The sequence below is a fragment of the Chrysemys picta genome, chromosome 1 (assembly GCF_011386835.1).
Source record: "Chrysemys picta bellii isolate R12L10 chromosome 1, ASM1138683v2, whole genome shotgun sequence".
NCBI classification, from domain to species: Eukaryota; Metazoa; Chordata; order Testudines; family Emydidae; genus Chrysemys; species Chrysemys picta.
The window spans coordinates 218,290,404-218,867,119 of NC_088791.1; the positions used below are offsets into that span (position 1 = coordinate 218,290,404).

General features: G+C 43.4%; 5 protein-coding genes and 3 pseudogenes across 10 annotated transcripts; 2 read left to right on the forward strand and 6 right to left on the reverse strand.

The window, feature by feature from the left end:
• Positions 1-9,324: 9,324 nt before the first annotated feature.
• Positions 9,325-10,848, reverse strand: LOC135983948 (olfactory receptor 51G2-like; annotated as a pseudogene).
• A 22,307-nt stretch (positions 10,849-33,155) lies between these two features.
• Positions 33,156-33,892, reverse strand: LOC135983952 (olfactory receptor 51L1-like; annotated as a pseudogene).
• A 38,296-nt stretch (positions 33,893-72,188) lies between these two features.
• LOC135983953 (olfactory receptor 51L1-like) lies at positions 72,189-72,935 on the reverse strand (annotated as a pseudogene).
• Positions 72,936-89,845: 16,910 nt separating this feature from the next.
• Positions 89,846-103,794, forward strand: RBBP7 (RB binding protein 7, chromatin remodeling factor). 2 transcript variants are annotated; one of them, XM_042840168.2, is made up of 12 exons: positions 89,846-90,200; positions 90,576-90,720; positions 91,308-91,453; positions 92,556-92,729; positions 93,453-93,568; positions 96,247-96,407; positions 98,317-98,443; positions 98,637-98,714; positions 100,035-100,111; positions 100,732-100,789; positions 102,063-102,173; positions 103,268-103,794. In XM_042840168.2, the coding sequence occupies exons 1-12, from the start codon at positions 90,185-90,187 to the stop codon at positions 103,334-103,336; spliced, it is 1,278 nt and encodes a 425-aa protein (XP_042696102.2). In that variant the 5' UTR covers positions 89,846-90,184; the 3' UTR covers positions 103,337-103,794. The 2 variants fall into 2 exon arrangements, 1 of the variants encoding a protein (XP_042696102.2); XR_010597401.1 differs by having other exon boundaries at positions 89,966-90,200; positions 100,732-100,977.
• A 16,968-nt stretch (positions 103,795-120,762) lies between these two features.
• On the reverse strand, positions 120,763-167,830 carry TXLNG (taxilin gamma). 4 transcript variants are annotated; one of them, XM_065580259.1, is made up of 11 exons: positions 166,506-166,657; positions 165,623-165,722; positions 155,697-156,006; positions 154,781-154,872; positions 136,498-136,668; positions 135,257-135,451; positions 133,483-133,602; positions 129,911-129,985; positions 127,260-127,352; positions 126,550-126,645; positions 120,763-124,236 (listed from the first exon to the last, which is right to left on the reverse strand). In XM_065580259.1, the coding sequence occupies exons 3-11, from the start codon at positions 156,001-156,003 to the stop codon at positions 123,919-123,921; spliced, it is 1,467 nt and encodes a 488-aa protein (XP_065436331.1). In that variant the 5' UTR covers positions 156,004-156,006; positions 165,623-165,722; positions 166,506-166,657; the 3' UTR covers positions 120,763-123,918. The 4 variants fall into 4 exon arrangements, with proteins under 4 accessions (XP_065436331.1, XP_005287903.2, XP_023964530.2 ...); XM_005287846.4 differs by lacking the exons at positions 165,623-165,722; positions 166,506-166,657 and adding an exon at positions 167,215-167,830; XM_024108762.3 differs by lacking the exons at positions 165,623-165,722; positions 166,506-166,657 and adding an exon at positions 166,932-167,062.
• A 16,675-nt stretch (positions 167,831-184,505) lies between these two features.
• On the reverse strand, positions 184,506-212,370 carry SYAP1 (synapse associated protein 1). The gene is made up of 9 exons (XM_005287848.4): positions 212,017-212,370; positions 209,174-209,292; positions 202,327-202,393; positions 199,906-199,979; positions 199,436-199,575; positions 193,120-193,265; positions 188,921-188,979; positions 187,820-187,967; positions 184,506-185,620 (listed from the first exon to the last, which is right to left on the reverse strand). Exons 1-9 carry the CDS (start codon positions 212,222-212,224, stop codon positions 185,493-185,495), a joined length of 1,089 nt encoding a protein of 362 aa, XP_005287905.2. The 5' UTR covers positions 212,225-212,370; the 3' UTR covers positions 184,506-185,492.
• A 1,956-nt stretch (positions 212,371-214,326) lies between these two features.
• Positions 214,327-354,096, forward strand: CTPS2 (CTP synthase 2). 2 transcript variants are annotated; one of them, XM_065580275.1, is made up of 19 exons: positions 214,327-214,349; positions 220,103-220,164; positions 222,173-222,378; positions 234,520-234,690; positions 235,386-235,486; positions 243,573-243,689; positions 250,456-250,536; positions 255,191-255,342; positions 258,234-258,366; positions 268,691-268,779; positions 269,909-270,003; positions 271,234-271,296; positions 272,088-272,131; positions 320,361-320,457; positions 329,893-329,948; positions 332,078-332,174; positions 337,714-337,858; positions 349,527-349,637; positions 352,374-354,096. In XM_065580275.1, the coding sequence occupies exons 2-18, from the start codon at positions 220,121-220,123 to the stop codon at positions 349,594-349,596; spliced, it is 1,761 nt and encodes a 586-aa protein (XP_065436347.1). In that variant the 5' UTR covers positions 214,327-214,349; positions 220,103-220,120; the 3' UTR covers positions 349,597-349,637; positions 352,374-354,096. The 2 variants fall into 2 exon arrangements, with proteins under 2 accessions (XP_065436347.1, XP_065436353.1); XM_065580281.1 differs by lacking the exons at positions 214,327-214,349; positions 220,103-220,164 and adding exons at positions 214,471-214,603; positions 244,621-244,704.
• Positions 279,994-282,911, reverse strand: S100G (S100 calcium binding protein G). The gene is made up of 3 exons (XM_065580295.1): positions 282,866-282,911; positions 282,261-282,419; positions 279,994-280,253 (listed from the first exon to the last, which is right to left on the reverse strand). Exons 2-3 carry the CDS (start codon positions 282,390-282,392, stop codon positions 280,140-280,142), a joined length of 246 nt encoding a protein of 81 aa, XP_065436367.1. The 5' UTR covers positions 282,393-282,419; positions 282,866-282,911; the 3' UTR covers positions 279,994-280,139.
• Positions 354,097-576,716: the final 222,620 nt, after the last annotated feature.

Genomic DNA, 576,716 nt, shown 5'->3' on the forward strand with positions numbered 1-576,716 from the left:
CCAACTTGTTGGGGAGACAATGGTGTTGGAACAGGAATGTCTCCTTTCTGATTCTTTAAATGAGCAGTTTGTGCTTCAGGGTTTGAGGACAGATTTGGTTACTGATGTGTCAGAGCAGAGCAGTTTTATGGCTAAATGCTTGGGGATGCGGGGGAGAGCAAGCAAACTCTCACCCGCAGACTCTTTGGATGTGTGTGGTATCTCTTTAAGACAGAGTCCAGCCTTGGAGATGATAGCAGTTATGAATATGAAAACTGGTGGACTGGCTCTGGTCTGGGCTAGTGCAAATTACTTGCCTGGCTGGGAAAGGAAGGACTTGCTAATAGCTGTTAGCACAGAGGGCCCACCCCATCAGCCAGTGAATTCTGTTAAGCAAGAGAAATCGGGGTTTGATCCTGCAGGACAAGGAGGAAAGAGAACACTGAATTTTGCAAAGGGAAGCCACAGGTTAACCCTAAAATGCCCAAACTCCAATGGTATTGAGCCAAAGGTGTGGCATGACAAACATGACTGTAGATGGACACTTGCAATGAACTTGTTGTTATTGCTAAATTTTGTAATTAACAATGTGCCTAATCTTTTGGAGAATCCCTTGGACATGTTAAAAGGAATACATGAAAACACACGTTATGTTAAAAGGCCTTGTTACACTGGGGTTTCACAGGTAATGCCTATAAACAATATGGGAACTTTTCACAGGGGAAAAGACATTCCAGACCTAATGTGCTGTATGAAAAGGAAGACTGAGGCACACTACCATATTGCTTTCATGGCTAAATGCCAAGATTCCTGGACTATGAAGAACATTAATATCTGCATTTATTCGATGTTAATTGGGTTCCAAACATTTGCCCGAGCTTGTATGGATAAAGTAGCAGTTTTCTTTAGCTCTTGGCAAGATCACATGGCACATACAGGAACCATGCTGCCAGAGCAGATCCAATCCACTATTGTTCTAACTAAGTTTTACCTTGAGTTTGTAAAGAGGTTCAATCATGTGGTTGAACATGATTTTGATAAACCATTTCTGTTATACACTGGTACGGCTTCTAACCCAATACTAGCTGTAGTGAGACAGAACCCAGGATGGGGAGCTCTTGGGATGCAGTCAGTGATGTTTGTGTCATCCCTTCCTGCATCAATTTTGCGTTGGGGGTGTGACGTTATTGACATAAACTGGGACCATATAGATCATTGTTGCAACCAAGGTCCTGTAGTGGCACCCAAATCTTGTATAAAGGGGGTCAAATGGGGTGTCTAGGACAAGGTTATGGTTTACTGGTTATGATTATGCTGTCTATATGTATGTATCAGTTTTGTAGTCGAAGTTATGAATATTGGCTCTATACTGTCTGTATGGCAAACTTATGCTATGCTTCTGGGTGACATCCCAGACAAGCTGAGATTAGCTCTGCCTAGCCTGCTTGATGGCCCATTAAGGACCATCAGCTATACAATGGACCCATTGAGAGAAGGCAGATACGCCTTGTACCTCAGCAAAGTATGCAGGGACTGGCCCATGTGACTCCAGACTCCATTTTGCTGTAATTTTCCACAGTAAGAACAAAGAGGTGATCTTACACCTGGAAAAGACTATATAAGGCTGATGCCTGATCTCCATCTGGTCTTCAATCCTGCTTCTTACCTCTGGAGGGACTTTGCTACAAACTGAAGCTCTGAACAAAGGACTGAATGACCCATCCCAGCTGGGGATGTATTCCAGAGACTTGATTTGAACCTGCAGTTTATTCCATCGCTGCTGCAAGCCTGAACCAAGAACTTTGCCATTACTGTATGTAATTGATTCCATTTAATCAATTCTAACTCTCATCTCTATCTTTTTCCTTTTATGAATAAACCTTTAGATTTTAGATTCTAAAGGATTGGCAGTAGCGTGATTTGTGGGTAAGGTCTAACTTGTACATTGACCTGGGTCTGGGGCTTGGTCCTTTGGGATCAGGAGAACCTTTTTCTTTTACTGGGGTATTGGTTTTTATAACCATTTGTCCCCATAACGTGTGGCACTGGTGGTAATACTGGGAAACTGGAGTGTCTAAGGAGATTGCTTGTGAGACTTGCGGTTAGCCAGTGGGGTGAGACCGAAGTCTTAGTCTGGCTGGTTTGGTTTGCCTTAGAGGTGGAAAAACCCCGGCCTTGGGCTGTAACTGCCCTATTTTAGCAATTTGTCCTGAGTTGGCACTCTCAGTTGGGTTCCGCCAGAACCGCATTGTCACACAGGGGTCACTCAATGAAGTTAATAGGCAGCAGGTTTAAAAGAAACATAAGGAAGTGCTTCCTCACAAAATGCACAGTCAACCTGTGGAACTCATTGCCAGAGGCTGTTGTGAAGGCCAAAAGTATAACAGAGTTCAAAAAAGAATTAGATAAGTTCCTGGAGGATAGGTCCATCAGTGGCTATTAGCCAAGAGGATCAGGGATGGAACTCTATGCTTTGCGTGTCCGTCACCTCTATTTGCCAGAAGCTGGGACTGGATGGCAGGGGATGGATCACTTGTTGATTGCCCTGTTCTGTTCATTCCCACTGAAGCATCTGGCTCCAGCCACTGCTGGAAGACAGGATATTGGGCTAGATGGACCATTGATTTGATCCAGTCTGGTCATTTTTATGTTCTTACTAAGGAGGACTGGCTGAGGCTGACCGCACATCAGTGGAGAATCTGAGACGACCCTGGCAAAGCCAGTCACCAGGGCATCAACACCTAGCAACCAACGACCCAGAGGGAGATGGATTTCCTCACCTCTCAGCAGGGAAGCTGAGCGACAACCCGCAGCTCCAGAACAAAGGATTGGAGAGGTCTGAAGTGGGGGGATAAGAGGTGGCTGCTGGATGGAACAACGAGATGGAACTCTTCCCTGGGAACTGACAAACGAGCTCAGATTGAGAGAGAGACAGAACCTGAACATGGAGTTCACTACAGCTTGGTGGGGTTCTGGGGAACCAGAATGGAACTGAACTATACTTTACTCTCTGTGCTAGCCTAAGGACTTCCTAGGCTGTGTTCAGTTGACTAACCCGACTGCTTTAACAATGCTGCTTGCGTGTCACTGCGAATGCGTGGCCATGTGCATTAGTTCCTGAAGAGTGGACAAGTCTCTACCGGGAGCCTAGCTCAGCTGGACTCGCTGAACAGAGCTCACGGTGTGAAGCAGGAGGGCTGGAGCCCCAGAGATTCAGTCGTGGGAGGTTGTGAGGCTGTGTGGAACCTACCCTAGAGGAAGAATGAGACCCCTACGGGGTCTGGTGCACCAAGGGGTTCCTTCAAGAGACCATCCCAAAGCTGGGGACGCAGCACTGATCCTGTGGGGCTGTGACAACCAGTAAGAGGGGTTTGCAGAATATTAATACAATATTGTTTAGTAAATCAACAAATGTAATTAGAGAAAACTTGTGCTGAAATTTGTAGCAGAGAGAGAGAGAGAGAAAGATTATTTTTGGCTCACTCTCCCTTCTGTCGTATTGCTGGGGTTTTATTTCCTGGATCTGTAGTTTCTTGCCTGGGCTTAACGGGCTGCAGCTGTGTGACTGGCAGGTTTCCTCACTACATGCGCTGGGTGAATTACTGTACAAGTCCGTCTCCGCAGGGCCAGGCACAAAAGAGGGGACGGACCACTGGCTGAGGTGCTACATGAGCCCTGATATCTCAGCACAGCTGAGACGGCCCTGAGCTGCATCTGGACCCTGGTCTCCCCCAGATTCGGTGGCGTTCCTGTCTGCAGTTTCTGTTCAGGCCCATCTCTAATGAAAGCGGATTGAGCACCGGTGGCTCTCTGGAGCCGATCCCTGGCTGGCTGCTGTCAATTGGGGGCATTCCATTGTCCTCAACGGGCTTTCTTGTGAATGCCAGAGAGGCCTCAGCTCACTTCCGAGCTCCATTGGACATAGGCCTTGAGACAGACACACACCAGTTCCGTCTTCTCTCTTAGATATTTTTTAAACACTCTGAAGTTCTGAGCATGCCACGTCCCCGGCTCAGCCTTTCACTTGCCACCATCTTTAGCAACAGGGTCCCACTTTGTATGAATGCTCCTTTTGCAAATACATTACACAGGGTTAATGAATGATTAATGGATGTTTAGATAAATGATTAGCCAATTGTTATAGAGTCTGACGGGTCAATTTGTTGCTTATAACTATGGCTTAAAGCCTTTTATGATACCGTCTACCGATGTGCTTCTAATAACCTATAACTCCTACTACTTGTGTGTGTAACATGGCAATTGCTATTAATCATTTACTAACCCTTTATAAATGGGAGCTTAATATACGGCTGGCTAAAGATCTTCCTACTTCCTGGTGAACATTTCAATAACCCACTTGCATTAATGATTAGGTAAAAGGAACAAGCCGCCTGAATTATTAATAGCAACTAACAGAATCAGTTTCGCCTTCTAATCATTTTGAAATACAAGTAGCGCGTGATCACATTGTGAGACTCCTATTGGACAAGTAGCCCCGGGCTTTTAAAACTTTGGAAGACAGGATGACCGGTAGAGAAACAGGCGAAATGAGCAGGGGATCTTTTGCTAGCTGTAGTTAATCTCCAGTTCTTTGGACCTAGGGTGACCGATAGAAAGTGTTAAAAATTGAAACAGGGTGTGTGTGGGTGGGGGGGTTGTTGTTGGTGGTGGTAATAGGGGCCTATATAAAACAAAGCCCCGAATATTGGGACTGCCCCTATAAAATTGGGACATCTGGTCACCCTATTTGGACCACGTATATGCAGGGCAAGATTTTCAACCGTGACAAGTAATTTTGGGGACCCAAATTGAGACAGGTTAAAAGGGCTTAATTTTCTGATAGTGGGTGCTGAGAACGTTTTAAAAATCAGGTCCCACTAAGGAATAGCAGATTCAGAATGGGTCCCTGTCTTTCAAAGCAATCAGTTTTATGTTTCTAACTTGAGTCTTCCAACCAAAAGCCTCAGTAATCAACGACCTCAAGGGGAAAGCACACGCAAGCAGCACAACACCCCGACTTTGGCAAAGCGAGGTTTGATCCATGCAGCCGGATGATCACTGCAAGCAGCACCCTGAATTCTCTTGCAAACAGTGACCCTGACTTCCTAATTATGGAACCAGGCTCACTCTACGCCTCTGACTCACCAGAATGAACCGAGCAAGGAGGATTTCTGCACCGTCCAAGAGAAGTCATGCACAGCTCTCGCCGGCCTGCCTGCAGCACCTAGGACTTGTCAGGGAGGGCGGCGTATCTTATGCCTTCTGGAAAGCCCACTGGGGTCACAGCGTTAGCACTGAGGCGTCTCAGATGACTTCTAAACAGAAACGGGTGCTCGAGGCAACTGCCGGCCAGTCACTTTATATTAACCCTTCTTTGTCCTGACTCCTGGGTCAGCTCTTTGGCTAATATAAACGAGCACAGCTGACCACTGGTCTGGTATCTATAGCTCCTGGTCAATTTGTGACTGGGCTGCAGAAACGTCTGCTCTGTCCAGCAGGGAAAGAGTTAATTCCTTGCTCACCCTCCCTCCCTCCCATCCAGAAGCAGGTGGTGGAAGGCTGGTAGATCCCTTAGGGGCTCTTGATTGAGCACCAGGAGGCCAAGGAATTAGGTGCTATTAGCGTTTATAAAGCGGCCTGTTGGTGAGAGAGAGACTGAGAGCCTTGCTAGCAGGACTGGTAACTGAGGAACCTGAGAGCTGGCACCCATATTTAGTAGGGGCCTGCCTGGGCCTGGTTCTGGCCTGCAAGTATCCTTGCTTACCCCTAGTGCCCTCTGCACAAGGGCCAGGCTGCTCCTACACCAAAGGGACTGCTTCCTCCTAGCATCCCCTTGCCAGGAGGTGGGCATCCCACGATGTGAGCCTGAGAGATGCTGGGCAAACCTATCTCCCAGTAAAGTCTGTCTGGGTGTCCTTGACTTTCTTGTAGTATCTAGTTAGTTCCCAGATAAATCAGATTGGCATTGTGAGACCTAAAATGGACTTCATTCCAGGGCCAGGTTCAGAGACCCTTTTACACACTGACTCCCATCTTACTCTGTGAGTAGCCCGGTTGACGTCAGTGGGACCATTCATGGAGGAAGGTGCTACCAAGTTTTCTCTTTCACCTTTTCAGGTTCATGGAGGATTTCTCCACACCATTCTTTTCCTGCTTTATTCCAGCCAGGGTGTGGAATGGAGCATGCTCTAAGAGCGGCCAGACTCTGAATTGGTCTGATCTCCCCAGTGGGAGCGGCAAGTGCTCGGTATCAGGCAGGAGAAGGCCCATTACAAGCAAAACTGCGTCTGACTCACTTTTGGCTTCATGCTGGTTCCATAGAAGTCCGTGGCAACTTTCCCACTGACTTGCACAGAACAGGATCAAGTGCTTAATTCCATGACATCCTGTTTACTGGCGTGGCGATGGAGAAGATTGTTCTTCACATTGCAAGGAACGCAAACCCCGTTCTAGTCTCTCCGTGGGGATCACTAAAGGCTGGCTTGGCAGCATCAGGGAATATTTATATACTGCACACTGACACTGTCCAGTTGGATGGGCTTGCTCTTAAAACGAAGCATTCTCTAGGAAAGCAGCCCACGATGGACGGGGAACGCTGGCTTTCAGAGACGCTGAGCTGTTAGGGTTAATTTAGAACCCAGACGTTTGCAGTCGTTCACGTGATCCCTTCCAGTGTTACTTTACTTTGCAAGGGCCAACCCTGAGTTTCAACTGCCATTGGGCCGCCTGTTCTTTGCCCTTTCTTGGGTTCTTCTGCAGCTCCTCACTCTTCACCAATTTAATTTTGTGCCATCTGCAAATGTTACCACCTCAGTTCCCGCCCGCCCTTTGCCAGACCATCAATAACTATATTGAACATCAGCCCAGGTACTGAATCTTGGCCCACCCCCTGCTGTCAGCCTGGTGCTATGTTGAAAATTGACCGTTTCTTCCCATTCCTACCTTAGATTCACTGCAACTGAGTCCTTCCTCTTCCCAGCCACTAGGGGCGCTACCGGCACCCAGAATCCAAATCAAGAGCCAAGTGGTGAATGCATGATGTACACTGGATTCATAGCTCCCAAGGCCAGAAGGGAGCCTGGCGATCATCTAGTCTGACTGCCTGTATAGCACAGGCCAGAGACCTGCCCCACAATAACTCCTAATTCCTCATTTCTAGAAAATCATCCTGCCTTGATTTACCAATTGCCTGTGATGGAGAATCCTCTCCGAGCTTTGGTAAATTGTCCCAATGGTTAATTATGCTGACTGTTAAAAATGTTCCCCTTTTCTCCAGTCTGAATATTAATACTAATACACCTCTACCCCGATATAACGCGACCAGATATAACACGAATTCGGATATAACGCGGTAAAGCAGCGGGGAGCCCCGGGGCCTTTAAAGCGCCGCCTGAGCCCCGCTGCTTTACCGCGGTATATCCGAATTCATGTGGAGCCCTGGGCCCTTTAAATCCCTGCCCGGGCAGAGGCTCCGGCCGCTGCGGGGAGTGCCAGGCCCCTTAAAGTGCTGCCCGAGCCCGGCTGCCGGAGCTCCGGTGGTGATTTAAAGGACCCAGGGCTCCCCGCAGCGGCCCGAGCTCTGGGCCCTTTAAATCACCATCGGGGAAGCCGGTCCAGTCCGACACGGCATACCGGCTTTTGCCGGTTCGCCGTACCAGACTGTACCCAATATAATGCGGTCTCACCTATAAGACGGTGAGATTTTTTGGCTCCCGAGGTCCGTGTTCTATCGGGGTAGAGGTGTACTTGCTCTGACCTGGAGGCCAGTACTACCCTAGCATAACCCCAGCTCTTACAAGCATACAGAAAAATGACGTCACCATCTCTCATCACACTTTACATAGGTAAATCTCCTTTAGTGTAGGTACGATGTTGTCAAACACATATCGATTATGTGCAGTGCAGAACAGAACAACATGCGAAACAAGCCAGTGAGGCACATTGAAAGCAACAACAGAGGCAGCAGCACCGCTATGTATAGCACCATAGAGGTGCATGGAGCTTTACAGACACAATTAAAGATCGGGGCCGAACTTTTTGAAAACGCCTAGTGACTTTTGGGTGCCTGACTTGAGACACTTTAAAGGGGCTGATTTTCAGAAAGTGCTTAGCAACCCCTCTCTGAAAATCAGCCCCCTTTGAGTGCCACCAGTTGAGCCCCCAGTAATTGGAGCACCCAGAATCACCAGGCGCTTTTGGAAAGCTTGTTCACAGCCCCTGCCCCGTGCAGGGCCATCTCTAGAGATTGTGGTGCCTTACGCAGCCCGCCAGGTGTCCCAGGCCTCCGCGGGGGTGGGAGGATGCACCCAAGGGCTTTGGGAGGCAGGAGCAGCCAGTGCAGGAAGGCAGCAGGGGTCGCCCCCCCACCCCCCGCACTCACGGGGTGGCGGAAAGTGGAGCAACACAGCCCCAGCCTGTACTGCTCTGCTCCCCCGGTTCCCAGGCTTGGGGGAAGGGGGGGAACCGCCCCCCCCCCCCCGCACTCACCGGCGGCACGGCTAGGAGCCGGCAGGGCGGGCTGGGTCTGGGTCTCTCCACTTCCTGCTGCCTGGTGAGTGCAGGGCTGGCCCGACCCCGACCCCTGCTGCAGTCCCCCGGGATGCCTAGCTCAGGGGATGGGGTTTGGGGGGGGAAGAGGGGGAGTGGGGGCGTGACTGGGGTGGAGCAGGTGTGGGAAGAGGTGGGGTGGAGCAGGGGTGGGGGCCGTGGGGAAGGGGTGGGGCAGGGGCGGAGGCAGCTTTCCTGGGCCCTGCTGTGCACAGCCCACGAGGGGCCGGCTCAGCCATGCGGGGGATCGGGCTGGCCACTAGAGCTGGATGCAGTACGCAGCTGTGTAGGGCACCAGGACATTTGGGGCTTGTCCTGGTGCCCTACACAACTGCGTAGTTTGCGTATGGGTAGGGACCCTGAGTCTATGATAGACAGGACACAGCATGAGGCAGGAAGAGAGAACTTTAGGCAGGCAGGGCTGAAGGAGGTTTACACAGATTGATTAGTATCAGAGGGGTAGCCGTGTTAGTCTGGCTCTGTAAAAAGCAACAGAGAGTCCTGTGGCACCTTATAGACTAACAGAAGTATTGGAGCATGAGCTTTCGTGGGTGAATACCCACTTCGTCAGATGCATGTAATGGAAATTTCCAGAGGAAGGTATAAATATGTAGTTCAATCGGGGAGGGTGAGGTCTTCTGCTAGCAGTTGAGGTGTGAACACCAAGGGAGGAGAAACTGCTTTTGTAATTGGCTAGCCATTCACAGTCTTTGTTTAATCCTGAGCTGATGGTGTCAAATTTGCAAATGAACTGAAGCTCAACAATTTTCTCTTTGGAGTCTGCTCCTGAAGATTTTTGCTGTAAGATGGCTACCTTTACATCTGCTATTGTGTGGCCAGGGAGGTTGAAGTGTTCTCCTACAGGTTTTTGTATATTGCCATTCCTGATATCTGACTTGTGTCCATTTATCCTTTCACGTAGGGACTGTCCAGTTTGCCCAATGTACATAGCAGAGGGGCTGGCCAAACTGGACAGTCACTATGTAAAAGGATAAATGGACAGATTGATTAGGTTACTAGCTTTTTCAGGGTCTGCATTTCAGTGGATCCCCGTTCCACCGCCCCATGTCACTTTAAAAAATAATGAATTTGGGCCCAAATCTTGCAATTGCATCCTCATGAGTGGATCCCACCCTTCTTGCAGACCCCGGCAATCAGGGCCTTAGGTTTGATGAAGCTGGCAGGGGAGTGGGGGCGATTCTAGGAGGAAATGGAAGAACACAACATGAGCTGGGATACAACGTCCAAGGGGAATTGCAGTTTTCTTCTTCTGGCCAAGCACAGGGCCCCCTTTGATTTAACATGATGAAGCAATTCACCTGAATTAGGTGAAACCTGATGGTGAACGTCTGTCACATTGACTCATTTTTCCAACACAGTGTTCTGAGCATGGCTCCGCGGATCAGTTTGGATTTGACACTGTATATGATAGGATTTAAGACACGGGGCACAATAAGGTAGATATAGCCCACCACAATGTTAAGCATAGGGGGAACATTGTCACCACAGCGATGGAGAACGGACAGTCCAATCATTGGGATGAAGAAGATTAGGACGGCACAGATATGGGAGACACGTGTTCAAAGCCTTGAGACATTTTTCCTTGGTCGTGAGGCTGACCACAGTCTTAATGATCAGAACATATGATAGCACAATGAACACAAAATCCACACCCACCGTTGAAAGAATGACAATTAAACCATACAGGATGTTGACTTTTATATCCGCGCAGGCCAGCTTCATGATATCAGGGTGAAAGCAAAATGAGTGGGAAAGCACATTGCTCCCACAGTAGGTTAGCCTCTTGAGCAGAAAGGGTATTGGGAAGAGGGAGATCACAGCTCTTGAAACAATTGCCAGCCCTATTTTTATGATGGTTGGCTTGGTCAAGATGGACGAATATCTCAGAGGGTTGGAGATAGCGATGAAACGATCGAAGGCCATGGCTAGGAGCACCGAGGATTCCATCACTGACAGTATATGGATAAAATACATCTGGGTGAGACAGGCATTGAACTCAATTTTTCTGATCTTAAACCAAAAGATGCCCAGCGTGGTAGGAAGGGTACACAAAGCCAAGCCCAGGTCCATCACGGCCAGCATGGAAAGGAAGTAGTACGTAGGCTTATGAAGACTTTGGGTCTTCTTGATGATGATCAGGATCAGGCAGTTCCCTGAAAGGCCGACAAGATAGAAAATGCAGAAAGGGATGGAGATCCAGTGGTGATTGGCTTCCAGCCCCGGAAAGCCCGTCAGGAGGAAGGTGGAAGGCTGATAGAAGGAGGAAATGACAAGTGGCACGGTGTGCTGAAGCTGCTCCATCCCACCTCAAATGTCGCACAGCCTAGAGTTAAAAACAAAACAGCAACAAACTGCCCATGTCATTTGTCTGTACAGTGCATAAAACCCTATAACCACAACCGCCCATCTGATTACCTGCTCTGTGGTACATATGACCACATAACTACCAAAGCCCCCCATATGAGTAGAGGCTCTACTGAACCTACAGTCATGTAATGATACAAAATTGCATGTAATTACACTGCGCTACAGGGTATACAACCATTTAATAACCACCAAAGCCCCAGGTTTAGACACTGTCATGGATCACTGATGCCTCTTTATAGAATTCCTTAGGCACTAGGGAATCTCTACAGTGATTATCACCTAGACTGAGGTTATGTTGGTAAGCAGGTACAAATTGGTGTAGGTGACACCGAAGGCTCGGCAGAAGGTGAAAGTCAAGGTCTGATTCGCTGCTGTTACACCAATTTTGCAGTCACTCCAGTGTCAAAATGACATTGTAGAATGGAGATTTGAGCCCTCAGCCTCTGTGATAAATGAAGGGGGGGGTGGGCGGGTAGCTCCCTTTTACAGACATCCATCCAGCCAGTTAGCTATAAAGTCCCTCGTGGTGGCTGCTTGCTTTATCTGTAAAGGGTTAAAAAGTCCCCCAGGTAAAGAAAAGGGAGTGGGCACCTGACCAAAAGAGCCAATGGGAAGGCTAGAACTTTTTAAAATGGGAAAAAAGCTTTCCCTCTGTCTCTGGGTTGTTCTCGCTTGGCTGAAGAGACAGGGGCAACAGCAATGTTGTGTAAAGTTTGAACCAGGTACAAAAAATTATCTTCCATACCTAGAAGGATTCACTGGGACAGGGGATGCTTAGACAGACGCGATCAGGTTTATTTCTTTATTGTGGCTTGTGGATTTCCTCTGTGCTAAGCTCAGGTATTTTTGTTTTCTTTTGTAACGGTAAGCTGGACCCCAGAGAGCCGTTCCTGGTGTTTAATCCCTTTTCAGTTGCTCTATAACATCTAGCAATAGCCTGATTTTCCAGATGTTTCCTTTCTTCTTCTTTTAATAACATTTACCTTTTAAAAAAAAACTGATTGGTTTTGTGTCTTAAAAGGTCTGAGCATATGTTTTTCAATTAGCTGGTGGCAACCACAGGGTTTCCCTTTTGTTTGTTTTCTTTCTCGGCTTCCCCGAGGGAAGGGTGGAAAAGCCAAGGGGCCTCAGGGAAAACTTTCATTTTTTTTTTTGTTGAGTTTTTTGAGGATTTGCAAGAGGCAGTTTTTCACTTGGGTGGTGGCAGCGTTTACCAAGCCAAGGTCAGAGAAAAGCTGTAAGCTTGGGGGTTTAATACAAGCCGGGAGTGGCAGGTATTAATTTTAGAATCCTTGCGGACCTCCACCTTCTGCCCTCGGAGTGACAGAGTGGGGAATCAGCCTCGACAGCCTCCTTCACCCTCAGTTCTGAATTTGTCCTCTCGCCAATCCACCAGACCAAGACAGATGAGTTTCAGTTTGTGCAGCTACTGATCTACAGGCAATCCTCCTTCACTTCAGTATCCGATGGCCAGCGGAGAGGGGTAGAACCCGCAGAGTAAGGAAAACACCCGAGAGAAAGTTCTACTCAAAGAGCACCTGTGATTTTTGCGAACCATACTGTGAGCCTCTCTTGCGGCACCTGTCTGAGGCTTGTATGGGGCTTTACAAACATTAGGGTGAAACTCAAAAACTTCACCAGGCACTGAAGTCTTGTTTGGAGGTGTCCAGTGAGGCATAGAGTTAGTGCTGGCCTGCTGGGGTGAACGCCAGCCATTAGTGCATTCAGCCTCAGGGGCAGAGATCGAGGCCAGCATTTTCAAAGGTGCTGAGCACTGCCAATACCTTCTGACGTTAATGGGAGCCACAGGTGCTCCACACCTCTGACAATCAGGCTGCTTAGTTTGACACAAGGCTTTTGTTAGTTAGCAATGAGCAGGCATCAGTCTCCAAAAGTGCTATCAGAATCTACCCAGCGGCATTGTATGACCGGGGATGTCTGATCTGGCGTGCTTCAGCACGTACGCTGACCTCTAACTGATGGGGTTAGGAAGGAAACTGTCCTTGGGAACAGATTACTCAGAGCCGCCCGCTGCAGGGCATCTTGCCCCTTCCTCGGAGGCACCTGGCACTGGATGCTACGTCATTTCATCTCTCTGGGCCTCTGTTTCCTTCCCTGTCCTTTGTCTGTCTGGTCTATTTAGATTGTAAGCTCTTCAGGGCAGACACTGTATAGTAATTAGTGCAGTGGTGCCTTGATCTCACTCGGAGCCTTTAGGACCTATGACAATACACACACAAATTAAAGTGTTTTCTTATTCTTGGTCTAAACTGAAATGAAAGGTTCTGTTAAGGAGCCTGGTTATCTTGGACCTAAATAATACTTAACTCTCGGTATAAAATGTAACAAATGTGACGAGATCATAGTTGAATGACGATAGTGCTGCAGGTGCAGAATGCTTCATTTAATAGAGCTCATTTCAGATTAACACGTGTCAACCTGTGGAACTCCCTGCCAGAGGATGTTATGAAGGCCAAGACTATAACAGGGTTCAGAAAGGAACTAGATAAATTCACGGAGGATGGGGCCAGCAATGGCTATTAGCCAGCATGGGCAGGGATGGTGTCTCTAGCCTCTGGTTGCCAGAAACTGGGAATGGGTGACAGGGATGGATCACTTGATGATGACCTGTTCTGTTCATTCCCTCTGGGGCACCTGGCATTGGCCACTGTCAGTAGACAGGATACTGGGCTGGATAGACCTTTGGTCTGACCCAGTATGGCCGTTCTTATGTGAATATTCAGTGACATGTGATTTCATTCCTAGCAAGATTTCATCCACCAGTCTCTAAACATGCATGTAAATATGATAATGAAATCAAAAGTTTGGCAGGGACATGAATTCTCCAGCTTGGGCCATACACCAATGTCTAACCAATGGGCACTGGGAAGAAACTGTCCTCTGGGCAGGTTAGTATTGTTAGCAGTGCTAGGTTACGCTGGCACCTACTCATCACCAATCAAGGACGAAGGCCCCATTGTACTAGGCGCTGTACAGACAAGTAACAAAGATGGCAGTCCTTGTTGATTGGCTGTAGCAGACTTGGTAGAGGGTTCTGCCCTTTACCTTTGCCATGTTCTTGGAAGCTCTGGTGTGATTTGTGTCTGTGGCTTTGGTGAGAAAGCTTTCCCCATGAGCTGTCTCTGCAAGGAATTCTAGGGCACTCCACAATTCTATGGGGCCCGCAGAAAACCATCTCCATCCGGGGGAGAGCTGGTCACTCGTTGCCTTCACCGCCTGTGTGATGAACTGGGACTGTTCTTACTGTGGTCTTTAAATGCTGACAGGGGAGTATGGCTAGGATAGTCTGCATTGGGGGATGGGAGACTGACCGGCGGAGAATACCTGAGCATGTAATATAAGAACCAAGGAAGGGGTTAGAGGCCAGGTGACACCTTTGCCCGGGAAACTGAACAAAGGTGGTGGGAGGGGTCGCTGAAGAGAGAGTTTTCAGGAGCTGGCTGGTGAAAAGATGGGAGGCAGACAGGGCTCTGACCTCCCAAGGGGGCTGTGGGGCCCCGAGACCCCAAGATGGACCTAACTTGGGGGGGAATCTGTTGTCTGTGCCTGCAGGACCTGTCTTGGACTGTATTCCTGTCATCTAAATAAACCTTCTGCTTTACTGGCTGGCTGAGAGTCATGGTGAATCGCAGGAAGCTGGGGGTGCAGGGCCTTGTGTCCCCCCACACTCCGTGACAGCCTGCCAAGCTGAACATCACGTGAAAACAGCCAGGATATGGCCATCGAATTAAGGAGCAGGGATGGTGAGAAACGTGACTGGAAACAGCCCCTTGAAACCCTGTGTGCCGTGACTGTAGAGGCCAAAATTAATGGTCTGTTACTACCACACTGGCTCACACCAGGACAAATCAGGAATAACTCTACGGACAGGAGTGGGGTTACACAGTGTAAAATCAATGATCAGGGAGAGGAGAATCAGACCCTGTTTTTATACGGGTATGTCTACCCTGCCCATAGCACCATGGTGCCCAGCCCTGGTCTGCAGACTTAGGCCTGTGCTAGCACTAGACAAATAGCCATGTAGACACACACACACACACACACACACACACACACACACACACACACACACACACACACTATGAGCTCATTGCTGTGACATTCGAACAATTTACTCCCACACAATTATTCTTCCTGTGATTTTGCTTAATCCCATTTCCCAGGACTGGGTGTGCTGCAAAGAGGGACACCAGAAACTGGGGAATCCATTGGTCTGCTTTCCCAGTGAGACAAAAGCCACTTTCCCATACCCTGGAGGGAGGCAGCCCTGCTTGGCAAACACGCTGAAGTTAAGTGCATTTCCGGCAATGTTTATTCCATGTTCCTTGTCCCTAATCCTATTCATATTTATAATGCAGTGCAGGGGTTAGCTAGTGAACTTTGATATGGGGGTGAAGAGGGACCATGTGGAACAGGGGGCGCTGGGGGATCCTCCCAGGGGAAAATGTTTTGACGATACCTGTGCGATCGGGCGCATCCACAACATTCAAGAAGGCACCCTTGGGAAGTCGGTAGATGAGCTCCAGGGATAAAACAAGGACCTAGCAACATCTGAGGAATGGTGACACCATCTAAAGCCGGTGTGGAAATTCCCCCTCAAATGGTGCATAGGCCGTGCATGGCTGGGCCACTGTGAATTTCACCCCATTTCTTTACCGTGATGCTCTGAGCAGTGCTCAGGGGGCAGGGCTCCTCTGGGATTGAGCACCTAGACCCAGAGAAGGATCTGCCACATGCGCCTGAATCAAAAGGCAAGAAACGCAGGACCAGACCAAAGCTTACTGGTAGGTCTTGGCAGAGACCAGCAGAAGCTCCTGGGACCATCCCAAGCCCCGCTTTCTGAACCTTTTCCAAGTCTAATGGACCTTTTTTGAGATGATGCGACCACATCTGCACGCAGCATTCAGGGTGTGGGCGTACCATGGATTTATACAGAGGCAATATGATATTTTCTGTTTTACTATCTATCCCCTTCTTAATGATTCCCAGCACTCTGTTTGCTTTTTCGACTGCCGCTGCACATTGAGTGGATGTTTGGTCTGACCCAGTATGGCCATTCTTATGTTCTTATGTTTTCAGAGAACTATCCATAATGGCTCCAAAATCGCTTTCTAATTTAGACCCCAACATTTTATATGTATAGTTGAGATTATGTTTTCCAATGTGCATCACTTTGCTTTTATCAACACTGAATTTCATCTGCCATTTTGTTGCTCAGTCACCCAGTTTTGAAAGATCTCTTTGTAGCTCTTCGCAGTCTGCTTTGGACTTAACTCTCTTGAGTAGTTTTGTATCATCTCCAAATTTTGCCACCTCACTGTTTGCCCCTTTTCCAGCTAATTTATGACTATGTTGAACAACACTGGTCCCAGTACAGACCTCTGGGGAATCCTGCTATTTACCTCTCTCCATTCTGAAAACTGACCATTTATTCCTACCCTTGCTGTGTGTGTGACAAGAACTGGGGACGTGGGAGCGGGAAGGGACAGCCCTCTAAGAGGGGAATAGAACCTGAGCCTCCCCCCAGCCTGGGGGAGGGCTCTGCCGGCTGGGCTAGCAGTCATAGGGGTGTCACTGCTTCCTCCAGCTCTGCCTCTTCCACGACTGACTCAGCCCCCCGAAGCTGCCCCACTTCAGGCTAGGGGGCCTGTTTGTGGCTTGCTAGCTGAGTGAGGGGCCACCATGGGATGGGGGGGGGGGGGTTAGCACCCACCCCTCTGGTCAGCATCTCCCCATGGCTGGTGTACGTGGCTCCCCGCCAGGTGTGTTGGCTTTGTGGGTCCCCTTTCCCAGCGCCCCTCTCCCAGTCACTGTGCATAGACACAGCTCGAGAGACAGACCCTGCCCCAGCTGAGATCAGAGCCCCCTTGTGCCAGGTGCTGCACAGACACAGCGCGAGAGACAGGCCCTGCCCCAGCTGGGATCAGAGCCCTGTTGTGCCAGGCGCTGCACAGATAGGGTTGCCAATGTTCTACTTGCACAAAACACCCCTGCCCTGCCCCTTCTCTGAGGCCCCGCCCCCTCTCACTCCATCCCCCCTCCCTCCGTCGTTCACTCTCCCCACCCTCACTCACACACTCATTTTCACTGGGCTGGCTCTGGAGGTTGGCGTGCAGGAGGGGGTGAGGGCTCTGGTAGGGAGTGCCGGCTCTGGGGTGGGGCCAGAAATGAGGTGTTCAGGGTGAGGCAGTGGGTTGGAGTGCAGGGGGGTGAGGACTTCAGCTGGGGGTGCAGGCTCTGGGGTGAGGCTGGGCCTGATGGGTTTGTGGTGCAGGACAGGGCTCCAGGTTGGGGCTGAGGGGTTTGGGGGGTGGAAGGGGATCAAGGTTGGGGCACAGGAGGGGGTCAGGGTGCAGGATCCTGGCAGTACTTACTTCAGATAGTTCCCGAAAGCAGTGGCATGTTCCCTCTCCGACTCCTACGCAGAGGCACGGCCAGGGGGCTCTGCGCGCTGCCCTGTCTGCAGACACTGCCCCGCAGCTCCTATTGGCCAGGAACCGCGGCCAATGGGAGCTGTGAAGCTGGCGCTGGGGGTTGGGGCAGCATGCGGAGCCTCCTGGCTGCCCCTATGCGTAGGAACTGGAAGGGAGACATACCGCTACTTCTGGGCGCCGTACGAAGCCACGGCAGGCAGGGAACCTGCCTTAGCCCCGCTGCGCCGCCAAGTGGACTTTTAACAGCCTGGTCAGCAGTGCGGACCTGAGCCGCCAGGGTCCCTGTCGAAAACTGGACACCTGGCAACAGTAGTGCCAGCCACTAGACCCTGCCTTCCCCCCTACTGCTGTGTCGGGCCCCAGATCACTCCTGTGGATTGCACACAAAATAGAGGTTTATTAGCGAACCAATCCTAACTCTCGTCTAAGGCCCGGAGGTGGCTCTCCTCTTCGGAGGCGGCGCTGTTGAGTGACGGGGACAGCTTCCTCCGCCGGACCTGCATCCTCTCCCGCAGGGCACACAGGTTCTCTCCACGCAGCCCTGGCGTTCTGCCGTGTACCTGGCAAAGGTGGGCATGAGCATGACGCTGATGGAACCAGCACACGTGGCCTGCGCTCTTGCCAAGACGTGACCCTGGCTGTGGAAGCTCAGTTTCCACCCCGGCCCGGTGCCCACGGCGCTCCAGGTTAGACGCTCCGACTGTCCCGGATGTGTCCTCGGTGGCATTTCCTCTGTTGAGTGACGGGGACAGCTTCACGCTCTTGGGGGACGGGGTGAGTTTCCGAGGGGGTGGCGGGGCTCCACGCGGTGCAGCCACCGACCTGTCGACCTGTCCTCTCTCCCGCATTGATGCCCTGGAAGTGACACGTTCGAGGAAGCCCAGTATGATTCCCCTGAAGGTGGGGCCCTTCCCCTTGCAGGGGACGGACGGTGACTCGGCCCCTCTCCCTGGAGGAGCACGGGGCGGCTGTTCAGCCCTGGGCGGTGCCTCAGTCAGCACCAGGGCCTCTGTCTGCCTCACGTTTGTTCCAGCTGTCAGGAATCCCGGCTCTCCTGTGCCCGCGGGGCGGGCTCTTTCTCCCAGGGCTTCCTGACGGGGCCCTCCCAGCTGGCTTTTCCGGCTCCTCCTGCGCTGCAGCCGGATGTTCATTTTCCGCCGGCGTTCCTGGGCAGCGGCTCTCAGCCGCTCAGCTGCCATGTCGGCATAGACGGCCTGGGAGTGTATGACGCAGGGCGGCAGGATGAAGGAGCCCAGGGCCTTCTGCGCCAGGTGGATGTCCAGCCGGTGTGCCGCGGCCCGCGGAGAAGCAAGATGCTCCTGTGCCAGCGAGGGCCCCTCGGGCGCTGGGCGAGAGGCTGCGCGAGCGCTTTCTCCCGCAGACCAGTCGGAGGCCCTGGACTCGCTGCCCTCCAGAGACGATGGAGAGGAGACAGGTGGTTCATCTTTGGCCACGCTGGGAGCGCCCTGCCCCTGCCATCCGGGCTCAGCATGCAGAGGGTTTGGATCTGCCACGTCTCCTAGGAGAGTTGCTGACCCCCTTACACGGATACGCTGTGTCTGCCACACCGGAGAGCTGGCCCCCGGAGAGCGGGCGCCGTCCCCCCCCTCTAGCTTGCAGCACGGGCAGTCCAAGCATGTGCAATGGTCCATTTCCAGGTGGCCCACGATTTCCAGAGACAGAGGCTGCTTCCCCCCTGGGCCATGGCGGCTGCGGCTCCGGGCCATTCTCCTGAAGCTGGATTCCAGCTCCCGTGAGATCCTCTTCTCACTCCAAACGGCTGTCTCCACGGACGAGCTCCGGGAGCGCCTGCCGGTCCCCACCAGCCGTGGAGCTCCTTCGCCATCATGGGTCCTCCAGTGCCCGGGACTCTCCTCAGAGCTCTGCTCTCTCTGCTGTGGGTGAGGCTCATGGGTCGCTGGGCGAAAGGCCAGTCTCTGGGACTCCTGGGCCCGGTGGGAAATTCCCAGCACCTTCTTCCCGGGAAAGTCCAGGGTGGATTTCAGCTCTGCCTTGTCCTCCGGGAAGTGGCGTGAAGAGCCGGGGGACCCTTCCCCATCACTCGTCTGGGAGGTCTCCTGGCTTCTCCTGCTGCTGCTCCCCAGGATGTGTTGGGACACTGCCTCAGGGCAGCTGGCTTTGCCCTCCTTTACCCCCATTTCATGCCAGTGCTGGGACCGGTGGGTGAGGGGCTCCCCGGGGCCTGGCTGGAGCTCTCCCGATTGCCCCATGGAGAGGGCTGTAGGACCTTGGCGGGGTGTATGGCAGACATTGAGCGGGGGCTGGGTTTGGCCTCTGGGCTCTGCTCCTGGTGGGGCAGGTGGCAGGAACAGCCGCAAGGACTCCTGGATCCTCCGGGGAAGCCCCCACCTCCGCTGCAGCGTCATCTTCCGGAGGTGGCGCTCCAGGCGGCCTCTCGTGTCCCCGTCCATGAGCGAAGGCTGCTGCCCCAGGACGAGGATGTGCAGCTCGGCGCACTGGCGGGCTGCGGTCGGCCCCGGCAGTGGGGGCTCTGGCACAAAGGCTCTGAGCGACCGCTGGATGAGTGCGGGGAAGCCCCATGCGTGCTGCAGCCCTTTTTTCCTGACGTGCAGCTCCAGGGCCTCTCTGGCCTCCGCGCCCAGAAACAGAGCTTCCCGCGCCCGGAACTCGACTTCAGCCTCACGGGGTGGAACCGGCACACGGGGCGCCCTGGGAACCATCCTGCTGAGGGACTGGGTGTAGAGAGTACTCAGGCCCCACAGGGCCGTGAGATGTTTGTGCTGCACATTCAGCTCTAGGTGGCAGACGTCCTCCGGGTGCACAAAGGGCAGCAGGGGGTTCCTGGCTTTCGGGGCGCTGTCCCCAGCAGGGATCAGCTTGGGGAGGGGCAGCCGGGACATGAGATGCAGCCTTTGCCAAGAGCGTCTCACTGCAGCGGGGATGGCCCCCAGCCGGGTCTCCACACATTTCTTTGCCACGTGGAGCTGCAGCCGCTCCTGAGCGTCACGTCCCAGGATGAGCCGCGGGCGGGGAGCAGCAACCACTCTCCTGGCTTTCCCCACGCCCCGCTCCAGGTGCATGGTGCTCTTGTGCCAGGGCAGCAGGAAATGCCCCTCTGCATCCTTTTCTGTACGGCTGCGAGGCTCAAACTCCGCGGGGGCTGAGGCAGGTCGGAGCAGCCACACCGACTCCTGGATCCTCCTGGGCAGCCCCCAGCGCCGCTGCATGAGTCTCTTGCGTAGGCTGAGCTCCAGCTCTCGTCTGCTGCCCTCGCTGAGGAAGGACAGCTCGGCCTGCAGAACGGCCACGTCCCCGTCGGCCGGCGGAGGGGCCTTGGGCTGTCCGGGGCAGGGGGGAGCCGCCATCAGGCCCCGCATAGATTTCTGGACGATGAGAGGCAGCCCCCACTCGTGCTGCAGCCTTTTCTTCCTGACGTGCAGCTCCAGGGCCTCTCTGGCCTCCGGGCCCAGGAACAGAGCCTCCCACGCCCGGAACTCGACTTCAGCCTCACGGGGTGGAACCGGCGCACGGGGCGCCCTGGGAACCATCCTGCTGAGGGACTGGGTGTAGAGAGTACTCAGGCCCCACAGGGCCGTGAGATGTTTGTGCTGCACATTCAGCTCTAGGTGGCAGATGTCCTCCGGGTGCACGAAGGGCAGCAGGGGGTTCCTGGCTTTCGGGGCCCTGTCCCCCGCAGGGATCAGCTTGGGGAGGGGCAGCCGGGACACTAGATGCAGCCTTTGCCAAGAGCGTCTCACTGCAGCGGGGATGGCCCCCAGCCGGGTCTCCACACATTTCTTTGCCACGTGAAGCTGCAGCCGCTCCTGAGCGTCACGTCCCAGGCTGAGCCGCGGGCGGGGAGCAGCGACCACTCTCCTGGCTTTCCCCACGCCCCGCGCCAGGTGCACGGTGCTCTTGTGCCAGGGCAGCAGGAAAGGCCACTCTGCATCCTTTTCTGTACGGCTGCGAGGCCCGAACTCCGCGGGGGCTGAGGTAGGTCGGAGCAGCCGCACCGACTCCTGGATCCTCCTGGGCAGCCCCCAGCGCCGCTGCATGAGTCTCTTGCGGAGGCTGAGCTCCAGCTCTCGTCTGCTGCCCTCGCTGAGGAAGGACAGCTCGGCCTGGAGAACAGCCACGTCCCCGTCGGCCGGTGGAGGGGCCTTGGGCTGGCCGGGGCGGGGGGGAGCCGCCATCAGGCCCCGCATGGATTTCTGGACGACAAGAGGCAGCCCCCACCCAGGCGGATCTCTATGTTTTTCCTGGTCACATGTCTCTCCAGCAGCTGGTGGCACGTGTCCGGGCTGAGCTGCTGGCTCCATGCGGTTCCCAGGGGCCCGGCTAAGGAGACAGCCACCGCTGCGGGGCCCACAGGTGCCCCCCTGGAGGGTGATTCCCTTGGAGCCCTTCTCGCTGACAGCCCCCTGAGAGGCCGGCTGGCCCTTCTGCCTCGCGTGTCTGGATGTGTCCCCGGAGCTGCGGTCGTGGGGGGCATGAAGCCCCGCAGGGACTCCCGCACCCTCCTGGGGAGCCCCCACCTCCTCTCGGCCGCCCTCCGCCGGATGTGGGCTTCCAGCTCCCTCTTGGTGGCCAGAGGGATGGGAGGGGCCCCGCTGCTGACACGGAGCTCCATGGCTGCCGGCCGGACTCTCCCCTTGGCCCTGGGGCGCGTGGGCGGGGGTGGCATGAAACACCTCAGCGATCGCCACACCAGGCCCGGCAGGCCCCATTCGTGCTGCAGCTGCTTCCTCAGGACATGCCTCTCCAGCAGCTCCCGGCCCTCGGGGGCCACGAAGGGAGTCTCCAGGGGGCAGAACTCGATGGCCGTGCCGTGGGGCAGCAGGGGGGCGTGTGGCATGGGCGGGCTGGGCACCATCTTGGCCAGGGACTCCGCGTACAGGGTGGGGAGAGCCCTGAAGTACTGGATGTGTTTGTGCCTCACGTCGAGCTCCACGCTGCCTGCCTTGCAGCTGAGCAGGGGGCAGAGCTGGTGACGGGCCAGGGGAGCCTTGTGGCGTGGGGGGATCAGTTTAGGCAGGAGCAGGTCTCTGCGCCCCAGGGTAGCCATTTTCTGAGAGCTCCTCAGCACGGCGGGCAGTGCGCCCAGTCTGATTTCCAAGCCCTTCCTGGCAATGTGTCCCTGCAGCTCCCGGGTGTCTCTGCAGCAGCGCGAGCCGGGTGCGGATTCGGACGCTCTGGCGGGGCCCTGGGAGGCCCGGGCTAAGGCTCTAGCTCTGAGGCCGGGCGTCTGGGCTGCCCTCGTCACTGGGCCTGGCCCCTTTGGAGCCCATCTCCCGGATGGCCGGGGGCCGAGCTGGGGGTGTGGAGATGTGGCTGGCATCAGCAGCCTCAAGGACTCCTGGATCCTTCTGGGCATCCCCCATCTCTTCAGATGCACCATTCTTTGCAGATGCCGCTCCAGCTCCGTCCTGGAGCCGACGCTCAGGAAGGGCAGGGCCTGTGGTATGGTCACCACGCTGCCTGCCCCTGAGGGTCTGCGTGTGGTGGGTTTCGGTGCTGGGGGCATGAAGATCTTCAAAGTGTTCTGCAGGGTGCAGGGCAGCCCCAGGGCATGCTGCAGCCTCTTTACCTGGACGTGCCGCTCGAGACTCGCCCTGACGTCGCTGTGGAGGAAGGGGGTCTCCACTTCGGCCAATTCTATCCTTCCGGGCACACGCAGGGGTCCAGGACTGACCTGCACCGGGGGTCTCCCAGCCAGAGATGTCAGAGCTTTCCCCGCGGCCCTGGGTGCCGCGCTCTCTTGGTCTCGCTGCCGTTTGGCCTCCCGCCCTGACATCCTGGCCCCACCTGGGGATTTGGCCAGAAACGGCACCCAGTCGGGGCGATGCACCTGCTTCTGGGGAGCAGCCTGGGGACTCCTTGCTCTGCCTCTGCGCAGGAAATTCCTTCCCCAGCCACGTTCCCCTTGGCTTGGAGGGAAGGGCTCGTGCTGGGCAGGAGAGGGGCCGGGGTACTCCTCATGCCTGGGAAGAAATGTCTCGTGCTGGCTCGATCCAGTTCTCAGCTCCCAAGCGAGTAGGGGCGGCTCGTGCTGGAGAGAAGAGGAGCTCCGAGCTAGCCCCCAGCTGTGCAGGAACGGCTCCTGCTGGCTCCGTGCGATGTTCTGCTCCGGCTTCCAGCTGATGCGGGATGGTGTGTAGTGGCCGGACAAGGAGGTGGGAGGGGGAGGTGACCCTGGCCCGGCAGGGACCCACGCGCCGGCCCTGTTGGTGTACGCCAGCCGCTCAGCTTTCCGGGCTGCCTCGTTGCACACGGCGCAGTCTGCGTCGTCACACAGCAGCTGGCGGATGGAGCGGCGCCTGGCGGCTCGGCGAGCATGGCTGGGGGGTTCCCGGCACAGCTGGTCACGCGGCTGCGTCACCCGCTGCTTCTTTGCACCTAAAACAGAACAGCAGAGAGGGCTTCTGAGGAGAGACGGGAACGTGGAGCTGCTGCGTGCCCCGGGCCAGGAGCCACGGAAGCTCCCTGAACGTAGTGGGGGCCAAGGGCTCCCGACCCATGAACCCGCCCACTCGTACTGCCCTAACCCCGAATCCACGCTCCCACCCTGCTCCTAACCCTGAGGCCCTACCCCTGTGCCACTCCTTCTCCAGGCGCCCCTGCCCTCCTGTGACCCATTCCCCACAAGCCCCTGCCCCACACCGCCACTTCACCCCAAGCCCCACTCCTCCGCCACTGCTTCCCTCCAAGACCCTGCCCCGTGCTTGCCCTTTCTTCTCTGCACCCTCTGCCTCCTGTTCCTCGCCCGGCCCCCTCATTCCAGTGCCCTGGCCCCAGGCCGCTCTGCGCTGCTGCTCCAGAACCTGGTATGCTGAGCTTGTGAGCGCACGGGGCCGATGAAACACTCCGCCGGCACCATGCCAGGCCCCTCTCAAACACTGCCAGTGCTGTGAACCCAGCCAGGGCATCGTGCCAGGGCTGTGAACCCGGCCAGGGCATTGTGCCAGGGCTGTGAACCCGGCCAGGGCATCGTGCCAGTGCTGTGAACCCGGCCAGGGCATCGTGCCAGGGCTGTGAACCCGGCCAGGGCATCGTGCCAGGGCTGTGAACCCGGCCAGGGCACTGTCCCAGTACCAGAAACCCAGACAGCGCATCGGCCTAGTGCAAATAACCCAGCCGGTGCCCCATCCTGCAGAAATGGATCTCGCCAGTGTGCGGGGTCCCAGGTAAACTCTCTGGCAAATGCCGGGGCTGGCAGCACCTAGAGCCTTGGTCTTGCCAGCCCTGGTACGATGCACACCCCTATCCAAGACAGAGCAGACGGGGTGAAATAAAGAGACAAGATCTGCTGGGCAGGGGGCAGTGCCTCCTGCTGGCAAAGCTGCCCTGTTCCAGAGGCTCCTGGGAAGGGCAGGGAGCCCTGAAGGACATGGGGACAACCAGCCAGAGGGGACAGACAATCAGGGTTTGCCTCCAGGCGACGGGTCATTAGCACCATGTCAGCTTATCCCAGCACCACTCAGCACCTTGGCTCCCGCTCTCATCCCCTGGGGCAGGCCAAGCCTGGGGGGCCTCGTATGGGACCCCTGAGCCAGCGTGGAGGGCTTGGGAGAGACCCTGGGATTCTGAGCCCGGGAGCCGGCAGGGAGCGCGAGGCAGAGCCTTACCTTCTCCCTCGTCCTCCGTCCCCCTCCGCCAGAGCCTGCTGACCAGGAGAGCCTGCGGGAGCCAAGGAAGTGGAAGAGTTACGTGGTACCCAGACTGAGGCCATGCATAGACTCATAGACTTTAAGGTCAGAAGGGACCATTATGATCATCTGGTCTGACCTCCCGCATGATGCAGGCCACAAAGCCGTCCCTACCCTTTCCCTTGACTCTGCTGTTGAAGTCCCCAAATCCTGTGGTTTAGAGACTTCAATTAGCAGAGAATCCTCCAGCTAGCGACCCCTGCCCCATGCTGCGGAGGAAGGTGAAAAACCTCCAGGGCCTCTGCCAATCTATCCTGGAGGAAAATTCCTTCCCGACCCCAAATATGGCGATCAGTAAAACCCCGAGCACATAGGCAAGATTCTCCAGCCTGACCCTCATCAGCCATTATACTATTTACCAGCGATGGCACGCTGTCCCTCCCGCCCAGCCCAGCCCGGTGCCAAGGGTGCCCGCGCTTCCCTCCACCTCCTGCAGCTGGAGAACTCCAGGCTCCTTCGGCCACGCCCCGGGCTCCCCACCCGAGTGTAATTGGAACAATCCTAGATCCCTTTCCCCCCCCGACATCGGGGCATCGCCACACTGTGGGCCCTGGGTCTACCCTTGCCGGGGGTGATTTCTGCCCCTGCTGTTTTGAGTCGAATGGGGACCAGGCCCTTGGGCTTCCCAATGTGCTCTGGCTTCCTCTTCTCTCCCCGTCTCCCCTGGTTCCCACCTGCGAGCCCAGCTCCCCAACTGATCTGGGATAGAGGCAGGACTCTGCCTGCCCGAGGCAGGATCCCCGACTGACCACACCCAACGGCTGTCCAAAGATCTGTCCCGACTTCCCCCTTTCCCCCAGGGACCCAGGAAAGCTTGTGGCTTTGGGAGGGAGCTGGGAGGGTTTGTTGGTCAGCTTCCCCGAGCGTAGGGAAATAACTGGCCAGAGGCCGCTCAGTGCTGGGGTGCCAGGGAACCACGAGGGAGAGCCCTGGCATTTCTAGCACTAGCTGGTGGTCGAGGCAGTAAGGAAAAACCCATGAATGGAGCCACGAGCTCGGTCTCTGGCCCTGTCTCTCTCTGCGGATGTGCCATGCCAGCCCAACGGGGCCTGGTCAGAACAGGGGGCCTCGGGTGCTCCCACCCACCCTCCCTTCCATGGGGCTGTGTCCGGGCAAGCTCTGCTGAGAGCACAGAACTGCTGCTGGGGGCTGTGGGGGGGCGGTCCTCCTACCATCCTGCTTCTCCAGGAGAAGCTGTGCTGGGTCGCCATGGCCACCCAGATGACCAGGACCAGAAGGACGCAGGTGTACAACACCCAGGAGCTGTCCCAGCAGGCACAGAACCAGCTCTGGGTGATCCCCATCCCCGTGCCAAACATGCTGGGGAGGACGGTCTGGACGCGCACTGGGGTGGAGATGCTGCACTCCCGGCTGTTGCTGCCACTGGATCTCTCCTGAGGGGCTTTGTTCCAATGAGCATCATAAAGGGCCAGGACCAGGTGGGTCCTGACATCACAAAGGGACTGCAGGCATCAGAGGTGGGCAAGATGCTCAGCTCCCTGCAGCCCCTCCCCAGCCCCCCATGTAGATACTTAGAGACTGTGACTGAGTCACCCCGTAACCTTCTCTTGGTTAAGCGAAAGAGATTGAGCTCCGGGAGTCTCTCACTAGTCTGTGTGGTGGGAAGAATATCTCAACAGCCCAACACTGTGGCATTTAATTTCAAAAGGGGAACTATGCAAAAATGAGGGGGTTAGTTAAACAGAAATTAAAAGGGACAGTGACTAAAGTGAAATCCCTGCAAGCTGCAGGGCTCTTTTTAAAGACACCATAATAGAGGCCCAACTTCAATGTATACCCCAAATTAAGAAACACAGTAAAAGAACTAAAAAAGAGCCACCGTGGCTTAACAACCATGTTAAAGAAGCAGTGAGAGATAAAAAGACTTCCTTTAAGAAGTGGAAGTCAAATCCTAGTGAGGTAAATAGAAAGGAGCATAAACGCTGCCAAATTCAGTGTAAAAATGTAATAAGAAAAGCCAAAAAGGAGTTTGAGGAACGGCTAACCAAAAACTCAAAGGGTAATAACAAAATGTTTTTTAAGTACATCAGAAGCAGGAAGCCTGCTAAACAACCAGTGGGATGGAGGCAGGACTCTGCCTGCCCGAGGCAGGATCCCCAACTGACCACACCCAACGACTGTCCAAAGATCTGTCCCGACTTCCCTCTTTCCCCCAGGGATCCAGGAAAGCTTGTGGCTTTGGGAGGGAGCTTGGAGGGTTTGTTGGTCAGCTTCCCCGAGCGTAGGGAAATAATTGGCCAGAGGCGGCTCAGTTCCGGGGTGCCAGGGAACCACGGGTGGGGGGGGGTGCCCTGGCATTTCTAGCACTAGTTGGTGGTCGAGGCAGTAAGGAACAACCCATGAATGGAGCCACAAGCTTGGTCTGTGGCCCTGTCTCTCTCTGCGGATGTGCCATGCCAGCCCAACGGGGCCTGGTCAGAACAGGGGGCCTCGGGCGCTCCCACCCACCCTCCCTTCCATGAGGCTGTGTCCGGGCAAGCTCTGCTGAGAGCGCAGAATGGCTGCAGGGTGGTTGCAGGGGGGGTTGCGGGGGGGGGGGGGGTCCGCCTACCATCCTGCTTCTCCAGGAGAAGCTGTGCTGGGTCGCCATGGCCATCCAGATGACCAGGACCAGAAGGACGCAGGTGTACAACACCCAGGAGCTGTCCCAGCAGGCACAGAACCAGCTCTGGGTGATCCCCATCCCCGTGCCAAACATGCTGGGGAGGACGGTCTGGACGCGCACTGGGGTGGAGATGCTGCACTCCTGGCTGTTGCTGCCACTGGATCTCTCCTGAGGGGCTTTGTTCCAATGAGCATCATAAAGGGCCAGGACCAGGTGGGTCCTGACATCACAAAGGGACTGCAGGCATCAGAGGTGGGCAAGATGCTCAGCTCCCTGCAGCCCCTCCCCAGCCCCCCATGTAGATACTTAGAGACTGTGACTGAGTCACCCCGTAACCTTCTCTTGGTTAAGCGAAAGAGATTGAGCTCCGGGAGTCTCTCACTAGTCTGTGTGGTGGGAAGAACATCTCAACAGCCCAACTCTGTGGCATTTAATTTCAAAAGGGGGAACTATGCAAAAATGAGGGGGTTAGTTAAACAGAAATTAAAAGGTACAGTGACTAAAGTGAAATCCCTGCAAGCTGCAGGGCGCTTTTTAAAGACACCATAATAGAGGCCCAACTTCAATGTATCCCCCAAATTAAGAAACACAGTAAAAGAACTAAAAAAGAGCCCCCGCGGCTTAACAACCATGTTAAAGAAGCAGTGAGAGATAAAAAGACTTCCTTTAAAAAGTGGAAGTCAAATCCTAGTGAGATAAATAGAAAGGAGCATAAACACTGCCAAATTAAGTGTAAAAATGTAATAAGAAAAGCCAAAAGGGAGTTTGAGGAACGGCTAGCCAAAAACTCCAAAGGTAATAACAAAATGTTTTTTAAGTACATCAGAAGCAGGAAGCCTGCTAAACAACCAGTGGGGCCCCTGGACGATCGAGATACAAAAGGAGCGCTTAAAGACGATAAAGTCATTGCGGAGAAACTAAATGGATTCTTTGCTTCAGTCTTCACCGCTGAGGATGTGAGGGAGATTCCCAAACCTGAGCCGGCTTTTGTAGGTGACAAATCTGAGGAACTGTCACAGATTGAAGTGTCACGAGAGGAGGTTTTGGAATTAATTGATAAACTTAACAGTAACACGTCACCGGGACCAGATGGCATTCACCCAAGAGTTCTGAAAGAACTCAAATGTGAAATTGTGGAACTATTAACTAGGGTTTGTAACCTGTCCTTTAGATCGGCTTCTGTACCCAATGACTGGAAGATAGCTAATGTAACACCAATATTAAAAAAGGGCTCTACAGGTGATCCCGGCAATTACAGGCCAGTAAATCTAACGTAGGTGTGACGAAATGGGGGATTTTCTTGTTTATTTTCTTGTTTTCGGTAGGGTTTCAATGGTTTGCATGCGGAGGGGGTGGGACCCCAGCGACCGGACCCGGAGACCCAGCTCAGGAATCGCAGCCGGTTCTGGCCAGTGGGAGGACAATGGCCTGCAGAGCGAGGAGCCAGTGACCTAACCAGCCGGTTCCAGCCGGAGGACAGAAGCGAGGAGAGGAGGCCCCAGTTTATGACCTTGTTTTCCTGGATAGAAGACAATGGACAGAGGCCGGGCTTGAGGCCGGGGATCTGAGATGCCCAGCTGGGAAGCAGGGGGGCTCAGGGCTGGAGAGGAGGAGCAGGCAGAGCCCACCTGGATGCAGAGAGACTGGGATGTGCTGGGCTGAGGGAGGCCAGGCCTGAGGCCCTGAGAGTTTCCTGTGCTGTGTTCAACTCTCAATAAATCCTCCTGTTTTATGCTGGCTGAGAGTCACTCTGGTCTAGAGAACAGGGTTGCATCAACCCCTTCGGGGGTGGATGCCTCGGGGGTCTAGAGCGAGTGGACTCCCTGAGGGGGCCCACGGCAGAGACAGACGTGCTAAGGCTCAGAGAGGTGTGGCTCCAGGAGGCGGGGGAGCCTGACCCCGAGAGAGAGTGGACCCCCAAGAAGGGCTGTTGCACTGAAAGGGGCACCCCCCATGGGCCACACGGGGCCAAGAGCGGGCACGATCTGTGAGTCCATGACAGTAGGTACCGGGCAAATTAGTCGAAACAATAGTAAAGAATAAAATTGTCAGACACATAGAAGAACATAAATTGTTGGGCAAAAGTCAACATGGTTTCTGTATAGGGAAATCATGTCTTACTAATTTATTAGAGTTCTTTGAAGAGGTTAACAAACATGTGGACAAGGGGGATCCAGTGGACATAGTGTACTTAGATTTCCAGAAAGCCTTTGACAAGGTCCCTCACCAAAGGTTCTTACGTAAATTAAGTTGTCATGGGATGAAAGGGAAGGTCCTTCCATGGATTGAGAACTGGTTAAAAGACAGGGAACAAAGGGTAGGAATTAATGGTAAATGACCAATCCTATTCAACTTATTCATAAATGATCTGGAGAAAGGGGTAAAAAGTGAGGTGTCAATGTTTGCAGATGATACTAAACTGCTCAAGATAGTTAAGACCAAAGCAGACTGTGAAGAACTTTAAAAAGATCTCACAAAACTAAGTGATTGGGCAACAAAATGGCAAATGAAATTTAATGTGGATAAATGTAAAGTAATGCACATTGGAAAAAATAACCCCAACTATACATACAATATGATGGGAGCTAATTTAGCTACAACAAATCAGGAAAAAGATCTTGGAGTTATCGTGGATAGTTCTCTGAAGTTGTCCGCGCAGTGTGCAGAGGCGGTCAAAAAAGCAAACAGAATGTTAGGAATCATTAAAAAGGGGATAGAGAATAAGATGGAGAATATATTATTGCCCTTATATAAATCAATGGTATGCCCACATCTGGAATGCTGCGTACAGATGTGGTCTCCTCATCTCAAAAAAGATATACTGGCACTAGAAAAGGTTCAGAGAAGGGCAACTAAAATGATTAGGGGTTTGGAAAGGGTCCCATATGAGGAGAGATTAAAGAGGCTAGGACTCTTCAGCTTGGAAAAGAGGAGACTAAAGGGGGATATGATAGAGACATATAAAATTATGAGTGATGTGGAGGAAGTAGATAAGGAAAAGTTATTCATTTCTTCTCATAATACAAGAACTAGGGGTCACTAAATGAAATTAATAGGCAGCAGGTTTAAAACAAATAAAAGGAAGTTCTTCTTCACACAGCGCACAGTCAACTTGTGGATCCCCTTACCTGAGGAGGTTGTGAAGGCTAGGACTATAACAGCATTTAAAAGAGAACTGTATGAATTCATGGAGGTTAAGTCCATTAATGGCTATTAGCCAGGATGGGTAAGGAATGGTGTCCCTAGCCTCTGTTTGTCAGAGATCACTTGATCATTACCTGTTAGGTTCACTCCCTCTGGGGCACCTGGCATTGGCCACTGTCGGTAGACAGGATACTGGGCTGGATGGAACTTTGGTCTGACCGAGTACGGCCGTTCTTATGTTCTTATGGTCTAGGCATCAGGGTTTCTAACCTTTGAATCATTCTTGCGGCTTTTTTCTGACTTCTCTTTCATTCATAACATCCTTCTGGATGGCGTTCACCAGCATAAGCCCTTGGAGAATGGCATTAAATTGGAGTAACACCACAGTGAATCAGGCAGGTGTGGTGAGGCTCCGGATGGGACTGGTCCCCAGACCAGGTGTCTGTCTGTCAACATCCCCTGGCCACTGTCGGAAGACATGATACTGGGCTAGATGGACCTTTGGTCTGACACAGTATGGCCGTTCTTATGTTCTTATGTGTCACCATCTTCCACCCTGGCACTGTTCAATTCAGAGACAGGGAGAGGAGAATGTTCAGAAGAAAATCTGATTAAGCAGTTCTCTGCTCAGTATGACTAAGGAGACCTCCATTTACTGTACACATTCACACAGCATTGCTCATGCTTGCATTTCATCAGGAGATTCGCTATATTTAATGCAAAGCCTCAACTGCTGGAGTCACGTGATTATATGAGACTCTCAGCTTCCATGACAACAAGAAGTAAGTTTCTGGCATTCATGGTTATTCAGGAGAGAAAAAATGTGACCCAAATGCATCCTAAAGATTGAAAACCCAGAAGGTTAATAAACAGAATCCAAATTTATTATTATTATTATTATTATTAAAAATCGTGGTTTTGGAACCAATCTCTCGATTTTGGGGGGTCCTGAATCAAGATTTTTGCACTTTGGAGGTTCATAATACTGAAATTAAAACTGTTCTGTTTGCAACACATTTGTGACCTCTTGATAACCCTCTTATTTTTCATGTAGAGTTTAAATAAATAAAAATAAACTGAGTTGTGGAGTTTTATTTCTGATAAATCTGGGAATTAAAGCAGCAGCCATTTCTGTATTATTATTAGAGCTGGTCCAAATTTTCAAAAGAAATATTTTTGCTGATTTTCTTTTTTCAAAACAAATACATTTGTACAACAAATTATTGATATTGTCAAAATTCTTCATTTCCCCCCCTAAAAATATGGTCGTATTTGATTTTATTTTCAAAAATTGTATCCAAAAATGTGTTGACATCTTTTCTTTCATGAACAATCATTTTGATTGTGTTTTTATAACAATCTTTTGGGAGAAAACACAAATGGACCCGTTAAAAAATGTTTGTTGGGGTGTGATTTTTTTTCAATCTCCCTCCCAAACAACGCTTCCTTATTTACTTGCTCTATACCGCTCATGATTTTATAGACCTCAATCATATCTCCCCTGAGCCGTCTCTTTTCCAAGCTGAAAAGTCCCAGTCTTATTAATCTCTCTTCATATGGAAGCCATTCCATACCCCTAATCGCTTTGGTTGCCCTTTTCTGAACCTTTTCCAAGTCCAAGATATCTTTTTTGAGATGGGGCGATCACATCTGCACGCAGTATTCAAGGTGTGAGCGTACCATGGATTAATATAGAGGCAACATGATATTTTCTGGCCTATTATCTATCACTTTCTTAATGATGCCCAGCGCTCTGTTTGCTTTTTTGACTGCCGCTGCACATTGAGTGGATGTTTTCAGAGAACTATCCATAATGACTCCAGGATCTCTTTGCACTCTTTGATCACATGCACTGCAGTAGCCCCTCCCTTCCGGGGACAACGTTGTGGTGGACTCTGCTTCCCTGTGACCCTGTGTGTGCTGTGCTGTATAAAGATGGTCTGATGGTTAGGGGGCTAGGCTGGGAATTGAGGGATCTAGGTTCTGTCCCCAACTTGGAAGCTCATTTATGATACAAGCTTGGCAGCTGGGGTGGGGTAGGCTGGGGTGATATCTAAGAAAACAACATTTGGGCCTTAGGTTTATGCTCTGGAGTGGGGAAGGGAAGATGCCAGGAACCAAGCTGTGTCCTAACAAACTCCCCCCAGTAACAGCCAATCTGCTGGGACAGCCCTGCAGAATTCCCTGGATCTCTGTGGGGCACGAGGCAGCTGATCCAGGGAGCCACACCCCACTAGAAGGGGTTTGCTGATTGGACTCTTCTCCGATGAATAATTCCCAGAATCGTCCGACGGATCTACTTGGTTTTCAAGCTGTCGATGATGGGGTTCAGGACGCGGTGGGGAAGAGGGGCACTAGCAGGTAGGCATCGGCCAGGAGCGTGTGCGTGAGGTGGGACAGGTGCCTCCCAAACCTGTGTAGGACGGACAACCCAATGAGTGGACTGTAGATGGTGCAGCAGGTGTGAGAGATGCAGGTGCTGAATGCCTTGACGTGCTCTTCCCAGAAGGCAGTGCTCAGGACGGCCTTCAGGATCATGACATATGATGGGTGGATGGACATGGAATCCAATCCCTTGGTCAGTACCATGGCAGTCAGACCGTACAAGTTGACCTGTTGACCTGTTTTGTCCCCATGGGCCAACCTCCGCACATCCGAGTGCAGGCAGAAGGGAAGCCTTTTAATGAGGAAGACAACTGGCAGCATCACACAGACTGCCCGCAATAGAATCGCCGCCCCTGCCTTTTGCTCCTGGCATTTGTCAAGACGGAGGCATATCTCGGAGGGTTGCATATGGCCACAAAGCAGTCAAACGCCATGGCGACCCAGGACCCCAGACTCCACAGTGGAGAAGGCTGGATGAAGTACATCTGGGTAACGCAGGCATTGAATTGGATGGAGCTGGAATCCAACCAGAAGATGCTCAGCATGGTGGGCAAGACAGATAAGCCCAAGTCTGCTAATGCCAGCGTCGAAAGGAAATAGAACATTGGGATGAGGAGACTGTGGTCCAGCCATATGACAGAGAGCATGATGTAGTTCACTGAGCACAGAGGGAAAGCCATCCAATAATAGACATGCTGCAGCCCTGGAATTCCTGTGAGGATTCAGGCCAAGTGCCTGAAGCCAGTCTGACTCATCGCTGATGTCTCATGCATTCAGTGTCCTCTGTAGGTCCAAACAACAACTGTAATAACAGCAGCATTATCCATTTGTAGGTCATCTACCAAAATACTACACTAAAAGAACATTATTAAGGTTACAAAGTCAAGCACTTAAAAGTTAGGGCATGACAGAATTAAGACTGCCTGCCAGCCCTCTTTGTGTGTATCCCTCATGAGACAGTTTGTTATTACAGGCCACGTAGAATTTAGCCACAGGACCTCTGCCTCATTCAGTGCATAGCATGGACCGTGCTCGCTTCATGAGCAGCTATTCAAACTCTGATTGCTGTTCCTTGATCCGGGTCTGGCCTCTGGCTTTATTCAAACCCTGTACTGAAGACAGAGGAATTAATTTGTTTTCCAATTATTATGTCCATTGTAGAGATTGGGGAAATGAGGCACAGGGAGATCAAGGTAAAAAGTGTCCCCTGCTTCAAGCATGGCCAAGCTGAGACGCCAGGACTGGAATCTTCAGAGTACTTAGCGTTAGGCAGCGCTTCGTATGTTCAAAACACAGTCCCCAGTGGCACCAGTGAGTGTTCAGTGCCTCTGCACCCAGGATATGAGGATCACACAATTAGTGACACGTTTGGTTTAAGTGACTTGCCCAGTATCACACAGTCAGTCTGTGGCAGAGGCAGGGATCCGATCCAATTCTCCAGGGCAGCACTCAATAGCCTTCACCCTGAGACCATCCTCTCTCTTCCAGTGTACGTTGCTCTCACAAACTGTGCCTCACCCTGATTGACGTTTACCCAGATCACCAAAAATAAACATGGATTCTCCCAGTTCTGCCCTCAGATGCGGTTGTGAGACTCCCTTTGGGGATAGCGAAGTTGCCCCAGTCAAAGTCAAAGCAGAATTTGGTCAAACGGGAGTGGCACTAGGTAACTGGCAATGCCCAGATGCTATGGGGATGGGTGCCAGACAGAAAGAAAGGAAGGAAGGAAAAAAGAAAAAAAAAAGAATGGTCAGAAGACAAAATGCAGTTAAACCAGAGAGAACTTACTACTGCAGGATCAGAAATAATGTGATTATTTTTGTATCTGGATGGATTTTTTATTTGGAACAAAGTTATATAAAATGTTTTAGTAGCTCTGTCATCTCCCTTCAAAGCCCGCAAGCCCATTCCCCAAACCTACACTGATGGGAGGAAAAACGGAGTTGTGTTTCTAAATTGCCAATAAAAGATCAAAGGGAAGGAAAAAATTGGGAATCCCGGCCATCAGCAAACACTGCGGCGTTGTCATGACGGTCTGAAATGTCAGCAATAAAAATGACAGCGGCAGAGTCAGTTTAACATGAGAAGAGCCTGCCATATTTTTATGCAGAGCAAGGAGTGGGGATCACTTCTTAGGTACATTTACAGGACAACAGATGCTAAATAGGGTTGATGTCCAGAGGAAAAATCCAAACCGACCTGGGAATGCTATAAATGTGGTTAATGCAGATAGGCTCCAAAGCATCTTCGTCAATCTCCCAGTGTCTGCTCAGTCGGTTCGGCCAGCTGGCAAAGTGGAACACTTCCCCACTCTTTCCAGGGCAGGAGAGCTCAGATTAACATGAGCTAGCACAAATTGTACTTCACTGGGGGTTTCCATACGTCCACAGAGCCACATTCTCAGCTCCCTTTGTTCAGTTTGTGAGTCAAGTGTGCTTTGTCTGGGTGGTTAGAAAGTCAAAACCGAGTAAGAACGTCAAGATGTGGCTGGAGCAGACAGTGGCAAATGCCTTTTGGCTATGAACTTTGAGGAGCCTCACTGCATGGCATGAAAGGTTATGAGGTGTAGGGAAGAGCTTGCTTTGTCCTCACCCACAACTATTTCACATTTGGGAACAATATATACCTTCAAGTCAGTGGCACTGCTATGGGTACCCGCATGGCCCCACAGTATGCCAACATTTTTATGGTTGACTTAGAACAATGCTTCCTTAGCTCTTGTCCCCTAACGCCCCTACTCTACTTGCGCTACATTGATGACAAGCAAATACTCACTAGCAACCACACATCACTGAACAAAAACATTGACCCAGGAACCTATCCTTGTAACAAAGCCCGATGCCAACTCTGTCCACATATCTATTCAAGTGACATCATCATAGGACCTAATCACATCAGCCATACCATCAGGGGCTTGTTCACCTGCACATCTACCAATGTGATATATGCCATCATGTGCCAGCAATGCCCCTCTGCCATGTACATTGGCCAAACCAGACAGTCTCTACGCAAAAGAATTAATGGACACAAATCTGACATCAGGAATCATAATACTCAAAAACCAGTGGGAGAACACTTTAACCTGTCTGGCCATTCAATGACAGAGCTGCGGGTGGCTATCTTACAACAGAAAAACTTCAAAAACAGACTCCAACGAGAGACTGCTGAGCTGGAATTGATATGCAAACTAGATATAATCAACTCAGGATTGAATAAGGACTGGGAATGGCTGAGCCATTACAAACATTGAATCTATCTCCCCTTGTAAGTATTCTCACACTTCTTATCAAACTGTCTGTACTGGGCTATCTTGATTATCACTTCAAAAGTTTTTTTCTCTTACTTAATTGGCCTCTCAGAGTTGGTAAGACAACTCCCACCTGTTCATGCTCTCTGTATGTGTGTATATATATCTCCTCAATATATGTTCCACTCTATATGCATCCGAAGAAGTGGGCTGTAGCCCACGAAAGCTTATGCTCTAATAAATTTGTTAGTCTCTAAGGTGCCACAAGTACTCCTGTTCTTTTTGCAGATACAGACTAACACGGCTGCTACTCTGAAATAGTAAGAGAGAGTCCTGTGGCACCTTTAAGACTAACAGATGTATTGGAGCATAAGCTTTCATGGCTGAATGCCCACTTGGTCGGATGGGCATTCACCCACGAAAGCTTATGCTCCAATACATCTGTTACTCTTAAAGGTGCCACAGGACTCTCTGTTGCTTTTTACAGATCCAGACTAACACGGCTACCCCTCTGATACTTGTTTCAATAGTATGTCTGTCCAAAGCTTGCAAATCGCTCAGTAACAAAGCAGAACAGTTTAAAGTGCTGTCGCCACGATGGGATTAATCAAAGTGACAAACGCTGCCCAGAGCCCTTCTAGCACCATGAGCGACAATTCCCATGGGATCATTTGAACACAGGCTTCCCCGAACAAGCCAACATGGATTTTCAGTGACACTAAGAAAAAGCTCTGACTGCAATTGACGTGACTGGAGTCAGAGAGAGGAGAACTTTGGTAACCGACAAGAGAGACTGTTCGTAACTTTCAAACAGGAGGAAACAGAACCATTGTGAAATCAGTATCATTAGTGATTGTGTATATGTGCCATACATATCATTGGATATAGGAACAATGAGCTTATTGATCAGACCCCGGGGAGTTTTTTCAGCCCAAACCTATATATATATAGGAACAAAATGAATATTTGGTGAAATTGACTTTCTGTCTCAGCACTTTTCTGACAGGTCATCTCACTTCTGCAGCAGACACGTCTCACTTTGAACCAGTCCCTTTAATACATTACCCGTACAGTAGGTGGGACGTGGGACTTCCTATCTATTTCGTTGCACTGTACATGGCAAAGCCAGCACTTACCCCAAATCATAGCAGAGGAGACGAGCCAGATGCCTCATGAAAGAAGAGGCACAAAAGAAGACCCCAGACACAAGCAATCTGCCTGAATCTCATCCTGGCCAGAAGGAATGCATGGAGAGCCTTGATTATAGCACAGCCATATCAAACCCAATGGGTTCATTTCACCAGCAGGGGATCTCAGCTTGAGGTCACAGTTTCTCAGTGGAAACCTGTCCAAGGCTGGGAACACGAGGGCTGGGTAGTGGATTGCACCCTGGTGGGGAACAAATATGTGATAAGGGGCTCTTCACTCGAGCAGACAAAGGCATAACAAGATCCAATGGCTGGAAGGTGAAACTGGACAAATTTGGACTGGCAATAAGGTGTCCATTTTTCATAGTGAGGTAATTAACCCTGGGAACAATTTATCAAGTGGATTCACTGGCAATTTTAAAATCAAGGCTGGATTTTTTTTCTAAAATATCTGCTCTAGTTCGAAATGGAATTAATTCAGGAAAGGTTTATGGATACAGGAGGTCAGACACCAAAAGATCACAATGATACCTTCTGGCCTTAGAGTCTATGAATCTATGAAAATCTCTCTATAGACTGGAGAGATGTAGATGGGTCCCAAATATGGTGATTCGGGGGCAATTCAAACTTGGGTCTCTTAGAAATAGGAAAAATGGGAAAAATTCTGGATTTGGTTCTGGAAAGAGGTAGCGTTAGAGGAGGAATCCAAGGCTGATTCAAAGGTGTGTCTCAGGATGGGGTCCCCACCAGGGCAGGAGCAGTCATCACCCCCAATGCAAGAGGAAGATGCTTCGTTTGGGGGAAGGGGGAGCTGTATAGCGTTGGGGATTCATGGATTAAAGATCCATCCTTAGGGAACACTGAACCACTGCTCTCTAACTCTTGATGTCTGGAGGCTCCTCACTGACATAGGAAGAAGTTTGATGCTGAAATCAACCTCAGTGGCTTCTGGAGAGCTTAAATTGTGATGTCCTGGTCAGCCATTGCCAAGGCAAGATATTGCACAGGCACTAGGGGGCTGTTTCCTGGTAGGGGACAGGGTCCCCCACGTCCAAGGTGTTGCCTGGGAGATAGTGCATTTCCTTTGCCTCCCCCTGGAAATTTAATCCTTTCTTCTAGGGAAGTCCTAGACTATTTTTTTGGTGGGATAAGGGACATTGCACCATCTGCAGGTGAAATTCTGTCCTTGGTCAAATGCATTTGCATTCGTAGTTTTTAAGGCCAGAGGGACCAGTGGACTAGCCTGACCTCCTGCATAATGTGACGAAGTGGGGTTTTCCCCTTTGTTATGTTGCATGTGAGTCTTACTGTCTTGTATGAATACTGCATGTACCTCAGTTTCCCTATGTACTGCACCAATGCCTAGGTGGTGGGAATATGAGTGCCCTCACCCCACCCTTTCTCCCCATGTTAATGGGTAGATAGTAGACAGAGATATTTGGAGAAAGGTGACTGTGGGGAGACACAAACACTTTCTGCAGGCACACTGGGCTATTGCTAAGGGATCAGAGATCAGTAATTCTCATCAGTAACTATCATCATACTGTGCAGCACCTTTCATTGAAGGATCTTCAAAACACCTAGCAAAGGAAAGTGGCTATGAACATATACCCATTATACTGAGAGGTAAACTGAGGCAAAGGGAGATGTAACTTGGTGAAGGTCACACAGAGAATGACAGACAGAACCCAGGAGTCCTGACTTCCCTGCTGTAACCACGGTCTCTCCATTAGTAACAAGAAGGAAATGGATTCATGGTGTAGCAGGGATTGTTCATTAGGTGGGTGTGACGAACTTGCCCAGGATGCAACCTGGAATGGGGGTACCGCTGAGCCCTCTGGCATACCAACCTGGGCTCCCTCTCACACTATGAGGCTGTGACAAGCAGCAATCCTCTCTGGGTTCTGCACTTCCACAGCCAGACACAGCCAGGGACGCACCCAGCTGCAGTTACATGAATGCTTTCACTAGGGAATCATGAACCAACAATAGAGAGGCACCAGCCAATTCCCCCCCATCCCAGCTCCCCAGCCTAGGACCCCAGAGCTGTACCGTCTTACCCTGGTCAGAAGCCCGGCGAGGGTAAGTTTATTCCCCAATCTGCCCCCACCACCTCAGTGTGGAGAGGACAATGCACTAGCCCCTGGTCCTGAGCAGGTTTCCCTTTTGCATTTCAAACAGAACGAGGTTTCCAGTCCAATGCCTGGTGGACAAGTGTCCGCGTCACAAAACCGACATGGATGGAACTCACAGCTCTCTCCTCTGTGAGGTTGTGTCGTCAGGTCAGAGAGCAGGGTCGCACGTGAGAGCCACTGAGAACTCGAGCTGCCTGTCAGCCCGGAAACTTTCTCCACCACTGAATTCACTAAGACCTCTAGTCCTGTAATGATTTTTGTGTTGGTTGGTTTTTAATTTCTGGGGCTGGGCACAGCCCGAGCACGCAGTACTGCAGGCCAGACCCTCAGCTGACCCCGGCTTTGGTGCTGACGCGGTATCAAAACCTCTGCAGAAGAGAAGAGAATTCATAGAGTTCAAGGTCAGAAAGGACCCCTGTGATCATCTGCTCTGACCTCCGGCATGACACACGCCAGAGAACTTCCCCCATTCCATGCCCGCTGCGGGTCTTGTAGCCCTGGATCTCACACTGCAGTGCTCTTGCTAGCTAAGTCATTTCTCATGGGACGACTAGGCAAGAAAGAATAGGACTATTGGTCTGGACACAGCAGTGTCAAATGCCTTATGTCTAATCTTGGCAGGATTAGATTCTCAGTCAACGTTGATTTCACCACACACACAAACCGACAAGAAATATTCCCATTGATGATTCTAGACATTTACAGCTAGGCAAAGTAAGACAAATGCTACTTGAGAACATATCAGAGTTTCAGTTAAGGATATTGACTGGGTATATTTTGACCTGTGATGGTGACAATTTGATTTTTAACAGCTATAAAGCTTTCATTTTTGGAACCTCAATGTCTGCCATTAAATAATTGTCTGATCCCCGCCATTGCCTGGCACCCTCCCCGCCCCCCCATAATTTCCTGCAAGTGTGAACATTTAAATAGATAAAAATGGGGAAAAAATGCTCTAAAATAAACATCAATATTATCCATCAAAATTATATTAAAAAAATCGAATTCTCTCCCGCTTTCTGGGAAAAAATCAGTGTCTTTAGCTGAAAAGTATAAGCAGAAGCAGTTGTGTGGGTGTTTGAATGACTGCTGATCCAGCCGGAGAAGATCTGATGTAGGGTGGGATTTCTTGGGCACACAGAGAAAATCCACATCGCCCTGGGGTGTATAATATTTTCCCTGCTAACGTGTCACTTCCATCGCCTTTCCTTCCCGGCAGAGCTGGGGGAATGGTAGATAATCGTTAGCCAAATATGATATTGGAAAACAATAGTGGATAAGTTATTCAACGGCTACATTTGCAAATTATTCAGCGAGCTCGGTAAGCCGGGTGGATAATGGAGAGAAAAAATGATGGAGGTAATGATCTAAAAAGATCAGAAGACGTGCTGAAGGCATGAACTGAGGAGTGTCGTCTGGCCAGCGCGTCTGTGGGTTTGTCCACATTAGAAATGGAGCTGTATTTAACAGCCATTGTCCAGGTAGCTGCTGGTCTGAACAGAGCCAGCCCCTGCATAGAGACAATCTCCCTCTGGAAGAGGCCAATCATGTTGTCCGCACAGGGAGTAGAATTTGGTTTACTTTGTAGTGTACTGGTTCTTAACAAGAACCCAGGGCCAGGTTTTTTTAAGGTATTTAGGTTCCTAACTCTGATTTCAATGGGAGTTAGGCACCTAAATATCTTTAAAAACCTGACCATGGTCTATGTATAGCACTTGGCATCCACAGGTCTCAAAGTGCTTTACCAAGGGGGACCAGGGCCATCAGCCCCCTTTTAACAACAGAGAGACTAAGAGGTAATCAAGAATAAGCCCCCTCCGGGGCCCTAAATCCCATTGGCACAGAGCTTGGGCACCTAAATCAGCTAGGTGTGTTTGAAAAAGTTACGCTGGGAGTTTAGGTGACTGGGCCAAGACAACACAGAAAGTCAGTAGCAGAGCCTAGACCCAGGTCGCTTGACGTCACATGTCTGCTGATGCACAGCTTGTGTAGCGTGTGTGTATGTGTCTGTGAGAGAGAGAGACAGGCAGACAGTGCATGCAGGTACCCCTTCATGGGCTACAAGTCTGCCTGACACAACCTGCCAGGCATTGCCGTTGTCTTTGGCAGGACGCTGTACTCTGGTCAAAGCAGGCAATTTAAAACTCAGCACAGCATTTCTTGTCAGGTTTAGGTCACAACCGTCCACTTTTTCTGGGTACTAGACCTGCATGTGGGGGCATCATTAAACGGAGGCTATTTTTTAAGGTACATTCAGGCCCCCAGGGGGGGTGGGGTGGGGGCAGAGCTTTGGGGAGAAGGGGCAGTGTGGGGTGGGGGGCTCGGGGAGAAGGGGCAGGATGGAGGCACAGCCTTGGGGAGAAGGGGTGAGGTGAGGGCAGGAGCTCAGGGAGAAGGGGCGGCATGGGGGCAGGGGATTGGGGAGAAGGAGTGGGATGGGGGCAGGGCCTTGGTGATAAGGGGTTATGTGGGGGCAGGGAATCGGGGAGATGGGGTGGTATGGGGGCAGGGGCTCAGGGAGAAGGGGCAGGGTGGGGGCAGGGCCTCGGGGAAAAGGGGCAGGGCCTTGGGGAGAAGGGGTGGGGTGGGGGCAGAGGTACAGGGAAAAGGGGCGGGGTGGGGGCAGGGACTTGGGGCTCAAGGTGGCCTGGGGACAGGGCCATGGGTAGAAGGGGTTATGTGGGGGCAGGGGCTTGGGGAGAAGTGGTGGGATGGGGTCAGGGGATCGGGTAGAAGGGGCATTGTGGGGGTAGGGGATTGGGTAAAAGGGGTAGGGTGGGGGCAGGCTCAGATAGAATGACATGGGCCTATATCTTCAAAGGGTGTTAAGCAACTAACCCCCAGTGATAAGATTTAGACCCTGGTCCTTGTGCCAATGGACTGGCAATGTACTTTCCAGCATGGCACATGGCAGGGGGCGGGGCAAACAGTGGTGTGTAGGAGATGGATAAAGAAGGACCAAGGTTCCAGCCAGCTGTTTATTTACTGAGGTCCCCACTTCAGCAAAGTGCCTCGACTTCAGTGGAACTCGAAGAGCTTCAGTTGCTTAGCTGTAGTGAGCCCAGTGTGTGTGTGTGGGGGGGGGGGAGTTGGGGGGTTGGACTGGAACAATGCACCAGCTTTCTTGGAATATCAAGGCAGGGCAGAGAAGATACAGCCACACGGAGGTCCGTTCTCTAGTACTGTCCAATGAGAACTGGGGCTCCCATGGGCTCCACTTAAGGGGACCTAAGGAGAATGCTTCATGGATTCCAAGTCCAGAAGGGACCATCGTAATCATCTAGTTTGACTCTCTGTGTAGCACAGGCCAGAGACCTGCCCACAATAATCCCTAGAGCAGAGCTTTTAGAAAAAACAGCCAGTCGTGATTCAAAAATCATCAAGTGATGGAGAATCCACCAAGAGCCTGGGTAAATCTCTTAGGGGAGGATTTATTAAAGAGGATACTCTATATCCTAGGCAAGAAAAAAGGATAGAGGTTGATGAAGTGCAGGTAGGGACTGAAGAGAAACAGACAAAAGAAAGAGTTTCATTCAATTACATCCCTTGAAGGTGGACATCTAAATATTGACCAAGTTTCTAAGTGCTTGTGTAGTCTAAGTGCTAGAAGTCTAAATACTAAGATGGGTGAACTTGAGTGGCTGATATTAAATGAGGACATTGCTATAACAGGCCTCACAGAAACGTGATGGAACGATGATAATGAACGGGACAGGGTAATACCAGGGCACAAAAGGTAGAGGAATGACCGTGTAGGTCGTGCTGGTAGGGGCGTGGCACTATGTGTGAAAGAAAGAAAGTCAAATATAGTAAAAATCTTAAATGAATCAAACTGAACCATAGAATATGCATAGAAATTCCATGCTTGGATAAGAGTATAGCAATAGGAATATATTACTGACCAGCTGACCAGGGTGGTGACAGTGACTGTGAAATGTTCAGGGACATTAGAGAGGTTACGATAACAAAAAAATCCCAACAGTAATAGGGGATTTTAACTATCCCTGTATTGACTGGGTACATGTCACCTCAGGACGGGATGCAGAGAAAAAATTTCTAGGCAGCACTGCTTCCTGGAGCAGCTGGTCCTGGAACCCACAAGGGGAGAGGAAGTTCTTGATTTAGTCCTAAGTGGAGCACAGGGTCTGGTCCAAGAGGTAAATATATCTGCAGCACTTGGTAATAGTGACTCTAATGTAATTAAATTTAACATCCTTGTAGGGAGTGAAATACCAACAAAGCTCACCATGGTAACATTTAACTTCCAAAAGGGGAACTACATAAGAATGCGGTAGTTAGTGAATGGACATTAAAAGGAAGAGTAACAAGAGTGAAGTGCCTGCAAGCTGCATGGAAATAATTTAATAACATCATAATCAAAGCTCAAACTAAATGTATCCCCTAAATTACCGCCACAACAAAAAAAATCCCAGTAAGATGTCCAAAAAAACCACCATTGTGGCTAAACACGAGAATAAAGAGGTGATTAGAGGCAAAAAGAAATCTGTTAAAAATTGGAAGTCAAATCGTACTGAGGAAAATAGAAAGGAGCATTAACTCTGGCAAGTCAAGTTTAAGGGTATAATTAGGCAGGCCAAACAAAAATTTGAAGAACAACTAGAAAAAGACACAAGAACTAACAACAATTTTTTTTCAAAGTACATCAGAACAGGAAGCCTGCTAAACAATGAGTGGGGACCCTGGACGATTCAGGTACTAAAGGAGCAGACAAGGAAGATGAAGCTATTGTAGGGAGGATAAATGCATCGGTTTTCACTGCAGATGATATGAGGGAGATTCTCATACCTGATTCTTTTTAGGTGACAGATCTGAGGAACTGTCCCACATTGCGGTATCATTAGAAGAGGTTTTTGGAACAAATTGATCAATTAAATAGTAATAATTCACCAGGACCAGATGGGACTCACCTAAGAGTTCTGAAGGAACTCAAATATCAGACTGGACAAATACTAACCATGGTATGTAATGTATCACTTAAATCAACCTCTGTACCAGATGACTGGCAGAGAGCTAATGTGATGCTGATTTTTAAAAAAGGCTCCAGAGGTGATCTTGGTACATGTAGAAAAGGGGGATCCGGTGGATATAGTGTACTTGGACTTTCAGAAAGCCTCTGTGATGGAGCAGGGAGCGGGGCAGATTTGACCTGGGAATGTTGCAGGGGAGTTACATTGGGGATGGGGGACTTCCCTTGAAGGAAGCTACCTGAGCTGTAACCTGAGCCAGGAGGGGGGTTGGGAGAAGTGACACCTTCTGGTGGGGAGACTGGACCAAGGAGAGGAGGAGCTGGGGGGGAGGGGGGAAAGAGCTGCTGGAGGAATTTTTAATTTCAGTTTGGTGCTGGGTGGTGGAACGCAGGGAACCCCAAGGTTGGGGTCTAAGCTCCCTGTCCCCCAGAAGGACTTGACTGAAGGGTCCTGGCTGTACCTACAAGCCCTGTTTTAGACTGCGTTCCTACTGTCCAATAAACCTTTTGTTTTACTGGCTGGCTGAGAGTCACGGTGAATCCCAGGAAGAGGGGTGCAGGGCCCTGACGTCCCCCCCACTCCGTGACAGCCTCTGACAATGTTCCTAATCAAAGGCTCTTAGGCAAAGTCAATTGTCATGAATTAAGAAGAAAGGTCCTCTCATGGATCAGAAACTGGTTAAAATAGGAAACAAAGGGTAGAAATAAATGGTCATTTTTCAGAATGGAGAGGAGTAACTAGTGGTGTCCCACAGGGGTCTGTACTGGGACCAGTCCTATTCAACATATTCATAAGTGATCTGGAAAAAGGGATAAACCGTGAGGTGGGAAAATTCCCATTTGAGGCAAAATTACTCAAGATAGTTAAGTCCCAAGCAGATTACAAAGAGTTACAAAGGGATCTCACAAAACTGGGTGAGTGGGCAACAAAGTGGCAGATGAAAGTCAGTGTTGACAAAGGAAAAGTAATGCACATTGAAAACGTAATTCCAGCTATTCAAACAAAATGATGGGGTGTAAATTAGCTGTTACCACTCAAGAAAGAAATCCTGGGGTCATTACCCCTAGTTCTTTGAAAACACCCACTCAATGTGCAGCAGCAGTCAAAAACCACAACCAAATCAAAACTAACACAATGTGAAGAACCATTAGGAAAGGGCTAGAAAATAAGACATAAAATATCATATTGTCTCTCTATATACCCAGGATCTGCCCAAACCTTGGATACTGCGTGCAGTTCTGGTTGCCCCATCTCAAAAAAGATATACTGGAATTGGAAAAGGTACAGAAAAGGGTGACAAAAATGATGAGGGGTATGGAACAGATTCCATATGAGGGGAGATTTAAAAGACTGGGACTGTTCAGGTTGGAAAGGAGGGATATGATAGAGGCCTGTAAAATCATGAGTGGTGTGGAAAAAGTGAATCGGGAAGCGTTGTTAACCCCTTCACAAGAACCAGGGGGTCACCCAATGAAGTTAATAGGCAGCAGCTTTTAAAACAAATAAAAGAAAGTATTTCTTCACACAGTGCGCAGCCAGCCTGTGGAACTCACTGCCAAAGGATGTTGTGAAGGCCAAAAGTATAACTGATCCAAAGAATAATCAGATAAGTTCATGGAGGGTAGGTCCATCAATGGCTAGTAGCCAAGATGGTCAGGGACACAGCCCCATGCTCTGGGTGTCTTTAAACTTCTGACTGCGAGAAGCTGGGAGCAGATGATGGGATGGATCACTCGATAATTGCCCTGTTCTGTTCATTCCCCCTGAAGCATCTGCACCAACCACTGTCAGAAGACAGGACACCGGGCTACATGGACCATTGGGCTGACCCAGTCTGGCCTTTGTCATGTTTCTAAAGTGTTCCACTGATGGATGGGCTGCTGCAGACAGGCCTTTTCCAGGAGATCCCCCTGGTACAGAGCTGGCATAGCCCCGGCCTAGCAGACGTCCAGGGGGTGCTGAGTGTGGGAGGCTGATGGGATCTAGTGCTGCCACCTAGGGGTGTGGTCCTGTAGCACGAAGGACAGAGGTGCATGATTTGACCTAGAGCTGGGCTTGAAAACAGAGTTTTTTTCCCCCATGAAAATTTTTGACGCAAACTAAAATGTTTCCTTTTCATCCATGTTTTGGGGTGAGTTTTCATAGAAAACGGATCATTTTTCTCTGTAAGCTCAGCTGCCATGATGCTGCCCAGCTGCAACTGCCTGGATCCCGAAGAGAAATGGAGGCTTTTCATCTGCCTCGTCCTCGTCACATAAATGAAGGTTGCACTGACCGAGTCTATGGCTGTGGTATGGAAAAGTCAGAAGCTCCTGCCCAGTCTATGGCTGGGTTATTATGCCCATCAGCTACTCTAACCAACTTCAGCAGGTGCTGCAGTGACAAACTCTATTAGCACATCTCTGAGGAGCCTGTGCTAGCAGGGAGCTGGAGAGGGTCCTAGAGCAGTTGTGGTGGCCCAGAGATTGGGGGTGGGCTTGGCTACCAGTGGATCACTGAGATCTGCACCTAACTTCGGGGATCTCTGGTTCCTGGGTCCCTCTCTTTATTCCACAGGTAAATTTGTTGGACTGGAAGGGACCTCGAGAGGGCATCTAGTCCTGTCCCTGTACTCGTGTCAGAACTAAGTATTATATCGACCATTCCTGACAGGTATTTGTCTGACCTGTCCTTAAAAATCTCCAACTATAGAGATTTCACAACATCCCTGGGCAATTTATTCCAGTGCTTAACCCCCCTGACAGGTGAGAAGTTTTTCCCCTACTGGAACGATCCAAGGGTTAAAGCTGGTGCGCACTCAGCCAAGCAGCTGAGGTTCCCTGATGGCCAAGTGGCCCCCCAAGGGAATGTGCAAACATGCTTCATAAAGACAGTTCCCTCCCTATCTGAACAGATACTGCCTGCTGCCCGGCAACCTCTCCGATGACAAGTTGCGGTGGGGGAGGTCCAGGTTGGATATCAGGAAAAACTATTTCACTAGGAGGATGGTGAAACCCTGGAATGCGTTACCTAGGGAGGTGGTGGAGTCTCCTTCCTTGGAGGTTTTTAAGGCTCGGCTTGACAAAGCCCTGGCTGGGATGATTTAGCTGGGAATTGGTCCTGCTTTGAGCAGGGGGTTGGACTAGATGACCTCTTGAGGTCCCTTCCAACTCTGATATTCTATGATTCTATGACTCCTTGCCCTCTAGGATGAAGACCTCTGGCAGCTCCCCTTCTAGCAGGAATTGGGTATGTTGGCAGGTTTCACTATCTTTACAATGCGCAGTGAAGGGGAAAGGCTGCAAGCTGTTTCCATTGGCAGATGTTCTGTGCAGCGGCAGAGGACTCAGCTGGGCTGTCAGGGTGACTAAGGCTTTGGCTACACTTGAGAATTCACAACGCTGCCGCGGCAGGGCTGTGAAGCGCGAGTGTAGTCGCGCCGCCAGTGCTGCGAGAGCTCTCATGCAGCGCTGCAAGTACTCCACCTCTCCGAGGGGAATAGCTTGCAGTGCTGTGAGCGAGCGTGCAGCGCTGCAGGCGCTGATTACACTGGCGCTTTACAGCGCTGCACTCGCTGTGCTCGGGGGGGGGGGCGTTTTCACACCCCTGAGCGCAGCAAGTTGCAGCGCTGTACAGCCAGTGTAGCCCAGGCCTCAGTGACGGGGCTGGAGGGCAGGCAGTGCTAGGTAGCTCGGGAGCCCCTCCCTGACATGTACCCAGGTTCCTCGGTGGGTCATTCAAGCTACACAGAAATTGGAGTGTTAAAGCTCTCATGCCCCGAGTCAGGATTTCTCAGTGGGTCCTATTTCTGGAGGTGCCGTGTGCTCTGTACCCGATCCTGCCAGGGGCCGAGTGACAGGAGACCCCACAGAATATCAGTGACTAGTTCCCAAATCACCTCAGGTTTATTTACTCCTGGAAATTTAATCAGCAAATGTATTTTCAAAGCTTTTATTCTCTGGCTCGATTGTAAACGCAGGAATTCAGAGCTGTGTTGTTCTGTGGTAACAGGTCAGATGAGGCATATTTCTGTTTCCTGACTAGCTGAGGGCGCCAGCATTTCTGCCCTCTAGATACCCTTCACAGTTACAGGGCTACCTACATCTCTGCCCCCTCTCCAGTCTCTGAGTGCCACATGTCAGGCCTCGTACCCTGCCCTCTCATGGGGTGGAATCCCGCGATCCTACCACCTTCAGACTGGACTCTGGGATACAACACACTGTGGGTTGACTGTGCTTGCCGAGCAGGTCCGAGTGGGTTTGGCACTTGTGGTTCTTCCCTCTGGGACTCTGGGACTAGTGGTGAGACGAGTGACCAGCCAGCCTTCCTGAACCAAAATACTGTTTAATCTGAACAGTAGGGAGAACAAGAGGGTTTTCAAACAGTCTGTACACGTTTCTGACCCCAAGTCCTCCCACTCTGATGGGGACTCAGACAGGCTTAGGGCCGTCAGACTTCCCCAGCACTGTCTGTGCCTGTCAGTCTGAAGAGCTTCTCAGTAACGGCTGCCCAACAAATGAAAAATGTTGAAAATTAGAGTGAGAGCCCAGGGCATGAATAATTTCCATACTGATCCCAATGTCTGTTACCACTCTGGATACAGGCTACAGCCTGACCGAACAGAACCTGAGGAGAACCAGTCAGCTATTAACCCAGGGACAGATGAACTACTAGACTTTTGTTTGCTGGCAAGTGATTGACTGAGGGCTGAGATGCTGCAAACTTTTCAGGTTCTGAAGAATTCCAGATGACAGACGCTACATTTTAAGTCCCACTTGAACCTGAGAAATCATCTCTGAAGGAAGATCAGAGGGGAAAGAATGGGTTTATGTGTGTGCTACACCATAGATGTGTAAGTGATATAACTTTTGCTTTAGAAAGTATTTCAGAAGTACTCCAAATACCGTGTGCAATGGGTTTGTGCTATTAACTCTTTGTTCAGTGAACAGTTGGACGCTACCGTCTCCTGGTAACTGACCAGAAACTGTTTCTAACACTTAGATTCAGGGTCATGCACACAATATCTCTGCAATCCACGTGCCTGACTTTCCAAAAAGTCATGAGAGACCAGAACCGGTCATGATCCTCAGGGATCTGGTACAGATTGCAGAGGTGTTCAAAGGTAGACAAAAACTCCTCTATATCCTCAGTATCACTGTAAATGGGACACATCCTTTCCCAGTTTTTCTCATGGCGGGGGGGAAGTGGAGTACCAGGTGGGGATGACTTTCTCCGCTCTTCCATTACTTGGAGCTGAAGTCTGGCCGTCTCCTGTTCCATCCTGTGAGTCTCCTGTTCCATCTTGTGAGTCTCCTGCTCAGCAGCGAGCAGCTCTAGACGCCCCTTACGGGCTCTCTCTTCTCTCTCATCAGCCTCTTTCTCTCTCTCTCTTTCTAACTCTGCTATTTTTTGTTTCTCCAGCAATCGAAGATCTGCTAGCTTCTGTTCATGCTCAAATTGCAGTTTACTTGTCATCCTTTGCATCCTAATTTTTTCTGCTTCTTCTGCAGCCTCAGGTAAGGGCTGTGCTCTTGCCCCCTGATCACTGGCTATTAACAGATTTCTCAGTTCTTCCTTTGTAGCTTTCTTTCTAAAGCTTATCCTCTTTTCAGAACACAAATTTTCCAGGGCTTTTTTGCCAAGTCCCTCATATGCTCTTTGCTCAGCCATTGCAGCAGCTCTTTAACCAACAAAACTCTCAATCCCAAAATTCAAATTTGGACAGCGTGGGGTTCTGACCCAAAGCTTAATTGACCTGGTTCTGTGGATCCAAGCACGACTACGCCACTGTGACAAGGCGGTTCTGGCGGAACCCAACTGAGAGCGCCAACTCAGGACAAAATTGCTCAAACAGGGCAGTTACAGCCCAAGGCTGGGGTTTTTCCACCTCTAAGGCAAACCAAACCAGCCAGACTAGGAGGACTTCGGTCTCATCCCACTGGCTAACCGCAAGTCTCACAAGCAATCTCCTTAGACACTCCAGTTTCCCAGTATTACCCCCAGTACCGCACGTTATGGGGACAAATGGTTATGAAAACCAATACCCCAGTAAAAGAAAAAGGTTCTCCTGATCCCAAAGGACCAAGCCCCAGACCCAGGTCAATATACAAGTCAGATCTTACCCACAAATCACGCTGCTGCCAATCCTTTAGAATCTAAAATCTAAAGGTTTATTCATAAAAGGAAAAAGATAGAGATGAGAGTTAGAATTGGTTAAATGGAATCAATTACATACAGTAATGGCAAAGTTCTTGGTTCAGGCTTGCAGCAGCGATGGAATAAACTGCAGGTTCAAATCAAGTCTCTGGAATACATCCCCAGCTGGGATGGGTCATTCAGTCCTTTGTTCAGAGCTTCAGCTTGTAGCAAAGTTCCTCCAGAGGTAAGAAGCAGGATTGAAGACGAGATGGAGATGAGGCATCAGCCTTATATAGTCTTTTCCAGGTGTAAGAACACCTCTTTGTTCTTACTGTGGAAAATTACAGCAAAATGGAGTCTGGAGTCACATGGGCCAGTCCCTGCATACTTTGCTGAGGTACAAGGCGTATCTGCCTTCTCTCAATGGGTCCATTGTATAGCTGATGGTCCTTAATGGGCCATCAAGCAGGCTAGGCAGAGCTAATCTCAGCTTGTCTGGGATGTCACCCAGAAGCATAGCATAAGTTTGCCATACAGACAGTATAGAGCCAATATTCATAACTTCAACTACAAAACTGATACACACATATAGACAGCATAATCATAACCAGTAAACCATAACCTTGTCCTAGACACCCCATTTGACCCCCTTTATACAAGATTTGGGTGCCACTACAGGACCTTGGTTGCAACAATGATCTATACGGTCCCAGTTTATGTCAATAACGTCACAGCAGCATTCAAGGTGTGGGCGTACCATGGATTTATACAGAGGCAATATGATATTTTCTGTTTTACTATCTATCCCCCTCTTAATGATTCCCAGCACTCTGTTTGCTTTTTTGACTGCCGCTGCACATTGAGTGGATGTTTGGTCTGACCCAGTATGGCCATTCTTATGTTCTTATGTTTTCAGAGAACTATCCATAATGGCTCCAAAATCTCTTTCTAATTTAGACCCCATCATTTTATATGTATAGTTGGGATTATGTTTTCCAATGTGCATTACTTTGCTTTTATCAACACTGAATTTCATCTGCCATTTTGTTGCCCAGTCACCCAGTTTTGTAAGATCTCTTTGTATCTCTTCGCAGTCTGCTTTGGACTTAACTCTCTTGAGTAGTTTTGTATCATCTCCAAATTTTGCCACCTCACTGTTTGCCCCTTTTCCAGCTAATTTATGAATATGTTGAACAGCACTGGTCCCAGTACAGACCTCTGGGGAATCCTGCTATTTACCTCTCTCCATTCTGAAAAGTGACCATTTATTCCTACCCTTGCTGTGTGTGTGACAAGAACCAGGGACGTGGGAGGGGGAAGGGACAGCCCTCTAAGAGGGGGATAGAACCTGAGCCTCCCCCGAGCCTGGGGGAGGGCTCTGCCGGCTGGGCTAGCAGTCATAGGGGTGTCACTGCTTCCTCCAGCTCTGCCTCTTCCACGACTGACTCAGCCCCCCGAAGCTGCCCCGCTCCAGGCTAGGGGGCCTGTTTGTGGCTTGCTAGCTGAGTGAGGGGCCACCATGGGATGGGGTGGGGTTAGCACCCACCCCTCTGGTCAGCATCTCCCCATGGCTGGTGTACGTGGCTCCCCGCCAGGTGTGTTGGCTTTGTGGGTCCCCTTTCCCAGCGCTCATCTCTCCCAGTCACTGTGCAGGGAGCCCAGGCGCCGAGCTCCGCTTCGTGGAGCCCAGGGATCGAGGGGACTGACAGCGCCATGTTGCATCGCTCTACCCCAGAGGCTTTGTGGGTCCAGCTGCAGGGACATGCTCAGGATCGCGGAGGATGGACCTGTCTGAAGCAGGAATTGAACCCAGGATTCTTGAGTGTCAGGCCTGTGCCCCGCCACTGGGTCCCCCACGCTTGCTTCCTTCCTAAGGGGGCTCCTATCTTATAAGCCTTGTTCCCATCTGTTAACAATACCCCAGAGGCCATCTCCCAATCACACCCAGCTCCTCTGCACACCCACGGCCGGCCGGGCAGCCGCCCCGCACCCACCCGTCCAGTCTTGTCCCAGGTTAGCCCCACTCCTGTGAGGCGCTGCATGTAGGGACACAGCTGTGCCCATAGGGAGCTCACCACAGATCGGGGCCTAAGCCTGAGAGCTCTGTGGGGCAGGGGATGGCTTGTAGGCCACGTCTGCCCAGCACAGGGACCCCTGCTCCGGGATGGGGCAGACGGGCCTGAATGCAGTTCGAAGGATGCTAATTATAGTGCAGCTTCTGCTCGTTATCATTAGTTATCTCACAGCAGCACCCAGAGGCTGCAGCTGAGATCAGAGCCCTGTTGTGCTGGGTGCTGTACAGACACAGCGCGAGAGACAGGCCCTGCCCCAGCTGGGATCAGAGCCCCCTTGTGCCGGGCACTGTACAGACACAGCGCGAGAGACAGACCCTGCCCCAGCTGGGATTAGAGCCCTGTTGTGCCAGGCGCTGCACAGACACAGTGCGAGAGACAGACCCTGCCCCAGCTGGGATCAGAGCCCCGTTGTGCCGGGTGCTGCACAGACACAGCGCGAGAGACAGGCCCTGCCCCAGCTGGGATCAGAGCCCCGTTGTGCCGGGTGCTGCACAGACACAGCGCGAGAGACAGGCCCTGCCCCAGCTGGGATCAGAGCCCTGTTGTGCCAGGCGCTGCACAGATAGGGTTGCCAACGTTCTACTTGCACAAAACCAAACACCCTTGCCCTGCCCCCTGCCCTGCCCCTTCTCCGAGGCCCCGCCCCCTCTCACTCCATCCCGCCTCCCTCCGTCGTTCACTCTCCCCACCCTCACTCACACACTCATTTTCACTGGGCTGGCTCTGGAGGTTGGCGTGCAGGAGGGGGTGAGGGCTCTGGTAGGGAGTGCCGGCTCTGGGGTGGGGCCAGAAATGAGGAGTTCAGGGTGAGGCAGTGGGTTGGAGTGCAGGGGGGTGAGGACTTCAGCTGGGGGTGCAGGCTCTGGGCCTGATGGGTTTGTGGTGCAGGACGGGGCTCCAGGTTGGGGCTGAGGGGTTTGGGGGGTGGAAGGGGATCAAGGTTGGGGCACAGAAGGGGGTCAGGGTGCAGGATCCTGGCAGTACTTCAGATAGTTCCCGAAAGCAGTGGCATGTTCCCTCTCCGACTCCTACGCAGAGGCACGGCCAGGGGGCTCTGCACGCTGCCCTGTCTGCAGACACTGCGCTGCAGCTCCTATTGGCCAGGAAACGCGGCCAATGGGAGCTGTGAAGCTGGCGCTGGGGGTGGGGGCAGCATGCGGAGCCTCCTGGCTGCCCCTATGCGTAGGAACTGGAAGGGAGACATACCGCTACTTCTGGGCGCCGTGCGAAGCCACGGCAGGCAGGGAACCGCTGCGCCGCCAAGTGGACTTTTAACGGCCCGGTCAACATTGCGGACCGGAGCCACCAGTGTCCCTGTCAAAAACTGGACACCTGGCAACAGTAGCGCCAGCCACTAGACCCTGCCTTCCCCCCTACTGCTGTGTCGGGCCCCAGATCACTCCTGCGGATTGCACACAAAATAGAGGTTTATTAGCAAACCAATCCTAACTCTCGTCCAAGGCCCGGAGGCGGCTCTCCTCTTCGGAGGCGGTGCTGTTGAGTGACGGGGACAGCTTCCTCCGCCGGGCCTGCATCCTCTCCCGCAGGGCACACAGGTTCTCTCCGCGCAGCGCTGGCGTTCTGCCGTGTACCTGGCGAAGGTGGGCGTGAGCATGACGCTGATGGAACCAGCACACGTGGCCTGCGCTCTTGCCAGGACGTGACCCTGGCTGTGGAAGCTCCGTTTCCACCCCGGCCCGGTGTCCACGGCGCTCCAGGTTAGACGCTCCGACTGTCCCGGATGTGTCCTCGGTGGCATTTCCTCTGTTGAGTGACGGGGACAGCTTCACGCTCTTGGGGGACGGGGCGAGTTTCCGAGGGGGTGGCGGGGCGCCGCGCGGTGCAGCCACCGACCTGTCGACCTGTCCTCTCTCTCCCACTGATGCTCTGGAAGTGACACGTTCGAGGAAGCCCAGTATGATTCCCCTGAAGGTGGGGCCCTTCCCTTTGCAGGGGACGGACGGTGACTCGGCCCCTCTCCCTGGAGGAGCACGGGGCGGCTGTTCAGCCCTGGGCGGTGCCTCAGTCAGCACCAGGGCCTCTGTCTGCCTCACGTTTGTTCCAGCTGTCAGGAATCCCGGCTCTCCTGTGCCCGCGGGGCGGGCTCTTTCTCCCAGGGCTTCCTGACGGGGCCCTCCCAGCTGGCTTTTCCGGCTCCTCCTGCGCTGCAGCCGGACGTTCATTTTCCGCCGGCGTTCCTGGGCAGCGGCTCTCAGCCGCTCAGCTGCCATGTCGGCATAGACGGCCTGGGAGTGTATGACGCAGGGCGGCAGGATGAAGGAGCCCAGGGCCTTCTGCGCCAGGTGGATGTCCAGCCGGTGTGCCGCGGCCCGCGGAGAAGCAAGATGCTCCTGTGCCAGCGAGGGCCCCTCGGGCGCTGGGCGAGAGGCTGCGCGAGCGCTTTCTCCCGCAGACCAGTCGGAGGCCCTGGACTCGCTGCCCTCCAGAGACGACGGAGAGGAGACAGGTGGTTCATCTTTCGCCACGCTGGGAGCGCCCTGCCCCTGCCATCCGGGCTCAGCATGCAGAGGGTTTGGATCTGCCGCGTCTCCTAGGAGAGTTGCTGACCCCCTTACACGGATACGCTGTGTCTGCCACACCGGAGAGCTGGCCCCCGGAGAGCGGGCGCCGTCCCCCCCCTCTAGCTTGCAGCACGGGCAGTCCAAGCATGTGCAATGGTCCATTTCCAGGTGGCCCACGATTTCCAGAGACAGAGGCTGCTTCCCCCCTGGGCCATGGCGGCTGCGGCTCCGGACCATTCTCCTGAAGCTGGATTCCAGCTCCCGTGAGATCCTCTTCTCACTCCAAACGGCTGTCTCCATGGACGAGCTCTGGGATCGCCTGCCGGTCCCCACCAGCCGTGGAGCTCCTTCGCCATCATGGGTCCTCCAGTGCCCGGGACTCTCCTCAGGGCCCTGCTCTCTCTGCTGTGGGTGAGGCTCATGGGTCGCTGGGCGAAAGGCCAGTCTCTGGGACTCCTGGGCCCGGTGGGAAATTCCCAGCACCTTCTTCCCGGGAAAGTCCAGGGTGGATTTCAGCTCTGCCTTGTCCTCCGGGAAGTGGCGTGAGGAGCCGGGGGACCCTTCCCCATCACTCGTCTGGGAGGTCTCCTGGCTTCTCCTGCTGCTGCTCCCCAGGACGTGTTGGGACACTGCCTCGGGGCAGCTGGCTTTGCCCTCCTTTACCCCCATTTCATGCCAGTGCTGGGACCGGTGGGTGAGGGGCTCCCCGGGGCCTGGCTGGAGCTCTCCCGATTGCCCCATGGAGAGGGCTGTAGGACCTTGGCGGGGTGTATGGCAGACATTGAGCGGGGGCTGGGTTTGGCCTCTGGGCTCTGCTCCTGGTGGGGCAGGTGGCAGGAACAGCCGCAAGGACTCCTGGATCCTCCGGGGAAGCCCCCACCTCCGCTGCAGCGTCATCTTCCGGAGGTGGCGCTCCAGGCGGCCTCTCGTGTCCCCGTCCATGAGCGAAGGCTGCTGCCCCAGGACGAGGATGTGCAGCTCGGCGCGCTGGCGGGCTGCGGTCGGCCCCGGCAGTGGGGGCTCTGGCACAAAGGCTCTGAGCGACCGCTGGATGAGTGCGGGGAAGCCCCATGCGTGCTGCAGCCCTTTTTTCCTGACGTGCAGCTCCAGGGCCTCTCTGGCCTCCGCGCCCAGAAACAGAGCTTCCCGCGCCCGGAACTCGACTTCAGCCTCCCGGGGTGGAACCGGCGCACGGGGCGCCCTGGGAACCATCCTGCTGAGGGACTGGGTGTAGAGAGTACTCAGGCCCCACAGGGCCGTGAGATGTTTGTGCTGCACATTCAGCTCTAGGTGGCAGACGTCCTCCAGGTGCACAAAGGGCAGCAGGGGGTTCCTGGCTTTCGGGGCCCTGTCCCCCGCAGGGATCAGCTTGGGGAGGGGCAGCCGGGACACGAGATGCAGCCTTTGCCAGGAGCGTCTCACTGCAGCGGGGATGGCCCCCAGCCGGGTCTCCACACATTTCTTTGCCACGTGGAGCTGCAGCCGCTCCTGAGCGTCACGTCCCAGGCTGAGCCGCGGGCGGGGAGCAGCGACCACTCTCCTGGCTTTCCCCACGCCCCGCGCCAGGTGCACGGTGCTCTTGTGCCAGGGCAGCAGGAAAGGCCACTCTGCATCCTTTTCTGTACGGCTGCGAGGCCCGAACTCCGCGGGGGCTGAGGTAGGTCGGAGCAGCCGCACCGACTCCTGGATCCTCCTGGGCAGCCCCCAGCGCCGCTGCATGAGTCTCTTGCGGAGGCTGAGCTCCAGCTCTCGTCTGCTGCCCTCGCTGAGGAAGGACAGCTCGGCCTGGAGAACGGCCACGTCCCCGTCGGCCGGTGGAGGGGCCTTGGGCTGGCCGGGGCGGGGGGGAGCCGCCATCAGGCCCCGCATGGATTTCTGGACGACAAGAGGCAGCCCCCACTCGTGCTGCAGCCTCTTCGTCCTGACGTGCAGCTCCAGCTCCTCCCGGGCTCCCGGTGGGAGGAAGGGCAGCTCCTGCTCCATGAACTCGGTCCCAGCTGCGCGGGAGCTGGAGGGCGGCGGGGCGGGCGAGGGGCCTGCGTGGAACAGCTTGGCCAGGGACTGTCGGTAGAGCATGGGCAGCCCCCACCTGAAGCTCAGGTGCTTGTGGAGAAGGTTGAGCTCCAGGTGATCCGACGTCGCCTGCTCCAGGAAGAACAGCTCCCGGGGCCGCTGCTCCAGGGATCTCTGGCCCGGCCGAATCAGCCGGGGCAAGGGGAGCTTTCCCGCCTGGCGGGCGGCTTGCTGCGAGTGTTGGGCCCTGCGGGGGATCAGGCCCAGGCGGATCTCTATGTTTTTCCTGGTCACATGTCTCTCCAGCAGCTGGTGGCACGTGTCCGGGCTGAGCTGCTGGCTCCATGCGGTTCCCAGGGGCCCGGCTAAGGAGACAGCCACTGCTGCGGGGCCCACAGGTGCCCCCCTGGAGGGTGATTCCCTTGGAGCCCTTCTCGCTGACAGCCCCCTGAGAGGCCGGCTGGCCCTTCTGCCTCGCGTGTCTGGATGTGTCCCCGGAGCTGCGGTCGTGGGGGGCATGAAGCCCTGCAGGGACTCCCGCACCCTCCTGGGGAGCCCCCACCTCCTCTCGGCCGCCCTCCGCCGGATGTGGGCTTCCAGCTCCCTCTTGGTGGCCAGAGGGATGGGAGGGGCCCCGCTGCTGACACGGAGCTCCATGGCTGCCGGCCGGACTCTCCCCTTGGCCCTGGGGCGCGTGGGCGGGGGTGGCATGAAACACCTCAGCGATCGCCGCACCAGGCCCGGCAGGCCCCATTCGTGCTGCAGCCGCTTCCTCAGGACATGCCTCTCCAGCAGCTCCCGGCCCTCGGGGGCCACGAAGGGAGTCTCCAGGGGGCAGAACTCGATGGCCGTGCCGTGGGGCAGCAGGGGGGCGTGTGGCATGGGCGGGCTGGGCACCATCTTGGCCAGGGACTCCGCGTACAGGGTGGGGAGAGCCCTGAAGTACTGGATGTGTTTGTGCTTCACGTCGAGCTCCACGCTGCCTGCCTTGCAGCTGAGCAGGGGGCAGAGCCGGTGACGGGCCAGGGGAGCCTTGTGGCCTGGGGGGATCAGTTTAGGCAGGAGCAGGTCTCTGCGCCCCAGGGTAGCCATTTTCTGAGAGCTCCTCAGCACGGCGGGCAGTGCGCCCAGTCTGATTTCCAAGCCCTTCCTGGCAATGTGTCCCTGCAGCTCCCGGGTGTCTCTGCAGCAGCGCGAGCCGGGTGCGGATTCGGACGCTCTGGCGGGGCCCTGGGAGGCCCGGGCTAAGGCTCTAGCTCTGAGGCCAGGCATCTGGGCTGCCCACGTCACTGGGCCTGGCCCCTTTGGAGCCCATCTCCTGGATGGCCGGGGGCCGAGCTGGGGGTGTGGAGATGTGGCTGGCATCAGCAGCCTCAAGGACTCCTGGATCCTTCTGGGCATCCCCCATCTCTTCAGATGCACCATTCTTTGCAGATGCCGCTCCAGCTCCGTCCTGGAGCCGACGCTCAGGAAGGGCAGGGCCTGTGGTATGGTCACCACGCTGCCTGCCCCTGAGGGTCTGCGTGTGGTGGGTTTCGGTGCTGGGGGCATGAAGATCTTCAAAGTGTTCTGCAGGGTGCAGGGCAGCCCCAGGGCGTGCTGCAGCCTCTTTACCTGGACGTGCCGCTCGAGACTCGCCCTGACGTCGCTGTGGAGGAAGGGGGTCTCCACTTCGGCCAATTCTATCCTTCCGGGCACACGCAGGGGTCCAGGACTGACCTGCACCGGGGGTCTCCCAGCCAGAGATGTCAGAGCTTTCCCCGCGGCCCTGGGTGCCGCGCTCTCTTGGTCTCGCTGCCGTTTGGCCTCCCGCCCTGACATCCTGGCCCCACCTGGGGACTTGGCCAGAAACGGCACCCAATCGGGGCGATGCACCTGCTTCTGGGGAGCAGCCTGGGGGCTCCTTGCTCTGCCTCTGTGCAGGAAACTCCCTCCCCAGCCACGTTCCCCTTGGCTTGGAGGGAAGGGCTCGTGCTGGGCAGGAGAGGGGCCGGGGTACTCCTCATGCCTGGGAAGAAATGTCTCGTGCTGGCTCGATCCAGTTCTCAGCTCCCAAGCGAGTAGGGGCGGCTCGTGCTGGAGAGAAGAGGAGCGCCGAGCTAGCCCCCAGCTGTGCAGGAACGGCTCCTGCTGGCTCCGTGCGATGTTCTGCTCCGGCTTCCAGCTGATGCGGGATGGTGTGTAGTGGCCGGACAAGGAGGTGGGAGGGGGAGGTGACCCTGGCCCGGCAGGGACCCACGCGCCGGCCCTGTTGGTGTACGCCAGCCGCTCAGCTTTCCGGGCTGCCTCGTTGCACACGGCGCAGTCTGCGTCGTCACACAGCAGCTGGCGGATGGAGCGGCGCCTGGCGGCTCGGCGAGCACGACTGGGGGGTTCCCGGCACAGCTGGTCACGCGGCTGCGTCACCCGCTGCTTCTTTGCACCTAAAACAGAACAGCAGAGAGGGCTTCTGAGGAGAGACGGGAACGTGGAGCTGCTGCGTGCCCCGGGCCAGGAGCCACGGAAGCTCCCTGAACGTAGTGGGGGCCAAGGGCTCCCGAACCGTGAACCCGCCCACTCGTACTGCCCCAACCCCGAATCCGCGCTCCCACCCTGCTCCTAACCCTGAGGCCCTACCCCTGTGCCACTCCTTCTCCAGGCGCCCCTGCCCTCCTGTGACCCATTCCCCACAAGCCCCTGCCCCACACCACCACTTCACCCCAAGCCCCACTCCTCCGCCACTGCTTCCCTCCAAGACCCTGCCCTGCGCTTGCCCTTTCTTCTCTGCACCCCCTGTCCCCTGTTCCTCGCCCGGCCCCCTCCTTCCAGTGCCCTGGCCCCAGGCCGCTCTGCGCTGCTGCTCCAGAACCTGGTATGCTGAGCTTGTGAGCGCACGGGGCCGATGAAACACTCCGCCGGCACCATGCCAGGCCCCTCTCAAACACTGCCAGTGCTGTGAACCCAGCCAGGGCATCGTGCCAGGGCTGTGAACCCGGCCAGGGCATTGTGCCAGGGCTGTGAACCCGGCCAGGGCATCGTGCCAGGGCTGTGAACCCAGCCAGGGCATCGTGCCAGTACCAGAAACCCAGACAGCGCATCGGCCTAGTGCAAATAACCCAGCCGGTGCCCCATCCTGCAGAAATGGATCTCGCCAGTGTGCGGGGTCCCAGGTAAACTCTCTGGCAAATGCCGGGGCTGGCAGCACCTAGAGCCTTGGTCTTGCCAGCCCTGGTACGATGCACACCCCTATCCAAGACAGAGCAGACGGGGTGAAATAAAGAGACAAGATCTGCTGGGCAGGGGGCAGTGCCTCCTGCTGGCAAAGCTGCCCTGTTCCGGAGGCTCCTGGGAAGGGCAGGGAGCCCTGAAGGACATGGGGACAACCAGCCAGAGGGGACAGACAATCGGGGTTTGCCTCCAAACGACGGGTCATTAGCACCATGTCAGCTTATCCCAGCACCACTCAGCACCTTGGCTCCCGCTCTCATCCCCTGGGGCAGGCCAAGCCTGGGGGGCCTCGTATGGGACCCCTGAGCCAGCGTGGAGGGCTTGGGAGAGACCCTGGGATTCTGAGCCCGGGAGCCGGCAGGGAGCGCGAGGCAGAGCCTTACCTTCTCCCTCGTCCTGTGTCCCCCTCCGCCAGAGCCTGCTGACCAGGAGAGCCTGCGGGAGCCAAGGAAGTGGAAGAGTTACGTGGTACCCAGACTGAGGCCATGCATAGACTCATAGACTTTAAGGTCAGAAGGGACCATTATGATCATCTGGTCTGACCTCCCCCATGATGCAGGCCACAAAGCCGTCCCTACCCTTTCCCTTGAATCTGCTGTTGAAGTCCCCAAATCCTGTGGTTTAGAGACTTCAATTAGCAGAGAATCCTCCAGCTAGCGATCCCTGCCCCATGCTGCGGAGGAAGGTGAAAAACCTCCAGGGCCTCTGCCAATCTACCCTGGAGGAAAATTCCTTCCCGACCCCAAATATGGCGATCAGTAAAACCCCGAGCACATAGGCAAGATTCTCCAGCCTGACCCTCATCAGCCATTATACTATTTACCAGCGATGGCACGCTGTCCCTCCCGCCCAGCCCAGCCCGGTGCCAAGGGTGCCCGCGCTTCCCTCCACCTCCTGCAGCTGGAGAACTCCAGGCTCCTTCGGCCACGCCCCGGGCTCCCCACCCGAGTGTAATTGGAACAATCCTAGATCCCTTCCCCCCGCCCGACATCGGGGCATCGCCACACTGTGGGCCCTGGGTCTACCCTTGCCGGGGGTGATTTCTGCCCCTGCTGTTTTGAGTCGAATGGGGACCAGGCCCTTGGGCTTCCCAATGTGCTCTGGCTTCCTCTTCTCTCCCCGTCTCCCCTGGTTCCCACCTGCGAGCCCAGCTCCCCAACTGATCTGGGATAGAGGCAGGACTCTGCCTGCCCGAGGCAGGATCCCCGACTGACCACACCCAACGGCTGTCCAAAGATCTGTCCCGACTTCCCCCTTTCCCCCAGGGACCCAGGAAAGCTTGTGGCTTTGGGAGGGAGCTGGGAGGGTTTGTTGGTCAGCTTCCCCGAGCGTAGGGAAATAACTGGCCAGAGGCGGCTCAGTGCCGGAGTGCCAGGGAACCACGAGGGAGAGCCCTGGCATTTCTAGCACTAGCTGGTGGTCGAGGCAGTAAGGAAAAACCCATGAATGGAGCCATGAGCTCGGTCTCTGGCCCTGTCTCTCTCTGCGGATGTGCCATGCCAGCCCAACGGGGCCTGGTCAGAACAGGGGGCCTCGGGTGCTCCCACCCACCCTCCCTTCCATGGGTCTGTGTCCGGGCAAGCTCTGCTGAGAGCACAGAACTGCTGCTGGGGGCTGTGGGGGGGCGGTCCTCCTACCATCCTGCTTCTCCAGGAGAAGCTGTGCTGGGTCGCCATGGCCACCCAGATGACCAGGACCAGAAGGACGCAGGTGTACAACACCCAGGAGCTGTCCCAGCAGGCACAGAACCAGCTCTGGGTGATCCCCATCCCCGTGCCAAACATGCTGGGGAGGACGGTCTGGACGCGCACTGGGGTGGAGATGCTGCACTCCCGGCTGTTGCTGCCACTGGATCTCTCCTGAGGGGCTTTGTTCCAATGAGCATCATAAAGGGCCAGGACCAGGTGGGTCCTGACATCACAAAGGGACTGCAGGCATCAGAGGTGGGCAAGATGCTCAGCTCCCTGCAGCCCCTCCCCAGCCCCCCATGTAGATACTTAGAGACTGTGACTGAGTCACCCCGTAACCTTCTCTTGGTTAAGCGAAAGAGATTGAGCTCCGGGAGTCTCTCACTAGTCTGTGTGGTGGGAAGAACATCTCAACAGCCCAACTCTGTGGCATTTCATTTCAAAAGGGGGAACTATGCAAAAATGAGGGGGTTAGTTAAACAGAAATTAAAAGGTACAGTGACTAAAGTGAAATCCCTGCAAGCTGCAGGGCTCTTTTTAAAGACACCATAATAGAGGCCCAACTTCAATGTATCCCCCAAATTAAGAAACACAGTAAAAGAACTAAAAAAGAGCCCCCGTGGCTTAACAACCATGTTAAAGAAGCAGTGAGAGATAAAAAGACTTCCTTTAAAAAGTGGAAGTCAAATCCTAGTGAGGTAAATAGAAAGGAGCATAAACACTGCCAAATTAAGTGTAAAAATGTAATAAGAAAAGCCAAAAGGGAGTTTGAGGAACGGCTAGCCAAAAACTCCAAAGGTAATAACAAAATGTTTTTTAAGTACATCAGAAGCAGGAAGCCTCCTAAACAACCAGTGGGGTCCCTGGACGATCGAGATACAAAAGGAGCGCTTAAAGACGATAAAGTCATTGCGGAGAAACTAAATGGATTCTTTGCTTCAGTCTTCACGGCTGAGGATGTGAGGGAGATTCCCAAACCTGAGCCGGCTTTTGTAGGTGACAAATCTGAGGAACTGTCACAGATTGAAGTGTCACGAGAGGAGGTTTTGGAATTAATTGATAAACTTAACAGTAACACGTCACCGGGACCAGAAGCGAGGAGAGGAGGCCCCAGTTTATGACCTTGTTTTCCTGGATAGAAGACAATGAACAGAGGCCGGGCTTGAGGCCGGGGATCTGAGATGCCCAGCTGGGAAGCAGGGGGGCTCGGGGCTGGAGAGGGGGAGCAGGCAGAGCCCACCTGGATGCAGAGAGACTGGGATGTGCTGGGCTGAGGGAGGCCAGGCCTGAGGCCCTGAGAGTTTCCTGTGCTGTGTTCAACTCTCAATAAATCCTCCTGTTTTATGCTGGCTGAGAGTCACTCTGGTCTAGAGAACAGGGTTGCATCAACCCCTTCGGGGGTGGATGCCCCGGGGGTCTAGAGCGAGTGGACTCCCTGAGGGGGCCCACGGCAGAGACAGACGTGCTAAGGCTCAGAGAGGTGTGGCTCCAGGAGGCGGGGGGGCCTGACCCCGAGAGAGAGTGAACCCCCAAGAAGGGCTGTTGCACTGAAAGGGGCACCCCCCATGGGCCACACGGGGCCAAGAGCGGGCACGATCTGTGAGTCCATGACAGTAGGTACCGGGCAAATTAGTCGAAACAATAGTAAAGAATAAAATTGTCAGACACATAGAAGAACATAAATTGTTGGGCAAAAGTCAACATGGTTTCTGTATAGGGAAATCATGTCTTACTAATTTATTAGAGTTCTTTGAAGAGGTTAACAAACATGTGGACAAGGGGGATCCAGTGGACATAGTGTACTTAGATTTCCAGAAAGCCTTTGACAAGGTCCCTCACCAAAGGTTCTTACGTAAATTAAGTTGTCATGGGATGAAAGGGAAGGTCCTTCCATGGATTGAGAACTGGTTAAAAGACAGGGAACAAAGGGTAGGAATTAATGGTAAATGACCAATCCTATTCAACTTATTCATAAATGATCTGGAGAAAGGGGTAAAAAGTGAGGTGTCAATGTTTGCAGATGATACTAAACTGCTCAAGATAGTTAAGACCAAAGCAGACTGTGAAGAACTTTAAAAAGATCTCACAAAACTAAGTGATTGGGCAACAAAATGGCAAATGAAATTTAATGTGGATAAATGTAAAGTAATGCACATTGGAAAAAATAACCCCAACTATACATACAATATGATGGGAGCTAATTTAGCTACAACAAATCAGGAAAAAGATCTTGGAGTTATCGTGGATAGTTCTCTGAAGTTGTCCGCGCAGTGTGCAGAGGCGGTCAAAAAAGCAAACAGAATGTTAGGAATCATTAAAAAGGGGATAGAGAATAAGATGGAGAATATATTATTGCCCTTATATAAATCAATGGTATGCCCACATCTGGAATGCTGAAACAATCTTTTGGGAGAAAACACAAATGGACCCGTTAAAAAATGTTTGTTGGGGTGTGATTTTTTTTCAATCTCCCTCCCAAACAACGCTTCCTTATTTACTTGCTCTATACCGCTCATGATTTTATAGACCTCAATCATATCTCCCCTGAGCCATCTCTTTTCCAAGCTGAAAAGTCCCAGTCTTATTAATCTCTCTTCATATGGAAGCCATTCCATACCCCTAATCATTTTGGTTGCCCTTTTCTGAACCTTTTCCAAGTCCAAGATATCTTTTTTGAGATGGGGCGATCACATCTGCACGCAGTTGTGACAATGCGGATCTGGCGGAACCCAACTGAGAGTGCCAACTCAGGACAAATTGCTCAAACAGGGCAGTTACAGCCCAAGGCTGGGGTTTCTTCCACCTCTAAGGCAAACCAAACCAGCCAGACTAGGAGGATTTCGGTCTCACCCCCTGGCTAACCGCAAGTCTCACAAGCAATCTCCTTAGACACCCCAGTTTCCCAGTATTACCACCAGTGCCACTCGTTATGGGGACAAATGGTTATGAAAACCAATACCCCAGTAAAAGAAAAAGGTTCTCCTGATCCCAAAGGACCAAGCCCCAGACCCAGGTCAATATACAAGTTAGATCTTACCCACAAATCACGCTGTTGCCAATCCTTTAGAATCTAACATCTAAAGGTTTATTCATAAAAGGAAAAAGATAGAGATGAGAGTTAGAATTGGTTAAATGGAATCAATTACATACAGTAATGGCAAAGTTCTTGGTTCAGGCTTGCAGCAGCGATGGAATAAACTGCAGGTTCAAATCAAGTCTCTGGAATACATCCCCCGCTGGGATGGGTCATTCAGTCCTTTGTTCAAAGCTCCAGCTTGTAGCGAAGTTCCTCCAGAGGTATGAAGCAGGATTGAAGACAAGATGGAGATGAGACATCAGCCTTATATAGTCTTTTCCAGGTGTAAGAATACCTCTTTGTTCTTACTGTGGAAAATTACAGCAAAATGGAATCTGGAGTCACATGGGCCAGTCCCTGCATACTTTGCTGAGTTACAAGGCGTATCTGCCTTCTCTCAATGGGTCCATTGTATAGCTGGTGGTCCTTAATGGGCCATCAAGCAGGTTAGGCAGAGCTAATCTCAGCTTGTCTGGGATGTCACCCAGAAGCATAGCCTAAATTTGCCATACAGACAGTATAGAGCCAATATTCATAACTTCGACCACAAAACTGATACACACATATAGACAGCATAATCATAACCAGTAAACCATAACCTTGTCCTAGACACCCCATTTGACCCCCTTTATACAAGATTTGGGTGCCACTACAGGACCTTGGTTGCAACAATGATCTATACGGTCCCAGTTTATGTCAATAACGTCACACCCCCAACGCAAAATTGATGCAGGAAGGGATGACACAAACATCACTGACTGCATCCCAAGAGCTCCCCATCCTGGGTTCTGTCTCACTACAGCTAGTATTGGGGTAGAAGCCGTACCAGTGTATAACAGAAACGGTTTATCAAAATCATGTTCAACCACATGATTGAACCTCTTTACAAACCCAAAGTAAAACTTAGTTAGAACAATAGTGGGTTGGATCTGCTCTGGCAGCATCGTCCCTGTATGTCTCATGTGATCTTTCCAAGAGCTAAAGAGAACCGCTACTTTATCCACACAAGCTCGGGCAAATGTTTGGAACCCAATTAACATCAAATAAATGCAGATATTAATGTTCTGCATAGTACAGGAATCTTGGCCTTTAGCCATGAAAGCAATATGGTAGTGTGCCTCAGTCTTCCTTTTCATACAGCACATTAGGTCTGGAATATCTTTTCCCCTGTGAAAAGTTCCCATATTGTTTACAGGCATCAACTGTGAAACATCAATATAGCAAGGCCTTTTAACATAAAGTGTGTTCTTATGTATTCCTTTTAACATGTTCAAGGGATTCTCCAAAAGATCAGGCACATTGTACATTTTTACAGTTTGTGGCAATATCAACACATTCATTACAAAATTTAGCAATAACAACAAGTTCATTGCAAGTGTCCATCTAAAATCGTTTTTGTCATGCCACACCTTTGGCTCAATACCATTGGAGTTTGGTCATTTTAGGGTTAACCTGTGGCTTCCCTTTGCAAAATTCAGTTTTCTCTTTCCTCCTTGTCCTGCAGGATCAAACCCTGATTTCTCTTGCTTAACAGAATTCACTGGCTGATGGGGTGGGCCCTCTGTGCTAACAGCTATTAGCAAGTCCTTCCCCTCCCAGCCAGGCAAGTAATTTGCACTACCCCAGACCAGAGCCAGTCCACCAGTTTTCATATTCGTAACTGCTATCATTCCCAAGGCTGGACTCTGTCTTAAAGCGATACCACACAAATCCAAAGAGTCTGCGGGTGAGAGTTTGCTTCCTCTCCCCCGCATGCTCAAGCATTTAGCCATAAAACTGCTCTGCTCTGACACATCAGTAATCAAATTTGTCCTCAAACCCTGAAGCACAAACTGCTCATTTAAAGAATCAGAAAGGAGACATCCCTGTTTCAACACCATTGTCTCCCCAACAAGTTGGCCCCACCCAGCCACTTGGTTATAGGGCTGCCTCAATTCCTTAACAACTTTTACTTCCTCTGAGACCTTCTCAAAGCTACCCACACTGGATCTTTTAAAAGGAAAGTCAGTGGATCCATTCACAACAGACAATTTTTTGCTGCTAGGAACTGAAACTTCCTTCATTAAATCACTCTCATACCCTTCAGTTGCAGGGAACTGCTTGCCCAGATTACCATGAGGATTCCTTTCTCCAGGAGCTTTTCTAAGCAGCAATTCACCCCTCACAGAAATTCTGCCCTTACCCTCTTCACCTAGGGCTTGCTCTAAAGGAACACTTTCCTGAGCAACAACAGACTCTGTCTGGGTCTTACTTACATTCAGGATCACCTTTGGCCCATCAGGCAGATCTCTACACAATCCCCTTTCAGGCGAACCCATAGACTTCCTAGATAAAAGGTTAGAAATATTTCCCTTCTCTTTGCCACACACAAGCTTAGGAATTCTTTCCTTTTTGCTACAAGTTGTTAAACTGTCCGTAGGTATCACAACCAAATTACTTTTCTGCTCTCCTTGTGCCCTGGCTAGGGTATCACCCTGATCAGACAGAGTTGTTACACCCTTCTCCAACCACACATGAGCAACAGGCAAAATACAAGCACCAGAATTGTTTGATCTCTGGGATTTTGCTAAGACACTAACTGGATGCAACCTAGTTACGGCGCCATTCTCCCCAGCAGATGCAAACTTAGGACCATTCCCTTCCTGGGCTTTAGTTGAATCCAGAACCAACTCTGAGACAACTAAATTACTCTCAACCATCACAGGCCGAAAGGCACCTTCTGTCTGCTCCACAGACAAAAAAGAGTTGGAGACGCATTTTCCTTTACTAGACATGCAGCTTGGGATTTCATTTCCCTTGTCCCAGCACACCGGGCTGTTCACAGAGAACTGCTTGGAGACTGGGGTAGCTTCCTCCATAGGCAAGTCAATACCCCTGACAGACACAGGCACATTTCCTTCACTGTCACTATTCTTCACACAGGAAACAGATAAGGTATAGGGACACTCATCTTCCACTCTCCTTGCCTTCCCAAACTGCTGACTAGATAAAGCCCTTAGCTCACAAGACTGCCTAGGCTCATCCAAAATCTCCTTGTCCTCCTCTCCCTTCGCTTGATCTAATTTCAGATTTACTTCTAAGACATTAGATAGACATTCAGAAACTTCATTCACAGCCAAACAGCTACTTTCCAAAGACAAACTTTTGGAGAAACCCTCCCTAGGCACAACCTTAGGATCAATCCTCTCTTGTGCCTGGTTTGTATTAACTTGACTGACCATAGCTTTAATATCATTTCCAATCATAATATCCTTAGGGATTATGTCTTTTACTCCCACAACCATGGTGCCCTCCAATCCCTTCCATTTCAGGTGGACTTTAGCCAAAGGCACTCTGACAAAATACTTAGATAAAGCTACAACAGTTACATCTTCACCTGGCAAATAATCTTCCTTTCTGACAAGACTTGCTTTAACCAGAGTAATATCTGCTGCGGTGTCCCTCCATGCCATACACCTTACTCCATTCACTTCTGCACTGCTAATAAACTCTGCATTATTTCCCCCATATTTAGCTTTAATGTGAGTTTTAAGGTCAAATTCTTCAGAGACCACAGAAACAGCATTTGCACACAGGGCACCAATGCTGGGCTCCGTGTAGCTTGCATGTGAGTTTACAACAACAGGGTTAGCATTGGCCATGGCATTTGGGGTTGCTGGTTTTGGGCTGCCCTTCAGAGTCAGGCAGTCTGGTCTCATGTGGCCCAGCATACCACAGTGATAGCATGTAACCTGTTCCGTCCTGGGATGAGAGTTCCTACCTTCCGGGCCCCCTTGAACTCCTCTAGAAGAGTCAGGGACAGATTTACTTTTAAATCCTTCCCTCCTCTTGAACTGGGGAGAATGGTGATTAGTTTTCCCCGGGGTTTTACACCCTTCTCGAGCCCTGTTTTGGGTATGGGCATCCGCAATCTCTGCTGCCCGTAGGACTGACTCAGGGTCCCTATCACACACAGCTGCTCTCACATTGTCAGGCACAATGTCTAAGAACTGTTCCAAAGTTATTAAATCCAGCAATTTTTCAAAACTCCCATGCGCCTTGGCTCCCACAACCCACTTTTTAACAAAACCCATCAGCTTATGAGCACATTCTACAAAAGTACAATCCTTAGGCATTTTAAACTCTCTAAACTTAACTCTGTAAGATTCAGGAGTAACCTTGAATCGCCTTAACACAGAATCTTTAAACCGCCCATAATCTAAGGCTTCTTGTTCCCCCAAGTCATTAAATACCTCCCTGGCTTTTCCAGTCAGTCTGGTCAGCAGGACAGGCATTCGCTGACCCTCAGGGATCTGGTACAGATTGCAGAGGCGTTCAAAGGTAGACAAAAACTCCTCTATATCCTCAGTATCGTTGTAAATGGGACACATCCTTTCCCAGTTTTTCTCATGGCGGGGGGGAAGTGGAGTACCAGGTGGGGATGACTTTCTCCGCTCTTCCAGTACTTGGAGCTGAAGTCTGGCTGTCTCCTGTTCCATCTTGTGAGTCTCCTGCTCCATCCTGTGAGTCTCCTGCTCAGCAGCGAGCAGCTCTAGACGTCCCTTACGAGCTCTCTCTTCTCTCTCATCAGCCTCCTTCTTTCTTTGATCGGCTTCTTTCTCTCTCTCAGCAGCCTCTTTCTCTAACTCTGCTATTTTTTGCTTCTCCAGCAATCGAAGATCTGCTAGCTTCTGTTCATGCTCAAATTGCAGTTTACTTGTCACCCTTTGCACTCTAATTTTTTCTGCCTCTTCTGCAGCCTCATGTAAGGGCTGTGCTCTTGCCCCCTGATCACTGGCTATTAACAGATTTCTCAGTTCTTGATTTGTAGCTTTCTTTCTAAAGCTTATCCTCTTTTCTGAACACAAATTTTCCAGGGCTTTTTTGCCAAGTCCCTCATATGCTCTTTGCTCAGCCATTGCAGCAGCTCTTTAACCAACCAAACTCTCAATCCCAAAATTCAAATTTGGATAGCGTGGGGTTCTGACCCAAAGCTTGATTGACCTGGTTCTGTGGATCCAAGCACGACTACGCCACTGTGACAAGGCGGATCTGGCGGAACCCAACTGAGAGTGCCAACTCAGGACAAATTGCTCAAACAGGGCAGTTACAGCCCAAGGCTGGGGTTTCTTCCACCTCTAAGGCAAACCAAACCAGCCAGACTAGGAGGACTTCGGTCTCACCCCCTGGCTAACCGCAAGTCTCACAAGCAATCTCCTTAGACACCCCAGTTTCCCAGTATTACCACCAGTGCCACTCGTTATGGGGACAAATGGTTATGAAAACCAATACCCCAGTAAAAGAAAAAGGTTCTCCTGATCCCAAAGGACCAAGCCCCAGACCCAGGTCAATATACAAGTTAGATCTTACCCACAAATCACGCTGTTGCCAATCCTTTAGAATCTAACATCTAAAGGTTTATTCATAAAAGGAAAAAGATAGAGATGAGAGTTAGAATTGGTTAAATGGAATCAATTACATACAGTAATGGCAAAGTTCTTGGTTCAGGCTTGCAGCAGCGATGGAATAAACTGCAGGTTCAAATCAAGTCTCTGGAATACATCCCCCGCTGGGATGGGTCATTCAGTCCTTTGTTCAAAGCTCCAGCTTGTAGCGAAGTTCCTCCAGAGGTAAGAAGCAGGATTGAAGACGAGATGGAGATGAGGCATCAGCCTTATATAGTCTTTTCCAGGTGTAAGAATACCTCTTTGTTCTTACTGTGGAAAATTACAGCAAAATGGAGTCTGGAGTCACATGGGCCAGTCCCTGCATACTTTGCTGAGTTACAAGGCGTATCTGCCTTCTCTCAATGGGTCCATTGTATAGCTGATGGTCCTTAATGGGCCATCAAGCAGGTTAGGCAGAGCTAATCTCAGTTTGTCTGGGATGTCACCCAGAAGCATAGCCTAAATTTGCCATACAGACAGTATAGAGCCAATATTCATAACTTCGACCACAAAACTGATACACACATATAGACAGCATAATCATAACCAGTAAACCATAACCTTGTCCTAGACACCCCATTTGACCCCCTTTATACAAGATTTGGGTGCCACTACAGGACCTTGGTTGCAACAATGATCTATACGGTCCCAGTTTATGTCAATAACGTCACAGCAGTATTCAAGGTGTGAGCGTACCATGGATTAATATAGAGGCAACATGATATTTTCTGGCCTATTATCTATCACTTTCTTAATGATGCCCAGCGCTCTGTTTGCTTTTTTGACTGCCGCTGCACATTGAGTGGATGTTTTCAGAGAACTATCCATAATGACTCCAGGATCTCTTTGCACTCTTTGATCACATGCACTGCAGTAGCCCCTCCCTTCCGGGGACAACGTTGTGGTGGACTCTGCTTCTCTGTGACCCTGTGTGTGCTGTGCTGTATAAAGATGGTCTGATGGTTAGGAGGCTAGGCTGGGAATTGAGGGATCTAGGTTCTGTCCCCAACTTGGAAGCTCATTTATGATACAAGCTTGGCAGCTGGGGTGGGGTAGGCTGGGGTGATATCTAAGAAAACCACATTTGGGCCTTAGGTTTATGCTCTGGAGTGGGGAAGGGAAGATGCCAGGAACCTAGCTGTGTCCTAACAAACTCCCCCCAGTAACAGCCAATCTGCTGGGACAGCCCTGCAGAATTCCCTGGATCTCTGTGGGGCACGAGGCAGCTGATCCAGGGAGCCACGCCCCACTAGAAGGGGGTTGCTGATTGGACTCTTCTCCGATGAATAATTCCCAGAATCCTCCGACGGATCTGCTTGGTTTTCAAGCTGTCGATGATGGGGTTCAGGACGCGGTGGGGAAGAGGGGCACTAGCAGGTAGGCATCGGCCAGGAGCGTGTGCGTGAGGTGGGACAGGTGCCTCCCAAACCTGTGTAGGACGGACAACCCAATGAGTGGACTGTAGATGGTGCAGCAGGTGTGAGAGATGCAGGTGCTGAATACCCTGACGTGCTCTTCCCAGGAGGCAGTGCTCAGGATGGCCTTCAGGATCATGACATATGATGGGTGGATGGACAAGGAATCCAATCCCTTGGTTAGTACCATGGCAGTCAGACCGTACAAGTTGACCTGTTGACCTGTTTTGTCCCCATGGGCCAACGTCCGCACATCCGAGTGCAGGCAGAAGGGAAGCCTTTTAATGAGGAAGACAACTGGCAGCATCACACAGACTGCCCGCAATAGAATCGCTGCCCCTGCCTTTTGCTCCTGGCATTTGTCAAGACGGAGGCATATCTCGGAGGGTTGCATATGGCCACAAAGCAGTCAAACGCCATGGCGACCCAGGACCCCAGACTCCGCGGTGGAGAAGGCTGGATGAAGTACATCTGGGTAACGCAGGCATTGAATTGGATGGAGCTGGAATCCAACCAGAAGATGCTCAGCATGGTGGGCAAGACAGATAAGCCCACGTCTGCCAATGCCAGCGTCGAAAGGAAATAGAACATTGGGATGAGGAGACTGTGGTCCAGCCATATGACAGAGAGCATGATGTAGTTCACTGAGCACAGAGGGAAAGCCATCCAATAATAGACATGCTGCAGCCCTGGAATTCCTGTGAGGATTCAGGCCAAGTGGCTGAAGCCAGTCTGACTCATCGCTGATGTCTCATGCATTCAGTGTCCTCTGTAGGTCCAAACAACAACTGTAATAACAGCAGCATTATCCATTTGTAGGTCATCTACCAAAATACTACACTAAAAGAACATTATTAAGGTTACAAAGTCAAGCACTTAAAAGTTAGGGCATGACAGAATTAAGACTGCCTGCCAGCCCTCTTTGTGTGTATCCCTCATGAGACAGTTTGTTATTACAGGCCACGTAGAATTTAGCCACAGGACCTCTGCCTCATTCAGTGCATAGCATGGACCGTGCTCGCTTCATGAGCAGCTATTCAAACTCTGATTGCTGTTCCTTGATCCGGGTGTGGCCTCTGGCTTTATTCAAACCCTGTACTGAAGACAGAGGAATTAATTTGTTTTCCAATTATTATGTCCATTGTAGAGATTGGGGAAATGAGGCACAGGGAGATCAAGGTAAAAAGTGTCCCCTACTTCAGCATGGCCAAGCTGAGACGCCAGGACTGGAATCTTCAGAGTACTTAGCGTTAGGCAGCGCTTCGTATGTTCAAAACACAGTCCCCAGTGGCACCAGTGAGTGTTCAGTGCCTCTGCACCCAGGATATGAGGATCACACAATTAGTGACACGTTTGGTTTAAGTGACTTGCCCAGTATCACACAGTCAGTCTGTGGCAGAGGCAGGGATCCGATCCAATTCTCCAGGGCAGCACTCAATAGCCTTCACCCTGAGACCATCCTCTCTCTTCCAGTGTACGTTGCTCTCACAAACTGTGCCTCACCCTGATTGACGTTTACCCAGATCACCAAAAATAAACATGGATTCTCCCAGTTCTGCCCTCAGATGCGGTTGTGAGACTCCTTTTGGGGATAGCGAAGTTGCCCCAGTCAAAGTCAAAGCAGAATTTGGTCAAACGGGAGTGGCACTAGGTAACTGGCAATGCCCAGATGCTATGGGGATGGGTGCCAGACAGAAAGAAAGGAAGGAAGGAAAAAAGAAAAAAAAAAAGAATGGTCAGAAGACAAAATGCAGTTAAACCAGAGAGAACTTACTACTGCAGGATCAGAAATAATGTGATTATTTTTGTATCTGGATGGATTTTTTATTTGGAACAAAGTTATATAAAATGTTTTAGTAGCTCTGTCATCTCCCTTCAAAGCCCGCAAGCCCATTCCCCAAACCTACACTGATGGGAGGAAAAACGGAGTTGTGTTTCTAAATTGCCAATAAAAGATCAAAGGGAAGGAAAAAATTCGGAATCGCGGCCATCAGCAAACACTGCGGCGTTGTCATGACAGTCTGAAATGTCAGCAATAAAAATGACAGCGGCAGAGTCAGTTTAACATGAGAAGAGCCTGTCATATTTTTATGCAGCGCAAGGAGTGGGGATCACTTCTTATGTACATTTACAGGACAACAGATGCTAAATAGGGTTGATGTCCAGAGGCAAAATCCAAACCGACCTGGGAATGCTATAAATGTGGTTAATGCAGATAGGCTCCAAAGCATCTTTGTCAATCTCCCAGTGTCTGCTCAGTCGGTTCGGCCAGCTGGCAAAGTGGAACACTTCCCCACTCTTTCCAGGGCAGGAGAGCTCAGATTAACATGAGCTAGCACAAATTGTACTTCACTGGGGGTTTCCATACGTCCACAGAGCCACATTCTCAGCTCCCTTTGTTCAGTTTGTGAGTCAAGTGTGCTTTGCCTGGGTGGTTAGAAAGTCAAAACCGAGTAAGAATGTCAAGATGTGGCTGGAGCAGACAGTGGCAAATGCCTTTTGGCTGTGAACCTACTGCATGACATGAAAGGTTATGAGGTGTAGGGAAGAGCTTGCTTTGTCCTCACCCACAACTATTTCACATTTGGGGACAATATATACCTTCAAGTCAGTGGCACTGCTATGGGTACCCGCATGGCCCCACAGTATGCCAACATTTTTATGGTTGACTTAGAACAATGCTTCCTTAGCTCTTGTCCCCGAACGCCCCTACTCTACTTGCGCTACATTGATGACATCTTCATCATCTGGACCCATGGAAAAGAAGCCCTTGAGGAATTCCACCATGATTTCAATAATTTCCATCCCACCATCAACCTCAGCCTAGATCAATCCACACAAGCGGTCCATTTCCTGGACACTACTGTGCTAATAAGCGATGGTCACATAAATACCACCCTATACCAGAAACCTACTGACCGCTACACTTACCTACATGCCTCCAGCTTCCATCCAGGACACACCACACGATCCATTGTCTACAGCCAAGCTCTAAGATATAACCGCATTTGCTCCAATCCCTCGGATAGAGACAAGCACCTACAAGATCTCTATCAAGCATTCTTAAAAAACTACAATACCCACCTGCTGAAGTGAAAAAACAGATTGACAGAGCCAGACGAGTACCCAGAAGTCACCTCCTACAAGACAGGCCCAACAAAGAAAATAACAGAACACCACTAGCTGTCACCTTCAGCCCCCAACTAAAACCTCTCCAGCGCATCATCAGAGATGTACAACCTATCCTGAAAGATGATCCTTTACTCTCACAGATCTTAGGAGACAGACCTGTCCTCACTTACAGACAACCCCCCAACCTAAAGCAAATACTCACTAGCAACCACACATCACTGAACAGAAACATTGACCCAGGAACCTATCCTTGTAACAAAGCCCGATGCCAACTCTGTCCACATATCTATTCAAGTGACATCATCATAGGACCTAATCACATCAGCCATACCATCAGGGGCTCGTTCACCTGCACATCTACCAATGTGATATATGCCATCATGTGCCAGCAATGCCCCTCTGCCATGTACATTGGCCAAACCAGACAGTCTCTACGCAAAAGAATTAATGGACACAAATCTGACATCAGGAATCATAATACTCAAAAACCAGTGGGAGAACACTTTAACCTGTCTGGCCATTCAATGACAGAGCTGCGGGTGGCTATCTTACAACAGAAAAACTTCAAAAACAGACTCCAACGAGAGACTGCTGAGCTGGAATTGATATGCAAACTAGATATAATCAACTCAGGATTGAATAAGGACTGGGAATGGCTGAGCCATTACAAACATTGAATCTATCTCCCCTTGTAAGTATTCTCACACTTCTTATCAAACTGTCTGTACTGGGCTATCTTGATTATCACTTCAGAAGTTTTTTTCTCTTACTTAATTGTCCTCTCAGAGTTGGTAAGACAACTCCCACCTGTTCATGCTCTCTGTATGTGTGTATATATATCTCCTCAATATATGTTCCACTCTATATGCATCCGAAGAAGTGGGCTGTAGCCCACGAAAGCTTATGCTCTAATAAATTTGTTAGTCTCTAAGGTGCCACAAGTACTCCTGTTCTTTTTGCAGATACAGACTAACACGGCTGCTACTCTGAAATAGTAACAGAGAGTTCTGTGGCACCTTTAAGACTAACAGATGTATTGGAGCATAAGCTTTCATGGCTGAATGCCCACTTGGTCGGATGGGCATTCACCCACGAAAGCTTATGCTCCAATACATCTGTTACTCTTAAAGGTGCCACAGGACTCTCTGTTGCTTTTTACAGATCCAGACTAACACGGCTACCCCTCTGATACTTGTTTCAATAGTATGTCTGTCCAAAGCTTGCAAATCGCTCAGTAACAAAGCAGAACAGTTTAAAGTGCTGTCGCCACGATGGGATTAATCAAAGTGACAAACGCTGCCCAGAGCCCTTCTAGCACCATGAGCGACAATTCCCATGGGATCATTTGAACACAGGCTTCCCCGAACAAGCCAACATGGATTTTCAGTGACACTAAGAAAAAGCTCTGACTGCAATTGACGTGACTGGAGTCAGAGAGAGGAGAACTTTGGTAACCGACAAGAGAGACTGTTCGTAACTTTCAAACAGGAGGAAACAGAACCATTGTGAAATCAGTATCATTAGTGATTGTGTATATGTGCCATACATATCATTGGATATAGGAACAATGAGCTTATTGATCAGACCCCGGGGAGTTTTTTCAGCCCAAACCTATATATATATAGGAACAAAATGAATATTTGGTGAAATTGACTTTCTGTCTCAGCACTTTTCTGACAGGTCATCTCACTTCTGCAGCAAACACGTCTCACTTTGAACCAGTCCCTTTAATACATTACCCGTACAGTAGGTGGGACGTGGGACTTCCTATCTATTTCGTTGCACTGTACATGGCAAAGCCAGCACTTACCCCAAATCACAGCAGAGGAGACGAGCCAGATGCCTCATGAAAGAAGAGGCACAAAAGAAGACCCCAGACACAAGCAATCTGCCTGAATCTCATCCTGGCCAGAAGGAATGCATGGAGAGCCTTGATTATAGCACAGCCATATCAAACCCAATGGGTTCATTTCACCAGCAGGGGATCTCAGCTTGAGGTCACAGTTTCTCAGTGGAAACCTGTCCAAGACTGGGAACACGAGGGCTGGGTAGTGGATTGCACCCTGGTGGGGAACAAATATTTGATAAGGGGCTCTTCAATCGAGCAGACAAAGTGGAATTAATTCAGGAAAGGTTTATGGATACAGGAGGTCAGACACCAAATGATCACAATGATACCTTCTGGCCTTAGAGTCTATGAATCTATGAAAATCTCTCTATAGACTGGAGAGATGTAGATGGGTCCCAAATATGGTGATTCGGGGGCAATTCAGACTTGGGTCTCTTAGAAATGGGAAAAATGGGAAAAATTCTGGATTTGGTTCTGGAAAGAGGTAGCGTTAGAGGAGGAATCCAAGGCCGATTCAAAGGTGTGTCTCAGGATGGTGTCCCCACCAGGGCAGGAGCAGTCATCACACCCAATGCAAGAGGAAGATGCTTCGTTTGGGGGAAGGGGGAGCTGTATAGCGTTGGGGATTCATGGATTAAAGATCCATCCTTAGGGAACACTGAACCACTGCTCTCTAACTCTTGATGTCTGGAGGCTCCTCACTGACATAGGAAGAAGTTTGATGCTGACATTAACCTCAGTGGCTTCTGGAGAGCTTAAATTGTGATGTCCTGGTCAGCCATTGCCAAGGCAAGATATTGCACAGGCACTAGGGGGCTGTTTCCTGGTAGGGGACAGGGTCCCCCACGTCCAAGGTGTTGCCTGGGAGATAGTGCATTTCCTTTGCCTCCCCCTGGAAATTTAATCCTTTCTTCTAGGGAAGTCCTAGACTATTTTTTTGGTGGGATAAGGGACATTGCACCATCTGCAGGTGAAATTCTGTCCTTGGTCAAATTTCTGGCCGTTTTAAGGCCAGAGGAACCAGTGGACTAGCCTGACCTCCTGCATAATATGATGAAGTGGGGTTTTCCCCCTTGTTATGTTGCATGTGAGTCTTACTGTCTTGTATGAATACTGCGTGTACCTCAGTTTCCCTATGTACTGCACCAATGCCTAGGTGGTGGGAATATGACTGCCCCCACCGCACCCCTTCTCCCCATGTTAATGGGTAGATAGTAGACAGAGATATTTGAAGAAAGGTGACTGAGGGGAGACACAAACACTTTCGGCAGGCACACTGGGCTATTGCTAAGTGATCAGAGATCAGTAATTCTCATCAGTAACTATCATCATACTGTGCAGCACCTTTCATTGAAGGATCTTCAAAACACCTAGCAAAGGAAAGTGGCTATGAACATATACCCATTATACTGAGAGGTAAACTGAGGCAAAGGGAGATGTGACTTGGTGAAGGTCACACAGAGAATGACAGACAGAACCTAGGAGTCCTGACTTCTCTGCTGTAACCACGGTCTCTCCATTAGTAACAAGAAGGAAATGGATTCATGGTGTAGCAGGGATTGTTCATTAGGTGGGTGTAATGGACTTGCCCAGGATGCAACCTGGAACGGGGGTACCGCTGAGCCCTCTGGCATACCAACCTGGGCTCCCTCTCACACTGTGACAAGCAGCAATCCTCTCTGGGTTCTGCACTTCCACAGCCAGACACAGCCAGGGACGCACCCAGCTGCAGTTACATGAATGCTTTCACTAGGGAATCATGAACCAACAATAGAGAGGCTCCAGCCAATTCCCCCCCATCCCAGCTCCCCAGCCTAGGACCCCAGAGCTGTACCGTCTTACCCTGGTCAGAAGCCCAGCGAGGGTAAGTTTATTCCCCAATCTGCCCCCACCCCCTCAGTGTGGAGAGGACAATGCACCAGCCCCTGGTCCTGAGCAGGTTTCCCTTTTGCATTTCAAACAGAACGAGGTTTCCAGTCCAATGCCTGGTGGACAAGTGTCCGCGTCACAAAACCGACATGGATGGAACTAAGAGCTCTCTCCTCTGTGAGGTTGTGTCGTCAGGTCAGAGAGCAGGGTCGCACGTGAGAGCCACTGAGAACTCGAGCTGCCTGTCAGCCCGGAAACTTTCTCCACCACTGAATTCACTAAGACCTCTAGTCCTGTAATGATTTTTGTGTTGGTTGGTTGGTTTTTAATTTCTGGGGCTGGGCACAGCCCGAGCACGCAGTACTGCAGGCCAGACCCTCAGCTGACCCCGGCTTTGGTGCTGACGCGGTATCAAAACCTCTGCAGAAGAGAAGAGAATTCATAGAGTTCAAGGTCAGAAAGGACCCCTGTGATCATCTGCTCTGACCTCCGGCATGACACACGCCAGAGAACTTCCCCCATTCCATGCCCGCTGCGGGTCTTGTAGCCCTGGATCTCACACTGCAGTGCTCTTGCTAGCTAAGTCATTTCTCATGGGACGACTAGGCAAGAAAGAATAGGACTATTGGTCTGGACACAGCAGTGTCAAATGCCTTATGTCTAATCTTGGCAGGATTAGATTCTCAGTCAACGTTGATTTCACCACACACACAAACCGACAAGAAATATTCCCATTGATGATTCTAGACATTTACAGCTAGGCAAAGTAAGACAAATGCTACTTGAGAACATATTAGGGTTTCAGTTAAGGATATTGACTGGGTATATTTTGACCTGTGATGGTGACAATTTGATGTTTAACAGCTATAAAGCTTTCATTTTTGGAACCTCAATGTCTGCCATTAAATAATTGTCTGATCCCCGCCATTGCCTGGCACCCTCCCCGCCCCCCCATAATTTCCTGCAAGTGTGAACATTTAAATAGATAAAAATGGGAAAAAAATGCTCTAAAATAAACATCAATATTATCCATCAAAATTATATTAAAAAAATCGAATTCTCTCCCGCTTTCTGGGAAAAAAATCAGTGTCTTTAGCTGAAAAGTATAAGCAGAAGCAGTTGTGTGGGTGTTTGAATGACTGCTGATCCAGCCGGAGAAGATCTGATGTAGGGTGGGATTTCTTGGACACACGGAGAAAATCCACATCACCCTGGGGTGTGGAATATTTTCCCTGCTAACGTGTCACTTCCATCGCCTTTCCTTCCCGGCAGAGCTGGGGGAGTGGTAGATAATCGTTAGCCAAATATGATGTTGGAAAACAATAGTGGATAAGTTATTCAACGGCTACATTTGCAAATTATTCAGCGAGCTCAGTAAGCCGGGTGGATAATGGAGAGAAAAAATGATGGAGGTAATGATCTAAAAAGATCAGAAGACGTGCTGAAGGCATGAACTGAGGAGTGTCGTCTGGCCAGCGCGTCTGTGGGTTTGTCCGCATTAGAAATGGAGCTGTATTTAACAGCCATTGTCCAGGTAGCTGCTGGTCTGAACAGAGCCAGCCCCTGCATAGAGACAATCTCCCTCTGGAAGAGGCCAATCATGTTGTCCGCACAGGGAGTAGAATTTGGTTTACTTTGTAGGGTACTGGTTCTTAACAAGAACCCAGGGCCAGGTTTTTTTAAGGTATTTAGGTTCCTAACTCTGATTTCAATGGGAGTTAGGCACCTAAATATCTTTAAAAACCTGACCATGGTCTATGTATAGCACTTGGCATCCACAGGTCTCAAAGTGCTTTACCAAGGGGGACCAGGGCCATCAGCCCCCTTTTAACAACAGAGAGACTAAGAGGTAATCAAGAATAAGCCCCCTCCAGGCCCCTAAATCCCATTGGCACAGAGCTTGGGCACCTAAATCAGCTAGGTGCGTTTGAAAATGTTACGCTGGGTGTATAGGTGACTGGGCCAAGACAACACAGAAAGTCAGTAGCAGAGCCTAGACCCAGGTCGCTTGACGTCACATGTCTGCTGATGCACAGCTTGTGTAGCGTGTGTGTATGTGTCTGTGAGAGAGAGAGACAGGCAGACAGTGCATGCAGGTACCCCTTCATGGGCTACAAGTCTGCCTGACACAACCTGCCAGGCATTGCCGTTGTCTTTGGCAGGACGCTGTACTCTGGTCAAAGCAGGCAATTTAAAACTCAGCACAGCATTTCTTGTCAGGTTTAGGTCACAACCGTCCACTTTTTCTGGGTACTAGACCTGCATGTGGGGGCATCATTAAATGGAGGCTATTTTTAAGGTACATTCAGGCCCCCAGGGGGGTGGGGTGGGGGCAGAGCTTTGAGGAGAAGGGGCAGTGTGGGGTGAGGGGCTCGGGGAGAAGGGGCAGGATGGAGGCACAGCCTTGGGGAGAAGGGGTGAGGTGAGGGCAGGGGCTCAGGGAGAAGGGGCGGTGTGGGGGCAGGGGATTGGGGAGAAGGAGCGGGATGGGGGCAGGGCCTTGGGGATAAGGGGTTATGTGGGGGCAGGGAATCGGGGAGATGGGGTGGTATGGGGGCAGGGGCTCAGGGAGAAGGGGCAGGGTGGGGGCAGGGCCTCGGGGAAAAGGGGCAGGGCCTTGGGGAGAAGGGGTGGGGTGGGGGCAGAGGTACAGGGAAAAGGGGCGGGGTGGGGGCAGGGACTTGGGGCTCAAGGTGGCCTGGGGACAGGGCCACAGGGAGAAGGGGTTATGTGGGGGCAGGGGCTTGGGGAGAAGTGGTGGGATGGGGTCAGGGGATCGGGTAGAAGGGGCAGTGTGGGGGTAGGGGATTGGGTAAAAGGGGTAGGGTGTGGGCAGGCTCAGATAGAATGACATGGGCCTATATCTTCAAAGGGTGTTAAGCAACTAACCCCCAGTGATAAGATTTAGACCCTGGTCCTTGTGCCAATGGACTGGCAATGTACTTTCCAGCATGGCACATGGCAGGGGGCGGGGCAAACAGTGGTGTGTAGGAGATGGATAAAGAAGGACCAAGGTTCCAGCCAGCTGTTTATTTACTGAGGTCCCCACTTCAGCAAAGTGCCTCGACTTCAGTGGAACTCGAAGAGCTTCAGTTGCTTAGCTGTAGTGAGCCCAGTGTGTGTGTGGGGGGGGGGAGGGGGAGTTGGGGGGTTGGACTGGAAAAATGCACCAGCTTCCTTGGAATATCAAGGCAGGGCAGAGAAGATACAGCCACACAGGGGTCCGTTCTCTAGTACTGTCCAATGAGAACTGGGGCTCCCATGGGCTCCACTTAAGGGGACCTAAGGAGAATGATTCATGGATTCCAAGTCCAGAAGGGACCATCGTGATCATCTAGTTTGACTCTCTGATTCAAAAATCATCAAGTGATGGAGAATCCACCAAGAGCCTGGGTAAATCTCTTAGGGGAGGATTTATTAAAGAGGATACTCTATATCCTAGGCAAGAAAAGAGGATAGACGTTGATGAAGTGCAGGTAGGGACTGAAGGGAAACAGACAAAAGAAAGAGTTTCATTCAATTACATCCCTTGAAGGTGGACATCTAAATATTGACAAAGTTTCTAAGTGCTTGTGTAGTCTAAGTGCTAGAAGTCTAAATACTAAGATGGGTGAACTTGAGTGGCTGATATTAAATGAGGACATTGCTATAACAGGCCTCACAGAAACGTGATGGAACGATGTTTTACTCTAGAGCCTTCACCCCCCCCGCCTCTCAACCCCGAACCCCTCGTCCCCACTCCAGCCACATGAATTTTGTTATGTGAACCAATATGGAGGTCATGTGTCACACATCACCTCCGTATTGGTGCACATAACAAAATTCACTCCACACATGCATGGGAAAAATTAGAGGAAATACGGATTTACACTGGTGTACTTAAATGTATCTGACAGCAGAATTTAGCTTGCAAGTGAATACAAGTATAACTGGGCAGAAGGGAAGAGAATGGAATTGCATATGTATCACTTGGGGTGTAATTTGATCTAGAATTGTAAGGAATGCAGAATTTGGCCTGCAAAAGTGTTCTTACTAATAACGATGCTTGAGCCATTAAGAACCCAGCTTGACTCTGAAGTAGAGTTTGCAAGACTAGCAGTTAGGGTGAACAATCCAACTTTTAATTTGTAAATTAAGCAAGCTTTATCGGACATCACTGAGAGACAACAAACAGAGAATCTCACAATGCCAACTTTAGCCATTTCAGAAATAAACTGCACTTTAATAATCACATACCAGATAAGCAATCTGGAAAAAAATCCACTCCTACATACAGTAAAATGCTGCATCCAGCTCTCCTCACCCCCACACCCTGCCCCCAGACACAACTGTTCACATATAACTTAATCGCGCAAGGGGCCCTTAACTTAACCTCAATGGGAGTTGAGGGAGCTCACTCTTCTGGCAAGTGCTCAGCCCTTTGTACGATTAGGTCTATATTTGGCATCTACACAACTAATAAATAAATGTCATAGTTGCAAAATAGAGGTGGAAAATTTATCACATACGATCAAGGCCCCACGTGTGTCATAGCAAGCTTTACTTAAATTCTGGGATAAGGCCCCTGCATTTAGTGCACTCCAATGTGGCAGACTAGATATTATACAGCTTCTAAAAAATTAAAAACAGAAGGCTTTATTGAATTAAGTATGAAATGCATAATTTTAGTTTCTAATTTCTGCAGGGCAGGGGAAGATCAAAATACTTATTGGCTTCTTCACCATAACAATTTTATTTGTCAACACCACAGCCAATATTGCAATGTTCACTACAGAGGAGTTTCTTTCTCAGAAGCTGGCTGCCTGCCCCTCCTGGCCTATCTCCTTGGCAGGGCCAAATTAACCTTTTGTGGGTCCAGTGCCAAACACATTTGTGGGCCCTCTGGGTAACAATTGTAAAAGATGGGGAGATTGGTCCCCGGAGTGAGGCGGGGTCAGGGGCAAGCACGGCAGGGGGTGATGGACAGGATTCCCCCCTGGGGCAGCACAGAGCCAGTACCTACTTCTCTCTGCTGGAGATGGGTCCTTGGGAGCCAGTTCTCTCTCTCTCCAGCTGAGCTGCGCCCTGCAGCTTCTCCAGGCAGCAGCAGCATCTGTTGTTCCCACCCTCCAGGTGGGGAGTTACTCCTGTAACCGGACTTTTAGCGTCCAATCAGCACTGGTCCACTTTTCAACCAGACTTTCCGGCACCTGGAGTTTCCAGTAAAAAAACAGACACCTGGCACCAGGGGCACCGGAACGGGGGGGAAGCAGGGGGCCATTGCCATTGCCCCCATCATTTTTTTCCTACCTTAAGTATGAGTGATGGGGCAGGGAGAGAAGAGGGCAGAGAGGAGCAAGCGGCAGGTGGGGCCTCGCAGGAAGAGGCAGAACGGGGATGGGAAGGGGTGGAGCAAGGGCAGGGTCTTGGGGGAAGAGGCTGAGCAGAGACTCCGCAAGGTGTGGGGGGCATGGTCCAGGTACCGGTGGCCCTCCCACTTCTAGGGAGTTTCCAGTGCTCCTGCCTGGCAACCAAATGGGCCTGGTGAGATGACACCATTGGCGCCATTGTAAAATCCAGTACTGCTTCCTGATTCCCATACAACAACTTTTGGTAGCTTCTAGTTGCCTCTGTGCTTTCCCCCTCCCCACTCCTCACCCCCTGCCTCTCCTGGTATGGGCTCCTGTCTGTTGAACCACAGAAGGTCCACTAGATGGAGAATATAGTCCCAGAGCAAAGGTACAAGTTCTGGTTCTCAGACCATTTGGCAGCATGTCCCCCTCTCCCCCTATCCTCTCAACCTTGTCTTAGCCCCTATTCTAGCAAGGATTAAGCAGCATCACTACAGACTTAGGGCAGGTCTACACTTAAAACACTGCAGCAGTGCTACTGTAGCACTTCAGTGAAGACGCTACCTATGCCGACAGGAGGGCTTCTCCCACTGATATAGGTACTACTCCACCTCTGTCAGAGGCAGTAACTATGTCAACAGGAGAAGCCCTCCCATCAACGTAGTACTGTCTACACTGGATTTTTCACACCCCTGAGAAACAGTTTATAGTGCAGACCTGGCCTTAATTTAGCCATCACACAAGCCTCCTGTGAGGCTCCAGTTTGACGAATCTTAGCAAGCTGGTGACTCTTATTGCTCAGACTTAGCAAGTTTCAGTGAGGCACTGAAGCAAGAGCTGTTCTACCCCTCTGATACCTGTTCTGAGAAAACAAGTGTCATGTGATCAGAAAACCAATGAAATTCAGAGACTGTTACTGAGAAATGTCCAATAAGAGGAAGAACCATCCTCTGATCTGTCAGGAGGATTCCATTAGTCCAGTGTTTCCCAAACTTGGGACACCGCTTGTGTAGGGAAAGCCCCTGGCGGGCCGGGCCGGTTTGTTTACCTCCCACGTCCGCAGGTCCGTCCGATCACGGCTCCCACTGGCCGCGGTTTGCTGCTACAAGCCAATGGGAGCTGCTGGAAGTGGCGCGGGCCGAGGGACGTACTGGTCGCCGCTTCCAGCAGCTCCCATTGGCCTGGAGCAGCGAACTGCAGCCAGTGGGAGCTGCGATCAGCCAGACCTGCGGACGCGACAGGTAAACAAACCGGCCCAGCCCACCAGGAGCTTTTCCTACACAAGCAGCGTCCCAAGTTTGGGAACCACTGCATTAGTCTATCATCATCTCCATCCTAAATGTCTTTGTTTGCATTATTATGTTAATGAATGCCATCAATTACTGATCTGTTTAAAGCTGATGAATGTACAAAATCCTGTTTCCCTGAACACTGTTTGTAAATAAACAAGATAGCACCAAAGAAATCCTGACTCTTTCAATCAATTTCTCCTCCTAATGGAAACAACCCAGCAAGGCCCCAAATATCAGCTAACTGCTCAGGCCAAAAGGGGTAATAGTATATTTTATTTACTGGCTACATTAGCTTGTGGTGGTTATAACTTATTTGGTTAGTGTTATGTTTCATTTGCATTGATTTTTTTAAAATAAGATACAACAATAACCACAGGAGTCAATGAATATTACTGACCGTGCTGACAGGGGCATATTATACTTTTGTAAACCTGACCCGTATCATGTAACTGGGGCTAAGGAATAAAGTTCAGACTCTTACTAACATTCCTGTGTGACAGCTTTATTACTCTAACACACAGTTCCAGCAGTTATTTCAGTACAGGAAAACTGATATTTTCAATACCTCTGTTGGAAAACATTAACTTTTTAACAGTGACCACTCTAATCTTTTACCAGTTTCTATACTTGAAAAGTGGGTCTAATATTTATTTTTGTGAAGTAATTTTGAGTGTACTGATTGCTGCATATATGCAAAGCATTATTTATTATCAGACAAAAGGTGGTTTCAACTGAAGAGGAACTGTCCAACTGAATTTTGATCTCCCAGGAGTCTGCTTCAGTCCCAAAGCCAAAATGTTTCATTTTCTACAAACATTATATTGGAGCACAGCCCACATGAGCACTGGATATAGTGGGAAGTGGGATGAAAGAGAGAGAAGTTATTCCCCTTCATACTGTGCATCTTTCACAAGTAATTGAGAGGAGAATTTTCCTTTCTTCTTTGAGCCTCTTATGTGCTGCTTGGGCTGTCTCATCAATGCCAGAGCGTTACCACCTACAGGCCAGAGTCCTAAATTGCATGAGTGCAGTCCTTCCCTTTACATCTCCCATCCCCCTTTACCTCTTCCCCTTCTTTTTGCCAGTCCTGCTACATTTTCTCAATTTAATTAACTCAGTTTATTAGCATGCTATAAATGTTACTATCCATTTCTCATTCAGTGAGAGATTACTAGACAGCATGTTGCTCTATCTGCTATCTTTTTCCTCTCTCCAAGCTTTTCCTCATGACTATTTAACATGGGAAATCTAGTAGTGTTTCTGATAATTGGAGGGAATATCTTTCTTGCATTTCGGACATTGCTGTAGGAAGTATCCTTTTGTTTTAATTTATCCCGTCATATAGGTTTCAGAGTAGCAGCCGTGTTAGTCTGTATCTGCAGAAAGAACAGGAGTACTTGTGGCACCTTAGAGACTAACAAATTTATTTGAGCCTAAGCTTATGCTCAAATAAATTTGTTAGTCTCTAAGATGCCACAAGTACTCCTGTTCTTTTTATTGATTATATAGTTCCTTCTTTCTGTGTTTACACTGAGATCTACACCTGAAAAGTGCTATATAAGAGTTAGATATTATTATATTACTTTTGGTTTTTTTTCCCACTTTAAGTTTAAGGTTGCCGATTCTGTGTTTGGTAAGTCCTCCTTAGATCTGTGCATTTTACGAATGTGATAATTCTGCACAGGGATCTATAACACTGTAATTTGTTGTTTTTCCATCTGTTCTTCTAAGTGACTTGAACAGTTTTTGGGGTGGTAGTTTATTCCACTGGTATGCACATTTGACATATCAGAGGCACAATCCAGACTAGTGGGGGGCTGTGTCACCCCTGCCCTGCAACCGTGGTGGTCTTACAATGCCTTGCTGTATTAGCTCCCACCCTGGGCCACTCAAACAGCCTTCCAGCATACAAGCCACACCTTGAGTGTCTGTAGCCTACCAGCTGTACCTTGGCTCTCACCAGCCCTTGTAATACTGCAGGGTGACCCCAACACACACACCAATCCCAGATCTTCACCCAGAAATGTCTTGTACTACCCAGCCCTCTCCTAGGCAGAACAAATATATTAAATCCATTATTCCTTTAAGGGAATAATATGCCAGTTTATGACCTTAAATAGTTGCCCAAACACTTCAATTTAAACATACTGGATTAGATAAAACAGTAAAACAAATTCATTAACTACAAACAGATAATTTAAAGGGTGTATAAGTAATAAAGCATAAAAGTCAAAAATGATTACAATAAAACACTAATATTTAAAACCCTTAGTTGCAAAGCAAACTTCCTCACCGCATGCTCCAGCAGATTACTGATCAAACTCTCAGGTTATGACCCCTGCCCTAGGAGTCCAATATCTGGTCCTTTTATCTTCTCAGGTGCAAAGACTGAGGTGGGCAGGGAGAGGGGAGGACTTTCTTGCCCACCTCAGTCTTTGCATCCTTGGGGGGAGGGGTGTTTGTCCCTCCTATTTATAGTTTCAGTCCTCCTCTTAAAAAACATTTCCAACTGAAACCCAGGAGACAAAGAGTCTATGTAGAAGGATAGTACCTGCTGTTTTTTTTCTCACCTGTTTGAACTTCCTTCGTTTTCTCTCCTACTTGATGACTCTGTTTACTGCTTAAATGCAAATTAAGGCAAGCACAAATTCCTTCCTTTGTTTGAAACAGATCTGATTTCTGCCTGGGCAGAGCTGTGGGGTTTGGAACATGTGTTAATAATATCATACAGAGGAACCTTGTAATTTCACATGCAATGTTACCACACATATTTTATCAGGAAAATACTAACTAGCAAATTATGAGTTTTTAAATAATACCTTATGAGACAAACTTTGTACAAAGATTATTACAATAGTGTGTATGGTGTGGATGTAGGGATATATTCCATCACAGAAAATTAGTATAATTAATATCTGGGGAAAATGTTGTATGTGAGTCGATTTGTTTTGTAACTGTGCCTGGAACTTGTAGACATTGTAGTGTTTGAGAACTGTAGATGTATACATTCCTGCTGGGGCTTTGTCTAAACGGAGTAGCTGATTATTAAAACAGGGCCCTAGATTTTTCTTAACTATACTACTGAACAGAGTAAGCAGTACTCCATATAGATCTATATAGTGGCTTCTTTGTATCAGAAAAGAGGGTTTTTTTTGCCAAACTTAAAATTCCTGATAAACGTATGAGGAAGCTCACATCTATGCATTTTAGAGCATGTTCAGTTTGTGTCTCCGTAATATAAATCAAACTGGTTTTGCTTGTGGCAGGCCTCGTCTGAACAACCTTGAGTTTTGGTACTGGCAGGCTGACCTGTAATGCTGACATACACCGTTGCCAACTCTCCCTGCTTAAAACTAGTGCGTCTCACTACCTGTGACAGGTTTCAGAGTAGCAGCCGTGTTAGTCTGTATCCGCAAAAAGAACAGGAGTACTTGTGGCACCTTAGAGACTAACAAATTTATTAGAGCATAAGCTTTCGTGGACTACAGCCCACTTCTTTAATATGCATCCGAAGAAGTGGGCTGTAGCCCACGAAAGCTTATGCTCTAATAAATTTGTTAGTCTCTAAGGTGCCACAAGTACTCCTGTTCTTTTCACTACCTGTGTTGCACCGAGAGCCCCGCCGCCGGGCACAGCAGCGCTTCAGGCTCCTAGCGCTCGGTGTTTTTAAAGAGACGTTTCTCTGTCAGGCCGCGGATAAAAACCTTTATAGGCCAGACCCGAAGCTTGGAAAACCCGGGAGTCAATCAAAGTATCCTCCCCCCCCAGCCCCCGACCCTGTTTAAGGAACCTGATGATTTTTACGCCAATCTCCCGCTCTGTTGGGGGCGGGGCGCTGGCCCATGAGCACGTGGGGGGCGGTGCTGGGGGGGGGCAGCAGCCACTTTGGGCGCTTGGCCTCAGAGCTACACTGGGGCCCCATGAGCGCTGACGTCACTGCTAATGCGCGGGGGGGCGAACTCTCTGCGCGGTTTGTTTTGCCGCATCAGACGGGGGGAGGGGCTTGCTGGCCCTGTCGGCCCTCCCATCCTTTGCCCCGCCCTCGCTGTTGGGCGCTCTCCTGCTGCGCATGCGCTTATCTGCCCTGCTGCCTGAGCCAGCCTAGGAAGAGGTGATGGCCGGTGGGCGGGCTTGTTGAGCTGTGGTCCGCCTCGCACGCGCGCTGCTGCTCGTCTCAGCCCCACCGCCCTCGTTCATTGGCCGCTGCCTCGGGGTCGTGGCGGTCTGACCCGGGAGCGCAGCCGGGTCGCTGCGCATGCGCACTGGCGGCGGCGCGGGTTGGAGAATCGCTCGGAGTCCAAGCCAGCGGTTTGGAGGGAGAACGAGGCCGTCTCGAACCCCAAGGCCGGCGCGCGAGCGGCCGCTTCATCCGCGGCGGAGACGGCGGCGCCAGTTCCGCCGGGGGGAGGGGAGCGCAGCGCGGGAGGGAGCCCCACGCACAAAATGGCGAATAAAGAGAGTAAGAGACGGCGGGGCCCGGCCGGTCCCTGTTCGGGCTGGAGGGTCGGGGGTCGGTGGGTTTCGTCTCCCCGGGCGAGGCGGGGCGGGGGCGCCTCCCGGCTCCGCGTCTCTCGGGACGGGCTGTCTCTGGGGGCGGGGCGATCCCGGTGCCGCGGGGCTGAGCTGCCCGCAGCGCGGGGAGGGGAGCGCGTGGCCTCGCGGGCGCCGGGCGGAGCCGCCGCTGGGTCTCGCCGCGAGCGGGCTTCGGCTTAGGAACAAATAAAACGTGAGGCCGCGGGTGTTTCCCCTCCCCCACCCGCCCCGTCTCCTGGGAGCCGCCCGCCTAGCGCGCCTCTGTCTGTCTGTCCCCCCCCCCCCCCCCCCGTGCGTGCAGTGTTCGAGGACACGGTGGAGGAGCGTGTCATCAACGAAGAGTACAAAATCTGGAAGAAGAACACCCCTTTCCTGTATGACCTGGTGATGACCCACGCCCTCGAGTGGCCCAGCCTCACTGTGCAGTGGCTGCCTGATGTAACGAGGTGAGACTCCTACCTGCGCTTCGGTGACCTGCGTAAACCCCCATGCGCCCTGTTTGGGATACACTTTTAGGATAATAGTGAAAGTAACAGCTTGCAAGAGGGAAATAATCTCTTTTTAAGCAGTCAGTCGTGTCTTCAATATCTGAGCTACTCCTCTTGCTTCACTGTGGCTGACTGCTAGGAGTATCAACACTGGAAAATCTGTTTAATGTCAAATGCCTTTAACTGCATTGACATGGATTTACCATAGTAGGTGCTGATGTCAAAATGTCTCCATTTAATGTATGTGCACATAGAAGTCTTATTCATACTATTCAAGCAATAGTGACAAGCACTCTAAAAGACTGGGATTTCAGTATTATTAAAGATGTACTTGTTACATTTACTGATGTCAAGAACACCTGGAGTTCAACTTGTAAACATTTATGCTGATATGCCTAATGTGGCAGGGGAAAATGTTTTTCCCCAATTAATCTGTAGTCTCCCATAGAAATTGGGATGATACAGAAGAACTTTGCCTCAAAATATTTAAAAGTACAATACAACTGTGTTCAGCTTTTTGTAAGACTGTCTGTTTTATTGAACAGGCCTGAAGGAAAGGATTATGCCCTTCATTGGCTAGTGTTGGGAACACATACCTCTGATGAGCAGAACCATTTGGTTGTTGCAAGGGTCCAGATTCCTAACGATGATGCTCAGTTTGATGCTTCTCACTATGATAGTGAGAAGGGAGGTGAGTATTGCGGGAATTTTTAGATTGTGTTCTTCTAGCAGCAGTGTTAAACAGTGCATACCTCGTTTAATTGTCTTCTAACTTGGGTTTTAACTTTAAAAATATTTTTTAAGGGTCTGTTTGTATACTAAACTTGTTTATAGTATATAACAGTGTCTCTCAGCCTTTCCAGACTACTGTACCCCGTTCAGGAGTATTTCACCGCACTTAGTCTACTTGCTTACAAAATCAGACTTAAAAATACAAAAGTGTCACAGCACACTATTACTGAAAAATTGCTTATTTTCGCCATATAATTTGTAAAGTAAATCAATTGGAATATAAATATTGTACTTACATTTCGGTCTGTAGTATATAGAGCAGTATACTCAAGTCAATGTCTGCATGAAATTTTAGTTTGTGCTGACTTTTTATGTCAGTGCTTTTATGTAGCATGTTATAAAACTAGGCAAATATCTAGATGAGTTGATGTACTCCCTGGAAGACCTCTGCGTACCCCTAGGGGTACGTGTGCGACGGTATATAGTGTAGTTCTAGAGCCTTAATATATTTTACTCTGACCCTTTTTTAAAAAAAATCTGAAAGCTGATAACAATTCATGTTAAGTATCACAGGGGTACCCGTGTTAGTCTGAATCTGTAAAAAGCAACAGAGGGTCCTGTGGCACCTTTAAGATTAACAGAAGTATTGGGAGCATAAGCTTTCGTGGGTAAGAACCTCACTTCTTCAGATGCACCTCCTGCAAAAGTCTCCTATTTGACAAATATTGACTTTATTAGGTCTTTCATTTGTGATGCTTAAGCTACCTGGTAGACTAGCTTAAGCAAGAGATTCACCCCTCGGAAGGTGTTACGTCTGGTCACTACTTATTGTGATGACCTGTTCAGATTAAGAATACTTCACTGCTTTCAAGATAAGAAGATAACTTTTAAGATTTTATATTAAAGGGGTATAGTGTAATTAATCTTCCATGTGACTTGTATTACTACATTAAACAACTTGCGATTATGAAAAGCCTGAGAACACTGGCTTAAGACACTTGAAATAGTTGACACGATTTTAACCAAAAACCTTTTTTATATGTATTAAAAAAAATATATAGAATTTGGCGGCTTTGGATCTGTAACTGGTAAAATTGAAACTGAAATTAAAATTAACCATGAAGGTGAAGTAAATCGTGCTCGCTACATGCCCCAGAACCCCTGCATCATCGCTACAAAAACTCCTTCCTCTGATGTGCTGGTTTTTGATTACACCAAACATCCATCTAAACCAGGTGGGTCAACCTGCTTGAATTTGTATACAATAACTTCTCTAGTATTATAAATGTAGTCTAGATGTAGACATGAGTCTGACAGTAGTCCGGTTTATTGTATTTTGATGCTAAAGCACTAAGGCCTGGTCCACACTAACCCCCTACTTTGGACTAAGGTATGCAAATTCAGCTACGTTATTAACGTAGCTAAATTCGAAGTACCTTAGTCCGAACTTACCGCGGGTCCAGACACGGCAGGCAGGCTCCCCCGTCGATGCCGTGTACTCCTCTCGCTGAGCTGGAGTACCGGTGTTGACGGCAAGCACTTCCGGGATCAATCCCGGAAGATCGATCGCTTACATCCGGACCAGGAAGTAAGTATAGACGTACCCTGAGTGTCTGAAGGTGCCTTAACTCCTGTGCTAGTTAAAAACAATTTGGATTAGTTAGAATATGCTTCGGGTAATTAAGCTCAGGAAGTTTGCCTAGGTATTTCAGATTTGAGGTGATAGAGTAGGACCCTCTGTGACTATCTTTAGCTCTCATCAAGTGTCTTATAACCTACTCTGAACAGGAAATTGAAAAGCAAATCCTGCTTCTCCCTGTAGTAAGCATATGCAGACAATTTTGAAATTGTATTTTATTTTGCAATGCAAAAATAAAAATTCCATCAATTACAATCCATCATATTCTTCTTGTTTAAAGGAGCTCTAAGAGCTAAACAATGGTTTGGTTCTTTTTCAGACCCAAGTGGAGAATGTAATCCTGACCTTAGGCTAAGAGGACATCAAAAAGAAGGCTATGGTTTATCATGGAATTCCAATTTGAGTGGACACCTTCTCAGTGCATCTGATGATCATGTAAGAAACTAACTTCCCCCTTTGTTAATACAAAACAAAAGGAAGAGTTGCTGATTCACATGGCCTAATAGTATTTTTCCCCATAAAATCTCTTCCACTGGTCTTCTCCATCCAGTGTACACCAAAATGCCTTCATATTTTTAATTCTAGATGTTCATGTTTCTATCCTTTATACCCTGAAAGCCCACTTACCATAACACATCATCCTTAACAGAAGGAGGTTAATGCCTATCCCATAATAGCTACTCCTGTGGGTATTCGGCGCAAAAAAAAATTTAAAAATTCTGCATATTTTATTTGTCAAAATAATGCCAAATCACACCAGTTTAAATTGTTTCTGTAATTTATTTAAACTACAGAAAGAAGTCACTAACTATTCAGCATTTCCTAAACACATGAAAGTTGCAAACACTGTAACTAATACCCTGCATTCCAGCTAAATTACATTACAGAACACCAAACAGCCCCCCCCTCCCCCCCCCAAAAAAGTAGAATGTCATTTTAAATTGCACATGAAAGTCATGCAGTTTTTGCTAATCATTGTCCTGGACCTGGCTGGGTATTTTGGGAAGCGCTTGGTTCTGATTGTCCTGATTGACTGCTGAGTGAATGTTTTATTTGCCCTCAAAGTCTTTTTTTTTTTTTTTTTTTTTTTTTTAATGGCTAAGTAAAATAAATCCTGAGCTGTAATCTAATCTCATTGTGCCACTTTGACACAGGAAAAAAAGTGAGAAAGCACATAGATCTTCCTAGCTGATTCCCTTTCTGTCATGTATAAGACTTTACATCATTCTGGCAATGTAGGGGCCTTAAAACTTTTACAGGTTTTAAGCTCCTGGGGGAGTTGACTGAGAATGGGAACAGTTAACTAACAATAGGAACATTAACAATGGTTTTGGGGTTTTTTGTTTGTTTGTTTGTTTTTTTTACATTTTTTGGGGGGGGGGATCTGCCTGAGGGGTGTCGTCCGCCGTGTCCCCCACCATTATGAGAGTGGGGGGGGGAGGAGAAGATGACGATCAAACACCGGAGGCAGGAGGGGAAAGGGGAACAGGTCGACCACTTCTCCCTGCTAGACTGCAGGCAGGGGAGGAGGGCGCCAGACGGGGATGGCTAGATGGGGAGCGGGGAGAGCTATCAAGGACTTGTTGCGGGTTCGGTCACCGACTCAGGATGGGAATCCGGCTCCTCTAGCTGCACTAAGGGAATGGGGGATATAACTGCATTGGGGGTGTGTGTGCAGTGAAACGGGCAAACTCAAACGGGAGGGGCACAAGCGCACGGGAGTGGGGGGGCATGGGCGCATGAGGGGTGGGGCTAATCAGGGCAAGGGGGGCCGCAGGGGGAGGGAAACAACCAGGCTGTTACTGGGCAGGCAGACTGCTGCTGCTGCTACATTTCTGCCTCAGAGAATAAGATCAATTTAACCATCAACAGCAACATTAACAATGGTTGCTTCTTTTTTTTTAACTTAAAGGTCTTTATTTTCAAAAATTGTTATGTTTTAAATCCTTAAATTACTACATTTAAGAGCAGTATATGATCACATTTGCTTAGCTGTACGATCTTCTGATGAAGGAACAATAGTGGTTTTAACACCATCACTAGGGGCCAAGTCTGTTTTATTTAACTGGAACACCATGAACTGGAAAATACAGCCCTCTGTACTACTACTGGGTGCTCTAAAACTTTAGGATCATCCCCATACAGAATCTTGGCCTTTTTCTAGGCAGGCAGGGTGCTGCATTTCTGCCTTTGGGACGGAGCCTGCCTTGTGCATAATAAAAAGCCCTACCCCTCCACGCCAGTCTCTCTCGCTTGTTGGCATGCATGCATGCCCAACCCTGCCACCTGACGGTGATCAACGTCTCCCACAAAGGCACGCATGCCCAGCCCCCCTCCCTATGCAGTGATTTATGTCTCGGAGGCTGGTCCAGGCACGCTGGAACAGATGCTCAGCCTGGACTGCCGGGGAAGAGGCACATGTCCCCTCGCAGATTTTTTTGTATTTTTCTGCATGGAGGGCACAGAAATATGCAGACCATATGGAGGTGCTGAATTTTGTCAGGAGTAAATAGCCAAAGGGTTTGTTATTGAATGGCACGATACAATCTCTCTCTTCTCCTCCCCTGTCTCCTAAAGAAATTGCTGAATGAATGTTATATTTGCACTAAAGACACAAACCTGTGAGATGAGGTTAATGTCTTGGGTTGCAGCAGCATCTGTGGAAATCTTTTCTTTTAGTCTCCCTTTCTTTCCCTGTCCTTCCTTCCCCAGTAAACCCTGCTTTGGTATTTGGTGGACTACAAAAACTACATTCTAATAAAGTCTGGGCAGAGACCCCAGTAGGAATATCATAGACTCCCTTTGGCTTTAGTAAGCTTTTTTTTTTTATAGGCAGTTATGATGGTGATGTGTAAGGGCATAACTTTATTAAATGAGGCTTTTTAAAAGACAAGAATGATGGTCTCAAGTTACAGAAAACACTCGAATGCCAGCAGTGTGGCATAACTATGTTAACAATTCTAAAACCTCTGAATATTGAACTTGTATTCTGATGTCAGACAACATAATTGGAATACAACTAGATTACTATCCATATACTGAAAGATTTACACCAAGGAAAGCAAGTCTGAACAATAAATTACATTGTATTAAAATGTGACTTTTGTCTGCAGACTGTTTGTCTGTGGGATGTAAGTGCAGGACCAAAAGAAGGCAAAGTTGTTGATGCTAAAGCAATCTTTACTGGACATTCTGCAGTAGTAGAAGATGTGGCATGGCATCTGCTTCATGAATCTTTATTTGGATCAGTTGCTGATGATCAGAAGCTTATGATGTAAGTTTGGGAGGAGAGTTGGGGGTGGGGAGAAACTGAGCAGTTCTCTGGAACTTACAATTCCCTGCTTGTCAATGCAACTGTCTAGACAAGCACTGCACACTGCCTAATTTAAAAAAAAAAATCTATTCAGGCTATGAGGTGGCCTGCAATCCTAAAATACTCTAGTCTTCTGTTGCATTAACATGAAGCTAAATCACCTAGATTTTACAGCATTACTTGTATTTCTAGGAATCTGGATAGGAATAATCCTAAATGTGCCTTTCCTTCTATTTGTTTTACTGTTCAATGTTGCCTTTCTTACTAAGACTACATTGTAAATATAGACCTATGGTTAAACAAGTGGTGAACGGGAATCATGATTTTACAGTTTCTCTAGTGACCTACATATTTTGGGTACTTTTATGGTCCCATCATTGTAGGTCCAAAGCCATGTTGCTGTGATCCACAGAACCCCTGCTCAGCTGCCACCTAATCTTGTGGGTGTCTAAAATCACTAGATGCCTAAATTTCTGCTGTAAAAAGTTCCTTAGCACCTAAGTTTCTACCTCCAAACATGTGCATTGCTGCCTTAGGTAGGCATCCGCACACCTAAGCCCCACTGCAATTCTCAAACCCTGTGAAGATCGGTGTTGCCCTCCCTATCTCTCCTGTGGGCTGGATCTGGCAGGTGTTTGATCTGAGCACAAAACAGCCACTTGGTTATGGCATATACTGAGAGGTAGAGGAGAGAGTGTTTCTCAGTCTCGCCTGTTGAAGTTGTTCCACTTTAGCCCAATGAATGTTTGTAATATAGAGACAGTGAGGATGATTCTGTAGTCCAGTGGTAGGGCACTTGACTGAGAATTGGGAAACCGTGCTCAAATCCATTCTCGAAAATCATGCAGAAGGAGGAATTTAACCTGGGTCTCCCATATTCCAGTTGAGTACCCTAACCAACGGAGCTAAAAGTTATAGGGAAGGCTGTCACTGCTGCTCCCTCCTCAAGTCCTTTTGTTTAGCTGAGGCTGTGTGCCTCAATCTTATGTATTTATCCTCACAACGCCCAGGAATTACAGTAGAAGGGGCACAGAGTGGCTCAGTGACTTGACTAAGGTCACAAATGAAGTCTGCAGTGGAGCAGATAATTGATCCTAGGCCTCACCAAGTTTTTATGCTGGTGCCCTAACCCCTGGATCATCCTTCCCCTTGATTGACCTGATAATTCTATTTAAAAGCAAGCTGTAAATACCATCAGGTCAGGTGGACTGACTAAATATTAATCTAGTGCTGTGAACTTTTTCAGAGATGTGAGGAATCCAATCACATCTGTTTGCTCTAACAAATTACTTGACAGACTAATCATTCCCCTTGATAAAAGGGAAAACTCTTGAGGGTGTACAGTGAATGCTTTGCTTTTGCCAAAAGGTGAAATACCTAGCTGCTATAAATCTTCTAACTGATTAGTATGTTCTAAGACAGATGAGATTGTACTAGTATGGAACGACAAATGACTCTCAATCCCTTCCTTCTCCCCCCCCCCCTTTTTTTTTTTTAAATGTTGAAACTTGTGTACCATGCTTTTCAGCCTGGAAGGAATGTTTTAGTCCCAAAGTAATGTGTGTTAACCTACAGATATTTAATGTGTACAGTTTTTATGTAGTATGAAATGAGTGCTATCTTTGTGACCAATGTTCATTCCACTTATAGCCTGTTTAGATGAAAAGTTAGTGCGCGGCATACTAGTGTGCTGTAGATCCACACACACTAGCTTGCTGGATGTGAACTGTTCATTTAGACAAGTCTTCAGACTGGGCTGTTTCAAGTGCTGAATAGGGTTTAGTGTGTGAGAATTGGTTCTCCCTTCTACCACCTTTGACTGGCATTTTTTGTGTGTTCTTCCTTCTTCCCACCCCTTCATCCAAAAAAGTTGGGACACGAGGTCCAATACTACATCCAAGCCAAGTCATTCTGTAGATGCCCATACAGCCGAGGTCAACTGCCTGTCCTTCAATCCCTACAGCGAGTTCATTCTAGCAACTGGTTCTGCTGACAAGGTGTTTTACTTACATATATTTTTAACATCCTATACAAATTGAATGTATATGCTCCTAAAAGTGTGCTTAGACATTAGTCACAAATGTCAATAAAGTGCAACGGGTAGCTAAAATGTATTAATTTAAAATTGAATAACTTCAGAGGCTTTTGGAGTAAAGGTACCTTATTTATTTTTTCCCCTTTCCCTCACAGACTGTGGCTTTGTGGGATCTACGAAACCTTAAATTAAAACTTCATTCTTTTGAGTCTCACAAGGATGAAATCTTTCAGGTGGGCAGAAGACAAATGAATAACTTGAAGGTTTTAGAATAAGGTTGTGCATATTGCTGAGAGCTCCGGATCAGGTGGGAATTTGGTTTGGTTTGGAATTCTGATATTGTGATCAATTGAAATATATCTGATCACTGAGATCTGTTGCAAGAACTAATAGCTGAACTAATGCCACCATTAAGCCTTAATTTAAGCAACATAGGTAATGTGAGTAGACTTTTTTTTTTCTCTTTTCCCCCAAAGTATATTCATGAGTCTGCCAGCTTTCTAACTTGCTGCTTTAACAGCAGCACACAAACTGGCATTTTATGGGAAATGCTTAGATGCTCTCTCACTATGGTTAAAATAAAATTAATAGGGCAAGTATAAAAGCTCAACAGCTTTTCTCAGAATAATTTAAAACAAGTCTTGTCTATGTATCTGTGCCTCCCCAAAATCCTTCAATGTGCCCTGAAAGATAACAGATTTGGGCTATTTCCGATGGGTAAAGAATAGATTCTGAAGTTGGGGACCCCTCTCAAAGAACTCCTGGGCACCAGTTTCCTCTCAGAGGGTTCTCCAGCTTTGAGCACTCTGCACCATGGCATGTGGGGAGAGATGGTCCTTAACATTAGCAGATCACAAGCCATTTATGGCTTATAGATGACAACCAACTCTCCAAAACCAACTGGTAACTAATCAGCCAGTTAGATCCAGAAGATTGCTTTCATGTGCAGCTGAAAAGATATACACACAGGGATTTTTGTTTATCAAAAAATCTCCTAAAATATGTATGGTTGAAGTCAGGAGTATAAGACTTGGCTTGACCCAGACTCATGTTCCTAAAATATGTATTTCCAAAAAAAAAAAATTCACAAACAGAAGGCAACTCTAATTCCAAATACTCCCTTAAAGCTGTGTGACTTTATTCAATGACTTTCATTTTATGTATGATTAGGCAAGTTTACAAGTGATTTGCAGACACACTTGACCATTGTAGAAAATGGAACTAAATAATACTGACACTTTATGGTAGTATAGCAGTTTTAATGGTATATTTCTTGTGGTTGGATTTCTTCCATTAGGAAACTTAAGATCCTCTGAATTGGAGGAAAGCCTTGATGTTGGGGTACATGAAGTGAGAAGTAGTCTATATATTTGAGTCTATCTTCTCTAAATTTGTCCTTTTTATTAAAAATGTTGATCAGTTATGGCTGTAGCAGTTCAAGCATTGATAGTTAAAACTGGCAATGTTGGTCACATCTAAAGTTACTAGTTCAGAATACATACAAAGACATGAACTTTATACTCCTATTTTCGAGAGATGTTCTCTTCTTACAGGTTCACTGGTCTCCTCATAATGAAACAATTCTTGCTTCAAGTGGGACTGATCGTCGGCTAAATGTATGGGATCTAAGGTAAAGAGTGATTCTGTTCCTTTATTTAAAACCTATGTGGAGATAGCAGACACACATCCAATATATGCAGTAGGCTTTGCATTTGTACTTAAAAAAAACTAACCCTACAATTTAGGCATAAGCTATTTTCTGTTTAAAAACTAGCAAACTTCAGTGTAGGAATACTATGCTGTATTTTTATTGATCTTTGCCAGTTAAGTTTAAAAAAAAAAAAAAAAAAAAAACCACTTCTGAACAACTCTGCATGTCTCCTTCCCCCTCTTTCCCCCCCCCCCCCCCCCGGTCTTTTTAGTAATAAGTGATCTCTTCCCCAAGGGTCCTTTATTGATCTAATCTGCAGAATCTGATTTTTTCAGTGGTGATGACCCATGTTTGAGGATTAAAACTTCGGGTGAAGAATAAGCAGCAAGAGTAGGAATTGAAAACAAAGATATTTTCTCAGCGCAAGTGCCCCTGATAAGAGAAAGGCATAGTCCTCCATTAGCTATTCCTTTTTTTAAACCTTAATTCCCAAATTGACTTCTTGCCCACTTAAATGAGATAACTATATTGATGTTGGAACTACTTCAAGATTTTAAGGGTTTAAAATCTTCCTTTAAACAGCATTGTTTTCTTTACAGTAAAATTGGAGAAGAGCAATCTGCAGAGGATGCAGAAGATGGGCCTCCTGAACTTTTGGTACGTATTTGCTGCCTTTAGCTTGGAGACCTGCTGATGCCTCATAAGAACTTATATCTTTATTCTTAGACTAAAGAACTGCAATAGCAGACCAGACCAATAATCTGTCTAATCCAGGAATTTACTTCGGGCAAATTCTTCAACGTCCCACTATCTCTCGGTACTTGATTGTGGCTCTCAACTGCTAAGTGAGTTTTAAGGCAGTGGTTCTTAATGCTCCTTTGTATGAGTGCTGCACAGAGTGCCATTGCTGCAGTAGGTCTGCAATGTTACCTATATCCAAGGTCAGGTAAAGTGTAGAAAACACAGCTGTAGGTTATACTTTTAACTATGTATAAACCAAAACTAACCTACTACCTCAAGTTATCATTGAAACAAAGTATAGTGTTTAATGTTTCCTAGATTAGGTAGTCATTTAGGGTTTTTAGCAACTTCATGCTGCTATAAATGGCTGTGTTGCTAATAGCAACTTTACAGGAGGAAAGGAAATAATCTGAAATAGCTTCTTTAGTTCATGTTAGGCTCTCCATCAAATGATTTACAAGCAACCACTATATTTTGTGCACAACTATGTGGGAAAACAGTTGCTATTGGTTGACTTCCACATCCAGTAATAACTCTTCATCTTGCTTCTGGGTAAAATAACCTAATATAGAGCTTTTTGAAAAAGCAGGAGGCTGCTGTGCCAAGTAACTCAGGTAGCAAGAATCCTTTTTTTTAAATGGTGTTTCCTGCCTTCTCCTCAACAGTCCTAATCTGAAATGTTTGTGTGTGGGCGGCATTTACATGTTGTTTGTGGCGTACGTGTTAAGGCAGCTACTTTAAAACTGCACCTCAGATCTCCACTTACAGTAGAATGCCAGAGTTAAGAACTGACTAGTCAGCTCCACACACCTCATTTGGAATTAGGCAGCAGCAGAGATGTGGGGGGAGAGAGGCAAATACAGGACAGTACTGTGTTTAAGCTTAAACTACTAAAAAAGAGAGAGCAGCATTTTTCTACTGCATAGTCAAGTTTCAAAGCTGTATTAAGTCAATGTTCAGTTGTAAACTTTTGAAAGAACAACCATAACACTTTGTTCAGAGTTTCGAACATTTCTGAGTTACAAACGAACAACCTCTGTTCCCTAGGTGTTTGTAACTCTGAGGTTCTACTGTACATAGTTATTCCTTAGTTTTACTTTGTTTGCTAATGAGAATAGTAAATTAAAATATTTCACTACTTTGATTGTCTAGAGATGTCTTGGGTCATTAAATTTGATCTTATTAACAGTTTATTCATGGAGGACACACTGCAAAGATTTCAGATTTTAGTTGGAACCCTAACGAACCCTGGGTAATCTGCTCTGTATCTGAGGACAACATAATGCAAATATGGCAAATGGTGAGTGTCAGAACTTAATTTCTGCATTGCTTTCAGCTTCATTATATAAATGAAAAAGGAGGTTATTCTTCTCTTTAAAAAGTCTTTAAAAAAGATAGACTATGTCTCATGTAGGCAATCTTTTTCCTCAAGTTAAATCCATTTAGTTAATGACCTGAACATTAAGACTAATATTCATACAAAAAAAGTTCTGTTATGACTTTTGTATATCATTTTGAATTTTATTAAGGATAAATTGAACTAGAAATGGCTAATTTCTAATATATACCAAAAATATCCATTTCAACAGATGAGTTAACTGGAGCTAAGTTGATATTTTAGTATCTTCAAAAGAAGGAAAAATAGATCTTCAGAGTGAGTTTGTAGATATTGCAGGTTTATATGCGCTATGCTATCCAGAATCTAAGCTTTTGTTTTACAAATGGCTTCTAGAACTCCTAATTGCAAAGTTAACTGCATTTTTAAGACTTCTGGGAGTCATGTTGGCAGTCATTAATCCTAGCTAGTTATAGGATCTTAGTAGTAAAAGAGGAAGCCCTACATCATCAGAGGCCCTGTAAAGGCAGGACCATTGCCTGACAGCATTCATTTAATATAAATTGACACCACAAGAGTTTTGCCAGAAAACCGCAGCCACTTAAAAACATCAACTAAATGTATATACAGATGTACCTCCCCTTCTATCCACTTGAGTTTTTTTTCCTTGTAAGTTGAAGGATGTGTGTTTTTGGAAGCAATTACTACTGGGATAGTAGTTTTAAAGTAAGACTGAAACTGGACATGAGACCGGGACAAAATCTTTTGGGTAAAGAGCTAAATGGATTAGGATTAGCCTAAAGTGCATCAATTTAAAACATCTTATACATACTTTTAATATTAGTGTTGATTAGTCTAGCCATTTTACATAATCTTAAAACTGACTTCCCTCTTTAAAGTCAGGGAAAGGGATACTTCTGAGAAAACAATCCTGTTCTCAAAGTGCATCAGTTTCCTCACTTCTGCAATCATATGTCTTCTAAGATTAGAAAAAATACTGTTAATCAAATGTGCCTATCACTTTTTGATACTTGTAATGCAATAACTTGTGTCTCTAGGCTGAAAACATTTATAATGATGAAGAACCAGATATAGCAGCATCAGAACTGGAGGGTCAAGGAACATAACTTTCTCCTTAGGAAAAGGAAGACAAGAATGTTGGGTGTTTGTGAAGTGGCTGACATTCATATAAATTATGTTATTGTTTGTTTTTTTGACTACTATATACATTCAAAATATTCTCAGTTGAATGTAATGCTTATACCAATGCTCGATTTTTATCGAGCACAAAGCTTGTATAGTTGAATTTAATGGGATATCCCTGATTTTTTTTGTTTTTTTTGGCACCTTGAAGTGAGCTATAGCAAACTGTACAGCATTTAGGTATTGGGGAAAATAAGTGACTGAATACCAATGTCTATTTTTAAAACAAGTTTGCAGATTCCTGTAAATGATTAGACAACTCAAAATCCTCACTTTTCCTAGACTAAATGCATAAATGTTTTTATCATATGTAAAATGAGCTTTTCACTTTTACAGAACACTTCCTGTTTGGCTTTGCATAAATAAACTTTTTTGAAGAAAATGTTTGGTGTATTAATTGAAGAAGAAAATCTAACTACTGCCTAGTGGCAGTGCTCTCCAAAGAATAGGGTGGGTACCTTTCCATGTTTGTCTGCATAGATGTAGAAAGTTGTGTGGAGGGGCATGTGAGTTACCTGCTGCCTGATGCTAAAGCTTAATACTTTAAACAGCTGTCCCCATTGTTCCCTCTCTTAGTATTTCTAATGATATTTAGCTGTAGGGCTAAAGTATAAATGAGGTCTGGATGGAGAGACAGATTATGATCTCAGAGGCACTTTAATGAAAGTCAAAACAAGTTACCTGTAGATATCTTCTTGGAAAAAGACACTTTTCTTGTACTTGAACTTTATAAAGGACATCTTGCTCTGTGGCTAGATGGTCAACTTTCAAATCCTTGTGTAAGTCTTCAGCAATGCTGTCCATGAGGTTACTTTAAACCCAAAATCTTCATATTAAAATCAGTTGTTGTTTAGGTATCATGGGAGAGGCTCCATACAAATATTATAAACTGCTGTGTAGGAAGACCTCATTATTATAATAATAGTCATATACTTGTGGCCATAGTGCATGCTATATTATCTGGCTAGTCAAATATATTTTTGTAGCATCCTCACTGTGTGGAGTGAAATACAAAAATAGACCTACGAAAGGAGAGCGGATGTTTCACTCTGTATGTATCTGAAATGGCATCCAACTGTTGGAGTAAACAATGTATTTTAGCTAACTAAATTGGATACATCTAGACAACACTTCTATTGAATTTGGATGCATCAGCCTTTGAGGCAAGTGTCTCCGTAGCTGTAGAGGAGTAACATATTCTAGTCCTGTCTCTTAAATTAGTTATCTGCAAGCTCTTTAATTTCACTGTTTTAATAGGGAAAATATACCTATCCTCAATACATGTATGAGTCCCTGTGAAGAGAAAGGATCTCTGTTTTGGGGTGGGCCCATATCACACACAAGAATGACCATACTGGGTCAGACTAATGGTCCATCTAGACCAGCGTCCTGTCTTCTGATAGTGGCCGATACCAGATGCTTCAGAGGGAATGAACAGAATAGGGCAATTGAGTGATTCATCCTCTGTCATCCAGTCCCAATATCTAGCAGTCAGTTGCATCCCTGACCACCTTGGCCAATAGCCTTGATGGCCCTATCCTCCATGAACTTACCTAATTATTTTTTGAACCCAGTTATGCTTTTGGCCTTCACAACATCCCTGGGCAATGAATTCCATAGGATGACTGCACTATGTGAAGAAGTACTTCCTTTTGTTTGTTTTAAACCTGCTGCCTGTTAATTTCATTAGGTAACCCGCTGCTTTTTGTGTTTGTGAAGGGGTAAATAACACTTCCTCCACACTATTCATGATTTTATAGATCTCTATCATATAGCCTCTCAGTCATCTCTTTTCCAAGCTGAACAGTCCCATTCTTTTTAATCTCTCCTCCAGTGGAACTTATTCAATTCCCCTAATCCTTTTTGTTGCCCTTCTCTGTACCTTTTCCAATTCTAAGTATTTTCTGAGAGAAGGTGACCAGAACCACATGCAGTTTTCAAGATGTGGGTGTGCTGTGGATTTATATAGTGGCATTTTAATACTTAGTATTAACTACTATTACTAGCTTTTTTGACTGCTGCTGTACACTGAGTGGATAGTTTCAGAGAACTGTCCATGACTCCAAGATCTTTCTTCAGTGGTAACAGCTAATTTAGACCCTGTCATTTTGTGTATATATATTTCAGATTGTTTTCAAGTGTGCATTACTTTGCATTTATCAATATTGAATTTCATTTGCCATTTTCTTGTCCAGTCACCCGCGGTGGCATTTTTTGGATCCCTTTACTGGCTTTTTTAAGATGGGGTATACATTTTATTTGAACCTCTATTATGGTGTTTTTAAAAAGTTACCTTGCAGGCATTTCACTCTTAACTGTTCCTTTTAATTTCTATTTAACTAGTTTCCTCATTTTTTTGTGTAGTTCCCCTTTTTGAAGTTAAATGCTCCTGTAGTGGGCTTCTTTGCTATTAACTACATCATGGTCACTGTTAACAAGTGGTTCAGCCACATTCACTTCTTGGACTAGAGCGTGTGTGCAACTTAAGCCTAAATCAAGAATTACCTCTTGTGGGTTCTAGATCTAACTGCTCCAAGAAGCAGTCATTAATGGTGTCTAGAAATTTTATCTCTTCATCATGTCCCGAGGTGACATGTACTCAGTCACTATGGGGATAGTTGAAATCTCCTACTATGAGTTTTCTGTTTTTATAGCCTCTCTAATCACCAAGTATTTAACATCTCACAAATGTTAAACCCAGTTGATGCACCATAACTCTCACATCTTCCTCTTGTAGCCCAATGCTAATCCTAAATACTATGAAATATTCTTCTTTACTGTTTATTAATAAACAGTTGCTACACATTGCCTCTTGGGGGTAAGGAGAGGCAGCAGTAGCTGTGGAATTGACCCTCTGAGAAGTTGTAGTATGTGAGCTTAGTGTTCATGCACCATAATGTTTTCTTACATTAAAGCTTTTTTTCCCCACTAATGGTGGAAAGCTGCAAGTCTTACATTCATCAAGTAAAAATCTAAAACCATGTGATATAAAAACTAATTTTTCCACTTGAAGACATTTTAGTAATCCTTTGACATTTGTATATCACTAAATGGATGGAAAGAACCCAGCTATTCCAGTCTGCCCGATCAAGACTTTAATGATAGATGCATCCCTGTGAAAGATGGTTACACAAAGATTTTTAGAGCTCAGAGCAGTTCACAGAGCCTGCATTGCATTTCTGCGAGGGATCTGCGGTCTGACAATTAAGTTCTGACTGACAACACAATGGCCATTTTATATATAAACAGCCAACAGAGAATGATCATCTCCATTATGTAAGGAAGCAGTTTGACTATGGAACTGGTATATTCAGCATTAAGTACCTCTCAGGGCAATACATCATGCATGTCTACAGAATACTACTACTACAGAATACAGATAATTTTGATCAGCCCATGTTCAGGTCATCAAGGATTCTGTCATCCATTTCATTTTCCAGGAGTGGGGTCATCCATCAATAGACCTGTTTGCAATACACAAGAACAAAAAATGTCTCAGTTTCTGCTCTAAAGTCAGAACCCCAGCATACACATTCCTTATGCAGTGATCCCCACAAGTGACCTGTGCTTACCCTCTGATTCCCAGGGTGCTCAGGAAGATCAGAGAAGATGCTGCAAGGTCCTGTTTGGCTGAGGAAGTTTTGATACCGAAAGGTGATGCTTCTAACAGGACATCTACCAAAACCATTACCTCCTTTACTGGACTTACTATTGCAGGACAACAGGAACTTCTTCTTTGAGTGATTCCACATGTCCATTCCATGGCAGGTATTTGTGCACTTCAGTGCACAGTTGTCTGAGACTTTTTACCCTTTCCAGTACCTGTCGAGGTGGCTTGAATGCCCTCTGCTTTCTCACACGTCATGAAGGCATAAAGGGCCGAGTCACCTCAGATCCCCTCCCCTCAGTTTTTTCCTACTGCCTGTGACAATTAGTGGAGCTCCCTGTCCTTGCTTCTGCAAGTCTCTCAATATCAGTATACAGTATCCATATACAGTTTAAAAAAAAAGGGGGGGTGTTCGTATAGGTTCTGCCACCCAGTTTGGGGTACTGGCTCTGGTAATGGAGGTATGCCACACCATCCAGGTTTCAAACCCTGTTGCTGTCATGGCAAGGCGATGCCAAATAGCAACTCTCACCTCACCTGCCTTATGTGTTTGGGGAAAGCTTGAGAGTGAGAAGTGAGGCATTTGTAAGGGCTTTAAGACTCGTTCAAAAAAAGACAGGGCAGACGGATTAAAATATCTGGTCTTGGAATCTGTCCTACATTCTCCAGCTGAGCCCCTCAGCATTGGTCAGTACTCAGCCCCAGTCCAAGAAAAGGCATCGGAAAGTGGATCCAGTACTGGTGCTGTCGAGGAATTCAAAGAGGATGAGCTCTGCTAAGGACACAGAAGAGTATTCTAAGAGGAAGCACTCCCCAGGGCACACGTCTAAATGGGAGTTCGGTGACTCTGGAGGCCAGTGTTGGCCTGTCGAGACCAGCTCCCGAAGCGTGTACCTCGACGACATCTCGCACCACAGTAATACAGAGTATCTTCCTGGTACCTTACACTCCCAAGTTGTTTAAGCGTGCAAGAGAGTTGTTGAACCTCTTGGTTCAACAGTGGTTCAAGAGTCTCACCTATCATCAGTATCTAGGGTACTACCTCTGGCACCTTCACCTCTTCACCAAGCATGCATCTCCAGAGGTGCGCATCAGGGTATCAGTGAGGCCAGTACCATCTAGGGGAAAGTATGAGCCTTCTCTGGTACCAACAGGTATGGCGCCACCTTGGTCTTAAGGAGCAGCAGCATCCTCATCAGACTTTCCTACATATCCGAGCATAGCCAGTCCCATCAGGAGGATTATGCCACCTGCCCACCCAAATACCAGGAGGGACCCTTGGGCTATGCCTAGCTAGGCTCCAGAGCTGCACGAATGGCCCTTTTGGAACCCTTGGCTTTCCTGTCCCTGCAGCCATCTCATTGGGCTCCACCGGCCGGGCATCAGGAGCATTGCCGCCACAGGCATTGTACCAAGCAGAGTCAGGGTTTCTCTCACGAGCAACTGCAGGAGGGCCAGAAGTTGCATCAGCACTTGGTACTGCTAGCATTTTCTTCCTCAGCTCCTGATGAGGCAATTATGGGGGAGCTTCTCTTTTAAGACCCATCAGGAGCTGCTGAGGAGGCTGCCTATGACTTTTGATATCTTCCTGGAGGTGGTCTAGGAGAAATCCCACAAGCTGGTGAACATTCTAACGTCTGCGGCCCCAGCTAGAATAGCACTGCCAGTAAATGAGGCTGTTTTAGAACCTATCAAGATCTTCTGGCAGACCCCAGCTTCCCTTCCACCAACAACTAAGAGAGTGGAGAGAAGTTACTATGTCCCATCCTGGTGGTTTGAACATCTGGGTAACCATCCTTCTCCAAGCTCCCTTGTAGTTGTAGCAGCTAGTGAAAAGGAACAACAGGGGCACCAGGCCTCAATCTCAAGAATAAAGAGGACTGGAAAGCGGAACTGGTTGGGAGGAAGTTCTACAGGTGGATCATAGCTTTGCATTGCAAACCAGCAAACTTTGCTGGGATGTTACAATTTCACTCTTTGAAATACAGTTTCAAAATTTAAAGACAAACTCGCAGAGGAGGTGAGACTAGGTCCTCACTTTGATAGAGGGCAAATTGGTTGCCAGAGCAGCTCTATATGCAGGTCTCGATAAAGCAGATTTTGCAGCGTTCAGCATAGCCTCAGCCATCATAATGAGGTGCTCATCCTGGTTACACTCATGTGGCCTACTTCCAGAGGTGCAACAGACAGTTCAGAACTTAGCCTTTGAGCAGTTGTCACTCTTTTCAGCAAAAGTGGACGAGACGCTGCATAGAATCTCAAAGATTCTAGAGTGACCCTGAAATCCCTGGGCATTTACACCCCAGCAGTGAAGCAGAAGGCGTTCTGCCCTCATCAGTTTCAGCATTTTCATGCATTTATTCCTCATGCCCAAGACCTGCCAATGAGAAGGACCAGACGTTACAAACAGCGACTTTTGCCACTGCCTCTTTCTGTATCTACAGCTGCTGGTTCATTGAGATGGGCAGCATCCTCCACAAGTTCATTTTGATGGGCAAGATGAGAGCAGTCTATCAATTCAGAGATTGCCCTTCCCTTTTGTTCCAATTTTTGCAAACCACCTGTCCCACTTCTGTGGTGCTTGGGCCCATATCACCACAGATTAGTGGGTTCTAAACCCAGTGGAAGTAGGATATTCACTCTATTGTGTTTTTGCCACACCTTCCCATTCTCCATCCCTCTTCAGGGACCCCTCTCATAACAAAGTACTTGTATAACAGCTGTAAGCAGAGCGGCTTGAATGCCCTCTGCTGTCTCACACATCATGCAGGCATAAAGGGCTGAGCCACCACAGATCCCCCCCCGAAGTTCCTTCCTACTGCCCGTGATAGTTGGTGGAGGTCCCTGTCCTTGTGTCTGCAAGTCTCTCATCTCTATACAGTACCCATATATAGTTAGTGTAATCAGTCAGTTTGAAAAAAAGGGGGGGAGGTTTGTTTGTGTAGGTACTGGCACCAGATTTGGTGTACGGCTCTGGTAACGGTGGTCAATGTCTTGTAGGAGCTGTGGAGGAGGTTCCTCCTTTGTTCAGGGGAAAGTGGTTTTACCCCAATACTGAAGGCAAAAGGGGAGGGGAGAAGGGGGGGTCCTCGGGCCTATTTTAGATCTAAGGCAGTAAAACAAGTTCCTAAGAAAATCAAAATTCCAGATTGTCACTTTAGCTTCCATTATTCCTTCTGTGGAGCTGGGAGACTGGTATGCTGTTCTCGTCTAAAGGGATGCCTACTTTCATGTGGCAGTTCACTAGGGCCTAAGAAAGTTTCTAAGTCAGATTCACTGTGGCTGGCTACCCTTATCAGTTCACAGTGTTCCCCTTTGGTCGCTTAGTTGCCCCTTGTGTTTTTACAAAGTGTGAATGTAATTTGTATGTGAAATACTATAAAAGAGGCCAAGGTTTTCTGATGTCTAAATCCATATTCAGATGCCTAAGTGGTTTGATCTTTAAAAGGACTGAGGTCCCAGTAATTCCCACTGCATGTATACTGCATTTAGTTTTAAATGAAGTTGATGTTATAACTGAAGGCAACACACAAACTATTAGACCTGCTGGTGCTCATCACTTTTAAAGATCCAACCACTTATTATTTAGGCTCCTAAATATGAATTCCAGACACTAACGTTAAAAATCCCCCCACCCTATTAAAAAAAAAAGTCAAAAATTAATGGATTCAAATTAGACTTAAATCCTGAATGACTAACAAATAGCATTGGGTCCAAAACACCACATGCAACAAGGTATATTTAAATTAAGAGGGTTGTATATGCATTGCAGCAGTGTTTTAGTGCAGTATAATTTAAAATGCATTTACACATTGGTTAGTAAGTGTACCTAGTTAAATCAATTCTGCTACTCCTGCAGGTTGCTACCGAAGGTGAAAACAGGGAAAAAGTGAAACAGCTACCATTCATTCCCTCTTATTTTCAAGGGAGCTGGGTGTAGAGTTTTTGGACCTACCTCTCTGCTACATTCAACTATTTCCAGACAAAGTGGAAGGGATAGCTCAGTGGTTTGAACGTTAGCCTACTAAACTCAGGGGTGAGAGTTCAATCCTTGAGGGGGCCATTTAGGGATCTAGGGCAAAATCAGTACTTGATCCTGCTAGTGAAGGCAGGGGACTGGACTCAATGACCTTTCAAGGTCCCTTCTAGTTCTATGAGATAGGTAATGTATTTATTTTAACCTCAGACACCCCTGGGGAAAGACCCTACTAGTAATAAGCAGGCTTTTGAAAGGGCAAATTTCAGAGTTGGGGTGATTTCCTCATTGGCCTGACAGCTGTATTGATACCACATAATGTTGCATGTTCAAATTTATAATTAGCTTAAAGGCTAAATTATGTTCGCTGAAGTTTTATAGGAAGCCTGTACAATCCCTGGAGCTGCACTGTAGAAATGCACACCTATAAACTGACAATGTAACACCACTTTAGTTGTTTCTTTAAACTGAAAGAGACACCAGATAATTATGGATAAATTGAAAAGAAAAAAAAACATGCAGCTATCTGAAAACTATATTTAAAACCTGCAGACCAGCCTTTCAAGAAAATTGAGAGAGCTCTATGTAAGCTCAAAAGCTTGTCTCAGTATTTGGTCCAATATATTACCTTCCCCACCTTGTGTATCTAATATCCTGGGATCAACATGGCTACACCACCACTGCATACAGGTCAAGACCAGCCACACTGCCTAATCATATTAATTGGATGCTTCAGGAACACTGGTCAGTAATTTACAAGGAGAGAAGGCAGTGACTGTACACACCTGTCCACTTGTGTCTCAACCTTGCCTTGGGAGTTTAGTCTCCTTTTTGTGAATTGTTAGGATCAAAGCTTAAAAATTTACCTGATGCTTAAACCCAAGGATTAAGTCACTAACCAAAAATCTAGGCTATCAAGCTCCCTGAAATGTAAAGGAATAAGAAGTTGTGCACTGTATTCGCTAACTGATGAAAATCTAGTGATGCAAGTTAATTTTATCATAGCTTTTCCTGTCTTGACTTCATTCTCCTCTTTCCTATGTTGATCATAACATATGTTGCCTTTAGGCATCTTTTCCTTCACTTTGTTGTCTCCCTTATCTTCTTTCCCTATATTGTGTCTGTCTTCTCTTCTCCACCACTCCAAAAAAATAAATCAGTACTATCCTTCCTAATGTATCGCAGCTGTTGGGATTCCCTCCAAGACCTTTTCCAGTCAGGTTATCCAGAACACTGTCCAGTTCTGGGAGAACACTTCTTCCAATTCTCTGGGATCCAAAACACCCAGTTCGACTCTGGATTTCATCACTCAGGTTCTTTTATTTGGCATAAAAGCAAAGCTACACTGTTGATCAGACTCAAGCATAGGGGGTGGGTATAAGGCATACCACACATTCAGAGTTACACAGACCACCTCTTCCTTTATATACATTTACACATTACATTGCATGTTATACATTACACCACACATTTTTGGCTTGGCTACTTTGTAGGAATCAATACCTGTGCGAGCTGAGGAGTGAAAACATTATCTACTATCTGCTCTATGTGCTGATCAGTGGAACCTGATCTTTACATTCCAGGTTTATCTTGTCCATAGTCCCTACCATCAAGGTGTTGCTGCTTATCTTATCTAGCACAGACATCCTGACTCCAGAATACTGGTTGTCAAGTCCCTATTTACAACATAACCTTCCATTCACTTCCCAATTACACCCACTAAGAAATGAGGCAAGTTACTTATGTCAAATCAGGCCTACACCATCTGTCCCTCACAATAAGAATTTAGAAATACCTAAAGCTAGAGGACTATTTAGCCAAAGACTGAAAAAGCATGTCCAAGGGCAAAGCCCAGATAAGAAGCCAACCTTCCACCCCAGCAGTGGGAAGAAGGGACAGTGCTGGATTTCCTGCCTCTCTGCTGTCCCGGAATCCTACTCAGGGACTGCATGTTTCATACAGATCTCCAACTAGTGGAGGTCTAATGTTTGAATCCTCTCTCACCTTGCTCTGGCTGTGGAAAGGGCAGTTTCTTGACATTCCAGGCCTACAAGGAAGAGGGGTTTCCAGAAGCACAAACTTATAGCTGCTGAGAAATCCCATGAGCCTTTATTAATTTCCTACTAACTTTTTCAAAAGAGGAAAGTATCTGAAGAATCTCCTGAATGCTAGGAGAGATCAAGTACTCAGAAGTCAAGACATTCCAAATCTTAAGGTGATTTTGGCAATATTAACCAACATGCACACATTTATATTCAGAAAAAAAAATCTTAAAAAGTCTGAAGGTTTGCAAACTCACAAGGTTTGCAATGTGCCAGTTCACATAATAAATGGTTATTCATCCTGTGCAGTAACTATGGTTCTTCGAGATGTGTATCCCTATGTGGGCTCAACTCTAGGTGTGTCAACACCCTGTGTCTTTGATCGGAGATTTCTCATAGCAGCATCCATTCGGCCCCCCATATGTGCTAGTCAGCCTCGAGCCCCATGCTGTTATGTAGAACTGCACGGGCAAAGCATGCTCAGTTCCTTGTCTATTGTGAAGCCCCATAGCAGAGAACACCAAAGCAGAGAGGAAGGAAGGTGGGTAGCGGAGCACCCATAGGGACATACATCTCAAAGAACCGGTTACTGCACAGGGTGAGTAACCATTTCTTCTTTAAGTAGCGTCCCTATGGGTGCTCCACTCTAGGCAACTATCAAGCAGTACCCTCTAAAGGCAGAGGGGGCTTTGGAGTAGAGTCCAGTACGAAAGAAAGTACAGCCAAGTGGAACACAGTATCGGAAGAACAGTCGTGAGTTATTCCATGATGTTCAGAGAATACATGTAAAGAAGCTCAAGTAGCAGCCTTACATATTTCAATAATGGGCATGTTTTTGAGAAATGGACCTTGTAGAGTGAGTTTGTATGTCTGAAGATGCTTGACTATTACAAGATTTGTAGCAAGAATTAATGCACTCAGATATCCACTTGGGAAGTCTTTGATCTGAGATTGCAGATCCTTTTTATCTATCTGCGAGCAAGACAAACACTTTGGGGGTCTTTCTGAAGGGTTTCGTCCTATACAGATAAAAGGCCAGGACTCTCCTGACATCAGGAGTGTGCAACAGTACCTCTTGATTATCTAGTGAAGTTTAGTGTGGAAGACTGGCAAGTGAATGGGTTGGCTAATACAGAACCCGGAAGAAGCTTCAGGTACAAATTTGTGGTGGAGTCACAACATGACCTTGTCCTTTAAAAAGGACTGTGAAAGGGGGGCATGCCATAAGGGCCCCTATTTCCCCAATCCATCTTGCCAATATGACGGCTATCAGGAATTTTGTTTTTATTGATAAACGGAGCAGTTAACAGGTAGCCACCAGTTCCAATGGTGGTCTTGTCAGGCATTTAGGAACCAGATTGAGGTCCTAAACAGGAGAACGACGCTTGACTGGTGGATAGAGATTGTCAAATGTCCTGAGAAACTTCACTGTCTTTAGGTGGGCAAAAACAGAATAATCCTCTAGTGGAGAATGGAAAGCCATGATGGCTGCCAGGTGGACTGTAATAGAGCTCAGCGATAGCCCTGAATTTTAGTGTTGGGATATAGTCCAATATATCTGGCAGCAATGAGGTCATCAGTAGAATATGTCTGAGGTCATACCAACAGACAAATCTTGTCCATTTGAGAATGTGTGTATTGAGTAGACTGTTTCCTGCTGTATAATAGTATGCTTTTTACCTCCTCTGAACTGGTTGTCTCTAGTTCTGTGAACCCTCCACCAACCATGCATTGAAACAAAGCACTCCGAGATTGGAGTGAAGGATCCTCCTGCCTTGCTAAGTGAGGAGGTGCAATGTAGAGCGAGATTGGTGAGCAAATGACCAACTGTATTAGGTAAGGAAACCATGTCGGTCTGAGCCAGGTCGGAACTATTAGGATGACTCTGGCTTTGTTCTTTTTTATTCTGAGCAGAACTTTGGCTAGTCGAGGAGTCGGTGGGAATGCATCCAGTAGATGCAACAGCCAATGAAGGTGAAAGGCATCCCCCAGGGATGAGTGACCCAAGTCCACCTCTGGAGCAAAACTGGGCACACATTTTTTTATCACTGTGGCAAACAAAGTCTATCTAGAAGGCGCCCGACTGCTAGAATATGTGATGTAATATGCTGGAATCTGTTTCCCACTTGTGGTCTTTGAAATAGTGCCTTCTGAGCGTATCCACGGTCACATTCTGAACCCCTGGAAGATAGGGGGGTATGCACCAATTCCAAAGCTTGACTGCCTCGGCACACCGTGAGGGGGAATCTTGCTTCTCTTTGCTGGTGGATATAAAACGTGCATGATATGTTGTCCATCATGACCTTTATATGCTTGCCCCTGATTAATGATAGAACTGGAGACATGAGTATCTGACTGCTCTGAGTTCCAGCAAGTTAATGCGTAGTGTGGTCTCTTGCAATGTCCACTTGCCCTGGGCCATGTGAGCTTCCAGATGTGCTGCCCACCCTAACAGGGAGGCATCTGTCATTAGGACGACTGTTGGGGAAGGACATACAAATGGGACTCCTGCACACACGTTGTGATGGTCTTTCCACGTATTGAGGGATTGTTTTATGGAGGTGGGTATGGAAAGAAGCATATTTAAGCTGTGTCTGTTTGGTGAATAAACAGTCCTGAGCCACCCTTGAAGGCAGCGCACTCAGTCTTGTCTAATTTCTGATGAAGGTATTGGCTGTGTTAGAAGGCCACAAACTTGTGCAGAGGAAGGTAAGCTCTTGCTGTTACTGAATTGAAATGGGCTATGAATTTTAAGTTTTGCACAGGGGTCAAAGTGGGTTTTTGAATGTTTAATTGTAGACCCAAGCTGAGGAAGAGATCTATGGCTTTGGAAGTTGTCCATGATGTCAGTTCCAAGGAGTGACCTTTCAGCAGCCAATCGTCCAGTAAGGGGACACTAGAACACCCTTCTTGTGGAGTTAGGCTGTTACCACTGGCATGACTTGAAATATGCATCCTGAAGGTTGAGGGCTGAGAACCAATCCCCTTGATCTCATGACAGAATTATCACTACAAGTGTCACCATTTTGAATTTTTGTGCCTTCACATAAATGTTGAGTAGCCTCAAATCTAGGATGGGTCTCCCACTGCCATTCTTTTTTGGTACCAGGAAATATCTGGACTAAACCCCCTTTCCTCTGTATTGCATGGGAACTGGTTCTATAGCACCAAGTGTAGGAGAGAGACTATTTCTTGATGAAGCAAGCTCTCTGAAGAGGGAAGTAGGAGGAGGCTGGACAGTGGATGAGTAGTAAAGTGGATGGCGTTCCCTTTGGTGATAATCTCCAAAAACCTATTTGTCTGTGGAGATAGACTCCCAAGCCCACCTGAAGTGGTAAAGGCAGTCACCGAAGGGAAAAAGGCAGGTGAACCGGTGCAGCTGATAAGAAGGAGGATGGTAATTCAGGCTGTTGACCAGCCCATAAAAATTGCTCCTTGGAGGTGGAACGGTGCAAGGTTGACGGTTTCCTTCTCTGGAATTTCTGTCTCTTTTGATATGGTTCATATAGCATCTGGAATGTCAGGAATTTGGCAGAACAGGATCTCTGAGCCATCTGGGACTTGCTAAACATTCTCTTATGTATAAATCCCAAGAGAATGAAAAGTAGCCCTAGAGTCATTTAATGTGCACAGAGTTTCATCCATGCTGTCAGCAAACAGTTTAGACTCATCAAAAGAAAGGTCTTCCATCGTATTCTGGACCTCTGTTGGAAATCTGGAGAGTTGGAGCCAGAAAGCCCTTCTCATAACTACTGCTGTAGAGATTGAAGAAGCAGCAGTATCAGCAGCGTTGATGGAGGCTTGAAGATGTTCTGGCAAGTAGCTGGCCCTCCACAATAATTGCCTGGAATTGATCTCTGTGCTCCATTGGTAGGTGGTCAACAAAAAAAGTTCAGTTTTGTGCAATTTACATGATTATATTTTGCCATAAGTGCCTGGTAGTTGGCAATTCTAAATTGTAAGGAGGCTAACAAACAAGATTTTCACTTACGATCTTTTTAATGGGGCATGGATTTAGAATGGTATTGCCTTCCTCATTCATTAATTGTTTTAACCAAAGAATTAGGAGAGGGATGAGAAAATAAAAACAGTCTTTTGCCAGAACATATTTCTTATCCACTCTTGCATGTAGGCAGAATAGTAGCTGGGGTAGCAGATCTTCGCATGGTCCAGAAGGGCCTCATTGACCAGCACAGCTATTCAGGCAGCTGAGGGTGAATGAAGGATATCAAGCAGCTTATGATGAGGTTCTTCAATCTCCTCAAGAGAGATCTGCAAGGACTCAGCAATTCTCTTGACCGGATCCTGGAACGGCTTAAAATCATCCGCCAAGGATGGAGGCGGCGGCATGACAGCTTCATCTGGAGATAAAGAGAAGATGTTGGCTGGAGGAAAGACCACTTCTTTGGCTCTAGCTTCCAACTCCTCAAATGTTTCTTCTTGAGAATCAGTCTCCAAGAGAGAGCAAGCAGAGATAGGCAACCATCATCGCAAAGGGTGGTGCTCGAAGCCCTGGAAAATAGCTGGTGATAGGCTGCCCAAGGGTCCCAGTATGGCCAAGGAGGTGATGCATGAGGCATAGGAGGGGCACATATGGGTGCACATACCAGCAAGTTGATGATTGCAACCTTGTGTCATGAGTGGTCATAGACTCATCAGAGACTTCTGGAAAGGGGCCTCTCTAGGGGTGAGGAGAGCCCTGGATTGATATTTGGGAAACTGAAGCAAGGTCTTCATCAGAATCCCTTTTCTCAAACTTACTATGAAATGGTAGGGGGCCTGGAGAAATTTGAGGTGAAACTCTTGCTACCAGGTGAATTTCTGACAATCTCGACGTCCTTGGTACTGAAAATATGTCAGAGCCGAGGAGCAGAGACTCAGCCATCACAGATACAGCCAGGTCCCAGGGAAAACGAAACTCCTGTGGTACCGAGCATATTGTCGGTACCGAGCCCGTGGTCTGCACCAAGGTAATAGTGGCCGATACCATAGTCTTGTCTGCTCTGAGGGAAGTGCAGTTGCAGCCCGAGCGGGCTTCTTTGGTACAGAGGAAGGAGAGGACGAGCTCTTCTTGCCATCTCAGTCTGCTATTGATACCAGTGATTTCTCCGAGTCCGAGACTTTGCCATCTTTCAGTCTAGCAGTAGCATCAGTGGGTACCTGCTTGGAGAGTGGATGATGTTGAGGTGGCTGAAAAGACTGATGACCTTGGCCTTTGAGGTAGATTTGCTACCTTGTGAACTTGGGGCACGGTCTCTTGGAGGACTGATGAGAGGAGTCTAGTCTTCCTCTTAGATGGAGAAGTGCAGATCAGATATAGTGGAGGCAGCAGATTTGCTCAGAGACTGGTGTACAGAGAGGGTCCCTTTGCTTGGGTCAGAAGCCAGGTGTAGGAAGATCTCCATTCATGAGGAGACAAAGTTTGATCACCCTGTTTTTTCCAGCTCTAGATTTCAATGCTAGACAGAACTTACACTTCTGGGCAATACGCGATTCCCAAAAGTAATGGATGCACCAGGGACTGCCTGTCGCTTACTGGGATTTCCTCCTGGCATGACAGACAATGTTTGAAACCAGAACTGGGCATAATCTCCCAGATATTAGTACAAAGCGTTCACTAAGTATATAATTTATATATATTTATTTTAAAACTAGGAAGCTAAAGTTACTACTACATACTATTTACACTAACAACAACTAACTACAAGAAGAAGAAACCAGGACACAGTAGAAGTAATCTCAACAGGGACAACTGCCAGAGCTCTGCCTCAGTCCGAGGCAGTTGAGATGGAACTGAGGACGGTTTGCCCATCCAATGCTGTATAGCAATAGAACAGGACACGAGGCTAACTAGCACATGTGTGGGCCAAACAGACACTGCTGTGAGAAATCTCTGATCAAAGGCACAGGGGGTGCTAGCACACCTAGAGTAGAGCACCCATAGGGATGCTACTCGAAAAAGCAGCTTTCATTTACAGAATTTCCACCCTTAAATTTAACTTTGCAAAAACCAAATACATACATGTAATACTTTACAAACTCGAAGAATTCAGTGCTCTAAACTGATCCCTGATAAAGTCTTCAGTTGAAACATGGCATAGGTACCAGTTGGCAACAGTAGCATAAGCCTCCCTTCTAAATTGCCTTGTCAACATGCTGCAGCCCCCACCTGGTAATGACGACTACGCTGGGTTCTTTCCATATCCAATCAATGTTTGGCTTTTAACTCCTTTACAAGAAAGGAGTAGCAACTTTGATCACCAACCGGGACTAGATTTGAACAAGCATCTTAAACATGAATGAGATTCTATCCTATTAATATACCTGAGCCATACAGGTCTGGATTTACACAAATATTTCTGAAGATGCAGGGACCAATAAAACAGAATTTTAAGGTAGAAGTTAATTTATAAAATAGCGGAGTTGAATTTTAAAACTATATTTATTCCTTAATACATTTTGCATGCTAGGGAAACAGGTATTGACTTGATTCACACTATTTTGTTGTTGTGTGAGTGCGCCTAAGAATACTGCTTGTCTGATCAAAAGAGCATTTTTGATATGTGACAGGGATGGAATCTAATTGTTTCAGGTCTTCACTAACACTTCTGAACTGTTATTAGTGTACATTTTACAAGAGTTTCACCCAAATGTAGACATATCTGAAAAGTTTGCCTGGTCCCTTTGCAAGCCTTTCCACAGAGACCCCGGTAGCCTAGCATGAGACTTCCTGAGTATAGAGAGGTTGGGAATTTTGAAGGTACACTTCCTTGGATCCTCAAGAGCCAGCAGTCTTATTCGCACTAGAACAGTGTCCAAACAGCTTCCTGCTCCAGGAAAATCACTGAGCGAGACTTACACATTTTACACCATTCAGCAGGAGACTGCATACTACTGTGTCTGGAAAGCATCATGGACATTTTGGGTGCTATTACAATGTAATAGTCTTATTGTGCAGAAACATTCCTCTGTGTAGCTGTTGATTAAGTTTGCATAGCTTGTTATGAAAACAAACTTAAAAACTCCACCCAATCTGGGGGGCCTAAAATTCTGTTTTCTTCTTTTGTACTAGCTGGCACAAGGTGACGAGAGATGCAATCAGGCCAACCCACTCCCACAAATAGAGTAACACATAACTATTACTGTTAAAAATATTGGAATTTAGCAAAGTAATGAAAAAAGGTAACTGATGTTTGTAGTGAAGATTCAAAACCCCAAAAATTGTCCACTTCACATTCCAAGCCCCTAATTTATTCGAAACTCAGCCCATTTGTGTTCAGTGTTGAACATAACTAAGATTTCCATCAAAGAAACAGCAATTCTGTGCTCTCAAACTTCAAGACTGCTGTTTTAAATTAGCAGCTGCCATTTAACCTGAATACATTTAGGAGTGGTCTACACCTAAAACATAGGTCGACCTAGGTACAGAGATGTGAAAAATTTAGCTCCCTGTTTGACAGAGTTAGGTCAACCTAACCTCCCACTGTAGATGCAGCTACTGCCGCTCAGAGAAGTGGATTACCTGTATCAGTGGAAACACCTGTTCTGTCAACATAGGAAGCATTTATGTTACAGCAGCACAGCTAGAGTGCTGTACTCATGCTACTAGTAATTTAAAATGTCACACCTCTAAATTCTCTCCTGAAGCTCCTAACAAGTATGCCAGACAGCCCAAGTTAGGAATGAATATGTTCCAAGAATAAAAGAAAAACACAGAGTCTGATATATTAAGCATACATATTTACTTAATCTATACAGAATCGAGTAGATAAAATTTCAGATTCACATTAGTGAAAAATCCCTACAAAATGTTTTTGAAAAGCAAAACAAGACTGCCTGTTCATTTATCATTTTTTTTTTCTCATGAAAGCAGACATGGTTGTAAAAATAAAGCAGTGTGTTTAGCACAAACTAGATTTCTGCATCACTTTTTTCACAGTTATTTCCATCTACAGTCTGAAGAGGTAGTTTTTCTGCAACACCTGAGAATTAAACTGTAATATAACCAGGTGTAAGTGTAATAAAGGAAGGACAAAACAGATTGGAGAGATACAGCCCTAATGTAGTTGTGTACACTACTACACGTATTTGGGTCTTGCATCACATACAATTTAGTTTTTTTTGTTTTTTGGCAGCCTAATCATGGTAAAAATCATGGGCCCAACTAACAATTAGGTGTACACATCAGAGGCTACATAAATTTACAGCCCAGATTAAAACAGTTGTGGTTATGGAAGATACACAATGTACGTTTCCATAAAAACCCTACTGGAACCAATTTGGCTGTACAGTGGCAGTGCAACAGCCTGCTGTATGGCAGATCAGTGTGAGTGCTGGGCTTATCACTTGCATTCTTTATAGCAACACCCCTTTGGCCAGTGCCTGGAATGACATTAACTGCTTCCAGGAAGCCAAGTCCAGCCCACCTTTGCTAGAGGGAAGGTTGGTGTGATGTGGGACCTTTTCAGGGTCACACAGAGATAAGAAGAAAATCCCAGATTCCTTAAAACCCTTTACTAGTGGCATTCTGCTTCATTTACACATGCAAGCCAGTAACTACATATCGTCTGTACTGCTCTTCCATTCGTCTCACATATCTTTACAGCCCTTGTGGCAGTGTCCAAAGTTCACTCTTGACTACACATGGAACACGCATTATAAAAAGAAAGGTGGTTATAGATACAGGAGACCAAATACATTTTAAAAAGAGAAAACTGCACTTTCCACTTCACTTGTGAAATTTGTACCTTTTGCCAAGGGTATGTTGTGCTGTAACTGATACATTAAGATCTTCACTTGCCCTCAGGAAGATTATTTCACGCTCACTTAATTTATTAACTGAAGACCAGTTTTGGCAGAAATTTAAACACTTACTTCTGTTACAGTGTTTGGATTCCATGACAACAGACAACGTCAGACAAATCATTTGATGAAGCAACTTTGGAAGGATGTTTCTTCTTTCCAGTATTTTTGTTGCCATGTGGTTAACGTGATTAGTGTTTCAAAGCTGAGTCCAACCTCTCTGACTGCTCACCTCGACCTTCTCATCACTTCACCATGTGTGGACCACGAATACAAAACAGACGGTGCAAATTGTAGAGAAACTGGCCAGTTCCCAATTTATGTCACTCATTTGCTACACAATTTAAGAAATGTCAGTTTGATACAGTTTTGTTCAGTGGTATGAGCTAAAACACATTTATCAGGCTTTATACAACCTTATTCTCTTTATAAGACATCTACATTATTTTAATGTACATCATTACATCAGGGAAGGGATCAAGAGCTCAGTGCAGCCTGAACATTCAAGTAATTTAGCCACTAAACTGCCAAAAAGAACAAAGGGGGCGGGGAGGGAAGCTCATTGAAAGTTATGTGCTTGGTTCAGAAATCCCCCACTGAAGTTAAGTGCAAAGAACATTAAGTACCAGAAAAAGCTACACGTTTGTATCTCTTAAAATAAAAGTGACAGCAACTGAAACTAGAAAGCGAACATATATGGGCTAAAGTTAACAGTAGCTTGTTACTTAACACATGACCTGCCTACATTACCTGCCTTGCTAAAAATAAATGTTGGTCCCAACCTGTCCCAGTGAACAGTTCCCTTAAAAATTGGATACCCAAGTTTTCAAAATGAAACACTGTAAGGCTCACAACTGCAGTCCATTACATTTTTTTTAAATGTAATTTTTTTTTTTTTAAACTTATGGCATATTAGTTTAACATGAAACCTCTGAATTACCAATTTTACCAGGCAAGCAGTAGGTACCAGGAAGGCACTCTGTCTGCTGATCAGTGTCTTTTCAGGTTAGGTGCGTAACAAGTTAAATGTTTTACTTTGGGAATATATTTGAATCCACATGATCAAATATTAACGGTGTTCTTTACAGATCCTTAAATATATTGCATACAGTGCTAAGTAAAGAACATCCAAACCAAAGATTGATGTCTTAAGCACTGAATGCAGTAAGTATCTACAGTATAAATCTACAAGAACTCCTTGTTTTAAAATATCCAGATTTAATACAACTTCTCTAATCAGAAATAATAATTTTATGAATTCTCTGCAATGCTGAGGTTTCATGTTGAGGAACATAACACGACTAACACTTCTGCAGTTGTGTATATTCCACTACAGATAACTTCACTCCATAAACATTCATTCCTGTATGCTTTCTTTGCAAGTTAAATTGAACACATTCACAGGGAGGGCAAATATAGTCTGTCTGTGAATTAACCTTAGAGCACAACCCTGAGAAGTTTGCAAGAAAGTTGTACACCCTGTTTTACCAGCTGCAAATTAAAGTATGTATATTTGAAAGCTGTTTTTGTCATACCACAACTACACTAAAACCCTGTAAAATATTCTTGATCATATTCTGGACCCTTATTTTCATATATAATCAGGTGAGATAGTTGAAGTTCCTACTGGCCATTAGATGAATGTAGATAATTTACTGAAGAGTTTGGTAATTACAGTAGTATACCAAACCTTAGTTCAGTTAACAGAAGCAAAATGTTATTTTCAAACCAATGAAGTGACACTCCTGTCACTTTTCCCCATGAAATGTTAAATCTGTACACAAGTCTTAACTGACATGGTGAGATTTGTGTTTAGGGGAGAGGAAATGCACATGCATTCTTTATGGAAAAATATTTTTTAAAAATGAGGCAGATGTGCAACACAGTTGTGGAAAATGTATAGATTACGCTATTCAAAGCTGCTATGCAGCTTCCTGTACCACATAAGTCCAGTAGTTCTAAGAAAATACATATATGGTAGAAAAAGTAAGAAAATTTTCACCACAAAACCAATAGTTACCACCAACAGAGAAAGTTATACACAAAATATATCTCTCAATACAGTGTTTACGCTTCATTTTAGTCAACAGGAACAGAACTCGTGGAGACAGTCTTTTCAGAGCCATTTCCTTCATTTGCTGCACTTGATTCAGCATCTGATTGGATTCCTGGTTCTGTATCAGTGGAAGTTCCCAGCTCCTCATGGGAATTGAGTGTGCATGACTGCAACACCTCAACTGCTAGATCCACATCTGCTTCTTTTACAGAAACCTGTTCCTTCAGAACTTCCACCTTCTCATTCAGCTCATTCCTCTCCGTCTGAAGAGCCCTGCACAGCTTCTCCAAACGCTCCAGTTTTATTTGAAAGCCTTTGTATTCTTTGTCTCTAACTGTTTTCTGTAAGGAATAAAAAACAGATTAACCTATTGAAGTGATTTTTTGGGGGGAATTTATTTCTCTTAAAAAGGCACTACTTTGACAGGCTTAGAGATTAAAGTCTTCTCTTTAATCTCTCTAAAAGGCAGAGCATAAACAGCGTTGGTACAAATTCTCAGGCTGCCGCCAATGTTCTAAACCAGGGGTTGGCAACCTTTCAGAAGTGGTGTGCCGAGTCTTCATTTATTCACGCGGATTTTCACGTGCCAGTCATACATTTTAACGTTTTTAGAAGGTCTCTTTCCATAAGTCTTTAATATATAACTAAACTGTTGTTGTATGTAAAGTAAATAAGGTTTTTAGAATGTTTAAGAAGCTTCATTTAAAATTAAATTAAAATGCAGAGCCCCCCGGACCAGGGGCCAGGACCCGGGCAGTGTGAGTGCCGCTGAAAATCAGCTCGCGTGCTGCCTTCGGCACACGTGCCATAGGTTGCCTACCCCTGTTCTAAACCAAAGGGGGACCACATGTAGGAGGGTGACAGGTCAGTCTGATGAGATGCAACAAAGGGTACTACATACTGCCAGCTGTGACCAAGTGTTTTCTAATGTGAAAAAGAGTCCACTAGAAGCTCACAGACTAAAATCACCCAACTCGTTACCATTCAAGACTACAGTTACAGGGATATTACTTATGGAACTCAGCCAACTTTAGTGAATGGGTACCAAATATTTCTGATTTCAAAGCAGTTTGTACACAAGCATATATACATTTCTGCCATGAAATCTGGTAATAAGAGAAAGAATACTAACAGACATGGCAGAACTACACTGACCCCTAGTTGCAGCTAAGGGAGTTTTACAATTCCAAGGATTCTTCAGGATTGTCAATCTAGTACCTGTCCCAGTATTTAATAGACTCAAATAGTTTGTACAATTTTGCCACAAAATCCTACCTAATAAGCAATAGGTTAAGGATGCCAATTCCTACGTTATGCTTTTTACTGACTAGACCGGGGTAGGCAACTTTTCAGAAGTGGTGGGCCGAGTCTTCATTTATTCTCTTTAATTTAAGGTTTCGCGTGCTGGTAATACATTTTAATGTTTTTAGAAGGTCTCTTTCTATAAGTCTATATTATATAACTAAACTATTGTATGCAAAGTAAACAAGGTTTTCAAAATGTTTAAGAAGCGTCATTTAAAATTAAATTAAAATGCTGATCTTACGCCACCAGCCTGCTCAGCCCGCTTCCAGCCTGGGGTTCTGTTCACCTAGGCCTGCAGTGGGCTGAGCAGGGCGACTTGAGGTCAGGGCAGAGGGCTGGGGGGAGTGTGGAGGTGCAGGGCAGAAGGCTAGGTGTTGGGGGGAGGTCAGGACAGAGGGCCGGGGTGGGGGTGCAGGGCAGAAGGCTGGGTGTTGGGGGAGGTCAGGGCAGAGGGCAGGGTTGGGTGTGGAGGTGCAGGGCAGAGGGCTGGGTGTTGGTGGGAGGTCGGGGCAGAGGGCTGGGGGTGTGTGGGGGTGCAGGGCAGAAGGCTGGGGTGCTCAGCTCGTGGGGGTGCTCCCAGCCCCCTGCCCTGAGCAGCTCATGACAGGGGGCTGGGAGGGAAATGCCCTGTTCCACCCCCTTCCCCAAGGCCCGTCCCTACCTCTCTCTGCCTCCTCTACAGAGCAGCGAGCAGGCTGCCGCTCGGCTCTGCTCCGCTCCCCCTCGCAAGGGCCGTCACCGGCAGGGAGAGGGGGGAGGAGGAGGAGGGGCCGGAACGCACCAAGCTGTAGGAAGAAATGGGAGAGGGGGGGAGCTTGGCTGCTGCAGGACCAAGCTTCTGCCTCCTGCCCCCGCAGGGGAGAGCGGTGGGGCTGAGTGGGGCGGGGGGCCAGGACCCCCTCCCACTGCTCTCCCCGCCAGCGCAGGAGGCAGAAGCTTGGTCCTGCCGCAGCCAAGTTTCTCTCCTCCCCCTTCTTCCCCCAGCGTGGCGCTTTCCAGCCCCTCCTCCTCCGTGGGCAGCAGCGTGCCATTCAGAATCGGCACACGTGCCGTAGGTTGCCGACCCCTGGACTAGACATATGAAGATCAAATGTCATGGATAGCAATTACAAAAAACAGAATTCATTTTGTCCTTGAGAAGAAGGATGGTCAATTTACCTGGGAAAAAAGTTATTTAAAGGAGACGCACAAATTGTTAGCAATTAAAAAAAAAATTAGTGGTACAGTTTGAGTAGCTACATAGCATTTCTTGACAATCTCCAGCTATCTAGAAATGAAGGGCCATGTAGAGTCAAGCCCTGCTTGAATGTGACTACACAGTTCCTTAAACTATGAAGATTGTTACCCACCTCTTCAGCCATTTGCAGAAGAGCTTTGTTGTTGTTTTCCCATTTTGTACGCCACACTATTGTCTCTTTTTCCAGTTTTTTTATCTTCTTGGTCATCTAAAAATATAGTAAAGCTAGTTTTATAACTAGGATCAAAATAGGGGTAACCACGTATTAAAATGTTTTAGTAAGTTGCTTAAACCGTATTCTCAAAGTAACCTTATAAAATGAATTTACAGGAAAGGGTTTCATGTCAGACCTATGAAAAATTATTTAAAAATATTACTTTTAAGATTATGGTGGTTACAAAAATGATTTCCATCCTCCCTCAAAAGCTTCTATAATCATCTTTTTCATTTATAAACAAAAGTAGTTTCTAACTAAAAGTATTGCACATGACCATTTAAAAAAAAAAAAAAGCTGTTTTCTACTTCGAATATTAGCTTTTGGAATCAGAACTTGGCATGCAGTTACGCCAAGTGTTTCAGAAGACTGGATTGCATCATGTTCTTCCACAACTATGCTGATTTTTTCCTCTCTCAGTAATCAGACTGAAATCAGAGGTAGATAACTAGTTTTAATGTGCCATTTTACAGTTTTTCCAGCTACAAATACTTTTAAAATTGTACTCACCTATATACCTCTTCAGGGATTTTAAGGCCCAATAAGGAGCTGGATTTTTTTTTCTAATATTTTTCATGAAATTTTAACATCATAATTCTATAAAGTACCTTTTCCATTTCTTGTCTGAAGGTTGTAAAAAGTTCATTGCTCTTTGCCATGGTGGTCTGGAATTCTTCAAACTTATCCATATACAGAGAAAGCTTTGGGGAAAAAAATGTGGACATATTTAAACTGTATAGCAATGTTACCACACAAGCAATGTTTATTAAGGTACATCAGAAATTTCAGCTAATAGTAATGCAACAAAGATAAGAGAATAATGTTTACGTTCCCCCTCTAATCTATCAGGTAAATTTTCACCTACAGCATGTGTAGATGACTGTATAAAAATAGATGGTTACTCAAATTGTGCATGGATGCTGAGCTAGGGCTATCTTTATAAAGCAACAGATTATATTCTAACAAAAGTTCAGCATTAAGACATGGGTTGTTATCTCAGTTAAATAAAAGTTTGAAAGAGGTGTATTTCTAACTATGCACAAATAAAGGTAACAGCTACAATTTGAAAAATTAAGCACAAATTTAGGTGTAAATATGTAATTTAAAAACTATTAAGATACAAAATATTAAACAAGGCAAGGATTAAAATACCAAAGCAAATTAGGATCAGATGAATAATAAAAGCTGAAGTAGTCATAGGTGTGGGATTTAGTAACAAAATGCAAATTCTACATGTGTAATAGTGAGATTGGATTTGAAGTGACATCCACCTCTGAGGCTCTCAACCACATGGTCTTGCTACTATTTCAAAGACATGGCTAAGAAACAACTACAGCCCTGATCCTACAAACATAAATCGAAGTGGGGACTTGTTTGGGGCCTAAATTATCCTAACAAATTTTCACCGTGAGTAGGAACTCCAAGGAAGTGGAGATCTGATAGGGAATAAACAAGCCTTTTAATATCCTTGTTGACACATCTTATAAGAGACCAACTGGGCAAGGGAACTAACGATTATTTGGTAAGGACAGTGAAGTAGCCTCATCCGTGGAATTTCTAGTAAACACAACATTTTATCCAGAGGACAGATATTTGAATCTGCTGTTATACGAATAGGCAAATTAGGAGTACCACAGCCATTATTAGCAGCTTCCCACTTAACCTGAAAAAACTTTAAAGCAGCAAATAGAACTCCCTCTCAATTCTCTTCCAGTCAAATCTTATCACAGCTGGGGCATAATTTGCAAATTTTAGGCTGGTAGAGGCATGATCATATAATTTCAAGCACAGGGACTGAATACACAAAACACATTCCCTCTCCAATTTTGCAGAAGGGTCCCATCAGGAATTTGTCCAGATCAGCATTTCTTAACTGGTTGGTGGTCACGGGGGGAGGAGGGGGGGTTGTTGGGGGGGGGAAGGAGGAGGGAGAGAGAATCACAAAAGGTAACCTCCCCAAGGGTGGCCATAAGGTGATCCTCCCCCAGTCTCCACAAACCCTTATCCTTCAAGGTCAAGTGTTCTCTATTAACCCTTTGAAATATACACAGAAATAAATTATATGGGTTTATCAAGGATACATTTTTTGCTTTCACTTTTATAGTGAGCATAAGGATGTTGCAAATTTTTTTTTGACTTTGCGTAAGGGGTGGCCAACCTGAGAAATGTTGAGAAACACTGGCCTGGCCTAGAGCTAAACAAATCCAGTTTGAAAGAATCAGATTCTGTAGGGAAAACCTGAGTTAGAACTCTGTGAATTAAAGGTAGGGATAAGTGCAGGGGTGTGTATGAAAATCTGAGAAAGGAGAATCAGGATAAGGTAGATGTGGAAAGGGGCATAAACAAAAGACCACAGGAAGACTGTCTTAGGAGCTTATTTTGTATTAACAGGAGAAGCAGGGAGCAATGTGGGTTCTGGAGAGACCAGAGGAGCTAGAAGTGGTGGCTGTAGTAATCATGCTGAAAGAATGCTTGGACAGGAGGATTAGCATTATGGATAGAGAGAAGATTCAATTTTAGATATATTATGAAGGAAGCAGCACCAGGATTTGCACCCAGCCTAAGTGCATATGAGGCAAAAGAAGGCAAAGTCAACCTGAACCCCAGGGTTACAGGGCCTTAGTGACTGCAAGGATCAATAAGTTCTATAGTAAACTTTGTTGATTCATTACTGACTACCCTCCATCTCTTTCAGAATGACATGATGTTAACAAGGATTGGGCCACAAGTCATTATGGAAAGAGAAGGGACCTAGCTCCTTTTCCAGTCAGAGGGCACTGTGTGGGTCCAGAATGACCAGGAAAAAAGGATGTGACATCCTGGGGAAGAGAATCACCCACAGGGAAAAAGAGAGGTGTTGTGAAATAGCCAGCAGGGTGGAGGCCACAGATAGGACAGTCCTTAGACATTCAGATATTCAAGTCTTAGCACAATGGATGCAGCATTCTTTTAAATTAATGAAACAATCTTAGCCGTTCAGCATCTATCACTTTCCAGGATTGTGGAGGGAATTGGGAGCCTCAAATAGCAATTTCAAGAAAATATTTTTAACTAATATCTCCAACGTACATATAGCGAGAAGTGTTTATTGAACAGACAACTGTTACCAATTAAAGTTTCCATAAAAATTCAATGTTTCCATTAATGAAAGTTTAATTTGCAATTTTTTGTATTTCCTCAAATGTCAAGTTTGAGTCAAAACCATAAGCATCTATTGATATTGTCATTGTGGATCATCTGTATCGAACAGTACAGTTACCTGCTGTTTTAGTTGGGCTTCCTGCTGCTTCATCTGCTCACATTTGTGTCTGGATTCAGTGGCTTCTTTTAATAGCTAAAAAGTGGAGAAAATGGTACTGTATTATCGCACATTATATAGACGGGCAAAATTTTAAGGATAATGTAAATGGGAACAAACAGTTACTCACCTTCTTGTAGCTGTTTTTCGAGATGTGGTGCATATGTCTATTAAATTAGGGGTGTGTGCCTCGTGCACCAGTGCTGGAAAGTTTTCCCTAGTGGCACCCACAGGGCTGGCCAAGTCTGCAGCCAGGCATCCCTTGAGCTGCAAGCACGAAGTATATAAAGGGAAGAACTGCACCACCCACCCTTCGGTTTCTTTGTACCAGAATCTTAGATGAGAGACTCTAATGCGTTGGGGAAGGAGGGTGGGTTGCATAAAGGACATATGCAGCACATCTCGAAGAACAGTTACGAGAAGGAGAGTAACCATTTCTTCTTTGAGTAATTGCATATGTCCATCACACTAGATGACTCCCAAGCTGTTTTCAATGGAGCTGTGGGCTAGGAGTCTGATCGGAAGATGGACTACAGGACTCTTCCTCCCATTCACATATTTCCTTGATGCAACAGTAACTCTAATGTTTAGCAAATGTGTGGACTCAAGACAACTTTGTCCCTATTGTAGACATCTGCAAAGCGGCAATTTCCCAGAAATACAGTGGAGGCTTAGTGGACTCTGATTGAATGCACAGACAGCTTCTCTGGGGGCATCCTGGGCAACACAGCTGGTGATCCACTTAGAAAGCCATTGCACTGTTACAGGATGCCCCCTCGTTTGTTCTTGATAGAAAACAAACAGTTGGGAAATGGACCTGAAAGGGCTTCCTAGCGATTGGTACCATGATCTGACGTGGAGCCATTACCAGTGGTCTTGGAACAGACACTGAGAAAAGCAATACAGGACTTAAGGTCACAGGCATCATAACATATCCCAAAGCGTGCACCATGTGTACTGGTTCTGGAAGGACACTCAATCTGGATGATCAGTGACGGTGGTACTGAGCGGTTCAGCAGATCTTTAGCAAGCTTCGTATGCCTCTGAAGTGGTCTGTACCGAAAGGGGTCTTTGCCCCGCTGCAAGCAGGGGCAATGGTTCCACCATATGTACCAATAAAGTAGCCAGTATTGACGGTCCTGGACGTGGATCCACAGCTCTACTTTAGAAGAGCCACTAAACTGTGGTACTGGGGAGTGGTGGGCTGAAGGGCATGCTCTACCTACGGTACCAGAGTGGCTTAAGCTCTGCAACTAAGGAATTCTATATGGAGGACTTTGATGAAGACAAAACAGTCCCCTTACAATGCTCAGAGCATTTATGTTTCTTTGAGGACTGCTGTGGTGAGGGAGATTTTCTTTTGTCTCGGTCCACAGGTATGGCTGGGGGAGCACATGTGAAAAGCGTGGTCAAGGAACTCCCTTGGTCAGATTCTGATGCTGGGCAAAGAGCAGCCCCTATGAGGACGTATGAGAATCTTCTCTTTGTTCTATTGTTCTGGTCTTGAAGCCTTGGAAGACTGCTCACCTGTCACCTAAACACTTCAAACAGTGAGAGCGAGGATCACTCACAGGAACTGGTTTGTGACACCCAGAGCAAGGCTTGAAGCCAGGGCACTTTGGCATAGTCTCCCCTGGTACCAAGTCGAGCCTGGAGCTGAATCCTGACAATAAGGAAGAGAAAAAAAGAAGAGGGGTTCCAAAGGACCATAACGAGTATCACTGTTAAGTACAGCTAGGCAACTATTAGCTATAAATACCAGGAGGAATGAGCTGCCAGCATGCTTCAACCATGGATAGTAGGAACCAAAGAATAGGCAAGGCAGCTCTGCCTTTTATACCCTCGGCTCAGAGCATGAGGGACACCATGGCACTGGCATGGCTGCCCCTCTGGGTGGGTACTGGTAGGGAAAACTCTCCAGCATATCTGCACAAGGTGTGCATGCACCTAGTGTAATAGACATATGCAATCATTTGAAGAACAATGGCTTGATACAAAGTAATATAAAAGAGAAAGTTTGATTTACCATGAAACTTCATACAGTTGAACATGTTCTTGCCTACTCTTGTATTAAATGGTTAAAAAATTAATTTGTTAAAGAACAAAATAGGTAAAAATTGTGCCAGATTACTTATCATTGTGTTCTCCCGTCTGTCACAAATTAATAGTTCTTAGCTGATATTTTAAAACCATTTACTGATATACTGAAATTGATTTTATTACACGGGAAAATCTCTCAAACAGTTGGGAAAATTCAGTTTGTGTTTGCATTCTGGTAGAACACTTACGTGTTAAATGATATGCAGAAGTACAATAAAAAGCTATTTTACTACAAAAATATATGAATGCCCAAGCGTGGAAAAAATGTTATGTAGTACAATTAGCTTCACACTTGTGATGTTCTCCTGTCATGTATGTTAAAGAAGTTATTGTCGAAGCAGTCCAGTCTTTGCAGATTGTCTTATATGAAACAAAACTATGCCAGTAACATTAACGACTGCTGTACGTAAAGCAGTAATACTGAAGAGAGAAAGTGTAGTGATATCAAAGTGGGAGAGTTTTTGTCAAACTTGGCTAAAATTTAAACTTTCTAAAAATCTACTTTGTCTAATTTAAAATCAGGAGATTATCAGTATGTCTTAGCTTTTAGAAAAGAGAAGATTCACACACCTGTACTTCTAAGCAAGAATTCTTCACCAAAACAGTGTGGTATCCTCTATCTTTAAATCTCAGTCTTCAAAGATTGGTGAACATGGCCAGAAGTTACTTGATTTTTTTGACCCCTCCATCCCAAATCACACAAATACTCATTCTCAATGAAGACTATATTCATGCCAATTTTGAAACTTCAAGTTTTTTTTCTATACCCTATCTATAAACACATAATAAAAACAAATAGAAGACATAGCCCTCTCCCCAACACCTTGTAAGATTTTGTTCAAATTCTGGAAACAAAGTCACTACTTTGGGTGGAGGGGAGTGAATATTTAGGGCCTGAGCCAAAGACTCTAACTGACTTTAAAAAGGCTTTGGATCAGGCCTATAATGCCTAAAGCCATTTCATCACCAGGAGGGCACGTTTTCAATTGAAGACTTCAGTGTTACGTAGTTTCCACCCAAGCTGCTACTGCTTGGAAGAATGCAAGTAAAAATTCTTAGTTTTACAGTCTCATGTGCTCAGAAAACACTGGGCACACACTTCCTGGTAACAGCAATTGCTCTTAAAGGTGCTTACATTATTTCTGCTTTCACCCTCTTTCTGCCTCACATTTCTTATAGCATAGCTGACCAAATTCAGGCATCAGAAGAACAAGGAAGTGTGCTGCAAAAAAGCTGCAGCTGCATGCACATTATTTGTTTGCACCTGTATAGATGTATATTGCAGATACAATTCAGATTCCTTTTAATTTATTTAAGCCATTTGGATCTTAGTATCTTATAGAAAAGCCCTTAGCCCTATCTTAGCCCTAAATATGCTGCCCCTTCAGTTGCTGTGTTTTTTGTTTTTTAAAGTAAGCTCAGAAGCAACTTACAAACTCCCTCTCTCTCTGATGTTTTTCCTCGGCTTCTTTTATAAGTTGTGTTGTTTGCTGAAGTTTGGCATCCACCAGTTGTTGCTGTAATTCTTTATGCTTGAACACTTTGTCAATATGCTAAGGAAAAAGTAAAACCTGACAGTGTAATATGAGCAGTACATAGTTAAACCAACATAAAAGATATTTTAATGGAAAAAAAAAAAAGTTTTAAAAACAGTATTAGTATTCAAGCCTGGTGATCCAATGGTCAGGGTTGCCTGACCATTGGATCACAATATATGTGGTGTTTTTCTTTAAGCCCAACCTCCAGAGTCAAGTGAATACAGGAGAATTTGAACTTTCATTTAAAAAAGTTTCTGCCCCTCACAGTCGATGAGAGAAGCATGAAAACATGATCCAACCATGTTTTTCTTAAAAAACAGAAAGTAAATGCAAAGAATTGCAAACTGTGGCCTACAAACAGCTGATTGGTCACATCTCATTACCAGCTGTTAAATAGCACTAAATTACATTAACTTCCTAGTTTTCCTTTTCCACAAACAATTGCTCTGGTTGCCACAGGAGGTGATCATGAATGAGAGGGGAGAGAAGTTGTTCATGACAACCTAAGTATTAGAAAACAATCCACACTATGAAAAAAATCAGAACACACGTATTCTACAACTGCTGGTTGGGAACCAAAGAAAGCCGTAGTACTCACTATGAAAGTGAACTGATTTTAATCATTATCACTTCTAACTTTTATTTACAACATAAATGCAAATGTAGTTTAATAAATAACCTTAATTTTACTTTCCTACACTTCGAACAGACAACTGTGTACTTCATCAGTGAATATGATTTCCTCAGTATCAATCTAATATAGAGCTCAATTAAAATATTTATCTTGAATACATATCTACACCCAGTTACATTTGAGGAATCAATGTATAACAACTGAAATTTGAGGAAAGCTGAACTTTAAATTGTAGCACCACTAAGCAAAGTGAGGAAATGTTTATAATAAATATAATTTCTAAATTAAATATTACTGATTATATATAAAAATTGAAAAAACATACTACATTTTTTAAAGTCTCAATTGTAAAGATCTTAGAAATAGGGTGCAATTTCAGCAGACGTTATGTAAGAAACAGGAGTTAAGTGGACAAAACAAAGGTAATGCAAAGTTGGGCAGCACACACTTGGGAAACAAAGCAGGCTCCTTAAAAGTTCATGAGAACAGCAGCACATTGTTTCAAACAATTAAATACTCTTTTTTTCATAAACTAATTTAGAAGAATTCATTTAAACATATGTTTGCATAAGATGACTAAGTCAACAACCCAAAATAATCTACAAAACACCTTCCTAAACATGTTCCACCACTTTTACTCTTGTTTTATCCACTCAAATTGAACCATTACCTTATAATATAATGAAAAATGCGCAATTGCTAATGACTTAATGCACCACACATTTTAGTGCAATTATAATAAGGCCATTAATGTCAGTGGAAATGTCTGGAAAAATGGATCCTTTGAGCTCTGTTAGGGATCCAGAGAACCCCATGGAAATGGGATGGGGATTGAAAGAAGAGATTTTGGGCCAAATAGCCACCTAATTTTTGTTAAGAAGGCCTGAAATTAAAAAAGGCATTTATCTTTATTTATGTAGAGTATACCATGCAATTTTACCCCTTAAATTACTGAAGAATGTTTTTAGAAAGCCACCACTTAAATGTAGTAAGGAAACTAATTTGAGTGCCTATGGAAGCATAAATTTAAATTACCTCTTCCCGCAAAGCATACTGTTCAATTAGTTTCTTCAGCTTCTCCCCCAGTTCAATATTTTCTTGGCGAAGCTTGGCATTGTGTATATCATGCTGTTCCAGCTGGGCCTGAATTTCATTCAGTGTAATCTGGAAATGTGCAGTTGCTTCTTTACGTCTCTCCTCTTCTTCACGTGCTTGCTGCATGTTTTCTTCCTTTTATCCAAAAGGATTTGTTAATGGTGTGCAAGTCAAAAGTGATGCAATATGCCCGTATAATCAATATTTAAGATAGAGATGGGTCAAAATAAATACTTCAGGTCTGAATACTTCCACAACATTGGTATGTTCAAAAACCAAAACCAAAGTTTTGCCCAAACTGACAAAATTAAATCCTTACCAATTCAGTGCGCTTTGTGTGGATAAGAGATCAAATGTGCTATCAGGATGCTTCTTTAGGGAAGCTGGTTCCTGGTCTTGCAACCACTCTGGATTTAGCTGGGTGTTTTAATGTAGATATTTTAATATACATTCAGCAGTCTATTACCATGCTCTATATATTTTGGTATTGGCAAGTGAAGCTCTAGCATTTTTTTTTTGTTTTTACTTTTCAATTGATCTAAAACTGATATGGTTTATTGTATGCTTGAAGAGCATTCGTCTTTATGGCTTGAGAAAGAGTTTAACTGATGTAAGTATGGTTTGGTAAGGCCAGCAATGATTATCCAGGAGGCAAAAAAATCCTGCATTGATACATTTGAAACAGAAAGCTGAATGGTTTGTGTTCACCTCCTCACCAATGTTTTTGTACTTCAATTAAAAGCTACCCTAAAGTTAATAAAACAGTTATTTGGTGAAGCAATTCCCTACAATAACCACCCAGGGAAATGAATGGAATCTCAATCTCCTTTCCATCTTACTCCTGCCAATTCAAGCTTTGTTTATATCTTGTCATTTTACACTGTTTTGATTTCATTCATGTTATTTTACTAGCAGCCAACACCACAGCTCTCAGTAACTATTACGGCAAGACTAGACACTACAGCAGTCTAAACTAGTATGATCCATGGACCAGTTTAAGTAAGGAAACTAACTAAAGTAAACACACCAATTCCCACAATCCCCATACTCAAAAGGGTTGTTATTCTCTATTGATCTGGGTATTGGACATGAAACAGCGCAAATACCAGCTAGCTAGCAGAAAGTATGAATATAAATAGCAATCAGAAATAGGTTTTACCTTAAAACACAAATAAACTAACCTTTAAAGTCTTGTTATGACGCTGAAGCTCCCGGCACAGAGATTCCAGTTTGCTGCGTGCTAGAATGGCCTTGCTATGCTCACTCTGCAAGTGGACTTTCTCTTTCACAACCTGTGCTTGTTTCTTCTGCAGTATCTTCATCTGCTTTTGAACATTCCGGCTCTCCTCCAACTAAAGTTAGAGAGTATATTTAAGAAAATGTAGATGAGTGCGCCATCTTTTTCAGCCTAGTCAAAACAACTTAAACTAAGATTGAATGAACTTTAAATAGCTTCAGAAGAGAACGGTGAAATCTACAGACCTTCACCAAGACCAGAGTAGACTACTACAATTGTTTGGGGTATTTTTTTTTTTTGTCCTGTGGACAAGTTAATTCCAAATGTGTGTATGGACAGTCTTGGAATATGAGACTATGAAAACCTATTCTGATTTACCAAAAATTTCCTCTGAGTTACAAGGTCTATAGAACTGTTAACCAACGGGCTCTCAGCCTGCATGCAGTTATGCAAGCAGAACCAGACCTATCAATCACTGATATGTGAGAGTATGGACAGGCATGCTGAAAAATTTAAACAGCTTTCACAGCTAAGGATAACACCCCGTAGACTGAAACTTGTTAGTAAGTTTATATATGCTATAATAATAAGCTGTGAATTTCTTCTGCAGAGCATATTTCTTAAGAACCAAGTTGAATGGACCAACAGACCTTTTTAATCCTATACACCAAAGAAATTCTCCAAAGATGGGAGGATTGGATCAGAAAAAGGAAATTTTTGGTAATTCAGAATAAGTTTTCCTATTCTTTCATCTACAAGGTCCTCACATGCATTAACCAATGGGATTGTAATAGCAATATTAGGTTTAACAAGCTGATCTACTGACCAATCAATTAACAGCCTACTATTTAACCATGGTCAAATATTGGATATTCCAGCAACCATGCACAGATGTAGGTGATGGCCTAGCTTTTTATTGCAACATGGTGACATCTGTTAGCAAACTTACTGAAATGTCTTACTGAAATGTTTCAGAGTAGCAGCCGTGTTAGTCTGTATCCGCAAAAAGAACAGGAGTACGTGTGGCACCTTCGAGACTAACACATTTATTTGAGCATAAGCTTTCGTGGGTTAAAACCCACTTCATCGGATGCATGCAGTGGAAAATACAGTAGGAAGATTATATACACACACACACACACACACACACACACACACACACACACACACACACAGAACATGAAACAATGGGTGTTACCATACACACTATAATGAGAGTGATCAGTTAAGGTGAGCTATTACCAGCAGGAGAGAGAAAAACCTTTTTGTAGGGGTAATCAAAATGACCCATTTCCAGCAGTTGACAAGAAGGTGTGAGGAACCGTAGGGGGAAAAATAAACATGGGGAAATAGTTTTACTTTCTGTAATGATCCATCCACTCCCAGTCTTTATTCAAGCCTAATTTAATGGTGTCCAAATGTCTTGATTACTTACTTTACTACAAGCTAACGACAACTGATGGGGAAGAGGTGAACTAACTGAAGGTTGATCATCTTAATTGGCTGGAATCTTCTAGAACAAACATTATACATATATCTATTTGTATACCAGGCCATCATTGTTCATGGTGGTCTACAAAGCACATTAAACGAGTTAAAAGACATGGTCCCTGGCCCTCGTCAATCTAAACTGCCAAGACAAACCTACAGAAATAAATTCAGAAGAGGTTGGAGAAGGGAAAGGAGTGTTCAGTCATTAAACCTCCTCCTCGAACACAAAAAAAAAGATGCCTAGCCATCAAACGTCCTCCCTAAACAAAAATATCACAGCTATTAACCCCACTGCCCTCAACACGAACAACCCATGTTATAGGCCTATGTAAATAAACCCCCACTTCTTCTCTCCCAAATACCCCCTCCATCAACTCCCCCCGCACTTATCCCCAACCAAACCTTGCTGATAAATATGGAAAGTTCTGTTAATGGAGGTTTGTGACATCACATCTCTGTAGAGCCCCTCCCCTTCCAGCTCTGTTCCTTTTTCTACTGCTGCTTATGAGCCTGTGTTTGCGCTGTAGGAAGAAGGAGCCGACTGCCCACCTCTACCTTCATGTGATCTGTGAGTCTTTAAAGGTCCTGGGAGGGGACAACATGCCCAAAAACATTTTGACTGGATGGAATCTTCCAATCAGCAGCGCTTAGAAAGACTGAATAGCTACTGGTTGATAAAAGTTCAAGAGATACTTCATAACTGAGACAGCAATCCAGAAGTAGTGAGACATTAACAATAGTACTATCATAAATTATGCAGAGTTGAGGAAAGCCAAAATAATTTTTTATATATATAATTACTGGACACGAACATGGAAACACTGTTAAAACTAAGTGCAAGTTATGCTCTCTTGATATCAGACAAATGTAGATAGAATGGAGAACCCTCACTTGAGGAATTCTTGTGATGTGTCCAGCTACTGTCAAAAGATTATAGGCAAACAGCAAGGAAGAGTAAACCAGTCTACCTCAAAGTTTGTTTTCTTCTGTGTACTCTTCTTCTACTTTGTCGTTGACAGCAGCATCGTGAAGTCTGGTGTCTTTTGAATAAATACGGTGATGTAAGTGGCAATGAAAATGATGCTAATTCCATTTCTTCATCTTCAATTAAGAATTTTGTTACTTTATTTGCTTCGGCATCAAAACTCCTACTCCTGGAAAGTCTTCAGATGTTCATCAAATCAGGATCAAAAGTTTTTTATATAAAATGTCCTACTACAAGAAAAACGAACTTACCCCTACATTTGCTAGAAGTAATTATGCCAGCAATACTCCATTTCATATAATCGAAAATCCTTATACACTAAATTTATTTTTGTAAGTTGCATCCAAAGGACCAAGAAAGAAATGGCTTGCAGAAGTCTTCTGAATGCCAAAGCAGAGGATGTGAAAAAGAGTTTGGTGTTCTTACCGCATAAGTGCCTCATGTACTTCTAGTGTCTGGAGGGATGGAACAATGTTTGCAGTGAAGATGTCATCAACTTCATGGTGATAACCCCACAGCCAGTGTTTTATTTATTCCAATGTGTAACTGAGTATCACCACACAGCCCAGTATATTGCTGACCAGTTAAAAAATATAATTAGTGAATTGGGTCCACAGAAGGTTATTTTTGTTGTGAACAACAACATGGCTAACATGAACACTACTTGAGTTTTGCTGATGTGTATCCACAACTTCTGTGTTATGGATATGCTGCCCATATTATACAGTTTTTCACTTGCAAAGTTGTAAGATCTTCAACATCACACCACATGCTACAAGTGAAAAGCGCAGTCAAGATTTTCAAAAGCAAACAAGTACCAGCAAACATTTTTCAGCATCAGTTAGTATAGCACTCAGTTTCATTCACACTGAGTAAGCCTACTCTTACTCGATGGGCATCTTCTATTAAATGTCTTGAACTTCAAATATGCAAAAAGACTCTTCATTCAGCTGCTGCTGAAGGGGTGGCCGGGTGTTCTCCCTGAGTAGTCTGCACTAACATTCTTGATGATGATGTCTTTTGGATGTGAAAAGACAATTTCATTTAACTGAATGATACTGTAGATAAGTCATTTAGAATATGAAAAATAATAGTTCTGCACTGTCTAATGCCAAGAACGAGTTTCTCAATGTTAAGAAACATGCAAGAATACTGAACACAGTTCATTTACAAAAGCGGAAGAGAATGAGAGACAAGATAATATCACAAAAATCAAGTGATCACTCTCGCTCATAATACGGCCTACCTTCTGGATCCATGCTTCTAGGGCCAAAATCTGACCATGAATCTGATTCAGCTTGTGATCTCAGAGTGACTGTTGCAAATGTTGAAGGACATACAAACAAACAAACAAGCAATGATGATGGAGACAGCAAAATATAAAGCAAAAAGAAGCCCAGTCAGTTCTAAAACAATGCGAAGTGCAGTCCCAGCAGCTGAATATAAAAACAACATGCTCCATCATGGTGGAAAGGGTTGTGTCCTCCTCATGTTCTTGCTACAGTGGCAGATATTCTTTTAACACTTGCATGGGCTACTGCATCTGCGGAACAAAACTGGTTGGTTTGGGGAATCATCATTCAAGAAACAGAAACAGATTGAAGACCTTCACTGCTGGGAAGCTGGTGATCACGTATCACAAAATATGATTAAAGAAAGATGAAAAGTTCATCTGAAGAATATTAAGTTAAGAGGAAAAATGAGTTACTGATTAATTTGATAACAAAGATATAGATGAAACAGTTGATGCTTAATGATGAAAAGATAATGAACAGCATGATGCTTGAAGAGCTGACCTGTTGCCAACCTAGCATAATTCCATTTAAAATTGACTTTTTTTCTTTTTTAGTTGCTATATTTGTTTTATTTCATTTTTCTTTTGCAATTGTTCAATCTTGAATAAGGTTCATATTTAAACATTAACCTAACATGGCTAAAAAAGGTAAACTTTTTTTTTTGGTGTGAAATTCACCATTTCACATTTATCTGAATTAAAATAATTAATTTTTTTTGGACATAGGCATAACTATTTAAGATTAAACCTACTGCAGACTATGAAGTCTTACTTTTGTTTGGTACTGCTGTAGATAGAGACAAGCACCTACAAGATCTCTATCAAGCATTCTTAAAACTACAATACCCACCTGCTGAAGTGAAAAAACAGATTGACAGAGTCAGACGAGTACCCAGAAGTCACCTCCTACAAGACAGGCCCAACAAAGAAAATAACAGAACACCACTAGCTGTCACCTTCAGCCCCCAACTAAAACCTCTCCAGCGCATCATCAGAGATCTACAACCTATCCTGAAAGATGATCCTTTACTCTCACAGATCTTGGGAGACAGACCTGTCCTCGCTTACAGACAACCCCCCAACCTAAAGCAAATACTCACCAGCAACCACACATCACTGAACAAAAACACTGACCCAGGAACCTATCCTTGTAACAAAGCCCAATGCCAACTCTGTCCACATACCTATTCAAGTGACATCATCATAGGACCTAATCACATCAGCCATACCATCAGGGGCTCGTTCACCTGCACATCTACCAATGTGATATATGCCATCATGTGCCAGCAATGCCCCTCTGCCATGTACATTGGCCAAACCGGACAGTCTCTACGCAAAAGAATTAATGGACACAAATCTGACATCAGGAATCAGAATACTCAAAAACCAGTGGGAGAACACTTTAACCTCTCTGGCCATTCAATGACAGACCTGCGGGTGGCTATCTTACAACAGAAAAACTTCAAAAACAGACTCCAAGGAGAGACTGCTGAGCTGGAATTGATATGCAAACTAGATACAATCAACTCAGGATTGAATAAGGACTGGGAATGGCTGAGCCATTACAAACATTGAATCTATCTCCCCTTGTAAGTATTCTCACACTTCTTATCAAACTGTCTGTACTGGGCTATCTTGATTATCACTTCAAAAGTTTTTTTTCTCTTACTTAATTGGCCTTTCAGAGTTGGTAAGACAACTCCCATCTGTTTATGCTCTCTGTATGTGTGTATATATATATATATATATCTCAATATTTATTCCACTCTATATGCATCCGAAGAAGTGGGCTGTAGTCCACGAAAGCTTATGCTCCAATAAATTTGTTAGTCTCTAAGGTGCCACAAGTACTCCTGTCTTTGTTTTGTAACATTTAAATCAAAGATTGCTGTAAAGTAGTTTTAAAACTGAACAAGTTACTGTTAACTAACACGACAGAGCACTGCATATGGCTATCACAGTTAATATTTCATACTGCCTTTCAAGTTCTAGTTGTATACAGACATAAAATTAGACCAAATGTGCAAGCTTTTCGAACTGCACCGACTTGGTTATAAATGTAGGAGTTTATGTTAGATAGTTAGCAGTGATCCTAGAGCTAATTTCATTAATTGGAAAAACAGGTAACATGGACTGAATACTGTAGATTCGTGTTTCTCAAACAGGGGGTCCACTGGCCCCACTGATCAACTCCTCCCCCTCCCTCCCAGTGCCTCATGCACACTGGGGAACAGCTGTTCAGCAGCCTGTTGGAGGTGCTGGGAGGGTGGGGACATGGCACGCTCGGGGGAGCGGGTGGAATTATGTCTGGGTCCCTCGGTCCTGCTGATCAACTCCTCTCCCTCCCTCTCAGTGCCTCCTGTGTGTTTCCGAAATGCCTTTTCACTGACTGCCCCCACCTCAGCAAGCAAACCTGTCAGACAACCTTCGTTGCGTGCAACTGCCCAACCAACCACACACTAGATGCACTCCTACCCGGAGCAGACAGGAATTATTGGATCTCCTGGGCTTACAGGGAGAGGAGTTTGTGCAAGCACAGCTATGGTTTAGATGTAGAAATATCTAATATCTAATAGAACACCTATGAGAAGATTACACAGGAGATGCATGCAGAGGGGTATGACAGGGATCAGCAGCGGTGCCATGTGAAAAAGAAAGAATTCTGCCAGGGATGGCACAAGGCCAGTGAGTGTAATAATAGATCTGGTGCTGCCCCACAGACCTGCCGCTTTTACAACGAACTGCATGCCATACTTGGCAGCAAGCACCCTGAAGACCACTATGGGTACCTCAGAGGAGCCTGTGACCGACACTCCTGATGTGAACAACTAATAGGAAGAGTAGGAGCAGGTGGTGGGGCTTGTTACGTGGCAAGGGACTCCAACCATACCACAAGCCAGGAGGTGTTTGAGATTCTGCTACAGTCTAGCCAGTCCTGTCTGGTGAACATAGATGAGCCTAATGTAGGGGAAGGAAGCTCAGCTAAGTGTGTGCACACATTTTTCCTTAGAATGTTTACATTTAAAAATGGCCCATGGACCACCCTCAAGTTAAGACAAAGGTATAGACCTTTCAGAGTTTATTTGTGCAAGACGAGGTAAAAAGGTACAAACAGAGGCAGGGTTGGCATCTACTTTTCATTCTGCTGTTGGATTGTGCATCTGGGGGCCAGGCAGTGCTCTTTGCTTATGTTAGTAGGGATGTCCCTTTTATCTTCCTGAGAGATCTCAATGAAACTTTCATGGAGATACTCCGCAATCCTCTCCCAAAGGTTTCTGGGGATTGCGGCATTATTTCTTCTTCTGCTGTAGGACACTTTCCCACACCACTCGGCAATGAGTTTGGCTGGCACCACTGCAGCATATGGGCTACAGGCACAGGCAGCTTCAGGACAGCAGTAGCAGCTGTGTTCTCTGAGCCTTTGCAAACCTCAGGAGTGAGATATCAACTAAAATCACCGCTGGCTGTGGAAAACAGTGCCAGTAATGAGTGTCACTGCCCTATACTCATGAAATAGGGTCTGAAGTTTTATAGCTTCATGCAACAGAAAATCCTTCCTACTCCTCACCCTTGCTCTGCCATACTTGCTAGGTCTGGAGAGCATTGCAGTGCTGAGGCAGTCCAAAGCTGAAGTGTCTCAATAAGCATTTCTTATTAAAAGTGTTTATGGGAATAAAGGAGGGGATTTTTTAAACTTATTTATCCCTTTCCATGGTGATTGTTAATCCAATGGTACATATGTCTGTTTTTAATCAGCAGCTTCTGGCATGGCAAATTTGAGGGGTGCCCCCTCCATGCTCACAGAACGCCTCACACTCATGAGGCGAAAGAAGAGGACTAGGGAGGACATGTTCAGCAAAATTACGTGAGCTACTGCTGCACTGGACTGTGAACAAAAGGGCTTGGAAGGCCAACATGACTGACAGCAGGAGAAAGAGGACAGGACAAAGGCCCAGGAGTCCCAGCAAGATAAGGAGACGGAAACCCAACTGCACAGAATGGGTCTTCTCCAGCAGCAAACCAAATGCTTCAGACCCCGGTTGACCTACAAGTCCAAAAATCCAAGAATCTCCACCCTTTGCTGTTCTTGGAAAACTCCACGGTCGCCACTCCCTAGACCTCCCCGCCCCACAACATACCACATGCCGTCATAGGCAGAATCCTTACCCCCTACACCACTCTATGCCAGGGGACATCAAGGAAAACCACAGCTTCACATACACCAACCGTGTGGTGCTCACAGGTCAGGTTATGTCTAGCCACAACCAACTACATTTGTGCACTCAAATAGACAAAATGTTTACTCCCTTTCTAATTTTAAATTTTCACCCTTTTAATTTAGGTTAACAGTTTGTATAACATCCCCCCCACCACCAAAATATTGATTTTCTGCATTGTTTTCCCCCCCCAATGAACTCAATGAAGTTCTATTTTTGGAGAATTAAATTTTCTATTGGTTTACAACAAATATTTCAGAGTGCATAGAAGCAGACAAAGCAAACAGTACATGAAAGATACACACCAAGCACCACATAAAATTCATAGATTCAGGAAAAACCTGCACACTTATAAATGCACATCAAACACGACAATTCTTAGCAGCACCCAAAGCTCCAGGCCCAGTGAACCCTCCAGCACAGAACACTACTGTGACTGACTGTTGAAATGCTCTTTCAAAGCCTCCCTCAAATGCATAGTTCCACGTTAAGCTCTTATAATAGCTCTGGCATCTAGCTGTTCAATGTCAGGAGACACATGTTCCACTTCCACCCAGGCGGCAGCTTTTCCCCCTTTGCCTCACATATATTATGCAGGATGCAACAGAGAGCTATAACCACTGCAATATTTTTCTTACTGAGATCCAATCTAGTGAGTAAACTCCACCAGCATTCCTTCAATCTAGCAAAAGTACATTCAATGGTCATTGTGCACCTGCTGAGCTGATAACTGAATCTTCACTAGGTGCTGTCAAGGTGGCCAGTGTACAGCTTCATGAGCTAGGGGAACAAGGGGTAAGCTGGGTCCCCCAGAATCACTTCTGGCACTCCAATATTCTCAATGGTAATCCACCAGTTGGGAAAGAATGTTCTTGCTTGTAGCTTTCTGAAGAGTCTTTCTTAAAGATGCGAGGGTCATCCAGCTTCCCTGACCAAACCACATCGATAGGTGAACCAATACTGGTTATTCATCAAGGCTTGCATAACCATAGAAAAGTAGCCCTTTCTGTTGATGTACTCTGTAGCAAGGCAAAATAGGGATATGCATGCCATTTATTGTACCACTGCAGTTTGGGAAACCCATTGCTGCAAATCCATCCATTATGTCCTTCTGCACGCTGCTGAGAGGCACAGTCCTGCATAGCAGATGATTAAAGGCCCTAAGCACTTGCATGACAATGGTCCCCACTGTGGATTTTCTAACTCCAAAATTATTTTACACTGTTTAATGGCAATCTGGCATTGCAAGTCTAGAGTGCAATCTTATTCATTTCTCCACTGTCAATGCAGCTCTCATTCTGGTGCCCCTGAGCTCAGCTCAGATCCAGGAATGCAGCCTCTCTCATCCCAAAGTTCTGCAGCTACTGATGTTTGTTCAAATCCTACATTACAATGCCATCTTGCCAGTCAGTGCTCATTTCTCGTGCCCAGAACCGGAGCTTCATCTGAAGCTGCTCTGTGAATGCCACCCAACAACCTTGAACGTCCCTCAGCAATCTGTTGTTGGAGAGATCATCATGTCCCCCTTTGCTGAAATACTCCTCTGGGTTTGCAAATACAGGAAAATTGTGCGTCCTGTATTTGCAACGTTCATTCATGAGATAATGCAGAGCTCTGTGGACTCCATGCTTCTGTCAAAGATAGCAGGTACCAAAAAGTGCCAAGCAGGTTGGTAAGATATTTTCTAAAAGGCACAAAAAAATATTGGTTATGGATGGAGAAAGTTGCATGCTGGGACCTTGACCACTAGCTCCCAGAGATACCTGGGCTAGTCTTTCTAGCCAACAAAACATGAAAGTTTCCCGCAAGACAATGCACAACATGGTGGTGTGTGAGACACACTGGTATACTTACCCTGAGTGCACTGCACTTTACAACAACAAAGGCACTCACGGTGGGTATGTGTTACATCAACGCAAGCAGCCAAGTGTGCATGTGCCTGAGTGATTTATGTAGCGGTATGCCAACATAGCTTGCGTTGACCATAACTTGTACTGTAGACATGGCCTTATTAAAAAATCTAAAAAGAGTCAGCTTCTCAAGATAGTAATAGAGTATAAATGTTATTTTCTATTGAGATTATGTAATTTAATTCTGAAAACCTGAATGGCTAAAATTAGAAAATTTGTAATAACCAATCATAGTCCAATACTATTTTTGTCTTCTCATACCCTCTACTATTATTTGCAGTTAAGGATAGTTAATAAAACTTTATAAAACTAAAATTTAGCTTTCACACCCCTTTTATATAGTTAAGCAACTGAAATGAAAAGAACTGTAAGGGGTGGTACAGGTAATCAGTTGCTTAATTAAGGTTTGTTCTACATCTTATCTTTCTTACACTGTTATAAAAAATTAGTGCTTTAAAATATATGACTTTTTTGATATTTGACAGTATTTGACCAATTTCAGAGTAGCAGCCGTGTTAGTCTGTATCCGCAAAAAGAAGAACAGGAGTACTTGTGGCACCTTAGAGACTAACAAATTTATTAGAGCATAAGCTTTCGTGGACTACAGCCCACTTCTTCGGATGCATATATCCGAAGAAGTGGGCTGTAGTCCACGAAAGCTTATGCTCTAATAAATTTGTTAGTCTCTAAGGTGCCACAAGTACTCCTGTTCTTCTTTTATTTGAAAAATGTTTGACTGTCATTTGACTATTTATTACTGTAGTCAAATGTTCAACCTGAAAATGGTTTCCTGCCTTCAAGTCATGTTCAAAGGCCAGTTCTACCTGGGGGGAAAGGAGGGAAACTATCTAAGTTACGCAATTTCATCTACGTGAATAACGTAGCTGAAGTCGACGTACTTAGATAGATTTACTGTGGTGTCTTCACCGCGGTGAGTCAACTCCGCCTGCACCTCTTGCGGTGGTGGAGTGCAGGAGTTGATGGGAGAGCGCTCGGGGATTGATTTATCTAGACTAGACGTGATAAATCAACCCCTGCTGGACTGATCGCTGCCCGCTGATCTGGTGGGTAGTGTAGACATACCCAAAGAAAACTATATTCTCAGGGTTTAAAACTCTCTCTCTACTACTGAAGACTAGTCTACACTAGAATCACTACAGAAGCTGCGCCGCTGTAGCGGATCTGGTGAAGAAGCTATAAGCTGACAAGAGAGCTCTCCTGTCGACTTAATTACTCCACCTCCATAAGAGGCAGCAGCTATGTTGGCAGGAGAAGCTCTCTGACTGACACACTGCTGCCTACACCGGCGCTTAGGTCAGTGTAACTTACGTTGCTCAGGGGTAGAGATTATTCACTGAGCTACGTAAATTATACCGAAGTAAGTGGTAGTGTAGACAAGCCCAAAGAGACCAGCGTGTGGCGCATGCTCCTACTGAAGGCAACATCAGCTGATGCCTGAATATCCAGTTTGTAAAATTTTAAGGTATGAATAGATGTGACCAGGTAGCTATTCTAGAGATCATTTAATATGGTGTATAAAATCGCCCAGGAGGTTGCTACTGCCCTTTATGCTGGTTATGGGAAAGGGAATGACCTACAGGGCTGGGTGGATTGATTTAAAATAAATTTTGAACTTTATTTGTATTTGTACTTTTTAGTTTCTTGAAGAAAGGCAGACTCTCATTGGTTGGTAAACATTAAACCATGTTGATCTGTAGCTAAATATATCCTTAAAACCAAATCTTGTACTACTATTTGCTAACCACGAGGATACATTATATCTATATACTAGGGCTGTCAAGTGATTAAAAAATTAATCGCAATTAATCGTGAAATTAAAAACATTAATAGTTATTAATAGCAATGTTAAACATTAAATAGAATACCATTTATTAAAATATTTTTGGATGTTTTCTACATTTTCAAATATACTGATTTCAATTATAATACAGAATAAAAACTGTACACCTCTCACTTTATATTTATTTCTGATTACAAATATTTACACTGAAAAAACCCCAAAAGAAATAGTATTTTTCAATTCACCTAATACAAATACTGTAGTGCAATCTTTCTGGTGACATTGTAAATAAGAAGTGGGCAGCATTATCTCCCGTAAATGTAAAACTTTTTTGTCTTAGTGATTGGCTGAATGATAAATAGGACTGAGTGGATTTGTAGGCTCTAAAGTTTTGCAGTGTTTTGTTTTTGAGTGCAGTTATGTAACACACAAAAAAAATCTACATTTGTAAGTTGCACTTTCACGATAAATAGACTGCACTACAGTACTTGTATGAGGTGAATTGAAAATACTGTTTTTGTTTTTCATTTTTACAGTGCATATATTTGTAATAAAAAATAATAAAGTGAGCAGTGTAGACTTTAAAAAAAATGTAGAAAAAACATCCAAAATATTTAATAAATTTCTATTGGTATTCTATTGTTTAACAATGCGATTAAAACTGCAATCATTCAAAATTATTTTTTTAAAATCACATCATGTGAGTTAACTGCAATTAATAGACAGCCCTACTATACACATTGCTTAAATAAATTATATATCTTAGCAGATTTATTCAGATTCTTAATTTTTACAGTTAGAAATAATGAATGATGCATTTCTTATTTACTAGATAAGGATTAATTTTTTACTCTTGATTTGTGTAAAGCTGCATTTGGATGAAAACTGGAATTCATTTAAAATGCACGGCATTTTAATTTTTATTAGTAAAATAAAACTACCTTAGAGGTGTTGGATACCTAAGAAAAAAGTAGGTTATCAAAACATGTTTTGCATTTTAAATGGATACATTAAACAAAGGAAGAATTATCTGTAGTTAGTGATTTGAACTGATTGTTTCTGGTCACCTTGTCCGTCAAGATTTTAAAACTAAGATCTTATTGTCTCACACTTTGTTTCTAATTGTAGATTGGAAAAAAAGGAAACAAACTCTTCTTTTTGCTCAATTGCCAACTGGATTCTCAAATCTGAATAAACTAGTCATTGAATTGAACTAGATGAAGAAACTGAAAATGAAGAAAATATGCTCTTTGCACCTGCAGAAGAAGCTAGCGTTGTCAAAGTTGGTCTACCACTACAACAAACTCTGATTTCAGGTGTTTAAACCAATGCCCAACACCATTTCAATGGCGTAACTGTCTTTAAAACTCGACAGCAAATATATACCACTTGAATGTTTCTATTTAATTTAAATGATTTTAATAGATTATAGTAAAAAGAAAATTAAATATGATGATTTTTATCCAAGCTGCTTACAGGATTAATGGACGCACCATCTCAACAATCTTGAAATAGGAGATTTGACCTCTTTCCTTTAGGTGCCCGATGACAGAAAATAAATACAGCATTAGAACTGATGTGTGATTGAGACAGATCCTCAGGGCACTAAGATGATCTAACATATACCAGAGGTCCTCTCTTGGGTGAGATGGTTTTAGACAAGAGGGGCTCCTTAAAAATTGTGTTAATTTTTGGGATAAAGATCAATTTGTTTGGGGGGGGGAAACCTTATTGTGGAATATGCAGTACTGTTCTCAATTTCAGAGCCCAAGCTCTGATACCTCTTGGGGGGAGGTGATGGTAGCCAGGAAGGCCACCTTGATAGACAGGAAATACAAGAATATCTTTCAGATGGATTCAAAGAGGTGCTGAGTCAGATAAACCAAACTGAGGTCCCATAGCAGTGCTCGATGAATCTTTACATCATCCTTTTAAGATTTTCTCTGAGGAAATGCTTCATATTCCACTGTAAAGAGATCCTCTTTCTGCCTGTAGACAAAAATATGCTAGAAAATGCAGCCACTTGATATTTTAACGTTGAAGCTGTGAAGCTCTTTATTAGACCCTACTGAAAGAATTTGAAGGTCTGTAATATAGTACGTCTCCGTCACCATCTATGTTTCTTGCATCACTGCTTGAATGTCTGCCAGGTTCCAGAATTGGGGGGAAAAAAAAAAATAGTGGAAGCTTTTCTAGATACTAGCCGAGTTGAGACCATGCCTTCCATGTAGCCTCTTGCTTTCATGCGTGACTGCTCAAAAGCCAGGCAGTTATTAGATACTTTGGCTCTGGGTTACAAAATCAGTTCCTGAGAAAACAGATCCTGTCTTAAAGGGTGGATAATGGGAATGGAGTCCTCACTGGGATCAGAAACATTGGGCCTAACTCACCCAATACAGAGCCACTAATACGATCTGTGTTTATTCCCTCCTGATCTTTGCCTATTGCTCTTGGATATCACTTTTCAGAGAAAAAAAGGAGACACCTCACGGCTTGTTCATGATGCAAATAGACCTCTCTCTGGTAATCCAAATTTCCTCATTAGAAACTGAAAGATTTCTGGATGGAGAAACCATTTTGCATGATCTAGCTGTTCCCTGCTTCGCCAGTTGGCTGTGATGTATTTCTTTCCTTGAATATGTAGAAATCTGCTGGACTGGAGGTTTTGCTTCACTCAGGAAGCATTAGAATGTGGACTGACCTTTGCAAGGATGACCACCCCTTTCCAGCCTCCTTATTGATGGAGGCCATTGAACTGGTGATTTCTGTCATGATTAGAGGGAGTTGCTCACTCATAGGGAGAAGGCCAAGTCCAGAACAAATTGCACAAAGTTCTAATAAATTTTTACCATTTCCTCTCCTGCATATTCAAGTGCCCAGGATTTAATTAATCTCTGTGTGAGCTCCCTATCCCTAGAGACTGGCATCTATGCTGGTTTAGAAACAGTAAGAAAATCCCTTCTTGAAACAATGTGTGCTAAACCACCATCTTAGACTATTAGTCTAAGAAACTGGACTCTCCAGATGGGATGAATTAAGATGTGAAGAAGGTAGACTGGACCACTAATGGATCACATGTACAGACTAAAGGTTTTAAGATCCAGATTTGACCTAAAATATGGGGTGTAGGGGAAGGTTGTCTTTCTAGATTGCTTTAGCTTTAAGTAATTCTTTTTGGAGTTTTTATAAAAGCATTTTTACTTTATCTGCTCACTTTCCAGCCTCAGCTAACAAGCCATTTCCAGAGCTGTGCTGTCAATAATCCTTGTGCAGGAACAAAGTTGTTGTTACAGAATGTTATGACTAGGATTGGACAAAGATTTTTGAATAAGGCTTGTTACAAATGGATTAGCAAATTAATAATAAAAATAAGTATGACTTGTTGATTTAAGGATATTTCCTTTGTATATTTTGACAATTTGTGTTTAAATGGTTTAAAGCTAACTTTTTGAATCTCAATGCCTCATTAAATAATTGTCTTACCTCCCCCGCATAATTTCCCACAACTGCGAAAATTGTAATTGATAAAAATAAGAGTTTAGAATACATAATCTCTCAACTGTGAAAAGTAGATTTTTATCAATCTAAAATACTAAAAAAATAAACATCCACATAATCAAATATTTAAAATATATAAAAATTAAATTCTGCAAAGCCTAGGTATGACAACATATACAATCAGAATGCTGTTTTCACCTCCATTCATAGCACAAGTAACATAATGGAGAGAAGACAGACTTTATATGGGTTTTTATGCCATCCACGTTTCTTTTCATTACAGCTTTGTATCGTTTGTTTCTTCAAGTATTTGTAGATTAAAAAAATATATATACAATTATTTTCAAATCTACTTTCAGTTAATGTCTACTTCTGTCCTGTTGCAGCTAATTCATGATTAACTCAAAAAAATTAATTACAATTAAAAACATTTATCGCCATTTTAATCGCGCTGTTAAACAGTAGAATACCAATTGAAGTTTATTAAATCTTTTGGATATTTTTCTACATTTTCAAATACACTGATTTCAATTAGAACACAGAATATATAGTGTACACTGCTCACTTTATATTATTTTTGATTACAAATATTAGCACTGTAAAAATGATAAACAAGAGAAACAGTATTTTTCAATTCACCTCATACAAGTACAGTAGTGCAACTTCCAAACGTAGATTTTTTTTGTTACATAATTGCACTCAAAAACAAAACGCTGCAAAACTTTAGAGCCTACAAGTCCACTCAGTCTTACTTCTTGTATGGCCAATCACTAAGACAAACAAGTTTGTTTACATTTATGGGAGATAATACTGTCCACATCTAATTTACGTCACCAGAAAATGAGAATAGACATTTGCATAGGACTTTTGTAGCCGGCATTGCAAGGTATTTACGTGCCAGATATGCTAAACATTCGTATGCCCCTTCATGCTTCGGCCACCATTCCAGAGGACATGCTTCCATGCTGATGACGCTCGTTAAAAAAATAAGGCGTTAAGTTTGTGACTGAACTCCGTGGGGAAGATTTGTAGGTCTCCAGCTGTGTTTTACCCGCATTCTGTCATATATTTCATGTTATAGTAGTCTTGGATGATGACTCAGCACATATTGTTCGTTTTAAGAACACTTTCGCTACATATTTGACAAAACACAAAGAAGGTACCAATGTGATATTTCTAAAGATAGCTACAGCACCAAGGTTTAAGAATCTGAAGTGCCTTCCAAAATCTGAGAGAGATGAGGTGTGGAGCATTCTTTCAGAAGACTTAAAAGAGCAACACTACAATGCGGAAACTACAGAACACGAACCACCAAAAAAGAAAATCAACCTTCTGCTGGTGGCATCTGACTCAGATGATGAAAATGAACATGGGCCGGTCTGCACTGCTATGGACTGTTATCGAGCAGAAGCCGTCATCAACATGGACGCATGTCCTCTGGAATGGTGGTTGAAGTGTGAAGGGACATATGAAGCTTTAGCGCATCTGGCTTGTAAACATCTTGCAACGCCAGCTACAACAATGCCATGCGAACGCCTGTTCTCATTTTCTGGCGACATTGTAAACAAGAAGCGGGCAGCATTATCTCCTGAAAATGTAAACAAACTTGTTTGTCTGAGCGATTGGCTGAACAAGAAATAGGACTGAGTGGACTTGTAGGCTCTAAAATTTTACATTTTATTTTTGAATCCAGTTTTATTTTGTACATAATTCTATATTTGTAAGTCCAACTTTCATGATAAAGAGACTGCACTACAGTCCTTGTATCAGGTGAATTGAAAAATACTATTTCTTTTTTGTTTTTTACAGTGCAAATATTTGTAATCAGAAAAATATAAAGTGAGCAGTGTACACTTTGTCTCCTGTGTTGTAACTGAAATCAATATATTTGAAAATGTAGAAAACCTCCAAAATTATTTAAATAAATGGCACTCTAAAAAAATTAATCGTGATTATTAGTGCGATTAATCGCACTGATAAACGATAATAATCACTTGACAGCCTGAGTAGAAACTCATCCAGATAGAAACCTTGCTAGCCAGTTTTATTCCTTCTCTAAGTACCAAATTATGTCAGAATACATTGTTCTATAATAAACACCTGTTCCCATTCACCTAAATAAAAAACTATGACAGTGAACTGGCAAAGTTATCCTTTTTTGGGGCTGGTTCTGAAGAAAAAAAAAAAAGATCATATGCTTCCATTGCTATTTACAGTCATTAGAGAAACAAACATTCACTTGAGGCAATGTTCTAAAACCAAGGAAGAAACTAAATCTTCAGAAGATATACCTACATTTTTCCCAATTTCCAAAAATATTACTAGATCATCATTTTCTATCACTAATGGCTGAACTACATTGTACTGTCTTGGAAACTTATAGTATGTTGAGCACATTAGAGCACGCTGTGCTGCCTCACATCCAATCCAGAAACTAGTTTTGTGAAAAAGAAATTAATCATACTCCTAACAACTAGCTGATATGTTCAGCAATGGAAAGTTATAAACTTCCAGCATGAGTCAAGTAGACACTGACAAGCTTATCAAAAACTAGAAATATTGCAGAATAGGGGCACAGCCTTATCTTACGCCACTAGAAAAAACTTCAATTACCGCTGGACTACAGATGTTGATTTTGTTGCTAGTAGCATTGAAATCTGTTTTATTATTGTATGTTGCAGTACTTCATTATCAGAATACTATTATAATGAAATTCCTCTTTAGATTTATAGAACAGTTATGGAGACCTAGATAAAAGTGAAAACGACTACAAGTGTTGAATTTTTATGTTGACTGCAACAATTTCCATCAGAAACCTGAATGTTGCAACCAATATATTCTGCTAATGCAATGAAATAGCTGAATCGGTTAAAACATCTTTGAATTGAAGAAAAAAATCTGCTATTCTTCCATATTCAATATGTATTTTCACACTGTTAAGTAGATGAATAACTATTTCTCCAAAACCATTTTACAAGAAATAGAAATTTAGATGTACTCTTGGTATTTGTTAGCTACACAGATTACTTACAAGATCAGCGTATTTCTTGCAGAGAGCTGCCAACTTTTCTTCTGGAGTAGAAAGTGTGTTCAAGGCTTGCATCAATAACAGTACTTCTTTTCCTATGGATGAAAAAAAATTAAATACTGAAAAAATCCTATAAAAAGCTTTTTCCTCTGAAAAGAGTTCTGTATTAATCATGATCTAGAATGTTTTTAATGGCACGTTAGTTTAATAGCTGTATATTGTTTTACTAGAGAATGGCAACACAAGTCCCTAAAAAACAAGGAATTCATATAATTAGCTTGCTATTTGTAGACTTGTATAACATGTAGGGTAGTAATATATTTAATTCAACTGCAGTATGCACAGAGCCTTAGACCACAAGAATTCTTTGACTTTCATAATTTCTCTTTCAGAAGATACAAACCAAGAAATATCTGATACACTTTTGAAACCAGAGATCTAAAATTCAGATTTTGTTATGACATACAGAAATAGTCATCAGCTAAAAGTGGTCTGATATACAGACAGTCATCTTCAGTGTATGTAACCAAAACAATGCAGCATCATAGTCTTTAACAACCAGAAGTTAAACCATTTAGTCTATTTCCAATGATTAAACTGAGTGAAATGCAAGAAGTAAAACAAATTGTGACTAGTGGATTAGATTTTTAAAACATTAACATATTAACAGGTGAGGGACTTTTTTAATATTAATTTTAACCAGTGACCTTTTAAAACATGTTCTCCCATTTCCCCCCAACACACATCATGATAAGGAGGACAAAATGCCATTTGGCAACAAAACTAAAGCTCCTGGGAATAACTCAGATTGCCAGAGTACAATGTAAAGCCAATTTTTAAGGAAACATTAAAACCACTATCTTTTTCAAAACATAGAACTTGCTGTAATTTAGAAGCCAAATCCTAAAACAGCACATACCTAAGGTTTTCTCTTTGTTTTTTTCAGTCTCCGGATCTTGTTGGCCATCAGGTGGCTCAGTACGGGCTTCTTCTCTCCCAGGAGTCTCCTCACGTGATTCTTGAGTACAGTACATTGAACCCACTGGCTTTCTATTTTTTGTGATATAATCTTCGTCTTCCAATGCACCTGTACTTTCTATGCCATCACAATTGGACTGCAGATGTTGCAAAGTTGTGTCAGATTCAATGCATTTGCTGTTCACCAACTGATCCTGGGTATTCATTCCGATCTCACAAATTCCAGCTTCACCTGTTGTTCCAATCATAAACTAGAAAAGGGGAAGAAGTAATCAGATAAGTTACCAAGTAAATTTTTCTTGAAGTAAAAAACCTCTACTCTATTTTCAGTATACATAAACAAGAATCCAAAAAGCTACTGTATCACTAAGTTGAACTGCAAACTGTAGTCAATACTTTTAGAAAAACTAATATTGTATGTATATAAAAAGCAATTTTGCTTTTCACTGATTGCAATATATAAAAACGACCAACGTACCCCCAAATATTTAAGGAGTAATGCAGGCACTACGCTTGACAATAATTCTCTCATAAGAAAGTAACCTGAAAAATTTAGGTGCACAGGACTCCAGCCTGTTTTTTGTTTTTTAAACTCCTGGAGCAGGTGAAGTAGTTACTACCCGGAGACACTCCCCAAACACACACAGAGAATGTCACTGAAACATCACCCTGTTAAGAATGAATCAAGCTAAGAATTATCTTCAATGGCTTGTCATTCCAAGAAGTGTAGTATTAGAAGAGTTAGATGCTAAAATTATATTTCCATGCTAACTTTTTATTTGTGAGAAAGCTATAGTGTTCTAGCAGCTTTGACTAGAGTATTAAAATAAGCACACAGCTGCTCCATTGGTCAAAGTATATGGAATCAAATGAAAAATACTGTCAGACACAGGAAGTTAATTTTCAAGTAACAACACTCAAATAGGACCCTCAAAAAATTTAATAAATCATGAACCAGCCTACACCCTATATTCAAAATGTGATACAATCTAAAAATTACTGAAAAATCAGAAAGCCAAATATATTTAACAATTTCAAAAATACATAAACATGCATTAAAAACACAAACTTTCTGACCTTTGCATCCCCAGAGTCAGTTTGAGAAGCTGTTTTTCCCAATTTAGTAAAACAAATCACAGTATATATACTCAAATGCAAGAATGCTGAACCCACACTTAGACGGTCCTGGATTACAGGCGAGACTAAAGTACAAAGCAGATGGACGCCATCCTGTATACTCTGCAGCACCAGTATATGCCAGCAGCATAACTTTAATGAAGTCTGACAGCTACTTTATGATTCAATTTCAAAGATTAAAGATATTAACATTTCAAATAATAGTTCAAAAATGGAACGAGGAAACATACAGGAGGGAGAGAGGAAAGAGGAGGAAGAAACAGGACATTTTTATAATTTGAAGTGTTTAAAAATGCTCCTGGAAAATACATGGTGGAACATGAATGTTATGCTTTTTGTAAAATAAAAGTAACCAAGTTAGCAAGACACACTACTAAGCTGATTAAATTAAAAATAAACTGATATTAAAACTCATGCTACACAAAACAATTAAAAATATGGAGAAGGAGCAAGAGTATGTGCAATTTCATCTTCAAATTTCGTCTTTCATATTTCACCTTTCTGAAAATATTACAGTAGCAAAAAAATCACTTATACTAATTGGCTCTGGGTTTAGCGTATTAAGACACGTTGTCTGTAATTCTGTGGGTAGACAATGCCATCTCTGTAATATTCATAAAAATCTGCCTCAAACTGATATGAAGTTCAGAAGAATGTCAGCACCTAACTGGAAGGTAAGCTGTAGTTCTCTCTGGCGACTGGTCTACGCTTAAATCTACACTTGTGAGACATAGTTCTCTTGGTGCCATACTGAAACCCACTGTGGACCTCTGGAATTGAACAGATGGTGGCCACACCCTTAACAATTGTAAGTCTAAACGCAACTACTACTACCAGTGAATTCTCTCATCCATGAAAAAACCAGACATAATCAGTCACTATAATCATTTAAGGATAGACAATATCAGAGCCTGAATATTCTAACCTGTATGCTCTAATCAAGAGCCAGGTCACCATCTTGGCAAATGAATAGTTGGGACAAAAAATTCCTGCTTTTTATGATCATGCCATTACAACATGTATACATACTGGCTATTCAAGGGAATCATGATTGTAAAAGTAAATGTTCTTCCAAAACCCTTTAAAATATTTAAGTGAATTTTAGTGATGGAAAGCAAGAGTTTGACAGTAATGAAGTCTATTCTTCACAGCACAGGTACATCAAAGCTACTAGGAGGGAAGCTGTTCTAGACTTGATTTTAACAAATAGGGAGGAACTCGTTGAGAATTTGAAAGTAGAAGGCAGCTTGGGTGAAAGTGATCATGAAATCATAGAGTGTGAAATTCTAAGGAAGGGTAGAAGGGAGAACAGCAAAATAGAGACAATGGATTTCAGGAAGGCGGATTTTGGTAAGCTCAGAGAGCAGATAGGTAAGGTCCCATGGGAATCAAGACTGAGGGGAAAAACAACTGAGGAGAGTTGGCAGTTTTTCAAAGGGACACTATTAAGGGCCCAAAAGCAAGCTATTCCGCTGGTTAGGAAAGATAGAAAATGTGGCAAAAGACCACCTTGGCTTAACCACAAGATCTTGCATGATCTAAAAAATAAAAAGGAGTCATATAAAAAATGGAAACTAGGACAGATTACAAAGGATGAATATAGGCAAACAACACAGGAATGCAGGGGCAAGATTAGAAAGGCAAAGGCACAAAATGAGCTCAAACTAGCTACGGGAATAAAGGGAAACAAGAAGACTTTTTATCAATACATTAGAAGCAAGAGGAAGACCAAAGACCGGGTAGGCCCACTGCTTAGTGAAGAGGGAGAAACAGTAACAGGAAACTTGGACATGGCAGAGATGCTTAATGACTTCTTTGTTTCGGTCTTCACCGAGAAGTCTGAAGGAATGCCAAACCTAGTGAATGCTAATGGGAAGGGGGTAGGTTTAGCAGATAAAATAAAAAAAGAACAAGTTAAAAATCACTTAGAAAAGTTAAATGCCTTCAAGTCACCAGGGCCTGATGAAATGAATTCTAGAATACTCAAGGAGCTAATAGAGGAGGTATGTGAGCCTCTAGCTATTGTCTTTGGAAAATCATGGGAGACGGGAGAGATTCCAGAAGACTGGAAAAGGGCAAATATTGTGCCCATTTATAAAAAGGGAAATAAAAACAACCCAGGAAACTACAGACCAGTTAGTTTAACTTCTGTGCCAGGGAAGATAATGGAGCAAGTAATTAAGGAAATCATCTGCAAACACTTGGAAGGCGGTAAGGTGATAGGGAACAGCCAGCATGGATTTGTAAAGAACAAATCATGTCAAACCAATCTGATAGCTTTCTTCGATAGGATTAGGAGTCTTGTGGGTAAGGGGGAAGCTGTGGATGTGGTATACTTAGACTTTAGTAAGGCATTTGATACGGTCTCGCATGATATTCTTATCGATAAACTAGGCAAACACAATTTAGATGGGGCTACTATAAGGTGGGTGCATAACTGGCTGGATAACCGTACTCAGAGAGTTGTTATTAATGGTTCCCAATCCTGCTGGAAAGGCATAATGAGTGGGGTTCCGCAGGGGTCTGTTTTGGGACCAGCTCTGTTCAATATCTTCATTAACGACTTAAATATTGGCATAGAAAGTACGCTTATTAAGTTTGTGGATGATACCAAACTGGGAGGGATTGCAACTGCTTTGGAGGACAGGGTCATAATTCAAAATGATCTGGACAAATTGGAGAAATGGTCTGAGGTAAACAGGATGAAGTTTAACAAAGACAAATGCAAAGTGCTCCACTTAGGAAGAAAAAATATCAGTTTCACACATACAGAATGGGAAGAGACTGTCTAGGAAGGAGTACGGCAGAAAGGGATCTAGGGGTTATAGTGGACCACAAGCTAAATATGAGTCAACAGTGTGATGCTGTTGCAAAAAAAAGCAAACATGATTCTGGGATGTATTAACAGGTGTGTTGTGAGCAAGACAGGAGAAGTCATTCTTCCGCTCTACTCTGCTCTGGTTAGGCCTCAGCTGGAGTATTGTGTCCAGTTCTGGGCACCGCTTTTCAAGAAAGATGTGGAGAAATTGGAAAGGGTCCAGAGAAGAGCAACAAGAATGATTAAAGGTATTGAGAACATGACTTATGAAGGAAGGCTGAAGGAATTGGGTTTGTTTAGTTTGGAAAAGAGAAGACTCAGAGGGGACATAATAGTTTTCAGGTATCTAAAAGGGTGTCATAAGGACGAGGGAGAAAACTTGTTCACCTTAGCCTCTAAGGATAGAACAAGAAGCAATGGGCTTAAACTGCAGCAAGGGAGGTCTAGGCTGGACATTAGGAAAAAGTTCCTAACTGTCAGGGTGGTTAAACACTGGAATAAATTGCCTAGGGAGGTTTTGGAATCTCCATCTCTGGAGATATTTAAGAGTAGGTTAGATAAATGTCTATCAGGGATGGTCTAGACAGTATTTGGTCCTGCCATGCGGGCAGGGGACTGGACTCGATGACCTCTCAAGGTCCCTTCCAGTCCTATAATCTATGAATCATGGGTAGTAGCAATGCAAGTTTCCACAGACTGTCTCTCAAACCTAACTTGACTACCAATTTTAGGGGTGAGAAATGTCTCTCCAAGTTATTAGACATGTCCTTTTATATGTGCAGTGTTGCACTGGTATAAACTTAAGGTGTGACTTTAAACTGATTTTAAAAGGTTTAGAAATTGCAAAATGGGTTGTGTGCTACTCATTTTTGGTTTTAAATCAGACTTATTCCAGACTAATTTGATGAGGAACAAGTTTTAAATTAAAGAGTCTACACATGGGTTTGCACTCGTTTAAATAATCTGGTGCAAATTTCTCTGTAGAAAAGGCCATTTTCTTTTTTCACAAAAATGAGTAGAGTTGTTCAAAGAAATATAAGCTATCATTAACAGCATGCATCCACGTATAATTCAACCTCTGCTTCCTCCTATGTCTTAAGAAAAAATATAATCTTTGGTTTTAATGATATAATATCTGTCACTGTAATATTATGGTAAAGAGCCCTGAAAATGCCTATAATCAAAAAGCATTGGAGCATAAGCTTTCGTGGGTGAATACCCACTTCATCTGACGTCTGTTAGTCTATAAGGTGCCACAGAACTCTTTTGTTGCTTTTTTACAGATCCAGACTAACACGGCTACCCCTCTGATACTATAATAAAAAAAAATTCACAGGTCCAGCCATCAGCTACAAAACTAGTTAAACCTCAACCACACTTCTCATAGGCCGCATATAGGCATGTTTATTAATGGGATGCACCATACTGTAATAAACCCTTTAACAATTAAGAACATAGTTATCTCATCTGTGCACAGAAACCAAATCAATTTAATCCATTTCTCATCTCAGGGCTAACAGACTTTGACAATTTCAGATCTACAAATACCTTGTCAGTGGAACCTTTGACTTTGTAATGTCTAATACATTTCTGGACCACTATACTGCTCCTGTGTTCTCCAGGGCTGGGCCCGTGGCAGCTCTTGCGTTGTGCTCCGGGGCTGGGCTTTGTGACCTAGGATTCAGGGTCGCAGTGCAACTCCAGTTTGGCCCTCCACACCACTGACCATGTCAGAGGGGTGGCTGGACCAAATCGGAGTACTGCTACAATCCAGCATACCTCATCACATCTGTCTTGTCATCTTAGAGCCAGGCTGTAAACCCAAGTTTTATTTTGAATAGCTTTTAAAATATTTCTTGCCCAAAGAGTTGGTGGGTGACAGACACTAGTTGAAATCAAGCCTGAACAGGTGATGTATTTTGGGGAAGATACAAGCCATAGTTTGAGCCTCAGGTTCATGCAAAAAATGTTAAAATAACATTTTGATGACCTTTCATTTTTGGACCACTAACCCTATCTCAGGCCCCCAGGAGGCATAACAAATCAAGACAATCGGAGTAAGCCTGTGGATTTCAGAGCACTTAGAAAAATTAACTCGTAAATGGTAATGTAGTCTCAGCCTTAATTATAGTGATGCTTCTGCCCCTCCATAATTGTAGACATTCACTGAGTGTGTTCTTCAACATGATCAAAGTAGTATAGATCACAGTGTGCACATATCACACTACAGGGCAGACACACAACTTGGGCAATTGTAAGTAAGGCTACAAATTTGTCGTGGCGGGGGAAAAGTCATGGATAATGTGATTTTCCTTTTGTCCGTGGTTTACCCCACAGTGGCGGCTCTTATCCTGCAGGATGGGCCTGGATCCCCACTAAGTCACGTGCAGCAGGACAGGGATTCCGTTGCAAGCCAGAGTATTTGCATGCAGCCTGATGTCTGAGAAAAAGGGTCATTCAAGGTGAAATGCTGTGACCGTTGACCTGAGCAGCACCTATACACTATAAATCTAAGTCCTGGCCTCAGCAGCTCTTTCCGAATATATGTTATACACATTAATTGCTCTCTGCCTGCATTCTCTACAGGGGATCCTTCTTGAAGCTTTGCCTTGACAGCAAAGTTTCTGCTTTAAGAGCCAATATTTCAAATTTCTCTAAAATCTAATGCATACTCAGATTTTACTTTAAAAAGGAAATTTTATTTTATTTACAGGAAAAAAAGTGTTTATTAAAGAGGGAAAATGAAAAACTCGTGGCTGCTTACTAGAGAGTAATGAAATGATATGCTTCTCACCCATTTCCTAAACAGTGGGACTGAGTGTGATCAAAGAAAATAAATAGTTACAACTCTCATAAATACCAGCATAATCAAAGGGCATCAGGAAATGCATCCATAGAGACCCCTATTCTAAGAACTGGCATTTATTCATATAGATTTATCATTAAAGACACAGTAAACAATTTCAACTTTCTAGGTTTGTTCAATCTACATAAACCAAGCATTTACACTTTTATTCACCCCTCAAAGTGCTGCAGTTTTTGTGAAAAAGGAAATCTCTTTTTGCAGAAGTCTGTACGTGACTAGAAGGTGATGACCTTTTCTTTCAGTAATCCATGCCTGTCTCAACCGGATTACTGAACAGTCTTCTACATGGGTATTCCCCAAAGGTGATTTGGAAATTTCACTAAGTGCAGAATACGGCACATCAATTGTTTAGCAATGCTTCTTACAGAAAACATATTATCCAGTTATTTGCACTGGCTTTCTGAGGATGGCCCCACAGATCTGGAAGTCTTCCCCACTGTTGGTCCAACAGAGCCAGAACCCAAATACATTTAGGACATACTTCTTTCAAGTTTTATTATCCCAGTCTTCTGGGAGGGTGACAGATTAAGAAAGAGATGCAGAAGATATTTGTTAGCAAAATCTCAGGTGAAGATTAACCTGCAAGATCTGCAAAAGTTTTTGTTGTATGTTTGTCTAGAGCAATGAATAGCCACCTACACCACTACCCTGATATAACGCTGCCCTCGGGAGCCAAAAAAATCTTACCGTGTTATAGGTGAAACCGCGTTATATCGAACTTGCTTTGATCCACCGAAGTGCACAGTTCCCCCTCCCCCTCCCCGAGCGCTGCTTTACCGCGTTGTATCCGAATTCGTGTTATATTGGGTCACGTTATATCGGGGTAGAGGTGTATTTAAAAATAAAAATAAGTAAAAATGAAAACAAGACTGAAATTGGCTAGTTTGCTTTGAGCGCCAAGCTGATGAGCAACAAACAAATGGTAAAAGATCCCTTCATCTTAAAGTGCTTTGCAAGCTCTCTAGACACAATTATTTCAGATACAGATTGCCCCAAAATACTGAGACACTAGCTACCATCACATACCTCAAAAAATCTCTCTTCACAGTCAACAGCTTGCAATTACCAACCCCCTCTCAAACCAAGTCTTTTAGGGGAAGGAAACTGAGAGGTTGCACAGCACACAGACAACCTGGTGCTTTGATAACCAAAAGAGATTGATAGTTCCTCTGCAACTGCTCTCAAAGCCCAGGCGACTAACTTATCAAAACCTGACAAATGCAGTCTCAACCCCAGAGGAAAGGCCAGAACCCATACTGGAACTTACTCAATATGTCCATGTCCAAAAATGAGGCAGAGTCATATTTAGAAAATAGGAGTCAGTGAGCTGTGATGGTTACTATTCATCATCACAGAAGAGTTTGAAGCATGTGCCAAAGATTGAACCTCTTGTACTGTTCAATGTATACAGAATATTTCTGGGTAACTTTATGCTGGTACACCAGTCAAAAGACAAGTGTACCATATTAGTTCAGCCACTCCTTTGAAGGAATATTTGATTATACTGCTCACTTGACAATCCTGTCTTTAATCCTGCCACACTTGCATTACTTTATGACTATACAAGAGCCTTGTCCTTACTAGGAAAAAAAAGGTGTTTTTAAAATGTGTCAGCTAATGCATTAAAATCCTAGTGTGGACAAGACAGTTCATAGTTTTCACACGTTAGTTGATTGAGGTAAACCCTTGGCATCCCTTCCTCCCCCATGCTTACCTCATCCTGATAACATGTGAAAACTATGCCTTGCCCACACTAAGATTTTAAATATATGGTAAAACACAACTTTTTTCCTATTGTGGACACACCCAAAAAGACTAGTTGCATGGTACATATTCCTGCAGGAGTCACCTAGATCCACAATCTTTTTGGCAATTTTGACTAACTTTTCCATAAAAATTCATGGGTCAGATATCATAAAAATTAAGTTGGGTGTTTCTGACAGGTGTCTCTTCATCACGTGATATTACAACAGCAACTAATGTCCTTGGGACCACGTTAGTTTACTGCAGCTCTTTTCAGAATGCTCTCATTAGGGCTGCTCTATTGCTTGCAGCTGTTCAAGGCTCAGTAGTACGAGCGTTCATCAGATTAGGCTATCATGATCACACTACTATGCACATTTTTATTTTTTTTAAACACAGACTGTCTATGAAGTGACCAACTGACTGTGATAGCATGCAACACTGAACTTTAAAAAAAAAAAAAAAAAAGACATACAACATACATACATTGGCCCTTCTACTACTTTCTTAAATTATTAAATGTGAAATTTTAGAATTCCATTCTATGCTCTCTATACTATTTACTTTGTGCATGTCTCAGGTTGGACAATGAAGATCAATGACAGTTTCCCTTTCAGGTTCTTTGCAAGGTTTGGGTTTCCAACACTGCAGAAGAAAGTTAAAAACAGTTTTCAACTGATTTTTTTTTTTAACTAGACATTTCTTTTGATCTTTGCAGAAGTTTGTTTTGAGCCAAATTTAAGTTTACAGTATTCCTTTAAAAACCAATGCTGATGGTCTTGGCCACATTCAAGGCCTGCTTCTTGAGCCTTGTTCAGACAAGTATGTGCACTCACACACCTCTTGTGTTTAAGGATCCTACTATCCTCGAAAGCCTACTAAATAGTATGTTTTTTTCCCCCTATGTTGTCCACTGTGGTACGAAACTCAGCTGAAACTGAAATCCATCTAATTTTTATTCATTCATTCCTTAAAAACACACCTTCAACCGTGATTTACAAAAAGGGGATGTGCTAAATTGCTTCTTTATATTGCAGAAAGACCTGAAAGGTGGTTCCTCCTACTCACCTCCCCACACTCCATTATTCTCATGGTTTTAACATTACAAATATTACCAATATCAAGTGTTTGCAGAAGATTTCTTTGGAGGACTGGGAGAGCTTCAACTGGAACTCTCTCAGACCTTAACTGAATTAAAGATGAAGTGTTGAATGTTTAACAAACCAATCTTCTAACTGTTTAACTCAAATGCCTGCGACAGGTGTTAACAAAAAAGCTGAAACAGTTTTAAACTGTGACTTACTTTCCCTCAATCAGGTTTCACTTCCTTAATACCATAATCCTACTTGTTCTCCAGTCATCCACAGAATCTCTCAAAGCCAGGGTAGACAAGATCTGAGTTTCTAATGTAAAAAAGTGACAGCCTATAAAAAAAACCCTTTAAGGCCTTATTTACACAAAAAAGTTCTTATCAAGTTTTCCCCCATGTTTTGCTTTCCAACCGTTGTTTAAAACTACTGTTTGCCCAATATCTCTTGCTCTACCTTTCAGTTCTTTAATCAAATTTGATTCCTTCGTTTGGCTGTATGCTCTTATTTTAAGAGAAAGGAAATATTATTATGCAAGTCGCTTTTTAAAATTGTTATTAACATTCTGAATGCTTTGGTAAGGGGCACTATATAAAAATAAAGGTAACCATAAGAGACAGTGTTCACAAGGGTAGTAAAAACCAGCATGTTGCAGAAAAGATGGCTTGTGATTCTTGGAAGGAATAGTTTCACTGCCTCTTGAGAACTTTCCATTGGGCAAAACAGAAAATTTTGCACCTTGGAAAGTTACATTATCCTACTACAGGTAACATGCCATAACAGCCACCAGAAAACCTATATGAGTATGACATGAGATACTGGAGCAGAAAAGAAGTGAGAATATACCTAGATCAACACTCAATAGTGTATATACAAATGGCATCTGGGCACATTTTACTATCCTTAGAGTACTCTGTCCTCAAACAAGTGTGTTTTTATAAGTCCATACAAGAGAAGCATTTATGGCTTTCTTGCAAGAAATAGAAACAAGGATAACTGTAAATCTATTGAGCTACACTATCATTCTTAGTAAGATTTTATTAAGAACATTGCCTTTTTTGGTTTAGAAGATGTTGAAAATTAAACTAGTAGCATTACCTTTGATTCATATTATATAAAAGTCTACTTTCCCTGAACAAACAGAAATAGGATCAGGCAACATCACCTTTACTCATGCACTTCAGTGGGACTACTCACACAAGCAGGACTGGCAGGGTGAGGCGCATTATATACTGGATCAATTCTACTACTATATTGAGAAACAAAACAAATGGTACAAACATGAGAAATGGGCAAAGGCCATCCTACCCTGTAACAAGTATTCTACAACTACAATACAGATACACGGAGCCGTACGAACGGGGGACGCCAGCTGGGCAGGTGGCTCGGGAGGCCTGTGTCGCGTGCGGAGCGCGCCCTGGGTCGTGCCGCAGACCCCCGGGAACCACTGCAGAGCCCGACGCAGCCAACCCCCTCCCCTGTCACACACGCAGCTCCCGCGCTCGATCCTTCCCACCCACCCACCATGGGAGCGGGGCTCCCTGGAGAATGTGCCCGGGGGCTGGCCGCCGTCTCTTATACTTTGCTACGCCACCAGCCCCCGTCGGAACGGCCGGGCTCGAGCCACAGGCTGGGGGCAGTTGCCTCCCGCCTCGGGAGCGGAGCCCATCGCGAGGCTGGGCTGAGGCGCTGCCTCGCACGCCGGAGCCGCCCGCACCAGCCGCTTTCCGGACGCGCGGCGCCGCGTGGGGCGGTGGACGCGCTAGCCGGTGGGGAGAGCCCGACGGCGCGCGCAGCGGGCCGTTACCTCAGGGCTGCCCCGCGCTGCCACCGCCGCCTCCTCCCGCTGCCCCAGGCTATGGCGCCGGCTCCGTCCGGACCCTACAGTGCTGTTGCTACTGCCTCCTCCGCGCGCTGCTTCGGCTCCGCGCGTCGCCATGATGTGACGGCAGCATCCAAACAAGCAGCCTGCCGTCGCCGTCCGAACCAGAGACACCGGAAGCGCTTGTGCCGGCCCCGCCCGCAGCCAATCACCGCGCAGCTCTCCCAGCCACGTGATACACACTCATTTCCACCAGGGACCTGGGCGGCTGGGGACCCTCGGCGCGGCTCCCGCCAGCCCAGAGATGGGGACTGCCGTTCCCAGCATGCTGTGCGGATGACGCAGCTCACGGGTCCCATCAGGTTGGACCACGCAGGAGCAGAGCATGCTGGGAGCTGTCGTGCAATTCCCCCCACCCCCAGCGCGGTGTAGTCTCCCTGCGACTCTGGCGGGAGAACTTCCTGGGGCGCGAGATGCGGCCCCGCGCGGCGGGGTCGGCAACGCCGCGACGAAGGGGTGGGAGAGCGGCGGGCGCTCAGGCGGAGGCTCCGTGGGGCTCTGCCGTGTACGGGCCCGCGAACCCGCAGCGCTCGAGGGGACTGCGCAGGGGCCGCTAGGGAACCTTATAGGCACAGGTCGGCCGGGGAGGGGGAATCTTTGCCCAACAGCGTGTGAGGGCGGCGCCCAAGGCCAGAGAAGCGGCTGCGCCCAGGGTACGTGGCCGCCTGGCCGAGCCGCAGACGCAGTAACACTTCTTTTCTTGGTGCGCACTGAGTGCTAGACAGGGAGGGGAAGCTGCAGGTGTCCTGACGGGCAGAGTGGCAAAACTTTAATTAAAACTACAATGCAGAGATTTAGGCCAGTGGTGGATGATGCGGGTATAGCTATAGTGCCATAATCCAGCCTATAGCCACAGCCGACAGCAACAGAAGCACATTTGTCGGTGGAGGACCACCACTGGTATACCCCGCATCGCATGATGGCGCCTAGGTTAACAGAAGCATATGTGAACTGCTGCAACTTTGACTCTGGCCTTGGCTACACTTGCAGATGTACAGTGCTGTGACTTAAACCTGACTTTGGGCAGCTGAGTAGGGAAAGTGCTGCAGTCTGTCCACACTGACAGTTGGCCAGTGCACTGTCGTGGCCACATTTGCGGCAATTGCAGCGCTATTGGGAGTGGAGCATGATGGGCACCTATCCCACAGAGCACCTTTTCCCATTCTGGCGCCATGGGTTGTGGGAAGGAGGCGTGGGTGTGGGGGATTCTGGGTCCTGTCCTGATGCATCACTTCGCATCCCAGAAATCCCTTTGTTTCTGTCCACATTTGGCACCATCTTTCAACGGTTTCTGTGCAGCGTGATCTGTCTGCGGAAAATGGAGTCTGAACTGCTGAGGCATATGCTGACGAGTCTCGCCAGCACGTCACGTTTGGCTGTCGAACTATTCCTTAAGATCCAAAGTGAGGGTGAGGAGTCAGACTATGCTATCGAGCCACGTAACGCGTATGACATGAAATTGCTTGTGGCATTCACAGACATGCTCAGCACCGTGGAACACCGCTTTTGGGCTCGGGAAACAAGCACTGAGTGGTGGGATCACATCATCATGGAAGTCTGGGATGACGAGCAGTGGCTGCAGAACTTTCAGATGAGAAAAGCCATTTTCATGGGACTGTGTGAGGAGCTCGCCCCCACCCTGCGGCGCAAGGACACAAGATAGAAGGCTGCCCTGCCAGTGGAGAAGCGGGTGGCTATTGCAATCTGGAAGCTGGCAATTCCAGACAGCTACCGGTCGGTCGCAAACCAGTTTGGAGTGGGAAGGTCGACCGTTGGAATTGTGTTGATGCAAGTTTGCACGGCCATTAATCGCATCCTACTCAGAAGAACCGTGACTCTGGGTAACATGCAGGAAATAGTGGATAGCTTTGCACAAATGGGGTTCCCTAACTGTGGAGGAGCAATAGATGGGATGCACATTCCTATTCTGGCACCACCCCACCTAGGATCCAAGTACGTTAATCGGAAGGGGTATTTCTCTATGGTTCTCCAAGCGCTTGTGGATAACCGTGGGTGTTTCATTGACATTAACACAGGCTGGCCCAGAAAGGTGCATGATGCACGCAGCTTTCGGAACACTTTGCTGTTCAGGAAGATGCAGGCCGGGACTTTTTTCCCAGAGCGGAAGATCACAGTAGGGGAAGTTGAAATGCCCATTGTGATCCTTGGAGATCCCGCTTACCTGTTAATGCTGTGGCTCATGAAACCCTGCACAGGGAGCCTTGACAGCAGCAAGGAACGGTTCAATTACAGGCTGAGCCAGTGCTGAATGACTGTGGAGTGTGCCTTTGGCCATTTAAAGGCCTGCTGGCGATCTCTGTATGGGAAGCTGGACTTGGCCGAAAACAGCATCCCCGCCATTATATCCACATGCTGTGCCCTCCATAATATTTGTGAAGGGAAGGGTAAAAGCGTCACTCAAGCATGGACCTCTGAGGTTCAACACCTGGAGGCTGAATTTGCACAGCCAGAGAGCAGGGCTATTACAGGGGCCCACCGCGGGGCTGCAAGGATTAGGGATGCCTTGAGGGAGCAGTTTGAGGCTGAAAACCAGCAGTGATATCTGGTGCCTTGCACGGGAGTGAAGTGCAGTAGTTCAAATCTTTAGGAATCAGTGTTTGCTTAGCAGACAAGTAGACTTGCAGTGCCTCTTTATTTCCTGGACTAAAGAGTCTTTTACTTTATGCAATAATAAAGAATGTTTTCAAAGCCAAAGAATCCATTTATTGAAAAGAAAAAAAATGTTTCTTTTCAATAAATAAGGGGGTGGAGTGGGGAACAGTACAATCACAGATTCGCGTATGTCCTGTCTGGTGTGCTGTGCAGTGAGTGCTGCACTTCAGCACAGCTATACGGCATGGTGATGGGGGTTGAGTGCAGAGGGTAAGGGTCATGGTTTTCAGGGCTGGGTGGTGAAGATACTGGTGTTGGAGGCAGCGGGTGGCGTGAAGAACACGGAAGTTGGGGAAAGTGGGTTGGAGGTGAGACTGGGGCATAACGGAAAGAGTTTTGGGACAAGGGCTGTGGGGGGGGAGGTGGCGTTTGCGGTACTGCTCCTCTTTCTGCATGGCTACTAGCTCCTGGATAGCATCTGCTTGGCGCTCTAGGATGCTTATGAGCCTATCAGTGCTTTGCTGCCGGTGCGCGGTGCTTTGCCGCCAGTGCGCTGCATTTTCCTGGCGGATCCTGCTTTCTCTCTCTCCCTCCAGTTCTGTGCTTTCTTATTTCTCATGCCGCATCACTTCTTGCAGCATGTCTTCTTTGCTTTTTCGCGGTCTCTTCCTGAGTCTTTGCAGTCTCTTAGCAGGCGAGGAGAGGGGTGGCTGAGGTCTCAAGCTTGATGCAGCTGTATAGGCAAAATGCAACATTTAACAGAGGCAGCATTATTTATACCAGACAGAGTAATGATTCCCCCCGCACTTAAGGAGTAGAAAAACACACAGGGTGTACACAATAGCATAATTTTTCCCGTCCGAAACAGAGCGCACACATCCCACGGGAGCCTCAAAATGGTGAGTAAGGGGGACTGATTGTTTCAGGGCTGCACTGTCCTCTGGGTTTCTGTGCCTTGGGGAGAGCCAACAGCTTCGGGGGGGCACCTACACTGAACACTGTCCCAACATTTTCCACAGGAGTTCGCCCTGGACGATATCTCGCTGCTGAGGGTAACCTGGGAAGCAAGGGAGGGTCTTCTACTGCAATGCGGCTTCCGCCCTGGCCCATATGCAGCTTGCCTGTGTGCAGCAATGGTCCCCCCGCCCCTCGCGGCACAGTGGCGCGGACACGTTAGCCTGGCTGGGACAAGGACCACGGTGGCTCTCCCGATAAACCTGCGCAAGCACATTGCACATGTTCTGGATGAGACATTCAAGGAGATTACCGAGGCCGATTACCACGATGTGATAACCACATCAATGCACTATTCCGCATCTAGGCATGCATGCCTAACCCTCCTTTCTCAAAGAGCCCGCACTGAAAAAATTCCTTCCCGGAAAAAAACAAACAAACCCACTTACCAGGAACCTGCTTTTCTGTTTGTCCTCCACCAAGTACCGGCCGCTGCGATTGGCTACCTTCCTCCTGGCTTGATAGAGCTCCTGGCTGCATGGCTCCAGGGATTCTGGGGTGTCTCCATCCAGCCCACCACCATCACTCCCATTTTCCTCCTCCTCCTCCCCCCCCCCCCAACACCGGCTCTGAAGTGTCCATGATGGTGCTCGGAGTGGAGGTGGGGTTAACCCCAAGTATCGCATCCAGCTCTTTGTAGAATCGGCAGGTCGCGGGGGGAGCACCCAAGTGGCCGTTTGCGTTGCGGGCTTTGCGGTAGGCACTCCGCAGCTCCTTCACTTTAATCCTGCACTGCAGGGCGTCCCGGTCATGGCCCCTTTCCATCATGTCCTTTGATACCTTCCCTAAGGTATCGTAATTCCTATGGCTGGAGCACAGCTGGGACTGTACAGCTTCCTCCCCCCAAACACTGATGAGGTCCAGCAACTCGCCATTGCTCCATGCTGGGGCTCGCTTGGTGCATGGAGGCATGGTCACATGGAAAGCTTTGCTGATGGGCTGAGCAAACAGAAAATTCCCGGGGAATGTAATGGGTATGTAAAATTCCCGGGGAATGTAAAGGGTCAGTCACATGGTTGGTTACCTGAGGCCAGGGCAGTAGAGTTTGAACTGATGACCAGAGTGGCTAGACAGGCATTGTTGGATACTGCTGAATAATTCTGGAGGCCATTCACAGCGCATTGGGCGGCCACACTGGCGCCGCAGCGGCAGCGCAATACTTGCTATTCCTCTCAGAGAGGTGGAGTACATGCAGTACTGCAACCACGGAGATACAGTGCTGCAAATGCCTTTACAGCGCTGTAACTCGCAAGTATAGCCAAGGTCTTTGACTATGCTACAGTGCTTACAGCACAGCAGCTATGCCAGGGCAGTGCTGCTAGTGTGGATGCTCTTAGGCAGGGGCTCTCAACCTTTCCAGACTATGTAGCCTTTTCAGGAGTCTGATTTGTGTTGGGTACCTCCAAGTTTCACCTAACTTAAAGACTGTTTGCTTACAAAATAAGACATAAAAATACAAAAGTGTCATAGCACCCTTACTGAAAAACTGCTTCCTTTCTCATTTTTCCATATTATAAGTAAATCAATTGGCATATAAATATTGTACTTGCATTTCAGTGGTACTATACAGAGCAGTATGAACAAGTCATAGTATGAAATTTTAGCTTATACTGACTTTGCTAGTGCTTAGCCTGTTGTAAAACTAGGCAAATATCTAGATGAATTGACGTACCCAGTGGAAGACCTCTGCCTACCCTAAAGGATACATGTACCCCTGGTCGAGCACCACCGCTCTAAGCTGATGGGAGAGAACTCTCCCATCAACTTAGCTACAGCTTGCAGGGGCTGGTGGTAATGTCAGCAGCAGAAGCTCTCCTGCTGACATAGCGCTGTCCACACTGGTGCTTAGGTTAGTGTAATTTATGTCACTCCGGGCATGGCTTATTTACATCCCTGAGCAACGTAATTTATACCTACCTAATCTGCAGTGTGGACATAGCTTAAGTCTATGGAAACTTACATCAGTTTAAAATCGGTGTACAGCAGTTTAGTTTGTCCTTGTATCTGCTCTGCAGCACTTTAAGTCACACCTTTAGTTAAGGTAATACAACTTTACAAGTAGAACGAGGGAAGGTAACAGGGGCCCCAGCTAAGAATGAGTGACTTACCTTCTGCCTACAAGCAGACATTATTGCTTGTTTAGGTGAGCTGTGGCGAATTGAGGATGCTACAATTCCTGCTCTGCAGAATGGCAATTCTAGTACCAATATAGTGCGCTGGTCTAAGAGATGCAGGAGTTTCAAGTAAGGTAGAAAAGACTTAAGCAAGAAGCTCTCAAGTGCAAGATCTATATAAAGATTTGATTATTGGTGGGAAATTATGCCCCATTCCTATTCCCCTCTTTTTTTGCCCAGTTTGTATTTGTGTGTATTAACCCTCATTTAAGTATTTTATTTGCTCTTGCTCTAGAGTATCACTTTGAAAACTAAGACTAAGCCAACTCTGCTGTTTGGTTTGCGACACGTATGAAAAATATGTGGCAACACTTCTAAGAGTCACCACATCCCACTGCAGTATTTGTGGTAGGGTGACCTGATTTTCATAGAGAAAAAACTATGACATCTATCACAAGGATGAGGCTATGCAGGGCAATTTTTCTAGAATGACACTTCAGTGTATATAGCAAGATTAAAAGGCTGCTCTCATCTCGCTCAAACAATCCCCTTCTCTGTTGCTTTGTGCCCCTATGATTCAACTCTACTTTCAAGAAAGCTAGATGAATGATTAATGGGAAGGAAGCCTGGACAGATGATATTATGTTGTGCGAAGGAGGCAAACATGCATTCTTTGAAACAGTCATCAATTTCCCACCTCAGGTGGCCAGTGTGGAGGGGGTTACAACATTTTTTGTTTTTAAACTGACAAATGCCTGCACAGGCCTTGAAAATACAAACATTGCTGTTTCACAGGGAGATATGCTTATCCTATTCATACTACACAAAATCATATTATGTTACTAAAGGACGTAACATCTAATACAGGGTGGTTGCTTATCTTTGTAGAAGTTATTCGTATAGGGTAGCATCTACTTAGAAGCATGGGATAAAATCCTACGGTATCTGAACTTGTGATAGGGACTCTGCTGTGGAGGGAAGAGGAAAAAGCATGATCAGATCTGAGAGACAATAAAGGAACAGGTTTCTGTGGTGTGATAGCAGCAGAGGTAAAGATACAAAACAAGTTCTCTCTTGTGGCTAGGTGAGAAGGCCTATGGGAGGCAGAAAGGATCCAAAGGTCCTGACCCTACATTGAAGAGGAGAGGACAGGCAACAGTTTCCCTGCCACAGGAATGGAACAATTTCTTAATTTTTACCAATGTTTATATTACTACTATGCTCTTCTATAAAGCATCTCAGTGCTTACAGCAATATATTAAACATCACTCCTTACCCATGGAATAGGGAAGTATTATCCCTATTTAACAGATGAGGAGACTCAAGTACCGAGAGGGTAAATAACTTCTAACAGAGCTAGGAAGAGAAATCCCACAACCAGTCAGGTGCTCTGGCCACCAGATTTTCCCTCCCCAGCTACTTTACACTTGTAAAGATGATCTACACGGAGAGTAGATCAGTAGGCTTTGAACTGCTCTCAGTAATGTTAAGACTTGGGTCCATAAGAAAGCTATTTGCTAGCGTTAATGCCTAACTGAAAGTCTTTAAAAAGTGTTCTGGATCTTCATAAAAAATCATAATCGTGACTCGACTTAAAATCAACTTTCTTTCAAACAAAGGGGTCTAGTTCTTTCACCAGTGTATGCAGAACTTAACAGTTGGACATTGATGGAAAAATAGGCCTCTTCCCCAGCTGGTTCTGAATTTTGATGCTCCAGGTGGGCTCATGCTGCTGGCCCTTCTCTGGAACAGGAAGTCCTCCCTCCATTTTCTGCTGCCACTTCAAGTGTGGGACAGAGCCATGGGGAACCCTAATTTTGTGGTGTGCCAGGGCCCTAGATTCCATTAATCTGGCCCTGCCACTATGTTAACAAGTACACAACAATTAAGAATTGATCTTGCACTCTCTCCCCATACCATAATAAAAATGAACAGGTTCTTTCTGAAGGGAAGGGAATAACCAATTCAAATCTGAACTACGATGGGTGGGAGGAGAAGGAAGCCCTCTCCCCCACAGTTGGTGCTGCTAGCCTGCCTTTATTTTTATTAAAGTAAAAGCTTAACCATAAGACCAACTGCGTTGTGTTAGGGTGCCAGAAACAGATTAGTACTTACCAGTGCAGTAGGAGTCTGATGAGGCTATTCCAGCAACAGAATTTTCCTCAGACAATAACAGATTTAAAAATATATTTTCAACCACAATGATTTTTACACTTCTGGCACTCTACTTTTTGCTAATGCCAGTGGTAAGGACCAGCATAAGTACTATATGAAAAAACATCATTGGAAACAACTCATGCAAAAGTAGGGTGACCAGATCACCAAAGACAAATATCGGGACGCGGGGGGGGGGGGGGGGGGGTGTGTGTGTGACGTGTGGGGGGCGGGGCCAAAAAAAAAAAAAAAAACCCCTTCCTCCGCAAGCGCTGGAGGGAGGCCCGGGAGACTCAGAGGGAGCGCGGGGCCGGGGTGAGTGAGAGTCCGGCCTGGTCCCTTGCAGGCAGGACTCAGTTGGGTGGTAGGGCGAGGAGGGGGGCGGCCCGCGGGGCCAGGCGGCGGCTGTTCTCACCCCCGGGCAGCGGGACTCGGGAGCAGCCGCTGCTGCAGCTCCCACTGCCGCGGGGGAAGAAGCGGCCATGGCACTTGGCGGCTGCGGCTCTGGCGCCCCCGAACCCCCCGAGCCGGGGCCTGCTGCGGGGACCCAGCAGCGCGTACGCTGCGCCCAGCCCCTGGCCAGTCGCGTCTGGGCTGCTGCCCAGCTGGTGCTATCCCGCGGCGGCCCCGGAGTGGGGGCAGCAGGCCCCAGCCCCCCCGTCCCGCTTGGGTCCCGCAGGGGAACGAACGGGGCTGGGCTGCCGATGCCTCCGCCCCGGGGCCGCCGCGGGATAGCACCAGCTGGGCAGCCCAGACGTGCCTAGCCAGGGGCTGGGCCCAGCGTACGCGCTGCTGCAGGCCCCGGCTCGGGGGGTTCGGGGGCGCCAGAGCCGCCGAGCGCCATGGCCGCTTCCTCCCCCGTCGCCTGGCCCCGCGGGCCGCCCCCCTCCTCTCCCAACCACCCAACTGAGTCCTGCCTGCACTGGGCCAGGCCGGACTGTTACTCACCCCGGCCCCGCGCTTCCCCTGCGTCTCCCGGGCCTCCCTCCAGCGCTTGTGGAGGGAGGGGGAATGGTGAGCCCGGGGAAGAGGCGGGGATTCGGGGAGGGAGCCAATCGGGGGAGGAGGGGGCGGAGTCGGGGCGGGGGGGGGGGGGGGCGCGAGCACTTCCGGGCTCGAGGCTCGGGGCATTTCCTTGTTTGTCCGGTTGTCCCGACCGCATGTCGGTCGGGACGCGGGACAAACAAGGAAATATCGGGACGGTCCCGATAAAATCGGGACGTCTGGTCACCCTATGCAAAAGATTAATGCCTGTGAGGAAGGCTGAGGCAGGCATAATGAGAACAGGTACCATCAATTTCCAGTCATAGAATATCAGGGTTGGTAGGGACCTCAGGAGGTCATCTAGTCCAAGCCATTTGCTTAAAGAAAGTGGATGCTCCAGGTGAGGCTTGAACTCTCAACCTCAGCATGACTCCATGCAGCACTCTTCTATAAGTACTGTGTGCTAACCCATTGCACCACTGGATCCCGTAGGCCTCATGTGCAAAGGCCACCTACCTGCCATGCCACATTTCATAGTTCTCTGAAGTGTACGAATTTGAACTAGGATGAAAAAACTACCATAAATATTTCACTTGAAATATCTCCAGCAGAAAAAGCTATTCTTTTACCTCCCATTCCACTCTCTTTTTGTAAGCTATTTTCCTTTAAACATGAGCATGCCTGCAAACAGCCTTATTGACAATAATGGAAACTGAAATGCCATTTATGTGAGTAGATCTGAGCATATGCAGTATAAATGCAAATTTGCATTTGCAAATTATACCTGAATGATAATGTGCAATCACAAACTTCCAGTAAGGTGGCCATTGGATGATGGGTTATGTAACAATAGACTAGGACTAGTCAATTTGGCACTAGACAAACCACCATTTCACTTAACTTGGGTCCAAAAGGGTTGTTGGGAAGGGAAGAATGATGCAAGAATTTTCAGTCGCTATCTATTCAATTCATATAACTGATTTAAAGGTGAAAGTCTCCATAACCTCTTATGCATTTCTTAAGTTTTGAGGCATGCCTTATTTTTTCCAACCTACACCAGTTTCTCAGACACTTGTTTTCCACTGGTAAGAAGTGTCATTGAAAAAGAGAAAGTTTGTCACAGATTAACAGAAATGCTGAACTGTCCAAGTTAGTTAAAGCTTAATGATTTTCAAAGGTTACTGTTTCAGTGAAGAATAAAAAATGAACTAAATCTAAAACTATATATTCTTGACTGCAGCATTAGGTAGAGGTGTTCTCTGAAAACTTATCTCAGGAGTTGTGTAGCTCTCAGATCTAAGTCAAGTTCTGCAATGCAAAATTACAATAGGAATAGATAAAGATTGAATACTCGAGGAAATCAACAGGAGTCTTGCTTCAAAATAAAATAATGTTCTCTCACGATAGTTTGTTTTAAATAGCATCGTATAATGTGCACTTTCTCGTTCCTTGTGTGCATTTTAATTCTGCTAAAATGTCTAGTGTGAGGTTTTAATTAGTAGAAACAATAGCCAATTAAAAATAAGTATTTAAAGCATGATTTCCTAATTCCATATTTAGGCACCTACATTAATGATCTGATTTTCAAAGCACAGGATACCCATCAAATCCCATGGAAATCATTACTTGTTACAAGAAAAACAACCCTGCACATCTTCTAAGAGCCACAAAGCAGAGAGATTACTGGGGCTGGGATTCCTGCACAACTTGATGTAAATAGAGTTGCTTCAGTAAGTTTTCACACATCATTCAGAGTGCTATGATTGTATTTAAAACAAGGAATGAAAAAATTCAAGAAAACAACCATTTGAAAGCTAGATAATATTTCTTTTACATATAACCTTCTAATTGCAAGGCAGTCTGGAAATACTTAGTTAAGGCTTAACACCAATCTTAGTTTTGTCCTTTTGTGATCACCATCTCGGACCTCACTTTCATCTAAAAGCCACAGACATCCTTCATTCCAAAGAAAATGACCTGTGACTCCTTCTGTAGCTGAAGATCAGACCCTCTATTGTCCACATGGCTCAGCCAGAGATCATAACTTCTCATATATTATCTTCCACATATTTACCACTCAAGTACATGCAAAGTAAATGCACATTGAAGGGAAAATTTATACTACTCAAGACACTTTACAGGGTTCTAAATTAACTGTATCAATTCAAGAAAGTGACCTGATGTCTTTGTGGACAGTTCAATGAACACACTGGGAAGCTGCAATCAGAAAAGCAAACAAGATGTTAGAATACATAAGGATTGGGATGGGATGCAGAACACACTATATGATTATCTAAAGCAATTGTGTGGCCTCCCCCAGAGTACTGGCAGCAATATTGGTCATCCCATTTCAAGAAAGATATTGCAGAATTAGATGGAGTTTAGAGAAGGGTTATGAAAATGATTAGGGGCATGGGAAACTCTCCTATGAAGAGTAGAAGACTTGGATCGGTTATCTTAGAAAGCCGATAAATTAGAGGGATATGATACAAGTGTATAAAATGATACAGAGAAGGCAGATTGGGAGCTTCTGGTTCCTTGTGTTTGATAAGAACAAGGGGGTATTCACTTAAATTAAAAGATGGTAAATACAAAACCAATAAAAGGAAATTTTTTTTGCAAAATGCATAATTAAACTATGAAACTTGTCACAGGATATTGTTGAGGTCACAAACAGGATTCAAAATGGGATTGAACATTTTTATGGACAAGAATATCCAGAGTGATAATATGTTAATGCTAACAAATTTTGGAAGAACTGTTAAACCTCACGCTTCAGGGTTTAAATCAATCTCTAACTATTAGTGATTAAGGAGACACCTAATCTGGGGAGCAGATTATCCCACATCTGCCTAATGTAAGATTTTTATTGTATCTTCTTCCAAAGAGCTGGCCACTGTTGGGGACAGGATGCTGGATTAGATGGACCAGGAATCTGATCCAGTTCCAGTATTATTAAGGCTTTGCACTAGCGCTTCACCACACTATATAACTGATACCCAGCTCTCTCTCAGTCACTTTTCTAATATTACTTAGACTCCACATTCCAGCTAGAGGCAAATCAATTTTTTCCACATCCACTCCAAATGTATATATAACAGGGTCTTCTCCCCCACACCTAATAATAAATAATGCTTAACATCCGCAACTATATTTGATGGACCTGAAAGTCTTGTTATACCTCATATAGGCTGGATGCCAGTTATGATTTTACAACAAAACTGCTGTTTGAAATTTAAATGGTAGGTGTGTCAGTTATGAATTGGCATGTGGCCAGCATAAGAAAACTCATCAGATGCAAGTTTCCAAACATTTCCTATAGGTAAGAAGATAAAGAAGTGTGGGTGGATAAGAATCAGTTCAGGTGAGGACAATCATTTGCATTAAAAGAAAGGAAAATCTCAGGTTTGTCTAATGGATGGACTTAAATAAATTAGGCTCAGTTGCTCTTTTCAGGGAGCAAATAAAAATCAAGATAGGAAACTTATCTAGCTGTAAAAACTGAGTTTTGGAGTAAGAGAACCCTGATTTAAGAGTTCAGCTGGGGACAATGTATGACTACTGAGCTTTGGTTTGGGACATGCACCCACACGCTCACACACAAGGTTGATTCTTAAAGTAACTTATTTTAAGCTTACGTCAAGATATTTCCTCTAATTTTGTATATAACCCATTGATTAAACTGTATCTTTTTTTCTGCTTCCCCCTACTTTGTGAGGAATACTTTATCTAAAACAGAAATAAGATACTACTGAGGGGAAAGAGTTAAACATGCTAAAGAACATGCAAACCTCCTGTTATCTTAAGCATCTTGTTTCCTCCTTTTTTCCCCCTTTCCTTTGTTGTTATTAGTCAAGAGACATGCCTGCCCTTTTATTCTGTAATTTTAGGGTGTGAAAGCATGGTGTATATGAAAACCTATAGTGTCTACACAGGGAAAGGGCTAGAAAGTAAGTTCCCCGGATGTCAACAGCCCTAAACATAGTCTCTTAAGTATACTCATTAACGTGTACCATAAGTATTTAAAAGCCCTAAGGAACTTTAAGTTGTCAGCTGTAAACTGATAAACAAAAGATGTAGAACTGCTGCTTATCAGGGTGTTCTTTTAAAGCCCATTTTATAATATCTGTTGGAGGAAGGTGAGGAAAGGGTTAGCCACCACACAAGATTGGAAAGTGGCTCTGAGGTTGTGTTTCAGACTTTAGATAATAATTGTTTCAGTAGCAAAATCTTTAACCAGCTCCAAGTTATAGATTCAATTTGGATAAAATTCTTTAAATTAGAGTTTATAAGTAAGGCATGGGTATTTTTGGCATGGGTATTTTTATTAAAAGTCACGGACAGGACGCAGGCAATGAACAATAAATCATGAATTTATTGAGAAGCCCGAGCCTTCCGCCGCCTGGGGCTGAAGCCCAAGCTCCGCTGCCACCCAGGGATGAATTATTGGAATTTTCAAGAAGTCACAGAGGTCTTGTAAAATCACAGAATCCGTGACAGACTCATAGCCTTATTTATAAGCTATCGCCAGAGATCCCTTCTTAGAATGCATAAGGATAATTTGTTGTATTAATCTGATGATTTAATTTGAAGATTTAATTCCAATCCAGTACTGAGACTAATTTGTTGATTTATTGATCTGATAGATGTATTGCTTTCCTCTTAGTGTAGTTTAATATTAACAATACTTTGGCTTTGGTTGTATGCTTTCTTGATTTTGTTTAATAATTTTAAAAAAAACATTTATAAAACTGATATTGAGGCATATTTTTTTCAATAAGCAACATAGATCCAGAACCGTTGAGGACCTAAAAGCCTGACCAGCTCCCCTGAATTAGCTGTTGGTTCTCTTACAATCAACTTAATCCCATTTCTGACTGAATTTTTATTTATTTATTACTGTTATTAAACTGGGTGGTTATTTGTCTTTCCATCTCAGAGCAAAAATATTTCTCTATTTTTTTCCTGTTTACTTTGTGCATTTGACATTACTTTTTGCGTAGTCAGCACTTTGTGTATTCACTGGTTTCAGAGTAGCAGCCGTGTTAGTCTGTATCCGCAAAAAGAACAGGAGTACTTGAAGGTGAAGCACCTAGAAGATCTCTATCAAGCATTCTTAAAACTACAATACCCACCTGCTGAAGTGAAAAAACAGATTGACAGAGCCAGATGAGTACCCAGAAGTCACCTCCTACAAGACAGGCCCAACAAAGAAAATAACAGAACACCACTAGCTGTCACCTTCAGCCCCCAACTAAAACCTCTCCAGCGCATCATCAGAGATCTACAACCTATCCTCAAAGATGATCCTTTACTCTCACAGATCTTGGGAGACAGACCTGTCCTCGCTTACAGACAACCCCCCAACCTAAAGCAAATACTCACCAGCAACCACACATCACTGAACAAAACCACTGACCGAGGAACCTATCCTTGTAACAAAGCCAGATGCCAACTCTGTCCACATACCTATTCAAGTGACATCATCATAGGGCCTAATCACATCAGCCATACCATCAGGGGCTCGTTCACCTGCACATCTACCAATGTGATATATGCCATCATGTGCCAGCAATGTCCATCTGCCATGTACATTGGCCAAACTGGACAGTCATTACGCAAAAGAATTAATGGACACAAATCTGACATCAGGAATCATAATACTCAGAAACCAGTGGGAGAACAAAAACAACAAGGAGTCTGGTGGCACCTTACTGTCTGGCCATTCAATGACAGACCTGCGGGTGGCTATCTTACAACAGAAAAACTTCAAAAACAGACACCAAGGAGAGACTGCTGAGCTGGAATTGATATGCAAACTAGATACAATCAACTCAGGATTGAATAAGGACTGGAAATGGCTGAGCCATTACAAACATTGAATCTATCTCCCCTTGTAAGTATTCTCACACTTCTTATCAAACTGTCTGTACTGAGCTATCTTGATTATCACTTCAAAAGTTTTTTTTTCTCTTACTTAATTGGCCTCTCAGAGTTGGTAAGACAACTCCCACCTGTTCATGCTCTCTGTATGTGTGTATATATATATCTCCTCAATATATGTTTCACTCTATATGCAGCCGAAGAAGTGGGCTGTAGCCCACGAAAGCTTATGCTCTAATAAATTTGTTAGTCTCTAAGGTGCCACAAGTACTCCTGTTCTTTTTGTGTATTCACTATCTTCCTAGTAATCTTGCAGGCCCCAATCCCGCAAGGAGCAATCTACACAGGAAATGGGAGGCATTTACTTTTTTTCACTATTAGCTGGTTGTTTCTGCTAAAATAATCAGCATATAACTAATGCTGATATTGAAATTATTTCTAGGCCTCAAGAATTAACTTCTCATTGAAATGAATGGGCAGTTCACACCTCTGAGCTAATATTAGGACAAAAACATTATACCAATTTATGCTTTGCAAAAAACCCCTCGAAAATGTTTTTTTCACACAAGGGCTAGAAACACTTTAAAAATGAATGATTAGATTTTGGAACAGTTTTGCCGAGGAAGGAGTGGATTCCAGGATTTTGGAATATACTGGGCCCTGTTCATGTTACAGCCTGGTTAGTGAGTGCATTCAGTACATACTGTATTTCTGGGCTCAACTCAGTTTTCATGTTAGATTTGTAATTTACCCTTCAAGAAAAGTGTTTTCCTCTAGTGAGTTTGTTATGTTAATGTGGTTCTTTGTATTTAAAAGGTCACGGTTTTCCTTATTTTTTGAAATAACTTTAATCTATGTTGTTAGTAATTTAGGCCCCAGACTGAAAACACTTACGGATGTGTATAACCTTACTGAAATCAGTCAGACTACTTACTCAGATGTAGAGCTGAGCAAATCATTAATATTTTGGTCATATTTCCAAAACTTTTTTTCATTTTTTTCCCCGGCCAAAATGATTTGCTGAATTCAACCAAAATTCATGAATAGTTATTCAGCCCTGAAAAATTTTTGCTGAAAAAATTTCACCCAGTTCAACTCACACACATGTATGAAGGAACAGAGTCTTTAAGTTTACATTTTGCAATCACATTTCTCCTTTTATGCAACTTTTTTGGTTGGAATCTATGAAAATGCAAGCTTTTTGATGGCATTTTAATTGTTGCATTCCCATTTATCAGCATGGTTTACCTATTTTTGTACCGCTCTGAAAGGCTATATGTGAGCCTTCTGAGATAAGAATATTAAATGTGATGAAATTATGTTAACTGTATTATGTAAATATAAATAAAGCATTCGAACTCTGACAGAAGAATTAAAACAATTTTTAAAAAAGGTACTGTTCATGCCCCATGAAATTTTGGCCATCTTCCATCCAAGTCCCTCTACTTCTCCTTCTAAGTCTAGTCTGCCACTTGCATTTTCTGATTTCCCTCAACTTGGATTTCATTCTGCATTTACTATTTACCATCTTGCAAACCCAAGCTCAGACCTACTGCTCCCCCTATCCAGATCACAAAAAGCTCCCCATTACTCTTTCTGCAAATTTAGATTTCCAGTCAACTTACCTCCCATTAACAGAAATATCTTCAGGGGGAGCTGTTGAGTGCTCCATACGAGTCAGATCTTCATAATGGCAGGACTGGAAAATATGGGTCATCAGGTCTCCTCTACAATCTGCAGGATCACCTGGAAAAGATAGTGCTAAGAAGATCCCATCAACCGAAAAATAACATCAGTCTGAGCCCAGCATTCTGATAGCAGCAGCAGAATCTTAACAGGATAAGCCCAGGCCAGGTCCCCATTACTAGTGGTATGATATTCTAGTCTCAGTCTTCAATGTGGGAAGGGCTCCATGAATCAAATCCCACAGCCTACTCGAGGAAACAGTTGCTATTATTCATGAGCATGCACATTTTGTAATGTATCTACATCCATGAAAAAAATAAAAAAAACTGCTGGGTTAAATAAGAGACCTCTGTATTATGATTTCATTAAAAGGAGACTTAAAAATTTACAACTTAATGACAAAATGTAAGCTATCAGAAAATTTTGGAGCTATTCGTGGCATGAATGTTTAAGAAAAGGCAGCATAATACCCCAAAGACAAGACACCTTGTACAACAGTTACTTTCAAAGTAGGCAACAAACAATATTATTTTCTTATTTATGTAAACAGGATACTGGGTTTAAGATAAAAACCATAATTGACACACAAGTGCCTAGCAATAGGAAAGAATCTGCAACCGCCGTTCTTAAAAAGAAACTACTTTCTTGCTGATTACATTTAATGATTAGGACCCCCTGAAAGAAAAGTACATTTTGGAAATCTGCAGAAGGTTGGAAGTATCCAACCATGATCAGTCATATTCCAATACTCACGCTAAAAAAATTAAATTTTATAAATATCTACAGTATTTAATAAAGAAGTCCAAACCAAGACAACACTCATCTACATATTTAAGTTCATCACTTAAAATAAAGAAAAAGTGAATAAGTACTGTACAAGTATTTAATTTGCTCTCATCCAGAAAACAGAATTAAGTTCTTCTCTTTTAAAGTGTTTGCAATTCTGTCAGTGACATGAAATTTAGTTATCCTTTGAAGACAAAAGACTATCAAACCCTTTCTGTCTGTTGGGAAAGGAGATACTGTAACACGATGGTTTAAAGAAACAACATGTTAGATCAAGGCAAGTAAGAGTTAACATTTAAATGGTTAAATAAGAAGATAAGTGACTTGTACCCCATCAGTATAAATCGGTGCTTCTTTTAGAGTCTGGATTAGTACATGTTTTTAAAAAACAAACTGGTATCAGGAAGTTATTCTCATAAGATTTCCTGTAAATTCTTTGGCGCCATATGCTCTTAGGAAGTAAAGTATAAAGGAAAGTGAATGGTTACAAGTAACTTAATAAATGGTACACAGATAAATATCATACAGAGATTATAAAGCAAACATACTGAAGTGCAGTTACTTGCATGAATAAAGTTAGTCACAACATCCCATTTTTACCTCACCATAGAAGACTGTAGACTAAAACTTCAGATTTTCTTAGATTTACAAATATTCTAGTACATCCTAGTGGCACTTCTTGGCCCACTAAAGAAAAGTACAAACTAAACATATTAATATACCAGTAATTTCATATGACAATGTTATCACTTTTGATTATTACATATCACCTGCATATTTTAAGAAGAGTGATCACGTTTATAAACTGTTCATACAAAGAACAGCAGGGCTGGCTGTATCCCTATATGGAATTTTAATGATTTTAAGTTCGTGTCTCTCTTGAAGATATTTTGGAAGCAAGTATGAAAGCAGATATTCATGTCAGTTTTCAGAAATTGTTTATGGGTTGCAGTGATTTCAGGAAAATGGTTAATTTTCTTCCTGCAGCATTTCCTCTATTTCTTTGTCCCAGTTATCATCACGTTTTTCTGATTCTGTCACCACTTCATACTCTTGAAGCTCTTGCTGTAATTCCTTCTCCCAATCAGCAGTCTCTTCTACAAGGAAGATAAATGATATATAATACCTAGTTTGGCAGTACAGAATGTTGTGCATGTATAACTAGATTAATTTTCATTGAGGCTACCTGTCTTGCATTTCAGAGTTCTGGAAGCTCATGAATTTCATCTTTGGAACAACTGTGGATGAAAAACTAATATACAGAGGGATACCCCAGAATATGTTATTATAAAGTATTGATGTAATAATGGACAAATATTTACTATATTTGATGTTTCTCCACCTCAGTGTAACCCAAAATGTCTACCTGTAACCAAAGACAAACTGATTTTTCAAATATCAGAGGGGTAGCCGGGTTAGTCTGAATTTGTAAAAAGCAACAGAGGGTCCTGTGGCACCTTTGAGACTAACAGAAGTATTGGGAGCATAAGCTTTCGTGGGTAAGAACCTCACTTCTTGACCTGAAGAAGTGAGGTTCTTACCCACGAAAGCTTATGCTCCCAATACTTCTGTTAGTCTCAAAGGTGCCACAGGACCCTCTGTTGATTTTTCAAACTGTCTATAAACAGTGTGAATTCAAGTCTTCCTCTCTGCTGTCAACCCCTCCCCACCTTTTCTTACAGAAAAAGAAAGAAAAAGAGCTATGCTATATGAAAAATGCAACACACCTTATAGTTAATGATTATCCATTATCAAATGTTACCAGCTTGTGGAATTCATTGGTTTCAAAGATCAAAATCCAATACTATGGGTAACTGAAGGAGGGATGGACAATGTTATTTCCATTAAGATATATAGCTAGGCAAGCTAAGGCAAGGGATAAAAATAATGAACTTTCATACTTCAGGGCAAAAGAGGAGTCAGAAGCCATTCCTGTGTTGCCACCCTTCCCTCAAATTGACAAGGTCAGTTATGAGAAGGCGGCTGGGGTAGAGGCTTGCATTTGAAGTATTAGGTACTGGCCAATGCTGGAGTCTGGATATCATAGGAGGTAATTCCATAGTCTCATCCAGTATTGTGAGTTAGCATTTCTACTAAATACACTGTATATTGACAGCTTTATTAAAGCCACTCAGCAAGAATTTCAATCAATTCAGGAAGATGCATATGAGTGTAATTTTAAGGTTAAACCTACAAACTATTAAATTTGGAAAAACAACAAGGAGTCTGGTGGCACCTTAAAGACTAACAGATTTATTTGGGCATAAGCTTTCGTGAGTTAAAACCTCACTTCTTCGGAAGTGAGGTTTTAACTCACGAAAGCTTATGCCCAAATATGCCACCAGACTCCTTGTTGTTTTTGTAGATACAGACTAACACGGCTACCCCCTGATATTAAATTTGGGGTTGCAACATCTTGCAAATAACTGATTTCAGACTAATATTCACAGCATCTGAACACTTGGACTACAATTCTACTCTAAAAAGTGATTATGTAAAAAATGACAGATTACTTTATTGTAGTATATTCAACGTCACATCTACTAAGACTAAACTTATTTTTCTGCTTTTTACTCCTAACTCGACAGATCCATGCTAAGACAACTGAATTCTTTTTCTTCTTGTTCATCATATTCAAAATTATTTAGTAAGTTCTGATTAGTTAAATTTATGTAACTCCATTTAAGGCACCGGTATCACTGAAACCATAATCTGGATTGTAAAATCTTTACTATTGATGATGATGCACAATAAGGAAAATGCAGCTTGACTTTCAGATCCCACCGAGTTTTCAAGGATTGCAGTTACACAAAAAACCTTTTACTTACAATCAAGTATGTGAGATGGGAATTAAGAAAAAATGAGAATCCCGTCATTTTCAGTCATTTTTTCATAGCAGAATTTCTTGTAAAGTTGTTTGTTTCTTCAGAACATTTTTGTTTTGTAACTAGTATTCCATGCAAGAGACTGCTTGAATGTCTTAATAGTGATTAGTCCTTTCTGCAGTGAGGCATTCCAGAAATAAATAGTCAAGCAAAACATGGGCTTTTCTACCATTTACTATGGTGCCATGATGATTTTTTTTTTGACTTGCCTGTCAAAAAGTTACTTGCTTAGTAAGAGTAGAATTTTACAAGGCTCAGTCAAATTATTCTGTTATTCCAAATCTAGCAAATCCTTACTGCCATCGTCTGTAATTCAGTCAACATCTACAGTTTTTTTTTAAATTGCCTAGAATTAATGTAGTCAAATGTATAAAAAGCTATTTACTTTATTAGCTTTAATTTTTGTTTTACCTTCTACTATGGAAGTCTCCTTTTCCTTTTTGTCAAGCACCAATTGTTCCATTTCCTTCCTTAGGTCTTCCTGATTCAGGTTACATGCATCAAAAGCATCACTAACAAATTCTGATACACCTGGACTAGTGGAAATCTCTTCCTCGTCCTTAAATAAAATAAATTTTGATCATTCAAAGAGGAAAACACACTTGAAAATCATTACTCCATGTGAACTTCTCTTCTATAGCTTAATATAGTCAAATACAAATAAAAAAAAATTCTATTTTGTCAATTACCATATCTTTTTGAACAGAAAAAAAACATTTGATATACATTTTGAAGAAGCGACTAATTTCCATGTTATATTTTTAAATTTTTCTAAGAATTGTAATTCAGTTTAGTAATCTCCAAAATCAGAGAAAAGATTAAAGTAATTTAGTAGTAATAAAAATGTTTATATTAATTGTGGAGGCAGTTAAAAAAATCAAAGACTGTCCATAAGAGGATGAGAGTTACAGGATTATCTCTGGAAACCTCTCCCCTGGGTTTTAGTTAACAGAATAGAATTCATTGGTCTCATTTCTCTAATGTTCTGTACTGCAATAAAGAAAAAGCTGTTGCTGGACTGCAGAATTAGATGTTAAACACTGAACTTTTTGGATATTTGTAAAGTAAGTTCTACAGTATTAAGATACAGGACAATATTGGCAAAACTACCAATCTATATTTAAAATAAGTGCTACTAATGGCGAATTAAATGTTATTACTGCTTAGTAAATTTATGGCTCCAGCTCTGTCTGAAAGAATTCCCTGGCAACAATATTGCAATCCAAGATTAAAAATAATGTCTTTAGCTCTCCAAGTTATGACTTCTGCAGTGGCAAGCAAAATTGTTTACAGTGTCATAATAAAATGGTGTCATAATGACAATGCCTATACAGTTAAGTCTTAGCATAAGTCTCCAGAAGTATCAATATTGTACAGATAAATATTTTATTATGAAGCAAACCTGCTATCTCTAAATATAACAAAAAACCTCAAACTCACAGTTTGTGTGATCATGCATTATATGTAAATTTCATATACTGAACTTCAGATGTAGTATACAACCATTGTTACCTCTTGAGATTTTAGCTGAGATTTGATTGCAACAGGTGGTGTTTTGGGCCTTACTGTTTCTAGGAAGAGAAAAAAACGGAAATTTTATATATTTTATTATTCTTAAATATCCCCAGAACTAATTTAAACTATATAAGTATTAACTATGCAAGAAAATTTTCTATTTCAGGGTATACATTATATCTAAAGGTTAAATTCAGTTATGGGTGAAATATTTACAAAATAAGAATGAATTAACTAGAGAATGTTTTTTTCTACATTGATTCTATTTTTACAATGAAATTTAAGATAAAATTCTGTAAGCAGTTATACCCTTATTATTTCAGACTAAGGAAACTTTGGCTAAATCAAACTGAACCCACCCCCCGCACCAATAAATAAGTCAACTAAATAGATCAGTATCTGGGTGAGGCTTCCAGGCTTGTGATCTTCCTCAAAGTCAATTTGAAGGTAAGATCCAAATACTCCCTTTCTGAGAGGATCTTAGCAGTCTGGAATCTAGGCTACACCAGAACTCCAGGTCAACCTTGGGATTGGGAGGGGAAGAATGTTTTGGATCATAGCCCTTAGTATTTTGCATTCCAGATTGCATCCAGTGATGATAGTTTGGTAATGTCAAGTAAAGATGTAGACTGGCTGCTGCAACCCAGTTATTGTCTAACACACCAACACCGCAGAGGGAGACACTTGCAGCCCATGAAATGACCTAGTTTCTAAGGGTATGTCCAGACTACCCGCCGGATGGGCGGGTAGCAATCGATCTATCGGGGATCGATATATCGCGTCTCGTCTAGACGTGATATATCGATCCCCGAACGCACTCCCGTCAACTCCGGAACTCCACTAGGGCGAGCGGCGGTAGCGGAGTCGACGGGGGAGCCGCAGCAGTTGATCCCGCGCCATGAGGATGGGAGGTAAGTCAAAATAAGATACGTCGACTTCAGCTATGCTATTCCCGTAGCTGAAGTTGTGTATCTTACATCGACCCCCTACCCCAGTGTAGACCAGGCCTAAGGTAGGGGGCCCTCATGCCCAGAGGGCAAAGATACCCAACCGTTGTGCTACACAGGGCTCTATTAATTCATGTAAACAGCTTCTTTGTTATGGGCAAAATTTAATCTGAGAAAATCCGGGGTTCTGTACAAATAAAATATTAAGTAGTTTTGAGCCATAGCGGGTCCTAAGGAGAGAGAGGATAGATGGGGACAAAGTGATGGAGTGATCTCTATAAAAATGAGAGTTGACTTTGTGGAGAAACTTTTACCTGTGAAATATCAGGAAGGGCTATTTACAAAAAAGTGCTACTAGTTCTTCCAGCCTCCTAGTGTGGAAATAGCCTCAGAAAAGGTCAACTTAATTGAAAATCAAAATGGGAAAGTGGACTCCGTGAAAACTCAGATTTATATTCCAACAAGGTGTGGTCTAGCAGCAATATTCTTAGCCACACTGAGAAATCTGGTGACTAGGATTGGGATCCAACCAGAAAACCCCCTATGGAATACCTAATGTTCTCCAGAGTGATGCCTGACCACTGAAAGGCCATTGAGCAGCTCCTTTATTTAACCTTAGCTAGAAGAACTCCAGCACATGGGAGACAGTGCAGAAGATGGCTCTCTCCACTTTGCTGATAGGTAATGGGGTATTCCCCACTCCCCCTCCCACTTGTGGTGGTGTTTTGTTTGCAGAAGTCTTTTTAGATTTCAGCAAGTTGCAAAGTGCCCTGTCTCTTATAGCCTTGCGAATTAAGGATTCTCTTTCAAATGCAAGTGTAAAAGCCTAGCTCTAGAAAGTGGGCAGAACTCCTGCAACAAACTAATGAGAAGTTGCAGGGCAAATTTAGGAATGAGGGTTCCTTACAGAATATAATTTTACACTGATACAGAAGATCAAGATTTTAAATCAGCAATTACTATTTCTATTGCACACTTTGAGCCTCCAGTCAAGCGTGTTAAGCACGGTACGAACAAAGATGATGACACAGACACTCCACCAAAGAGCTTATGATCTAAGACACTGTGTAAATTTGTTAAATGTCAGAATTATTTCTTTCATTTCAATTTCCAATTAATTAGCCATAATATTAGCAGTGATCCTCATTTGCTGAAGCTAGCTTTATGAAGCAGCAGGATATAGAAACAAAAATTAAATTAGACTTTTAGTAGTAACAAGAAAAGTGGAATCCAATAACCAGAGCATTCTGTGTATGAGCAATACTATGAAAGAGACTATCTGCAAAGTTTACATTTTGCTGAACCAGGGAAACTTTTTAAAAATCCAAACTTTATGCTATGTACAAGTTTAAAAAGTCAGTAGCAGGATTATAGCAGCATCTACAGTGGTAGGCAATATAAAAACACACAAAACAGAAGACTGTCTCTGCTTCCATAGAGTTCATAATATAATTTAAAACAAAATGTAATAGGTGAATGTAAAGAACAATCAGAAGGAAAAGGAAACAGAGGACAAGGGAAACAGCACTAAGAATGCACATTTATAGAGGCCAGCAAGGTACATAGCTAAATGTTTGAGACTTCTTAAAAATAAAATAACCTGAAAAAAAAATCAACAAAATATATATGGAAGTGTCTACCAAACTATCTTCCCAGCAGTTGGCAGTTTCTCACAGGCATGATGGTAGGAGGAAGACTTGAAGAGGGATATAACGGAATACTGTAGCTTCACAGAGTAGTTCAAGGGCATATGCCATACATAAAAGGTGGTGTGGAAGAACTCTCAAAGGTTTTTGTGAGAGAAACAGATACACACATAATTGAGGTTAGTCTTCTTGGTGAAATGGAGAAGTGATGTGATAAAACGTAAGAGCAGGTAAGCAGGGGGACGCTTACACATAAAGGGTATTAAAAGATAAAGACAAGAATCACTTGATGTGGCGGTGATGGAGTTAGTGGAGGGACATGTTCAAAGAGATCAACCAGGAAGATGATCTTAGTAACTGCATTTGAATGGACCCTAAAGGGAGTCAAGATGGGAGATGAAGAGGCCCTAAGGTCTGGTCATGGCCTGGATATATACGGCTAAGGGGAGAGTCAGTAATACTACCCATTTTACAAGCATTATTAACTGAGTAGATCATGATGATGTCAGTAATGGAGAAACAAGGAAGTAGGGAGGAATGTGGTACACAGTTTTGGCCATGCTAAATTTAAGTTGATGACAAGACATCCAGCGTCATGCAGAGATACAGAACTGGATGGAGTGAGACAGGTCTGTATTGGAGAGGTAGATTTATGAGTCATTGGCAAAGAGAAGATAGTTGAAACCATTTAAGAAGATGAGATCACACTGAGAGTGAGTGTAGATGGAAAAGAGGAGGAAGTCAAGGACAGATCTCTGAGGACCACCATGAAAAGTGCACACTGAAGAAGTGGTCACACATCTGAGAGAACAGAGCTGTGAAAGCTAAAAGAGGATGAAGTTTCAAGGAGGAAATCATCATAAATTATTTTAAAAAGCAGGTTAAGGAGGATGAGTATGGTGTACGGATCCTGAGAACTGGCCAAGAGGGGGATCAGGGACTTTGGTGAGAGCAGATTCAGCAAAGTGAAAAGAGTGGAAAACAGATTAGAGGGGATTCAAGGTTGGAGATGGAGGAGTTGAACTTCAGGCAATGGTTGTAGCTAGTGTACTCAGTGAATTTAGAGGTGAATGGGAGATGATAAGACTAGCTGGAGAGGAAGGTGGGGTCAACGGTATCTTTTTTAAAGGATGCTTATCATATATAGAAAAATCAGCACCTATATTAAAAGTTTAGCTATGCAACATTTAAAACAGATTTTTTTCCTCAAAAACAAATTTAACAGAAGAACTAGGTGGAATGTGTAGTAATACCTTAAACTAACTTTTTTTTTTTTTTAAACTGAGTACATCTTAATGCTGTATCTATACCTGAATCAACTTCTGCACTCTTTTGATGAAAACAGCCTCTCTTTAATTATACATAGAAAAGAGGGCAATATTTACAGTGAATCAGTAGATCAGATAAACTTAGAGGGTTTGGGGTTTTTTAAGAAGGACCTGTTTTTGAAACAACACTTTTTCAAGAAGCCTCCTATATAATGGTACAAGTGAGTTGCAAACTAAAAAACATATAGGTCATCTGATGCATATAGATACTAAGAAGTGTGACAGACTGGATTGTTCATAGTGAGCTGCTTATTCAAAACAAATACTTTCTGTACCTGTCAGCTGTATATCCTCTTTCCTGCCATTGTTCTCCTCCTTTCCTACCACTTGCTGTTGAGCCGCCAGTGCAGTGAGCTGTGCAGACTGTTTAATTAGGGAAACCCGGTAGAAATAATTTCTCCAAAACACCTCCTCCTTTACACTAAAGAAAAACATAAATATAGGTTTTTATGACTACATAGCTTTAACGACTACATTTGATTTGTGGAAAGTTTACAGTTACCGCAAGCAAGGTAGAAAAAACAGAGGCACAAAGTTGAAGCTACAGTCATAGCTTACAGGAGTGAGAGCAGAGTTTTGTTTCCACCTTCTCAAGTGTCTGGAGTAGTCTGAAGTGTAACTTCAGCTTTGAATTCCCTGACATATGGACACACCGTTTAAAAAACCAACCACTACAATAGTCTCCCACTTCTTAAGTTATTGTTACATATTTACCACTTAACTCCAGTTTAACAGTGTATTTTCTTAGGGAAAAAAAGATTAGCATAATAATGTACATCAGCTTGTTTATTATCTTCAAACCATACTACCAACTCCTACTTCTCAGCCAGGCAAAACAAAACCACATGAATCCCACCTCTAGTCTTGGCTTAGCTCCCCTCTCCAAAGTCTCATCCCCTTTGATAAGCTACAACCACTTTGCCTGGGCTTGGCTACTAGTGGGACCAGAGCTCTACTAGCTTTGTGGAGAGCAGCAGATCTAGGATAAAAGGAGGAGTATTTGCTCCCTCTGTACAGCACTGCTGCCTCATGGGGCTGCACCAACAGACGTGGTATCTTACATTTTTTTCTTGCTTGTTGAATTTATATTACAAAGTTTAAAACTGTTTTCAAGGTATGCTTTAGTTGCAACTAAAGTAGCTGCAACATGCAATATTTTCTGTGCCCTGTGTGCATCAGCTGTGTAAAGCAGTCCTTAACTAAAGGTCCAATCCTACACACATCACTAAAGTCAATGGAATGCCTCATAAAAAAGCACTTACAAGATTGTGCTCCTATGATATTAAATGCCATAGAGTGAGTTGGATGTAACCAATGTTCCCTTTAATTTTTTCTATCCATGAGCGGAATGAATTTTGTTATGTGAACCTATATCAAGGTAATATGCGTATGTGCGCCACCAATAGAAACAAAAACCTAGATATAAATCACCCTCACATATTATATAGTATATAGTATAGTTTAATCCAACTGTTTTTTTCATTAATGGTAAGGCAGCAATTTAAACAAGGGCCAAAGTCTGGGCTCCTCACTTGAGCAGAAAGCCCATGGGAGTTTTGCTTAATTAACGATGGCAGAATTTGGCCCTAGAAAAGGTGAATACTTTCAAAAAATCTATAATCAGCAGCATATTTAAACCCTGGATTGTCACCTTCAAGTTCAACAAATATAAAAATTCAGTCTACCCGCGGTCTGGCAACATCAAATGTTCAATCTGTCAGTTTGAAAACAAAATATCTGAAGTATAATTGTACAGTGAAGTATTTGTACACAGTATTCTATTAACGTGAAATCTGCAAACAAAATCCAAATCTTTATGTACAAGCTTCATAGCGGAGACATGCTAGAAAAGCATGCAATCTGAAAATTAGAATCCCTATTAGTCTTCTTTAAAGTGAGTTACACACAGAGAGCATATACACCTCTACCCCGATATAACATGACCCGATATAACATGAATTCGGATATAACACGGTAAAGCAGTGCTCCGGGGGGGCGGGGCTGCGCACTCCGGCAGATCAAAGCAAGTTCAATATAACGCGGTTTCACCTATAACGCAGTAAGATTTTTTGGCTCCCAAGGACAGCGTTATATCGGGGTAGAGGTGTATTTGAAAGGAAATTACTCCAGTACTAACAGCAGTTCATACACTGTTAAAGTGTTCTCATATTAAAAAATACATAGTACATTTATGTTCAAAGGGAGAAAATTACCTGATTCTAACACAGTGGACTGCGAAACTAGATGGAGCTTACAGAAATGCAGTATTGATTGTTACATTATCTCAGTGGATTGCTATTTCTACATATTGAACTGATTGTCAACATTTGCCAATTTATTCAGCACATCAAAGTTCATGGGAGTTTTTGCAACAGGAACAGGAATTAGCATACAATGAAGGACCCAAATAGATTAATACCAAACTCCTTTATTTAGGAAGTGTTACAACTTACAACTGTTTCACTGAAAAGCTCTAGAGTCCCCCATGCTTTGCAGCAGGAACTTGAAATATGGAGGGGATGGCCTTTGTATCAGGATGTGCCTTTTGCTATTGTGAAAATCCATCCAAATTTGGCCGAGCTACAAGCCTTTGAAAACTGTCAGTTTGCACATGGTAAGTAGAGACTTGTTAGCGCTTCAGAGCTAAAACCTTCAACAAATTCATCTGCATTGACCATGCTCCAGCTGTGTGTGACCAGACTGCAAATGTGCTCTCCCACACAGAGCAACTCAGTATACTCTAGCCCAGGGATGCAAGGGTTCAGCAAGACTTCCCTTTAAATTGCCGTGCACCAGAATGGAGCGCAGGGATACTCTCTCTTGTGTCTCAAGGACACCCCCCCTACAGCCCCTCTGACAGCTTTGAAGAGGAAAGTGCCTGACTTGAACGCAGAGAGGACAAGAGCCAGACAATGTGGGGTGGGGTGGGATGGAGTGGAGATAACATTGGGACTTTTTAGACATGGAGACTGGGAATTGGAGCCAGGGAGGTAAATGGGGTACTGAGATTGGAAGAGGGAGCTGGAGAGACTGGAACTGGCCGGACAAGGAGATTAGGACTGGGAACCATCACAGTGTAGGAGAACAGGGAGATGGAGGACAGATCTGATGAGGAGCTAGGGTGCCCTGGACAAGCAGCTAAGGATGTGTGTGTTGGGGGAGTAAGGGGGAGGGAGGGGGCTGAAACTGGATCAGGAGCCTGGGAGCTGGGTGAGAGCTGGGCTGGGCAATAAGACTGGAAACATGGGTGGAGAGACTGGGACTCAGATGCAGAGTATCCAGTGGGAGACTTGCTGGGCAAGACAACCAGGACTGGGATGAAAAGCCTGAGGAGGAGCCTGGAACAAGGAGCTGGGGGTGGAGAAGAGACAGGACTGGAACAAGTTGGAGGGGATGGGACAGAAGGGGTTGAGCTTAGGTGAAACAGACCAAAGGGTCTGTAACCCCTAGAGAACATTCCCTCCTTCATTCCTCCGGGAATGAAATTGAAGATTCTAGAGTCTTGCTATTCTTCTGCACTCAGCAAATATCTGTGAAACCCACTGGCAAAGTGTCTCATCCCCAGGTAGTGCTGGTCTACATAGAGGCGGACAACCTACTACTGCTTTTGCTAACTCAAGTAGAAGAGGTCTGTGTGGTAGATCTAAAGGTTCCAACCTGCAGATGAACCATTGGGATGTCAATATAGTGCCATTTCCATTTTTTCAGTTTGCTTTTATAAAAACTAGGAAATTACACACAATCTCTTCACCCCATGTTAAAAGAACATAAAGGTTACTAAATCAAGCTGTCAAAAATTAGGAAATGCCAGAATTAAAGTGCCTGTGAAACCTTAATTTGCCCCCCCTTGTGCATATAAAGTATGATACATTTTTCAATTACATGATCATATACTACTTTCCCTCACAGGAATCCTGCCTCAGTCAGTGGACAGAATGGATGGTGCTGTGTGGATAATCAGATTTGTGTAGTAAAGATGACTGTTGTCTGTAATACCCCTGCCTCATTTATACCAGAAGTTGGAAAGTGTGCAGTGAATGAGGCAGGGAACTGCAGGAAGCTAAAGGATGGTCTCATACTTAAGGAAGTTGAATGCTGCCTTGAAGAACTGGATTCTATCCCTGCCTCCATCAAAGAGCTGAGCACTCACAGCTGCAACTGAAGTAAATGGGAGCTGTGCTTTGAACATATTCAGTGCTAAGTAAAAGGCGAAAGATTTATATGATTTACTAAGTATTCTGAAAAATCAGATCCTAAATGTCTCAAATTGGGAACCTTGAATTAGTGGATACTTTTGATGTTTATCTCTGTGCCTCTGCCCTATTTTACAAATGGGGACAAGAGCCACTAACCTGATAGGGGTATTGTGAAAACAAATGAATGAATGTTTGTGAAGCACTCTGATACCATAGTGAAGAGCACCATAGAAAAGTCCATCAGGAAATTAATAATTCTGTCATCAGAGCAGGGTTTGAATAGTGTGCAATAAATAAGGCACAAGACCACACCACTGAGGAGGACAATGAGGAGAAAGCAAAATAATGAATAGCTAGCTGCTCATTAATTGAGCATTGCTCAACCTGTGCACTGAATGATGCAGAGATCCCTGGTGGGGGAAAAGAGAGAGTCTTTAATTACATGATCACAAACTATTATAATGTATTTGTACAAGGGGGCTCTTCTCTGCGCTGATTAGGCCTCAGTGGGAGTAGTGTGTCCAGTTCTGGGTGCCACATTTCAGGAAAGATGTGGACAAATTGGAGGAAGTCCAGAGAAGAGCAACAAAAATGATTAAAGATCTAGAAAACATGACCTATGAGGGAAGATTGAAAAAATTGGGTTTGTTTAGTCAGGAAAAGAGAAGACTGACATGGGACATAACAGTTTTCAAGTACCTAAAAAGTTGTTACAAGGAGGAGGGAGAAAAATTGTTCTTCTTGACCATGGAGGATAGGACAAGAAGCAATGGGCTTAAATTTCAGCAAGGGAGGTTTAAGTTGGACATTAGGAAAAACTTCCTGTCAGGATGGTTAACCACTGGAATAAATTGCCTAGGGAGGTAGTAGAATTTCCATCATTAGATATTTTTAAGAGCAGGTTAGACAAACACCTGTCAGGGATGGTCTAGATAATACTTAGTCCTGACAGGAGTGCAGGGGACTGGACTAGAGGACTTCTCGAGGTCCCTTCTAGTCCTATGATTCTATAAATGTAGGTTACACAGGCAACCTTAATTCTGGCATTTCCTAACTTTGGAGTGCTTGACTTTACAACCTTAATAATGTTATTTTAAATATACTTTGTGCATGTGTGTAATTATAAACAATTCAAGCTAAACAAGCACAAGAACAATAACAAAAAAGTGTCCACAATCTGGAATAACAAATCCTTCTATAAAATGAACTTTCGTTTTTGCTATTTTTATTAAGTCTATAGAACAGTGAAAAGTCACATTCAAAGTAGTAAATTGATTAAAAGTCGTTAAGAGCCTTAATCTGGTGTAACCAGGAAAAATTGGTGCTTAAGTTGAGAGAAATAAGTATTTCACATTCTGCATGGTTCCAAGCAAACAAAGATTGTAAAACAAAACTGGTTGTTAAAAAACAAAAACAAACAATAAGACAAAACTAAAGACAACACATGGAATGAGAGAGATAATACCAAGAGCTATTCTGAAACAGCAAGGGAATCTTGACCACCTGTATTTTAAAGGGCCTATGCCAAGCTATCTCACCTCTGTGGAAATAACTCAAAACTTTAAGGAGAGTCAAGAGGCTATAGCACCTAATAAAACAGGAAAAGAAGAACGACACAAAAGTGAACTTCTAACTATTTGTTTATGACAATCTATAACTCCATGAGTGTTTTTTATTCTCAAACAATTCAAATTTTATATTCAAGTAATAAATAACAGTCTAAGACAGGGGTCGGCAACCTTTCAGAAGTGGTGTGCCAAGTCTTCATTTATTCACTCTGATTTAAGGTTTCGCATGCCAGTAATACATTTTAATGTTTTTAGAAGGTCTCTTTTTATAAGTCTATAATATATAACTAAACTGTTGTTGTATGTAAAGTAAATAAGGTTTTTAAAATGTTTAAGAAGCTTAATTTAAAATTAAATTAAAATGCAGAGCCCCCCAGATCGGTGGCCAGGACCCGGGCAGTGTGAGTGCCACTGAAAATCAGCTCATGTGCCACCTTTGGCGCGCGTGCCATAGGTTGCCTACCCCTGGTCTAAGATGATAAAATCCAGAGATGGAAATTTAAAGTGGAGGAGTCTCTCTCTTCAATTTAAGCACCTACTACATTAAAGAAATGGCTATAATTAAAAATACATTGGGAAAAATAGGAATATTGTATTGTATTGACTAGATATTTTCTTTAAAAAGTTTTAATACCAGTATTCCTTATTTATGGACCAACTGTGTATAGCTTGTATTTATTAAAAACAACATGTGCAGCAGAGGGAATCAAAAGGAAAAGCTGAGGGAGGTGGAGAGGGAAGATGAATAATTTAGGGAAGTTAAGATTATAAATTAGAAGACAAACTAAGAGTGTGACAGTACACAAATATAATCAGAAATTACATACTGTTTAGGGACGAGATCAAATCTCATCCTATTCAGAAGCTCATCTTCCTGTAGCATTACCATAGCGACAGGGTACATCTGGTCGAAGTCAAAGTTAAACTGAACACCTGCTGGCGGGTCACGCAGAAAGTTTCGCCTGTCCTTTGAAGAAAATACTATAGTTATTAACTGACATCAGAGGAATTATATCACGTTTGACCAGACCATCTCACTCCCTACATATTTCTTTAGCGTCACAGCCATGTAACTTTCTGTTAAAGACAAAAGTGTAAATAGGAGGATACATTTTTCCATCTCTATTTTGGCCCAGAAGTTGCTTCAGGCATGTGACTGGTAACCAGACAAACACCATGCTGTATCTAAATTTTGTATACACAATGTAGTCTAACTTTTTGATAAGTGATGAAATTACTGAAGGTATATGTTTTAATCAAAACAAAAGACAGCTTTAATAACAAACAAGAAACTTACTGCTGATAAGGCCAAGATTTGTTGTTGAATTGTTTCTTCTTCATTGCTGTCTACCCAAGGAGGCACTGCTGCTTCTGTCATTAAAGAGGGAAAAATAATTCAAGTTTTGTTATATTTAAATACAAAAATATTTATATTAAGACAGAGCAACACACAATGCCAGAAAGACAGCTGAGCAACGGGGGTCCCTGTGTCACTGTCACCCACCTGAAAAATTAAATGGAAACAGGACATCTTTGAAACAAATTGTTTCAGAACTGTGCTCACTTCAGTACATTAGTTTCATTTCTGTTTTTTTTTTTTACAACTGATCTCAAGGTATAGCAGATGAGTTATGGAAATGAGTCTGTTTATTAGAACTGGTCAAAAAAATTAAAAAAAAAATTCAGCAAGTATTATGTGGTCATTTTTCAATCAACATTTTATTACTTCTTCCAAAATGTTCTAGACCAGGACTACTGCAAATAGGTCAAACAATATAGCACTGTGGTGCATAATTGGCGGAACTGTACAACAGTCCTTTTGATAAAGAATGCTTTCTGTCAGTTTCCCATTAGAGATTTATCCTGAAAAAATATATTGTACAACCTATTCTCTGTTGAAAATAATTGATGCACAATTATATGACAATATACATTGTAAAATACATGTTATAAGATTAATTTGACAAAAAGATTTTAGAACAGATTAAAAAATTGTAGTTTAAATAGAAATGGTTATGGTTAGCATTCATAAATACAAAGTGTGCTGATAAACTTTAACAATAGCCCACATTTCTGGTTTTGGAATAATACATAAATGATTCAGTTTCCAAATACCCAACCTTCACTTTTTTTTTTTTGCACTAGGGGGATACAAAAAAATTAGATTCACCAAAATAAGAGGGTGTATTTTATAATGCTTAATGCTAATTTACAGATTTACTTTAAAATGTTCAGAGAAGTTCAAAGGGTAGTCCAAAAGTACACCTCTACCCAGATATAACACTGTCCTCGGGAGTCAAAAAATCTTACCACATTACAGGTGAAACCATGTTATATCGAACTTGCTTTAATCTGCCAGAGTGTGCAGCCCTGCCCCACCGGAGCGCTGCTTTACCGTGTTATATCCGAATTCATGTTATATCGGGCTGTGTTATATCGGGGTAGAGGTGTAAGTGTAAGTTTGGGGAGGATACACTGTACTACTCATACATACAGTAAAGATTACATTTCTAGGTGTGAATATAAATGCATACTTAACTATGGAGTCACTCTGTGCATTCATAGTATCTAATAATATATATTAACAACAGCAAACAGTATGACAAACTTCAGCATGATCCATTTGAAACCATCAACATATTCAAGGTTAAAAAGAGATCTATGTCAAACTGCTATATACTTTTCTATCCAGCAATATTTAATGACCTAAACAATGTAGGAACAAATTCTGCCTGTCTTACTCACAAAGAGTGAGATCACTGGGTCTGCTTATAATAGGCAGCAGGTTTAAAACAAACATAAGGAAGTAATTCACACAATGCACAATCAACCTGTGGAACTTGTTGCCATGCGACATGGTAAAGGCCAAAAGTATAACTATGTTAAAAAAAGAATTACATAAGTTCATGAAGGACTTAGCCAAGATGGTCAGGGATGCAACCCCATGCTCTGGGTGTCCCTAAATCTCTGACTGCCAAAAACTGTGACTGGAGAACAAGGGAGGGCTCACTCGATAATAACACTGTTCTCTTTATTCCCTCTGAAGCATCTGGTACTGGCCATTATTAGAAAACAGGATACTGGGCTAGATGGACCATTAGTCTAACCTGATATGGCCATTCATATCTAATGGTACATAGATGCATGACCCAAGAAGGATTTGGATCACAGATAATTTACAAACCTTAGAGAAAGCAATTTTCCCTGGAATTATAAGTAAAGCACCTCCCACAGAGAAACTAATGACATGCTAGAATGGCACCCACACTTTATGTTATTCATTCCATCTAGTAACATTTTACACTGCTAGTAGAGAGCCCAAGTGACAGGCAATCAGAATGCCTGCCTCCTCACAAAATATAACAACCTGAGGTTCAAAATAAGTCACAAGAGATCAGTCCCACTGATTTTCAATTATTATAGTTAAATATGTTTGCTGAATTTAGTAGAAAATACTGGATTAGCTGTATAGTTAACTTGTTTTAGCTAAGTTTCAACTAGTGATCCCTTATCTCATCCCAAAAATGCACTTACTGAAATCCTGATATACAACTATTGTGCATTATACAGAATTTCCATGAGTCACCTTTTTTGCCACAAAGATTAGGTTTAATATCTACTGAGACTGAGCTGAACTACGTAGCTTTCATCAAAATTTAGTAAAACGTGTTAGCTATCTTTAGTAAAAGACCTACATTTAATAATAAATATTCAATACCTGACTTTTTTGTGTGCTTTTCTTGAACAAATTTCTCTTGTTCCTTCTGAAAGTCTCCGATAATTGTCTATAAGAAAAGGTAATTTCAAGTAAAGAATGAAAGGAAATGGAACATATTACAGAGTTGTCTAATAACATTCAGAGAGTAAGTAATTTGAAACACATTTCAACTTAACATGACACTTTAGTTATACTTGAGACCTTACTCTTTTGCAAGTTAGCTAAGCAAGAAGAGGTCATACTAATTGTTCAGCCCCTTACCCTTTAACTGCACCCAAAACTCAGTTTTCTCTTTAAGAGCTGAAACTCATGTGTATGGTCCTCCAAAGTGATACATACTTTACCAACTTTGAAAAATAAATTTCATGAAGGTGTCAACAGTGTACTGTGCACATGCAATATTTTATTTTCTTATCCGCTTAAGTACACCTAATGCATTCCCTGAATATCTGCATATTTAAATAAAGGTACCTGCTTTAAAAAGTATTACCCATTCAAACACACCCGTATCATATTTTAAAAGAAGAGAGGGAAAATTAAATGCAGGGAATAAAATATCAAACACAGTGTTGCAGTTAAGATTTTAAAAGTCACCAAATTCAAAACGTACGGTTCCCAAATCAACCCCTAGAATTTGGCAGAGAAACTGTGCTTACCTAATACAGAGTCATACTTCTACTCTCTGTGACATTGAATAATTCCTTGATTACTGAAAATTATTAAATGTCCTGCATTAAATCTGGATAATCAAGAATTTACTGTATTATAAATTAATGTTAAAACTGAAAAAAAAAAAAATGAGAAGATCATAGTAGAGCTAGGAGCATGAGTCATGCTCTGTGAAAAGAACCTTACTATGAAAGAATTAAGGATTTCAATCTATTTAGTTTAGTCAAGAGACGGTTAAGAGGCAACTTGATCAGAGTCTAAGTACCAACACAGAGAGAAGATATCCAACCCTAGCGGGCTGTTTAAGTCTACCAGACAAAGGCATTGTCAAGGCTGCTTCCCCACTCTGAACTTTAGGGTACAAATGTGGGGGCCTGCATGAAAACTTCTAAGCTTAACTACCAGCTTAGATCTGGTCCGCTGCCACCACTCCCAAATGTGCTAATTCCCTTCCCTGGGTAGCCTTGAGAGACTCTTCACCAATTCCCTGGTGAATACAGATCCAAACCCCTTGGATCTTAAAACAAGGAGAAATTAACCATCCCCCCTCCTACCTCCCACCAACTCCTGGTGGATCAAGATCCAACCCCTTGGATCTAAAAACAAGGAAAAATCAATCAGGTTCTTAAAAAGAAGGCTTTTAATTAAAAAAAAAAAGGTAAAAATCATCTCTGTAAAATCAGGATAGAAACTAACTTTACAGGGTAATCAAACTTAAAGAGCCCAGAGGAATCCCCTCTAGCCTTAGGTTCAAAGTTACAGCAAACAGAGATAAACACTCTAGCAAAAAGGTACATTTACAAGTTGAGAAAACAAAGATAAAAACTAACACGCCTTGCCTGGCTGTTTACTTACAAGTTGGAAATATGAGAGACTTGTTCAGAAAGATTTGGAGAGCCTGGATTGATGTCTGGTCCCTCTCAGTCCCAAGAGCGAACAACCCCGAAAACAAAGAGCACAAACAAAAGCCTTCCCCCCACCAAGATTTGAAAGTATCTTGTCCCCTTATTGGTCCTTTGGGTCAGATGTCAGCCAGGTTACCTGAGCTTCTTAACCCTTTACAGGTAAAAGGATTTTGGAGTCTCTGGCCAGGAGGGATTTTATAGTACTGTACACAGGACAGCTGTTACCCTTCCCTTTATAGTTATGACAGGCATAAAAAGCTCCAATGGCAGGAAGCTGAAGTCAGAAAATTCTGAACCATTAATAAGATGCAAATTTTAACACTAAGGTTCTTAACTGATGGAACATATTACCAAAGGATGAGGTAAATTTTCCATCACTTGGAGTCTTTAAATCATGCCTTTCTAAAAGATATGTTCTTGGTCATTCACCAATATTTGGGCTTGATGCAGATATCAATGGGAGAAATTCTATGGGCTGTTATACAGATGGATCACAGTGGACCCTTCTGGCCTTAAAATCGATGGGTTTATGAATCTATTAACACCAGTAAATAATTAGTACTTCATATGCTCAGTGGACACAGTTCTGGATGCTGTGGGAACTAGAACAAGAAGCAATGGGATTAAACTGCAGCAAGGGAGGTTTAGGTTGGACATTAGGAAAAAGTTCCTAACTGTCAGGGTGGTTAAACATTGGAATAAACTACCAAGGGAGGTTGTGGAATCTCCATCTCTGCAGATATTTAAGAGTAGGTTAGATAAATGTCTATCAGGGATGGTCTAGACAGTATTTGGTCCTGCCATGAGAGCAGGGGACTGGACTTGATGACCTCTCGAGGTCCCTTCCAGTCCTAGAGTCTATGAATCTATAACTCATTTCCTGGTTTTTCTGTGTAAAATGTCAGACATAATTGGGAATTAGTGTAATTGATTTAATGTATCCTCACAAGAGAATGGCATATTAGGCCTAAGAAACCAGCTTCTGAAGTCATCTGTGGATAATTTTCTAGAAAATTTACTACCTTTTACTAGAAAAGTTACTACCAATATACCTTGGGGATATTAATAAAGAGACATCAAGTAATCTTTCTGATATGTTTTTCCTTTTTTTGCAGCATTTGCAATTGCAGATGTGTGCCAGAACTACATTAGTTCAGACTCCAACAGTGCACAGGGGCCACATTCCTACTCTCATGTGTATTCAACTCCTGAGATCAATGGTATCTGAAGACAGAATTTTCCATGTGAGGTTTTCATGGCAAGTTTCACCTTACTAGTAGATTTTGGAAGAAGGCATGACCATTTCTAACTCCAAATAAGATGAAAATTATAGCGCTTTGAATTAAAAAAACAAGTCATACAATGATCCATACAACCTACAAAGTTCTGATTCCCAACTCCCAGCAGCATTTAAAAGGCAGGTTGGATAGCTGCCTTTCCTCTTCCCATTCAAATAAGTTCAAGGTTACAGTCAGGTCCCCAGCCAGTGACTCAGCTAAATTTCCCAAAAGGCCTCCATCCCTCAAAACACTCCAGCCTTGGGGTCAGAGTGAATCTCACTGACTGTTTGAGGAGTGAATCAACCTTTAAATTAAGGAAGCAAATAACTTTAGTTGTTTTAATCTTTAAATGTGAATGCAAAGAAGCATAAGGAGCAGGAAGGATCATCATACATAGATGTATGATTTCATTTTTACTGGCAGAGAAGAGGACAGGGAATTTCATCCTTTAGTCATAACATCTTCAAGCAGGGTAAGAAAGAAATCTAAGCTTTTAAAGGGGAGATATTGTTTTTTCAATGCAACTGTTATCAATAAACCCACCATTAATTACACTGCTTCTTGACTCCATCTCCCCCCCAAAATGAAGTAATTCACTATTGTATTTCTCTTCATTTGTATTTTTAGAGTTTTTCCTCTTCCTCCATCATTCCTTTATTTCTGTTAGAATCTGTATTTTTACTGAGAGGGTTACACAAGTTTTTTCTGCATTTCTTACTCTCAGTTATCCAGGCCCTATACCATATCACCCCTCCTTGTGGGCCAGAGTTGGATGCTGCTCTATTAGTGAATCCAGTGGAGAAGCAAGGCACCAGGCAACAATGCAAGACATTTCCTGCCAACCTAAAACACTACACAGACCAAAGTATGCACTGCTTCAAATCATTCAGAGCAGTACCTTCTTCCTTTTGCTAGTCTCTCCATTTTCCAATTTGCCTATATCTTTCCCCTTTCTAACACCTTTCTTCTTTTACTGCCCCACTCCCCCACCCCATACATGCTTGAGCCATTCTTATATATCATGCTTTCCAGATATTACTTCCAAATACAGTACACATTTTTTTCCTTTTTATTTGAAAAAATGTTATGACTTTAAGTTCATGAATAGTAAAATATGTCCCAGACAGTTCTCATGACATACCCAAGGCCAAGCTTAATTGTTGCCTTAGCGTGGAGTTCTACAGTCACAGTTAATGTAACTTCCTTCCACATAAGGAACTCAAACTATGGTATCTTCACAAAAGAATGAATCAATATGTCCAGCATCATAGTGACAACATATTTTTCAAAGGACAGAAACTGTCAGACTACAATTAAAATAAAAACATTATTTCACAAAATACTTATGGAAGTAGTGTTGGAAGTTGTGTAAGAACACAATCAAGCTTACATATACAGTACTGTAAGAAATGCTAGAAAATGATAGTATTCTCATTTACACTATAATACGTTACACAAATGGAAACGACGGACGCACTGAAATAAACAAGAGATATGAATAGAAACCTGTACTTCTCATGCCCAAAAGACAAGATATAGCAATAGAAAACATTATAAAATTATCATAGAGGGTAATACATAAAGAAAAACTCTAGTTAAAAATTTCAGAGCCCTCGCACACACAGACCAGAGATAATTTAAAAGAAAATCCTAAATCATACAAATGTCAAAAAACAGACACAGATATTCTTGCCACCTGGGGTTTATGATCACAGTCAAGGCTTGAAAAAAAGATAACAGATTATGGCGTTTATTTTCCTATGCTGTAATCAGTGTCTATTTTCTTTGTTTCCTTGCATTATTTTCTCCACCCTCTTCTATAGTTCCTGTCCCTTTGTTACTCTGTTGCTATGGAGAGTTCACCACATATACCCACCTATATGCAACCATTCACAAAACTCAATCTCACTGTTTTTCCCAGGATTTGAAAAGTTTACCAGATGAATAATATTATAGGTTGGGCTGGTACCATAGCCTATTATTAAGGATGCCCGACACTGTTTTCAGTTGCTTATAATGTTGCCAAAATGTAGTTGTTCAGACTGTAGTTTCCATGATGGGTATCTATCCCAGATTCAATTTTTTTTTGAAAATTTCAACCAATATGGTCCAGCCATTTTCAGCAATGAAGCTATGGAAAAATACATTGTTGTGCCCTTGTTAAAAAATTCTGACAACCTTTTCTTTTCATCGGGTGACTGTTGTGTCAGGGATGAACCTTTTGCCATCCACGCGAAGAGCTGCTCAAATTTGGCCAATTTATAAACCTCTAAAAAAATCTTAGTTTGCCCATGCTCAAAAGAGATTCAGATTATAGCATCTTAATTCCCCAAAGATTCCATCTGCACTGAGCTGGACTTTTCCTGAAATTGCAGCTCTGAGTTGCTAAGGACCATGCCAGGTCCAAGCAGCTGAACTGAGAGCAAGTCTGTTTTTTGTGTGCTCTCAATGATACCCCTGCCCACACACACTGGGCCCAGATAGCATGGAGGAGGAAGCAGCCAAATTCAAATGCAGAGAGGACAGGAGCCAGACATGCAGGGAAGGCAAAGGGAATAGATTGGGACAAGTAGTCTGAGGAAGCAGAGGGAAGACAGAAACTGAGACTGGGGGCAGCTGAAAGGAAGGATGAGGGGAGACAGCTCTGATGCAAAGCTGGGATGCAAGTGGAGAACTAGAACTGGCTGGACGAAGACAAGGAGCTGGGACACAGATTGGATGAGAAGCCTGGGGAGGGAGATTGGAACTGGGAGACAACTACAGGGCGGGTTAGGGGAGAAAGATTGGATGATGAGCTGGTAGGGGGTGGGAACTGGTTGGGCTAGGATCCTGGAGACAAGGAGCCAGGAGGATGTGGGGGTGATTTGTTGGGCAAGAAGACTGGAATGAGAAGCCTGAGGAGTGGAGACTGGGATTGGCTATGTGAGGAGAGTGGGATAGGGATGAAAAGCCAAGGGTGGAGAAAAGACAGGACTGGGACACAGACAGAAGGGAGGTGATGGGACAGTAGGGGTCAGGGTTGGGGGAATGGGCAGAAGAGTCTGTGCCTCCTGAACCTGGAACAGAACCCAAGATTTGAGTCTCACCATTCCCTCTGGAGTCAGCAAATATCTACAAAACCCACTAGAAGTGTCCCATCCCATCTCCCTGTAATGCACAGAGGGCAACACCTACTACTGCTATCAGTTACTCTGTTAGCTCAAATGGAAGAGGTCTATGCGGTGGATCTAGAGGTTCCAACCCTGCTGGTGAACCACGTAGATGGCAATACGATGCCACAGGATGTGTTTTTCAGTTTGCTTTTTTAAAATAAAAATAAACTAGTTATATTAAAAGAATATTAAGGTTACAAAGTCCAGCACTCAAGAGTTAAGAAATGTCAGAATTAAGGTTGCTTGTGTGCAGTAAATAAGGCCTAGGGCCACACACTGAACAATGAGGAGAAAACAAAAGATTGAGTAGCTGCTTATTAAGTGAGCATCGCCCAATAATGTAACAGTTTTTTGTAATATTTATATAAATTAACCAGTCATGTTTATATTGTAATGCTTCGATTGTTTTAATGTTTTTATTATGTATTAACTATCTTACAGTTAAGATTGCTATAGTGATTACATTTTTGTGTGATCTGAAGAAGTGAGGTTCTTACCCATGAAAGCTTATGCTCCCAATACTTCTGTTAGTCTTAAAGGTGCCACAGGACCCTCTGTTGATTTTTGTGTGAGAGATTTTCATTAATAGTTTTCCTTGAAATGCCCATTCTGTATAAACACTTCAGTCAGATAAAACAAACTTTGTTTAACTATTTATTCAAGAAATATGTGAAATCAGCCCTAAAAATCTGCAATTTTAAAAACCAGTTTGGGGGGTTTGTTTAAGGCAGACTATTTTGCAGGCCCAGACACTCTATGCAGATGCTGACGAATAGCATTTGAAGCAGAGCAGATACTGGAGTACATTACAGATCAGTTTCACATAATGAAGAAAAAATACCTTATCAATGATGGTATCAATTTTCCCTTCTTCTACAGACTTCTTTATATTTTGTGCTGTTTCAGCAACCGATTCAGATAGCTTTTTTGTAGCAGCAGTCGCAAAACTGAAGAGATAATCTTTCACAAATGAAAAGAGATTAGAGTTGTAAATATTTTGTTATATCAAATTCTTTAGTTATATTTTCTTTTCTCATTGTACATTTTTAGACACCTAATCTGAAAGTCATGTTTATAACAAAAGTTCTAAAACAGAATTGCTTAAACTGGCTTCTTAGTACTCTAGAAGGCCTCTTTGCAGGTGAACTACTGGGTATATATTTCTATCCTTTTTTAAATTCTTGTTCCTTAGGGATGGAACTGTATGTTTGGCCAAAACTTTTTTTTTTTTTTTAAATAAACTGATAAGCTATTACACATCTGAAGCTCCTTTTCATTTAATGAGACAGTCATCACGTTCTTTGGGTCTCTAGACACTACCACAATTTAAATAATATTCAGACAAACTATGAAGAAGCCACTAGCCTTTAAATGTGTGACAAACAACAACTTAATATTGAGGTACCTTGAAATGACGTGGGATTAGTTTCTTTTTCAGATACTATGCTTATAGTACCATGTAAATATCTAGAGACACAGATTTAGTAGGTGTAAAGTTTTCTATAATCTTACTTGTGATTCAGTATATCTGATGCCAATAAATTGGTACAATTTAACACTATGATAATAGTAGGATTTTATGCAGAAGTAATTATAAATCTAAATTAAGTGGTGAATATCAAAAGAGGAATAATTGAGAATGTGATTTAGAATCTAAGGGACATCAGAAGAGAGGAATGAAACATTTTAATCATTCCAGGAAGGTCAAGCTGAAACTTTAAAAACTGTTGACTTTCAGAAACAACTGGCACTTCAGGTATTGCCACTCTTTCTGCCAAAAAGAATACCTAAGCTTTCTTTCCTTTCTAGAACTTCAGGTCTACAAGACAATCTGAATGTCATGACTATTAACATAATACTTCTTAAAAAAGCTACAACTTTTATCCTCACTATCATATACAAAACAGTGGGCTGTTTTGTTTACCCTGACACAAAAGGTTAAGAAGAACAGGAAGTGTGAGCTGGAATCTGAACCAGATGATATTGACTAACCCAGATGTTTGGCTCCACCACACATAAATTGCTAAAAAGTTTTTAGGAATACTGTGAAACAGATCCTTGCCCTTTTTTGTTGGTGAAAACCACCAAAGACTGATGTCTGCTACTAATGGACATCATCAACTCCTTCTGAGAAATGACATTGCTAACTTTCCTGAAATATTCAATAGTCCATCCAATCGTCAAAAAACCATACTCAATGAAGATGATCTTTCCATTTTCCTATTTCTAACCTCCATTCCTAAGAAAAGCCACCGAGAAAGCAGTGACAACAAAGCTCTAGCACATGTTATCTGTTACCGGGTGCTTTACAATTAGGATTCAAGCTGTGCGTGTATAGGAACTAAATGGGACTTTCCTCATGATGATGGATGTAAAAATAAACTCATGTGACAGTTGTTAGTCATGTCATTCATACATCCCAGGAAGGATGCTTATATACCAGGCTATCAATGCAATATAAGAACCTAATTAGATAGGACACACACAATTGCTATTTAGCATTACTGAACCCTTCCACAAGTTATGACAATCTATCAAAATGTACTACTGATCCACTTACATAAGTGCACATGCTTGGAGCAGACAGCATAGCATTACAATGACTCCATTTATTCCTCCAACAGAACCCAGAGAGGGCTAATGTGCAAATATATTTTTCCCCCAAAACCTTCACCTGTTGAATGGATCTCTGTTGTTCTGTTTAATATCTACATTAGACAGCTCAGAGAGGTAATGAGACACTAGAGTTCACTAGTAACAATATACTGACAACACGCAGCAGTACATCTCATAAGGACATAAGAATGGCCATACGGGATCAGACCAGTGGTCCATCTAGCCTAGTATCCTGGCTTCCAACAGTGGCCGGTGCCAGATGCTTTACAAGGAGTGAACAGAACGGGGCAATTTATCGAGTGATCCACACCCTGCTTTCCAGTCCCAGCATCTAGCAGTCTCCTTTGCCACAGACACAACCAACATTAAACAGGTGTCAATGCCTAGTAATAATCAACTAAAATTCATTTTGGCCAAGACAGAAGTAATGCTAGTCAGAATTTATACACCAGAATTAGCTGGCTCACTGTCCTCCCCTTTCCATCAAAGACACCTACCCCTCCAACTGTCAAAGTAGTACAAAGCCTCAGGTTTTTGATAATAGCCGAGAAGGCCACACAGAATCAGTGATGAAAAATGTCTTTTATTGCACTTTCAGATTACTGCACAACCTTGCTCCCAATGATCTGGTCACTCAATTATTATATTAACTAAATCTGGGTCTGAAGGTGGCAGCAGTAGAGAGGCTACAGCTCTTTTAGAAAATGTAATAATCAATTTCTGCAATAGGACAGGACATCACAAGAACATCAGCCCATATTTGTCCTTCCACTGGCTACCAATTTTCTTCCATTGAAAATTCAAAGACTTAGTCTTAGACTAGCTCTCAGGGCTGGTCAGTATGTGTGTGTGTGTGGGGGGGGGGGGGTGGGGAGGAGAACAGGGATAAGGGGGCTTGTCAGTGTGCGGGGGATGCAGTCCGGGGTGTCAGTGTGGGGGGGGGGATCTGTGGGGGGGACGGGAATGGTGCGTGTGTGGGAGTGCCGGGCCGGGGGGCGGGTAAATGGGGACGAGAGGTCTGTTGGCTGGGGGCTGCCGGGCCGGGCCGTGCGCGGGCAGGACACTCACTGCCGAGTCCTTTGGCCTGGCTGAGGAGTGGATCCGGATCCACCTGCTCCTGGCGCCGCACAGCCGGGTCCCCGCCCGCCGCCGCCTCCTCCCCCTCGGCGCCCCCGGCTTCGCTCCGCTCCCCGGGGCTGCTGCTCCGCTCAGGCGGCGGCTTCTGCTCCTCGCCCGCCTGCTCCAGCCCGAACCAGCTGCCCAGACCCCGCAGCATCCCGCAGGAGGCGGCCTCGGCCGCTCGCGGTGCCGGACTCCAGCGGTTACCAGCCCCCGCAGCCGCTCCCAACGGCTCTAACGGAAGCGCCCTCGGAACGAAAGCGACACAACACTGTATCCGGAAACGGGAGTCTACCCCATCCGTTCCGGGTTACGTCACTTCCGTAGGTCACAGGGCAGAGACGCTCTGTATTTCCTTCTCTCTATTCCTCCCATTGGGAGGGGGAAGGAAGAGGCAGGTGAGGGGCGGAGCGGTTGGCTGGGGGGGCAAGCGATACGGAAGCAAAGGAAAGGGGGCAGTCAGTGGGGTACAAGAGGGGAGGGGGATTTGGGTGCAGGAGCTTCCTGCTCTCCCGCAAGTTCTCCCACGTGGGGGTTGTTCATTGAAGTCAATGGCAAGTGCATGTGCAAAAAGATTGCAGGCTCGCTGTTCCTGGAAGGCAAGGGGGGAGAGGGGTGATCCACTATGTTCTCCCACCACTGCCGAAAAATCACGGGTTGGGGTTTTGTTTAGTTTGTACATACACATGCTATTTTGTAAATAAATACATTTCCCCTGCAGCACTTTTGTCACCTAAACCCACTGATCTTATACATGCAAACTTAGGCCCTGATCATGCATGCATGTACTTAATTTTTAGTACGGATGAATAGTCACATGAAGTCATATAGGACTTCCCATGTGTGTAAAATTCAGCATGTGGATAATCGGGACCATACATTGCAAGCTGCTTTGGGCAGGGTGCTGTCATTTGTGTTTGTCCATAAAGTACTATGGCTCTGTAAAAATAACAACGTTAAACCTGACAATGCTTTTTTAAGATTATGTCTTCACGTTTTGGTGGCTTTCTCCGTATGGACATATTATAATGGAAGACCAACAAATTCCAAAGCGTATGTATCAAGGAGTGCAGCTACACAACTGGCGATCACGTGCGTGCCAAAAGCTTCAGTGGTGCAATAAGATTGCTGGTGATGGCCATAAACTGAATATACAGCCTAAGCACATAGCCAGACATGATCCAGGTGGCCCTGAATCTGCAAGAAGGCCGGATCCCTTTAGGATTTTCCATGATGATGGTGTCTCCACATAGTGGTCAAGTGGAGTTAGGAAAGGTGAAATAGCATGAGACCCTTTTGAGAATTAAGAGGTAAGCATAAAGGGAAGAGACACTGACAGAATCAGATCAGTGTATGATGCAGGAGAATGTTTAAAATGAATCAAAAGGATCTATGTTATATATAAAATTACATTAACAAAAATAAAACTAACTTCTGAACAATCAACAAAGCTGGAGATAGATTTATCATGCTCTGTCTTTTAAAGCTCAATTCTGTATTGTGTTTGGAGCAGCCATTTACATCAATATGAGTTCTGTGTTCACAGTGGCTACAAAATCAGCCTTGAAAGAAGATGACCTTTAGAAAAAGTTTTGCTTTTCCTTTCAATAGTGAAATAAAGTATCTTCTTATCTGATTTCCATGTTGCTGTTGTAAGTCTCCATAATTTTGAAATTACTTATAAATCTTGGGTCAATAGCTTGCACCAGAATATGTGAAGGCAGCATTTGACCAAACGTTTTATTTCCTATTTCCCAGTCCCTCAAATCAGGAACAGTTGCACCAGGTCTCTGATAACTCTTCTTCTTAATCACTTTGCACCCTTATATTTAAATTTCATTCCTTTTCAGACTGCGATTCCAATCAGTTAAATCAATAGGACTCTGCACAGCTGCAAGGGTTCAACTATATGAATTTAACTGCATGATGAGGACCTAAATCCCAATGCAGGGAGATGGACTGTGTGTGCTAACATCATTTGCATCCATTGTCTGCATCACTCACATTCTTCAGTAGAAATTCCCAGGGGATTGGAAAATCAAGAAAAAATCAGATATATTAGTAATTTAAATATCGTGGAGACTTGAAAGCAATAGTAGTAGTAGTATGGTGAGAACAGTGGGCTATTCCGAGCTACACACGGGAGATTTTCAAGGTCGATATTAAAAAATATATATAGCTAGCAGTCTGGCCGCAAAATGCTCGTGCCAAAAAGTGTCCCAGGCTGGGGCAGGCAGCTCAAGTAAAAATACATGAGCAAAAGCGCCGTCGGGGCAGAGCAGGTAAGTTTGTGTGGAGGACACGGTTTGCAAGGGGCATTATTCACCCACGGACCTCAGGTCTCTCTGGCTGCCTGGCCCGGGTCCCCTCCAGAGCCCCCCTCCCACCTACAGGCCGCGGCTCGGCGCTGGCTGCAGCGCGGGTTCCCTCTGGCGGCCGGCCGGAGACTCCCTCTCTGCCTCCCGCCTGCGGCACCTGGGCCCGGGGAGGAGGAACTTGCAACCGCCTCCGCCGCTGAGACGCAGCCCGCGCCCAGGTAACTGCCGCCTGCCTGGCCTCTGCGGCCTCCCGCGCTGCGCCCTCCTGCCCGGGGCGAGGGGGAGCGGCCGCGGCAAAGGTTCCCCTCTGTCCCCGGGTCGGGCAGGTTCCCCCGGGGGCGGCGCTGCTTTCAGGCGCCTCGGTGACAGCAGCAGCAGCGGGTTTGAGCTCCTCTCTCCCCGCTGCCAGGGCCGTGGGGGCCCATCACCCCGCTCGGGGCTCCCCTGAAGCCCCGGACTGCGCTGGGGTTACAGGAAGGGGGGTTTAGCTCCTGCCCCCTTCACCCAGGCAGCACGACCGTGTTGCTTGCACGTGTGGGTAGTCACTGCCCACCTCTCCTGTAAAAACATGGGAGCCACACCAGCTTTGCCTGAGACAGGGTGACAGCACACAGGGGCAAACACTTCACCGTTTCCTCCCCCCCCCCGTGCACGTTAGGACACTAGGAAAATGACCCATTGCTGAAGCAGTTTAACTGGCAGCGTGGCTGGAGGAGGAAGCTGATTCACCCTCATGATTAAAAGCATGATAGAGATAATGTTCTGCTGTGATAGGGTTGAAAACGATTTGAGTCCATATACATGAGCAGGTGAACTCTTTTCAGCATTAATTGAAGCCAGGCAAGGTGTTGCTGTCAGCTATTGTCAGCAACATGTATTTCCCCAGAGTAGATGAGGCCTATGGGTCCTCTATTCCTCCTTGCACTCTTCCTCATATTTTTTTCATATTTAGACATCTTTAAGTTGTACACTAGAGCCTCTTTCTGTCCAATGATTGGGTATATTCCAATAATTATAGAAATTATTTCTGTTAATGGACTTCATCCTCATAGATTAGTTTTAGCAAATTTATCAACAAAAATTGGAGGCTTGTAGCTTTCCTGTGCAGGGATCATTAATACCACCTGATGCTCAGGTCCCAGGTCAAATCTAGGGCCAAATAACTTTTTAGTCATGGACATGACTTATATAGTATATGAGCCATTTTGCTGAGGGCTATTTGCAGTTCTCAGCTCTAACAATACCAACAGAAATGTGAAAAGTAAATAAAAAATTCACCAGTTATACTAATTCATTTTCAGTACAATGCTGCAGGTTTGAGGTACAATCCTGCAAACACTTAACTGAAAATAACTTGTGTTAGTAGAAGCAATTAATCATGTGAGTAAAGTTATTCACATGTGTATTTGCATGAGTCTGCTCATTAAGAGCATATGGCAACCTAATACCCTCAGTGGTTTTTGTTTTGTTTCCCTTTCCTAGCTAGGTTTGTCAATTTTTTTCTCTGCTCATCTACAAGTCATGGGATCTTTGGAAATAATACTTTCATTTCTACAACGGAAACCATGACCTACTAAATGCTTCTAATTTGGCTTTTAAAAGTGAAAGTAAAAGACACTACTGTCCACAGAGTACTGCTTAGCCATGTCAACCATGTGAGTCAAAAGAGAAAATGAGACTTCTTGAACAGTTCCCTATAGAAGCTTGGCTGCCACTTTCAACATCATTTGTGGCCTGTCATGCCCCTTTGAATTCTTGCATTCTATTGCAAAATAATGGGTTGTTTCTGTGAGCTCTTGGGCAGCCTGAAGTCCCACTAAAGTTAATTTGATTTTTTTTAAATGACTTCAGTAGGAGAAGGGTTAGACCTAAGACCCTGACTCTATAAATACTCAGGGAAGTGAGTAGTTCTGTTGAATTAAACAGGGCTAGTCATTTGTGTACTGTTATTGATATGCATAAGTGTCTGTTTAACATTTCCAATTTGGTATTTTTTTTTCCCAGAAAGAGCGATGAAAATTGTTTGTCTGGACACAAAATGCTGTTGACAGCAGCAGTTGTAGGAGGAGTCCAAAACACAAGTGGATGGGTCCAAAAATCTTAAAAATAAATAAAATAAACCACCTCAAAGTAGCATGAAAAAGTTAGTTATTAATAACATGGATTATTTTCCCTTTCCTGTATGGAACAAAACTTAAAAGTTCTGGAAGTCTTTGAATTGTAGAACCTATGAAGTTCTAAATTATGTTTCTGGATACTACTAGGGTTTGAAAAATCCACATGCCTACCAGTAGCAAGGAGGACATATTCACTAGCTGAACTCTAACCATTCATTTAAAAAAGTTCCTAGTCTGTATGGTTGCAAAGAAAATCTTCCACATGAGAACCAGTGTAGTAGTGCTGTTTTCTTGAGTCTGCATAAAGAGAACTCTAGTGCCTTTGCTCGTAGATTTCCCAAGGATCAGCAGATTGAAAATGATAAGACTCGGGTCCATTTGGTTGCTGCTGTCAGAAGGTGGGAAGAAGTGGAGATGGAAAAAGAATTTGTTTAGTTTCACTGTGGAGATGATTTGGAAAGCTATGATGAGCAGAAACAGACAGTAGAGATATTCATGGAGGGAACAACCAGGAGACTGTGGAAGGAGTAGAGCAGGGGTTGGCAACCTTCGGCACACAGCCCATCAGGGTAATCCACTGGCAGGCTGCGAGACATTTTGTTTACATTAACCGTCCGCAGACACGGTCGCCCCGCAGCAGCCCGCCGCTTCCTGCAGCTCCCGTTTGCCGAGAACAGCGAACCACGGCCACTGGGAGCTGTGGGGCGCCCGTGCCTGCAGATGGTCAAGGTAAACAAAATGTCTCACAGCCTGCCAGCGGATTACCCTGATGGGCTGCCTGCTGAAGGTTGCCAACCCCTGGAGTAGAGTATTAGAGACTCTCCCCTTTTCTCCTAGCAGCCAGAGGAGGGATGGCTGTGTGGAAGAGGCACTTCACATTTCAGTACTACTCATCAGAGGATATAGTAGAACCTCAGAGTTACAAACCGACCAGTCAACCACATGCTTCATTTGGAGCCAGAAGTATGCAGTCAGGCAGCAGCAGAGACAATAAATAAATAAAAAATGTAAACTACTAAAAAAATGAGAGAGAAAGGTTAAATAAAAGATTTGACAAGGTAAAGAAACTGTTTCTGTTCTTGTTTCATTTACATTAAGATGGTTAAAAGCAGAATATTTCTTCTGCACAGTAAAGTTTCAAAGCTGTATTAAGTCAACGTTCATTTGTAAACTTTTGAAAGAACAACCATAATGTTTTGTTCAGTGTTACAAACATTTCAGAGTTAGGAACAACCTCCATTCCTGAGATGTTCATAACTCTGAAGTTCTACTACATTATGAATAATGGAGTCCCCAGATTTGCTGGCAGGAATCCTAGCACCCTTCCTCTTCTCAGCTATAAGAGTGATAGCTATACTGGCCAGGATGTTTTCCCTGCAGCTCATTGGTTGAGGGAGAATTTTGTGTCAGCCCCTGCCAGTAGGTGTCAGTTAATTTTTTCAAGCCCTTGTTATAATATTGCTACAATAATGACATTTTATCTGATGGAGTGGCTTTTTTGGGCTTGTGCATAAGCTTTGTGATCAGGTATACATCCCACTGTGTGTACTATATTTAAAGTATTCAAAACTTTATAAAATATTATCTATATGTATACATTCACATAGATTAAAATATATAAAATTCTTTTAAAATATTTTGAGCAATTTAAAATTGCCACATATGAGGCAGTTTTTGTGGTCTACATAACAGCCAGGTATTATTATTATTGATATTTATTTATTTACATTGTTGCACTTTGTTGATTGGCCATCTCTGAAACATTAGAAGGGACATTGCTTAGCAATAAACCTGCTCCCCTTGTGGTGATCAGCATCAGTGGAATGACGTATGTTTTGGCTAAGGGGAGAACCCAGGCAGAAGTAGAAGGACAAATAGAAGGTGACCTGAAAAGAGAATATCTATCTATCTATCTATCTATCTATCTCAGTGGTTCTCAAACTTTTGTTTCACACAGCAAGCTTCTGAGTGCGACCCCCCCTTATAAATTAAAAAAACACTTTTAAATTTATTTAACACCATTATAAATGCTGGAGGCAAAGCGGGGTTTGGGATGGAGGTTGACAGCTCATGACCCCCCATGTAATAACCTCGTGACCCCCTGAGGGGTCCCGACCCCCAGTTTGAGAACCCCGATCTATCTATCTATCTATCGATCTACCTATCTATCATTAATGTGTAAAGTAAAATTGATTTCACTTATTTTTCAAATGAGTGAAAATTTTGAAATTTAAGCCCCAATCTTGCAAGTTACTCTATTTAGATAGACCCTGAAGCTGTGCAGAACACCATTGATATCAACAGGGCTCTGCATGGAAGTAGAGGTCAGCTTTTGTGCACTGCATTGCAGACTTAGAGGCTTTGTTATTAGCACTATTTTCAAGTTTTACACTGTTCCTTGTATATGCAGTACTGCAGTTGTGTACATAGCAAGTGAGATTGCCTCTAAGTCACTAAAAAGGGGATTTTAAAAAATGCAAATTGTTAAGAACCGGAGAATGACGATCACAGCATGACGTCCCTTCTATGGTTCATACCAGTTTTATACACCTTTTGCAAGTATTTTCACCAGAGTGCCAATAAATAGTTCTGCCTATCAGCAGAACTGCTACTGGTACAAGCATTAGATTTGGTTTCTTGTTTGTCTTTCAGGCCAGTTCTTTTGTGGAATTATCTCAGAAAAACAGAATTGATACAAGAACCATGTAGAGCAATAAGAGTACAAGTTTGCTTTTAATACTTTCTGAGTTCGCTTGTGTTGTGAATTTTGTATTTTCATGTACTCCACTCTTCTAAATTTTTCATTTCTATATTTGTCTTTTGTCATTCTGGGCTTCTATAGTTAACATTTTTTCTTATAACAAATGTGAATGTAAAGGAACTATTTTTTTTCTTTTCCACTAGTGTTTGCTTTGTACCAATCATTACCAGGCCTGCGTTGATCCTGTGGGAACTTCTTTTTTTGCCCCACATGTGAGTCTGGGTTGAAAGCAGTAAAGTGACAACCTGCTCTTCTTCCCATTCCTCAGCCGGAGGAGGATGCTGGGAGAGAGCTTTGAATTGATCAGACGTCCACAACAGATCTATGGAACATCCAGCAGGATGAGCTCCCACCACCCTGGTTCTTTCCAGCAGTGAAGCTGCGGCTTAGGGTGGGAGTTACGTACAGCATCTTGTCAGGGTAGTTTTACTACAGGATGGTAAACTTTGCTGTTGGACTCCTCACCTCATTTTTTGTATCTGCCCCTGGCTAGTAGGTATCTGGTAATATGTTAAGCCATGGTCTAATTACTAGATTTCTTTTAAAGCACAATTTTTTGTTAGGCTTTCTGATAGAGTGTTTATTTACTGGGCAGGACTGTAAAGCTTTATCTTGTGTACACACACACACACAAACACACACACAGACACACACACTCTCCCTTCTTGTAGAGACTTTATTTAAGTTTTAAGAAGATGCGAAACTTTGAATTGTGTTAACAAGCGCTGTACACCTCTGTCTTTCCTGGGAACCATCTGAAAATACATCTCACTGTTTTTTAAACAGCTTGTGCCTTGGACTTGTATAAATACTAGTGCCTATTGTTGTCTGTTTTGCAGGCTTATTGTGACATTGTAATGTTGGGAAGGTCTGCACTGCTTACAGCTGTACATGGAAGAAGGTAGCGTTCTGAAGCTATTTAGCTTCTTGTATATTTTTGATCACTATCGCATATTCCAATGTCTTTGGATTTATTTGATATTTAATTTGGAAATATTACAGATACAATAGTCTTCATCTTTTCACTGTAATATGTCCTCAAACTCTGTATTATTTTATAGCTTAGAAGATAGGAGGTTTCTGAAAATGACACATCTACCTGCTGTGTAGCATGTGTTCTGAATGACAGTCTGGTACTTGTTGACTCATCTCTGACATCTTAATAAAAGGATGAATCCATTTCATTTGCCTCTTGTCCAGTACGTTAGCCCTGTTGCACTTCCTATGTCAGTTCTCCGGTGAGATACTGGGTGGAGTAATCAAACCAGATCTTTGATTCTTAGACAGGAGAAGTAAAGAAAATATGCTGAAAATAATGTTTATTTTTTAATCTTAAAACAAAAGATACTTCAAAATTGTAAAATATTAATTATAAAATCATATAAATTAAAGATGAAGTTGGAGAACTCTTGGGAGAAAGTAGGGAGGTCTGGAAACGGTGCCTTTATGGGTCGATCCCTCTGGCAGATGCAGACATACACAGGTTTTTGAGTTTGAACCGTCAGCACTGTCTGTAGGGGCATGTGCCCCTGCTAGATGGAAGAAGGTTGAGGAGATTCTGAGTTCAGACTCACAAAGTTTCTTTGTCCTGATAGGGGAATAACCAACATAGCAGAGAGTGTGGCCCATAATTTTTAAGCTGACTGTCCTTTAGAACCCGATTTTGAATTGACTGGGATTTTTCCTTAGCAACACAAAGTTTGTATACTGAATCTATAGTCACACTGTCATTCAAAGCAAAGGGCTCTGTTGGTCAATGTTTTTTGTGCTTGTGCTTTTCTTCAGTTTAATGCAATTTCTCTGTGGTCCAAAGTGTGTGTTGTTTGCACAGTATTAACAAATAAGAAGATTACTGTATGCATACTGATTTCTAGGCAGAGGTTTGACCAAGCTGTGTACTTGAGATAAAATTTAAAATATAAATTATTTTATTAGGCACCTATCACTCGTGGAATTCTAGGATTCTTATATAAAAAAATAGCATTGCATTAAAAACAAAAATAACACTTAGTAAATGTCATTTGATACAATAGATTTACAGTGTAATATGTGAATTTAAGTATCAGTCATGTGCCTAAAGATTTTTGATGGTCACATCTCAATTCAAATAAAGAAAAAAAAAATGAAAATAATTTCATTTCAGTTTCACATAAATGTCAGTACTGGTTATTGTTATGAAAACAAAACCAAAAAAATCTTAGCACTTATATAGCACTTTAATTTCATGAAGGTACTAAAGTTAAACACAACCTTGATATTATGGATATAAGTAACTGTAATGGTCTAAGTTAAGTCAAAGAAATAAAAGCTAGGCTGTGCAAGATGGCTTAATTGTGCTATATAAGCATTTCTTTACTTTTGCTTCATAGAATCGTAGGACTGGAAGGGACCTTGAGAGGTCATCTAATCCAGTTCTGGGCTGGTGATCAGTAGTGCCATGCATTGTTCTCTGGAAGATCTGGTTCCATTTTCCTTTTCCAGTTTGTTGCTTCCTGGGCTTAGTGGGGACACAAGCCCTCTCGAAGAATAGTGGCTACATGATAGGCTCTGGGGGCAGATGGGAGAATGAAAAACAGCTGGAAAACAGGGCGAGGGGATCCTTTGGTTTGGACAGTCCTGCAAAGGTTCAGTCTCTTCCTCTAAAGATAGAACTATCAGACAAAGATAAAATTTATTGTGGTTAATGTCGTCAGAATGAAAAATCCTTGAACTAAAGTTAGCAGAATATGTATGAAGTGATTTAAAAAACTTTAAATTTAAAATGATTTAAAGTCCAAAATTGTGACTATATTTAATTTTGATATTTTGGTTTCTGAAGCTCGTTTTGGCTTTCCTTTTCTGCATGCTGATTTAGTGTGATTTCTAAGGATAAATGTGTGTTTACCAAATGTGCTTTTTGTCACTGTTAGATTTCCAACTCGAGACCTATGTGCTGCTACTCATTTTCCAATGAAGTACATCCTGGTAACCGGTGGTGTCATCTCAGGCATTGGCAAAGGAATCATTGCAAGCAGCATTGGCACCATACTGAAATCATGTGGTCTACGAGTCACTGCAATCAAAATTGATCCTTATATTAATATAGATGCTGGAACTTTCTCACCGTATGAGCATGGTATGAAGAGTGATGCTGTTTCTTTTGCATGCATAAGTTCAATGACATTTTATTTTCATAAACAGAATTTAAATGTATAATGTTTTTGAAAAATTATAGCTAGATCTTTACTAACAGGTCATCTTGTCCATCTATGTGACAGTGCAGGATTGTTCCCTACTGCATACTTTCAAGTGCATTGTCTAGTTTAATTTATGATAATTCAAGTGAAAGGGCTTCTACCACTTTGGCTGGCAAGTTATTCCACAGTTTAATAGACTGCACTGTTAGGAATTTTCCCCTGATGTTCACTTTGCCTAATCTTTGTCTAACTTGATAGGTAAAGCATTTGATATAGTGCCCTCCAAAAATGTTACTTGAAAAATTAATTCATAGTCACTTGCTTATGAATACTAACTACCATCCAGAGTGAAAACTAGATAACAAAAGGAAATGACGCATAATATGGGGATATAGAGGTATGGACTGCTGTAGATATTGGTGTTAAATGTGGTTTTATTTAATGCCATCAGTAGTGAACAATACATGGTAAGGTTAAGCAACAATTAGTTCAGTTCAGGTTATACCTAATTTGAAAGTTGTGTGAACAGTTGTGAAGACAGAGAAATAACACAAAGGGGTCTAGAGAGCCTGGAAATAACAATATGAGAATCAGCTTGGAAATATAAACTATGATACAATGAGAGCAACAAATCTGAAAATAGATATTTAGGGGGTGGGAACCACTTGGAAAGCAGTGATGCCGTAAGCTCAGTTAGATATGATCTTATAATGCAGTATAGTGATGAAAAGTGGCCAATAGAATGTTGGGCTGCTCTGCCAGAGGCATCACGTCATAGAAGTAATAAGGACTCTCTAATACAGGATAGATGAGATAGTACCTAGAATGTGAAATCAAAATCAGTGGGATTGCACAGATGTAACAGATCAGAATTTGACCCACTGTGCCCAGGCACCTCCTCTTTCTCACTGGGCTTAGCACTTCCCCCTCTGGCAGTGGCAGGGCTTGAAGTAAATCAGCCCCACTCCGGATATAGTTTGTCTTCCCACTCTCTGTTTATTTATCAGTATTTTCAAGGTAGGCCTTGGGGCAGGCCCAAGGAGTGCTCTTCCACCAAACAAAAGAGTCAAATTCACAAACACAAAATAAAGGGAGAATACCTTTTCCTGCTGCCTCCCTCTCTGGGGGCATGGGGGTGTTTTCCTTTTATTGGCCCTGGGATGTCAGTCCTTCCCCTAAATAGGCACTCAGATTTGGTTGTTTCCCCTGTAGGGAGGAGAACAGCCTCTCAACCTGGAGAAGCCTCTCTCCCTGTTGCCCCTAGCCTTGCAGCAGCTTGTCTCTCCTCTCCCTCTCTCACCAGAGGAGGAGTTTTTAAAGGTCTGAGGCAACCCCTTCTCAGATTATAAGAAAAAGGGCCTTTATCGTTCTAGGGCTAACATACCTGCCTTCCACCACTCTCTTGCAACAGTCCAGCCTGACTTTGTCACGCCACTCATTTTGTTCTTAGCACCTCAGTACTAAATCTCTGTCAACAAATTGGAGGGTATTCAAAGAGCAACATAAATAACTAAGGGGTCATAAGGCTTACAAGAAGAGATTTAAATAATTAAATATGTATAATTTGACTTTAACAACAAAGTTGGGTCGGTTGACATTTTAAATGCCAGTCCTGTGTAGAGAAGGACTGTCAGAAAGAGATTTGGGTTTGAATGAGGTCAGTTGGATTGAAAACAAGGCAAAAAAGTTTGAACAAGGGCAAATGTGTATATTATTGGCTAGTGGCTTAGTAAAGATCTACCAACATGTCTTGGTCAAGCTCTTAGACAAAACTCCTATATCCTTCTGATATCCTAAAACACCTAGGAGAGGGAGGTTGAACCTGACACCTCAGACATGAATTAAATAATACAAATTAGAATAGATTGGCTGGGACAAATTCATCTAGATATCAAAAGCATGTGGCTATGGTGCTAATCAGCCAGCTTTGGAAAGCATTCCACTAGCATTAGTTGAAAGTGTACATTTTAGTCTCTCACAGAAAACTGGAGTTTTGTAAATGTTTAGGAGTTGAAGTTTTAAAGATTGTTTGATTACATACAATTCTCCATTTTTCTTGTATGGAGTCGATCATGATGAGTGAAAAAAAATTGCAGATGAGTTATCCAAATCTTACGTGGTCAAGATCCAGATTTATAAAGGAAAACACTACTTGCATCCTCTGCCACATCATTGATTTGCTCATCATAAAATAAGTTGTGCACAGCATTCAAAAATATACGTCCTGCCAATAGTAGTATTTTAAATTATGTTGCTTAGGCAAATTCTGACTGTGGGTCTTTAGTCTACCCTGCAGCTTTTGAAGGCAGAGACAAACTTGTTGGCTTTGGATGCAGGCTTAGCTTCTCCCACTGAAGCTAAACTACTCCAGTTCTTTTTGTCTCCAGAGCTTCAAGGGCTGAAAATGAACCAAAACAATTTCAATTGTATATCTAAAACATGATATGTTAATATGATCTACAAAACTTCATTGCAAAGGTTTTCCCCTTTTGCAGGCCAGTCCCCCTTGCTATGGCAGAATAAATGCCAAAAGAGCCCAGAGGTAAAAAGTGCCTCAATTGTTTCTCTTTGCTCCTAAAGTGAAGTGTATTGAGGGGCTGTAAAGAGGTGTATTTTTGCATCAGAAAAGATGGGCTCTATACTTGGGAGACAGATCTGAGGCCAGAAAAGACACTTGAACTCTCTTCCTGACCGGCAGCTGATAAAAGGGAAACCTATAATGAAAAGGATAAGGGTGACCTTGCTCCCAAAGTGAAGCAGGAGCAGTGCACCAAACAAACCAAATGTAGCCCATCCAAGGGACTTCAGGCCTCCAAAATGGCCACAATGGTATGTCAGAGGAGAATGATAGAACCCTCCATCAGAATCACGGTCAGCTGCACAACCAATGCTGGGTATGTCTACACTGCAGCTGGGAGTGTGCCTCCCAATTTGGCTAGACAAACACTAGCTCTGCTTGAGTTAGCACACTAAAACTAGCAGCATGGATGTTGTGACACGGGCAGCGACATGGGCTAGGCATCTGAGTATGATCCTGCACAACCCCCCCGGGGTCCATACTTCATAGAATCATAGAATATCAGGGTTGGAAGGGACCTCAGGAGGTCATCTAGTCCAACCCCCTGCTCAAAACAGGACCAATCCCCAACTAAATCATCCCAGCCAGTGCTTCGTCAAGCCTGACCTTAAAAACCTCTAAGGAAGAAGATTCCACCACCTCCCTAGGTAATCCATTCCAGTGTTTCACCACCCTCCTAGTGAAAAACTTTCTCCTAATATCCAACCTAAACCTCCTCCACTGCAACTTGAGACCCTTACTCCTTGTTTTGTCATCTGGTACCACTGAGAACAGTCTAGCTCCATCCTCTTTGAAACCCCCTTTAGGTAGTTGAAAGCAGCTATCAAATCCCCCCTCATTCTTCTCTTCTGCAGACTAAACAATCCCAGTTCCCTCAGCCTCTCCTCACAAGTCATGTGCTCCAGCCCCCTAATCATTTTTGTTGCCCTTCGCTGGACTCTTTCCAATTTTTCCACATCCTTCTTGTAGTGTGGGGCCCAAAACTGGACACAGTACTCCAGATGAGGCCTCACCAATGTCGAATAGATGGGAATGATCATGTCCCTCGATCTGCTGGCAATGCCCCTACTTATACAGCCCAAAATGCCGTTAGCCTTCTTGGCAACAAGGGCACACTGTTAATTCATATCCAGCTTCTCGTCCACTGTAACCCCTAGGTCCTTTTCTGCAGAACTGCTGCCTACGCACTCGGTCCCTAGTCTGTAGCAATGCATGGGATTCTTCCATCCTAAGTGCAGGACTCTGCACTTGTCCTTGTTGAACCTCATCAGATTTCTTTTGGCCCAATCCTCTCATTTGTCTAGGTCCCTCTGTATCCTATCCCTACCCTCCAGCATATCTATCACTCCTCCCAGTTTAATGTCCACTGCAAACTTGCTGAGGGTGCAATCCACACCATCCTCCAGATCATTAATAAAAATATTGAACAAAACCGGCCCCTGGACCGATCCTTGGGGCACTCTGCTTGATACCGGCTGCCAACTAGACATGGAGTCATTGATCACTACCCGTTGAGCCCGACGATCTAGCTAGCTTTCTATCCACCTTATAGTCCATTCATCCAGCCCATACTTCTTTACCTTGCTGGCAAGAATACTGTGGGAGACCATATCAAAAGCTTTGCTAAAGTCAAGGAATAACATGTCCACTGCTTTCCCCTCATCCACAGAGCCAGTTATCTCATCATAGAAGACAGTTAGGTTAGTCAGGCATGACTTGCCCTTGGTGAATCCTTGCTGACTGTTCCTGATCACTTTCCTCTCCTCTAAGTGCTTCAGAATTGATTCCTTGAGGACCTGCTCCATGATTTTTCCAGGGACTGAGATGAGGCTGACTGGCCTATAGTTCCCCGGATACTCCTCCTTCCCTTTTTTAAAGATGGGGACTACATTCACCTTTTTCCAATCATCCAGGACCTCCCCCGATCGCCATGAGTTTTCAAAGATAATGGCCAATGGCTCTGCAATCACATCCGTTAACTCCTTTAGCACCCTCGGATGCAGTGCATCAGGCCCCATGGACTTGTGCTCGTCCAGCTTTTCTAAATAGTTCTGAACCACTTCTTTCTCCACAGAGGGCTGGTCACCTCCTCCACGTGCTGTGCTGCCCAGTGCAGTAGTCTGGGAGCTGACCTTGTTCATGAAGATGGAGGCAAAAAAAGCATTGAGTACATTAGCTTTTTCTACATCCTCTGTCACTAGGTTGCCTCCCTAATTCAGTAAGGGGCCCACACTTTCCTTGACCTTTTTCTTGTTGCTAACATACCTGAAGAAACCCTTCTTGTTACTCTTAACATCCCTTGCTAGCTGCAGCTCCAAGTGTAATTTGGCCTTTGTGATTTCACTCCTGCATGCCTGAGCAATATTTTTATACTCCTCCCATGTCATTTGTCCAATCTTCCGCTTTATATAAGCTTCTTTTTTGTGTTTAAGATCAACAAGGATTTCACTGTTAAGCCAAGCTTGTCACCTGCCATATTTACTATTCTTTCTACACATCGGGATGGTTTGTTCCTGCAACCTCAATAAGGATTCTTTAAAATACAGCCAGCTCTCCTGGACTCCTTTCCCACTCATGTTATTTTCCCAGGGGATCCTGCCCATCAGTTCCCTGAGGGAGTCAAAGTCTGCTTTTCTGAAGTCCAGGATCCGTATTTTGCTGCTCTCCTTTCTTCCTTGTGTCAGGATCCTGAACTCGATCATCTCATGGTCACTGCCACCCAGGTTCCCATCCACTTTTGCTTCCCCTACTAATTATTCTCTGTTTGTGAGCTGCAGGCCCCTAGTTGGTTCCTCGAGCACTTGTACCAGGAAATTGTCCCGTACACTTTCCGAAAACTTCTTGGATTGTCTTTGCATCGCTGTATTGCTCTTCCAGCAGATATCGGGGTGATTGAAGTCCCCCAAGATCTGTGATCTAGTAACTTCTGTTAGTTGCCAGAAGAAAGCCTTGTCCACCTCATCCCCCTGGTCTGGTGGTCTATAGCAGACTTCCACCACGACATCACCCTTGTTGCTCACACTTCTAAACTTAATCCAGAGACTCCACAGTTTCATACTGGAGATCTGAGCAGTCTTACTGGTCTCTTACATACAATGCAACTCCTCCACCTTCTCTGCCCTGCCTGTCCTTCCTGAACAGTTTATATCCATCCATGACAGTACTCCAGTCATGTGATTTATCCCACCAGGTCTCTGTTATTTCAATCACATCATAATTCCTTGACTGTGCCAGGACTTCCAGTTCTCCCTGCTTGTTTCCCAGGCTTCTTGCATTTGTGTATAGGCAATAAGATAACTCGCTGATCGTCCTGCTTTCTCAGTATGAGGCAGGAGTCCTCCCCTCTTGTGCTCTCCTGCTCGTGCTTCCTCCCGGCATCTTGGGGCAGCAATGTTCACACTGCTATTTTTAGCCTGCTAGCTTAAGTAGAGCAGGCATGTATCTGTCTACCCAGGCTAGGAGGCATGCTTCCAGCTGCAGTGTAGACATACCTAGCATTGCTTGTGCAGCTGACGGTGGTCCTGATGGAGGGTGGTTCTCTGTGGCAGCAGAGGGAACAGAGCTTCTATGAGGAGTCAAATTCATCAGAGACTGCATCCATCCCCTGAATCAGCCAATGTACAAAGAGGAGACATTTTCAAAGGGACAAGGGGAAGTTAGGTGCCCTACTCCTATTAACAATCAGTAGGAATTGGGCACCTAATTCTCATTTGTGCCTTTGAAAAATCTTCCTCAAGGATAGCACTGCTCCTACAAAACCTCTAACCCCCTCATACTCAAACTATGCAAGCCTTTTGCAAAAATTGTAAAGTCTGCCATGAGCTAATGGAGTTCTCAGACACATCAGCCTTTGAGGACTCCATTAGCTGCTGGAAATCTTTAAAAAATATTTGCTAAATGTCTGCATAGTCTCACACAGAGAGGGGTGGAGGTCTTGCATCCTATCTAGTTTTGAGTATCTTGGTTGATCCATACAAACTCTAGAATGAAATAACCACACTTCCAGAAAATACTGAAAGTCACACTATCTCATTGTCTGGAAGATGGACTGGATGATCTAATAGGCTTTTTTCATCTCTAACTTCTATGTACTATGAATAAATTTAATGTTAGTAGGCCAACCTATATTTGAGATGCAACATTTAAAAAAGGTGCTAGACCTTTCCAAGAGCTCATTTTTCAAAGAGTTTCCTATAAAGTTTTTTGGCAGGAGGCCACGTGTAATAAATTTCAGACAGAAAGGAGTCTTTCTGTGGAAGGTAGAAGTGAAGGTCAAAATTGGGTTTATAATAGAAAACTCGTTATAGTCTTAACTATAAAGTCACTTTCTCAGTTCCATGATAAGGCAAATCTTTGGCAGTTTCATTCTTGTCAGTTTGACAGCTTCAGAAGTTACAGCCTGTGGTGTGAATGTTCTGTGGGTGGTTAGTGTAGTGGAGAATTGGAGAAAACCCCCTTGATTACTAAAATATTTCCAGCTGTGCTTGGAGTGGAAGTGTACTTTGGTATCTATTTAGAATGAAAAGGGGCTTATTCACCACAGGAATCAAATTCAGAACTGGGTCCTGTCAATTTCAAAGTCCAGAAGGCAGGTGCTTTGAAGAACTGAACTATTGCTTTTTAAGTCAGAGGGAAATATGACTTACGAAATAGCAGAGCAGCACTTGAAAGGGGGTAGCTGAGATATCAATGCAGAAGCAGCCTAGTCCAATAGATAGGCACAGGGCTGGGACTTAAGGAGAACTGGATTCTATTCCTGGCTCTGCCATTGCCTCATTGGGTGGCCTTAGGTATGTTGCCTGATCTATTGAGTGTGTATTAATTATATTGATTAATTAGAAATCCCAATAACATTCTGTGGGTTGAGAGGGTCCTGGCTCCTGATCAGACCCAGAAGTATTAGAGTTATCACAATGATGAGAACCCTGGTGTGCACAGTGGAGACACTCACACTTAGGAAAGACCTTCTGTCTTTGTAATAGCAGCAAAGAGTCCTGTGGCACCTTATAGACTAACAGACGTATAGGAGCATGAGCTTTCGTGGGTGAATACCCACTTCTTCGGATGCATGTGTCTTTGTAATATTTTTATTAGCACTGTTAGCAATATCACAAACACTTCAACTCCGTGAAGAGGGTAGAAATAATATAAAATGAGTGTCTGAGCATCCATATACTCACACCGTCTCTTGCAGAACAACCCAAAATGTTAGTCATCATCCTCATTGTCATCCTTACCAGCAGTCATCGTCCTGGCCTCTTCCAAGGCACGCTGGCTGAAATGCAGTTTTTATGTGTTCAGTTGATTCCCACTGTGCCTAACGCATATTCAGTAGGGGTCTCAGCCCCTTTTCCTTGTCTGTATTTTCTCACCCTACTAAAGTTGGGGTACTCTTCTCCCGTAAGTTACTAGGCCTTTTACCTCAAGTTTATTAGCATATTCATCAATTAGTGACTATGGCATTCTTGTGGTTGGATATCTGCTGATGTTCCTAATTTAAAATATCTAAAGCTGGTATAAACTGACATCTTGTGGTTACCTGTCAGCAGTTTAATCATACTCATTTATTAAAGCAGTCTGTCTTGTGATATCTTATTATGTAGGGTTACTCCTGGTTAGCTTTTTGGGCCTTAGGCCTTGATTAGTTTAGCTAAGCCAGGGGTTCTCAAAATAAATTTTTTGGTGGTCTCAGCGTGTGTCCACCAATTCTTGCGGTGGCTGCTCTGACGATTTTTCCTAAAATACTTAATTAACTTTAGGAAAAAAACAAAGAAATGTGCACACATATACGTCCAAATCATTGTAATTTATTTATGTAATAGAAAGGTAATAGGAAGTAGAGCTCCCAATTCAATGCACCCAGACTTTGTTCCTATTCTAGTGCTCGGAGGGTGTCACGGAGCGGGAGCCCCTTACCCTTTCGGGAAGCTGCCAAGCCCTGAAGCAGCCCTGAGCCATTGAGCTACTGCGGTAACTACAGCATCTGTAAACAGGCAGAGGAAACACTGACCAGTCTCTCTGTCCCTGCCTCCCATGGCCCTTCAGTAAGATCCCACCCCAGGGAAGGTGGGTCAAGAACTCACTGTTCACCTGTGGCATCCTAGGCTCCGTGCCCAGATCGGGTGTGAGCAGGGGAGCTGCTTGGGAGTGCCCCAGCGATCGAATGCTGCAGCCACCTCCACTGACAAGAGCCACCTCCAGTGCCGTGTACATTAGCCCTATGTGTTTCCAGAGATGCTGCCTGGCACCCATGAGGAGGAAGCTGCGTGGTGCAAGGCCCAAATCCTGGCGGTGCATCTCGCTGCCCTTGGTAACAGCTATTCAGGAGCAACAGCTGGGTGCGGCAGGGAGGGGTCACTGCTTTGTCGCCTCCAATCTCCACCCACGTTTTGGAGGCTGTTGTGGTGGCAAAAAAATTCACTGGTGGCTGCATGTGGCCATGGTGTCCACATTTGGAAAATGCTGAGCTAAGCTATTGTCTTACAGGCCTAGAGGCTTTTAGGCGCATTGCATTATGCCTTAACTTATACCTATGTCTTATCTACCAATACCTATAGGCTACAGGTAAATTGTTTAGGCTGTACTTTTTAAATATGGGTACCTCAAGTTAATCTGGACCTAAGTCCCGATTTCTCATAAATGTCAAGTTGTGCTATTTTTTTTACATGTGTAACTGGAAATTATCACTAGAGATATTCATTTAAATGAAAAAGTAAGTAAATAAGAGTGCATTTATTATAAAGGAAAAGAAAATCCTGTTTCAGATATAAAAAGCTATATCTAGAACAAGCAGTTTTGTGAAATTTTTACCAAAGGTGATAAAGCAAAGTTCCTTTGACTGCTGTATGCGAACTAGTATATTTTTAATAAAGATTTCATTGTGTGCCTAAATACATACCAATCCTTTAACAATAGGTTATAATAGCTCGTACTATCAACTAAAAGTTAAAAAGTCTATTTATGTACTTGTTGCTGATAATAATAATATAATAGCACTCATAATCTTCAAAATGCTTTTACAAATATTAATTAAACCTGTTTACATTACTGAAACATATTTCTGGGAGCTAGTGTAAATTTTCAGTAGGTGACTTCTTAAATGAGGGGGACAAATTTTGCACTAGATTATGTTCATGTAATTCTGTGTTCTGCACTGAGGTTGTGCAGTTTAACTGAGGGCAGAATTTTGCCCTCATTTTTATGAAGATATGAATATTATTAGATTTTTATTAATTAATAATTTAAAAAGAATACCAGCAATTATTATTTTTATGGACCAACCTCTTGCCATATGTATTTTAAACCATATTAATATTTGAATTAAACAGATGACAGAAAGCATCCACATAACTCCTGTGGTTTTTTTTTTTTTAAACCTGTGAAATATAAAAGGATCAAATTAAAAAAGGAGAAAAGAAAAAGAAATAAAAAGGAAAAAATCCTGTTCCAGGGCTAAGCCTTTGTAGGCTATATTTTAGCCTGGCCTATGTCATAGAGCTGCCCATCTCCACTCACTGTGTCATTCTCCTGTGGCCAACCTGAGCCTGAGAAGGAGCCAGAATTTACCAATGTATATTGCCAAAGAGCCACAGTAATATGTCAGCAGCTCTCCCGCTCCCAGCGCCTCCCATCCACTGGCAACCCCGCTGATTAGCGCCTCCCCTTCCCTCCCCATACCTCCCGATCACCTGTTTCATGGCGTGCAGGAGGCTCTGTGGGGGAGAGGGGAGGAGCGAGAGCACGGCAGGCTTAGGGGAGGGGGTGGAGTGGGGGCAGGGCCTGTGGCAGAGCCAGGGGTTGAGCAGTGAGCATCTCCCGGCACATTGGAAAGTTGATACCTGTAGCTCTAGCCCCGGAGTCGGTGCCTACAAGAAGCTGCATATTAACTTCTGAAGAGCCACATGTGGCTCCGGAGCCACAGGTTGGCCACCCCTGTCCTAAACCTTGGGACAGTGTCCGTCAGGTTTGACTTCCTGCAGCTCACATTAGTGCCGAAAATGGGGCATTAAGTCAAAACTGGATGTAAAAAACAAGGTCTAAATATATCTATTTGTAAATAGAGAGAACAGTTACATGGCTTCTTGTTTCCCATCTTGTCTGCATCCAGGTTAATGTAAGTGTGGCATTTTGGTTACAATAAATGTTTAGACTTTTTCAGGTGATTGAAATATATAAATCTGTCCTCTTTCCTTGCCCCAATGTCATCTAATGGGAGACAGAAAGGCATATTTCAGTCCTTTAGATCATATAATCAGTTATTTTTTACAATCCCAAAACATTTGCTCTTCTTTAAGGGCCTCATCCAATGCCCGTTTAAATCAATGGAAAAACTCTCACTGATTGAATAGGTATTGGGTCATGCTCTAAAAGAGTAGGCTGTGTAGTCTGGAAATATGCCAGCTTTCCCCCATTATTACAGTATACCAGATTCTAAGTCTTCCTTGAAGTTTGCAAAGTAGCCTTCTGTATCAATAGTTTTACATCTAATCAATACAGCTCTGTAGGCAACACTCACTTTTGCTTGTCAGTAACCTCCTAGCAGACACCAGGATGGCTGATTCCTTTGATCAAAATGCTGCCAGCAATGTAACTTTAGCTAGCTGAACCCACAGTTCAGAGTTCCCAAGTTAATCTTTTCATGATTTCCAATTAGCCAAAGTTTCCTCATTCTTTATTCTCAAAGAGCATGCTCTTGAGAGGTGGTGGGTGTACTCAGCCCCCGTGATTTAAATGGGAAATTAATAGCACACTGGAGGAATTTAGCATCTCACATAATCAGATTGTAAATCATCTACCCTCTTGTGCAGTGCATTTTCTTTCATTATTTGTTCAGAGAGAATTTGATATCCTGATGAACACGGTTTTACATTGCAACTGTGTATTTACACATTCTAGAGCTTACCTTCAAAAGATTTTATCTTTGTTGCTACAATATGAATCCAGCAAATTATCCAGTCATTGATGTGTAAGAGCAGTGCTCTTGCTGAGGTACTTTTCAATTCTGCCAACGCACTTTCCCATCTGATTTCATATGGAACCATGTTGGAGGCAACAGGTGTGGTTCCCTCACAGGCTGATGTTTAACAGAGGCATCTTTAGAGATCGAAAAAAGGCTCTGGGCTTGATCCAAAGCTCTTTGAAGTCAATGGAAAGATTCCACTGACTTCAGCGGTCTTTGGATAAGAGCCTAGCTGTGGGTATGATGATCCAGATGTTTATGCTGAAACAACTGAATCAAAACTAGGAGTAAAATTTTCAAAAGTTGCTAAGTCACTCATGCAAATTTTACCCCAAATCTGAGCCTAAAATAATTAACATAATTGAAATAAAGTACTGCATTTCATTGCGCTTATTTATATAGCACCTTTACTAAAATGTATTTATTATGTTTGCAGGATTCCTGCCATTTATTTAGTAATTTGTAATCATTGCTTTTCTATGTGTTAATGTAGGAGGAAATCCCAGTACAATTTATTTTTTACCTTTTCATTTTCTTTTTCAGGTGAAGTTTTTGTACTAAACGATGGGGGAGAAGTTGACTTAGACTTGGGAAATTATGAAAGATTCTTGGACATCAACTTATATAAAGATAATAACATCACCACTGGAAAGATCTATCAACATGTAATCAATAAAGAAAGACATGGAGATTACTTGGGAAAGACAGTTCAAGGTACTTTCCATGTAGTTTAAATTCATGCAGATTAGTTGAGTTTCTAATAAAGACTGTTTAGAACAATTACACGGGTAACTTTTATTCACTCAGAGGGATACTGACATATTTGCATTACTGGATTAATGTGAATGAAGTGGTCACTTCAAATACGTTCCTGGATTTATGACAATTTTGTTGATAAATGGGACAACTGAAATTGTAAATTAATTTAGGTCAAAGACAGTTTGAGTATAGTAGGTAAGTATGCTGAAGCTGCCTATTCTTCTAGTTGAGCAAATCATTCTGTCCTCCAGATGATCCAGGAGGAGTTTGCTTCTCATTTGCATTCCAGTAATCAAGTTTTACTTGCATATATGTTTACAAAGAACAAATTTCAGTTGCAGCAGCTATAAATATTCAGGAACATCCTTTTAAATTTGCATGCAGTCATTCACATTGGACGTGCTGGCATGCTCATCCACTCAAGTTTCAGAGGGGGCATACTGCATAGAGCAAGTGCTCTTTGCTGCCTTGACTCAACCCTTCTTCCTTGCCAACAAGATTTGGCCATACTTTAGTCTTCTGGAGGGACTTCTACCCCCTTTCATTCCACCAGCTCAATTACCCCACTGGGTTTTTCTCTCCTCTCTAAGTAGGAAGCAGTATGTGGTCCTACATTAGGAAGTGCTTCCTTTTTTCATTTTGCCTTGCAGTTGTTCCACACGTTACTGATGTTGTACAAGAATGGGTGATGAATCAGGCAAAGGTTCCTGTGGACAGTGACAAGAAAGAGCCACAAATATGTGTCATTGAGGCAAGTATGAAACTTCCCATCTCTACAGATATAATCCATGGGGTTGGTTATGTGTGATGAATAAATAGAGCTTACTTTTCCTCCCTTGTTTTGTGTTGTGTATATATGTCAGACTGAGTTGATATGGATAGCAACAACAAAGACACACAAATGCTGTATGGCCCTTGGCGTTAATTCTGAGTATGTTATGCATGGATTCCTCCCTGTGACTTCCACTAATGTGATTAAATCCCCATGCAGAGCATTGAAACTTGCTGAAGAGCGGCTCCTTAGGAGCCGATTCTCTCTTAAAGCAGCCAGTCAGTGTAAATAAGTTCTTCTTTGAGTGCTTGCTCATATCAATTCCAGTTAGGTGTGTGCGCGTGCTGCGTGCACAGATGTTGGAAACTGTTCCCTAGCAGCTACCCGTCAGGCCGGCTGTGGAGCCCCCTGGATGGTGCTGATATGGTGCTCTATATATGACCCTGCCAGCTCGATTTCCCCCCCCCCCCTTCCATTCCTTCTTACCGCCAGTGACAGTTGTTGGAACAGTGGTCTCTTGTTCGCAAGTGCTCCATTACTCCCTAGCTACTTTACTTATCTCTGTGTATAGTTACCCTATTGTTAGTTAAGTGTTAGATTTTTGTTATATTTAGTGTTAAGTATAGTTGTTTAACACTTGAAGGGGTTTCCCCTTTCAAGGAGTGCCCTACGGGGCATGCCATCCCAGGACTTCAAACCTTGCAGTTCCTGTGGCAAGCCCATGTCCACGGGCGACCCCCACGACTCCTGTCTTCGGTGTCTGGGAAAGGCCCATCAGGCGGATAAGTGCAGGATTTGCAAAGCATTTAAACCTCGCACTAGAAAGGAGAGACAACTCCTCATGGAGTCTGCCCTTCGTCTGCCTCAAGACTCGGCCCTGAGCGCCTCGGTGTGGAGCGCCCCTCCAGTGGTGCCGTTTGCAGAGCCAGAAAAGGACTCGGCATGCCCCTCTAAGGCCCGACGGTCTCCCGGGGCCCAAAAGAGCTCTCCCTGGCACCGCTCCCACTCCCCGGCCAGCCGTAAGAAGCAGGCCACATAGAAGCCTCCACAAAGGCCTGAGGCGGTAGTTGCACCCCCGGCAGGGCATGGTGCGGACCAGGAACATAAGGCTGACATGCTTCCCAGTAGTCCTCACCCCACACGGGCCCCCGCCCCCCAGGGAAGCCCAGCATCGCCGGATTCCCCGCAACTGCAGGTCGAGGAGGTCACGCTGCCCGCCACGCCCGACACCTTTGAGGCCGCCATAGGGCTCATTGAGATGACGGCGCCCAAGTCCCCGGTCTCGAGGCCTACACCATCTCGAGCCCCGGCACTGCCAAGAGGCGAACTGGCGTTCTTTGGGCCATTGGTCCCCAGACCAGTATCACCGCGCCACTCTTAAGTTCCCGGCACCGCACCCATGCTACACGCCGGTTTGACTCGCGGCCACGGGCTGAGTCGCAGCACTGGTCCCACAGCCCTGATCCTTGGAGCCGCTCCCGCTCCTTGGCCGTCCCGCTTCCAGTCACCCTCCCTCAGGTTGAGTAGGGCATCAGGGGCATCGGAGGTACCTTGATCAGGCCCGGGCATTATCGGATGGGACACTTCAGCGCCCCACTGGCAGCCCCAGTGGCAGTTCTGGACCCCCTGGGCGTACCATCAAGCCCAGGGTGCTCCTCCAGGCATCCCTCCACCTTCACGCTCTGGGTCCTGTATTCCCAAGGCAACCATCAGTCGTCCTCGTCCGGATCCCACTCAATCGCTGGACCCAGCCCCACCCCTGGTGGAGACTAAGGGGCTGTTTTGGACCCGATCCTGCCGGTTGCCGCCACCTCGTCTTCTCCCGATGTGGCAGGTACATCTACATCCGTCCCTCCATCCATGGACTATCAGGCTTTAAAGGAACTCCTATGGCGAGTGGCCTTAAATATGAATCTCTAGGTGGAGGAGGTAGTAGAAGAAGAGGACCCTGGGGTGAACATTCTGACAACAGAAGGGCCCTCTAGGGTGGCACTGCCTGTTATAAAGACCATCCAGTCAAATGCCAAACAATCTGGCAAACTCCGGCCTCTGTTCCTCCCACAGCCAAAGGGGCCGAAAGAAAGTACTTTGTCCCCACTAAGGGGTTCAAATACCTTTTTACCCATCCCTCCCTCCCCCCCGTGCTCCCTGGTGGTGGATGCGGTAAACGAAAAAGAAAGGCAGGGCCAGCAAGGGCCCGCCCCTAAATCAAGAGACCCGAAACGTCTGGATCTCTTTGGGAGGAAGGTTTATTCTATCGGTGTCCTCTCCCTACGGATTGCTAATCAGCTCGCGATTCTTAGCAGATACAGTTATAACTCCTGGTCTGCAATCCAAAAGTTCAAGGAGCTCTTCCCATCGGACTCTCGGCAGGAGCTGGGCGCCATTGCTGAGGAGGGCAGAATAGTGTCCCGGGTTGCTCTTCAAGGCTCCCTGGACACCGCGGATGTGGCGGCACGTACGCTGGCATCTGGTGTTGCCATGCGGCATAATGCCTGGCTTCAGTCTTCAGGTCTTCCGCCAGAAGTTCAGCAGACTATTCAAGACCTCCCGCTTGACGGTCAGGGGCTTTTCTCTGAACAGACCAACTCTAGTTTGCATAGCCTGAAAGATTCAAGGAACACAATTAAGTCTCTCGGCATGCACACCCCGGCGACTCAAAGAAAGCCGTTTAAACCCCAGCCCTCCCAGCAGCCGTCTTTCCCCACTAGACCCAGGCAGGACTTGGTAGGAGGTAGTAGATACATCAGGCGCAGACCATCGCGTCCTCCCCCAGGGCAGGGCCAGGGACAAAACTGCACCCACCCTACATGAGCGGCAGCTGCATTCGCTGGACGTTAGAAGAGCACTCGCCTTCTACATAGACAGAACGAAGCCATTCCGCAAAATAACCCAGTTGTTTGTTGCTCTAGCAGAGCGAATGAAAGGTTCGCCAGTCTCCTCCCAGTGGATATCCTCCTGGATCACGGTGTGTATTCACGCTTGCTATGGCTTAGCGAAGGTCCCTCCGCCTGTTGTCACGGCTCACTCCATGTATCAGCAGCCTTCCTGGCACACGTACCCCTCCAGGACATCTGCAGGGCTGCCGCATGGAGTTCGGTGCACATCTTCACGTCACACTACGCCATCGTTCACCAATCACATGATGATGCAGCCTTCGGCAGGGCGATTCTCCAGTCTGCAATACCTTGACTCAGACCCCACTTCCGACGTAAGGCTCGGGAGTCACCTAATTGGAGCAACACATCTTGAAGAACAACAGTTACAAAAGGTGAATAACTGTTTTTTCTGGTGTATGTATTTTCACCTTTCCTGGGTTTTCACAAGCCATATACAATGGATTCCAGCTACGTATACTGGGTTAACAATATTAAGGAGCAGGACTTAATTTCCTTGATGATTTCAGAAATCACGACATCATAGTCAGTAGAAGAACTCTTCAAATCATAGCTTGCAATCTTCAAACCAAGGATCCTGTCATGTTGTTCATGATCATGCTTTCAAGAATGTATCTAAGTACTTATGGATTGAGGTCACATTTTAGCTATTTTATTTTTAAGGTCTTGCAAAGCAGTATAGTCCCTCCTGTGTAAATGAGATGTATGGATGAAAAGCACTACATAAGTACTAGATGGTTCTATTTATTATCATTCAAGTTTCAATGAAATTTCTGAAAAAGACATGTCTGGGAATTTGAAGAAAGAGTATTTTCATAGATTCATAGATTCATAGATTATAGGACTGGAAGGGACCTCGAGAGGTCATCGAGTCCAGTCCCCTGCCCGCATGGCAGGACCAAATACTGTCTAGACCATCCCTGATAGACATTTATCTAACCTACTCTTAAATATCTCCAGAGACGGAGATTCCACAACCTCCCTAGGCAATTTGTTCCAGTATTTAACCACCCTGACAGTTAGGAACTTTTTCCTAATGTCCAACCTAGACCTCCCTTGCTGCAGTTTAAACCCATTGTTTCTGGTTCTATCCTTAGAGGCTAAGGTGAACAAGTTCTCTCCCTCCTCCTTATGACACCCTTTTAGATACCTGAAAACTGCTATCATGTCCCCTCTCAGTCTTCTCTTTTCCAAACTAAACAAACCCAATTCTTTCAGCCTTCCTTCATAGGTCATGTTCTCAAGACCTTTAATCATTCTTGTTGCTCTTCTTTGGACCCTTTCCAATTTCTCCACATCTTTTTTAAAGTGCGGCGCCCAGAACTGAACACAATACTCCAGCTGAGGCCTAACCAGAGCAGAGTAGAGCGGAAGAATGACTTCTCGTGTCTTGCTCACAACACACCTGTTAATACATCCCAGAATCATGTTTGCTTTTTTTGCAACAGCATCACACTGTTGACTCATATTTAGCTTGTGGTCCACTATAACCCCTAGATCCTTTTCTGCCGTACTCCTACCTAGACAGTCTTTTCCCATTCTGTATGTGTGAAATTGATTTTTTCTTCCTAAGTGGAGCACTTTGCATTTGTCTTTGTTAAACTTCATCCTGTTTAACTCAGACCATTTCTCCAATTTGTCCAGGTCATTTTGAATTATGACCCTGTCCTCCAAAGTAGTTGCAATCCCTCCCAGTTTGGTATCATCCGCAAACTTAATTAGCGTACTTTCTATGCCAATATCTAAGTCGTTGATGAAGATATTGAACAGAGCCGGTCCCAAAACAGACCCCTGCGGTACCCCACTCGTTACGCCTTTCCAGCAGGATTGGGAACCATTAATAACAACTCTCTGAGTACGGTTATCCAGCCAGTTATGCACCCACCTTATAGTAGCCCCATCTAAATTGTATTTGCCTAGTTTATCGATAAGAATATCATGCGAGACCGTATCAAATGCCTTACTAAAGTCTAGGTATACCACATCCACCGCTTCACCCTTATCCACAAGGCTCGTTATCCTATCAAAGAAAGCTATTAGATTGGTTTGACATGATTTGTTCTTCACAAATCCATGCTGGCTGTTCCCTATCACCTTACCACCTTCCAAGTGTTTGCAGATGATTTCCTTAATTACTTGCTCCATTATCTTCCCTGGCACAGAAGTTAAACTAACTGGTCTGTAGTTTCCTGGGTTGTTTTTATTTCCCTTTTTATAGATGGGCACTATATTTGCCCTTTTCCAGTCTTCTGGAATCTCTCCCGTCTCCCATGACTTTCCAAAGATAATAGCTAGAGGCTCAGATACCTCCTCTATTAGCTCCTTGAGTATTCTAGGATGCATTTCATCAGGCCCGGGTGACTTGCAGGCATCTAACTTTTCTAAGTGATTTTTAACGTGTTCTTTTTTTATTTTATCCGCTAAACCTACCCCCTTCCCATTAGTATTCACTATGTTAGGCATTCCTTCAGACTTCTCGGTGAAGACCGAAACAAAGAAGTCATTAAGCATCTCTGCCATGTCCAAGTTTCCTGTTACTGTTTCTCCCTCTTCACTAAGCAGTGGGCCTACCCTGTCTTTGGTCTTCCTCTTGCTTCTAATGTATTGATAAAAAGTCTTCTTGTTTCCTTTTATTCCCGTAGCTAGTTTGAGCTCCTTTTGTGCCTTTGCCTTTCTAATCTTGCCCCTGCATTCCTGTGTTGTTTGCCTATATTCATCCTTTGTAATCTGTCCTAGTTTCCATTTTTTATATGACTCCTTTTTATTTTTTAGATCGTGCAAGATCTCGTGGTTAAGCCAAGGTGGTCTTTTGCCACATTTTCTATCTTTCCTAACCAGCGGAATAGCTTGCTTTTGGGCCCTTAATAGTGTCCCTTTGAAAAACTGCCAACTCTCCTCAGTTGTTTTTCCCCTCAGTCTTGATTCCCATGGGACCTTACCTATCAGCTCTCTGAGCTTCCCAAAATCTGCCTTCCTGAAATCCATTGTCTCTATTTTGCTGTTCTCCCTTCTACCCTTCCTTAGAATTGCAAACTCTATGATTTCATGATCACTTTCACCCAGGCTGCCTTCTACTTTCACATTCTCAACGAGTTCCTCCCTATTTGTTAAAATCAAGTCTAGAACAGCTTCCCCCCTAGTAGCTTTTTCAACCTTCTGAAATAAAAAGTTGTCTCCAATGCAGTCCAAGAATTTGTTGGATAGTCTGTGCCCCGCTGTGTTATTTTCCCAACATATATCCGGATAGTTGAAGTCCCCCATCACCACCAAATCTTGGGCTTTGGATGATTTTGTTAGTTGCTTGAAAAAAGCCTCATCCACCTCTTCCACCTGGTTAGGTGGCCTGTAGTAGACTCCTAGCATGACATCACCCTTGTTTTTTACCCCTTTTAGCCTAACCCAGAGACTCTCAACACTTCCGTCTCCTATGTCCATCTCTACCTCAGTCCAAGTGTGTACATTTTTAATATATAAGGCAACACCTCCTCCCTTTTTCCCCTGTCTATCCTTCCTGAGCAAGCTGTACCCATCCACACCAACATTCCAATCATGTGTATTATCCCACTAAGTTTCAGTGATGCCAACAATGTCATAGTTGTATTTATTTATTAGCACTTCCAGTTCTTCCTGCTTGTTCCCCATACTTCTCGCATTTGTATATAGGCATCTAAGATACTGGTTTGATCTTTTCTCCCAGTTTTGTCCTGACTCTCCTTTCTCTCTGCCAATATAGCCCACACTCCCTCTCGTTTCCGACCCATCTCCCCGGTCTCCATGTTCCCCACTTACCTGTGGGCTTTGCTCACCTGTCCCCGTCGAACCTAGTTTAAAGCCCTCCTCACTAGGTTAGCCAGTCTGTGTCCGAATAGGGTCTTTCCTCTCCTCGAAAGGTGAACGCCATCTCTGCCTAGCAGTCCTTCCTCGAATAGCATCCCGTGGTCTAGGAAGCCAAAGCCCTCCTGGCGACACCATCTTCGCAGCCAGGCATTCACCTCCATGATGCATCTGTCATGGGCATTTAATGGGCTTTAAGGCCAGAAAGGACTATTATTATCATCTAGTCTGAACTCCAGCATAACGCAGGCCATAGACACTTATTTACTTCTGTACCAAGCTCATAGTTTCTTTTTGAACTATAGCATATCTTTTAGAAAGACAATCCAGCCTTGATTTTAGCCTAAGGTTTCGGCTTGATCAGAAAGTTTCCACTATATTTATGAAGTGTAAAATATGGATCCAACATTTCCTTTAAGCTTAGAAAGAGCAATAAACAGAAAAAGTGCACAGGAACTTCCTTACATTAGATAGGGGTGAGGCTGTCAGTGATTATTTTCTCAAAGTCAGGAGATTTTCTGTAGAGACCAAGACATACTCAAATACGGTTTCAAGGCTTTCAGGTTACAAATATAATTTATCAATTGCAAATTGTTGCAGTAAGTAGGTTTATTATATATATGTCAAATACAGTAAAGTCTGTGTGTGTGTGTGTGGTTTTTTTAAATTTTATTTGAACAAAAATATGCAATGATTCCAGAGACCACAAGAGGGCACATCAGACCACATTCTGAGATAATTTTGCTTTTAAGGATCTTGTTGGAAGACTGTTTAAGCAGCTCCAATCTTTCTATCATAGCTATTGCTGAATACATTTTTTTATAAATTTAATTTATTCCTTACATCTATCTTGTTCTGGCATAACATGTTTCTAATTATTTCTGCTTTTACCAGGATGCCAAACTGGTGATGTGCAGTTTATCCTAAAAACTAAAAACATTTTCATTCTCATTTACCAAATTGCAGTTTACTGTATTGATAACTTGTTCCCTACTATTTGATTCAAGAATGCAGGTGTCTCCAAGATACTGAAAATTGTATATAAAGCATATAGTTTTCAGTGATAACAGACTTATTCTTGTGGGAAACTGTGCCCTCAGCATTGAACGTGAATAAAATCAGCATTGAAAATGAGTAAAGTTTTCCACATGAAGTGGCATATGTAATGATACAAGATGTGCCACCAGAACCATACTTCATTCATTCTCCCTCTTACAACATGCACAACTGAGATGAGCAGTTGAAATTTTCAAGGCTGACACAGAGTAGAAATTTATTTATTTATTTATTTTTAATTGTCAGAGCAGTAGTAAATTCTGGGCCTTCTTTTTCAGCTAGGTGGAACTATTGGAGACATTGAAGGAATGCCATTTGTTGAGGCATTCAGACAGTTCCAGTTTAAGGCAAAAAGAGAAAACTTCTGCAATATCCACGTTAGCCTTGTACCACAGGTAAATTAGTAAGATAATATATTTTAATTTTCAGTTAAGTTTTGCCATGTACTGCATTCTATATAATTTTTTCAGGAGTTGTAGTGGAGGGAGTCAGTGTTTTAAAGCTTAAAGAGACAATGGGTAAAATCCTTGCTCCTCTGAAGCCAGTGGGAGTTTTGCCATTGATTTTACTGGAGCCAGGTTTTTACCCAGTATTCTTTAATAGTCTCCCTTTTAGTATTCCAGGTAATGTGAGTGAAGACTAATAATACTAACTCATCTGTAAGGCTACATCTGCTTTATAATGCTGAAAATTTTGTGTTCTATCTAACCATAACTTTTACACCAAAAAATAGATTAAAAGGATTTTTTTTAAGTTGTAAATATTCATAGGCAAGTTTTTGGAAGGTAGACGTGGAGTACTGACGATACCACCATATTTTCCAGAATTTCTTTTGGATTATCTATATAGATAAAAAAGAGCATATTCTGCCCTGATTTATATTAACCCATTTACAATTAATTTCAATGGCAGTTGAATGTGTATATTTGAGGACAGAGTTGTGTACTAAATTCCAATCAGTTCCACTTGTGGAAAGTCATTGAAGGCGTGGCACTGTTTTGTAGCATTTCCGAGCTACTACAGAAAGTCCAATTTTGGACATTTCTCCTCCTCAGTTCTGAGCCCTATACTCTCTATATACTGATCTAAAAGAGACAGTTGGCCTGAATTAGTGCTGTTTGGCTAGAAATTCCACTGGGTTTCTAATGCATGCAATAATACAGTGTTACTATTCTCCATTCTAACATATTGTGCTTTGCTATGATGTATACTTTTTTCTCCTTGTCAATATCCTTACTTTTACTGACATTTCTTTGTTTTTTAACTATAATTGTCCTGATACTAGAACTGAGTTACTGTTTCAGCCTTTAAAATATATGTTTCCAGCCTAATGCTACTGGAGAACAGAAAACAAAACCTACACAGAACAGTGTTCGAGCGCTGAGAGGCCTAGGTTTGTCTCCAGATCTGGTGAGTTCTTAGGGTTATGATAAAATCTGTGTTTATAGGTCATCTAGATATATTGGTACATGTAAATAATTCAAAGCATAAGGCTCCAGTTCTTTCTACTCTGAAAGGGAATCTGTCTTAGGCCAAGTCTCCACTAGAAAATTAAGTTGGTTTAACTTCGCGCAGGGGTATGAAAAGCCCACATCTCTGAGTGGTGTATTTAAGCTGACCTAACGCATGGTATAGACAGTGCTATGTCAATGGAAGAATTCTTCTGTTGACCTAGCTACCACCTATCGGGGAGGTGGATTACCTATGCCAATGACAGAATACTTCCGTTGTCAGAAGTAGGGTCTACTTTGAAGTGGTACAGCAGTGCAGCTGCAGTGGTGCAGCTGTGCTGCTGTAATATTTCAAGTGTAGACAAGCCCTTATGAGGGAGGGGAAGGAAGCAACTTGGACCATACCAGTGTACTAAAAACCAAAGAAATTAAACTACAAAAGTGTACTGAATGTCAATATACTTTTATCCCTTAAATATCATGGGATTCTAGCTATGCTCTTCCCATTAAAGAGTCTTATAGCAAAATCTCTATACATGGCTTTAAAAATCTAGAGTTAAGGTTGGATCTATTCTGAGAGGAATGTGAGGCTGTATCATCAGTTTTACTAATGAATTCAGAAAAATAATCCATCATTTGAAAATATGTATCCAATTAAAATATGGATGTTCAGACAAACAATTTAACTATAAAATGTGTGAATGAATGTGCAAAGGTGTCGGATTATTTCCTCAGCCTGGCCACCTGTATCACAGATGAAGCATGGGATGGAAAACAGGCTACAAAGAGCCACTGTATCCCTCCCCATGCAGGAGATGCCAGCACACTAACTAGCAAAGATATGCTTGTTTTCCAAATAAAATATGCTGCACTGCGTAGAAGCCTGTCATGGAGTACTTTGTCTTTGGAGCAGAGGGGAGACAGATTGCAATGATCTGAGCCAGAATCTGCTTCCTGGTCTGCTCTAGTAGCAGCCCTTTGCTTGGGGCTTTGGGCAAACCATAATATAGTTCTAAGGGCTCAGCTCTGCAAGGTGCTGGGCATTCCCTTAATGTCCTGAGCTCCCTCCCTCCACTGACTCTGTTGGGAGTTGAAGCTGTTTAGCACTTCACAGGAGTGTGTAGTATCTTGCAGTATCAAGCCCCTAGTAAGATATACAACTCTGCTGTTTGGTATAATTATGTTGTTATACAATGACAATGTACACAAGTAAATATTATGTTCTGCCTTTCTTTTGTAAATGTTCTTTTTCCTGAACCTTTCCAAGAGATATAACTTCTTAGTCCATATGTTCTTTTGGTTAAATGCTACTGCTTCAGCCATAAAATACATCCTCGTATTCCGAATACCAATTAAGTGTAATTTGGTAGAACAAAGTTATTGAATTTTGTTCCTATCACAGGTAAATCAATAATCTCACTAATGAACACTGCAAAATTAATTAATCTGCCAGCACTTTGAAAGCCTGGCTCTTCGTGCCTTTTCCAGACAGAACTCCCATGGAGTGTTCCGGCTATCAACATTGTACTTGTGGCAGACTTGCTAAACTTTGCCAATTTTCTTTTCTAAAATCCAATAAATAAAAATGCACTTTCCGATTACCTTAATTTCTACAAATTAGAAGCCTCCTATCCAGCAGTGAGTGCCTCATAAAAGAAATTAATATCTTTTTTATAACTCATTAAACTAAATATGTTTTGGTGGTTCATTATAAAAATGTTAATATTTGTATGTGTGGGGGAATCAGTTGTCCATACTAACTATAACAAATTTTAAAATTATATCTCATATATCACCTGAATGGTTTAAATGTGGTAAGACTGAATACTGTTTGTTAAAAAAAAATTAAAATACTGTCTATTTTCTGAAACAAAGGAAGAAATGTAAGATGCAAAAAAACAAAAACAAACCAACCCCAAAGAAAACACACACTGGCAAATTCCAAAACTTAAGAGTAATCTTTAAAAACAACAGTTGAGTCTAAGTCACAGTGAATTCACCTCTACGTATAATAAACAAACACATTAGTGTTATCAAGAATAAAAAAATAACTGTATAATTATCACCCAGCAACCCTAATGCTTACTCAAAATAAATACTGTTCTGTCATTAGGAAACTCGAAAAATAAACAGTATGATACAGTTTTGAAAAGGAAACAATTCTCTGTGTACACTTTAATGGTCCATATCAATAAGCCTGTAATGCAAGGCTACCTACTTAATTTTATCATACATTAATAACATCACATAATTTTCATATTAAACTACATACACATTACTATCAAGAAAAAAGCAATTATAGGCACTGTACCAGTTTTTTTTTACTGTTAATGGATAAATATATTAACCAATATTTCCCATTTTAAAATATCTATTAAAAAAAAATATTTAGCTACTGAAATCAAGATAATAAAAATACACGAGTCAAATGTATAAATAAAAAAAGTCAAACAATCCATAGGTAAGATTTATTACCTTAGCTACTCATTTCTTTGCTTTATTTCAGTTTTCACTATTAAAAAAAAACCAACAGTGCCTATATTTTCACTGTAGGCTGTCTTAACATCCATTAGAATTCAGTTATCAAAATCCCTTCATCATAACTGCAACATTATCAGTTTTGTAAAGGACATGAGAGGTAACCACACTGTTGTGACTTAGTAACCTTAACTGGTTTTTGACGCAAAGTTTTCACTCGTACCCAATAATTTAAGATTTAGGGCCTAAATTTCAAACTCTGTGGCATGCAATTAACTTCAGACACAAAATGGGCACCTGATTTCTGGAGACAGTTAAAGTAATTGCCTGTGCCTTATTTTGAAAATTAGACTTTTAAAAACTATTGATTTTTGAGTGTGGAATGAAAGGAAAACAGATTAATGTAGTCACTTTCCCATATCCTGAGTTTAGGCTTAAGAACAATAATTTTCCTACTATCTGTAGCTGTTGACCACTCAAACAGAGGGAGTAGTCGTCTTCTTCTAAGCTAAAGAGCTTTGAAAAATGTCTGTCTGCATGCACAATGTCTATACATCCAAGGGACTCTCTCATGACATCTTGAAAAATTATATCTTGTCTGGTTGCCAATGCTGCCCCCTTGAATTATATAATTCCTACTGTGCACCTGTATTTTATTGTTTTGGAAATATAAACCAGACGTTGTTACTATAGTTTTTTTTATTTCCTGCTATTGCTGATGCATTTAACTTTTATGACTCCATTAGCAATAATTTTACCGCAGCATGCAGAGAACCCTTAACTCCTGGTGTCACCCACTTGGAAGCTGAGTGTTAAGAATTATAGACTTCTCTGTAATGTCTTGAACACACATTGTCATGGCTGATAAAGCCTTTCTCCAAGACAGTAGTCCATTTTTAAGTGTAACTGGATATTCACCCACATTTAGATAAAGGGAATTTAAAAATTACTTGCATAATTCTTCTTTAATGATTAGAACTTGCACTAGTTCTTTTTTTATGTCTGGCATTACATTTTTCCATACTGGAGTACCTATTTTGAGGGTAGGGGAAATAAAATTCAGTTGGTATGTATTCTTTTACTTAGCAAAGTGATCAAGGAATAAGAGCAAGTTTACTGAACAAAAAAGCTTTTAAAAATATAATCAGCACTTGCACACAAACAAATCAGAAACAGGCGGGAAAGGCATTCTGTGTTTTTATAGTGGCTGACATCATGGGGACTAGGGCTCCTATGTGCTATGGTAACATAAATAATAATTGAGAAATGAATCGCTTAGCATCTGTCCTGGAAAAAAAAAATCCTCGTTGGTAAAAATTGCAAATATTTCCACAAATTCCCAAATGTCCTGCTTTCAGCACAAAGGATTCACAGATATAAATACATCAGAAAAAGGGAATTGGAAAGTTAGAAAAGAAAAGAAACTCCTCTCTTTGGTCTATCGATCTTCTCTTCCAGGGACTCAGATCAGCTTCCAGGTCCACTGGGCAGCAGTCAGGTGAATTACAAACAAACCAAAATGTACTGTTAAGGTACTTGAAAGATAAAGAAAGTATGTAAATAAACAAAGGATAACTGAAAAAAACACAATAAACTTGGTGATAATGTATCACACTTTTGACTCTCCTTATTCTTTGCTCTTTGGTGTGTTACTTAAACGGTATCTGAAGATTAAATGAGTAAAGCATGAAAGAATAAAGAGTAGGGTCAGGAAAAAGTGGGGAATTGAGGAGGAGGGGAGAGAGGTAGCGTTGCAAGCAGAGGAAGCAATGGAAATATAAAAAGTAGAAAACAGGAAAGTAGGTGAATAAAGGTATAGATATGTTGGTGGAGATCTGATGTAGCTATCTCTTGTTAAATGGTATTATGATGGGTTGGATCACAGAAACCCCCTTGGGAACTGCCAATTGATGTGCCAAGACTACTTCTGCCCGTGCTTTCCTGCCCTGGCAGCTTAGGACTTCAGAGCCCTGCCTGGTTTGAGCCAGACCCGCTAGCCTGCTGCAAACCCAGACCCAGGGTCTGAACCATGTCCCCTAACAGCTGTAGGCTTAACTGAAAGCAACTTACAGAAGTGTCCCTGTCTTTAACACCCAGATGTCCAACTCCCAATGGGGTCCAAACCCCAAATAAATCCATTTTACTCTGTATAAAGCTTGTACAGGGTAAACTCATAAATTGTTTGCCCTCTATAACACTGATAGAGAGATATGCACAGCTGTTTGCCCCCCTCCCCCAGGTATTAATACATATTCTGGGTTAATTAAGAAGTAAAAAATGATTTTATTAAATACAGAAAGTAGGATTTAAGTGGTCCCAAGTAGTAATAGACAGAACAAAGTGAATTACCAAGTGAAATAAAATAAAACATGCAAATCTAAGCCTAATACAGTCATACAACTGAGTACAGATAAAATCTCACCCTGAGAGATGTTTCAGTAAGTCTCTTTCACAGACTGGACACCTTTCTAGTCTGGGCACAGTCCTTTCCCCTGGTACAGCCCTTGTTCCAGCTCAGGTGGTAGCTAGGGGATTCCTCATGATGGCTGCCCCTTTTGTTCTGTTCCACCCATTTATATATCTTTTGCATAAGGTGGGAATCCTTTGTCCCTCTCTGGGTTCCCATCCCCTCCTTCTCCATGGAAAAGCACCAGGTTAAAGATGGATTTCAGTTCAGGTGACATGATCACATGTCACTATAAGCCTTCATTACTCACTTGCCAGCACACAGGTATACAGGAAGACTTGCAAGTAAAACAGAGCCATCTACAGACAATTGTCATCAAGATGGGAGTCATCAAGATTCCAAACCACCATTAATGGCCCACACTTTGCATAATTACAATAGGCCCTCAGAGTTATATTTCATATTTCTAGTTTCAGATACAAGAGTGATACATTTATACAAATAGGATGATCACACTCAGTAGATTATAAGCTTTGTAATGATACCTTACAAGAGACCTTTTGCATGAAGCATATTACAGTTACGTTATATTTAAACTCATTAGCATATTTTCATAAAATATAAAGAGTGCAACGTCACAGGTATTTATGTGACTTATGATATATTGTAGAACTCCCAGGAAAAAATTATTTGTCCAGGCTGTTGTTTCTTGAGAGGTCAATCTTTTCCATGATTAATGTTGAGGAGCTTTCATTTACTTAGTTTTTTTCTATCGTGTTTTTCCACACTTCTTATTTATGTTTTATATATGATGTATTTTGACAGATAGTCTGCAGAAGTACAAAGCCTATAGAAATGGCTGTGAAGGAAAAGATTTCCATGTTTTGCCATGTGGAACCTGAACAGGTTTGTAGTTTGACTTCATCTCTCTTTTTCTCAAAGTATACAATTCTGATTTTTCTAGTTTTATACAGCTTAAATATCTGAATGTATTTCTGTTTTTAATCTCCAAGAAATACTTGTTTCAATAATACACCGATTTTTAAATTGCAAGTAATTATATGATGAAATATAAAATAGACAATATATAAAATATAAACTACTCAAAGTTACTGGATATTGTTTACATGTTAATTTTGATATGTCAAATAGCCTTTAATAATTTGGTCACACTTACTACAAAGGATCCAATTATAGATTGTTTATAAAGGGTTAAGAATTAATAGATTTTTGAATACATGTTTAATCAGTTGTTATAAATTGTTAGAACAATACTTCAGAAGGTTGCTTGAAACCATGGTTTATAATAATCTATAACAGGTTTTACCGATGCATCTATAACCATGTGTAGCATCCTCTTTATGTCTCTAATGTACATATAAAATTTACATCAGTTATTAATCCTCTGTAAACTTTTTATAACAGCACCATTAACAGTGACTAAATTGTCAATGGCTCTTCAATACACCAAAATGAACATGCAAATACTATCCAATATTAAAGCTTTTACATGTTAACAAGCATAATAGATTCATATATGGCTCATGTAGACACCACAATTCTTTTGAGTGTGTCAGTGTGGCTCACATTGTAGGTGCGCATGCACTTGATGCATATGAGACTGGAGTTTGTTTGAATAGCCGTGTTGGTCGGAGCCATGCATGCGCCCAGTGCTGCCTCATGAGAGCATAAGGGCCAGTGTGGCCACAACCCTCCCTCAGTTCCTGGTTACCACTCATGGCCCACACTTCTGCTCCAGAAGGGAGGGAGTCAGACGAGGCCCATTACTAGACGCCTTGATTCTTCGATGGCCTTGAGGACCTCTATATGCCTTTCTGCCGATTCCTCTGATTCCCAGGGGAATATTCAAGATTAGATGTGACAAGGCTGCGATCATCCCGATAGCCTCTTACTGGATGAGACAGTTCTGGTGTCAGATCTATTGTAGATGTCCAAAGTGGCCTCTGTTCCAGCTCCTAACCTGCCTAAACATATCATCTTAGAACCAAGGTCAGATACTGCACCCAGACTCTCAGTCATAGCACCTGATAGCTTGGTGGTCGGCTGGTTGAGCACTGCTTGCAGAGACTGCTCCCTATGATTCAAGAAATTCTCAGACAGAGCTGGAAACTTTCCACCATGAAGACTTACGTCCCGAAATGGAAAAGATTTTCTGTGTGGGAAGCCCAAAACAATATGGACCCAATTGAGGACCTGGCACTGAAGTTCCTCAACTATATGTTGCTCCTGAAGCATGCAGCACAAGCATTTTACACTCTCAGGTTTCACCTTGCAGCAATATTGGTGTGCCATAATCTGGTACAGTCATACTCTAACTTCTCATATCTGACGGTATTGAAATTCCTCCAGGGCCTCCTTGATACTTAAGCTCTGATTAGACAGCAACGACTATGTGGGACCTCAGCATTATCCGCCTAAAAACTCATGGAGCCTCCTTTTAAAACACTGTTGGATTGCTCATTACACCACCTACCATCAAGATGGTGTCTCTGGTGGCCATCCCTTAGTGCAGAGGGTCAGTGAGTTCTAAGCCCTCATAGCTGGACTGCCTTTCACATCCTGCCATAGTGATAAAGTGGTGTTGAGATCACACCCCAATTTCATCCCTAAAGGAGTCTTAGAATTTCACCTGAACCAGTCAGTCACCTTACCAGTCTTCTTCTCAAAGCCGCATTCGACTCTGGGAGAAAAGAAGCTGTATACTAGGATGTATCCAGAGCTTTGCTCAGTGACCTTAACAGGATCAAGCCTTTCAGGCTGAATCCAAACCTCTGGACATTTCTGGCCCATCAAAAGGACAAGCCATCTTGTCACAGAGACTCTCTAAGTCAGTGGTTCCCAAACTGGGGTTCGTGAAATGTTGTAGGGGGTTCTTGGGAAAAAATTCCCTAATGGCGGACAGAGCTGTCTCTAGGGAGAATGGGACCAGAAGCCCGGAGCCCCTGGACTTCCAAGAGCTAAGCAGATCAAAGCAAGCATCTCTATCACACTGAGGAGATTTAAACTTCAAGACTCCTGATAAGAAATGGAAAGGGAGGTGGATATTTTTTGCTGTTTTTAAAATTAAATAGGCAGCTAGTATTGTTTTTAAAATTATTATGAAGAAGAAGTTTAAGCTTTGTTTTAACATACATTGTTTGCCTGGACTGCTCAAGACCTGAATGCTTGTGTAGAAGGAACACTTTGAGTTGGCTTCTTAAATACCTTCATTCTGTTTCACATCTGACACTCCTTGATGAAACACAGGAGCCTTGTCTTATAACAGGCTTATTCAGAGCGATACAAGCTACGAAAGTTTGATCTTGGAAGAGTGTTGCCGTTTTCATAATGTAATAAAAATACTGTAATGATAAATAATAATTAATAATAAATAGTATGTAATAAGCATGTCATAAAAAATTTATATTTCCAAGATCACTACTTTTATAATTTATACTCAGGTAAAGGAGAAAATTCCTGGAAATATTCATTTTTAGGAGGGGTTTCGCGAGACTTGACATTTTAGTGAAAGGGGTCACAGGTTGTTAAAGTTTGGGAGCCACTGCTCTAAGTGGATAACAAAGTTCATTTCCGCCTGCTATCAGATGGTTGATGAGTCTCTCTCTCCCAACTTCAAGAAGCACTCCACTTGGGCAAAGGCAGCAAGTGTCCAGCGCCTGTTTCAGTCTCTCAGATCTGTCAGGCTGCAGCCTGAAGCAACCCACTGACTTTTGTTTAAATATTATATCCTTGACAGGGCTGCCAGATCCCAACTTTGGGAGAGGAATGCTTCAATTACTGTTTGACTGATACAACAAGGAGTCTGGTGGCACCTTAAAGACTAACAGATTTATTTGGGCATAAGCTTTCGTGGGTAAAAACCTCACTTCTTCACTACATGAGTCACTCTATGCATCTGAAGAAGTGAGGTTTTTACCCACGAAAGCTTATGCCCAAATAAATCTGTTAGTCTTTAAGGTGCCACCAGACTCCTTGTTGTTTTTGTAGATACAGACTAACACGGCTCCCCCCTGATGTTTGACTGATGCAGCTGAAACTTCTCACTCCTACTGTCCAGAGAGGTCACTGCTTGCCAGTCATCTACAGCGGGCTCCACGCTGACACATAGTCACAGGAGAAAGAATGGTTATTTACCCAACAGTAACAGTGGTTCTTTGAGATGCCTTCAATGTGGATGCCACGACCTGCCCTCCATCCCTTCTTTTTGGAGTCCCTGGCTAATACAAACTTTGAATTGTGAGGGAACTGAGGGAGGGTTGCAGTTGCCCCAACCTTTGGGTCGTTGTATGGGTGCACAAGAAAGCACAGAGTGCAGGCACAGCCCTGATGGACACAGCTAGTCAAAAAACTCCACTATCCCATGCATGAGACACATGCCCACCTAAAGTGAGATCTACACTGACTTGAAGAACCACAGTTACTGTGGGGTAAGTAGCCATTCCTTATCAAGTAGATCTCCATACATGACATCAAGAAAGGACATATAAATTCATACTCAGGACTTCAGATTCCACAATTTCCTGCAGGCTAAATGTAGTGAGCTTAATTAGTGACAGTGGGTTCACACTTTATATTGAGGGTACATTTATAAATATATTTTTGAATTGGAAAGTCTTCCATTTGATTGCATAATATAGTGTGGTTAAGAAAACCCTCCATTATTGGAAACACCATTAACTCTTTAGGCCCCCAGTAGAAAGCTTTTCTTTGCAAATAGGAAGCAGGCTCCATTCATGTTCTTTCTTCCGGTAATAAAATATACTGCAATGTTTGTTTGTTAAAAAGGAAAACCAACTTATCTCTGTGACTTTTTGTGGGGCCTCACATATAAACAGATCTTAGTATTAATATTTTAAAACACACTAGATATGTTTACATCCGGAACGCACAAATGCATCCAGATTCTGCAAATACACGTGAGTAGCAACATTGACCTCAATGGCGCTACTCACATGTATGTTCATAGGACTGAGGCCAGTGTCACAGTGAAGCATTTTCTTCAGTGCCTAGCACAGTCCTGGTTCATGCCTAGGCCTCCTAGGTGTTATGGTAATACAAATAATTAATAATAATGATATATAGCTTGTCCACTACTCTGGTGGGTTAAAGAAGGGAAACGTTGAGGGAATCCTCATCTTTATACTTTAAATAGCTTTTCTTTACAGATAAGTGATTGAGAGGGACATTAAACATTGATTATGTTGTTTTATCTAATTTTAGTATATGGGCAAAGTATATGTATTGAATTACATTTGTTCTGTAGGTATGAATCTCCTTAGCTTTTATATTTCGTATGCAAGTACACCTCTACCCCGATATAATGCGACCCGATATAACACGAATTCTGATATAACGCGGTAAAGCAGCGCTCCGGGGTGGAGGGGCGGGGCTGCGCACTCTGGCGGTTCAAAGCAAGTTCGATATAACGCGGTTTCACCTATAACGTAAGTTTTTTTTGGCTTCCAAGGACAGCGTTATATCGGGGTACAGGTGTATTTAGAAGACCAATTTTTGTACATAATCACAATTTATTTACTAGGTGATATTTATCCATGATGTTTCTTCCACTTACCGAGTGCCAGTCCTGTTGGAAGAACAAGGCATTATTACATATTTTAAACAGAGATTAAACCTACCTATTGATGACCAACCAAGTGATCTTCTTTTCAAATGGAAGAAAATGGCAGACAGGTATTGTAACTCCTATTATGTTTTCTCAAAGTTTTTAAATCATTATGAATATAAGACTCTGGGTCAGGTCCTCAGTTGGCATAAAGTGTTATAGTTCCACTGTAGTCAGTGTAACGACACTGACTTATGCCTGCGGAGGCTCTGTCCTTCTGTGTTTAAAAATGTGTATGTTTTTTTAAAATGGGGTATTTTATGATCTTATTTTTAGAAAAGAAACATTTGTTAGAATTAGAGCTGTCAAGCAATTAAAAAATTAATCATGATTAATTGCACTGTTAATAATAGAATACCATTTATTTAAATATTTTGGATGCTTTCTACATTTTCAAATATATTGATTTCAATTACAACACAGAATACAAAGTATACAGTGCTCACTTTATATTTATATTTGATTACAAGTATTTGCATTGTAAAAAAACAAAAGAAATAGTATTTTTCAGTTCACCTAATACAAGTACTGTAGTGCAATCTCTTTATCATGAAAGTTGAACTTACAAATGTAGAATCATGTAAAAAAACCTGCATTCAAAAATAAAACAATGTAAAACTTTGCATGTTCTGCAAGTACAATCAGTCCTACTTCTTGTTCAGCCAATCGCTCAGATAAACAAGTTTGTTTACATTTGCAGGAGATAATGCTGCCTGCTTCTTATTTACAATGTCACCTGAAAGTGAGAACGGGCTTTCTCATGGCACTGCTGTAGCTGGCTTTGCAAGATATTTATATGCCAGATGCGCTAAAGATTCATATATCCCTTCATGCTTCAACCACCATTCAGGGGACATGCATCCATGCTGATGATGGGTTCTGCTCGATAACAATACAAAGCAATGAGGACTGACGCATGTTCCTTTTCATCATCTGAGTCAGATGCCACCAGCAGAAGGTTGATTTTCTTTTTTGGTGGTTCAGGTTCTGTAGTTTCCGCATCAGAGTGTTGCTCTTCTAAGACTTCTGACAGCATGCTCCACACCTCATCCCTCTCAGATTTTGGAAGGCACTTCAGATTCTTAAACCTTGAGTCGAGTGCTGTACCTTCTTTGCGTGTCCTCTGGAATGGTGGCGGAAGCATGAAGGGGCATACGAATGTTTAGCATATCTGGCACGTAAATACCTTGCAATGCTGGCTACAAAAGTGCCGTGCAAATGCCCGTTCTCACTTTCAGGTGACATTGTAAATAAGAAGAGGGCAGCATTATCTCCTGTAAATGTAAACAAACTTGTTTGTCTTAATGATTGGCTGAACAAGAAGTAGGACTGAGTGGATTTGTAGGTTCTAAAGTTTTGCATTGTTTTGTTTTTGAGTGCAGTTATGTAACAAAAAAAAAAATCTACATTTGTAAGTTGCACTTTTACGACAAAGAGATTGCACTACTTTATTAGGTGAATTGAAAAATACTATTTCTTTGATCATTTTTACAGTTCTGATATTTGTAATAAAAAATAATATACACTTTGATTTCAATTACAATACAGAATACAATATATATTACTCCTGATGACATTCTGCACCAAAAAATTTAAAATTCTGCGCCCAATATTTTAAAATTCTGCAAAATTCTGCAAATTTTATTTATCAAATAAATGTGGAGGCGCCAGCATGGCACTGGGGAGCACAGGTCACTGGCTGCACAGAGGTGGGAGATCACTGTGCAGCTCCCCCGTCCCGGAACTCAGACTCAGTGGTGAGTCTGCACCCAACCCTGATACAGTGCAAGGACCGGGCCTGCCCCAGAGACGCCTCAGAGCCCTGCCCCTCCGTGCCAGGTGCACCAGGTGTGGGAAGGCAGGCTCAGCAAAACAGGATCCAAGCGTGGAGAGGCTTAGTGTGGGGGGGGATCCAGGTGTGGGTTGGGAGGCTCTGCGTGGGGCAATCTGAGTGCAGGTGGCTCAGTGGGGGATCCGGGTGCGAGGGTGGGATCTGGATGCACAGGGACTTGTTGGTGGGTTCTGGGTGCAATGGTAATGGGACTCTGCAGCGGGATCCCGGTGAAGGTGGTTGGGGCTCAGCTGGGGGGGGGGGGGGGGGGGTCTGAGTGTGGGTGGGGATAGAGCTCAGCAGGGGGGTCTGGGCGGGGCTTGGTAGGTGGGGATCTGGATGCAGGTTGCTCATTGGGGTGGTCCAGGTGCAAGGGAAGTGGGGTTCGTCGGGGGGCTTCTGGGTGCAGAGGGGATGAGGCTCGGCAGGAGCTTCGAGTATGAGGGGGTCTGGATGCATGGGGGTTGTACGGATGGGGGAGCAGCTCCCTGCACAACGATCCCTCCCCCTGCAGCTGAGGAACGATGGGTGCAGGAAGTGCTGGGAGTGGGGGGTGGGGTGGGACTTTGCAGAGCTTCCTATAGCCGGGGGAGAAATCTGGGAGTGGGTCTGACCCAGCCCCGGTTGCCATGCAGGGGAAGAGGAAGTCCCGTCCTCCCCAGGACTAGTAGCTGAGCCCAGTGCAGGGTAGGAGCCACCTGCCACGTCTTCCCCAGTCCCGCTCCTACCCCACAGTGATTTACCTCTCTGCCGGCTACCCTGGGCACTCAAAACATACTGCTGGGAAGGGTCGCATGACCGCTTTTGTGGCTTCCCTGTCAGACAGTTATTTTTCTGCAAGAAAACAAAGAAATCTGCAGGGGACATAAATTCTGCACATGCGCAGTGGCGCATAATTCCCCCAGGAGTAAGATATGAAAATGTAGAAAAACATTCAAAATATTTAATAAATTTCAATTGTTATTCTATTGTTTCACTGTGTGATAAAAACTGTGATTAATCTTGATTAATTTTTTTAATCACAATTATTTTTTTTAAGTTAATCACATGAGTTAATTGCGATTAATCAACAGCCTTCGTTAGAATGCATAATATGAGCATAATAATTAGAAACCTTGCTTTTGTCAGATATGAAAGGTTGCAGAAGATGTGCTCCATAGCTCTGGTTGGCAAGTATACGAAACTAAGTGACTGCTACGCATCTGTTTTCAAGGCCTTGGAACATTCAGCTTTGGCAATTAATCACAAACTGAATTTAATGGTGAGGATCAATCTCTCTCAGTTTCAGGAATTTTTTAACATGTAATGGTTAGCTTCCATCGCTTAGGCAAATGTAATATTAAAGTGTACCTTAATTGGGACTTATATATACAGGTGTACACAAAATGACTGGATATGTTTTTTTAAGGAGTATGAGAGATTTCATTTTTATTTTATTTTAGACTAAATATATCTGAAAGGGACACTGCAATAAAGGCCCCTAATTGGATTTGTTTTACAAACAAGGACATTCATCTGCAAGTGCTTACTACCAAAGGAGGTGCTTGTTGATTTTAATAAGACTACATGCAGCATCAAGCATTACCCTTTGTAGTAACCGTTTGCAGTATGGAGCTCAAAATTGGAAAAATATTATACTCTTTGAAAAAAATTCAAAATGACGTTGGCAGATTGGAGAATTAGCCTGAAACCAACAAGATGAAATTCAATAAAGACAAATGCAAAGTACTACATTTTAGAAAGGAAAAATGAAATGCACAAGTAAAAAATGGGGATAACTACAGCTGAAAAGGATCTGGGGGTTACAGTGGATCACAAATTGAATATGAGCCAACAATGTGATGTAGCTGCAAAAAAGGCTAATACTGACAGGAATTTCATATGTAAGACACGGGAGGTAATTGTCCTGCTCTACTGGTGAGGCCTCAGCTGGAGTAATACTTCCATTTCTGGGCATCATACTTTAAGAAAGATGTAGACATATTGGAAAGAGTCCAGAGGAGAGCAACAAAAATGATCAAAGGTTTTGAAAAACCTGACCTATGAGGAAAGGTTAAAAAAACTCAGAACATTTAGTTTTGAGAAAAGATGACTGAGGTGGGACCTGATAACAGGCTTCAAATATGTTCAGAGTTGTTATAAAGAGGAAGAGGATCGGTTGTTCTTTGAGTGTTTGCTCATGTCCATTCCATGTTAGGTGTGTGCTCACCATATGCACTGTTGCTGGAGTTATTTCTCTCAGTGGTATCCATTGGGCTGGCTCTAGTGCCCCCTGGAGCCATGCATTTATAAGAGGTGCCGGCAGCCCCAGAGCCTCTCAGTTCCTTCTTACCATGCATGATGGTTGCTGGAACATCTCTTGCTTCGGAAAGGCGTTCTTCTCTATGGTTCTTACTCTGTTTTATAGTTTGTTAGTCTTAAGTATAGTTATAGTGTATATATTGTAAATAGTGAAAGGTAGATAGAACCCCATCTCCATATCTTCACCCACGGGGCTGGGCGTGCCTTGGTCCCGGTGCTTCAACCTTGTGCCTCCTGTGGCAAGCCTATGCCCATGAGCGACCCGCACTTCAGTTGTCTGAAGTGTTTGGGAGAATCTCATGTGAGAGACCAGTGTCAAATTTGTCAGGACTTTAAATCCCAGTGTGGGTGGTTGGACTAGATGACCTCTCGAAGTCCCTCCCAGCTCTACATTTCTATAATGCTATGATAAATAGAACTTGAATTTCTGTTTAACATTTAGGGCAAGATTCTGATACCCTTACTCACATTGAGTAATACCTTTCTCCATGAGTAATCCCATTTATATCAATAGGATTATACATGGAGCAAGGTGCTACTCAGTGTGAATTTATCAGAATTTGGCCCTTTTTTTTTACATACTTTAAAGGAAGTGGTCAATTTAAGGAACATTTCAGAAACTAACTTGTTCTTACTTTTTAAACTGGGAGGTTGCAGTAATCTTCAAAGTGTGATACCAACTGTTTTTATAGTGAAACTTTCTGCTTCTGTTGCCAAGTTTCACCTCTAGAGATAGCAACGTCTGGCTTGGGAAGGTGGTGTGGAGGAGTATGTTAATATTAGTTTATGAATACAGATGAAATTTTAACAGCTTGTGATTTAGCAAAACACTATGAATCTGAGTTTGCAGAGAAAAATATAGTATCAGAAATGACACAGTGCTGTAGTACATGGTCTCTAAGTGACTTTAGATAAATTGGTGAGAACAGGCAATCCTGAGCTAGATTGCACCTGATTTTTGTGTGTCTGGGAGGGTGCAAAGAGTATTTTTCTCCCTCTTGAATCACAGTCCCTGTGCCCTCTCTAGTGCTGTCAGGAGCGTAAGCTCTTCCAGAGGAGGTGGAGAGAGGATGAGGCACAGGCATGTTTCCATCACTCCTCACTGGCCCCTGGAGCAGGCCAAATGTTCTTCTTAAAGTTAAGCACATGCTTCTTAAAGTTAAGTACTGTCCTGAATAGAGCCATAGTCTAGCTTCAGATGTATAATGGTGAAAGCAAGAGTTTTGAGTTTGCTCAGCAACTACTATAAATTAACTGCTTCACATTGAAATTATAACACTGAAATAATGTTTTAGCTGAAATGTATTGAATACTTATTCATTTATTAATGACCGTCTTTTATAGCTTGGTAAATATAAAGTGAAAAATCAGAGGCCTTTTACACACCCCTGAGCGACAGAAGTTATACCGCAGTAAGTGCTAGTGTAGACATAGTCTTAGTCTGCGTATAACAAAAGAGACTTTTATTAAAAGGGAAAGGGAACCAAGCATTAGTTTGGGAAAATTTCACAACCACATTCAAAAGCATGTGACCATAATGGACCCTGACCCCACAGCACATTCTGCTTCAGTTTCCCACCTTGCAGTGGGAAAATCTGACGAACGAATGTCCCTTTAACAGATCACTCCCCTCTTCCTCCGCTGCATCCCACTCACAGTTGGCTGTCCTTGTCAGCGAAGACCCAGAGTTCAGAGGGGTTCACCTCTGACTCCAGAAAGGGGGTGGGCCATCAAGCAATGACTCTGCGGTCACTGTGCGCCTCTGCAGCTGGCTGTTTGCCGCTGCCTCTGCTGCTTTTCTCTTGCTGCCATTGGTCATGTGTTGCCACTATTGGACAGTCATTCCTACTTCTGCCATCCCATGTTATGAGGTTCTACCTCTTAACCCAGCTCTTTAGCCTCTGCACTTTCCCTATACCAGGTCTAAGACCTAGCCCCTAGACCTGCTTAACAGTGAGTCTGCTGTGGTAATCACTGAACCAAAACAGGTTTCAGAGTGGTAGCCATGTTAGTATGTATCAGCAGAAACAACAAGGAATCCTTGTGGCACCTTAGAGACTAACAAATGTATTTGGGCATAAGCTTTCGTGGGCTAAAACCCACTTCATCAGATGCATGGAGTGAAAAATACAGTAAGCAGTGTATATATATATATATATATATATATATTACAGCACATGAAAAGATAGGAGTTGCTTTACCAAGTGGAGGGTCAGTGCTAACGAGGCCAATTCAATTAAGGAGGAAGTGGCCTATTCTCAACAGTTGACAAGAAGGGGTGAATATCAACAGAGGGAAAATTACTTTTGTAGTGCTAATGAGGCCAATGCAATCAAGGTGGACGTCGCTCATTCCCAACAGTTGACAAGAAGGTATGAGTATCAACAGAGGGAAAATTACTTTTGGTAGTGACCCATCCACTCCCAGTCTTTATTCAGGCCTAATTTGGTGGTGTCCAGTTTGCAAATTAATTCCAGTTCTGCAGTTTCTCGTTGAAGTCTGTTTTTGAAGTTTTTTTGTTGAAGAATTGCCACTTTTAATTCTGTTATTGAGTGTCCAGGGAGATTTTGCATAGAGACTGTCCGGTTTGGCCAATGTACATGGCAGAGGGGCATTGCTGGCACATGATGGCATATATCACATTGGTAGATGTGCAGGTGAACGAGCCCCTGATGGTGTGGCTGATGTGGTTGTACCTTGAATAGGTATGTGGACAGATTTGTCAACGGGGTTTGTTGAAGGGATTGGTTCTTGGGTTAGTGTTTTTGTTGTGTGGTGTGTAGTTGCTGGTGAGTATTTGCTTCAGGTTGGGGGGCTGTCTAAGTGAGGACTGGCCTGTCTCCCAAGGTCTGTGAGAGTGAGGGAATGACTCTCAACTGAGTCTAATTAGTTCTGTCCTTAAACACTGGAGTAGGGAAGGTCAAATGGTTTCTAGAACTCTTTAGATAGAGTCCAAATCCTTTCTCTTCTTCACTGGGATTTGGCACCCCTACCCCCTACTTAGTGAGTGAGGTTCAGTTTAGGGTGACCCCTCAATCAGGGCAGGCTAAGCACAGTTCTGCTGTCCTTTACTCATACAGTAAGGACAGCAACATTTCATTACCATTATTGTGGCTGAGAGAGGTGCTCATCTACTATAGTTATGGGTTAAATAGAAATACATAGCTGGATAGATAGAACTTGCCTATATTGTTATTGTCCCTAGACAATTTGTTCTTAGAATTTAATATCTGTATATTGACTATTGCAGATGTAAAATCCTTTTTTTAAAAACTTTGGTGAATTTTTTCTTCAACAAACCAAATTTTGGAAGAAAAACGGCTTGTGCATCAGCAGTACCCAGTTTACAGATATTAAATTCACCCCTCTAATTAAAAAAAAAAAGTATATCTATAGGGGCCTAATCTTTGTAATGAACCACATGCCAATGCTCATTTGAGAACACAGCTGTTTTTGAGCTGCAGAATTACGAAATAGCATCCCAAACAGGTAAACATTTTTTGCACTTCCTATTTAAATGACCACAAATTGATTTTCTTGGAAATTTGCACTTTGTTGGAAGCCTGATAAGTGACATGTCTGTCAGGTGCAAATTGAACAGCAGAGCTAAACATTTGGAGTAAAGCAGGATCATAATAGTGGTGCTTAAAGCAGGATGATAATAGTGGTGCTAGAAGATTTTATCTAATCTCATCCATCTATCTTCTGATGTGACATCATCACCATGATATTAAAGCATCTTTCCAATAGTAAATAACACTAGTAGATTTCACTATATAACAACCTCCACCTCTTAAAATAAGTCTGCATTCCGCATTGAGTTCTCCATTTCAGGTAGATCCTTCCACTCTTTTCAGGAAGAATTCCCCCTCTCACCAGGTTCCATAGATTCTAAGGGACCACTGTGATCATCTAGTCTGACCTCCTGTATAAAACAGGCCCTAGGACTTCCCTGAATTAGTTCCTGTTTAAACGAGAGCATCTCTTAGAAAAACATCCAATCTTGATTTTAAAATTGCCTGTGATGGAGAATCCATCACAACCCTTGGCAAATTATTTCAATGGCTAATTACCCTCCTATTAAAAATGTGCACCTTATTTCCTGTCTGAATTTGTCTAGCTTCAGATTCCAGCCATTGGATCTTATTCTAATCTTGTCTGCTAGTTGACGAGCCCTCTGTCAAATTTCTGTTCTTCATGTAGGTACTTAAACTGTTATCAAGTCACCCAGAGGCGATCCCGGCAATTACAGGCCGGTAAACCTAACTTTAGTACCAGGTAAACTGGTTGAAACTATAGTAAAGAACAGAGTTATCAGACACATAGATGAATATGATTTGTTGGGGAAGAGTCAACATGGTTTTTGTAAAGGGAAATCATTTCTTACCAACCTACTAGAATTCTTTGAGGGGGTCAACAAGCATGTGGACAAAGGGGATCCAGTGGATATAGTATACTTAGATTTTCAGAAAGCCTTTGACAAGGTCCCTCACCAAAGGCTCTTAAGCAAAGTAAGCTGTCATGGGCTAAGAGGGAAGGTCCTCCCATGGATCTGTAACTGGTTAAAAGATAGGAAACATAGGGTAGGAATAAATGGTCAGTTTTCAGAATGGAGAGAGGTAAATAGTGGTGTCCCCCAGGGGGTCTGTACTGGGACCAGTCCTATTCAACATATTCATAAATGATCTGGAAAAAGGGGTAAGTAGTGAGGTGGCAAAATTTGCAGATGATACAAAACTACTCAAGATAGTTAAGTCCCAGGCAGACTTCAAAGAGTTATAAAGGGATCTCACAAAACTGGGTGATTGGACAACAAAATGGCAGATGAAATTCAATGTTGATAAATGCAAAGTAATGCACATTGGAAAACATAATCTCAACTATACATATAAAATGATGGGGTCTAAATTAGGTTACCACTCAAGAAAGCGATCTTGGAGTCATTGTGGATAATTCTCTGAAAACATCCACTCAATATGCAGTGGCAGTCAAAAAAGTGAACAGAATGTTGGGAATCATTAGGAAAGGGATAGATAAGACAGAAAATGTCATATTGCCTGTGTATAAATCCATGGTACACCCACATCTTGAATACTGTGTGCAGATGTGGTCATTCCATCTCAAAAAAAGATATATTGGAATTGGAAAACATACAGAAAAGGGCAACAAAAATGATTAGGGGTATGGAACAGCTTTTATATGAGGAGAGTTTAATAAGACTGGGACTTTTCAGCTTGGAAAAGAGGCCACTAAGGGTGGATATGATAGAGGTCTATAAAATCATGACTGGTGTGGAGAAAGTAAATAAGGAAATGTTATTTACTCCTTCTCATAACACAAGCACTAGGGGTCACCACAAGAAATTAATCAGCAGCAGGTTTAAAAAGGAAGTATTTCTTCACACAACACATAGTCAACCTGTGGAACTCTTTGTCAGAGGATGTTGTGAAGGCTAAAAGTATAACAGGGTTCAAAAAAGAACTGGATAAATTCATGGAGGATAGGTCCATCGATGGCTATTAACCAGGATGGGCAGGGATGGTGTCCCTACCCTCTGTAATTGCCAGAGCTGGGAATGGGCGACAGGGGACGGATCACTTGATAATTATCTGGTCCATTCCCTCTGGGGCACCTGGCATTGGCCATTGTCAGAAGACAGGATACTGAACTAAGTGGACCTTTGGTCTGACTCAGTATGGCAGTTCTAATGTTCTTAATCTTCTCCTTGTTAAGGTAAATAAATTGAGCTCCTTAAGTCTATCACTATAAGGCACATCCCCGCCTTCCCAGAACATTGTCCACCTTTCTCCTCACAACAGGCAGGACACCACTCTTAAATACTGATAATAACAATGCCCAGTTCTTTTCATCAGTAGATCTCAGAGTGCTTGACAAAGAAGGTCAACATCATCACCCCCATTTTACAGACAGGGAAACCAAGGCACAGAGAGGTGAAATCACCCTAGGTCACCCAGCAGACTAATAGTAGAGCCAGGAATAGAACCTATGTTTTCTGAGCCCCAGTCCAGTGCTCTGTCCAATAGGCTATGCTGACACATTCCACTTTCTGGCACCTATTTCGGTACAATAAAAGTAGGGATTATGATGTAGTCTCTTCAAAGAGAAGGTGATTAGCAGATCTATCAGGAATAAGAAAACCCTTTTTTTAAAATTGTGCCCAGCCAGGCAAAATACAGGCCATCTACCACCTATTAGAACCAAGAACAGAACCCTGAACTCCAGACTTTAATTGCTCTAGCTCCCACACAGTGTTTTCCAAGGATACCTAGCATAATCAAACCAGCTGTTTTAGTACAAGAAGCCAGTAACTACTCTTGGTCAAAATTATAAGTAGGGCACTGTAATTTGCCTGAGATCTACATCTGTTTGTTATTTGCCCATCAGTGCCGTTCCTTGGGTACGTCTACACTACCCGCCGGATCGGCGGGTAGCGATCGATCTATCGGGGATCAATTTATCGCGTGTAGTGTAGACACGATAAATCGATCCCCAATCACTCTCCCGTCGACTGCTGATCTCCAGCTTGACGAGAGGCAGAAGCAAAGTCGACGGGGGAGCCGCGGGGCACGCCCCGAGGACGCAAAGTAAGTAATTTTAATTTGATCTAAGATACGTCGACTTTAGCTCCGCTATTCAAGTAGCTGAAGTTGCGTATCTTAGATCGATCCCCCCCTAGTGTAGACCAGGCCTTAGTCTTGCTGCGGCTTTGGAACCCCTGTGAATTATACAGTCGGGGGCATCAGAGCAATTGCACCATAAAGACCCTTCATCTGGGAAGAGCGGTAAATTGACAAGGAATGGTAGATGGCATTAGGATTGAGGTACATTAATTGATATGCTCTGCCTTTATTTTCTCATTTTATTGAGTGGAGCACTACCCCAATAGAGGAGGCTCCAATGACTTGGTCATATCTGACAGCAGTTGCCTTAAGACACCTCCCTGCTACTCCGCTCTTCAAATTAATTCAGGAGAGGCTGAGCAAGCAGCCTTAGTGAGAGATAACATTCTGATAGACACCATAGAGGTAAGAAATTCCATCTCTGAAGCCGACTGCACAGCTTGCTCTACTTTGGTTCCAGAGTTTTGCTGCAACAATGCAAGAATCATTTATCATTATTTAAGTATTATCATCATCATGCCAGATACAGCTTTGCTCCCCAAGTTGTTTTTCTTCCTGGAAAGTTCTTCAGACTCTTTGTGTGCACTTGCTGTTCAGTTGCTGCAGGCACTATCCCTTCTGCCAAAAGACCCTAAAAACGATGGGGCAAATAATGTTGGAGCCCCTTACTAACTATGAAAGCACTGTCTGCTCAGTGATAGGTAAAATCTGAGACACGAGTGAGTCTGTATAAATAATTTATCTCCCAGTTGAGACACTGAGATTTGAATCCTATTTCATTTGCATCGAGAGAAATCGTCCTCCCCCATGTAAAGAGCCAGTGCAAGGCCTACACACCATTTAAGTCCCACTTAATTCCTATTTTGATGGTTTAATTGGTGCTCAAAATCTTGTACTGGCTTCCTGCATAGGGGTGAATTGTATTTATCTATTATTTAAACAAGCCCTATTCACCTTCAGCAACGATGACCAAGGCCCCAATCCTTCCAAACACGTTTAACTTTACATGCACAAGGAGGCTTATGGCGGTTCAATGGAGCTACTTGCATGTATAAAGTTAAGCATGCACGTAGGTAGGTCAAAGCATGCACGTAGGTTGCACAAGGTAGGCCAAAATCAGTGACAAAGCTTCCCCAGAGCCAATTCCACTTTCAGAGCTCTTGCGAAACACCTGTGTTCCAGCCTTTTTGCCAGCAGCTCCTCAGTCTAATCCTGTGTTCTGAAGCAGTCCTTTAATGTAACATAGTGATACCTAATTTATAATACATCATTTGCATATTTGAATGATGAAACCTATAATGTTCAAATACCACCTCTACCCCGATATAACGCGACCCGATATAACACGAATTCGGATATAATGCGGTAAAGCAGTGCTCCGGGTGGGCGGGGATGCGCACTCCGGCGGATCAAAGCAAGTTCGATATAACGCGGTTTCACCTATAACGCGGTAAGATTTTTTGGCTCCCGAGGACAGCGTTATATCGAGGTAGAGGTGTAGTTATAAATGTGCTGACTTGGTGTATTTGACAGTGAAAGCAGAACTAATTTTAAATGTACCATTAGCTAGCTTCTCTTTTCAACCATGTAAAACAATAAAACGTACTATTTGTGCATAATAAAAATATGCAGTTATATTCGCTATTGTATCTTTTGGAAAAGAAGAAAATGTTGGATAGAAGGTAATTCTCACACCTCAAAACTACCAGTCAAACAAACCTCAAACAATCTTGTCATTCACCAGTGGTATGTTTTTTCATAGATAAAGAGAAAATGTGTTATTTCAGAGTGGGTGATTTTTATTTTAGATTAAAGAAAATAGCAAAGAACAAACAAACATTATGGGCCAGATCCTCAGATGGTGTAAATTGGTGTATTATTTATTATTTGTATAAATAATTGAAATTGGGACCCCCACAGTGCTAGGCACTATATATACATACAGAATAGACAATCTTTGCCCTGAAGAATTTAAATATAATTTTTTATGGAGGGGGAATAGAGACACAGATTAGGTGATTTGCCCAAGGTCACAGAAGAAGTCTGTGGCAGAGCCAGGAACTGAACCAAGCTCTTTTGAGTCCCAGTCCAATGCCATAACTGCCCCACTATCTTCTTTTCTCTTTCGACTGCATTGGAGCCACATTCATTTACATCAGCTGAGGATCTGGTCCAGAATGTGTGTATGACTCAATCTGGAATAGTTGCTATCTTGAACTAATTCAGAGGGAGGAAAGTACATAGAAGAGAGACTTACAGTTATAAAGCTACACACTCCATAACGATAGATGCAGCCCTACAAAGAATTCCTTATGGGCTGACCTCTGCACCTAAACAGAGGTCCAGGGGTGCTGGAATAATTTTTATAGTGGGGGTGCAGATGATGGAAACCATGTATTTGGTGTTTGTTGCTACTACTTCAAGCCTGGGGGTGCGACAGCACCCCTAGTTCCAGCATCACTGCAGGGGTCCTTGCAGGATTGGATCTTTAGCTACTATTATTTATGTGCAGATTTATTGTGAGAATCATTGAAAAGTCCTGCAGGCTGTTTTTATGCTATAAATGTTTGTTGTACAGTATAGCATTATATTGCTTTTTCTGTGGAACGAAATACTGTTTTGTCATATATTTTTCTTTCTTAGTATATAGATTCAATAGAGCTTGAGCATTCTACAGAAGTTGAGAACCCAGTGAAATACCACCAGGCGTGGCAAAAATTGTGCAAAGCAGAGTAGGTACCATCAAGTATTCTGTATACAAAGTAGAAGAGTTTAATGATTTGTTGTTTTGTTTAATATAAATTTTTTCCTAACTGATTTTTCCAGTGTCTCGTATAATTTCAATATCCAATGCCATCTTATCTTTCTTCTCATTAACTCAGTACTTTGCAATGTAAAAGCCATTGTGGAAAAGATTTTAGATTTTAAGTAAAAATATTACACTAATTCTAAAGTGCATCTCAAATGGCAAATCATATATTACTAAAAAGATTTTGAACCATTCACTATATCAGGTAGACTTGTTTAGGAATTTGGTTTTGTTGCTGACAGGAAGAAATAGCTTCATGATGGTTTGTGACAAGAATGATTTATACTGAAGGAAATAGCAAGTTAAAAAATATTGGGCCAGAACTTCAACCTCTGTTCTGGCCTCTTTGGGTGGGATTTTTAACTGTGCCTGCATGCTTAGGTACATTTGAAGAGTTAGGCATTTTCAAAAATTCTACCCTTTCTGATGTGACTAAAGGATCATTGTCATCAAACATCATAGTAAAAAGTGAGTAAGTAAATGTTGTGCCTGGGCTCCTAAATATTCATGACATTTTTGTAAGGCTGTTTTTATAAGCATCGATCCACTTTGCAAAATTATTAAACTGTGAGTGGCCCCATTGAAATCAATAGAAGTTTTGCGATTGATGTCACTGGGACCAGCAATTCACCCTGTATAATTAAAGGGAACATTTTACTTCATCCACTACCAAAAGCAGCTATTGTAAAGGCACCAGAAATACCACCCAACAAGTTTAGGGTTAAGGAGTGAAGAAGAATTCTGTAGCTTATTAAAGAAATAGGAATTTCACTGGAGAGGATGTAATTACTTTATTTGAATTTGGCTAGAACACTGATGCAGATGTTCCAAAACTTGAAATAAGTCCAATGGATTTTTCATGTTGATGAGGTACATTTCTCATTAAAGATCACCCAGAATTGGCACCTTGGATTATACAAAATGTGGTGCCCCTTACCACCATATTTATTTAATTTTAACCTGACAAGATTATCCTTTAAGTGACACACGGAAACTTTCTTTTTTTGTCTTATTTTACATCCCAATCATTTTATGTATGGATTTTATTACAGTGGCATTTTGGTCCCAGGCGGGTTTGGATTTAGGGGAACAGAAGGCAAACTCCAAGCAATATCTTGGGCAAGAAAAAAGAAAAAACCTTTTCTTGGTAAGATCTTTCAACTAAGGAAATATTACTGGGTGTTGAAGATATGTAGAGAAAGGTGGTTAATTTTTATAAAACTAAAGTAAGCGTTAAAATAGGATCTAAAATCTACCTGGCAAAGTTGCGTGGGCCTAACTAAAATGTAAGTGGTTTCTGACTCGAGTCAGCATTCAAGTTCTATGTTACAGGTGCTGACTCTATTATTTGTTGTTTGTTTTGCGATATCACCTAAGAGCCCCAGTCACGGACCAGGCCCCCTTTGTGCTAGGCGCTGTATAAACACAAAACAAAAAGACAGACCCTGCATCAAAGACCTTAGAATCACTTTAGTTAGTTCATAGATTTTACATTTGATTTGGAGTATCTTTTTTAAGAGTAATAAATCAGCAACATTATAATTTTAGCTTAATATATCCCAAGAAAATATCTCTTTCAACGTGTTTATGTCTGATCATTTTTGTATTGCTATTACTTTTAATTACACATTTCTGTGATAGTAGTGTCCAGTTAGGATCTCGGCCAGGTGCTATGCAGACACATAAAAAGATGTGGTCCTTGCTTTGAGTTGCTTAGAATATAAGGCTACGTCTTCACTGGGGAGGGGAGGGGGATCGATTTAAGATACGCAAATTCAACTATGCGAATAGCGTAGCTGAATTCGACGTATCCGAGCCGATTTACCCCGCTGTGAGGACAGCGGCAAATCGACGGCCGCGGCTCCCCTGTCGACGGCGCTTACTCCTACCTGTGCTGGTGGAGTACAAGCGTCGATTCAGGGATTGATTATCGCGTCCCAACGAGACGCGATAATTCGATCCCCGAGAGATCGATTTCTACCCGCCGATTCAGGCGGGTAGTGAAGACGTAGCCTTAGATGCATGGTGAATTCTTTGACTAGATACTAGGGATGGGCCTGGTCAAAATCTTGGATCTGAACATACCCAAACTTTCAGCTGTAGCCTATCCCTATTAGGCACATAACATTTAAAATGAAAAAAGATTATTTAGTAAGACTCCAAGGACATCGTTATTCTGAATAGTCTAGAGTGACCTTTACATTTCGTGCCCACAATTAGTCAACCAGTCTTCAGGATTCCCAGTATGTATGGGTTTGTACGTACAAACTGGGTAGCCAGAAATCAAAACTGTGGGTATTCTGAAGGCCGAATTGAGGCTACTTTGCAAATTCTACTTTTTATTGTGTGAAACTCTGTTCTCTTCTCTTCTTTGCAGGAGTTTGCTTGGGGATGCAGCTGGCAGTGGTGGAGTTTGCAAGAAACTGTTTAAACTGGAAAGGTGAGTTCAGTATCCTAGTATGGATTTGGTTCACTTAGAAGAAAGCTTATTCTTTATATGAACTTTATATTATTCAGATCATAGTATTATGTGTTTAGATCAATGTGAGCAAATTCTAAGAGCTTGATTGCAAATTGGATTACATGCCTATGTAAGGGAGTAAGAACTCCCTTTCTACCCCTGTGCAGGCTACTCAGATCTTGGTTTCAGAAGCATAGGAATACACTGGGCAGCTCACCTCTATATTCTGTCCCTCAAGCAGGTGGATAGGTAGTGGTGAGGAAAGGGAGGAGCATTGGCTCCACCCCACTACTCATTGAGGAGAGTAGCCAAATAAGTGCAGGGTGGGTAGTAATTTAGTGCTGGCTTAGGCCAGCAGCAAATTGTTACCCTCAGGAACAAGTAGGTATCGGGGAGGAAGTGTGACTCTGATGAGTCTCTATGAGTATGTCAGCACTTCAAGCTAGGGGTGTAATTCCCAGCTCGTGAAGACTCAGCTCTGATCTAGCTGGCACACTAAAAATAGAGTGTATTTGCAGCTAGTTGCAGCTTGCTCAATCAGAGCTAGCACAGATATGTTTCCTTGAGTTGGGAATCGCACTCCCTTCTTGATATGTAGACTTACCCTGAGGCATTGTGCTTCCTGAGGCTGCTCCTGGGGTGTTGTACGTTACACACACACCTTTACAAGGCTGTGCCTAAGGGCACAGTATAGCCCTACACGCCAACAAAGCTGATGATCTAGGACAATGAAAACGTATGGTGGTTATTCTGAATTTTTTGTGTTCCAGATGCAAATTCTACAGAATTTGACCCAAACACAAAATACCCTGTTGTAAGTACTGATTTGTCTCTTTGGTGAGTTTTCTTAATACCCCTTTTTTGCCTTGGTTAGATGACAGGCTATGTATCTTTTTCATGTGTTGTGACATGAAGAGATGTCTGCTGTCCATATTTAGCATATTTATTGTTTAAATAGGAACTCAGCACTGTAATGAAGATGTAAGAGTAATGAAGATATAATGCTGATTTTTATGTCAGAGTAATTTGCATGGCCACAGATTGATATAAGCAGAGGATAAGGATTGTAACGTTATTGTAGAGTGAAACATAACAAGAAGCTATAAGGTAGGAAAGATCTTAGCCTGAGTCAGCTGGCACAGGCCGACTGCTGGTGTCTTATTGGAGTGTACACATATCCTTAGTGCTATCGGGGAGAGATCTGGAGAATTGAAAAGAAGAGCCCAGTGTGCATGGGTGACAGTGAAAAAGATAGAAGGAGTACTGTAGGACCTCACTTAAGTAACAAACTGAAAGGAAAAGTATATGCTGCATGTGTTTTTCCCTGCCTGCTCTGTGGTTTAGAAATGGTCGGGTCTTTTGCATATGGAAGAAAAAAGATTTTTTATGATTCTAAGATACAGGTAGTAGCACGTAATATATTGAGAATGGCAGGCAAATGGAAGGCAGACAGTGTGTGCATGGAAGAAATTAGGGGGAAGATGAACATGGGACTCCCAGTAATAAATAGGCTGGAGAGTGCACATTTGAAGTGGGTGGACAAGTGATACGAATGGGAGAAGAACGATTTACAAAGAAAGCATGGGAGGAAGAGTTCAGCAAGAAAGGATGTGGAAGACAGAAGATACGATGGAGAGACTGTTAAGAGAAGATTGGACTGGAACTCCAAGACCTATGAACCCCTGTCATGGACCTGAAGGAGCGAAGACTTGTGGGCACCTCTGACTCCATACAAAAGGGAAAAGGTGTTGAGAAGTGAATTGAAGCGCATATCTATGATAACATATTGCTGTTGTACAGAAATATCATGAATCATTGGGTGATCTGCAGCATTTTGATTGCATTAAAGGAGAAGCAAGACATTCATTCAAGTACAATTTATATGGAGAAAATAATGGAATACGTGTAAAATCTGAAAGTCACAAAAGATTAATGTAATGAATGGAGTTTAAACAGTTTGTGTGTGATGTGCATAACAGCTACTCTGCAAAGCATGTTTCTGAATCTTAATCTGTATAGCGGGAATGCTGATATTTCACAGCTGAACTCTGAGTGAGGCAAAGCGAACCTTCAGTTGTTTCAACTGGACATCTTACCATATTAATACCTGTAACCGTAAAGGCTTCAGTTTAGCAAAGCCTGCGTTGTATTAAAATATTTGGATATTGTTTATAGTAATGTACAGAAATAATTTAAGGGGGATCAGGTTAGTGAGGTTTGTGAATTATTGAGGCCATAGAGATGATTTCATGCACCGTGAGAGCTGATGAGGGAACACTGTGTCACTCCCATGGTAGCACCCTCAGCAACTCAGTAAGGCTTACGTACTGTACTCCTCTTCTTGTGTTGGCTACTCCTCCTCTGGAAGTTGCTCCTGGAGAATGGGAGTGGAGAAACACTGGTCCAGTAACAGTTGTGTTTTGCTTGTTTGTTTGTTTTTTATAAAAAATTAGGACCATGTGATTGCTGAACCATGCCAATAGGCAAGGATTCTCAGGGGCAGGTATAGAACTTGGAATTTCTTGTAACTCTTTTTAAATTTACTACCTGTAGTATTGCCAACCTCAAGTGTTCAAAAATCATGAGCTGAACCCCAGAAATCAGGGGGAGGGATAGCTCAGTGGTTTGAGCATTCGTCTGCTAAACCCAGGGTTGTGAGTTCAATCCTTGAGGGGGCCACTTAGGGATATGGGGCAAAAATCAGTACTTGGTCCTACTAGTGAAGGCAGGGGGCTGGACTCGATGACCTTTCAAGGTCCCTTCCAGTTCTAAGAGATAGGATATCTCCATTTATAAATCACGAGATTGGCTTAACACTCATGAGATTCTTAAAAATAATTATTACATTTTGAGTTCTTTTTATTTGGCTTCTGGGATTTGAGCTTGTAACACCAACACCTGAGACCAACACCTACAAGATCTTCACCAAGCATTCTCAAAACTACGATATCCACACAAGGAAATAAGGAAACAAATCAACAGAGCCAGACATGTACCCAGAAGCCTCCTGCTACAAGACAAGCCCAAGAAAGAAACCAACAGAACTCCACTGGCCATCACCTACAGTCCTCAGCTTAAACCTCTCCAACGCATCATCAGTGATCTACAACCCATCCTGGACAATGATCCCTCACTTTCACAGACCTTGGGAGGCAGGCCAGTCCTCGCCCACAGACAACCCACCAACCTTAAGCATATTCTCACCAGCAACCACACACCGCACCATAACTACTTTAACTCAGGAACCAATCCATGCAACAAACTTCGATATCAACTCTGCCCACATATCTACACCAGCAACACCATCACAGGACCTAACCAGATCAGCTACAACATCATCGGTTCATTCACCTGCACGTCCACCAATGTTATATATGCCATCATGTGCCAGCAATGCCCCTCTGCTATGTACATTGGCCAAACTGGACAGTCACTACGTAAAAGGATGAATGGACACAAGTCAGATATCAGGAATGGCAATATACAAAAACCTGTAGGAGAACACTTCAACCTCCCTGGCCACACAATAGCAGATGTAAAGGTAGCTATCTTACAGCAAAAAAAAAACTTCAGGACCAGACTCCAAAGAGAAACTGCTGAGCTTCAGTTCATTTGCAAATTTGACACCATCAGATCAGGATTAAACAAAGACTGTGAATGGCTATCCAACTACAGAAGCAGTTTCTCCTCCCCTGGTGTTCATACCTCAACTGCTAGCAGAGGATCTCACCCTCACTGATTGAACTAACCTCATTATCTCCAGACTGATTTTTGCCTGCATATTTATACTTGCCTCTGGAAATTTCCATTACATGCGTCTGACGAAGTGGGTATTCACCCACGCAAGCTTATGCTCCAATACATCTGTTAGTCTTAAAGGTGCCACAGGCCTCTCTGTTGCTTATTAATTGAGTGTGTCCTTGCAACTATAATGGCCCAAGTGATATTACTGAAATAGAATGCACAGAAACTGTTTTGATCAAAAGTTTTTAGCACTGTGAAGATTTTCTTTTTGAGATTTTTGCTTTTAATTCTAAAGTTGAAGAGGTAAATGTTGTGACTGGATTTGTTTGAAGAGTAATTAATGTATACTTAAGCTATAAGGGAGTTTCCTACTGTGTTGTTGATCTATATCAGTCCAACTATTATTAATCTATTTCATCTTGTTCCATGGTTCAGTGTGATTACAAAAGCATTACTTGGCATTGATCCTGCCGACACACCCAGGAGTAACTTTATGCACATGAGTACTCTTGCTGAGCTCCATGGGTAGTCAGAGGGGCTACACGCAGGAGTTAAGCTAATCCGTAGGTGTTGCAGGACTGGACCCATAGTGTGCAGTTGATATTTCAGTGCTGAGAAACCATTTGATAGTTTCTGCATTCAAAACACTGGTTTATGAGTTTTTTTAGTGACTTGCACATTGTAAAGTTTAGCTACAAAGTTTGTTTTAAACAAAATAGTACCATTTTTCCTTCCCACATGGTGAAAAGCATTATAAAATGTGTCTAGGGGGGTTAAATTAAAGTGGACATGTCTGAGTTTCATGTTACAGTTATTAGCATTTATGTATTTATCCATCCTTTCTTTAGCACTAGAAATAGTCTTCATCTAAAAACTTTTATATGAATGTCACAAAATAATAATTAATAGTTCTTTTAATCTGTAAAACTCCAAGCACTTTGCACAGATGGGTAAGTTTCATCTATAGATGGGGGAAGAAGTAGCACAGTGAGGTGAAGTAACTTGCTCAACTTCATCAGTGGCCGAACCGGGCATAGAACCCAGCTCTCCTGACTCCCAGCCCAGTGCTGTATCCATCATATCATGCATGTTAGAATTCCAGATTTTGCAGCTTGGGCCCAGCTCTGCTTAATATAGATTTGATTTCACAAAGGGAATGTGGGCTAGATGAATGAGGGCTGTTCAGGCCCAGAAATTCATGCTATCTAATTCCAGCTGTGTTGATAACTTGCTGCATGTGTTCCATGGTAAGGCCTTTAATCTTTTTGCCTCTGTTTTCTGACCTGTAAAATTGGAATGATAATTCCTACTGACCTTGCCTGGCTGTTGTGAGGATTAATGTAGTTAGTGTTTGTGCAACATTTTGAAAAAGTAATGCGGCAAGTTGTATTACTATTCTGTGGAAAAATTTTATACTCCAAATAATACATTTAGGGACAAAATCTACACTGGTTTCTTTGTACATTCCTTGCAGACCTTTGCAGTAAATGTGTTTACACAGGGTGTTAGGGCAGAATTTGATCCAAATGGTCAAAGGCGTTTTGTTTTTATTCCCCCTCTTTCCTCACAATATTAAATCAGATTGTAATCTTTTCTGATGAGCTCTTGCATTGTGGTCTCAGCTTTTATCTGCTGATGCCTCTAATATAATTTTGTAAAAATGCCTCCTTCAGTACTAGCCTTGAAGATGCTGATTTTATTTTTAAAACTTTATTTTCCATGATATTTCTGATATTACATATGGTATGAAGTGCTCCTGACCTTTTGGAATAAGTAAAATGTAAGCATTTTTATCACCCTGAGCATTGGGTCAGAAGTGGGCTTTGCGAGTAAGTGACACTTTTATAACACTATTTAATGCTTAATTCCCGTTGCCTGCTTTTTCTATAACTTACAAGAGGTGTTAGTAACACAGTCAAAGTCAGAATTTTCTATTGTATAACAAAGATAAAAAGAAAAGAAATATAGATCCTGGTCCTGCAAACTCTTACACACATAAGTAATTCCGTTTAGTGTAGTGTGATTACTTGCATGCTTAAAGTTGCTCATGTACAGAAGTATTTGCAGGGTTGGGCCAATAGCCAGAATTGAAATAAAAACAAGGTGTATGAAAATACTTTATATTTGGCCAAAAATAGACTACTAGAAAAATAATTTTTCTCCAAGAAACACTAGCTACTTAAGGACTGAAGTGTACACAGTAGTCTATTTTAGGTACCTTATTTTATCTCACAATCTTTAATTTAATCCTCTCAACACTCCTGTGAGGTAGGAAAGTGTTCTTATCCCTATTTTATAGATGCGGAACTGAGGTACGGAGAGACTAAGTGACTTGCCCAAGGTTACAAAGGACATCTGTGGTAGAGTAGGGACTTGAACCCAGGTCTTCCAGGTCCTAAGCTAGTGGCCTATCCTTCTTCTTACAGGGATGCCTTATTTTTAATTTTGTTTCCTTGTCTTTCATTATTTTCTTTCAATAAGGTAAGCAATAATAATAATAGCAATTACTATGACACTGGAATTTTCTGATGTAGGCTATGTGCTGAAAGGATTAAAAAGAGAATCTAAAAAAAATTGCAAATGTTTAAATGTGCAAAAGTAACTTAATCTGATGTGGACCTGATCATACTCCCAAAGATGACTGTAAATCTGTATGTGACAATAGAGAGGACCGATGCTGCAAGGCTAATTGGGCTTGTGTTGAAAAGAGGAATGAATATGACTAAATATTTATTAAGAGATTGAATCCTACACTCCCGTGATATCAGTGTCTAAGCTCCTATTGATTAATTGAAAGAGGTTAAGTGTTATTTCTATGCAGAAATTGTAATTTGTATCTATAACAAATACAAAAAAGCAAACTTCAGAAGTTGTACATGTATAGCCAAACCAGAAAAATGTCTTACCACTTTTGTGAAAGAGTGAAACCTCCCTTCCTTTAGAGTATTCCCACTTTGAATATTTTTCAGGGCCGCCTCAAATCCATATAAAAAAAATGTCGATAAGATGTTCTTTCTGTGAGGCTGACAGGAATTTAGGATCTGAACCAATAGAAATATTGGTAATCTCATCTGTCCTTTGCAGCTAGGTAGCCATGTACTGTAAGTTGTTCCCAATTTAGGGCCTGATTCAGAAACATGTTTGGTGTTTCCTATGAAGTGTTGAGCACTTTCAACATCCCCTTTCTTCAATGGGAGTTGAAGACACTTAGCACCTTTCAGGATTGGACCCTGAAAGGGTAAAGGGTCAGATCTCCCTTAAAGAAAAGGTGTTTGGAAGTTTCATTTTAGCAAAGAGATCTCCTCTCGAATTGGAACTAGTGTTATAGCTAGCAGTATGGGTGAAAGCATTTTCACAATAATACAAACATCATCCCACCCAACTGCAATCCAAGCCTGTCTCTCATAGTTGCGGTGAATGTTGCTTTCTGAAAGGTTCCCGGAAGGAGCAAAATGTTACTTTAAAAAATGTAAACAGTGAAGTAAATTTTTGGAACACTTTCTTTGAACTGCCTGTCATAAAGCAGAACATGATACCAGCAGAGAGAATGGTGGATGCTCTGCTTGTAGTCATGTACTGTAACATACTGAGCATACATCTAATTCATCATCAAATGTTTTATTCTGGGTCCTGTGGAAAATAAATAGAATGTAATCATGGAATTAAATGCTGTACCATAATGCATATGCACAAGCAGGACAAACGAAGGATGCCTAAACAACCTTAATTCTGACATTTCCTAACTTTGAGTGCTTCACTTTCTAACCCTAATAATGTTTTTTTTAAAATTAGTTATTAAGTGTAACTTAAAGTTGTTATAGTAAACGGATATCAAAGATATTTTATTATTATATTGTCAATAGCAAGAATATGCAAAAGCTGATTTATAATGAAGGAATCAAAACCTTTAGTGTCAGAATGGTTTAATTAATATATCCTGTTAGAACATAGGACATCAGTGCAGAGGTCACAGAGACATTTGTGATACAGTAGAACCTCAGAGTTATGAACACGAGAGCTATGAACTGACCGGTCAACCACACACCTCATTTGGAACTGGGAGTATGCAATCAGGCAGCAGCAGAGACCAAAAAATAAAAAAATGCAAATACTGTATAGTACTGTGTTAAACATAAACTACTAAAAAAATAAAGGTAAAGTTAAATAAAAGATTTGACAAGGTAAGGAAACTGTTTCTGTGCTTGTTTCATTTAAATTAAGATGATTAAAAGCAGCATTTTTCTTCTGCACGGTAAAGTTTCAAAGCTGTATTAAGTCAATGTTCAGTTGTGAACTTTTGAAAGAACAACCATAATGCTTTGTTCAGAGTTATGAACATTTCAGAGTTACAAACAGCCTCCATTCCTGAGGTGTTTGTAACTCTGAGGTTCTACTGTAATATGCGGGCCATATGTGAGCTTAGATTTGATATAATTCATTTTGTATGTGTACAGTTATGATATTCCTTATAGATTTTTATTTGATTCACCTAAGTACAGCTGTTTTTGTTAGGTATATTTTGTGCATGTTATTGAGGAAAATATTTTTTAAAAATAGTAAATAGAATATTGGTAAGTTTGTATTTAACATACGAATTTTAAATATATCTAATTCAGATATTTTACTATATTGAGATGTGTGTCCTGACTTAAATTGGATTGACTAGTATACTGTAGCGAACAATCCTTGCTGGGAGTGATAGACCGACCTTAATGTATATGGCCATATATTCCTTCCAAGAACATGAATTTAAATTGTCCTGTGTGTCAAAGTACTATCCCCACATAAAGCAGGAGCTATATAAAGGCCATTTCCTTACATCATGTTTATGTAGCATGAAATAAAAATGTTAATTCTAAAATAACTGGGAAGTGGACCTGTTTAGAGTGTGTTGATAACCAGTATATAGGAAATACAGTACAAGGAGACCAATCCTTTTACACTAAAGAAAATCTTTATTATCTGCTGATAATGTTATCACAATAAGTAAATCTGTAAATACATATATATATATACTTTTTATGAATGCCAAGTTTTTTCTTTCTTCCTTTGGCAGTGGTGGTCCTCCTCCTTTTGTTTTACTGGCCTGTGCCAGTTACACGTTTTATAATGGACACAAATTCTTCAAAGCTGACTTTCCCATCATTATTTTTGTCCAACGATTTAATTATGTTATCGAGAGAAAATGCATCCTGTTTTTATAGGAAAATAATTAAAAAAGTTAAGTAAAAAAATTAATGGTCACAGATACTTCCTGATAAGAAACATAGCCCATAAAGTAGGCTAACTATTAATGTTACTATGGAGGTGTTGCTATTACTATGGGATCTACCAGTAAGTACATGGGTGTGTGTGTGTGTGTGGGAGATTGTTATATTGACTAACCAAGAAATGCAGTGTTCACAGTCTGCTAACGTTGTTATCAAAGACGTACTAGTCCTCTGAACAGTATGGAGCAATCATCTGCCTTTCACCTTTCACTATAGAAGAGCATTCCTAAGAAATAGTTAAAATTCTCACAGTCAGACTATCAAGAAATGAAAATGTCCCCATGTGCAAGAGCCAGTGGACCCAGAACAACCAAAAATGCCAGAGGTTCTTGAACAAATCACTACAGCAAGGCTTCGTTATGACTAGGCTTTCATTCTGATGTAGGTAAATTGAGTTTGGACTATATCACAAAGATGGGGAAAGAAAGACAGGTGAAAAAGCAGTAGCATAGACTCACTGAGCTACAGTGGTCACCATTAAAAGTCTCTGCTATCTCAGGGTCTAACCCAGAGCCCACTTACAGTTGAAAGAATCCCACTGACTTCACTGGACTTTGGATCAGGCCCTGAGACAGGACTGTTCCCCCCTGTATTTTGAATACTCTGTATTGTGTTAGCAAATTTGTTTAAATGTGGTAAATCTAGCTAAGAGCATTAACTCCTTTTAGTCCAGTCCGTATTTTGAAAGTGCACATGGCATTCTGGTGCAGTGAATTTTCTGAAAACACTCTTGATAATTAGTCAAATGTATAAAGTAGGATAAACCTAGTTTTGATTGTGTTTTAAGCCACTTTTTTATGTTGTCATACTTTATATCATCTATTTCAGTGTCAAACAAGTTGCACATTTCTGCAAACAGGGAAAATGCTAGAAAAATCTACTATCCAAATTACAAATAGAAATCATTGATAACACAGGTGAAATGTGAATGTTCAGTCAAATCTGGATTTATTTTCCTCCAAAGCTGAACCGGCTATGACTGATATCAGAAAGTTTTAGTAAGAAGGCACCTTAGCAGATTTACAAGTTTGTTTCCAATTAACTTTTCCAATTAAATAAACTATGACTATAAATTATGATAATTGTTTGATAAGGAAACACTTTTTTATATTTTATGATTTTTCCATAAGCTTAATTGCACATACCGGATCATGTAAAAGATTTTTCTCCAGCCAACAAATTGTAGCAAAATGAATAAAGTGGATTTTTGTTATTCACAAAATTCTGGAATTTCCACTGAGTTTCAGGCCTTTGACAAAATGCACCAACATTGATTCAACACACCCACATTTAACATCTAAATGTCCAGTCCAGAAAAGAAAACTATTTGGAGTCCTACTGAAGTCAAAACCCAACTCCAGTTAATCTTCCAAAATCTGTTCATTCTTGAAACCCCCAAATGGTGTCATATGGACATTTCTGCAGATCAAATGTTGGTGGTGATTTTTTGCCTTTGCACTTGTCTTGAAATCACAGAGAATTATCATCTCCATTTCCATTACAGCAGGGACTTCAGCTATTTACCAGCTTCTTCAGACTTCTCACCTAAGTTCTGATACTTCTGTTTTCAGAATTGAATAATTACCAGTCACCACATTTACCTAATACTCAAAGTCTAAAGATCCTCTGAGATGAATCAAGATACAGTATATAGACGGGGGGAATCTTTTATATGATCCAGTTGGGGCAACTTTGCCTTCAGAACACCTTATAAAATACATTAAAAGTATTTATTTCATAGTGCCAAGTTGTGAACTCCTTACAACTATGTGAATAAGGCAAGTGGTGGATTCACATACTGATGCTTTGACAGTGATCATTAAAGTCAATGGGGGCATAAGGCTCAGCCTTGTGGGATCAGGGCCTATATTTACATTTTCCCACCCATTCCACAGAGAGTACAATTGATGCTGCTTGGGTTACACTTACCTTCAGATATTGTGCAAATTGATTCTGAAGCAGGTTTTTCAGTCCACCAATGGACAGCGCGCTGGTACTACCCTCCATCAATGCATATTGGGTGAAATATTTTAAAAGGTTATCATCAAGTAAATTTTCCATATTTCTGATTATACTCTTGAAGAATAACTGTGAAAACAAAAACAAAACCCTACATTTAAATTTTGAAAGAGAAGGAAAAAATCAGTGATGGATTTCATTCCAGGTAGCATGTGTCTGTTTTGGATGAAGAGGGCAAGCAGTTGGTGTAAACAACAATTGCTTATTATAAGTGCAGTCTTTGAATTAGAAATTATTATGTTAACCAAGCAATTATCAACAGGTGAAAATGAAAAATCTCCTCTAATATATTGAAACTATCGACCAGGTATGTAGGTTTGTTTGATTTTTTCCTAGTGGGGAGATAATTCTGTTCACACTAACATCTCAGCAGGGAATAAGTTATACTTAACTGTTAACCCACAGTTACAGTGGGCTTTTTCCTCAATATAATGGGTTCAACCCATTTCCAAAAGAAAATGCCAAATTAATATAAGAGATTTTAAACATGTGTAATAAATTCAGATCGTACTTACCTGACTCACGAAACCCAGAACAACTAACAGAATCCAGCTGGAGTGAGAATTGCGGGGTTGGGACAACCTTTATAGTCTGCATGCTTCCACCCCACCCTGATTATGAAATTTTTCTTTTGTCATTAAAAACAGTACACTAATTTTAATCTTATAGCTCCAATGATCAAGATTTTGCATACTTTAGAAAAAAGACTTAATGAAAACAATTTTACAAATGAAGGGGCACCATAAACCCCTACCTATGCATTTAGATGAGGTTTCAAAAAGTCCTTTCTGTGGGTATTTTCCCCCTACAAACTATGTGTTTTAGTTTTTAACCTCTGCCACACCTGCTTCAGAGTTAGCCTGGGGAAAGCTTCTACAGAGAGAGGCTTTTTTGTATATGCATAAAACTTTCCTGTTTCCAAAACATATGTTGCCTGATCCTTTTTAATGGTTAATAATAATTGTATTGGAGCATAAACTTTCGTGGGTGAATACTCACTTCGTCAGACGCATATTGTATTGATTGCCAGTTGATCCTGATTAATGAGCTGGGGGTAAGAGGGTTCTTGTCCCAGAATCAGGCTACACAGAACTAAAACCAACACATTCAGTATATCATCGGGAACCTCGGGGTCTATGGCAAGGACACTCACACTGAGGGCAAAGCCAAGCCTTGGTCATTTTTATTAAAACCAGTACTAGAGACAGAAAAGCTCCAAGCCACATACAAGAGTAATACAATATTGGGGACATCTGTGGTATCATTCCCTTGCATACGCTCTTAGGGTACATCTACACTACAGGGGGGAGTCGATTTAAGATACGCAAATTCAGCTACGTGAATAGCGTAGCTGAATTCGACGTATCGCAGCCGACTTACCCCGCTGTGAGGACGGCGGCAAAATCGACTTCTGCGGCTTTCTGTCGACGGCGCTTACTCCCACCTCCGCTGGTGGAGTAAGAGCGTCGATTCGGGGATCGATTGTTGCGTCCCGACGGGACGCGATAAATCGATCCCCGAGAGGTCGATTTCTACCCGCCGATTCAGGCGGGTAGTGTAGACCTAGCCTTAGACTTCTATACTTACACCCTTCCTTGAGGACCTGATGGTAAGAGACATGCTGAGTGAGTCCAATAGTCCAGGTTCCCCAATGCCCAAGATTGGTGGCAGATAACAGTAGAGCTGAAGGGTCAAATGATGGAAAGCTAACCTCCTCCACATGTTGGTTTGGCCTATTACAAGGCCTGAACGCTATCATGAATATTCATTCTAATGCCCAGCTTTCCATGTCCAAATCTAACTTCCTCAGCCTCATAATCTTGGAGTGCATTTATCCTATAAGTTATCTTATTAATGCAATTTAATTCATTATCATGTATGCCAGCTATGGCTCAAGCAAGTTTGTGGTTAGACATCTGCCAACAATTCTATCCTAAAATATCCAAGCCCGGTATCACTTCAGTATTCCTGAGGTTGCCTGGTATCGTTATATTCCAACTCCTGCTATTGAGCAAGCTATTCCTAGTTCCCCAAAACCTAAGGGTAACTGTCAGGTCATTTATCTATGCCAAGGGTCACAGGCCTACTGTGCTTGGCTTTACTTATGCTAACCTGCTAATGTCTTACAGGATACAGACCTGTAGGTTCCTTGTGCTACTGTTGAATATAATAAAAAGCTAAGCTAGTTCTATGGGCTACACTTAGCATACAGCATTTTATCATAAAACATATTCATTGACCTTCTGAGCAAGAAGAATGTAAAAGAAATGTAATGTAGGTTTAGGAGTGGATGGCTAACAGTTACAGTACAGTCCAAGAAGCTGTCTGTATTTAAAATACAGACCTAATTTTAAGTGTTTTTTATTTTGAGTTTTCATTTATAATTCTCCAAAGTACACAGTCAAAAAATGTTACACACGCAAAACTCTAAAAGCATTTCAGCTAAAAGCCGGTTAGGTAAAAATGAACTCTAAGGTGCTGAAGGTCTAGTATACTCCTTATTGGTGCTGATGACTTTTGTCTTTCTTTGTTATTATTATGGTCTAGCTCTCATGGTCATACTTTAAACTGCTCTCTTCCTGGAGATCCAGGTGTGGTGCTTTAACCCATGCTCAGAGTGTGAGGGGGTAATGAATGTGTCTTGTGTCTGTAATTTATGATGCAGTTCACCATGGGTCAGCCATCTCTACCCTGTGGCAGAGAAACATTTTATCAAAAGTCATGGAGTCTAAATATTCCTCTGACAATTACATTTTTTTGGTAGCATAGACAGGCCATTAAACACAGTAGAGTGGGCAAATAATGTGCTTTATAGTCTGGAAATTCATTCCAAGCTCACAGATGTTCCTGTAAGTGCTACAAGGACCGTGTCACTTTCTATGATCATGTTTACAAAGTCAAAATTCCCTTAAAATTGGCTGCTTATGTGACCATTCACCCCTGTAAACTTGTTTGGTAAAATATTTGCAAACACAAAAGGTGGGGAGAACAATCAAAATGAACTGGATTATAAATCTGAATAAATGTTTGTGAACTTTTTTTTTTCTTTCAGCATTCACTTATTTTTATTTGAATGCAACTTGTGTATAATCAGTAGCTTCCAGAGCATTAGTGATCTAGTCAGTTTCTAAAATCTCTCTTTAACGCTGCATGATCTGACATAGAGGGAAAATTATAGAGCAGTCCAGGTTTCTCAGAATAGGTGGCATAAACTATGACCATGTGTTTCTGTGATATACAGGACACACACATTGCAAATATCTGAAATGATCTGTTTTAGTGAATAAGCATAATGAAGGGAAGTGTAAATTCTTAGTCTGAACTGGAAAAATCTACAGCCTGTGAAATCCTTGCTATGCTGTGTGCAGAACATGCCTAATGCAGCATCTGGGATAAAATAAAGGGACATGTATAGTTACAGGTCAGCAAGAGTGCAGTACGGCTTTGAATCAGGTTGTGCCACAGGATACAGTAACCAGAAAATGAGATAAATGCCTACTGTGGGGACACAGGTGGCAAAAGGTAGAATGAAAGCCGGTCTGGAGTGCTTTTCCACTGACTGCGCGGGCATCGGTCACAGCTCATGAAGTACAGCAATACCTGTATCCTGTGGGTTGCAATCAGCATTAGTCATTCCCTCACGATTGTGCATGAGTGTGCCGCCAGCAACAACTGTACGCTATCACCATGCTGTGGGTCAGCACTAAGTCTTCCTGACTAAAGAAAATACCATATTGGTCCTCTGGTCACAGGGAGAGATGTTTCTGATAGGCAAATCTGTTTTGTTGCAGGCAAACAACCTGAAATACCACTCTGTGTGTGTGTGTGTGTGTGTGCGCGCGTGTGCGTGCAGTTTCTAACTACCTGCACTAGGCAAAATCCCAAGTACACTGCCATTTTCTGGAGTGGAACAACTCTGCCTGATGTGTGTTGCACAGAAACTGCAGTGTGATGTGCAGATCAAAGGGATGCACAGATGGCGCTTGGTGCCTCCAAATCCAGCAGCTGTTAGGATGTTGTGCTCTGCAAAATGGAAAAAGAATTAAAGGCGAGAGCGTATTGATAGTCAGCCTGTAGTACACGGCCTTTTTCAAGGTATGTGTTGCGGGATGTGGAAAATTAAATCTCAACCACAAATGGAAGATATATGCAAAATAACTACCCGTGTCAATGTCCTTGAATTATTTATGATATCAGGAGGACACAAAGTATAAATGGGTCAATAGGGAGCATCCAGAGAGGAGCAGATTGCCCCAAAATCATCAGATATAACCCTTGCTACGTGTGGGGACCTCACTCAGAGAATTGTACTTAAAGCCAGTAAAGAGAAGGTAGTGTCACTCCTGGATGTGGATCTGTTGTAGTGGCAGTAGGGGGAGATGAGAGCAGCTTGTTGTATTTAGTCCATAAATAAAGTAGGCGATGTACTTTGATTGTTACAACTTCTGTTGTCTGCAAAATCTCTACTGATGTGCAAAGGTTCTTTATGTCTCATCTTGCAGAATACAATTTGCTGAATAATGTCCTGGTTGGCTATCCTAATCTACAGATTCAGTTTCTTCTTGGCACTCCCTCGTTATGCTGTGATGCTTATGTACAAGGTGTCTCCCTCACAAAATCGGGTGTGGTTGCTACAGTGATGAACAATTCAGTAGAAGCATTATTAGTGGCAGACTTTATGCTGTGATGTGCTGCTTAGTGTGCTGCATCTGAGTCAGTTGCCCATGAAGTGTACACACTTGACAACCAGATTGTTACTACAATAAAGCTCTCTAAACTGAGTATGCACCCATACTACATGAGGCACAGGCCTGGGGAGGAGAATGTACCGAAAAGTGGTTATCTCAAAGCGCTTCCTGAACCATGATCCCGCGGCAATACAATAAAGCTACTACCCCACAGCTGCTATTTACAATTGGCTAAACATTTAATCGCTTTGTTCTCAAACCTGTTTTATAGAACCCTTACAAAGAATTACCTGTCTAAAGAACTGCAGACCCTCATTAATCTGCATTTCAGTAAGACACAGACTCACAAATCTACAATAGAAGGTACAGAACAGTGAGGTTTTGCTGCTCAGCTGGGGTGATGCCAGTCTAGGTAATGTTAAGCTTCATATGAGATGTTAGGGTGTTGTTGCCACATTACACCGTGGCTATGCCCCTGATGCTGGGTAAACCCTAACACAGAGCCTGCCATATTTCCTCCTCCCAGATGCTGATGCTTGTGAGAGTGGGATTGGTGGGGAGAGACTGAGTCAGACTCTCAAGCCCATTGACTTTCAATGAAAATTAGGCTCCTAAGTGCCTAAATCACTTTTGAACATGGGCCTTAGCCATTTGAGTTACTTAGGCCTTGCGACACTGAGCAGAGCAACGATTAAATACCATTCAAAATCTGAGTCCCAGTACTCCCAGAGCAGCTGTGCTGTAATTGGTGCAGGGGTAAGGAGGAATCCAGGAGATGATGTCGCAGTGTACATTAACGGGCTTGTGCGGAGGAAATTATAAAGCACCATCTCCTCAGCAGCAGCTGGGCTCTGAGCTGTAGAAAGCACAGAGGCGACAGCAGCCTTGAGAGCTGCTATTAAGGAGAAATGATTATATTCTTTTTAAGGGTCTGCAGGACTCCATCAGTATCCTCTAAAGCCACCTGCTCGGCTCCTTTTCCATATCCCTGGCAGCTTCATTGCATCTGCTATTGTACCAACCAGAGCCTAGCCTGGCCTCCCTGATGTTGTCAGACTCAGCAGCAGGAAGAGCCCTGTCACGGAGAAAGAAAAGCAGAAGGAGAAATAAATTACCCTGCCTTGGCGATTAGATAGTTCCAAGAGCTAGGCTCGGGTTACCTGGGCTCCCTTTTGGCTCATAGGAAGCATGGCATCATTCTCAGTTGTCACACTAGTGCACTTGCTAATCCTTAGTCCCCATTAGTCCATGCCTGGGCTGCCCCACATTAATGCAGATTGTTAAGGCTCTCATGTAATACTTTTGGGTATTTCTGTTACCCATGTGAAACAAAGAATAATAGAAATTATAAGCACAGAAGTCATGGCCTCACCTTTCACACCCAAATCCATGTCTGTTAGCAGATATATTTTGAATTTTAAATACGATCTATATCTATAGCAGTGGTCCCCAAACTATGGGGCGTACCCGCCCAGGGGGCACAGAGGAATGTTCGGGGGGCCTGGTCCAGTCCCCATGGCAGGTGGGAAGGGAGCATCACCCAGCCCCGCTATGACCACAGTTCCGCTCTGGCCACAGCCAAGGCCCTGGCTTCGGCTCCTGGCCACGGCTCCCAATCCCGGCTTTCGGCCCCACTCCTGGCTGTGACTTCTGCTCCTTGGTTCCCACCCTCAGGTCCAGCCTTGGGCCCCAGCTCCCAGGAGGTTGCGGACGGATTGCATTACAGTTAAGGGGGGGTGACAAAAAGTTTGGGGACCACTGATCTATAATATCCATTGATCTGTCTCCGGAGGGGCGTTTTAACATGTTCAGTAAATAATTTGATATTAGTCATTTTAACCATTACGGTCTGCTGGAAGCAAAACAAATAGAAGTTGCACGAGGTGGTTGTTGCTGTGTTCTCAGCCAAGCTAATTAGGCTCCTAAATGGACCAGCTGGTACCATCGGCGCTGACTTACTCAGATCCCGGGGGGATGCTTGACTCCTGCTCCACCCCAGGCCCCACCCCCACTCCACCCCTTCCTGGAAGCCCCCACCTCTTCCCGTCTCTGCCCTGCCTCTTTCCCCCCCTGGTCCCGCTCCTCCCCCTCGCCCCCAGCACCTCCTGCACACAGTGGAACAGCTGATCGCAGCAGGCAGGAGACGCTGGAGGGAGGAGCCAATTGGTGGGGCCGCCGGCGGACGGGAGGCGCGAAGTGAGAGAGAGAGGTACTGACCTGTGGGGCTGCCAGTGGGTACAAAGCACCCACTGTTTTTTTTCCATGGGTGCTCCAGCCCCAGAGCACCCACGGAGTCAGCACCTATGGCTAGTACCCACCTAGATTCTAAATGGTTCTGGCCCATGTTACTTATTGAAAGAAATATGACTCGGTATGCTTTTATTAATTGTATTAATGTTAATAAGGAAACAAATAAAATCAAGCCGGCAGATTGCTAAAATGAAACTACTTTTAACGTGACTGAATTAAGAATTAAGCAATATAGTTATCGAATCAAAATCAAATTAGGTCAAATCAACAAGGTCCCAGCTTGAAATTTCAGGGAAGACCAGACAGAAGATCTTAAACAAAGGACTTGAAAACTGTTAAAAAGAGCAGCCTGTTGTAGGGAGGCAGAGAGAGAGGGTCTGCAGAGAAACAGACTGTAACATGGTCCCCAGATTCTGGGGCTTCGGGGAGAAGTGGGAACTTGTGATTCTCCCCATGGGTACCCCAGGTTGTGAGGCACCTCATCACCACCTGCCGTTCATGTGAGGCAGCCTTGTGTTTTTGTCTTTCAGTTAGATTTTTTTCTCTGAAGTCTTGACAATCTTTTCATCTATAGTTCAGACTGGTAATAGGTGAGACCATACTCAATTTACATGTAAACGGATAGCTGGATAAACATCTCTTGTCTGACAGAAGACCTGTTTTTCACCTTTGCTGATGACTAATATTGATACAGATTTTAAGAAGATATTTTCAGTATACATACATATCATCTTGCATAGTATCTATACATAATTTTCACAGTGATATTAATGACCAGTGTGACACCGGCTTTCATTTAAGACCTCACATGACACTCTTTGGGGAACCAAAATGTACATATCAGAACCAGGAGATTCCTATAACCCCCTTTCCAGTTGGCATGAAGAGGTTTTCATAGATTCATAGATTCTAGGACTGGAAGGGACCTCGAGAGGTCATCAAGTCCAGTCCCGTGCCTGCATGGCAGGACCAAATACTGTCTAGACCATCCCTGATAGATATTTCTTGGGTCATAGGACCTACCTAAGCTTGCAAGGAACGGCCAGGTTAACCGTTTTTCATCTCTGTTTTTGATGATAGTAAGGATAAATAAATAATTGTTTTGGACAGTTTCTGTCACTGCATTTTCATACTGATCACAGGCTGCTGGAGGGAAGGCCACAGAGGGGCCAAAACCTAGTTGGAGCTGCAGGGGGCCTAGGTGATGAACAGGGATACTGTGACCTGGTGGCACAGTCTAAAAGTGGGAATGAATCTAGGGTTGCCAGGCATCTGATTTTCAACCGGAATGCCACGAAAAGGGACCCTGGCAGCTCTGGTCAGCACCGCTGACTGGGCTGTTCAAAGTCTGGTCGGCGGCACAGGGGGGCTAAGGCAGGGTCCCTGCCTGCCCTGGCTCTGCGCAGCTCCCGTAAGCAGCCAGCGTGTCCCTGTGGCCCCTAGGCGCAGGTGCAATCAGGGAAGCTCCATGCTCTGCCCCTGCCCTGAGCGCCTGTTCTGTATCTCCCATTGTCCAGGAACCCTAAGTGGATCATGGGAGTCTACCTTGAGAGAATTACAGGCATGGACCTGTGATTTGGGAAGAGTGTCCATGGTGAGACTGAGTAAGGGGTACAGTTAACCCTGCATCCATAACATTAACCTCAACTTAGGGAAAAAGAGCCTCAGCAATTTTAAAAGATCCAACCACTCAACATGCATCCATCATGTTATTATTAAAAATAAATGTGGACATCACATAGCAGATGTCTTTTCTTGCAAACAAGGCAATTTAGCAACTGTTATATTCCACAACTGACTGAACAGTTACTCAGCTTGTCTCTTTGGAGCATTCCATCTTAAGTTTTAAAGTAACCACCTGCTCCATCAGGAAACCATTTGAAATAGAGATAATTAAAGTTTATACAAGGTAATAAACTTATATATGCTGTTTCTCTGACATTCAACATGGAAATTCAAAGTCTGTTCAAACAGCATACAGGGGCAGAGGGAACTTAAAACACGAAACAGGTGACCATTTTTTAAAGAACACAACATACCTAGGAGTAGCTAGTGCTTTTCTACTCAGAGAAGTGAAGATGCAAAAATAGCACCTTCTTACTCAACAGATCTTCTTTCCCTGTATATTCAGAGAAATAACTCAATTACTTCACTGACAAAATATATTTAAATTGCTTTTTACTCCTGGTAGTACTGGAGAGCCAGCACATTTAAGAGGGAGTGAGATGGTTCCTATTCCTTGTTAGGGTGACCAGGTGTCCGGTTTTCGACCAGAACACCTGTTCGAAAAGGGACCCTGGTGGCTCCAGTCAGCACCGCCGACCAGGCTGTTAAAAGTCCGGTGCCCCGGAAGTGGCCAGCTGGTCTGGCTCCTAGGTGGGAGGCCCTGGGGCTCTGCGTGCTGCCCCCGGCCAATGGGAGCTGGGGGGGCAGTGCCTGCAGGTGAGAGCAGCACGCATCGTGGAGCCTCCTGCCCCCACTCCCACCTAGGAGCTGGACCTGCTGGCTGCTTCTGGGATGCAGCGCGGTGCCCCAGGATAGGCAGGCAGCCTGCCTTAGTCCCCCCACTGTGCCACTGACTGGAAGCTGCCCGAGTAAGCCCGTGCCCCAACACTGAGCCCCAACCCTCTGCCCCAGCCCTGAGCCCCCCCAAACCCAGAGCCCCTCCTGTACCCCAGCCCTGAGCCCCCCCAAACCCAGAGCCTCCTCCTGCACCCCAGAGCCCCCAGCCCAGAGCCCTCACCCCTCCCAAACCTGAACTCCCTGCCTCAACCTGCAGCTCCCTTCCACATTATGAATCCCTCGGCCCCACCCCCCCAGCCTGGAGCCCCATCCTGAACCCCAAAGCCCTCATCCCCAGCCCCACCGCAGAGCCTGCACCCCCAGCCGGAGTCCTCATCCCCTCCCACACCCCAACTCCCTGCCCCAGCCCGGAGTCCTGTCCCGCACCCTGAACCCCTAATTTCTGGCTCCACCCCAGAGCCCGCACCCCCCTTTAGAGCCCTCACCCTCTCCCGCACCCCAACCCCCTGCCCCAGACCAGTGAAAGTGAGTGAGGGTGGGGGAGAGTGAGCCACTAAGCGAGGGGGAATGTAGTCAGTGGGGGGCAGGGCCTCTTGGAAGGGGCAGGACCTCAGAGAAGGGGCAGGGCAAGTGTGTTCGGATTTGTGCCAATAGAAAGTTGGCAACCCCATTCCTTGTGCATCATCAACAGAATTATTTAATAAATTCTAATCATTTCGCAAACCCATTGAAGCCCCTGGAGCTGTGTAGGGTTGAACAGGTGTCACTCAAGATTTAATTTAGCTGGTAGTAGCTTTATTACAGATGATGTTGAGTTAGAAGAAAAGAACCCAGCTTGACTCTGAGCCCAAGATGAGCTTGCAGGATTTTAAGGTAGTTTAAGAAACACAGTTTCTTGTAAACTGAGCACATTTACTATGGCATGGCATAATCTTGGAGCTGAACTGTGCATTTTACAAAGTCACTTCTGAGAGTAGAACTGCACTCTAAACCTTCAGCAAGCCTTTGATCTTCCCTTGTAGGGTAAATTACTAAATTAGGATCGCACAATTTGTGTGGACAATTGTAAACCAAGTGGTGATTAACTCTTATTCAGTGCTTGTAACAGTTTACTGAACAGGTTGGGCCCAGCCAAGCATGTGTCAGCTACTGATCTAATAAATAGGTACTGGTAGGTGTATTTGGTAACATATAGTACTACTAAATCTGCTTTGGTAACATCATCTGCTTTTACTGAATTCTTAATGTTTCTTTTGAGGATGAGGAACACACCTACATTCCAAAGGGTGGTAAATATAGTGCTGACAAAGCATAGATGCAGATGGGCCGCTTGCAACACAGAGGCAGTGTTTGCAAGGCTTTTGCAAGCAGGCTTGCTTGCTAGGGCAGAACAGTTCACACTTGTCATGGCCGTGGTGTTGAATTTAGGACACAGAGTGGGGTGTGGCCAAATTTAAATGGAAGCCAGCCAAAGTGGATGCTCTGAGATTGGCCCACACCTATTACAGAGGGCTTTCTTGGGGACTGTAGGTTTTGTCATAAACAATTATGGCTGTGTCTGCCTGATCTAAGAGGAAACTATGACAAACTGAGAAGGCCAGACCTAAAGAAGAGCTCTGTGTAAGCTCGAAAGCACATCTCTCTCACCAACGGAAACTGGTCTAATTAAAGATACCACTTCACCCACCTTGTGAAGCTTATGTAGAGAAACGAGTGAACAGCTTTCAAAACTTCTAAGAAAGAGCTCTGCGGGTTATCACTATTCGGTAAGCCAAATTGAACTCAGAAGTGTGTGGTGCATAAGACACCGAATTTTGGTTTGGAGCAGGTATTCAGGCAGGTGTATGACATGGGGGAAGAATGTCACATGGCATACATTTACAGGAAATTACTTCCTCAAAAGATAGCCTAAGTCCTGGTAGAGAAGTCATGGCTTGTTTCATGTGTGGTTCTATAAAAGATCTAATCATTCCTGTATGACTGAGTTTGAGATGGTGACTGATCACTGTCCCCTACCTGGTTACACAGAGACCAATCAAATCTCCTATGGTGGATTACAGTTCATCACAGCAACCCTACTTCCAGATATCAAGTCAAAAATGAAAATGCCAATGAATGATACAAAAGAAACATTGAAGGCATTTGGCATAACATTATGGTTGTGGCATACGAAAACTAGAACATTAAAAACAAGTAAGGAGGAGTGATGGAGTTTGGAGTGTTAGCTGCGTGCTGGGGAATGTATGGGGAAAACTTAATGAATTCACACTGGAAATCAGGAAGTCCAGTTCCATTTTTTCCCTACATTTGGGAATTTGACATCAATCCTAGGGGCTGATCCAACTCAGTTAGGAGTATGTCTTCAAGCCAGCTAAATGAGGATATTTAAAGGGCTATTGTAGATGCAACATGGCCTAGTAAATACAGGGCACAGGACTGGGGTTTAAGCATATTGGCTTCTATTCCCAACTGTATCACTGACTGTCATAGAACCTTGACAAATCACTTAACCTGTCTGTGACTTAATTTTCTCATCTCTAGACAGGAGATAATTACAACAGTGGTTATGTTCCAAGGGCTTTGATGTCTGCAGAGGAGAAGCTCTGTGTGTTCATTGAGTCTGATCATCATTTTATTACTACAGCCTTGTAAGCCTCAAGTAAAAGAGAATTGGAATTATGAGCCGCACAGGTTCCTATAGCACAGAGGTTCTCAAACTGGGGGTCAGGACCCCGCAGGGGGTCATGAGGTTCTTACATGGGGGGTTGCGAACTGTCAGCCTCCACCCCAAACCCCGCTTTGCCTCCAGCATTTATAATGGTGTTCAATATATTAAAAGTGTTTTTAATTTATAAGGAGGGGTCACACTCAGAGGCTTGCTATGTGAAAGGGGTCACCAGTACAAAAGTCTGAGAACCACTGCTATAGCACATAGGAGAGAAAGGATGATCATTAGGAAGTCCAGATCATCTATGTAATCCCCCTGGATTGAGGGACAATTTACTGTGATCTAAGTGATCTGAGATTTGTCCCCCTTTATACAATGGAGTTTTAAATGACAACCAGTAAGCGCTTCTTTACAATGCTAGTTTTCATACATTTTTTTTTATATTACAAGTATTTTCCTTCCATGAGAGCCTATGGTTCTCCGTACTGCACTATGCATTATAGGCATAGTTTTCTGTTAGTCATGACCTTTGTAAACTACTTTGAGATCCTTGTATGAAATTTTTCATGTAGGTGCAAGTGGTTGTTATTGTCTGTCTGTCTATTTCCCTTCCTTGACTTGTGTGTGATAGCGTATCCCATGCTGTCCAGGAATTCACCTACCAATGGATCTGCACGTACAACCTGCCCCACAGTGAATTATAGGCCTATGATTGTTAGATTAAAACTATTACTTATGACTGTTGTTCTTACATTTGGGCAGCAGCAACAATTCTTAACCTGGTGTTTCAATATCTGTCATTGTGAGAGAAATAACACTAATGATGCATATTTGAGAACTGCTGTCTGCTGGAGACTGTTGAATGGTATATAGCACACTAGGAACATTAGGTTTATATGGTGGGAATGTTGTATCCTATTGTATGTGTCGGAAAATTGATATTGATTGCATGAACTAAGTCAAACTCTTCACTTCCCTCACATCCCGTCACCATTTTCAACTCCTCCACTAAAGGTGGCTCAGTTATTGTGATCTGGATACATTTACAGCATTTATTTCATATGGATTTTTTTGTTCTACAAAGCATGCCAATCTGCTGGTTATGTTAAATCATCATTGCTCCACTTTACATGATGACCATGCTGTAAGCACCTTCACATACACACACCACACCATGTGCATGGCAGTATGCATGTGTGTGTCTATGCACAGCAGACATATGTAATATGGTAGTCCGGGTAAGTATGTACTCTTACAAAGGATTTAAACTTGGAAAAAATTATTATTTGGACCTTGTCATACTTCTGTCTTTGTGTGGCCTAAAGCAACTTGGGCTTGTTACATTGATGTTGATACAAATATGACCTAGTGCATTGATTCCCAGTCTTCTCAGGTTTGTGACACTTATCACAAATATAACCAGTATGTGACCCATTGATACGTCAACAATGTACTGCAACACTTCCTGTATAATGAATATATACAAAATAGTATAACCTCTTGTAGCCACATTACTACAGAATAATTAAATAATACTTAGCACTCAGTCAGGCTCCCATTTAAGCAATGTGAGTATTGTCAATGATGTAAACAGTCCCTTAATGTGAAATCTTAAACTGATAATATGACTAAACTGCTTACATAAGAAGGGCCATACTGGCCGTTACCAAGTTATATATAGGACACATAATTCCATCTATATGGAGTAGAATCCCCAAGCATTTCCCAACAAATGTCAGTAGCAGGAAAAGCTCAGAGCAGAAGAGGATCAACACTAGAGGTCTTGGGGCTTTCCTTGCATGTCTCTCCTCCTTCACCATCACTCTTGTGTTCTCCATTCTTTCCCCATATCTCACTACCACTTCTGGATCCCTCGTTGTGGTGGCTCAAGCAGGGCAACCTTCCACAAACCGGATCTTATGTTGTTGTCAGTTCTCATGGCAATGTAACACCCCAGCTCATATTGTGGGTGTGACGAGGATCTATTTCAGAAGAGAATTAAAGAGACAAGTAATGGCCAAATGGATTTTGCATGGACAACATTAAGAATAGGTTATTTTGCCTTTGCCAACCCATAACAGCTCTGTTTTACTGAACTCAAGGATCAACTGTTGTGTTAGCTACAGGTTATTGATGAGATTGTTAAATGCTGACACATAACCGGTGTTTATTTGTATTGTGGAGATAGCCTCAGTCTTTGTTGTTGGTTGCCTAGCATTTATTTCTTCATATGCTGATGAGTGTATCATCACATTATCCGTTTAGCTTATCTTCTGCATCCAATCGCCCACTCATTTCACAGAGAGAGAGAGTAAATTATACTGGGTGTGTGCATTTGAGGTGAGTAACAATTAATTAGTACTGGGCAGATGATTTGAAGGTGGTTTGATTGTGAAGCTATTACTGGCTTTGAAGGAATATAGAGGTTTGAGGTAGATTTTTTTCTTCATTTCCTGCAGATTTCCTCCGGTTTAATGATAAGTTTGATATGATATGAAGATATTTCTTCTCTGCTCTATCCTGTTTAACACTGCCCATGCATGCGCACACTCTCTCACTTCTCTGCCTCTTGAATCTACACTTTTTCCCCAATAGGCTATCATATATGATAGGACATGATACATTTTATATTATAGTCTCACAATAGTGAGATCATAGTTAAGGTTGGCCAGAATTTTCTGTACCTCAGTATCTAATCTTTCGTTGGGAATTTTTTTTTGTCAACATATCATAGGGAATTTGAACCAGATTTTAGCTTCTAATTAATGTGTGTGCAACATTCTCCAGTATATATTTTGTGTTTGTACATTGTTGACTTTTTTAGGAAATTTAGGAAAACCAGAAAAGCCTGATTTTGTCCACACAGTGCAAATTTTTTGCCCACTGCTGCTGCCTGAGTGGTAATATTAAGAACATAAGAACGTCCATACTGGGTCAGACCAAAGATCCATCTAGCCCAGTATCCTGTCTTCCAACAGTGGCCAATGCCAAGTGCCCCAGAGGGAAGGAACAGAACAGTTAATCATCAAGTGATTCCATCCCCTGTCAGCCATTCCCAGCTTCTGGCAAACAGAGGCTAGGGATACCATCCCTACCATCTTGGCTAATAGCCATTGATGGACCGATCCTCCATGAACTTATCTAGTTCTTTTTTGAACCCTGTTATAGTCTTGGCCTTCACAATATTCTCTGGCAAGGAGTTCCACAGGTTGACTGTGCGTTCTATGAAAAAATACTTCCTTTTCTTTGTTTTAAACCTGCTGCCTATTAATTTCATTTGGTGACCCCTAGTTCATGTGTTATAAGAAGGAGTAAATAACACTTTCTTATTTACTTTCTCCACATCAGTCATGATTTTATAGACCTCTATCATATCCCCCCTTAATCGTCTCTTTTCCAAGCTGAAAAGTCCGAGTCTTATTAATCTCTTCTCATATGGAAGCCCTTTCATACCCCTAATTGTGTTTGTTGCCCTTTTCTGAACATTTACCAATTTCAATATATCTTTTTTGAAATGGGGCAACCACATCTGCATGCAGTATTCAAGATGTGGGCATACCATGGATTTATATAGAGGCAATATTATATTTTCTGTCTTATTATCTATTCCTTTCATAATGATTCCCAACATTCTGTTTGCTTTTTTGACTGCCACTGCACATTGAGTGGATGTTTTCAGAGAACTATCCACAATGACTCCAAGCTCTCTTTCTTGAATGGTAACAGCTAATTTAGACCCCATCATTTTATATGTATAGTTAGGATATGTTTTCCAATATGCATTACTTTGCATTTATCAACATTTAATTTCATCTGACATTTTGTTGCCCAGTCACCCAGTTTTGTGAGATTCTTTTGTAGCTCTTCACAGTCTGCTTGGGACTTAACTATCTTGAGTAGTTTTGTATCATCTGCAAATTTTGCCACTTCACTGTTTACCCCTTTTTCTAGATCATTTATGAATATGTTGAATAGGACTGGTCCCAGTACCGACCCCTGGGGGACACGACTATTTACTTCTCTCCATTCTGAATACTGACCATTTATTCCTACCCTATGTTTCTTATCTTTTAACCAGTTACCAATCCATGAGAGGACCTTTCCTCTTATCCCATGACAGCTTACTTTGCGTAAGAGCCTTTTGTGAGGGTCCTTGTATTGTGACATCTGAGATATTGGATATTGTGGCATCCAAGAATATCAGCCATTTATCACTTACTCCTTCCAGTTCATTTGCATACTTTGGGAGAATCACTAGTGCCCTGGTTGTCATGGCAACAGCTGTCTTTGATAACTGATTTCTGGCAGCTGATCATAACATTATTATATGATAAGATCCCAGGCAGAGCTGTAATGAAAGGAGATAGGGTTTGAATCAGCTCCTGCTCTGCTTCTTTGGGTTTGTACTAGGGTAAGTTGTACTGTTTCTATTCAAAGGGTAATTGTTACTTTCCTCAGCAAGGGTTGCATGAAAATAAGATTCAAAACTGCAAGTTCTTTTTCACAAATATTGTTTAGATACTGCTTGCAGATTGGGGGGGGGCTATAGCTTTCTGAATATTTACCTTTCAGAAAAAGTGAGAACTTATAGCATGAGTGCCTCCTGTTTTCTGTTTTGTAAAAAAAGTTATGTAGATGGTGCAGTAAAATGTATCTATTGTCCCCCCCCCCCATGCTGTGAAAACTGAACATCTTAAACAAATCTGTAAATGCTTTATTATTTAAATAGCACACGTTATAAAAGTAAGGAAATTCATAAACAAAAAACTTTGTTAAACGTTAGGTAAGCTTGCTCTCATCAATAAACTAAACTATAAAAAATTAGGAAATACGAAGTTAAAGATTAAAAAGGATAAAAAGATTGCAAAGTCAAACACTCTCAATGACTTAGATATTGGCATAGAAAGTACGCTTATTAAGTTTGCGGATGATACCAAACTGGGAGGGATTGCAACTGCTTTGGAGGACAGGGTCAAAATTCAAAATGATCTGGACAAATTGGAGAAATGGTCTGAGTTAAACAGGATGAAGTTTAACAAAGACAAATGCAAAGTGCTCCACTTAGGAAGGAAAAATCAGTTTCACACATACAGAATGGGAAGAGACTGTCTAGGAAGGAGTACGGCAGAAAGGGATCTAGGGGTTATAGTGGACCACAAGCTAATTATGAGTTAACAGTATGATGCTGTTGCAAAAAAAGCAAACATGATTCTGGGATGTATTAACAGGTGTGTTGTGAGCAAGACACGAGAAGTCATTCTTCCGCTCTATTCTGCTCTGGTTAGGCCTCAGCTGGAGTATTGTGTCCAGTTCTGGGCACCGCATTTTAAAAAAGATGTGGAGAAATTGGAAAGGGTCCAGAGAAGAGCAACAAGAATGATTAAAGGTCTTGAGAACATGACCTATGAAGAAAGGCTGAAAGAATTGGGTTTGTTTAGTTTGGAAAAGAGAAGACTGAGAGTGGACATGATAGCAGTTTTCAGGTATTTAAAAGGGTGTCATAAGGAGGAGGGAGAAAACCTATTCATCTTAGCCTCTAAGGATAGAACAAGAAGCAATGGGTTTAAACTGCAGCAAGGGAGGTCTAGATTGGACATTAGGAAAAAGTTCCTAACTGTCAGGGTGGTTAAACACTGGAATAAATTGCCTAGGGAGGTTGTGGAATCTCCATCTCTGGAGATATTTAAGAGTAGGTTAGATAAATGTCTATCAGGGATGGTCTAGACAGTATTTGGTCCTGCCATGCGGGCAGGGGACTGGACTCGATGACCTCTCGAGGTCCCTTCCAGTCCTAGAATCTATGAATCTATGAAAAAGTTAGGAAATGCCAGAATAAAATGTTGCCCATGCTACCTAAATTAACTCCGCTTGTGTATATGCGTTATTTATAATACAGCCTTTAATTCCATGATCCCATATTACTTTTTACACAGGGACCTCTGGTTCATTCAGTGCAAAGGATGGATCTCATCTGGGGATAAATAAGGATTTTGTAACGAAGGAGGCTGTTGTCTGTAGGAAGCTGGAAGGTGGGTAGTGAATGAGGCAGGGGACTGCAGGAAGAGACAGGATGGTTTAATGGTTAGACCAGATGAAGGCCACTCTAGAGACTTGGATTCTATCCCAGCCTCTGCCACCAAGTTTCTGTGTGATATTGGACAAGTCATGTACAGTAACTCCTTTATTAACGTTGTAGTTATGTTCCTGAAAAATTGTACTTTAAGCAAAACGATGTTAAGCGAATCCAATTTCCGCATAAGAATTAATGTAAATAGGGTGGGTTAGGTTCCAGGGAAATTTTTTTTGCCAGACAAAAGACATATATATATGCCACACATATAAATATGTGTGTGTGTGTGTGTCTCTCTCTTTATAGTTAGACTCTATATATAGTCTATATATATACACAGTATAAGTTTTAAACAATTTAATACTGTACACAGCAATGATGATTGTGAAGCTTGGTTTAGGTGGTGGAGTCAGAGGGTGGAAGAGGGTGGGATATTTCCCAGGGAATGCCTTACTGCTAAATGATGAACTAGCACTCGGCTGAATCCTCAAGTGTTAACACATTGTTATTAATGTAGCCTCACACTCTACAAGGCAGCATGAATGGAGGGAGGGGAGACAGCATGAGCATGGCAGAGAGCGACAGAGACACACACCGTGTGTATGAGAGAGAGAGAGAGAGAGATGCACATTGCCCCTTTAAGTATGCTCACTCCATTCTGAGTACATTGCCTTTTTAAGTAGATCAGCAAGTTGAGAAGCAGCTGCTGCCAGCAAGCTCCCTCCGTCTTGAGTCCTGTCATGTCCCCCCTCCAGTTCCATGGATGGAGTAAAGGAGCGGGGGGACGAGGGGGACACCCTGACATTAGCACCCCTTCCACCATCACCCCTACTTGCACAGCAAGCAGGAGGCTCTCTGGAGCAGCTCCAAGGCAGAGGGCAGGAGCAGCACATGGCAGTGGGGGGAGGGACAGTTGAACTGCCGGCAATTGATAGCCTGCTGGGCGGCTGTCGCACAGCGAACTTAGGGGAGCGGGGAGCTGATAGGGGGCTGCCGGTCCACCCTGGTTCCAAGCCCCCACCAGTTAGCTCCAACAGGCTGCTCTTTCTGCAAGCAGTGGACAAAGCAGGCAGCTGCCAAACAACATTATAAGGGAGCATTGCACAACTTTAAACAAGCATGTTCCCTAATTGATCAGCAATGAAACAACATTAACCAGGACAACTTTAAGTGAGGAGTTACTGTATGCCAAATTTTTCACAGTCACTTCTGCTTGTAACTAAAGCCTATATTATAGTATATATGCATGGGGGGTTGAGGGGTAGGAATTAAGGTTGCAAGGGCAATATTCATTTTGGCATTTCCTGACTTGAAAGTACTTGATTTTGCAACCTTTTAATCCTTTTTAATCATTAATTTTGTATTCCTAATTTATTATGGATTAGTTTATTAATGAGAGCATCCTTAACTACTATTAAATTAAGGGTGTTTGTGTGTGTGTGTATATATATAAAATATCGTGTGTATATATAAAATATCCTGTGGCAAGGCACCCCTTCTGCTTTGCTGGGCTTAGCGCTCCCTTGTCTGGCAGGGTCAGGGCCTGGAGTAAATCAGCCCCCACTCTGGAGCATGTCTGTCTTCCCTCTTCAGGGTTTGTTTCTCAGAGCTGTCCTGGTAGGCCTCGAGGCAGGCCTGAGGAGTGCTCCTCTGCCAAACAAAGGGGAACACGTCTATAAAGCACCAAAACAAAAAGGGAATACCTTTCCGTGGCCCCCTCACTGGGGCAGGTGTTGTCCTGTCACTGGCCCCGGGGTGTCAGTCCTTCTCCTAAACAGGCACTGAGTTTTGGGTGTCTCCTATATGGGGAGGAGCACAGTCTCTCACACTGGAGAAGCCAATCTTCCTGCTGCCTCCAGCCTTGCAGCCATCTCTCCAACCCTCTCTCACCAGGAGAGAGATGGGAGTGCAACTTGAAAGCTTGTCTCTCTTGCCAGCAGAAGTTGGTCCAATAAAAGATATTACCTCATCCGCCTTGTCTCTCTCAAACTCCCTTCCCTCATTTCCATCAACATTTTTAATAAGATGTTTCTTGACACTTCAGCTGTGGCATGCCTCTGCACAGCACCACTTTCCAGCCCCAGCCCCAGAGAATATCACCCACGAGAGGCCAGGAAGAGGAGGGCGGAGAGAGGAGGATGAGGGCAATAATACTTCTGGCTGCATGAAATGGGTACAATGGGTACAAATGTAGGGCAATGGCACTAAAAATTGGCATTATTTCCCACAGGCGGCAGTGATACTAGCTGATATCTCACACCTGAGGGTCACAGACGCACAGCTGCTGCTGCCATCCTAAAGCTGCCTGGGCCCGTAGGCTGCTAGGCTGTTCACTGCAGTGGGGCCAGCGGAACTCATTGTGGAGTGGTGTGGGAAAGTGTCCTACCGCAGAGGAAGAAATAAGGCGGACATCCCTAGAAACTTTTGGGAGAGGATTGCGGAGTATCTCTGTGAAAGGTTCATTGAGATCTCTCAGAAGGATACAAGAGTCTTTCCTATATAAATCAACAGGGTGCTCCATACGCCCTCCTTCCTCCTCATAATCCTACAGGGGAATGAAAAGCAGATAACTCTAGCTCTGTTTGTTGTACTGCTACCTCCTCCTGTCTGAGTAAGACCGTTAAGCGTTGAGACGTGTGCCTTTGGTAACTTGGGACGGGCCAGGTGCCACCATTGTTTTTAAACACTGTAAGGGGAAAAGCACTTACCCGAGGAGCATTCCCTGGATCGGGCTTGTCCGTGTTTGGCTGGCGGGACTAGCCAGACCGCAGCGGAGTCTCAAACTGGTCCAGGTTTGTGGCATAGCCAGATCCCCTTCCCCCCCGATATGTGTCCCTCTCCTCCTCCTCTTCACTTCTTATAGCAGGGGTCTGTGTCTTGGGCTCCACCGAGGGAGAATGGGGCAGAGCAAGGGCAGATGCTTGGGCAGAAAGAGGCGGGGGGTGGGCGAGCACCCACCTGGCAGAGGGAAGTGGGCGTTGTAGGGGTGAGTGGCAGGCGGGGTGTGTGAAGAGGCAAGTGGTGGGCGGGGAGGGTGAAGAGGCGAGCGAGCGGTGGGCACGGGGCGGTGAGGAGGCGAGCGGTGAGTGGGGGACTGAGAGGGACGCACAAGCCAGCAGGGGGCCGGGGGATGAGGAAGGGCGTCGTGGGGGTGGGCGAGCAGGGAGGGGACGGGACATGGGGTAGAGTGGGGGTGGAGCTTGGGAGGAGAGGGAGTGGACTGTGGGCGGGGCTGAAGGCACCCCAATGTGTCCCGATATTTTAGTGTTGTGATCTGGTCACCCTATCCCTGCACGAGAGTAAAAGTAACTACAAGCTCTACTGACTGCACTACAGACAAACTGTATAGTCTATAGATTCTCATAATTCTTTACAACAGCCCTTAAGGAGATCCTTGTTAGATCTGTTTATGCTGGTAATTTGCTAAGTAATATTGCCATCCAGTGGTTGAACTGGCCAGTTGCAATTATAGTTTTATTTCAACTGTGTATGCTTTTAAATGGAGGGTGAGGTACCAATACTGGCGAATTGAGGTAGAGTATGTAGTAGGCAAGAAACTAAACTAAACCATACTAACATGGGGAGGAGGGAGGAAAGAAAGAAAATAAATACAATAAATAAGCAATACCTTAAAAATATCTGCATGGTGGGTATTTAAACAGTGCTCTGTTAAGAAACCAGTGAGGTGGTCCTGCTGCCCTACCAAAACATTCTTGATGAAAGTTGTTACTGTGGTCTTTTGGAAGGCAAAAAACTAACGAAAGGAAGGAATATGGTCCTGAATGAATAGAGATAAGAATTACCCTAGCTTTGCTGAGCCTTTGGGTCATCCAGGAGTGGGCGAGTGAGGTTCTGTGGCCTGCAATGTGCAGGAGGTCAGACTAGATGATCATACTAGTCCCTTTGGACCTTAAAGTCTATGAGTCTATCTTTGGAAAGTCAGACTGTGTTGAATTTTGGCAACAAGTATTAAATATTAAAGAGGAATGGCAGGGAAGTAGGCTCATTCATTAGAATAAATTGCAGTGATCAATATTTTAACTGTTACAATTAGTTTGAATTGGTTACTCTGTGTAGTTCTCACAGCATGGACTCACAGCTGAGCAGCTTGTGAAACAAATAGGATTGAGTGCAGCCTGGCTTGGCAACAGGACTGAGTGTGCTGTTTACCTTTGCAATTGCCTGTGTGGTCCTCTGTATCTTGGGTCTCTGAGGTCTTTGTGAGATATGATAATACATGGCCTTAAAGTGTCAGGTCAACACAAATTGCACCACAATTTTAAATTGTGTTCACTTTGTAGTATCTTTGCACTGCTTTGTGTTATGTTTACCTGCTTTTCCTTTAACACCCCCGGTCTTGGTGAACATTTGTGTCACACATCTCATGGTACATCCATACAGTACAAACTCGATCACCACCATGAGATCGAGTTTGTACCGGATGGATGTTTTGTATATGTTGTGGGTTACTCAAGCCACACTAGGATTTAAAGGGTTTTTGTCTTCCTATCCTGGCTGATCTGCATAAGAGACTAAGATTTTACCACAGCTTCTAGCTAACAAAGACAGTCTCTTAGCTCAAATACTAGTGGTTCTATCTCAAGGTCTAGGGTTCAAGCCCAGCTTCACAACTACAAGAAAGGAGAGAAACAACATGGACCTCATCAGAAATAAGTCTCATAGACTCATAGACTTTAAGGTCAGAAGGGACCATTATGATCATCTAGTCTGACCTCCCGCATGATGCAGGCCACAAAAGCTGACCCACCCACTTCTGGAATAATTCTCTCCCTTGACTCCGCTGTCCTAAAAGCCACAGATTTATTTGTTGTTTTTTTTTATTGTGAGAAAAGTTACTATGAGCTAATAAGTGGGGTTGTTATTTGTATGCACTGCCCACTCATTGTTTGCCCTTTGTAAACTTGTGCATCTTGGGCACGTCATTGAGGTTGCTCTTGTTAGTGGAGCGGGTGAGTTGGGGTGGGGATATGCCTCAAAGAAAGTTTCCTGGACACTTGGCTCAGCTTGTGCAGTAGAACTTCCTCTTCCATCTATGTTGGTTTATTTGCTCCAAGTTGTAAATCAGACATTCTCATGGGATCATCTTAAACAGTAAAGTGATATGTTTTTCTCTTCAATTTGGAATCTCAAGTTAGCTGGATATAAAACAGAAGCAACAATATTTAGCAATAATCAGAAAATTCACTTTACAATTAATAAATCTGCCCATCTCAGCTGAACAGTTTTTGTTATATTAAGATAAAATGAGTTATTTGACCTTGAATCACAGACAGAATAAGGTTTTTTTTTTCTCATGCAGAATTCAAACCAAGATAAGTAAATATTTTTGGCATGTGCCCTTTTAATGGAAAGTGACTGCAAGCCCAGACACTCTGTATTGCCTCTTCATACCAGAGATTTCGCTTGAAATCCAATAAACTTTACCTGTCTCAGTTTCAGTATCTGAATACAGTTCCATTTCCCGGTCCTTCGTTCTATTCAAATAAATTGGGGAGGGAGAAAGAAAAAGAAAGATATTTAGAAACTAACTATTTGAAAGGGGAAAAAAGTTCATAATTCTAACTTCTTCCCATGAGATGAGTACTTCCAGGTGCTTCAAGGCATACTCAAGTAAGGTAATGACAAACCTCTATCCGGTATCCCTTTCTACTACCCTGCCGTTACCTGCCATGGAGGAAGAAGTTAAATAACAAGTTCAGCATTAATTACAAATTTGTTATATTGGTTTGTTGTTCTATTTTAGAATTAAAAAGAGAGAATCTTTTTTAAAAAATTGTGTTTCCGGCAGTTTCAAAGGCACTTCCAGGAATTCACACTCAGCTCACAAAAATTAGCCACCAATAGCACTCCCTCAGCCAAAAGCTCTACCACAACAAGGGTGCATTCTGACTGGAATAAAATGTAGATTAGGATAATCTGCTAATTTTTTGCCTGCTGCCCACTTAATTTCTTTCCTAAAAGGAATTACCCAATTCTGCGGTCTAAATTCATCCCAGGGCAGGGCAGGGGGATGACAGAATGTTGAGACAAGTGATACCTGACAATGGGAAACTTCAGTCATCGGAATCCAAGACTGTCTCTTTTGCTAATGGGTCTGAAGGTGGTTTGGTGGGAGTAGAAGAGAAGAGGTAGCGTGGCTAGGTCTCTCCACAGGACCTGCTGGGGATGTTAATGTTCACAGGGGTCCAAAGGCCTTTGCGAGCAACCCTTGGAAACCTCCAGAACCCAGTGATGGGGTTTGCTCAGTGATGGTCTGGTGGGGGAAGAGGACTTGGAGTGATTGATTCTTTTTCCTGGCTCCTAATGGAACTACTTTACTGAGGCTAGGTCTACACTACCCGCCTGTATTGGCGGGTAGAAATCGACCTCTCGGGGATCGATTTATCGCGTCCCGTTGGGACGCGACAATCGATCCCCGAATCAACGCTCTTACTCCACCAGCGGAGGTGGGAGTAAGCGCCGTCGACGGGAAGCCGCAGAGGTCGATTTTGCCGCCGTCCCTACAGCGGGGTAAGTCGGCTGCGATACGTCGAATTCAGCTACGCTATTTGTGTAGCTGAATTTGCGTATCTTAAATCGACCCCCCTCCCCGTAGTGAAGACCTGCCCTAAGACTGTTTAGTGACTATGAAATAACTGGAATTGGAATCTGCTGGTATATGATAACAGTCAAGGTAGAGGAACTGTAATAAAAGGTGAGCAGCTTTGAGAATAAAGTGTGCATCTTATTTTGTCTTTGTTAAGGAAGATCCTTATTTTCTCATGGTCACTTTTCGCACAATAAAAACAAATAAATTTGTGGCTTTAAAGACTTACTTGTTTTATGAAGTCAATGTTTTTTCTCTCCTTTGTTGTAGTTGTGATGCTCCTCCCCTTTGTGGAATATTTTACTGGCCAGACCTTTTCAGCTTGGCTAGTGCAGCCTCAAATTCCTCCAGACTGACTTCTCCATCATTCTTTTTGTCCATCACTTTAAATATGTTATATATAGCCTGTGGAGATTAATAAACAAAAAGTTAAACATATGTAATGTAATTTCTGCAGTTAAATTCCCCTGATAAGAGGACTGGCAATGACATATCCAATTTCCAACCTGCAGGTGGCATGAAGTTGTCCTGCTACTAACATTGTGTGTGTATTAGTTTTTCTCAAGACACTGGGGGAATGGCTAACCTCTCTCAACTCTGGCCCCTTGAATTTATTGGGGGGTTTTCTATTGATTTCAATAGGTTCTGGATCAGGCCCTGTAGCTGCAGTTTGCCTAAATTGCTAAATCTTATATGCAATAGGGTGATCTGGATTACAATTATGAAGCTAGATACTGTTGATTCTGAGCACTCAAACCTACACTTTTCTTCTGTTGATTTATTGTTCTGTGTGTATGACAAATATGTTTATTATATATGCTGTCCTGCTTCGTATCCATCTGTTTCAATGGCAAGCAAGGTGCGTGTTTTGTAAACATGGCAAGTGATAGAAAATATTATGAAATATGTAAAGCACTGATTATATCAGAACAATGCATCAAAACATTAGTAGGATTTGGTGGGGCAGTGCAAAGACAAATTTGTGTTTCTCTTCCTTGAGGCTAAATCTGTTGTGACTAAGTACCTGGCATTTTATTAAGAAAATACCAGGTGGACTGTCCAAGATCAAATTTTCCATTGATTTTTCCATTAAGCAAGTTAAGCTATAATTAAAATCTTTAATTGTTGCTTGTAAAATGAATACCCTTCTTACCTATTTTACAAGATTTACACCTACTAGATCTTTATAAAGATTTCCCCCCCCATCTTAATTCTAGACTTTGGGAAGAGAAATAACTAAATACTGAATAAAGGAATAGACAGAGCTCAGATTGGAGATAGGAGCACCTGGGGGTTTGAAGATCAAATCTTTGACCCCTCTGCAATGTGCAGTTATATGTCAGGGATCACAGGAGTAATGGCTGCATCCCTGAGACTGGCCATGCAGCAGCACAGATGGTAATCTGTGGCTAGAGGAGAAGATTTCTGTTGTCCACCAGTCCCCCCTCAGAGAACTCCAGCCTGGGCAAAGCTCCCCTCTAGTCGGGGTTTTGGCCAGAGGAGCCACATAATCATGGTTATCCTCCCCAAGCTTGGCTAGTCCCATGAAACTCCTCTTCTTTTTGGTCCCCCGAATGGCCTCTTAATTCTAATATAGTTCAACTGCATTTAGGTCACTTCAGAGGGAGCAGGAGTTTATCCTAACAAAAATATAAAGGGCAAGGAACACCCTAACAGCTTGAGTTGGAGTAGTCTCCCTGCGGGACTATGATGAAGTTAACAGCGTGAGTAGATGTGATGTGAGGGAGGATGTGAAGTGATTATGGTTGGATTCTTGTTAAGTCACAAATAGTCCAATGCTGTACTACTGAAGTTTGGTAATTTATTCTAATGGGAATTGGATCAGGCCCAAAGTGCTGGAAGTTTGTTCCACTCACTTCTAGTTAAATTCAAGCCCTTAGCAAAGATTACCCATATGGACACAACACCCCAGCTCACCTGTACTTTTCCATATCCATTCCATGCACAGCACTGTCTGAGTTCAGCCACTTTGTCTGCATTTAGCTTCAGTAAGTCTGGAGTTTCAGTTCACTCTGGGACAGCTGGCCAGGATTGCCCCCTTTTTGCAGCATAACGGTTCAAAATCCTTCTAAGTTCTTTGTGGGATTTGTTTGACATCTTTCTGTGCTTCTGGTAAAGCCTGAAAGGAAATGTTCTTATGATATCTGCCTTAAAAATTAAAGTAATCAGTTTGACACATTCTCTTTTAAAATATTTATTTATGGATTGCATTTTATGTGCAATGATTATGTATTTGGAAAAAAATGTATAGTTGGCATTAGAAGAGATTGTGCATACAGATACAGTTATAAAGGATTTTATCCATAAAGCAGTAATACCCCTCATAGGGCAAAATTGATGGAAGCAGTTTGTCAAGAAAACATGTTTAGAATTTTTCATGAGTTTGTTTACATGGGATTTTGGACTCCGAAAATGTTGAATTTTCAGGAGACTGAAGAACATCTGCAGTGAGGCAGGTGAAAACCTGCAAAGCATTTTTCACTTGACATTTTGCCAAGGCGTGATGCAAAAATGTATGGTAGAAGTCTTCCCCAACAGCCATGGGGTCAACTGGAATAAAGACCAGGTTTGGAGCCTGAAGGGATTGAGTTCTATTCTGGCCACTGGCCTTGATAATATATTGCATTTTATTTCATAACTAAAAAAAATGCCTGTAGATATACTTCTGCCAAATAGAAGTGCTGTGAAGTTAAGTGACTTGCCCAAAGTCTCAGTAAGTTTTTGTCAAAACCAAGATTAGAAAAGCCTCCTGACTTTTAGGCAGTGCCCCTCAACCAAACCACTCAACCTCTTTTACACTAAGTTTCCCCACCACTAAAATGGGGACAATACGTTCAGTTTGCAAAGCTCTATGAGTGGAAAGTATTGTTAAGGACAGTGAGGGAACTCAACATGTCCTGGTTCCTAGGCCTGCACTTCTTTCACTGGATACAAGTTGAGAGGGGCAGGTCAGAACTCATCAGAGAAGGGGTGAATAAAATAGTATAACTCCACCTATCCCAGCACTGCAAACATGCGCCTGTGGCTGTGGAGAAAATAGCAAGTGGGTCCCTGAAAGTTGACTGCCTTACTGTGCTGCTCCAGAAGTGGCTCCTAATGTAGCCAGCTATGGGGAAACTTCTGGCACAGTCTTCTCTTCTCTTTTTGTTCCTGTAACATAGAGCTGAGCTGCAAGAACATATAAAGGCTACTGGAACCACCAGTTGGCTCCCAGACCCCTACCTTGAGCAGCATGGAGCCTTCTGGTGAGTAAAGAAATGGGAGATGCAAGACACAAAATAAAAAAAGAGCAAAGAAAAAGGAGAAGCAAAAACAAGAGACACAAAGAGTATTTTGTACGACTGAGTTCTGAGCTGGTCTTTATCGGTTCATGGAACTTCCATGCTCTGTAAGATCAGTAATTCCAAACAGGGAGGGTGAGCAGCAAGTTTACTTCGGCATGGTATGGGAGGATACAAAGAAGGGGATGGTGGGTATCCAGCCTCCAGTCTGTCACGCTATAAGGCAAGATGACTCCTTCTCCTCCTCCTCCAGCAGCTTGTTCAGAGTTCACAAGTGTGGGTCTGAATCAGTTCCAAAAGGAAACACAAAGTATGAGAGACTGAAATTTTAGATAGTGTATAAAAATCATTCCTACCTGAGTTAACAAAACCAGAACTGCTAAAAGATTCATATGAGCTCGAGGAATGTGGATTGGGACAACTCTTTGAAGTTTTTCCGGGCTGCCACACCAACTTGATTATGAAAGATTTCCATTGTCAGTCCATATTAATAACAATAATTTTAATTTGTTGATGATCTTGCTCCAGATTCTTTTGGGCCACACTTCCAAATGATTTATGACAGACATTTCTACCAAAATGGACTGACTGTGACCTTTTTTAATTTCTCAAGGTTCAGTTCCTTGCTGTACTTTCTATGATCTCTTGCTATGTGCAGTCAGTTATACTACAGTTATGTCTACAGAGAGGATTTTTTCTAAAGGTACACCTGCAAGGATTTGTTTTCCAAATCTAGGAAGGCACCACCCTCACCCAAATGGAATCATCTTGAGAAAAACTCCCCTAAGGGACTCGCCTCTAACCCTACAAGAGTTTTCTGTAGATTAGGATGATCTGGCCCCATGTGAATCAGAAGTGGTATCATGTTAACTTCATCGTTAATTCTGTCTACTCTCAGCTTTTTGTGAAATTCTCCCCCTGTTGCTCTATCTAGGACCATTGCAGCTTCTCCAGGGCCAGCAATAAGTGGAAGTGCTAAAGCAGACTGGTTGCTGGCTGCCATTTTAGCCACCAGGTCATCTAGCTCTATTCAGAGGAAGTCAAAATGATGGTGAAACTCTGATATTGCTCTCACCAATGATACACTCTAAAGAAAAAAAATTCAGTATAAACAAGGCCTACGGGTAATTGAGTCAGAGTCTCAAGAGTCACGCTAACCTCCTCCACTAGCTAACTAGGTTCATGTTGGCCCCGATTCAGGAAAATACTCCTGCTCAGAACAGCACGTTTCTATGGATAAATTTAAGCACACAATTAAGTGTTTTCCAATATGAATATTGAGGAAAATTTGGCTATATTTAAACTAGCTCTAAAATGTAGTAAATAATGCCTTTATGGGCTTTCCACATCAGCATCCCCATAATCTTTACAATTTCAGTGAGTTATGAATGAGAAGTCATTGTTTAAAAAAGGAACACCCTTTTTATGCACTTCATAAGATTATTTTCAGGTAAAATTATATGTACTAAAATTTCTGCTTTTTCAAGTGAAGTTCTTATCAGAGAGCTTAGACCTTGATTAAATAAATGCACAAGGTCAATGACTTAATTCAAAAAAAGGAAGTGACAAAACTCAGATAGGAGGAGTGTTGGGAAATGGTTGAAGTTATCTTACCACAGGAGTGTAGATAAGAATTTACAAGGATTTAAAAAATGTCAAAAACCTCAGAAAGAACCCAATAATTTTAGGCCTGAAGTCATGTGGGTCAGTTAGCTAGATTAGGCCATGGAAGGATTTTTGGTTAATATAGTACAATCCGGTGGAGACAAATAATGGGCCCCATCTTTCAAAGTGATTACTCATGTGAGTAAGGGATGCATGTTTGGGCCATTGATAATATTAATTTCCAAGCTTACAGATGGCAGTCATCGTTTTGCAGAAAATGGATGTAATTTAGACAAAGTAGAGGAACCCAGTGGTTGAGTGGCAAATCCTGTGGTGATGAGTGTTTTAGATTTGTGTAATAATAATTTTGTTTGCTTGGAATTCAGTGTTCTTTGAGGCAAAAATATATTTTGTTGTGTTTAATGTTTTCATATGCTTAGTACTGGCCATAGAATTTTTGTAGTCTGTGCATCTTCTGCCAATAACTAAGATTCGAAAAGTCCTCTTTTTAAAAAAGTACGGGAAGAAGTTTTCTGTATTCCTGTTTACACTTGGAAGTTTTCAGTGCCAGTTTTTCAACTATAGCTGATTAACTCTCACTTAAATTCGGCTTTCTTTGTTGTAATTTTTTTTTTATTTCCAGTGGATCAGTTTAACATTACTTCTTTCTGATTGGTTGGGCCTGCTGAACAATATACTTATCTTAATTGTAACAGATCAATCTGAATCTAGTAAATATTGATTACCCCTGCACAGCAATAAATGAAAGGGTGCCTGGGGCATTTTAAAGGGAGTTTTTGTTGGTTTTCATTGCAGGGATTTTCCTAACCATGCCAGGAGTTATTAGTATTCAACAGCACCTGCTGCTTCATTTCATACTATCATCTGCTTTCCCCTCTGCACACCTATGTAACTGTTAGCATTATCCTTTGAGCTCTTAGTGTTTAGCTAGTCTGTATAGTCATTCCTTCTCCTGGCAATTTGATCAGCACTTATATTAATATCGAGTGCTTTCCGCAGTTACAAATCGTTTGTTCCCTAAACAGGAGAGGATTAAAATGGCAGACAAAATTGAAGTTCTTACTGATTTTCCAGAGTCTTTAAATCAAGTTATATCAATTCAAGGATATAACGTAGCATATTGCAGATATGGAGCTAAGTTACAAATGCTAAAGTAGCATAGCTAGTTTATTTGGTTTGCTTTGTGAGGACTTCCACTTTCTATGTATTTTAGAGTATAATACAGAATTCTGGATGTAAATGGAACATTGTGATTTGTTGTTAAATGAGATTCTCCTCACATTAGCCGTTTGCAGTTACAGAGCTCTTAAGCGGCCACATTTATAGATGGCAGCCTGAAACAAAAATGAAAGGTTTGGGGGCTTAAAAATTTGTTTCATCTCCTTCCAAATACTAAGATTTATTGCATTCTCCCAGTTGGTATTGCAGGACTTGAGACAATCTTTTTCAAATCCTGATGGTCCTGGGAAAATTAGGCTAGTTGATAATTTGCCCCACCAGCAAAGACTTGTGCCAGGAGGCAAATACTTAACATGATAAATGGTGCAGCTTCCACAGGTTGAGGCTTATGCACTAAATATCTGAGTCTGACAGTTTTCTCATTTGCATTTATAAATTTCCTAATACCAATGAAATACTCCAAACAGAAAATTACTAGAAATATTGAGGTCTATGGGTGTTTAAAGTCATTCATCATTGTGATTTAATACCAATGAGACCATACTGTTATTACCTAATCATACTCCTGGGGGAATTCTGCGCCAAAACATTAAAAATTCTGCAGCAAAAAAACCTAAAAGTTCTGCACACAATATTTCAAAATTCTGCATATTTTATTCACCAAAATAACAATATAATCACACCAGTTTCAATTATTTTTGGTCATTTATTTCAAAATACCTTTCAGCAAGTATGTCAGTAACAATACAGACAACAAAAAAGATTTAGGAAATGTTTTTTGACAAATAGATTCCTTACTAGGCATATTAATACAGAACTCTGAGTAATAATTCATTTAAACTACAATACAGAACCATATTTCCCCCATCCCTCAGAAGCAGTGCAAAGGCTTGGGGGAGCCAGGGGTAATGGAGGAGCTGAAAGAGAGGGAAGTAAATTGCAGGGAAGGAGCCTGGGTGTGAACTTGAAGGGATGTTGGGTATGGGTGGGAAAAGTATGCAACAGGTTTTTTTGGGTGGCGGGGAGGGATTGTTAGGGAACTTCCGCCTTACAGACCTTGGCTGACCCCTAGCCTCTCCCATTCAGTCAGGCACATCTGTCCCTGTCGCCATGTCTTCCTGCATCCCATGTGTCCTTGCACCCCCTGTCCACATGTGTCCCTCCATCCCCACTCAGACACCCACTCTCCCATCCCCATGTGTCTCTGTGCCGCCACTCAGCCACTCTCCTGTCCCTGTGTGGCTCTGTACCCCCTTCCCCTGTCTCCATGTGTCTCTGTGCCCCCCTCAGCCACCTCCTGTCCCTATGTGTCCCTGTATCCCCCATCCCCGTGTGTCTCTGTGCCCCCTCTCAGCCACCCTCTATCCTTATGTAGCTCTGTACCCCCTCCCCATAACCATGTGGCCCTGCACCTCCCTCCCCCCGTGAACCTGTGTCTCCACTCCCATTCAGCCCCTGCCCCAGTCTGTCCTCCCCCACTAGCCCTTATGAGCCCCTGTCTGATCTCCCCATCACCCCATTCTGTCTGTCTCCCCATAGCCCCTATCTCCTGGCCTGAGAGGTGCTGCAAAGAAGGCAGCCTCTTTCTCTTCCCTAGCTGGTCGGGAGCTACTGCTTGTGTCTTATCACCACAGTGCCCTCTGGTGGGCAAAAGGCGGAACTGCAGAAGTTATTTTCTGCTGGGAACTGCTGCTGTTCTTGCACCACAGCATCCTCTGATGGGCAAAAGGCAGAACTGCAGTAACATTTCGGCAGAAGTTCTTTTCTGCGCAAAAAATTAAAAATATGCATGGTTCATTAATTATGTGCACGCAGTAGTGCAGAATTCCCCCAGGAGTAGGATTTACTACAGTGATGGAAAAAACCCTTCCAATGCCGTAGTGTCTACAGCACCGCAGTGGCGTAGTTGTAGCACTGTAGTATAGACATTCCCAAAGTAATGGAACAAATAAGCATTGATGGTTGTCTCAAATAGTCTCCAAAGGAGTAGACAGCAGTAGAGGTTATCTAAGTGGAAAGGAGGGTCCAGGTTGAGGTCCAACGTGAGTAATTAATTTATAAATACCTCTTTTCCTCACCCAACCACACAGAGCATTAGTAGTCAGAGCCCTTTTCAGTTCACCTGGTACCCTAGAGTTCAAGCAGTAGAGGATTAGTTTATAATGTGCCTATCAAAGAATAACTAAGTAAGTACAAAAATAAAAATAACGTGACCACACATAATAGACTGTTTCCCGTTTTAGACCACCACTCCTCTGACAGAAAATCTCCTGCTAATTAGAAACAAGATTAAATAGCTGCATCATATATTTTTTCTTAAAGGTCACTAACTCAGACTTAGGTAGATTTTAAGTAGATGAGCGTTCCAGGGACTGGACCATCTATGAACAATGTGCTGCTGCCCACCATGAAAATTTAACTACGGAACCAGTGAGAAAGAACATTCGAGATAGAATAACAGAAGCGTGGGGCTGGAAGGAACCTCAAGAAGTCATCAAGTCCTGCCCACTGTGCTGAGGCAGGACCAAGTAAACTTAGACCATCCCTGACAGGTGTTTGTCCAACCTGTTCTTAAAAAACCCCAATCATGGGGATTCCAAGCCTCCCTTGGAAACCTATTCCAGTGCTTAACTGCCCTTATAGTTAGAATTTATTTTCCTAATAGCTAATCTAAATCTCCCTTGCTGTAAATTAAGCCATTACTTCTTGTCCTGCCATAAGTGAAACAATTGATCATCGTCCTCTTTGTAACAGCCCCCAACATATTTGAAGACTGCTATCAGGTCCCCTCTCAGTCTTCTTTTCTCAAAACTAACCGTTCCCAGTTTTTTTTTAACCTTTCATCATCGGTCAGGTTTTCTAAACCTTTCATCATTCTTGTTGTTCTCTTCTGGACTCTCTCCAGTTTGTTCACATCTTTCCTAAAGTTTGGCACTCAGAATTGGACACAGTACTCCATGTGAGGCCTCATCAGTGCTGAGTAGAATGGGACAATTACCTCCCATGTTTTACTATGCCACTCCTGTTAATACACCCCAGAATGTTATTAACCTTTTTTGCATCTATATCACATTGTTGACTCCTGCATTTGTGATCCACTATGACCCATAGCTCCTTTTCAGCAATACTACTTCAAAGCCAGTTATTCCGCATTTTGTAGTTGTGCATTTGATTTTTCCTTCCTAAGTGAAGTATTTTGTACTTGTCTCTATTGAATTTCATCTTGTTGACTTCAGACCAATTCTCCAATTTGTCTAGGTCTTGCTGAATTCTAATCCTACCCTCCAAAGTGCTCGCAACCCCTCCCAGCTTGGTGTTCTTTGCAAATTGTATAGGTATACTCACCATTCTATTGTCCAAGTCATTAAAATATTGAATAGTAGCAGTCCCAGGACTGACCCCTCTTGGCACCCCACTAGATATACCCTGCCAGTTTGACAGCAAACCATTGATAACTACTATTTGAGTATGGACTTTCAACCAGTTATACACCCACCTTATAGTAATTGCATCTAGACCATGGTTCCCAGTTTATGAGAATGTCATGTGGGACTGCATCAAAAGCCTTACTAAAATAAAGATATATCATGTCTACTGCTTCCTTCCTACCCAGTAGGCCAGTAACCCGGTCAAAGAAGGAAATTAGGGTGAGGTTTGGCATGACTTGTTCATGAGAAATACATGCTGGCTATTTCTTATAATCCTATTATCCTCTAGATGCTTAAAAATAGATTGTTTAATAATTGTGTTCCCATATTTTTCCAGTTCAAAGTTAGGCTGATTGGTCTGTAATTCCTGTGTCCTCTTTGGTCCCCCTTTTAAAGATAGATACTATGTTTGCCCTTCTCCAGTCCTCTGGGACCTCACCCATCCTCCATGAGTTGTCAAAGACAATTGCTAAGGGTTCTGAGATTGTTTCAGCTAGTTCCTTAAGTACCCTAGGATGAATTACATCAGGCCATGATGACGTATCTAAATATATTTTAATCTGTTCTTTCACTATTTTGGCTTGTGTTCCTTCCCCCCCGTTTTGTTAATATTAATGGTGTTGTGTATCTGATCACCATTAACCTTTTTAGTGAATAATGTAGCAAAGTAAGCATTAAACACGTTAACCTTCTTGATTATAAGCTCCTTCCCTGCTAAGTAGAGGACCTACACTTTCCTTCATCTTTCTCTTGCTCCTAATGTATTTATAGAACAACTTTTTATTGCCTTTTATGCCCTTTGCTAGATATAACTCATTTTGTGCCTTAGCCTTTCTGATTTCGTCTCTGCATAACCATAACTGCTGTAGTGGGGCATGGGAAAAGATGTGGTTTCATAGAGTGGCTATTTTTAGTGCTTTAGAGGTACTCATCAGCACTTTGCTTTCCACCTGGAGGCAAAAATAGAAGTTCACATCCCAGACCAAAATTGTAACATGTTCCAACTGAAGTTCCCCATTTCGTAAATAGGAAGTCACATTATGGGCTAGTTGATACTTTTGATTCTTCTTCAGGACCAGCCCCAAGTTCTGTAATCTCATGTGGAAGTGACTAAGGGGTGGATAAGTATAGGGAGAGGCCCAGATTAGAGTGGCAAAGTCACAGAATTCAAGAATTAGGCATAGTCTCAACAAAGGAGGAAGTTGCCATCTCTCTCATTTTCTCCAGAGGCTTCCATCTACCTGCCGGCATTACTTTCAGGATATTTTGAATGAACGTTCATGGAAGATCCTATCTTGGCCAGGTACTGGGAAGGCAAAGAAATTATAAAGTTTAGATTTGAAGTGGGGAATAAAAAGTACAGATGAGTATAATCATCAGCATACAGGTAACAATAGATGAAAACCTCTCAGACCTAATTTTTAAAATAGGAGCCTAAAGTTGACTTTGTAGAAATGCTATTTGAGTGCTCAGCACTTTTGAAATTCAAGCAGGTGACTAAATATGGATTTAGGAGCTTACAATTTTAACAACCTTGACCCTCATGATCTTCTTCAGTAACCTGAAATACACATTAAACAGCAAAAACATGGAACCCACACAATCCTATTGGGAGTAATCATTAGTGAGAATGAATGACTGTTCATCACCACCACCCCATGTCATCTACAAGAACCAATATGCCACCCTTCCTATGTTCTATAGGCAAGCAAGCAACTCCCCATTGGAGTTTTGCCTTTGACTTCAGTCAGTATTTCACCCTGTGTGTTTTGTACATTCTGTTTCTGATGTTATATGTTTTGATTATGTAACTGTGCCCAGTGTTTCAAGTGTGTATTGCAAATAAAATTGTAAGTTTTAATGGTAAAATGGTAATTATACTTCAGAAAAGTATAATTGATTTAAAAATATGTGGACTGGAGTAGTGATACTTTGGCTGAAGAAGCTGCATAATCCCCACATTCATGTTATTTGGGAAGTAATTACCGTGTTTGTAATCTTAAACCAATTTGATCACAGCTTTTATTCATGGTACTTTACAACAAGAATATAGATCATAAATAACATTTGAAAGATATGAGGTTATGCAGAGATAATTGCACATCTGAATTACATTGGCACTGTGCCCCAAGCACCTTCCACCATCCCTACTGAATTGTATAGCTTCACGTTATGAAATGCATTATTGCTCTCATAGAATGTTTTTATTGCTCCAGAAGGGCAAACTAAAGTTCATAAAATGCAGCTCCTGATTACCACTCTGTGTGACTATTTTTTATTTTCTGAACCCTTCTTGGCCAGTCTCATTCCTTGGTGTGTTTTTATGTATATGGATACATAAATTTGCATCTCTACCAATTTGAGAGGTTTTATCACTGTGATAGGGATTTCCCATAGATATAATGGCTAGTACCAGCAAAACCAGGCAAACGGCAAAATTTTAACTGTAATCCCTGTATCATTCCTTGCAACTAATCTCACTCATCGCAAAAAAGATATTCAATTGAATAGCGTGTTCAAGTTACAAAGGCTACCAGAAATAATGGTATGTTTTGTGCAGCAGCATCAGAATACCGTTCCTGCTGTAGGCAAAATGCAGTGTCAGCTGCTTCTGGTTCTTCAGGTGACAGTCAGCATTAGAGAGTAGAATTCATTATGTTAATGGGAAGCTAAGAGTTATCTTAAAGTACTTCTTTCAGGGGTCGTGCTGCAACAGGGAAAGTGATGATATCGTCCCAAGTTCTGCCCACAAACCAAGCTCCACCCATTCATGATAGCTATACGAGATGCCGGTCACAGTAGATTGTGCAGAACTTCATATTCCTTCTTCGTAATGTTTTTCTGTTATCTGTAGTAAAACTGTTAACAAAGTTGATATTATTTTGGATTCAGAATCACCACCCCATTAATATGACTAGGGCAGTTCACACCTCGCAGCTAATGTGTCAGGATGTCTACAGACTCAGGAAGTCAGGGCTACCTCAGGGTTTGTCTAGTTCACATTCCAAAGGTAATTTTTGAAATCAAGGGCATGTCTACATTTCAAAATCTTATTGTAATCAAACATGTTTGGGAAGAGTTGAGTTAACTTAAATGACAATGCATACGACTGACCGGTCAGCGTAGACCAGGGCACATCATGTTCAGCACCATGTGAGCTAGCTGTGATCAAACTATGGTTCCAAAGCATTACACGTTTAAAGTGTGGTACATAAGATCGAAGAATTGAAGTGATATTATGGCACCTTTCTTGCCCCCAAAATCTCTTGCTCTCATTGATGATATCCTAATGTGGGTTGCATATATCATCATCATCATCATCATGGGAAATCCGAGAAGGACGTAGACTCCTTGCAGATTGAGTGCCACCTGAATCAGTCTTTATCTAGGTCCTTGAGGTGGTCTGGCTGGATATTCGTTTATGTCCATCATTGCAATCTGATTACACTACCAAAGCTTTTGGCAACCATGTGATTGCCAACTATGAAGCATCGTTCTTTGGTAAACATGAAATTCATTGGTCTTCCATCCTAATAATATGTATGAGTCTATGAAATATTGTAAATATAATAAAGTTAATATTTTAATATCACATGGACTTCTATATAATCTTTTTCTCAAATAAATAAAAAAATCATGAAACACTACTTCAATATTTTCTCTCGCAAGGTCATTGACATGCCTGAACACAATCCTGGAGATATGGGAGGAACAATGAGACTGGGAAAAAGGAAGACTGTTTTCAAAACAGAAGACTCTGTCCTAAGTAAGTTACTTCTTGCCTGTTTCATTTTCTCTCATGATAAAAATGCCATCTGTCTCATATTTAAAGGCCTAAATGAATTGTGCCAAACATGTTCTTGTGGTTGCATTCATTGCCTCTCCTTACACACCATGCAGTCCACATTTAAAATGTTTCCTACCCTGAAAAGCAACTACACAAATAGCATTTTTTATTCATCTGATTAGTTCCTGGGGTGAATCTTTTTATTATCTATAAACAACGTCTACTAAAGATAAATTAACAGCCCTCTCTTCCCTCTCTCCCTGTTTGAAGTGCATGCCGATGAATCACCCAGAGAGGCACTGGAGGGGGAAATACACAGCTTCATTCTCTCTCTGTCCCACTTTCGCTTCTCTCCTCCAAGCACCAGATAAAATGGTCACTGTGAGGGGAACTGGCACAGACTGGTGACTCTGCGGGCAACAGTGGGAGGACAGGAAGCTCAGTACACCAGGCTGGCTTCAACATGTTAGGTCCCCAACAGTGCTCCTCTCTCCAGATGGATGGGTTACCTTAGATGCCCCCACGTTGCCAGATTCTTTACAAGGGCACAAGCATTTCTCGTTGTACAGAACAGGCTGCTGCTGCTGCCTCTCTCTTTTTTGATGACACACCAGTACACCCAGCAGGAGCCAGGACTTCCAGCAAGAAAAGTGGGTGGGTCAGTCAAGAAGGACATAAAGCTGCCTTGTATAAAATATTGCAGTTTTATTTTTTAAATTAAGTGCGGTTATTTATGCAGTGTGATCCTCAGTTTTTCAGAATGTGACATTGGTGGTTCAAGCCACTTTTTAAACTATGGACTGTGGTGATCGTCTTGCCTCTTGTGGTAATAACCCTCTCTATTTTTGTGTTCAGCTTACAAGAAGCACAAAGAGAGGAAAACAAATATTGAGCCCAAATCTACCCTCGGATGCTCACATGCAGCTCCCACTGGAGTGGTGAATGAAATTCTATGGGTAGAGCTTGAGCCATATTGAACAGAGATATTTGTCAGATATACTCCTGCCCAGAGGATGTGCCAGAAAAAAGGTCACATGGGAACGTCTGTGTCATTATTCCCATAAAATAAACATTAGTAATTCATAAATTCAATGTAATCCATTGTTGCCCATCATGGAATAATAGTCCATTTTTATTCTAATCAATTTTCTATTTTTTTCACCATCAAGATCCCTGGCATTAGGGTTCTTTGAGCTCCAGTAATGCTTAGCAAATATTATTTGTCCAGCCTGGCATGTCACAGCAAACGCCAAACCCACTATTTTTACTGCCTTGGAAGCTGAAGCACACTTGGATGATATGATATACGAATGGTAGCCAGTGTGCTTCACATTCATTCCCAATGCTTGAGTGTGGATTTAATCCAGTCATGTTCATTCTAGCCAGAATTCTAGGGCAAACAGACACTGCTTACCTTCTCTCATCTGATATGTTCCTTCTGATTAACTTAAAGGATGCCTGTCTGCGTGAACTTCCACAGTCCACTGCTAGAGGACTCAGCCAAAGCCTCCTCCTTTCTTACTTTTACATATGAGGTGAAAAAATAGAGGAAGTGAATAAATGCCCAAACTACATTGGGAATTCGGATTCTTGTCTAAGTGCTTCATTCCATTTAGTAGACAGGAACTTCAGCTATCTCTTAATGTGTCCGTCACAAAAAAGAAATTACCCATTAAGTAACTAATGGAGACCATTTGTTTCAGAATGATAAATATTCTATGCTATGAGTGACATTCCATTCAGACAATATAGAAAAATACTTCATTCTTTCCCCTAAATAATTTTGTACCCAAATACATTACAAAGTCCCCAATAATACACATGAGATTACTTGTTGATAGAGTGGGATTAGTCAGGAACAAAAGAATGCTACAAAATAGAAATCTTTATTTATGATAAGTAGTTCAGATACCCTTTATTTCTGGAGATGCATTTGTGGCCCAAGCAGATGTTACAAAGAGTCATTTTATATTGCCCCTTGAAGCCATCCCTTTAATGAAACCTTCCTGAGCTGAATGTGCTTACTGAAGTGTAACATTTTCTCCTCTATTTTAGAAAATATTTAAAAATATACATCAGTGCAAGACACTGGCTTGTAATTAAGCTATAACTGAGTGTCTGGGTTTTTTTCTGGGAACCTGTGACGGGGTGGACTAGGCCCAGAGGCTCCCGGTTGGAGGCTTTGGGGTCCTACCACACTCCGTCGCAGAGAGGAGCAAATGAGAAGTCCTCCAAGCATCCTAGAGTGGGTGTAGAGGAAGCAGCCAATCCAAAGGGCTGCCGGAGAGCCATATAAAAAGGAGCTGCAGAGCCAGAGGCAATCAGTTGCTGCCTGGATCTGGAAGAGAGAAGCCTGTGTTCCTGGATGGCTAAAAGAACATCAGGACTATGGACAGCTCAGTGTGGGCAGGGACCAAGAAAGCTAAGAAGTAGCTCCTGGCTGACTGCTGGGACAGAGTAAGGACTGAGCCTGGGGAGGGCTGCAGGACGACACTGTCTCTAGGGCGGAAGCCCTGGGGTATGGAGGCCCAGGAGAAGGTAAAGACTATGCCCCAGAAGGGTTTTGTTCTGTTGCACCTACAGACAGTGTGTGTGACTTGACCGGAGAGCTGAGTGAGTCACTGAAGACCCACCGAAGAAACCATGCTCCTGAAAAGCGGGTGCTGACCCCATTACAGAACCAGATATAGTTGAATTAAGATTTTGAGAGAATTCACCTTTCTGCCCTGCCCTGCCCTGTCCTATAAACTTCCAGTACAGCTGAAGAAGTCAGAATATCATTTGTAAACTCCTGGAAATCCATCTTCTCCAGGTGATCACTCACTATTCAGTGGATTAGTGAGTTTCCATGTGCTACCAGCTATATAAGAGTGATGGCAATACCTTAATCTTAAATTAAAAGACAGTACTTTACGTCACAAAGACTGTTTCACTGATTTTAATATGAATTTAAGCAATCCGGCATTGCTTTCCTTCACTTGCCTGTTTTTAAATACTGCTGATGAAATTTCTAGAAAACAACTTAACATAAGAACTCATATGACAATCAAATGAAAACAGTATTTTCTATAAAGTCTTTAACCATAAAGACAAAAACTCAAAAAAGAAATTGAGCCTCTTGGCCTGACTCTAACCTTAGCATGGGGGCTTCTCCTGGGCTATGGTTAGGGCTGGGGCCAGCGGGAGGTCCCTGGGCTAAGGTTGGGGCTGGCAGAAAGTTAGGATTTGGGCTGGCTGGATTGGTGTCCCTGGGTTGGGGTTGGCGCCAGTGCTAGCAGAAGCCTTTAGTATAGGATGAGGGTTGGAGCCAGCAGGCGACCCTGGGGAAGGAGTAGGGTTGGGATTGGCGGAGGTTCCAGGACTAGGGTTAGGGTCGGGGGCCAGCAGAAGCCAACAGGCTAAGGATAAAGTTGGGATTTGCAGAGGCTGTGGCCAACAGAGGTTAGAGCTATGGTTGGGGCCACCGTGCAGCCCCCAGGTTAGAGTTCTGGTAGATAGCCCTAGGCTAGTGTCAGGATTTGGGGCGGCAGGCAGCCTTATGCTAGGGTTTGGGTTGAGACTAAGAGAGGCCTTCAGGTAGAAGTTAGAGTTCAGATCAGTGGAGGACTTCAGGCGGGCAGACAGCCCTGGGCTAGGGTTGGGGCTGGCAGATGCCCTGAGTCCAGGGTTAGGATTTTGCCCAGCAGAGGCATTTGGGCTACGGATAGATCTGGGATTGGCAGGCAGCCCTGAGATACTGGTATGGTTGGAAAGGGCAGTGGGTTTTCAGCTAGGATTGGTATTGGGGCCAGCAAGGGTGTCTATACTGCAGCTAGGAGTGAGACTACCAGCTCGGGTAGACAGACTTACGCTACTGGAACTTGAGCTAGCATGCTAAAGTAGCAGTATGGATGTTGAAGTTCTGGTGGAGACTCGGACTAGCCACCTGAGCTGAGACCTAGGGGGTAGGTGATCTTAAGAGCCCAAGCTGACACCCGAGCTGCAATGTCTGCACTGCTATTTTTAGTGCACTAACTTGAGCCTCACTAGTGTGAATCTGTCGACCTGGGCTGGGAGGCCCTCTCCCCACTGCAGTGTAGACATACGCCAGTAGGCCCTGGGTTTGGGTTAGGTGCTAACTATGACCCTAGCCCTGGTCAATCACCTGACTCCAAACTTAACCCCAGCCCAGAACCTCTGCCAGTTCTATTTGCAACACTATCATAAGAGCTTCTCCTGACCTGATTGCTAACCCTAGCCTGGAGCCATATGCTGGCCCCAACCTTAAAACCAGCACTGTGCAACCTGCCACACTGAAACCAAATCTTAGCCCAGAAACCCTTGCTAGCCCCAACCTGGGGCCCCCTCCTGGTATGAACCATAATCTGAGTTGCAGGACACCTGTTGGCCCCAACCATAGCCACATAAATTTAGCCTAGAATTTCTTGCCAACCCAAACCCTATCTGTAGCACAGGGCTGCTTCCTGGTCCAAAGTTTAACACTAGCCTGGGATTGCCTGTTGGCCACAGCCCTAATCTTAGTACTGAAGCCTCTGCTAACCCTAACCTTAGTCAGGAGGCCTTTGCCTGGCCCCAACCCTAATCAAAGTCCAAAAGCTAACCCCAACCTGGAGCCCTCTGCTAGCCCTCTTAGCCCTAATCCAGAACCCTCGGGCAGCTCTAACTGTAACCCAAGCCTAGCATGCTCTTCCAGCCCAACCTTTACCACAAGGGCACCTGCTAGCCCCATCCTTAACCCTACCCAAGGGCCATCTGCCAGCCTCAAGCATAACCCTTAGCCCAGAGCCACCTGCCAGCCCCAGTGTCAACCTAGCCTGGGGCTCACTGATAACCCCAAACCTGTTTGGCTGGGGAAGCTCAAGCGGCTTATATTGCCCTGAATAATGAGCAGGCCAGAGACTATGAGGGGGTTAAGGCAGCCATCCTAGATCTAGTCAGCCTCCACAGAGAAATGGCCACAAAATTCTAAGGTGCAAGGATTATGAGGCGGTGCAGCCCCAGTCATTTGCCCAAAAGTTGATGGATTGGGCCACCTGTTGGCTGAGGCCAGACATCCAAACAGTGGGGAAGATAATGGATGCTCTGGTGTTGGAACAGTTCCCTCAGGGCCTCCCCAAGAACATACAGGTGTGGGTTAGATGGCATCAATCTGGCACTTTGGATGCATTGGTAAAATTGACAGAGGGGTTCACAGAGGCGGAACTCCCCAGGACAGAGGGCCAACTCCATAAAGGATCAAAACGCAGAAGGAATTTTGGGGAATCCACAGCAGCCAGGAGTGTGGAGAGGAAGAAGGAAGATCGCAGAGGACCTCTGGCCAGGGCTCGATCCATGACATGTTTCCTGTGCAGGTGTCAGGGTCACTTGGAAAAGGACTACCCGAACATGGAATATGAGTTTTCTGAGTTTTGCATCTGAGACAGGACTGGAAGGAAGGAAAAAAGGAAAAATTGTCCACCATTCCAGTAATGGTGAGAAGGAAATGTCAACTGGTAGACACAATTCCTTTGATAGATAGGGCCTCTGCTTGCTCCCCAGTCTGGCAGGAGTTGGTGCAACCCCACTGGCTGGTAAGTGGAAGCAAGCTGGGGTAGTGGACAGATTGCCCCACCCCGTTGTGTTGGGTTCCAACTGGAGCCCCTTCCTATTAGGAAAACAAGGTGGTGTTGGGGGCCGCAGCTGGGGAAATAGAAAATCTGAGTGGGAGGAAATGGATCCCTACAGCAAGGGAAAAAACAAACCAGCAGGAGCAAATTTATAAATCCCTAGGGAACAGAGCCTAACGCAGGTGAAAGGGGAGGAAAACAGAGTCCTGCAAGAGACTGAGCAGGAGGGGATAGTAATTAAGGAAGTAGGAATGGTGGAGAAAGACAAGCAGAGCTCCTTAGTAGAGGTTGAGGGGCCCAGGGAGTACCCCATGGTGCACCCCAAGGAGAAGCAGGTCAGGCACAGTTTGGAGGGTTGGGAGAGCCCAAGGCCCTGACTAATCAGGGGAATGAGGGGAGTGCCCTCGATCCCCTGCCAGGTATAAAGCAATAGAATAGGGAGAGCAACCCCTCAGGATGCACATTGTGTGATGACTTGTGGGCTGAAATGGAGCTGTGGGGCATCCTCCCCCCACCAAGCATGGGTTCTGTGGATGGAAAATGGGTGAACACCACAAGAACAACCTTGATGATCACCCTAGGGACCAAGAGCAACCCCCAGAGCGTGACGCCTCTGCTAAGCAAGGGAAAGCACAGGGAAAGAAAAATCTGATTGTCAGGTAATGGGGGGAGATGGGTGTCAGAGTGCAGGGGCAACAGCGGCTGAGCCAGTACTCTGATCACTGCAACTCCAGTTAGTTGCCCCACAGCACCCTGGCTATGGGCACTGTGCCCAGTTGATAAGTTGGGATGGGATGGAGAGAGTTAAAAGACTAATTAACTCGTTAGCCCAAAAGGTGCAGGAAGGAAGTATGGAAGGGGAAAGAGAATGGGGAAGGGGCAGCCCCAGTCCCAGGCCAGCTGCCTTGTAGCATGAGTCACAAGAGATCTCTCTCCTCCTTGGCACAGGAGCTGAGGGCTCCATGGGACTGTTGATACGTTGCAGCATAGTCTGTAAAGGTTCTAGAAAAGAACCCTGTAAATGAACCACATGAGGTGTTTTACCAGAAGAAGGTCTCTGAGCCGTTTGTGGGCTAGAAAGTAGGCTGGAGCAAGTCTGCCCTGCCACAGGCTGGTAGCGGTCCCCTAGCTACAGTTACAGTTAGTTACTGGTGGTCCCAGTTTAAAGTTGGGGCTAGCAGTGCTTGCCAGGCTAGAGTTAGGGTTGGGGCCAGCATTCACCCTTGGGCTTGTGTTACAGTTGTGCTGGCAAGGAGTCCTGGGCTATTGCTAAGGTTTGTGTCAGCAGGCAGCTCACTGCTAGGGTTAGGGTTCGGTCCAAAAGGGCTCTGGGCTGTGAATAGGGCCCTAATCTTAGTCCTGGGCCTCCCACAGCCCCCCCAAACCATAGTCTAGGGCCAGGTGCCAGAGACAAGCCAACCCCCCAGCCCAGCTTAGGTCTACCTCCCAGCCCCACAAACTAATATATTAGTGTTCTGGTTTTTGTTTCTTTGTTTTTGTGGGGTCAAAATGGAGAAGTGGTTTAAGTTAAGTTACTTATCATAGCTGGTAGGCAAAAAGAAATACCATATCAGGGTTCAATTTCAGCCACATGTTTCAAAAGCTGCTATAATGTTTAATGTAGGTCACCTATTAGCAGGTCTCACAAAAGAAATAAGGTGATGATAAAACTTTGATACAATACAATTCTTTGTCCATCAACAGATTCAGATGTACTTGCTACATTATCATCCTGTTCATCTTTTCTGCCTGCAGCATTCATCTGGGATATGAAAAAATGTTTAGCCTTCTCAGATTTGTAGACAATAGCTTTTCGAGTTTTTAAGATCATATGTAATTTGGCAGGAAATGAAAGTGCAGTATATATACCCATTTAAAAGAAAAAGTGCTTTTAGAGATAATGGCTTTTTGACAATCAGCTATGTGGCTTGGGTAACACAAGAGAGGATATGGATACACACTTCATCATGTATAATCTTTTCCTGTTGCTATACTGCAGTTATTATGTGGTCCTTATCATCTGCTTATAGAAAGGTTAATGTTAAGGTGCAGCGATATGTTGTAAATCTGTGCCTGCATTTTGAGTAGCTTGGATGGCCATATGTGTCAGAGGAATGCGTAAAGCTTTGATAATCTGTATTGGAGAAGGAAATCCTGCTCCCACTCCTCATAAATCACAACTAGAATGGGAATATGAGGGGTTCTAAAGGTTTCCCTAGGATTAACTTTTGTAACCACCTCAGTCAGATCTCTGTATTTTCACACTGCAATTTTTTGGAGATGTCTTCCAGCAGTTCAGTCTTGCAATAACACATTGGGCCAGATTCTAATCTTAGTTACAGCAGTGTAACAGAGAGCAGAATTTGGTCCATTATCTTTAATTAGAACTACGGTTAGAAGTTCATCACTTTCTAGCTGGGAAAAGGGGTAAACAGTGAGGTGGCAACATTTGCAGATGATACAAAACTGTTCAAGATAGTTAAGTCCAAAGCAGACTGCAAAGAGTTATAAAGGGACCTCACAAAACTGGGTAATTAGGCAACAATTGGCAGATGAAATTCAATGTTGATAAATGCAAAGCAATGCACATTGGAAAACATAATCCAAATTATACATATAAAATGATGAGGTCTAAATTAGCTGTTACCACTCAAGAAAGAGATCTTGGTGTCATTGTGGATAGTTTTCTAAAAACATCCACTCAGTGTGCAGCGGCAGTGAAAAAAGTGAACAGAATGTTGGGAATCATTAAGAAAGGGATAGATAATAAGACAGAAAATATCATTTTGCCTCTATATAAATCCATGGTACATCCATGTCTTGAATACTGTGTGCAGATGTGGTTGCCCCATCTCAAAAAAGTTACAATAAAAACTGTATGCATGTTGGGGGAATTGGGGAGGGGAGGTGCTGGTAAGTGAAGAATACAGGTTAACTAAGAGGGAGGGAGTTTGGGTGCGGGAAGGAGTGCAGGGCTGGGGCATGGGAGAGGGTCCAGGGCATGGGCTCTGGGAGGGAGTTTGGGTGCGGGAGGGGGCTCGGGGCAGGGGGTTGGGGTATGGGTGATCCGGGGAGTGTTCACCTTGGGCAGCTCCCTGCAAGCAGCAACCTGTCCCTGCTGCTCCTAGGCGGAGGCGTGGCTAGGTGACAGCGTGGCTAGGCGGCTCTGCATGCTACCCCCACTGCTCCCATTGGCCGGGAACTGCGGCCAATGGGAGTTGCTGGGGCGGCGCCTGCAGGTGGAGGTGTCTAAGCTCTACAGTCTACAAAAGTTATTCATAATCTTACTTGCAGAAGTTGATACTCACTGGTAAGATAGAGAGACAAGATGGGTAAGGTAGTATCTTTTATTGGACCAAATTCTGTTCTTTTTCTTCTGAAGAGCTCTGTGTAAGCTTGAAAGCTTGTCTCTCTCACCAACAGAAGTTGGTCCAATAAAAGATATTACCTCACCCACCTTGTCTTTCTAATATCCTGGGACCAATATGGCTACAACAACACTGCAAACAACTGGATAAGTTAACATTATATGGTCAAATAGTAATAAAGAAAGATGAACAAGTAGTGAGATAGGAAAGCACAAGCGAAGATTGTGTTAGGGGCACAGTGAACACAATTGGGTTGTTTGTCTGAGTGTAAGAAATTTCTTGGAATTTAGATTTCATGGAGCATGTGCAGGACATTGTGATCTAAAAGAATAACACTAGAAACACTATGGCACATTGTAAGAGCTGTATCTTCTGCTTTCTAGAAATGTTTGATAGAAGAAATACTTTGCTATTAATCATTTCCTTTGTGTTATTTTCAGGGAAACTTTATGGTGATGAAGATTTTGTGGAGGAACGACACAGGCATCGGTATGAGGTAAGGCATTGCTAATATAATTTATATTGTAGAGAATTTATAGCATTGGCAAACTATGAAGAATTTATTTAATCTGAAGTCAATGGGAGTTTTCCTGAATAAGGGTGAAGCAAGGCTTTAGGGGGTTGGTATAATAGTAGGTACTATTTAGATGTACTTCAAAGGGTTCTGTGGTTTGCAGACAATGTTGCATCTTAGGAGACCTAGCTTGAAGAGTGATACTGGATTTAATCCTTCTCCCAGTGAAGTTAATGGTAAAACTCCCACTGATTTCATTGGGAGCAGGATTAGGTGTATTGCTTCTCAGGCTGGTTGAGCTCAGATAATTCACATAGGTAACAGACTTGCTCTCTAAGATGAGGTAACTGCAGCTTATTGTATGAGCCCCTCCTGTCAACAGACTTTCAGAGTGATCTTAGGGGAAGCCGCCCTTATGATGTGCAGACTAGAAGAGAAGCATCACAAGGGGAGATGGCTTATGAGGAATGATTTGATTGGTTACTTGAATAAAGTTGTAGGGGACTGTTAGGCCTCCATCTATATCAGTGAACACCGGCACAATAGGGGAGGTAATCACATTTGTGTGACTCTGAGTAGCAAGTACTAATGACAAAATAAAAAGAAGAATGTTGGCCCCTGGCTGCACTGCTCTGATAGCACTCCTAGTCTGCAAACCATGTTCAGTTCATGCTGCATGCCCTGCAAAAACTACACATTTATTGTACCTCTCTGTGATGGGATATACAAACCCCACCCAGGGCCTGAAGGGGTTTAAAAGCAATACTGGGCCCTGGCTGCCCTGTGCCTCCAGACCTGCCGAGCATGCTCCGTCTGGAGGATTGGGTTAAAAGGAGCTCAGCCAAAGGGTGGTGAACAGACTGTAAGAGAGAGGAATCCTTCTCTGGGAAGCCAGACAGAAGAGTGAGCCTGAGAGAGGGCCACAGAATGGGCAAGGCCCACAGGCAGAGCCTTTGCCAGCCACCACCCTCTTTAAGAACCAGCAAGTCTGGCAGAGCCCTGCTCCTTTGGATTCTTCTGGTGTAAGGGGATTGACTGTTCATTTGGACTATAGGGGCATGCTACAAACTGAAGGGATCTATAGGTAGGAAGTGCCTCAGGGGAGCAACTTAGACTTACTGCAGGGAGGACTCTGCTGGTGTCACTTTCTCACAGGTTCCCCTACTATATCCTCTTAAGGGCCTATAGCTTGACGTGGGTGGGAAGCCAAAGATCCCTGGCTTAAGATCAGGAAAAGATACCTCTGCTGCCTTGACAGAGAGGCAAAGGGTTGGAATTTGGGTACACTAACTACTAGGCTGCCCAGCCCACTGAGCCCCTTGTACACTCTCTCTTGCCTAATGATCAATAACTATTATGCTACCAACCATGCAATGTAGGAACACTCCTTATTAATAGCAAAATGATAAACATGATGTAGTTCAAATACAAAAAAAAACCCCACCCCCAAACAACAACCCCCCACACGTCCAAACCTTACTTAAAATTGCACAGCTCCTGAGGGCAAATAATGCTGAAATCAAGTATAGGAAATAATGAGTTACAGGAACACTGACAAGCCACATAGGGCAGAGTTAAGGTTGGTTGGGTATCAGTTTGGTGGCTGAGGTTGTTAAATGTTAATTTGCTTGGGAAAGGAATATCCTATATTTGTGAGTATCTGTGGGTATGTATGTGTGAGAAGGTGCTGTATGAAGTTGTTTATTCTAGGTTTTATGAGTCATGTGGGTTTTACTTGGGCATTGTTTTCCTTTAGGACTTCAAGTGTTCACCAACTTACTTTTTTAAGGTTGACTATATTAAAGAAACATACTTGCTTATTAGCTACATAATACATGTTTTAGAATATTAACCATGCTTGATACAAATATAGTGTACTAGTAGGAGCCATTTTAGTATTTTGGATGTATTTCACATTTTAAAACAATTGTTTAATTTCATATTACGTACGAATCACCAATTTTACAAATTTCCACTGCACAATTTTTAAACAAGGGATAATTCCCAGCCCCCCACTTTCCTACATATATATTTAAAAATTAAAACTTATCTACCTTTGTTAACTATGTAAATACTACAATAATTACTACCCGTATTTTTCAATTTTCCAGGTAAATCCAGAATTGACTGGCTGCTTTGAAGAGAAAGGTTTGAAATTTGTTGGCCGTGACACAGAAGGGACTAGAATGGAGATCATTGAACTGGAAAGTAAGTAGCTCAGTTTTTTTGTAACAACTTCTGCATATATTAAATAAGTGAGAACATTATTAGAGTGAACTGTATATAAAAACATTACTAACTAAGCCAAAAATGATTCTTGTATCCTATGAGGTCCCCATTAGCTGACTGCTCTAGTACAAAGGGACGAGGCTCCCACCAGAATATGTTAGGAACCGCTCCCCTCCATTTTTCTTCTAGGACAATACGTACAATGCAGTGTCAAGGAGTCATGCGGCTCTCTTCCAAAAGGCTGACATCCTAGCTCAACAACTCCTGACCACATCAGAATACGCAGGTGGCAAGGTGTTTGCCAAACCAATAGATAAGGTAGTGGCTGAGGCATCAGAAAAGCCAAATAACTTCTTCCCCTCAAACAGGTAGTTTGGAAGGGATTATTGCCTTTACAGAAGAGCAGATAGCCTTTTTGCAGCTATTAATTGTCCAAATAACTCTGAATAAACTCAATAAAGGGAGTGCCAGATGGGATTCTTGCTACCATTCTACCTTTAACCCACAACAAAACAACCAACTCCTTTATGTGTCTCTTCCCTGAAACCAAGGAGAACCACTGTCTAGAAAGCAAGCTCTGTTCCTTCACAAATAAGTTAACTATTTTTACTTCAAACAGGTGGGTTTTAGCAATATGGATACTCGGTAGATTTGGATTACTACACCAAATAAGATTTATTTTCTCCCCTATGGCAAGGACCTCCAGAAGACACAAAACATAAAGGAGAAATTATTCTGCAGATTGACTTGACTTGACTTTGTTGAATTTTAACATTGTACTGCCAGAAGGGATAATAGCTCTCTTCTTCTTTTGAGCCCCTTGCTAATTCATCCCTATTTTAAGTCACTGTGTCTAATAAATGTTACCTGTTAGCTACAATTTCAGCCATTATATACAGAATCAAAGTTAAAGGCAAATTGTTATTGGACAGAACACTGTTTCTGAAAGGATTCTCTGGAGACAATTAATTTTACACACCATAATGTGTTATTCAGGCTTCCAAAATACCTTTCAAGTGGGATATTATAAACTGCTAAAACACAAGGTTATATTTCTGTTTCTGTCAAAGAAGAAAGCTTTAATTCTGAACCAGAATTTGAATGAAGATATATTTCTATCATGTCAAACATCTGCAATGTAGATTGCCACTAAGGTGTACATCCGCTTTCATAATCAAATAACTCTCATGGTAATTTTTTGTATAGTTTGTTCCTGCTACACCTGCTGATAATTGGTATTAGAAGGCTATTTCATTTGCTTTGGATGAAATGATTTATGTAGGGAGCATAATGAAATAGGGCAGGGTTTTTAAATTATATGTTACTACGAGAGGAATAAGAACAGCAGTAAAACCTGGAATTATTTCACAATGATTTGCAAGGGGGCTCTGATCATTGAAGGGGAAAAACAATCCCCTCAGGGGAGTTAGAGATTGGGGACAGAAATATATTCTACGAAATAGGGTAGGCAAAGCATTTCAGAAGAATATCCCTACAGATACTATTTTGATGTCTTTCAGTAATCTTGTTTTGCTGCTTTTACCATATAGCATGGTTCCCTAAAAGAAACAAGCAATGGAACCAGATTCCTTTAAAACATATAAAACTACCAGATTTTCATTGTTATAGGAAAACATGCTTTTCCTGTAACCACCTTGTTGACTGGTGCGAGTCTCAGCTGAGAATACCAACTTCAGGACAGACTGATAAAAATAGGGCAGGCACATCCAAACCTGGTGGCTATTCTAACATTAGATGTACCAAGCCAGTAACTGAATGAGGTTCTGTAGCACCACACTGGTCAACAAGAAGCTAACAACACAGCCCCCTTTGGCAACCAGCCCTTATCACCACCCAGACATCTGATCTTTATGATGAGACGTTACTGAAAACCATGTTCATCATATATAAAGTTCTTCCAATCCCAAAAGATCAGCCACCTCCCCAGGTCACTATATAACTCAGATCTTACCCAAACATCAAGCTGATGCCAGTCCATTAGTAGCTAAAAACTAAAGGTTTAACAGTATAAAAAGAAAAAAAGTTCTTAAATGGTTAAGAGAATCAGATACATTACAAGTGATTTTCAGAATCTGTAGATCAGGATCATAGCAGTGATGTTGAATCTACTAGGTTGTAAACAAAAAATCTCTCTGGTTCACCCAAGCAGGTCAGGGGTCATTCAGTCGCATGTTCAAAGCTTCCTTAGAAAATCACAGTGCAGAGATGAGAAGCAGGAATGAAGACAAAGCAGTGATGTCACAGATTGCAATTTTTAGCTCAACTCTTGCATGGAAAGTTACTGGCCAATATGGAGTCCCGGATCACATGAGCATGGAAAGTTACTTGCAAAAGATGGAGTCTTAGTTCACATGTCCTCATCACATGTCCTTACATGCTTTGCTGATTCATATGGGTAGCCATTGGCTCCACACTGTCTGTGGCGTCTTCAGGAAGGGCTCACTGAAGAGCTGATTCCTGTCAATGGCCCATCACCATATGGATGGCCCATCAACCAGTGATGGCTAGCCTGAATGTAAATTTTCTCTGGGGTATAAGCCAGGAACACAACCCATGTTTGAGATACAAATACATAGCAAATATTAATAACTTCAGATACAAAGATGATATATGCATATAAACAGGATTATCCTATTTAGCAGATTACAGTTTTTCCATTGATACCTTACATGGCATGCTTTGCAGTGATATATTAGTGATTGTAAAAGTAGTATACACCTGGTTTTCATTGTCATAGGAAAACATACTTTTCCTGTAACCACCAACTCTATGATAATGCAGTGGAACTCACTGGAACTAGAAACTGTTTTGGAAATTGTCGTACCAGAAGAGAGCAATGATCAATATAGTCCACTGTCCTGTCTCTGATAACGGTCAATGTTAACTGCTTTAGGGCTTTAATAGCAGCATCCTTGTGGGAGAAATAGGTGTATGGAACAGGAATGTCCTAAAACATTTCCCCTTACTTTCTTTCAAAGAGTAACCTTACCTAAATGCTCAGATTTAAACTAGAGAGACAAGGTGAGTGAGGTAATATATTTTTTTGGACTAGCTTCTGTTGATGAGGACAAGCTTTCGAGTTTCCCAGACCTGAAGAAGAGCTCTGTGTAAGCTTGTCTCTCTCACCTATAGAAGTTGGTCCAATAAAAGATATTACCTCACCTACCTTATCTCTCTAATATCCGGGGATCAGTACGGCTACACCAACATGCATACAACAATGGGAGATATAAACTAGACGCATCTTGCTTCAACATAAGCACACTATTCTATTTTTAAGAGAAACATATACCTACTCTATTTTTATGTTGGCTTTAGAAAGTCAGTGCTGCTACTCTATTACTTTCAGTGTTTATATTGAATGTGATAAACTACTATTTATAATATATGTTCATTGTCTTCTCTTTCACACACAAGCTATAGTAAGGGTCATTATAATGTATAGCTGCACAGCCTTAGAGTAGATGTGGCTATTAGTGCTAGCAGCAGCAGTGCCTTTGACCATTTTCTTTGCTACAGTCCAACAAATAGACCTGGTGTCTTCAGGTGATCTTAAGCTCTCCGATGTTTTTCTAACATGACCACTTAATGTTCTTTAATTACATGATCACATACTAGTTTTTCCACAGGACCCCTCCTTATTCAGTGAACAGAATGGACAGTGCTTACTGAATCGGCATATTTTGTTTGCTTTTCATTGTTCATGGACCAGGCCTTATTTTCTGCACACTATCCAAACCCTGCTTTGAAGACAGAAATATTAATTTCCTAATTTTCTGTGGTGCTCATTGCTGTAATATCAGAGTGATCCACAAATATTAATGTATCTTCATGACACTCCTGTGAGGTGAGGGATGGCATTTCCATTTTGCAAATGGGGAGATGAGGCACAAAGGTTAATCAAGCATATCCACTAACCAAGCTGAGACACTTAGAACTTGATTTTTCAGAGTAACTTAGCATTAAATAGTACTTGCTCAAAGCACAGCCCCATTGCCTTCAGTTGCAGCTGTGGGTGCTCATCACTTCTGCAAATCAGACTGTACAGTTTCAAGTAAGGAACCCAGGAAATAAGTGACCACCTGTGAAAATTTTGGTTTAAGTGACTTGCCCAGCAAGCCATGGAAACTCTGTGGCAGAGGCAGGGATAGAATCCAGTTCTTCAGGGCAGCATTCAGCTGTCCTCCCCATGAGACCAATGAAGCAGGGATCCTACAGAGCCTCCTTCACTACACAACCATGATTCATTCCCAGAGCAGGTCCATCCCTTCATTGAATGAGGCAGGGGTCCTGTGGAAAAAACAGTATGTGATCATGTAATTAAAAACTGTATCAATGCATACACATGGGATGAATGAATTAAGGTCACACAATTCCCATTTACCAGTCAGAATTCCCCATCAGGAAAAAACAGAGAGTTCTCCTTAGAGGGGAAAAAAAAAGTCTTCTCCGTTAGTAGTGACCATACTTATTGCAATTAATCCTTATATTTCTATTCTACAGTATTTTATACCAAAGGTTGCAGGTCAGTAGTACACACAACTGGGACATCTGATCAGCTCCTTTGTCCTACTTGAAAAGATTGAGTAAATATATTCTCTGGAGCTGGTCAGGAAAATACCAACAAAACATTTTGTCAGAATTTGCCCTTTTGTTAAAATCAAACCATTTCAGAGATAATTTCCTGCCAGCTTGTCCACCTGACTCCACAGCAGACTGATGGGGAGTCAAGAGCCAGGGAACCCTGACTCTGAGGTTTGCAGCTTCTCAGTAGCCCAGGCTTCCAGGGTCTCCATGGCTTTGGGACAGCCCGTCACGCAGTCTGCGTTGGAGTCAGGGACCTCAGGGCTTCTAGGTTCTGCAGCAGCCTACCACACAGACTACACCTGAGCCAGAGCTCCATTCCCTTGTGTTGATAATTACAGTATTTTGGGATTGTGTTCCAAGTCAGAATGAAACCAAATATCAAAATCCTCCGCAAAATGGGGTCATCATTCTCTTCCTATTTCCAGCCAGTGGGCCTTCTTAACACTTACTTATTTCAGTGGGAGTTGAAGGCACTCAGCAGCTTGCAGGATCTGACAGTTTATTATGCATACTGTGCTTACATTTATGTGTATCTGTACATGCACACAAAATATGTAGAGACTAAACTACAGTGTAAATATGAGAGATAAGCCTAAGCACACTCGGTGCATTCTAGTGATTTCATTGTAAATATGGGAATGAAATCACGAGTGGCTTGTGCTATTATTGGCATTCAGATCTGCATATTACAGCCTGTATAGCTGTATTCAGTTTTCCTGTGTTGTATTTAATCAAAGAATATTAAGATCTTTTTCCCCATTAAATTCATATGAAATTATAAGGTTTGGAGAGGTATTTATGAAACCTTGAGTGTCCTGTGTTAAATCTTTTCCCTTATAAAGTAGCTTCATTAAGAACTCTTTTCTATTTTCTAGCCTTTACCATTTTCTTTATGCCCTTTGGATTTTAGATCACCCATATTTTGTTGGTGTCCAGTTTCATCCAGAGTTTTCCTCAAGACCTATGAAGCCCTCACCTCCATACCTTGGTCTCTTGCTTGCAGCAACTGGGACACTCAGTGCATACTTGCAACGTGGATGTAAATTGTCTCCAAGGTAACGTTATTATTTGCTTGTTTGCCTACAGTTTCAGCAGGACTATCCTTTATTGATACAATAAATCAGGAAGGGAAGGGGGCTTTTTTATATTGATTTTTATTACATTTATGAGAAATCCTGACTAATGATTGGCTGAAAACAGTCATCTGAAGAGCCATATCTCTGTATTTTTCCTCCTCGGAGACTAACAATTGTAGGATCAGAAACAATAAAGTACTACAGTAATGAAATGCAAATAAGTACATCCTGACTGGCTGCAATCAGTTCCAGGAAAATTATTTCGCACCTCACAGGAGGTGTCTGGCCCTCTAACTTCACCTGTGTTAATGGTTATTTTACCTGGAAAAAGGTCTGCTGGCAGCTCATGCAGTTAAGTGAAGTTCTTACCTATCTGTATGTGAATGATCATAACAATGAAACAGTGAATGTCAAGGTTATTTTGTTGCAGCAAGGTAATAATATTGAGCAAGCAGAAAAAGGCCCAAAGCAAAACCCAAGTTTGGGGAGGATTTGAACCTAGGTCATAATTTTGTGGCTGAGCCAAACCAAGAACTCTGATCCCAACAGCCCCAGACCTGTCTCTGTAACCAAGATAAAGTACCTGGGACATTTCATTTTTATAGCAATACTTTTCAGCCTGTGTTAATTAATTCATATTTGTAAAATGCTTTAATGATCAAAGATGCCATGTTAATAGTAATAATTATAAAGAGCATGTGAGGCCAGGGGAAACCTAGGGTAAAATGGCAAAGCTTCTCAAAATATAGACCACTGTAAGATAACCTACTCAGATCCAACTTTGAAGTGCTCCGCTATCCTGAAAGCAAAGTGCACAACTTACCAGTTTTGCTTTTTTTCCGAAGACTCAATAGGAACATAATAATTACCAAGCCAAATCAAACTGCTAGTATTCTGATTCTAATAGTTTACAGCAGATCTTTCAGATGCAAGTGAACTTTAACTCTAATGGTCCTGGCCATTGTATAATAATGTAAATATAGGGAAAAACTCCTGACTTCTGCAGGCCATCTCTTATAAATCATAATATTCAAATACACCTTTACCCCGATATAACGCAGCCCGATATAACACGAATCCGGATATAACGCGGTAAAGCAGTGCTCCGGGGGGGGCGGGGCTGCGCACTCCAGTGGATCAACACAAGTTCGATATAACGCGGTTTCACCTATAACACAGTAAGATTTTTTGGCTCCTGAGGACAGCGTTATATCGGGGTAGAGGTGTATTACCTTAATAGGGCTGTCAATTAATCGCAGTTAACTCATGTGATTAATTTTTTTTATTCACGGTTAAGTTTTTTGAATTAATCGTGATTAATCGCACTTTAAACAATAGAATACCAATTGAAATTTATTAAATATTTTTGGATGTTTTTCTACATTTTCAAATATATTGATTTCAGTTACATCACAGAATACAAAGTATACAGTGCTCACTTTATATTATTTTTATTACAAACATTTGCACTGTAAAAATGATAAAAGAAATAGTATTTTTCAATTCACCTCATACAAATACTGTCGTGCAATCTCTTCATGAAAGTGCCATTTACAAATGTAGATTTTTTTGTCACATAACTGCACCCAAAAACAAAACAATGTAAAACTTTAGAGCCAAAAGTCCACTCAGTCCTGCTTCTTGTTCAGCCAATGGCTAAGAGAAACAAGTTTGTTTACATTTATGGGAGGTAATGCTGCTCGCTTCTTATTTACAATGTCACCTGAAAGTGAGAACAGGCATTCGCATGACACTGTTGTAGCCGGCGTCACAAGATATTTACGTGCCATATGTGCTAAAGATCAGATACCTCTTCATGCTTCAGCCATCATTCCAGAGGACATGCTTCCATGCTGGTGATGCTTGTTAAAAAAATAATGCATTAATTAAATTTGTGACTGAACTCCTTGGGGGGAGAATTGTATGTCCCCTGCTCTGTTTTACCCTCATTCTGCCATATATTTCATGTTATAGTAGTCTTGGATGATGACCTAGTACTTGTTCATTTTATAAACACTTTCACTACAAATTTGACAAAATGCAAAGAAGATACCAATGTGAGATTTCTAAAGATTTAAGAATCTGAAGTGCCTTTCTAAATCTGAGGGGGATGAAGTGTGGAGCATGCATTTAGAAGAGCAACACTCTGATGCGGAAACTACAGAACACGAACCACCAAAAAAGAAAATCGACGTTCTGCAGGTGGCATCCGATTCAGATGATGAAAATGAACATGTGTCAGTCCACACTACTTTGGATTGTTATCAAGCAGAACCCGTCATCAGCATGGACGCATGTCCTCTGGAATGGTGGTTGAAGCGTCAAGGGACATAATCTTTAGCGCATCTGGCATGTAAATATCTTGTGGCGCCGGCTACAACAGTGCCATGCAAATGCCTGGTCTCACTTTCAGGTGTCATTGTAAACGAGAGCAGGCAGCATTATCTTCTGCAAATGTAAACAAACCTGTTTGTGTGAGCGATTCCCTGAAGAAGAAATAGGACTGATTGGACTTGTAGGCTCTAACATTTGACATTGTAGAAAATGTAGAAAATATCCAAAATATTTAAATAAATGGTATTCTATTATTGTTTAACAGCACGATTAATCGCAATTAATTTTTTAATCGCTCGACAGCCCTATTTGTTAACCACTGCTACAAATGTTATAAGAGGCATGGTCATAACATTATCTATCCCATTTTCAAATCCAGAGTTTCATTTGATGGCCTCCTGTAGTAGTGCATTACACAGGTTATCTATAAATTGGAAAGGGAAGTACAGTTTTATTGATTCTAAATGAAATGTCTTTTCATTTCTTTAAAGTGCCCCTTTGTTCTCAATGCGTAAAGGAGCGTGGTGTACTAATCAGCCATTCCAGCTATTGATCATCCTAGGGGATATTAAGTATACTAGTAAATGAAAGGGTATTTCTGAAAAAGTACAGACTATTAGGGAGATACCAGAGAAAAACCAAACAGACAATTCTGAAAATAGAAAACAAATGTGATTCTTGACAATTGCCATCCTATACATATATTTTCTCTCCTTGGTAAAGTAATGAAACAAAGATTAAGTAAAAGAAATCACTAAACATTTAGGGCTAGATCCTCAGCTGGTGTAAATTGGAGTATATCCATTGGCTTCAGTGCAGCTATGTCAGTTTACAGCAGCTCTGATCCCTAAATCCAAAAGGGACCATGAGCAATAAGCATCATGGGTTTATAAAGAATAAATATTTACAGACAAAATATTTGATTATAAAGCTTGTAGATGAAGAGAGAACTTCAGAAGTAATATATTTGGATTTTAGTAAAGAATTTGGTATTGGGTCTTGTGAAATCTTGCTTGAAAAAGTAGTAGAAATTAGTTAATATCATGTTGGTTATAAAGCCACTGAAGTACAATAAACTAATTAGGGAAAAAAAGCAGCATGATGTAAAGTTGAAAGAAGGTGTCTAATGGGAAACCACAGGAATCATCAGGCCTGGTCTTTTCTAATAACTTCATTAATGGGTCTGGAGCAGGGGGGTAACAATAAATTAATGACATTTGCAAACAATACTAATTTAGGAGGAATTGGAAACACCAGTCAGGGCACAGGAATGATACAAAAGGACTTGGACAGTTTAGAAACATGAGTTGAAAAGAATGAAATGAGATTCCACTTGGAAAAATGCAGAGCAGGGGAGTAACCATCCTTCTCTACCTAGTTCTGAAGTATTCCATTAAATTCTGATAACCACATTAATAGAAGAATATTGACAAGTTAGAGGGATTGAGAGAAGAAAAAAGTAAAAGAACTAACCATATGTAGTTTAGCTAAATGACACTTAAGGAAGGGATACAATATCCAAATATCTGAAGGGTGCAAATATGAATGGGCCAGAGACCCCTCTACCCTTCCAAAAAAAATGACCACTGACTGAGGGGAGGTCTGGTGGGGGGTTGTTGGAGAGTGAGCCTGCTCCACGGAAGGAGCTCCTGTTCCATGGGGCTGGGCCCAGCTCCACACTCTAGGCGTTTTGATTTGGCATGTGGGGTCACAGCACCATTTGGTTTGGGGGCCTTCTCAAACAGGGGGCCCAGGGCAAACTGCCCCTTTTACCTCCCTCCCGGTCTGGGCAGCCTTGTGAATGGGGAGGAATTACTTAACGGTTACCACTAGGAATAATGGAATGAAATTAAGAAAGGGAGAATTGAGACTGAATATCAGCACGATCTCTGATGACAAGATATATCTGGCTCTGCAATAGTCTCCCTAGAAAAGTGGTGGAAGCTCCTTACTTTGTACACCGTAGTAGGCAATACACTGATAGTGTAAAGTAGGAAACAATCCAGCATTGGCAGGGAAAATAGTAGAATAGGAAGTTAGGAACTGCATCACAGGAAGACTGGCCTATATAAGGGGAAAGTGGCTGGTCTCAGCTGTGCTGTAATTAACTATATCCCAGCCTCAGGCGGGTGGGGCTAATGGGAGCAGGTGTTAGTATGATGAATATGTGGGCCTCATAACAAGGCTTGAGAGAGAATATTTGGGAGGAGGAAGCCATGTGAAAGACCCTGAGGTCAGGTCTACAAGTAGCAGGGAGGTCCCTGGGAGAAACTGCCGGAGTCCCTGTAGAGGGAAACAGTGGGAAACCTGCTAGGAGGAAAAAAGCCACTAGGGAGAAAGCTGTGGAGAGGAGTGCTCAGTTTAAGGTGCAAAGAAGAACTTTGCAGAGCCTGGGAGTAGGGATGAAGAGCAGGGAATGTCAGAATAACCCAAGAGAGGCAGAAGAACCATTTGTTTGGATGTTTATTTGAATGTTCAGTTGGAATGTTGTAATACCAGAAGGGACTGAACTGGCTGGAGGGCTGGGCCAAGGAAGCCACAGACCACTGCAGAACCAGAATGGCAGACACTAGGGGGTGTCAGAGGGGAACTACCCTTGCAATGCCAAGTCCTGGTTTCAGGGGATGCTCTCGTGGTGTTCCCCTCCCCCTGCCAGTTATAAACTACTATATCAGTTCAGACCAATGGTCTGTCTAGTCTAGTACCCTGCCTCTACCAGTGGCCAGCACCAGATGCTTCAAAGGAATGTGCAAGAGACCCTAAAGTAGACAATTACAGGAAAACCTATAGGGGAAGTTCCTTCCTAATCCTATTGAGTTAGGAGTAGACTCTCAAAGAGGACATAAGCATTGCAACACTAACTCCCAGGTGTTCTGCAGTCTGCTAGAATTCTCAACCCTGACTTAGGCACCCAGACTCCCTGTGCACTGAATGGGGAGCGTTAAGCTAGCCAGGAGTGAGATGTAGGGGTGGGGATTAGGGCCCATATGCATAAAGGGATTTTGGTACCTAACTCCTATTGAGCTGTGCCTTAGGCACTTGTCTCTGCTTTAGATTCTTAGCCATGAACTTTTTCCTGGAGCGAGGTGTCTAAGCCAAGTCAGCCATTTCTTACAAAAACAGAGACTCCACCCCCTTATAGTCAGTAGTCAGCACACTCACCCAGGATGTGGGAGAGGTTCCAGTCCTTGCTCCAATGAATATTTAAGTACTTATGCAAAGTGGAACAGCTTCAACAGAAGCAATTGAATGAGCCATCCTCCAGAATAGCCCATAGCCCAATGGTTAGGACACTCACCTGGGATGTCAGGGAGCTGGATTCAAGTCCTTGCTCCAAATCAGGCAGAGTGGGAATTCAAATTGGGGTCTCCTACATCCCAGATAAGCACCTTTGCTATTGGGTATTCTAGACATACAGCTGCACACCCCAGCCAGTTTGAAAAATTCCTGACCTGCTTTCTGCCCCCTTTTGTAGAGGTTAGGTGTGCTCTGAGCATGCCTAGTGGATCAGGCCTGGCAGGTGATATAGTTAGGGGAACACCTAGTTTGAGAATCTTTCTGGGGCTTAGATGTCAGCAAGAGCTCCGATCAGCTCGTTAGCTGTGAGATGGCATCAGGAGCTAGGCAGCTTTGTAGGTGCTGACTGGTGGAAATGGAGCCTTATAGCGTTAGGTAGCAGTTTTGTGAACGTTAGTGTACTTAAATGTTGATAGTCAGGCATCTAAGTCCATTTGTGAATTGAACCTTTAGGTATTGACTTAGCAGTGTGCTTAGTTCTGAGGGTTCTGTCCTTTCTAAATGCGTTTTAACCATCTAATGTAACTGGACGTTTTCATTACCCATATAACAGTCTAATGCTTTTTTGAGTCCTAGCTTCTGTAGTAGTATTACTAGGCAATTTGCCTCAAAGGCATCTGAAAACCCGGAAGCAAATCACAACCTTCCCTGCTTCCTCCTTGCTCTGGGAAGGAATTTTGCCTGAAAGGTGTGTCTCTGAGTCACACTGCCTCTCACGGCTACTCCTGGGGTGGTCTCCTTTGCTCAGGGCTGTGCCCAAAGGGAATGTCTAGCTCCGTGGAAACAGTGAGATCATTGGTATAATTCCTAGTGCCTGAGGAGTTCTGGACAAAATAAGACACAAAAGGTTTGATTTTTTTCTGCTGTGTAGTGGAGAGAGGGGAACAGCCCATTGCTCCCTGATTTTCAGCTGCCCAGCCCTGGTGTAAGTTAAAAGGGGCAGCTTTAATTTCTGTCATTGACATAAAATTCTTCGGAGACCTCTCACCATTGGAGAACGGGGCACAGTAGAACCTTGTTTTTCCACACCTTCTCCCCACCCCTACCTTCCATTATGCCAAGAGTGGAGATTTCAGCGGTGCCTCACCCACCAGCTCTTCTGCTGGTGGAGATTCCTGCTACACACGAGGAATTCTCCAAGGGAATCTCCAGCTGTCTTAAATTTGATCTGCATCACAGCAGATTATGTCTTGTTTAGACATGATCTTAACTCCCTGCCCCTGTAGCAGCTGAGATACATCAGTGGGGTGACACGCTGCAGCTTACATTCATGCCCCATCACCACATGAACACATCCAGATGATTTAAATAGTAACACGAACAGGAAATCCTCTCCTCTTAGCTGCACCTAGGCACTACATTGGCTGATACATGATGGTATGTGAGGGGAAAACAGATGTACAGTAACTAGAATAAACAAATGGGGACACCCCAGGGCTCTAAATGTAGGTGAATTTGGTGCTAATGGAACTCTTGCTTGAGTGCTGGGGGAGGAGAATGAGGCTGGATCCATCCTGAAAAAGTCTGTATAAAAAACCTGCTCCTACATAAGAGTGTTTCTGCTTGCTACCGTTTGGGAATATCTGTCCCCCAGCTCTTGCCCCAAGTGATATTTCATTTTATTGTAATTCACTGATATTTTTTTAAGTCAAATTTTGCCCTAAATTACCTCCTGTTCCATCAATCCCAAAAGATAATTTGAACCTTAATGTTCACATCCAGCAGGCAGGATAAGATGGAGTAGCTAAACATAACAAGCAGGCGTTAGTGTCAGAAGGGCTCTGAGGAAATGTTCTTTGGCAAAGCTAATGGCATCATTTTGTTCCAAGAAGTCTTTACTTTTTTAACAATTACTTAAAGCCATAAAAGGCCTGATCCAACTCTCACTGAGTCCATTACAATATTTCCTTTGACTACTGTGGGAGTTAAATTGAGGCCGAAGTGACTGACAGAGTCTTCACCATTATTATTTCCAAGGCCCAAAGGTTCTGTTCTGACAGCTGAAGTTTGACAAGATATAGAGACCCCATCTGCTCTCCCGTTTTCTCTTGGCCATGCCCTCACACTCTGGATGTGCGGGGGGTGGCATAGAAGCTGCTACAGTAGCCCTACACAACCCTATCATTCCCTCTTGTGGTGAGAATATGGTGTTGCCAAAGCAGCACAAACCAAGTGAAGCAAGTGGGATCTTGCTCAGCTCAGGACACACAAACTGAAAGAAACCCCATGGAAAGAAATAAAGACATAGTTTTTTTCAGTGAGAGATCACTCTCCGTGGACAAAAGTTTCCTAAAGGAAAAACCATGCTTATTTGATTTTCCCACCACTTTCTTAACCAGAAAACTTCAATGAGATTTATATAATGTATTTAATATTAGCCACCCCCCAAGCACAAATAGCTATTTAATCTTTATGTGTAATATCTCTGCAGCATTTCAGTGCAATTTGAAAGGAAATACACGCTTGTTCCTAAGAGAGGAGACTCTTTACTGGATAATACAACCCTGAGACTCTGTACAGATTTTTTCCAGTATAATACATTTCATATTATAGTAAATCTTATAAATTTGATGCAGATATTGGTTTGTAACATAAGCAGCTGCTGCCTGGAAAGTTTTAAATCTTTTTTGAAGCAAGACAAGAATCCTTAGCTTTTTAAAATTAACGGTATATATGCGGGGTGGAGAAACAAAAGATAGGGCACGTTTCCTCAAACTAATAAAAGTTCCAATATTTGCAAGTGCTAATAGAAAACTTAAAGGCTAATTGTTTAAGTGGTGTTATCATAACATGGCAAAACACTGCAATTAATTACTGTACTTGAAAATGTTCTGTATTATACTGTATTAAACGTATAACTGTTTTAATGATACAAAGTTTTTATTCCATGCTTCCTTGGGCACATTCAGAAAGAAGTAAGTACAATGGCAATGATGCTCTGATGAAACTGTGTGTGTCTGTGTGCATTTGGCATGCTTGATCATATTGTTAGCAACACTTTTCTTCACTATATCTGGTGCATGTTGGTAATGTAATTGTTTCCCACATATTAAAATCCTCAGGTTGATCATGTAGTTAGTCCTATATGACCCACTCTTTTAACAAGGTTAATCAACCACATACATATAACACAAAGTATGGAAAGTTATAGGTTAAGACTTAAGGCATGTCTACACTTGCCATTTAAAGTAGAAAAAGTTCCTTTTTTGTGCAAAAACCGTGGGAGCATCTACACTTGCCAGTGACTTTTTGTGGTGAAACTCAGAAGTTTTACTGCAAAAAGAAAACCACCTCCATGAGAGGCATACAGCTCTTACCAGTGATGCTTTTCCGGTGATGTGCAAGTGAAGGCACATTCTTCCTGTTTACAGAGCTTTTAGCCTCCAGAGGATATCCCACAGTGCCTAGGTGACCATTCTGGCCAGCAGCTCTGCTGCTCTGATGCCAGGTAAACAGACATCCACCCCTTACCCCTGTAAAGCCCTGGGAACTTTGAAACTCCCCTTCATGTTTTCTTGGCAAGTGCTCACTTATCATCTGGCCAGGTGACAATGCCTGCTCCATGGAGCAAACAGTCTCCTGCTTGAAGCAATGCTGAGTTACTGGAGCTGATCAGCGTTTGCGGAGAGGAGGTTGTATAGGGACCCAGGATGCCCTGCGATCACGCCCCCCCCCCCTTCCCACAAGACCCATCGTCGAAATGGAGAGAGCTGCACTGTGGGATAGCTGCCCTAGAATGCTGCTCTCATTGGCGATGGAAGTGCTGCTAATGTAAACACTCTCTGACGCCTGAGGAATTAAGCGTGTACACAAACCAGCGCTTTACTTTTACCGATTCCCTATCACTGGTGAAACATACAGCACAAAAAATCTGCAAGTGTCGACATACCCTTAGTAAATGTGAAAGCAACTGAGGCTTGGTCTACACTTAAAAATATACTGGCGTAGCGATATCCCTCAAGAATATGAAAAAAACACAACCCCAAGCGACAGAGCTATGCTGATAAAAAACCCCATGTAGATGCGGCTATGCTGAAAGAAGAATGCTTCTGTCGGCATAACTAATGTCATTCAGGGAGGCGGTGTCCCTACATCAGCAGAAAAACTCATTCTGACAGCATATTCTGTGTCTGCACTAGGGGTTCCTCTCTCCTGCAGGGACATAATGAGTTACATTGTTGCAGATTTCCTCTAGCAATGAAAGTCTGAAATTAAATAAGACAACTTTGCTGTCATATACCCTATCCTACTCTTCTACAATTTTAGTGTTTTAATTAGGTAATATATATAACATGAACAAGACAAGATTAAGGTCAAATCCAGCACCCTAGGCAAACTCCATTGAGCCCCAGCATAATTTAGAGCAGTTTAATGACTTTTCTAAATTACCTGAACTGCAGTATACAATCTCCCTTCCAACTAAGCTGCCAGTCAGCTCACCAGCTCAGTAGCTGTCAGAGCGGGCTACCGACTCCCTGGTTTTCACAGCCCCCCTGTGATCTCAGGGAGCTAAAACAGCTGGGGGGTACACTGGAGGAGAATGCCAGGGATCCACCTGGAGTGTTATCTTCTGAACAGGTTTAATTTGGGCATGCAGAAGAGCTCGTCAACCCAGATACATATCCTCTGCCATAGGCTGTGCAAGGAGCTGTCCAGCTGAACTCTTCTGAAGAAAGTGCAGTCTGTCTGATCAAGACTGCAGTGGCCTGTTTGAAGTTCCTTCAGCTGATCACTGTGCTGCTTTACATTCTTCACCATTTCTTTGTTCTGTTCACTGATAAAATGATCACTAGCACACTAGTTTCTATCCTGTAGAAAACAATGTATCTTTATAGGAAACAGGAGGTGAAGGGGGAAGTTGTTAGGATATTAGTAGTGCATTGGTAATGATCTTGTTCTGAGGATGTGATTTTGAAATAGCAGAATTTTAATTTAAATATAAATTAAGTTTTTTGGTCAAGTCAAATAAATAAAAGTGGGCCTTTAATTAGAGCTGGCCAGAAAATGGAAATTCCTTCACATGAAAAATATGTCCACACTGCGATAAAAGACCCACGACATGGCCATGGCTGGCCTGGGGCAGCTGACTCAAGCTCGCTGGACTTGGGCTGCAAGTGCCCTGAGACCCCACAAGGGTGTGTGTGTGTGGGGGGGGGGGTCTGAGAGCCCGGGCTCCATCCCAAGCAATGTACTCTGCTATTTTTAGTCCCATAGCATGAGCCCTGCAAGCCTGAGTCAGTTGACCTGGGCTGTGAGGCTCACTGACCTGGACCTTTTTTGCTGTGTGGACGTACCCTTAGCCTCCCCCTATTTCTGGGGCCAGAGAGGCAGAGAGCCCTGAGTGCTCAGTCTCTTCATCCCCAGAACGAGGAGGGGGCAGGAAGGCTGAGCGCCTGGGCTCTTTGCCTCTCCGGTGCTTGGGGTGAAGGCAGGGAGGCCTGAGATCAGAAAGGCAGATTCAGGGTGCCCAGCCATGGCAGTCCTTTTGGAAGGCTTTTGTCAGTTTGACTTTCTGCCTACAGGCAGAAGAGCCTTCTAGGAGGCAGCCTCGATGGGAAATTCCCAACCCGCTCTACTTTAAATTCTTCTCAGTGTAAAAACAAATGCCTTCTCTATTGTAAATTAGACCATTCCTTTTCTAATCTTGTGCTGAGAACTTGCTACTTTCAGTGACATCAGTGATGTTTGCAGTCACTCAGCACTCTTCAGCATCAAGCTGTTAAGTGTTAAGGCATAGTAACCAAACAAAAAAAAAATATTGTCAGTATGGAGTACTGGTTCTCATCAGTTACTTAGGACTCAATTTAGAAAAGCACTTAAGCAGATGCTTAAGTCCATTCCTATTGAGGAAAACATGTTTACAATGGCATTACAGTCAAGCCTGTGCTTACATGCTTTCCTGAGTAGGGAGGCTTTCCTCAAGCAGGACCTTAGTGTGGGTCATTGGGGTTGGAGGGCTTGAGACAAAGCAATTATTTTTTCTACACCACTCACACAATCTATTCTTTCTTGCTAGTGATAGCTACAGTGACCTCAGTGATGACAGTTCTCCAGAAAAAGAACCTCCTGATTCAGAAACAAGCTGAACCCCCTGCATGAGAGCAGAGAATTGGAGAATGCTACTGAGGTGAACAGGGTCCTTTTGTTTCTTCTTGACTTACTGCAAGAGACAAAGTTATCTTGGGTCTCCCTCTCACTCCAAATCCCCTCTGAAAGCTTATCTTTTCTCCCTTGCCTGCAGCATTTAATTTCTCTCCCCTTCTGTTGTTTAACTTTGTAATTGTATTATTAAAATCTGCAGTGTGTTTTGGGTGCAGTTCTTATACTGTTTGAAAAGCTATTATTTATAATTATACTTTTGTAATCTTTCCAAAAATTGTTTTCTTTACTTGTTTGTTACTTTAGCATGCAACTCAAAATGAGTTTGATTCCATTGTGTTGACTTGATTTTGTTTTTGCCCCTCTTTGAACCATTTCTTTGTGTTTTATTTTCTGTTGTCATATTTCTACCAGAGATGGACACTTGGCCTTAGGACAGTGAAGACACTTCATGATAAATCTCGGGGTTCAGTGTAGGGATGTGAATTTAGCAAGCTAATATTTTTAAATTGGAGTTTTGTTTGCTAATATACTCTTGCTAAAGTCCTGTTACTTCTAGTTGTTTGCTTCTTTAACAATAACAGTAATGGTCTCCACAGCTATCTGAATGTGTATTTCCCTTGAAGCATCTGACCTTGGCTAAGTCGTGGACTGATCTACAGTCTTACTTTAACCATTGAGACTTAACCTACACAAGGCCTTCAAGATCATGGCCAGTGTGTTAATCTCATTCATCCCTTCATTCTGAACCACGATGCGGTGTTCTTGAATACCGTTGTATGCAATTCATTTTAGGTTTCCATTTCCCCAATTTGATCCTCTGCATTTGCGTAATTGATGTCTGCTGTGCCACATTGGTGACTAAGGCTGCATATAAATAAGGTAGACTGAGGCTCAGGAGATGTGAGTTCTGCTCTTAGCTCAACCACATATTTCTTCTATGACCTTGAGCAAGTCACTTTGGGTGGGATTCACAAGGTAGAATTAGTTGCCGAAGTCCAATATTTAGACACCACTGCAATCCACAAAGCCTTTGCTTAGCTGCTGCCTAACCTTGTAGGCACCTAAAGTCCCTCATGCCTAAGTTTCCAACCATGAAAATCCCCCAGATGCCTAAATTTCAGCAGCTGAATATGTCCAGAGTAATGTAAGTCCTGATACTGCTTGGCACCTAACTCACACTTAAGCCCCAGAAAAATTAATGAACTAATTAATGAATTAATGGGTAGTGTGCTTGGAGCACAAATAAACACACCCAAAATGGGAGGAGGTGGTAGAGTGCCCCCCCTCCCTTACAACTTTTAGTCCAGTAGTTAAAGCACTTACACAGATTCAATTCCCGCTTCTGCCTGAGGTGAAGAAAGGATTTGAACTTGCGTCGCCTACCTCCCAGAGGGCTGCCTTAGCCAATAGACTATGGCATGTGCCTGGGTAGCTGTTTCTCCATCTCTCCTGTTTAAATAATTAAATAGTCATTGGCGTAGGCAAACTGAAACCTGGGTCTTCCACCTCCCAAGTGGGGTGGCCTATATAATCACTGGGCTATGGTCATTCTTACTCTGTCTTTGGCCCAGTGCATATTTAAGTATTTATACACAGTGGAACAGCATCACTGGGAGAGATTGAGAGAGTCCTGATCTAAAATGTCCTAGCGCTCAGTAGCTAGGGCTCTCTCCTGGGAGGTAGAAGATCCATGTTCAAATCCTTTTGCCACATTAGGTAGGGGAGGAGGGATTGAACCTTGGTTTCGCGTATGCTGGGCATGTGCTCTAACCAGTGAGATAAAACCTGTTCCTTGTTGGCTAGCTTAGACAACTCCCTGCTCAGTGTGATGGCTTTTGTTTTCCATTCTTAGGTGCCAGTGCCCACCATGCATTGTATAGGGAGCTTGGGCACCTAACTCAGGGCTGTGAATTCCACGAGGCGGCAGGTGCCTAAGCCCCCTTGTGAATCCCACCCTTCATCTTGCTATACCTCAGTCCCCCATCTGTAAAATTGGGATAACGATACTTCCCTACCTCACGTGGTTGGGGAGGATTAATCTATATGAGAATCTCAAATACGATGGTGATGAGCAGCTTAAAAATGTCAGTAAAGAAATAAAACACTTCTCACCTTGCTTTCTGCCTGAGCTGCAAGAGCAACACTGTGACACTGTGTGTGTCTATAACTGACACCAAATTTATGAGATCCAGTTTAGCTTTGACTATGGGTTTCCCAACAGAGTGCATGATGGCAAATCCTAACATGCCATTAATCTAGGTACAGAATTGTGACTCTTCAGATGCAGATTGCTTTCATAAATGTATTTCTGTGGTGCTTTAAGTTACTTTGCCAGCAGAGTTTCAGATTGAAGAATCTACATTTTTATTTTGATTTTTCACCAGCAGGCACTAATTACATTCTGTAGAATTACATTAGATGAGCAGATAGCACACAGCTTTACTTATAGGCATAATCAAATTACAAAAGTGATCATTGCCTCAGTTACCTTCATTACAATATTAAGATTTTAAGAGGGGCATGATTTCCCCTAATCAAGGGTGGATGCACATGTAGACTATATTTGCTTTGGTTCATTAGCACTCTGTTGAATCTAGGTAAACTTGCAGTATCTACTGTAAAATTATTTTTATGTCCATCATCTATTCCACTGGGTACACGGACATTAAGGGATATGCCAACTATAAAAATACTAAATGGATATGCAGAGAAGGCTTGTGCACACACTAATTCTTGCCTCTTTTATTTTGTTTTTGTTTAGAAAGACAAAACAAAATCGAATGGAAGGAAATTCACACTAATTGGTTGCACCATTTTTGTACAGTTTTATTTTCCATATATGATATAAATAGCATATGATATAGACTGTAAAGCTATTACAGAGACTTAACTTCCTCACAAAAGCATTTGCGTCCCTGTTATGGATGTGAGTTGTTTCCAGTTGTCATTTTCCAGATGATATTTTCATTCCCCTGTACGAGAGTAGTTCTCCAGATAATTGCTGTTTGTTTAAAAATGAGACAAAGGACCATCAAATCTTAGCTATCAGTCACAATAATTGGTCTTCTCCTATGATTTCTGAATGATCTCAGGTGAATCTGCCGTAGTTCTTTATCTGTAGCAATCTTGATTTGCACGAAGATTTGGGGTTGTTTTTTAAATAAAATGAAACAGGAAAAAATGCTTTTGCCTTAGAACAGTAAAATGTATTTTGTGTGTGTGCTGTCTGTGTGCTCAAAGGTGGGAATGAACTAAAAAACAAAATTGATCTTATATGTGAGCAGTGGAGAATCGTTTCAGTGTTAAGATTATTGAATAAATGTTTACTCCTTTGCTGTTAACATAAACAAGGCATTAGGTTGGTCTGTTGTAGTCTTCACGGAGTTTAATAACTGATGCTGAATATGCATTCCTTTTCATTTTGCCTCTCCAAATGCAGTGTCATCATACAGCTACTAAAATTTATCTGCTTCTTGCTTTCACCCGAACAGTAATATTTTTGAAAAGCTGATAATACTGAACATAATGCTAGTCTACTAAATTCTAAATGGGATAGTAGAAGGTTTGAATTTACTAGATGCCTAAGAGCATTTAAACACATGGATAAACAATAAAAAATAATCTAGTCAGCTGTAAACAAAACATTAATGCACAGAATTTAAGAGGGAGAGATCCTGGGGTCCAGCTGGATTGCACATAGCATATGTCAGGAAATGGGTACAAAGATGGATTAAAACTCATCTTCACACTCCTCTGATTCAGGGGCCACTCTATACAGAGCTGGTTCCCTTGTGCCCCATTAGAGCAGCCTATGGGCTATTCTAATTTATGACAGATGCAAACACCCAGAGCTACTGAAACTACAGCCAGTAACCAGTGTCTTCTAGGGGTGTCTTGGCCACAACCTACCTTACCTACTATCTGAGCAGCACAAGGGCAACAGATGATCCCCTAGTGAGTCCGCCAAGGGCCAGTTAGGATGTCTCTAGGACCAGATTCCACCAGGTGTGTGACCATCCAAGGTCTGGCCCATAGTGTGGATCGGCACCCTAAAGCTACCATAGCCCAAATGTCTGAAATGAGGTCCTCAAGTTTCACATTTTAATTTTATAAATTCAAAGGTTATTTTTTACCCAGGCACACTGGACAGTCATCTAAAAAAATGATTTGCCTCTTAAATAACTTTGTAATATTTAATTTGTAAGTATGAGATTTTTAAAAATTGTTTTAGAAAACCCCAGTTTCTGCAGTCAATCCATCTGTTCATTAAGAGAAACCCTTAATGATAAAATAAGTTCCTAATATGTCATTGTTTTGGGGTGGGGTTTTGGGGTGGTTTGCAGATGTGTGCCTTGGAAATAACAGATATTGTCGGAGTTGATATTACTATATGTCTATGATCTAGAACATGTTGGACTTTTAAGAATGTCTATAGCTTTAAAATGTATTTTCAAATACATTAAATTATGTTATATGAAAATGTTTATACAGTGTGTTGTATTATGTCCAGAATATAGCATATGTTGTTTGTGTCCCATGAAAGCATTGAGATAGGCAATATATACAGTCTGCCTGAATGCAGTATTGTCTATCAATGCAGCCATCTCCTGTTAATCTATAAATGTATTCCTGATTCACAGAAAAAGTAATGATTTACGACAATATCCCGGGAGCTAGTTTCCCCACTCAAAAAATTGGGAGAATACTTAAGGCACAGAGAAGTTGTGATTTGTTTTTGTTTTTTTTAAAGTTGAGGAAGCTAGTGACAGAGCTGAGAGTAGCAGCTTGATCATTCAGCTCCCTTACCCTGTCCTCTCCCCCTCCAGACTGTGTTGGGGAGCTGCCCCCAGGACATTGGATCCTGGAGGCCTGCCCCACCATATCCATGAGGAACCCCTCCTTTGTCACCAGCAGCAGCAGGAGGACACGTCCAAGGGTGACTTTTAAAGGACCCTACTCCCTGGGAAAGGGCCAGAGAGCAGGGAGGTGTGCTTTATGGTGTCCGGCAGCAGCCTCTTCCAATTTAACTGGCCTGCTGATGTCTTTCTTTCACACAGAACCAACCTGAAACCGGAGTCCCATGTGCTGGATCCACTCCTCAGGAGCTTCTCCAGGGACTAAGCCTCCTCACCCCACACACTGCCTCACTTCACTTGCTTTCCACACATCAACGCTGCAAGGTTTGAGGCAGGTCTGCACACCCCGTCCTCATCACAGAGGCCCTGTCCTTCTTGGCTAGATAACCATACTCAGAGAGTAGTTATTAATGGTTCCCAATCCTGCTGGAAAGGTATAACAAGTGGGGTTCCGCAGGGGTCTGTTTTGGGACCGACTCTGTTCAATATCTTCATCAACAACTTAGATATTGGCATAGAAAGTACGCTGAATAAGTTTGCAGATGATAACAAACAGGGAGGGATTGCAACTGCTTTGGAAGATAGGGTCATAATTCAAAATGATCTGGACAAATTGGAGAAATGGTCTGAGGTAAACAGGATGAAGTTTAATAAAGACAAATGCAAAGTGCTCCACTTAGGAAGGAACAATCAGTTTCACACATACAGAATGGGAAGAGACTGTCTAGGAAGGAGTACGGCACAAAGGTATCTAGGGGTTATAGTGGACCACAAGCTAAATATGAGTCAACAGTGTGATGCTGTTGCAAAAAAAGCAAACATGATTCTGGATGCATTAACAGGTGTGTTGTGAGCAAGACACAAGAAGTCATTCTTCCGCTTTACTCTGCGCTGGTTAGGCCTCAACTGGAGTATTGTGTTCAGTTCTGAGCACCGCATTTCAAGAAAGATGTGGAGAAATTGGAGAGGGTCCAGAGAAGAGCAACAAGAATGATTAAAGGTCTAGAGAACATGACCTATGAAGGAAAGCTGAAAGAAATGGATTTGTTTAGTTTGGAAAAGAGAAGACTGAGAGGGGACATGATAGCAGTTTTCAGGTATCTAAAAGGGTGTTATAAGGAGGAGGGAGGAAACTTGTTCATCTTAGCCTCTAAGGATAGAACAAGAAGCAATGGGCTTAAACTGCAGCAAGGGAGGTTTAGGTTGGACATTAGGAAAAAGTTCCTAACTGTCAGGGTGGTTAAACACTGGAATAAATTGCCTAGGGAGGTTGTGGAATCTCCATCTCTGAAAATAATTAAGAGTAGGTTAGATAAATGTCTATCAGGGATGGTCTTGACAGTATTTGGTCCTGCCATGAGGGCAGGGGACTGGACTTGATGACCTCTCGAGGTCCCTTCCAGTCCTAGAATCTATGAATCTATGAATCTTCCTCGTTCACTTCAGGATTCCAGGTTCCAACATCATTAACTAAAATAACTGCCATCTGCTTCATGTAACATATGTCTGTTACCTCCATTTCCTTTTCCTTGCCTCACCATGCCACCTCTGCTCACATTCCCGACCCTTATCTCTTCCCTTCCGTCCTCTTCCTGGTCCCAAGGTTCCTTACCATCTTCCTGTCCTTCCCTTGATGCTCTCCTACACCCACATTCTCTGCCTTCTTCCATCTCATCTCTTCCACTCAATCCACAGTCGCTTGTAAATTTAGTGGAACCCTTTAAACCATGAAGACGCGCTAATAACCTACTTACTGTAACCCTTGTCCTCCCTTCCTCCCTAACCTCATAGATTCTAAGGCCAGAAGGGACCATTGTGATCATCTAGTCTGACCCCCTGTCTAACACAGTCCAGGGAACTTCCCCAGAATAATTGCTAGAGCCTATCTTCAGAAAAACATCCAATCTTGATTTTAAAATTGACAGTGATGGAGAACCCACCATGCCTCATGCTTTGTAAGCACTTGTACATCATGTCTGAAAGTGGATAGTATGTTCTTCAGGCAAGGACCGTTTCTTTTATGTATTCAGTGAGACACCTACCACATGTTTGGGCATTTTATAAATAATCATCTCATTGCGCTGCAAATGCATATTGCATACAAAAGAATTAAGTGCTCCCTACTAAATTGTATTTAACCTTATTCTAGCTATTCTCTTCTACCCAGTGGGATATTTGAAGAGATTAATATATTGCAAATGCAATATGGTTAAATCCCGTGGGTCAAATTCATATCAAGATATATCCACAAGACATTTTCTTTAACACTTATTCCCTGCTATTGTCAGAAAGAGTATATGTCATTTTAAAAAAACATCCAATTTCTGAATATGTCCAGTATTTGAAATTGCTGTATGTTACCTCTACCTCATCCATCTTCTTTGGGTCATGAGCTCAGACCCATCAGTACTTTCAAACTAAATGTAATTGCTGTTGCCAGATGACAGGCATATGTCTCTGCTTCCCCAAGGAAAGAGAAAGGAAACGTACATGTGAGAATCCAAATTGTACACCAGACTGATCCATGAACTGCCACAAACACAGAGGCTTTGAGTCAGAAGAAATTGACTCTTCTGCTCCTCTTCAGCCTTTATACATGGCTGGGCCTAATGGCCTAATGAGAGGAAAGGTGAGGCATTATTTATGAAATGCTCTACTGCTGTATTTTCAGACCGACCATCCCATTCCAAGAGGGAGAAGAGGAATTTATTTTATTTATTTCCATTTTTATGTTCATATTCAATTCAACACTTTCTTTCAGGGAAACATTTAATTATCACTGTGGCAAGATGGAGAAGACAGAGTCTACAAAGAAAGAAACACACAACCAACCTTATAGATGGTTACTTATCTGATTTGAGTTTTGGTGTGTGTCAGAATAAAAGATTATTTGGGCTCTTGGATGGGGTTACTGTGAAGCAAAGCAATTTGTTTAATGTATTTGTCATCATTCTAAAATTCAAAAACTTAATGAAAAAGATACAGAAAGGGGATTTTGTTATTTACTAAACTCTAAAGCCTTGCTCCTTTCATTTTGTTCTCTTTGGATTCATATATATGGCAGCTCTGAAGTGGGGAGCAGGCAAGCTAATGAGCTAAGCTGTGTCTTGTTTAACTTGGCCATGTAAGCGTTTACTAGCCATTTGCTACTTGGTTGCATAGCTATTGTATCTTTACAGAACAGGTCTGAACTATTTCCTGTCCAACTTTATGATCTAAAACATGTAAAAGACACACCGTAATAACTTGAAAGGTGACAAATGCCTTCAGGGCCTGTTCTGCATGTTGCCAAGTGCCTCTGGAGAGTTGCTAAGCTCCTTAGCTCCCACTGAAGTCAGTTGAAGTTTGAGGATCGTCAGCACCTTGTGCCATCATCCCCTAGGCATGTATTTCTCTTGGAAATATCTGATTTCATAGCTGGTCTCATAAAGTTAAAGCAAGCCGGCGAAATTGATATAGCATTCAGTACACCTGCCATAAGAAACAATACACAGTGAAGGGCAATAAAACAAGCTTTTAGCTAAGGGAGACAACTCTGACAAAATCTGAACAATAATGAGAGGCCCATTTTTTCTGTAATTGTTTTGAATGCTATTACAGTGGAACTGGATTAAGTTGCTAGTTTACCAATCTGCCCAGTAAAGCAAATACAAATGGAATGCATGCAATGGCCAACCCAGAATGGCTGTGAAATGATAAAGAAGAATTAGAATGTTTTTGTTAGATATAAGAAAGCCTTGAGTGAAATCCTACTTCCACTGAAGTAGATGAGAGTTGTGCCATTAACTTCAATGAAGCCACGATTTTACCCCTTGTTTACATACAGCACTTAGGGGGTGTGATTGCTGCACACACAGACATACCCAACAAGCTAGCTCAGGTACTAATAACAGTGAAACAGCAGACTGTACAAGCTACCTGGGACCTCAGGCAGCTAGCCCGAGTGGAAGCCCATGCTTCTATGCCTTCACTGCTATTGGTGTTCGCACTAGCTAGATCAAAGCACCACGTCTACACGTGCTGCAGTCACACCTCTGTTTGCAGTGCAGACATAGCCTTGCATCTGAAGAAGTGAGGTTCTTACCCACGAAAGCTTATGCTCCCAGTACTTCTGTTAGTCTCAAAGGTGCCACAGGACCCTCTGTTGCTTTTTACAGATTCAGACTAACACGGCTACCCCTCTGATACTTGACATAGCCTTAGTTCATTTACCAGTCTGGAGATGTAACCTCTTTGGGCTAGTGGAAGTCCTGAGAACAGGCTGAGCATGGTAACTGATGGAGTGGCAAAAAGGTGAGGTTGCCTGGAGACTGAGGGGTTAATCCAAGCCTGCTGCAGTTCCTGGAAAGACTCCCATTGAAATCAGTGGGATTTGGATCAGGCCCTAAGAGCTGCTTTGCTAGTTTTACTGTTCATTGCTAGAGAGCACTTCTCTGTGTAGACAATAGTGGGTCAAATCCTGCACTGACTTACATCTTGTGCAACCTGACTGAAGCCAATGGGGGTTGTACTGGATATACAGTAAGTCAAAGCAGAATTTGCTCCATGAAGAGTGTGGCACTGAATAGGAATGATTTATGGATTTATCGCTTCCCGGCTCTTTGAGCTGTGGTCAAGTGAAAAATTCTCTAAGTTAGTACTGTGGTTCCCGAACTGTGGTCCATGGTTCCATGCTGCTGAATCTCCTCCTAGGTTCTCCTACAAGTGTCCAGGATTTTAACTGCAAAGAAGAAACCTGAGGTTTGAAAAACAACTTGAAATGAGGAGGAGGAGCTAGGCTAGCTGTCTCCACTGGTGGTCATTACCATATGAAAGGAGAAGAGGAAGCAAAAGGTCAGGAGAGAAGGGAGTGAGGCAACTGGGCAGTACATCCAGAGGAACAGGAAAGTATGGGGCCAACAGGATGGAGGTGTGGAGTCGGGGTGCGGAGAGTCAAGCAGCAGGGAATTATGTGCCAGGGCAGAAAGAGGAAGAACATATACCTTCCTAACATAACTTTTATGTGGAAGCAATTGCTGTAGTTGCCACAGGGATATTATCAGATCACAAATGGGAGAGGAGGCAAAACACTCTCTCCATTACAATGCGGTCAGTGCTGTGACAAAAATTATGAGAACCCTGGTGTAACTGGATCTACCCAATCTGGGTATGGGCCCATCTGGTGCCTCAGTTTCCCCTCCTTTCCTTTCTCTTGCCATCAGCGCAGTTCAGTTACTGAAGTGACTAAGTAACATAAAAGCTCCCTGCTTCCAGAATAGCAGCCCAGTTCAAACAAACGTAGCCAATCTTCCATCCCAGTCTCACTGTACACAGCCCTTTCTCCCCAAGTGTTTGTCTTCTCTTCCAACACTAACCCTTTCCCTGGGTTCAGCTCTAGCCTCCCCGAGGCTCCAATCAGCTTCTCAACCCCGCTCCTTGTTTACAGGGGTCACTGCATCACCTTGCTAGGTGGCAGCACAAACAGCCTCTCAGACCTTCCCTTAATAGCAGGGAGTGGCTGCACCTCCCCTCACAGGCTGCCAGCATAGGAAGAACCCTTGCCCACTATCTTCTATGACATGCCTGGGCACTCTGAATGAAGGAGTCATCTAAAATGAGAACATAAAATTATACGCAAGGGCCTGGGGTAATTCCTTTGTAATTATTCAGAGGCTGTCTCCACAAACATCTATCACTTATCTGAAGCAAACTCGACTATTCCCTCCTTTTGAAGTTAATTGTCAGTAGTAATTCAAAGGGTACCGAATTTTCAGTTTCTTTACTGAGTCTATATCATTAGTTTTTAATGTAATTTTTTTTTAGTGCCAATTAATTTTTATGTAGCTCATTCAACCCAGCATAAAACTCTGCCATTGATGGAAGAATTAGTCCACCATTGCTGTTCCTTATAATCTTGCACAAGTGGATCATCTCTGATATAAGCACTGTCTGGTTTCTTAAGATTAAAGCATTGCATACTTACATAAGTAGTGAACCGCAAACTGCACTAATGATTGTTTAAGTGGCTCTGTTAAAATAGTTCAAATGCTGCAGGATCTAATGGCAAAGCTCTGCCTAGCCTGGGGGAACTTTCTCATGGAATAAAGTTTGTTCAGCAAAACTCATTGTTGAGTAAGTTGACTTGCCACATACCTTTGTAGTTGTGCTTTTCAGTTTTGTGTGTACACACAGTGCTTTATCTCAAAATACATTCTCAGTCCTGTGCGGGAGATTGATTGCCTTACTAGGCTGCTGCTTAGATCCTGTCACACCTTTGGAATCACATCCTAGAAAAATAGTTCTGCCTGCATTGTAAACAACATTCTATGCTGCAGGAGTTCAATTGTCAGGTTAGATTTCTGCCATTTGTACCTGAATGGGCTTGTAGTGGGGCAGTTGCCCCACTTTGGCAGAGGAGGGGTTAATAGCAGCCTTTGGAGCAGCTGCACAGAACCCAGCCAATCAGAGAAGGGCAGAAAGGCAGCCAATCAGGGCCAGGCTGGGCCCTATATAAAGGCTGCAAAGCAGACAAGAGAGGAGTCTCTCCCTGACAAGCAAGGGAGGAGGGCTGGCTGGGATAGCACCTTAGTTAGCCAGTGCTGGGCAGGTTCAGGGGAGCAGAGGGAAAGCTCCAGCCTGATACCTGCCAGGCTGAGACCTCTGAAAGAAAGGGCTGAAAAGGTGCAAGGGCCAAAGGGAAGTGGCCCAGGGAGTGCAAGCAGTAGAGGGGAGAGAAGGAAGGCAGGACATGGCTGCGGCCAGAGGGTCCCTGGGCCAGGACCCAGAGTAGTGGGTGGGCCTGGGTCCTCCCCGCGCCCCCCCCCTTACACTGCACCTGGCCATGGAGGAGCGTGGCCCAATACAGATTGTGGCTTGCCCCTGACGCAAGGGGCTAGACTTTGGGGCTGCAGTTGGTGATGAGGGCAGGTGCAGACTGAGGACTGTGGATACCCCTGGAAGGGAAGAGAACTGAGTGGGGCACAGCTGAAGCGTTGTGTCCAGAAGAGGACGCCACAAGCCAGGGAGCAATGCGGGTCCCAGACAGCACAGCAGAGCAGACAATGGGCGGGACACCACCCGCAGAGGGCGCTTCACGGCTAGAACAGAGCTAATTCCCAGAGTCACCAGTAGGAGGTGCCACAGTGGTGAGCACAACCTGTTACAGGGCTGCACTGGAAGGGCAATTACAGCAAAATTGTTTGGATAACATGAGAACTGACTCAAATCTTGGCCTAAAACTTGATCCATACCCAGACAGACTGAACTTTTTCATACATTTGAAGGTGATTGTCTAGTGTGACCACCTGTATACCACAAATCATAGAACCTCACATGATAATTTCTGCATTCACCCCATGACTTCTAGAAGTAACTTAGAAGTTAAAACTGTTCAGTCGCTTCTTTATTTTGAGTTATAGTGAGGTAGTTCTGCTGTTCATTTGAACAGTGTGGGTTCTACACTGAGAACTAAACTACATATTTTGGGGTTTGAGTTCCAATGTTTTCAAAGGATGGATAACTGGCCTCATTTCCCCTTCTTGGTCTTAACTAGCTAGATTGCTCTTTTAATTATACATGGGCTGCTGGCAGGTCTGTCTTCAAACCCATCAGGTACCTTCAAATAAGCCAATGTCCTACCCTTATTTTTCAGCAGTAGGACCAAGAAACATTCCTTTCAGTGTACTGGGCTATGAGGTGAGGTTTTTGGAGGGATGTTTTTTCTTTAATAGATGGAGCTTGCTGCACCACTTCTTCTGTCCTGTCATTGTCCCTGCTGGTTCATTAGAGGCTGTGCCAAATTCTGTATTTATAGAGTAGGGCATTCATTGGTGCATGCCATAAAAAAGATGGAGAAAAGTTTTTCTCTCTTGCACAGAGAACAGGACAAGAGGCAATGGGTTCAAACTACAACATAACAGATTTAGATTAAATCTCAGGAAAAACTTCCTAACTGTAAGAACAATAGGACAATGGAACAGACTGCCAAGGTCTTTGTAGAAACTCCTTCACTGGAGGTTTTCAAAAGGTGGCTGGATAGCCATCTGTCTTGGATAGTTTAAAACAACAAATCCTGTATCTTGACGGGGGTTAGATATCCTTGTGGTCCCTTCTAACCCTATGGTTCTATGACTTCTGAGGATGAATGAATGCTTCCTGGATTACATAAGTATATGCTGGTTAATTTTATCTGTGGTTATCATCAAGCATGAGATGGCCAGGACTCAGGACAGCCATGGAAAGTGATTCTTGTGCTAAGGTGCAAATCCAGCTCCCATCTCTGTGACTGAGGAAGTTTCCCTGGCAATGAAATTGGTGTGGGTTTTTGGGTGTTTACAGGCTGGATTTTGGAGAGCTGTGAAGGGATGTCTCTCCTTTCTCCCCCATGGAATGTAAAGCCCAACTTTGAGTTTCCTGTGCAGCAGAGGCAGAGTAGGGCCAGAGGAACTGCCTCCACATGGATTGGCCAGTTCCCCTCGGCTCCCCACAGCACGGATGCACTGGTGTGGTACAGAGCTACTTCTGTTGTTGGGCTGAAATAGACTCCCCAGCCAGTGGAGAGGATTTCTGTGTTAGTTCTGTTGTGTCCTCTGACCAGTTGTCTGTGTGTTTTAGACTGGTTGAAATGCAGAGAGTAGGGATGTTGACATCTGTCCCAGTTTCAATGGCATTCAGCTGAGTTTGGTTCTTCATCTCATAGCTCACAATCCTGGACAGGATAGAGGAGATGGTGCCTGCAGACGCTGGTGACAGGCATGCAGATTCAATTACTTCCCACTGTAAAGGATCTAAGTATCATTATTCTCTTCTTCAAGAAGGATTTTGGTTTCATATGTTATGAACTGAGCTAATCTACATTTCAGATAACATTCAGATATGGATGAAATATGGCATTTTTGGCTTTGGATAAGAATTTGTGACTTCAAATATCAAAGTTCACTCTTCTAGCTCTGTAACTTGCATTAATGTGCCCGGAGGGCAACATTTGGCCCTTTGTTTTTAGTTAAGCAGAAAAGGGTAAAGAAAATTTGTCACGGTGGCATTAAAGACATTAATTGCCTTTCAGTCTGTTATCAGAAATGATGTGCCACTGACTGAACTGTAATTATAGATTAGTATGCCATGGTGAAACTGAAAGCAAAAGTCTAATATAAAAGAGAATGCTCTAAGAGTTCTTTGAAATACTGCATGACACTGAACGGAAACGCATACAATTTTTATGTCATACTTAAAAATTTATTTTAGAATGACACTGCATCAGTTCACTTAAAAACCCACATTCCATACCCTAAATATATTTTTAATTGAATGATTAAATAAATATGCATTTCACTATCTTCTGAGCAGTCTTAATTATTTATTCTATTGAGTATACTAATAGGTCTCTCCTCTGGAACCAAGCTCTTTTAATATTATATATGATAGTCCTATTACTTGTGGAAAAATTCCAAAATAGGCTAGACTTCAAACCTAGCACATTCTTGCCTCCATCCAGTTGACCAAGTTTACAAGCAGCTGTTTACTCTCTTTGCTATCACAGTGATGTGATTTGAAAGCAGGGCCGGCTCCAGGCACCAGCCGAGCAAGCTGGTGCTTGGGGCGGCAGCTTGTAGGAGGTGGCATTCCGCCCAATCCTAGGGCGGCACGGCCGTTTGTTTTTTCTTTTTTGTTGTTGTTGTTCTGCTCCGGACACCCTGTAAGGGGCAGCGGCGTGGAGGACAGGAGCGCCCTGCAGCAAGCCCGGTAGGGCAGCCCGCGTCCTTCCCTCCCAGCCGAAAGGAGTGGTGTGGAGCCCTCCCGGCAGGGGGCACGGCGGGAGGGGCCACGTGGCAGCGCCCCGCTGAAGCCCTGGCCGCCCCTCTTCTCTCTCTCTCTCCCCCCGCTCCCTCCCCCTCCCCCCGCTAGCTGGGGCATATCTGCAGAGCAGGGTGTCCTCCTGCACCCTGGCTCCGGCCGCGCCGCAGGTGGGTTTTTTTTTGCTTTGCTGTTCTGGCCGCCGTGGTTTTTATTTTATTTTTTTTACTTGGGGCGGCCAAAAAGCCAGAGCCAACCCTTTTTGAAAGGGACTTCAATGTAAGGGCCAGACATCCACAGCACCTCTTCTGGTTTCATCCCACTTTCTAGAGTACTCTAGAGATGGGTGAACAAGATCCTCACATCCAAAGCCTTCTGTATTTCTAGGGTAGGGGCCCACTCAGATTTCAGATCCAAACCAGTCCCTACAATTTTGGTTCCCGGTTACTATGCAAGACAAAGGGAATGAGTTTCCAGTTTTGATTCAGGTGAAGTAGAAATCTCCTGGAAACCTCCAATCTTGCAAAAATTCTGCCGCTGAACTCAAAGTAGAGCTCTGATTTGACCTTGAATTTCAACCCCAGTTTAAACCTATTCCAGAGCAGATAATAGTCAACTCAACCCTGCTCTGCTGTAGTCATTGTTAAGTAAAACATCTGTATTGGGCACCCTTAAAAATTCCATCAGTCTGAATTCTACCGTTTTGAATGGGCTTCCCCATTTTAAAGATAGGGACTAGCAAGCCATCCTTCTCAGATTAGAAAGATCATTTCTCAGGTTAGGATGTGCTGGTTTAGAGAAATTTCTAATTACTTCTCACATACATACACACTTATTCTTGATAAAAAGAATGACAACAAAAGATCTTGATGGCAGGAGGGCCCTCTGTGGCTTATTAGCACAACCAGATACATCATTCTGATACTTCTGGCAAAGAATAAGTTTATTTAAAACCACGTCTTGTGAAAACATAGTGGGAATAGAGAAAATAAAGATCGGGGGACAGTATATTAACACATTCTCTTCTGTTTAAGTGGGAAATATGTCTAATGAACATGTACTGTATGTCCCATTGTTTTATTATTTTTGTTAGTCCCAAGTGATATGTCCTGGATGAATATCAAATGTCCATGCTTTCAAGGGAGCAGCATAGTGAAGATACAAGAATCTATAAGACAGCATTTTCATTATCTCCCTTTAGACAGTGTGGGTATGGAAGCCCAGAGTTAGTCCCATGCATCTGACTTTATTGTAACATTAAGTTTAATCTTCCCGTCTTGTAAATTTCAATGCTAAACAAGGAATAAATAATAATATTGAGAACTCTCAACTCCCAGCAACATGAGATCAGCTTGTGATCGATTTATTTTGCTCACAAGCATAGCTGGATGAAGAAGCAACACGAGGGAACATAAATAATTATCTCTTCCAGGAGTATCTTTAAATTAATAGGGACTTGTTGTTCAGAACTACAAAAATGAATAATGGGTACTTCAGACGATGATTGCTTTTATCCTCTCTTGCAATGTACTTAAAAAAATGTATGTGAGTAATACAACCTCACTACCTGTGTGTAATGATATCAACAGTCCATTAGCTGATCAGCATGTTCTGTATTGAATCTTGAACAAAGAACTTTTCCCAGAAAGCTGATAATTTTCAGCTAAATTTAGTGGATTTTAGATGTGTGGCGTTAAAACAAAACATCTGCTGGTTTTGGATAAGAGTTGAATGGAAGCATGATGATATATGGAAATCTCTTGCTAAAGAAACTCGAAGTCTGAAGCTAAACTGGATCAGACATAACAATGCTGGTTGGTTTTTGATTATTAATATTTTATAGTCCTCAAGATCCCCACTCAGAATCAGGGCCCCATCATCAGACCCTCTAGGTCTCAAACCTAGGTCTATGGGGGAATCCTAGGCAGCAGCATCCGCCCATCTGCCACCCACAGATAGTAGCTAGGACTGTAGTCCAGGAAGTCCAACTAGAGCACAAGCCCTGCCCCTACACTCCGACTGGGAGAGATCCAAGGCTCCTGACTGGGCCGCAGGATGGTGTCTGTACAAGTGGGCTTCACTCTGCTGTGGACTGCTGGTCTAGTGTTTAGCTGTTCCTGCTCTCTGATCCCGATTCTTGATCCTGGCCCTCCAGTTTGTCTTTCAATTCTGCTCTCCTGGTGTTCCAAACTGGCCTGATTCCCGGTAATTGGGAATCTTGGCCTCTACCTGATACTAACCCCTAGGCTAGACTGCCCATACCCCAGCCCTGACATCTTCTGCATTAGGTACTGTACAGACATGACTCAGTCCCTGCCTCAAAGAGTTTATAATCTAATTAGTCAAGATAGACAAACGGTTTCTGTCCATGGACTGTAATGCTGCAAAAAATTTCTAATACAGTGCTTCAAAATAACATAAAAAACCTTATTTTCAATTTCCATTTGGCATGTTAGCACAGAGAAAGTTCCCTTTTAATTGCCTAATTGCAGATCCGGGCATTTTATTTGAGGAAGTGGGTCACATTTGACAATTGGACCATTAGTGCTATATCTACTATTTATAAAACACTCCCATGCAGGCCAAATTACACTATTACCTTAGTTAAGAATGAGCCTTAAAATAGTCTTATGTTGCTAAGACTAGTAATTTGCCTGTAAGATTATTCTTACTGCAAAAATGTTGTGTTTTATTGCTGAAAGCAAATAAGTTCATAACATATGTGGCTTTCTTCAGTATCCTGCTTATCACAAGCAATTCTGACTTATGTGGGGAGGGACAGTAGAATAATCATTCTAAATGATACCTATTAATTGCCTTCCTTAATGGAAACAATAGTGAATGGATGTTCTAGTGTCTTTATTGTCTGGAAGGTACTGAAGTCTCTCAGTATGGGATTTCATCAAGCTAGATCTGTAACTCTCATTAGAATATGTCTGTTAAGAGGCCAACTGTATGCTGCTTGCATATGGGTCCAGATTTTCAAAAGAGCTTACTATCCCGTGAAACTCTGGTTAGAAGTGTCACCGGGGAGATGCTGGGTGCGGAGCTCTTCGGAAAATCCAGTTCTTAATGCAGGCTGGGGTTGGCAGTGAAAGAAAAGGAAGCATAAGTGTGGTTGGTAAAATAGTCTTAAGCTGGAGTAATTTGAGACCATAGGCATAAGGAAGTCAGTACTTTAGGGTTGAAACTCCTCTAGTATTTCTAGAGTTCAAGGTTAAAGAGCTAGTGGCTACTTAAATATCTCACTACTAGCACCAGTACCACTTGCCATCTTTCATTTGACCTTGTAGAAGAGCATATTATTCCCATTTCACTGTCAAGCTCTGCCCTCTGGAGGAAATTGGTATCAACAGGCATTGCAGGAAGAAAGCTCTCTGACACCGTCACTTGTGAAATTGTCTAAAATGACAAAAAGGAGACTGGAAGGAACAGAGAAATGAGGCCCATGTGGTTGGTTGGTATGATCATCTGTTTTGATGGTTTTAAGAGATGCTAGTGTGTTCGGTGCTATATGACATGCCGAAAAAGTTGGAGCAAAACCAGGGAAGTCGTAACAGGATGCTGCAGGGCCCTTTGGCTCCTGCCCTGTTGGGCTGAGAAAGTCACTCAGAGACCCTGGGTTCAGTAACCACTGGTGCAGTTTATTTACAGGTAGCCCTTTACCATCTGCAGAAGAGGCAAGCTACCGTCCTACTTCCATTCCCTGTCTTTTCCCTTTCTTCTTGCTCCCCCTCTGGCTTCCTTCCCCTGAGGCTTTTATACAGCCCCAGCCTAATTAGGCAACAGCTGTCTCTGTTTCCCCAATTAGGGCCAGGTGGTCTAACCAGCTCCAATTCACCTCCCTTAATTGGAGCTGGAGCAACAGAGGGATGGCTCAGCAGTTCCTGCTCAGTGCCCTGTCACAGGAGTGTTTTGAAAAGAGAGTGGGGTTTTGAACTGGATCCTGGCATGAATGGGCATTGTTTGAGGATGGAAGCATGGGAAGGCTGGTAGTGGCAAGATGCAGTAGGGCTGGTTGGAAAATGCTGAATCTTTTTGCCATTTTTAGGTAATTTTTTTGGTCAACATTTTTGAAACTTTTGGCTGAGGGCTGACATACACCTCCTGGGTTCAGGTGAGCTGGAGCCAGAGGAAGCCATAAAGAAGCATGCTGAAGTAGTCAAGGTAAGAGACAAGGAAAACAAGGAAGAGGATTTCAGTACCAGAGATAGTCTGGGCAGTGGGATGCATAGTGGAATGTACTAATTGCTGCCTTATTAGACAGTTTGAACAGTTTCTTGTGGTTGGTGTAACAAGTAATTGTCGAATACTCTCAGTGATAGTGTTCTGCTTGATCATTATTTAACACTAATTGCTGTAGTATGTCAGATCCATGATTGGCAACAACTCCGTAGCACAGTAATCTGGAGCAAGGATAGTCAAAGTAATTTAAAACTATTGTTATAATGTTTTTCCACTGAAGTCCATACACCTCCTGAGGCAAGACCTACACATGGGTGAGTGGAAGTTTGTCAATGGGATGCACGTGCAGAATTTGATCTGCCTGCACCTTTCCCTGGATGGAACTGCTGCCCATGTGGGGAGTTAAGAGCCAAACCTGTTGTCTATTGTTGTTGCCTAAGGGGGATGTAGGGAAGGAATGGGTCCCTCTTCTGTCCCTGTCATGCTACCTGCCTGAAACAGAATTAGCTCCTTCACCATACCTGACACCACAGTGGCAGCTTTGGAAGGGTAGAGGGAGTTGGTGGCAGCTCTTGCACTACCACCAGCACGCTGTTTGTCTTCTGCAACAAACAGATCCATTAGGAGGATGCCCACAAATATTGGAACATCCAGTGCCCACAGTGCCCAGAGTAGATTGATGTAGCTTTCCCATTTTTTTGACCGCCTCTGTGAGGAAGAAATTAAAGTTCTACAAGTGCAGGAGGTGTCTAAATGTTTCAGAACTCCTTTTACACCAACATGGAAAGACAAGCTCAAAAGGGATGATGTGTAAACGTTGCGAATGCATCTCTCAACAAGTGTACTGATAGAGAACTAACCAACACGCTTGTTAGCTTCTATGGAGAGATGTCTGGCAGGATTGCTCTCTGCTTTCCAACTTTTAACTGGTCACAGCCTCTGCACATCTGGTGATAGAATACTGCATAATGGAATTCATTTATTAGTAAATTTGTGGCCAAATTCTTTGTGGGTGTAATTGAAAGATAGTTATCCCTTAATAATTTCAGTTGGCCTAAGGAACTCGGAGCACTTATTCTGATCATTCTGTTCTCTTGTCCTGCCATTTTTAGTCACAACCTTGCAATTTAATGCAAATACATATTTCTGAAAGAAAACGTATATTAGATTTATTATACATTTTGAGTTTGCTTTGTTTAATTTTGTGCATGTTTGGCTGTTTTTCAGCTTTCAGGCTCACAGTTGGAGGAACATAGGAACTAGAACAGCCTCTCTACTCACCTGAGCAGCCCCAGCTCAGATATGTGGCCCTATTAGTAGCAATGCAAATATATTCCTGAGGGAATCCTCCTGTGAGTAAAGGTTGTAGAATCAGACCCTGAATTACTCTACTCATCTACAGATACAGGTATATGGCTCTGGCAATGATTACAGCCTTCACAACCCAATGCTTTGTAAGATTATTCCAGAATTCAGCATCTGGGCGATCCTGCTCTTTCCTTCTACAGTTACCTGGCCTGAATTATGGCAATTGGTAAGTATCAGGGGGTAGCCGTGTTAGTCTGTATCCACAAAAACAACGAGGAGTCGGGTGGCACCTTAAAGACTAACGGATTTATTTGAGCATAAGCTTTCATGGGTAAAAAGCCCATCTAAAGAAGTAGGTTTTTTACCCATGAAAGCTTACGCCCAAATAAATCTGTTAGTCTTTAAGGTGCCAATTGGTAGGTAGCAGTTTAGGGGCATGAAACTTGGACTATATCAATGCTTGGCATAAACTCAGATGGCACTAATCTGAGGTATACAAGTAGTGGGCAACAAGTGGGCTAAATTAGGCCAGATTCAATATTTTGTTTTCTCAGCGTTCAAGGTATAGCCCCAAAGCCTATTGAAGACAATGGACATTCAAGGTACTAAAATTCTTAGATGAAAAATGACAAAATTCATAGTAAACCAAATGCAGTAAGTTCTACTTTTGCCCAACTGGACCAAAGGGATGATAGCACACACAGTCAAGTGCACTCCTATATGTCTTCTCAAACTCATTGGGGAGTTATGCTGATTAGTAAAGAATTCTCTTAAGTGTTCACAGAGGGAGTGAGTAATGAATCCATTCAGCAATAGATTAATGGCCACATACTATTAGATCATGCCTGGGAGACCAGTGATAACCGGCAAATCTATTGCAAGGGCAATAAGATTAATAAAGATTAGCCACACTTCGTTTCTCATGATGACTTAATATGTTTTTCTAGGCACTTCTGCACATTTGTTTTGTTCTTAGGAATATTCCATCATTATCGTATAAGAGAACTGATTTTGTCTTAGTTGATTTACAACAATGTTTGGAATTAGATTTGAGAAGACCCACAAGAGCCGAAGTAATAGTGATGTATTATTAGAAGTGGGTTGGAAAATTTCTAGTGATTAATTCCAACAGATGCTTTTGTTTGTTCTATTTTTCACTTATATTGAACTCTCTCAAGAGTGTGAAAGTCATGACTCGTGCTTTTATTACAGAATGGGTAACTTACAGTCATCAGGGTCTAGCTTTAGTTCCAGGAAAGTAAGTGTGTGGGTGGGCGTAAAAAAAAAGGTACATTCAAATAACATTTTTAAGGATGCAAAGTCAAGCTATCAGAAGTTATTAAAGTTGCTTGTGCAACCTTCATTTCTCACCCTTGCGCAGATGCATTATGATATAGGCCTTAACTACATGTTACATAGTATTTCTTCCGCAGGACTCCTATCTCCATCAGTGCTCACTTAATGAGCTGCAGGATGGATAGTGCTCACTTAATTCAATATTTTGTTTTCTCAGAGTTCAAGGTACAGCCCCATGACTTATGTACCACATATGATTCAAACCCTGCTCTGAAGATAGGATTATTAATTAATTTTCTCATGGGCTTTTCTACAGTGCTCATTGTTATAGTACCTGAGTAACTGATAGCAGTAGTAGGGTATAATCCTCTATGTGGACCAGCACTAAAGAGGGAAGAGAGACACACACTTTGCCAGTGGGTTTCATAGATACTTGCTGACAGCTGTGGAATGATGAGACTCAAGAATCTTGGGTTCCTCTCCAGGTTCTGGAGGGGAATGTGCTCTAGTTGGCACAGACTCTTCCCATTCCCCCTGCCCCCAACGAGAACCTTTCTGCCCCACCCCCTCTAACCTGTCTGGGTTCTGCTTCTTCCATAACCCTGGCTCCTTGTCCCAGTCCCATTCTCCTTGCCTCTACTCCTCAGGTGTCTTATCTCACTCCCAGTCTCCTTGCACAGCCAGTCCTAGTCTCCCCTACCAGGCTCCTCATCCAATCTGTCTTTGCCCGATCTCCCCCAGCACTGTTTCCTCATCCTAGTCTCCCTCCTTTGGCTCCTTATCCAATCTCTGTTATCTTCCTACTCACTCCAAAGCTCCTTACCCCAGTGTCACCTCTCCCTGGCTCCTTGTATCCATCTCTTTAGCTAGCCAGTCCCAGTCCTCCCCCTCGTCGGTGTGTGACTTTCACACTCTCTACTCCCTTCTCTCCCTGTTTTCCCCTTCCTACTGGTTACAAGTCCAAGTTTTCTCCCATTCTCACAGCTCCTTGTCTGAAATCCAATGTGTATCTCCCCTGCACCTCTCTCCTCCACAGCCAACAGGCTTCCAGTTCTCCTCACCAGCTCCCAGTCTCCTTGCTCAACCAGTTTCAGCTTCCTCACCCCACCAGCTCCCAGCCCCAATCTCCTTATCCCGCAAATCTGTTTCTCATCTCCCCCACTCCTGAGTCCCAGTCTACCAGCACCATCTATAATAACTTATACATTGTTTGTAGTTGTGAATTAATTTTTTGACACTGATTAACTTATCTTGGATGGGTATAGAAAGGTAACTTGGCTGCCTACTGGAAATGAATGTTAATCAACTAGCCAAGGTGAATATTCCATCTGTCAGGACTTCTGCATAGATGTCTACAATAGTACTTCCATGCACAGCCTTCTCCAAATGCCATTTAACCATGGAATTAAAGTTCCCACAAACTGAGCCTGTCTTTTTATAGTTTGATGGTATTTTTGTTCTCTGCCTAATCCAATGTTTTAGTGTACTGTACTATTTCCAAGATTGCTGGTGGGAATTACTTGCAAAGATATATTTATTCTTTTGCAGGCACACGCCAACATGATCCTATTATGATATTTTGCACATTGTATTAAGAGTGCCTGGAGGTCATACAATACTAGGCACTCTTTTTAACAAGCCAAGAGACCACAAAGGATGTTTAAATCAATTTAATGAGGCAAAGGATACAAAGATGAATGCTAGAGCAAACCAGATGGATGGGGTTTAAGTTTTATAACATATTCACATTGCGTAGGAATTTAATATTTGAACAAGCTTCAGCTCTAATACAATAGTTCAGACTGACAGTGCATAAAACATCATTTTGCTGTAACTATCGAACAGGTTTTTTGTCACTCGTGACTGCTGTATTTTTGAGTTTTGGAGGCACTGAACTAGATTTATTCCTTTGTATAGTGTATAATGCTGCACCCACACAGAGGTAGGCAGAAAAATGGTTCACTGAAGGGCTCTTTAGGGTAGAGAGAGAATGAGACATAAGAGGAATTTGTGTGTGTGCATGTGCGTCCGTCCATCTCTCTTCTCCCCCCATGAGGAAGCACAATGAGGAATATTTTGCCCAGGCCTGGAATCAAGGAGAAACTGGAAACTTCCTGTGTTGCTCACAAAGGACAATAATTAGGAGAGACTTTGTCAATTAAACACTGTTCTCTGGGAGGAGCCAGAGGGGATGTGAAGGGGGAGCATACAGAGGAACAGGAGCAATAGGGCCTGGGGGTCGGTGTTGCTGTAAGACTGATAAAAAGCATTTAAGTGCCAAGTACATTGTGACAGAAGTACTCAAAAGTACAATACAAGTATGCTGTGGAAATAGTGCGTATGTATTTAAAAGTACAAGAATAAAAACGCAAGTACTTTCAACTCCCATATTCCCTTCAATTGTCTGCTCAATACATGGACAATTACCTAAATAATAACTGCATATTTTTTCTATGCTTATATTGGGCTTGTTCGCTCAATGCAGGACACAGAGGTATGTGTCTGCCTGTTCTGTACCCCTGCACCCCTTGGCTAGGGTGAGAAGCAAGTTTACCCACTGCTGCTGTCTAGTGACCAATCAGGAGTGAAGGGGCAGAGCCACTACCCTACCTGGCTGGTGCAACAGCAGGGCCAACAGAAAAAAGCCCTCTCAGCCAGCCATCAGGGCCTGAAGCTCCCAAGCTGGGACAGTGGAATCTGGGGCCAACTAGAATTTGGGACAGTTGGGAGGGGCAAGATTTTTTTTTAAAAGTACTTGCAGATAAAAATTACTTTTGCTTTAAGTACCTTTAAAATGTATTTAAATATTCTGTGCCCAATATTTGCATTTAAAGCACTTTAGTACAAGTACACGTAGAGTATGTCAAAATACTAATTATGTATTTAAGTACAAATAAGAACAGCCATACTGGTTCATATCAACGGTCTGTCTAGCCCTGTCTCCTGTCTTACAGCAGTGGCCAGTATGAGATGCATCAGAGGGAATGAACAGAACAGGGCAATTTTCAAGTGATCCATCCCCTGTCCTTCAGTCCCAGCTTCTGGCAGAGGTTTAGGGACACCCAGAGGATGGGGTTGTGTCCCTGACTATCTTGGCTAATAGTCATTGATGGACTTATCCTCCATGAACTTCTCTAATTCTTTTTGAACCCTGTTATACTTTTGGCTTTCTCGATATCCTGTGGAAATGAGTTCCACAGGTTGACTGTGCATTGTGTGAAGAAGTACTTCCTTATGTATGTTTTAAACCTGCTTTCTATTAATTTCAATGGGTGACTCCTGCTCCTTGTGTTCTGTGAAGGGATGAATGACACTTCCCTATTCACTTACTTAAGTACTTGGGCACACCATGTGGGGTTGAAATGGAGTCATGTTCCTTGACTTGGAATGAAGGACCCTGGGGGAGACTGCAATAGAGGATTCATTGGGTAGGTGCAGGAGATTGGTGTGGTTACAGGGGACTCAGCGCATGATGGGAGATGAAGGACACTGTGGGGCATGCAGAAACTCAAGGCATCATGGAAGGAAAGTCTATTTCGGTGGGCCTGACAAGATATGTCAAAGCAAAGCTGCTGTCCTGTGGACCATAAATGAAACATGAAATATTATGTAATAATCTTCTACTGATTTGTTATTTTGACCTTTTCATATATTTGGGGCAAAGTTAAGTTTGGGGTGTGATATAAATCAGGTGGATTATATGGCAGTGGGGAAATGGGTGGATCCTATAACTGTTCATTTTTAAAGTTTTGGTTTATTAAAGCTATAATTTTTGTAAAGAGTGTTTTTTGGATGGGAGGGATATTAACTGGACTTTGTTCAAATACATTCATCCTTACTTTTTTTTTTTAAATGAAACTTCTGTTTATGAATATAACACTTTATAAAGGAAGGGATTGTTTTCAGCCTAGGAAACTGAGAGGCTTGGCTGAGGTAACACACTGAATCTTTGGAAAAGCCTGCAGTGGAACCCATTTTTCTGCCTCCCATTACCATGCTTTATCTACTGGGCCACAAAGCTGACTTTGTACCTCTGTGGCTGCAGGGTAGGAACTGTGGGTTTTAGACTCTTAGTTGGGTTTAGCAAGGAAGGATAGAAGTCAATCCAGAGTTCATGATATATAAAAGAAGGGGATCTTCACATTTAAAGCCCTGTAAAAAGTGAATTAACTCTTTTTCCAAAAGTTCAGGTAACATCAGTTTGGGCAATGACTACTCCCTATCAGTAGGGTTACCATCCGTCCGGCTTTCCCCGGACATGTCCGGATATTTCAGCTTTAAATGGCCGTCCGGGGGGGGATTTCTAATAAAGTAGAAATGTCCGGGATTTACCCCTTTCCCTCATGCAGAGTGCGGTGCGGCTGATTGGATGGCTGGGCCTGATTGAAAGCCGCTCGCAGCCACTGGGGCCTCTAGCAGCCAGAGTCCCTCCCCCTCACTCCCTCCTCCCCCACAGAGCAGTGGGGCAGGCAGTGTTTGGCTCCACGTGGAGCCCGCAGCTCTCCCTCAGCCTGGTGGGGGGGGGGCAGGCAAGGGACAGGGAACGGGGGGTAGATTGGTCGGGGGTTCTGGGGGGGCTGTCAGGAGAAGGGGGTGTAGGGAGCGGTTGGGGCACGCAAGGGACAGGGAACGAGGGGTAGATTGGTCAGGGGTTCTGGGGGGGCTGTCAGGAGAAGGGGTGTAGAGAGCTGTTGGGGCAGGCAAGGGACAGGGAACAGGGGGGTTAGATTGGTCAGGGGTTCGGGGGGGCTGCAGAGAGCGGTTGGGGCAGGCAAGGGACAGGGAACAGGGGGGTTAGATTGGTCGGGGGTTCGGGGGGGCTGCAGAAAGTGGTTGGGGCAGGCAAGGGACAGGAATGGGGGGGTAGATTGGTTGGGGGTTCTGGGGGGGTCTGTCAGGAAAAGGGGGTGTAGAGAGTGGTTGGGGCAGTCAGGGGACAGGGAGCAGGGAGGCTTAGATAGGGGGTGGGGTCCTGGGGGCAGTTAGGGTGGGGGGTCTCAGGAGGGGGCAGTCAGGGGACAGGTAGGGAGTAAGGGGGTTCTGAGGGGGGTGGGGCTGGGGCAGGGCTAGGGCAGCACCCCGTGTCCTCTTTTTTGATTGTTGAAATATGGTAACCCTACCTATCAGGGCCCATTTATTTATTGAAGCAAAGTCAGGCTCTGTCCTGAACTTCATTGCCTAGGCCTCAGAGACCACCTTTACACACCATTGGCTCCACCTGCTTTGGCTTCATTAAAACAGCATCACCTCCCATCCATGCTGTCCTTTAAATCTTTTGGTTTAATGGCTAGAAGTAACCTGTCATCTTAGATACACAACCTTCAGGTAAGTGTCTAGCAAACCAGCCACCCAGGACAAGACAAAATGACAGAACAAGAAAGTTTGTTTGATCAGGCAAACTAGTCGTTGGCTATTTTCTCACTGCACTCTATGCTACATTTCTGACACCATGTGGACTATGTGGGAAGCTGTAAGTTGTCAGCACTCAAAGGACCACTCAAACAATTCTAAGGTGGCATCTGCCAGCAAATATTGCTGGCTTTTCCTGGGTCCTGAGGAAACCCAGAATACTCAAGAAATGTGTACTCCACAGCTGTGGGACAGATCCCCATGTACAAGAGTGGCTGGAATTTGGCTGTAGCTGTAGAGAATTCCCTTTGCAGAGAGGAACTCTCTGCTAGCATATAAAGCTTACTCCTGCAGCAGCCATTGCCTGGCATAGGGGGCAGGCTGAAGGAGAGGACATACCAAGGGTGGTGGAGGGTTCGGGCCAAGCTGTGCTGTATTAGTGATCCTCAATTTAGGCTGTTCTAACTCATGCCAGAGATGATACAGACTGACCCGCATAATGGAGGAACTGTTACTGGCTTCCTGATGCCTTCTTCTTTCTCCTGCATCAGCAGAGGTTGGCTGTAGGAGAGAATCCAGGCAGACATCACTTCTTTCCCATGGGGCTTCGGATTAGTTTTCAATTAAGGTTTTAATATAATTAGGATATCCTTGTGAGTCAACTATTTAGCTGCTGTCCCCTGAGAGTCTCATCTTCTGTAGCAAATTGGTCCATCATGCTCTTAATTCCCCCCCCCCCTTCTTTTCCTGTCTCCCTCTTTCTTTGCTAGTGAAAGAGATGCTACCCCCTCAGAGTATGGTTCAGAATATTTGGCGCTGGGACAAAAAGGGTTTTTCAAATCCTGTTTTTCACAGTTCTAAGCATGATCCTGAATGCTATTTTCTCCTGAGCCATTTTACTGTGTACATTGCACTAAATATCTCTGTACTGATTTGACTGAAACAGGATAATAAATCTGATCATTATAAAGTTAAAAGAAGATCTCACTGAAAAGTAATCACACTCTATTCTGCACCTTATGAAATATTAGTGATCAGACAGCACTCTTTCAGTCTGACTTGAAAGATGGCAGTTGAGCAGTACTGTACCATCTTACCATTTTAACTTATTAAAGCCAAGTTCACTTCCTTCCATTTATTAAAATAGTGTATTTGGTTTGAGACCTAAGGCTCTCTTTATAAGACACAAAATGAGTTGAAAGCCAGATAAGAGATGAAGTGTCATTAGAATTCCATATCCTATGTTTATGAATGAAGTGAGTTTCAGTTGTTATGCAAGGGAGACAGCACTGGAATGATCCAGGCATGGTGCTAGCAGGTATACTATAAACTTCTCACACAACTGTGAAAAAGACCTGCCCTCAGCAACCTCCACCATCCCCTGCTTTGTCAGTACATGGTCTCTCTTAAATGTACCCATTTATTTGTCTGGTTGCCTTGTGTAACTATGCTGGTTGTGGCGGGACCCAACTGAGAGTGCCAATTCAGGACAAATTGCTTAAAACAGGGCAGTTACAGCCCAAGGCTGGGGTTTTTCCACCTCTAAGGCAAACCAAACCAGCCAGACAAAGAGGATTTTGGTCTCACCCCACTGGCTAACCACAAGTCACACAAGCAATTTCCTTGGACACTCCAGTTTCCCAGTATCACCACCAGTGCCACTCATTATGGGGACAAATAGTTATGAAAACCAATACCCCAGTAAACGAAAAAAGGTTCTTCCCATCCCAAAGGACAAAGCCCCAGATCCAGATCAATATACAAGTTAGATCTTACCCACAAATCACGCTGTTGCCAATCCTTTAGAATCTAAAGGTTTATTCATAAAAGGAAAAAGATATAGATGAGAGATAGAATTGGTTAAATGGAATCAATTACATACAGTAATGGCAAAGTTCTTGATTCAGGCTTGTAGCAGTGATAGAAAAAACTGCAGGTTCAAATCAAGTCTCTGAAGTGCATCCAGAGCTGGGATGGGTCACCAGTCCTTTGTGTAGAGCTTCCATTTGTAGCAAAGTTGCTCCAGAGGTAAAAAGCAGGATTGAAGACAAAATGGAGGAGAGGCATCAGCCTCTTATAGTCTGTTCCAGGTGTAAGAACACCTCTTTGTTCTTACTGTGGAAAATTACAGCAAAATGGAGTTTGGAGTCACATGGGCAAGTCCCTGCATACTTTGCTGAGTCACAAGGCGTATCTGCCTTCTCTCAATGCGTCAACTGTATAGCTGATGGTCCTTAATGGGACATCAAGCAGGCTAGGCACAGCTGACACCAACTTGTCTGGGGTGTCCCCCAGAAGCATAGCATGAGTTTAAAATACAGACAGTATAGAGCCAATATTCATAACTTCAACTTCAAAAATGATACACAGCATAATCATAACCAGCAAACAATAACCTTGTCTTAGACACCTTATTTGACCCCCCTTTATAAAAGATTTGGTACCACTACAGGACCTTGGTTGCAACAATGAGCGATACGGTCCCAATTCATGTCAATAATGTCACACCTTGCAACACAAGAAGACACCTTTAAATCCCAAAGGGTTGAAAAGGTCATGAAAATATTCATAGAATATCAGGGTTGGAAGGGACCTCAGGAGGTCATTTAGTCCAACTCCCTGCTCAAAGCAGGACCAATCCCCAATTAAATCATCCCAGCCAGGGCTTTGTCAAGCCTGACCTTAAAAACCTCTAAGGAAGGAGATTCCACCACCTCCCTAGGTAACCCATTCCAGTGCTACACCACCCTTCTACCGAAAAGGTTTTTCCTAATATCCAACCTATACCACCCCCACTGCAACTTGAGACCATTACTCCTTGTTCTGTCATCTGGTACCACTGAGAACACTCTAGATCCATCCTCTTTGGAACCCCCTTTCAGGTAGTTGAAAGCAGCTATCAAATCCCCCCTCATTCTTCTCTTCTGCAAACTAAACAATCCCAGTTCCCTCAGCCTCTCCTCATAAGTCATGTGCTCCAACCCCCTAATCATTTTTGTTGCCCTCTGTTGGACACTTTCCAATTTTTCCACATCCTTCTTGTAGCGTGGGGCCCAAAACTGAACACAGTACTCCAGATGAGGCCTCACCAATGTTGAATACAGGGAAATGATCACGCCCCTTGATCTGCTGGCAATGCCCCTACTTATACAGCCCAAAATGCCGTTAGCCTTCTTGGCAACAAGGGCACACTGTCGACTCATATCCAGCTTCTTGTCCACTGTAACCCTTAGGTCCTTTTCTGCAGAACTGCTGCCTAGCCATTTGGTCCCTAGTCTGTAGCAGTGCATGGGATTTTTCCGTCCTAAGTGCAGGACTCTGCACTTGTCCTTGTTGAACCTCATCAGATTTCTTTTGGCCCAATCCTCTAATTTGTCTAGGTCCCTCTGTATCCTATCCCTACCCTTCAGCATACCTAAATCTCCTCCCAGTTTAGTGTCATCTGCAAACTTGCTGAGAGTGCAGTCCACGCCATCCTCCAGATCATTAATGAAGATATTGAACAAAACCGGCCCCAGGACCGACCCTTGGGGCACTCCGCTTGATACTGGCTGCCAACTAGACATGGAGCCATTGATCGCTACCTGTTGAGCCCGATGATCTAGCCAGCTTTCTATCCACCTTATAGTCCATTCATCCAGCCCATACTTCTTTAACTTCCCGGAAAGAATACTGTGGGAGACCGTATCAAAAGCTTTGCTAAAGTCAAGGAATAACACGTCCACTGCTTTCCCCTCATCCACAGAGCCAGTTATCTCATCATAGAAGGCAATTCGGTTAATCAGGCATGACTTGCCCTTGGTGAATCCATGCTGACTGTTCCTGATCACTTTCCTCTCCTCTAAGTGCTTCAGAATTGATTCCTTGAGGACCTGCTCCATGATTTTTCCAGGGACTGAGGTGAGGCTGACTGGTCTGTAGGTCCCCGGATTGTTAAGAAAGGGTACGAATTCTGTAGCAAAAGATGTCACTCTTCCTTAATAGATATGCAGAAGCAAATATGCATTAATGCAGTGCAGATTTACTCCAAAATCATTTGCTGGCTGTCTTTTGGATAAGTGGATCCCATTGCTTGCATAGTTTGAGTACATTTGAAATGAGCTACCACTCAAAAATCTGGGAAAAAATCCTGTATGAAAAATAATAGATAAAGTGCTGAATTAGATAGGACCATTCAGATAAACTAATCTGACCTCCTGCATAACACAGGCCATGGAACCTCACCAGTAATGTCTCTTCAAGCCCATAACTTCTGTTCAAGCAGTAGCAATCTTAGAAAGACATGCAGTCTTGCTGTATAGGCTTCAAGAGATGGAGAATCTGGAGATTAGTGGAGAATCAGTCATCTCTCATGTTATCTTGCCTAAGAAAAGGGGGAATATTGCAAATGTTAGAGGTATAAAAATCCTACATACAAGCATTGTAATTCATTCTTAAATATTTTCAAACTGGAATGTAATCAGAATATGTGAAATGTAATTTTCAAGCAACAAAATAATAGTTATGGGTAATGTTTGTTCTTTATTACTGTACTCACATAACATAGCAAGGAGTTTAATGGACTTCTAATTTAGCAAAACTAAACATATTCTGTAACATGACAGGAGCTGTCTAAATACCCAGCATGCATTCTAGGAAATCTTGAGCTGTGTATGTTGGCTAATGGGATGAAGAGTCAACACCTGTTTGTTTTTGTGATGCCATTTTTTGTTGGCATGCATATTTACAACAGTAATGATTGCAAATGGATGAAGCTCTGTAATAGGAAGTACATCTTAACAATTCAGTTGGAGAACATGAATGGACCAATGGGGCCCACTTCATAAACAAAATGGTGATGATCATACAAAAGGGTTGCTTAATTGCTGAAAAGAATTATGGTGGTTTTTTCAAAACAGCAGCAGGATGCAAAAGCAATGTCGCTATTACTGCTCAGTGCTTGACAAAAGCGCCGTGAAAAACAGCTTGTTTACGAAACTGCCACTTGTTCTTGAAAGGTCACTTGTGAACAGTTGTATAGTTTACAAAATGAAATATTGGCACAGTGAAAGGCAAAGAAAGGACTTTTTATTTATTAAACGTTATTGATGGCATTGGCTCCCATTAGGTACCTGGTGTTGCTGCAGTCCTTGAGCACTCAACAAGATGTTTTGTGTCATTTCTGCCATGGGTTTGGAATCACAAACAAAAGCTGCATTAAGGAAACCTTACTTAGTAGTTACAGTGACAGGAAATAAACACAAAAAGGCAAACAACCATCACTTAAAGTAGACAATTATTGCTAAATTGCATTCCTCTAGATTTTTCTATTATAGCCACGTGAATATCAAGAAGACATTATGATTAGATATTAGTCTACATTGAACAACAAAGGAATTAATTATACTTCATGGAACTATATTTAATAGAGCTGTCTCAGAATTGTTCCATGTGAATGATCATATGTACCAGTAATTACTCTTCTTGTAGTATTTGGAACAAAAATTCCTAAATCAGATTTTTGTTTGATAATGAATGTGTTACTTTTCTTAATCTCTGAGTAAAGTGTTCCCAAGGAAACTAGAGCAGGCTGTAGAATTATAGTGAATAATACATGGAATAAGAAAGTCCAACCATTTAAAACCAAGCATTAAAGTGTGAAAGCATTTCTAACTCTCCTTTTAGCCATGTATGCATGTGTGAATGAGAAAAACTTGAACCAGACTGTACCTGATAATTCAAAATTTTACTCATGGCATGAGTTCCAAAGACTCAGTATGTGGACTCAAAAGAATCTGTGCCTCTAGCATGTCTTTGTGCAAAAAGAAATGATCACAACAGATAATGTTCTCATCAAGTATCATATTATTTTTAATTCAAGAAAAATAAAATATACTCAATTTTTGTAGCACCTTATACAAGAAATAAGGTTAGTGCTCTGATTTCAGTTCATAATATGACAGGTTACAGTTCCTTCCTATCTGAATATGCACTTTTTACATTCACAGTGAGACCTGACAATCTAAATAGTCTTTCTTCTGCATGGTAGAGTTCATAGATTCCAAGTGTGGAAGGGATTATTGTGATCATCTAGTCTGAGCTCCTGTATAACACAGGCCATAGAACATCACTGAGTTAATTCCTGTTTGAACTAGAGGACAGTAGAACCTCAGAGTTACGAACACCAGAGTTACGAACTGACTGGTCAACCACACACCTCATTTGGAACTGGAAGTAAGAAATCAGGCAGCAGCAGAGACCAAAAAAAAAAAAAAGCAAATACCGTACAGTGCTACTACTACAAAAATAAAGTTAAAAAAAAATTTGACCAGGTAAGCAAACTTTTTGTGCTTGTTTCATTTAAATTAAGATGGTTAAAAGCAGAATTTTCTTCTGCATAGTAAAGTTACAAAGCTATATTAAGTCAATGTTCAGTTGTAAACTTTTGAAAGAACAACCGTAAAATTGTTTGAGAGTTATGAACATTTCAGAGTGATAAACAACCTCCATTCCAGAGGTGTTCATAACTCTGAGGTTCTAATGTATATGTTTTTTAAAAGCATCCAATTTTGTTTTAAAAATTGCCAATGATGGAGAATCCATCAGAACCATTGGTAATATTACTCTCACTATTAAAAATGTATGAACCAACCAAAAAAAATTCACAAATCAGTCAAACAAAACTGTGTGCATTTTGCTTCAACCATTCATCAGCACAAAGACTTGTTCCGTCAGTTGATCCAAACTCACACATGGAAAGAAAGTAAATCTTGGCTTAACTGGAATCTGAAATGATGTTTAAGATAAATATGTGAATATGAAATAGATGTAAAGATGTGAAGTGGCTGCACCTTCTAGAGCAAAGTTTTCACAGAAACAAATGAAAGGACAATTCAATACAAAGAAGATCCCAAAATACTTTAGTGGTCTGAGGCAGCTGGAACAGAAATAAATTGAGTGGAAAAGCAGGAGAAGACAAAACTTCAGACAAAGTCTGGGCAATGCAGTCTTCATTCAACAGAGCCTATGATCAGTTCTCCTCTAGGGAAGCCCTTTGGAGGTAGCACATCAGATCACAGCTTGAAGCTTCTCTGATACTTATCTCTTAGGTTTCAGAGTAGCAGCCGTGTTAGTCTGTATCCGCAAAAAGAAGAACAGGAGGACTTGTGGCACCTTAGAGACTAACAAATTTATTAGAGCATAAGCTTTCGTGGACTACAGCCCACTTCTTCGGATGCATATAGAATGGAACATATATTGAGGAGATATATATACACACATACAGAGAGCATAAACAGGTGGGAGTTGTCTTACCACCTCTGAGAGGCCAATTAATTAAGAGAAAAAAAACTTTTGAAGTGATAATCAAGCTAGCCGAGTACAGACAGACAGTTAGATAACAAGTGTGAGAATACTTACAAGGGGAGATAGATTTAATGTTTGTAATGGCTCAACCATTCCCAGTCCTTATTTAAACCGGAGTTGATTGTGTCTAGTTTGCATATCAATTCTAGCTCAGCAGTTTCTCGTTGGAGTCTGTTTTTGAAGTTTTTCTGTTGTAATATAGCCACCCGCAGGTCTGTCACTGAATGACCAGACAGGTTAAAGTTTAACCTGTCTGGTCATTCAGTGACAGACCTGCGGGTGGCTATATTACAACAGAAAAACTTCAAAAACAGACTCCAACGAGAAACTGCTGAGCTAGAATTGATATGCAAACTAGACACAATCAACTCCGGTTTAAATAAGGACTGGGAATGGTTGAGCCATTACAAACATTAAATCTATCTCCCCTTGTAAGTATTCTCACACTTGTTATCTAACTGTCTGTCTGTACTCGGCTAGCTTGATTATCACTTCAAAAGTTTTTTTTCTCTTAATTAATTGGCCTCTCAGAGGTGGTAAGACAACTCCCACCTGTTTATGCTCTCTGTATGTGTGTATATATATCTCCTCAATATATGTTCCATTCTATATGCATCCGAAGAAGTGGGCTGTAGTCCACGAAAGCTTATGCTCTAATAAATTTGTTAGTCTCTAAGGTGCCACAAGTCCTCCTGTTCTTCTTTTTATCTCTTAGGGTTAATTTAAACTCAGTGAGGCTTGAGAGAGTGCAACTTCCATGACACAACATGGAATCTTATTGGAAAGATAAACCCTTGCATTAGCAAGGTCAAGCTCGGTGCCTGGGACGATAGCGAAGCCACAAACTCTGGGATCCTCTTGACCTTAATAATCTTCTTGTTGGAGGGTAGACCTTCCAGGTCAGCTGTCTCCCCTCCTGCTGGGGACGCACATTGTGCATGCTCGTTTGTGTCAACTTCTCCCTCTTGAATAATCTTCAGGGAGTGCTGGTTGTTCTCTCTCTTCTTTCAAGGTTTTGGGTTTTGTCAGGGGGTTGTGAAGCAATGAGTATGGGCCACTGCTCCTTCAATCTCTGAAGGGTAGGATGTGGTCTGATGTCCCCATAAGTCAACAAGAGCGAGGAAGAGTTCCCACTGATCCAGGAGAGCAAATATTGAGGTGACTGTTTGCCTTTTTCTCCCCCTCACTGAAGACAGCAAATATAATGTAGTGTCCCAGGCACGAACCAAAACCTGCAGGAATTGGGCCACGGCCAGCCTCTGAGATTCAGACTTAGGGTTCTCACAGCCCTAATAGAAATGCTTTATACAGAAGAAATCAGTGTAAAATGAAAAAGATGCACAGATACAGAGCACATAAAGAGAGTTGAAAATTAAACATTTTCATAGTCAGAAAATTACCTGATAGTAACTACCCAAGAACAAGTCTGAACAGCATTAAGTGCAATAATAAAACTGGTCTAGCAAACTAGAGGGAGATGCTGCTTATCTCTTGGTGTGTAGGATGTGAACTGAACAAAAGAGAGCTTAAATTTAGTTGTCATGGTCTGAAATAGACCAAATTTAGTGACCTCTCAGGAAATGTCGGAAAGCCATCTCTTTGAGTAGGTTTCTGGAGAGAGCTCCACAAAAGAAGGTGTGAAAGAAGCTTTTTTTGTAGATGGCTGGCTAGTCTGCTTATTATTTTTATTACTGTCGTGCCTCACAGATCAGGATCCAATTGTGATAGGCACCATATAAACATAGAACAAAAGACCTTGCAGTCTATGTATAAGCCAAGAGACAACAGGTGGATGTGACAGACAGAGGAGAGAGCACAATGAAACAATATGACAAGATTGGCCAGGATGATGGACACTGTTCATAGCAAACCAGCTGCCCAACCATGGTCAGGTTTTTTGTAGGCAGCAAGACAAGAGTTTGAAGGAGGGATTGAAAGGAGGACAATGAGGGAGCTGATGGGGTTTTATTGTAGTATTAATTATGTGTCAGGTGCCTACTGTAGAGCTGGGAAGAAATTCCAAAAAAACAGATTTTTGTTGGAATTTACCATTTTGTTTAAATTGGAAAGTTCTGCGGAGATGGTTCTGCGGAGATGGTAGGCAGGATTCCGATGAAACTGCCTGCCACACAGGCTGTCCTGGGTCCAGGGCCGTAGGGCTTCTAGGGTCTAGGGCTCAAGGCCAGCCAGCCAGGTTGAGAGGCTGTCCTGGAGTCACGGACCCCAAGCTCTCTCTTTCTCAGAGGACTGAGAAATGGTTGGGTTTTGTTCATAATTGGGGAAAAAAAGAGCAACACATTTAAAAATACTGTAATCCTCCATGAAATGGGATTTTCTCTGCACAGCTTCAACCTGAACTTTGTATTGGCATGTATTTACTTATTTAACTAAAAAAAAATAGACACTCAGGAGTCCATTGACCAGAAGTTCCTTTCAGGAATGGTCTGACAGAAAACATATTCATCTTGCAAGCCATTCCCCTGAATTGCCACATGAGTGAGATAAGCTGCTAACAATGTTTTTTAATTTTTGTATATGAAAAAAACGATACCTTTTGTTCCCTGTTAATTAAATTGCACTCTACATCGATTTTTCAGAAAGAGAACTAAATACAAATTACAAACTAAAAAATAGCACCTGTCTGGTTGATATTTTGGGGGAGTGGGGGGGAAGTGGAAGGATGGGGGTGGTAGTAGGCAAAAAGTAATCAGAACAAAAAAGAAACTCTGCTGGAGAGAATGAAGGAAGAAAAATGGAAATGAAAAGATAATTGCTGGTAAGATTGCAATAGTAAATAAATTGAAAATGTTCCATAGGGAGCTAGCTCCCATCTCATCTTTTGTGGTGTCAGTCTTCTCATTATTCTGTATCTTTTATTTTGTTCCCTTTTTACATACATCAGCATGATGTGACTTTTCAATGTAATGCATGAGGAGACAGATGAGCAATTTTTTTTAGAGTAGCTGTGTCTAATTCCAAGCTGAAAGGCATGAGTCTCCTCTTGCTTACACCAATTTTACACTACTCTAACTGTTCAGAGCTAAATCTAGCTACTCCTGAGTGTCTCGGGTGTGAGAGAGGAATCAGACCTATTGCATCTCTATTTGAATCTTATTGCAAAGGTTTGGGTTGGTTGGAGGACTCAATAACTAATTGTGTCTCTGTGGTGCACGTATCTTACCAAAAGATAGTCAAATAAACCATTTTAGATCTAGTTGTGTAAATTTTGAAAGGCTTTGTCCACTCTAGAAAGTGTCCCTGAAAGCTGATATTTAAAATTAAATAAGTTATTTACAGCAGGGATTAGAAATATTTTCATTGCATGGACTGTATGTAATAGACCATTTTTTTGGACCTACCTCCTCTTCCATTCACTGTCAAGCAAACCACCTCCTCTGCCCATACTCCTCTCATGGCAGGCTGTAGCAGCCTTTTGGAGCTTGCTTCTCTCCCACCCTGTATCCAGAATGGGGAGCTGTAAAAGGATTTGGTGTCCGCTTCACATCCCCTTACTCCCTTGTGTGGTTATGCTATAGTAAGTGATAGCCTTGTCCTCAAGGAAGATGTTAAATATCTCCAAAATACAGGTCAGTCGTCTGACCTGACTACACTGTAATGTCATTCATTAGGAAGAAGGTGTCCCTAGAAGGGACACTTGTGCCCCACTACTTTAATACTTGCTGGGTAGGACTTTAAAGTCAGAGCAAAGGTTTTCCATCAAGAATGGAATGGTCAGTGTAGATTCTACAATATTCAGGAGTAGATGGAAACCAGGAGCCAGATCATCAGCTGATGTTAATCAGTGTAGCTTCATTGCCCTCAATAACTGATTTACACCAGCTGATAATCTAACACAAGATATCTAACTTTATTAAAGCTAGATATTCAATAGGGAACCCTTAAAAATCCTACCAATCATAGGGATACAGTTTTTCTATCAGATCATTTGCTTCTTGCCATTGTTCATTATCAGATCTCTGTAGTTAGGGACACAGCATTTGTCTACCAGCTAATCGTTATCTTAGATTCTGTTAGTGATCACTCCTTCCCTCTCCCCCTCCTCCTGCTCTGTTTAGTCTTACAGCTAAAACTCTTTCCAACATCTTTTCCGGGATTTCCATTGCCAGTTCTCAAGCTCAGCATGGCAAAGCCTGTACTCCTCATCTAAATTTAAGATTTGAATTCCTAGGAGAGTACATCTCATCTCTCATCACTCCCCTGCTTGCTCTCTGCCCTCTGCTCTTTTCTTGTCTTTATCCCCGCAGAGGCCTCTGCACTATTTCCCACACTATGTACTGTGCCAACAATGAACTCTCGGATCCTGTGTCTGATGCAGCCTCCTGTTCTTCAAAACCCATGGTGTGGTTATTTTAATAAACAGGACCACAGAGGGGTATTTTATACTTTCAAATAATTCTTGCCCTTTATACTGTGTAAATGTTCTCATTCCCGCACATCACATTCTCTTTGCTGCATATTACATCAGTTGTATGCTCTTAAAGGGCGAGAATATTGCTGTATTTGTTTAAAGCACCATGCATACCTATGGCACTATATAAATAACATTTGCTGCAATAATAAAATCATAATACTAAATTTTACATCTCAGTTATTTCCATAGAAACAAACTATAATATAACAAGCCAAGGAGAATCACCTCACTGCAGGAGAAAGCAGAGGCTGGTCTATGAGGGAGGCCACTTAATCAAACATAAATAACTTAAAAAAAAATAGAAATGGGAATTCAACAAACTAGTGGCACAGAAAATTGCTTTTTAATAAAGATTCTTTTTTTCATATTTGCTGTAGTGTAAAAGTTCCTCTTCAAGACACATTTAAGACTCAAAGTTTGTCATTCTTTGCTCTTTTACAGTAGCTAGATGTTCAATACTAAAAATAACATAAAAGTTACCAACGAAAAGCGGGATAATGTATATTTTCATGAAGAACTTACAATTTGCCAGAGATATAATTTTTGTTAGTAACTTTTGTGCAGTGTTCACCTGTCCATTATGAAATCGACTGAGAATAAGCAAAAAATAAAATTACTGGATGACACAATTTACAAAGAAAGATTAACAGAGTTTAATAAGTACCTCTTAAAAATGGGATGAATGGGTAACTTTAAAGGAAACCCAAGAGAGGGGAGAACTAATTGAACTGCAGCAGATAAGGACAAAATAGATGAACACAGAAAAGTAAAAATTCAAATCTGATATTAGGGAAAGATTGAGTTAGATAATAGAAAAACTTGGCACAGCAAGTCATTTAGAGGCATTGGCCAACATTTTACCACTTGCGTATCTAATTTAATATTTAGGCACCTAGATTAAGTGGATTTTCAGAAATGCTGAGCACTTGCTTCTCCCATTGACTTTAGTGGGATCTGTGGGTGCTTAGCACCTCTGAAAATCAGACCTCCCACCTTTGAAAATGGCTCTGGAGATGGTATTATTTAGCATAATTAACTTTTACTCTTATGGGATTAATGTAGGATGGGGAATAGACCAAGGAGTTTCTCCAATCTCCTCTCCATCAGGCTCTTCTTATTTGTGATATACCAACCAATTCATTTGCCCTCTGACAGAATAAGGACACTTAACGTTATATTAACTTTATTTTAATTGTTTACTGTATCAGGGTCCTTTATTGTGGCCATATTTACTGAGGGTCCTACAGCTGCTATGATCCTTCTGAGATTCAACTGGAAGACGTGCATTGGTCCATTGACCTTCAGCCTTATTCTCTGCCATCAGGCACACATTTGGTTTTCCTTACTGAGAGCATCATTTGGGAGAGTGCTTCAGTGTAAATGTGATTCTTACCCTGACCCCACACAATTTATGAATGAAACCTCAGTTTTATTTTGTAGTTGCTGCTTGTAAAACAGCATTCAGTTGGGAACTTGCCGCCTACTTGAAATGTTGAAGTGGATACTCTTCTGGCAATGAGAGTCTCAGAAGGAGAGAGCTGGGAGAAGGTACTTGAAGAATCAGAATGAGAACAAAAACCTGTGTTGGGAAGTCCAAATAGCTTGGGATTTTTTGTTTTTAAAACTTCATGTGTTCTAAAGCTCATTGGGTTAAAGTTAATGGAATATTGTAAAGTGGAAAAAGCTGGGGAAAAAATATCATACCAAGTATGTAGCTGAAGCCAGACTGGGAAGTGACAACTGAATCTGTTTGCTGGTGTGGCACTCCCAAGGATGGAGAATGTCAAGTAGAATTACAGTACAGTAAGGCAACCTTAGTCAACCAACATCATTAAACTTTTCTTGTTCAGGTACCTGCAGTACACTACAATGAGGAATGAAATGAAATATATTGAATGCCATTTACTGAGATAGTAGTTTGCTGTCTATGTAGTGGCCTTTAAAATGATAACTCCTACCCTTTCTAAGTCAAACCAATACAAATTCCTCATAGTCTTTTGTAACTGCACCTGTAGTAAAGTTTCATGCTCCGTGAAATGTCTCAGGCAGGCATGTTCATTGCTTCAGGGTAGCTTATTAGCAATTTATTAGGTATTATTTTGCAAGTGAAATCATATTAACTTCATCTGTCTCTCTCTGAACTTTGGTTATGATCTTCCAAGAATGTGAATTAAGAATCATGTCAGATAGAAATACGTAATGAAAGGTGTCAGGAGTTTGTGTTTGCGCACATTAATGATGCCTGCATAGCAACAGCCGTTTACCTCAGCTAGACTAAAGGGGAAGTGAAGAAGTTGAGCTCCTGTGAGCTCCTGCTTACTATGAGCACAATGACTAGTCATATATATTGACTGACATTTACATTAACTTTTCCAGTAAGTAGGTTAGGAAACTTGATTATCTTCCTACAATTGTTCAAAACAGCTGCTGTCAAGGCTGTATCCCCACTTTGAACTTTAGGGTACAAATGTAGGGGCCTGCATGAAAACTTCTAAGCTTAACTACCAGCTTAGGTCTGGTTCGCTGCCACCATCCCAAAGGATTCCCTCCCCTGGGAAGCCTTGAGAAACCTTTCACCAATTCCCTGGTGAATACAGATCCAAACCCCTTGGATCTTAAAACAAGGAGAAATTAACCATTCCCTTCCTTCCTCCCATCAACTCCTGGTGAATACAGTTCCAACCCCCCTGGGATCTTAAAACAAGGAGAAATTAACCATTCCCCCTCCTTCCTCCCACCAACTCCTGGTGAATCAAGATCCAAACCCCTTGGATCTTAAAACAAGGAGAAATCAATCAGGTTCTTAAAAAGAAGGCTTTTAATTAAAGAAAAAGGTAAAAATCATCTCTGTAAAATCAGTATGGAAAATAACTTTACAGGGTAATCAAACTTAAAGAGCTCAGAGGACTCCCCTCTAGTCTTAGGTTCAAAGTACAGCAAACAAAGATAAACACTCTAGTAAAAAGAACAGGAGTACTTGTGGCACCTTAGAGACTAACAAATTTATTAGAGCATAAGCTTTCGTGGGCTACAGCCCAGTGGTAGTACTCTGAGGAGTACAAAGTACTCCTGTTCTTTTTGCGGATACAGACTAACATTGCTGCTACTCTGAACTCTAGTAAAAGGTACATTTACAAGTTGAGAAAACAAAGTAAAACTAAGACGCCTTGCCTGGCTATTTACTTACAGGTTTGAAATAGGAGAGACTTGTTTAGAAAGATGTGGAGAACCTGGATTGATGTCTGGTCCCTCTCAGTCCCAAGAGTGAACGAACTCCCAAACAAAGAGCACAAACAAAAGCCTTCCCGCCCCCCCAAGATTTGAAAGTATCTTGTCCCCTTATTGGTCCTTTGGGTCAGGTGCCAGCCAGGTTACCTGAGCTTCTTAACCCTTTACAGGGAAAAGGATTTTTGGAGTCTCTGGCTAGGAGGGATTTTATAGTACTGTACACAGGACAGCTGTTACCCTTCCCTTTATAGTTATGACAGCTGCCATAGCCAACTCCCAAGTTGCTGCCCCTCCAATGTCCCTGTGATCTTGTTCTGCTCATGTACACACTGAAGGAGTGAATCAAAGAATGTTCTCCAGACTTTCATGTGCCAACAGCAAAAGGATCAATTTTAGTTTTATTCTTCTTGATGGTTGTATATATGTCTTCCAAAAGTTGCTTGTACAGTAGAGCCATAAGGCAGATGCTGTTTCAAAAAGGTGGAACATTATTCTGTACCTGATTAATCCTGTGGGGTACAACAAGTTGGATATGTCAGAACTTGGGCAAAACTGGAGTCATGGAATTTCCTTCCCTGATGTTTGTTTAAAAGAAGAGTATTCACGTACTAAGGGCTAAGGACAGCAAAGACAGCCATGCTGAAAAACATGGGGTAAGAGTGTAAAGAAAACATATAAATAGAGACCTTTGATTTGATGACATCATTACTAGATGCTGATGAGAGGGAGAAAGCTTATGATATTGTGAATTTGGAATATTGAATTGTTTTTGAGTGGCAATCCTTCCCATAACAGCTGTAGCAAATCCAAATGCTGTGTAATCTGTCAATCAAGGTACTTCTGCTGAACCCATCTGCTTTTCATATGAACACTTTAGAGATTCCAAAAAGGCAGCAGAGCTCCTGTCTTATTATTCTTTATTAATATTTGTTCATAAAAGAAAAAAATGACAGCAGAATTCTTTACTATAATTTAGGGAGAGGATTTGGCAAAATTAATGAGGTGCCATCACCAAAGGAACATGGGCTGTTTTATGCGTAATTATTACTTTTTATGTAACCCACGCATTCAATTTATTATTCTCACATGCTAGAAGCAACAAAAGGGGCGCATTGTGTTGGTATGCATGCATAATATATTTCAGGGGTCAGACACCCTGCTGGATGTGAATGGAGATTAGTTTAAAGTCACAGAACAGCTATCTACTGGTGTTCCCAGGAGTGCAGTACAGAAGTAAACAGGATGCAATCTAGAAAGCTCAGTTTTATCATTTTGTCTTAATCAACCGCAGCTGTTGTGTGGAGATATGAGACACTCATTTCTAGAATGACACTGCTTACAGTGGATTGCACATCTAGCACCATTGAAGGTGGGAGTGGGGGAAATGTGCCATCCAGGAGAAAATCTCACGGTACTCACTTGTGGAGAATAGTTGGGTTTTTTAGGTTTTATATTACATCTGAATTACTCCTCTTACATTTAAATCTCTATAGTACATTGTGTACTGATGCAATCAGAGCAGAATTACTTATAGCCCTGAAGGGCAAGGGATTCTCAGTGTGGTTTAGCATCAGTTCTGGAGGTAAGTAGGTAGGCAGTGGGGCAGGGGAGGATAGGAAATTGCAGGTGTAAAAAGTCTCTTATCTAAAGTATACTTAACTTTCCACAATAAATCTCAGTACCAACAGCTGTCAGATTTCTCGTTGCTCTGATTTAGGCAGTCATTTTTAAAAAAATAAACTCTTTTTAGAGAGCCTGGAGTTACTGTGCTGGCCCAGATGATCCATGTTCTCCGCCCTTTGAAGTTAACACTGTAGCTTCCAGTTATGTTAATTCTGCCAGTGGCAGAGAGAAATAATGGCATCAGTCAAAGGACAAGTAACAACAACGGGCTATATTGCCACCTCCTCCTGTGTGGGTTCACAATGGGGTGAGTGCCAGAGTCTTGCATCCCTTTGAAGGGGGCCAGACCCAACTGACATCAATAGATCTGAGCTGAGCTTAAGGAATATGGGCCTGAATCCCAGCAGAATAAAAATTCCCATAGACTTCAATGGGTTTTAGACAGGGAGTAGGTGAAGCAAGTGCTGCAAGTGACACTAGCCACCACAAACCAGGTAAGTCTGGGAGAAGGGGGAGCCATAGTCCAGTCTTCTGTCTGCACCTGCCCTGACAGAATTGAGTGGCTGTGGAGAGAGCCACTTGCAGCACATTCCTAAAAGATGTAGCAGTGTCTTTGACCCTGCAGACCTAGGAGCTCCAGGAAGCACTGTGCACAGCTCTGCACTACCCCCAACACAGGCCTTTGCCTACAAGGACCTATCCTACCCTAATGTAGCAAAGTATCCACCTCCGATGGCCTCACTTTTGTTCAGGTCTGCCAAAGTCCCTGAATGTGGAAAGTCTGAGTAACTCCATTGACTTGACTTTGGCCCCTGGCTGATTTTTAAATGGTGCAGGCACATGGCTTATCTTCCATCCTCTTCCTGGCAGCTGCCTGTTCCATCCCACTAATAGAATGAGAGCTGTAGGGCTGTTCCTAAATCTGGGGTAGCCAGAGCACTGTGGCCAGGTCATTAGGAAAACTTACTGTAAAAGGACAATGCACATTTACTCGGTCTGGCCAATAGGCAGATATGGCGGAAATGAAATAATGAGCATTTGATTAAATAATAGCTAATGTATAAAATGGATAATGTACCTCTAACAACTCATGGGAGTGTATGGGAGTGTATCCAGAATTCAACAAGAGGGGTTGGAAATAGCTCCATGCTAGCTAAACTCTGTAGCTCTACAACCCAGAGGAACCTACGGGAGGCGAACACATATTGGGTGTCTAGATTAAGGCAATGTATAAAAATGGGTTAGTTAACATGCTTTTAAACATGATGTATAGGCAGTGACCTTGTTTTACCTCTTAGGTCATTAAAGAGTGAATGCTACTCATATTATTCTAAAACATGTTCTATAACAGCAGATGCAAAGTGTACTTGCAAATTTGATTTTGTGGGCTGTCAGGGGAGTTATACAGGGTTTGACTGCATGTCCTCCCCACTCACACTCGGAGATAAGGGTAGGGAGGGTTTGGCCAGAGATTACTTATGACCATGGCTGCAGTGGTATGACTGAACCTCTAACGACCACCCCAAAACTCCTTCCATACTCTAGTGGAAAGTCTTTGTGGAGCACAGCATATAAGACATGGAGATCCTCTATGAACAGAGTGCGTATCTGACCCCTTCCAACCACACACACACATACACACAAATAGGGAGAGGACAAGATTTGGACCTTAGGAATTAGAAGTCATTCTACAGTTTGTACAAGTGCAGGAGATTCTTGATGTGATTGTGCACCTGCTAGAACTATTTTTGACATTGTTTTTAGGGAATTTTTTTACTCCCCAAATGTTTCTCTTTCTATGAAATGTCAGAAGCCTACTTCATTTGGGGTTTTTATTTTTGCATGGAAAATTAGATTTTACTTCACACTTTGTGCCCAGTTTTGAGGAAAAATGGTCCAATTTTTTTTTTGCTGGTTTAAATAGGAATTGCTAAAAAATCAAATTTGCGATACGCAGAAAGCAGGTACACATTGTGTAGCAATGTCCAGCTACCAAATATTGGGCTTATGCAGAAATCACTTGCTGTAATTATACAGCATGGGCTAAATGGGAGTCAGATTAGATGATCCCAATGGTCACTATTGGCCTTAAATCTATGAAGTCTGTGAGATCCTGTTGTTTGAGGCCATCATGTGAGGAAGGGTGTGATTGCTCAACTGCTCATCACTCCCTGAACAGATGTCTGTTATATATGAGGTGGGTTTTAGAAAAACCTGCATGTGCAGATGTAACTTCTGGCTGGATGCTGATGCTACAATCCTGATCTCCATTTCTCCCTCCTTCAGCATTGACCTCGTTTGGCACGCTCACCACACACGGTATTGGTGCTTGACAATTGATCCACACATCTGTTGTGATTTTGAAATGAACTGTCTTTCCCCCCCATAGCGCCCCATGATGGCTTGCAAAGACAGCCACTAGACTGATTGTGTCATCATTTTTGTCATCTTGGAGTTAAACAGGAGAGGGAGGGGGAGTATTCTGGAATGTTAGGCCTGGCTGGCAGGCAGATCACAGAGACAGACTGCAGCCAGCCAGCTGTATTCTGCAGTGAACACCCTCTGGAGCGGGAGCAATAGAGCAGGTAGAGTTTAAATGAGAATGTATAAACATATGTTAGCTTCACATACAAAATAACTACAGCAGCTGCAACTGGGGGCTAGAGGTAGCTTAGTCCCCAAGAGGATAACACTGCCTTTAATACAAGCATTATTGAGTCTTACCTGTGTGCTGAACACACACAGACTGAAGGCTGAAGATGAGCGTGCCTCTACTCCCCCTTTTAAATGGAGTAAGTGAAGCTAAATGAGAGAGAAATCAAAATGAGAGCAACAGCTGTGACATTCATAGCAGCTGTCTCATGTGCATGATATTGTTGCTCTGCATTCTGAGCAACCTTCAGCAGCAACAGAGGTGCTTGTTCTGGCAGAGTCCACAGAGAAGAGCTGGATTCCTGTGGCAGGTTGTCCAGAGCCTTCGGGGTAAAGGGGCCTCTTGGGGAGCTGACAGACAGGAACAAAGTGTCAGGGCTTTCTGGCTACTTAGGGGCTGTAGGGACACTAGACACCACTCTCAGCCACTACTCTACCCTCTGACTGCAGACTGACCAGATTTTCAAATGGAGAGTGTTATGGGGAGGATCATGTGGCAGGTGTATGGGAAGCGGGAAGAAAAGAGGCTCTCTTTCCTCTCCCACCATCCTCCCCTTTATAGAATGAAAAGCTTGGAGACTTTACAGCAAAGATTGCTGGGGGGAGGGGTGGGGAGAATGGAGTATTTATCAGTTTGTGTCTATTCATTTATATGGCCCCCCTCACCATAGTATCGGCGTATGTTCCAAGTATTTAAAAATAGAAATAATAATAATTGTTCACATTCTTTCTCTTCCCAGCCTTTTAGGAGTAGTAACGTGGTTAGCTTCTACTTTTTGGTTTTGTTTGGTGTTCGTGTGCAAATGGGTCAGTCCCTGGGGAAAACAGTCCATTACACAGAATTTGCTGCCATGATAGGTGCTAACATTGTAACCCCAACCCATCTAGTCTATAAGTGATAGCTGACAAAAACCAACCTATCCCCAGATGTGGATGGCTGACAGGTTGACCAAACAAATAAGGAGGAAAGAAAGGTGAAGTTAAAGAAAATGTTGAAAAAAGCCTCCAAAATGTGGCTCTGTTCAATAACCCAAGAGAATCGTTTTTTGGCCTCTTTCTTGGTATATAAGTTTCACAGCTGGAACAACATAAACAATATCTTAAACTGTTGAAAATCAGTGTCTCCAAAAATTACTAACCATAAAACATCTTAAAGAGTAATTCAGGACGATCAGTAGTTCATTACTCAGCAGAGAAAATATAAATCATAGATAACAGTTATTTGTTCACAAAGTGAGCTGCTTCACAAAGTCGATATGCAATAATTCATCCCAAACTTTTGTGACACTTCATTAAAAAAGCATCAGTCCAGTGTAGAGGCGTGTGGCCCAGGGGTTTGAGCCCGTGCTGTGCTTGCCAATTACAAAGCAACATTTGTAGCTAAATCCATTTCCCTTGGCTCTTTGTAAATTAATGTGTTTGTGTTAACAAGCTTTGGTGATTAAATATGCATGGAATAAATGACACCTTTAAAATGCAGAAAATAATTCAAATTCTGTCTTTACCTGGAATTACTTATATGTATTGACAGTTCATGTATTCCATTTACCTGAAGGGGTGACAAAAATTTAGTTGAGAAAATCTCTGCTTGGTTCTCTTGCCCAAATTGTTTTGGGAATCCAGCATAGCATTAGTTTTTGAATAGTAATACCTGGGTATAAAACACAGATATCTTTACTATTTACATATTTGAAATTTTGATGTATATACATTCCTTTTAGAAAATCCTAGGCAATTGAATAGAAAATTATAACTTTTAGAAAGCAACATCATAGAAAATGATCTCTCTGCTATAGAATTCTGTAGATTGATTTAAAAAAGTTAGAGGAAGGATACAATTCTCTGTTAAGTTCTCTATGTTTTTAAAGCAATTTCTAAACAACACTGCTGCATGTCTATAGAATTATTTTTGTTTCACTCTTTTTAAAACCCCATCAGACTTTTCTCTAAAGGTGGCTGTTTTACCAGGACCATAAAACAGGTGGTTCTCAAACTTTTTTGTAGTTCGGACAATATATTACTAAAGAGATTATCTCCCATCCCATTTGTGATCACTTGGACCTCCTCTTTTGACACTTGTGGATCACGTAACATTGAAGTGAACAGCTACAGCAATTGTTTTACATAGAAAAGTATTAACTAAATATGTCTAAAATACTTTCCTATCTCTTAACACAATTTGGCAGCTAGAGACAAGGAGAGCCAGAAGGCTGTGACCAGCCAGATTTCTATAGACAATCAGCAAGTGCTCCTTGTTAGAGTTCCCCTGTAATACTGCTTAAATATACAGTACTATAGTAAATTAAATAATGAATTCACACCACTGTGTCTCTTTTGGGTAATGTTGATTGCTAATTTTTGCTCCTGAACGTCTGAGGTCTGATTATTACTGTGCTAAACTAAGTTGTATAAGGCAGTGGAATCAGAGTCAAGGCCTGAGCCCTTGTCTCCAAAGTGGAAGATTTTAGACAGATATATCTGCTCCAGCACAACCCTCTAGTGACACTGCACCAGTGCAGTTTACCCAGGTTTGAATCTGCTACACATTACATTTTACACAGCTGCAGAACTTCTCCAGAGGGTGCTTACACCAATGCAGCTACACTGGTGAAGATACAGTGATGCAAATCAGTGCTTAAAGTGCTCTGGAAAAAAGTGTGTGTGGGATGTCTCACTTTGTACAGAAATGGACGTGACATCACTTCTGCCCCATATCTGTTCTTCCCTGCACTCGCCATCAGTTCTGCCCCCACAGCTGTTCTGATCCTTCTGCAGCTGTAGGCATTCTTCATCCCACCTCTCCTGGGCCTGGAAGGGCTGCAGTGGGGGTTCCCTCTCCCATTCTCTAGCTGGGTATAGCAGGGAGGGAAAGGACAGTGGGGGATGAGCAGAGGAGCCATCCCCATTGCTCACAGGAAGGGTGGAAGAAGTGGAGCCACCCTGTGCTGCTGGGATCTTTCCCCTCCCTTCTCCTCCTCCCTTCCTGGAGAATGGTGTAATCCCCTGAAGGGAGGGGTAGAGCCCTGATTGGCTGCTCTTCCCAGGAGGTGGGTAAGTGGGGAAAGCAGGCAATCAGCAGGGAGTTCCCCAGGCAGGGCTGAAACGTGCACCATACAGCAGCCCAGAACCAGCTAGAGACATATCATTTGTTGGATCTGTGACCTCTTTTGACCAGGCACACTTCAAGGACTGGTGCAGATAACCCCGTGTAGATGAGGCTTTATTTGTGGTGTGATCTGAAGTGAACTATTACAAGGAAACTTTACACGCAATAGAGGGGGAAAACAGCCCTCTGTGTTTTCCTCTGCCTGGACCTGAAGAGCTGCTCACTTGAAAGTTCCAACCTTTTCTATGGGTCAGGGATGTATTCTCTCTCTCTCTCTCTCTCTCTCTCTCTCTCTCTCTCTCTCTCTTTTTATATATATATATATATATATATGGAGCTAGTTTTACTAGCTATAAAACTTTTATGGTCTATACTATCATTGTACCCAGGGCTTCTATTTTAGGATTAAAAAATGCACATACTGTCTTGGGTGGTAAATGATGCTGCCCAACTTCTGGGTATACATGTGAGGACACCTACAAACCACTGTCATCGCTGAGAGGGAGACCATTCTAAATACTGTCTTCTGAAGCAGGAGGTAAAGCAGCGTTAACATTGATGGGAAAGATGTGGGGACAGCACTGCTGCTCTTTGTTCAGATCTCTGTAAGAAGAATGTCCGCTGACCTGAAGAGTAGGAATATAGAGAGGTATGAAATGTAAAGGAAGAAGCCCTCCTGCAAGGGTATGTGGGGTGGGGAGAGTTATGCATGAAAAGAGTATTAAAGCTCAGCTCAGAAATCTTGGCTCTTGGGTGCTTAGAGCTAAATGGAGAAGGCAGTAAATGGGGTTCCAGAGGGAAGTTGTGAGGTGAAACACATTTGTGCCAAATGAGCTGATGTATTCCTGGTGTCAGCTGTTAGGTTGTTTGTTCCCCAAAATGAGGGAGTGTCAAGGCTGTATCCCCACTTTGAACTTTAGGGTACAAATGTAGGGGCCTGCATGAAAACTTCTGAGCTTAACTACCAGCTTAGCTCTGGTCCGCTGCCACCATCCCAAGAATTCCCATGCCTGGGAAGCCTTGAGAAACCTTCACCAATTCCCTGGTGAACACAGATCCAACCCCCTTGGATCTAAAACAAGGAGAAATTAACCATTCCCCTCCTTCCTCCCACCAACTCCTGGTGAATACAGATCCAACCCCCTTGGATCTAAAACAAGGAGAAATTAACCATTCCCCTCCTTCCTCCCACCAACTCCTGGTGAATACAGATCCAACCCCCTTGGATCTAAAACAAGGAGAAATTAACCATTCCCCTCCTTCCTCCCACCAACTCCTGGTGAATACAGATCCAACCCCCTTGGATCTAAAACAAGGAGAAATTAACCATTCCCCTCCTTCCTCCCACCAACTCCTGGTGAATCAAGATCCAAACCCCTTGGATCTAAAACAAGGAAAAATCAATCAGGTTCTTAAAAAGAAGGCTTTTAATTAAAGAAAAAGGTAAAAATCATCTCTGTAAAATCAGTATGGAAATTAACCTTACAGGGTAATCAAACTTAAAGAGCTCAGAGGACTCCCCTCTAGTCTTAGGTTCAAAGTACAGCAAACAAAGATAAACACTCTAGTAAAAGGTACATTTACAAGTTGAGAAAACAAAGTAAAACTAACTCGCCTTGCCTGGCTTTTTACTTACAAGTTTGAAATAGGAGAGACTTGTTTAGAAAGATGTGGAGAACCTGGATTGATGTCTGGTCCCTCTCAGTCCCGAGAGCGAACACACTCCCCAACAAAGAACACAAACAAAAGCCTTCCCCCCCCAAGATTTGAAAGTATCTTGTCCCCTTATTGGTCCTTTGGTCAGATGCCAGCCAGGTTACCTGAGCTTCTTAACCCTTTACAGGGAAAAGGATTTTGGAGTCTCTGGCCAGGAGGGATTTTATAGTACTGTACACAGGACAGCTGTTACCTTTCCCTTTATAGTTATGACAGGGAGTGTGACTATTTTCCCAGACCTGTGTAGAAAGGATAGTAGAAAGGAAGTCTAGTCTGGTTCAAGTGGGGCATGGTGTCTCTGGGTGGAGGAGTAAGGGTATATACTGTTAGCAGGGCCGGCGCTACTCATTAGGCGACCTAGGCGGTTGCCTAGGGCGCTAACATTTGGGGGGCGGTGGCCGGATCTTCAGCTGCCCCGGTTGTCGTCGTCATTTCGGGGGCGGGACCTTCCGCCGCCTCTGTTGGGGGTGGCATTTCGGGGGCGGGACCTTCCGCTGCCTAGGGCGGCAAAAAAGCTGGCAGCGCTCCTGACTGTTAGATGTCTTAACTTCTCACTTCTTTGCTTTTAGGTTTTTGTGTTTGCTATGTTATGTATAGTGCAACCTTGATGGGTTTGTCTATTACTATATTCAAAATTAATTACCGAAAGGTTTTTTTGGTTTACATTGTAGGTTTTCTTACTTTTTAACTGGACAGTCATCTGATACTGTATAAGGAGAGGTGACATAATAAATGCAGAGGTACTGAACAGAAACCTAGGCCAAGATTTTTCAAAAAGGGATGCCTAAAGGTAGGCACCTAAATCCATATTTAGGAGCCTAAATAAATGGTGTTGAGCACCCTGCAGCCTCTTAACTCCGGCTACTCTCATCTGGCATTCTTTCAATCTAAATGACACCTTGTGTAACCTTTTTGGAGCCAAAATGGCTCAGGCATAATTTAAAACACCAAGGCCCACTGGGCCAGCTAGGGATAGACAGTGCCCTGGTGCTCTGCCCTTCCCCTTGATACACCAATTCTCTTTCCTGGCCCTGGCTCTACACCACCCAAGCATTCCCCTTTGTCAGGGGACTCACAGGATGGCCCCTTTAGGCAGGTAGACTCAAAGCCAAAGATCTAGCCCACACTTGTTTCCATCACTTTTCCTATCGATAACAAATAATCTTCATGCATGTTCCAAATGACAGTAGGTGATGAGGAATTCACTTTAAACAACAAATATTGTAGCTACATGAGAAACCTGAATCTAAAAATGACATTCAGCCTTGTCGCTCTTGATGTCTTAAGAAGTACCAGAGTAACATTAATTATTTGCAAGGATAACAGTGACCGCTGTCTATCCACTACTGTGCCTTACACTAGCATATACCATAGGATGCAAGTACTGAAATATCTTGTCTAGTTTACTATAATATACTGACCAGAATATGTGCCCCACTGAATGACATGTCAGACCTGCCCAAATGTGTGCACATGTTTCCTACAGAGGTTGGCCTATAAGATATGAGCCCAGCATAACTATGGCTGGCAGATTTTCTTAAGCCAGTGACTGATACACCTTATTACTATTCTCCTCATTGTAGCCTGCTCTGCCTAACTGCAGAGGGGAAAAGAACCCCTGCCAGCTATCTTCTTTATCATGCTGTTTGTACTCAGACCACAATACGCAAAAGGCCTTCAAAATAAAGTAAAGTAAAAAGTACTAGAAATATTGACTAAGGGGATGTCTAACTAGAACATTTCTGCGAGTTTGTTTCTAGCACTTATTTGTATTTGGACATTCAAAGAGAGTATGAGAAATAGCCTCCTTCAGTTGATTACCATTGCAATGCTGTGAACTAGAAATAAGGTCTACTTGTATTCAAAGGGATTTAGATAGCTGCTGTATTTTATTATGCACAGAGCTGAGTGGTAACTTGGCATTGACATACTCTGAAAAGACTAGATATGCTTTAAGATGGAGGTGCTGTATGAATTTTTAAAACTACACATTAAACAGCAAAAATTCTCCATTTCTGAACTTGACTCTGATATTCTGCTCTAACATTGTAAGAACTTTTGTGTGTGCAGGGAGAACTGAATTTTCGAGTTGAAATCAGTGATGCAGATTGGAGAGGGCAATTTTTATCTTGCCCTATATATTTACATAGTGTAGAATTTATGTACGGTTAGATTGTGTCCCAAGGACATAGGGGTAGCGAGTTGCTGTGCTGCTCCAAGAGCATTTCAGATAAGACACTGACTCAAAGTGCCCCCATTCCCTCCCTGCTCCCCACTTGCTCCAGGGGGACAGTAATTTGTTGGCCTATCACAGGAGCAAATAATGAACTATTTTTTATTATCTTTTTTGACTTGTAATTTACACCCACACAATAGTAAGTGATGTTGTTTTGTCCCGCCCATGGAAGGGGGTTTTCAGCTCACTTCACCTGTGTTTGTTCCAGTAATATTGTGGTATTTATAGTCTGCAAAAATATTTCAAAAATTTACAGGAATTGGCGAACACATCTTAGGAAACCATGACAACTAGAATAAAGCACTGTAATATAAAAATTTCAACAGCTCTGATTTCTACCCTATTAGGTGCCCTGTTTATAGGTTACTTAATCCTGATGCAAATAATTTTATGAAGTCTTTTTCTCCATGAGAAATGTAGAGGTTTTAAATGCTATCTAATGGCTTGACTTTTCAAATGCCTTCAAACAATCAATATTTCCTTACATATGGTGTGACAATACAATTTTTACATTGTGTGTTTTTTATATGGTATATCAGTTTACATTGTGCTGTGTGATGTCTGTCTATCTATTTATAGAGTCCTCATCACTTCAAATGACAAACAATGATAATAATCTCTCTCTGTGTTTGAATTCTTTCTCAGCCTGTAGGAAAAACAGCTTGATTTGTCTGCAATTGTGGTGTGTGTGTGTGTGTGTGTGTGCAAGAGGTTGTATTGTGTGTCTGTTTCAAAGGATTTAATGAGGGAAAGTAAGACAAAGTGATGGTTTTTCATTCAGTTCCAAATGGGGTGAGGTTAATCATCATTTTTATTGTCTCGGTTCATAAGTCAACATTCTGAGTTATTGTCGTGTGTTGTGGCAGCAGATATGCACCCATCTGTAGTTAGGGATGAAAGAAAACTGAATTGTGATTTAGAAATGGTACTTGCGGACAGAAATAATACCACTGTGACCTTGGGAGCCCTTCAATGCCCACTGCCAGAGGGCCCACCATATTGTAACTCAGATCAGACCTGACACACTAAAAAGTGTCATATAAAACTGGTGTCACATATGTAAACTGGTGTCACAATGGCCCCGAAAATCATTGCGTGAGGTATCTCCAGGTTGTGTACATAAAGTATAGATGTGTGCTGGAAGTATAGATGTTTGTTTGGTAGGCAGTGCGTATATTGAGCCTGCCCTAAAGAAAGGAATGCGGACTCCCTGTTGGACTGGCTGGATTACTGGCAGAGGACAATGGAACTACATTTACACATATGGTAAACAAAGCTATCAAGCTAACAAGTAACTGAGGAAGCAGCTTAGTGAGCTCACTGGTGTGGGGGAGAGGGGAGAGAACAGAGTCTGCACCATAGGAAGCCTTCCTGACTCTTGAGGCAGAACGAATGGACTTTAAGTAATACAAGGGAGCAAAAAGACATTCTCATTATCCATCACATAGGGGACATAGGGAACAGCATCTTTTTGATCCTGTGAATGGTGGGTCCTCCTGGCCTGATGTAAGTGAGAAACTGTTTTAGGCAAAGATATAACTTGCTAGAATTAAGTTTTAGAAAGCGTGTTTTAGTTTGTTTAGTTTGTAACCATACCTGCTCTTTGTCTCTTGTTTAGTATCACTTAAATCCCTGTTCTTTATTAATAAATGTATTCTTGTTTTATTACAAAACCATCTCCGGGCTGTTGTGATGGGGTGACTGCCCCACACTGGCCTGTAAGGGAGGGTGTCTGAGTGGCTGCGGAGGTGGACGGGACTACTGCGGTGCCTCTCCCTGCGGGGGAGGGCACTGGTGCTCAACCAGCTAGTCCTGTCCATGCTCTGTCACCGACTCAACACCCCGGTCCCAGTCCCGTGTTTCTTGGCTTATATCCAGAAGCTGGTTCTGGAGTTCTTCTGGCCAGGACTGCACTGGGTCTCTGCGGGGGTTCTCCATCTTCCCCTGGAGGAGGGAGAACAGGGTCCTACGTGCTTGGGCGCTCAGGTCTATGTCTTCCACCTCCAGGCCCTGCAGAGACTCCTCCATGGTGCAGGTAGTCCGGCTTGGAGTACGTAGGCGCACACCTTCCTGCGCTGTCTCCGAGGGCTCCGATATGACCGGCAGCTCCTTTATCTCTGTCCAAGAGGTCTTACGTGAGACCTCTCTGGGCTGCCGGTCTCCTACCAGGACCTCCTCCGGATCTGGAAGCTGGTTTCGGCAACCAGGTCCGTGGCGGCTACAGAGGGGGTAGATCTCCTCACAGAGCCCCTGCTACACAATCCCCAACTTTGTGTGCAGGTGGCAGCTGCATAAGGAATGTGGGGATCTAAGGGATACTCTTTGGGTAAAGCAGTGTTATCTCCCCCCTCTTCCTTTCCCAGCTACATAAATGAGCTTGGGGTCATGGCCCATCCTCCCTTCCCTACGAACTGCTGAGAAGGGGAACATGTAGCTACAATTACTTCAAAGAAATGTATCTTCAAGGTAAAAATGTATGATATGCTTAATGCTGTAAACAGTAAACAGGGGCGGGGATAATTATATTCATTGTATGGGCGTTCATATTACTCAATAAGGGTTTAGGCGGTATTGTAGTAAATGTGGGTATTTACATATTAACCTAAATAAAAGAGTGTGATGTAATTGTGTAGCTGGGAAAGGAAGAGGGGGGAGATAACACTGCTTTACCCAAAGAGTATCCCTTAGATCCCCACATTCCTTATGCAGCTGCCACCTGCACACAAAGTTGGGGATTGTGTAGCAGGGGCTCTGTGAGGAGATCTACCCCCTCTAGCCGCCACGGACCTGGTTGCCGAAACCAGCTTCCAGATCCGGAGGAGGTCCTGGTAGGAGACCGGCTGCCCAGAGAGGTCTCACGTAAGACCTCTTGGACAGAGATAAAGGAGCTGCCGGTCATATCGGAGCCCTCGGAGACAGCGCAGGAAGGTGTGCGCCTACGTACTCCAAGCCGGACTACCTGCACCATGGAGGAGTCTCTGCAGGGCCTGGAGGTGGAAGACATAGACCTGAGCGCCCATCACACAATACCCAACACACGGTATTGTAGTAAATGTGGGTATTTACATATTAACCTAAATAAAAGAGTGTGATGGGGCAGTCCCCATCGGTAAGCCAGAGGTTGGTCCTGGCAGAATTCACCAGAGTCGGAGACCTCCTGGACTAAGACTGGGGAGACTGGGTGGATCCTCAGATGCTCGCTCAGTGCATGGGGCTCTCCACCCTTCGTACTCCCCGGCGTGTACTTCAGGAGGTGAGGGCAGCCTTACTGCCCACTGCTCGGGTTTATCTCGACCAGGTCCTTTGGGAGGGTACTCCTCGCCCACCCTGCACCCCGGGCCCTCCCACCCATTGGGCCCTTGGCCTGTGAGTCCCCCTGGCCATCTCACCCATACACCGCGAGCCGGCTATGCAATTTGCAGCCGATTCACTTCCGGACCGCGCCGAGGAAACATCTGTACGCACTCATGCTCCACATTCTCCATTTCCTCATCCTTGTGTCCTGCCCCGATACGAAGTGGCAGGACCTATTGCTACCTTCTGAGGGTGAGGAATTCTGGTGGGCCAGCCTATATTCCACCCTAGTCCCAAGGCCCGCTGGTGATATTAGTTGGCAGCTCCTCCACGGAGCCATGAGCATGGGCATGTATTTGGCATGGTTTACCTCTGTTCCTTATGCCTGCCCCTTTTGTGGCATGTGAGACCCTGGCGCATGTATACCTGGAGAGCGCTAGGTTGCAACCCCTGTTCCGGCTCCTCCTGACCATCCTTTTATGTTTCTGGCTGCACTTTTCCCCTCACCTTTTCATGTATTCACATCCTATCCATGGCCCCACAAAGTCGTGGGACCTCCTTGTCCGCCTCCTCCTAGCACTGGCCAAAGTGGCCATCTATAAGACCAGGGAGAGGAGGTAGGCTGCTGCAACTGTGGGGCCTATTTCCGATCCTGCCCTCGCTCATGCATTCGGGCAGAGTTCCACTGGGAGGCATCCGCTGGCTACCTTGACAGCTTTAAGGAGCACTGGGCACTGTCAGGGTTCTCTGCTCGGTGTCCCCTTCAGGTTCCCTTTGTTTGGCCCTGTGACCTTCACACCTGCCCCGGTTACATTTTTGGTTGTCCTCCATAATTATTTGAGTTCCTGGAACTTGTGGATCCTCCCCTAAAGCTGGCGGAGGGTGCTTTAGCAGTGGGCAGGCTTGCGCCCACCCACTTCCCGGAACCCAATAGGACTGGCCTGTAAGGGGTAATGGAGCCCTAGGGAGGCTGTGCAAAAAGCAGCCAATAGGACGGGGGCAGCAAAGAGCAGCCAATCAAGGCATGGCAGGCCCATATAAGAAGAGCTGCTGGACAACGCATGGTCAGTTGCTCCCTGGAACTCAAAGAGGGAGGACTTGCTGCCATGCAGGTGGAAGAAAGCTAGAACCTTGGACAGAGCAGTGCTGGGCAGGATCAGGGGAGTGTGAGAGAGCTCCTGGCTGACTGCTAAGACTGGTATGCTGAGGCCCTGAGGTAAGGGCAAAGAAGGTGCTGAGGCTGCAGGAAAGTGGCCCAGGGAAATGTACTGAGAGGTTGGAGGGGATGCAGCATCTAGCTGCCATCTACAGGGTTCCTGGGCCAGGACCTGGAGTAGTGGGTGGGCCTGGGTCCCCCTCTCCTTCCACTTGTCACTGTGGAAGTGGCTGGACAATTGGACTGCAGTACTGGCCCCCCAGAAGGGTGGAGTGCAGATCATGGAATGGCTGGAGGGCTGGGTCATGAAGAGGGTGCTGTGGTCCTTGGAGTGATGTGGGTCTGGGAGTGCTAGAATGGTGAGTGGAGCCCATCACAGCTGTGTATTCAAGTGAAGTTTTAAGTCTTCAGCTAATCTAACAGGCAGGTGTGTACGCTTCTCTTTGGAGGCAACAAACAATTTCTGTGAGTGTCCAGTGCGAGGGATGGGACATTGCAGACAGATGTCTCTGGGGAACTAGGGTTCGCTGATTGTTACCTGCAAGATAAAGCTTAGACTGGCAGAGTCTTGAAGAGTTTGCTGACAAGGCAGACAGGCTGGTGTGTCAGGGAGCTGAGACACAACTGAGCAGCAACAAAGCTCTCACTTGGTGAGGCTGAGGGGTAACACAGGGGTTCATGGTCTGGGTGTCCCGAACAGGACATCACAAGCACAAATCAGCATATTGATGTATTTTGTTTAAAGTTTACAGTGCAGATGCCTTACATTCCATGGACTTTTTTTTAATCTATGGTGAAATTCAGCCTAAAAGATATATTAATAGCCACTTCTTTTTCTCCAGCATCAAAATATCTTTAATAGAAAGCCTTTTAGAGTACCCAACTTTGCCTTCTAGTCCCTGGAACACCTGAAGTATTAATGGATGAACACAGCAGAATATTGAGGCTGTATCCTCTTTAGAAAAACATTGCAGCTGTAAGAGAGAAAAGCCACATTAACTGGCTGTACTTTCTTGTATTTTTAAAGTTTAACATTTATGAATAATTGGTTGGGTTTGTTTTGGATTACACATGCTGACTGTGTCCACCCACACATCTCCACTTCAGGATGTCAAAGTAATTATCAATTATAGGAATCTCTGCAGGATGCAGCAATATGAGCCTCTGGGTCTCTTACCATGGTTTCTAGGTACAGGAAATAGGTTTATGAACACCCACCACACATTTTACCAGTTCTGTTCTCCTTGGCCTCTACGTCACTTTTACACAGTCTAATGAGTTTTTATTTTGTTAACGTCCCCTGCCATTCAGTTCATTTTATTAATATTTATTCTGCCAAAACTGCTAAAACTATAGATCTCAGTGAGGTGCTTTAATTAGAAAAATATAAAAACACATACAAACATGCAACAGAAGTGTTAGAAGAGCAGGGGGACTCAGAGGCAGATTGAGTAAACGGGCTTCTTTATTGTAGTACTTGTTCCCCTTGACCCAATTGTCGAGTAAGCACTGAGTTAATTACATCACACTCTTTTATTTAGGTTAATATGTAAATACCCACATTTACTACAATACCGCCTAAACCCTTATTGAGTAATATGAACGCCCATACAATGAATATAATTATCCCCGCCCCTGTTTACTGTTTACAGCATTAAGCATATCATACATTTTTACCTTGAAGATACATTTCTTTGAAGTAATTGTAGCTACATGTTCCCCTTCTCAGCAGTTCCTAGGGAAGGGAGGATGGGCCATGACCCCAAGCTCATTTATGTAGCTGGGAAAGGAAGAGGGGGGAGATAACACTGCTTTACCCAAAGAGTATCCCTTAGATCCCCACATTCCTTATGCAGCTGCAACGCTTATCAATCCTCAACGAGTAGAAGGGAACTTTATGGCAGGATGACACTTTATCTATCAAGCAAAGGAATAGTGCATGCCTGTGCCTTTACTCCCTAATACCATACCAGCAGACCAGCGGTTTCCCAGGTCTTTACTTAACCCTTACATTTCCCAACAAGAAGTAGACCAAATGCTACAAACAAGTGAATGCAGTGATGCACGGTCTGATTCTCCATTACACTATACGTTTGCAGTGGTGTAAATGACTGCACAAGCGTGTGCAAAATTCTACCAAATCAGAATGGTGGTTTTACACTCATTTTGCACAGGTGTACATTACTACACAAAGGGTTGAAATCCTAGCCCCAGTGAAGCCAGTGGCAAACCTCCCATCAACTTTAGTGGGGCCAGAATTTTATTCAAGGTTCAGGGCAATGGAGAATCAAATCTCTGCAGACCTGGACTCTGAGACTTACTGCCACTGGCTGTGTAAATGAACCCTAAATATTATGAGGTCCTAGTTTTATGTGCATATGCCTCCTACCTGAGACTCCCTGGGCTCATGCTGAAGAAAGCATTTGAGTGGAACAGGCTTCGCCAACACAGATTCGGCAGTTACCAAGTCAGGTCTCAGTGCAAACCTAGTCAGACACCTCAGCCACATAATGTACAGTGATGGTCTTAATAGTGATGAACTGTATTTAAACACTGTTAGTCAGAAGTTCAGTTCTCTGCTCAACACTGGCTGTGTCTTAAAGCTGTAGGAGAGATCAATGGGACAAGAGTGTGGCTTGCAAAGAAAAATTCACCTATATTTACCTTGTCTTTCCAAAACAGTCACAATGCAGATCAGTTTTCCACCTCAGATCCGTTTACCCTCTAAGTCCTCCATATCTCCAGCATTTGGCAATGCTACATCATCCTCTCTGCCACTTGAACTACTAAACCATAACCAGAAAAATGTTTGCAGCAGTGCCAGTTTTAATTAAAAGCTGTAATTTTACACACTACAGTTTCCACATATTGACAAGTACTTCTCAGCACAGGGACTGCCAAAAACACTTAGGATGACTTGCTGAATAAAGTGGTTCAGTTTTTCTTTAAAGGCAAAACATGGTATGTTAGCTAGGGTTACCATTCGTCCGGATTTACCCGGACATGTCCTCCTTTTTGTACTAAAAATAGCGTCCGGGGGGAATTTGTAAAGCACTCACAATGTCCGGGATTTCCCCCCCAGGCAGAGCAGACCGAGCGGCTGGGAGGGCTGCAGGGAAGTCCCGGGCTGGACTTCGGAGCAGCTGTAGAGGAGCCGGATCCGCCCTGCATTCTGAGCAAGTGTATCAGCACAAAGTGCAGCCCTCCCCTTTTGCAACTGGGAGCGGTTTCTGCCATGCAGCGTAGCAAAACGGGAGCAAGAGCACTTTGTGCTGATACAAGGGCAGCTCTCCCCTGCAGTCCGGTCCGGGCCAGGGACCGGGTTTTGTTGTGCAGGGCCAGGGACCCGGTTTTGTTGTGCTGGGGAGCTCAGCCACGTGTCCGGCTCGCACAGAGCCCAACACCCTGTTCTGAGCAGCAGGGTAAGGGGGCCAGGGGGCAGGAAGGTTCTGGAGGGGGCAGTCAAGAAACGGGGGGGGGGGGACTTTTTGGGGGGAGTGGAGAAAGTTTTGGGCAGTCAGGGTACAGGTAGGGGGTAGGGTCCTGGGGAGCAGTTGGGGGGGTCTTAGGAGGGGGCAGTTAGGGGACAAGGAACAGGGAATCTTAGGTAGGGGGTGGGGTTCTGGAGGGCAGTTAGGAGCAGGGGTCCCAGGAGGGGGCAGTCAGGGGACAAGGAGCGGGGGGGTGGGGGGCTGGGAGTTCTGGGGGGGAGCTGTCAGGGGGCAGGAGTGGGGAGAGGGATCGGAGCAGTCAGGGGACAGGGAGCAGAGGGGTTTAGATGGGTTGGGAGTTCTGGGGGGGGCTGTCAGGGGGCAGGAGTGCGGAGAGGGATCGGAGCAGTCAGGGGACAGGGAGCAGAGGGGTTTAGATGGGTTGGGAGTTCTGGGGGGGGCTGTCAGGGGGCAGGAGTGGGGAGAGGGATCGGAGCAGTCAGGGGACAGGGAGCAGAGGGGTTTAGATGGGTTGGGAGTTCGGGGGGGGGGCTGTCAGGGGGTGGGGAGTGGTTGGATGGGGCGTGGGAGTCCCAGGGGTCTGTCTGGGGGTGGGGGTGTGGATAAGGGTTGGGGCAGTCAGGGGACAAGAGGCAGGGAGGCTTAGATAGGGAGTGGAGTCCTGGGGGGCAGTTAGGGGCAAGGGTCCCAGGAGGGGGCAGTCAGGGGACAAGGAACGGGGGGAGGGTTGGGGGTTCTGGGGGGGGGCGGGAAGTGGGAGGGGCAGGGGCGGGGCTAGGGCGGGGCTCCTCCCGTCCTCTTTTTTGCTTGCTGAAATATGGTAACCCTAATGTTAGCTGGTTCAAGAAGGTTTGCTCCCACCAGCACCCACTCAAGCACTCTGAAAAGTCCTTCAGTTAGGCCCCAGCTTCTCTGGTTGAGAATCACTGTGTACATTTTTCTCTCCTACACCTGCCCCTAAGCCTTGTATTCTCTGGGAGGGTGTGTTTGTGTGGAGAGAGAGAATAGCTAGTGCACCTGATTCTTGAGTCTGACTCAGCTGCATTTAGCACAGACTCCAAGCAGAAGGCCCCATCACTTTTGTGGCTCCACAACTCTGGGGCAGTCTAAGGGTCAACTTGGTTCATAGTGCAAATTAGTTCAGCTTCAGCACTCCAGTAGCTCGTGCCCAGTTGATACGACCCCAAGTGGCCATTCTAGCACCAGAGGTATTTAGAGTGTAGATACGCTCTGACCGTGCTCCTTTCCTGCCCTCTGCCTCAGGGGCAGTGATTGGCAGATGGCACTGTTAAAGTTTGATTGAAATCTGTCTGGATTGTACCTGAAGGCACAGATGATAGTTCTGCTTAGCTCCAAGGGCTAAATCCTGAAGTTCTTACTCCGTTTTTACACAGTCCTCACTCAGGTAAAATTGAGGATATTGCATTTAGTTTTCAGTGTGATAAACTGCATTTCAAATTTCATAGGCTGAATTAGCAATAAAAAGATATCTGGGTCAGAAAGACACTCACAAATGTGAATATACAGGACAGCAGCTACTACAGCTATTGCTCAAACAGTGATGTCATCTTTTTCTCTATTGAGTTAATACCAGCACACCTACAGCTGAGCTTGATATTACAAACCCCAACACTTGCATATATGACTCCTCAGCTGGTGTAACTCCTCCAGATAACATAGCTCTGAGGATCTGGCCTGCAGTGGCTTAGGATATTCTGTGCATTATTCAGTTCTACTCCATTATGCTTCCCCCCTTTCAGATGAGTCACTGCCAAGTTACATTGAAGCAATATTTCAGTTTCCTAAGTGTGGCCCTATATGTTGCCCTTGCTAATATGTGGAAAGCCAAATGAAAACAAAGGGGTGTGTGTGTGTGATGTATAAAGTCCATGACAGGGTGGCCCTCAGTATATGGTTGATTTGATTCTAAAGCTCAGGGGTTTAATGGAAGGTGGTTGAAAGCACTATCTTCTATAAAGGGGATATTTTTTTGTAAGAGGGAAGTTATTAAGCAATTTTAATCTTTGGAATGTTGGCCTTTTCCAAATGACAGCTAAGGAGCTCGTATAGAAATAATTCTGTAAGAGGTGCAGTTTCCAAAGGATTAGAGGAAATTCCATTGTTTATTCCCTCTCATGCAGCAGCATGTCATGTAAGCAATCTGAGCAGTTTAGCTTGGCAATGCATCTTCTCCAAGTTCTAACTTTTTACATAGATTTTGAATGGCTTTTATTGAAATACTGTATACATTTCTATGCAGGGTTGGCTTGATGAACAATTTCTTACCAATTAGGAAAGTGGTAAAAGAGCTTTATTTATTTAGTCCTTCAATCCTTAAGAGCTGACTTCTTTAACTTTAAAAGAAAGTTTTTGTGGCTATGGTAGAGCAGGTACATAGGTTTATGGGATATGATATTTAATATCAGATTAATAAAAGAATATTAATAAAATACTGTACCTGTACATAAATGGCTTCAAAAATGTTTTGGGCGATGTGTACGGAGTACAGATCTCACACGCAAAATAAATTCCCTTTTTAATCACTTTATATAGAACCCTGACTATTTGAATGCACAATGTGTGCTTCACAGAACATTCTACTACAGAGTTTCAGTCTGGTGCTGTGACTAATGCATAGAACCACTGGGGAAAAGGAAATGCCACATTTACTCCATAGGTGTTAAAATTCCTGTTGTGGCCACTTTGGATGCCTGAATTTATGTTTGGCCTGTGTACTCTTGGGAGATCCGACACAGTCTGGAACTATACATGCCAGGATGAAAGTACAGTAATCAAATTTCCCCACCTCCTGCAAAAATTAACTACCCATGTAGAAGAGTTTCAAACATTGCCAACTGCTTGGAGACAGTGAAGACTTAAAGGGAGATTGTGAAACAAATCCCTGGACTTCACCATAAGCCTGTAAATAAAGAAAAGGGGGATTGAAGCTTAAAGGGACCAATGTCCCCTGAAGTCAACGGGATTTTTTTCTGTTTTGATTTGGCTCCAAAAGTTCTTTGTAATGTCTGCAAGAGATATTTGCCAAAGAATCAATGGAATGAAAGCAAAGATGTGGAGATCTGATGGTTGAAACATGTCTGTGCTTAACTTGTTGGAAAAAAATCTCTCAAGAACAATTTGTCTGTGTGAAAATTGCAACTATGTAATACTGCTAAGGTCAGTGACAACTTTATAAAAACCTGAGGTACAATGGGAATAACCAGGGACACAAAGTGCCTTTAATATCCTTTGTAATCTTAGCTGTGCTCTCAAGTTATGAGGCAACACAAGGTTAAATGAATAAAAGGTGCCAGAGTTATGAAGGCACCTTTTGTTCCTTCCATTCTCGGTTATATATCTTACTTTATTTACTGAGACATTCTCTTCTTGTAAGAAAAATCTACCATGATACAATTCCATTATTTCTCTAAGCTGTTACTGCGTTAGTCTTCTACTGCTGGAGGGTTGGTTAGCTGATGCTTCTTACCGGGCAAAGTTCAGATAGCAGTGTGACTTCACTAAATCTAATAGTACTGAAACTGAAGTTTCTCTTCTTTCCCACCAATGTCTACTCCTATCATAGTGTAAATCATGAAGCATCTAATTTTCCTTCTGAAAATTCCGGTTTGAATTAACACAACCTGTACCATACGTAAGGAAGGCATACTCTCTCATTCTTTCACAGTTGACTTATGCTAGGATAAAATACATACCCTGTTTCCCCGAAAATAAGACATCCTCCGAAAATAAGGCCTACTTACAGTTTTGCCTCTCGTTGTAATATAAGGCATCCCCCCGATAATAAGACCTCCCCGATAATAAGGCATCCACCGATAATAAGGCATTTTTCATTTCTGAAAAATAAGACATCCCCTGAAAATAAGACCTAGCGCATCTTTGGGAGCAAAAATTAATATAAGACACTGTCTTATTTTCGGGGAAACAGGGTACTTATATAGGTAGCTTTAGATTTTGGTTCATGTTAAATGCCTGATGCATTTTAATTGGAGTACTTTGCCTCCCTTGAACTTCAGCTAGAGTGCATGAGCAATTCATTTTCAGTGCAGCCAATGTCCAGTTTAGAAATATTTTTATTTAAAAAGAAAATTGACTTACTGAGTGTGTTCACACAAATAATTTTTTAAATTTCAGAATGTTAAAACTAAATCTCTTGCAACTTGGCTTGATTTTTGGTTCCTTAAGGAAGACACTCGTCATAACTTTGAATTTGCATGACTGCAGCTTTGTCTACAGCTACTGTTCTTTTTTAATTCTTACAAAAGCCGTTGTATATCTGGATAGGCTGTTTGGACAGGGCTCAGTTGAAATCTGTGATGTGCTGCCAATATTGTAATAAGGGGTTCTGACAAACATCCCTCTCACCTTTAGCCTCTATACCAGAGGAGATACTGTGGAGGGTATTCAAATGGGGCCTGATCCACAGCCTACAGAAGTCAAAAGACTACCATTTTCTTCTCTCAGCCCTGAATCAGGCCCTTGTTTTCTCATTTCACTAGAAACATTTTCTCATATCTATAACCAGGAAGTTATTTGGCAAACAAACCTGAATTAAATGCATTTACTGGACATGTTCATACTTTTCAGAAACAAAGTATGAACTGCATATATTGATATTGCAATATTTGGCACAGCATTCAGCTTGAGTGTATTGATTGGATATGTGTGTGTGTGTGTGTGTGTGTGTGTGTGTGTGAGAGAGAGAGAGAGATTCTTTCAGGAATCCTCTTCTAGAATTTTTTTTTAAAGACCTGCTATTTCATGCAATCTGATGCATTCCAGCAGCCAAAAAATTGCACTTCATTTCAGTGAGTCCCCAAGAATGTGTCATCTCTACAGTTTTGCCTAAGTACTGATAAAAAGGACTTACTTCTGTGATGGTGTTTGGCACTTACATGTATTTATAGGCACAAGTATGCTGTGGAAATAACACTATGTATTTATAAGTAAAAGTACAACTACAAGTATAAATGTAAGTACTTTCAATGCCTGTATTATGAGAATTAAATTATCTATTTTTTTTCTTTGGACACTGGTATACCACAGAGTTGTTACTGCAGTAAAGTTTCCAAACAGAGAGCCTTGTACTTTGTGATTTCCCCAGATGCTATGAACAAGTCTCCCCACAGCTGCTAGGCTGGGACAGGGAGCAACTCATGAGTAGGGCCCTACCAAATTCACGGTCCATTTTGGTCAATTACACAGACATAGGATTTTAAAAATCACCAACTTCATGGTTTCAGATAATTACATCTGAAATTTCATGATGTTATAACCATTGGGGTCCCAACCCAAAAGAGGGTTGTGGGGGGGAGGGTCGCAATGCTATTGTAGGGTGGTCGTGGCATTGCCACCCTTACTTCTGCGCTGCTGCTGACGGAGGTGCTGACTTCAGACCTGGACAGTCGGAGAGCAACGGGGAGCTCAGACATGAGGGTCACATGGTATGCGATGAGACTTTCCGGGACATAATAGAATGGTCCCACCGCCAGTTTGACAGCCTCTGTGCTATTGAAGAGGATGAAAGTCTCAGAGAAGGAGGACATCCAACTGGAGCAGAGGGAAATGATCCATAGTTGGGACCGTCCTTCCAGATGATGATGTGGTATCCTCTTGCACTGAGGATACCTCTCTGGGGGAGGGAACTCCAGTTATTAGGAAGAGACAGGTAATAGTTATGGGGGATTCGATCATTAGTTAGTTAGCTGGGTTTGCGATGACAGGGAGAACAGCATGGTGACTTGTCTGGCTGGTGCGAAGGTTGTGGATCTCTTGAGACATCTACATAAACTTATTTGTAGTGCTGGGGAGGAGCCGTGCTTGTGGTAATATAGGTACCAATGATGTAGGGAAGGATATGAGAGCGGTCCTGGAGGCCAAATTTAGGCTGCTAGGTCAAAGATTGAAGTCCAGGACCTCTATAGTAGCCTTCTCTGAAATGCTTCCAGTTCCACATGCAGGTCCAGTTAGACAGGCAGAACTGCAGGGTCTCAATGTGTGGATGAGACAATGGTGTAGGGAGGAGGGGTTTCGATTAGTAGAAACTGGGGAAACTTTTGGGAAAGGGGCAGCCTATACAGGAAGGATGGGCTCCATCTAAACCAAAATGGAACAAGATTGCTGGCACTTAAAATTAAAAAGGTCATAGAGCAGTTTTTAAACTAAGGGCTGGGGGAAAGCTGACAGAGCATGGAGGAGCATGTGGTTCAGATAGAGACATCCCTTAGGGGAGGATCTATTAATGGAGATTCTCTATGTCCTAGTAAGGAGGAGAGGATGGAAGATGATAAAATACAGGTAGGATCTGATGAGAAACGGTCAAATGAAAAAAAGTCTCATTCAATTACATTATGTAATGGCAGGCAGCTAAAAAGTGACACATTTTTAAAGTGCATATATACAAATGCTAAAGTCTAAATAATAAGATGGGCAAACCAGAGTGCCTCATATTAGATGAAGATATTGATATGATAGGCATCACAGAAACTTGGTGGAATGAGGATAATCAATGGGTCACAGTAATACCAGGGTACAAAATATATTGGAAGGACAGAACAGATCGTGCTGGTGGGGGAGTGGCACTATATGTGAAAGAAAGCATAGAATCAAATGAAGTAAAAATCTTAAATGAACTAAACTGTACCATAGAATCATAGAATAGTAATTCCATGCTTGAATAATGAGAATATACCAATAGGGATATATTACCGATAACCTGACCAGGATGGTGATAGTCATTGCAAAATGCTCAGAGATTAGATAGACTGTTAAAATAAAAAACTCAATAATAATGGGGGTTTTCAACTATCCCCATATTGACTGGGTACATGTCACCTCAGCACAGGATGCAGAGATAAAGTTTCTTGACACCTTAAATGACTGCTTCTTGGAGCAGCTAGTCCTGGAACCCACAAGAGGAGAGACAGTTCTTGATTTAATCCTAAATGGAGCACAGGATCTGGTCCAAGAGGGGAATATAGTTGGTCCGCTTGGTAATAGTGACCATAATATAATTAAATTTAACATCCCTGTGGCGGGGAAAACACCACAGAAGCCCAACACTGTAGCATTTAATTTCAGAAAGGGGGATTACACAAAAATGAGGAGGTTAGTTAAACAGAAATTAAAAGGTACAAGTGAAATCTCTGCAAGCTGCATGGAAACTTTTTAAAGCCACCATAATAGAGGCTCAACTTAAATGTATACCCCAAATTAAAAAACATAGAGTGTGACGGGTTGGACCCCCCCGTCCAGGATGCCACCTGATGTGCTGGGGTCCCACTGCGTCCACCCGTTCCCCCAGCCTGGGCTTCCTCACCCTGTCTTTGCTGTGCCAGGCCCTCAAGCCTTCTCTAGTGCATACACACAGGTGAGGCCACATTCAGCTGCAAATGGACACAGAGACACTGAGATCAGCTCTGTGTGGGAAGATTCAGTTCAGGGATTTATCCGGCACTCATGTGCACACCTACTTTGGGATGTAAACCCAAAATAATGTCTTGTGCTGTATAGAGATATCTGCACAATGCATGCTCAAAAAATAGTCCCCTCCCTCAAGGTGGAGAGAGATATGCACAGCTTTTTGCTCCCCATCCTCCGCAGATATGAATTGCACAAACTGGGTTTTGAAATGAACAAGAAATACCTTTATTAACTACAAAAGGTAAATTTTAAGTGATTATAAGGGATAACAAACAGAACAAAGCAGATTACTGAGCAAATAAAACAAAACATGCAAACTAAACTTAATACACTCAAGAAACAGGTTACAAAATGTAATTTCTCACCCTCCATGTTTTAGGCAAGTTGCAGAGTTTCTGTAGCTTAGAGTTCCAGTTATTTTTCTTTACAGACTGGACCCCTGTCTCAGCCTGGACTCAACCCTGCCTTCCCCTTCAGGTGTTTTTAGCAGTCTTCCTTCTTGGGCAGGCAAATAGAGGAGAGCCCTGAATCCCTTCCTTCCCAGCCTTAAATAGAATTTACATAAGGTGGGAAGTCTTTGTTTCCAGTGGAAAAGTACCAGCAGTGTCCAAGGAGGTATTTTGTACAAGGTGACCTTATCACCTGACCTTGTAGTGTCAAAGCAACCATGAAACAAGGTTTATTTGCAATGTCCACAGGAAGGAGCTCCAGGGAAGATGAGATCCATATCTTTGAAGACTCATTGTCTTTTCCTAATGTCCCATTAAGGCTGATTGCTTACTGTCTGGTGGGCGTTTTCCAAGTACACACACAGTTGTAATTGTTACATAGACAATATTCCTAACTTCAGATACAGAAATTATATATGCATACAAATTGGATAAACACATTCAGTAAATCATAAGCTTACCAATGATACCTCACACGATTCATCTTGCATAAAGCATATCTTAGTTATGCCATATTCATATCGTAACAATATTTCTATGAAGAATATGGGGTGTAACATCCCAAAGAGAACCAAAAAAGTCACACCGTGGCTAAATAACAAAGTAAAAGAAGCAGTGAGAGGCAAAAAGGCACAACAGCAGGGCCAACAGAAAAAAGCCCTGTCAGCCGGAAGTCAGAGCCTGGAGCTCCCAAGCTGGGACAGTGGGTTCTGGGACCAACCAGAATCCAGGACAGTTGGGAGGGATGTGATTGTTTCAGAAAAGCTATTTTGAAAAAGCACTTCCAAATAAAAAAGTTACTTACAGTACAGAATATTTAAAATACTTAGATACAGGTAAGTGGGGTACTTCGAAATCCATATATACAAATGTACTTAAGTACACGGGGACACTGCATCTCTTCAAGGAATAGTTTAACAGAATTTAGACTCCTTCAGAGACCAGAGACTAGCTCCAAAGCCCCCTTCCATCTGATGATGGGATTTTAACAAGAGGCTCCTGTGAGCCTCCAAGAGCCCCCTCCACCGCGGCACTGATTGAAATATGTGTGTTAAGTTTCAGTGTTACAAAGGCTGTAAAAGTGTTTTGCAATCTTAGGCTTCAAGTTGTCCTTTTTTTTACAGCAATGAAGCCAGGCATGTTTTCTTGCACAACTTGCACTGCTGTCATAATAATGACAACCCAGTAAATCAAATACCTAATTAAAATGTACAGCCGTTCTGTACAGGAGTTGCTGCGTGGCAGTATTAATTCACACAGCATGAAAAAAATCTCAACCTCTAGAATCTTAGAGAGAAAAACCCCAAAAGCTTAGTAAAAAAGTAGGTGAAGAAGTTTTCTCTTAAAGTAGAGATGGGTCTGAACTATACATCTGAAGCCTGAATTTCCCCAAGTTCAGCAGTATTAAGCATCAGCGTTTGTCTGGTAGCTGTTCTAAAGAACTGCTAATACTGAACTCTGAAGTCTTTTATTTATGTGCTGTCAAGAGCAATGTGCATGGGACATACATCACACTGGACCAAATTACAGACCAAAGCTTGAGTGTTGCCCCAGAATTATCTTTGAGTGCCAAGTAAATGACCTAGTTTCTTACCTTGAGCTATGGCTCTTGCTTCTCTATCTGGCAGAGACAAGGTGCATCATGGATCTGGCATATGTTCAGGAAGATAATTTGTTTTGTATTGCTCTGTAATGGCTGATAAAACGCAGAACTTCCTGAACAGAAGAGCTACATAGGAAGAATGAAGTAGCTACAATCATGAAAAACAATCAGATCCCCCAGCTAGTTGGTTCCTAGAAGCACAGGTAGAAGGAAAATAATGATTATACAAGGTGGACAAGAAGACCTTCATGAAGATCATATACAGTCATAGAGTTTAAGGCCAGAAGTGATCACCAGATCATCTAATCTGACCTCCAGTATATCACAGGCCACCACCACCTGCAGGCTTAAACCCAACAACTGAAATTAGACCACAGGAGACTATTATGTGCCACAGTCAGAGAATAGGAAAAGCCAAGATGCACCAGTGTCTGAGGCACCTTAATAGCAGGGAAATGATTACGTGTGATATACCCAGATAATACTGGCAAGTGACCCACATGCTGCAGAGGAAGGCAAAAAACCATCCAGTGTCACTGCCAATGTGACCTGAGGGAAAATTCCTTCCTTCCTGACACCACATATGGTGAAGCTGAGCATGTGAGCAAGAACCAGCCAGCCAAGCTCCTGAGAGGGGAACCCTGCTCAGTACCAACTCAGAGCTCTGGCCCTCAGCCTCCACTGTCCCATCTCCAGGGATGGCCATCTCTGATGCTTCAGAAGAGGGAGCTGAGAAACAACCCCAGAATACATTTTGTGTGTGTGTGTGTGTGAATCCCATCCTGACCTCTGCAGGTGGCCAGCTGAACCCCTGAAGCATGTAGTTTTAGGAACATAAGACATAAACTGGAAGTGAGCCCCAGGGCTGTTGAGCCCTGTCCCCTACCATCACAAGCAACCCAGTCATAAAATTGCACTCGTAAATTTGTCCAGCTCTCTCTGAAAACTAATTAAGGTGTTCCCCCCCACAACACCGATACAGAGGTTGTTCCACCCCATCTGATGGTTAGAAACTTTCTTCTTATTTCCAGCCTGAATTTGTTCATGGCCAGTTTATATCCATTTGTTCTTGTGCCAGCATTGTCCTTTAGCTGAAATAGCTCTTCATCCTCCCTGGTATTTACCCCCTAATGTATTTATAGAGAGCAATCATTGCCCCTCTCAGCCTTCTTTTTTTGTGAGACTAAACAAGCCAAGCTCTTCCGGTCTCCTCTCATAAGCGAAGTCCTCTATTCCTCTGATCATCCAGTAGCTCTTCTTTCAATCTGTTGCAGTTTAAATTAATCTTTCTTGGACATGGGTGACTAGAATTGTACGTAGTATTCCAAATGAGGGCATATCGGTGCCTTGTCCAATGTCATTAATACTTCTCTATCTCTACAGCAAATGGCTCGCCTGATACAGCCTAGGATGGTATTTACCTTTTTCATGTCCCCCTCACATTGGTGGCTCCATAGTCATCCTGTGATCGACCCACACACCCAGGCTGCCAACTGCTGAGCCTCAAACTTGTTGCAGAAATTGTTATTAGGTCTCAGGTGCATGAACTTGCACTTGGTACTATTGAATTTCATCCCATTTCTGTCACTCCAGTCTTCAAGGTCATCCAGATCTTCCTGTGTAACATTCTCACCCTCCTCTGTATTGATGCCTTCCAACTTTGTATCCTCAGCAAATTTCATTAGCACACTCCTGCTTTTTGTGTCAAGGTCATTAATAAGAATATTGAATAAAATTGGTTCCAAGACCAGTCCTTGAGGAACTCCACTAGTAATGTCTATCCAGTCCAATGATTCATCTTACAGGATAGTTCATTGCCTTCTCCCCTTTAGCCAGTTCCTGCTCCCTAAACATTACTATTCAGTCATGGGGGTCCTGTCAGGGGGGTCCTGGTATGTGAGGAGTTGTACCAAAGGGTTTTCAGCCTCTAAAGATGACTTGTGCTGGCATCTTTTCTCTTCATGTAACACATTTGGTTTGCCTCCCATAACAGAGTTTGTCACTGTGACACTTCTCCTCTGGCAAGGAGGATTAGCTGGGTACCATCTTTCTGGGCAGCTGTCACTACTGTTTACATAGGCCCCTTGAGTTCAATGTAGAATTATACCGTACCTGCACATGGTACAGTTTTATAAACAGAACACTGAGTCATACTTATAATCATCAACTACTTTGGTATTCAAATGCAGTCAGATAAAATGTGTACTATAAAATGTGTACAGTCATACATCAGAAATCTAGACACGCCAGACCTAGTTATAACTGTACTTAAATGCAGTCTCCTCAAAGCTTCTCAGTCACAGCCAGCCTGGTGAATCCAGGGTAGATTTTCAAAGGCCTGTTGAAAGGCAATAGGAGTTGGTTGTCTAACTGCCTTTTAATGCCTTTGAAAATCTCTCCCTAAACTCACCGAGGCCCCAGTCCTGCCAAAGCATCTGCACTGCTGGTAATTTCCAGCATACACAGTCTGCAGCTCACCCACACATCTTCAGTGGGCCAGCCTGCTGCTTTACAGTTCTACCTGTGCAAAGTGCTTTGCAGAATAGAAGCCTGACACCCCACTGTCTTGCAGAATGATCCTTTCCTGCTCTGTTAGCTACTCGTCTAATTTTCTACTTCCAGAGACAGAAAATTCCTGAGGAAAATTTAAATGCAAAGCTTAAGGGAAGGGTATATTTTATTTAATTCTGAGACTCAGGGGATCTCAGTCAAAACAGAGGAACATCAAAGCAGAAGCTTCTCTTTTTAAAAGTGCTGATTTCTCCCTTAGTGCAAATTTTATTAACTACATCATTTTTGCTCAATTTTATTTCCCATACCTCAGAATAAATTGTCCATTGTCACTGAAATATGATGATGCTTTGATCTTGAATTTGCTAGTATAATGGAACACCAGGCTGAAATTTTAAGGAATCTTATTTTCTATATTTCTCTGTAGGACAAAAAATAATGCTCTGTAATACTCTTCTTTCACTAAGCTGAGAAAGGGAGTCTTTCGGCTCCAAACAAACACACCCCAGAGGTTAAAAAACATCAAAGGCAAATAGGCTATGTTATAAAATATTGAGAGGGCCACTCTGAAGCAAGCTTGTCTTAAGATCGTGGTACTTGAGAGAGAGCTATCAGACAAGAGGTGATTCTCTTTAAAACAGATTTTTGTTTTGCTTTGTATTTTGCAGTTTAATGAATTCCCCTTTGAATCTGCTTAAGTGATGGTCCCCACTTCCTGTAATATAAATTAGCTTTAGATAAAGTGTCTCTGAAACACAGTAGAAGGTGCAGAATAGACAAAAGTTCAGTTTGTTGCTTTGCCAAGTGGCCTCCCAAGAAAGAAGTCTATGTAGTGGAGAAGTCTGTGGTTTAATATAATATTCTGTATCTTTTTTATTCATTACTAGGTAGCTTCCAAAAATGATGGAAGCGTGGGCTGCAGCTGACTGACTGCAGCATAAAGAATACTGGAAAATGTATGCCAAGCCTGTGCAGAAAGTTAAATAAGGTTTCTTCAGCGCCACTGAAACATCACCAAAGTCAGAAAAATTGCTCTGTGGGATGAATGACTTTGTTAATCCATGTTTGCATCTGGTACGAGTCAAGCTTTTCTCCCTGTGAGGAACATTCATATCATTTGGTAAATAGTTGTTTGGATCTAAACCAAGCAGGACCTGCAAATCCGCCCCCATTTCTTTAGACTTAATCTCTGCTGCAAAAGCCAGACCCGGAGACTGAGAATGGAGGAATTATGTTCACACTACTTTGTCCTACCAGGAATAATTTGGCTTAACCCTCCTATCTCACCCCCAACATGCCTAACAATGTAACTACAATTTTTCATGCCAAACCTGTGCCTCCTCATACATTAAGTGTTCTCAGACTAGGATGAGGTCAATCTTTCTACATGTGGTTTTTGTGTAGCAAAAAAGTCACTAACAGGGTAATGGACTCAGTAGACTCTTCAATGTTAGTCAGTGTGGAAAAAGAAAGTCTTACATTTCCAAGATGTTTGGGGGTCTCTTGGACCCCAAACTTACATAAAAATGTAAATAAAACATTATAGGCAAACCATTGCTGCTTCTTTCTTTAAGTCTTCTCAAACTATGAAGAGGACAACTTGTTAGCATTGGTTTTGTCTGCATACCTGTTATGGTTTTGGTATAATGAAAAAAATCACTCAAAAGGTATTGGGGTCAGTTAGACCCCAAATTAATGATGCATGCATTCCAGCATCAGATTGTTTTTATTTTGAGGCAGTAGTTGTGATATGATTATATGAATCTTTCAGCATTGTTTTTATCAGAGTTTCAGTGGTTTTGTTTTTCAAAAAAATGCACCAACAATGTCTTGGAGATTACAGTTGCCCCGCGTATCATCACAATTGTCCAGCAGATTGACTTTCTTTGAAGCTAACACTGTCAAATTGATTTTTTTCTGGTAAGCCTACACTTGCTAGGAAGAGTTTCTGGGAAAGCCACAGTTGTCAGCCTCGTTTTCTGGCAAGCCCACACTTGACAGATTCTGTTGCTGGGGGAAAGACTCACTGGTGCGTTGCCCATGCACATTGCGTGTCTGGGGGCATGGATTGTTTGGATTTTGTTGACTCACACCTGGCGTAATAAATCTTTGAGTAAGAGACGGATGTTTCTCAGGGACCTGGGTATAGAAATGGTGAAATCCCTGGTGCAGGAAAGGAACACTACAGCCTTTCCTCAGGCTTCTAGGTAAGCAGTATCTAGTGTGCTGGGCACTGATCTATAGCCTAAAGAACACGGAAGATGTTACTTCTGTTCCAAAGAACAAGACAGAAAAACACATCAAAAATGTGCAAAGTGTAAAAACTTTGTATGTTCAGAACTTATGTCACTTATCTGCTCCATTTTTATCAAAGCAGTAGGCCATTTGCTGCCACTTTGTTGTGTTTGTGCCTTTTATGTTGTTGCTGTTGCTATCTATTTTCATTTTCTAAACTTTGGGTCACTTAAACGCTGACACCTGCATAGTGTGTAGCTTTTTTAAAAATATGTTTGATCATGGGGGCAGTTAGACCCCCCAACTCAAGTACTGTGTAGCATACTTCTGAATCTAGGAATGTTTTAACTTGTTCATAGTTTTATAATTCACTGGTTACAATAACATCAGTTGAATAAGGACTGGGAATGGCTGAGCCATTACAAACATTGACTCTATCTCCCCTTGTAAGTACTCTCACACTTATTATCAAACTGTCTGTACTGGGCTAGCTTGATTATCACTTCAAAAGTTTTTTTTCTCTTAATTAATTGGCCTCTCAGAGTTGGTAAGACAACTCCCACCTGTTTATGCTCTCTGTATGTGTGTATATATATCTCCTCAATATATGTTCCATTCTATATGCATCCGAAGAAGTGGGCTGTAGTCCACGAAAGCTTATGCTCTAATAAATTTGTTAGTCTCTAAGGTGCCACAAGTACTCCTGTTCTTCTTTTTATCAGTTTTAAATGCATCCCATTTGTTTTTTCACAATTTTGACATGCTAGGAGTCTCCAAGAGCCCCATACAGAAATAGTTGGGTGATTTTTTTGATCCAATATGAGGTTAATTCACATTTACTGCATCGAGCAACCTTTGCAAATAAAGTTTAACAAATTTTTACAAAAATATTTTCTTTTCACCTGCTGCTAGTGATCTAAGCAAGATTTTGACTTCCACTAGAGTATATTGGCATTCAATAGCAGAAAGTCACTGTAATGGCATTCTTGCACAGACACAAGTTTAGAGTTACATCAATATTTTTCTCACCTGTATAGAAAAGCATTGCCAAGGCTTTTGGCTAACATTCTGGCTCTATGCATTAATGGATGTAAAAATGTAGTAGATGTAAAATTTAAGGGCAAATCTCTCAGAGTATTAATTAGAAACTCCCATTTCACCAAGTTATATAATTTAGCCTTAACAAATTTTTAGCTGAAATTTAGCGTACAAGGTCAACATTTTAAAAGATCAGTAAACTATGTGTTAAGTTAGGCAAGTGAAAAAGAGAGAAAGGATTATCAGTTTTAGATCCTTTTTTTGTACTTCAAGAATTCAAGTGTGTGTGTGAATCCTACGGCTGAGGTTTTCAAACCACCTGTCTGATATGGATATCCAATTCCCAGCAATTTAAATGGGAATGGGGTCTTCAATTCCCTTAGGCTGATATTTTTAAAGCCATGTATCTCCTACATGGAGGTGATATCTACGTGATAAATTGCAGAGCAAGGTGGTAAATGATGTTATCATGCACCTTTGATCACTTCACTTCCTCTTTGCCCACTAATCCATCTCACCCAGTATTTAACAGACAAACGTCTTTGGTAGTGTAAACAGCTAGTCTTGGGGGGTGGGGAAAAAATCAACCTTCTGCAGAAATTATACTTGTTCAAGACTGAAGCCTTTATATTATAGATGGGTTGATATTACCAATGGTATCTTAAAACACAGTAATCTGGGGTCAAAAGTTCGTGCTCACTAAAGGCTACAGTATTAGTTTTATCAAAGTGAGAACTCCTACTAGAAATGTGATTTGGTCTGGATATTCTAGGAGCATATGAGGAATGACAGCAGAGACCACAACAGCATTCACAAGTTATCAAGCTCCCCTTTATTAAAAACCTTATACACAGATGATCAATGCCAGAGTTACAGAGCTATAAATGAAGAAGGAGCAATACCATAAGATGTCCAGCATCAGTGTTCTCATACCCACACCCCCATCAAGATGGGCAGCTCACTCAACAGGTGGTTATCTGTGGAGGGTCTCCTGATGGATTCTTCTTCCCTATTCGTGCTGGGGGACACCTTTATGCTGTATTACTCACACCTATAATCTGTGTTCATTTGCCTGAAGGTTCCAACCTGTTTCCCCTTATTGGGTCTTCTATACCCCATAACATTTGGGGTGCCCCATGTGACCAGGTACCTGGGATGGGCCACACTGAGAATGCCACACTCAGGGCAGACTGCAAGAAACAGGGCAGGCAATCCCTCAAAACAGGTGGGGTTTATTCTATAATTAGATTCACCAAGCCAGTAACAAAAGAGCTTCCGCAGTACCACTCTAGTTAACAAGAGCCAAACGCAGTCCCACTTAGGCATTCCAGCCCTTGGCTCCCATCCAGACAAACAGGCCTAATATAATCATAGGTTCCTGAAAACCCAATTCACCATTTGTGAAATTCTACTAATCCCAAGGGATCAGACCAGCAGTTCTCAACCCACGGCCTGTGGGCCGCATGCGGCCCAATTAGCACACAACTGCAGCCCAGATCAGCTGTGTGCTACAGGCCGGCCAGCGTGCCCAGAATCCGCCGGGTTCCCAGCTGCCTGGCGCGGAGAGATCTGAACTGCCTCACTGCCAGGTGCTGAGGGGTCTGGCCGGGCTGCCCAGCACGGTGGGATCAGGGCTGCTGGCCCGCTCTGCATAGTGGGAGTCCAGGGTCCAGGCTGTCAGTGGGCCCCACAAGGTTGGGAGTCCAGGCTGCCAGCAAGCCTTGCGGGATCGGGGATTTGGGGCAGTTGCCAGGCCCTGCGAGCTCCAGTGTCCGGGTCCAGGGCACCCAGCTCACCCCATGTGGCGGGGGTCGGGGCAGCCACCCCGCCCCGCAAACTCTGGGGTCTGTGTCCGGGGCAGCTGGTCCACAATGTGTAATCAGTTGAGAACCACTGGATCAGATCTTACCCAACTATCACGCTGTCAGCCAATCCTTAGTAAACTAACTAAAGAGTTATTAATAAAAGAAAAGAAGAGTAATAAATGGTTAATAGATCATATACATACAAATGATTGTGAAGTCCTTATATCGGGGTTGTAGCAGTGATGGAATAGGCTGCTGGCTTGCAAAAGTCTCTCTGGTAACTTCCGAAAGATTGGAAGGTCCTCAGTCCATTGTTCAAAATACTCCTTTTAGTTGTAAATCCACAGTCCAGTGAATTGGAGCAGGAAAGAGGCAAAGCAGAGATGTCACAACTTGAAATTTATATCCCCTGTCATGTGCATGGAAAGTTACTGGCCCAAGATGGAGTCCAGTGTCACATGAGCATGGAAAGTTACTGGTAAAAGAGGGAGTCTTAGGTCACATGTCATAATCACATGTCCTTACATGATTTGCTGAATCACTGAGCGGCCACTGGAGCCTTGCCATCTGAAGCATCCGCAGGAAGGGCCTGCTGGCTGGGATGAGTTTCTTCAATGGCCTATTGTGAGAATGGAGTGTCCTCAATGGGCCATGAACCCATTGTCTAATCCTGATGTAAATCTATCTGGGGGGTGTCACCCAGGCATACAACACATGTTTGAGATACAGGTTTATAGCCAATATTCATAACTTGAGATACAAATATGATACATGCATATAAAAAGGATAATTATACTTAGCAATTCATAACTTTTCTATTGATGCTTTACATGACATACTTTGTACTAGATTTATGGTCATTGTGTAACAGTGGTAACAATAGTAATGTAAATGATCATCTTTCTTATACACAGCATCACACCCCGCTTTTCATAGGTTAGCCTCTTAGTTCCCCTTATTTTCATTAGCATTTAAATCAGCAAGTCCCCATGGTAACGTATGGTTGCTGCAGAATTTGCCATGACATTACAATCGGGTGTCTCGCGGTCTAGACAGTTACATCATGGCATGTTATCCCAAACATCACTCATTGGCACATTCTTTACAGTAATCTTCTAACTTTACTGGTACAGGGTTATTCCTGGCTCACCTACCTACCTCAACCCTTTTTTAGGCCTAAGGCCCAATGTGGCTAAGCTAAAATCTTATAGGCCTCGTCTGGTAGGTGTTTCATTACAGCCTTACTTTGCTTACATACTTAATACACACTCATCACTCATAAATGTTTGTCAACTTTATACCCATAATACTATCCTACTTACTCCTATACCTACAACTTAAATCTGTTCATCACACATAGATTACATATGAATTAACCACAACAATAGAGAATACAATTAAATGATTATATAAAATGATGAGCTACAAGACCCACAATGGGTAAAGTTGAGCCCTGCACCAGTAATAGCTTTTCTATATATCATTTTTAGTGATGTGTATGGCTTTTGCTAAGTTCAGTACAGTTGGATTCATAGTAATTAAAGTACCAAGCTTTACTAGCAGAGCGATCAGTTATGATGTGTCACAAAGCTGCCCTAAAGGAGCAGATGGGGATTCCTCTGATGGCATGAGGCCAGCATAACTGACTTTATGCCTCCTACTCCTTCCCCTTCTTCATAGGGGATGATCTGGGCTGAGACAAGGGGACAGATTATTACAGGGTCTTGAGGGAGTGTGACTGAAGTGCATTGCATTCTGGTGATCCTGGGCTAGTGAAATGATTGCTAGGAGATCATTCTGGTCTGCACAAATTAGAGTACCCTGCAGTTGCTCTCACTTATACTGGGGGCTGTCCTGGGCCAACTACAGAATCAGGAGAGGTAGCAAAGTGGCTTAGCAACTCCTTTTGCCTCCCCCTCCTCAGCTGTATTGAGTGTGAGCTGGACTCAGGGCCGGCTCCAGGGTTTTTGTCGCCCAAGCGGCGGGGGGGGGAAAAAAAAGCCGTGATTGGCGGTAGCTCCACTGCGCCGCTTTCTTCTTCGGCGGCACTTCGGCAGCAGGTCCTTCCCTCCGAGAGGGACCAAGGGACCCACCGCCGAATTGCTGCTGAAGAGCCTGACGTGCTGCCCCTTCCCCTTGGCCGCCTCAAGAACCTGCTTGCTGAGCTGGTGCCTGGAGCCGGCCCTGTCTGGACTCAAGTGAGGATTAAATGTGCTGTATCCAAATTCTTCACTGCATTTGTGAAGCCCCACACTGAAAGCAGAGATTTAACTGAGAAGAGACATGGAAGACAGAGGAGTCACATAAATGAGGACAAAGTTTGGTCTTGGCATCTTTATTTACTGGAATGATGCATGAATCAGAAATAAGACATATTGACTTTCAGACCTCAGATTGAGTTTGCAGAGTGGACATTGAGAAAAACATCTCTTTAATTGTCAACTGAGCAAATGTGATTCAGACGTTAACAAGCTGTAACAAACAGGTAACCTAGTGATGCTCTTTCCACTTTTCAGGGTAGCGTGGCACTTCACTGAGTTGATTTAAGCACTCAGATACTAAGAAACAAAACGATGAGGTTGAAACTTCACTCTGCACTCACCTTGTGCACTGCTGTTACAGGGATTGGCAGACAGTGAATGCTCTTACTACCCACCACATGCCAATTTTGGCTGCTGATGAGACTAGGCATACTGCCAGTAGAATGATGTTTCTGTAGGAACCCTGTAATGTGCATCAGAAGGGAAGATAAAGGATACATAGTATTGGGAGAACAGGCGATGTAGTTTATGTTCATACACATATGCTCCCTATATTGGTATTGGCCCATATTTACACCCCTCCCTCTAGGTCAAGCATTCCTGGCTTTGTTAAGAATAAAGGGACAATCCTCAGCTGTTGTAAATTGGCATAACCTCATTGACTTTAGCAAAGTTATGCCAATTTACACCAGCAGAGGATTTGACTCAGAATGTGCAAGAGAGCTGCATTGGGCAGATCTCAGCCAAAATGCACATACAAGTTAGCACTGCTTTGCTTCACGTATGTGCATTCATGTGTTAGAATTTGGCTCCACATATGTTGCAGTTAAACCTGTTCAAATCAGCTGTTCAGTGTTATTCAAGTACCTTTTCTCTGTCGTTTCTAATAGGCACAATTTTTTTTAAATCAGTTAAAGTTTGCTGCTATGATACATCTTTCATCTGCGCTTTTGACACTAACATGTTATTTTGATGTTAAGAACAAGGGACTACTTTTCTTTGCCAGAGAGAGAATTTCACAACAGGACATTGCTATTACTTTACTCCCTTGTGGCTTGTTGGCCAATTTACAAATGAAAACATCTGTTGTTCAAGAAGAGAGGTTCAAAAGAACAACATTTATGAAATTATTGTATTATTTCTGCTTTCTATATAATTGCGAGCAATAACTCTGCATTCAAAAGCTAGAGCCAATGGGAGGCAAATACTTCAGGGGATAGTATGTAGCCTTGTACAGTGTAGTATGAAGCACAAGTTTTGTCCTCTCAAACTTTTCACCAGATATATAAAGTTCTGAGATAAGCAAAGAATTCAGTCAGATAAGCAAAAATTTCAGCATGTGTGTCTTGTAAGACTAGAAGGCAAACACATATAGGGAAAAATCCTGCACTCTGTTACCAGGGAAGGAGGAAGGAGCCCATGGAGACAGTAGCGCAGGATGTTATCAACAGAGAACTAGGGGACCTGGATAAAAACAGAAGACTGGCCATACTCGGTCAGGCCAGTGGTCCATCCAGTCCAGCATCCTGCCTTTCCTGAGTGGCATCAGTTAATATAGGCCCCATGATTTTATATGTATAGTTGGGATTATGTTTTCCAATGTGAATTATTTTGCATTTATCAACAGTGAATTTCTGCCATTTTGTTGCCAACTCACTCAGTTCTGTGAGATCTCTTTGTAACTCTTTGGAGTCTGCTTTGAGCTCAACTATTTTGAGTAATTTTGTATCTTCTGCAAATTTTGCCACCTCACTCTTCACTCTGTTTTCCAGGTAATTTATAAATACATTGGACAGCACTGGTCCCAGTACAAATCCCTGGGGGACCTGCTATTTACCTCGCTCCATTGTGAAAACTGACCATTTATTCCTACCCTTTGTTTCCTATCTTTTAACCAGTTACTGATCCATAATGACAATGCAACAGCAAGTCCGCCATGTTCTCCAGTGGTTATGGTGAGCAGATTAGAGGACATGCCAGCTTTCAACTCCCCAGGAAGCTTAGCACATATGCTGGAGTCAGCAATAAGTGCTAGCAGGGATGCATACTGTTAGTGGTCAAAGGAGAAGCAAGGTACATGGTTGTGTGCCAAGACAATGGATTGTTCCTAAAAGTTGGGGTGGGGTGGGTGAGGCCCTGCCCCCTCTGGGGCCCTGCCCCTCCTCTTCTCTCTGAGGTTCCCCCTCTCCCCCCCAGCCAAGCTGGAAACCGGAGATGGGCCAGGGAGCTCGGGCCCCTCCACTTGAGAGCAGCCCCTAGGCAATGTCCCTGCCCCTTCCCCCACAGGTGGAGGGTCTGCAGCTCCCCACAGCTGCCCAGACACCCTGGGCTGCTCTTACCGGGCCTGGCCTCCAACTTCCAGCCTGGCCGGGGAGTGGGTCTCGGGGGCAAGAGGAGGGGCAGGGGGCCAGGCCCATGGCAAAAAGTGGGAGGGCCAGGCCTGTGCACTTTCAAAAGTGGGAATGCCATGGCCTCTTGACCCCCGCTCCCCCCGTTCCAGTGCCCCTGTCATGTGCAGCAGCCCTTCTCATTCTGGGGAATCTTGCCTTGGCTGGCAGGATACCTAATGCAGAGGATGAACTAGCATCTCTGCTTGTCCTTCACTGTGCAGGCCAGGGCAGGATTTAGCCCTCAGTTTGGAACAATGGTAAACTTTGAGGAATGATGTTTTAAACCAAACTGTAAAGACTAATAATAATTTGCACATATATAGTATCTTTCATTCAAGTATCTCAAAGTGGTTTACCAATGTTAATGAGGCCTCGCAACCTATGAAATAAATATTATAACCATTTTATGGATGGGTAAACTGAATTATTGGGCAGCTCTACTTACAATAGAAGGCAACTGTTATATTAATTCCTTGATATATTATTCCTTAACAGTCTGAATTTAAGTTTTTCTAGCTTCCTGATGCATAATATAATCAAGTTCTTAGAATGTATGCTCCATAAATTTTACATTCATACCATTATGTTTTGTATTCTTTCCAATCACATTGTTATAAAAGTGACTCGAATCTGTATCTGAATAAAAACTTTGTAAGATACCAAATTAATAGAAGTTTATTGTTGGTTAGAAAAGTAACAATATATGTCAATCAAAACCTCGGTTACTTCTTTCCAATACTCAAGTTGAGGATTCGGTGTTTTAGCTGAAATCTTTGATAGACTAATAATGAAACTCAGTCAAGGTATGCAGGAAAATACTCTTATGTATTTATAAATAAAACAAGTATCTCTAGGGAGACAATGAAAAGGGATCTCCTTTTTTATCTAAATGTGGTTCTGCTTCCATGTCTACTCCAAGTTGACAATATAAGGGCATTTGAAAACTAACAGGGAAACAGTGTCTTACTAATATTAACCTCAGCATTTTCACTGAATGGCTGTGACAGGATGCAGTCTTTAGTTAAAACGTTGCTAACAAGTACATGCTGTCATTTGATCCTTGAGAATTAAGGCTGTCACCCTCTGAGGAAAGGAAATGTATTCAATTTGTTGGTGGTTGGAGCAACACTCTAGCCTTATGAGACTTGCATGCAAGAGGCAAAGTGGATTATGGAGAACAGTTTGATACATAAAGAGACTATCAGCACCAACTAAAATGTATTCTGAAGGTGGGCATAGCACCTAAATTGAATCAAATGTCTCTATTTACACCAAAAGCATGGTGAGGTATTTTATCCTCTGAGGAACGAAACAAAAGGTAAGCTCATATACACAATTTTATTTATATTGTTCATCAGACCCTTGCACTAGCCGTACTTCCTAAATATAATCTAAAAACAATGTTTGTTATAAAGACCATATCCAACCTTTTCCAAGACACAGTGCCTGTCACTGTTCGGGGTGCAATTCAGACCAGCAAGGGGTTGTGTCACCACTTGCCCTGGAATCTTGGGTGCCTTACAATGCTTTGCTGCTGTAGCTCCCAGTCTGGGATGCTCACAGCCAGCCTACCATCTGACTCTTCCTCTCTCCACGGGATAATAAAAGAGCTAATTTACTTAATTGAGAGTCTTGTTACACGCTGCAGAGCTGAAATCACTGATACCTAGGTCTAAGTATTAGACCTACTTTGGGATAGTGCCTCTGATGCAAGAGACTGCCCAATGTGCACCAGCAGTGAGGCTCCCCCACTAACAGCTGAAATCATTGATAGCTGTGTTAAGTGGTGGGCCCTGAAGACATCTCGGCAAGCGTCTGGCTGGCAGAGGGGCATGGCCAGCAAGGTGACTGGTGGCCAGCAGGGTGGCTGGCGGAGAGGCGTGCTGAGCGGCCAGCAGGACAGCTGGCAGAGAGGGTCAGAGCAGAGCCCCACAGAGAGGCACGGCAAACAGCCAGTGGGGTGGCGAGTGAGTGCTCTAGCAGAAAGCATGTAAGGTGCATCAGGACAATGAGAAGTGAAACCTACCCATCCACTTAAAGCTTTTCTTAAAATATACTTAATACAGAGTATATTTCTGGGGTAAGCAGTAAATAGACCTTGGTAACTGATAACTTCATAAAATACTCTGAGCAAGTAAAATTATGGAGTCTATTTGATTTAAATGCGGTCAGAACTTTAGATGGTCAGTACTTGTAATGTCTTACATTTTTTGTCTCTGTAGTAGTACTATATCTTATGGTGAAAAACTACCATTTCTCAATTCCCTGACACAAGAAGAAATCCATTTTCAAAGCATCCCTGTTTAGTGCCTGTAATCTAGCATTTCTATGAATTTCTAGCACACTGAAAATCATGGCATATATGTATTAACAATGTTACTTGATGTGAAAATTTGTCTAGTTTCTTCTTTCTTAAATTATCTTCCTTCTTTGAAATATCTGGAATTTAAGCTTGGAAGAATTGGAATATCTTGTCAACCCCCATTTTTCTATTTACTTTAAAATTTTAGGCTTTTCTTTTCCATTGTAATCTAAGTTGCCAAGAAACAGAAAAATACATCAGCAAGAAATGCAGTGTACGTATATGCGATGTCTCAATAATACAACGTGATGCTGTTATAACAAAATGAAAATAAAAGGGGTCAGTAGCCAGGAACATGAATGAAATGATATTTACAAAAACATCCTCTCATGGCCACTCTCTCTCCACCAACAAATTGAAAAAATGTAACCAAGGAGGAGCTCACTCAAGAAAGGAAAACACTCACTGAAGAGCCCTGGAGCAGGTTAAAAAGATATTGAAACTTCTGGAAACATTTTATTAACTTTATCTTCTTCTGATATAAACAGAGAACAAGAGATATGTCTAAAATATGTCAAAATAGTATTTTACTGTTACCACAAGCTGGCACTGTAGCAGGCAGTTTTGCCTGCTAGTTAAAGGACAACAGCTCAGAAAATAAAACATTGCAGTCTTTCTTTCTACACTGATATTATTGCTGAAACATTCTTTTTAAAGGAAAAGTATTTATTTTCAGTGTGACAGCCACACAGCTGGTATTGTGGTGTTATGTAGAGAATAAAACAGTTTTCCTCCTCAGGTTAGGTTTAGTTGCTGAAACTTATCAGGTATTTACTTTGCTGGGATTTTCAGAGACGGGTGGGTTCCTAAATCTCTCGGGCCTCTTCGAAAATTCCAGCCTTTATTTATATCCAACAACAAACTGATGGCTCCCTTTGAAGTCAATTGAAAGACGCCCATTGACTTCAGTGGGAGCTGGATCAGACCCTGTAGACTACAGTGTATGAGTATTAACTGTGATAAACAGGGAGAGAGGTCCAGTGTGAGAGTACTTTGGGTCATGATATGTCTTATCTCTTACTCTAATCATTGTTTCATTACCCATAGAAAACAGGCACTCATTAGTTACAACTCCCTCTGTTAATTTCTCACTCCTTAATTTCTAAGTATCATGACAAGTATTCATTCAATTAAAATCACCATTTAACATTTAGAAATCCGCTGAGGTCTGTCTAAACAGTTGTGTTGTCAATACCATTTTCATATTACCATTCTCAGAATGATTTGTTTTTGTGTCTGTGTTCTTAATCTGCATTGGATATTTTCTGCCTCTGTGCAGAAAGCAGATCTAATGAGTTACCTCTTCGCTGTTAGACAAAAACAAAAGTTCTGGCATGTGTGAATGGTCTTGTACTGAAGGCTGAAATTCAACTAATTAGAACAACTTTTAGAGAGGGTGGGTTGCACTTTAGGGGTTTGAACATAGTACCAAATTAATCTCTGGGGTAACTGCTCTGAAACTAGTGGAGTTACTGCAAGGATTAAATTCATCCCATCTATCTGCTCATCAGCAATGCTACTCGGGATAGATTTAAGAAATTTGCATTCTGTGGCCAGCTGGTAGTTTCATAACTGATTAAAATACTCTCGAGTCCTGGAACACAACTGTAAATCAGATGCAAGTTTATAAGAGATGGGTGACCCAGTTACATATAAGGAGTCCCATGGTCAGCCTATGAATTCTTTGTAATGAGAAGAAAAACTCTGAAGCTGATGTTTTGACCACCTTTGGAATTTGTAAAATGCTTCCACAGCCCAAGCAGGATGACACATTGGAAAGAGGAAGTAGAGTTTTAACATCAACCTGATGAAATGGCTGTATAAATGCAGAGCTATTTATTACTAATCTTTACTATTATTTAATAAATACACAGTCTATATTAGATGTTTGGCATCAGTTGAGTGGTCAGTGATGCTCTAAATATTTTATTAGCTCATATATAACCCCTCCCCCCAACACTCTACTTCCCTTTCTGTGATTAAAAATAGGGATGCAAAAGTTACAGCTTTTTGGGGGAGTTTCTTACTTGCAAGTGGAGTTCAGCCGCACACCTATCTTCTGCTTTGGTTTCCTGCAGACTGTTTTTAGTGCTTTGCTACTATTTCAGAAAAAAAATCATTCATTATCTCTGTACATCATATAGCTTTCATGTCTATCCAAAATGCCGTTCACAATTAAGCAGCAAGGTTTTAAAGTTAAAAGCTCTTTCTTTCACAGTTCATTTTCCCTGTGTATCCAGAGTACTATTTCTAGCTGACCTTTTCAGATTTCTTCATGGATAAAAGCCAATTCCCTGAAACTTAACAGAAGTTTCCCTCTCCTCACTTCTTTCATTCCCATTTTTTACCAGCAAGGGCATTTCCCTTATGCTGCTTTTCAGGAACCTTGGCATGTTCTTCAGCCAGCAGCTTTATTCATATATTTCTCATGTTGCTAAACCATGCACGTATCTTCTAAACTAATTTATTTTCAAATTGCTCATTCACAACACAGAAAAATAGAACCAGGGCTGTGACCTTTTGATCTTATGCCTTGATTACTTGAACACTGCCAGTTTCTTGATTTTTGCAATAATGTCTATTCCTGTCTTCTAAAACCTTCTCTTTGATTAGTTTGCTTGGTTGAAAACCAAGCCAAATTGGTTCAAAACCTTTGCCTCATTGTTCACATCTCCCTGTTCTCTTCATTGGCTTCTTATCCATCTATGCTGTCATCCTAAAATTCTCTTTCTAACATTTAAACCATTACCTGACCTGGCCCTTCTTACCTTGCTCCTCTTATTTCCTACCATCCCATTAACCTTAGCTTTTTCATTTAACTTCTCATTATCTTACTGCAATTCATTCTTCTGTTGCCAATTTAAAATATGCTTTTCCTCTGCTAGCCTCAGCTCTTTGGAACTATCTTCATCTTGCTGTTTTTGTTCTCCTCCACAGTATGCCATTTTAAAGACCAACTCAGAACCTTCACTTGACTCTGAATTTTTATCTTTTCTCTTTATTGTCTTCTAAGTATCTTGTTTTCACTTGTGATCACCAATTGTTGGCTATTGCTATTTTTAATGCAATTGTGTCCTTCTGTTACCTCTACCTAGCACTTTGAATAAGACGTGTTATGCCGAAGCCTGCTCCCACTCCCATTGAAGTCAATGGCAAAGCTGCCATTGATTTCAATATGGCCAGGATTTCACCCATAAAATATAAGGTAAATGTTTTTTGAAAACCTCACCCTTGTAGCACTGAGCACAGGAATAACTAACACTCTTTGGAGCGGGGACTATCTTTTTTGTTCTGTGTTGGTACAGCACCAAGCTCAGTGGGATCCTGATATATGACTGGTTCATAGCTGCCACTGCCATACAAAGAAATAACAACAACAACATATAACTCAGTTTAGCATGAACATTTCTTACTTTATACTTTGAAATGTCTCTTAATTAAAAGCCAACTAATAGGCAACTTTCTTTTGCATTCAAATATAAATCAATTGCCTCATCACTTTTCCTGTTGTGTGTTATCCAAAATATACAACCTTAACAAGATAAAGTTACAGGAAAAACAACAAACCCACACTATGTGTCCCTTCAGAGTAATAATAGTTTATTGGTGCACTTTCCCCATGTTAGTGGCCCAAAGTTATTACAACCGTTGTATACTGATCAAATCCTTTTCTGGTACCGCTCGGGTGACCAGATGTCCCTATTTAATATGGACAGTCCCGATATTTCTTATATAGGTGCCCATTACCCTTCACCCCCATCCCGATTTTTCACACTTGCTGTCTGGTCACCCTAGGTACCGCTCTAACCGGAACACTCCTGTCAATAGTTACCAGGGTAGCTCTCTGCGAAAAAGAGTATCTGTCTTGCTGGTGATGTACTATAACCTTAGATTCTGTGTCAAGAATGATAAGAAGGAATGCAATCTGCAACAGGATTTATGATATTCCACATATTTTAAGGTAATTTACTTCAATTATGTCCAACTGAGCTTTTTAAAAAATAAAAAATAAAAAAAAAGCTAAGTGACATTTAAGGCTTGTAAAAGGTGCTGGACTGATGTTTCCAGTAAATGAAGTCCTTTAATTATCCACAGAACAAGTATAGCGTGGACAGTGGCAGTTTGGCCTGTCTGGTGGGAGGGGGAACAAGACAGGAACTAGGAGCAAAGGGGAAAATACAAAGTTACAACAGAGGTAAGCACTTTATTAATAACAACTTGGAATTGATACCAATAGTCAGCCCTGCTTCTGGATGTGGTAAGACCTGCTGTATTAGCTCTTTAAGTGCCTCCCAGCACTCAAGTTTCCATACACTGATCCTCACCAATATTCCCCTACCGTGCCACAGGGTGGTCCGCACTGGCTGGGTTCCAACAAACATGTGGACAAGGGTGATCCCGTGGATATAGACAGGAAACAAAGGGTAGGAATAAATGTTCCATTTTCACAAAGGAGAGAGGCAAATATTGTCTGTTAGCAGACAGTGTTAGGAAGATGCTGATTCTGTGTTGGGGCTACAGTGCTTCTGCGTTTAGCTTGGGATGGGATGGAATGGATAGGATAGGGGGCTGGGGAAGTGCAATCTGTCTTGCTCTCTCCCACATAATGACTCTCTTTGTGCATAGCAGCCATAAAATATTTAAATATAAAAATAATTACATTATTATTGTTGCTGCCCCAGCTATAATGTGCACAGACATGCATGTAAATCATGGAGGGTGCACCAACAACTACACTAGTGAAAGTTGCGTAACTGTTTCCATGTTACAAGGTGCTCGTGACTTTCTAAAATGTTCACTGTCTATTGCACTGAATATTTTCAGGCCAAGTCTGCCTGAAAGTAAATTTATTTTTAAAATGTTTGAGTTAAAATTGTTTAGCCTTTTTGGAGTAGCAGGAAATGGCAAAAAATATACTTTTGCCATTATTATTGTTTTTCAAAGAGCTCTCGTCCCTAACAGGAAGCTGAAATTGGGCAAAAAAATAGTCCTCTGTGACAAAAAGTGTCTTTGCCTGTTCTGTGGAAAACGGGTGGTGATTTAGCCAAGCTGCGAGCCTTTGAAAATTGTACTGTGTCTATTCAGTATAACTGGTACAATCTGAGCACTTTTAAACAACGTCAAAGGCCAGAGTAGGCTGTGTTGCCCACTCAGATGCACTTTATAAAGTGCCTGGAGAAGAATTAGCTCAGGTGGCTAATTTTGGGTGATAATTTCCTTTGTGTTCAGTAAACAGTCCTGAAATATTTTGTAAGAGAAAGGGGAAAAGCTACAGGCCTGGTTTTAGGTGGGAGAGTGAACAGAGGGGAACATGCCATTTGCAACTGAAGCAGATAAGAGAAGGGAAGAACTGGCCCATTTTGCTCTGTGCTGAAAGCTCTGAGAAAGTATGAAACAGTTTGAGCAAGTGAATGGAACAAATGAGAGCAGCAGGTGAGATGGGCTGAGAGCAAGGCCAGCTCCAGGCACCAGCTTAACAAGCAGGTGCTTGGGGCGGCCAAGGGAGAGGGGCGGCACGTGGGGCAATTTGGGGGCGAATCCCTCACTTCCTCTAGGAGCGAAGGACCTGCCGCTGAACTGCCGCTGCTGATCGCGGCTTTTTTTTCCCCCCAATTGCTGCCGCCGATCGCGATTGCGATCGTGGATTTTTTTTTTTTTTTTGCTTGGGGCGACAGAAATGCTGGAGCCGGCCCTGGCTGAGAGAGAGAATAAACCAGACTGTTGCTTTTAGTTCATCCTGGTTTGGGTTTGGAACTGATTAGAACTATTATCATCCCATTCATATTCTTTTTCACCTCAACACTTTGGTTCCAGAGAAGACTAAAAGGGTACATTTTGATACACTGCAGGAAAAACTGTTTTCGTGGTATTTTCAAACCACATGGAAATGGGAAGTATTGGAAATCTTTCAAGGAAAGTTAATTCCCACAAGATTTCCAGGTGAATTATAATGAGCCAAATGACTTGGTTTCTTCAGAGTATGTTAGGAAAATATCTTAAGTGTGGTTGGAGGGATAATTTATGAGTGTGTCTGAGGAGAACTTAAAGAGGCTCCCTAGTATATGATACTGGACTCATTCTGAAATAGATCTGTTCTTTACCAAGCTAAAGCTCCTTTTGACATGCTTGAGAGAGCACACATAATCATATTTTTAAGTTTGCAAAGTGTATGCGCTTTACAGGATAAAAATGAAATGTAAACCATTAACAATGGAATCCGAGCAAATTAGATTTTATACTTAACTATAGATGCGTCTAACTTTATTTGAGTATTAAATTGGGATTTATTGAGTCTGTTGGAGAAGGCTAATATCATAAGCTATGTACTTAATTTTCCCATGGAAATATTTCATTAGAGGGGCAAAAAGGAGCTTAAACTAAAACACTATCAAATCCACTGTAGGGCAAGATGTATTAAAGAAAAATGTCAGTGTAATTTAGGAGTAAGGCAGCTTAATAGATTTTGCTCATTATTAGTCCACCTGGGTTACATTTGTTTAATAGTACACTGCTCTTTTCCTTCGCTAATAAATATTCATTCTATTTGCTGCATAATGAAATAACTTGAATTTTCCCCACCGCCTGCTCTCTCATTTATTTTGTGTTAAATGATGAATTCATGTTTTTACTCCATACAGTTCACTTCCACGCCTATCTTTAATTGAATGTTCTTATCATGCTCTAGATTTGGCTTTTTAAAATACTGACAGTCTTGAATATGTCAAAAATGATTTTTTTCCATTAGTCGGGTAACTTGTGATACATTATTTGATCAATTATATAGGGCTAAATTGTGCTTGGAGCTGCCTCATCCTAAGGGGAGTACAGAGAGGCATGGGGTGCTGAGAGCAGGCCTCTCTGATTTTCCCCCAGGGGAGTATGCCTGTTCCTGTCCCCTTTAACTGGGTGCAGTATGCTCTTCTCTGCCTGAGGGTCTTGCTTAATTTGCTAGTACAATTGAACAGGACCGTCACACAGAGAGGAGTATAATTGGGAGTATAATGGAGGGGGCAGGCTATGACCCTGCCACTATGCTGACCTCAGTTAGAAATGAGACCATTAGAAACTTGGATTGTTCTGAAATAAAGTCACTGGGATATTTTCTTGAAAACATTTCGACCCCTTGTAAGAGGTAGTTGGGGAGGAAATTACAGCTACTCTTGGACAAGAGAGAGGCCATCCCCTCAGAAGTGCCACCCAGCCACTGACTATGGCCCTAGGGCAGAGAGAAATCGCACTGGCTATGAAGTCTGACAGGAATAGGGAACTAACGGCTATGGTATGGTTGGCTTTGGGGAACCAACCTCCCCAAAGACCTACCAGATTTGTCTAATGAGGTTTGTTTTTTATATAGCCGCCTTGATTAGTGTTCTTCTCTACTTGCATTTATTTCGGATCTCTTACTCTTTAAAACCCCAGCTATCGCCAGAAACCCCTCCCAGAAATAATGAACACAATGCAGCCTTCAGAGGAGTTACACAGGGATTCACATCAATATAACTGAGCACAGTTTTACCCTCTGACTACAGATTTGTTCTGTCTTGAAGCATTTGTTATTTAGCAATAGAAATTCGTTAGCAAACCTGAAACCCCAGCACTGTTTGCAAAGAGCTCCAAAGGTGTGCAGGGACTGGAAAGGTCATTGTGACAGAGTTTTCATTTTCAATCTTATTTTAGACATTAGCAGTGACAAACACTGTGGTTCTCTTAGTACCTCCTGAATGTGTGTTACAGGTGCGGGGAAAAGTTACTGACGTGGAAAAGCTTGAAAAACAAATCAGTCCAATTCCCAGCATGCCCAGGTGTTCATGTCACTAAAGCTGCCACCGCAATTGGTGCTAATTCACATCCTCATTGCAAGTCTGAGCAGGGAGGTCTAAGGTGGAATGGACTTGAAGATGAGAGCTGGTGAGAACATTGTGACTTTTTTTTTTTGCAAAAAACCCATGTTGACAAACTCTAATGGCATTTGACCTGTGATCTCAAAGGGACTTCTAATCCAGGTCAGGGCTCTGACATGCTGGTAGGGCTGCCAGGCTGTGCCTAGTTATCTAGGCCTGTACTGCCGTAGTCGGAGCATCTCACAAACAGTATTGAATGTATCATCGCATCACCCCTGGCAGGTAGGTTGGGATTGTTATCTCCATTTTAGAGATGGGGATCTGAAGCATGAACAGATTAGATGTTTTTTGTTTCCATGGTCATACAAATAGAGCATGGAACTGAACCCAGATCTCCTAAGACCCACTCTATTGCTTTACCCACATGCTGCAGTCTCCAGACCAGAGAACTGGCAAACTTCCCGAGAAGTAAATTCACATACAAAATTGAAAAGAAAAGAATGAAAAACAACAACAAGAACATCATGTTAACAAATTAGTCTCTGTAACCAGCTTGCACCTCTCACGGTACATTTGCATGTGGATTTCCCCACTGACAACAGCAGATGTTCCATGCACAAAAAGAGTGCAGACTAGGCAATAGAGATTTGCAGAAAAATGTGTCATTGTACATTTTAGTCATATGTCGTTACCATATTAATTAACACTCATTAGCAAATTGGATGGCCTGTTAATGCTACCCTAGAAATGATTCATTTAATTTTTAATGCTATTACCATCATTTATTATCCATTTATTGTAAACTGATGCTACCTGCTCCATAACTGTGGTTAAAGTTCTTATTTAATTAAGATTCTAAAGGCAGGGATTAGCTTTAAGAGTGCTGCCCCCATCCTGCCCTGTGAAAAGTGAGAGAGTGCTAGCATGCACAGCAGTGGAGACACCAGACACTGGGAATGCCCTGACATAACCCTAATGGAAGCAAAAGGACCTCACCTCTCTTCCTCGATGACAGGGATGGGAACAAGAGAGAGAGCAGCAGGAGCTGCACTATATGCTCAGGGGAGGTATCAGCCTTCCGTCCTGTAGACATGCTGCTTCTCTGTAACATCAGGCACTATTTGACTGGCTGGTAAGTTTTTTCCTTCCCTGTACAGTACCTGATTTGACTCTGTTGAATAGGCAGGATGGAGGAGATACTTGAGGGCAGCTGTGGCAGAAAAAAACTGACTGTGGCATCAGGGAAGACTGAAATGATGGCGGTGGTGGGGATGGTTTGGGGAAATTAAAAACAAAACAAAACCAACCCAACACCTAAATTGATGAGATGCACCTTTGGCATTTTATTGTATATTACCTTTCTCTTGCTGTTTGTCTTTCCCAGCAAGCAGATCCAAGTAAACAGATCCCTGTGCCCACATACAGCCCTGTTGTCAGCTAGTAGGACCCGGGCCTTAGATTTTAAGTATTCCTAAATTGTAAGCACTCCTGGGGGCACAGTGCTGTGTACAAAGGGGCTTTGTTCCTGACTGGAGCCTTTGGGTGCTATTTCAGTGTCAAAGTTAAATAATTACAAGTCATATGCACAGTAACATTTTAATATTCTACTAACTCTGTAACATTTTTAAATTTATTGTTCTATAGTGAAGCTTCATCAAAATATTGACAGTAAGTTCATATTCCATGTAACTTCAATATGTGAAACAATTAAACATTCAAGGAACCAAACAGATATGTACATTTTAGTGCCTGCTTTTTACTGTCCTCCTAAAAAGTATTGTTTTCCAAATAGTCCATTCTTGTGGCAAAGATGGCAGAAATCAGAAATGGGTAAATTTAATTTCAAAAGTCTAATGTTAACTTTCTGGTGTCTGTTTTTATTAGCTTATAATGCCCATACGTATTAAGAGTTAGGTACTTTTTACTCTCATATTCCTGGTATTCATCTAATCTTTGTTACCTACTATAACAATCATATCATGCGGATCTCTCTGATGAGGTCAATGGGGATGCTTTAAAAAAAAAAGGATGGCGTGATAAGGCTGCTTAACTTTAAGTTAATAGCATTTTTTTCTTGGAGTTAATATCAAGTGAAATATTGATTAGCCTCTTATAAAACTGTCTTAGTCTGAAACTGAAGCACCGTGGGACATTCCGGGAATTATTAAGGACCAGAAAAATCCTGAAACATCGGAGTTCTCAATCATTATACCCACCTCAGGGGACTGTCAAGGGGATGAAAGGTTATATAACAACATAGACATGATGTATAGACTTTGAAAAGCATTCAGAAGTTCAGATGCTTGTTCAGACTTATTTGAGCACTTTGGCTGAAAGTAGGTATTAAGGCAACCCCTCCCCCTCCACAAAGTTGTTGTTTAATGTAAAGAAAGGTACAGCAGTGTATTAATTTCTCCTTGCCTCAGATAGGTTTTGGTCTTATTTTGTCCTTTTTTTTTCTCTCCAGAGGTAGACGAGTGAGATATGTTGATTTAATGATGCTTTCCCACACTGCTGTCGTTCCTATTAGAGCAGCAAAGAGTCCTGTGGCACTTTATAGACTAACAGACGTATATATTTCTACTACATGCATCCAAAGAAGTGGGTATTCACCCACGAAAGCTCATGCTCCTATACATCTGTTAGTCTATAAGGTGCCACAGGACTCTTTGCTGCTCTTACAGATCCAGACTAATACGTCTACCCCTTTGATACTTGTCCCTCTATTGCCACTATTACTGTAGTATCTGAGCATCTCACTACGGTGTGTTGTCCCAGTGATTTCAATGGGAAGCCGTATGGGCTTAGAGTTAGACAAATATTTAACTGCTTTGCTGTATCAGAGTCTAAAGGAAGTGGCACACATTCATTGGGCAGAATGAAAACCAACCCCTTCCCCATACTTTTATGTATAGCATTACTTAAACTTGTATTTACATAGTTGAATATAACAAATAATGGAGAAACACCTTGACAGTAGTAGAAAATGCTAATCAACACTCCTCCCATGCCCAGAGCTAACACCAGCAGCAAAAATAATACATGGAAAGGGAAAATATAGAAATTTCCTCCCTCAGTCGAGCCTTAAAGGAAACACCTCTCATGTGTTGCTTACTCTCAAGCAAATGTGTGAGTGAAGAGATAGGCTGGTGATTCAATAAATTCACCCTCTTGCAAATTAATAACCTCCTGGCCCACAACCGAATTGAGCTCACATGCTGGCTAATTACAGGCCAACATGGAGACCAGTTGCACACAATGCCTGGAGGGTGCTCTACTGCTGGGTAATCTCTCTGCACAGTCTCTGTTCTGGGGTTAAGTGTTGTAGAGGGCCCTGCACAAGCCTACCCCACCAGGAGTCAATTTGCTCCTGAAAGCGCATGTCATCTAGCCTTTGATGCCATTGTACAGGGTAATGTCGAAGGATGCATTCTTTGCAATAAAACCCTTAAGTGCACTTTCATAGCTGCCTCCTCCTCCAAAATGAATAAATCATGACTACTGAGTGCTTTTCAAGTGCAGGGTATCAGCACTGATCAGGGGCAATTCTAATTTGAAAGGGACTCAGTGCTGAAATAGTGAAGGGAATTCAGTTATTCCTAAACATAATGAAATTGATTTAAATGAGAATTAAATACTGGAGTTGACATAAACTGCTTGCATTTGACTTACAGTTCATTAAATGGAATTTGTTTGTTTCTCTAGTTCTTTAGACAAGGTGAAAAAATATAATATAGAGGATTATTTTTAAAGGGTCATGGCAGACATGGAGACTACTTGGCAAAAGATTTTTTGGAAGAGAGTTACCCAAATTGCCTGACATTCAGAGAATGTTTTCTGTGTGTGGGAGAAAGGGTCTAAAATGCTGGCAGGAAGAAACATTCAAGTTGTCCTGGACTCTTCTGTTTTATGTTTCAATCCTTTTATCTTATTCTATAGCCTTATACTTTCCTCTCTCCTTGTGAACAATACCTAGTCTGACAACAGTACCAGGCCCCAGTGTGCCTTATACTCCTGTAGGGTATATTACTTACTCCCACTTTAAGACTGCTTTGCACTACCAGAGTGATAGAAAAATGGGGCCATGGTGTACATGAGAATCAGGCCCTAGAACACTAAAAATGACTTATGGCATTAAAGGAAGAACATTATAGAGTTTATCTGGCAACCTACTCAGAATAAGGAATGAATTCCGAGCAGTTTGAAATTGAGCTGGATTTGACAAGATTTCTACATTAATTTGACTCGTTTGAATTACTTTTTATTATTTAAAGAGGGTTGAATACATTATTTGGTTTGTTAGTAAGGCCAGGAAACAGCATAATACAATCAGTAAAAGAAGTTTATTTGCCCAAAGGGAGGGAGTAGACTTTTGCAGGTGTAATATAAATCCTTCTTTCGTGATGTTAGTGTTCATTAATGAAGTCCTGCAATCTTTCTTCTGTTCTGTATCAGCAATAAAATACATGTCTAACCTTGTACTTATGCCATCCTGGCAAGCCCTCTTTAACTTGTCATATTTATAATTAAATAATCCCACAAAATACTTATTCAATCCCTCAGCATCAATTAAGAAACATTTTTGCAGATGAATTTGGGCTCAATGGGGAGTAAACAAATCAAGTGACTTTTTCTGTTCTGATAAGTTTCAGTCTCTTGGTGAATTCAAGGGTGAAATTCCCACTGAATTTGATGGGTCCCACATTTCACCCCAAGTGCTTAAACCTTTGGGCCTGATTCTTTTAGCTAGATTCCTATAGAGTCATTTTTTTCTGCAAGTAGCTCTAGATGGAGAAACTGAAAATTTAGATGATAATTTTATATGATAGGCCTGTCAACATCTAGGTTTTAATATAACCTTCAAGAGCTGGTGTTCTAGGTTTATGGGTGTTGAAAAAAATATTCTAGGAAGCAGTCCTGAAAACAGACTTGTCACAAAAGCACTAGGATTATAGTCCAGGAATATTTCCTCCCCACAGAGCTATTAGGATCAGAGTATGAATATCAAAAGAACCGTGTACATGAGAGAACAAATTTTGGATGTACAGAAACAATGGGATTAGAATCACGCAGTGACCTCACCATCAATGTGCCCATTCTTGCTCCCACTGAATTCAATGACAGAAATCCCATTTCCTGCTCTGATCGAAGACAACTGCAAAGCTTTCATTGATTTCACTGTCTTCAAGGAAAGCAGAACCGGGCCCCCAAGCTAAGACCAAGATTTTCAAAAATTAGCACTGATAGTTAAGCTCCTAAACAAAGGACTAGGGATTTCTGTGGCAGCTGCTAGGTGCTGATTTCCGAAAATCAAGTCATTTAGCGAAGAGGCTAGATAAGGATTTAGCAGTTTAACATTAGGCTCCTCTTCTTGAAAACCTTGGCCTAAATTTCAAGTCATCTAGCCAGTAAGATAATTAGTTTTAAAATTTGTTTATTATTTATCTTGGATGTTATGGTTGTACCTAGGGTCTCCAATAATGTGTGAACATATAACAAGATGTATCTAGTTCCTATCCCAAAGAGTTTATCTTTATCCCATCAATATGGATAAAGAGTTGAAAAGATTTTCAGCTAGTCCTATTTCAGTCCCCTATAATTGACATTGTATTATTGGAAAGATCTCAGTAGACAAGAAGTTAATATTTGCCACAGCGCTGTTTGTCTAGAAGTTGGATATAAAGAGGTTTTGGTGGCTTGACAAACATATCAAAAATAGTATTCATGCTCTGGCTATTTTAAACAGCTTGACAATTTTATTTGGTTTCAGATAATTTTGAGTGTCTATTAACTTATTTTATATACAGTATTTATTCCCTCAAACTATTTACTTTTAGAATTTTGGGCCCAGATTCTACAAAGATTTACAAATCTTTGCTGGATTAGGGCCTTGACTGTTGTCTTTACAGTAATTTGTTTCACATCATTGTCATCTATTAAAGGGGGGAGAATGTGCAAAATATATAATACTTTAAAAATCATTGTACAATAGTCCTTAAATTATTATTTTTGGAACTACAGAGGAGTTATCACAAACATTGCTGATCCAAATAATAACTGTATCTTTTCACTCAGTCAAATGCAGTAGAAGAAATCTGAATCATTAGATCTCTGAATATAACATTAATCCAAAAGACTGATAACGGATCAATTACCCTATGGTAGCACCCATGCACTGGATTTTATGTGCCATTGGACTTGCATTTACATCTTGAATTACTGGTTTCTAATACACACTATGAAATCAGTGGGACTACTCACAGCAATGAAGTTAAGCATGTGCAGAATTGGGCCTAATTTTGGTCTTATTGCAGAAGCTAAATATAACATACCTAGCAATCAAATAATTCTTAAAATCGGTACTTTAATAAAATCCAAAGGGACTACATTAAAGAGTGAGCTAAAAATACTGAGCAACTCAGGGAATAGATAATAAGATGGGTTCTTTCCTTTGATAGTGATCCCTTTTAAAAACAGGTATCTGTTTGATGCAGCTGTGTAAATTTAATTACCAACTATAATACAGTATTCAAAATGACACATTTGAACAGATAGAAAATACTGTACATTTTGAATGTAGTTGCTGAGCAGCACTCATTTAAAGCCACGTTTATTCATGCTAGTAGTTTTCCAGTAGCCTTTTTTATTAATTATAATTTACGAGACCTATCCTATCTAGAGGGGAAATATGTTTTACGGACTACAGTGAGAGTTGGATTATTTGGGATTGGTAAGTGGATATGGAGCCCTTTCACCACTGAGAGTTCAAAATTAGAGCTGATCAATTTTTTTTGAATGCAGAATTGTTGGGGGTTTTGTGGGATTTTTGTTTTTTTGTCAAGAAATGTCCTTTTAAACAATGACACTTTTTGCAACACATTGACACTATACAATTTGGATTTTTGAGAAATATTCCCCGCTTTTTTTTATATTTCATCAATGTAAAAAAATTGTAACAAGGACATTATTGAAAATATCACAATTGTTATAAATGTTTTCCATTGGCCAAAACTCTACCTTGAATGTTCCCTTACAATATGTGCTAATTATTTATGCTAAACAATCTTCCACCTTACATTTTGCTGTGCCGCGGGGAGTACCTTTCCCAGACCTGAAGAAGAGCTGTGTGTGCCTTGAAAGCTTGTCTCGTTCACCAACAGAAGTTGGTCCAATAAAAGATATTAGCTCAAGCTGAGGCATGCTGGCAGGGCATACTGGGTGAGCCAGCACTGCTGCTACTGTCCAGTACCAGCTCTGAACTCCAGCCTTCAAGGTGTTTCCGATGCCAACTCTGTCCACATATCTATTCAAGTGACATCATCATAGGACCTAATCACATCAGCCATACCATCAGGGGCTCGTTCACCTGCACATCTACCAATGTGATATATGCCATCATGTGCCAGCAATGCCCCTCTGCCATGTACATTGGCCAAACCGGACAGTCTCTACGCAAAAGAATTAATGGACACAAATCTGACATCGGGAATCAAAATACTCAAAAACCAGTGGGAGAACACTTTAACCTGTCTGGTCATTCAGTGACAGACCTGCGGGTGGCTATATTACAACAGAAAAACTTCAAAAACAGACTCCAACGACAGACTGCTGAGCTAGAATTGATATGCAAACTAGACACAATCAACTCCGGTTTGAATAAGGACTGGGAATGGCTGAGCCATTACAAACATTGATTCTATCTCCCCTTGTAAGTATGCTCACACTTCTTATCAAACTGTCTGTACTGGGCTATCTTGATTATCACTTCAAAAGTTTTTTTTTTTTTCCTCTTAATTAATTGGCCTCTCAGAGTTGGTAAGACAACTCCCACCTGTTTATGCTCTCTGTATGTGTGTATATATATCTCCTCAATATATGTTCCATTCTATATGCATCCGAAGAAGTGGGCTGTAGTCCACGAAAGCTTATGCTCTAATAAATTTGTTAGTCTCTAAGGTGCCACAAGTACTCCTGTTCTTCTTTATACTAGATAGGGTGACCATATTTCCCAAAGGCTGGGGCTGGCATCGCTGCTTGCATGAGCCCTGCCTATCCCCCATCCCCTCTATGTGGGGCTGGCATGCTGCTCACCCCCTTGCACATTCCTCCGCACATCACTTTTTTGACAGAAGTGGGCATTTGTCCTGTTTGCTTTTGCCAAAAAAGTCGGGACAGCCAAGAGAGGGCTTAAAAAATGGACTGTCCCAGTCAAAATGGGATGTGTGGTCACCCTATCCATCTTATACCATTCATTATGCACTAAATTCACATCAAGCATCTAAGAAAACACAAATAGTACATTAAAGTATATATGAAATTCCCCATTGTCTGTCAAAAGCAAAAATCCAGCAAACAAATTATCATGTATTAGAACTACAGATTAAAGGAGACAGTGACTAGAGTATCTACTTTTCTATGCAGGTTTCAGATCTATAATTGTATAACTTTATTCTGTAACTCTTAAGGCACTTCTGTTTGAAACATTTTCCAGCTGTCATGTAAAACTCCTTGAAATCATGGACAACTCACAATTTCCCAGTGTTTCCAGTAGAACTGGCAGTGCTTTCAAGCTGAGATTTTCAAAGCTGCCTAGGGATTTGGATGCCAAAAAAAAGTTAATTTTTATGGGACTTGGACTCCCAGAGCCTTTAGGTGGCTTTGAAAATATCAACCTTAATACCTTGAAATCCCCACCCCCCACCCCCATCTCTGAATGTACAAAGTGATGGTTGCCCATTTTGGTCAATGGTGCTTCAGCAAGGGGAGGATTTAGAAAAAATTATGTTTAAGTCTACATATCAGTAAGAGCCAGTCAGCTGAATGTATAGGACATATCCTGGAGAATTCAGGGTGGGTAATTGGAAAGGCATCATATGCTGAATCATATTCATGTATATATCACTGTAGTCCTACGTTTATCCTTCAGGTTATTTTATTTTTTTGTTGCATAAAGCGCAAGAGATTTATTGTTGCCAGTCAGTCATGCGGCATAAAGCGATGCAATGGGATGACTGCCTCTGTAAAACTGTACTAGTAGTGGGTCCCCAGCTTCCCTTATCATTTGATTTGAGCTGTTCCCTGCCCACACTGAAAAAGCAATTAAGCTCACGGTTGCAAATATGGACAGGGCACCTGCTAAAATCTTTCCCAGGGATGATGGAAATAAAATATAACACGTCGCATATCACAGCTGAGGCTATATTGGGCAAATGCTTACTGCAGACAGAAATAGATTTTCCAGTACAATCCTATTATCCTTTTCCCTCTAGTTAAAAAATGAGACAAACTTTGAAGTCTTTCGTGGGCATTAAAAGTTCCATGGTCCGGCCTATTGTGGACATCTCTTCCGCCTTTTCCAGTAGTGCCATGATCAGCCATTGACAGTTCTGTTATTTCCACTGTGGAACCTTTCTCTTCTTGCGATTGTTTTTCAGCTTTCTCAGCTACTGGCATCATCTGGGATTGATTGCCATTTTGGTAACCATCACTACTGTGGCCTTTGCACCCAGGGAAAGGATCTCTTCTTTCCGGTCTTAGTATCTTCTGCTCATTGTACTTTCCTAATTCAGGAATTCCGCCATGACCTATTTGAGTACAACTTTGGTACTTGTACTCTACTGGCCTCTTATATAGTTTGCACGCATGGTACTAGCTTTGCTCCATGTTCTTCTTTTCTCTGGGCTTGTGCAGCTTCTGTTTTATTATTCTCTCAGGTTTCCCAATGAAATACACAATGAATTTTTTCTTTATTTCATATCCAATCTTCTGATCTGATGGCAACCCTAACTTATGTCATCAGAATGTCATGTGGCTTGTCTCCCTTGATGAATGTCAGGAAATGAACTTAACATTTCACACTGTAGCGGGGTGAGCACCCACTCTGGCCCTGGAGGGGTTGGAAAAGCCCTGCAGAGGGCTGGGGCTAGGCAAGGTAAAACCCTGGCTGATTGGGGGAAGTGGCTGCAGCTGGGGCCACGCCCCAAACTAAGGAACTGGGCCTTATAAGAAGGCCTGGGAAGCCAAAAGCAGCTGTCTCTCTCTGACTGGACAGGGAGACGGGCCTGGCTGCTGGGGAACTCACCCAGGGGACCTAAGGAGCTGGGAAGCCCTAGGCCAGCAACTCCCCAGGCTGCAGGGCCTAGTTCTAGGCCTCCTAGGTATTGGGCTTGCAGAGGGGCAGCTGGAGGGTGGGTAAAGGCAGCCAGTCCAAACCCCTTGTTGCCTGTGATGAGTGGCTGATAGACTGCAGTCTGCCCCAGGGTGTGGGCGCTAAACTGAGACTGGCAGTAGCCATGACTGAGCTGATGTGGGGATAGGGGGTGAGGGTTCCCCTGGGGGAAACCCAGTAAGATTGTGGGGGGTTCTCCAGGAGGCAGAACCCTGAGATAAGGGCACTGGGGTCCTGGGAGGGACGGGGGGGGGCAATGGTAAGTGGATCACTGGCCTGCAGAGGGTGCTCCTTGGTAGAAGAGCTAATTCCCAAGGAGGACCAGCAGGAGGTGCTGCAGGGGTGAGTCTGTGCTTTGTTACACACACTCTTATTTACAAGTCCTGATGCCATATGAAACTGCTCAAAATGGCATTTCCATTTTGGCCATGTTGATTTTTCAGCTATGCTAAGGCACCTGGGGGGCATTATGGGAACCACCAGTTCCATTGTCCTTGAGCCTTTTGAGACTCTTTATTAATTCATTATTTCTGCTGCTTTTGTCCCTTTAAGGCAATTTGTTTGCTCTCTCACTGCCCCTGTGGAGATGGTCCCTCCCTTTCTGTTTCAATAAGTCCTTATTGCAGCTCTTAATAGAGCTTATTTTTCCATGTCATTTCTCCTCTTCTTTTCCCCCCCCCCCTTGTCTTCTCCTCTCTGGGATCTTTCCCTTCCCTCTCAGCCCTTCTTGGAACCTTATTTGGTCTTTCAGTTTAGTTCCAGCCTCTTCTGGGTCTGCTCCAGTCTTTGAGAATGAGAAATTCAACCTGTCCCCTCTCACAACCGAACATTATTTTCTTTCTGAAGGAGATCCTGCCACTTTCTAACACCATGTAGCATGTGCAGTGTAGTGTGAGCAAACAGACACTTGATACTATATGCTTAAGCAGAGAGCTTAAGAGTGACATCTTACCTCGTTTTATGCAGTTGCCCCTATAACATGCCCTGGTACTCTTAACGGGAGGATAACTGCATGTACTTGGCCTTTGTGGCTCCCTATGGGAGGTCTATGGTCCACCCTGCCCCAGAAAACAGCAAAGTGACAGGAAAGGACAGGGCCGGCTCCAGGCACCAGCCCACCAAGCTTGTGCTGGGGGCGGTGTGGTGCTGCCGCTCCGGCCGCCGGGGAGAGCGGAGCCCCGGCCGGGCTCGCCGCCGGGGAGAGCGGAGCCCCGGCCGGGCTCGCCGCCGGGGAGAGCGGAGCCCCGGCCGGGCTCGCCTGCTGTGCTGATGGGGGGGGGGAAGAGGTGCTTTTGCCTTGGGCGGCAAAAAAGCCAGAGCTGGCCCTGGGAAAGGAGCAGTGAAGGTGGGCTCTCCAGGGTTGCCTAGAAAGGCCTCACAGAAGCAGCCAATCAGAGCCCAGCAGGCTCAGATAAAAGGAGCTGAAGGTGCTTAGTAGGTCAGTCCCTGGCTGGGAACTGACCTACTAAGGGTTAGGTCGGTGCTCTGCTATGCTCTGTTCTCCTGTGGCCGCAGGAGTTTGAAAGATAGTCAGTGTTTGTTTCTGGCTGCATTTACTTAAGTTGGGTTTGCAGGGAGAGAGAGAGAGGAGCTAAGAACCTTAACCCTGAGATAAGGGTGAAACTAAAAGAGAGCAGGTAGATAGAAGCCCAGGGAAGAAGCATCAACAAGCTGAAATTGAGCAGGCTGTAGCTGCTGTGTATAGGGTCCTGGGTTGGAACCTGAGGAAGTGGGGGGGCCCTGGGTTCCCCCACTGACCACAGGTAAAGTGGTGTAAACCCCAAGAAGGGGCCAGCCCTTCTCTGGGAGCCTGAACAAAGGGCTGAATTTAAAGGGCCCAGAATTGGGGCTGAAGAACCTAGCAAGTGCTAGACTAGGGGTAGGCAACCTATGGCACGCAAGCTGATTTTCAGTGGCACTCACACTGCCCAGGTCCTGGCCACCAGTCCGGGGGGCTCTGCATTTTAATTTAATTTTAAATGAAGCTGCTTAAACATTTTAAATACCTTATTTACTTTACATACAACAATAGTTTAGTTATATATTATAGACCTATGGAAAGAGACCTTCTAAAAACGTTAAAATGTATTACTGGCACGCGAAACCTTAAATTAGAGTGAATAAATGAAGACTCGGCACACCACTTCTGAAAGGTTGCTGACCCCTGGGCTAGACTGTTATTTATTGGACTCTTTAATACTCTGGAAGGGGTTCATTTGGACTGTCCCTCAGCTGGAGGGCCAAACCTCTGAATAGCCACCAAGGTTGGCTGGCAGCCTGCAGGGGGCATCAGGGGTAAGAAAAAGACTGTGCACACCCAGCCACTAGGAGGCACTCAAGAAGTGAGTGACCCCCATTACTGATCAATGGTCCATCTAGCTGTCTCTGACAGCGGCCAGTGTCAGATGCTTCAGAGGGAAAGAACAGAACAGGGCAATTTTGGGTGATCCTTCACTTGTGGTCCAGTCCCAGATTCTGGCAGCCAGAGGTTAGGGACATACAGGGGATGGGGTTGTGTTCCTGACTATCTTTGCTAATAGCCATTGATGGGCCTAGCATGCATGAAGTTCTTTCTTTTTTTGAACTCACAGGATGTGCTTGACTTCAAGCATGTGAGTAATCCCATTCCTATTCTGCAAAGCATTTAAGCACATGCTTAAGTGTAGTTTAAAAACAACCCCAACAAAAAGCTAAATTTAAGATGTTTTAAACTGAAGAGGACCTAATCTTTGCGTTCTCTCTATCCTGATGAACTGACAAATGCTTATCCGGTTCAGGTTTTCCTAAAGCCAGAAGCAGCAAACTTCTTTCAAAAGAAATGTTTCCAATTGATATATGAATAAAAAATACATTTTGTGATGACTGATGTGGTTAATTGCATATTTGCCTTTTGATGAACCCAGACCAATCTTGGTGGATTAATGATCCTGATCTTTATAACCCTGTTTGTGGAAATTTGTCTTAATTTTGGAAGCACAATTAAATGAAATGAGTTGATAGCTTGAGGTCTGCACAGGGTACTCTTTTTGATGAAAGATCAAGCCTAACCAGGGCAATTGTATTTGACTCTGGTAGTTTTCCTGTGGTGAGAACTAACCATAAAGTCTTCATAAAGTAGTTTAAATTTAAACTTTTCCTGAAAAGATTTTTAGCCTTTGGAGGCTTATTTAAAGGAAGTGAACAAGTGACTCATTCTCCATCAGACAAGTCCAGTGTTGGATTACTCGGCCTCAATGCTACCGATGGATCTGCCTCGGCCTCACTTATTGTGTGTGTGTCCTTCAGCCAAGTTCATGACTGATGTAATAGTATCCTCACACTGTGGCCAACCATTAGAATTAACTTAGTGAAGATTCGTTTAAAATTGCAAGTTCTTTAGTCTTAATCATTTTATCTTTTCTATTTGGCACATGTTTTAATGTGGAGAAATAAACAATTATACCACTGAGGCTGGCTTTCCTTAGTTTTTAGCTATAGCTGGGGAAATAGCTGGAAATTTATTAAAGGAAGCAAAATTCTTTATTTCCTTGCTGACATTGAAACAAACAACAGTAACAAAAAATTGTCCTGGATAACTGTATTATTAAATCATAATCTACTAACTTTATGTAGTCATGAATTTAAAGTAAAAGCTAAAGCTATGGAAGAGTAGCCAGACATGTGAACATTATGCAGGAGCCCGAACGCTGAGAAATAAAAGACCAGGACAAAATTATAAAGTCTCAGATGACTTACAAACTCAGGAGGAAAGATTTGCTCACTATGAAGGCTCAGTGTGTCTCACAGAGTTAGCTCTTCTATAAAATTAGTAAAGAGGATTGAGTTACACTAGTGAGAACTCCTTATACCTTTATTTGTTGCAAATAAAGCATCCATCTATATAGTTTCTGGAAGAACTCTACATGGCATGTAAAACACTTCTTAAAAGTAGCGTCCAACTTTGTGAGGTATTGAGTGCCTCTGAAGATGGGAGTTGAGGGCACTCAGCATTAGGAATTGAGCCCATATGGAACAAGGCCTTCCCCCAAAGAGCAAAACCAACTTTAAAGAGTAAAGATGGTGGGATAAACAATGTTAGTGGGCTGAATGCTAGTGGTAGGAGAAGTGGTAATGAACAGCCTGGACAGAAGGATTTTGTGCTGCACCGTGTGGTTTAGACACTTTTCTGATGGGAATGAATTTCTGAGGTGAGGGCCCTTCCGCTTCCTGGAGCTTCTTGTGTAGAACAGTTAGCTTAAGCATTCCAGATAAATGCTGTTGTCATACAGGAGCAGAAAGGAATCTGCAGTCTCTGAGGTAGTTGGGCCTCTAGAGATTTGCAGGGGGTAATCAGCAACTTAAACTTGACCCAGAAATTGCCTGTCACCCAGGGCTCTCACTGATCCATTCTGCTCAGGAGATGGGCAGATGCATCTGCCCAACTGTAAAGATGACTGGAAAGCTTCAGTTAGATGAAAGCAGCATGCTTTCCCTAGAACTATTTTACAGGAAATGAGCTCCCAGAACTATCCAAAGCAAGATTTACATCATAGTAATAAAAAACTCTGGTAATAATTAAAGAGTGGTAATAGTCTTGCCATAATTTACTATTAATTATATGAAATAATGGAAAGGCCATAGATTATTAGTTGGATCGTATATATTAAACGTGAGTTAAATGATTCAACTTTAATATTTAGAGCCACGTTGCAATATTTCTGGACCCAGTCATTGTGAGTGATGCCTTGCTTGCTTGTTGATTTCAGTTTTTTGAGGCAAGATCAATAAAGCAAGCACAGCACACTGCTGGAAAAAACTGAAACCAACATGAAAGTGAGGCTCTGCACTGGGGAGGGGAGAGTGTTCAAACAATTACAGGAAAAAGGCATCACTCATATAATGATTTCTCAGTAAACATCTGGGCAATATGCTCAAATGACCCTCCATCACAACAATGACCTCTTCTCTGTTATATGAATATAGGCCCTGGTTCATCAAAGTACTTTAATTCCTGCTTGACTTCAAGGTAAATTCAACGGGTGTTAAGCGCGTGCATAAAGTTAGGCATGTGCATAACTATGAGGATACAAAATAGGTTCATTCACATCCTGTTGAGTCAATAACATCCTTGCCGATGAAATGGGATTTGTGAATCAATGCACTATCATGATGCTCTGATAGGCAGAGGAGAAATTTACTTATTTGACTAAGATTCAAAAGTATCTCCAAGACATTAATTTGAAGGAAGCAGTATTATCAATGGGAAACCTCATAAATAAATTACCATATTGAATAGGCAGCAATTGTTGTTCACAATGTAACTTTAAGTACATTAGGAAAAGAAAACTATATCACCAAAAGCAAATATCACACCCATATGAGCTGAGAAAAGAATTGAAAAACATTTGTTAGAAGGATGGCGTGAGCTAGAAACTTACAGAAGAGAGCTGCTCCATCCATTGCATAACTCAGCTCTCAGTCTGTACAGTGTGAAGAGAATTCCATTTGAAATAATATTGAAAAGGAATAAGAACTATCAAGGGCCAAATTCACTCCCTTCCTCCCTGGTATACATCAGAGGAAAAAGAAGCAGCTAGGAAAATTGGGGTGCATACGTCTATCCTACTACTGTGGCCAGTAAGTCCTTCGGCCCGCACCGCTTCCAGCAGCTCCCATTGGCCAAGAGCAGCGATCCGCGGCCAGTGGGAGCCGGAATCGGCTGGACCTGAAGACAGGGCAGGTAAACAAACTGGCCCGGCCCGCCAGGGGCTTTCCCTACACAAGCGGCAGCCCCTGTTTGAGAAACCCTGCCAGTTCCAATCTGGTACAGAATGCAAGCTGCTCATAGCAGCTCTGCAATCTACCTTGTTCAAGGAGTACATAACAACGATGCTTTAACAACACTGATTGTGGGTGTGTTTGGGTGGAAATTGGTGGCAGGTCTGGAGAAGACCATAAAACTCTAAAAACCCAGGAGTCCTGAAGCTCAACACTTGAATAACATTGTAACTAAAAATAATTAAAAAAAAAAAGTAATGGAATCAGGGTGTAAATATTGTCAAAACTGAAAAGAACTTGATGCGCCGTTTAATACTTACACCATTTAGTATTTATACATAATTAATGTGATTGCAAAATCCTTTACACAAGAGGATCACGAAAAGAAACTTTGGGGCCCGAGCTAGTGCTCACTGAAATCAGTGCCAGTCTTTCTATTGACTTCACTGGGCTTTTGATCAGAACCTTAGTGAACAAAAGAAATCAACCAAATCATAGAATAGGGTTGGAAGAGACCTCAGGAGGTCATCTAGTCCAATCCCCAGCTCAAGGCAGGACCAACCCCAACTAAATCATCCCAGCCAGGACTTTGTCAAGCTGGGCCTTAAAAACCTCTAAGGATGGAGATTCCACCACCTCCCTAGGTAACCCATTCCAGTGCTTCACCACCCTCCTAGTGAAATAGTGTTTCCTAATATCCAACCTAGACCTCCCCCCACTGCAACTTGAGACCATTGCTTCTTGTTCTGTCATCTACCACCACTGAGAACAGCCTAACTCCATCCTCTTTGGAACCTCGTTTCAGGTAGTTGAAGGCTGCTATCAAATCCCCCCTCACTCAGACTAAATAACCGCAGTTCCCTCAGCCTCTCCTCGTAAGTCATGTGACCCAGCTCCCTAATCAATTTTGTTGCACTCTGCTGGACTCTCTCCAATTTGTTCACATCCCTTCTATAGTGGTGGGACCAAAACTGGACACAATATTCCAGGTGTGGCCTCACCAGTGCTGAATAGAGAGGAATAATCACTTCCCTCAATCTGCTGGCAATGCTCCTACTAATACAGCCCAATCTGCCATTGGCCTTCTTGGCAACAAAGGCACACTGCTAACTCATATCCAGCTTCTCATTCACTGTAATCCCCAGGTCCTTTTCTGCAGAACTGCTGCTTAGCCAGTCAGTCCCCTGTAGCAGTGCATGAGATCCTTCCTAAGTGCAGGACTCTGCACTTGTCCTTGTTGAACCTCATCAGATTTCTTTTGGCCCGATCCTCCAATTTGTCTAGGTCACTGTGGACCCTATCCCTACCCTCCAGGGTATCTACCTCTCCCCCCAGCAAGTGTCATCTGCGAACTTGCTGAGAGTGCAATTCATCCCATCATCCAGATCATTAGTAAAGATGTTGAACAAAACCGACTCTAGTTCTTCTCCTCCTCAAATATCTCCTATATAAAAATTCTATATGGTCAAAATAAGAAAAACCTTTCCTAAAAGATTTGATTTGACTAGAATAGGAATAAAAGAAACCTAAGGCTCCAGTCCTGTGAGTTACTTCTTGAGAGCTGCCCTCGCGCCAGCACAAAGCTAGTTACAGGAGTCAGGCTGTTACTGTTAAAGGCATAGTACCCTCAAATTGTCCTCTCTTTTAAAAAAGCAAATTAATTAAATTAGTAAGATCCTCAGGGCAGGAACCTTGTTTCCTATCTAAAAAGCCTACTCAAGTTATACAAATAAGTATCTAAATTTTCAGCGCCAAATCCTCAGCTGGTGAAAGTTGCCCATAGTGCCATTGACAGAGACAGAAGGAGATGCCAAAAAGTGCATGAAAGGAAATTAAAACAAACAGAGTAAGGGTGCAAAGTTTTTTTTTTTTTTTAAATATATAATAACATTTAACCTTCCTATATCTCTGAAGATACAGACAGTTGTGGGGTAAATACTAGTAGCAAGAGTTGATAAGTACATAAGAAGCAGAACTGTTAACTATGGTTTGTCTCCTGTCCTTTAAATCAGCTTCTGTACCCAATGACTGGAAGATGGCTAATGTAACACCAATATTTAAAAAGGGCTCTAGAGGTGATCCTGGCAATTACAGCCCGGTAAGTCTAACGTCAGTACCGGGCAAATTAGTTGAAACAATAGTAAATAATATTGTCAGACACATAGAAGAACATAACTTGTTGGGCAAAAGTCAACATGGTTTCTGTAAAGGGAAATCATGTCTTACTCATCTATTGGAGTTCTTTGAAGGGGGTCAACAATCATGTGGACAAGGGGGATCCAATGGACATAGTGTACTTAGATTTCCAGAAAGCCTTTGACAAGGTCCCTCACCAAAGGCTCTTACGTAAATTAACTTCATGGGATAAGAGGGAAGATCCTTTCGTGGATTGAGAACTGGTTAAAAGACAGGGAACAAAGGGTAGGAATAAATGGTAAATTTTCGGAATGGAGAGGGGTACCTAGTGGTGTTCCCCAAGGGTCAGTCCTAGGACCCATCCTATTCAACTTATTCATAAATGATCTGGAGAAAAGGGTAAACGGTGATGTGGCAAAGTTTGCAGACAATACTAAACTGCTCAAGATAGTTAAGACCAAAGCAGACTGTGAAGAACTTCAAAAACTAAGTGATTAGGCAACAAAATGGCAAATGAAATTTAATGTGGATAAATGTAAAGTAATGCACATTGGAAAAAATAACCCCAACTATACATATAATATGATGGGGGAGCTAATTTAGCTACAACTAATCAGGAAAGAGATCTTGGAGTCATCGTGGATAGTTGTCTGAAGACGTCCACGCACTCTGCAGCGGCAGTCAAAAAAGCAGACAGGATGTTAGGAATCATTAAAAACAGGATTGAGAATAAGACAGAGAATATCTTATTGCCCTTATATAAATCCATGGTACGCCCACATCTGGAATACTGCATACAGATGTGGTCTTCTCATCTCAAAAAAGATATACTGGCATTAGAAAAGGTTCACAGATGGGCAACTAAAATGATTAGGGATTTGGAATGGGTCCCATATGAGGAAAGATTAAAGAGGCTAGGACTTTTCAGCTTGGAAAAGAGGAGACTAAGGGGTGATATGATACAGGTATATAAAATCATGAGTGGTATGGAGAAAGTGAATAAGGAAAAGTTATTTACTTGTTCCCATAATACAAGGACTAGGGGCCACCAAATGAAATTAATGGGCAGCAGGTTTAAAACAAATAAAAGGAAGTTCTTCTTCACACAGCGCACAGTCAATCCGTGGAACTCCTTGCCTGAGGAGGTTGTGAAGGCTAGGACAATAACAAGGTTTAAAAGAGCACCAGATAAATTCATGGAGGTTAAGTCCATTAATGGCTATTAGCCAGGATGGGTAAGGAATGGTGCCCCTAGCTCTGTTTGTCAGAGGGTGGAGATGGATGGCAGGAGAGAGATCACTTGATCATTGCCTCTTAGGTTCACTCCCTCTGGGCCCTGCATTGGCCACTGTCGGTAGACAGGATGCTGGGCTGGATGGACCCTTGGTCTGACCCAGTATGGCCATTATTATGTTCTGAAGGCAACAACACAAGAGGAAATAAGGAGACAGAGCCATTAAATAAAAGGAAGGATTCTCCAGAGGGCCTGGAATGAGAACTAGTGGACTGAGAGTGAACATTACTTAGCAGTTAAATAGCATTAATCCCATGCTCAGAGATAGGGAACTGATACACAAGGTAAGGCCAAAATGTTCTAAGTTTTGTGCGCCTAAAATTAGTGACCTAACACCATGGTTAGGGACTTATGTCAGAGACCTGATTTTCAGTGGTGCTGAGCTTCAGTTATACCCACATAGTCTATATCCCCAAACGAGCATTCTTAGAACTATAACCTGTCTATTGCAACACTCACATTTTATATCTATTTGAAATATTTATTTTAAAGATAAAGTTCACATTTAAAAAACCCCCACTAAGGCATGTGTTCAACTTGGAGATTTGCAGACACATATACCTTTCCAGGTGCAAACCCTGGCTTTTGAATGTTTCTGGGGTTTTAACTGAACTGCTATTGATCTGAAGAAAAGCTCTGTGTAGTTCAAAACCTTGTCTCTTTCACCAATAGAAGTTTGTCCAATAAAAGATATTACCTCACCCATCCTGTCACTGCTACTCGTGTTTCTTATGTGGCTCCAAAGGAAGCTGTAGGTTTTCAGCACCTTGAAAAATTTGGCCACTCATTTACATGCTCTAAATATAGATTTAAATGTCTTATTTATGGCCTAGAGAATGTAGGCCTCAGTGACTTGTGCCAAGCCAGACAGCAGAGCAGAGAGTAGAACTCAGGGGTCCCTGACCCTAAATCCTGTATTCACTCTGCTAAACAACACTGCTTCTGTTCTGTTAAGAGTTTGAACAGTTTTCAGTGTCAATAAACTTGAGCATTTATTTCAGGGCAGGGTTGCCACTCCCCATGATTTTATCATGAGTTTCATGATATTTGATGTTCTTATTAAAGTCCCAGCTCCTGGATTCATGTGACTGTGAGAGAATCTAAGCTTTTATTATAAAACAAACAAAATCCGACCCCTCAGGTATGGAGAAAAGCTTGAAAAGGTGACCTGAGCATAACATCAAGGCTCAAAAGCCAGAAGGCAAATAAAAGGCACCCTATATTTATTATTTTTAAAAAATCTCTTAGTTTTTAAGCCATCTCATGCTATATTAATGCTTGAGGTTGGCAATACTGTTATTGCAGTAATGGAGACCAGATTTGACAAAGTCACACATTAGATTAAATAAAACATGTATTACAACCCTTTCTGCTCTTAAAAAGAATGTAGATACAGTAAATGGACTGTGCAGAAAATAAACTACAGCCTAGAAGAAGATAGATTTGAATCTGTCTGTACTTTCCTCTGAAACCTGGTGTTTACTGCTATGTCTGACATGGGCAGTATGTAAAGCATTATTTCAGCACTCTAAAGAATATAACAAATGAAACACATGGAAAAAAACCTAATATATTTTTTTTAAATGACCACAGTGGTTAGGGAACGATACCTTTACTCTTTGATGGAAATACATGTTGAGTCTGGGGCTAGTTATGCCCCTTGCAATTTGAATAAATTATACAGCAGTTATGGCAAGGGTTTACTATTTTTCAATATTATTGAATATGTGATGGAATTTTGCTCTAATTGATTTCCTCTCAGATTGTGACAAACTACCTTTGAATAAGAGCTGTCAATTACAATCCTTGTATGTATGCAGTTTGTCATTCACAAAACACCTTAATGATTTTGTCCTAATTTCTCAATTTCAACTTTGAGATAAAAATGTGGAGCCTCTGAAGATGCTTATCAAGGTGGGAAGATGATGCATTTTGAAATCTGGTAAGAATATTTAACAAACAGACTACAGTTTGCCAACTACTTTTTTAGAATTTCTTAAAATGAAAAAGGATTTGCAAAACCCTTTCCCTTCAATTCCCAGGATAAAATAAGGGAGTAGAGGGGCAAGGGCATAGGAACACTCCCCTGCTCTCTGTCCCCCTCTCCCCGCTAAATGGTCAGACCATTCTACCAGCAGATGCCCAGGGCAAGAGATCAGGGCCGGCTCCAGGGTTTTTGCCGCCCCAAGCCGCAAAAAGAAAAAAAAAATCCGAATTGCCAGTCTTCGTTGGCAACTTGGTGGCTGGTCCTTCGCTCTGAGAGGGAGTGAGGGACCTGCTGCCGAAGAGCCGGAGGTGCTGCCCCTCTCCATTGGCTGCCCCAAGCACCTGCTTGCTGAGCTGGTGCCTGGAGCCGGACCTGCGAGAGATAGTACTTGTTAGTGCACTTCCAGATAGTGCTTCTATGGTTGACATAAGATGAATGTGGAATGTTTTCGGCCTCATGCTTTTCTTTCCAGAATCCTCAAAGGTGAAAGCTCATGGTACTCCTCTTGTATGCACAGGGTACTCACTATGTACTGTACAGTCCATCTGTTGCTCTGAAAAAAAAACGGTGGAAGAAAATGTAGCCACACATAAGGACAAGCAGAAAACTTACTGAATTTTCCTTCCTCTGCTCTGGCATGGGGCTTTGTGCTGTCTGACTAGTGTTCCTCTGCAGCAGTTCAGGTTTCAGAGCTGCCTATTCTCCTTTTACATAGATTCATAGATTCCAAGGCCAGATGGGACCATTGTGACCATCTAGTCTGACCTGCTGTATAACCCAGACCATAAAACTTCCTCAAAAGAATTCATAGAGCATATCTTTTAGAAAAACATCCAATCTTGGATTAAAAATGGCCAGTGATGGAGAATCCACTACGACCCTTGGTAAATTGTTCCCATGGTTAATTACCCTGTTGAAAAAATGTATGCCTTATTTCCAGTCTGAATTTGTCTAGCTTCAATTTCCAGCTATTGGATCATGTCCTACCTTCTGCTAGATTGAAGAGCCAATCTAGGGGAGAGGGCCTACTACTTTAAAAAAAAAAAGTTTCAGTTGGGCACATGAAAGTTGCTTCATATATCGGCTTTTAGCTCAGATCACAAAACTGATCTGCAGAAGCCATTTCTGACCTTGTCTATCCATACCACACACATTTTAGTAGCCATAAGGAGCTCTTCTTAATTGCAGCCCATAAATCAATGTTTGATCGATCTTTAAACCTGATGTCAAAACACATGCTAATACACTTCAAGGCAACCGGTATTTGGTATTGGTGAATTTGCAGTTCCAATGTTAGCCTGATCTTTCACCGTATGCTGTGGGATTTAAAGCAATTGTGGTTAAAAAAGGCTTTATGTAGTTAAAAGAGAGTATTATGGCAAGTGCATTGAGCACAACACAGACCGGTGAGTGAGACTAACAGAGAAGTGTAACAATAATTTGGCAGCATCTACATTTTATTTTATGTAAGGCAGATATCGAATAGAAAATATACTCTTTACAAAATCTTTATTAAAAGTAAAAACAGTGGAAGGCATTACATGCTCTGTGTTATGGTAGTGATATTCAAAAACAAATACACAGAGCCATCTACTAGATCAGTGGTTCCCAAACTTTAACAACCTGTGAACCCCTTTCATTAAAATGTCAAGTCTCGCGAACCCCCTCCTAAAAATGAATATTTCCAGGGATTTTCTCCTTTACCTGAGTATAAATTATAAAAGCCGTGTTCTTGGAAATATAAAATTTGTTTTTATTACTTATTACACACTATTAATTATTTATCATGACAGTATTTTTATTACATTATGAAAACGGCAACACTCTTCCAAGATCTCACTTTCATAGCTTGTATCGCTTTGAATAAGCCTGTAATAAGACAAGGCTCCTATGTTTCATCAAGGAGTATCAGATGTAAAACAGCATGAAGGTATTTAAGAAGCCAACTCAAAGAATTCCTCCTACACAAGCATTCAGGTCTTGAGCAGTCCAGGCAAACAACGCACGTTACAACAAAGCTTAAACTTGTTCTTCATAATAATTTTAAAAACAAGACTACCTGCCTATTTAATTTTAAAAACAGCAAAAAATATCCACCTCCCTTTCCATTACTTATAAGGAGTCTTGAAGTTTGATAAATATGATTGCTTTCATTTGCTTAGCTCTTGGAAGTCCAGGGGCTCCGTGCTGCTGGCCCCATGCTGCCCGGGGTCCCTAGGGACAGCTCTGTCCACCATTAGGGAATTTTTTCCTGAGAACCCCCTGTAACATTTTGCGAACCCCAAGGGGTTCACAAACCCCAGTTTGGGAACCACTGTACTAGATTAAAGGTTCTTAGAGCACTTTCCCTCTAGCATTGATATAGTTGCAAGAGTTTTCTGGGTGTTTTGACAGACAAAGTTCCAGCCCATGGAGTTTACAATCTAAATTTCAAAAGATACTGCTTAAGTTTATCCCTATTCAAGAAAGCCCTTAAGCATGTGCTTAACTCTCATGGACTTAATGGGACTAAAGAATGTGCTTAAAATTAAGTACATATTTATGTGCTTTTCCAAATAGGGATGCTTTCCTGAATAATAAAGACCAGCTTAGAGCCATCCCTGCATTAGTGCACAAGGATGGGGGAAGAGTGTGCAGGGAGACATGGCCCAGTCCAACATCAGACCCGAAGAACTGAGCCAGCGCAGGGGAATGAGTGTTATGCTCCATAAAAGGGTAGATGTCCCACTCCGGTGTGTCCACTCACAGAACACCCATGGACTCTGGCTTAAAATCCACTAAATGTGAAAATGGTTGTAGGGTAATACATAGCTTGGTAGTCTTAAGATATATGTGACTAACTGAAGTTAAGTACCTTATAACTATACTAATTAGTTTCATATTGTCTCATATTTAGCTTGTAAACCCTTCAAGAGGAATGTACCTCATTTATTTGGGAAGAAGCTAGTATATTTAGGGCATGAAAATATAATTTGGAAGGACAGAAAATAAAAAAAATAAAAGAGAAAATTGAGTTGAGGACTCAAACCATCATCCACCCTTAAAACAACCTTCCACTAACATCTCTTCTCACAAAGTGACAGTATCTCTCCAGTGAAGTTTCCTTAGCTGAAGTTAAATTCTGGAAGATAATCTTGCAGTATGCCTACCCTTGTATGAAGCTATTTATGCAAATTTTATATACTGCCCTCTGACTGCTGATAGTTCAACTTTGTAATAGAAGTATTTTAGCACAGGACAGAGTTACTGACACTCGCTTACAATGTACACAATATGCATTTCAGGATTAATTGAAGTCTGTGTGGTAATTAATACCTCCAGAACAAAGTAACCCTATCAGTTTTTCTGTCTAAGACGTACAATTTTTAAGATCATAGGATGCATGTGACTGCTGCCACCTTCTGGCCTATCACATCTCCAACACTTAGGGCTAAACCCCTACTCTACACAGGGAGAACAATTTAATTCCTTGCAGATTCAATCTGCTACTAAGGGGAGAAAACAAATCCATAGGCTCCTATCACATGCATGGCAAAAGTATATAGCTGTGAACAGGCTGGAGAGTAGGGTTGCATGTGGTTGGGAACAGGCAGTGTTCTGGGTCACAAGAGATCACAGACCCAGGGGGAAAATGCTAAGAATCAAGCGGGGTTGCTGAGAGGTCACACACTGCAGCCCATCCTGGGGGAAGACTCCCTCTGACTGGCTGCTTTCTCCACTTCCCTGCCTTCTAGGGAAGAGCAGCTAATCGGAGCGGTTGCAGGAAGCAGGCAGAACTCTACCCACCTCCCCTCAAGAGCCAACAGAACTGATGTGGGGGCAGAATTGATCTTAGGGTGGGGGGCAGAATGAAGTGGTGGGCAGGGGGTTTGGGCAGTTGTGGGGGTGATGACAGACCCCAACCACTTTAAGCACTGGGGACAGGTGCCACAACCCCACCTACGTGTGATACTAAATACACTAATCAGTCAATAGGTCACTGTGACTATAAACTTCTTTGGCAAGCTCCATGACAGACCAGGCAGCCAGGGCTTCCTGCTGTGGTTTAGTGCATTTGCAAACATCTTCAGCCAGAGAATGACATTTGAGTGTCCCAGCGTATTAAGCAACTCTTACCAGCAGTACTGTTTTACAGATGTGTGACAGCACAAAATGCTTGTGGTAGCTCCAATGGTTCATGCATCACAGCTTCTGGAAGGGGTAGCCCCCTTTTTCCCCTGGAGTACATCTGGTTTATAATATGGTGGGTGGACAAGCAATAACATGGACAAATGGAGCATGGGATGGAGTATATACGGTGAGCAATAATGAGATAAGTCTAAGTGAGCTGCAATATTTGGAGGCACAGAGGGCCTGGAAATAGAAAGACAGGTCTTGGGGGGACACACACAGAAGCTTGGTGGGGGAAGAGAAGAGCCTGCGAGGCTGGGAGCGGAAATAGGAAGAATGAGTAGTGGGTGAATCCCAAAAGGATTGGAGGTTCATTATGAATAAGCACCAAAAAGTTTGGGCATTTATCAGAACTACTCAAGTTTCTGGGGCCTGCAAAATGGGGCTGAAAAATCTCAGGAGAACAGGCTTCTGTGTGAGACTATTTCCTGCTTCTCACTGGGATGAAAATATTGCAAAAGTCTTTCCTGCCCTTGGTTTGTCACTTTCATTATCCGTCTGAGCTGGAGGTGCAGAGGCATATAAAAATATTTTATTTAGTCCTTCTCAATGTGGAAAAAACCTTTCTGAGATATCAAATACCCATTTGATATTGGATTGATTTCCATGAAGGTTTGGAGCAGTGGCTCTTTTATCTGAGGCAGTTTGCCCACCCACATCCTTGCTTAGATAAAACATCTTAGAAGCAGAGACTCAGAGCGGGCACCTAACAAGGAAAGTGCATTAGAGGTGAGTGAGAGAGGGGAAGAAGCCATAGGAAAAGAACACCAGTTAGCTGCCTCCATGGGAGCACTGTAGCGGGATCCAGCCATCCCAAGGAGAGGTATGAATGTCAAAGACCGGTCTGGCTTATTTTCATAGAGCTGCTACAGGTCAAGGAAAGTGTGTGGCAACATGCAGCCTATGTTTGGGCAATGCAGTTGAGTAGTACAATGTGGATCTCTTGAAAGCTATGAAGCAAACAGGTTTTTTCCTCTATATCATATAAGGGGGGATGAAGCCATGGGCCATGGTACATCACAGCATATATTAATGATTTCTCTTTGTTCTTGGCCAACAAACTTTTTGATCTGGCCTTACACACCTCAAAATAAATACTTGTAGATGGAAGTGACTGGAGTACTAAGAGAACAAAGGAAGACAGGTAGCCAAAAAGAAACAAAGTGATTATTCAAAAAATGGATTTGAATTAGAGTGAACTAAATGAGCATAAACAGTGCGATAATTAGAAAAAAAGGATATCCCTACCACTTCCCTGTCTGTTTGACTATATTCCACAGCAACAATCAAATATTCCACACTAACATTGGCTGACACTGTTCAGCTTGGCGATGCCACATTCTGTCTGTAATTTAAAAAGTGAAGGTACACACTGCAGTGCATCAAAGCATTCAGTATGAGCAATACACTGACATCTTTCTTTGATCAATTTGGGAAGAACACAACAGTCATCAGCACTTATTTTCTGGTAGTCTGTGCTTCAGTCAGGCCTTACTGAATTGTATTAAGCTGCCTGGATGTTGCTCTGTGCTATGTAGGATCGTGCCAGAGCAGCTCCTGAGATACGTTTTGAGTAGTTTTACACCCCAGCATAACACTTCTACAGCCCTGTTAGCTTCTTTCATATGAATGTGAAAAGAGAATACAGAATAATCCTCATGCCCCACATTACATTTCTGATGCCAATTCACATCCCATAAATAAATATAGCACTAGCTTTTTATAGGAACAGTTTTGGAATTAATGGCTAGTTTGAGGGAGCAGATTCCCCCAAAGTCAGAGGAGACTCAACAAGAGGAAATCAGCAGTCTGGATCTCCCACCCCAAAAGCAAGTGGTGGTAGGAGGAAGGAAGAGATAGTGGGTTCAAGGGGACAGGGCAGGCACAGGAGGGGAATAAGGAGAGCTGGGGGCTAGTTCCAGCTCTGACACTGACCTGCTGTGTGTGACCTTGAGCAAGTCATTTCACATCTCTGTGCTTTGGTTTCCCCTCCCACCCAGCTGTCTTGTAACATGCTGCTGAGGACACTGTGTTACCTCTCTGCCTCAGCAAGAGTGAGCTTTGCTGGAGGTTAGAGCGTGTGTGTGTATGTTTACAGTGCAATTAAACACCTGTGGCTGATCTGTGTCAGCTGACATGGGCTATCTGGGCTGTGTAATTGTGGGGTAGATGTTTGGGCCTTGGGTGGGGGGTAGGTCTCAGAGCCTGGGTTCCAAACTGAACCCAAACAGCTACACCACAATTAAACAGCCTCATAGCTTGAACCCTATGAGACCGAGTCAGCTGAACGGATGGGACAGTTGCAGTGTAGACATACCCTATATCAGGTTCCTGCAATACCAGTTTCTCTTCCTCCCCAGCAAACTCCTCAAGGCTCTCCCAGCCCAGAACTTGCCTAGCAGGTAACAATCTGTGAACTCCAGCCCCCAAATACCTCAGAGATGTTTTTCCACAATGCACAGCCTCTCTCACTGTACATTCACAGAAGATATTTAGTTCACTGCTCTTTTAAAGAGGTGGTACATTACAGCTTATTAACTTAACTGGGGTAAACACATCCTTCCCTTCAAACACAGCACTGAGTCAGTTTATAGTACAAATAAAACAAATTTATTAACAAAAGGACATAGAATAAGTGATACCAAGGAAAAGGGATAAAGGTAGGAATGGTTACAAGCAAAGAAAAATGAAAATATGCAACTAAAAGGCTAAAACTTAATCTAGCAAGATACCATCTTTGTTCAAGATGATTTCTGTCACCCACAGTCTCCTTTCCAGTTTTCACTGGCCAGGATCCACCACAGAAATCAAATTGCTTGGTTCCTTTGTCTCCCAAGGTGAAGGAGAACCCAGGAGAACTTTGCCCCTGTCTTTTATAGTTCAGTGAACCTTTGCAATGTATTCTTCTGAAGCGAACCCCCAGATAAAGTACATTAGTTCACGATGAGTAATAGAGCCATGAGGTCTGGAGAATAAGACTCCATGATATTTCCTCCCCCGCTGATGATTGCTACAATGCAAATTGATCTGTTCCTGTAATTTCTGATATGCAAATGAATAACCAGTTGACTGATTGCACCTGGATGGAGGTACTGGCCTTTCCTTTGTCTGGGAAAATCTTGTTTACCAACTTCCTAGACTTGTCTGGTTTGAACACATTTTAGTCCTATATTTCCAGCAGTCCTTTGTGGGTTGACCATACATACGCCACACAAGAATACTAATGATCAGAGTGTTATTGGTTTTCCAACAATACCCTATATGATACCTATTAAACATAGATTATATGACGTTAGTGAGCTGGGGTGCACTGGACTGATTTGGTCAGATGAAACTCACTGTTACATACCAGGGGAGCTGCCAGGCCTCTGGCATTGGGATGCTGTTAAGGTCACACTCTATTAAGACTTTAAGTGCTTTGGAAAGGGGACTGTCTCTTGTTATGTGTGTGTTTAGTGCCTAGCATACACACTGGCTAACAACAGGTCTAATTTCTGTTCCTATGATAAAACAATGAAACATACAGCATTATATTGGTAGAATTTATTAAGTTAGGAGGCAATGAATTTCTATGTATTTTTTTTGGGGGGGGGGGGAAATATCTGGTGATCACTCATTGAAATAAATGGACTGTGTAGAATGTGGGTCAAAAAAATACACCAAGTTTTCACATGAACTTGAATTCTAGAGTATGCAAGATCCTTTTTGTCCTGCCAGAATCTCATGGGAAAAGAGGGATTTCAGACTTAGAGGTACAATGGACTCAAGGGCACAAATTCCAGGGAAATCTTGCTGGGATTTCAGGTTTTTAACCAAAATAATCCACATTTGGCAAAGACTGGCTGCATTGCCTCCATACAGCTTTACAGGGAGTAAAATCCAAAGCAAGCCCATGCATTGGGAAGCTCTTATGCTCATGTTTCTCTAGAACCCACAAGCTGGTTTTCAGTCAGCCAACACCTACCTCCTCCTGCCCATCTTTATTCCTCAGGAATGTATCCTGACATCCGTGTAGGTGCTCAATCAACTCCATCTGATTAGCTGCCATCTAGAAGTGTCTCCCTTAGCTGACTCTAAACATTTGCTGTCTGACTCAGCACATCCTCCTCAACGGGTCCACTGTAGGAGACACTGGAAGGTATAATGGAGGTAGAGAGAAGTACTGAGATCTCTTAAGAGATGGAGGAGTATTGCTGTAAGAACTTACAAACTGATGTTTCAGCAGAGAACACAAAGGTGCTCGCAGAAGTATAGTGAAACCAGTTAGCTTCTCAATCTGTTTACCAAAGCAACTGTGGTCCCTATTTCACAGAAGGTGACAGAATGATAAATAACAACCAGCAAAAGCAAATCTGCTTCCAGAGCATTTTAAAAGAAATTAACATTTAATAAAATAAGCATTCCATAGACTCTTTACCCTTGCCAATTCTTGCTTTAATAGGTGGTCCACCAGGGAGCTGGTGAACAAATTATTGTTTGCATTTGTGCAGTACACTAATTGGAACATATTTCATTTGCGTTGTTTCTCACTCAAGTTGTCAAGAGAATAACATTTTCAGAGTACATTCCTGAGACATTAATTGTACTTTCCGAGCTAGCCACAAAGGCAGTAAGTTTACTTTAATACTGGAACTCTGCTACAAGGTCAGTTTATGAGAATACTTTATCCAAAGACAGTCATCATACTTGGAAGGAAGGATACTTTTGTGCTTAGTCACAGGATTGGGTGCCATTGGATTTGGGCTATCCACTTATCTAGTCTAATCCATTGATGAACATTATTTCCAAGGCACCTAGCACAGTGGAATTTTAGGCTATGTTTACACTATGAGCTAGGGATGTGATTCCCAACTCCTGTAGACTTACTCATGCTAATTCTCATCTGATAATAATAGCATCGCCTCTGTAGCATGGGCAGCAGCAGCAGCACAGGCTAGCCAGTGCTGCTATGTACCCCGGGGTTCGGGCAGGTTTGTATGTGGGGTGGCTAGCCTATGCCACCGCTGCCCATGTAACCATGTTACTGTTTTTAGCCTGCTAGCTCAGATGAGAGATAGCACAAGTCTGTCTGCAGGAGCTGGGAATCACATCCTCATCTCATAGTGTAGGCATAGCCCAAGTGCTGATTCTAAGTGTCTCTTCCCAGCTTGACTCACTATTTGATCTTTTGACAAAACACTTGATTTCTCCGTGCCTCTATTTCCTCATCTACACAAATCCCACCCTTGCTGAAATCCCAGATCTGCTGCAATATCCTAAAGAAAGGAGTTGAGGCATTAATTTATTTATGCAAATCTAATCTTTGCTGTATTGTGCTGTGTACTTTTGCTATGTAACCACATAGCCTCATTAATGTAACCATGGTTCTGCCTCCCTTAGCCCATTGTATTGTTATCTTCCTTCCTGCATTGTGTCTTCAATTAGGCCTTCACCCTGCAAGTTATTCTGCACAGGTAGACCACTGTGCCTGTGGAGCCCCAATGACATCATGGGTTGGCCTGCATGGAACAACTTGCAGGATCAACATCTTGGAGTGTGACGATCCCAGACACTGTTCCCATTTTAATTACCGTACTTCTTTAAATCCACCCCAATCCAAAGGGACTCACTAGACACAATTTGCTCTCCATTTCTAATCAGAAGATTACCAGTATTGCTTTAGCTTTGAGAAAAATTGAAGGTGCAGAACCTTACAGAATGTTGAGATCGGTGGAAAAACCTCTTCTGTATCCTACTATTTGCAGGTATTTGAGCTGTATATCTCAGGCAAGAAGACTTTGCCAAAGGACCAAAAGAACTTGGTAGCCTCTATGTTTAAACCTCAGTTTTAAAAGGGTTATTATCTAGAATGGTCTGAACTAGAAAACACCAAACTATAGTACCTAATTATGGGAGATTTCCATTTAACTGATGCAGGCACTGATATGATTTGGAAATTCATGTTCAGACTTTTGCAACCACTGCTGTCACAAGAAACTTAGTTTAAATTTTTCTTCTGATCTTTCATTATGCCCAATCTATTAAAAAACATCAAAAAGGCATTCCCTTTAGACTGTCTCCAAGGCAGTGCTGATTGGCGTACCTATGGTTACACATCCTGTTGTTCAGTATGATCTAATATAAACAGATTCTATAATCACTGGCTCAAATCTGCCTTTCATTCCCTTAGTTTCTTCACCTGGTCACTACCCAACTTGAACCTTATGGACCACTATAATGATCTATGTGTTCATGTGTTCCTGGCTGACAGCAACGTTATTGTTTTAGTCTTGGAAATTGAGCACTGTTGTGACAAGGAGTTTCTGATCATCAGGGACAAACTTTCTCTTATGCTGCAGGGCAAACTGCAGGAATTTATTGCCATGTGACCTCTCTATCAGTGAAGTTCTGAGGAGCTACTTGAATTCTGACAAACCAAAAATCCTTAATAATTTGGCCTTGGTATAAAAACTATGCACTTGATCAGAGGTAGGCAACCTATGGCACGTGTGCCAAAGGCGGCACGCAAGCTGATTTTCAGTGGCACTCACAGTGCCCGGGTCCTGGCCACCAGTCCGGAAGGCTCTGCATTTTAATATAATTTTAAATGAAGCTTCTTAAACATTTTAAAAACCTTATTTACTTTACAGACAACAATAGTTTAGTTATATATTATAGACTTATAGAAAGAGACCTTCTAAAAACGTTAAAATCTATTACTGGCACATGAAACCTTAAATTAGAGTGAATAAATTAAGACTCGGCACATCACTTCTGAAAGGTTGCTGACCCCCTGCACTTGATGTTCTGCTCTCACAGATATAACTCTCTTTTTAAAAAATGAATCAAGCACAAAGAGTTGTTGAGTGAGCACAGAAGGGAGTGTAATAACAATTAAGAGAGGCCTGAGTTTGAATTTGTTTTGATGGGATTTAGGCTTATGTTCACTTGTTTACATGGATCTCTGCCAATTATAAACCAGGCAGATACTCTGTAGTTCATGTTTTCATCTTGTCTCCCACTTGGTTAAGCTGAATTAATTTTTATATGGCTTTTGGATAATTGGCAAGTAAAATAATTGGGTATTAAAACAATGAAGCTGTAGGTCCTTTTTTCCTTTTGTCGTGGGTGTGACGGTGTTTTGAATATATTAATTGTTAATTTGTGGAAATGCTTCCGCTATTTAATGTACTATGTCCATCTGCTTCTCAGTAATATCCTATGGATTAAAAAAATAATCCAAAAAGCCTAAGCTTCAGATCCACAAAGGGACATAGGCATTGTGTTGCAGAGTGTCACAGTGCCTAACTTTCAGGCACTTAGAAAATCACAAGAACGACAAAGCCTGAGTTAGGCTTGGTCTACACTAAACCCCCAAATCAAACTAAGGTACGCAACTTCAGCTACGTGAATAACGTAGCTGAAGTCGACATACCTTAGTTCGAACTTACCGCGGTCCAGACCCGGCAGGCAGGCTCCCCCGTCGACTCCGCGTACTCCTCGCAGCGAGCAGGATTACCAGAGTCGACGGGGAGCACTTCTGAGTTCGATTTATCGCGTCCAGACAAGACGCGATAAATCGAACCCAGAAGTTCGATTGCCTGCCGCCGAACCAGCGTGTAAGTATAGACAAGCCCTTAGACACGTAGGCTCTCTATACAATGAATGGGGAGAGAGATACACCTTAGAGTGTGATCCACAAAAGTCAGCATGCTAAGCAGGGAGTCACCTACACTAGCCAATTGGAGGGTGTGTCTTAAGCCCTGCCCCACTCATGGAGATACCCTTAGCAGCCTATGTTTACACTGCCCATGTTACAGCGTGGCCAGGGCCGGCTCTGGCTTTCTGGCCGCCCCAAGCAAAAAAAAAACCAAAAAACAAAAAACCTGCGGCGCGGCCGGAGCCAGGGTGCAGGGGGACTCCATGCCCTGCAGATGTGCCCCGGCTAGCGGGGAGAGGGGGAGGGAGCGGGGGGAGAGAGAGAGAAGAGGGGCGGCCAGGGCTTCAGTGGGGCGCTGCCACACGGCCCCTCCCGCTGTGCCCCCTGCTGGGAGGGCTCCGCGCCACTCTGGTTGGCTGGGAGGGAAGGACGCGGGCTGCCCTGCCGGGCTTGCTGCAGGGCGCTCCCGTCCTCCACGCCGCTGCCCCCTACAGGGCGGCCGGAGTGGAACAACAACAACAACAAAAAGCGGCCGTGCCGCCCTAGGATTGGGCGGAATGCCGTCTCCTATAAGCTGCCGCCCCAAGCACCAGCTTGCTCAGCTGGTGCCTGGAGCCGGCCCTGAGCACGGCCGTGGCAGTGCTGTGACGTGGGCAGTGCAGACATGCTTTATCGCCATGGGAGAGCTCTCCCGGCAATAACCCCCCCCACCCTAAATGAGTGGTGGTAGCTTTATCACTGGGAGCACGATAATAAAATAAAGTGCTGTCTATACTGGCGCTTTTCAGCGCTAAAACTTTTGTCGCTCAGGGGTGTGTTTTTTCATACAACTAAACTTTTAGCGCTGAAAGTGGCAATGTAGACGCAGCCTAAGTCTGGGCTGCAGGGAGGTGTCTATCTCTGCTAGTGATCCACAACTTGGTACCCCTCTCCTAGAGTCAGGTGCCTAAGTCATTTCTTATGCGAATGAATGAGGATCGGTCCCATGCTGTATTGATGTCACAATGAGCAAGGATAATTGTCATTCATGGTTTATTTTGGGAGGTAGTTATCTCTAAAGTAAGTAAACCTACTGATCAGAGCAGGTGACTGAGGTTCTTGACTCACGGGGTGAAATCTTGGCCCTAGTGAAGTCAATAGGAATTTTGCCATTGACTTAAATGGGGCCATGATTTCACCTCACAATACAGTCCCAGCTGTGCCAGTGTCCTTGGGCATATAACTTAACTACTCTGTACCTCATGTCTCTCATCTGTTAAAGGGGTAAACTGTCAGGGTTAATTAATGAAGGTCTATATTGTCAAGTGTTCTTAGCTGCACAAGTACCCATCCAAGCAGTTATTTCAGCAGGAATATGGGAGAGAAGCACATATGACATTTTCAGCATGTGGTGCCAGGGTACCCATTCAGGGCTCCGTTTTCCTGCATGAGATGGTCTAGACAGGGGAATAATATATGTAAAGCCATGCACAATCCTGATTCTCCTCTCAACACCCTCAAAATCTTATTAAAATGATCCTTTTACTATATTTTGAGGTCCCTGTTCTGTCACCATGCAAAAACTGGGATATTATTCATAGGGAAAGTGTGAGAATTCAGGAGAAAGACACAACATAAGGAGACAACTCAGCCAGCCCAGTTATCTCCTGCACATACTAATACTTGCAACGTTTGCGCACTGCTTGGGGATACAGTTGGTCAGAAGTGTCTACCGTCCCCTGCTGTGCTCATGTGAAGAGCTGATGGTCCCATTTCAATTTACGATACCCTGTAATAACTTGAGAATGGTGATGAAATGCTACTTGCCCCACTTGTCCACTGAAGGTACGGCATGAAGTAATGGGTTTAATCTGCAGCAAGAGAGATTTAAGTTAGATATTAGGAAAAACTTTCTAACTATAAGGTTAGCTAAGCTCTGGAATAGGCTTTCAAGGGAGGTTGTGGAGTTCTCATCATTGGAGGTTTTTAAAAACAAGTTGGACAAACACCTGTCAGGGACGGTCTAGGTTTACTTGGTCTTGCCTCTGTGCAGGGGGCTGGACTTGATGCCTTCTTGAGGTCCCTTCCAGCCCTACATTTCTATGATTCTGTGATTATGGGAATCACCACAAAGAAGTTATTTTCCAGCACTCCACAAGAAGAGATAATTTGCATATGAAGTGGTTGATACTTTTTAGATCTCTAGATTCAATAGGGTAATTTTTGACTTTGAGCAACGAAACAAGATGTTTTAATTAGTCTTAGTTTCTACTTAGAAGCCATCTTACATTGTTTCAGAGTTTTGGACAGGCCTGCCTCTGTCCAAATGACAACTGCCAGGGTGCATTAAGTTTAGCAAAGGCCTGGCCATGTGTTTCACCTAGTACTGGCCAACATCTTGCTTTGTTCCATTCATTCTCAAAGTGGTGTTCAGTATTGTTTTAAACTAGGAATGTAATTGAACAAGTACAGCAGAACCTCTGTGATTTGATATGACTATGACTGAGAGACCCAGGGTGAATGACTGGAACTTTGTGAATTAGCAAGTAAATAAACACAAAATGAAAAAGCAAGAATTAATTTCAGCATTTATTTGTGAAGGGTAATTTAATTTTAAATTGTGATAAAACATCCTCTTATATTAGTAAATTTATTTCCGCAAACAATTGAAAACTGTAGCTTCAGTCAAGCATCTGCTATTTAATCTCTACTGTGGATCATAATGCATGCAAATTAATGAGTTTCTTCTGTATGTTGATATGGATGTTCAAAAACCTTTTCAAGTTTTTGGAAGAGCTGGGTGAATAATGGATTTTTAGTTTGCTGGCAATTTTGAAAAGTGAAAAAATTCATTTAGCGTCAATTAAGCCTTTTAAAACATTTTTGAATTTTAAAAATAAAATTAAAGGAAATTTCAAAACAAAGTAGTTTTCAACCAAAACATTGCAACATTTCATTTTGAAAATGTCAAAACAATGGTTTGATTTTTTGATGTTTCTGGGTTTTTTAAAAATGGACAATTCAGTGATACTGACATCAATTTGTGAAATGTTTCAGTGTTGCCAAATCTGCATTTTTCACAATTTTTTTTCTCTTCACTCTAGTGATTTGTTTCAGGCCAAGGCATCCTGAAAACAACATTGTTGTACATTTTTAGATCTTACAAATGCCCTATACTTAAATTAAATACACCCGCACAAGGATCTATTTACCCTAATGGAGAGAATTCCAACGGGAAGTAATCACACCTCTCTTCTACACCCCAGTAATTGCCAACGTGATTTTAATAGCTCCAACCTCTGCTGGAGTAGATGTGGACCTGTCAACGCTGCACACACAGGCAACTATCCTGTCACACATACACAAAAATTGAAAACTTTTACAGAAAGCCTTTGATATGGATATTTGATATAAGCCTGATCTCTGATGTCCTACTCCACTGCAACCTCCATACTCCAACTCCCCACTCCAACCTCTATAATAAAAAATGCGACACCTATTCAATATATTTAACAACAGTCTTAAGGAAAATGCACCACCATATTATGACTCGAAGAAAGTCATACAACTGAGATAGTGCTCAGGGCCCGATTAATTGTACAGAACAACGGACACAGGCCTAAGGCCCTGGCTCCTGCAGTCCTGTGATGACTTCAGAATCTGAGCATACATTAAAAATTGTTTTAATGCTCATTATTGCAAAGAAATCCTTGAAAATATGCCCCCAATGTAAATGATTGAGGAATATATACCTAAGTGTGAAAACAGTCTAGAATAGCATCACTGGCAAGGGTGAGCTGCCTCACACTACAAAATATGGTATGAACTCCACTTTGGGGCTGTAGGTGACTGTCAACACCACCACAGAAGGAGATGCTATACGTTGGAGGTCCCACCCCTGTATTTCCTCTGCTGTAGTGGTGTCCAAAGGATCTCCTCAACATGCAGAGAGGCGGGTGGGGCCTGGGTCATCACTTCTGGATCAGAGTCCAGCCTCGCTGAAGAAAAGAAGCAATGATCTGCCGAGAGAAAGGGGGAGAAATCCCAGCCTCCCCAGTGGGCAGAGGTGCAGCATCCCCACCAGCCCATTAAATGGTTCATGTGCAGAAAGGCCCTGTCACGGCTATTCCAAGAAGGGGAACAGACACAATATAGTGGGTAGGGGGGCAGGGACACAGGGAGTCCCATATAGGGTGGCCTAGGGCACCACATTACTTGAGTTCAGCCATGATTTTGCTCAAGAAAATACATGAAATTTGAGAGGTGGAAGAAAGCACCATCTCCAAAGTGTGCGGATAGTTTTTCCTTCTGATTTTGTAAGTCAGTTTTATTCACTGTGAAAGGTTTTCTTATTCTCAAAGTTTATTAAAAGATAATGATCAAATTTAAAGGAATGTTGATTCTTAAAAACTCATAGTTTAGGGTTTCCTTGCTTGCTGATAGTTTAATGTACAAGAGAGCACAACATGACCTTCCTCTTGGTTTCTAGGCTAATTTCTGCCGTGTTAAGAGTCTGAGTTATCACTTGACCAAGTAAAGAACACCTCTATCAATAGCCTACCCTAGAAAAACAATATCCTGGTTATGTTAAGAAAATTACCTTATTAAGGGCTCAAACCTGTAGGATCACACTCATGGGAACAGTGGTGCTGGAACAATCTTTATAGTGGGGGTGCTGAAGGTGAAAACCATGTACAGTAAAAGCTGTTTTATGTGGCATGTTGGGGTAATGGGGGGTGCCGGTAAGTTAAAAATGCTGGTTAACAAAGAGGGAGGGAGTTTGTGTGTGGGAGGGGGCTCGGGGCAACAGGTTGGGACACGGGAGGGGCCTTGGGGTGCCAGATCCACGGGGTGCTCACCTCGGGTGGCTCCCTGAAAGCAGCAACTTGTCCCAGCTGCTCCTAGGCAGCTCTGCGTGCTGCCCCCACCCTGCCCCTAGCGCTGGCTCCGCAACTCCCATTGGCCAGGAACCCTCTCAAAGCACGCACTCCACACTTCCTCCCGCTCCCCAACCCCCTGCCGGCCCTGCGCCAAGTGGCCTGTAATCCAGACTTTCAATGAATATCAGAAATGACGGTTTATAGAGCTTTCTGGGTGGTGAAGTGCCAGATAAAACAGCTTTTTCTGTAACTGGGTTGTTATAAGGACTTCAAGCCAGTGGGTGTGGCAGCACCCCCAACATCTCTAGTTCCAGAACCTATGCATGGGAACCGTTCTTATTAGCACTGGGTGGATGATGGATTTTTTGGTCACTGGCAATTCCAAAAAGTAATAATTTCATTCAGAGTCAAACTAAACATTTCATTTCATTTTGGAACTTTTAAAAATGTTTTAAGAATTTTAATATAAAATCAATTTCTAAATGAAAAGTCATTTCAAATTAAAAAAAATGAACCGTTTTGATTTTTTATCAGATTTTTTTTTACTCACATAATGTGGCAAAATTGACATGGTATCGCAAAATGTTTCAGTATCCTGCATATACATTTTTCACTGAAAACGTTTCAGCTGAAAAATTTCACTGACCTCTAGTCCTTAACTCCCTTCTCATGTCAATAAGAGTTTATGGGATTGGGTCCTGCAGTGTAATCAGCACGCTCTGCCATGACTGCTTTGTCCAGACCTAGATTTAGAGTGACCCTTTGTGTTTAATTAACCTGGAACCCAAGAGTCCGACAGAACTACATGGTCCTATCTGTGTTCCAGAGGCCTCAATACAGAAGCCCCTTTATATTCTTTACCACAAGGGACACAAAGAAAAGGTAGGTCTTGGCTGTAAAGATCCCCTGCCACTTCAAAAATACTATTTTTTTCTCCAGATCAATGAATTATATTGTATCAAAAACATTTGGTGAATCACAATAGCTAGATACTATGAAGTCATAATGAAAAGTAAAGAATTTTATGTTCTAGTAACTTCCCCAAAATGTCCTTAATGCAGAGGTAAGGTGTACCAGTGGTGCCTTGTGCCCTTCCAGAATGTCAAATTCAGCCACACTGAAAACTCTGAAAACCAAGAAATGAAGAATTAAGGTACATGCCATTCCTACAAAACAACTGTAACTCTGTCCTGAGTGATTCCCCACCATGCCAGGAACACATATACTAACACTCGATCCTTACAGCTGCTACAAGCCACTTGGAACAGAGTGCATGAGCTCTGTCCAACGAAGTTTAACTCCTGCTCTTTGCTAAGGCAAAATTTGAGTTTAGGTCAGGTGTAATAAACAGGAGTTACCTACACTCAAACGCTGAGCCTTTTCCACACTAACCTCACCAGACTTGCAAAATGTTATCACCCCTTGACCCGTGCTCTAGGGGTTCCTTCTGAGACATTGCCTTCACTTCCCCCTCATTAAGCCCTGGAGCCCATAGTCATGTATGCCACCGGACAGCCGACAATACCAGAACATGAAATCCCCCATGCACCACTGCTGACAGAACTCAGCACTGAAATGTAACACACATGATAGGGCCCTACCAAATTCTCAGCCATGAAAAATGCATCACGGACCATGAAATTTGGTCTTTTGTGTGCTTTTACCCTACTATACAGATTTTACAAGGGAGACCAGTATTTCTCAAATTGGGGGTCCTGACCCAAAAGGGAGTTGCAGGGAGGCTCACAAGCTTATTTTAGGGAGGTCACAGTATTGCCACCCTTCCTTCTGCGCTGCCTTCAGAGCTGGGTGGCCGGGGAGCGGTGGCTGTTGGCCGGGTGCCCAGCTCTGAAAGCGGCACCCTGCTAGCAGCAGTGCAGAAGTAAGAGTGGCAATACCATACCATGCCATCCTTACTTCTGTGCTGGCGGCGGCTCTGCCTTCAGAGCTGGGCTCCCAGCCACCACCCACCACTCTTTGGCAGCCCAGCTCTGAAGGCAGCGCCACTACCAGCAGCAGTGCAGAAGTAAGGGTGGCAGTACCACAACCCTCCCTACAATAACCTTGCAAACCCCCCAACTCCTTTCTGGGTCAGGACGCCTTCACTTACAACACTGTGAAATTTCAGATTTAAATAGCTGAAATCATGACATTTATGATTTTTAAAATCCTATGACCAGGAAATTGACCAAAATGGACTGTGAATTTGGTAGGGCCCTACTCATGATCATTCAAGGAACACAGGCACCTTTCTCCATATCACACTGACAGCCCCGCCAAACCTGCTCCAACTAATCCCCCCACCATTAAGTACAACTACATCGAAGGCTACGTCTACATTACACTTCGCTGGCGGTGGCCCATAGGGTATGTGTATCTACCATGCCTCAGTGAAAAGTAAGCGGTGTCCATGCTGCAGTTACCTACACATGTCAGTGAAAGGCTCTGTTGGGGGCGGGGGATGGCAGCAGGGAGCTGCCAGAGCCTTTCTCCACTGCATCCCCAGAGTCTGTCCACGTGGCAGGAAAAGGGTCCAGTAGCTGGTGGAGCCTTTCCCTGCTGCCTCCTGGCTAATGAAGTCTTTCCCTGCAGCATGGAGTTGTCGGAATCTTTCCTCACAGCCTCCCCTGCCCTCCCTGTTGGAGTCTGCGGCAGGGAAAGGCTCTGGCAGCAGTGAAGCAGTGGGACCCTGACGGGGAGGCAGGGCTTGAGTGAGTAAAGGGGTATGTCCTCTGGTACATAACCACACCCTTCAGGAGTGTCTGTACTCTACTTGCCTAAGCTGTGCCTCACCTTCTACACTGCCATTTATATCCATGCTGGGTGGGGTGGGTTGAGGTGGGGTGAGGTGGGGGGCTACCGTTTATGTACTCTACACACTGCCAAAAGAAGCGGGCAGTGGAGACATACACCAACACAGTGAACACAGCTGGAGTGCATGCAGAGAAATGCTGAAATTCAGATCTGTGAAACAAAACGATGACACATTCTTAGTCATTCTTCTTGTCTATTTGTTATGGCACTACCCTTACTAAATCATTCCCAGTGGCTATTGCCAGCTCCAGGGGGCAGAGTTAAGGTTATGTCACACTGAGTGTCTATACCCTATTCTCTGTATTTTCTGGTTTACAGAGGTTTGAGTGTAGCTGAACTTGACACTCTGGAAGGACATTAGAAACCACAGGGCAACCTTAGCTCTGCATTAACTAAATTTTTGGGCAGCTAATTTCCTTAGTTTTATAAAAATAATCTCTCCCCAGCTCGTGTTTCACCCCCACCAGGGTGCCTTCACAATGGTTAAACCAGCCACAGGATGCACGGGCTGCATTTTAATTCCTTTACTGCCCTTGCATTATCTCCTGTCTCTCTGCCTGTGCAGCAAAGTCCAGTCCACCCACCCCAGCTCTCCTCTTCACAGAGGGGTGGCCCTTGGCAAGGGCCCACAGGAGAGGAGCTAGGGAGAGGATGCAGGAAAACGCAGGGACTGGCATGGAGTGAGTGGGGACATATTTGAAGGGGATACTGAAATGGGAGATATGAATGTGGAGAGGCTTGGGGGTGGGGTGGGGTGAGGTGTGGGGGCAGAGCCAAAGCCCCACCAACGTCCCTACTTCACAGCTCTGACCTTCTCCTTTTCTTCTCCCCACACTCTCCTGCATTACCCTGACCATTTGCCATCCTCTGCTTTTTAGGGATGTACTTGGGCACAACTACTGAGGGGCCAGCACACACCTTGATGACAACCCTTATTAGTGTAAGGGTCCATATAAATGGCAAAATTCACAGTTCTGTGACAGTGGTGACCTTTATGGTAGCATTAAAATCGATGGCAAAATTCACGATTCTGTGACAGTGCTGACCACTGTGACAGAATTGTATCATTATTCGTTAGCATCAACAGGGCTGTACAAGATATAAAGCTTCAATCTGGCCTTCCCTGAAGTGAATGGAACTTTTGGCTTTGGTGGGAGTTAGATTGAAGTCCTAAGTGAGTATAGAGTTTGGCCTGCCCTTCTACTTCTATTGATCTAGGAGGGAAATTGTAAGAGACGGATTTTGTTCTTTTGTAAATAAGTATCTTATGAGTGATTTGTACATTTTTATCAGGGTATAAAAATCAGCCTTCCAGCAAGTGAATGGCTGAGAGAAGATCTACCAGCTGTAAGTGAAGATTAAATCCAATACACACAGATATGAGCAGTTATACACTTAATCTGATGAAAACAGAACAACAAAATTGCTCTGAATTTATAAACTTCTTCATCTGATGGTTTGACAGCTGAAGGTTTCATTAACTATCTGGTTGCCAGGTGTTCCTTTTCTCAGAGATCTGAATTAATGGTTAGAATGTGCCTGCAACAGAACACAATGCAGTGTGATGTCAGATTTGACTATGCAGATTCATCTGTGGTAGTATGTGGAGGGGCAGCTCTGCTATAATTAAAGGTTGAGACTCACTGTTTAAAAGATGACTATTGTAAATGCTCTAAAAGCCACATGCTCACTGGGATTCTCTTGAAATTTGCTGAGTTTCTTAAGGGTGCAGGGCAGAGTTACTGGTCCAGATTTGGGGATCATTTGAGCAAAGGTTTCCCAAGCTACAGCGCCTTTACAAAAATCAGCTGGTTCTTACGCAGCTGTTCTTACACACCTCGGGCTCACCCTCCCCAAACTGATCCTATCCTGTTGGGATTTATCTCAGCTAGTCCATGGTATCCATTGCCTTTTTCGGGAAGCAATATTGAAAAGGTTATTGAGAGTAAAGCTTCCCCTCAGTGGGTCAACCCAAACCACTGAACCAAAGAATGAAATGTGCATATGGACCATGACTAGGGCCCTGTTGAAGCTAGAAGGTTTGCAGACAATCTGTTGCACTAAATAAGTGGCTCAAGGTAGTGTGTTGTTGCTATTGAACCTGGACTACACTCATGCACGGGGAGTTGAAGTCCTACATCTGGCATTCGGAGAACGGGGTTGTGCATGTTCTTTGCTCTCTGCCTAGGTTCTGCAGGGGCTCCTTTTGGAACTTTTGCCCTGACACCCACATTTCTGCTTTTAGACTGATATTTCCAAGTGCTCTAAAACCCACATGCAGGGTCTGATTTTACTTTTGAAGTATTGTCAAGGAAATTAGCATGACAATGGGAATAAGCATGAACAAAGGAAAGAAATTCACTGGGTGTGATGAGATGTGGTCCCCACATTGGCTCTGCAAAAGCTGAAGTGGGCCAGGTGGGCAAAATCAGCTAATTAGGTGGCAAAAAGGGGGGAGGGGGAGTTTTAGGCTGGAGGCAGCTAATTAGAGAAGCTCACCTGTGAGGGACAGGTGGGGCATCCACAAAAGACAGGAAATTGGAAGCAAAGGAGGCAGCAGGAAGAAGTCTGCAGTCACTCCCTGGGAGAAGGAAGAAGTATTGGGGGGCTGCGGAGACAAGTTGCCTAAAGATACTGTCTGGGAGGAGGGATTGAAGAGACTGGCAAACCCAGAGGAGTGGGGAGGGCTATAGGAGGTATGGCAGTGGCTCAGGGAAAAGCAGCAAGGTGCAGGGAATGACCTTGGCTGCTGTGTAGAGGGTCCCTTAGCTGGAACCTGGAGTAAAGGGTGGGCCCAGATTCCCCTGCCAGCCACTGCAGGAGCGGCAGTGTGAGGCAGTGGGGAAGGGGAAACCACAATAGTGACCTGGCTGGAGAGCTGAGTCATGAAGAGGACGCTGCCGTTCCTGAAGTGAGAGAGGCTGCAGAGGAGAAACTGACGGGGTGTACCCACTGGAAGGAGTGTCAGCCTGACTGAGCTAAGCATATAGACTTGGGCCCATCAATGTATTCTGGAGGCAAGTACTCAGATTCTGAAATGACTGCTTCTGTTTATATATACGTAGCACCTATATGTCACAATCAGGCTCAGCATTGCATTGGGCTCGGCTTTGTTCAAACACATCTGAAGATGCAGTCCTTTGCCTCAAAGAGCTTACAAACAAAGAACAAAATGCGCAGAGTATAACAACAATAGCAGGGAGGGTGATGGTCATGTTTAAGATAATGCTGTCACACAGGGTAATATGCCCTATTTGACTTGTATAATTAAGGTTGTGCAACATTCTGTATTGTAACCCCCTGTTTTTCATAACATGCTGTGAACTTCCTAAAATGCTCATGTTTGGGGGCTGAACTTTTCTGTGCTTGATCTTTGCTTGAAGATGAATTTGACTGAAAAGCGTGAGGGGAACATTCTGTTAGCCTTTGGCGTTAGAAAGTGAATAAACTATATATATTTTTTGCATTATAAATTCTAACTAACTACACTGAAGTGTGTAGTTATGCGTTTGGGGAGGTAGAAGGGAAAGTACAAATAAAGACCTTGCTCCTTCAGCAATTTACACACACGCTTAACTTGGTGCTCTGTCAGTAGTCCCATTGAAGTACATTGGATTACTGCTCACAGCATGCAAAATTAAGTGTGTAAATCTTTGCAGGATCAGATCCAAAATGTTTAAGTCCTTGAAAAATCACTGCTGTGCATTCTTGGTCTGACTCTACTGAGACTTTATCAGATCTTTAACTTCAATGCCCATTCTCACCAGCCAGCCTGGCAGGCATAGGGAGTAACCATTGCGGGGATAATTTCATAAGGGAACATTGGAAGTGCATACACAGATACTATGCTATTAGGATCAGTGGCGTAGCCAGGGTTGCAGCTGAGGAGGAGTGGCGGCGAAAAAAGGCGCCAGTCCTTCGGTGGCATTTTGGCGGCCCTGCGTATGTGCCGAAATGCGGACGAAAGATGGAGCGGCACATGCGCAGGGCCGCCCCGCTTCCCCATCCAGAGCGCTGTCTGGGGCACCAAGACCCCCGGCAATGCTCTCAGGGCCAGAGTCCCGGCGGGAGCGCCGGGAGCCGGCCAGCCCGTGGCCGCGTTCGGCCGGCCGGAGCGCCAGGAGCCGGCCAGCCCACGGCCCCATTCCGCTGGCTGGCCAGAGCGCCACTTTTGGGGAATGTGGGGTCGGGGAAGCGGCTGCTTCCCCTGAACCCCGCTAGCTATGCTACTGATTAGGATCTTCCTGCAATTCTGTCAGCATTCTGCAACATGGTTTTTAAAGTAATTAAGGTCCATAATTGTAGCAGGGTAGTCACCCGCTCATGCCTGGAAGGGCTTAAAACAGCCCTGGGAAAGGGCTGGGGCAGGGGAAAAGCTGGGCTGATTGGGGGAAGCAGCCTCAGCTGGGGGCCACGCCCCAATCAGAGTCCAGCTGGCCTTATAAAGGCAGTGAAGCCAGGAACTGACACAGTCTCCTCTAGCTTTCGAGGGAGACGGGCCTGACTGCTGGGGAGCTAGATAAGGTACCTAGACTGGAGCAGGGCTGGGGGAAGGCCAAGGGAGCTGGAGAGCTCAGGCCTGGAAATCCCCCAGGCTGTGGCCTAGTAAAAGGCCAAATCGGTACTGAGGTTGCAGGGGACAGTCCAAAGCTAGGCCGAGGCAGCAGGTCCAAACCCTCCTTGCATGTGATGAGTGGCTTATACTGCATTCTGCCCCAGGGATTGGGGGCTAGTTGGTGACTGGCAGTAGCCTACGACTGAGGCGAGGTGGGGATAGGGGGTGAGGGGAGGGGAGACCCAGCAAGACTGTGGGATACTGCAGGGGGCAGCACCCCAGTCTGAAAGGGGCACCGGGATCCAAGAGGGACTCGGGACCCAGCAGGAAGCTCCTGGGTCGAAGAGCTAATTCCCAGGACGACTGACAGGAGGCGCCACAGGGGTGAGTCGCCTCCCTGTTACAATAATATTTAAGGCCATACCATTTTCATTGCACAGCTCTGCTTGAAAACTGATGGGCATGACAGAACCTGAAGTTTACATTCTTCTCTGTTACAAGCCTATAGCCATCAGTGTAAATTGTGTTATGTTGGTGTAACTTCCCTGATTTTAAACTGAGCTAGTGTCTTAAACCAGGGCAAATGCAGTGGGAAATCAGGCAAAGTACATTTCAAAAAATAAAAATAGCCTAAATGTTCAAGTTATGTTACAGTTGGGTGAGGTGAGAATCTTTGAAGTAAGTGGACATGGGATTAAAAAACAAGTATCCTATTCTTTCTGCTCTTTTGTCTATTATGTAGAATTCTAAAAAAAAAAAGGTGTTCAAAAGTGCTAAGTGCCTTAGGATATAAAGTTCCATTTTCAAAAATGACTTGGGGTCAGATTTTCAAAGCTATGTGGGTGCCTAAAAATGCAGACAGGATCTCTGTGGGATTTTCAAAAGCGCCTGGTACCTAGCTCAACTCCAATGGGAGTTTGGTGCCTAGCAACTGAAGGACAGGTTTTACAATTTGTGTATACAATAAATGCCTGGAAACAGTAGGCGCTCGTTGGTAGAGAATTCTTCCAATTTTAATATTGATATTATACCAGAGCTATTTTGTACCAGACTGAAGCGAAAAATGATATATATCACACACAATGTCTTATTTTATGATGTTGTGTTTAATATCTATCAAGTGTTAGTGTCTATCAAGGTAATAAATTGCCTGGTGTTTGAGAATACTAGGTTCCTTTATCTGCAGAAAGGAAACTTTGACCTTATGTTCTACCACTGAAATGAATAATGGATACAGAGAACTATAGAATAAGCAGAGGAAAATGGAGTATTCAGTTTTTTGTTTTGTTTTTATCCACCAACAATAATCCTTTCATCCACCCTACCAAAAGTGACCTATAGACAAGACAACTAGATGTGATAACTAGCTAAACTTAGCTGTTTGAAATTTTATATGCGATGAGATGCTTATTGTTCATCTCAAGTCTTTTGTTCTGACAGTCTTACAATTGTCCTTTACCTCATTGTTCTGTACCCTATTTAGTTAGTAAAAGAGCTATCTTATTTGGGGAGGGGTTTTTAATGATTATTTCTGTCCTTGGCTGATAGCATGGCTCTTCAGTCAGTAATACCCAAGTCTCAGATACACAGGCCTGTTTTGCCACAGGAGTAAAACTGGAGTAACAAATGGTGAGTCAGCCAAGTGTGTTATTGTAGGAATACTTAGGGCTTACTGCTAAATAAGTCTAATTTAAGTGTCGTCATTTCTTTTTTTACTAAATAAAGTGACTATTGACATATAGCTTTGGTATGAAAAAATATTCTCTGTTAGATGAACATTAACATTGTTAAATCTAAGCTCAGCACATTGAACTAAGTGGAAATAAACCTTCTTACATGTATTAATATTTGAAAGGAAAAAGTTGGAAATTGATTTTTAAAAGGCTCACAGGATATAAGAAACACCTTTTCAGCTACAGGTGCCTGGGTCAAAAAGGTACCTCAAGGGCTTGAACAAAATGCTGCTTAGGTAATTTAAGCTGCTATCTTAGGACAAAGATATTTTCCTTTGCCAGAAAAGAGATCACATTCTGATGACTCTGAGAACCAATACAATTCAATTTTATACAAACATTCATTCATAACAATACTGGAGAAAGTACAAGCAGTAAGTGTCCAAACCAGAACCTCAAATTGAATCTTTATAATCTCCTCATATTTGTTTGTCCAGAGCTATTTTACTTTTTTCCATAGAGAAAGGAAATTACTCGTACACAAAGCCACATGAAGATAAAATGACAGTATTTGTTTGAAGAAAAGCTGGATTGAAAAAGGTATCATAGTTATCCAGTTAAGATAGCCTAAGCAGTGACCCAGAATCTATTAAATATGAAAAATCCTTTACAGAGAAAATAATTAAGAAGTCAAAAGGGAGTGCCCAGTTCTCCAGATGTTTAATTTACCAGGCTAATGATCCTCTTACCATTATCACATCAGTCCTTCACAACAGACTATTCCTTAGACAGGTATGTTGGGAGTCCAATACCTTAGCTCAAAATGGTGAAGCAATGTCTGAAGGGTCTTTGACCCTTGACCACGCAAGTCTTCCAAAATGATCAGATACAGCCAACACCTCATACTCTCTTGAGAAACATTAAAAGGAAAGCTAGGCCCCGATCCAGCCAATACTTAAGCATTTGCATAACTTTAAGCATACCAATAGTCAAGTGATATGACTGAAATCACAGATGGATCACCTTTGTCTGGCTTGTCCTTGTCCATCTCTCCATGAACGTAAGTCAATGCCACATGATTCTATTTTGTTGTGAGCACATTCTTTCAATTTCTGGCCAAAGAGGTTTATCATAGGATTGGCTCAGTGTGTTTTCGGTCTGCCCAGCGGTCATTTGTGGTCTTTGGGGATCCAGTCACTGATGCGGGTAGTCCACCTTTTGTCTTGCCTGTGGCCTACAAGACCTGCCTATCTTCGCTTCGTGTTGTACATCGCCTGCACTACATCGGTCACCTCTGTACGCCTTCTGATCTCCTCATTCAGTATATGATCATGGAACCATATCTTACACATTCACCAATCCATTGCTCTCTGGGTGACAGTGAATTTTTCTTCCTCCACTTTTGTCATTGACCAGCTTTCCGCTCAGTATAGCATTGCTGGTAGAACAGTGGAATTAAGAAGTTCTTTCCTTTTCTTCACGGGCAATTCATCATCCGATAGAGATGTCTTTATTTTGTTAAAACTTGTCCACCCTGCCTTTCTCCTCCTACTACATTTCCCTTTGAATGAGTTGTCTCTGTTCAGCTGCTGACCCAGATAAATATTTGTCAACCTCCTCGATTACTTTCCCATTTACAGTGATAATTCCTGCTGCACAATGCTCATTCTGCATCCACTTCATCTTCGATGTGTTCACTTCCAACCTGATATTCTGTGAGAGTGTTTGCAGTTGCTGCAATTTGTTCTCCAGTTCTACTGTGTCCTTTGCCAGTATTACACAGTTGTCAGTGAAGAGAAGATTTGTTAACTGTTCTCTGTCAATTATAATTCCTTCTTCCCAGTTCAATTTCTTGAACAGCGACTCCAGTACTGCTGCAAACAGTTGCCTTGTCTGACTCCTCTACGTATAAAAATAGTTCATGGGACATTGAATAATATCTTTGTTGAACAATTGTGGTTAACTTCTTCCAGCAGGTCAATGTACCTCGGGTCAATTCCGATTTTGTTGAGCATGTTGAGTACAGTGGTAATCTCCACTGAGTCGAATGCTTTTTTTGTACTCAATAAATGCAAGGTGCAATGGTACTTTGTATTCCTTGCATTCTTAGATGAGCTGCCAAACTAAGTGGATGCAATCAATTTTCGAATAACCTGAGCGGAAACCAGCTTGTTCTCTACTTTCATGCATTTCAAGATCCTTCTTAATCCGATTGAGTATGATGCAAGTGAAGACCTTATACACTTGTGAGAGGAGTGTGATCAGATGGTAGTTGCTCAATTCTTCTGGATCACCTTTCTTCATCAATAGTATTGTTTTGATTTCTTCCATGCCTCTGTAACACGCTTGCTATTGATGTAGATGGTGAATCATTGTGCCAACACTTTGAAGAGAGTATCTTCCCCTGCTTTGAGATATTCTGGCCAAATATCATCCACTCCGGGGCTCTTCCCCCCCCCCTCTTTATATTACAAACTGCATATTCAATTTCTTCCTACATAACATTGGGAACATCTTTTGTAGCCTGCTGCCTTGACAGTATATGCTGGACATTGACATGCGAGGAATAGAGATCCTTGTAGAATTTTGTACATATTTCATTCATCTTAATGCATTCTCCTATTGTCACTACATCATTATTTGCACAGGCTCCGACCATTGTATGTTGCACTCAAAACTACATGTTGACAATGTCTACAAAGATTGAGTCAAGAGAAGCCGGAAACAGAAGTGAAAAAGGCACAGATGGATGACCACGGTCATATTGCTGGTGCCAACTCTGTAGTAGGAAATCAGGTTCTCGGGTTGGCTTTTAAATCATGCTAGTTGCACAGAGGAAAGTCTTGTGAGTTAGCACCTGGGTTATCATTGAAAGTTCTCTTGCTGATCAACTTCTAATTGTGCATTTTCCCTTTTGTGGATGTTTTAAGAAACACAATACGATCAGCATTACAAACACCATCTGGGGGCCTGGTTGTTTTTTTGATAATGGGAGATAGAGCTTTTCACCTCAAGGGCTGCAGCTTAAATCTGGCCCACATTGTTATTGTTGGAATGATAACCTGTTGTTGCCACCATCATGTGGCTTTTCAGTGGTCTTTGTTGAATTAAGTCCATGGGAGTTTTGCTATTAACATGAATAGGAGCAGGCTGTTGGTGCTCCAGTCTAGTTCTTTGTGGGACAGGACTCCACCTCACAAAACCATCACTACAAATAACACTCTTTTTGACAGTAGGGAGACCAAAATTTGATTAGGCATGGACTTGGGTCTACCTGCTCCCCTCAGATGTGGTCACCTGAGATTGGGGCTGGAGGGTGGGAGGAGGAAACAATGTTGGAGGGCAGTGTGAGGAAACTTGCACGATTACTGTGTGGTACTAGTTCTGTGACTAAATAGAGGATTTCATTCTCTAAAGCTGTCAGGCCAGAACTTTTCCTTAGCTCTAAATTTACCTTAAGATGTTTTTACAAGATTTTTCTTTTGCTAACAGTCTTCCCACTGGCATGAGTCAAGAGCCACATATAAAGCATTCTCGTTTCTATGCTGTGTAATGTAAAGAGCTTCCAATAATTACTGGGAAGTTAAGCCACTTATTTAAAAGACAGACAAACCATTGTACATAATGTACAATCAATTATGAGTGTGGGAAGGAGCACAGTATCTTCATGTGGGTATATCCTCCCTGAAGGACCGAATCTGATTTAGCTTAAGCCTCAATAGTCTATTTTCTCAGAATACACTCTTTCATAATGCTGGGAGAACATTTTCAGGTCCCTTTTAAATCCTTCTTAACCACACAGGTTGAAATGAAATTGGAGTTGGTACTTCTTTCTTTTGAATTGATCATTAAATGAGATTCTTTTCAGTCCTCAGCCATTAGCAGCTCTTACTGATGGGTAAGATATTGCATTATTGACTCAAAGCATACAGCAGTTCTGAGATACCCTTGCTGTTGAAATCCTGTTCAGGTTTCTAAAGAAAGTCCTTTGAAAGTCAACTTGTGGAATTAAAGTTACACTGGTAATGTTGATAAATCAGACAAAGGGAGTTCTAGAGCTCAGTGATTAGAGAGTCAAGAAAAGCAAATGAGGAAAAATAGTCTTTGTTATAGCCTATAACTCCCATGATTTTTCTGAGCTACACCCCTCTAAATGCCTCTATGCTGTTCTGAAACAGTAACACCTGCATGCTGGCCCTAGAGACTGTCCTTAAAAGGGCCATCATAGAAAAAGCGAATGAATAATAAATAGTATGAGGAGGCAGAGCAATGGAAGAATTACTGTTTAAAGGCTATTTTTCATGTTCGTATATATGCAGAAACTTGTAGAAAATGAGATGTATGTAATACTATGTAGTCCTAAAGTCTATGGGCCTAATTCTCCTCTCAGACCTGTGTCACGCAAGAAGAAGAGACTTAGCAATTCAGTGGTTAATCAGTAGATTGTTTTTAGAGGTAGCCTGTGTTTGTTTGAATTTTCCTGTAAGGCAGCAATCCTTCTATTCTGCTTTAGATTTCATAGAAGAAAAGTTTTGGAAGATTATTGTTTTTTTTTTTACTGTTGCTACTTCCTGCAACTAGCTGTGAGCAATGATGTATATTTAACTTTGTTCAAGTTGATAAATACCTGTCATAAGTCTAGAAACATGTGCTGTGCAAGTGGCATTAAGATTGCTTTCTGAGCAGTATCTTGGCTGAGGTACCATTCATCATTTTCTTGAAAGTACAAAATATGTGCATTTTAGTTCTCACCTCCATGTATTCTCCAATTGACCATTTTCTTATTTACTATTCTTTGTTTTCTAAATACTAGATAGTCCACTTCTCCGCCTTTAACAAGGAAAGTTCTAGGGATGGATAGATTAAATCCTATTTCTTGTCTCGCTGAAAAGAAAATATTCAATTGTTCATCACAAGACATATCAGCCAGAGTATTTTAGAGGCAGATAAGTATTCACATAACATTTAAACCAATGACATATACTGGATTTATTGTAATCTTTTTCCAAGGTTGCATCTAAAATGTAGTAAATACAGAAATTGGCCTCACTCACTCACACAAACTCGGTGTGGCTATCACTTCAGGTACTTACTTACCTGACCAATGGGAGGTGACATATTTTAATATGCCAAATATTAGAAGCCAAGTTTAATACTTTCACTTATTACAAAACAGTGTATTGCTATTTATCTCCTAAGGCAGAATCAGCATCTTGTAAGACTTACAACAAACTGCTCACATATGAGCTATAGGCCAAGGGTTATTTGCAGAAATGATTTGATAACTAACATACATAAGAGAAAAGCATGATCTAATTGCAAATAATTTGTGATCAGAGAAAGAGGTGAAACCGACACATTATTTGCTGTGAGGTTATTTGCGCAGCTCTAATGTGAAGTATGTGCTGAAAAGTGTGTGGCAGATATCATTAGCCTTTTTTCAAAATCTCCCTTCCTAATCTGCAGTTCACTCCCCCGCCCCCCTCATGCAAAACAGAAAAACCATTAGCTGAAATTTATAATGATTTAATCTTCTGCCAATTTGCTCGAGCTTGTTCATGCTCCAACTCTCTCACCCTACTGCAGGTCTAAAAGGCTGGCAATATGGCCTCTTATGGCATCCCTTACTCCTGATCTACCCATTACATGGCTGCTGGGGACCTGGAGGGAAGTGACTGGTGTATTGAAAACTGCTAAAATTGTAGGCTATCACTTTAAATTCTCATGGGATTTTCCTGGTCTTACTGCAAGCTAGGGGGCTCTGCAGAGACGCGCATGATCTGGTCTAGCAGCAGTCAATCTGCAAAAAGCCAGCCTAGAGCAAGGTGGGGTGAGTGGTGCCTTTCTGCCTTAGAGATCACATGGGAGCAGGGATCAGTCCCCACAGGGGGTCTGCACTAATAAATCCCAGTGCCGTAGTAGGGCAACAGCATAAACCAAGGGCTTGATCCAGTGCCCACCAAAGTCAAAGGAGACTTCCACTGAATTCAATGGCCATTGGATTAGGTCCAAGTGGATGTGATATAAATAGTAAACCCCTCTTGATGGGAAGATTTCACCAATGAGCATCCTGTCTCATTTAAAATTCTTTCCTGGCTCAGTAACCTACAGTCAACCAAAAAAAATCTTGCTTGCTATGTCAGGAGGATACTGAGTGGAGAGCACACTGAGCATGCTCACTTCTTCCTCTTAGCTAATGGGAATAATGCATTTTATATCTGCTGGGCTCTCCCTCTGGGAAGGGGCACTTTTTGCAGACCACTTAATGCTGCTTTGCATCACTACTATGGAGAGAGAAGTACATATCTGGAATGGTGAGTAGACTCCTTACCTATGTCGACTGGCTTGGGGAAGCTATAAACAATCCCTGGATTCCATTCATACTTTGCTGTGTTTGAGCTTGTTCTCTAGAACAGTTTTAAGGTATCTGAAGTATCATCTAGCCATGTCCCCACTTAATCTCCATGCAGAGCCTTAAACATCGTACCGCCTGAATTCTAGCATAGGCACTTCCCTTTTCCACAGCAATGCTGTTGCTGCAAACAACTGGACAGTTTTCTTACCTCTCGGATATCTATAACACAGCCAGAGTGATATGCAAGTAACCTGAATTGTGGATGCGGAGAAGGAGTAGGGGCTTTGTAGGAGTACTATGGCTAATTTCTACTTTCTATATTGAATTCTTGAGTATTAGTCCTCTGAGCAACCCCCTAGGTATGATCTCACCTGCCCTTTACAGAAGTCATAAAATGTCATGCCAAGCTGATCATCTCTTTTACATAATCAAGGGCCTTTGATTTTAAAATTCCACATTTTGATTATTTCAGTTGCTATATGACAGTGAATTAAATGTCAAGGACTCTAGGCCTCATAATAGCATCTGAAAGGAGCTGGCAGACATGTAGCCACTTAATAACCACGGGGCCAGCTTGTTTGTAATTACTGTTTTAATGCGTACTATCTAGGGAATTAAATGCTATGGTGATGGGTGCTATGGGAACCCTCGGAGATACAAAGATTAACATTCCAGTTAAGGCCAGATCCTCAACTGATGTAAAATGGTGTCATTTCACTGAAGTCAGTGGAGCTTTGCTATTTACAGCAGCTGAGGATCTGCCGCTTGGGATTTTTGTTTTTGTTTGGCTTAATATTATTTACCCTGCTACCAGTGCTGAAGAATGCTCTTTCTCCTCTTCTGGCAATCTGTTCCATAAAATGTGTAATCAATGTCTTCAGTCTTGCAAAAGAGATTTAACAGAGTAAGCATTCAGCCCCTGAGTTGGCACGTGACTCCAAGCTATTTTCTTTTCCAGTTGCTTAGAGCACCCATGCCATCTCCCATAGCTCTTTTTGTTGTTAAAGTAGTTGTGGCTTCCTCTTATCTACCCTGGACAGACACTGAAACTGGGGCTACAGAGGCAGTTGCTCCTGAGTAGGGGAAACAAGCAGTGCCTGCCCTCTGTGGGTTGCCTGCAGGAGTCCAGTCATTGAGAACAGGTCGGTGAGGGCAAGGAAGTTGAAACTGGAGAAACATGACCCTGCCTCCTCATAAAGTACTAACATTAACAGTATATTTCTCTAGGAGGAAGAGGAATACATAGGCTACTCTTCTTCCCCCACCTTCCCCGAAAAGTTTCCCTTCTCCTTCCTCCTAAGCCTGCAGGCCAGAGAAAATGACTAAAGGAGGCCCAGTACAGTCCCACTCGTGGAGAGGCTCTGCCTCTGTGCTGCCCTCTGCCTTTCTTGCATTGCCTCCAGCAGCATTAAGATCATCAAGAGAAGACACAGCAATCTGAATTTAGATTGGCAGGAGGGTGGCCATCAAATCTGGGGCTAAGAGAGGGGAAACAAAGAGGAGGAAACCCCTCTAAGAGCTTGTCTTCAGTGACTTGTTAGCTCAGGGGATAGCTCAAGTTTGACCCCTAACCTGGCTCCCATCCATGCACACAAATCTCTAGCTCAGGGTAAGTGGAGATTTAAGTTTGAGCTACATCACCTGTTGGGGGGGTGGGGGGACAGTGTTAGAGCACAAGCGCTGCTGATGCTCCTGCTAGTCATTAGAACTGGTCGGAAAAATTCCCATGAAACAGTTTTTCATCAGAATTTACTGAATTGTTGAAATCATAATGTTCTGTGGAGACTATTAGCTGATGATGAAGTTTCTCTGAAACCCAGGCAGCTTTCGAAACTTCTAATGGAAACCTGCCTGGTTCGCCCACCTAGTTCCTTAGCAGCCTGATTGTATCTGAGCCTGGGACCCCGGTGGTTTCCAGGGTCTGGATCCAGGGTAGCCACCCAGCCAGACTGCTCAGGAGTCGTGGATCCTAGGGTTTTCCATTTCTGGAGAATTTTGAAAGTTTGGGTTTTTGTTCCTAATTGGAGTGAAACCAAATTTCGAAGTTCTGAAACCCGCCATGAAACAGAATGACATGTCTCTGCCCAGCTCTACTATTAATGCAGTGGGGGTGCGGCATCTTGAGTTACAACTACTCATCAGTGGCTAATACAATCTCTGGGTGCATAGGCGCTGACTCCGTGGGTGCTCTGGGGCTGGAGCACCCACAGGGAACAATTAGTGGGTGCTCCACACCCACCGGTAGCCACCTTCCTCACCTCCTTCTCTCCCTCCAGTGTGCCGTGTCCCTGCTCCTCACCCTCCCAACGCTTCCCGCTGCCCCGCTGCCTATCAGCTGTTTGGCGGCACTTACGACTTTCGGGGAGGAGTGGGGTTGCAGCATGCCCAGGGGAGGAGGAGAAGAGGTGGGGCAGGGGTGGAGACTTTGGGGAAGGGGTGGAATGGGGGCAGGGTGATGGCGGTGCGGGAGCAGGGCCAGGGGTGGGGTGGAGGGTCAAGCACCCACCGGGAACAGGGAAAGTTGGCGCCTATGTCTGGGTGTAGCTTGAGTGTTATGTCGCAGTAAATATCCCTCTCACTTGAGTTAGGTGAGCTCAAGCAGAGTACTAACTCCAGCTAACTGTTGCAGCGAAGACAAGCCCTAAGTGCAGGAGGAAGATACAAACATAGGAGTAGAAGCAAGGGAGAGGAGGAACACATTAATAAAACAGTTGTACACAAGAAATATGGTTTGGGTCCAGATTTTAAGCTTCCCACTAAACTGAGGGTTGCTGGAATTTGGACTTCTGACTTGGACCTTTATAGCGAGAGACCCTAGTTACAAAATGTTGATCTACACCTTAGCTCAAAATATTGCAGATAACGTCTAGCCCTATAAAGAAAATCTTATGGCTTCAGAAACAGGCTTGAGTAGAAAATTTGGCATTCTGCCTTCTGGAGTCTACATTCTTTTGTGTCTGCTGTCTTCTGTAGATTTGCAACAGAACCCAACCATTTTAGGCTCTCTTTGGTTTTCTTTCTATCTCCCTATCTGTCTGTGTCAATTTCTCTAGTTCTCTGCTAGGCATAAAATCATTACTCATGGTTTAAAAAAAAAATAAGAGAGAGAGAGGACATATGAGCCATATCCATCCCTGGAGAAACTTCACTAAGGTCAGTGGAGTTAAACAAGTGCTGAATTCGGCCTTATGGGTTTTAAGCCTGGGTTGTTTCTTGCACCACCTAATGCCCACAAACTCTGTTCCAACTGAGCTCCAAGAATGTCACATGCCTAAGAATGCCATTCTACTCCACTCCCCATCAGGAGTCCTCAAAATTTCTCTTTTGGAAGGGTTGGAATCTAAACAGATCTGTCCAGAAGGCAGATAGAGGGCCTTCTTTCAGGGTAGCACATATGGTAGTCCTGAGGGAATTCTGTCCCCCGTCCCCCCCGAAAAATTTGCACACAATATTTTAAAATTCTGCAAATTTTATTTGTCAAATTAATGTGGCAGCTTCAGCATGGCATTGGGAGCACAGCGCACTGGCTGCACAGAGGTGGGAGATCACCCTGCAGCCTCCTGCCCCGGGACATGGATTCAGAAGTGAGGCTGCACCCAACCCTGACGCAGCATAAGGGTCAGGCCTGCCCCAGAAACACCCCAGGGCCCTGCCTATCCACACCAGGTGTGGACAGGCAGGCTCAGCCCAGCAGAATCCACATGTGGAGGGGCTTAGTGTGGGGGGAATTCAAGTGTGAGTTGAGAGGGTTCTCTTTGGGGCAATCTGGGTTTGGGTGGCTGAGTGGGTGAGGGTCTAGCTGTGTGTGGGATCTGGGCTCACTGGTGGGGGGTTCTGAGTGCAGGGGGAATGGGACTCTGCATGGGGATCCAGGTAAAGGTGATTGGAGCTCAGCCAGGGGGATCTGGCTGTGGAGGGATAGGGCTTGGCGGGGGGGGGGGGGGGGGGGTTGGTTGTGGGGGACTCAGCATGGGGGTCTGGTTACTGGATGAGTGGGGCTCATCAAGGTGGTGCAAGTGGGACTTATTGGGGTGGGGGTTCAAGTGTGGGGTCTCAGCGGGCACTGTGCTGGGTAGGAGCCACCAGCTAGGGCATCTCCAGCCTCACCCCCACAGTGATTTACCTCTCTGCCAGCTGCTCTGGGTGCCTGAAACGACGTGGCTATACTGTTGGGGAGAGGCTCATGACTGCTCTTGTGGCTTCCCTTTGCTTCCCCGTCAAAGTCACTTTTCTGAGGGGAAGCAAAGAAATCTGCAGGGGACACAAATTCTGTGTACACACAGTGACGCAGAATTCCTCCAAGAGTAATTTAGTTCTGAGATTTGGCCAGCAGGAAGCACTTATATACAGCTGTCACATTGTGACAATATTGATTTATAATTAAGAGTACTTAGCACTTATATAGTGCTTTTTGTCTGCAGATCTCAAAGCCCTTAACAATATCTAAAAGATATACTCTGTGAATTATTCTGGGGAAGTTCTATGGCCTGTGTTACACAGGAGGTCAGACTAGATGATCACAATGGTCCCTTCTGGCTTTGGAATCTATGAAAAAGTTGGCCAAGCATTATTATCCCTGGCCTGGTCGACGTAAGGCAGCTTCTTCACAAGAGGCATAGGGCTTATATCGGTCTAGTTAGGGTGACGCAGAGTCTGTGTAAACATTATTACTTCATCAGAGCTGTGAAATTGACAAGAAAGCCGGGCAGCTAGAGCCCAGCTGCCCCCTCCTCCCCGCCGCCCACTCTCCCCTGGAGAGCTGGGTGGCTGGATCCCACTCTGGGCTGGGAGCTGGGGTGAGAATGGTCCCTGCCCCAGGCAGCTGGTCCTCACTCTTGATGGGAGGCCGGGGAGAGAAGCTGGGATCTGAGCTCCCTACACCGCCCCTCTTAGGTCAGTGGAAGCACTCCCGGTGAGGACGTGCACCACTGACCCAAGGAGGGTAGTGTGGACATGCACCATTGCAGTAATTACCGCAATGATAGTAAGTTGACCAATATAGGTTGACTTAAGTTTTTAGTGTAGACATGCCCCCAGTTTTACAGATGGGAAAACAGTTGAACAGGATCTATAATTTGCCCAGGGTCACACAGTGAATCCATGGCAGATTATTTATGCGCGTGTTGGGGAATAAAGAGCATTATTTAAATATAAATAAAGCAACATTTTCAGGTATGTCTGTGCCTTTTTTTTTCCAGACAACGTCATGATCAAATAATTTTATCCAAGTGTTTTTTAACACCCTGGGTTGTGCCCTGTGTGTCATTTTAAGATAAAATTTTACAGCAACTTCCTTAATTTCTCTCAAAAGCACTGTTACTTTGAAGACAAATCAGTTGTTATTATTCTTATCCCCTCCAGGCTCCTCACAACCAAAAATTCTATAACATGATTTTCTTCCCTTCCACTAAAGAGAAGGAAGCTCTCGTTTTATCTTTCTGACCTGCCCCCTCTAGTTTCCACTCATATTCTTGCCCTATGTTTGGAATACAAAGCCTGGCAATGACCATAACTTAGCAGTTGTGATTTAACCTAGGAGTGTCTCTGCTGTGTATTAACCCTGTTTTACCCGCTACAGAGAAGAGGGGGGGGGGGGGGGAAAGGCTGCTGGGAGTTGTCCCTTTTTTAAAATGGCCCAAATTTTGCTCTGAGCTACATCCATGCAACTTTACTTTAGTCAGTGTAGTTACATCGTTGGTAATGAGGGCTTGATCCAATGAGCACTGAAGTCAATGGGAAGATGTTGAGTTTGGATTGTTCCCTGAGTGCAGGACTGAGCCTGGTAGCTTCTCATCAGTAGGTCCTTTTCACGTATGGAGTGTTCGTTGAGGTCAGTGGGAGTCCTGGACACAGACTGAGAATAGGTTATGTCTGAAAATAGGTTCTGGCTCACATAGGAATTGTTTTAACCATCAGTCAGGGACAGGCACATATCATCTAGGAAACAGATCAGAGCAGGCCAGCGCCCTAATGTGCTGAAGGAAGCTGAAGCTCTCCAAGTGCAGATGCTTAACTTGGTTACTATGAGATCCCACCATTCAATTTTCCTGACTAGGCAATGGCTGTTTGAATTCAGTAACCAGTCTAGCCCCTAACCTGCAATCATGCATACGTTTAACTTTAAACATATGACTAGCTAGTTCCATTGAAGCCAATGGGACTGCTCTTGCAAGTAAAGTTAAGCGTGTAAGTAACTGCTTGCAGGAGCATGGCCTTAGTTGCTTGCTGATGAGATGTTAAGTCCGCTGTTTCATGATCACAGTCTGGATTTGGCAGTTACAGCTGAGCACAAGTCTCAGGTTACCCACAGAAATAAAATGACGACAATTATCAAAGGTTTTATGGTCTATACAAAAGCAGGAAAAATCAGCATGGAGCCTCAGCAGCGATCAGGGCAAATATGTGTGTTCCCCAAAGAGGAAGGAGAAAGTGCTTCAAAATCAAAGAGGGAAGATGGAGAAAGTGCTTCAAAATCAAAGAGGGAAGATGGAGAAAGTGCTTCAAAATCAAAGAGGGAAGATGGAGAAATCTCCATCTTCCCTCTTTGATTTTGAAGCACTTTCTCCTTCCTGTTTGGGGAGCACACACACACATTTGCCCTGATCCCTGCTGAGGCTCCATGCTGATTTTTCCTGCTTTTGTATAGACAAGGAAAAGTAGCCAGGGTCCCTGAGGAGTATTTGTGGGTGGATTCTCTGCGACTTGAAGTCCTTAAATCACAGGATTTCGGGACTTCAACAGCTGAGTTAAGGGAAAGGGGATAGGTCAGCTTTTGTGGCCTACATCATGCGGGAGGTCAGACTAGATGATCATAATGGTCCCTTCTGACCTTAAAGTCTATGAGTCTATGAGTGACAGACTGAAGATTAAAGCTCCATACTTGTGTTTGTGAGCTGGAGAAAATAGCATGACTGGTGTGATGGAAATTAGAGCTGGTAGGGAGATTTTTTTTTTATGACAAAACATCTTTTAATCAGAAAATGTTGATTTGTCAAAACCCAGAACTTTTCACAGAAGTGTATCAGTTTTCACCAGAAGACCTTCCCAACAAAATTTTGGTTGAGGATGGAATTTTGGATCAAAACCAGAGGCTGTCTACACTGCACAGTTAACCTGGCTGAGTGGCACCTGGGCTAGCCTATCCCAGGTGTGAGCATTCCCATAGCAAAGCACCACCTGTGAACTCTGTCCTCAATGATTCTGCACTTGTCCGTGTGCATCTGGGGATGTATTAAATCTTCTTCTTTTTGCCAGATGCTCTAGGATTTTTTCCCAGTCAATTGCAGGAAACCTTGTCTGTGCTTCAAGTGGGATTATGGGAAAGGGATTGGCACTCAAGTGAGTGAGCTTGTGTCTCACTGCCTAGTGGGTGGATTCCATCCACTTCTAAAGTGGAACCTGCACTCTAACCTACTCCTGCATCTGGGCCAGCTAGCAGAGGCTTACCTCCAAACCCAGGTCCAAGGTTTTTCCTGTGTGGATAGTAGGGGTTTGGGCTAAAACTCAGGTAAGAGCCAGGGTTAACTGGGCCAGTGAAGATCGACCAACAGAAACAGACCCTCACCCCAGAATAGCTAATAGCCTGGGAGCTAGGGCACTTAAGTTCAAGTCCCTGATGTCTTGCTCACTCTTGTGGGTTTAAAAAAAATTCAAAATGTCAAGTTTTCATTCTGATGTGCAATGAAAACAAATGTCAGAAACATTTAAAAACTGCAAAATGGAATTCCTGTTTTCTGGCCAGCCCCAATGAAAATGCTTTCTTAGCTGGAAATACCTGCTCACACTGTGATCAAAACTATAACCCCAAATGGCAGGCAGTCAAATTTTGACTTTTTTTCTTTAGTTTAATTCAGACTTTTCCAGCCTCTAAACCTGTCAGGAATCAGAACACCAATGGTATGCAGAAAATCATGACCTTCAACACAAAATAGGAACAGTTATGTTCTATGATGATGATTTTGAAAATTCCTGTAATTCTAACACTCTTGGCTAGATTGAGAGTGATTATTGAGATGGTTCTTAGGCCTGGTCCACACTAACCCCCCACTTCGAACTAAGATACGTAACTTCAGCTACGTAAATAACGTAGCTGAAGTTGAAGTACCTTAGTTCGAACTTACTGCGGGTCCAGACGTGGCAGGCAGGCTCCCCCGTCGACTCCGCGTACTCCTCTCGCGGAGCAGGAGTACTGGCGTCGACGGCGAGCACTTCCGGGATCGACTTATCGCGTCTAGACAAGACACGATAAATCGAACCCAGAAGATCGATTGCTTACCGCCGGACCCGGAGGTAAGTATAGATGTACCCTAAGAGCATTAGTACTCTGGATCTTGAAATGGCTTAAATTGGTGAATAACCAACTCCACTGATGTTGGAGAAGAGAGCACTCTATATTGTCAAGCCTATCCTTTACACATTATACTCCGAATATACCATATAGAAAGGTGGGCTGCTGGAATACACCGCTCCTTGACAAAAGGCAGTAAAATCACCATCTTTGGAAGACTTGTACGCAGAGGACTGGACTACCACTTGTCAGTGTGACACTCTGATCCCTACTTTAACCTGCTGCACAAACATTTGTGTTATAGGATGATCGTAATCTCCAGATGAATCAATGAATCTTCAGATTGCAACATACATGAAAAATGAGAATATATGTCTAGAAACAGCAGTATAGACTATGGGAAAATAAGACCTCATTGGAACAACAAAATGTTTCAGTGCTCTCACCTTTCTCAATCTTTCTGAAAATATGTGTATGTATTAATGTCCTTCACCTAGAATTTTCTTGTTGTATATCAGCATGTAATGTAAACATTGAAGTAAGACTTCTATATGTATTAGTGCATTATCTCATTCTAATTCTAACTTTATGCTCAGACCTTATGCTCCTTGCCACACTATTTGCTTAAACATACATCTGTTTAGAAGGGAAGAACTATAAAAGATTCAATTTTTTGCTGGTGGCAGCTATTTAACACTATGCAGTAAGGAGGCACCTCAAAAATACATGAGCAGAAATGAGATTGATCATCATTGGCTGACTGTACAAGATGACTAGTCTGATAACTACTTATGTTCACACTGTGCAATATAGGTGCCCAATCTTAATGGCAATAAGGGCCAAAAAGTGTCTACATACCAAAAGCCTGATGACAGCACCTAATTTGCACCTCTTTTTCATAAATATCTTCTAATTTTAATTAAAAAATGCAGATAAGATTAAGATTTGTTTGTACTTAGATTATAGGATGCTGGAAAAGATGCTATAGTTAACTTATGTAACTTTATTTCATTTTAAATCAGTTGGCACAGATCCTGGAGTGCATTTAGCTCATTCTCCAATATGATTCCTCCTTTTTATTTATACCACCTATAGTTTTGTAGTTGCTGCATCACTTCTGCTCAGTCTCATTAGCCAAATATTATATGAGCTCCAATAACAGCTTTAGTTTTAGACAATGCTGATAATACTGCTTTTTGCCTATGAAATTATGGGCCTCATCTACCCTCCCCCTTCTCAGAGGCCCCGCCCCCACTCACTCCACCCCCCCTCCCGCCCGTTGCTCACTTTCCCCACCCTCACTCACTCGCTCATTTTCACTAGGTTGGCTCAGGGGGTTGGGGTGCAGGAGGGGGTGAGGGCTCCGACTGGGGTGCGGGCTCTGGGGTGGGGCTAGAAATGAGGGGTTCAGGGTGTGGGAGGGGAGTCTGTGCTGGGGCATCTGGTTGGAGTGTGGGGGTGTGTGGGCTCCATCTGGGGGTGTGGGCTCTGATGTGAGGCCAGGGATGAGGGATTTGGGGTGCAGGTGGGATGCTGGGCTGGGGCAGGGGGTTGGGGTGTGGGAGGGCTCTGGGTGGCACTGGGGATGAGGGGTTTTGGAGGGTAGGAGGGTGCTCCGGGCTGGGACTGAGGGGTTCAGAGGGCAGGAGGGGGAGTTGTGTGTTTTCATTGGTTTGTCATTTGAATATTAAATGTAACAAGCAGTGTCATTTTGAATTGTATTGGAATGTTTCATGTTATCATAGCTCATAGAAGCTTAGGGTTGGAAGAGAGGATCAGTAATAAAAAGATTGGTCCCAAAACTGATTCCTGAGGAACTCCACTAGTAACCTCCTTCCAGCCTGACAGTTCACCTTTCAGTATGACCTGTTGTAGTCTCCCCTTTAACCAGTTCCTTATCCACCTTTCAATTTTCATATTGATCCCCCATCTTTTCCAATTTAGCTAATAATTCCTCATGTGGAACCGTATCAAATGCCTTACTGAAATCGAGGTAAATTAGATCCACTGCATTTCCTTTGTCTTAAAAAATCTGTTACCGTCTCAAAGAAAGAGCTCAGGTTGGTTTGGCACAAGCTACCTTTTGTAAAACCATGTTGTATTTTGTCCCAATTACCATTGACCTCAATGTCCTTAACTACTTTCTCCTTCAAAATTTTTTCCAAGACCTTGCATACTACAGATGTCAAACTAACAGGCTTGTAGTTACCCGGATCACATTTTTTCCCTTTTTTAAAAATAGGAACTATGTTAGCAATTCTCCAGTCATACGGTACAACCCCTGAGTTTACAGATTCATTACAAATTCTTGCTAATGGACTTGCAATTTCATGTGCCAGTTCCTTTAATATTCTTGGATGAAGATTATCTGGGTCCCCCAATTTAGTCCCTTTAAGCTGTTTGAGTTTGGCTTCTACCTTGGATGTGGTAATATCTACCTCCATATCCTCATTCCCATTTGTCATCCTACCATTATCCCTAAGCTCCTCATTAGCCTCATTAAAGACTGAGGCAAAGTATTTGTTTAGATATTGGGCCATGCCTAAATTATCCTTAACCTCCACTCCATCTTCAGTGTTTAGCGATCCCACTTCTTCTTTCTTTGTTTTCTTCTTATTTATATGGCTATAGAACCTTTTACTATTGGTTTTAATTCCCTTTGCAAGGTCCAACTCTACATGGCTTTTGGCCTTTCTCACTTTATCTCTACATGTTCTGACCTCAATAAGGTAACTTTCCTTGCTGATCCCTCCCATCTTCCACTCCTTGTCGGCTTTCTGCTTTTTCTTAATCACCTCTCTGAGATGCTTGCTCATCCAGCTTGGTCTACAACTCCTACCTATGAGTTTTTTCCCCTTTCTTGGGATGCAGGCTTCTGATAGTTTCTGCAACCTTGACTTGAAGTAAATCCGGGCTTCCTCCGCTTTTAGATCCACAAGTTCTTCAGTCCAATCCATTTCCCTAACTAATTTCCTTTTAAGTTTTTAAAGTTAGCCCTTTTGAAATAAAAAATCCTAGTCACAGATCTATTTTTGTTTATCCTTCCATTTAGTTTAAACTGAATTAGCTCATGATCACTCGAACCAAGGTTGTCCCCTGCAACCATTTCTTCTATGAGGTCCTCACTACTCACTAAAACCAAATATAAAATGGCATCCTCTCTTGTTGGTTCAGCAACTACTTGGTGAAGGAATCCATCAGCTATTGCAACCAGGAAAATCTGAACCCTATTATTATTAGCACTTGTCCTCCAGTCTATATCTGGGAAGTTAGTCTCCCATGATCACACAATTCCCATTAGTATTTACTTCATTAAAAACATTAAAGAGGTCTCTATGCATATCCAAATCGGATCCCGGCGGTCTATAGCACACCCCAAGCACTATCCCAGGGGAGGCTCTAGTTGCTTTCTTCCCCAATGTGATTTTTGCCCAGACAGCACTTTAATATTGCTGCCCCTTTTGCCTTTGCCTCCTCCTCCCGATACTGGCCCTTTTGCCTTTGCCTCCCCCACCCCCATACTGGCCCACTTTCACCCCTGGTCATTTCCAAATGGTAAAGAGACTTGTGTTCTGAAACACCAGGCAGCTATCATGCTGTTCTTGATGTGACCAGAAGCCTCTGGAAACTTTTCTAATGCATTACTCTGCAAATACTTTTAATATCTGACTTAGAAGAATTATGGAGCTCAATTTTTCAGGAGTGTTCTAATTAACCCTTCAGTTATACCTCAGATAATTCAATTTCAAATGTTTCATCTGTTCATAGAAGATATATTCTAGAAATGTATTGCTCAGTGGTTGTGCAAATGTAATTTTACCACTGGAAATTAGAAACTAAATAATAATTGGGAATAACCATATCCCCTCTGGGGAAGGGCATGTATTTAATCCTTATTTAACAGGAAACAGATCATGTTACAGAAGCATTCCATTGAAGCAGCTCTTTGGAGCATATATTGCAGAATAAGTTTCCTTACCTCCCACAATGTGCAAAGAAAGACAATCAAGTCAGATATTCATTCAGTTATGTATAAGCCTATAGCACTTTCAATTTTAGATTTTAGTTGTTAATCTAATGCATTCACTTATTAATATTTATCAGATGAAGTGCCGAGATGGCCCCAGGACATACTTAGTTTTTCAAATAAGTAAAGCTGAAGATTTGTTATCAGCTGCTTTGCCTGGGTCACTATTCCTTTTATTGTTCTTCTCAGTCTAAGAGTTCCCAAAATTCCCTACTGACTCTTTGGATATGTCTTCGCTGCAGTCAGAGGTATGACTGCAGCACATGTAGACATACGCAAACTCGCTTTGATCTAGCTAGCATGAGAACAAGAGCAGTGACAATGCAGTAGCATGCTGGCGGTACAAGCTTTCCCAGGACCCTCCAGTGTACTTGGGCAGCTAGTCCATGCTGAAGCCTGTGGTGCCCCAGCTTCCGGTACCTGACCTAACTAGATTTAAGCTTGCTTGGATCTGTCTACATGTGCTGCAAACACACCTCCGACTTCAGTATAGACATATGCTTTATCCCTTAGATTAGGTCCCATATTCAATAGATCCTGTCTAGTGCATGTAAAATATATCTGTCAGATTCTGACAGGCTAAGTTTACTCAAATTCTTCAAATTCATGCCTGGAATATGTGGCATCATTGTCTGCTGCTAGAATTCCACGTCTGCTCAGCATGGGAGTCACGTTTTATTATATTGCTAAGAACTCAGTAAAATGAGTTAGAGTTTGCAGTTAGGCCATCAAATGAGTTCCATTTAGGCAACTGAAATCCAGCTTCCTATTTGTATCCCCTTTGCTTCTTCACTATTCTCCTTTCCAAACCTCCCCAGTTTCCCTGCCTCATCATCCATCCTACCACTGCCCTCCACTCAGGGTCTCCAACATGTTGAAATGAAGACCACAGAGAAGTTCTTCTGTTTCTTCCCTTCATTGTGGATACTCCCAAACAGGTTCTGCATCTTCCAGTCACAGTGAAGGGGAGGAATATTCCTTTAAGTCAATGATATTCCAGCTGGCACCACTCGTGTTTGTCTGGGAACAAAACCTTCTAGTTTGTCGTTTTCAAGGGAAGCCAGACTCCTAAGTTTCAGACAACCAGCAGCTGTTCTGATGATAGGTAGGTACCTGAAAAAGAATGTCAATAATCTGATAAGCAGGATGAGGAGGAAACATTTGGGTTTGAGTGATTGGGGAATGTAGGACACTCTGTGGAAGGAAAGAAGTAATGGCTTCTCTAGGATTGTGAGCAAGGCCAGAAAGAAAGTTTCCGTTGATGAGGAACAGGAAATAAGTGAGGAATGAGTAGTTGTGACTGAACTAAAGAGATTGTAATGAAGCTGACTCCAAGGAACACAGTAAAGGTTGGATAACAGCCCAGTGGGTATTGGGCTATGTAGAGGTACCACCGAGGGTTTCATGTTCTTATCTGGTAGGTTTTTACACCTACTTTGTAAATCACCACACAGAGTGGAAGGCATTGCAGAATCAAGCCCATGATTTTCTTGTATGCCGCTGCTCATTCTTTTTTTTTCAGCCTGAGCTTATTCCAAGTTTCCAGTCAGTCCTTTTCAGAGCATATGGCTCAGCAAGCCAAACATCTTTGTTCTCCTGCCACTGTAGTCTCCAAGACCACCCTCAGCAGCCTCAGCTGGCTCTTTTTTTTTTTTTTTTTTTTTTTTAGCTCAGAGAACATTAGTACTGACTCACTGGTTAAAATAGGCCTCAGCTCCATCGACTCCTGCTCCTGGTCATGCCATGTTAGCTTTTTATTGTCCTCAGTGCTATACTCTGCTGCCAAATTTGGCAGAAATGTACCCAGGAAGTTTATCATACCTGGTGTGAATTGTATATCTTTTCTGTTATTAGGCCTAGACAGCCTGCAATTTACTTTTGGCTGGCTGAACCCCAACAGTATATAATTTATGTCATGCAATGTTATTTCACTTGCTGGGAACTGACATTTTGCACTGTTTATTATAAATCCATTCACATGAATTTTATATATACTTTAACATATCATGTTCTTGCTTAAGGCAGAACAAAGCAACATTATGAATACCTGGTTATATTCTCTGTATGTGACAGGGTATATCAAGTCCTTTAAGGCCTTCTGCCGGAGGTCTTGTGGTCTTACCACACTGTGCCCCAGAAAAGAGCAGTGAAGGTGGGTCCTCCAGGCCTGCCTAGAATGATTGCTTTCCTGCAGCCTATCAGAGAGAAGCAGGCTCAGATAAAAATTGCTGAAGGAGCTGAGCAGGTCAGTTCCTGGCTGGGACCAGAAGGGTGAGGGAAGGGCTGGAATATTGTGAAACTCTCCAGGCAAAGAGGCCTGGGAGAGACCCTGCCCAAGCAGGGAGAAGGCAGGGAGAACCAGTGACTGTAACCCTGAGCTAATGGATGAAGACAATGGGACTGAGTGGGAAGCAGTCCAGGGAATGCAGCAGTAGCAGCAACTATTAAGAGAAGCAGGCTGTAGCTCCTGTTTACAGTTTCCCGGGGTTGGGACTCAGAGTAGTGGGCAGGCCGGTGCCCCCCACTGACCACTGGGGAAGTGGCCTGAGTCTTAAAAAGGGGACAAGATTCTTTACTAAAAGCAAGAGAAAGGGTCTGGAATTTAAACAGGCCCAGAGACAGAGCTCACAACCGTGGTGAGGGCTGACCGGGCCCAGAGATGGGGCTGAAGAACCTGGAGAGAACCAATCGTTGTTTGAACTTTGTTACCCTGGAAGAGGTTCTTCCATCCATCTATTAACAGTGTGAGTTAGCTGGAGGGCTGAGCCACTGAAGATCCACATTGTGAGGCCAACAACCTACAGGGTGTGCCAAAGGGGGCGGGGGAAGAGATTGCAGCATTACATCCAGCTAACAGGAGGCACTCGCAAGAGGTGTGTGTCCCCTGTCACAGTATGTCTGGAAACTCTAGATCTGAGTACTCTCAAACCTTGAGAACATTTGGAACCATATATGATCCCTATTGCTGTAGCTGGCTGACCAAAACTCCTTACCTGAATACCCTCAAATCTTGAGGGGAGGGGGGGTGTTTGAATCCAGATTTCACCCCTAGCTCTAGTATGGACTGAACCCAAAGCCCTGTCCTCCTATATCTTAGGGGTTTGGCTCTGTTTCTGTTCACAGTATATACACAGAGAAGTAAGATTAAAAACCAAATCTCTTGCTGAAAGGTTGCAACATCACACGTTATTTCTTAGAATGCAGAACAATAACTCACAAAAACCCCAAACCAGAGAGACAAAGCAGGTTGCTCCCTAAAAAGAGGCACAACTCACTCCATTTTACTACAGGTTGGCTGGCTGCAGACTGACCTCTGCTCCTAGATGCTTCACTATAGAGCTCCCTAGCCTGCAAGCAGGACCAGGAACCCCTCTCCCCCCCCCTTAAAGTGATAGCTTGCAATTCCAACACAGTTCTCAATACATAGGTTTGGCAGAATTAAATTTATTATTTTTTTTATAATTTTGACAGAATCAATGTTTATTTATAATTTTATTTTTATCTATTTACATTTTCACAGTTGTGGGAAATTATGGTGCTGTGTCAGACAATACTTATTTAATGACAGTAGATGTTGAGCTTCAAAAAACTAAAGCTTTATAACCATTAAAACACACATTGTCAACATCACATGTAAAAATATACAAAATAGCCTTAAATCAAACTCAAATAAGATCTTAAGCAGCATTTTTCTTACTTTGCCTATCTGTAAATTTCAGTAATCATCCTTGGAAATCTTTTTCATCAATTTGTTTGCGTTCAGTGAAATGACCATTTCCTGACACAAATCTAATCCTTCCAAGCCTATCAATACACTACAGACTCTGGCTTTGTAATTTGCAGTTTGGGGACATACATAGGCTTAGGCCCTCATGCATATATTCCATATTTCTATTAAATATTGCAGATGCTGAGACGGTATGAAATGTTAGTAGCTGAAAATAACCCTCCCCTATCCAAGCTGCACATTGTACCAAAAGCTAGATTTATATAGGACTAACGTAATATGAGCACTGTTCAGGTGAGTTTGAGAGCCAAAGAAAATAATATTTTAATCTCTATTTAAAGCTATTTAAAAAAACTGCTTATCCACAGGTCTAGGGTCCCTAACATCTTTATCATGATATGATGAAATCCCAACATCACTGGAATAATTTTTCCAGCAGGAACGTAGCCAGACAGGCACCCACCCAGCCTCCTTTCCAGCCCTTTATCAACTAGGAAGCACACCCTCATCTCTCTCCCAAACCCTGCTCAAACATGTCTTTTGCGGCATGCACGGAAGCTTACCAAATGCAGGTTATTTCAGATCGGGGGGGAAGCAAGTTGCTCCCTGCCAGCTTCCTGCTCCTTTTTTATACACATATTGAATATTTTTTTCATTCACAAGAGGGCAAATGGTGCATTTGTCTCATTTAGTCAATAGTGCTAAATGACGTCTAGTCTGAGTACCAAGCTAATTTTAAAAAAAGTTTTAAAAAACAAATCACTTTTTTTTTTCATTGTGTCTCAGGAAGTTTGGCTTCACTTTGCTTCTCCTTTGCAGTAAAAAGTTAGGTCAGTCCTTGTTTTATTCTACCCAGTTCACTCATCACTAGTTATAACCTGTGAATTAATCCTTAGGTGAACTGTTTCCATAAACATATTACAATATTCATGTCCAAATATCAGTGTTCCAAATTTGCCTGTGCTCTTGCTCTACAAATACACCACTTGCACAGCTGCTTAATATGTACAATTTCAAAACCATGCATCGAGTCTGTATTTTGGCCACAATTTGTTAAGCATGTGCTTAAATCCCATTGACTTTTATGGGACTTAAGCACTTTTGGAATCAGGGTTGAAAGCACGGAAGCATGTTGTTGTCCTGAATAGGGATATCTTCCCGAAACAAGGACTAAGGGCCAGAAAGAGGCAGATAGGCACATGATGGGTTTTCAAAAGCCCCTAGGCATTGAACTCCAATCAATGTCAATGGGAGTTAGGTGTCTAGGCACTCATGAAAATCCTCAGAGATGCCTACATACCTTTAAAACACTAGACCCAATGGCTTTACTGAATTGGTGCCTACGTGTCTTAGGTTCTGGGTGGAAATACAGTCTTCAGTTCTTGAGTCAGTGTTCCAATTGTGTTTTTATTAACTAGAGATGGGCAGGAAAGGGTTTTTCTGGCCCGGGGAAATTCAAGATTTGTTGAAGCTGACTCTTTCCCCTTGAAAGTTTCAGTTTTGATGAATCAGCATTTTTGACAGAAAATCTCTAGTCAAAAAATTCCTGACCAGTTATAATTTTCTTTATGCTACATAAATTTTACTGCTCCAGAAACTGTATAGCTAAAGGGATTTAAACTTCATCTCATATTTATATTGTGTATTGAATGAATACAGAACTCAGCCCAGACTGGCTTATTGTCTGAAAGCTTCGACAAAGTGTCCCTTTGTTGCGTTTGTAGATGAGCTTGATTATTTTTCCAGTTGAGTAACTATTGTATTGTAACATGGTGTGAAAGAAATAATAAATAAAGGTTTTATTTATTATATTTATAACTGTGATTTGAGCTTCTGAGGACAGTTTTCTGCCAAGTTTCTCTGATAAAGAATGAAAGGCTGATGCTACAAAACATACCCTAAAACTATTTTCTTATATCAGCCAATGTTTATCTAGCAAGTTTACACTTTTGTATGACACTATGAAAAGTTACTATCTGCTATCTAATTGCCTTCCCAGAACACACATTCATCAAAGCAGGGGCAGACATGAGACGATGTGATGTACTCTAACTCTCATTGACATTGCCAGTAATCATTTATCAGACTGGTGTTTTTTGTTTTTTGTTTTTTAAAAGAGGTTGTCAGCCAAAGACGGGTGGGGGAGTGGGCGGGGTGGGGGGAGAAGAGGAGGGGAGTCTCTTTACACACTATTCTTTCTACAACAGCTAACCAGTACACTGAGACATTCAAAAGGGCTGAAAACATCTTTAATGTAACTTGCAAAGGACTTATATTTTTTTAAAGTCATGTCCCTTTTACTACTATATGACATAAATAAATCATGATCTGAAGACCTGAAAGGAGATTATTTGCTTAGAAGTATCTGGAATGTCAAGTTTGTTTGTTTTTTCTGGTGGACCTTGAAGTGTGAGGGATGTTTACGGTGAATGCAAACCTCTTTATTGAAGGAGTGAAAGTGTTGCATCTTTAATAAGTCTTCCTTTATCCAAAATGTTACTGGGTCACTGAAATTAAGCAGGTGCTGCTAAATACAAGACCAACTGTTTTTGCAATCTGACTATAAAATCCCTTCCAGCGGTGCTAAGGGTTCTGTCACATCCCCTGTCTTGAAGTGGTATCCATTATATACAGGGTTTACGATTTGGTTCAGTGGCTCTCCACACCCCCACTATAAAAACTGTTCCAACACTACTGGTCCCTTCCCCTCTGAACTGCTCTGTTTTTTACTCTCTTGGTTCTTATGATGTCACTGTGCTAATTGTCCAGTTATCACAGAGTTGGCAACCTTTCAGAAGTGGTGTGCCGAGTCTTCATTTATTCACTCTAATTTAAGATTTCGCGTGCCAGTAATACATTTTAACGTTTTTAGAAGGTCTCTTTCTATAAGTCTATAATATATAACTAAACTATTGTTGTATGTAAAGTAAACAAGGTTTTTAAAATGTTTAAGAAGCTTCATTTAAAATTAAATTAAAATGCAGATCTTATCAATTTAGTGCAGTGGTTCTTAACCTGGGGTGCACGCACACCCTGAGGGTGCAAGATGCCCTTTCTGGGGGTGCGAGATATGCGAGATTTTTTTAGAAGGTAAATCATCAAACACAAATTAAGCACAGGCACGTAAGTACAACTACTTTGTTTCATCAAACCTATGTATTTATTAACATTATACATGTTTTAACGATTACTGTAATAGACAAAGTTTTTAAGTTTTCAAGTTTTTAAGCTAATTGTAGTGTAATTTTTGATAAGGACTGCAGAGCGCTGGGACCAGGCCAGAAGCAGAGCCCTGGGCTGTCTGCCGGTACCCCAGGCCGCCAGGAGGCTGGGCCGGAGGCCCGGACCCTGGCTGGCAAGGGGCCGGGCGGCTGGAACCCCAGACCGTCAGCGAGGTAAGCAGGGCCGACGGCTGCTATCCCAGGCGGGCAGCAGGCTGAGTGGGGCCAATGGCCAGGACCCCGGCTGGCAAGGGGCCGGCGACTGGAACACCAGACTGTCAGGTGGCACGCAAGCTGATTTTTACTGGCATGCTGCTGCCAGCCGGGGTTCTGTCCACCGGTCCCGCTCAGCCCACTGCTGGCCTGAGTGAAAGGAACCCCCAGCCAGCAGCAGGCTGAACGAGGCCGGCGGCCAGGACCCTGGCTGGCAGGAGCCAGCAGATGGAACCCCAGACCGGCAGCGGACTGTGCCGCTCAGCCGGGCTGGGGTTCTGTCCTCCGGCCCCATTCAACCCGCTGATGGTTTGGAGTTCCAGCCGCCGGCCCCTTCCCAGCCAGGGTACTGGCCGCTGGCCCCGTTCAGCCTGCTGCTGGCTGGGGGTTCCTTTCACTCAGGCCGGCAGTGGGCTGAGCGGGGCCGGTGGATGGAACCCTGGCTGGCAGCATAATGCCAGTAAAAATTGGCTTGTGTGCCACCGATTGCTGACCCCTGAGTTATCACAATCTTCCAGATTAGATAGGACCACATTTTTAATGTAAAAACTAAACAAATCAATCCTCCACCCCATCACCTCTTAAAAACAATAACAAAAAGAATCTGACCCCCCCCACACACTATGTTTTGCTCCCTTTGCAGGTCCCCTTTAAATAAGTTAAGACAGAAACGTGACCATCCACAAAATCTGCTTTTTGGGGGGCAATGAGCCTAGGATACAAAAAGGTCATTTCCAAAAATCATGGTTATTGGCAACATGTAGGCACCTGGGAAAACAAAGAAATGTCACCTCCCTACAACCTCACAGGCAGTGGTGTTGGTGGGGAGGGGGCCTTTGTCTTAATCAGCAGGGGAAAGAAAACTTTTGGTCCCTTTAAGGAACGCACCCGCTCCCCTCTTCAAGAGCACTCCACCTCCTAGTGGGCTTGACGAGGGTGGCTCTCTGATTATTTGGAGAGAAAGTGCAGCATAAGTCTTTTGGCTCCTGTGCCTCCAAGGGGAGCGCTGATTAACTCTTCCCCATGCTTGGGGGCTTCAGTCAGCCTCAGGAAGAAAAGTTTCCCCTCTTCCCCCCCCTGTTTGGGACTAAAGTAGGACCAGGTTTGGGGACCGTGCTGTGGACATCACACTAGTCACCTTTTGGGAGGTTGGGAAAGAATTTTTCCTTCACTACCCGATTGACCTGGGCAGAGTGGGGTTATTTGCCTTCCTCTCAGCAGCCCAGGGACCCAGTGAGTACGCTAAGCTGTAAAAATCATGTTGTTGCAAGTTGGCAGGTGCTCAGTGCAGGTGCTTTGTTCAGTAGGCATCCAGTTCCCTCATAAAGTAGAATTGGAAGTGGATTAGGAGAAGGCATCTCCTAAAGGAGGGGAATGGAGTTGGGGCTCCTAATGTCTGATACAGTGAAGAGACAACCCCCACACCCCAACCCTTTAACCTTCTATAAGGGGAGTGGGATCTCACTGACCATGTAGGTACCAGGTTAATGGGGTGCTGGGCTGATGCCAGCCCTCCACTAGGTGGAATGGATTACAATAGGAAAGATGATCTGCACTGCATGAATTATTGATGGATAGTTTCCAGATGTTACTTTACAGACTTGCGGCCTAGTTTAAACCACATTTCTAGTGTCTTGTTTTCTTGTCATGGAAGTTTTCTCCCTATCCACCCTATGTATTGAGTGGCTTAAGAGTGGTTTGGGGCCAGAAGTTACCTTTGCAATTCAATCTCTACCATGATTTCATACTTCTGCAGTCTAATGGGATTGCAGACAAGGAATTATGGATGATTCTCTTGACCTGAGTCTTTGAACTTTGTGTAGTCACTTGAACACCATGAAGCAGGTGTAAAACATTAGCATTCAGGGCTGGTATGGTCAGCGAGGGAGGGATAGCTCAGTAGTTTGAGCATTGGCCTGCTAAACCAAGGGTTGTGAGTTAAATCCTTGAGGGTGCCACTTAGGGATCTGGGGCAAAATCAGTACTTGGTCCTGCTAGTGAAGGCAGGGGGCTGGACTCAATGACCTTTCAGGGTCCCTTCCAGTTCTATAAGATAGGTATATCTCCATATATTAGGGGTGTGGTGGAGTGCACACACAGGGTACAGGCCTTTGGAAACAAAAATTATGTGAAAATGAAGACATATTACATGAAAATAATAAGCATATTAAAATAATTGGGCTTATAATTTGTTTTGGAATATCAGTGATATTCACCATAAGAAATACAACATGCACAGACTAAATATTATAATCAGAAATGCAGACTTGGTCAGATCAAAGGACATTGGTAAAAAAAAAAGGTTTGATTTTTACATTTGGAAATCTCTTTCTAATAATACCATGCTACAGTAAAATCACACTTAATATCATGTGTGTCAGCCTCTACCTCATCTTTAAACCAACTGAAAATATATTAGCACACAGAAGGGTTATAACATCTCTGTACAATTAAAACAGCCATTAGTAGATCAAAGAAGAGAACAAGATTGAGATTACAATTCTTGGATAAAAAACAAAACAATTCCCTTCAGTGACGTATATGATACCCCAGCCCAGCTGTGACACTGTGATCATAAAAACATTAATTTAAAATATGAAAAAGCCACAGACCAATTTCATCAAGGTGATTCAGACATGAAAATAAGAATTACTTTTAAACGCTCCCAGGGACCCCCGCTAGTATTCCACAATGTTCTGTGCAAGAATGACGCAGTTACAGGGAACATAAGTGACTGTAAAAATGGATTGTTTTTCATTTATTCACGTGATCATAATTTCTGACACAGTTCACCTACTGGCTAAGAAACACATTAACCTGTGACTTTTGAATCCAGAAGCCTAGCCGATGACAACCAAATTTACAGCATATTTCGAGCCAAAAAGTATTGTCCAGAGCATAATAAAATTAAAGTTTTATAGTGAGAATTTTGTCTGTGTTCAGAAAGTGACCTCCAGCCTATGAAAAAAACAATAACTGCCACCAGTCACTTGTCAAGAAATTAAAAATAAGTTATTTTTGTGCGATACATCAAAATATTTATAATAACAATGAAATAGTGAACACATCTCCCAGACGTGCACATTTCTGCTGACATCAGCATCCTTCCTGCAGAATTTTTTTAAATGGCCATATTAATTCTTCCTCATTAGAAACAAAGAAGAGAAAAATCAAAATTGGTAGGAAAATAAATAATTTTTTCAAGTTTGAGCATAACACACAGTAAAGGGTAAGAGAAAAACTTTAAAAATTGAATTCAGTTCTGAAATCCTTTTTCTACTCCCAAAGTCAATGCAATGAGAGTTTTGTATGAGTAAAGAATGATCAAGCACTTTTGAATTGGACCTGTAGTTTGTTTGTTCCTTTAAATTTCTGCCAGTAAGGGGATATTTTGTCCAGTTGCTGCCAAATTGTCATTGTCAAAAATAAAATGAGTGATTTAGGACATACTTAAATGGATGAGGACTCTTTATTTATATATATATATATATATATATATATAAAGTTAAGTATCTATCTCTATAGAAACACCTTTGAATTTTGTGAGATTTTTGAATTTGTGTGTGTGGGGGATTTGTTACAGCTTTCAAAGATTTCTGCAGGAGTTTAGCAGCATAAAGATACACTCAAGTGTCTTGGTAAGCGAACAGAAATCAAAGCATTTCTGCTCTGAACCTCGCTTTTCTTTCTTTCTTTCTTTCTTTCTTTCTTTCTTTCTTTCTTTCTTTCTTTCTTTCTTTCTTTCTTTCTTTCTTTCTTTCTAGTTTTGGTCCTAAGCTCACTGGTGCAGGAGCATTGGTGATTTTTATTCCCAGGTCTGCCATAGACTCGCTAAATGACCTTGAGAAAGGTCACTCAATCTCTCTGTGCCTCAGCTTTCCCCATCAGTACATGATGTCTCACTGGAAGTAGGTCAGAAGTAAAAGACAACATTGGATAAAATTTTCAAAAGCAACCAGGTGTCTTAGAAGACCAAGTTCCATTTTCCAAAGGTGACTGTTTAAGAAATACATTATGTTTCTCCAGTAGTTGTAACTCTTCTTCCATGCCACTGCTCTTTATTTTGAACATCTATTATTGGTTAACCATGTCAATCTTCAAATTTATTTTACCTCTAACTTTATCCCTCAACAGAATCTTCACAGACCCACTGGCTTATGTAATGCTTTCTTCCTACAATGACATTACTGAACATTCTTCAAACCAGTTGAGTGAGGGAAACCACCAAACACCATACATATTCCTTTGGCACTAAACCTCCTATTTGCCTCTTTAACATTATAAGGAGCTCTTTCATTGAGTTCTCCCTCAGAGGTTGTAGCCTTTAGATTGCTTGTAAACTTTGGTAACTTATGTGAAGTCTATAATTTCTCTGCAGCAGAAGCAAAACATTTAAGATAGATAAACTAGTGGTTCTTCCTAAATGTGACCCCAAATTATCTTCTCCCCAAATACACAATCATTCCCTATGTGCTTTGCATGAGGGGCCTAAGTCCCACACCACTTCTTAGGCCTCATCAGCGTTTATGCAGTTCATCTGGCAGAGAATCCAGCAGACAAGGTCTCTTTCCCTGACTCAGTTACTAGCCATTGTAATTCATAATGGCAAGTCATAGGCGTTCATGAGAATGTCTCTGTAGCCTGGTGCTTAGGGCATTCACTTAGGCTGCAGAAAACCCAACTTCAAATCCCTGCTCCAATGACTATTTATTCACAGGTTTCAGAGTAGCAGCCGTGTTAGTCTGTAACCGCAAAAAGAACGAGGAGTACTTGTGGCACCTTAGAGACTAACACATTTATTAGAGCATAAGCTTTCGTGGACTACAGCCCACTTCTTCGGGCTGTAGTCCACGAAAGCTTATACTCTAATAAATGTGTTAGTCACTAAGGTGCCACAAGTACTCCTGTTCTATTTATTCACAGTGGAACATCTTCAGCAGGAGACACTCAGAGAGACCCCGCACCTGAATAGCTCTTGGGTTGGGACACTCCCCAGGCTGCGATACAGGAGACCCAGGCATAAGTCGCTTCTCCACATCAGGCAGAAGGGCGTGGTGGGATTAAACGTTCTTCTTCCAGGTGAGTGCTCTAACCACTGGGCTAAAGGATATAAAGGAAATCATGCTAATAACCTTCCCCTCTCCCCCACCCCCCCGGTGTTTTGTGAATGTGGTGCTTTGTTTTTGTAAAAAGGTCCAAAATCATAACAAAAAAAAATTTAGGTTAGATTAAAACAAAATGTTTCATTTTGACCCTAGTCAGAAAGTTTTTTTAACTTTTTGATTCACCCAAAAATTTCATTTTCAGTTTGACTTGAAACAAAACTTTTGTTTTTCATTGCCAGCGAATCAAAAAAACCCAGCTCTACATTCCATGCATTCAGACAGTTATTTTGCCTTAATGACCTCAGCAGTATTAATCTTGTGAGCTAGAGTGCAGGTTTGATGAAGCTGGGGTACATATTGCTGATGGGTCTTTCTTTCTTTTTTTTTTTTTTGTAAGCTTCCCCCGGGAAGGGAGTGCTGATGTTTGGGCCATGGCAGATCTGTAGTGAAATTACAGTTCAGTGGGTTTGCCTTGGCACACATTTTCTGTGATGGCTAAAAAGTTATAAAATATTCTTTAGAAAATACTCCCGATGTATAATTGGTATTCTTGGAATTTGGCACATGAGGAGCAACTGTGTGGCCAAAGGACAGATCCCAGGGTGTTTTAGATTTCTTGCAAAAGGAAGTGAGACAATCTAATGCGAGGTGGGGGGGATGGCACAAAAGCAGTGATTTTTAAACTCTGATTTACTCTGTGTCATTCTTTTCTTTATCAAAGCACAATGAAAAATTCAAATAGTGTTCAAGGTTTATATTCTGTTTTGATTTTTGCCATTTCAATGAGATTTTTACAAAATAAAGCTTTAAATTGCATGTTAAAATTGAGCTCTATAACACAACCATAGCTGTACTGCAATTATCACTGCACCATAAGCACAATTATAAACAGACAGATGAATGTGATTTGCCTAATTCTGAACCCATTCAGGCATACAGAGTTTAATAATAGAAGCAGAATGTTGAGGTTCACATCCAGTCTAGGGCTGGCAAAACTCCAGCTCTGCACTCTTGCTGAAAATGTCAGCAGCTGATCTCAGAATATTGCACATTCATTTTTTCCTGTCAGGAGTCAAAATGTTAATGAAGTAGACTCAATTTGAGATAGCTTGGCACCAACCCCCCAGATCCAAACATCCTTTGAATTTTAAGAACATAAGAACAACCATAGTAGGTCAGAACAATGGTCCATCTAGCCCAGTATCCTGTCCTCTTACAGTGGCCAGTGCCAGATGCTTCACAGGTGCTTCTTGTCCAGTGTTGTACATCCAGGGCTGAATCCTGAAATGCTTTCTCAGGCCAGATTCTGCCTCACCCCTTTTGCGTCAACAGCATGAGGAACCTCTTTCCCTTTGTGGTCTGTGGAAGGGCCAGACAGAATTGGGGAGCAGATGGGACTGCTCCTTCTCTACTGTCTTCTGAGGCTTCACAGGGCCCCAAAAGAAGTGAAACCAGCGCTCTGCCTCCCACTTCTACAGCAGGACTACAGAACTGGCCAGCCATCTGTGCATGGGATGTGAGCTGCACCCCATGAAAGAATGGGGCAGTGGGTGTTCAGCCTCAGTGCACTTAACTTTTCTCCGCTGGAGATGGGGCAATTATCCCCTACCCCTTACTAGGGGCCATGTCTAAAAGGTACAATCAAGCCATATGTTTTTATTTTCAGAAACTTCTTTTGTTTCAGTTAGAATTGCCTCAAGAAGGACTGAATAAGGATTTTAGAATTCAATTAATAGTTTTGAATGTCTGAGAAAGATCCAAGTAGTAAAAGAAGAATCAACAGTTGTCTTCAGAGACAGACACCTTGCATTTGGATTGCATCAAAATAGCAGAAGGCTTTCACCCCGACTATGGTTAACTTTCCCAGTGACATAAATATAATGAGGTTTGCAGCAATGCACAATGAAAATGAGGGGGGAAAGCCAGACCCAAAACACAACTACTCATTGAAACAAACGAATCTGCCCAAGGAACATGTCTGAATGGAAGAAGTTTAGAACATTGTGTGTTAAATAGCGAAAACATTATTTTAGATCGGGGTAGGCAACCTATGGCATGCATGCCGAAGGCTGATTTTCAGTGGCACTCACACTGCCTGGGTCCTGGCCACCGGTCCGGGGGGCTCTGCGTTTTAATTTAATTTTAAATGAAGCTTCTTAAACATTTTATAAACCTTATTTACTTTACATACAACAATAGTTTAGTTATATATTATAGATCTATAGAAAGAGACCTTCTAACAATGTTAAAATATATTACTGGCACGCGAAACCTTATATTAGAGTGAATAACTGAAAACTCGGCACACCACTTCTGAAAGGTTGCCGACCCCTGTTTTAGATCATTAAGACCTGGTGGTCTCCTGTATGAGAAGTGGCACTTCAGTCAAGATGTTTGAAGCAGCATAGTGTCGTACCATATGGTACATCAATTGTTAAATATTCTCTAACAAGGACACGGTCAGTGCCAGAATGGGCTGAATGCCAGATTGAAACCACTGATGGAAATTATTTATCAGTATTAATGAATAAGAAATGGTTTAAGCAACTGGATTGGCTAATGCACAAGGCAAGATGTGTCCCCTACAAATTAATTGAAACTTATTTATTTTTCTCAACACTCCCATTTATCTATGGGCCCAACCATGAAGTACTCACTCAAGGAAAACTCACTGAAGGGAAGGCTGTGTGGTATAGATATAAGGTACTGGACAGAGAGTCAGGGCTTGTCTACACTGGCAACTTTCTCACTCAGGGTGTGAAAAAACATCCCCCTGAACGCAGCAAGTTTCAGCACTGTAAAGTGCCAGTGTAGACAGTGCACCAGCACTGGGAGCCGCTCTCCCAGCGCTGGTAGCGATTCCCCTCATGGGGGTGGGTTTTTTAGAGCTCTGTGACAGAGTTCTCCCAGCACTATACCATGACTACACAAATCACATTGAAGTGCTGCCGCAGCAGTGCTTTAACGTTGCCAGTGAAGTGCCCTCATTAGAGGTCTGTTCCCAGCTGTACCACTGACCTACAGTGTGCCTTTGGGTAAGTCACTTCATACTTCTGTGTTCCGCCAGAGCACTTCAAGTCACTTCTTTTGAACAATACGTATTTTCATATGCCATGTTAACCTTCTGTCCCCAGTCATGTATTAGAGCTGTTCCCAAAAAGGATGGACAGATTTTTATAATGGAAAAAAGTGTTTCCATGCTTTCCACTTCCATCCATCATCCGTTATTTTACACTATTTAAAAAGACAGTCCATCTATAGTCTGTATAAAAAGAAATATGAAAGTATTTACACTAATCACCACTGTTGTATCAACATTGTTGCACAGTTGTGGTAAATCTTATGCAAAGTGTGCCTCCTAAGATATCATAGTTCAATAGATTACAACTTTTCCAATGTTATCCTGTTCATATGCATGTATTATCATTGTATCTGAAGTTATGAATATTTCCTATGGTTTGTGTCTCAAAGGTGTTGGGTTCCTGAATAACATGTGTTGATGGCCCATTAAGATGAATCAACTCTTCAGTGAGCCCCTCCTGAAGATGCCTCAGAGGGCACAGAGATAATGGCTGCCCATGACTCAGCAATGGCATGTAAGGACATGTGATCCAAGACTCCATGTTTGTGCCAGTAACTTTCCGTGCACATGGGCTGGGCATATAAAAGTGGGGACTGTGAATCACTTTGCCTCTTTCCTGCTCCATATATCTGGATTGTGATTTCTAACAAGAAGAGCTTTGAACAATGGACGAAGGACCCCCCCCAGTCTTTTGGGAGATCCAGAGAGACTTATTGCAAGTTAACAGATCACTGCTATTATCCTGATCTACAAACTCTGAAATCAACTGTAATGTGTATTATTCACTTTAACCATTTAATAAGTCTCTTATTTTTTAATATTAATAAACCTTTAGTTTTTGTTTACTAAAGGATTGGCTACCAGCATGGGTTTTGGGTAAGATCTGAAGTATATTTTGATGGGGGGAGGCAGTGGAAGTGGGAAAGGGGCGATGTCTGGTTCTTTGGAACTGGAAGAACTTAATATATGTGATTTCTGGTTTTAATAATAATTTATCACAGAAGTCTGGTTTGTCTGGGTGGTGCATGAGGAGCTAGAAGGCCTGAAGGAGACTGTTTGTAGCTTCAGAATAACTAGTATGGTATTTTGGAAGCACACATTTGTTACTGGCTTGGTGAAATCTTCTGATAGACCATACCATTACTTTGGGGTACATGCCCTGCTTCCAGGCAGTCTGACTTGAGATTGGTGCTCTTAGCTGTGTCCCATACCAGGAAGCGTGACATAGTCTTTTTCCAAATCTACCATATTTTAGCAAATATACTTGAAAAGGCTGCTTTCCTTCATCTGCATCTGCATTTAATTAAGAGGAGTTAATGTTGGAAGAGCAGCACATTTTCTAGAACCTAAAGACTGAGGGGGGTTAATAGCCATAAACGGTGCTTTGGAGCATCAACTCATTCAAGTCAGTTATTGATCCTAGGAAATGTTTTGCACATCTGTTATCTTTGCTATATCTGTTTAAACTGCAAATGAAATAGCCATACATGTATGGGGCTGATTCCTGAAGTCTTTACTCAATTTTTACTCAGTCCTTATTTGAGCAACACTTCCATTGACATTATTATTAATTGGTATTACAGACCTCAGTTGAGAGGAAACACTTTCAGAACATACATTTTCTCTAATTTCTCTTATAGTTTCAAAACTATTACCCGAACATACCCCCATGATTGCACAAGAGAGTGGAAAGGAAAAGAGTCCTCCCTCCACCCTTAATAATACTAGACATATCTTTAAAAAAAAATCTGCCAAGTATTTGACTCACATCACAGAGCTTCATACACTCAATTTCCCCTCCCCCCCCATGCTTAGTTTGGAAATGGAGACTTCCTTGAGAAGCAACAGATTCAAGTAAAGAATTAGTGGTTGTAGCAACACAGCACATCCCCTGCAATAACTCTTCCAACTCAAGTATTCCAACTCTTTCGATTCTATATTAGCTAACACTTTCTTGCATAGATATAGGATATGCCTACACTCCAGACTTCTGCTGGAATACTTACATTGGTCCGGGGTGTGACGAGGCGTGATCTCTGAACTACCCAACTATGCCAGCAGAAACCCCTAGGGTAGATGCAGCAATACTGGCCAAACTGCAGTTTTACCAGTAAAGCTTGTTTCGCGTGGGCTGGGTGTGTGTGGAATAAACTATAGCAGTAAAAGCAAAGCTTTCCCGGTATGAGCTGTGTCCACACTAGGAGCTCTTTACTAGTATACAGTAGCAGAGTGCTCATCTGCAAGCCCATGGCAAGCTGAGGTGTGAATCTGCCCTGCCATATCCTGCTGCAGACTAACTGTCCTTGTAGCACTTGCTGACAATTAACACTTCATTGGAGCACTGAGCTAGACCTGTTTCAAAGCTCAGAGCCCTCACAAACTGTTCAAGCATGTCAGCATGGTCCACACAGACAGTTAGACTGATGCAGGCTACTGCAGCGTAAATTCACACCCCAGCTTGCCACAGTCTGATTGTTTGTGTCGCCATCTCAGTGTGGATATGGTCTTTGTTGAAGAAAGCCTGGGGCATCCTCTCCCTGGCTGTTGATTTGAGGGGAGTGTGAGTGTGCTGTGAACATTTCACACATCCCTATTCCTCTCCCTTTCTGAAGGGAGCAGACCATGTTGTTTTTGTGAATGGGGTTTATTTTTGCAGACCAGAATGATTTTTTATGTTCTGTTTCATGGGAGAGGGAGATTTGACCAAGCTGAAAATTGCTTAGTGATACTTTCCCAAATAGTACTGAATATTTCAAAAAAAAAATTAACAGAGAAAACTGAACAAATTTCACCCAATCCTCCTTCTCAGGGGTCAGAGTTAGCTCACATTGAGCAGTATCTGTCTCGCAGAAATCAATGTGGCAACTTGCAGAGTAGTTGACTACTCAGCATGAGTAGCGTGTCAGAATCTGCCCCCAGAGTGACATTATTCGCAGCTCTGGAGACTTCCTCGGACTCAGAAGCTAGATCATAAAATCATAGAATATCAGGGTTGGAAGGGGCCTCAGGAGGTCATCTAGTCCAACCCCCTGCTCAAAGCAGGACCAATCCCCAACTAAATCATCCCAGCCAGGGCTTTGCCAAGTCTGACCTTAAAAACCTCTAAGGAAGGAGATTCCACCACTTCCCTAGGTAACCCATTCCAGTGCTTCACCACCCTCCTAGTGAAAAAGTTTTTCCTAATATCCAACCTTAACCTCCCCCACTGCAACTTGAGACCAGTACTCCTTGTTCTGTCATCTGGTACCACTGAGAACAGTCTAGATCCATCCTCTTTGGAACCCCCTTTCAGATGGTTGAAAGCAGCTATCAAATCCCCCTCATTCTTCTCTTCTGCAGACTAAATAACCCCAGTTCCCTCAACCTCTCCTCATAAGTCATGTGCTCCAGCCCCCTAATCATTCTTGTTGCCCTCCGTTGGACTCTTTCCAATTTTTCCACATCCTTCTTGTAGTGTGGGGCTCCAAACCAGATGAGACCTCACCAATGTTGAATAGAGGGGAATGAACACATCCCTCGATCTGCTGGCAATGCCCCTACTTATACAGCCTAAAATGCCGTTAGCCTTCTTGGCAACAAGGGCACACTGTCAACTCATATCCAGCTTCTCATCCACTGTAACCCCTAGGTCCTTCTCTGCAGAATTGCTGCCTAGCCATTCGGTCCCTAGTTTGTAGTAGTGCATGGGATTCTTCCATCCTAAGTGCAGGACTCTGCACTTGTCTTGTTGAACCTCATCAGATTTCTTTTGGACCAATTCTTTAATTTGTCTAGGTCCCTCTGTATCCTATCCCTACCCTCCAGCGTATCTACTGCACCTCCCAGTTTAATGTCATCTGCAAACTTGCTGAGGGTGCAGTCCACGCCGTCCTCCAGATCATTAATGAAGATTTTGAACAAAACCAGCCCCAGGACCGACCTTTGGGGCACTCCGCTTGATTCCGGCTGCCAACTAGACATGGAGCCATTGATCACTACCCCTTGTGCCTGACGATCTAGCCAGCTTTTTGTCCACCTTATAGTCCATTCATCCATCCCATACTTCTTTAACTTGCCGGCAAGAATACTGTGGGAGACCGTATCAAAAGCTTTGCTAAAGTCAAGGAATAACACGTCCACTGCTTTTCCCTCATCCACAGAGCCAGTTATCTCGTCTTAGAAGGCAATTAGGTTAGTCAGGCATGACTTGCCCTTGGTGAATCCATGCTGATTGTTCCTGATCACTTTCCTCTCCTCTCAGTGCTTCAGAATTGATTCCTTGAGGACCTGCTCCATGATTTTTCCAGGGACTGAGATGAAGCTGACTGGCCTGTAGTTCCCCGGATCCTCCTCCTTCCCTTTTTTAAAGATGGGAACTACATTAGCCTTTTTTCAAGTCATCCAGGACCTCCCCTGATCGCCATGAGTTTTCAAAGATAATGGCCAATGGCTTTGCAATCACATCCGCCAACTCCTTTAGCACCCTTGGATGCAGCACATCCAGCCCCATGGACTTGTGCTCATCCAGCTTTTCTAAATAGTCCTGAACCACTTCTTTCTCCACAGAGGGCTGGTCTCCTTCTCCCCACGATGTGCTTCCCAGTGCAGAAGTCTGGGAGCTGACTTGGTTCGTGAAGACAGAGGCAAAAAAAAAAGCATTTTCCACATCCTCTGTCACTAGGTTGCATCCCTCATGCAATAAGGGGCCCACACTTTCCTTGACCTTCTTCTTGTTGCTAACATACCTGAAGAAACCCTTGTTAGTCTTAACATCCCTTGCTAGATGATCAGATTACAATCAGTGATGCAGCTCTATGAGTTTTCATGGGAGAATTGATTCCAAGATACTGCTGCCTAATCATTGTCACCCCAATGGACTCATCCTCACAAGCTTTTATTAGGATTCCAGTCTTGCATGACATGCCTTATCTTCCCAGGCACTCCAATAGGATGTTATTAACTCTTGGGTCAATACAGGCTTTGCCTTCACTGACACAAAGCTGGTGGTTTTAATTATTTTTTAAATAAACACAGTGAGATACTAATGCTGGCTAGCTCTCAGTCCGTAACAACCTAAGTGGAGCCAACACACTTGCAGTGTTTACCATGAAATAGCTTAGGTGGGGTCAGTGCTATAGTCCCATCCTGTGGTTCACCTCACCTCATTTACCTCATGGTAAAACTACAGTGCTTTGACTCCACTAGACTTTTACAGCAGGAGAGCTAACCTCCATTAATTATCCCATAATAAAACAACAAAATACAGAACAAAAACCACACCCCTTTTTTGTCAGTGAAGACATCGCCACAGAAGATAAGTTGTTTGTCATGGCTCTAACTTCAGTTGCAAGGCTTGTAAACATGATACACTCCCACTTTTAATAGTAGCCATATGAAAATAGCATTTTTTGAGAGCCTGGAGTTTGATACTCTACTGTGTTAGAGTTTTACATTTTGACTTCAATAGAGTTACACTAGTGTAATGCAGTAGAGAATCAGGACCCCTGCTTCTTTGTGAAACTAATCACAACCCTTTGGAAGAGCTATGTAGTAATTGCAGTTATCTGTGCTCTTTGTTGTACATATGTGACAAAATAATAAGGGGAAAATGCAATCTTATACTTTTGACATGAGTAGAGAGCCTCATTAGCCACCTTTATTCTGTTGTGTCCTACGTACCCTTACCTCTGCCACTAGACACCAGGACGGACTTGCCAGGGGGTAGGATAGTCTCCCCTCACTGTGTCTGTGAAAGAGGTGATTGAAGATATTGTAGTGACCACATCCAATTCTTATACCACTGTAACTCTTGACTTCAGTGGAGATACTTCTGATTTACAGTAGTGGAGGTGAGATGAGAATCAAAGCCTCTGACTCCAGTTAGGAAAGAAAAAATGAAAAGTAAACTAGAATATATGTTTTAAACCACAAATACGTATATAGAAACATGTCTTACTACCCATTCACTATCACACATTGGGTTTGACAAGTACGTGGAGGGCTTTCTGTCTGTCCAGGTCTATATACATCACAGTGTTTGAACACCTTGCCAATGTAAAGAAGCGTAGACAGAAAATTTTCTCTCCTTTCCCTCCAGTTGACTGAATCTCTTACTTTGTCCCGGTCACATGTAGTTCTATTAGGAACCTGCACAGGCAATGGTATGACAAATGTAACAATTGCCAGATCTTGGTTTTCAGTGCTCAGGCAGCTAGTGACAATGCCCTGAGCAAGTAAGCATTCACACGGATTGGCTTGCAAGGTGAAAAGGCTCAGAACTTTTATTTGCTGTTGTTTATTCCCAGGATGAGTACATGGGGTCTGTCTCCTGGCTTTGCCTGTATGATTTTGGTACTCCTAGTTCCAGTCCTAGCTGAGCATAAGGAAGTTTTATCTTGTGTTAAAACCCAGTGAACCCAGTTAAAACCCAGTTACTGACAAAAAGAGTTTGACAGATTTTCATTTAATATTCAGGGAAGAGTTACATTGATTCTTAATTTAGCTAAACCAATCCACACAAAACCTAGCAGGTATTTTTCATTTCTTGCATCATTTAAAATTTGCGACAGTGACACTATATAGTCAGTAGGCTTAACAGAGTTAATGAGAAGGAAAATGCTTGGGGATGTTTTGGAAATTTCGGATGTGTTGGGAATATTGGATTCAGCTATTTATTTTTGTTTTCATTGCACGGAGAGAAGTCATTTGCCCTTAGAGCAGTTATCTGTTTTAGACTTGATAAAGACAAACAGTAGTGATGAATTATTTGGGGTTTAATCACTGTGTAAAATCTAGTCTTACTGATGCACTAATGTATCCCCTCGCAGCAAGCTACTTCACCTGTCCCAACAACTAGCTATCAGTGGAGTTTTCCATCTCAATTTTTCACACAATTACAGGCATTCTATACAGTATCTTCTCATCTCATCAGCGCACTATCCAAGATTAATCATCAGTAACAAAACTTAGCCTCAGAAATGTCAAACACAAATAAAAAGCAAGTTAAGTTGTAAGACAGAGCTTTGGACACAGAGCAGATTTCTCAGACTCAGGAGGTTCGAGGCCTGATTCTTCTGTCACATCAGGTGGAAATCTATTGACTTTAGTGGATTTACTCCAGTGTAAATGAGAGGAGAATCAGACCCTTCCTTGTTCATAAACCAAATAGGAGTTTGAGGGATCTCTTCTGCTATCAGCGTTTGAACTGGTGTAACTCGGATCCAATACCCACAGAAGTCAATTAAAAGACTTTCACTGGCACTGCTTATATGCTTAAGTGCTTTGGTGGATTAAGGGCACTGCTGGTTGCTGGTCTTAAACATGGAACTTGAGAATCTTTGCAAGTTTTATTACCCATTAATAGCTGTCGTATCACATTTGCTCATTTTTTACAGGAAAGGCTTGGTAGGGCTCTCATGAACGTAGAGTCTGAACATAAAGCTCTGCATATTCTGCATTGCACAGTTTCATCAACATAAATATCATGCAATCAGAATTCACTGGCAACTGTGGGCCCAAATCAGTATTCTCCTTGGCTAGCAAGTCTCAAAGGTTTTTCTGTGCCAGGCTTACTGGATTGGGCTACTTGCTGATGCATGAGACAGCATCAAGCATAGCTTCACTGTTCCAAAATTTAACTAGCTCTGCAATGTGAATACTAACAAAATCATTTTGTTATTAAATATTTAGGACCTATTCCCCTCTCTGGCATAAAATTGGTGTAACAGAGCAACGATGAATCAAGTCCATAAAATGTCTGATTGACAAAACAAGAAAATCAATTTGTGCAGCAACGAATTGCTATATTTACAGCTCCCTTTCTGAGCAAAGGTACATTTTAAAAGACTGATACCAACACCTGGCAGTGAAGTTCTGATTGGCAGAAAATCTATGCTATTCTCTGTGTCAAATTTCACCTCAGGTTGTCTGCCAGTTAGATGAGGGAAGGTTCAGGAATCTTTTGAGTGCTTTAGGGTGGTATGATCTTCCAAGGCGTAATCCAGATCAGTGAGGGACTGTGTCACCACCTGCCCTGCAAACTGGAGTGCCTCACAATTCTTTGCTGCTGCAGCTCCCAATGGAGGCTTTGCACAAACAGCCAAACAGCATGCAGGTCACACCCTGAGCAGTGCTTAATTTGTGCCAGGGCTTGCTAAAGCTGAGCCCCAGCACTTCCAGGCTTGGCAGTTCATAGCCCCCGCACCTCTGGTCTTGCCATGTCAGTTATGAAAGTAAAAAAAAATTGCTTGAGCCCCGGCACCTCTTTCATTACAAATTAAGCACTGACCCAGAGTGTCTATGTGTAGCTGCAGCCTGCCAGCACGCTCCAGTCACACTCGCTGGCTTCCACCAGCCTTGGTTACCACTTGCAGAATGACCCCAACACACTCCCAGTCCCAGATTTTCCCCCCCAAAATGTGTTCTGCATTGGCCAGCCCTTTCCCGGACAGTTCAGATCTTTTAGGTCCGTTGCCCCTGTAAGGGGTCAAGGTCCACCAGTTTGCTACTTTAAATAGCGTGACCACACAGCCCAGTTTAACCATAACACTGGATTCGTTTTGATTAAAGAATAAAACAAGTTTATTTAGCTACAGAGAGAGATTTTAAGTGAGTACACGTACAAGTTATTAAAGTCAGAATTGGTTACAAGAGAAATAAAGACGAAACACTTTCCAGTGCTAAAGCTTAACTAACTAGACTTGGTTCAAGATAAAATTCTTACCACATGTCCCCAGCAACAGGGTGGACCAAATTTCAGGTCAGGATCTCTCCCAAAATCAAATGTCTGCTTCCTTTGGTGTCTTAGGTGAAAAAGAAAGAGAGACAGATAGGGAGAGATACTTGAGGTGTTTTGCCCCTTACTTTATAGTTCAGTCCCCCTTTGAAATAATTGTTCTCAGGGTTACCCCTAGATAAAGTTCATTCCCACTGTGAGGATGGAGACAAGGAGTCTCATGCTGAAAGAGGTTCCATGCTGTTGTTTGCTAAAATGCAGATCAGTTTGTTCCTGACCCTCTTCCTTGCCAAAGAATGGCGACTCGATAGGTGATTGCCCATCAGCTTTGACATCTGGCTAGAGGCATCAGCTCATCCTTTGTATTTGAGAAACTGGTTTATCCACTCCCCAGACTTGTCTGGCAATCACATTTCAGCTTATGTTAATAACTTTACCTAAAATGTTGCTACATATATTTCACCATGATATTATTGGCCAGTGAGTTATTAGTTTTCAAATGATACCTCACAAGGTATATTTTATACAAAGATTATTACAGTGGTGTGTAGGGTGTGAATACAGGGGTGCATTCAGTCACAAATGTAAGTTTTAATTCCTTTGGCTCCATATTTGTTTATACAAAACTATATAAGCCATCTTGCATACTTTGCACATATGCACATGTATGTGTTAGCATTTGCACCCTCAAAACACACTGGTCTCAATGGTTCCAAATTGAGAGTGTGACTTTTTGAAGAGTGGGGTCAGGTATTTACACCTGCAAAATGCTGCTTGTGATAGTCTGTATCCCTACGGTCCCTTTTTTACAAGACTACGATAAATTTAGTACAAAGTATGCCTTGTGAGGTATCATTCTTTGGCAGGAAGGAGGGTGTGAGTGAGAAATTTACATCTTGGCAAAGGAACAACTGGAAGTTCCTGTCCCAATGCACTTTCAAATCCCAGCTGCAGATCATTCTCAAAGAGGAAGAAAAGTATAAAAAATGGGAACATATGCCCCAAATTATTCCTCCCTTTCTCTCTATCCATGGCAGCCACAACACCTGAAGAAAAGAGACAACTTTGAAGTGCGGGGGAGGGGGGGGGTCTGGCTGAAAAGATTCCAGCCAGTGGGACTGCAAAAGCATGTGGTGAGATTGAGAGAGACATTTTACTTGGAATTCACCTAGCTTGTTATGTTAGATATCAGTTGCATTTTTACTTTTTATTTTCTTGTAACCAAATCCTGACTTTTATGCCTCATTATTTGTCATCACTTAAAATCTTTTTTCTGTAGTTAATAAACTTGTTTTATTGTTTTATCTAAACCAGTGTGTTTGGTTGAAGTGTTTGGGAACCTCCATTTGAGATAACAGGGTTTGTACATATCATTTTCTATTAAGATAATGACAGACTTTCTAAGAGCTTGTATTGTCCAGAAGGAAAGAGCTGGGACTGAGAGTTTTCTGATATCGCCCTGTAATGTAATTCATGAGTGGCTGGTTATAACACACATAAAATGCAGCTGGGAGTAATTTACAGGCTAGTGACTGTGAGCAGATGAGGAGTAGTTATTCTCACAGTGAGGCAGTGTAAAAGGCACCCCAGGATGGAGAATTGAGAGGAGACAGCTGTTCAACAGTCTAGATTGTACTGTGGCTAATGTCAGACTGCTGTATCGGTGTGTGCACACAGTTTGCAGGGGTACCTGTGGGGACTGCAAGGAAGCCCCAATAAAAAGTTGTCTCTCAGGTTTAGGCAGAAGGTGGGAGTAGTAGCTTTGGTGCATGCACTGTGACCGTTACGGTGAAAATTAGAATATAATTAGTTTCTTTGAACTCAGTTATTACTCTTTCTAACAAGCTTTTCTGCATAATCTGGTCCTGCTTCCCAATTCACCAGACTCACCCAGTAACATAAAGTCTGGTTGCTGATTGTTTGGAACTAAATATAAGCATAAAATTGTCCATCAAAAATGGGCCCCTGTGTCGCACAATTGTTGATCTGTTTACAGAATGCTGTATGTCCATTGTTTGATTTAAGTTGGGTTGGGAGAGGAGAATCCATTGGAAAGGAAAAGTCTATATCACTGTTCAGACACTTTTTGTCCCTGCTATTCTTTTTATTTTCTTCCTTAAGGTTTTTATTCTCTACCATTATACAGGAGTAGGGCCAAACAAACAACTTGTCTGTTTCATTGTCTTCAATGAGACTACTACTGTGAATGAGTCAAGCAGGATTTGGCCTGCAAGATCCAGCCAACCCTCATATATCTCAAGAAATTCAGTGTGTCTGTTTCCACTACTGGATATTTACTCTTAATATGCATTAAAAGTTATTGAACTTTGCTTTCCTCCATTTTTACAGCGGGGGAACTGACGTACAGTGAGACTAAGGGTTAGTCTACATTATCGTGCTACATTGGTGCAGCTGCACCACGTCTGGTGAACACGCGCTATGCCAACAGGAGAGCTCTCCCGTCGGCATAATTACTCCACCTCAGCGATAGGTGGAAGCTGTGTTGGCGGGACTTAGCATTAGTGTGGACAGCACTTAGGTCGGTGGCTTTTTCACACCCCTGAGTGACATAAGTTACATTGACTTAAGTGGGTAGTGTAGACAAGGTCCCTGTGACTTGTTCAAGGTTACAGAGGAAATCTGTGGCATGGCAGTGAATTGACCTTGAGTCTCCCAAGTCCCAGGTTAACACCCTAACCACGTGATCATCCTTCATCTCTCTAGATCTCTGACACAAGTGAAATAATAACTACAATCTGGGAGGAGGCCCCTTTAATTTTTAGTACTAAGAAACATCACAGATAAAAAAAAAGACAGTTGCAATAATGTATTATCAGATATGACATCATCATTATTTAACAGGATAAGCAGGGCAATAAGTATTTTTCCCATTGCATTGAGTTCAATGAACAAACACTTCAGCTCAATATCCTGTACACAGTTGTCAATCAAAGTGATTTCTCATTAAATAGAAGCACTGGTAGTCACAACAGAGAAGTTAATGTTTCTTCAAATGGGAAGATAGTAGGATTCTCTCTCTTGCTATGATTATAATGGCAACATTCATTTCACTAGCAGGAAGATTTATAGCAATACTAAAACAATCTCTTCTGTGAAAATGAAAATCTCTAGTCATGATGTGATTAAGTGTCTCTGGGTATCATGGGGAAAAAGTAATGATTTTGTTTGGCAAGGCAGCTAATGTAAAAGTTGTTCTGTATCGTTTCTGGACAAAGCTTTTAAGCACACAGATGTGATTTGCCATGTCAGCTCTTATGGGCTTAGACTTTTTACTATGCTTTTAAGACAAAATAGGGGGAGGGGGGAATTACATTCAGGTAAAAGAAAAACAGGAACTTTGGCATTAACAGTGAAAGTCAGGGACCATCACTGGGGATTATATTGGGTACTTGAAGGCAAAATTTGGCTCCCTGTTTTGAAATAATTTGTATTTGCAGAGGTTGGTCTGAGAGCAGCATTTGATTAAGCACCACATTGGATACAGTTCTTACAAAAGAGCTATTTTAGGGCTTGTCTTTACATGAAAGACAATCTGGAATAAAGTAGGGTGTGAATATAAAGCAGATTAACTATTCCTAACTCATTTCAGGTGTAGATTCTCTTATTCCAGAATTCCTTATCTCAATTAGCTTAAACCACAAAAAGGATTAAGATAATTCAGAATAAGACGCTCTCATTGGCACGCTAACTCCATGTATAGACGTATTTATTCCAAAATAAATCAGAAACAGTGAATTAGGAATAATTTCCCTTGTAGACAAGCCTTTATTAAATGGTGTCAACATTAATATTCCTTCCAATGGTGCCAAGAAAGGTTAATATGTAGAATTGGACAGTATGAACAATAAGAATATCTTTAGTAACATTAGATAGCTTAAAAAAGCAGCTAAAGCCTAAATCCTCTTGTTTCAGGGCATATGATAAACTACTAATTAGCAGGATTAAGAAACTGGCATTAAGTCATTTATTCTGCAATTGTCCGTTATATTGTTTCTTGCACCATCCCCTGAAGCATCTAGTACCAGGCTCTCCCTTCTTTTGCAGCCATGGCCATATCCACTAGTTTATACTCCCCTCTGCTTGTGGAAGTGAAGATCATTATTTAGGCTTAACACAAGAGCCAGTCTAGCTTTTTGAGGTTAGCAATAAAACCGTTCATGCTTTGAAATTACAACCCTTGGGGACATAATATAAACGTCCAGATTTTTATCTGAGCTCCATTTATGAGACATTACTGCAGAAAGTGTAATTTTAGGCTTAGACATCAGGTAGCAAATGTCTAAATTATTGGTTGTTTTTGTTTTCTTTTAGCAGATACCTCCCCATAGAGGTAAGTGTTAGTCAACATCACAAGTGACCAGTGGTTTAATTTAGCTACATACAAAGTTGGTGGATAAAAAGGAATCAAGTCTGTTGTGGACTGCATTGAAATGGAATGACTAGAGGAAAAAAACCAAATCAGTAAATTTAGGTTTAATGCCAGAACTGTGACTACTGTGGATTTAACATCAGAGCTGTGAAGCTGCATCATGTAGTATATAAAAAACATCTTTTAAATTGGTTGACCTTCCTTAACTAGTTATATAGGTGTATAATTTACTTCATTTGATCAGCACATTTGACAATAATCCCAATAGTGATAAACTGAACACAATACCGAATGTCTGTGAGTGCTCCTGTGATCAGGAGTTTGGCAATAAATTCAAGTTAGATGGACTATAAAGAACCAAACAGAGGACACACTGTACCTGTGCTTAGGGCTTGAAGTCTGTGCTTTTTGGGAGAGCCACCTCAGAAACATCTGTTAAATTTTCATGGGTCTGAGTCCACCTAAAAATTCCCCCTACACCCCAAAAACTGTATTGGTCCATATCATCCTTACTTCTACAGAAAGTGTAGGTCAACACCAGAAGTACTTCAGGATGCCTGAGGAAAGTATATTCCACTTTACCTCAACAAAACATACGTCAGTTACAGGCAGCCCTGTCATCCCCGTGGCCTCATCTATGAGGGCAGAAAAGAAAAAACTTCTATTAGGTACAAGTATCAGAGGGGTAGCCGTGTTAGTCTGGATCTGTCAAAAGCAACAGAGAGTCCTGTGGCACCTTTAAGACTAACAGATGTATTGGAGCATAAGCTTTCGTGGGTGAATACCCACTTCTTCGGATGCATCCGACAAAGTGGGCATTCACTCACGAAAGCTTATGCTCCAATACATCTGTTAGTCTTAAAGGTGCCACAGGACTCTCTGTTGCTATTAGGTAAAGTTACTCTGTTATACACACACTGTGGACTGTGATTGGTGGTGGTGGGGCAGGGCACTTGCATATGTAGTGAACCGCTGCTGAATGCATACCTGCTCCAGGTCACCTGTCAATGCTAGCCGTGTTCTCTTTCTACTGCCAGAGTATACATTGAAGTCAAACTGCATACCGGCCAACACAGGCCTCCTCATCTTTCAGCCACTCTTGTTTATTGTGCCCAGCCCCTATCTATCCTGGGAGAGGTTCCTATTTTCCTCTGCCATCACTACTTGAGGAACATGAATTCTCTTAGTACATAACTATGAAAATGCTCAGTTGTCACCGTTGCTCTGCTTCATCTTGTGATGTTACTGGCTGTCCTCATTCCTCTGCTGAGCATTACTCGCTGTTTGTCCTTAATCGCTCCATTTTAAAATTTACCTGCATAAACCTACCGAAATAGTAGGTTCCCTGAATCTGAACATTTCACTGTTTGCACATGCCAGTAAAGAGGGCAGAAAACTAAGAACATAACCTATGTACGCAGGGTCTGAATGAGCTCTCCACTGACATCTAGTGATGAGCTGGGGGAAAATACCTAAGGAGCAGACGTATTTTGCATAGACACACTTAGGGCTTGTCTATACTTACACGCTGGTTCGGCGACAGGCAATCGAACTTCTGGGTTTGATTTATCGCGTCTTGTCTGGACGTGATAAATCAAACCCAGAAGTGCTTCCCGTCGACTCCGGTAATCCTGCTCGGCGCGAGGAGTACGCGGAGTCGATGGGGGAGCCTGCCTGCCGCGTCTGGACTGTGGTAAGTTCAAACTAAGGTACGTCGACTTCAGCTACGTTATTCACGTAGCTGAAGTTGCGTACCTTAGTTCAAATTGGGGGGTTAGTGTAGACCAGGCCTTACTGTGCCCAGGTGACCAGTAGATAGACATGCTTTGCTAAAGTGATCAATTTTGGCTGCTTTGGGTTAAAATTCACTTTCAATGCAGGGGTAATGAAATGATTTTACCCTTACTGTATGAGTCAAAGGCAGCAGAACTGTACTTAGAATTCTCTGATTGAGGGGGCCACCCTAAATTTAACCTCACTTGCTAAACAAGGGGTTGGGATGCCAAATTCAAATAGAGGTTGGGGTTTTGTTTAGAGTCCTAGGTACTGCCAGTGTTTAAAGACAGAGCTGATCCGACTAAGTTGAGAGTCCTCATTTCTGCCCTAGAGCTGAAGTCACTGATGACCAAGTCTAGGGGCTGAGCCTAATCCTGGTGTGGGGACAGTGATGCAATGAAAGGCAGTGCAGAGGTAGCAGTGAGGTTCTCTACTGCCTGGTGAAACCAGTAAGATCTAGCCAGGGCCGGCTCCAGCATTTCTGCCACCCCAAGCAAAAAAAAAAAAAAAAAAGCCACAATTGGCGGCTGCAGTTCGGCAGCAGGTCCTTCGCTCCTAGAGGGAGTGAGGGATCTGCCGCCCCCGAATTGCCGCACGTGCCACCCCTCTCCCTTGGCTGCCCCAAGCACCTGCTTGTTAAGCTGGTGCCTGGAGCCGGCCCTGGATCTGGCCTAAGTGGTGGAATATCAGCACACAGGATTGCAGAGGCAGCACACGGAAAGCAGTGCCAAAGGCAGCAGAGATAACTGCAGCACTAGCAGAGGCATTGCTTGACCCCTTCTCTTTTAGGGATCGGAAGTGAACGCACGTGAACACACTCCTGAATGTTGGGACTTCACTGACTTTGGACAACCCAACTGTGAGCGGCAGAGGGAAAGTGGAGTAGTCTGTTAAAGGGACATTTGTGCACAGGACTTTTGCACTGGAAGGTGAGAAACTGAGGCAAAGGACACTACCCAGTGTGCTGTGAGTTTACTGGTGGTTTGCATGCTTTTGAATTATTGTTGCAGTGTTTTCCCAAATTAATGCTGAATTCCCTCTCCCTTTTAATAAACGTTTTCTTCTGTTATACACAGATGCAATGCTTGCGAGTGGGGAAGTATTGCCTCTGAGAGGCACCCATGGTTGGTGTTTAATTTTCCCAGATGGCTGGATGGGGGCTCGAACTAGTTCTGTTTTGTAATGTTAAGAGGACCCTTTAGATGTTGAACTCAGTCCTTGTTGCTGCTGCCACCCCCTGGCAGAAAAGTTACACATATTACAGGTCAAAGATAAATTCAGCAACAAAAATCTAAATGAAAAATAACAGCTATGTGTATCTTTCTCAATGCAATAGACTTATTAAAATATTCATGTTCCCAAGCTTCTGTTTTCAATTAAAAACCTTATTCAAAGCCCACTCAGGTCAAAATGGCCCAGATCCTCAAAAAATTTAGGCACCGAACTCTCATTGATTTCAATGGAACAACAAAACAACGTTAAGCAGGATGACTTTAAGTGAGGAGTTACTTTGGCACAGGCCTTATATTTGAATAGATGGCGAATATTGCAAGCCTCATAGCATCCTATCAATTAACTCAATCTTACCTTTACTTCTCAACTGTTAAGTTGATTTTGTGTCATGCTACCTAAGCATGAGACTTTTACAGTCCAAAAAGTGACAATTATTGTGTCAAACTGTACGTAAAAACATTGTAGATTAATGTTTTCCTGGGCCAGGACTATGATTATCAGAGTCTTTTCAATGACATGGAGCACTCAGAGCATGTCAAAAGGAAAAATTACATGTTCTTTTATTCATGAACATCAAAGAAAAATTACACATTTTGTAGGTGGAAAAATAGCTGCATAGTCCCAAGTGACAGATTTCAATATTCATCTGGTAGACACAGTTGCTTTGATGGCACTTCTGGAAGCAATAGTATGTGCTTCATGAGTCTAATTTTTGGGAAGTATTAAAAGAAATGAGATCCATGACCATTTTTATACATAATCTTCTCATTTCACCTTTTCAAAGGAAAGGTAACATTTTGACCCTTTCCTGCATTACATTCTCTTGTAGTACAAAGATTATCACCAGCTATTCATGAAATATGAAAGAGGTACATTATTTTGTTACCGTAAATGAATATATTCTTTGCTACTGTACTGAAACCTGACATTTAAAAGTGTCACGTTAGGTAATGTTATTACTTATTATTAGTATTACACTAATGGCTACAGGCCAGAGCCCCATTGTGCTAACAAAGAAATGGATTGCAAGCTCTTGAGGAGAGGGATAAGATATACGAGGCTAGACAACAGGTGGATACAGACAGACTGAGACAGGAGCACCAGGACATAATACTAGTCATCATGAAAAACAGTGGCCACAGCAAACTGGCTGCCAATTCAGTCAATTTTTTTGTATGCATCACGGCAGAGAAGAATTTTAAAGGAGGGATTTGAAGGAGAACAATGAAGTGGCTATTTATGTGAATATTTATGGGGATCTTCTGCCAGGGGAGGCAGGGTAGAAAGCACCAATGTGCTAGTAGGAAAATTTTTAAGTAGGTGATCAAAACTGGCATCACCGGTGGAACAAGGTGGGCTTGATGTCTTGATAGCCCACCTTAAGAGATGTTAAGTAGGGTGGAGATAAGCCACAAAGGGCCTTAAAGAGCAAGACAAGTAGTATGTATTTGATGTGGAGGAGAAGGGGTAGTCATGGAGGGATGCAAAGACAGGTGATGTGGTTGAAGCAGCAAGCCAGGAAAATGATCAAATGCAACATCATTTTAAATGGATATAGGTGTGAGAAGATGCGATTTGTCAAGGCCAGAAAGGAGAATGTCACAATAATTGAGATGCAAGATGAAGGTCTAGACAGATTTAGCTGTGTGAATGAAGGAGAAAGGAGAGAAGAAAGGCTGGATCTTAGAGATGTTACATAGTAAGAAGTGAAAGGATTTATATATGGTCAGGATGTGAGGATCTAGACAGAGGGCAGACTTGATGATGATGTCCAGGTTATGAGCCTGAGTGACAGGGAGGTTGGTCTACAGCAACTGAGAAAAGAGGAAAGGGAGTGGTCTTGCAGAGGGAAATGTTAAGAGCTCTGCTTTTGAGGTTACTTCCAAACTAGATATTCATGACATTGGACATTCACAAGGAGATGTTACAAAAAGATAGAAAGAAACAGGTTTGGAGTGGAGAGGAAGATCTATGAATCATCATCATCAAGATGATATTTGAACTTGTATTTGTGAATGTCACCCAGAGGCAAGGTGTAAAGGGAAAAGCAGAAGGTGTGTGTGTGGGGGGGTAAGGACAGAACCCTCTGCGACTCCCCATAGATAGTTGGAGGAAAGATTAAGACCCTCCAAAGGACACACTGAAGGAACAATTGGAGAGAACTGAGTCATGAAAGCCAAAGGAATACGATATTTCAAGAAGAATGAATTATAAGATTTCAAGAGGAAAATAGAAGGAAGGGGAGTATAAAAAAATGAAGCAGAGAAGTTCATTAGAAATGTAAGAAACACAGTGTAACCAGTATGGAAGCTCTTCCCATACTATGACCATGCTGTCAATATTTGATTTCTAAAGAATTTCAGAACCCTAGCAGTCCTCTCATGCATATTTTCAACCTAAACACTGGAAGTTTTGCTCTCAAATCTGCACCTATGATGGTGACTGCAAGGGGACTGAAGTACAGTGTCAATCAGAAAGAATGGCTCTGTCCTTTTTGAAAGACAGTCCTGGGCAGTGATGAGTGACACTTTCTTTCAGCAAACTGGAGCTTTATGTCATCTTGTGAGGGGAATATTCAGTTTTAGCTGTCCCCGGGGGAGCTCAGACTAGCAACACTGCAGCACCACCCAAACCAGGAATGCAGGTTTCAAAGGCATGTTTTTTAGACGGGTTTACCTAAGGGTATGTCTATACTGCAATCACAGGTGTGACTGCAGCTCATGGAGACATACCTGAACTTGCTTTAATCTAGCTAGTGTGGGTACTGGAGCAGTGAAGCAGCAACAGCATGGGTTTCAGCATGCGCTAGCCACCCGAGGAATTATCTAGGATTCCAGGCAGGCTTGTACAGCTGAGCTGCAGCCCATGATGTCTGGTACCCAGGCTAGTTAGATCAAAGCTGCAACCACACAATGCTCCATAGCCATGCCATAAATGACAGGCTTCAGTTGGAGATGGGCCTGGAGTGCAGAGGGGTTGGTGGAAGGATCTGTGTAGTACGGATTTGGACTTCCTAGTGACCCTGGAGTCCTAGGTTGCACAAATTCCACTGATACCGCCTTGTGCCAAAGGTGCACATCTGTCAGAAAGTTGATAGTTCAAATGTCCTCCCCATCCATGTAAACATATTGGAGAAGGATACCAGGGTCAGAGTCACTCTATAACAATGGGGTCATGAACTCCTGATTGGGGTCCCTAAGTGTTATTGCAATATCAATAATATAATTTGGTGTTCAATAATAGTATTTTTCATCATTTCTGTAAATATATTTTCTTTATAAGTATAAATGGTGTCCCTATTGCCATTTGAATAAATCTGTGTGTTCTCTTGCCATGTGACTAATTATTCTGTGTTAAGAGATTAAAAATGGGAGGGGTTAGCCTAACACCCTATTCTGTTACATCTAATACAGAGGAAGGAGGAGATAAAAATGAGTTTGGTGGCAACACAATTAAATTCCCCTTTAGAGGTAATCTCAGTCGCTTGTCATGGATAGCTGGGCTACAAACAGCTGGCCGTGGTGCACTTTATACTATATCATCCTGGACTGCAGTAGCCACAAGTAGCAATAGGTCTGAAAGTGACAGTTCATACTAATGTTTGGTCTCCCAGTGCCATGCGACACTGCTGTGCTTTGATTGTATTGCTGATCTCTGTTGCTGACTAATGCAGTGATGGGGGACCCTTTCTGCCTTTGAGAATCCAATACAACAATCTAATTTAGATTTGAGTTCCAGACTTAAAAACACACCCACATCTGATCCACCCCCTCTAAGTCCCCTCACTTCTTTCTTCAGCTGTGCCCCTCTCCCTTTCTTGTCCCCTTCCTAGCACCCTCTTGCTTTAAGTCTGTGTTCTACTTGACACTCCTCCCTTTACCCTTCATTCTGTCCTCCTATTTCCTTTCTTCCCTATTCTTCCCCTCCCTGGATTCTCCTTTCTGCTTCTCCCTTCTGCATATGCTCAGTTGTGCAGTTTGGATTCCTACCCTCTCCTAGCTCTACACACATGAATTCACACCCTTCTAATCCCTCATCTTCAGTGTGGGAGCTCTCCTGAGGGTATGTCCCACTGCCAGCCCGTCCCACTTACAACAGACATGAAACCCACCATATATTAATCTAGGTCAGTCTCCCTCTCTGCTGGCTCTACTTTCATCATCCCTAGCTGGACTTAAGGAGCGCACAGACAGAACTGGCATCAGGCGTAATTTGGGTGTGCATGCCATAAAATCACATTTGCTGCTCTGAAACAATGCCAACAGAGCACGGCATTATGTTAGTAGGGATTGGTCAAGTTATTCTTATTTCTTTTTAGGCTTTCATTCTGAAAGAAGGGCTGACTCACTTCTGGTTACTTTCCTTTGGAAAAAGAAACTCCCTGATCGTAATACAATGTGTTTAAGAATGCATATAGAGATACTGAAACTTACCTAGTTCTGACTAATTTAGTTTTCTGTCCTAAACACTGAGTCAAAGGAAGAGGAAAGAAATAATGAGAAGAGATAAAATTTTAACACATATGAAAAAGAAAGGCCCCTGTGTTGTTCTTGTTGTTGAGAGAAGTATGAGCCAGCGGAAGGATTGACAAAGATCAAAATCAAAAATCATCTTGAGAAAAACTATTGGAGGGGACACTCTGGAAGAAATATTGGAGTTAGAGCAGGTTGGGAAATGGTTCTTCCCCCCATGGAAAATGTTGACAAAAAGACAAATTGGTATAACAGATTTGGAGTGGTTCTGCAATTTATGAAAATACAGTACAGTAACTCCTCACTTAAAGTCGTCCCGCTTAACATTGTTTCGTTGTTAGGTTGTTACGTTTGTCATAACTATAAAGGGAAAGGTAACAGCTGTCCTGTGTACAGTACTATAAAATCCCTCCTGGCCAGAGACTCCAAAATCCTTTTCCCTGTAAAGGGTTAAGAAGCTCAGGTAACCTGGCTGACACCTGACCCAAAGGACCAATAAGGGGACAAGATACTTTCAAATCTTGGGGGGGGGGGGGAAGGCTTTTGTTTGTGCTCTTTGTTTTGGGAAGTTGTTCACTCTTGGGACTGAGAGGGACCAGACATCAATCCAGGTTCTCCAAATCTTTCTGAACAAGTCTCTCATATTTCAAACTTGTAAGTAAACAGCCAGGCAAGACGTGTTAGTTTATCTTTGTTTTCTCAACTTGTAAATGTACCTTTTACTAGGGTGTTTACCTCTGTTTGCTGTAACTTTGAACCTAAGGCTAGAGGGGGGTCCTCTGAGCTCTTTAAGTTTGATTACCCTGTAAAGTTATTTTTCCATCCTGATTTTACAGAGAGGATTTTTACCTTTTTCTTTAATTAAAAGCCTTCTTTTTAAGAACCTGATTGATTTTTCCTTGTTTTTAGATCCAAGGGGGTTGGATCTGGATCCACCAGGAATTGGTGGGAGAAAGGAGGGGGATGGTTAATTTCTCCTTGTTTTAAGATCCAAGGGGTTTGGATCTGTATTCACCAGGGAATTGGTGAAGGTCTCTCAAGGCTACCCAGGGAAGGGAATTAGCACTTTGGGAGTGGTGGCAGCGGACCAGATCTAAGCTGGTAGTTAAGCTGAGAAGTTTTCATGCAGGCCCCCACATTTGTACCCTGAAGTTCAAAGTGGGGAAGCAGCCTTGACAACTTTGCTGATCAATTAGGGAACATACTCATTTAAATCTGTGCAATGCTCCACTCTTACATTGTTTGGCTGCCTGCTTTCTCCTCAGCTGGCAGCCTCCCTACGTTCCCCCTCCCATGCCTCCCGTCTGCTGGTGGACCCCGCGGATCAGCACCTTACCCCCTCCCCCTGCCTCCTGTCCATGGCAATCAGCTGGCTTGCGGCGTTTTGGAGGGAGGGGGGAGGAGCGAGGACTTGGTGCGCAGGCTCCCTCTGCCTCCCGAACATGGCAAGCCAGCTGATTGCCCCAGGCAGGAGGGAGGGAGGAGGAGCGAGGACTAGGCGCGCCTCCCCCCTTCTTTCCCTGCCTCCCGAATGGGGCAATCAGCTGGCTTGAGGCATTTAGAAGGGAGGGGAGTGAGGGGGGAGGAGCCAGGACACAGCGCGTGAAGTAAAGGGGGATGAGGTGGGGGGGGGAGAAGAGGCGGGTCAAGGGTGGGGACTTGGGGGAAGAGGTGGAGTGGATGGGCTGAGGCTTGAGTCCCCCGCCCCTGGTGCTTGCAGAGCAGGGGAAGCTGCCCTGGAACCTAACCCCCCCATTTACATTAATTCTTATGGGAAATTGGATTCGCTTAACATCGTTTCACTTAAAGTCGCATTTTTCAGGAACATAACTACAACGTTAAGTGAGGAGTTACTGTACATTGAATTGGTTATTGGGATGTTACTGTATGAATATATTGGTTTAGTTTAATAATGGACTGTTGGGCGAAGAACAAGCAGCAAGGGAAAGAACGGCTCAAGGTAAATCACTTCTCTGCAACACTTGAGCGTTGTTAAGAGACAATGCCAGAATAAGAAAAGGCCTACAAAAGCAGGAGATCAAAAAAACTGGCAAGATTAAAAAAAGGAACACACTCTCAAGAATGCGCAGGGGAGTAGCAGTCTGGAGGCGCCAGACTGAGACCCAGGACCACAATAGAGATGTCTGAAGGAATTTGGCCAGCCTGGGCTTTCATCAGGAGATGGTACAACTTTGGGTAATATTGCCAAAAAAGTGTAGTCAGCGATTTGACTAAATACTGGTGGTTCTATATGAAAAATGTTTAAAAGACAAAATAACCAAGCTTAGCCAACGTATCGCTTAAAGACAGAATAGCACAACACGAAAAGGAGACATACATACTCTTCCTTTGAGGAAGCAATTCTTATCCATCAGCATGTTCACCTTACATGTGGCTGTGCTTCGAAGTTTCACCCTCAGAGTTGCCTCTATTTATAATACTGTTATTTACAAACTAAAAACACGTTATAAATCACCCAAGATCCAACTCATTGGTTTGTATCAATTCCTTAACTACTTGTTCTGTACCTTTCCTTATCTCTTGTTTACCACATTGCAAACCAGTTGGGTGCAGAGGTACATCCCAACCTGTGCCAGTGCAAACTTTCATGTATCATGTCTTTGCCACGTTTCCTATTTTTCTAATGCCAAATCTGTCTTCAGCTTTGCAAAGTGTTATGGGATACCTGACATTGGTGAACAGAATTGTGGAAAGAACATAATATATATTCCTACCACCTATATGTATAATGTATATCATATCAATACTGTATGCATAATACCTATTAATAGAGTGACCAGACATCCCGATATCAGGGGCTTTGTCTTGTATACGCAACTATAAAGTGTCCTGATTTTTTCACACTGCTATCTGATCACCTTACTATTAATGTGGTGTATATTATGCCCAACATATGTATTGGCTAACAGTAAGGTAGACACGCATAAAGACTGTGTTGTTTTAAAAATCCTCTCTCTTTAAATGCTTGGTTCCTACTGTTAAAACAAGCAATATTTTGGTTTATGGAGGTTGGCTGGTCATTGAGCACCACTGGTCAGACGCCTAAAGGGAAGAACCGCAGGTGCCCTGAACTCAGTTGATCCATCAGGTATTCGAGGCCAGGACTTGGTATAAGAGTGGGAGAACTAGGGAATTTTACTCAGAGGTAAAGGTACAAGGCCCAACAACGGAGGGGATGCACTCAGACAGACCAGCCATGGGCAGAGGTGCAACTACCTCTGTAATGAGAACAATTAGTTTTTGTTACAGTTTTCAGTGGAAACATTTCAACTTTTCATTAAAACTTTTCAGCCTTCAGCCACTTTGTCTCCCCAATATAAAGTTTAATGTTTGAGGAAAGCAGACACTTTCCACCAAAAAAAAAAAAATTGTTTAGTGAAAACCCAAGTTTTTCATCAAAAAGAGTTTCAGTGGAAAATGTTTTGACCAGTTCTAATTTCCACAATAAACCATCATTAACAAATCAAAAGTTATCCCATCTGGTATCAATAGCTAAAGTGCCCATCACAGATTATCACATGACTGTTGTCGTTTTTGTTATAGGTGGTGGGGTTTTTCAGATTGACACAACAGCAGTAGTGCAGAGTGCTGTACTATACAGTGCTCAATGGGGGGAGAGGTTGGAGTTGTGTGTTGAAGTACAAGTTCATTTTAAGTGAGAAAAGGGCACTTTCATCTTTGTCTATTTTGTGCTTGATCCAAAGTCCATTGAAGTCAATAGAAATCAAGTCAACAGACTTCAATGGGCCTTGCATCAGGACCTTAGGTGATATGCTCTTTGGGAGCTGGAACTCTCGCTGTGTTTGTTCATCACCTGGAACATTGGGGCCTAGTGCTGATTGGTCCGCCTCGTCCCATGACTCAGCCCGCTGGCCAGGTCATGATTTAAGTCCACCCCTTCTGGGGTAACTAACAATCTGAAGTCCAAGATCTTGTATCAGGTCTTCGGCCCCAACGCCGGACCTCATGGTCCTCACACTCTTTCCCCAGAATTCTCCATCATCCTTGTCCCATTCTCCCACCTCACACTGCTATATCAGTGGCTGGTAGGGGTACACAGCCCTCCCATTGGACTGGGTTCCAGCCCAAAGACCCTATAACCAGCAGCCAAGGACTGCTTCATCTAACTCCTTGCTGCTGCCTCCCTTCACTTCTTCCTACTCAGACTTTATTAGGTCTTCTTCTCCACACCCTCTCTGGGTGCACCCTCCTTGGAGGGCCAGGACTGCCAGGGTTCCCCCTTGAAATCCACTAACAAAATCCGAAGCCAAAAAGTATAAATAAAAACCCACTTCCGCCCTCCATCGGCCTGACCTTACATCCCTCTCAATTAAATGTATCTTAGGGCACTCTAAAACTTGGAAGTCCTGTTCCTGCCCTTTTGTCAGGACTTCCCACCAAAGTCTGCTCCATGTCACTCCTGGCCACATGCCAGCCTCCTCTACTCAGGTGAGGATCCCAAGACTTGCTCCTCACTGGCCTCATGACTCTCTAATCCTAGAGAGTGACTGCAAACTCTCTGCAGTCCCCTTCAGCTCCAAAGTCTGTCTTTGTAGTCCTCTCCCAGCCCTTTCCCAGCTGGGCTTCATCCTCAGTGAAGCCTGGCTCTCCCTTCAGATGCAACCCAGTGGGTTATCTGGCCTCTCCGGCCCACGTGAACACTTACTGGAGCCTGTGTGGGGCTCTGTCACACTGTCTGGCACTCATAAGGAGGAAGAGCAATCACTATGGCCATGTCTACATGACAGACTGTGGTTGACACAAGTTATGTTGGCGTACAGCCACTGAAGTTTGTATGTCACACGGGCGCATGCATACATGGCTGCTTGCATTGGCACTGCATGTACTTGTGTCACCTAATATATATCCCATCAGCACTCATCTGTAGAGAGACTGATGTGTGTAAATTACAGCACACCACCACGTTCTGTGCAACATAAGTAGGTATCCCAAGGTTCCATGCGCCACTGTCCAGCACAAGGCCTTTGGAGAAATTTTTGCAATGTGTTGTGAGATAGAAATGACTTGCCAGGGATCTCCAGCCCATAATTTTCATGCCTTTTTTTAAACCCCCACCCCCACAAACCTGTATGGCACTTTTTGATCTCTGCCATCTCCGGCAGAAGCCTAGAGCCAGCAGAGCTCTGCACTATTCTCATGAATGTTGCAAATGCAAGACACGCGATTCTCCTGTATTTGCAGACCCTCAACAATGGGATAAATGATGATTCCTTCACAGACAGTTTGCTGAGAGGCACTGTGAAAAACAATTCAAGGTTGTGGGTGGCATTAATGGAGTAGCTGCAGATGGTGGAACGTTGCTTATGGGCCTGAGAGACCTGCACTGACTGATGGGAAAACAAGCAGCGGCTGCAAAAGGTCCCGTTCCTGGATCTGTGCCAGCCCTCCAGCACAGGGACACCAGAACAAGAGCTGCCCTGACAACCGAGAAGCAGGTGGCAATCACTCTCTGGCAACTTGCAATGCTGAATTGCTGCTGCTTAGTGAGAAATCCTTTTGGAACTGAAAAATCAACAGTGAGGGCCCCTGTCATACAAGTGTGTAGGGCCATGAATTGCATAAATAGCAAATTATGTAGCGTGAATACACCCAGCAGAAGTCATGGCAAACAAGTTTGCAAGCAAAGCCTGAGCTAAAAATTCTTCATTTTAAGTATAAATCAAATAATTTCATTTGAAGGACATTTTGGAAATATCTAACTTTTGGAAGATAGTTCTTGAATTAATTATTCAATGCACCTTCCCCACACGTGGTGCTCCTAAGATGCTTTAGAGCAGGGTTCCTGCTTGCTCCTAAGGAGCTCATGAACATGTGTGCTCAACTATTCATTGTGCAGCTAAGTTAGCCATGCATGCATATGCAGCATCACCTTTCCTAGCTGCATTCTTTACAAGCTGAGTGAAAAAAGTCTGCTGTGCTTGCACATCATGGAGATGTTTAAATCCTCATAATTTGACCAATTTTATAACTAGAGCAGGGATCGGCAAGCTTTGGCATGCGGGCGGCCAGCACATCCCTCAGCCCGTGTCGCTTCCCGCAGCCCCTGTTGGCTGGAACGGCGAACCGTGGCCAGTGGGAGCTGCGATCAGCCGAACCTGCGGATGCGGCAGGTAAACAAACCATCCCGGCCCACCAGTGGATTTCCCTGACGGGCTGCATGCCAAAGGTTGCTGATCCCTGAACTAGAGTATTGAAAAGCATTTCTCAATGAGCACTATTTCTACTCCAAATTTCATTTTTCATGTCTCACTGCATTTTTTGTTTGGGAAAGCTCTCCTTTCTTTTCACTCTCTTCATCTTCAAGAAAGGCTGAGCACTTTATTTTTCATATTACACCTTTGGGAAGAGACTGGCTGAAAAATCTTTCAAAACTTTCACCTTTTGGGCAAATTATTGGCAACTGAGAGTTAGAATCAAAATAGTTGCTGCTGCTTCTGCTCCTACTACAATACCTGAGGCAACATGCATAAAACAGAAATCTTGTCAACTGCAAAATGTGAAATGTTCAGAAAGAGAACACAATCTCTCCTGTGCTGTAATTTACACACATCAGTCTCTCTACAGATGAGTGCTGATGGGATATATATTAGGTGTTCAGATATTTTTCCTTTCCATCTTCTGCTAACACATTCACACTGCATAACATAATAGAGGGAAAAAAAACATGAAGGGGCAGAAATGATTGCGGTTGACGTTATGCATTTTTCATCCTGGAAACATAATGATTTTGTGAGATGCTTGATTGTGAAGAGCCACAATATTACATACCCTCATTGTAAGTCTGATCTACGTCAGCCGACCCAAAGAGGTATGAAGCTTGTATCAGATATTTCTTCAAGAGAGGCAGAAGATACATGTTCACATGCAGGTGGATTTACAAAACAGAATGAGGAAAAAGAGTGTTCTGATGGTGCTTTACATTTTTATCATAAGCCCAGTAATCAGTCACACAGATATAATATAAAGCTAACATTTAGTTTCTGAAGTCATTTCAGGTTTGTGTCATTTAATATTTAACCGTTTACTTTGGTCTTGCTACCACATTCTTGATGTGCCCAAAACTCCCATTTAAGTCAATGGAAGTTCGGAGTGTGCAAGCAATACAGGACTGGACCCTTTGAAGGTAAGGAATTAAAGACCAGCTTTTGAGTAATGTATTTGTTGCAGACAGAATAACTGGGCATTTGAAGTCTAAACTTACACTATAAGAAAATGAATATTAACAGAAGCATTTTCTCTGCTCTCTAGATAAGTGACTGCTTTAACACCGTGCAAATGATGAACTTCTTAGTATTTAAACTTACTTGATTTCAATGGAAGTTAGGAACCTGAATACCTTTATGGATCTGGGCCTCACTATTTTTTTAAAGATGAAAGCATAGATTTGCATGTAATTACAGGACTCCAGGACCAGATGCTTCGGAGGGAAGGAACAGAATAGGGCAGTTTGTTGAGTGGTCCATCCCCTGTCGTCTAGTCCCAGCTTCTGGCAGTCAGAGGTTAGGGGCACCCAGAGCACGGGGTTGTGTCCCTGACCAGCTTGGCTACTAGCCATTCATGGCCCTATCCATGAACTTACCTAATTCTGTTATACTTCACAACATCCCCTGGCAATGAGTTCCACAGGTTGACTGGGTGTTGTATGCAGAAGTACTTCCTTATCAGGGGATAGCCGTGTTAGTCTGTATCCACAAAAACAACAAGGAGTCCGGTGGCACCTTAAAGACTAACAGATTTATTTGGGCATAAGCTTTCTTGGGTAAAAAACCTCACTTCTTCAGATGCATCTTTCATCTGAAGAAGTGAGGTTTTTTACCCACGAAAGCTTATGCCCAAATAAATCTGTTAGTCTTTAAGGTGCCACTGGACTCCTTGTTACTTCCTTATGTTTGTTTTAAACCTGCTGCCTATTAATCTCATTGGGTGACCTGTGGTTCTTGTGTTATGTGAAGTGGTAAATAACACTTCCCTATTCACTTTCTCCACACCATTCATGATTTTATAGACCACTATCATATCCTCCGTTAGTCATCTCTTTTCTAAGATGAACAGTCCCAGTCTTTTAAATCGTTCCTCATATACAAGCTGATCTATCCCCCTAATTATTTTTTTGCTCTTATCTGTACTTTTCCCAATTCTAATGTGTGTTTTTGTAATAGGGTGACCAGAACTTCATGCAGTACTCATGCTTTGTGGTGTGGGAAAAGCATGGATTTATATAATGGCATTATGATCTTTTCTGTTTTATTATCTATCCCTTTCCTAATAGGTAGTGTTGTTAGCTTTTTTGACTGCTGCTGCACATTGAAAAGATGTTTTCAGAGAACAATCCACAATGACCCCAAGATCTCTTTCTTGTAACAGCTAATTTAGACCCCATCATTTTGTGTATAGTTGGGATTATGTTTTCCAGTGTCCAAGTAGATTATATTAAGTTTTTCTGAACCGTAAACATTCATCTGAAAATTGTTTGATGAAAGTAGAAGTTCTATAAACAGGAAATAAAGAGTCCAACCCAATTCCTACAAACAATTTTCTATTTATTTGTTACTAGTTACTAGACAGTTTATTTTTTCTTCTTCTTCTATTATGGCATTTAATTTAGAAAAAATAAATCCTTCAATACAAACATTACTGAAGGATACTATCAGGTTGTGAATCAAATACAAATAGAGTTTTAATAAAGTAAATGTAACACAAAGTATAAAACTATTGCTGTGTTATAACACAAATAATTACATATTTTACTATTATTTATTAAATGTTAGCATCTAGAGGTGTGATAGGCTCTTCACAGAAAACAGCAAAGTTAGGATCCCTACCTCAGTGAGCTTCCAATCTGCCAACACTTAACTTTAAGCATGAGAGTAATCTCCTTTACTTCAATGGAAGTACACTAATGCTTCCAGCTTTATTTGTGCATCAAAGTGTTTTCTAAATCAGGGCATAAGACTCCGATCTGGCAAAGACTTATGTACATGATAGACTTTAAGCACATGAATCCCCTAGAGTACAACTCCTCACAGGTGACTATGCACAGCATGGTATTGTTAGCTAGACATAGGTGGATGCCTCCCTCTTCCTCTTTAACCCTTCCTCCACCCTTGCTAGTAACCTACTCCAACCCTGAGGTATTCAAAGCCTTAGCCCTGGCCATCTGGGCTTGCTCCTCTTGAACGAGATGAAGTTTTATGAGAAATTCCTGTTACTGAGCTGAGAGCGCCCAAGTAGCTTGCAGGATTTCAGAAGTTGAACTGGATTTAATTGGGGTTGGTCCTGCTTTGAGCAGGGGGTTGGACTAGATGACCTCCTGAGATTTCTTCCAACCCTAATCTTCTATGATTCTATGACCTCTGGCCTTGATTTGTTTTTGCGGGATCCCTAAACTCTACCCTAAACATAACCTGAATACAACCTTCTCAACCCATCTCTAATTTTGATTCCATTTTAGAGCATGCAACAGGCTGCAGTTCTGTCACTCAGGATCCTAGTCCTTCTACTGACAAAGCCATCATCATTATGAAAGGAACATTTGGGTGACAAAAGTGTAGCCTATTCAGTATTCTTCAGTTTCATATCCTCATGCGATGTTGAGAGAATACTGCTGTGCCTAGTCACTCAGCGGGCTGGTAGCAAGTTCTCTGGGTGAGAGCTGGTGATTTTACATAAATAATTTTTCTCTTTGTAAAAATAAACTTGGATGATGGCCCAGAATTTCCAAGTAATTAGTTAGTCCCAGTGTCTTACTCTTTGGGTGCCTCGGAGGGTGTGCCTACGAAGCATATAGCAGCCCATGACAGGGAGTTTCAGAGCCTGGGTCTACAGACCAGGGATCAGGCTAAAAATAGCAGTGTAGACGTTTGGGCTTGAGCTGAGCTTGGGCTCTGAAGCCCATCCCTCACCCAACCCTGAACACTGGCTCAGCTATTTTTAGCACCACAGCGTGAGTCACATGAGCCTGAGTCTGTAGACCCAGGCTCTGAGACCTGCTGCTCCCCTGCAGGAGCGCCAGGTGGATGGGAGCAGGTCAAGCCCCTGCACCCTGACCCCATTTCCCCGGCAGGAGCTCCGGAGGGGATGACTGCAAGCGGAAGGGGTGGGGAGGGGCCCCCACTTGCTCTGGTCCAAGGGCCCCACAAGACCCTAGTCCGCCCCTACTCAGGGCAGTGATTGTTGTGACTTATTTGTTCCCTGTACTGAACATTGCAGGTGACAAATGGTAGTAGAACAGGCCCAAGCTCTCAGTTGCTAACAGCTACCCAATGGCTATCACAGGAGAATAATTTCAAGTAGCTGATAAGATATCCTGTGCCTAAAGTATGATCAAATAGTACTGTTGTAAGCACTTGGGAAATCATTCACACCTTCTAGTGTTATCACGTCAGCATTATCGGGGGGGGGGGAAGGGGGGAGAAGAAGAGAGAAACTATTTACTCAGGGAATAGCTGGAATAAAGAAAGATGTCTCTTTCCTCCTGCAAGAAGCCAACTTTAGGTTGCCTTAGTTAGAAATTAGTGCTATTACTTAATTAGCTGGAGCCAAGAGGATTTGCTGGAATCCATACAGCAGGTCAATGGCACAGCTAGGAATAGAACCCAGGTCTCCTGATACCCAGTCCCCTGCCACGAATGCTAACCTATGCTGGCCCCACTATAAACTGGAAAAGTTAAAGAATCCCATTTGGCCACACCTGTAAGTAAATCTTTTCATTTCCTGTTATTTTTTTAATGAGATACTGGACACATTTTAAACACTGTTATAGACTTTGAGAAGAAATCAGGAGAGAGAAAAAAGCTTTTTCTGCACGGCTGCCTTTTCTTACTAAATGGATACGCCTTGGGAAGTTAATACTACTTGACATATTATCTTGAAAGACTATGGAGAAACATTACATTCTCCATGGTAGACTCAAAAGACTTATTTGAATCCTGATTTTGGCCTCACTTCAGTCAACTTGCCAGCATTAAACTGCTCACTTTGACAAATCTAGATACAATCTGTCTGAGGTTTAACAGCAGTGATTTTGTGCTTGAGTAGAATGTTTCTGTACAGGCAAATCGCATGAGGCATTTGGGGGATACAATGGCTCAGATGTGAAATGATCTTACTGCTTTAACATTTTCCTAATTTTTTAAAATGTATTACTTCTGTGAGACAGATTGGCCTAGATGCTCCAAATTTGTTTTAATCATGGGGAGAACTGGTGTCCTTGGGTAGTTTTTGGGGAAGTGGGAAAGGGCAATATTTAGAATTTCACTCACCCATACATTATGAACCCCAAAGATTTTGTAACTCTGCATGGGCCTCTGTGGAGTTTGCAAAGTCATCATGGCCCCAGTGCAGGAAGTAATAGGCAAAGGAAGCACATGGAAAGGCCTCAGTAGAATGGGAAGGAGAAAGAAACCGGGGAGGCTGATGTGGAGAGTGGGAGGGAGAAGCCACACAGCAAAAAGGACAATTCAACCTTATGCATTTTGTAGTCTCTCTTATTATTTCCAACAGCCTGCAAGTTCTGGCCATGCTAGCAGCAATACTATTAAACTAAAAAATTCCCCAGGAGAAAATACTTCACGAAGCAGTAGTCTGAAGACCTATCAGTCACTTATGAGGAAAGTCACTTGAGAGAACATTGCATTTTTATCCAAAAAAAAATTTCACAAATGTTGCTAGTAAGCATTAGCATTAGGATGGCACAGACATCCCCCCGAACAGGCAGTTCCACTCTACAGACTAATGGAGAAAGGAAAGAGCCCATGGCCCTACCTCTTACCTGCCCCTTATCGACTCCATTTTCTTGCTTTTTCATCTTTTTCAATCAATCACCTGCAGTGAGGTTTCTGCTCACACTTCAATTTTGACAGTCCTGGAAGGAAAAAAATAACCCACTATCCATGAAAGGAAGCCAGCTGGGAGCAATACTTATAAAATAAAAGCAAGTTAAGATGATTCATTTCAAATAAACCATACACAAGAGAGCTCATTGGAGAGTCTGAGCAAACAACTCAAGCTGAAATATCTTTGCCAGTTACACATGTCTGCCTCCAGATGCCTTGGCAGCATTCTCAGGCCACCTCAGAGTTCCTTGTTCACATTTATCCCTTGGTGGGGTTTTAGATGGGAGGAAAGAGTCACCTGCTTCAAATAGCAATGAAGCTAAAGCTGTGGCTACAACTGATCAGGTGCCTTTGCAAACAACTGGCTCCTTAGACTATGCAGGAATGGCACCTTTTTACTTAAAGCTGTACCCAGCCCCAGTGTGCAATCAGAGCCAAGCTGCAAGGGCATCAGTTAGGTAGGGTAGAGGGGCACTGCCGCCTGCCCCTGAGTTTCCTACAGGAGGTGGGCTCCCAGGCAGAGCTCTTAATTGCTCAGCATTAGTGTGGAATGTGAGTTCTGCAGAGAGGTGCTTCTCCCTGGGGCAGGGAGTCAGTGTTTTGTTTACAAACAGAGGCAGGGTGATTAAGATAAGAAAAGGCTGGTAATTAAATGAAGGATCTGGAAGTCCTTAGATCAGTGGTGGGCAACCTGTGCTGCTTCCCGCAGCTCCCATTGGCCAGGAACGGCGAACCACAGCCACTGGGAGCTGAGGGGGGCTGTGCCTGTGGATGGTCAATGTCAACAAAATGTCTCGCAATCAGATTACCCTGATATTACCCTGATGGGCTGCATGCGGCCCATGGGCTGCAGGTTGCCTGCCACTGCCTTCGATGAACCTGTAAAACAGGAATCCCTTGGGGGAGGAGGGCTGAAAAGAGAACACAGGAGACTCAGAAGAAATACTGCCAAGCCTTCTGAGCCAACGTTACATTCAGAAAAGAGGAAGATGTGAGGGGCATAAGTGAAAAGAAGGGTCCAAAACCCAGGGAAGGGATAGCAGTGGTATAGAGAAGTTCCCACTTTACCTCCGGTACTTATATGGCCCCATCACTGTAAAGTATCTGAGCACCTCACATCACAGCCCCTTGGCGAGGTAGAGCAATGCTGTTACCCCCACTATACAGATGGGGCACTGAGGCACAGAAAGACTAACAGCCAGATTTTCAAAGGTATTTAGGCACCTAGTGGGATTTTCAAAAGCATCTACAAGATTAGGTGCTTTGTAAACCCCACTAGATGCCTCGCTACATCTTTGGGTGCCTAAAACCTTTGAAACTCTGTCCCCAAGGCACTGACCTGAGGTCATAAAGAAAGTCCATAGGGGTTGAGAACCCAGGTTTCTGAGGGCTAGCTCCCTATCCACTGGATCAGCCTTTCTCTCTGCTTCATACTGCAAAAAAGAGGCCTCTGATGGATGGGAGCAAAACCAAGAAGGCCAGTTCTCTGAGACTCCAGCACATGGGCCCAGATGATTGTGAATGATGTCATGGTTGACACCATGAAAAGCAGCACAGAGCTCAGGAAGGCTGAAGAAAAAAAGTGAATGAGAGTCAGATGAGAGGCAAGCACTTTATTGCCAATGGGTGGCAGGTTCTGCCCCAGGCTGGGTTGTATAGCAATGCCTGCTGTGCAATTTTAACTGAAAACCATTTTGTTTTGTCATTTTTTGTTCTGACTTAGAGAAAAGGGAGGAATGAGAAAGTGTTGTATGAGTATCAGATGTGATTATACATAAAACTCTTCGGGTTTCAGCTGTATCCAGGCCAATTCCAGAACAGAGATCAGAAATTACATCCACAGAGTCCACAAAGTCAACCATTATTGTCATGATTTGTGTTATTCACTGGGCAGGATCTGTGTGCTCAGCACTGTTCAGAATATGCCAGACAATGTAGCCCCTGAGCCAATGCATATAAGATACGTAACTCTGGATAAGATGGCTCAGATATTTAAGTCTGAAATATATAGTTATTGAGCACATGTTAATCTCTATGAGTGGAGGCACTGATGGCAATAGAAGTTTTACTTGATTAAGGACTAGAAAATGTGACCCTCCAACTTTCTTTCAAGAGGAAGAGCTGCCCAGAGCTCCTGTGCCTGTTTATTTTCCTTTCCTGCCTGCAGTGGTCCTGAGATGCCTCACAAGTCTCAATTTTTTCCCCAACCTTAAAACTCTGAATTTTCTTGGTGTTTGATTTAAAATATTCTTCTGTGACAACTGCAATTCAATCACTGTAGTGTTGTGTTTAAGAGCCTTCTGGAATGTAACTAGCTTTTAAACAGAAGTGCAGTGTTGCGAACTCTCATGATAATTATTGTTTTCTTTAAAGCCCCATATATGATATCTGATGATTTCAGCCTCCATTCTTAAAGAAAAATGAAGTTTCTAGCCCTTGTGGCTATGGAGAAAGCTTCAAAATGTGACCCCAGTGCACCTTAAATGCTCAAAAAGCAGAATGTAAATAAAAAGAACACCAAATCTATTATTTTAACATAATCTAGCGTCCTTCTGATCATAATCCAATCTGTTCATGATAACTACCCCTCTGCATGTATATTGGTCAAAGAATAAATGGACACAAAGCAGACGTCAAGAATTGTAACATTCAAAAACCAGCGGGAGAGCATTTTAACCTTCCTGGGCACTCAATTTCAGACATAAAAGTGGCCATTCTTCAACAAAAAAACTTCAAAAACAGACTTCAAGGAGAAACTGCAGAACTGGAATTCATTTGCAAACTTGACACCATCAAATTAGGCCTGAATAAAGACTGGGAATGGCTGGGTCACTACAAGAACTAATCTTCCATCAACTGTTGAGTATGGGCCAGCCACCCTGATGGAATTGGCATCGTTAGCACTACAAAAAGTCATTTTTACTCTGTTGACATTCACACCTTCTTGTCAACTGTTGGGAATGGGACACATCCACCCTGATTGAATCATTGACTCCCCGCTTGGTAAGGCAACTCCCATCTTTTCTTGTGCTGTATATTTATGCCTGCCTACTGTAATTTTCACTCCATACATCTGATGAAGTGGGTCATAGCTCACGAAAGCCTATGCTCTAATAAATTTGTTAGACTTTTTTAGGTGCCACAAGACTCCTCGTTGTTTTTGCTGAAACAGACTAACACGGCTACCCCTCTGAAACTTGTCTGGACAAGTGATTTCCATTAAGTTTTAGCAGTAGTTTGGGGAGAGCTGTCTCTCCCCCTCCACAGCAGCTACCAAGCTGGGGCTGAGAAAGGGGGGTGTCTCTCTCTCTCTTTCCCTTGCCACAGCAGCCACAGAGCTGAGGCTGGGAAAGAGGGCCATCTCTTCCTGGCAGCCGCAGCCCTGGAGCTGGGGAAAGTCGCCTCTTTCTCTGGCTGCCACAGCCCTGCATATCCCAAATTCCCCCCACCCCCTATTCTCACCCCACTGCCCCCCACCTATCTCTTATTTCCCCCACCTCACCCCATTGCCCCCTCCCACCTATTCCCTATTCCCCATAAGGCTACCACCTCACCTTACATGTGCGTCTTCTCCAGGGTCCAGGCACCTAATTAGTAGAGCCAAGCCTGTGCGGCTCCACTAATTAGGTGGCCGGCCCTTCATTCTTTCATGTGCAACTGCCCAGGCGCGCACCTTAGAGGGAACTATCTGCAGAGCACCTGAATGGAGCTCGTGGACCACTGGTGGTCCACAGACCATAGTGTGAGAACCTCTGATCTAAGTTTTTATCTGCAAAAAACCAAGAAAGTTTTCAGGTGCCCAAGTAGCCTTGGAATCACAGTTAAAGTTGAACCACTCCCTCCCCCCCCCCCGCCCACACACACACCAAAATCTGAAATGGCACCCCTGCCAAGTTGTTTAAATATTTCTTGCTGTAAAGCTAAGTACTGTACACAAAGTACACTTGCTAGTACTGCAGTGCCAGGAGAGCTAGATAGAGAGTCTGATGCAGCTCTTTGAATGACAGCTATGGCAGATCAGGGAGACACCTTTGCTGATTCCATTTTTCTTTCTCTTTTTTTTTTTAACCTTCATTTTTTCCCTCTTCATTTCCCTCTCTCCAGTCAGCCTCCCATCTCCTGACACTCTATTGTTACTCTTTGTCAGCTCCCTAGTCCTATCATCCCACCCTCCCTACCACACAAAGGGCATGGCCCTGCTCCCTCCCTCATAATAGCCTATGGCTTGGTGAAGCATAGTGTGGGGAGCAAGTTGCACCATGGGAGTGGATGATGCAGCCAACTTACTAGAGCTGGTCCCATCTGTACCTCTGTACCCCAGTGCAAGTCATTATAGGGGGAAGCAGGCAAGACCTGCTATCAAGGAAGATGCTTGAAACTATACACCCCTCTCACTGATTAATAGAATGGATCTTGTCCATTTCACTCCTCCTGCTAAATATTTGGAACAAGCCTTTTTGCTTTACATTGCTCAGGTGTGCATGATCACCACATTATCATTGTCTGGTAAATTAATATACCCAGTCCCCCTCCTCTTCCATTTTCTTTCCATTTAGCTTATCCCCTCTAAAGTAAATCTCCCCAGTAAAACAAAACATAATCATGGCACTAACAGGATATTTGCTGCCATCCCATTGTTCACTCTGCTTGTGTGTTCTACCGCTTCCCCCTTCTTGTCTATTTAGACTGTACGTTCTTTGGGGCAGGGCCTGTCTACTACTCTGTTTGTACAGTGCCTAGCACAATGGGGCCCCCATTCCTGATTGCCCGTTAAGCACTGCTGTAATAAACATGATTAACGACAATAACTGTTTTTAGATGTTACTTCTCGTAATGATCAATTTGATGATGATGCAACTTGATTGTGTGACACCACTGGTATCTGATGAACACACAGACAGCAGTGCACCCAAAACCCCTCTCAGTGCAGCATTTGTTGTGGATCACAAGAGTAATCCAGGAATGTGGGAGACACACCTCAACCTTAAAGAGCCAAAAGCGAACACAATTACACCGAATTCTTAATAATGAGATATAGCACTCCTTTGACTGCCTCTTATGAAGTTCAGTCACTGACTACTCTGGTAGAATCATAGAATCATAGAATATCAGGGTTGGAAGGGACCTCAGGAGGTCATCTAGTCCAACCCCCTGCTCAAAGCAGGACCAATTCCCAACTAAATCATCCCAGCCAGGGCTTTGTCAAGCCGGGCCTTAAAAACCTCCAAGGAAGGAGATTCCACCACCTCCCTAGGTAATGCGCTCCAGTGCTTCACCACCCTCCTAGTGAAATAGTGTTTCCTAATATCCAGCCTAGACCTCCCCCACTGCAACTTGAGACCATTGCTCCTTGTTCTGTCATCTGCCACCACTGAGAACAGCCGAGCTCCATCCTCTTTGGAACCCCTCTTCAGGTAGTTGAAAGCAGCTATCAAATCCCCCCTCATACTTCTCTTCTGGAGACTAAACAATCCCAGTTCCCTCAGCCTCTCCTCATAAGTCATGTGCTCCAGACTTTGCTGTCTTCTTCACTGGCAAAGGAAACAAATCATTTCCCTCTGTGGATCTTCCTAACATTTTCCTTTGGTCAAGATGTAATGTGAAGGTTTGTTTTAGAATTCCGTTGTGTGCATGAGAAGTTACTGGTGACAGCTTAAAGCATTACCCAAGGGTTAGTCTTGTCATTACTGTTGATTTCCTAGAGCTTCATTAAAACAGTGGATCAATATTTGTCTGAAACGGTTTATCTATTTGCAATAACATTCTATATGGTTCTGATCTACCTGGTACTTTCTGCCTCCCTCATGCAAAGTTGTGTATATTTTATATGAAGTGCTCCCACAATGCCACTAGCTCATATTTATGCATTATTAATCCAATTCTGCATTGCCTTTTGTGGTGGCTTCTTTTCAAGCAGGGAACTGCTTGGCCCTCTCCTTACAAGCAGTAAGACAGTTTGGATACTATTTCAGTTCAAGGCTTATTTACTCTTCCTGTTTGTGATCCTGGTAATCAATAAGTAGCCAGTGCTTTTGTCACTTAGAGTTGTGCTGTCATCATGACCATTCCCAGATGTGCAGCTGGCTTTTCAAAACACAACTGAGTTTACGTGTTATATGCTTTATATGGGAACATTAAGCAGTTTGTGTATTTTCATTAGTCATTTAGATGGAGAGAAACCTAACTGCTTGTTGAATATTGATTGCGCAACACACCCGTGCTATTTGTTTCTCTTACAAATATTCATTTTAGCAATAGCAGAGAAGTAAGATTTAAATATTTTGTAGCTATAGTACTTACACTGTAAAACAAGACAGAACCCTACAGAGATTAAGATAGATGCTGTGATGATCTGGGGAATTTGTATAATTATACAACTATTGTAGCTTGGAATTCCTTTGGGTAGATGTGGAATCCACTCTTTTGCTAACATGGGCTGCAGCAGGGACCTACCAGATCAGGGACAACGGAGAAAATTGTGAACCTGAACAACTGTATTCTGAACAATGGGTATGGTATGGAGAGTGGCTGAAGATAGTTCCTCCAACTTGTCTGCAGGGAGGGGATGGTGGAGAAAGCGGGAAATCCCTAAATGGGACACAGAGACAGAAGTGACAAAGCAGTGTTTTATACAGGAGAAACGAAGGACGAGAAGCTTTGGACAGGACAGAGGATAAATTGGCATGCTTTCATAACAGGAGGAAGGGTGCTGATTAACTGCGGCACCAACCAAGGGCAGAGAAGGTGAGCTGGGTAGAGAAGGCTCCATGCTTCTGAAAAGATGTCATGAGCTGCAGGGGTAGGATCCCCAATAGCCCAGAGGTCTTTGCCCAAGCCCAAAGAACTGTCCAGAGCCGAGGGGGACTGGAGGCAGGGAAATGCTTATAGCTGTGTTTATTATTCTCTCTAGCTCTGTCATGCTGTTAAGCAAGAGCAGTGGTGTTTTAGAATCCTGTGCAAAGTCTGGCCATTGGCTGTTGGCTTTCCCTATCGCATGATCTTGAAGAGGTAAACTAAATCAGAAAGCTCACAGCTTCGGTAGGATTCTGGGAAACATGCAAGAGCTGGGGGAAACGGGGGGAGGGTTGGGGGGAGAGACCTAGGCAATTGCCCAAGGGGGCTGTCAGCCACAAGGGCTGCACCTGCAGTGCATGCCTACAGGCCCAAAGGAAGGGGCAGTGCCTAAAATTTGTCCAGCCCCAGCCAGCTAAGGGCACATGGGATACGGTGTTAGGAGTCTGTCTGGTGAGTGCCCAGCAGGGGGAGCTTGACCAGATCTGAAATAGTTTCCCATACAAAGAACATTTTTCGCCACTATAAAAATAAAGTGTACAGTGTATTAGCTAATATCTGCAAGCAAGCATATAGTCTGGTAACCTGTTTAAACATATGATTATAAACCTGAGTGAAAGGGAGGATGAGGGTGTTGTCAATAATGGGAGAGCAGCGGGGGAACGGGAAGGGCTTTGGAGGAGCGATCAGGATTTCTGTTTTGTCCTGTTGCAGATCCATTGTATGCCCCAGCCCACAACTAGTCTCTTGGGAGTGACCCCTTTCGTGGGCCAGGCCCCAAGGACCCAAACAATTCCACAGGGGCAGGCCTGGGGCCTCAAGACTCTGAAACTGGGTCTTCAGGCACCAGAGATCCCCAGCTCCAGCTCTGACTCCTTGCAGCAAAGCCAGACAAGCCAGACTCCTGCGGGAGGCTTGTACTGTGCCCCTTCAGGGTGCAGTGCTCCCAGTGAGTATCTGTAGTGACAGCAGGCAGCCTTTTGAAAACGAGGTGACAATATATTAGTCACCTGGCACACAGAATGTGAAAGTCCTTTGGTTAGATAGAGGCCAAGGTTAAGATAGAATTCAGCATGGCCAATGCCCGGCCAGGGCTCCCTGGAGCCAGGCTGCTGTTGTAGCCATCTTGGGGTTCTAGGGTGACCAGATAGCAAGTGTGAAAAATTGGGACGGGGGTGGGAGGGTAATAGGAGCCCCTATAAAAAAAAAGCCCCAAATACTGGGACTGTCCCTATAAATTCGGGACATCTGGTCACCGTATGGGGCTCTCTCATCTCTGTCCCTTTCTTCTTAGTCCCAGATGTGTATCCTGTATCTCAGTGCTCAGTTCTTAACACAGCCACCTGCCACCTTTCCGCTTTGTTCTCCAGCTGGGTCCTTTGCTCTGCTTCCCCACAGAGGGGTGGGAGGAAAACCTCCTTCCTCTGGCTGGTAGTGGCTAGCTCCGAATGTCCCAGCCATTGGGGTTTCCATTGTCTTTCAGGATCCTCCACTGATACAGGTCAGTTTCACCCAGCCCTTTAATGACCCCATTCATCCCACTTCAGACAGTTACATGACAACCTCCTCATGTCCCCTGCTCTGCCCCAAGAGCAGCTTTTAATCCTTTACATCCTGTGCATAGCAATGCAAAGCACAGCAGGAAACTGAGGCACACATGGGCATCATAAAAATATTACCAAAATTCCCACTTTGACACACGGCAAAGGCAGGATACCAAGGAAGAGGGAAGGATTGGAAGAGGGGGAAGACAAGGGAGGAATGCAGCGGGTCTGAGCGTCACCGGTGTAAAGGCAATAGGTGATTAGATGAGATCATCCAGGGAGGAGAGGAGGGAGCCAAGGAGTGAATCCCATGGAAAGAGGCAGGAAGAGGAAGACACTGAAGAATCACTGAAAGATGCTAGTCCATGGATCGGTCACACAGTGTTATCACTGGAAAGAAGTTAGGGCAAAAGCATTGCAGTACAGGGTACCAGCACAGCCTGGCCAATACCACGTGGGAGATAGTTAGTGGCGTCTGTCTTGAAAGTCTCTGGGTAGTGAGATGAAGCGTGCATGTTTGGCGTAGGTTACATATCCCCCTCTGCTTGATCCACAAAGGATAAGTCTGCAACAGCCACAACCTAGGGGCCTTTGCCCTGTACCTCAAGCTGTAGCAGTAAATGCTTCAGTCCTGGAGGTCTCAGGTTCAGTCCCAACCAAGATGACAGCTGTTAGAGAGCAGTGCAGGTCAGCAACCGCCTTAAGAAGTGGAAGGAAAGCCTGATCTTCTGTTTAGGTCTTGCCTTTACCTTGGCATACAATGATGTGCACAGAGGGAAGAGTGCCTTGGTTGCCTCACTCCATGAGTGGCTTTTCTGAGCAGTTCCCCATTCGATACATTGCTTGCTGACAGTCTTGCTATTGATAGCTAGATCAACAGGATTGCTAGGGCGTGAGTCATAATTCACGACCAAAGTAGCCTAGTGGTGTCAAGTAGTTGATACCTATTCAGAGCCAAATACTGTAGAATATCCTACTAACTGGGCGAAAAACCATCATAAGGGGCAGAAAGTGAGGTATGTCAGCACTGCCTGGGTTGGAATTAGTGGCCTTTCCTTTTGCAGCTTCACAGAGAGTCCAAGCTTGCTCCATTTGAAATGAGTGGCAAAGCTCCTATTGACGTCAACGGTGCAATATCAGGCCAGGGCTCCGCTAAAGGTGGGGAGATGGCCTAGCCCTATTGTAAATTAGCATGTGTGTTAAGCGGTATAAAATAATTTAGAGGGCTAAATATTCAAGCATGACCTGAGCAAATCAAGTCTGGAGCATGCAAATGGATTCTGGAAGTGTGATAGACAGCGCTCTCACTTTCAACTCATTTGCCTGTCAGCACTCATTACCCAGAGTTACTCCCATGCATAGATTGGCAGATATTGAGTACTTTGATTGCATGTATTTGACACTCAGGAGCAAATTTTCAAAGTGGTGACCTTCCTTTTGTAAGTTCAGGTTGGCCAGCAAAATTTGAGTCTGCATTCTTGCACCTGCAGTTAATTTGTGAGTACAAAGCAAAGTACATTGACCTCTAAGTACCCAGCCGATAATAAAAAACAGATTGTTAATGGTGCAGATATTTAGATTTTACAGCTGCAATTCTTTTGGCGGCATTTAAAATTATCCTGGACAAAACATTAGTTAATGTGCAATAGACAGCATGGGCACAGAGATATAAAAGATCTACAGTATTTAGAATCCAGAGTGTCCAACTTCTATTATTCTATGTGCTTTTTAACATTCCATTTTTCAGTAACTTTATATGGACAAATCTTAGTTGCTCTATTTATAAATCAAAAATGCTTTTTTATTGCATGGAATTTTTTCTCTCTATGGTGTAATTGAAATTGTCTGAAAGACCTAAAATTATACCTTGACTTACAATGTTTATTTCACTTTGTCCATTTTTCCAGAGTTCACCTTCCCCTTTCACCCCCCCCCACACACACGAGGGAGGAAAACAGAAAGATGAGCCAAAAGGAAAATTGAATCCAGGGTAGGATTGCGTGCCTCCAGTTGGTTAACTCTAACTGAAATGTAAATAACTAGAGCTGGGTGGGAAATGATTTTCCCATCCCATGAAAATTTTTGAGATTTCAAAAGGTTTCCCATTCCGCATGGGGACAAAACCAAGACTTTCCCATATTTTTCATGGGGGCAAGAGACAGCCCTATCCCAGAACAGATTCCCTGGAGGTCAGGGCACTCAGCTGAGATGTAGAAGTCTCCTGGGTTCAACTCCCTGGTCTGCCTGATACCCAAGTCTTTCATACCCCAGTTAGAGCCCTAATAACTGAGCTGCTGGCTATTCCGGGGAATCTTTCTCCCACCAAGACCAGAAATTTCATCCCAGACCCAAGAAAGTTTCCCACCAAAAGTTTCATTGAAACTGACCATTTCCTGCCAAAAGTTCCATTTTTTACAAACAACCATTTTGTCAAAAAACAAACAAACAAAAAACAAAAAAAAAACAAAAACAAAAACCAAACCCCCCACCTTCCAACCAACTCTAGCAAGGACCCATTTTAAATAAAGTTTGGCAGCTGAGGAGAGTAAACAATTCCTACAAGACTTTCTTCAGAGTTCCTTTTCCCTGTGTACTAGGGTTACCATATTTTGTGCCTCCAAATGGAGGACACTCCACGGGGCCCCGGCCCAGCCCCGCCCCCGCCCCCGCCCAACTCCGCCCCCTCCCCAAAGTCTCCGCCCCCTCCCCTGCTTCCCGCGAACATTTGATTCGCGGGAAGCCTGAAGCAGGTAAGGGGTGTGTGGGGGGAGGAGGCGCGGCCCAGGCTGGCCCCCCCGGCGGCTCCAGCCTGGGTCGGCTCGGGCCCTGGGGTGCCGGCCCCGGGCCCGAGCACCCCCGGCCCGCCCAGCACTGCCGGCCCCGGGCCCCCGGCCGAGCACCCCTGGCCCGCCCAGCACCGCTGGCCCCCGGCGGCCCGGCGCACCCCCCCGGCGGCCCAGCACCGCCGGCCCCCGGCGGCCCAGCGCACCACCCGGCACTGCCGGTCCCCGGCGGCCCGGCGCACCCCCCGGCGGCCCGGTGCACCCCCCGGCCGCCCGGCACCGCCGGCCCCGGGCCAGCCCCCGGCCCAGCGGTGCCGGATTTTCTCGGACATGTTCGGCTTTTTGGGATTTCCCCCCGGACGGGGATTTGAGTCCCAAAAAGCCGGACATGTCCGGGGAAATCCAGACGTATGGTAACCCTACTGTGTACATAATCTCCAGAAGTCATTGCATTTCTTGACATTTTCCATGCTTCATTATGGGCTTAATCACAGTCCAAACACACATCTGATTTTTAATACACTGCTTGTTTGCTGATAATCAGAGCTCAGACCTTTCCATAGGAAATGAGCCATTATTTACAATTTTGTTAAATTTTAGGGAGCGGGGGCAGGGGGAAGAGAAGTACTCCTCAAAGGACTAGACTGCAACTGACCCTTCCACATGTGCATTGGGTGGGGAAGGGAGAGCCTTCCACCCTGGCGTGGCTTATGTAGGAGACAGCCACAACTGCAGCTGCAAAACTCATGAAACAGCAATGAAAAATACAGTTTCTCTTTTGCCCTATGAGAGAAGCCAGCAAAAGACAAACTTAATTCTTTGCTTTAAGTGTTAATCTTCTCTGATTAGCTAAACATGGCTCATGATAGCACAGCCACCCTGCAGGGCTCAGTCCTCAGCTGCAATGTTTGTTCTCAGTGCAGTTGAAAGGGGGTCAGGAAAAGTGCCTCTAAGCCCTCTTGCAGAATGCCTCATCCTGGACCAGGCAGTGTGCTGTGTGCTGCCATTGTACCGTCCCTCTCTGACACGCCACATCCACAGAACAGGGGGAAATGGGTGGCATAGATTCTTCTGCTTCCTTGGGTGTCCCTTTAAGGGTACTTTTTTGCACTGCCTTTGCATCAGCCCAGGGACTTAAGGGTCTGGCCCTCACTTTGCCACATGGATAAAAATCAGTCGGCAAAAAAGAAAAGAAAGGCTGTTGTATAGTTGTCTTTGTATTCCTATGGAACTTATCAGTGAAATGATTAGGCTTAAGTGTTTGCTGATGAAGCATTTTTATGAACAATTAACAGGCTGCATATTAAAAACAGCCTTTTTGATAACCCGTGTTCTAAACGTTCAGAATTTCTACCAAACCATTCAGTGAACAATATTTTTATCACTCCCCCTACATAAAACCATGTTATCAGCATTATTCTCTCTCCAATGGCATTGCAATGTTATCTACAGCCCTCCAAGGTCAGCAGCCTAAAGCCAGCACCATTTCCTTTGGACTGATCGCATGCCAAGAGGGTGCCTATTAGTTGCACTGAGTCTCAGCATGATGGCAGGAGCCTATTTGTAAGACTTCCTGAAGCAATAGGTGTAGAAAAGGAAGTATTTTGGACGTGCTTTCCTGTATATGTCGCACTGTTGTGTACAGTCCAGCTTTAAAGTTTGTTTTCCCATTTCTCAGATCTTGCTTCGCTCATTTTTATGTTAGACATATGAATACAGTTTTTTCTGTTGTGCCTCACCTTATGCCCCCTCTTTATGACTCTAAGGCCTGGGCTATGCTACAAGCTTAGGTTGACGTAAGCGGCTTTCTACCAATCGCCCCTGCGTGACTTGTTTCTGCCCCACCATACATTGCCAAAGCTTCCCAAAAGACAAGATTGCATTTCTCGGCAGTGTGAATTGTTTTGACCTTGCTGTTGAAAGTAAGCAAGGGTGAACTTATTTTGCTAGATGCAGAATCCACTCACAAAATGTGGATGTGTGATTTAGAGCAGAACAGAAGACTCTCAAAGGCCGAGTTCTGCTTGGGTTTTGGAAAAACACAAGTTATAGATTGCTGCTTGTTTATTTTAGTCCCCTGGTAATCTTGGAAACAGTTAAAAGTTACGTTCAAACAAGAATTTTTAGATTCAATTTCTGCACCGCCTTATACCCTGTAGTATCCCATTGCCATGTTTGCTTTGTGCATGCTTTCATTCTGTTAGAAATTAGAAGAGCTGGTTGAAAAATGGTAAAAAACAAATCATGGAAAATGTCAATGTTGTTTTAATTCCACTAGTTTTGAAAAGGAACATTTAAAAATTTTTTTGGTGGAAAACAATGTGTCAAAAATGTTTGTTTCTTCACACGTTTTGGAAGTTTTCAAGAGGGAACTTGCAGCTGGGGCTTCCCAGCTCCTTGTGTTAGATCCCAGCTACCTTAGATTTGTCTACATATGCTGCAATCACACCTCCAATTGTAGTGTAGGCTGACCCTAAACCAGTGAAGAGGTGTAGGACTGGCTCAGATTACTTTCCCCTAGAGCAAGGGCAAACCAAGGACTTGATTGTGTCTCTTGGTCATAATCCTCTTCCCACTCTGTTCCTGCGACAGTCTCTAACTACACATTGCCTCTTACCCAAGACCTCCAAAAAAGCCATAGGAAAAAAGAAGTTTTCTTTTTAAGTACTTTCAAGTTGTATAGGTTCTGAAATGCGGTATTAAGACGGTATTTGAATAGTTAAATGCCAGTTTAAATTGCTCATTTAGCAAGATGGGGGCTGGAGTCTCCCACACGTGGGTAATTCCCCTGACTTGCAAATATTACCCAACTCCTATTTAATAATGAACAAGATGGATAATCAAGTTTGAATCAAAATAGGGTTACCATATTTTGAGTGTCCAAAAAGAGGACACTCCACAGGGCCCCAGCCCTGCCCCCAGTCCCGCCCCCGCCCCAACTCCACCCCTTCCCCAAAGTCTCCGCCCCCTCCCCTGCTTCCTGCGAACATTTGATTCGCGGGAAGCCTGAAGCAGGCAGCAGGTAAGCTGGGGGGTGGAAGGAGGAGGCGCGGCCCAGTCTGGCCCCCCAACCTAGTGGCTCCCTCCGGCGGCCGGCCCTGGCCCGGCTCAGCTCGGGCCCTGGGGTGCCGGCCCCGGGCCAGCCCCCGGCCGAGCACCCCCAGGCCAGCACCGCCGGCCCCTGGCCCCAGCCCCGGCCAGGCCCCGGCCCAGCACCCCTGGCGCCCGGCCCAGCCCCGGCCCCCAGCCCAACACCCCCGGCACCCGGCCCGGCCCAGCACCGCCGGACCCCGGGCCAGCCCCCAGCCGAGCACCCCCAGGCCAGCACTGCCGGCCCCCGGCCCAGCACCGCCGGCCCCTGGCCCCAGCCCCTGGCCAGGCCCCGGCCCAGCACCCCTGGCGCCCGGCCCAGCCCCGGCCCCCGGCCCAGCACCCCCGGCACCCGGCCCGGCCCAGCACCGCCGGACCCCGGGCCAGCCCCCAGCTGAGCACCCCCAGGCCAGCACTGCCGGCCCCCGGCCCCTGGCCCGGCCCTGGCCCTGGCCCCGGCCCCCGGCCCAGCACTCCCGGCCCAGCACCCCCGGCCCTGGCCCAGCACCGCCGGCCCCCGGCCCAGCCCCAGCCCCCGGCCCAGCACTGCCGGCCCAGCACCACCGGCCCCCGGCCTGGCCCCGGCCCCTGGTCTAGCACTGCCGGCCCCCGGGCCAGCACCCCCGGCCCCGGCCCCCGGCTCAGCACTGCCGGCCCCGCATCGCCGGGCCCGGCCCCGCACCCCCGGGCCAGCCCCCGGCCGAGCACCCCCAGCTCAGCACCCCCGGTCCCGGCCCGGCCCCCGGCCCAGCACCCAGCGGCGCCGGCCCCTCCCTATTTTTCTGGACCTGTTCGGCTTTTGGGGATTTCCCCCCCGGACGGGGATTTGATGCCCAAAAAGCCGGACATGTCCGGGAAAATCCGGACCTATGGTAACCCTAATCAAAAGCATTGACAAGCGATGAGGTTTGGCTTGATTAAACAATTTCTTATGAAGAGGCCATATTTATTTATAAGATTTGTTGGTGGGAGGAGATTGAATCATTCATTTGTCAAGTTAAATTCAAGTATCTAGCAAAACAGCTTATTTAATATCTCCTTCCTACTTATATTTTAAATGAATGGCTTACAAGCCTATCCCCAATAGACTTGAAAACTGATTAAAAATAATGAGGAATATTATTGCTTCATTCTACAGTTGGATGAAATCCAGTCTACTATTTCTCTAACCCTGGAGGAGCATCTGGACTTGTACTGCTGGCTTGAATCCAGAAGACGCAGAGCATGTTGTCCTTGTGATGGAACTGAATGCAGCTCAGAAATATCAACATCAAACTATTCGTACCTTATAAAATATACGTAAAGTCAGCAACCATAGACAACATTTATGTTCTGATCCTGTAATGGTTCCACATCCCAATGCTCACATGGAGCCCTATTGTCAGAGGGGCTATGCATGGGCACGGGAGTCACACACAGCTTGTAGGATCAGGGCCTGAAATGTGCAGTTTGAGTTTTGCCAGGAGCAGTGGGAGAGTTCTAGCTACTGTGTGCTTCTCCTCACTCCCAGATAGTGTAAAATAGCAGGAACTGGGACCAGTTTGTCTTCTCCTTTTTTCTGTACTTGCATCAGAGGCTACTGATAAATTTACCACCAGGGAAAAAGAAGACTGTAGGAAAAAAAGGGGGGAGGGAATGAAGAAGAAGGACCCAAAAAACCCAAACAACCCCCAGTGCTTCAACAAATTGGTATAGAAAATGGGTGCTCAGGTCTGTTCTTGGGATTATAGCCCGGTTCAGCCATCAGGAGGAAGCAACCAGTGTAGCTGCATTATTGCAAGGCCCAAGCACAGGCAAGGAAAGACATGATTCGCACCAGTTGAGCATACCCCATTTTGAGAAGGCACAATTTGACACACAGAGAAGGTGCTTCTTCAGGGATTGTTTAGGTTTCCTAACAGAATGGGTAAATATTTCTTGCGTGACTTTTATTTCTTGATTCAGCATGTGGCGTTGATGTTTCTTTATTGTATAATAAAGGGAGTTCTTTTTGCAAGTAATTGTCTATTTTCCCTAGACCTAATCTTAACAGATTCCATTAGTGAATCCCATGGCTTCTCTTTTTTATTATTATGTCTGCAGAATACAAAAATGCTAATAATATTCAGGAAACATTCCTTTGGTCCCCCCCAATCAAAATCAATGTTCCCCACAAATTGTTTCTGATTGTAATTTTGGAGTGCATTCAGTCATTATGGAAGTGGATGATGAATAGCATTGGCTAGAAACTTGACTTGTGAAACTTAACATTTTTGTCAAAATGTCACATGGGCAATCTGTATACTTCTCACAGCTCTGCCAGTGTGTTTCAATGCATGACATGCAGTGCATCTGCTATTCCATAACTGGGCCTTTCCTTTCATGACAGAACAGTTACTTTCTTATTTGTTAGTTCTTTTGCTTTGTTCTATTTTTGTTGTTTGGAATCAGTGAACAATTTACATAAATGGCACACTCAGCTTATGCATGTTGGGGAAAATTTTCAAGAGCACCTATGTTCCACAAGCCATTTATGTGAGAAATTAGCTATCATCATGAAAATCAAATCTGAACCCCTCATTCATTAATATCTGTGCTCAGTATATATATATATATATACACACACACACAGTATATATATATATATATACACACACACACACACACAAATGCCAGAGCCAGTTTATGACATTCTGAGGCCCTAAGTTACGTCAAGGGTAAGAGACCCCATACCATAAAAAAATTAATTTATTATTTTCACAGAAAGGATATTGAATATATAAACACGAAAGCTTTATATTTGCATATATACAAAGAATAGAATAATAATCTAAATAAAACACATGTTGCAATATGTCTGTTTGCATTATAAAATAGTTTCAAATTAACATTTTCATCTATGATTTCTTAATGAGTAGATATGAAAATTGTATATCTACAGCAATACAAAAGCAGTTACGGTTACACAGACCAGCTTACTTAATGGAAGCAGTACAAACGGCAGTACATCTGTTTGCACATCACATTCATTTTAACACTGAAATTTAAATCATTTTCTTTTGTGATTTTTGGAGAGCAAAGCCATTGATGATGTCCTCGGATGATAAACTATGGAGTTTGTCACGTTCAATGCACAGGATGCTTAGGGGCAGGTAACTTTTCTTGCAGCATTTTCTAGGCAGACATCTCTCTTTGCATTTTCTTCTCTATCCTCTACCTCTCCCAGGACCACTAATTAATCTTGAGTAAACACCTTGGACACACAGAGTGACAACAAGCTATATGCATGAAAGAGAAAGAAAGAATTTACCAGAAAAAAGACTGGTAATCTCTAGACAGGCATTGAGAAAGTGAGAAAAACTACCCTATATTCAAGCAAATATAATGAATATTATTGGCTTCAGTAGCCTATACATCATATATGCACATGGTGAGCAAGTTATTTCAAACTAAGTACTCAGAATATGTTGATATATATGTATATCTTTATATGTATATCTTCCTTCACTCCTCTCAAAAACCTCTATTTATCCTTTCGTCAGCACTCTCTGATATTTACTATGAAGGTTTCCAAAACTGACGAAGGGAAGCCAACACAAATTTATCCTCCTCAAGAGCAACTCGACCCAAGTCCATAAGACGCTCACCTGCAAACTGAATCACGTGAAGCATGGATAGCACATGAAGCAGAAAGCGGCGTGCGCACTAAAATATACAACTGTACGTATGTACAGATCAAAAGGAGAACGAACACACTAACACTTAACAAAACAAAGAAAAATAGAAGCGAAGGCATTATACAACTGAGCGTGCTGGACCGTAAACAAAATATGACAGCCTTCTGGCTATTACCAGTCAAGGAGGATGCTATACATATACATGACATCACTCTTAGGATGAGTCCCATACTACGAATATGAGCTTGGCAGGATTGCTTCACGACACTGCTGTTTTCGACCTCACATTTTTCCCAATTTTATTGGCAGTGAGATTATTTATTTATTTAAATAAGTTATGAAGGCACGGTCAGAATTTTATTAATTAGGCCGTAGCAGCTGGCCAACAATACCTGCCTCAGGAGACTGATAGCAGACTTACTCTTAGAAATACTAATTTTACAAGTCCAATTATCATTTTTTTCTCAGCCCTGGCCTCCCGCCTGTCAATAATGAACAATTAGTGAAGGGTAAGGGTAGGGTAAGGGTATTTGTTAGCCAGATATGTATATTTTTGTCATATTTGAACGAAAATGTCTATATTTAGAGAGAATCTCCTTTTTCCCATATCTCCTTTATTTAGCAACCGATTTTTATAAAATTTGAAATGGAGTCAGTTTTTCCTTTTTTAGAGGCCCCTCATATTGCGAGGCCCTAAAATGTAGCTTAGTTAATTTATGCCTTAATCCAGTCCTGACACACACACATCCTGGCATAACATTCAGGACAAACGCAAATGAAACACTCTTTCTTTTCTACTTTGGATCCCATTGAAGCTTATTCGGTAGTCTTAACTTAAGTAGACTTTGGATTACTGCAGTATGAATAATATACACCTCTACCTCGATATAACGCTGTCTTCGGGAGCCAAAAAATCTTACCGCCTTATAGGTGAAACTGCGTTACATTGAACTTGCTTTGATCCACTGGAGTGCACAGCTGCGCCCCCCCGGAGCGCTGCTTTACCGCGTTATATCTGAATTCGTGTTACATCGGGTAGCATTATATCGAGGTAGCGGTGTAATTAGGGTTTCATTTATTTATTGCATAGTGAGGTGAGGGTTTTTTTTTTTTTTGGCTACACTTCAGCTGCAAAAAAAATTGCCCAGTTTCATCTCTCTCTGAAACACCACTGGTAGTGTACAAAATTGTAGCACCAGAAATAACTTGCTGTTATACTAACAAGCACCTTAAATTCCAGTCAACACAATCTGAACATAATAATTTGCATGCTATTAACACTTCAGATGAAGCAGCCTGCCAGAATTTGAAAAAAACAAAGTCATCTCTCAGCAGAACGATCTGTTGCCATTTTGAGTCAGATTTTCACAAGTGCTAAGCACCCACAGATGGGGCCAGGTTTCAAAAGAAGCTCAGTTCTTAGGGCTTGTCTACACTGGCACTTTATAGCACTGCAACTTTCTCGCTCAGGGGTGTGAAAAAGCACCCCCCTGAGTGCAGCAAGTTTCAGCGCTGTAAGGCGCCCATGTAGACAGTGCACCAGCACTGGTAGCTATGCCCCTCGTGCAAGTGGTTTTTTTAGCGCGCTGGGAGAGCTCTCTCCCAGCACTCTGCCGTGACTACACAAGCCAGTGTTGCCAATGCAGACTAGCCCTTACTCAGAACAGATTTCACGAATTGAGCTCTTTTGAAAGTTCACTCCAGTGGTGGGTGCTAACCACATGAAAATCCAGCCCCACATGTTTAACAAAGCCATGCCGCTTTCTTTTGTCTTAATTCACCCGTGTGTTACTCCAGTTACTCTGGTGTAACTCCACTGATTTCAGTAGAGTTAACTAGCACAGAACTGGAGTGAGTCAGGTCCTTTATTAACAAAGCATATCTTTCTGTTTCAGGTGTGTGTGTCAGTGCTGAGTGCATAAATACTTGTAAGTGTTGAACAGAAGAACAAGTCATTTCAATTAATCCAAACAGCTAAAAAACAGCTGGGTTAATTGATTAGCTCTCTTCTATTCTGTAGCGTTGCTTGCATTGTATAATACTATCCTGTGATGTACAAATCCTTGACTTGCTGCAGAGCATCTCCACAAAGAAAAACATTTTTAATGACATCCACTGATAAAGGTTGCATTCAGCAGAAGCCCACCTGATTTCTATTAATAAATTAAGCACCAAGAATTGGCTGACTGTAGAGAATACCCCGCAGCCCGCTCAATGCTTGTGGATCTAGGAATATAAGACCCCATTCTGTGACAGAGATAGCAGCAGCCATCCAGATTACTGCAGCACTGACTTGTGCCTTTCCCAATGAGTCAACCTTGGCCTCTAGAGAGCATGCCTGTCACCACTCCTAGATCTCCACTGTGCAGTGGCTGTGTGGAACTGAGGCCAGAGCATGACTTTCATGGTGTTTGCTCCAGAGAGTGCACTTAGCCAAACCAATCAGTAGATAGAAAATCCAACTCACAGAAGTCCTTCCCTGGGCCAGGGTAGGCTTGTCATAGACCAAGGCTCCTTCTTTGCACAACACCGCTTTCTCCCAGGAGTCCATCCAGAAGGACTGCAATTATCATTCATAATTATCAGTACTAAATATGGAAAGAAAAAAAATGGAGCTCTGAACCGAGTAGTAGAGCAGAATGGAGTGGATTAGACATTCTGATTCAGTGCTCTTTTGTTCTAGCTTTTTCAGTTTGCTCTCTTTAATTTCCTATATTATTCTGTCAATCTTTGTGCTTTTTCCAATGCAAAATTAGAAACTTTATTTTAAT

Coding starts and splice junctions, on each gene's coding strand:
- TXLNG (XM_005287846.4), bottom strand. CDS start 167,346: ATGGCGACGCGCGGAGCCGAAGCAGCGCGCGGAGGAGGCAGTAGCAAC. Junction 127,353..129,910: donor AAGCCCAACTAAAACAGCAG/GTAACTGTACTG, acceptor TTTTCCCCAAAG/CTTTCTCTGTATATGGATAA. Junction 124,237..126,549: donor TTCTGCAAATGGCTGAAGAG/GTGGGTAACAAT, acceptor TATTCCTTACAG/AAAACAGTTAGAGACAAAGA.
- S100G (XM_065580295.1), bottom strand. CDS start 282,392: ATGGAAAATTTACTTGATGATAACCTTTTAAAATATTTCACCCAATAT. Junction 280,254..282,260: donor AATTTGCACAATATCTGAAG/GTAAGTGTAACC, acceptor CTATAAAAACAG/GATGCATTTTCTCTCGATAA.
- RBBP7 (XM_042840168.2), top strand. Junction 98,715..100,034: donor ACAAGGATGAAATCTTTCAG/GTGGGCAGAAGA, acceptor CTCTTCTTACAG/GTTCACTGGTCTCCTCATAA. Junction 100,790..102,062: donor ATGGGCCTCCTGAACTTTTG/GTACGTATTTGC, acceptor TCTTATTAACAG/TTTATTCATGGAGGACACAC.
- CTPS2 (XM_065580275.1), top strand. CDS start 220,121: ATGTTGGGAAGGTCTGCACTGCTTACAGCTGTACATGGAAGAAG. Junction 220,165..222,172: donor ACAGCTGTACATGGAAGAAG/GTAGCGTTCTGA, acceptor TGTCACTGTTAG/ATTTCCAACTCGAGACCTAT. Junction 222,379..234,519: donor TTTCTCACCGTATGAGCATG/GTATGAAGAGTG, acceptor TTTCTTTTTCAG/GTGAAGTTTTTGTACTAAAC.
- SYAP1 (XM_005287848.4), bottom strand. CDS start 212,224: ATGCTGCGGGGTCTGGGCAGCTGGTTCGGGCTGGAGCAGGCGGGCGAG. Junction 188,980..193,119: donor AGAGGATATACAGCTGACAG/GTACAGAAAGTA, acceptor TTCTCTTCCTAG/AAACAGTAAGGCCCAAAACA. Junction 185,621..187,819: donor GGAGACTTCCATAGTAGAAG/GTAAAACAAAAA, acceptor TCTTCCTTGTAG/AAGAGACTGCTGATTGGGAG.